We start from the raw sequence: 527,874 nt of genomic DNA on the forward strand, positions 1-527,874 counted from the left end.
ACCTCAGCACCCCTATTATTATAAAACAGCAAATCATCTGGCCCACTGTGATCAATGTCATGAGAGATCTAATAGTAGCTCTTAATTATTTTTCAATATTATCTTTAAAACTACTTTCAGTATTATCTTAGATCTGCTTTCTGCCGCATCTTGGTCTTTCATTCAATAAAATTAAGTCATATTTTTGTGGGCAGGCAAAGCAATTCAATTTTGAGACATGGGGAGAAAATATGTAAATATCCAAAATGCCTTCACTTTTTGCTCAGCAGTTTCTGCACCTAAAGCATTTTCAGTATGAAAATTGAGGAAAAAATTTCCAGAGTACATCCACTCTTTCATTTTCATTTTGAAGAGAAAGGTTTAAATTAATCACTCCACAACATTTTCACTCCCAGTGTCCATTCTATCTAAAAGCACTTTAGCTCATACAACAAATGTAGGCTTCATATGATATGCATCCTACAGAAGACATTGTTTGCAGTCAATTCAGATTTGATTGCAAAATAGCAATTCTGTCAGCCACCAGCCAGAAGTTGTTTACATCAAAGTAGAATTTTGGCAGAGTGCCAAGGCTGAAAAAAAGGTTAGATCCAGAGTAACTAAAGGGGCTTTTTATGAGAAAAGGGTAGCAAATGGCATTCATTGCTTTTGATATGCTTTTCATTTTAATTCATTGTTTTCTCACTGCACATAAATCCTTACAAGTATACTGTTCTAAACAATAAGAATATGAACTCTATCACAACACAATTACCCATTGCACCAGAGACATTCCAATGGCTACTTCTTCTTGTAGGTATCATAAACATGTTGTCGCGAAACCGTGCTTTACATTGAAATTTCAATTTTGAATTTACCGGCTAGAGACCCCTAATTGATTTTTTTAAAGAAGACTAAACTGACGTGGAGCCATTGTCAAAGATGGCTTCAAGTTTGCGTCACTCTGGGTGATATTTTATGACTGCGTCACACCCAAAAATGAGCGTAAAGTGGGGCATAAAGCGAATAGCATGATTGGTGTCGGTTTTCACAATCGGTGCCTTTTCACGAGCACAGGATTTCTGGCGTAGTTAGCTTCTCACTGGAAATGGGCGAGTGGCTAATGAATTAATTTAAATTTATTAAAATGATGTTTTGAATGTGTTGAGCAAACTTGGCCCTCAATCGTCCAGGCACACCTGCCTTTATGGCCTCACCAGCAGAGGTTCTCGCCAGCGAGGAATACACATGCTCCCCATTAATGGGGAGCAGTTGTCTTGGCCTCACCAGTGGAACCGAAGGCCACTGAGGTATCACGGGGAGGCCGAGGGCAAGTGGGGTGCCCCTTGGGCCGTGTCAGACTGTCAGTTCTACCCTGGTATCTTGGCACCTGGGCAATGCCCGCCAAGCAGTGCTGGGATGGAGCCAATGGAGCAGGGAGCAGTGGGAGTGGATCCAATGGGTAGAGGAGGCCCACTGCCACTCTGCAGCACTCAGTGGGGGGAGGGAAGGAGAGGGGGCCCGCTACCACTTTGCAGCGATCAGTGGGGGAAAGGCAGTGATCGGTCTGGGCAATGGGGGAGGAGTTGGTGGGGTCCGCATCTCAGGCCATGGGCCAGTGCGATTCTGGGGAGGGGGCTGCTTCAGGTTGCCTGCAGTAGCAGGGGCCTGACAGCTCTCTTTGTTTCTCAGACCCCTGCTACTGCTAATGTGCATGTGCAGTATCAGAGGTCTACACAAGCACACTACGCCCCTCTGCAGGCTTTTGGGCACATTAAGGCCCATCCGCAGGCTTCGACAACGAGCAAGACTTACTCAAAGTTTTGCAGCCAGAGTGCATACGGATGGGGCTTGAAAATACATGCAAATAACAGATTTGAAACTTCCCAGTTCCACGCTCGCCTGACATTAAGAAATAAAATGGTAAAATTCCACCCACTATCTTCATCCCAAAATACTGAAATGGAGACAATTTGTCTACAAACCCTCACCAGGAATAGTTGCCTTGAAAGAGATTAATGGAGGTCAATTTTTATTCATTAGCAAAGTATTCAGACAATCACCTGGGTATTCAACTAGATGGGAAATTAAATATTGGACTTAATCATTTGTACAATGGGACCCTGGCAGAGAGAGGAATTCCCAGCCATGATTGAATCAAGGTACCTGGAATACATTACTTACAACCATATTTGGAGAATTGGGCAGTTGGAGAGAGTTAGTCATGTGACAAGCCAGCCCTTGTGTGTCTAAGCATATTTTGCTTGAACAGAACAAGCAATTGATACGCTGAAGGAATGAAACCTTGAATGTGGTCCTCCCTCTCTGTCTTTCTCCACACAACTTGCAAGATTTGAGCCCTGCCTTCTGAGTTTGACTATCCAGGTGCTGCATGTGTGTATGTGTAAGTTGGAGTGCAGTTACTTAGACCAGTCTGATTGTGCCTTTTTTGGTCATAGTATATAACCAGATAAACACTCAAGGAATTGTCAAGTATAGCTTCTTTAAAAATATTGCAATCAGACAAGGAAAGGGAGGAAATTCAACTCCTCCTCACCTAATCATAACAATGTGAAGGAAACAATTCAGCCAATCTAAACCATCTAAACTAAATACCTGGAATATGAATCAAAATCACTTACTGAGTCACTGATCTAGGAGATTGGAATTCGGGATCAATGTCTGAATTTGAATTCTAAGAGCCAATGCACCATATAATGAGTATCAGACTTCATCTGCAGTGCAGTGGCAAGTTATGGAGAGTAAACAGCACCTCAACAAAGAATGAATAAGGATTGGGACATTGTTGGTGTCCTATTGGACCTTAGGTAGGAAGGAAGGCATTGGCGAGTAACTGGAAAGAAAATATCAGGTTAGGAGTGTGGTAGACTGCGGTGCAGCGAGCTACGATTGTGGATATACAGGGAGAGATCACTTAGCAGGAGAGGCAACCTGGGGTGAGCAATAATTCAGGGGGAGCATCAACTGGCTAAGAGGATACATCAGGGAGGTGTGCAGTCTGTTATATGTTGCAATGGCTCATCTGCTTTAAAGGCGAAGCGAAGAAGAGGAGGGTAATTATACATTAATAGTGGATATTCACAGAGACCAGTGTTAGGAGTGTTTACTTCATCATCTCTATTAATACCTTGGATGAAAGCATTGGAGCTATCTTCAGATTTGTGATGAAAAAACAAGGGTAAGGGACTTGGATAAAAAACAGGCTTGCAGATGGATCTGGATGTGATAGGAAAATGAACTGCTATGCAGTGAATGTTTTTAATATGGGCAAATATTGCGTGGCAAGCATGGGCAGCGCAACTTAATGTCATGCCAAATATATACAATGCAGTTTTGCATCTTCAAACTTATATCCATGATTTGTGACTGATTAGTTAAAGGCCCATTATCTATCTAATAAGTTTATTGGGACAGGAGAAAAAGTTCCATGCAGCATTCACAGAAGAATTAAAGATAGCAAAAGCACAATCCTTTCCATGTACAAGACTTCAGTCAGGCCACATCTAGAATACTTAGTGGTTCCTCATTTGGTTGCTGATATGGCAAAGGATTAGAAGGCTCTTGGTTTTCGAACAAGTTTTGGATCTCTTTATTTTATTTATAGTGCAGATTTCAAAGATATATGAGTGAAGTCTACAAAATAATAGAAAGATTGGATTTAGTTCAAGCAGTTAACCATAATCTGTAACCTCACAGTCCACCATATCCTTCAATCTACCATTAAAATCAAGTTGGGGAGCAACCTCGATTCAGTGAGAAATGGAGAAGAGCATGTCAGCAGCAGCATCACAGAAACCAGACTCAGTCAATTCAGTCAATGGAGCGGCACAGTGGCACAGTGGTTCGCATTGTTGTCTCACAGCTCCAGAGACTCAGGTTTGATTCCCTGCTTGGATCGCTGTCTACGTGAAGTTTGCAGACTTTCCGCATGTCTGCGTGGGTTTCCTCCAGGTGCTCCGGTTTTCTCCCACAGTCCAAAGATGTGCAGGTTAGGTGGATTGGCTATGCTAAATTGCCCCTTAGTGCCAGAGGGACTAGCTAGGGTAAATGCATGGGTTTATGGGGATAGGGCCTCACAGGGATTGTGGTCGGTGCGGATTCCATGGTCCAAATGGTCACCTTCCACACTGTAGGGATCCTATGTTTCTATAGAAATTATGTTTCTATGATTTACTCCACGTAACATCAAGAAATGTCTGATGGCAAATGCTAAAGGCTCTGACAACATTCTAGCCATAGTATTGAAGATTTGTGCTCCAGAACTAACTGTGTCCCATACAAGATGTTCCATTACAGCTACAACACTCTCTTTCTCTCTCCACAGATACTGCCACACATGCTGAGTTCGACCCAGACAGCATTCACACTTGGTTAATTAGTGTGCCAAAAAGTGCCAAGCAATGATCATCTTCAACAGAAGACATTCTAACTATCTCCCTTGAAACTCAAAAGCATTGCCATTGCTGAAGCCTTCGCCATCAACACCCTGCGAGCTAAAGTGCTTTTAGATAAAATGGATGCTGGTAGTGAAAACATGCGCGAGATGTTGTAGGAAAGCGAGGTAAAAAAAGTTGCAAAAGTATTCAGTGTACTTGTGTACTTGGTGCTGTGTGACAAGGAGAGTGTCTCAAAGGTTCAGTCGCTGAAGATGTTAAGCAGGACAGATAGAAAGGCCTTCTACTGCAGACTTAAGAAATACAATATATATTATGAAAGATACCAGAACGTGCTTAGCCTTGACAAATGCTGCATTGCCATCGTGTCTGGATCTCAAGATGTTGCTGATCCTTAAACCTCAGCTGGCTGCAGGGAGAGCAGGAGGAATCTGCACTCACACACAGAGATGGTTATTTTTGCAACTTTTTTTTAACTCACTTTTGTAGAACTTTGTCTTCAAAAAGGTGTTCGTCTATATGAGACACACATGATTGTATTTTTTTCCCTATGGACCACCAGCAGTACCCTCACAGACCATCAGTGCTCCTCAGACCACAGGTTGGGAACCGTTGCTTTAACTCATTTTGATTCTGGTTTCATCAGCAGCACTGAGCCAACCTTTAATGCCACCACTGGCTGTCTCTCAGAGTCTAAGGGAAACAGACACATTGAAACCACACTCTCTGAATCAAAAGGGATGAATGATCAATGGATGGGAGGTGTGCAGAACTTAACTGTAGCACCAGGCAACCAGTTTATGATTTGAGCTTGTTTGCTGATGGGATCTTGCACAGTGCAGAGGATGTAACCACGAAGAGATTTGACCTGACCAAAGAAATAGTCCCTACAATTGGCAATACAGTTGAAGAATTGATGCAACTGCTGCAAAGCTCTCTTGATAATAGAGAAATGAGCATGTTTGAAGATGCATTAGTGGCCACCAAGTCCCAGAGCCAGATAGACTTCCTGTTTATTACTTCCAATGAGCATTGCAGATAAGCAATGAGCCAACTCAGCTCAACTTCCTCAGCACTGTTGATGACTCATCTGATCAAAATGTGGAGTTCAGTATGGACATGAGGTGCTTATAGTACTAGAGATCTCTGAGGGGAACAGAAATGTTGGATTAAATGACAGGTTGTTTTCCAACATTGAGTTGGAGTAAGTCAGCTCAAGAAAATGCATTGATGAAGCTCATGATGAATCACCCAATGTGGGCTCTGTGCTCAATTTCTTAGTGATTGAATAGGAAAATCTGTTTGAAAGCTCAAAAGGGAATGAACTTAAATCTGGTCTAAAACTGTCTACAGGAGCCACTGTTCTCAAGAGCTTTGGTCAAAAAATTCCACTTCCAACAGAAAGTAAATCTGGTCAATTGACAACATTGTTCAAAGTTTGCAGATAGTGATGAAAGGACCCAACAGAGTTTAGCATCTATTGATATAAAACTATCAGCCCCTGGCAGTCAAGCAGCAATTCTCAATCTGCAGATAACCTTAAGCAAAATTTTATTGCTGAATCAGTGACAGTTTTTCATCTGTATGACAAAATAGAAGCAATGATCAAGAGGTGTGCGCCAAATGATTTGATAAGTCATATTACAACGTGTTTATGAATCTGTCAGATTTTTTGGCCACAGCAGCAATGCAACTTCCAAACAGTGTGAAACATAACATTGGAAAGTACCTGCCAAGTTTGAAAACACTGACTCATGAGTACTTTTCTGTTCCCAACATGAAATTCAACCAGATACAAAATCCCTTTGTGAGCCTTGATAATGACATCCTCACTAGCATGACGTCCAGAGAGCAAGACAGTCTTGTGGAACTGTCCTTTGAGAGTATTTTAAAGCTGGATTTTTCTCGGAACTACCTGACTGACATTTGGCTTAAAGTTGCTTCAGAATACCCAGGCAATAAGGTTTCTGATATTTTTTCCTACGTCCTACCTCTGGTAAACTGTATTTTCAGGGTTTGTCGCATTGAAGACCAAATATCAGAATAAAATTAACGTTGAACCAGATCGCCAGTTGAGATTGACATCCCCGGAACCTGACATCCAACGTTTGATGTCTGTGAAACATCAGCCTCCTCATTTGGTAAGATTTATCTGTTTCCACTGGTAGGCTTATTGCAGGTAAATGTGTTGTGATGAATGCAATGAATTTGTGAGTATGGATTATAAGCTATTAAAATCAGCTGTGTTTTTAACACCTGTTGCTGTATAGGTTTGACTCCTGAAAGTTCAAAGGCTATATGAAAAAGATGTTTAAAATGGCTTGCTTACGTTATTGTCCACAAACGCTTTTGATGACAATTTTGTGGCTCACATAAGCGGAAAGGTTGGAACCACTGAATGAAAGAAACTGAGAAGATGTTTGTATGCCTTAAGAGGGAAGAATTATTTGTGGAGGCATAGAATGAAGAGGAGAAAAGCACAGAGGTTATATGGAAAAGCTGAAAGATATTTCTGACAATAAAAATATAGATATTACTCACCAGAAAAGACATGGCTCACTTATTGGCAAAATTCATTTAAGTGGCAATTTAGTTACTGACTGTAGCCAAACATACATTTTTAGTGTTAGGAGGCAAGTGCTTAATATATCCAAACACCTTCCACTTTGGCAATTTTAACTGAGGCCTTATCAATTTAAAATAAATGTGTTAACTCATATGTTAAGATACTAGACAGCCCGGAATTTGCATTAATTGTTCATAGGTCAGTTGCTTAAGTAGTCATTTCTACACTGATACAAAAGCAAAATACTGCAGATGCTGGAAATTTGAAATTAAAATTGAAAATGCTGTAAATACCCAGCAAGTCAGACAGTATCTGTGGAAGGTAAAAAAAGTTAATGTTTGAGGTCAATGATCCTTCATTAGCTGAAGGATCACAGATCTGAAATGTTGGGGGCTATTTTACCACTTTAGCCTCCCTTCCATTTTCGGCAAGAGGCTGAATAAATTATTTAAATATGTGAGGAACCTCATTTACATGTAATTGACGAGCCCAGGATGCAATCGTCTGGGCTCACTTGCCTTTGAGACTTCACTGGAAGAGGATCTGTCCAGCGAGAATCACGTGTGGTCCCTACCATCAAATACTAATCGTGATGGCCTCACCAGGAGAACAGGAGGCCATGGAGACCCCTCTGGGAGGTCAAGGGGAATGGTGGGTGTGCCCCATGGGCATTGCTAGTCTGGCACCCTCGAAGTGCCAACTGGCACACTGGCACACTGGCACTGGAGTGGGACCTGGGAGTGTGGAACCTACTGGGGTAGGGCCTGATGGGATGGGGCCTATGGGGCAGGGCCAGGGCCTGAAGAGTGGGGCCTACAGGAGCAGAGCCTAAAGGAGATCGGGCCAGGCTGGCATGGGCAATTGGCAGGGGGGCCCTGCTGCAACTCTGCTTTGTGATTGGTGAGAAGGAGGGAGGGGGTTCTGCTGCCAATCTGCATTGTGATTGGTAGGAGAAGGACTGGCTGACATTCTGATCTGCTGACATTCTGCATCTCAATCAGTGGAGGGATCAGTCTGGGGGGCGGGGTGGGGGTGGGACGGGGGCAGGTGGGTGGTGGTGGTGGTGGTGGTGAGAGTGATCGATTTGGGTGGTGGGAGGGCAGGCATGATATCTCCAAATGGGGAGGCACTTGTAATCGGCCAGAAGGCCCCGGGATAGCTAGGGGAGGGGGTGCTGGGTTGAGGCCAATGCAGTAGCAGAGAACTGACAAGTTTCTCTTGGACCTATCAGCATGTGCCATGGCTTCCTCTGCTGCTGCAGCAGCCTTCCTGGTGAGTTAAGTACCATCCCCTCCCTCCAGTGGCTAGAAACAGCCTAGTCCATTTTTTCCTATTCTTAGTGCATAAGGTATGCAATTTGGATTCATGCAAAAAATGAATCTGAAACTCACTCATTTTCACGCTAGCTAGGCTTAGAATTTTCTCACAAAATTGCCCGTTAACTCTGTTGCTTTCCACTGCTGATGTCTGACCTGATGAGTATTTCCAGCATTTTCTACTTTTGTTTCTCTACCAATATTGATTATTATCTTCATGTTCGTATTCTGATACAACATTGGAAATGCGGTCGACACTAAAATGTTAAGTCCCATGTCGTTAATGTAAGAAAATAATAAGATATTGAAAGTGAACTTTTGCTAAAGTGGGAGCAACATATTTATTCTTTTTCTGAAAGAGGCCTTTTGGCCCATCATATCTGTGCTGGCCATCAAACACTAATCTATTCTAATCCCATTTTCCAACACTTGGTCCATAGCCTTATACACTGTGGCGTTTCAAGTGCTCATCTAAATACTTCTTGAATGTTATAAGGATTCCTGCAACTACCATCCATTCAGGCAGTGAGTTCCAGATTTCCACCACCCTCTGGGTGGAAAAGTTTCCTGCTCTTTATCTTAAATCTATGCCCCCCTGATTATTGACCCCTCGACTAAGGGAAAACATTTCTTCCTATCTACCCAATCTATGTCCTCATAATTTGTGAACTTGATAGTATTTCTCATTGCAGGCATGCTGAAAGCTATTTCAAAAGTTAGTGAATAATATTCAAGTTAATATAAAAAGAAAGACAGTACAGCTGGAAATTCTGAGCATGATTACTTCTGATGCTGAAAATAATCAGTTCAACTGAGTAAGCAAAGCTAGTTGTTTCTATGTTTCTGAAATAAGTTCATCTATTTGTCTAGTCAAACATAACTTTAATACACTTTTCTAAATTCTGATAGCTTACTGCAGACAGTAGTTAATTTCATAAAGCTTGTATATAGTACATAGTATATTTAGATGGAAAATGTAAAAAAACATTCTGGCAGAAATAGCAGGTTATCATTCCTGAAAAAGTGTTTTTGTGACACTCCATTTGATTGTTACTGTGAAAAATGTTTGAGTGCATGATTTGATTCGGTAACTTGTACATCGAGTGCTTCTTTTTTCAACTAGGTTATATTTATGGATAGTGATGTGAATGTTAACGCTCCTCACAGCGAGAATAAGAGCTGGAAAACAGGTAAAAGTGGAATGGCTGTGCATTTGCTGCTCCACTCCTGCTGAGTTCCAATTTTAATTTTGGCACATTCTGTGATGACAGAAAGAGCATTAACATTTTGAGTTGAATATGACTCTTCTTCATAATTGACTCAAAACTTTGACTTTATTTCTTGCTCTACAGATGCTTCCAGGCCTGCTGAATAATTCCATTATTTTCTGTTTGCATTTCAGATTTCAGCATCCAAGATATATGGCTTTCATTGGCTTTTAATTCTGCTAGTTTTGGTGCCACATGATGCGCCCGCATGTCTTATTAAATGCTAATTGGAGAGGTAAGGTACTCCTTTGGATTTGGTCCCATGAGACCTTTTGGGGTAGATAAGGCATCCTTTCGGAGAGGGAAGGCACCGTTTGAGGAAGGTAAAACACGTTTTGGAGGAAGTTGGCATCCTTTAGGATTGGTAAAAGTAAAGCTGATTGTGCATTGAATCATTGTAATGGTTAAGCTGTGAAGGAACTGTCAAGCTGTCAAAGAACTGTCGAGCTTCAAAGAACTGTCAAAGTGTTGTGAAGCTGCCATAAACTGTTGAGTTGTGAAAGCACTATCAATTTGTTAAGGAACAGTCAAAGAGCTGTCAAGCTGTCAAAGAACTATTAAAGGATATGAGACGAGGTGGCATGGGGGAAAAGGCAAAGGGTGGTGATGAGGGGTTGTTATTAAGTTGGCATATAGGTTATAGAAGGCAGTGAAAACCCAGAGAAGCGAGGGTATGATAAGCCATGGGGTTAGTAGAGAGGCATGCATTGACATAATGTTATGAGGAGCCATGGGGGTGTCTATAGGGGCATATGTTGGCATGAGGTATGAAGGGCAATTTGGTGGGTAGAAGTGCAGAAGTTTGCTTAGGTGGTATGAAGGTCCATGGGGGTGAGGGGTGCATTGAGTGGCAAGAGTTGGAATGGGTGATGAGGGACCATGGCTGGGTGGCATGTGGTAGCACAGGTTGACATGGATGGGGCATGAGCAGTATATGGGGATGCAAAGGGGATGAGGAATAAGGGCTGGAGGCTGTCTTTGATTTATCTATTTTTAAAATTTAATTCAACAAATTGCTGGAGCACAAAGTCAGGCATCCCACCCAGCCCATCTCTGCACCTGGGAGTATCTGCACTTGTTCTGAGGACGTGGATCTGACTTCCAAATCAGCTCCCCACTCTCTCCACTCCCAGAACAAAAATCTGACCTGTGGGCTGCCAATTTTAAAGGTTGGGTTCAGAGAATCAGGCATTCTTCCATCTTTGTGCACGCAGCCCGGGAGCAAAGATTGGGGTCACAGATCTATCTAGTGTTAGCACCGCTGCTCTGGTCATTGTTTACAGGTGTGAACATCTCACACTTTTCCCAGGAAAATAACTTGGGCCCACTTTAACCTTTACAACAAAGCCCCCCAAGCTTGTTGTTGGGAAGAATTCAGAACATGGCATGTAACCTTTCATTTCTCCATTTAACTCTAAAGTAAAGACAGTCCCAATCTTACAAATTTCATCTATGTAACAAAAGGAGAAGCTGACTTGTCCAATTGAATAAAATATTGAAACAAAGCACTGGAACAGTAGGATAGACGTCAACCGAGGTACGCTGAATTTTTATTAATGTGGTAATCAGACCACAGTTAAACTATATGACATATCCAAGAGGATATAGTTAGGGACAGTGTGAGATGGAAGTGCTGACCGCCTTCTTCCTTTTCCCTGTTATCTGCAATTAATGAATTTCTGAGTTTGGTGTGGGAGGAATAGGTTTCAATTCATGGGGAACTGACACAAGCACTGGGGAAACTGAAAGCTGTACTGTAGGAATGGTCTGTATTTGAATAGTTCTGTGACCAGTTCTCTGGTGAGTCATATAACTAGGGCAGTTATGAGGGCTTTAAACAGTGGTGGTAAGGAATCAAGTGTAGGAAGATGCAATCAGTCAAAGACAGAAGACAAGGCGAGAGAGCAAATGATAATCAGAACATGGCAGGAAAGGATAGAGGATCCAAACTTAAGAGTGCACCAGCAGGTATGGCCAGAGTTTGCAAAATAACGTAAAGAGCCCCAGTATCTGAATACGCAACATTCTTGACAAAACAGATGAATTGGCAGCTTAAGTAGAAGTAAATATGTACACTTTGACAGTCATTTCAGAGACATGGCTGCAATTGACAAAGGCTGGGATCTGAATATTCAAGGGCATGCGACATTTTGGAAGGACAGAAAGCAGGGAAAGGTGTGGGGTAGTTAATAGAAACATAGAACAGTACAGCACAGTACAGGCCCTTCGGCCCTCGATCTTGTGCCGAGCTATGTCCAAACCCAAGATCAAGCTATCCCACTCCTATCATTCTGGTGTACTTCCTGTGCCTATCCATTAACCACTTGAAAGTTCCTAAAATGTCCAACTCCACTATCACAGCAGGTAGTGCATTTCACACCCCAACCACTCTCTGAGTAAAGAATCTACCTTGGACATTCCTCCTATACCTTCCACCATGAACCTTAAAGTTATGCCTCCTGGTAACAGCTACATCCACCCGAGGAAATAGTCTCAGCATGTCCACTCTATCTATCCCCTTCATCATCCTATAACCTTCTATTAAGTCGCCTCTCACCCTCCTCCACTCTAAAGAGAAAAGCCCCAGCTCCCTCAACCTTTCCTCATAAGACCTACCCTCCAAACCAGGCAGCATCCTGGTAAATCTCCTCTGCACTCTCCAATGCTTCCACATCCTTCTTATAGTGAGGTGACCAGAACTGCACACAATATTCCAAATGTGGTCTCACCTAGGTCCGGTATAGTTGCAGCATAACCTCATGGCTCTTAAACTCAAACCCCCTGTTAATAAACGCACTAAAGTCTTCTTCACAGATCTTCAGAGACCTGTGGATATGAACCCCAAGATCTCTCTGTTCCTCCACATTCCTCAGAACCCTGCCATTGACCCTGTAATCCGCATTCAAGTTTGTCCTACCAAAATGAATCACCATGCACTTATCAGGCGTTAAACTCCATCTGCCACTTTTCTGCCCAGCTCTGCATCCTATCAATGTCTCTTTGCAGCCTACAAGAGCCCTCCACCTCATCCACTACTCCACCAATCTTGCTGTCATCAGCAAATTTACTAACCCACCCTTCAGCCCTCTCTTCCAAATCATTGATAAAAATCACAAATAGCAAAGGACCCAGCACTGATCCCTGTGGTACATTGCTGGTAACTGGCCTCCAGTCTGAAAATTTTCCCTCCACCACCACCCTCTGGCTTCTATGAGACAGCCAGTTACTTATCCAATTGGCCAAATCAGCCAGAACTCGGCACGGAGCTGCCTAATATATGCAATTCTATGAATGAAGGATGGAATTGATGCAATAGAGATGATCTTAATTTAGAGATCAAGATATAGAATCAGTTTAGATAGTGACAAGGTATAATAAAATTATGAAGTCTCTTGTGGGAATAGTTTACATCCAGGTTCATAACTTTTGAAAAGATAGCTTTATGAATTACTCTTGCCCTTTTTTACTCTGATTGACTTAAGTTACTTAAACTGTGATCACAAAATCACATTATCAGACAGAAATCAGTAAAGCTTGAAACATACAACCCACAAATATCATCCATACACAAGTAGAGAAACATTAGAACAACAATAATCAAAATGAATTCCTGTGGTTCTGCTTTTAAACTTCCAAATGCCTGTAACTAACAACTCAAGATAAAGTTAATTCCCCAAAAAGATAAACCGTAACAAATGCAGCCGAAAACAATGAAAGCACAAATCTATGAATATCCACATAAAACAAACAAAACACACAGGAGGGTGATTTTCCCATCCTGCTACTTTGCTTTTGTAACGCAATGGGCTGGGAGACTTGAGCAGAGGCCATTTTGCAGGCTTCCCAGTGAATGACGTGGGTATGCCGGCGTTGGACTGGCGTAAACACAGTAAAAGGTCTGACAACACCAGGTTTTAGTCCAACCGATTTATTTGATAATACTCACAAGCTTTCGAGGTTTCCCTCTTCGTCAGGTGAATGGAGAGTTCTGGCCTCAGACAGAGCATATAAAGCGCAGACAGTTTAGAGATTACTGATTAGAATGCGAATCCTTACACCTAACCTGCTGTTCAAGACCTGAAGTGGCTGACAATGTGAGTGGAAGGAGCACTGATCACAGGTTACAGAGATGTGTATTGTCTCCAGACAGTACAAACCTCACTTACTGTACTGTCTGGAGACGATACACGTCTCTGTAACCTGTGATCAGTGCTCCTTCCGCTCACATTATCAGCCACTTCAGGTCTTGAACAGCAGGTTAGGTGTAAGGATTCGCATTCTAATCGGTAATCTCTAAACTGTCTGCGCTTTATATGCTCTGTCTGAGGCCAGAACTCTCCTTTCACCTGACGAAGAGGGAAACCTCGAAAGCTTGTGAGCATTATCAAATAAATCGGTTGGACTAAAACCTGGTGTTGTCAGACTTTTTACTGTGTTCCCAGTGAATGCCATAGCCTCTGCGATTCTCCCAATGCTGGATTTCCGGCGCTGTCAGCTCCAGGCCAGAAATCCGGCCTAATATATGTAGCAGCTAATTTTAAGATAATTTAAATTCTGTTAGAAATCTTTGGGTCTGCTAGCCTCTCACCCACCCACCCCAACAGGAGTTGTTCACTCCAGTGGGGTTTACTATAGCTCCCCATTTGCGGGGAGCTGGTGGACTGACCCAGCTGGAGTGAAGGGGACACAATTGAGCCTCCCAGAAGATCATGTGCTGGGCGTTGTCCTCTGGGCATTGCCACCTTGGCAGTCCCAGCCTGGGCCTCCTGATACTGCCCAAGGAGTAAAGTGCAAGTGCCAGGGGATGGGGCCTAATGGGGTGGGGCCTGATCTGGGATGAGATCGGTGGGGCTGTGGGGGAGTCCCGCTGCCACTTTGCAGTTGGGATTGTTGGGAGAGAAGGACGTCAGCGTTCGGGGCTGGCCATCAGGGTGGGAGGAGCACCCGGTGCAGAGGGTCAGCACAGTGGGATGGGGTCAGGGCTGCCACTGTGGGAGGCCCAAGGAGCACTGGGAGGCTCGGTGCTTTGGGGCTGGCCCTGGACATGGTTGGGGGCCAGCGATTGGGCCGTAGGTGGGGTTGGACAGTCAGTGATGTAGGGGTCCAAGGCTGCCCTTTGATTCAACTGGCCAGCAATTGGGAGGCCAGCAGACAGAGGCCGTTGCATGTGCCGATCTCGGCACTGACAGGTTGGTGCATGTGCAGTGGCCCACTCAGTGCTATGCTGCTGGCCTCTCCAGCGAACTTCGGGCCTAATAGTTTCTGAAGTGGATGATGCTAGTGCACTCAGCAGTGCATAGAAAGTGGGAGATTCATTTTGAAACTCTCACTGATAAAACCAACATTTACTCCAGTTTTTGTGGGAATTTAACACTGACTTTTTTTGGGAGAATTGCCCCTACAGATTATCACAGCTTGTAAATTTCAAACAGTTAATTCTCAGCAATCTCTCACAGCTACAACTTCTTAAAAGGATGAGATACTACAAACTCATAATCCTTGATGAAAATTTAAAAGAAGATTCTCCATTCTCTTCCATTCTGACTTAGCCATTTTTTGTTCCATTTAAGCCAATTTCCAATAACTGATTTTATAGGCAATACCTATCCTTTGTTGATTTAAAATCCCAAACACATTACTACCTGCAAGATCTTTGTTCGTTACGTGGGGTGATATGGCAACATAATAAGATTTCAATACTTATTCCAAACTCCTCCAGACTATGCTGAAAACTTCCATATTTTAATGGTTTCCAAATATCCACCATTAATACATGGACGCATTTGTTTCTGGGCGATATAAAAACAAATCAACTGTCTGCTGTAAGCGTTAACTTTCACATAGAACCTAAAGGGGCGGGAAGTGAGCAGAGAAAACTAGGCATGCAGTTGCGTCACTTTATGTAATTTAAAAACTTCTCTTGTTCTATTTTCTACATCTTTGTTCCAATTTCTTTTCTTATCTTTTATCTTCTTAAAACTGATTTCAATTTCCAAAGTTCATTTCTTACCAAAGGTCGAAAGAAATCTTTACTGTTTAACTTCTTCCCTCCCCCCACCCCACGTTCAAATTGAATCACTGCCAAAGTCGTGACTGACGAATTTATTGGAGTTCTATGAGGATGTGTCTAGGGCGGTGGATAGAGGAGAGCCAGTGGATGTGGTCTTTCTTGATTTTCAGAAGGCGTTTGACAAGGTACCTCACAAGAGGTTATTGCAGAAGGTAAGGGGGCATGGAGTTGGGGGTAGGGTGTTAGCGTGGATAGAGGATTGGCTGTCTAATAGGAGGCAGAGAGAGAGGGTCAATGGGTGCTATTCGGATTGGCGGTTGGTGACTAGTGGAGTGCCCCAGGGGTCGGTGCTGGGGCCTCAGCTATTTACTATTTATATAGATGATCTGGAGGAGGGAACTGAGTGTATGGTGTCGAAATTTGCTGATGACACCAAGATTGGTGGAATAGCAAATTGTGCGGAGGGTGTGGAGAGTCTGCAGAAGGATCTAGATAGGCTGGGCGAATGGGCCAGGAACTGGCAAATGGAATTTAATGTTGGCAAGTGCGAGGTGGTCCACTTTGGTAGGAATAATGGTAGGAAGGACTATTACTTACGTGGACAAAAACTGCAGCAGGCGACGGTGCAGAGGGACCTCGGGGTCCTTGTGCATGAGTCGCAAAAACCCAGCCTGCAGGTGCAGCAGGTGGTCAGGAAGGCTAATGGGATGCTGGCCTTCATAGCAAGGGGGATTGAATATAAAAGTAGGGAGGTCTTGCTGCAGCTGTATAGGGCATTGATGAGGCCGCAGCTGGAGTACTGTGTGCAGTTTTGGTCGCCGGACTTACGCAAGGATATTTTGGCCTTGGAAGGAGTGCAGAGGGGGTTTACTAGGCTGATGCCGGAGTTGAGGGGGTTGAGCTATGAGGAGAGGCTGAATAAACTAGGCTTGTACTCGTTAGAGTTTAGAAGAATGAGGGGAGATCTCATTCTTATGTTCTTATGATGAATGGGATGGATAGGATAGAGGTGGAGAGACTCTTCCTGCTCAGAAAGGACAGTAGGACTATGGGGCATAGCCTCAAGATAAAGGGGGGGCGGTTTAGAACGGAGTTGAGGAGGAACTTCTTCACTCAAAGGGTGGTGAATCTCTGGAATTCTCTGCCCGTTGAGGAGGTGGAGGCTGCCTCGCTAAATATTTTTAAAACGCGGGTTGATGGGTTTTTGATAAGCGAGGGGATTAGGGTTATGGGGAGAGGGCGGGAATGTGGAACTGAGCCACGACAGATCAGCCATGATCTTATTGAATGGCGGGGCAGTCTCGAAGGGCTAGATGGCCTACTCCTGCTCCTATTTCTTATGTTCTTATGTTCTTATTATGTAAACTGCATGCATTATCATTATGTTTCCAGAACAAGCTGTACAAAAACACACAGCAGTTCGAATTGAATGAACTTTATTTCCAAATTAATTCCACAAATTTTTCCCAGGGAGCTAAACGCAACAAGAAAACTTTTATTAGGCATTAATTCAAAAGATGCATTTGTTATGTTTTAACTTTAACTGACTCAATAATCACAACCTACTTACTCCACACCTTTAATTGTTTCTAGGCCAGCTGCGGTTGCCTGCACTACAGCTAGTGGAGATGCTGTCCCCGTATGCTTCTGAATGAGCCTGTTTGCTGTAAGTATAAGCTTGAGCTAAGTTCATTGGCTTTGTCACTTGTTTAGGCCTTCCAGCATTCTTTACTGTGCGGCAGAGTTTCTGTTGGAATCCATCCCTTTTTTTTGCACAATGCCAATGGTTATAGTTAGTGATGTTTCTGGGCAAGGAAAAGGGACATTGTTCCTTCTTCTCCCTATTTGTCAATTATCTCAAATTCTGCCGTTTAGGCTTTTGCCTTCTTGGCTTTTGACATATCTTTCTTGTTTTGTGGTTTCCAAATCATTTGTGCACCCTCAATCCTCCTGACCACTTTGTGCATATTTCAGACTTGTGAGTATACCATGCACCCAGATCTCTCCATCTGTATGAATCCCAAATCTTGGGAATACCATGCACACATGGGAGGGTCCCCTTAGACACTCTTCAGCTGGTCTACTCTGAGTTCAAATTTGTCTATTCCCCCGCTACATTACATGTCAGTACCCAGTCAGGAATATAATGAATAATAATGCTCATCAAACTGTAGTCTTGTTATTGTGTCCAGCTGGAGTGGACTCCATCCAATATGGCCAAACTATTGCAGGAAAAAAATATGGTTAGCTTCTCCCTAGAAACCAGATTAGACTTTGGAGATTAAAAATGGCTTTTATTTCATGCTAAAGCATGGGCTCTAAGCTCCAGCTGGTGGCACACTAGAGAGCCCGGAATAAAATATTACACAGACAGACTTTCAGGTTTAGTTACAAGAAATTAGCATATACCAATCAAAGGTGTACATTGGTTCAGAAATTATCTATATCTATTAAAAATAATAGTTACAATTACATTATAGAAACATGTAAGTATAGTTAGCCAATTACAATTTGTGCTTATCTACTTAATTATATCATCAAGCACTTATTTTCTCCACTTATCTACTAGCTTCCAGACATGAGTATGCTCTCCTCAAAACAACTACAGCCAGACATCTGTCCTTTTCTATTCCATGCCCCATGTCCATTACCTATACCCAGGTTTCTTGTTATAAGGCACTCATGCTGAGGAGATGGAGGTGATTGGTTAAGACAATCACCTTATTTGTTTCAAAAAAGACTCATTCAATTCAGGAATGCCTTTTGTTGGTCTCAGGAGACATGCAATTAACACTTTTTTGCTTAAGATGTGTCCTTTTGTCTCAGATTGACATAAAGTTTATTTTTGATTACATTGGGGAGATCATCTGATTTTCAGTGGCCATCTTTGTAGCATGTTGTCCATTTTTTTAAAGGAAAGTAAATTTCAAAGAGTCTATTTTGAATAAACATCATACCTTAAAAGTTAGGAATATGGCCAGCTGTTTCTGGGCATGACAAATCATGTATTGGACAAGGTAGAGAGAAGAGGAAAAATAATGATATAAATGTGAAGGTAACAAGCAAGGATAAAAGTTTACTGAAACATCAGTGCAAAAATCTAAACATAAGTTAGCTAAGAGGATGAGTTCATTGAGATAAGCACCTCTCCCTTCTCCTTCGAATTCCTTGTTCATAAATCCATGTCGATGGATTTATAAATCCATGTTGATAGATTTATGAACTTTCTCTTTGGTTTTTTCCAATCTAGTTTTTACCCCTGCTACAGTACCAAAGCAATTTTTATCGAAGTCACAAATAACATGCCATGTTACTGTGATAAAGTTAACTTTCCCTCCAAATTCTGTGTTGGGCTGAATTTCATAGAATCATAAAAACTCTACAGTACAGAAGGAGGCCATTCGGCCCATTGAGCCTGCACCACCAACAATCCCACCCAGGCCCTATCCCTGTAACTCCACACATTTACTCGTCTAATCCCCCTGACACTAAAGGGCAATTTAGCATGGTCAATCAACTTAACCTGCACATCTTTGGAGAGTGGAAGGAAACTGGAGAACCTGGAGAATTTGCCTTTTACTATTTTCTCTATCCAATTGTAACTAGAGAATCACTTGCAAAGGCATCCCTTCCTGCTCCAGCACTGTTTTCTTTCCAGTACCACCCCAAATTCTCTCCACCTGCCCCACCCCAATCCCACAAACAAGGACTTGTCTGTAACTCTTTCCTATCTCTCCTCTACATGCTTCAGTCATAGCATCTAAAATGTGTTATTTTCCATGTATGTATACTGATGCTATCCACCTCTGGCAATTGTTTGAGACTACCTTTGACCCAAGCTGATCTTCTGACCACATATGTGTACCTTCACTTATGCCACACATTTCTTTCTGGTTAACATTGATTGCCTCTGCTCTGCTCATCTATCCCTGCAACCCTTATCCATGTTTTTCTTACCTGTAGATTTAACAATTCCAATCTCTCCAAGCTGGCCTCTGACATTTTAACTTATGTAAGTTTGAGTTCATCTAAAACCTCCCCAGCTCAGACAAATTCCTGTTCATTCATTACTTTTGTGTTTGTTGATCCAAAATAGCTCCTGCTGAGGTAAAACCGAGATTTACAATTCTCATTCTTGATTTCAAGTTCCTTCATGATCTTGCCACTCTCTATCTCTGCCAATTTCCCCAGCTTCACAATACGCTGTGACACCTTCATTCCTCTAAATCTTGTCAGGACACTCCATAATGCATAAGAACATAATGGAACGGCAATAGTTCATATGGGCCCTTGCATCTGCTTCACTTTTCAATCCAATCTTGTTTTATAGTCTAATTCAACTCCACTTTCTTGCCCATTCTCCATATCCCTTGATTGAGCTAGAGATTTAAAAATTCTCTGTCTCAATCTTAAACCAATCCAATGATGGAGCACCCACAATGCTTTGGGATAGACAATTCCAAAGAACCAAAACTCCTGGGTGAAGAGATTTCTCTTCATCTCAGTCCTAAATGGTTGTCTCCTTATTGTGAGGCACATTGCCTACACATTCTAGATTTCCCAGCCAGGAGTAATAACCCATCTATACTGTTCAGCCCATTCAGTATCCTATACATTTCAATGAGATCGCAATGGCGATAGGACCAATTTACTTAGCCTCTTATCATAGGATAACCTTCTCATTCCATGAACAAACCTAATGAACTTTCACTCTACATTTTCCAATGCAATTATATCCTTATGTAAACATGGAGATCACGGCGCCATATAACAATAGCAAAGTCTTGTTGCAGAGAGGGGCCACTTAGCCCATCAGCCAAAATTTTCCATTCTTGTTCACAGCTGTGATTTTGCCGAAAGTGAATGGAGTTTTGGCTCGCAAATCAAATTTTCCATTCTCACTGGTAATGAGTCCCTTTGGAGAATCCTACCCAAATTGCCTGCGCCAGTGAGACCAAAACTGTGCAAATTCTACAGGTGTTGTCTCATCAAAGCCTTATAAAATTGTAGGAAAACTTATTTTTGTATTCCAATAATCTTGCAATAAAGGTGTGGGATGGCATCGTGGTTAGCACTGCTCCCTCACAGCACCAGGGACCTGGGTTTGATTCCCAGGTTGGGTAACTGTGCGGAGTTTGAATGTTCTCCCCGTGTCTGCATGGGTTTCCTCTGGGTGCTCCAATTTCCTCTCACACTCCGAAGACATGTTGGTTAGGTGCATTGGCTAAATTCTCCCTCAGTGTACCTGAACAGATGCAGGAATGTGGCGGCTAGGGGATTTCACAGTATCTTCATTGCAGTGTTAATGTAAACCTACTTGGCGAGATTAATAAAGTAAACATTAAACCTTCAGTTTGCTGCATCTGCATGCTAACTTTTCCCCAACTACGTCTTTCACCAAGCCTTATTGTATGTTAGGTGTCCGAATTTGTCTGACAATGCATTTGCTAAGTAACTGTCACTACGTTGAAGTTGTTATACAAATACATGATAGTGATTTTGCATGTGAGCTGAATTCAGCACCAGCACTGGGGGAACAGCTCCTTGCGCCGCTGAGCCTGCAGGCGCGCGCTCCCCACCAGTTCCGTCTGCGGCCCCCGCCCCCTGCCTCTCTTCGGGCTCAGATGCAAACTCCAGTGCGCATGCCCAACGATAAACTCGCCTGCCCGGCCGGGCACAGCGACATGATTGACAGCCGGTCTGACCAATTAGAGGCTGGGGAGGGCGGGCGCATTATCTGAACGACAGCTTCTCTGACCAATGAGAAGCGGCGAGAGGGCGGGAGCAGAATCTGAATGACAGCTCCTTCGGCTAATGAGAGAAAGGGAAGGACAGACGCGAGGACTGACTGACAGCTTCCATGACCAATCAAAGATGGGGTTAGCACTGAGGGGCGGCATTTCCTCGGGGTTCTGCGGTGATTGACAACTGCCGAGGGGCGGGTGGGGGGAGCCAGGCTCGGGTTGTGTGAGAGCCTGAGGAGTGCTGTGTGTCGGGCCTTCGGCCCCAGCGACTGGAGCACCCGGACTGAGCAGGGCAGCCAGTGATCGGCGGTTCTGAGAACCAGCGGGCGCCTGTCTCCAAATACACGGCCTTGGTCAAAGTGGGAGCTCAAGCGCTGAAGTGATGGCGGAAGAGCAGACTTGGGCTCTGGGTAGCGAAGACACAGCATTGCATTCGCAGGCTCAAAGCAGCAGCAGCGGCGGCGGTAGCAGCAGCAACATCAGCATCCCTCAGTTCGCATGATTACTGTTGCACTTTGGCCAATCTTCGCAGCGTTTTATTCCACAAGAGCCGCCTTTCCAAGTATTTGTGACAATTGATTTGGTGTCTGGAAGAATGCAACAAGTTGATTGCAGCTGGAGCAGCCCTCTCTGCCTTCCAGCCCCTGGAAGGTAAGTCAAGCCAATTGGGGGAGATATATGTTTTGCTAAATATTTTCCGTGGGAGACGGTAGGCGTCGATGTACTTTTGGAAAGGGCACACACACCGTACACTTGTCTCAGGGTAGGGGGGAAAAACAGGGCTGATGGAAAGAATGATAACTGGAGACTGTAAACGCAATTTGCAAAGACAAATCTGTCTGAGTTCAAGGTAGGCTGCAAGCAATTCTACTTTGAATTGAAATAATCTTAAATGGTCGCACCAGCAATCCAGATCGCTTTTGTCTGTCACTTTTTTTTACCGAAAACAATGCGCTGACTCACATTATCCACTTTTAGACGGCACCGTAAGTTAATTAGAAACTTTTTTCTCTGGCGTGTCCAACTTGTGCATTTAAATCGATGTTCACGGAACGTTTTGCGCATATTTGATAAAACCCGAGACTTGTCAGAACTCTTGAGAGCTGGAACTGAACCGTGACAGTGTATGTTGGTGAATTCTGTGGAGTTTGACACAGCAGCAAATGCTTTTGCCTGGTGGTCTGAATAGATTCTTATCCCTGAATTTGGCAGAAGCTCCTCAGCCTGCAGCCTTTCGTTGTAGACGCAGCGACAGCAGTTTCCCGCAGAGAATTACACATTTCGATGTGTTTCTTTCGGTAATTAATTTATTGAAAAAATAGGACGTTTTACAAGTCAGCATGGTAAAATTTTTAGTCGCCCCACAGCGCAATATTACCGAATACAGTATTGTGTATGTAATGCTAGCTTCCTTAATTGTGTTCTAATTTGTTACACGTATGGACGTTTCAAACAGTGTATGTAGTACAGGTGGAAGGGCATCGATACAATAGAGAAACACTCTCATTTATGAACCAGGCTCGATCTAGAGGCAGCTACTTCCCCTTTCTTGTCGTTAATTGATTTGGATCGCTAACACAAGCCAGGATGCAGAATATTTGCCATTTAAAGTTGGTATGCACGCGGACGTATATATGTTATATATATAGTGATATTAGATACTTTAATTCATAAACTTTGAGGTTTGGGGTTTATAATGTATGTTCAAGCAACTAATTAGTCTGATATAAAACAAACGGAACCCATTCTATTGCCCCTCCCCCATGAATTAGATAGTCATGAGACAGTTGTTTGGTGATATAGAACTCAGATATTGCTGTAAAAACAGACATGTTGCTGAATCTTTACATCTTGTGCTCACCAGGATAAACACATGAATGCCAAATTTCATATGATCACTACTGTTTATACCAGAAGAGGGAAGATTGTTGATTGGTTGGCAGGTTGACTTGGATTGGCCATGGAGAAAGCAACCATTGGTTCCCCAAGCTCCTGGGTAATTCAGAAGAGGCACGAAGCTGAAATGTATTCCATTTGTTTGCAGGGAACAGGTCCATGGATATGAATGTGTGTTGCTTCTACCAAGCCCAATTGATCCATGTTGTGAGCGTGTCAGATTATCTTAAATTGTTTTTTTAGTGTGGCTACGAGCAAACTTGGGATTGTTTATCAAGTGCTGCCCAATTGTGGAATCACATCCAATGATAGACATTTTTTGACAATTGCAAGAGCAGTCTGGTTGTGTACAGTCTGTACTCTAACTGTTACAAAAAAACTAAAGGAACGTACTGTTTGATTCCATAGCCAGTCGTTGGAATGTATGCCCACATACCTGGCATCGCAACAGCACTGTAATTTATACATAACGTTGTTGTGATAGTTTAAGATGTGGCATTCTTGCATTTGTTTCACAGGGCTGAGGGTGGATGGGAAATCTTTCCTCAGAGGTCATTGGGGCCATGGATGCTTCCTTCCCTGCCACCCAGTTCAGTTAAACTGTACCCTTGGACTTCCACTGAGAGGCCACCTCTATTTAGCCGGCAGTGTGGGGGTGGGTGTGCTGAAAACAACATAAAGTTGCCCCTAATTGGGCAGTGTTATAAATCAAGGCAGTGCATTATTTTTCTGTATTTGTTTCTACTGTTGACAAAAAAACCCGATGGAATCACGCAACCGACTGACCCTGATTTGCTGCAATTTTACCCCGATTCATGCCTCCAATCTTACTTCTAGGGGGCTGGTGAAATCCTGCTTTTCGTGTTGCTGACTATTGAGCGCAGAAAAGCAGCTCAGAAGTGACTTTTTACAATAGAATGACAACTCAGAAGATTGAAGCTTGTCTGTTGGTAATTGTTTAATCTCCATGTGTAGAAAGCTACTTGAAATCAAGTGCATTCATATGTTTGATGTTCCCAATTTCACTAAAAATCCTATTTGGACAAATATAATGAAGTTAAATGTGGTCTGTAAATAGTCGCATTTCATAGAATGGATTTCAGTGTTTAATTTAGTGGAAACATTGATGTTGTTCTGAGTAACTTTACAGGATGTGATCTTTCAGTGGCCTCACAAAATGTTTTGAATTTAACTCATTTCAAATACAGTTTCTTGACAGTGTTAGATCTACAATGGTTTTCTTTAATTCTTTCTATTATGGTACTTGGGTATGTAATTGAGTTTGTTGTCTATCATTTTTGACACTAGCACATTCATCACAAAAATTAAATTGTAAAAAAAACTAAAAATTGAATAGGCATTCTTTTCCTTCAATCTACCAAATATAGGCACAAAATAAGGTTTATTAAAAATTACACAATTGACAATAACCTAATCAAACTTTCTAACAAAATTGGCTTCAGTTTCATTACCTGTACTCTGCTAGTTTAAAGGTGTAAATTTGGTGACTAATCACTGCATTGCTATTGCTACATTGAATAAAAATGTTATGCTCGCTCACTTTCTATAAGACAACTTGTCCTTGCTATAAGCCTTTTAGCCAGTTCCCATTACTTTTTTCCTATGAAGCCAATTTCCCCTACGTTGCCTGTTGCCCATTCTTGATTCCCTCTGTCCCATTTCCCACTCTTTATTACATTTGTCTTCCTTGGTTGTCAATATTAGCAGGGTTGAGAGGTGCTGTCAGAGTTTGGAAGGTTGCAACAGTGTATCCTGCAGGTTATACCGGTACATAGTGCAACTACTGGACTTCAGTGTCATGGGAGGCTGGTGATTTCAAGCTGGGGGCAGTGTCCAAGCAAATATCTTGCCTGGCAAATGCTAAGCTTCTTGATTATTGTTGCATCTGCACCTGTTCAGGAAACTGATCAAGAGCAATAGCATACATTTAGATAACACTTTTAACATAATGAAACGTCCCAAAGTGCTGCACAGGAGCACTATAAAATTATGACACCAGGCCACACCAGGAGATATTTGGTCAAGTGACCAAAACTTTGGTCAAAGAGTTTTAAAAGAAATTTCTTAAAGGAGGAAAGCAAGGTAGAGAAGCGAGGGGTGTGGGGAAGAAATTCCAGAGCTGGGGGCCTAGACAAGTGAAGGCACAGCCAATGATGGTGGAGCAATTAAAATGGGAGTGCACAAGAGACCAGAGTTAGAAGAATGCAGATATCCTGGAGGATTGTGGGATTGGAGGAGATGAGAGATAATGAGAGCCAGGGCTATGGAGGGAATCAAGGCCTTGCTTGACCAGGAGCCAAAGTTGCTCATCAAGCATAATGGGGATAGAAAAATGTGTTGTGCTGTGAGTTAAGATATAGGCAGCAAAGTTTTGAATGACCTCAGTTTTATACAGGGGAGAATGTGGGAGAGCATCCCATCATATTCCTGATTTTTAGCTTTAGAAATAGTGGAGAGATTTTAAAGGAGCAAGGAGTTCTTTCTTATAAAGACACTACTGATATAACTACTCCAGTTAAGCATCTGATCAGTAGTGACGTTCAAGATGGTGATGGTGAGGACTCTTCAGTCCAAGTGCCATCTCCATAGTACTGATAAATTCCATATTCCCCTTTGACAATGTTGCTAGACCATCCCAATACTACCAAATATCAGCATCTGCATCTCAGTTTTACCAAATCCCAGAACTATTCTTTGGAGCTACCAAAGAACAAGACTTTCTCAATACATTTGAATGGCACTAGCCCTGTTAAATAGCAAGCTTTGGATTTCATTGCTGAATTTTCTACTGGAAATGACATCAGTCCAGGGCTGCTGTGATGCTGCACCACTTTGGGCCCGGATTATGAACCTATTTAGGAAGGATTCCCAATACTATAGACTTCCATTGATAGTTGTATAAGTATGCTATTTGGTACAAGGGTATGTAAAATAGCAGACCTAACGCTGACTACTCCTGAATATTCACCTAGTTAAAATAATCCTCTTGGAGAGAGAAATGAGAAACAGTAAGAGAGCACCAGAAAGTGAAGAAACCAGAAAATTATTATATTTATATTTCTCACCTGGTCCTGCCACTAAAAGACATTGACTGTCAAGACCATGCAAATTAACCATGAGAAGTGATTCAGGGAACTGAGGAAAGGGGCAACACCACATTAAAACCTCATAGTTTTTTTGTCGTTTATCAGTGCTGGTCTAGGCAAGTGGTGGGCAAATTGCTGCACTCCCATAGGGATGAGTATTTGAAGGGAGACCTTCAACTTCATTTTCTGCCCCATATTTAGAAAGAATTGTGATCTCAATGGCTAACTCCAACTAGCATGTCTTGCATACAATCTTGGCTGCATTTTATGGGCTTGAAAACTGGTAAAAGATTAAAAAAAAGTAAATAAAATCATCTATCATTCATTTAACATTGCTTCCAATGAAACATATGTAACAATGTGTGCTTGTGAAGAATTTCTATAAATATTTCAATCTAAGAATATTTGCCCACTCTTGCCTATATTTTCTCTAACTTCTGTGCCAGTGTTGGTTGAATCAAAGACCTGTAATGGCTCCATGTGGCACTAGATGGTGCTATGATTTTTTTTTAACTAAATGGTAACAATGGTGATTTGTATTTATGTAACAAGTTAGCTAGTAAAACACTCCCAAGGCACTTTACAGGAGTCTTAACACACAAAATCTGACAGCGAAATAGGACAGGCAAAAAAAAATGGTTAAGGGGAAATTACGGTGGATATTGGACATCTGAAATCAAAATGGAAAATGTTCAGACACAGCAGGTGAGATAGTATCTGTGGCAGGTGAAACAGTTAATGTTTCAGGTTGATAACTTTTCATCAGAACTGTTATTGAGATACTCTGTAAGGAGTATGTTAAAGGAGGAGAGGGAGGTAGGGAAATCTTTCTAGACCTTAGAGCCCAGACAGTGCCACTGGTGGGGAAAATTGGATGCAAAAGAAGGCAGGATTGGTAAAACACCATGCTGAGTGTTAGACTCATAGAATCCCTGTAGTGCAGAAGCAGGCCATTTGGCCCATCAAGTCTGCCCCAACAAAAATCCCATCCAGTCACTATCCCCATAACCCCACTAATCCCTCTAACCTATGCATCCTGAGACTCCAAGGGACAATTTAGCATAGACAATGCACCTAACCCATACATCTTTGGGTTGTGGGAGGAAACAGGAGCACCTGGAGGAAACCCATGCAGATAGGGGGAAAATGTGCAAATTCTGCACAGACGTGACCCAAGCTGAGAATTGAACCAAGGTCGCTGGACCCGTGAGGCAGCAGTGCCCACTGTGCGCCCTGAAGTTTAATTGATGTTTCTGCCCAGTTAGAGAAGATTAGAGGTCTGGAGGGATTTGAGCACAGGGTGCAAATTGTAAAAATTAGGTGTTGCTGAAATAGGAGACAATGTAAGTCAGTAAGCATGGGTAAGGTGTGTGGGATCTGGTACAAGTTTGGATGAAGGCTGCGGAGATTTGGATGCACTCAACTTGATGCAGGATGAAATATTGAAAGGCAGACAAGAGAACATTGAAATAGTCAAGCATGGAGGTAACTGAAGCACTGATGAAGGTTTTAGTAGGAATGAACTGAGACATGGGTAGAAATGGACAATATCACAAAGATGGAAGCAGATGTTTTTCCTGATAAAGGGGACATTAGGTCAGAAACTTAGCTCCTGGCCAAATAGAAGATTGATTTATTGTTTAATCAGCTAAAGTTCTGGGTTAGCTTTGTTCTTTTCAGAATTATTTGGCTCCTTTTCAATGCTAGTTGTCCAGTTAATTTTTATTGGTTTAGTTTTCTTCCCATCCTGATATGATGCCTGAGAGTTGGTACACTATATTGTACTATATAAGATCACAGATGTAATAAGTCCAGAATTTCTGTTCTCTCAGCTGGGGTAGACCATCTAAGCAGGCATGGTGAGTTTTGTTTTGTTTTTGAACGAGTGTTGAGTTAATTGCCTCAGAGAGAACAAAGCAAAGACAGACAAAGCTTAGTAGAAGTGAAATTTTGATCGTGAAAATTAGGGGTGGAATTTTCCTGTCTCACCTGCCATGGGAATCATAATGGGTGATGGGAGAACAATGCAAATGTCCATTGACCTCTAGCGGAATTTTCTGGTCTTGGGATGAGCACAGCCATAAAATCCTGTCCTAGTTCTACTATTTGGGGATAGTATGGTGTGCTCAATTACATGGGTCGTCATTAATCCATTGCACTGTAGAAAGGGTAGAATTTAAGTGCCTACTGAAAATATGTTATTAAAGCATTTCTGTTAGTGATATATGAAACTAATTGTTTGTATTTTTTCACTTTCAGCATGGTTTAGTTCTTTCATTCAACAAACTGGATTTCTGGCATTGTCTCCTTTTTTTGCACTGTGATCACATTCTCCAAGGAAGCAAAGCTACACACATTTCTTGCTTGCCACCGTAGTTTAAAAGAAAAAAATAATCATGAGGAGGTTGACTTGGTGCAAGGTAGTTTTGGCTACATCTCTGGTCTGGGTTCTGCTGGATGTCTTCTTATTACTGTACTTCAGTGAATGCAACAAATGTGATGACAAGAAAGACCGATCCCTGTTACCAGCCTTGAGGGGTAAGTGCTTATTTTCTGGATTTGCCATTGTGCAGAATCACTGATGTTAGAAAATTAAAAATATACAAGAATCCATTAGCACAAAGTGAAATTTTCTTTGCCCTTACCAGCATAACTTGTGTGCACTCAAAATTTCACTTCTAATAAATTTTGACCTCTCTCCATATGTGGAATAACTCTTCCCTGATGAGATTACTTTGATCCAAACACAAGTTAGTTGTGCAAGCTCACTGTGCTTTTCACTGACTATTTTGGTCTTGTATACATGATGCTGACTACAAGGAAAATAAATTTAAGTTTGAGATATTTTCAAAATTGTTATGATGTCAAATTTTGGATTTGTTATCGAGGGATTTTTTTTAAATATATGGCCAAATCTTTCATGGATGTTAGCAGTGTATGGTTTAGCCATTTTACACAGTATTTAACTAGGTCAACAAATTGCAATGATATGATGGAACTGTTTCTTCCTTTATAAACGTTAGAGCTGTATACGTGAGAAAGCTCATTACAAGAGTTTGCACTGCAGCAGATTGGGCATCTGCTGTGAATGTGTTCTGCTGTCCAACATAGCATTTGAGCAGAGTTTTCAGAAAACTCTGACCTAGAAACTGAGACAGTTGAATACCTTATATTAAGTATATTTGAAAGACAAAACTTTTGGTGGCAGATTGCAGCTGAGACCAGTGTTTAATCAAAGATTCATTTTCCTTCCTCCATTTATAACATTGTCATAGAGTCCTAGAGATTTACAGCATTGAAATGAGCTCTTCGGCTCAACTTGTCCATGCCGCCCCTTTTTTTAAACCCCTAAGCTAATCCCAATTGCCTGCATTTGGCCCAAATCCCTCTATACCCATCTTACCCTTGTAACCGTCGAAATACTTTTTAAGACAAAATTGTACCCGCCTCTACTACTACCTCTAGTAGCTTGTTCCACCCTCTCTGAAAAAATTGCCCCTCTGGACACTTCAGTATCTCTCCTCTCTCACCTTAAATCTATGCCCTCTGGTTTTAGACTCCCCTACCTTTGGGAAAAGATATAGACTACCTTGTCTATGCCCCTCATTATTTTATAGACCTCCACAAGTCACCCATAGACCTCTATAAGACTGTATTCAAAGGTTGGGGCTACAAGCTACTTGAGAGAAGCTGACAGGTTACTAGAGAGTATCACCTCATTTTGGAAGCCTCATCTGGTATGTTTAATAAGGGGAAGCACTTATGCACATTATTAACTACTTCTGTATGTTTTTGTAAAACATTTAAGTCTTTAAACAAGAAGAATATGGGCTTACAAGCTAATTTAGTAAAAATTAAGTTTTAAGCTATTGCATATCTGTTGGCAATAACTTTAGCTGATTATAGCAACTTACTGTACCATGCATTAAGCATTGAAACAAAAACAAAATATGCAAGTTTTCTGCTGCACGTAATGAAACATTTCAAATGTAAAAATTACAATTTTTTACCCTGTTTCTGTGAATACATAATTAAACTATTTTTGTTCAAACATTATACTGTTGCTTGAATTTTACAGTATATAATACCCTCGTGAGAGTGGAATCAGTCCGCTCAATTAAAAGCAGTAATGCTGGGACAACTAATCCATTTCTTTGATCTTTTGACTCTTTGTTCCCTTCTCTCCCAACAGTCATTTGCTCTCTGTGTCGTGTAGACAAAATGAGAAGTGCATAACATGTCAGCTGTCTTCTAAACTTTTTGGTTTTGATATCAGTAATACCTCTGTTTTGAGATTGAGATCCTCTGGCATCTCCCTGGCCTCCAATGTTGTTACATTTTGTAACATTTTTCGAGGTATTTCAGCAACTGTTATTAATATAAACATTTACTCAAACCATGCTTATTGTGTATACAGGAATAAATGTGTCTCTTATGAACTTTTAAACATTTTGTTAATATTAAACTGTTATTATGAAATGTAAAATTTCATTTACAGTAATTGCATAGAGAAAATAGTCGAAAGTGAGTAATGTGATGGTGGCATAGTGATTTGCACTGCTGCCTCGCAGTGTCAGGGACCTGGGTTAGATTCCTGGCTTAGCTCACTGTCTGTGTAAAGTCTGCACGTTCTCCCTGTGTGTGCATGGGTTTCATAGAACATAGAACATTACAGCGCAGTACAGGCCCTTCAGCCCTCGATGTTGCGCCGACCAGTGGAACCAATCTAATGACCCTCTAACCTAAACTATTTCGATGTTATCCATATGCCTATCCACTGACCATTTGAACGCCCTTAAAGTTGGCGAGTCCACAACTGCTGCAGGCAGGGCATCCATGACCTTACTACCCTCTGAGTAAAGGACCTACCTCTGACATCCGTCCTATAATTACCACCTCTTAATTTAAAGCTATGTCCCGTGTTAGCCATCACCATCCGAGGTAAAAGGCTCTCACTGTCCACCCTATCCAATCCTTTGATCGTCTTGTATGCCTCAATTAGGTCACCTCGTAACCTTCTTCTCTCTAATGATAATAACCTCAAATCCCTCAGCCTTTCCTCATAAGACCCTCCCTCCATACCAGGCAACATCCTGGTAAACCTCCTCTGCGCCCTTTCCAATGCCTCCACATCTTTCTTATAATGCGGCGACCAGAACTGTACACAATACTCCAAGTGCGGCCGCACCAGAGTTTTGTACAATTGTAACATGACCTCACGGCTCCGAAATTCAATCCCTCTACCAATGAAAGCTAACACACTGTACGCCGCCTTAACAACCTTATCAACCTGGGTGCCAACTTTCAGGGAGCTTTGCACATATACCCTGAGATCTCTCTGCTCGTCAACACTACTAAGAGTCCTTCCATTAGCCCTATATTCTGTACTCCTGTCACTCTTTCCAAAGTGAATCACCTCACACTTTTCCGTATTAAACTCCATCTGCCACCTCTCGGCCCAACTCTGCAGCTTACCTATGTCCCTCTGCAAACTGTAACTTCCATTCTCACTGTCTACAACTCTTCCTACTTTGGTGTCATCAGCAAATTTACTAATCCATCCTTCTACACTCACATCTAGGTCATTTATAAAAATGACAAACAGCAGTGGCCCCAAAACAGATCCTTGAGGTACACCACTTATAACTGAACTCCAGGTTGAATATTTCCCATCAACCACCACCCTTTGTCTTCCATCAGCTAGCCAATTCCTGATCCAAACTGCTAAATCACCCTCAATCCCAAGCGTCTGCATTTTCTGCAATAGCCTACCATGGGAACCTTATCAAACGCTTTGCTAAAATCCATATACACCATGTCAACTGCCTTACCCTTATCCACCTCTTTGGTCACCTTTTCAAAAAACTCGATAAGGTTTGTGAGGCACGACCTACCCTTCACAAAACCATGTTGACTATCCCTAATCAATTTATTTCCCTCTAGATGATTATAAATCCTATCCCTTATAATTCTTTCCAAAACTTTGTCCACAACAGAAGTAAGGCACACTGATCTATAATTCCCAGGATGGTCTCTACTCCCCTTCTTGAACAAGGGGACAACATGTGCTATTTCCTCCTGGGTGCTCCGGTTTCCGCCCAGTCAGAAAGACATGCTGAATAGGTGCATTGGCCATGCTAAATTCTCCCTCAGTGTACCCAAAAAGGTGCCGGAGTGTGGTGACTAGAGGATTTCGCGGGACCTTCATTGCAGTGTTAATGTAAGCCTACTGCGACACTAATGAACAAATAAATAAACCCATTGTGTGCTACAATTTGTGCTCCCCTCTGGAGATGGGGATTTGAAGGCCTAGTTTTGCTTACTGTGTTACTTCTAAAATACTTTAATGGCACATCAAAAAAAGTAAAGTATGATGAAACATCTATTATATGAAACAAACACTGCACTCTGACCTGTCAAAATTCCTATTTGGCATTCTTTACTATTTTATGTTTCTAGATGTCTAATTTACTTTTTAAGGAACCGTGTGCAAGATAATTGGATTTGAAGGTTACGAAAGTCTAGGGATCTTCAGTATATTTGGATTGTATCAAATATGGCAGTTTGTTACAATTTGCAGCATGTCTACATGATTGATCTCACTCACTTTTTTGACTTTGGAGTGAACGCACAATCAGACACACAGGACAAGGATAATTATCACAGCAGAAACTTTACTATTAAAGAGTGTGTTCATATTTATGTTGTATTGAGAAAAAAAAACAGATTTCACTTCCTAAAATGTTATTTTTCAAGTTAATGTTTTGCAGGCCTTAAAATTATTTCCAATTTATGGGACCATGTAATATGGTCTGCTTCAGCAAAAATTCACTGTTCATAAATATTGTAAACACATTTGCTGCTAAAGTGGTTTATTGTGTTAAGTGAGGTTGCCACTTGAAGTGGATCTTGCTTCTGGAAGAGCACAGAGTTTGAAATTGGTCAGAATTGCTTGATGAATTGGGGCAGAGAAGTGGCAGATGGACTTCAATCCGAATAAATGTTTAGTGGTCCATTTTGGCAGGTCCAGTGGGATGAAGGAGTATAATATCAAGGGTACTCTTCGCAGTGTAGAGGATCAGAAGGATCACGGGATCCGGGTCCACAGGACTCTTAAATCAGCCTTGAATGAGGTCAAGAAGGCGTATGGTGTACTAGCCTTCATCAATCGAGGGATTGAGTTTAGGAGTCGGGAGATAATGTTGCAGCTTTATAAGACCCTAGTCAGACCCCACTTGGGGACCCCACTGTGCACAGTCCTGGTTGCCTCATTACAAGAATGATGTGGAAGCTATTGAAAGGGTGCAGAGGAGATTTACAAGAATGTTGCCTGGATTGGGTGGCATGCCTTACGAGGATAGGTTGAGGGAGCTCAGTCTTTTCTCCTTGGAGAGACAAAGGATGAGAGGTGACCTGATAGAGGTTTATAAGATGTTGAGAGGTATAGATCGGGTGGATACTCAGAGGCTATTTCCCAGGGCTGAAATGGTCACTACGAGAGGGCACAGGTTTAAGATGCTGGGGAGTAGGTACAGAGAAGATGTCAGGGTTAAGTTTTTCACTCAGTGGATGGTGGGTGAATGGAATTGGCTGCCGTCGGTGGTGGTGGTGGAGGCAAACTCGTTGGAGTCTTTCAAGAGACTTCTGGATAAGTACGTGGGATTTAATGGGATTGAGGGTTAGAGGTAAGCCTAGTAGGTAGGGATGTGATCAGTGCAACTTGTAAGCTGACGGCCCTGTTTGTGCTGTAGTTTTCTATGTTCTAATTCTTGGTTTTATGTTGCTCCGTTTTCTACTCTTCCAGTCACAAAACAAAATCCCCAAATACAGAGATTATTTGTAGCATTTTAGCATTAAAATCAGTTAGTTGTTTATCAAATATATAGGGGGCGATCTTACCAAAAAAGTTCTCTATATTGAATGAGCATCGAAATGGGAGAGAATCGTGCTGTTTTTTTGGGTGAGTTAAAAACTCAATCTTACCACACTGAGGAAAAAAATGAAGCAAGATCTGTTTTCCACTAGCATGGGGAGAAAGTGGGATCTAAGCCCACACAAAAGCTGGCAGCTTACAGCAGAGTTGCCATTGCACATGCACAAATTTCTTTGTTCTGTGCAATAGCACAAAACAGAGAGATCCATCTTTGCCTTCCCCATCCCCGCTGTGCTGCATGGATGATCTCTCCCCCAAGCACAGAATGGCACACCGCACACACACACACCGCCCCCCCCCCCCACTTCCCAGCCCTGCAAGGACTCACCAATCGCTCCCACTGACCTCACCAGATATCTGGTGCTGGTAAAATGATGAAAGGCGAGAAATCAGACACAAACCCAATTTTCCGGCTCTCACGCTTAATGGCTTGCTCCACCCATTGACCGGCAGGGCAAGGTGATAAGATCACCTCCATATATAGTTGACCAAATTTTAAAAATAAAAATTGCATTGCAAAATATTTTTAAAAACTTTGTGACAATTCAGCAGACTATTTTACCAGTTCAGTAAACCTCAAATTGGGCTATGTAATATGGACGATACTATACAAGCTGATGGTTTATAAACTATTAACTTTAGGTGCTATGTTGAGTATGTAGTTTTTATTTATTTGTGTCACAAGTAGGCTTACATTAATACTGCAATGAAATTATTGTGTAAATCCCCAAGTCGCCGTACTCCAGCACCTGTTTGGGTACACTGATGGAGAATTTAGCATGGCTGATGCACCTAACCAGTAAGTCCTTCGGACTTGTGGAAGGAAACCGGAGCACCTGGAGGAAACTTGCACAGACATGGGGAGAACATGCACACTCTGTACAAACAGTGACCCAAGCCAGGAATCGAACCTAGGTCACTGGTGCTATGAGGCAGCAATGCTAACCATTGTGCCATTAAGAAAGTTTGAATACTGTCTGAGTGCACATTCTCTGTTTATCTAATCTTCAGCAAGTGTGGTTGTGCAAGTTAGTTATGAAAATAAGTGGAAGTTCAGTAACAAAAAACTTGCATTTATATGGGCCTTTCATGATCTCCAGATGATCCAAAGCAGAAATGTACATTCAAGGAAGGACATTATTTTAAATAAGTAGTCACTGCTGTAATGCTACTGTGTTTGCCTGCATTATTCTGTTTGTAATCGTATTGGTTGAGACATAATAAGTATTCACAGAACACCAGGATGTTTCGCCTGTTCATTTTGAATAGTGTCATGGGATCTTTTACATCCAGTTGAACAGCTATATGGAATATTGGTTTGCCTTCACATTCCAAAAACAGCAGTTCAAAACAGTGCAGCATTCCCTCAGTAATGCACTGAAATGTCAGCTTAGATTATTTGTTTGTATAGTGAATGCTTGTTTTTTGGAATGGAGCAATACATACAGTGGAATTGCCTATAGGTAATAGGACCATTGCTTTTCCTAATTATGGAATACTCTCTCCTGTCTGGATGAGTGCAGCAATAACAGCATTTAAGAAGCTTGGTACCATCCAGGAGAGGACAACCTGCTTGATTGGCACCTCATCACAAACATTCAAACTTTCCACCATTGATGCACAGTGACAGCAATGATCAAGTTGCACTGCAGAAACTTACCTAAGTTTTTTAGGCAGCACTTTCCAAACATAAGAACATAAGAACATAAGAAATAGGAGCAGGAGTAGGCCATCCAGCCTTTCGAGCCTGCCCCGCCATTCAATAAGATCATGGCTGATCTGTCGCTGCTCAGTTCCACTTTCCCGCCCTCTCCCCATAACCCTTAATGCCCTCTCCTATCAAAAACCCATCAACCCGCGTCTTAAAAATATTTAGCGAGGCAGCCTCCACCACTTCAACGGGCAGAGAATTCCAGAGATTCACCACCCTTTGAGTGAAGAAGTTCCTCCTCAACTCCGTTCTAAACCGCCCCCCTTTTATCTTGAGGCTGTGCCCCCTAGTCCTACTGTCTTTTTTGAGCGGGAAGAGTCTTTCCACCTCTATCCTATCCATCCCATTCATCATCTTATACGTCTCAATGAGATCTCCCCTCATTCTTCTAAACTCCAACGAGTACAAGCCCAGTTTATTCAGCCTCTCCTCATAGCTCAACCCCCTCAACTCCGGTATCAGCCTAGTAAACCTCCTCTGCACTCCCTCCAAGGCCAAAATATCTCCTCATGACCACCACCATCTATAAGGGTAAGGCTAGCAGACACATGGGAAACCACCACTCAGAAGTTTCCCTCCAAGCCATTCAAACCCTGACTTGGAAATGTATCGCTGTTCTTTCATTGTTACTGGGTCACAGTCCTGGAACTCCCTCCCTATCAGCACTGTGGATGTACCTACACCACATGGACTGCAGGTGTTCAGGAAGACAGCTCACAAACACCTTCTCAAGGGCAGTTTGGGATGTGAATAAATGCAGGCCTAGCCAGCCACATCCAGTTCCCATGAATTAATAAAACATATATATTAGTGACTTTGATTTGGATACTGATGGCACAATTTCTAAATTTGCTGATATGAATCTTGGAAGTACCATTAACCAACTGTTAGAAAGGATGGACATGTGGCAGATGACATTTAAGACAGAGTAAGGTGAAGTGGTACATTTGGCAGGAAAAATGAGGGGAGGAAATATAAATGTAGAGATCTGGGAGTATATGGTGAAGTGGCAGGGTAGATTGACGAAGAGGCCAAAAAGATATATGTAATCCAGACCTTAATAAAGGGCTTGTAAAGTTTAAAAGCAAAGGAATTATGACGAAATTTATAAAAGTTTGGTTTAGCTCAACTAAGCTTATTTTCACTTACTAAGAAGGAAAGTTGAATTGGGAAATTCACCAGTTTGGCAGAGCTATCTATGTATCAATGGCTTGGTACACAGTATTTTTATTCTGGCAAGGTTGAGAAGGACCAACTTGTGCCCACCAACCCTTGAAGAATGTTGGATGCAGCAGTGGAAATGGGCAAGTTCCTAGACAGCCTGCCTGGTTCTCTGGGACTTTGTCCCAGTTGTACTTAAGGCTGTTAGGCACTCTGTCCCTCCCCTGCACTTACAACCCAATTAAGCATCAACCAGATATGACCATTTTGGTATCAATCACAGAAGCTTTACCTCACTTTACGCCTCGTAATCTTCTCTAAAGAAACGTGTGTGTATTGAGAAAAACAAGTCAAAGAAAATTTTGCAACTGCATTAAGGATGTCAATAAATTAAAACTAACATTCCACTTCTGCTTGTGTAAACAACCCCCCATTGACCTAATGCATAGAGGGTTAGTCTGGATAGTTATGTGACTGACCATTTGTTTTTGCTGATATGGAGTCATGATGAATACTTGGTTGAGCTCCAAGACTCACTAATTGATTAGCTTAGTTTGGCTGTCTTTAGAAACTGAAGTGGACCATTACCTTTGATTGACATCTTTGAGGTTATAACGTTGTTCTTTGTTTTTTTTCAATGTATGTGTTTATTTGGATATGGTTAAGAGGTGTGAAATGAGTTAGTTTTTGTTATTGGTGTTAATATCTTTTTCTGACACTTTTATAGGGTTGTAAGTGCAGGTGATTTCTTTTTCATTGGCAATTCAAGGCTCACCATTGTTATGTGGCTCATTAGTTCTGTACATAGTGCATGATGGGTGAGGGGGTGTAATGATCTAGGGGCTGGTGGTGGTAGGAGGGGGTAGTAGCATAGACTGAGCATGGATAAGATATTTTAAACATATTTTTCCAAAGCTTTCAGAATCCAGTCCATGACTCTTGATCCTTCTGAAGGGCGGTAAACCACTTGCCTTCAAGAAAGTGGCCAACTCCATAAAAATAGCGGGGAGTATGTTATGTTATGCTTACCCTGTAATGGAACCGGCCAAATCAGAAGCGCCAGCTTTCTAATTGTGTCCTTATCACGTGGCAAAAATTGCTGATACCAGGAATTCAGACGGGAATTCTGGAATTGGGTCCCTGACACATTTTCTAATGCTTCTGGAGTCAGTTTGACTCTGAAACTTTGGCAAATTTTAGGAAGGATATGAAGCCTTTAGAGGGAGTGCAGAAGAGACCTAAAAGAGTGATTCTAGGGATGGGGTACTTCAGTTATGTGGATAGATTAGGAAAGCCAAAGTTCTCTTTACAGAAGACAAAGCAAGAGGAAATTTGCTAGAAATGTTGAAAATCACTGGGGGTCTGGACAAAGAAACTGTTTCTATTGTTGGTACTGCTGTGAGTCAGAGGATACAGATTTAAGATGATTGGCAAAAGAACCAACACAGCTAGAGGTCAGAACTTGAAATGCACAACACAATGGGTGGGATTTTCTGGCCCTTCCCACTGGTGGGATCTCCCAGTTCTGCTGAAGGCAGCCTCCTGCAGTGGATTCCCCAAGTAGTGTAATGGGCAAGTCAAGCAAAACGCTCTGAATATCAGAGGGACTAGAATCCCACCTAACATTTTGAAGGCTGATACAACCGGGGCTTGGCTCAAAATGGGAACTGGATAAGCAGCTAAAAAGAGAAAATTTACAGGCCCACGTGGCAAGCTGAGAACCAGCACCAACCTGATGGGACTAATCACCTCCTCTGTTTTGTAACCATTCTGCCAATCCCTGGAATTGGGTTTGGACCCACAACCTTTTGCCACTGAAGTGAGAGAGCTATCATTGAGCTAATACTGAAGCAGGGAATTTTATAATGCTTATTGATTGGAGAATTTAATTTATGGTTATCAATGGATCTCAAACCTACATCTATCTGCACCAATATAAAACCTATTTAATTATTTAAAGTTGTGGTAGCTTGAAAGTTTCTATGAAGAAACACTTGGATCTGATTCAGAAGGTAAACACCAGAAGTTGCATCCTCTGAACATGCTTGGTTTTGGTGAGGTAGGCTGGTAAAAATGCTAGTTGGGATGCAGTGCAATGGGCAGAAATTCTATGTCTTTCAGATGCCAAATGATGAATTGGTGGTAGAAAGAAAATTTAATAAATTAAAAGATCAAGTCATCCTAACTAACATTTTTATAGGATAAGTTTATAACATTGAAGTTGCACGACAGAAACAGTGCAGTTTGTCTAACCAGTCTATGTCAGTGTTTACGTTCCAAACATGCCTCAGCCCATCTTACTCCACCTAAACTGTATCAGCGTCCATTTGTTTCTCCCTTGCATACTTGCCTAGCTTCCCTTTATAGACATCTAAGGTATTCAACTCCTTTATGTCGTGTGGTACTTTCAAATGACGGGATACAGAGCCTTTTGGAGAACAGAATAGAAATACTGCATTTACAAGAATGTTCAGTTCCCATTTGCAGTGCCTCTGGGTATGGTTAGAAACTGCAGTGTCAGAAAAATATTGATGTCATTGATCCTATAAATTGGAATTTTTTTGCTGGCAATGTTCTGGTTATATATTGATTAAAACTGTGGGAAGATGTAATAACTAAGGCAGGGACAGAATAACTGAGTGAATGGAAGTAGTGCATTTGATATGTTGATGAGCTTAGCAACTCTCTAAGGTTGAGGGACAAGGTCCTACAAAGACAATTCAGGGAGTTAGGTCTGAACCTCTAGGGTAATAATCCCTATGCCAGGTGCCTGTTCAAGTACAACCCATCCTTCTTGAGCTGGAGGGACACCAGTATCCCAGGAGGGGGTGTTTGCTAGTGCTGGTTTAAATTAGTGTGGCAGGATGGTGGGAACCAAAACAGAAGGCCAATAAGTGTAGAGAGTGAGGGGAGAAAAGTGAGATTAAGATAAACGTAGCGCAGAGTGACAGCACACAGAGAAAAGCTGCAGGGCTCAGCAATACTTTAGGTCTGGAATTCATTTGCTTCAATGCAGAAAGTAGAACAGGTAAGATGAACTGAGAGCCTGGATTACTGCATGGAATTATGATGTAATTGCAATTACGGAGAAACGGTTAAAGAGGGGGACAGAACTGGCAGCTTAATATTTTGAGATATTGTTGTTTTAGACATGACAGAGGAAACAAAAGAGGTGGGGGAAGTTACATTGCTGATTACAAAGAACAACCCAGCACGGGAAACAGGCCCTTTGGCCCAACGAGCCCGTGCCGCCATCTTGACAAAGCATTTTCCTACACCTACCTTGACCCGTGTGTATGCGTATGGTACCCCTATTGTAACCAGATTCAGGGGAGAATAGCTTAGGGACAATTTGTTACACTAGGGAACAGATCACACCTGTGTTGAGGAAGGACATATTGGAGGGATCATGTAGTGAAACATTGAGTGGAGCTCAGGAATAGGAAGGATGAAATCACAATATTGATAGTGTACTGTAGACCCCTCAACAGCCTGCAAGATAGCGAGGCAGATACTGAAAAAGATGTGAAAAAAACAGGGTAGTTATGATGGGTAACTTTAACTTCCCTAATATTGGCTAGGAACCCTTGCAGTCAGGGGCTTGGATGAAGACTAATTTATTAGATGGGTCCAGGAGAGCGTTTTGATACAGTATGTTAACAATTCAACCAGGGAGAGGGAGGCCATACTAGACTTGGTATTGGGGAATGAGCTAGGTGAGGTGATCGATGTTTCAGTGGGGGAGCATTTTGAGTTTAGCGACCATAATTCCATAATATTTCGGGTAGTCATGGATAAGGACAAGAATGACCCTTGGGTGAAGGTGCTTAATTGGGCGAGGGCCAATTACATCCAAATTCCACATGAGGAATGTGGATTGGGAGTGGCTACTTGAAGGCGAATCCAGGTCTGGCATGTGGGAGGCTTTTCAAGGCCAGTTGATTGAAATTCAGGACAGACATGTTCCTGCAAAAATGAAGAATAGAAATGGCAGGATTCAGGAACCATGAATGATAAAAGCAATTATAAACTTAGTGAAATGGAAAAAGGAAGCATACAATAGGTTTAGGTATCTAAAAACTGACAGGATTCAGATGCCTCAGGAAGGACAGGGAGGGAGGCAAAAGAGGAGGTGGAGTGGCACTGTTGATCAGGGACAGTGTCATGGCTGCAGAGAAGGAGGATGCTGTGGCGGGACTGTCTCCAGAGTCTCTGTGGGTGGAAGTTAGGAACAGCAAAGGGTCAATAACTTTGCTGGGTGTATTCTATAGGCTGCCCAATAGTGACAGGGAAGTTGAGGTGCAGATAGGGAAACAGATCCTAGAGAGATGTAGTAGTAACAGAGTTGTCGTGATGGGAGACTTCAATTTTCCAAACATCGATTGGAATATCCCAAGGGTAAGGAGTTTGGATGGGGGGGAGTTTGTTAGGTTTGTTCAGGAAGGTTTCCTGACACAGTACGTGGATAAGCCTATGAGAGGAGAGGCTGTACTTGACCTGGTACTGGCGAATGAACCAGGACAGGTGACGGATCTCTCGGTAGGAGAGCATCTTGGGAATGGTGATCATAATTCTATCTCCTTCACAATTGCATTGGAACGAGATAGGATCAGGCAGGCTAGGAAGGTGTTTGTCTGGAGTAAGGGGAAATACGAAGACGCCAGGCAGTTAATTGGACAAATAAACTGGAAGGAGGCATTCTTGGGGAAAAGTACAGAAGGAAGGTGGCGGATATTCAAGGAATGTTTGTCTGGAGCTCTGCACGACAACGTTCCGATGAGACAAGGAGGTTTTGGTAGGTCGCGGGAACCGTGGTGCACGAAGGCTGTGGTGAACCTAGTCAGGAAGAAGAGGAAGGTGTACAAAAGGTTCAGGGAGCTAGGAGATGTTAAGGATCTAGAGGAGTGTAAGGATTGTAGAAAGGAGCTTAAAAGGGAAATTAGGAGAGCCAGAAGAGGTCATGAGAAGGCCTTGGCGGGTAAGATTAAGGAGAATCCCAAGGCCTTCTACAAATATGTGAAAAGTAAAAGGATGAGAAGAGAAGGGATAGGACCTATAAAAGGTGAAGGGGGAAAGGTCTGTGTGGAACCAGAAGAAATGGCAGAGGTGCTTAATGAGTACTTTGCCTCAGTATTCACGGCGGAAACTGATCTGGGAGATTTTGCTACAGGTTTGCAGCAGGTGGAAAAGATTGAGTATGTGGATATTAAGGAAGAGGGTGTGTTAGAACTTTTGAATTCTATCAAGATAGACAAGTCGCCGGGACCAGATGGGATGTACCCCAGGTTACTGTGGGAGGTGAGGGAGGTGATTGCAGAGCCCCTGGTGATGATCTTTGCGTCGTCGATGGAGACGGGAGAGGTTCCGGAAGATTGGAGGATTGCGGATGTGGTTCCTATTTTCAAGAAAGGGAACAGGGATAGCCCGGGAAATTACCGACCGGTGAATCTGACCTCAGTGGTTGGTAAGCTGATGGAGAGGCTTCTGAGGGACAGGATTTATGAGCACTTGGAGAGGTTTAGCATGATCAGAAATAGTCAGCATTGTTTTGTCAAGGGCAGGTCGTGCCTTACGAGCCTAGTTGAGTTCTTTGAAAATGTGACTGAACACATTGACGAAGGAAGAGCAGTGGACGTGGTGTACATGGACTTCAGCAAGGCATTTGATAAGGTCCCAATGCAAGACTTCTTGAGAAGGTGAGAGGGCATGGGATCCAAGGGGCTTTGGCCTTGTGGATCCAGAACTGGCTTGCCTGCAGAAGGCAGAGAGTGGTTGTGGATGTGACTTTTTCTGCATGGAGGCCGAAAGGCCTGTTTGTGCTGTAGTGTTCTATGTTCTAAAGCCCTTGAGAAAATGAAAGTAGGAAGAAACATGGACTTAAGAGAGCTAAGAGGGGCCATGAAATGTCTTTAGCAAACAGGGTCAAGGCTCTTTATGCATATATATTAGGAGCAAGAGAAAGAGAACACCCATTCGAGGACAGTGAAAGGAAGTTATGTGTGGAAGTGAATGAAATCCTTAATGAGTACTTTGTATTGCTATTCACCAAGGAGAAGGACATGACGCACATTAAGGTTAGGGATAGATGTGTGAACGCTCTTGAGAATGTCAGTAAATCAAAGGAGGAAGTGTTGAGTACCCTAAATTGCATTAAGGTAAACAAGTCCCCGGGTTGGATGGAATCTATTCCAGGTTACTGTGGGAGGCAAGGGGAGAATTAGGTGGGGCCTTAACAGATATCTTCACATCCTGTTTGGTCACTGGCGAGGTTCCAGAGGACAGGAGAATAGCCAATGCCCTTCCTTAAGGAAGGGGGAAGTAGGGATAATCCAGCAAATTATAGGCCAGAGAGCCTGACATCAATGGTGGGGAGGCTTGGACAGGATATATGCATATTTGGAGAGAAATGGACTAGTTAGTGACAGGCAACATTGAGTGGGGAAGGTCATGTCTCACCAACTTGATTGAGTTGTTTTGAAGAAGTGACAAAGAAAATTGATGAGGGGAGGGCTATGGATGTAGCTTATCTGGACTTTAGCAAGGCATTTGACAAGATCCCATGTAGCAGATTGGTACAAAAACTAAAATCACATGGCATTCAGGGTGGGTTGGCTAGATGGATACAAAACTGGCTTGGTTCCAGAATGATGTGGAGATGCCGGCGTTGGACTGGGGTAAATACAGTAAGGAGTCTCACAACACCAGGTTAAAACTGGACTTTAACCTGGTGTTGAGAGACTTCTTACGTTGGTTACAGAAGACAGAGTAGCGGTGGAAGGATGTTTTTCAGAATGGAGATCTGTAGCTAGTGGCATTCTGCAGGGGTTAGTGCTGGAACCTCTGCTGTTTGTAGTATATATAAATGATCTGGAGGAAAATGTGGGTGGGTTGATTAATAAAGTTTGCGGATGACACAAAGATTGTAAGAGTTGCTATCTTATAATGCCGAGGGTTGTCAGAGGATACAACATTATAGAGATAAATTGGAGATTTGAGCGAAGAAATGGCAGATGGAGCTTTATCTGGAGAAATGCGAGGTGATGCATTTTGGTATGAATTGTATTGAAATGGCAGAACCCTGAGGAACATCAACATATAGAGGAGGGATCTTAGTGTGCAGGTCCACAGTTCCCTAAAAATGGCAACACATATGGCCAAGTTGATTTAAGAAGGCATATGGCATGCTTGCTTTCACAGTAAAAAGTCTGACAACACCAGGTTTTAGTCCAACCTATTTATTTGATAATATTCTCACTAGCTTTCGAGGGGACAGCCTCTTCGTCAGATGAATGGAGAGTTCTGGCCTCAGACAGAGCATATAAAGCACAGACAGTTTAGAGATTACTGATTAAAATGCGAATCCTTACACCTAACCTGCTGTTCAAGACCTGAAGTGGCTGACAATGTGAGTGGTAGGAGCACTGATCACAGTTTAAAGAGATGTGTATTGTCTCCAGACAGTACAGTAAGTGAGGTTTTGCAAACCCAGGCAAGTCACGGGGGTTACAGATAGTGTGACATGAACCCAAGATCCCTGTTGAGACCGTCCTCATGTGTGCGGAACTTGGCTATCAGTCTCTGCTCAGCGACTCTGCGCTGTCGTGTTTGCCGTGCTGATCGGCAGTTTCGATGCGCCACAGTGAAAAACCGCACCGATCTCCTCAGAAGACAAACACGGGACACAGTGGACAGAGTTCCCTTCGTCGTCCAGTACTTCCCCGGGGCGGAGAAGCTACGACATCTTCTCCAGAGTCTTCAACATATCATTGATGAAGACGAACATCTCGCCAGGGCCATCCCCACACCCCCACTTCTTGCTTTCAGACAACCACACAACCTCAAACAGACCATTGTTCGCAGCAAACTACCCAGCCTTCAGGAGAACAGTGACCACAATACCACACAACCCTGTCACAGCAACCTCTGCAAGACATGCCGGATCATCGACATGGACACCATCATCACACGTGAGAATACCATCCACCAGGTACATGGTAAATACTCTTGCAACTCGGCCAACATTGTCTACCTGATACGTTGCAAGAAAGGATGTCCCGAAGCATGGTACATTGGGGAGACCATGCAGACGCTACGACAACGGATGAATGAACATCGCTCGACAGTCACCAGGCAAGACTGTTCCCTTCCTGTTGGCGAACACTTCAGTGGTCACGGGCATTCAGCCTCTGACCTTCGGGTAAGCATTCTCCAAGGCGGCCTTCACAACACACGACAGCGCAGAGTCGCTGAGCAGAGACTGATAGCCAAGTTCCGCACACATGAGGACGGTCTCAACAGGGATCTTGGGTTCATGTCGCACTATCTGTAACCCCCGTGACTTGCCTGGGTTTGCAAAACCTCACTTACTGTACTGTCTGGAGACAATACACATCTCTTTAAACTGTGATCAGTGCTCCTACCACTCACATTGTCAGCCACTTCAGGTCTTGAACAGCAGGTTAGGTGTAAGGATTCGCATTTTAATCAGTAATCTCTAAACTGTCTGTGCTTTATATGCTCTGTCTGAGGCCAGAACTCTCCATTCACCTGACGAAGAGGCTGTCCCCTCGAAAGCTAGTGAGAATATTATCAAATAAATAGGTTGGACTAAAACCTGGTGTTGTCAGACTTTTTACTGTGTTTACGCCAGTCCAACGCCGGCATACCCACATCATGCTTGCTTTCATCAGCCAAGGCATTGATAACAGGAATTGGGAAATCATGTTGCAGCAATACAAAACCTTGTTAGGCCGCATTTTGAGTATTGCATGCAGTTCTGGTCACCACGTTATCGGAAGGATGTGGAAGATTTGGAGAGTGCAAAGAAGGTTTACCAGGATGTTGCCTGGTCGCGAGAGTACTGGTTATGAGGAGAGGTTGAATAAACTAGGATTATTTTCACTGGAAAGTTGGAAGCTGAGGGGAGACCTGATTGAGGTCTACAAAATTGAGTGGTATCGACAGGATGGATAGTCAGGGTAGAAGTGTCAATTACAAGGGGGCACAGGTTCAAGGTGAGAGGGGGAAGGTTTAAAGAAGGTGTGCAGGAGAAGTTTTTTATGCAGAGAGTGGTAGGTGTCTGGAACACACTGCCAGAGGATGTGATGGAAGCAGGCACATTAGCAACATTCAGGAGGCATTGAATGGGTACATGATAGGGAGGAAATAGAGGGATACAGACTGAATAAGAGCAGAAGGCTTTTTCTTTCTTTAGAACATTATGATCAGTACAGGCTTGAAGGGCCGAAGGGCCTATTTTTGTGCTGTACTTTTCTTTGTTCTTCAATACAACATGTGAAAAAGATGTGTCATGGAAACATTCATAAAGTTAGCTTACTTTGCTTTTAAACTGAAAGAGCCAAAATCAAGAGATGTAGGTAATGAAGTGTGGCAGAATGCAGTTCTGAAGAAGTCCGGTTAGATAAGAGAACGATCAAAGGGGAAGAATGCATGTAAGAAGATGCTGAATCCAATGCAGTTCAGCTGGCTTTTAGATCTCAGCCAACAGCAGAAATAGCTGTTTTATTCCCCGCAAGCAGGATGTGTGAAAAAAGCCTAATTTGAAAAGCACGCTGCCAGTTTACCAAGATTGAACTGCACTGTGTGGTAATGGTGGGATTTTATAGCTCTTAAAATCTGTAAAGTGTTGTGGAACAGTTTGGGAAAGTTAGCTCTGAAGATACTAAGCTAAGATTGTTTGGAACTATTTAAGTTAGTGATACTGGGTACAGCCATTGTCTTAAGTGCGCTTCTATGCTACTTTATTGTAGTCTATTATATTTCCTAATAAACACTTATTTTATTAAAATCATCACAACAAGTCTAGAACATCATTCTTTAAAACTCAAGCCTCTCCCCAGACAATACCAGTTTCACGTTTTCATTCTGGGATTTGAACAAATCGGCATTTACCATCAGTCTTGTACTGAACAAGTATATTATGTTAGCAGTTTTGTTTAGTAGTAGTTAGCATTGCTGGTAATTTTGTAAATTGTTGGGTAGGTCAATCAGTGCACACGCAGCTGATCAGGGAGCTGCCCTACAGTTGTGCACAGTTCTGTTACTGTGTAGCAGATACTTGCTGGTGATATTGTTTTGGTCCGAGATGTGGCCAACAATTTTGTTATGATATAGTTAGGAACCAGTAACTGGAGTTATCAACTGCTGCTTCTCTGAGCCCAGCTCCATTGTTTTCCAGCTGCACGTAGGCAAGCAACAGCATTTCAGTTTCCATCTCTTTTGTTTCCAATTAATCTTAACACGTGGGCTCACCTTTCTACAGAACACAGGTTGCATGGTCATTTCATACTACGCCACCACGTAGGAGCATTGCCCAACTGTTTCAGATATCAAAAGAAAGTCAGAAATCGAGCACTCGTGGACTGTTTCCCTGCCGAGCACTGTGCTTGGGCTGAGATCCTAGGCATACCGGGAATTGTAGTCTTCCAATCAGTATCTATGCCCTGCCCTGAAAACACTGAGGCAACCCGGGAATGCAAATTCCCTTGCAACATGACAAATTTCTTTACGAGTTCCATCAGTTTTGTAAAATGCATACATATACCTCTTTCTTTCTTTATCTAGTAGCTGTAGTAGTCACCAGTTACATTATCTGACTGATATTAGGTTAACTTCTATGTTGGATTGTTGATTAAATGTTTATTGACCATATAATGTGCCCAGACTTCTCCAGTTAATTATTTTACAAGTCACGTATCACAAATATTAAGTGAGTTTGTGCTAATTCTTTTTGAGTATAAAGCTAATAACAAAGTGGGATGAGTAATGAGTTGTAAGAGCTTAATGAACCTAAACTAGATTTCTTATGATCTAAAATTATTTTGATAGGGCTTTACATGGCTGACATAAAAGCACAAGTTTTGTTTGAGGATGAGCATCATCACAGGTTGTGACAGAGCTAATAGAAACACAGAAGATAGGAGCAGGAGTAGGTCATTCAGCTCTTCAAGTCTGCTCCACCATTTATTATGATCATGGCTGATCAGCCAACTTAATAGCCTGATCCTGCCTCCTCCTGTCTCTCCACCCCCCCCCCCCCCCCACCTCATATCCTTTGATCCCCTTCTCCCCAGGAGCTGTATCTAACTATTGAGAACGTACAAGGTGGGAACTTACTGGCTCACCACGCTGGTCGATTGGCTTGGTGAACTGATAAAATAATATGAGAGATTTCCCACCTCTCACAATCTTACAAGTCCCATTCCGCTGGCAAAATCAGCTTTGTATCCAGGAAGGGTGCAAGCCAGCATGCAATAGTACAGGCTCGCTTACCTTAGGCCCCCAGTCGAGGTCCTCAACGGCAAGAATCGTAGATGGTCCAGATGTGATGGCCTTGCTGGAAAGACTGGAGACCATTGAAGACCCCCCACCCTGGCTGGTTGAGTGCAGCAGTGTCCACTGTGCATCCTGGCACTGCCCACTGGACACCCTGGCATTGCCAACCAGACACTAGGCAGTGCCAAGGTGCCTAATGGAGGAGGCAGGCAGACTTCCATAGTGGGGTAGGAAATGCCCAGGTCGCAACTGGTCATGCAATGATTGGAGGGGTGCAATCGGCAAGGGCCGTGATCGGCAGGGTGGGGGGCGGTGGGGGGTGTTCAGCCTAGGCTGTGATTGGAGTCAGCAATTGGCTGAGGCTGTGATCAGGATGGGGTTGGGGAGACGATATTTGGGACAGCGATTGCGAGTGGCAGTTGGATGGAGGCATTGGCTGGAATGGCAATCAGGGTGGGGGCAATGGCACAGGCAGTGATTGGGAAGTGCATGGTGATTGGTGACAGATCTAGTATATTGCGTGTGTGTGTGTGTGTATGTACACAGTATACTGGTAAATCTGGGCACCTGTGCAGTGGTGCTCCCAGAGTTCAGCAAGTAGCCTCACAGGTGTGCTGAGACGCAGCTCCCCACCACCTGCCACGCACCCCACCCCAACTGGAGAGATTCGCATTATGGCCACTTTATTGCATGGGGTGCAGTAAATTACCATGACTGACTTAACTGGAAAAACCCTCTGGTTTCCTCATTCATTTTACACCTTAGAATGTTTTTGAGAAAATTTCACCCACAATGTTTTGGCCTCAACTGTTTTCTGTGGTAACAAATTCCGCAGGCTCACCACTGTCTGGGTGCAGAAATTTCTCCCCATCTCGGTCCTAAAAGTCTCATATCATATATCCTTAGAGTACGGCAGTGGTCCTGGATACCTCCACCATCAGGAACATCCTTTTTGTATCTACCCTGTCTAGTCCTGTTAGAATTTTATAAGTTTCTATGAGATCCCCCATCATTCTTCTAAAGTCCAGTGAATATAATCCAAACCGACTCAGTCTCTCCTAATATGTCTGCCCTGCTATCCCAGGAATCAGTCTGGTAAACCTTTGCTGAAAACTCTCTATAGCAAGAACATCATTCCTCAGATAAGGATGCCAAAACTGCACATAATACAGTGGTCAATTTACCTTCTTGCAGATTTTTAGTAGGATCCACTTTATAAATTTCTGACTCTACTGAGCTTAACAACCCACTCTCAATACTTGATTTCTCCCTTTGCACTTACTACCATCATTCATCTGCTACTTTTTTCTTGCTTCTCTATAACCGTTCCCTTATTCCCCTATCTCTGGCTCTGCTCGCCCTGAAAAATGCAAATTCCCTTGACTGTCTGAAGCAGCTCTGAAGTATGGATTAATCCCTGGACAGAATGTCTTCTGAACACCTTCCAAACCAATGACCTCTTACACTTAGTGAACAGGTACATAGGAACACCACAACCTGCAAATCATTCACATTTCTAAGGCCAACAATTAGGAGTGGGGCCACGAACAAAGAAGTGGCAAGGGTGATGAAAGCAGGTGGGTGCTGAGCATTCACTGAGCACACAATGATGACTTGTGATGGAATGGGTGCTGACTCCTGTTTCAGGGGCCCAGTGGTGGCAGGAGATACTTTGTCATGAACCGTGCAGATTTTATCTGCATGGGCATCTCAACTTAAAGCACCAGTTCACAGTGGTGTATTGTTTTGGAATGGTGTGAGGAGTCATGTGAAGTCCTCAGAATAACCAGCCCAGTCATTGGGCCTGATGTTACCATCTTGATTCTAAGCGCTGAATCTGGGCATAATTCAGAACCGACTTGTAAAACTGCTCTTAGGCACCCCCATACGCACTCGGCCTGAGAAAATAGTCACAGGTCTGAATCACGCTTGGGTCTGAAACGCTGCTAGTCAGATCGGAATCTTCAACTGCGCACGGGCAGTGAGGAAAAGAAATTGAAAAACGCACCCCTGGCACGTCGCTCCCAGGCCGCAAAAAGTGGATAAAGCGGCTGGGCTGATGGCCCCCACAGACATCGCCCCCACCCCCACAACATAACTGTCCCTGATATCCACCCACACACCCCCCACCTCACTACCCAGATTGCAACCCTCTGCCCCCTTTACACCCTACCGATCACCCACAGAGTGGTAGCAGATCCCCTGCCCTGCCCTCCCCACCAGAGAATCATCTGCCACCCCCCCCCCCACACACACACACACACACACACACACACACACACACACACACACACACACACACACACACACACACACACACACACACACACACCCCCGTTCCCGCCTGCCATCACCGGAGATATATAGCTGACCAGCCTCCCATCCCTACGCCTTCTCCACCGTAAAATGATCCGGCTCCCCCCTCCCCCAGAGATCCATCTGGCCTCCCTTCTCACCACTGATCTGAGTTAGAGAACCAAGTGGGCACTGCTCCCCTCAGCCGGGCAAGTTGCGGGGGTCTTCAATGTCTCCCCTTCAGTCTCACCAAGCTCTGAACTTGCCTCTTCAGAAGCTGGAGCACCTGAAACAGACCTTTGCCAAATATGTCTGTTTCATGCTGAATCTGGATGGGCGAACACGATGGTAAAGGGGGGAAATGCTGGTAAAGATGGGTGGGCAACCTGTTAATTTAATTTAAATGCATGCAAACGCATTTATCTCGCTGTTGCGCGGTTCAGATCGTGGTCATTTTTGGGCCTTGGTAAAGTGGGCATCTGTGTGGATGCAGATGCAAATTGCGCTAATGGCCTCATGATTTGACCAAGTTTTTGCGCCCCAGAGGTAAAATCCAGGCCCACTGTGTGACAATTGCTATAGGCTATTTGTTAAAGTAATGGCAAGTACATGCTAATAGGATGATACTGTAAGATATTAAATGTATGAATTACTGAACACACAGCTCACAAAGAAGACACCCCTTATTCCAAAATATATGTGATCTCTGAACGCCTTAAGAATTTTCTGTTCCCAAACAATATCCAACTTTAATAAATCTATGAATAAAATCCAACTTATACTACGATATAAGGTGGATGATCACGTCTGGGAAATATATTTTCCTGGTGTAATGAAGATACTTAAACTGCCCTTATGAAAGTTTCTGCATTACCTTGGCTCTGAGATTGTTTAGATATAAACTGTATCTTAAACTCTGAGTCGTAAACTGGCCTCTCCAGCTCTTGGATGTTAAGATGCCTCCTTGGCTGTGAGATTTTAAACTGACCTGCCTGCCTGCTTCGGCAGTGCTGGCAATTGTACCTTGATTCCTCTTAGATTCTTCCTACTATGTACTTGGGCTGACTGCATCTCTTACATCTTGAAATTAGCACCTCCATACCTCCACTAATCTCTCAGCCATCTAGATAAGCTGTTTCCTGATGCTAGAGCTTTTCGAACATCTGATTCAGTCTGGATGCCTGCTGAGCTTGTTAGTAGGAAAGGATGCATCTCATCATCCCCTTTGAATGCTGGCTACTGCTGTTGTTAAGCAGGTTTATACTGGTTGTTGTGCAGATCATCCTATCATTCCCTGTTAAATTTTTGTTTCTGTTGATACTAAGCAGATCCATGACAACATAGAAACTATGAGCAGGAGTAGGCCATTTGGCCCTTCGCACCTGCTCCACCATGCGATATGATTATGGCTGATCCTCTACCTCACTCCCATATTCCGGCTTTTTCTCCATGTCTCTTGATACCATTAAAATATATTTAAAAATCTTATATTCCAAAAAAATTGCATTAAATCTTTTCAAAGTTAAAAATATACATTTATGATCCATTTCTGTTCAGTTTGCAATTGATTTTGGAGCTATCATACATGCAGCTATGAAGTGAATTTCTTAGAATCTGGACGCAAACTATACATCATTGCTCCCACTTTTAGCCTGAGTGCTCGGTAATAAATTCAAAGAAGCAAAGTGCATCATCCATTGTAGCTTGATGGAGACTTTAGACCAAAGATAATGCTGATTGCTTTCTCAGGTAGATGTGCCAGATTCTTGATGATTTGAACCTATGAATACAGGAGGCAGAAATAACCATTTTGCCATGACAACTGATGTCTTTGTTTCCCTGTTAAAGAAAGTGAAACTGTTGAAGAATAAACTGTTGAAGAATAAAAGGAAAAATTCCTGATCATTTATTTCTATTTAGAACAAAAAAGAGCAGTGCAGTAATGTAAAAGTAATAATCTGGAACTGTAAATGCTTCACCATTTTTACAGTGTAATACCACATCCTTAATACAAAAGAGTCTTAATTTAAATGTAGTAGTATCTTATCTGTTATTGGTACACTTTGTGCATTTGGTACACATTTCTATTTTTAGATGTACATCCAGCTAGATTTAAAGTTTAGTTCGAAATAACTGAAGCACTGAGGTCTAATAATGAGTAACCTCCATGAGGCCTTGTAGATGAGATCACACTCGTAGTCTGAAAACTACCAACAGATATTTTCTTTCAATTTAGAAATTGCAGTGATATGGTTTACGTTTTATCATTTATTTGTGTGTTTCATTTTCTAAACTTTTAATGCAATCGATGAGGGTATGAAATAGCTGCCAATAAAGTAAATGGTGGTAATCCAAGAATCAAGTAATATTACTTTTTGAAATGAAGCTCAAACTGTTTATTCAGGGTTAACTAAGTGAGAAATTAAAAAAAATCTTTTATTCCATTATTTGGAAGTGACTGATGTTCTTTTTAATTGCATAGATATTGACCAGTTCCTTTGTCAGGAGTGTTTGGTAGCACTGCTAATTGTAGGGTGGTGAAAGATACCAGATTATTGCTGACTACAAATTATAGAAAATCTATATGCTCTAGACATCAGAAGTTTGGGTTACTGCATATTAAATTGGAGTTAAAGCCAAAGGCTCTTCATGACGATTTATTGAATAAAGTACTATAAAAGTAGTTACAGTGAATCCATATTATCGTAAACTTGTCTGTCTAATGCCTAAGCACTAAAACCCATCTCCAACTGTATGTTTAATTTAGTTAATAGGTTGCAAAATGTAACCATTATGTTCTGTACAATTGGAATGTTATACTTTGCCCACAGCAAAATGTATGCTTCGGTTTTAATAAATGATAAATTGAATTAACACTTACCCAGGCTTCTGGGAAGTTGTATAACATGATAGAGAGGGCTTTAAAGTAAATAATGGGGCAAGGGATCAAGCTAGGGGTGATGTGATAAGTTAGAGAGGAGAAAGGTAGCAATGCAGGAATTGATCATCTGAGTGCGGCAGGAAGGGACAGAGTTTACTAACATAGATCAGGTGAGAGAATATGAAAATAATAATATAGAATCAAAGGCACTATCTGAATGCACACAGCATTTGCAGGACAGTGGATGAATCAATGGCACGAATGGAAGTAAGCAGGTATGATCTAATTGCCACAATGGAGACCTGATAGCAGGGCAACAAAGGCTGGGGATTGAATTTTCAAGGGTATTTGATCTTTAGGAAGGATCGGCAAAAGGAAACGAGATAGCCCTGTGAATAAAACGTGAAGTCGTTAAATTTGTGAGGGAGGATCTTGGGTCAGAATGTCAAGATGTAGATTCAGATTTGATGGAGCTATGAAACAGCAAGGGGCATTGAATATTGGTAGGAATTGTTTATAGGCCACCAAACGGTAGTGATAATGTCGAGCATGGTAGGGTGCGTAACAAGGGAAGTACAGTGATTGTGGGGGACATCAATCCCCACATAGAATGGGTAAACCTAATTAGCACTAAGACTGTGGAGGGCGGATTCCTGGAATGTATGCCCTAGGGTGGCACAGTGGTTAGCACTGTTGCCACACAGCTACAGGGACCTGGGTTTGATTCTCAGTTTAGGTCATTGTCTGTGAAGAATCTGCATGTTCTCCCTCCCTGTATCTGTGTGGATTTCCTCCAGGTGCTGCGGTTTTCTTGTTGCTTGTTACAGTTCAAAGGGTTCTGGTACAATGCAGAGGGTTTAAATGATTTCTGCTTCCTGACAGCCACAGCAACTTCAAATCAAAGCTGTGTGAATACATTGGGGCTGAGTGCACAGCTGGGCAGACTAGATCCCTGCCTCCCCCAGGTGAAATTGACATATTCTCCCTGTCAGAGGACTTTCCTAAAGGGGTCTGCTCTCATCTGCAGCTTCTGTCAGGGAGAAAGGAACATCTCTGCTGCTGAATAGAGTGCTGCAAGGATTTAAAATCATGCCAGATGACCAGGGACATGAAGATTAAAGTGACCAAGCCACTTCAGAATTTTCACAGCTGACAAGTAGAAATGCACAAGTTGATTACAGGACTGCTTGAAATCACCATGACGGATGATCTTCGAGTCTTCTAGGGCCAGAAGGGCAGTGCAGCCATGACACCCCCACCTCAGTAGAATGGCGATGTCAACCCCTTGCCCCAATCTGAGCCCACCCAGGACTCTTGAGGGACCCATCCTCTGTAGCCTGGCAGCAATAGAGGGGCAAATGGCCATAGGCACTACTTTGTTGGGGCCCAAGGCATCAGGCTAGGGTATTGGCACCAGGGGCAATGCACTGTTTGCACTGCCAAGGTGTTTGGCCTGAAGGGAGCCAGAGTGGGGAGTCTGAGGGGGAAGGGGAGCTGAGTAGAGATGTTGGAGGAGGAAGGGGGACTGTGGGGCACAGGGGCCGAATGGGAGGACTGAGGGGCATGGGGACTGAGTGTGGTATCTAAGGGGGAACTGAGTGGGGGCTGATGGAGAATGGGGACTGATTGGGGGGGGGGGGGCCTGTGGGGGAGGATTCGGTCAAGTCACCCTCATGTCTGTATGGTGTGTGTGGGTGGGTGGGGGAGGTCAGTCATTATTTGTGGATGGGGGAAGGATGCCCCTCATTGCTGAGGGTTTGGTGGTGCTTCCTTGGACATTTGGAGTCACCATTTCATTTCTTGGGGGGTGGGGTCTGGTAAACGAGTGCAGCGACTGGTTCATTCTTGAAAAATGGCAGCCCAGTCTTGGAATACGTGGACGAGCTGGCAATTTGCTAATGTCAGCAGGCAGCTCGCTAGATTTCCCACTTGGCACTTAGTCCCAATTCGGGAAAATCACCCCTGTGATTTGGTTCACGCCAGTAACGGCATGAGCCAGATTAGCATATTTAAATAATCTTTTAAATATGCAGAGTCTGTTTGGAGCTGGATTCACACTCATACTTGAGTGTTGTCTGGGATAGTGACCCAGACATTTAGTGATGGGGGGGAGGTTGCCTGTGTGGGATCAAGGAGGGTTGGTATTGATCCCCGTTGGCACTTTGACCAAAATGCAGAAGGTCGGTGTGCAGAACGTTTTCTGTTTCGATGTTCACAAAATCGACTTACAGATCTGGAGAGATGTCTGCAGTTTTTGACGGGGTTAGTGTCGGATGTGACCCTGGTATTATGCTCAGCTTGTAGCCTGCATTACAGTCGTAGCCTTATATTTTGACCAGTAGGTGCTATAATCTTGCTGGTGCACAAACCAGGGATTGTTTTGTCAATGCCATGTCCACTCTCCATTTTCTGGCTTGCTAGGGCCTGCGTCATAATAAATGGATCTGAAGAAGTTGATGTGTTGCATTGATGTTACATTTCTGACTATTAAACACAAGGGGTGGGATTTTTTGGCCTCGTTCGCCCTGAAACCAGAAAATCCCGCCCGAGATCAATGGACCTTTCTCGATCCGCCCCTCACCCGCTCCAATTCCCTTGGTGGGTGGGATGATAAAATTCGCTGAAAGACCTTTCCTGTGTGCAGCTTCTATCAGAAGATGCTAATCTGCTTCTGTTTTATTGTGCCAACAATGGTTTACCATGCAGATGCAGCCTGGAACCTTGTACATGATCCTATCCATGTGTTGGAAAATAACCTGGTGTATATATATAAAGCCTGGAAGGTAACCATATCTCCCAAAAGAGTATGGTGCATCATCATCCCATGGGATGTAAATACACTGACCAGTAGTTGTTCATGGTTGTTGAGTTTAGAGAAGAATTTAATGTTCGCAAACTTGGGGTTCAGCTTCTGTGAGGAATTTTGTGTAGAAAGTGTCGGAGTTTTGTAGAGAAAGTGTAGGAATTTTGAGATGGCTTTGCTTTAGAGCTGCATTCAGACACCTTGGGTCCAAACAAATTCATATGGAACCATCTTCTTTGTGGGCACTCATGATGGTGCTGCACTAATCTGTGTGGTTTGGACATTTTGAACTATGCCTTCTCTCTATTGTATCCTGTCTGGCTTTCATCTTGTTCTAGATGTGAATGCTGCACTTGTGCAATGGATCGATGAATGGAGTAGCGTCTGCAGGTAGATGTCTTATTGCATCACTCCTGAAACTTCTAATTCTATCAAATCTAGCCAGATATAAGGATGTTGAGTTGGCTACAATGTTAATGTTGCCCTTGTGTTCTGCTGCCTTCATCATCGAATTGTGGACACTTTGGATGGTAGACAGGGTTAAATCCCTGCATGTCGTGGGCCTATGAACACTGGACTCATAGCCGGAATTTGACCATCCCATGCGCCACAAGAATCGGAGTGGGCAAGGGACAGACTGTGAAATGGCCTATTGATCTTGTGTGGTTTTAAAGGTTTTGGGACAAGCGAGGCTGTAAAATCCCACCCCATGGTGTCCACAACATAAAGTATTTGAGGTGACCAGGATGAGTTTTCGTAGCAACACTTGAGTCTGATGATTCCCAGAAATTGATTCATCGACCTCTGCAATAGGTGAGTTTGACATTATTTGGTCCGATCATCAATTGCCACATCTGTGGATACATACATTTTCAGTGTACAAAGTGGAACAGTGCTGGCATCTGCGGCTGTATCCAGTTTTGTGTATAGATTATGCTGATCCTTCACCTGTGGGCAGGTAATTTATGCAGTGGCAAAGGATCCTGTTGGTACCACTGTACTAATACATCGTAAGCTGACGAAGGATGTATCTCAATGGTTTGGACATTCTCATCACCTGACTGTATAGTTTGGCTAGACATTTTATGAATCTTTTTATGCTGTGTAGTGTACTTTTTTGGTTGCTCAGAATCCTGTAACTGTCTGACTTCTGGTTATTGTTTCTCATGATGGTGAACAACTTGCTTCGGCCTTTTGCTTTCTGCATTGTTGCTTCCAATGTCTTTTGGTGCCACATACCTTGCATACATGTGAAAGCTGGGCAGTTTCTTGATCCATGTATAAGATTGCACTGTCTACATTTTTTTACTAGGCTTGACGGTATTGGCTGTTGTGCCAATGGTGAACGAATAATGCAGAGTCTGTAGACACTGTCTACCCATAACATGGCTTTGTACTTTTTCCTGCTTTTTAGTATTGCCTCCATGGAGTAATTTTTGGGTTAGTCCAAAACGTCTTTGTGAAATGCTTCCATTGGGGTTGATGCTAACACAAGCTTCATTTAAGCTTGATTTATACTGTCAACTATTCCCTTGTGAAGTGACAATTGTGCTCCTTGTCTCTACATCTACTTAAGAATTTATCAATGATCCTTGTTGTTGCCTATTAAACTATTAAGAAGGCTAATGAAATATTCGCCTTTAGCAAGAGGATTTGAGTACAGAAGTAGTGAGATGTTGCTTCAATTGCAAAAGTTAGACCACGCCTCAAGTATTGTGTGTAGTTTGGGTTCCTTTACCTCAGAAAGGATATTATAGCACAGAGGGAGTACCACAAAGGTTCAGCAAACTTGTTCTGGGGTTGGTGGGACTGATTTATGAAGAGAGATGGGGGAACTGGGCCTGTATTCTCCAGAGCTTTGAAAAATGAAGGATGATCACATTGAAACCTCCAAAATATTTAAATGGTTAGACAGAGAAGATGCAGGTAAGATTCCCCTTTCATTGGGGAGTGTAGAACGAGGGGACACATTTTCAAAATAAGGGGGATGTCACTTAACACCAAGATGAAGAGAAATTTCTTCACACATAGGGTTGTGAACCTTTGGAATTCTTTTCCCCAGTGGACTCAGGAAGCTCAGTCATTGTGCATCTTTAAAGCAGAGATTGATAGATTTCTGATTAACTATAATGTAAAAGGTTATGGGGATTGTTGCGTAAAAGGCATTAGAGTGTCCAAGCGATCATGATCGTATTAAAGGCAGAGCAGGCTCAATGGCTGAATGGCCTTGTTTCTACGTTCCTGTGAAAGGCATGAATTCCAGATGGTGTATTCTGAAATTGAGCTTGGTTCTTATGATCTTCAAGTGTTGCCTCTATTTCATCTGGACTTTTAAGATGGTGGTCAGACAGACCTGATGTGTTTGGTCTGTGAAAGTTTTCATTGCTGAGAGCAATTTTTAATTTCTGTGGCTGTTGACCTGTTTCTGAAATATTTCAGTTCAGAAAACGCAGCTCATCGTGTTGTCAGAACAAAATAAATTCAGATTGGCGATCTGTTGCTTTCCAGCTGAGTGTTGGAAATTTGACAGTTTTTTTGTATGGTTTTAAATCTTTTCTGGAGCTTTTGACAGCTGTTCAAGTTTCTTGCAGCTCTAGGAGTTAATTTAGCTGTAAGTCACAGTGTGTCTAGTGGCCCACTGCCCAGCTCATCATAGGGTATTACTTGACTGCATTTGGGGTGCTGTTGAGTTTGGTATTGTTTTCTGCACTTTAATTCTAAGCTCCGCTCATTAAAGTGATTTTTGTGGGAAAATGGCTGCAGGGCTTCCAAAGTGAAAGGGAAGAAGAAAACTTTTTACTGGCTGCTTCTAGGTATTAGGAATTCTTACTGGATAGATTCTATCCAGCCTAGTCTACAGTATTTAGCTTCCTCAGTAATTAATTGTCCTGTTTGTGGAGTTCTATCTAAAGTGAGACCGCTTTCAGTCTCCTCTTAATTTCCTGCTTAAACTTTGCAGCAGTTAGACTTTTACTAATTAAGCCCTCGCACATTTGAACCAAGATTCAATCAATGCTTGCAGGCTGGAGTGAGTTGCAATCCCAGAACAAAGGTACAGTGTGTGCAGAAGACTCATATGTGCAAGGTGAGCCTTGATGGTTGTTTCACTTTCTCATCAGGTCCTTCCTTTTGCTCTGTGTGAAGAATTGTGACTTGAATACTTTGCAATCATATGAAAAAATCATGCTTCCGCTACTACTGCCACGATACTATCTTTTAGATGAAAATGTTTTATTTGTACGCAACAATTGGTGAAGCAGCAATGTGGTGACTTTATTTGATGACAAGATTATATACAGAGATTGTTCATTGGGATCTAAGTATGGTAAATCTGACTTCTATCTCTGCTGCTCAAAGACTGCATTTAAGTTAGGGGCTTAATGTGTGGAATTTTGCCTTTTTGGCAAAGTCTTGGCTAGGAAAAGCAGAGGGTAGCCCCCCGATGGTGTTACTGGGTTTTTCTGATGTATTTTTAAAGACATTGCGGAAAAGATGGTGAGAGGCAGGTCCCATGATCCTACTCTGAATGAGACCACCCCACCAGCAACTTTACTTTCTAAAAGAGAAATAGCGCCTTGATTTAAAACAAAATGAAACACACTCCACAGAACTCTGCTCCAAAACTCAATGGAACATCCCCTGACACCGTCTCTGGTAGCTTCTGCTCACCAGGTGCACATTGTAGGGGACCCATCATAATTTATGGCACGCCAGTGTGAATGGAGAATGGGACTACCAGGCACACAGGCTTGATAATTATATTCAAATTGATACTAATTGGGATAAGTCAGGATTCCCATTATCATCAACAGGGGACAGGGACAATTGATCGGGGAAATCCTGCCAGCATGAAAGCCATTGTGGGACTCCTAGTGATTCTCCACTCCTGTCATTCCGGCCCCAAAACTGGGAGTGGAATTTTCTGCCTGTTTTTTTTTGGATGCACTTCCCTGAATGAATCTCCGACACTCTGTGCAATGCAAAGCGCCTCAGACTAATTCACACTGAAAAGTGGTAGGCGGGGCCACATTCCACCCGTGAGGACGGCAGCAAGTGCTGAGCAGGCCACAGTGCCTGCACCAATCTGTCAGTGCGGAGATTGGCGCATGCGCGCTACCCCTGCCCCCCCCCCCCACCATTGCCAGCCTCCTGATTGCTGGCTTCCTGACCACACTCCCCGCCTCCGATCGCCCTCCTCCCTCCCTCCCCTCTCCCACCGATTCCACTTGCAGTGACAATGGATTTCCCACCGCTGTTCTCCCTCATCTTCCAGTTCGCTCTGCCCCCTTGACAGTGCCAAGGTGCCTTGTGGGCAGTGTCATTGTGCCCCTCAAGCAGTGAAGGGGTGTTGGGCTGGCCCTGCACAGAGGACACTCTCTTTGGCTTCAGTGGCCTCTGTCCCCACCAGCTGGATGAGTCTGCCTGTTTCCTGTCAGTGGGGCGCAGTTGTAAACCCGCTGGTGATAATCATTCCCAGCGGGAGGGAGCGGGGGGAACATGCTACTGTCCCGGGTGTGCTAAGCGTATGGAAATTGAAATTCCATAAAATAATCAGCCCTGCATCAATTTACAGTGCGGAGCCGATTACGCCAAAAAAAGCATCTTGTAGACTCACAACCATCCGGGGCTGATAATGTTTGGTTAATATGATCCAATAAAAGTGTATGTGCATTAAGAGATTTCACCTTTAACTTTGTATTAACATACAATCGGCCCCAATTCTGATTGACATTTTAGTCATTCTCCTGCGGTAGAGCACTGCGAAGGAGAAAATCAATTACAGAATTTCTGTAAAGCCAAGTTATGATGGTGGAGGAATAACTGGATCCAGGTGGAGGAGGAACAGGAGAGTTACATCGGCAGGAAACATTTCTGGACCAAAGAAGATGTCAAGGTGGAGAAGAGAGTTCACAGGCTAAAGTTGTTGAATTTAGTGTTGAGAAAGTGCCTAAGCGGAAGGTGGGCTGTTTCCTGCAGTTTGTGTTGAGCTTCACTGGAACATTGCAGAAGGCCAAGGATGAACATGTGGGCATGAGAGCAAGATGGTGAATTGAAATGACAAGTGACAGGAAGGTTTGGGTCATGCTTGCAGACTAAACGTTAACGAATACAGTAGAACAAGTTGTAGGTGGTACAAATGCTGCTTCACCTGAAAGGAATATTTGGGGCCTTGAATGGTGAGGAGAGAGGAGGTAAAGGAACAGGTGTCGCATCTTGTGCAATGAAAGGTGACGTGGGATGGAGATGAGGAGTTGGGGGTGATGGAGGAGTGGACAGGAGTATTAAAGAGGGAGCACTCCCTATGGAATGCTGACGGGGGATGAGGGGAAGATGTGTTATCTTATAGCATCATGGTAGAGTTGGCAAAAATGGTGGTGGATGATCCTTTGAATGTGGAGGCTTGTGAGGTGAAAAGTGAGGATAAGTGGGGGCCCTATTATGCTTCTGACAGGGAGGGGAACTAGTTATGGGCACCAGTGGGTTTGTAATGAATGTCAGTGGTCAGCCTATCAACCAGAAATGGAGAAATCAAGGAAGAGAAATGTTGGACATGGATCATTTAGAAGGAGAAAGTGGTGGCAATCGGAAACAAAATTGATAAATTTTTCTAGGTCCAGATGACAGCATGAAGTAGCATTGATACAGTCATCAATATATTGGAAAAGGAGTTACGGGAGAGGGCCTGAGTGGGACTGGAACAAGCAATGTTTCACATTGCACAAAAAGACAGGCATTAATGGGGTCCGTGCAAGTACCCATAGCTACGCTTCTTATCTGCAGTAAGTGAAACAAGTTATTGGAGAAATTATGAATTGTTGAATGAGAGAACAATTTTAACGAGGCAGAGTGTAGTGGTTGACAGGGATTGCTTGGGTGTCTGCTCAGGGAAGAAACAGAGAGCTGGAGGGATGTGGAGGGATTGGATATCCATAGTGAAGAGGAGCTGGTTAAAGTGAGCAAACTGGAGATTGTTGATATGATATGTAGGGCATCAGAAGAATTGCGAATATAGGTGGAAGAGACTGGACAAGTGGAGAGAGAATGGTTAAGATAGGAAGAAATGAGTTCTGTTGGGCAGGGACAGGCTGACACAATGGGTTCTGGTTATGAATAAGAATATAGCTTGACTTAGGCAGTTTAAGGACAAGGGTAAATATGCAGGTCAGTAAGGATAAATGGGAAATACTGCATTATGGGGAAAAGAGCAGAAAATGGCAATATACGTAAGTGGTAAAATTCTCTGGAGTGTAGGCCTGGAGCGGTCTAGTGGCCCAGAAACACAGATCTTTAAAAGCATAGTTGCAGGTGGAAAATAAAGGCAAATGAGGCTTTGTACAAAGGACATTGTACACAAAAGCAAGGTTAAGTCTTCATAAATTCAGAAAGTGCTGGAAATTTCAGCAGGTCGGGCAGCATCTGTGGACAGCGAAACAGGCAACATTTCAAGTCGATGATGACCTTCCATCAGAACTGGGAAAAGTTAGAAATATAATATTTTTTAAGCAAGTGGAAGTGGGGAAAAGAACAAAAAAATCAAGGGTGGAAGAAAGGTTAAATGACAAAAGGATTGATAGTGCAAAGACAAAGGGAGTGTAAATAGGAAACTAAAGAAACAAAAGTTTCTAAGTTAATTTATTAGTGTCACCAGTAGGCTTACGCTAACAGTGTAATGATGTTACTGTGAAAATCCCTTAATGCCACACTTAAGTGCCTGCTCAGGTACAGTGAGGGAGAATTTAGTGTGGCCAATGCACCTAAGCAGCACAGCTTTCGGAGTGTGGGAAAGAACTGGAGCACCCTGAGGAAACCATGCAGACACAGGGAGAATGTGCGGAGTTTGCACAATGACCCAAGCCAGGAATTGAACCTGGGTCCCTGGCGCTGTGAGGCAGCAGTACTAACCGCTGTGCCACCCGTCTAGAACTGTGGTTCCCAACCAGAGTGACACAGAGGAAATTCAACCGCACATACTTAATAGTGAAAGAAGGTTTGCTAGTGTCCAATCCTGCACTGAGTACACTGACTGCCTTCACGTCAGAGTGATGTAGATTTCTAATGTCATTACCTGGGCTGTAATTCTATTAGAACCTTCCCCCCACCATTCCTCTGGCAACTTCTCTTCTGAATAGCTCACCTTATTTCCACTCCTCTCACCTCACTTCTAAAATCCTTGTTCCCTCACCCATGTTCAGGTACCACAACAAAATTCTCATTGAGGTATCTTCACTGTTTTCCTCCTTCAACCTCTGCGTGAGTGACTTCTCATACTCAGTCATCTCAACTGTCATCTTAATCCATCATGTTCTGTCTCACCTGAGTTCACTGTCCTCCTATCCACTCTAACTCTCCCTCTATATAAGCTTTATTGACAGTTTCCTCTCCACCTTGACATTTCCTGTTGTCTGTCTATTCCCATTATACCAGTGATGAATCAGGCCATCTCTGATTGCCTCCTTATCACCCTGTTATCTTCCGTTCCTCTTCCTCCTCCTTAACCTCATTCTTTTGTGTCTGCCCTGCAAAATTATTCTCTCCCATGTCCCTTGCACTTTCTGTTTCAAATATCTAGCTTTTGGTTCCCATTCACTATGATGTTTCTGTAGCTACTGATGTACTTAATTACAACCACATTTCCACCATTAATGCTCTTATTGTCACAAAAAGCATTACTTTGCCATGTCTGTTCTCCTGGTACAGCCCTCATCTCAGCTCTGTTGAGCCTAAAGGATGCAGGCTTGAATATGTATTGCGAACAGCTGGCTTAATTCATTTATTGCTGAATCTGGCTTGGCTATATAAAGCACTATCCAATCTTCCTCTCCTCTGCCAAAACTGTTCACTATTTCAGAATCAACATGCAATGCCAAGCTAATTGTTGGAATTATCTTCAGCACAAATGATTTTCTTAAACCAACTTCTCCTCAAGCTCCACACCACCATCTGCTCCAACAGATGATGAACCCATGCACAGCTTTGTCAATAAGATCGAGATCCTCTGTTCACCTGCCTCTGATACTGCCACCCTTTCTCTAGCATGTTGGATCAAACTTTCTCAAAGGTTCCCCTCCTTCCACCCAGTCCTAAAGTAGCAACTTTCCCTAGTTACTTTTTCATCTTCTCTCATGTACTGAGCTTATCTTGTCTACTAAATCATCATCCTACTCCCTTCACCCTATTACCATCAAGCTGCTGACCTCCCAGTTTCCTTCTTGGCCCCTATATTGATGGATATTGTTAACACTTCTGTTCCATTGGATATTTTCTCCCCCTCCTTCAAGTCTGCCTCCATCCTACTTCTAACAGAAAGAGAAAAATACCTTTGACCTTCTGTTGTTGTTGCTGTTTAGCATTATTATCTAGAAATACAGCTTCAATTAGTACACTTGCATTGACAATATCCAGTTCAACTTCACCGTCACCGTCAAGTGACCATCATGAGAAGTGTGACTTGTAGGTGGGTGGTTTGGTGTGGAGATGCAGGTATGGCTGTTGAGGAAAACCCCTTAGAACTACTGGTATCACATGGTTTGTTTCTGTATTTTTGTTACTTTGGGGTCAAAAAATCTCTTGACAGACACTTTTTTAAAAGTATAGACATAGCACATATCTGGGAAAAGACATTGTTTTGTATCAATGGTTCCCCTGATGTAACTGGAGATTGGGGAAGTATGGTGCACGACTAAGCATCGTGCAAGGGTCTTTGACCAGCCTTTTCTATACATGTGTCAGTATCCTACATTCTCGTTGGCTGATTACACAATGGCAGTAGCCACTTTGAAAATCCTGGGATATAGGTTATGTGGCTCTGTCTCTAGTACTCTGTAAGTGAGGATGTGCGCCATTATACCATGCATTTGTGGCTTTATTTTATTTTCCTGTTTCCTAAACCCCCCACCTCTTCAATCTCTTTGGTGCTGTTTGTAATGAATAATAAATTATCTGAACCAGCTGTGTTGGTGCCTTGTTGTCTCTTTCTGGATGTAAATGTACAGAAATGATTATGCTGTACTTTACCAGTCCTTGGGGGTTAGTTGCATTGTTTGTAAAATTGGGAACAATCTTCAGAAAACAAATATATTTTTAAGAGGGCAGCATTGCTCCGCACCCCCCCCAACCTCCACAACACCCCAGGCATGACAGCATATTAACAACTTAGATGAATATAGCCAGGCTCTATCAGCATCAGTGAGGGCACTGTCAGGCTGTCTCCTTTGAGTAGACTAGAGCCCAGTCTTGCAGTAATAGATTGAGTGTAATCATTGAGCCATGTAAAGCCTGAATACCTCAGCTGCAATGTCTAAGGTTCTTTGGATCATTTTGCATTTGTCTATGGTCTCTTTCCAGTTGGATTGTTCTGACCTTTGCACATTCCTAAGAGAGGGACAAATGACCATTCATACTCAATAAACATAAAAACAAAATACTGCAAATGCTGCAATTTGAAAATCAGAAAATGCTGGAAAATCTCAGCAGGTCTGACAGCATCTGTGGAGAGAAAATAGAGCCAACGTTTCGAGTCTCAATGACCCTTTGTTAGTGTCCTGAACTCTGACAAAGGATCATCCAGTCCCAAAACTTTAGCCCTATACTCAACCAACATTTGAAACTAAACCCAATGAATTGTTCCAAGAATGTGCATCATGAGTTAAGGTGCCCAGATTCTTCAGTTGGCATTTGAGTCTTCCTAACTTGCCTCACTTGAGCCTTGTTGGCCATGTCCTGTAAGGGGGCCATCAATCAGCCCAAAAGTGTAGCAGTCAACTTATCTCACAAGTCCTCAGATTCTCCCCAAGATTATTATTCAACTGCATCATTCCATCAGTTGGTGAAATGGTGCTACCCTGCTTCTATTGCCAGTCCATTGTCATCTAAATCGCTCTTGGAAGAGCATCACGTGCAAGTTTTCCCCCCTCCAATTACTTTCCAGTTGCGTCTTTTTATCCCTGGAGTCCATTGTTATTCTTGTAGATAACCCTGTTTTCTCCCTAACTGTTTTCTATGGATGTCCCCGTGCCCCACGCCAACCTCACTTCTCCAGATCGTGAGGCCCTGTGCTCAGTGACCTACGGGCACCCCTCCCCCTCATTGCATCCATTGAGTGCCCCCTCCCTTAAAAGTTGCAGATTCCTCCCCAGACTGTCAGTGTGTCATCTGCTGCCCAGTACCAAGCCACCAATCTCATTGCTTTCTGGACTGACTCCATGGTGCCCATTGCCCCAGGACTACATTTGTTCATTGAATTAACTTGTTTTCAACAGTTTTCAGTGCAGTTGGAAGCAAAGGCCTATTTCTGACATCTGCTATAAAATTAGTGCACAAATTCCCTGTTAATGTTCATGCTAAATTTTGAAGAAATAAGGCAAGATAACTGGAGATTTTAAAATGTTGCTGCTTCTGGTTTGCACCTTCTTTGCAAATCTGGTAGCTGAAATTGAGAAACTTTGCAGGTTGTGGAGGGGCCAGGAGAGATGGTCATAAAAAACTATATAAAGATAAAAACCATTTAGAATATGGAGTAGTAATTGTGGTCCAGTGAATTCATTTTTCTATAACACTGCTGCATGCATATTTTATTTACATTCAAAATGTATGGATTTTTCGAGATTGTGATCAGACTATTATAATAATTATTGATGATTATATAAATCATATGTAGCCTTCAGCAGTTATTTTTTATGAACTATTAGTTGAGCTATTTAATGACTGCTTGAAAGAAAGCCTGGCACCACAATCCCCTGTGCATTCTATTCACTGAACAATGTTTTAACAGTATTAACCCAACATGTTAATGCAGCCTGTGAAGCAGTGGAGTTTTGCTGGTGTGGCTGGGTACCTGAGATTGTGTGGAAGCTTGAATGGCATGGTGATCCAGGACACAGGAATACCAAAATGAGAAGTTAAAATCCTGGAGGTGGATCCTTAATTAAAGCACCTGAGAGAAAGCATTGAGTGGGAGAAGGTTCCAAAGTGTGTTCTTGGAGAAACACTTGTGTGGAAGACCACATTTCCAGTGAGACCAGTTGTATCTCAGTGTGAGAAACATTTGGGATGAATTGATGAGAAATCAATAGATGTATTGGCTGGCATTTATCACTTGGCTTCAAAGTGTGATATGTCTCACCACATTTCATCTGTTGGTTTACATGGACTGTGTATTTATTGAGAACATTAGAGAATAAGATAAATTGTGTAACTTGTGTTATCCTTACAAATCTGTAAAGATATAGCTGGGATGAGGGAGGATTGTATAATACTTCATCTTTTTTTGTTTAATAAATGTTTTATTATTTTGTTACAAGTTCATCAGGAGTCCTGTGAATCTGCTCATCTATGTATCTAAACAAAAGATAAAAGTTAGGGCCTATCAAGCTTAGGTTCCATCTTGGGACTTGCCCATCAGCTGGGAATGTAACACTTTTAAGAATTTGTTGGCTGTCAGCTGTGAACTTTTGTATGATTCCTGCTTTACACATAACGAAATAGGGAGTTGTTAAGTATTTGTACTTATTACTGTTGGCTCACTTGAGTGTATGCACCGGAAATAAACATAGCTGTGGAAACAGAGAGAAGTCACCATGGAAGGGATTACGCGCCATTAATAAAGCTCTGTTGATTTTTAACCAAAGTCTGTACTGCGTATCATGTCTCCAATACCCCACAAAAACTAGTAGCAAGGACTATGGATGACATGTGCTTACTAGCCACCCGGAAACAAGAAATTAATTGAGGAAAAGTCAGAATAAAGAATTTTCACACTTGCTACGAGACTAACAGGCTAGGTGGACATGACTAAACAATACTCTGCAAGTAGATTATAAAACTGGCGGTGATAAGTAAGAAGCTGAAGCTTGATTAGGTATCTTGTGTGTTAGAAAATCGAGGCAGCTGTTGGAAATGCGGTTGCAAAGCGTGCATACAGGAAACCTGCTTAAGTGAAAAAAATGGTGGGAGATTTCTGCATCATGGAATTTCTTGATGAAAATGGGGAAAAATGAGCTCTTGTGCAAAGGCATACAAAATAGCTGAAGATATTAAAGTGAGTACTTTCCTGAGCGTGATGGGGGGGGAAAAAACTTTTGATCTCCTTTTATAGTTTAGTGAAACCTGACAAACCTGGTGCTAACAAGTACAAGCATATTGTGGACATTCAAAAAGCAGATTTTTTGAAGTTTGTTTATTTTTTCAGTCACAAGTAAGGCTTACATTAACACTGCTTTGAAGTTACTGTGAAATTCCCCTAGTCACCACGTTCTGGTGCCTGTTCAGGTCAATGCACCTAACAGCCTTTCAGTGCTTTTTCACTGAAACTCCTGATATTGAAGAGCGCTATAGATCTGTTTTTTTAAAAAAACAAGAGGAAGTGGAGTCAATCGTGCAATTTGTGGCAGTGCTTAAAAGACTTGCAGAATTTGAGAGTTTGGAGATTTGTTGAATGACACTATTCAGAACAGATTCATTTGTGGCCCCCTTCTAAGATTAAGACATTAGAGCGTCTGCGCTTCAGAATATAAATCATCTATGTCCCTTTCTGGGATTGTTGAATGATTATGGAAGATTTTCCCCAAACCTTGCAACAACTCTGAAACCATTACATAACCTCTTGTGCCAGAATAAGACAAAAAAAGGTCAGATCGGTGTAACAACTCCCTCCACACAAGCCAAAGAAGCATTACTTAAGTCTCTCACATTTTGATCCTACTTTACCCATACAGTTAGCTTGTGATGCATCTACTTATGGTGTAGGAGTGGTGGTGTCCCACATCATGCCTGTTTTATATTTAAGTAGTTGCATAATTGCTTTAAGAGTTGAGCACATGATTTGATTGTGATGTTGTTAGGATGCACAGGCTGCTGTTTTAATTTTTGTCCTCTGTACAGGTAACAGCTCCTTCAGTTAATCCAATGTTTAGTTTTGAGCTTTGTATGCAAACTGCATTTTTTCCATTTTGTTTAAAACCCACAAGCCTAACGTAGTTAAACATTTACAGTGTCGGGTGAAGAAAGATCCATTGCTTTTGCTTGTTGAACTTTGGTGAAAGCTGTAAGTAAAACTGGGCGCAAAACTAATTTTTTGCCTCCCGCCCGAAACTACCACCTTGCCTCACCGAAAGTCAGACTAAACAAGGTCATAAGATCGTGGTCTGCATATTTTAGGGAAAATTCTATCCTTGGTCTTTGCTGTGTTACTCTGAATACAGAGTGGGCAGTGAGCATGTTTGCAGTGGAACTTCCTTGGAAGGTCAGAGTTTATTATTAGTGTCACGAGTCATATTAACACTGCAATGAAGTTGTTGTGAAAATCAAGCCTACCAGATAGATACTTTAAATGGTGTATGAAACATTATGGATCTTTTGGTCAAAAATCCAGAAGTTGACTTTTATGAGACTGACTATTTCTCTGGTATATACACTATGGTATGATGATTGTTAGTTTGATTAGCTCTATCTCCCAGAGTTCTGCTCACCTCAAAAGAAAATGCTCAAACACTAGTGAATGCTGGAGCAAAAATTTACTTAAATGTGTTTGGCTTTCTTTACGTAAAATTACCTTGTGGGGTTAGGTCGCAAACCAACCAAAGTAACGGTGCCACGAGTGATGAGCTGAAAAAGACAGCATCATGTGAGAGAGATTTGTTTTTGCTTAGTGGAAAGCTGCATTTTGTAACAGGGAAGTTGAAGCAAATATATCCCAGTGGGATACGGCTGTATTGGAGGTACTATTCAAGAATAAATCAGTAGATTTGACATGAAAAATAATAGAGAGCAATTGATTGACCATGGCAATCAATCAAAGGAATTAAATAATTATCTTGCTGCAGTTGTTTCAAAGTTCATCAAGATTTTTATGATAAATTACTTAAGAAAGAAATTTATCAATGCACGAGTTACTGTGGAAGATATTATGCTTTGTTTTTCTTCAGCAAGCTACAAGAACTGCATGAAAGTAAGGTTTGACGGAAGATACTGCAGATGTGATGAATTTGTAGAAGAAATATTAAAAAAAACTGAATACCAACCACAGAACAAAATGTGAGCAATTTGTGGTGAGAGTGGAATGGTTTTCCTCAGCATGTAGGGGGGGCAGCAGAATGGTGGCCCTTTCCATTAGGCAAGAGCACTCTGGGCACAGGGGGTTGTCACAATGGCTTCATTTCTGTGTTAACGTAAACCTACTTGTTACAAGAATAAATCAATTTTAAACTTTAGAGTTGAATCTACACTGCCCCCTGCTCTCTCCGTTCCCCCCCTCCCCCTTTCCAGCCCCCATGCCTTCTGTATACCACAAATAAACATATATAACTGATGGTTTAGATCCATCATATGATGTGTTTCTTGAAAATGTCTGGATCTAAGCTCTCTCATTCCTCAGTTATAAATTGCCCAGCCTGGAACTGAGTCCACAAATCGGGAAGACTTCCCAGTCCTGGATCTTGATTCTGTACTGAATCTGACCTCTATCATAATGGGCTGGACTTTATGTAAGAAGTGTAGGCCTCACCACTCTAAAGTCAGCAGGTGAGTTCACCTGCAGTGGCCTGGAAGCTGTGACTTGATTTTATGGCCTTCTGGCAGTTAATTACATGGTGATGTAGCATCCATCCCCACGTGGGGGGATGCCCCATTCCAAAGAGTTGTCATAGTCAGATGTCTAGGGCCTCCCCAGTGTCACCATGAGCGAAGGCCTCTGAGACTGTAGTTATTCGCTTATGAGGCATCATGGATGAGTCCTAGCTGGAAGGTATTGCAGCACCCTGACTGGGGCCAATCAGGCAGGGTGGGGGGAGCCTGAGGCAGTGGTTGGGGAACGTGGTGGTTCAAGTGTGGCTGGGCGTTTCCACTGGGCAGGGGCTCTTGGGTCACAAGGCTCCTCTTCCCATGTGCACACACGCCAGCCCTGGGCCTGCAGTGCGTACATCACAGATATGTATACCAGTGGAGGTGATGGGCATGGTGCCCCCTGCAAGTCCACCGGATGTTAAGCCCCAACCTGCTCCAAGGGGAATGAGGATTAGGGTGTGACATTCCTGCCAATAATTCCGTAGCTAGGCATAGGGGGCAATAAGCAGCCATGGGGAGTGGGTGGAGGGGCGTAGTTTAACATAAAGGGCGTGAAGAGGATCTTTTGAACTCACCTTTTAGAAGGCCGCCTTATGCAAGTAAGATTACAAATCCTCTGAAGTGCTTTGAGCCACGAATCTAGCCTAACTCCATAGACATTGTAGAGGAGTTGCACATGCCTATCGCACCAATAGCGTTGGCTGAGTCAGGAGTGTTGGGTGTGGGCTCACAATATGAACTAGTTCACACATTTAAAAGACACTTCTGAAAATCACATAGTCCAGGAATGAGACCAGAATTCCAGAATGGGACCTGTGTGCCATTTTGAAAGGGCTCCTGTGTCATCCTAGTCTGATGGAAATCCAGGCCAGTATCTCAGTCACTCACGTGGAATTGGCATTAGACCTGTTTCAGATGTCAATGAGGGGCTTAATACCACTTCAATGTTCATGTACTCCAGAATACACAGGCCTCCAGAGGGACACAGCCATCTGCCCCACTTTTGATCATTATCAGATTTGCAGAGTAAAGGAAAAGATAATCAGCAGGCGGGCTTTCCTCTCCTCACTAGACAGTTACTCTTGCATCATCAGACATTCTGGACTTGCTGCAAGAATTCAGCAAACCTTCAATACATCTTGTGGCGAATGTTTGCTAACATTCACTTGGGGGTGATTTTTAACTTGCCAGGTTAATTTAGTTTTAGTGAGGCAGTAAAACAGCTGTAACCAGTGGCATGTCTGGGAGCTGTCCGGTAACCCCTGTGAGACGAAGTCTGCCATTTAGATACTTGAAATGGTTAGCAAATGTTGTTTTAACCCAGGATTCTGTCTGTAACACTGGACCTGATTTTACCATCAAGTTACCTCCGTTTTCTGGAGGTGGGTCAGATGGCTCCACTCTGGTGGTGGGGGGGGAGAGGGAGGTGGGTCAGATGGCTCAATTCAGATTGGTGTTGGGGGGAGGGCACTCGGTCAGATGGCACACTCAGATCGATGGGGACAGGGGACGGTCTGCTGCTTCTGCTCAGTGAGGGGGAATGGGGGTCCGTTGCTATGCAGTGTGATCGGGGGGGAGGGGAGGTCCGCTGCCAATCTGCCTGTGGTCGGTGCGGGGGGGGGGGTCCGCTGCTGAGCTGTGTGTGATTGGTGGGAGGGGAGGGCGGGGGGTGGTGTCCGTTGCCACTCTGCCTGTGGTCGGTGGGGGGGGAAGAGGGTCCGCTGCCACGCTGTGTGTGGTTGGTGGGGGAGGAAGGGGGACAGGGGCCGCGATTAATCTGGATAGCAGGGGGCTGGGAGGATAAGGAGGTCGCTAATGTTGTGGGGATGGGGCAATGTCTGTGAGGGCCAAGGGGAGGCATTATCCAGCCTGGGAGCGTTTTTCTACCTTCTTCCTGCTCAGGTGCAGTTGGAGGCACTGATCAGAGCTGTTGGGTTTTGGGCACGTTAAGCCCTGCCCACAGCTTTCTGCAGCACTATTCGGAATCACTGTTATTTTTTCAGGCAGTCTATGCATGGGGGCACCTGAGATCGTGTCTAAAAGTCAGATGTGAAACACTCCCAGTTTCAAGTCTACCGAGCACTTAGAATGAAAATGATAAAATAGGGCCCTGCGTGTGTGGGTTTCCCAAGTTTCCTGGAACTCATTAGGTCAAACATGGTGAAAGGGCAGTGGTTGACGTGGCTGACCAGTTGACTGGCAGGAAAGGATGATGACACTTGTGGCTTGCCTTAATGTAGAAAAGCTTTTGCTAACAGGACTTGTACTAAGAATGTCCTTTCGTTATTTTGGAAGTAATTTGGGCCAATTTTACTACTTTGGAGTTTTTTTGGCCTTTGATCTGCATTTTTCTGGCTTCACAGCAACATTGGAGCTGTTTGTTCAACTCCATTTTGGATCTCTGATGAGGAACAAGAGAAGCAGCAGGAACAGTGGCAGCCTGTTCCTCAACCATGGTAGTTCCACAGGACAGAGGAATGAGCGCAGAGCTCCAGCTTATAGGATGTGATAATGTTGTGACTAAAGGAGAGTTAACAGTGGGAATTTATAGTGTAGCTGCAAGTAAATTGGTGATACCCTTTTCCCTAAAGAAGTAAAGTGGGCATGAAAGGGAAATATGGGTGGAGAGTGATTGTTGGGCCCATTCATTTTTAGAATTATAGAGGTTTACAGCATGGAAACAGGCCCTTTGGCCCAACTTGTCGCTTTTTTTTGTTAAACCCCTAAGGTAGTCCAAATTGCCTGCATTTGGCCCATATCCTTCTGTACCCATCTTATCCATGTAACTATCTAAATGCTTTTGAAAAGACAAAATTCTACCACCCTCTGCTACTACCTCTGACAACTTGGTCCAGACACTCACCACCCTCTGTGTGAAAAAATTGCCCCTCTGGACACTTTTGTATCTCTGCCCTCTCACCTTAAACCTATGCCCTCTAGTTTTAGACTCCTCTACCTTTGGGAAAAGATATTGACTATCTAGCTGATCTGTGCCACTCATTATCTCATAGACCTCAAGATCCTAAAACGCATGTGGGAATGATTGGGTAAAATAAAATGGAATGGGGGATGATGGCCTGTTGAGATTTTCAGGCTTAAATAATAAGAGTTTACAAAATAATTGTTAGGCCTTCATTTACTTCTTGTACAGTAAAAAGAATTTTTAAAAATTGTCATCTTTTGGTGTGATTGTTTCAATAAATAACAGAAACAAAATACTAACAAGTTGAAATGGCAGCAGTTTTTAAAAAACATTTGTCTCCATCTCTTTACATTGTTTAATACAGTAGCAACTAAATTCCAAAACCTAAATCTGCTTAGATATGTAGAAGTAGTGCACATATGTTGAAATGGTAGTAATAGTCCTTGTCTTTCAGCTATCTTATAAGAATCAAACCTGACTGACTACAGAGCTCACCCATGGCCTTCCATGTGGTTGATGATAGCAATGCTGTAAGAATGAGTTGAATGTTATCTGGCATATTCCATTTGGCCTTTTTGCTTTGGAAGACATCCGTTTCTTGATATCTACCTTCTGACTTGGTAATAGCGGAAAAGATGTATTTTTCATTTCTGCAGACCTTATAATTTCTCAACCATAGAGATCATGGGGTGAATATCCTTGCCATTTCCGGAATATTTGTGGCACGGCATGGTATTTTTTGGGCATCAAAATTGGATGAAAGCTGTTTCAATCTAAGTTCTTCCATTGAAATGCTTCCCCGTGTTCCCTTGTACAATTTGTATCTTCTCACAATTGGCCAGCAATTAGCTTTTCATTACCTTACTGAACAACTTGCTTAGGTAAAATCCAACAGTGCACTTTGTTTGATTCTGAGCTGAACTTCAAGCTCCACCTTCAATTCATCATCAAGGTTATCTATCTCCACAGTAGATTTGTTGACTGTGTGCCTCCAACATTGCAGAAATTTTTACTTGTACAGTCAATTTCTGTAATGTTCCCCAGCCCTAACTCACACAGTCCTTGGTTCTATTACCCTTATTGTCAACACTGGCTCCCTATTTTTATTGTTTCATTTTAAAATCCCCTGTTTTAACAAATTGTGATGCCGGTGCTGGACTGGGATGAACACAATAAGAAGTCTCACAACACCAGGTTAAAGTCTAACAGGTTTATTTGGTAGCAAAAGCCACTAGCTTTTGGGCCTCTGATCCTTCGTCAGGTGAGAGGAGAGTTCTGTTCACAAATTGGTAATGTAAAGACACACACGCAGTTTGTGTCTTTACATCCCCTATTTGTGATCAGAACTCTCCTCTCACCTGACAAAGGGTCAGAGGCCCGAAAGCTAGTGCCTTTTGCTACCAAATATATCTGTTGGACTTTAACCTGGTGTGAGACTTTTTACTGTGTTTAACAAATTGTGCCATTGCCTTTCTTAATCAACTTAATTTACCCTCCATTATAAGTCTTTAATGTTGTTCAATTGTCTTTTCTACTTTATCAGTGTTTTACTCACAACATATTCAGCCATTGCAGTCTTTGATTTTCGATTTTGGAATTGATTTTAAAAATCTTGTTGCATCTCTTCCCCACTTTCAAAATTTACCCCTATCTAAATTGAAGTGTTTGTTCATGGTTGTACAAAGAATTTAATCTGTCTGCACGAAACCATTTTCCCAATGCTTTGTGCAGCTAGCAAAATAATGAACCAAATATCTTGACGTATCTATGAGTGAATTCCACTTGATAGCACAACTGAAACAAATTAAAAAGAATGGCACTGCCATGCTATACAAGATTATTGAAGCAAGTCAAGTAGAACAACAACTAAAGCAAGGGATTGCAGGAAACCATTTGGACAGAAAAGATAAACTGTGCATGAAATCACAGGTACCACAAACATACATTGTGCTTTCTTCAGTATTAGAACTAAGAAGCAGTAGAAGTTTACAGCATTTTTTTGGGTATCTTTTGGTACTTTATTTCTAATCAAAAAAGCTCATTTTAATTAAGTTCAATCATGGTCCCCACATGAGGAACAAATCAGATCCAAGTTGATAAGACACCTTTACATCTCAGCTTGGGCTTGACCAAACAACATTCAAGCTGACAGGATGAGGCATTGCATTCCCTCCTGGGCTTGATCTCATGCTTCATCTTAGCCAAAAGACCGAGATGTCTTTAAAAATTTGCATCAGTTAAAGCCTTGGTTTTACCTCATTGGCTACCCTGATAATTTTCTTGATACCACTGAGAGCATTTGGACCATCATTTCTGTGCTGGCCCTTGTTGGAATGTTTGTGAATGAATCCCATTTCCCTGCACTCTTCCTATTGCCTTGTATCTTTGTCTGTTTCAAATATATATCTAATTTTCTTTGGTAGATGCAATGCTGTCAACCATTTTGAGGCAAAGCATTCCAAACTCCTCTGTAATCTCCATCATTTCTGCTGACCTCCCTACTCTGAATAATTTAAAATTAATGAACTCACATCAAGTCATCTTGACTACTCTATTGGAAATGGTCCCAGTATTTATTGTAAGGGCATTCTCCATCATTTTGTTCGCTACGACCATCGTGTGAAGTGAAACAGACACATCAAGCAACCAAAAGCTGGCAACGTATAAGACTTGAGATTGTTCAGATGGAGAATGATAGTGGATCACCAGACTTCTAACATGAAGTGGAGGACCTGTGAACATCCCATCCACCCTCAATCCTAAGGCATTAGAATGAATGGAAAAGATGAGGCCGATGTGTTTCCACATGTCTTCAGCCTAAAGCCCCATGTGGATGATACTACTCAGGCTCCTTCTGATTATTTCACAATCATAGGTAACAGGACCCAGCCAAGTTGGCTCACTTCATGTGGTATTAAGGGACATCTAAGTTGGACACTGTCCAAAAACATAGGCCTATGTACAAGTAGCCTCGTTCTTGCCTTTATTTTCAGATGTGAACACTACTGCTCCCAGTAGGTCTCACTCTGGGCTTCCCTGTCCCCAGACTAACTTGACTTGTTGTCTGGCAGAATTTGAATTAGTTTATGATATCCTCCTCACCACTTGATCTTACCAGGAATTAGAGAGACCGTTTCCAAACAGTTTCCTTGCGTTCGTAACAAGGTAGAGAGAGATTTACTGGAATTATACCAGTGCTTGGGGACTTGAATAACTGGGATTGTTCTTGGAGTACAGGAAGTTAAGGGGAGACTTAGTAAAGATGCTCAAAACTCTGGGTGTTTTTGATAGAGTAAAATAAGGAGAAATTGTTCTCTCTGGGAGGAGGGTCAGTAAGCTGAGGACACAGATTTAAAATAATTGGCAAAAAAGATCAAGAGGGGAAAGGTGGAAGACTTATTTTACACAGCATGTTGTTATAATCTGGAATGTAGGGGAAGGTTCTCCCAAAAATATTCTGAGTTTCGAATTTGCGTAAAAACCTGAATAAATCATGCTAGTTTTTTCAGCGGGAGTTTCAAAATGAACCTCCTACACTCTGTGCTCTGCAGAGTGCCTCAGCATGAATCACACTGAAAATCTGTGGGCAGGACCTATTCCCGCTGGAGAAGCCAGAAACATAGCGCTAAGCGGGCCACTGTGCATGCACTGACTTGTTAGTGCTGAGATTGGCACATGCGCTGTAGCCCTGCACTGCTGGCTTCCTGATCATGATGTAGAGATGCCAGCATTGGGCCTGCTAGCATCTTCCACCCCACCAGGAGTGGTTCACTCCAGAGAGATTTATAATAGTTCCCCACTTGCAAGGAGCTAGTGGCTCGATCCTGCTGGAGTGAAGGGTGGGGGGTGGGTAATTGAGACAGCTCAGAAGGTTGGGTGGTGGTGGGGTGCCCTCTGGGCATTACCACCTTTGCAGTGCTAGGCTGAGCCCCTGGCAGTACCCATGGGGCAAAGTGCTAATGCCCGAGGGGCAAATTGGCACTGCCCACCAGGCATCGAGCAATGTCAAGTGGACAGGGCCTCATGGGACAAGATCTAATGCGGCAGGACCTCGGGGGGGGTGGGGGGGGTCGGGGGTGGGGTGGGGTCGGGGGGGGGGGGCGGGGGGGGGGGGGGTCGTGGGGGGGGGGGGTCGGGGTCGGGGGGGTGGGGGGGGGGGAGGTCCTGCTACCACTCTGCACTCAGATTGGCTGGGTGAGGGAGGAAGGGGGTCGAGGCTGGCCTGGACACATCTGGGAGTTTGTGGTGTCGATGGTAGCCATGATGTGGAGATGCCAGCGTTGGACTGGGGTAAACACAGCAAGAAGTCTCACAACACCAGGTTTAAGTGACTCACTTAATGAAGGAGCAGAGCCCCAAAAGCTGGTGGCGTTTGCTACCAAATAAACCATTGGACTTTAGCCTGGTGTTGTGAGATTTCTTACTACAAAAGCAGCACACTGGGCTGAGAGAATCGCCTTCAGACTATCTGAAAGGATAAGAGGGAGTTGGTTTAGTTGCAATTTTCAAAAGCAAATTGGATACTTACTTCAAAAAGATAAAAAAGACTCAGGAGAAACAGTGCGTGGCAAATGAATAGCTCTTTCAAAAAAAACTGACAGAGGCACAGTGAACTAAATAGCCTTCTTCAGTGCAGTAAGATTGCATCGGTTTGATGCTAAGAATTGAACCTGAAAAATCTCAAAATATCCAAGTTTTTAAATTAGCAATTAAAAACAAACTTTGAAAGTTCCCATGTAAGATCCACCTCAGTAAAAGTTTATCCAATTTAGCAGCTAGTTTTTTTCTGAAGTCTCTATTCCTATTGCCCAATTCTTGGGGGCTTATTACTTAGCTAGGGAACAATCCTGTTTGTATTATTAAATTGCCAAATGGTTCAGGCACTAATCCAGGTAAATTATACATTGCTAGCGTGTAAATTAATCTTTGGCACTTTCATAAAGGTGGATTCATGTATGACTCAGCAGCTATAGTAAGATGTGCAAATCAATTCTCATTGTCAAAACCAAGTGGTATTTAACACGTTTTATCAGCAGCGCAGATGGCTGTTGGGTTATTTATATTGTGAAAAACTAGGGATGCTCCACAGCAACTGATTAAGAATTCTTAGGGATTTTTATATTATGCCATAAGAATTTCTATTGGCCAAAACATTTATTGCATGAATTTTCATCTTTTAGTGTGAATGTTAATTCAGAATCCAGCTCTGTGAAGCTCAATGTTAGCTAACGGCACAGTGGTTAGCACTGCTGCTTCACAGCACCAGAAATCCAGGCTCAGTTCCCCTTTGCGTCACTGACTGTGTGGAGTTTGCATACTCTCCCCATAGAGGATGAGAGGGGGGACTTAGTGGTAGGGGATGGGGAAATGGCTGAGGCCTTGAATAACTTTTTTGTTTCGGTCTTCAAGGAGGAGGACGTGAATAATTTGCCGGGTGTTAGCGATGGAAAGATGGTAGGAGTGGAGGGCCTGAATGACATTATTGTTACTAGAGAGGTGGTGCTCGACAGACTGGAGGGACTGATTGTGGACAAGTCCCCAGGACCGGATGGAATGCATCCAAGGGTTCTGAAAGAAATGGCGGAGGTGATAGTGGATGCCTTGGTGATTATTTTCCAAACGTCGCTGGATTCCAGGGAAGTGCCGGAAGATTGGAAAACGGCTAATGTTACGCCGTTGTTTAAGAAGAGTGGCAGGCAAAAGGCAGGGAATTATAGGCCGGTTAGTTTAACGTCTGTTGTAGGTAAAATGTTAGAATCCGTGATCAAGGAGAAAATAGCGAGGCATCTTGAGGAGAATTGTTTGATAGAGCAGACGCAGCACGGTTTCGTTAAGGGGAAGTCGTGTCTGACGAATTTATTGGAGTTCTATGAAGATGTGTCTAGGGCGGTGGATAGAGGAGAGCCGGTGGATGTGGTGTTTCTTGATTTTCAGAAGGCGTTTGATAAGGTGCCTCACAAGAGGTTATTACAGAAGGTCAGGGGGCATGGAGTTGGGGGTAGGGTGTTAGCGTGGATAGGGGATTGGCTGTCAAATAGGAGGGAGAGAGTGGGGGTCAATGGGTGTTATTCGGATTGGCGGTTGGTGACTAGTGGAGTGCCCCAGGGGTCGGTGCTGGGGCCTCAGCTATTTACCATTTATATAGATGATGTGGAGGAGGGAACCGAGTGTATGGTGTTGAAATTTGCTGATGACACCAAGATTGGTGGAACGGCAAATTGTGTGGAGGGTGTGGAGAGTCTGCAGAAGGATCTAGATAGGCTGGGCGAATGGGCCAGGAACTGGCAAATGGAATTTAATGTTGGCAAATGTGAGGTTGTCCACTTTGGTAGGAATAATAGTAGGAAGGACTATTACTTACATGGCGAAAAACTGCAGCATGCGACGGTGCAGAGGGACCTTGGGGTCCTTGTGCATGAGTCGCAAAAACCCAGCCTGCAGGTGCAGCAGGTGGTCAGGAAGGCGAATGGGATGCTGGCCTTCATAGCGAGGGGGATAGAATATAAAAGTAGGGAGGTCTTGCTGCAGCTGTATAGGGCACTGGTGAGGCCGCAGCTGGAGTACTGTGTGCAGTTTTGGTCGCCGCACTTACGCAAGGATATTTTGGCCTTGGAGGGAGTGCAGAGGAGGTTTACTAGGCTGATACCGGAGTTGAGGGGGTTGAACGATGAGGAGAGGCTGAATAAACTAGGCTTGTACTCGTTAGAGTTTAGAAGAATGCGGGGAGATCTCATTGAGACGTATAAGATGATGAATGGGATGGATAGGATAGAGGTGGAGAGGCTGTTCCCGCTCAGAAAGGACAGTAGGACTAGAGGGCATAGCCTCAAGATAAAGGGGGGGGGGTTGGTTTAGAACAGAGTTGAGGAGGAACTTCTTCACTCAAAGGGTGGTGAATCTCTGGAATTCTCTGCCTGTTGAAGTGGTGGAGGCTGCCTCGCTAAATATATTTAAGACACGGGTTGATAGGTTTTTGATAGGCAAGGGGATTCAGGGTTATGGGGAGAGGGCGGGAATGTGGAACTGAGCCACGACAGATCAGCCATGATCTTATTGAATGGCGGGGCAGGCTCGAGGGGCTAGATGGCCTACTCCTGCTCCTATTTCTTATGTTCTTATGTCTGTGTGGGTTTTCGCCAGGTGCTCTGGTTTCCTCCCACAGTCTGAAAGATGTGCTGATTAGGTGCATTGGCCATGCTAAATTTTCCCTCAGTGTACCAGAACCGACGCCGGAGTGTGATGACTAGGGGACTTTCGTAGTAACGTCATTGCAGTGTTATGTAAGCCTACTTGTGACAATAATAATAAAAATGGCTAGAATATTTCTAATATTGGCTTTTCTTTCCACCCTTTTCTATTATTTTGACAGATACCCAAATAATTTGCTTTCGTCCCCTTCATTTACTCATCTGCATATTGTCCCTTGGAAACATTTGCCGGAATTTCCGGCAGTTCACGTTGCCAGGATCTTCTGGTTCTCCCAATGGCACACCCCCCACTGTGTGTTTCCTGGCAGTGTAGAGCGCATTCAGCGGGCCGTCAGCAGTTGGCACCACCTAGCCTAAGAAACACTGTAGGGTGACCAGAGAATTCTCTCTCCCTCAGCATTGTTTGTTGACAAGGGGTCAGCTTTCCCAACTACACTAGTGACACCTAACTCTACGTTTCACTGCACTACCTCTGTCTGAGTTCCTGTATTCTCCAGATAAAAGTTGGGAAGGATACTCTCATTGTATTTGGCATCTATCAAACTTCACATATATGCTCTTGACTCAATCTGAGACTGAATCAGATTATTCACAATCTGGGCATCCTGTTCGGTCCTGAATTGATTTTCTGACTCCATGGGCAGGATTTTCTGGTCGCACCCACCCTCAGATTGGAAATTCCCACTGGAGGTCAACGACCCTTTAAATAGTCTGTCAAATCTTCCATTCCGCCTGTGATGATTCCCATGATTTACTCCCATATCCTCTTGATTAAAATGTGCACCTCATTCCACCTCCATAACATCTCACTCATCTCAACATCTATCTCATTCCTATCTACTGGAGAAATCGTCATGACTTTGTCACTTCTTCATTTAAGGTGCCATTCTCCACAAACTTCATATAATCCAAAATTTTTTGGCTGTATTGTAGTCCATACTGGTTCTCACTTTCCCATTTCCTTCATCCTTGCTGACCTTTATAGCCTTAAAGCCTTAAACAGAAATATACAAATGTTAGGTTAAAATTTCTTCATGACTTGTCCTCTCCCTATTTATGTAACTTGCTCAGCCCTACAATTATAGCATCTTGCTCCTAACTCTGTCTGCCTATGATTAGCTGCTTGTACATACATCCTTCTTTTGCACCACCATAGGTGGCTGTGCATTTAGCTGGCTAAACCCTACGCTCTGGAATTCTGTCCTTAACCCGTTAATTTCTCCCTCTTATTCTCCTTTAAGACCATTTTTAAGCTACTCTGCTTTGACCAAGCTTTTGTTCACTCCTCCTTCCTTATCCTTCCTCCACTATCTTGATATCTATTTTACATGTACCTCTGTAAGCACCTCGTGCATTTAAATTATGATTGTGGGATAAATATTGGCTGAGTGCTAGTCACTTGCCCCAACAAATAACCAGGTGGGCTAAAGGGAGGGATTGTTACCTGGTGTGGCTTTTGTAATTCTATGAACTGCCTTTATATTTCTTCAAGCCCGTAACTTCCTTGGTGTGGCAATTATCAGCGGGAAGGTTGGAGCAGGAAAGGTGGAAGGGGCAGTCCCAAGTCAGACTGCGATGGGGAGGGGGTTGTGGAGGTAGGGGTTGCGAAAGTGTAGGGATCCTCTGGGGGATCAGGGGTGTCCCATGTGGAGCTTGGTCTGTATTTTCAAAATAGTTACTCTGAAGTTAGAAGTGCATCCCAGCCGAGCACAATTGTCCAGGGAAGTTAGCCCTTCTGGACAATTGTCAGGAAAATCCTTACATGGAACTTCAGAGGGATTCTCCAGTGCATCTTTGGGATGACCCCCCAAATATGACGCTGGAGAGCCAGGAAGTTATGGCCTAATGTGTTGCTGTAGGGAAAGGTATAAGTTGGATTTTACTATGTAATTGAGTCCCCAGTCTTTACCAATCTACGTGATTATGTAACTTATGCATACTATGATCCATGGGAAAAGGGAAAATGAGTGGATAAAGCAATCTCAGGATTTAGTTAAGAACAGCTGGAACCAGATCATCCCATTGGATTTAATACCCTCGCAAAAATTATATTGAAAATAAGAAGCAGAACTCGGATGGCCCAACAATTGTTATTACTTCAGGAACATCTCTTGTGACATGGATCAACAGAGATTCTAAATCCACTGGTGACCACAATGCTTCCCAGATTAGAATGGTCAGGATGGAGTTACCTGGTTATTGCAGCCACAGTGTATCTACATGAACTGAATAACTCCAATCTGACTCTTCTGTACCACAAACCGGGGAGATTTCAATATTGTAAAACCTAGTGTCCTTTGGGGACCCAAAGGATTGAATTTTAACCATTAACTGTATTAAGGTGGAAGAATTGTGGAGCTGTCATGTGTCCTATTTATGAATCTGTACAAATCTATTTGCAGGCAACCAAGGCCGCGTTATACAGGCACTATTTTAATGTAGCAGGTTCTTCCTTAGAAGCTGAACAAATCATTGCAGTAACCAAAATCCCAGCCCTATTTGAGCTACTAATGCTTCATTGAGAGTCATTTCATTTGCACTGAGCCATTGATAAGGTCCAGTACCCAATATGTTATCATGTTACTTTGCTGTAAAATATGCTTTTCTAAAGTAATTTTAATCAAAGTAAAATGTTACTGAAGTATTGAGAGCTCTGACTAATGCAGGGGCCTACATGTTTAATAATGTCAGATAGCCAATATTGTACAGATTTTAACATTTGTGTTGGTTAATCCAATTGATGTTAATAAATTCAAGCTCTCATTTTTAAATCGCAAGCAACAGTTCAATGCAAATTACTGTTTTCTGATCTGAAGGCACTTTTGTTAATTTTTTTTGTGTGCAGTAGTAATGATTGATCTTCTGTCTTTTGAGTAAATTTGGTAACGTTTGACTGTGCACAAAGCCTGTAGTTTTTCAATACGCAAATGTGCAATAATGAAAATAAACTACAAACTTGATTTCTAAATCATATTACAGCATCAATGCATTATTAGCATAAATTAATTGAAAGAGTTTGTTTTCAAACACCCTTGTAGTATTTCCTGTAAATTTCATATGCCCTATATGTTCAATATCACCTATCGTGTATGAAATAAATTATATTGTTGTTTGTCCCCATGTTTGGCAATCCCTTTAGAACTGGAAAGATTTATTATTACTTACAAAAAAACTGTTAAATGGTGATGTTACTAATTTTATCCCAACATAATGATAAATCCTATGGGACCAATTATTGAATGTAATACATTATACATCAGTCTGGCAAAGGTCTTAGATTTACAGCTTTACTGTTGTGTTAAAGCTTTCACTTCCTAGATGAAAAGAAGTCTTAAATCTATCTTTTACCCAATTTTTTAATGCAGCCGCAATGTCATTAGGGGTTATGTTTAAAAACAATACCCTGCAGATGCTGCAAATACAAAATAAAAAAAGAGAAAATGCTGGACAAACTCAGCAGGTCTGGCAGCATCTGTGGAGAGAAACAAAGTTAATATTTCAGATCTAATTGGTCAATTGGATTAACCAACACAAATATTAAAATCTGTGCAATATTGGCTATCTGACACTATTAAACCTGTAAGCTCCAGGATTAGTCAGAGCTCTCAATACTTTTCATAACATTTCACTTTGGTTAAAGCTAACTTGGAAAGACATATTTTTCAGAACTGGTTATGTTTAATTTTCTTGGGTTGCATGGTGGCACAGTGGTTAGCGCTGCTGCCTCATAGCGCCACAGGTCTGGGTTCGATTCCTGTCTTGGGTTACTGTCTCTGTGGAGTCTGCAAGCTCCCTGTGTCTGCATGGGTTTCTTCTGGGTGCTCTGGTTTCCTCCCGCACTCCAACGTTGTGCAGGTTAGCTATATTGGCCAAGATAAATTGCCCCTTAGTCTCCCTTACACTATCAGAGGTTGTGTAGGGTTATGGGGATAGGACCTTGGTAGGATTGTTGTTGGCGCAGGCTTGATGGGCCAAATGACTTACTTCTGCACTGTCGGGATTATATGGATAGTAGAAAGTGTCAAACCACCACCACCACCACCACCACCCCCCCCCCCACTCCAGCAGGGTCCGACCCCCAGCTCCTCACAAGTGGGGAGCTATACTAAAACACACTTAGTCTGTTAGTAAACAATATATCTCAAAAACTAATGGATGCTGTTCAACAAAATTTGGTACACAGACAGGGAATGACCCCAGGAAAAATAGATTAGAGTTTGGCAAAAATGCTGATCCAGATCCTGAATCTTTATTTAAAGATCCATTACATTAGGCAGCAGGGCAAAATAACTTTAAAAAAAAATATTGTGGGTTGTTTGATTGAGAATTCTCATATTCTTAACTTACCATCAGCTAGGACAACCCAATATTGGCCATCCATAATATGACAAGTTGAATTGAGCACCTGCTTAGCTCCTGCTGCTTATCCAAATGATTCAAATGAAGACAAATCTTTAAAATATTGGCCATTCTTTGTCATATGGACGGGCAACACATCCCAAAATTAACCTTAATATAACAGTGACCCAATCATTGATCTTTGCAAAATTAAAATTACTTCAAGTTAGTGCACTTTTTGTGCATATTAGTCTAATTGGCTCTGCATTTCTCCTGTTCCAGTGTGCATAACCTTAGTTTTTACCATAGATAAATAAATCGATCTTTCCATGACCCACCAATTTTAACTGTATGTTATTTTAAATCTTGCATGTTGTACACAATTTCTGTACAAAGACCTTATCCCTTTCTGATTCTTGCCTTTTTTTGGTCACAGTCTTGTACCGATATTTACAATGGTAAACTGCAACCACAATTTACCGTGCAACTTACCCGTGTGAGTTTTCATGATGTGGTTACAGTTTCCCACATCTCGGGGATGCCATGAAGTGGGTTTCAGAAGACTCACTCCCAAACATGTCACTGTCTTGTTTTTGTCCCTTTATAATGCAGCTAATGTTTTTTGTTTCCTTTAGTTTTCAAATAAATATTGTAGTCAAGTATTTAATTTATTTCCTCACTTAGCTTCAACCTCCCCCACCAGGCTGTCCTGATTAGCTGAACTTGTGATGTGGAGATGCCGGCGTTGGACTGGGGTAAACACAGTAAGAAGTCTGACAACACCAGATTTAAGTCCAACCAATTTATTTGATAGTAAACTCACAAGCTTTCAGGGTTTGCCCCTTCGTCAGGCGAATGGAGAGTTCTGGCCTCAGGCAGAGCATATAACAGCACAGACAGTTTACAGATTACTGATTAGAATGCGAATCTTTACACCTAACCTGCTGTTCAAGTCTTAAAGATGCCAACAATATGAGTGAAAAGAGCATTATGCATAGGTTGAAGAGATGTGTATTGTCTCCAGACAGTACAGTAAGTGAGGTTTTGCAAACCCAGGCAAGTCATGGTTACAGATAGTGCGACATGAATCCAAGATCCCAGTTGAGACCGTCCTCGTGTGTGTGGAACTTGGCTATCAGCCTCCGCTCAGCGACTCTGCACTGTCGAGTGTCGTGAAGGCCACCTTGGAGAACGCTTACCCGAAGGTTCTGTTAGTAAACTTGTATTCTAATCAGTAATCTGTAAACTGTCTGAGCTATTATATGCTGTGCCTGAGGCCAGAATTCTCCATTCACCTGATGAAGGGCAAAACCCCAAAAGCTTGTGAGTTTACTATTAAATAAATTGGTTGGACTTAAACCTGGTGTTGTCAGACTTCTTACCTAGCTGAACTTGGCCAGTCTATCACAATGTTCCACTCCTGACAGGCTCTAGTAAGTCAACTTTTAAAAAAAAAAATCACCTTCTCCAACCGCATTGTAAAATTTAGAATAAAATTGTCAAACTGTGGTTCCACTTCATTTTAGAATGACTGCTCACTTGGGCTCCAGACACACACACTTCCTACAAAAACAGAAAATGCTAGAAAATCCCAGCAGGTCTGACAGCATCTGTGGAGAGAGACTATGGCCTACGTTTTGAGCCTGGATGACTGAGTCAAATTCTATATTGATTGCTACCTTTAAAACAGAACCGGGCAAGTGGATGATTTTGAAGTATTGCAATCTTCCGTTTCTATCTGTCCTGTTGATGAAATTGTTACCTGCAGCTTTTAGTTAAAAGAAAACTCAGTTTCCACAATGACCTGGTTGGCATCCTGTTTTTATAAATGGAGCTAAGGGCAAAGAAAAACAAAAGAGATTTATATTATGAGGGTGGGGGAGGGACTTAATACGACAAAGGGAACATAAATAATCTTAGGGGGTGGTGGGGGAGGATGGGGTCATGCTGTCTGGGTAGCACACCCTCACTAGTGTGAGGGTGAGATGTCGATTTTTATGTCTTTTTAAAATTGGGATGCCTTTTTCTTTTAAAAACATAAGTTGCTGCTGGGATTGGCTCAATCAGAACCTGCCAACCTGCCCCTTAACTTCACTTCAGGTAAGTGGCCTAAAATACAATCGAGGGAGCTAGTGACATCCACCCATTTTTTCCCCCACCTTTGTGCCCCTCTGCAAAAAGATCAGAAAATTATGTCCATAGTATTGTAATGGGAAGGTATATAAAATATTGGAGTGCAAGCCAAGAAATTGCTATTTCATCTCCGAGCAGTGCATCAGAGCATGGCATCAGCTTCCCTGTTCAAAGTTGCATTCCTACACAAGGGGTCCGAATTTTAAATAGTGAATCAGGAATTACAATCTCATTAATTTAATATAAATTGTTGGAAGGACTTTTTAAAATTGTATTTGATAGTGCAGGGATATTTCCAAATTTCAGAATGGCTTCTGGAAAAGGAGGTCCAACTTCACTGAATTTTATCAATCAATTATAAACTGGTTACAATGCAACGATCTATTATGAAGGAAGTGATAATAGGGTACTTAGAAAAATCATAACGTGAATAGGCAAAGTCAACATATTTATGAATGGGAAATTGTGTTGGAAAACTTTGGTTAGTTTTGTTTTACAAATGAAAAATTGGACTTCATTGAACAGAATTATAGAATCCCTACGATGTAGAAGGAGGCCATTTGGCTCATTGAGCCTGCACCAACCACTATCCCACCCAGGTCTTGTCCCTATAACCCCACATATTTATCCTGCTAATTCCTCTAACCCAGGGCACTAAGGGGAAATTTAGCATGGCAATGCATCTAACATCTATTGGGAGGAAGCCAGAGCACCTGCAGGAAACACATGCAGACAGGAGGAAGAACATGCAAACTCATACAAACAGTGACCCATGCCAGGAATCGAACCCAGGTCCTGGAGCTGTGAGGCAGCACTGCTAACCACTGCACCACCATGCCGCCCAATGTAGTATGGATTGGGAATTGGTTAACAGACTGAAAACAGAAAGTAGGAATAACCAAGTTATTTTCAGGTTGGCAGACTGTAACTAGTGAAGACATTGCAAGGATCAGTGCTTGATCCTTGACTACTTATAATCTGTATCCAGCATCACCTGAAGTTTCTTCAAGCCACAATTGTGTGTCAAATTAGGGCATTTTTACTTGTTTTATTTGATAAACCTAAAGACAATTTTCAGTGTGGCAGCACTTCCAAATGTAGCCACTCCAGTCCATTTTTTTTGTCTGATGTTCCATTCAATGTAGTGGCAGATATAAGCTGGTATCATCACTACCACTGTAGCATGTGCTGCCTGAGATAGGGTTGAATGCAGCAGTTAAATGGAAATCCCAGGCCATTCAATCTTAACTAGCTGAAAACTCCTTTTGTTCTGAAACTTTTTGAAATGTAATGCAAAATCTGAAACATTTTCTTTTAAAATCATGGGTAAAATTGCAACAGTAGTGCATTAGTCCCTCAAATTTGTAGATCTAGCCCACGCAGCACAGACCTTTGATTTATTTCTTGCTTCACATCATTCTACCATTAGTCACCAAGCATTTGCTCTTTGCAACATTTCTCCCTTCATTCAAAAGTGTCTTAAAACCTCTCTGCTTGTGCAGTGTTCTCTTTCTGCACCCTCTTTTTTTCCTGACATAACACTTACTTTCCCCTACTGAGCAAGTGGTAAATTGTCCATCGCACAAGTAATAGAATAAAAAATGGTTTTGAATAAGGATCAGATATTCCACCAGTTCCTCAAAAATCAGTACAGTTCTTGAAATGTTGAAGTTGAGCAGTCTTGGGTTTATTAAGCGTGGAGTACTTGCAATAGTATTTAAAAATATGCTTAAAAGATGCACTTACAGCTGCATTTGATGGATGGGGCCTCAAAAATGTTGCAGTCCTTGAGTTCAGTATTTCAGATCTGAAGAATCCAAAAACTCTTTACAGCTGCCATTTCCTATGCATTTCTCCTGTCCCAATCACATAGCAAATCACACATTTCTGCATTACTCAGTGACATTGTAAGGTGTATTTGATTATGCATCATTCAATGCTGATTTTATTATGTAGCACCTTTGATACTTGTGACTATTTTAAGATATTGTGGTTGTGATCCTTGGCCAGACCCCAGATTATTGATAAGATTATGTTGGGGATCAATAATGTTTTGCTTAAAGTAAACAAAGTTTGACATTCAAACCACTTGCTCAGTGAAGAAAGCCACAGGGTTGCATTGGTTTTAGAACATAGAAAGAACACAGAAAAACTACAGCACAAACAGGCCCTTCGGCCCGCAAGTTGTGCCAATCATATCCATACCTACAAGGCTTACCTATAACCCTTAATTCTATTAAGTTCCATGTACTGATTCAGAAGTCTCTTGAAAGACCCTATTGAATTTGCCTCCACCATCACCGACGGCAGCCAATTCCACTCACCCACCACCTTCTGAGTGAAAAACTTACCCCTGATATCTTCTCTGTACCTACTCCCCAGCACCTTGAACCTGTGTGCTCTCGTAGCAACAATTCCAGCCCTTGGAAAAAGCCCCTGAGAATCCACCCAATCTATACCTCTCAGCATCTTATACACTTCTATCAGGTCACCTCTCATCCTCCTTCTCTCTAAGGAGAAAAGTCCGAGCTCCCTCAACCTATCCTCATAAGGCATGCCACCCAATCCAGGCAACATCCTTGTAAATCTCGTCTGCACCCTTTCGATAGCTTCCACATCCCTCCTGTAATGAGGTGACCAGAACTGAGCACAGTATTCCAAGCGGGGTCTGACTAGAACCTTATAAAGCTGCAACATTATCTCCCGACTCCTAAACTCAATCCCTCGATTGATGAAGGCCAGTACGTCATACGCCGCCTTAACCACATCCTCTACCTGCAAGGCCAATTTAAGAGTCCTATGGACCCGGACCCCAAGGTCCTTCTGATCCTCTACACTGCTAAGAGTTTTACCCTTGATATTATACTCCTTCATCCCATTTGACCTGCCAGAATGGACCACTACACATTTATCCAGGTTGAGGTCTATCTGCTACTTCTCCGCCCAGCCTTGCATCCTATCTATGTCACGCTACAACCTCTGACATCCCTCCAAACAATCTACAACACCACCAACCTTCGTGTCGTCAGCAAACTTAGCAACCCATCCCTCGACTTCCTCATCCAGGTCGTTAATGAAAATTACAAACAGCAAGGGTCCCAGAACAGATCCCGGGGCACTCCACTGGTGACCGACCTCCATGCATAAAAAGACCCATCCACAACCACTCTCTGCCTTCTGCGGGCAAGCTAGTTCTGGATCCACAAGGCAACAGCCCCTTGGATCCCATGCCTTCTCACTTTCTCAAGAAGTCTTGCCTGGGGGACCTTATTGAATACCTTGCTGAAGTCCATATAAATCACATCTACCGCTCTTCCTTCGTCAATGTATTTAGTCACATTTTCAAAGAACTCAACCAGACTCGCAAGGCATGATCTACCTTTGACAAAGCCCTGCTGACTGCTATTGAACATACTAAACTCCCCTAAATGTTCATAAATCCTGTCCCTCAGAATCTTCTCAATCAACTCACCAACCACTGAGGTTAGACTTACCGGTTGGTAATTTCCTGGGCTATCCCTATTCCCTTTCTTGAATATAGGAACCACATTGGCAATCCTCCGGAACCTCTCCTGTCTCCATCGATGATGCAAAGATCATTGCCAGAGGTTCTGCAATCTCTTCTCTGGCCTCTCACAGTAACCTGGGGTACACTCCATCCGGTCCTGGCAATTTATCTATCTTGGTGCTATTCAAAACTTCCAACACATCCTCTTTCTTAATGTCCACATATTCAATCTTTTCAGTCCGCCGCAAGCCTGCAGTTCAACCACCTAGATCTTTTTCAACCGTGAATACTGAGGTAAATTATTCATTAAGCGCTTCTGCTATTTCTACTGGTTCTGTACAAATTTTCCCACCTTCACATTTTATAGTTCCTTTTCCTTCACATCTCATATCTTTTTACTCTTCATATATTTATAGGATGCCTTAGGGTTCTCCTTAATCTTACCTGCCAAGGCCTTTTCATGACCCCTTCTGGCTCTCCTAATTCCCTTCTTAAGTTCCTTCCTTTTGAACAAACAAAAATATTCTTTACAAGGTTAAAAAGAAAGAACAATTTAAAATACCTATTTTATACTCTATGCAAGCAAGACAGAGTCCATGGATTTCTCAACAACCTACCCAGACATCAAATGACAACATGAATCAGCCAATCTCACTGAAATTCTGTCCCTCTCATGAAAGATTCCAGTCTTTACCTTCAAAGCAGATGGTATCAGCAGTGGCCACCTCAGATGGCTTCAATCCTGTATCATGAGATTCCATTCCCCTGGATTCCAAAGTATACATACACACCGGAATTGAATTTAGGATCGGGAGATAATGCTGCAGCTGTATTAGACCTTGGTCAGACCCCACTTGGAATACTGTGCTCAGTTCTGTTCATCTCATTACAGGAAGGATGTGGAAGCCATTGAAAGGGTGCAGAGGAGATTTACAAGGATGTTGCCTAGATTGGGTGGTATGCCATATGAGGACAGATTGAGAGAGCTTGGTCTTTTCTTGGAGAGATGAAGGATGAGAGGTGACCCGATAGAGGTGTATAAGATATTGAGAGGTATAGGTCGGGTGGATTCTCAGAGGCTTTTTCCCAGAGCTGAAATGGCTGTTGTAAGAGGACACAGGTTTAGGGCGCTGGGGAGTAGGTACAGAGGAGATGTCGGGGGTAAGTTTTTCACTGAGGGTGGTGGGTGCGTGGAATCGGCTACCATCGGAGGTGATGGAGGCAGATTCGATAGGGTCTTTTAAGAGACTTCTGGATGAGTACATGGGACTTAGCAGGATTGAGGGTTATAGGTAAGCCGAGTAGGAGGAGATATGATCGGCCCAACTTGAGGGCCAAAGGGCCTGTTTGTGCTGTAGTTTTTCTATGTTTCTATGTGTTTCTACACCAACTCAAGCGCAATTTCAGCTCTTTGATCATGCAGAGCAGAACACTGCTACCCCAAAGAACCTGTAGCACTGAGTCACCAACCTTTGGCTCCCTTGTTAGATCTTCAGGACCTTAGAATCTTCTAAGTCCTCTTTGATAACAAGGGCTTTCCTTGAGCCCTCATCGTTTAAAGACTGCCACTGCAGTTCTTTCCCTGATTAGAACCTTTATTCTCTGCTCCTATCTTTTGATCTGATCTAGGACATTTTATTATTCCCTCACTGGGACTCTTATTTTGGCACTTCTCCCAGTCCTTTTGTGCTTTCGCCTGCCTGGGGCACTAGTCTTCCATGGCATTCCACTCCTGGCCACCTGACCTGGATTTCCAAACTGATTATCTTCTAACACAAGTGCTCTGGGCCCTACAAATTTAAAAATACTGATCTGCGAGTTCAGTCCCCGCATGTGCAGAAGCTCCAAGGTCTGTCAGGAGATGGAAATTTCTGACTTCCACTCTCAATGTGAGGGTAAGTTTGACTTTCATAATACAATTTTGGATAAATACTTGTCTACTAAACAAACAAGAGCAACATTTGTACCCGCTGGTATCGCCCAAGGATTTATCCTTGTCTCCCTCCTATTTTTTGTCTACCTGCTGCCCCTCAGTGGCATTGTCCAAAATCACAGTGTTTATTTTCACATGTATGACACCTAGTTCTTCCACACCATCACTTCTCTGGCCTTCTCTAGTTTGCTAAATTATAAACTCCTTACCAATATCTAATATTAGAGCAGAAATTTATTTTGATTAGTATCTGGAAGACTGAAGCTATTGTTTCCAGTCCCCACTGCAAACTCCAATTCTGGCTGCAGCTAGGATGCTGAACCCAAACCCCAAGGAATATTATGAAGCTAAACTAGAACCCAACAATTTTTCTATATTGGCATAAATGTGAGGAAAGGAAGCGTTGCCTGAGGAGTGACTCCACTGACAAATTAGGATCTTTTTACAAACAAGCTTTATTCATAACATAGTTTAAGTATAACTCTCTAACAAGATGAAGCAGTTTAACTCTTAACCGTAGTAAAATTTTAAAAGAAAGAACTTTTCATTTGTAGTGTATAATTATTTTAGTTCCAAGTAAGCAACAGTTTTCTCATAGACTTAAGCCCACTTTAAATACAGTTAGCAAGCTCATGCTTACTTGCTTTAAATTGTGGTAACAACCGTGAAGGTTCCAGAGAGATTTTTCAGAGAGTGTGAGAAAGAGAGTAGATTGTAGGCCTTTATCTGTAAACAGCTCTCTCCAACAACTGAACATAGAACGTAAACTATTTTCTGCTACAAATCAGCACCTCCCACTTGTAATATCACATGCTATATGATCCTGTATACCTAACACACCTCCCACTAGTTTAATAAAAAAAAAACCCTCCATGTGTTCTCTCTAGTTATAAATAAGAAGCAAGTAACTCCATTCTAAGTAAACACAATAGGGTTAAAATTAATTATTCTGCTTTTCAGCATCAGATGCATTCCCTCCAAACATACTGACTGCTTTTAGGACAAACTGAAGTTTAAACACTCTACACAAACGTCGACTAGAATTCCCCAGCCGCTTGCACCAGCAGGACTCTCTGGTTCTGCCAGCAGTGCATGCTTGCCTGTGGTTTCCCAGCAGCATGGGGTGCTTTCAATGGATCATCCCATTGACAGTGGCGGAAGCCACTGCCCGTGAATGGCATGTTGCATTTCACTGCTGAGAAACACACACCTGAGAAGCCGGAGTATCTTGTCCGTAAAATACATCAGTAGCACCGTATCATCACAGTGCTGATTCTGTCCCTCTTCCTCTCAATGGCCTCAGATTAAACCAGTCTGCTCACAACCTTTGATATCATATTTGAACTTGAGATGAGTTACTGACCTCATTCGTGCCATCATTAATATTGCCTGTTTCCCACACCATAATTAATCTGACTTTCCCCATCTCTGCTGCTGAAATTCATTACTTGTTATTTCTAGACTTGATTATTCCAGGGCTATTGCGGCTCGTCTCCCTCATTCCCAATGTAAACTTGAGGTCAGCCAAAGTCCTGCTTCCCTTGTCCTAATTTATACCAAATCCTGTTCCTGTGCTTCCTGATTTGGCTCCTGGTTAAGTAATGTCTCGATTTAAAATTTTCCTCATTTCTAAACTCCTCCCTGGCCTTGTCCCTCCCTATTGCTGCAATCTCCTCCAATCTCTCAATTCTCCAAGATATTTCCCAGGGCTGAAATGGTCGCTATGAGAGGACACAGATTTAAGGTGCTGGGAAGCAAGTACAGAGGTATTAGGGGTAAGTTTTTCATTCAGAGGGTGGTGAGTGAGTCGAATCGGCTGCCGTCTGTGGTGGTAGAGGCGAACTCGCTGGGGTCTTTTAAAAGACTTCTGGATGAGTATATGGGATCTAATGGGATTGGGAGTTACAGATAGTTCTATAGCTTGGTAGGTACAGATGTGATCGGCGCAACTTGTGGGCCGAAGGGCCTGTTTGTGCTGTAGTGTTCTATGTTCTATATCTGCACTTCCCTAATTATGGTCATTTGTGGCCTCAATTTTAATTGCTGTAAATTGGTGGCTATACTTTCAGTTGCTTAGGACTTAACGTCTGGAATATCTTCCCTACTCCTTTCTGCCACTCTACTTACTTTCCTCTTTTAATATGAAACCTACTTCGTTAACCAAATTTCTGGCCATCTGATGTATTACCACCTTATGTGGCATGGTGTCTTTATTTTCTAATACTCAAGCGAAGGGTCTTGAGATGTTTCATTGTGCTACAGTCTGTTTGATTAATACGGGTTGAGGCAATGGGATCTTTTATTATGCTGAATTTGAGCTTTAGCTTCATTAATAGATATGGTTTAAAATGCTAAAACTCTTCTAGAGCCATGGGGAGAAAAACATTTTCAAAGGCATATGGACATACATGAATGCTTAATTTTGAAGGTTTGGGACAATTAAGCTGTTCATGAAGTGATCTCCAATTACTTTCTTATCAAGATCTATATTTAGACCCATCTAAGTCTACAGTAACCTTTATACTTGCCTCCAAGCAAACACCAGTTACTGTATATCAAATTTGTTTTGTATTTAAGTATTGTGATGTCATTTGTTCCTTTACCAAAGTATTAATTCCTTCAGTAAATTAGGGTTATTGTCTTCTGGCGCCTGAGATAATAGCACTACAGTCACATTAAGAAGTCTTACAATGCCAGGTTAAAGTCCAAGTTTATTTGGTAGCACACTGCTCCTTTATCAGGTGAGTCGTCAAGGAGCATCACTCCGAAAGCTTATGCTACCAAATAAATCTGTTGGACTTCAATCTGGTGTTGTGACACTTCTTACTGTGCCCACTGCAGTCCAATGCCGGCATCTCCACATTACAGTCACATGTATACATCATAAAGTTTGCTATCTTAAAGATGTTGTAGTGTAATGATCCTGCTGATTTATATTGGACAAAGCAGATCCCAGGGTGGAATCTGGCTTAACAGGTCCTAACTATTGTATATATTTTTTTGAAACTGTGGAGGAAAGTTACTGAACAAATTCACAGGAGTTTGCTGATGCAACTTTAACGAAAAGAATTAAACATTTATTAAACAAGAAAAAGTGAACTATGTTATTCCATACAAAAAGGTTGGAAAGATCTCAGTACAAACATAAAAATATGATTAAAATATTCTGTATTTTGTCATCCAGCTATATGTTTACATACCCTTACAAATTTGGGAAGATGAAACAATTAATCATACTTTTTTAATACGCTAATACTTGAGGTAACAGGCTAAATGTGATTAGATGCACCACACTCCAAAATAAATGACAGATGTAAATTGAGCATTTCAATGGATTTCAGTGCAACCCACACAGTTACACCATGAGCTAACGGTCTCATTGACCCCCTTGTGAGGATTTCCAATCTCCATTTTTGAAGAAATCATCTTGGAAGTCTCTCCAAACCTTTCTCCCACTTGCATGGCTTCAACAAAGATCCACCTCCAAGGTTTCAATTTTGCCTTCACGTTCCAAACAGACTTCTAGATCTTTGGCCGTGCCAAGCCAAACACCACTGCTTCAAAAATGTATCTTGATCCCAAAGGCCTGCAGCATAGACTCACCATCCTTTGGCTGCCCTTCTGGGCTTCTCCTAAGCCCTTATTGCTTCAAATCCTCCCTACCCCCTATCATTGGCGGCAATGTAAACCTCCATTGGAGAAAAGGGGCACCAGCATTGGGATCCTCCCAGTGAGTTTCCCATTACTACCCATCTGTGGCCCACCCCCTCCACGGTATCCCACTGCATTCCCCACACCTTTGCCGATTATTCCCCTCCCATCTGCATATTGCCTCCCCCATAGAGCTGTTCCACTTGCCTCTCCCTGCCTGGCACATTCATAATGCACAGTGAGCACTGCCAGGTTGCCCAGCCATGCCACCAACCACGCGGGGGCTTCAGTGGCCCCCGGTCTTCCTTGGCATGGTCATAGTGCCTGGTTCCTGTTGGTGGGGAACATGAACGATCCTCATTGGCAAGACCTCAGCTTGGGCGCAAAGCCAATCCTGCCAGCAAAACAGTATGAGAAAGATGGCGTTCAGTGCCAACTGATTTGCGTCCAGCGTAGCAGGCTGGCGAGATCAAGCCCGTAATTGCAATAAATTCATTTAATTGTAAACCTGTATCAGTACGATAATTTATATCACATGATTCTACCTTTTAATTTATATCTAACTGTTCCAGGTTTCGTTTATTTGTTGAGCTTCATTTTCTTCTTGGTTGTTGGTATACTTTATTGTTGAGTGAATGCTCTTTTCTTGCAATGGGCTTGGCTTTTGATGCATGTCAGCATTTTTTCAGCAAAGAGAGGTTCTTATCTGCACTGGGAGATGAAAGCAAATAGTTTTTTTTCTTATTGGGCAAGTCATTATTTAAAGATTTGTTTTGACAATTTTTATGCTCATTGTGGTGAGTGAGAGGTGTTCATGTTGGGAAGTAGTTGATTTTCAACCTTGCAGAAGCCAGTAACAGAACTTGGCACTCTGTTTAAGGCTGGGATATTGGGTGACAAAAATAAATCTTTTAAGGTTTTGGGAGAGTAACGTACCCTCCACTTCATTTTGCATTGATTTTGACTTGGAAACATTGAGAACTTATTAACAAGACAACAATAATCCAGTAGCTAAATAATTAAGCTACTTTATATATCAATATTAAGAACTTAAAGCTGATGTAAACATTTGCTTTCATCTAGCAAATGATTACTATTATATTTCCTTATTTGAGAAGATATATGTGGTTGATGTAATGATGTGGAGATGCCGGCATTGGACTGGGGTAAACACCTGGTGTTGTGAGACTTCTTACTGTGGTTGAGGTATACAGTATATGAATGCCAGACGTATTGACTGGCTAGCCAGATGTCCAAAGAACTATATATTGTTCTCACTTGAATGACGGAGGTTAAGGGGGCGACCTGATAGAATTCTACAAGATTATGCGTGGCACAGACAGAGTGGATAGTCAGAAGCTTTTTCCCAGGGTGGAAGAGTCAATTACTAGGGGGCACAGGTTTAAGGGGCAAGGTTTAAAGGAGATGTACGAGCCAAGTCTTTTACACAGAGGGCAGCCGATGTCTGGAACTCTCTGCCAGAGGAGGTAGTGGAAGCAGATATGATAGTGACTTTTAAGAGGCGTCTTGACAAATACGTGAATAGGATGAGAATAAAGGGATATGGTCCCCGGAAGTGTAGGAGGTTTTCGTTCAGTCGAGCAGCATAATCAGTGCAGGCTTAGAGGGACGAAGGACCTGTTCCTGTGCTGTCATTTTCTTTGTTCTTTGTATACCCATAGCACTGACACCCATAAAAGTCTGACAACACCAAGTTTAAGTCCAACCGATTTATTTGATAGTAAACTCACAAGCTTTCGAGGTTAAGCTCTTCTTCAGGTGAATGGCGAGCTCTGGCCTCAGACAGAGCATATAAAGCACAGACAGTTTACAGATTATTGATTAGAATGCGAATCTTTACACCTAACCTGCTGTTCAAGTCCTAAAGTGGCCGACAATGTGAGTGGAAGGAGCACTGATCGCAGGTTAAAGAGATGTGTATTGTCCCCAGACAGTACAGTAAGTGAGGATTTGCAAACCCAGGCAAGTCACAGGGGTTACAGATAGTGCGACATGAACCCAAGATCCCTGTTGAGACCGTCCTCGTGTGCGGAACTTGGCTATCAGTCTCTGCTCAGCAACTCTGCGCTGTCGTATGACGTGAAGGCTGCCTTGGAGAATGCTTACCCGAAGGTCAGAGGCTGAATGCCCGTGATCACTGAAGTGTTCGCCAACAGGAAGGGAACAGTCTTGCCTGGTGATTGTCGAGCGATGTTCATTCATCCGTTGTCATAGCGTCTGCATGGTCTCCCCAACGTACCATGCTTCAGGACATCCCTTCTTGCAACGTATCAGGTAGACGACGTTGGCCAAGTTGCAAGAGTATTTACCATGTACCTGGTGGATGGTATTCTCCCGTGTGATGATGTCATCCATGTCGATGATCCGGCATGTCTTGCAGAGGTTGCTGTGGCAGGGTTGTGTGGTATTGTGGTCACTGTTCTCCTGAAGGCTGGGTAGTTTGCTGCGAACAATGGTCTGTTTGAGGTTGCGTGGTTGTCTGAAGGCAAGAAGTGGGGGTGTGGGGATGGCCCTGGCGAAATGTTTGTCTTCATCAATGATATGTTGGAGACTCCGGAGAAGATGTCAATAGCTTCTCCGTTCCGGGGAAGTACTGGATGACAAAGGGTACTCTGTCCACCGTGTCCCGTGTTTGTCTTCTGAGGAGGTCAGTGTGGTTTTTTGATGTGGCGCATCGGAACTGTCGATCTATGAGTTGAGCGCCATATCCTGCTCTTATGAGGGCATCTTTCAGCATCTGGCGGTGTCTGTCACTGATCCTCCTCATCTGAGCAAATCCTGTGTATACGGAGGGCTTGTCCATCGGGGATGGCTTCTTTAACATGTTTAGGGTGGAAGCTGGAGAAGTGGAGCATTGTGAGGTTATCTGTGGGCTTGCGGTACAGTGAGGTGCTGAGGTGACCATCCTTGATGGAGATGCGTGTGTCCAAGAATGCAGTGTGTCCGATTCTGGGGAATAGTCCATGGTGAGTCTGATGGTGGGGTGGAACTTGTTGATATCATCATATAGTTGTTTCAGTGATTGTTCACCATGAGGCCAAAGGAAGAAAATGTCATCGATGTATCTAGTGTATAGCATCGGTTGAAGATTCTGTGCGGTGAAGAAGTCTTGTTCGAACCTGTGCATGAAGATGTTGGCATATTGAGGTGCGAATTTGGTCCCCAAGGCTGTTCCATGTGTCTGGATGAAAAACTAGTTGTTGAAGGTGAAGACATAGTGGTCCAGGATAAAGCGGATGAGTTGTAAAATTGCATCTGGAAACTGGCAGTTGTCAGCATTGAGTACTGAGGCAGTCACACCCATGCCATGCTTACCTGATCTGGCCTACATGTGATTCCAACTCACAGCAATGTGTTTGAATCTTAAATCTGAATATGCAAACAAGGAGCAGGAGTAGGCTATTCAGCCCTTGAGCCTACTCTGTCTTTTACTGACATCATCGTTGACCTGATAGTAGCTTGAAATCTGCGTCTCACTTATCCCTGTGCTGCAGAAATATAATTTTATGCTTTTTGCATCCTAATCAGCTCATCACCCTTGAACTATTATCTCCTAATTTCATACATTGTTGTGCTTTTTTCTGTCTTCTTAAGCATGGGCTATAACTTTTATTTACTCTACACTACTCTATTATGGGAAACACAATGAGAAAGGAATACATTAAACGGCGAGAGCCACAGTAAAACAGTTCATCAAGATGAATGTTTACAAGCAATTATTTGAATCTTACACAGCTACTTCAGTATTTGCTTGTAGATGATATGTTAGCAAGTCAGCTGCTTTACAGATGATACAAATCAGCTCCTGACGATATGAGAATCTGAGGCTCATCTTGCTCCATGAGGGGAAGTGGTTGTGTTGCAGTAATATCACTGGACTAGTAATCCCGAGACCTAAGCTAATATTCTGGGCACATGGATTGAAATGCCACCACACCTGGTGGAATTTAAATTCAAATAATAAATCTGGAATTCAAAAAGTAATCTTGGTAATGACCATGTTGCTTGTCGTAAAATCCTATCTGATTCACTAATGAGCTTTGGGGAAGGAAAAATGCCATACTGACCTGGTCTGGCCTACATGTGACTCCAGACTCACAGCAATGTGTTTGATTCTTAAATACGAATATGTGAACAATGAGCAGGAGGAGGAGGCCATTCAGCCTGTTCTGTCTTTTACTAAGATCATAGTTGAACTGATAGTAGCTTGAAATCTGTATCTCACTTATCTCTGATAATGTATCACCCTCTTGCTTACCAAGAATCTATTCATCTCCACCTCAAAAATATTCAAGCTCTGCTTCCAAAACATTTTCAGGAAGGGAGTTCCAAAGACCCATGACCTTCTGAGTGAAATAATTTTTCCTCATCTCTATTTTAAATGGGTGATCCCTTATTTTTAAATAGTGACCTGTAGTTCTAGCCCTCCAAAATAGCTAACAAGACACTCATTATGAAGCCTAAAAGGAGTGAAACTGGAAGGACCACCCAGCATTGATCCAGGCACCTGAAATGACAATGGCAAATCAATCTTGCAAAGTTCTCCTTATTAACACCTAGGGGTTTGTGCCTTCAGGCAACAGGGTGTAGCAGTCAGCAAGCTGCCTCCACCTCTGCTGTGGATGTCGGGGAAGCACCAAAGTGCAGTGGTAAGGGAAGGAATGTTAAGGTTTGGGAGCATAGCGATGGAACTGGTCTTCACAACGTGTATATAATGTTCACAAATGTAAGTAGAATGGCACCCATTTCACATCTCCCCTTGAGTCTGCCTCCTTTTTATAATGACTTGTGTTGCTTTCAATTTGGTGTGATATTATAATTTCTCCGTCCCACTTATTGCAGATGTAACTATCCAGGGCCTCTCGTCTATGTAGTGTGCTTCCATATCACAAAATGTGTGCCTTTTCCCACATCATTCTCGATATCACAGAACAAACCTCATTCTGATGCTTTGCAGGATGATGCATGTTCACTCTTGGCTGTGTAAGATTAGGTAGAGGTGTTCTTCTGTCTCATCCGAATTCTAGGAAAGTGAAGGTGTAGTGTACAAGGCGGCATGATAGCACAGTGGTTAGCACTGCTGCTTCACGGAGCCCGGGACCCAGATACAATTCCCAACTTAGGTCACTGTCAGTGTGGAGTTTGCATGTTCTCCTCGTGTCTGCGTGGGTTCCCTCCAGGTGCTGCGGTTTCCTCCCACATTCTGAAAGGTGTTGCTTAGGTGCATTGACCAAACAGACGCCGGACTGTGGCAACTTTTAGAATTTTACAGTAACTTCATTGTAATGTTAATGTAAGCCTTACTTGTGACTAATAAGTTAACTTTAACAAAAGGAGATGTATTCACACATGAAGAACATGGAAAAGAGTCATGTATCATGGAACGCCATGTGACCTCTGTCGGGGTGTTTACGCTATGAGCTTAAATCGTCTGTGCACTGCTGTCAAAGACGAGGCCCTCATCACAAGCTCAGAATTCAGCATTGTGCATCTCCTCACCTGAGCACTCACTGAGGTCCCTGATGCTCATTCCAAATGCTGATTTCTAGTGGGCAGTAGAGCCCTTGGACATGCCTTGGAAGTGCATGTGATTGCTTTAGAAGTGTGGGAGAGAGCAGTGGGATAAGAGAGAGGATGTACTAAAGCTTTTTGTTGGCAATGACCCATGTCCTTGAGGGCTTCATAGTGTCTGTGCATTTTTGGATTTTGCAAGAGCAAGGACTGGCCATGAGGGAACAATGTCTGTATTACAAAGAGGCATTTTTATGTCTGGCAGGCAGGTGTTTGATGTTGTCATGTTCAAGTGGTCTGCAGTCATTTTAAAATGAGGATAAATGAGTCCAGGTTCTGAAACAGAGTGCCTGATGTCAGTGTGATTGGGAAGATGACTTGGACAATCAATAAATGGATTCACAGCAGTGAAATATCAGCTGCCTGTCCCAAGTGTGAATTATTTGATTCACTATCATTGTTAAACAGAACATGTTGTTCCATTGCTTGAGATGGAGATCTCCTTGAGGAGCTTTGCCACTTTGAATGCAGATAGTAATGAGACCACTGAATATTGACTGACAGCTCCTTCCCCTTGTAAGATGCAGCTGTGACTGGGCTGCTGGAAAGACACATGAAGAGGCAGCACCTTCTCGCATCAGATGCCAGATGCCCTACCTCCTAGAAAACACTTCATCTTGGCAAGGACATGTGCTTCCCAATCTTCTTCTTCCTTCAGTGAATCAGGACAATGTGAGCTTCATGTGTGACTATTCACTCTCATATCAAAGTGCAAGGGTGAAATGAGAGGAATGGGAGTGCTAGTGTTCTTGATGGCCCATGATGGAGGGTACTTGTCCATATGGATACTGACTGTAACCCATCATGTCCTGGTGGCAGTGAGGACCTCTCGTGCATGCCTGTCTTGTCTGGCCTGTGCTATGGCTTCTTCTCCATGCAGGCTTGGGTTTGTTGGACCCATCAGCCTGATCCACTTTGAGATCTTTCCCATTGCGGAGATATGCAGCTGTCCATCTCATCTGGTAAGTGGCAGTTTCAGGCTGTGCAGCATGCAGTAAGTATCAATGATCTGTGGTACCCTCTGAGGACTACTGGGGTGCTCCACCAGATCTATTCAGGCATTGGAACCATCTTTAGGATGCTTATGGCATGCTCCACCAATTCTTGGCTAGTAGCATGAGCCTTGATGTACCATCTTTCTGCAGGAACCGGAAGCGGCAGCATGGGCCTCATGGAGAAAAGAAGGCTGAGAGGAGACTTGATAGAGGTATTCAAGAACGTGAGGGATATAGACGGGATAAATGGTGAGAAACTGGGCACCAGCGGATGCCTGTTGTTACCGTTGAGCCAGCCCTGGAAGTGTGGTCCCTTGAAGATGTCTGATTTGCGATCTAAGTAAAGTCACAGAATCTTTACAGTGCAGAAAGAGGCGATTTTGCCTATCGGGTCTGCACTGGCTCTCAAAGTGTTTTCTCTTGTCCCACTCCCTTGCCATACCCCTGTAATTGTGCACATTTTTTCTTCTCAGGTAGCAACCCAATTCCCATTTAAATAGCTAGAATGAATCTGCCTCCACCAGTCTCTCAGGAAGTTCATTCCAGACTCTTAGCACCCTCTGGGTGAAAAGACTCATGTCACTTTGACTCCTTTTGTCAGTTATGTTGAATCTATGCCTTTCTAGTTCCACTAACAACAGAGATTCCACTCCAGGAAGGTAAGAAGCCTTGCTTTCAGCTAACCAGCAGAATTTCCAGTGCCAGAGAGAGAGGAACACTGCTTTCAATCTGATATCCACTCTCTCTTCTAAATCCTTAGATTTTTCCCTGGGGAGGAACCACCTGACTTTGACTTGTCAACCAATCTTCCCCCTCACAATGCAAGGTGATGAAAGATCCCAAAGTAAAAATAAGCCCTTTTAAGCCATTGGAGTAGCAATAAAAGGACTTCTGTTAGATAGCCCAACAACAATGAGAGAAAAACGGAAAATGTCTGCTTACAACTGCTGAGAATCTGATTCAAAGTAATACATTTCTTAAAGGTATACTAATATCACATCATCTGCAGGTAAGATGTGTGACTTTTGCGCACCCTGGGTCTTGGGAGCTGCTTATGCATGATGTCTCTGCGAGCCTCATCCTCTGTGTCCAGAGGTCCTGCTGAATCCTGGCCTTGCATGTTGCGCACAGGGTGCGTTTGTAACATTAAGCACCTCAGGCATCATAATGGGCCACAGGTGGCACAGTCAGGGATGGCATCTGCAGCCTTCAGATTGGGAAAAGGCATTGTGGGAGGCATATAGGGAGTGGAAAAGGGTATAATTTTAACTGTGTAAGTGGCCCCAAGATGGGGAGGGGTGAGGTACAAACTGGGCATGTAAATAAATGGTGGCTCCATCTCTCTGCAGTAGCAATGAGGAACAGACAAAAGTTGGCATTAATTTCTATAGCCTCCCTTTCTGCCAATGACTTGTCAGTGAATGTGGATTCAAGGGCTTTGTTCCCATGTCAGAAAGTATTGGGCAGTGTGGGGTGTGTATCAAGACCCCCTCCTCTTAACATAACTAACCGCTGTGGCCAGGTGCTTAGATATGCTGCCTTGAGCTCAGGTGCTGAGATTGTCATTCACTGCACTTTAATATTATACTTTGGGATAAACGTGAGGGTCAGTGTTTACTCAGGAAAATTTGAGGTGCGGGGCATATTGAGGCTTCTCTTTAATGAACCATCCAGCTTGAACTTTCGAACAGGTTTCTGAAGCTTGTCCTGTGGTCTAATTATCCTGGAGTTTGTTATTACTCTGGGAATTTTCTGTACTGTGAACAAGGGGTTAAATTAAGGAGATTGGTGAGGCCACTTTGTGGAATTAGTCTTGGATGATTATTTCATAATAACTTCACTTTCCTGGTTCCCTGCATTGTCAGAGAGAGGTCCCTAACATGTCCGAACTATGCCTCTCTCAGTTGGGAATGCACAGTTCTGTTGGGTGTTCCTTTAATCAGAGCTCCCCATGCATGAAGCTGCCCTCCACTCCATCTGCATGGCCCTCAACAGCAGAACCTCGCTTCAATTTAATTTTGAACTAGTCATCATTGCAGGTTTGAAGATTGTGGGGCAGAGCTCTCACTGCCAGACCAGCTTGGACTTTCCCTCTCATCATCCCGGAGGGACTTATGTTCAGGTTTCCCTCCCTCGCAGACCTCTCAATCCTCCCCCTGTATTCCTTGATCTCATGTTTGAGGTGCATACTGTTTATTAGCCCCTGAACATTTTGAAGTGCCAATGCCCAATTTATACCTCACCACTCCCCATCTTGAGGCCAGTTACACAGTTAAGAATGTACCTTCCTCCCACACCCGCATATTCTCCCCCACCATGTCTTTTCCCAATCTAAAAACTGCAGATGCCTCCCCGACACTGCCATCTGCGGCACATTAAAAGCAACTTACCTGTGACAATTCCTTAAAAACAATGTAGCGCTGCCTCTGGAGCCTGGCACTGATTCCCACAAGCAGTGCGTGATGCAAGGTAGGCAAACTAAGCTCTCAGTCATGAGTGAAGCACAGGTCAGCAGGTGCACATTGCTTATGTACTGTTGCGAACCATGTTCTAATTGCACATTCACACACCCAAATAATCCAGCGTGGGGGAGGGAGGAATGATTCTGGTGAGGAGACCTTATGCGGTTGTATTAAAGTGACATTCCTGATGTGCTGCAGGGGAATAATGTGGCCAGCCATTGACAGCTGGAGTGCACAATCACAATCTGGTTTTGTAATAACACAAAACTGATTATTGACCTATTCAGGCTATTTTCCGCTCCTGCCTGACGTCTGCTAAGAATGGGAACTGAAAACCCTGGCCTAAATTTGTTTACATGTATTCGTGAAAAACCAAGCACCAGCTTTATTGTAGACATCTTTTAAACAGAAATGGCAGTTATGTTCTTCAAGTTTCAAAAGGCATTTAACAAAGTACGATGTAGTAGATTGGCTACCAAAATTGAAGCTCATAGGATTAATGTGGGCGATGGTTGTGTGGATACAAAATTTGATAAGGCACAGAAAACAGAGTCGTGACTAACAATTACTTTAGACCAAAAAATGACTTGCATTTCTGCAAAACTTTTTGTGACCAGCGGTCAGCCCCAAGTGTTTTACAGCCAATTAATTAATTTTGAAATGTAGTCATTGTTGTAACGCAGTGAGCACAGTAGATAATATTTCATGAATAGCACTATAATAATGAGCATATTTTCATTTTTTAAGTGTTAGTTGAGAAATAAATATTGGCCAGGACACCAGGCAGAACTCCCTTGCTCTTTTTCAGAATAAGGCCAAGGGATTTTTTACATCTACCCGAGAGGGCAACTGAATCCTCGGCTTAATGACCTAGCTGAACGACAGTTCCTCCGACAGTGCAGCACCGCCTCAATACTGTCTTCTTCTTTGGTGGCCCTTTGGGATCAAAGGTCAGTTGATTTCACTGCATTTTGATATACTCTGAGGTATTTGCTAAGTCTAAAACATGATCTGCAGACTCTGCCGTATTGGGGATAGGTGGTGCTTGGAGGGTTCAGTTGTTTGGAGGTCTGTGTGCTCTCTTCAAAAACCTCGACCTGGCCTCTTCGTATTCTGACAGGGTCTATTGATGTGTTTGGCCTCACTCAATGAACATTCTCCATTTTGGGTTGGCCTCAAACCAATTGGCAGAGATATTTGACAACTTCAGAGATGCTTTGAGGAGATCCATAAAGCATTTTGATTGTCCTCCTGTTGTAGCCAGCTTCTGAGTAGACTAGTTGCTTGAGGAGTTTGGTATCAGGCATACGAATGACATGTTCTGCCAGTGGAGCTGGTTTTGAGAGATCAGTGCCTCAACACTGAGTGTGTTGACTTGGGGAAGGACATTGATGTTGGACTGCCTTTTTTGGCACTGGATTCAGTGGATCTTACAAATACACTTCTGTCATTTTTCCAGTACTTTCTGATGCCTCCTGTAGATTGTCCAAGTCATCAAAGCAGATAGGAGTGTGGTATCAAAATGTTAGCCCACATTAAAGTTTAAAGTTTATTTATTAGTGTCACAAGTCGGCTTATATCAACATTTCAATGAAGTTACTGTGAAAGCCCCCTATATGTCACACTCTGGTGCCTGTTTTGGTACACTAAGGCAGAATTTAGCATGGCTAATGCACCTAACCAGCACGTCTTTCGGACTGGTAGGGGATGGGGAAATGGCTGAGGCCTTGAATAACTTTTTTGTTTCGGTCTTCACGGAGGAGGACGTGAATAATTTGCCGGGTGTTAGCGATGGAAAGATGGTAGGACAGGAGGGTCTCAATGACATTATTGTTACTAGACAGGCGGTGCTCGACAGACTGGAGGGACTGATTGTGGACAAGTCCCCAGGACCGGATGGAATGCATCCGAGGGTTCTGAAAGAAATGGCGGAGGTGATATTGGATGCCTTGGTGGTTATTTTCCAAACGTCTCTGGATTCCGGGGAAGTGCCGGAAGATTGGAAAACGGCTAATGTTACGCCGTTGTTTAAGAAGGGTGGCAGGCAAAAGTCAGGGAATTATAGGCCGGTTAGTTTAACGTCTGTTGTAGGTAAAATGTTAGAATCCGTCATCAAGGAGGAATTAGCGAGGCATCTTGAGGGGAATTGCTTGATAGAGCAGACGCAGCATGGTTTCGTTAAAGGGAAGTCGTGTCTGACAAATTTATTGGAGTTCTATGAGGATGTGTCTAGGGCGGTGGATAGAGGAGAGCCGGTGGATGTGGTCTTTCTTGATTTTCAGAAGGTGTTTGACAAGGTACCTCACAAGAGGTTATTGCAGAAGGTAAGGGGGCATGGAGTTGGGGGTAGGGTGTTAGCGTGGATAGGGGATTGGCTGTCAAGTAGGAGGGAGAGAGTGGGGGTCAATGGGTGTTATTCGGATTGGCAGTTGGTGACTAGTGGAGTGCCCCAGGGGTCGGTGCTGGGGCCTCAGCTATTTACCATTTATATAGATGATCTGAAGGAGGGAACTGAGTGTATGGTGTCGAAATTTGCTGATGACACCAAGATTGGTGGAACGGCAAATTGCGCGGAGGGTGTGGAGAGTCTGCAGAAGGATCTAGATAGGCTGGGCGAATGGGCCAGGAACTGGCAAATGGAATTTAATGTTGACAAGTGCGAGGTGGTCCACTTTGGTAGGAATAATGGTAGGAAGGATTATTACTTACGTGGCAAAAAACTGCAGCAGGCGACGGTGCAGAGGGACCTCGGGATCCTTGTGCATGAGTTGCAAAAACCCAGCCTGCAGGTGCAGCAGGTGGTGGGGAAGGCGAATGGGATGCTGGCCTTCATAGCGAGGGGGATTGAATATAAAAGTGGGGAGGTCTTGCTGCAGCTGTATAGGGCACTGGTGAGGCCGCAGCTGGAGTACTGTGTGCAGTTTTGGTCGCCGCACTTACGCAAGGATACTTTGGCCTTGGAGGGAGTGCAGAGGAGGTTTACTAGGCTGATGCCGGAGTTGAGGGGGTTGAACGATGAGGAGAGGCTGAATAAACTAGGCTTGTACTCGTTAGAGTTTAGAAGAATGAGGGGAGATCTCATTGAGACATATAAGATGATGAATGGGATGGATAGGATAGAGGTGGAACGACTTTTCCCGCTCAGAAAGGACAGTAGGACTATGGGGCATAGCCTCAAGGTAAAGGGGGTGCGGTTTAGAACGGAGTTGAGGAGGAACTTCTTCACTCAAAGGGTGGTGAATCTCTGGAATTCTCTGCCTGTTGAAGTGGTGGAGGCTGCCTCGCTAAATATTTTTAAGATGCGGATTGATGGGTTTTTGATTAGCGAGGGGATTAAGGGTTATGGGGAGAGGGCGGGAATGTGGAACTGAGCCACGACAGATCAGCCATGATCTTATTGAATGGCGGGGCAGCCTCGAAGGGCTAGATGGCCTACTCCTGCTCCTATTTCTTATGTTCTTATGTTCTTAAACCCGAACGTTTGGAGGACTGGGAGAACATGCAGACTCCATGCAGGCAGGAATTGAACCCAGGTCTCTTTGAGACAGCACTGTTAACCACTATGCTTAAGTCACTGGTGTGGGACTTTAACCACAATCTTCTGACTCAGAAGTGAGAGTTTTACCTGGTGAGCCACAGCTCAATGACAGCAGAATTAAATATGCATGGTATTCTCCAGAGATCGATGTTGTCACAACTGCTCAGATTAATGATTTGGAGTTGGATGCATGACATAATTTTTCAGTTTGCAGATGATCTCAAACTTCTGAATATATTAGACAAACAGTGAGGATGATAGTGGCAAACTTCAGGAAGATGTAGACAGGCTGGTGAAATATGAAAACACATGGCAAATTAAATTTAACACTGTGAACTGATTCATTTTGATGAATGAGAGGAGGCAGTATAAACAAAATGGTGTAATTTAACGAACATTCAGGAATCTGGGGGTGTACACACATATGTACAAGTATTTGAATGTGATGAAAGAAGTTGAGAAGGCTGTTTGGAAATAAGCATATTGCTATATAAATAGAGGCATAAGACTCCAAAACCAAGGATAGTTTCAATAAGAAGAAATTGTTCCTGCTTGAAATGGAATTGGTAAGCAGACAACACAGATTTAAGGCAATTGACAGAAGTATCAGAGCAATATGAGGAAAGCATTTTTTGATACAGTGATTGTTGTGATCTGGAACGCATAGCCTGAAAAGCTGGTATACCCCATGTGGAGTACTATCTTCAATGCTGGGCACCAAATCTGATGAAGGATTTAAAGACCTTAGAGAGAGTGGAATGCACACTCACCAGAATGAATCTGGGGCTTATATGAATAAAAGCAATACACTACGGATGCTAAAAATCTGAAATAAAAATAGAAAACACTGGATAAACTTCGCAGGTCTGGTATCATTTGTGGGGAGAAAAACAATTTTTTACTTCATTTTTGAGATGTCAGTGTGGCTGGGTCAGCACTTATTGCCCATCGCAAGTTGTCCTTTAGAAGGTGATGGTGAGCTGCCTTTTTAACCCTCTGCCGTGCCTGATGTGTACGCAAAATGCTGTTTGGAAGAGAATTCTGGGATTTTGACCCAACAACAAAGAAGAAACGGCAATATGTTTCCAAGTCAGGATGGTGAGTGAGTTGGAGGGGAACTTCAAGGTGGTGGTGTTCCCAGGTACCTGCTGCTCTCGTCCTAGATGGTAGTGGTCGTGGGTTTGCAAAGTGCTGCTGAAGGAATCTTGATGAGTTATGGCATTGCATCTTGTAGATGGTGCACACTGCTGCCACTGTTCACTGGTGGTGGAGGGAGTAAATGTTTGTGGAAGGGGTAGCAATCAAGCTGGCTGCTTTGTCTTGGATGGCGGTGAACTTTTTGAGTGTTGTTGGAACTGCACTCATCCAGACAAGTGGAGAGTATTCCATTGCATTCCTGACTTGTGCCTTGTGATGGTGGACAGGCTTTGGGGAGTTAGGAGGTGAACGACTTACCACAGGATTCTTAGCGTATGGTCTTCTGTGGTAGCTACAGTATTTTTATGTTGCTAACGCTAGCTCAGTAAATATTAATTGATATAGTTTTGTTCAGCAATAACATTTGAAGATGCAGAACGAAGGTGGACGGATAGGGTTGAGATGCAGATCAGTCTGTAATCTAAAGCAGAACAGCTTTGATCCATTAACAGTGGATCAAACCTGGTGGTATTAACATTACTTCCACCTCTCAACCATTGTCCAGCTGAGGGTCAGCCTTCAATCATATCTATCGAGAGTCAGAGAACCTCGTGCATTTGGCTTCTCAACTCACATTCACACCATTTCCTCTAATTCCTCAGATTATTCTTGGCCTTCGATCAATGCACCTAGCAAGCAGTAATCAAAAATGCAAAGTGAGGTCCTACAATGATAACACCATGTTTACCTCACTACCTCATCTCTTGACCCCTCTATAGTCTGTATTGTTACACTGCTCTCTGACATCTTATCCTGGAAGAGCTGAAAATTTCTCCCAATTAAACATTAGGAAAACTGTTGCCATTGTCTTCCGTTTCCTAGCCACTGATTCTAACCTGTACTCTGGCCATTGTCTTGGGCTGAACTGGATTGTTCACAGTGACAGATTCCTATTTGATCCTAACCTGAGCTTCTTATAGCCATATTATCTGCATCACATAGACTGCCTAATTCCACCTCCATATTAATGCATGTCTCTGTCCCACTGCTGCTAAAATTAATGGTTTTATTCTTCCAGCGGACTATTCCAATGATATGCTGGCTGGCAATCCTCCACCCATTATTATTGTAAGCTCATTCAGAACTCTGTTAACTGTAGCCTAATTCGCATCAAATTCCAAAAGAGCTTTTTGATGCGATTTTGAGACTCATAGTAGTCACTGACATCTTTGAAAAATCCATGAAGTCTATGTTGGTTGCTTCTGCTATTTATACGCGACGTGATGTGTTTGACCACCACTTGCCCATGTTCATCTTGTATTAATTCTGAAATTTAGAGTATAAGATGGTTATTGTAGATTGTTTTATATTTTTGACTTTGTATTAAAAAAAGTTTATTTTGTTTGTTTAAAATTGAGGGATCTTGTGGCTTGATTTTCTTGGTAAGTACCTGGGGTTTCAAATGTTGTCTACTTCAAACAGAGTCCTTAAGTGGATTGTAACAATTTAAAAAAAACGTTCTGTCAGTCTCTGCTGTCATTATTTTATACTTTTGTGCAAGTACTTTTGTTTTTGTGATTTAAATCAACTGACAGCTCTGGCCAATTAAAAAAAAACTTGTTTTAAATGTAGAAAATAAATCTCAGCGCCTCCTCCCCACCATTGATTGATAGGCACTCTGTTTTGAAATATGAATGGAAAACCATTCTATTCTGCCATTTTCAGACAATGTAGCTGGAAGTTTTTGTTATGATAGCTAGAGCTATTATGAACGCTTGAATGAATTTCAAAACCTTTTAACAGCTTTGGTTCAGCAGGTGGTCTATTGATGCAAAAATGATTGAAACTTTTGAGAGGTTGTAATAACAGAATATGCCTTTGATGTAGTTTCTTTGTTTATAAACCTAATGGGGACTAAAAGGATTTTATTTTACATTGGAGTAAGTTTATTTTTCTTCCCAATATCAATAGTAGAGTGTTTGAATTCAGGGCTTGATAAAATTGCTGAGGTTTCTTTTCCTTTAAAAAAAATTCCATTGCTATTGCATGGCTCTATGGCTCTTGATGACTGTACATTGGGAATACTGGGTGAATAGCTATGGGGAAGCATTGGGGAATTGAAGTTAGCATGGATGGGTGGTGTGAGCTGTCATAGGGTAGCATGGATATCTGAGGTGCATGGATGCCATGGGAGTAGGGTTAAGGAGGTTTATTGTGACTTTAAACAATGTTGGGAGCTGGGCTGTTGGGAAATTGAGGTGGGACTTCTAATCAGCCTCCCTCTGCACTCACGTTCCTCACAGACTCCATCATGGTTTGCAAAATACATTGTGATAATGAGCCCTGTGTGAAATCACAAAATCCAGGACAAAGTCACAAGTGGGAAGTTGGACATTTCGAAGATGTATGCGGTCAAGCTTTCTGAAGTCCACCTGAAAATATGACACAGGTTTAATGTTTCAGTTCTATGACTTTTTAATTAAAGCCAGAAATGCAAAGGTTTTGAACAAGTGAAAGAGGAATGTGAGGTAGAAGAACAGAGGAGAATGTCTGTGGCAGGATGCAAATAATAACAAAATAAATGACAAAGGGTTTCAAGGTGCAACAGCCACAGGGAGTGGTAATGTGACAAGCAAAGAAGCAAAATACGTTTTGTAGTAAGGTTTGAATGGCAGCTATCTGAATGCAAAAAAAAGAGAAAACAAAACTATCAAAGAATAGAAGAAAAGGAACAGTACTTATGATCTAAAATTGATCTCAATGTTGAATTCAGAAGGCTTTAAAATTCTAAGTTGAATGTTGAGCTGCTATTCCTCAAGCTTTCTTTTAAAGTGGTTACCCATTCTGTTATTCTCCCTCATGTAGTAAATACCACATTATGAGGAATGATTACAGCCTACTGAATTGAAGGAGACACAAGTAATTTGGTGTCTTATATGGTAGAATTCTTTGAGATCTTGGATGGTGAGAAAGAAGGAAATGAAAGAGCAGATGATGTATCACCTACATTTGCATGGAATGGTGCAGTAAGAAAGACTGCGTGTATTGGGGCTGATTCAGGAATTGACCAGGGTGTCATGTAGGAAACACCTCCCTTTGGAATGTTGAATAGGGATGTTAGGTGAAGATGTGTTCGGTGGTGGCATCACACTGGAAGTGGTAGAAATGGTAGACAGTGATCCAATGAATACAGAGGCTGGTGGGATAAAAGGTGAGGACGTGGTGAATCCTATCATGATTCTGGGAGGAAGAGGGAAAGGGTGAGAGCAGAAGTGTGTAATTGGATCAGCCAAGTTGGAGGGCCCTGTCAGACATGGTGGGGGGAATCCTTGATTGAGGAAAAACGGATTATGTATGGAAAGTGCTAATATGAAAAGTTGCATCATCTGTACAGATGTGAGATGGTGAAACTGGGAGAATGGAATAGAGTCTTTACAGTAGGCGGGATGGAAAGTAATGTAGTCAAGGTAGCTGTGGGAATCCATGGGCTTGTAATGTCTGTTTTTGTTTCAAATTGCCAACATCCACGGTATTTTGCTCTTGTATCTAGTCCTGGGCCTTTATGCCACTTGTATTTGCATACAACAAACAGTGACCAGAAGGTAATTATGCACAATTGGTATATACACACTTTCTGATTGCCAGATGTTCAAGTATTGGTTCTTTTGCCAATTAAATTTCCAATTTCTTAATTGTGAAAAAAGAGCACTGTAATAATGCACATTTGATGAATTATGTAGCTTCATTAGCTTTTATTAAATATTTATTTAAACAGTATATGGAACAATTCAGATTCAAAAACTGTGCTCAAACTGAATTTCGTTCACTAAAGCTGCATGGACTTTACAACCCAAGCACAAAGTTGTGAAACTATCTTAATAAACAAATTAAATATAATCAATCTATTGTCAGATAGTAGCCCAGTGTTCTATGCATTGTATTTGTAAATTAAATCAATTTGTAAATTGGATTATCATGGAGGTATAATTAGTTTTTATGGTTTTTTTTATCATTGAATCTAGTCCTCATCCCCAGTCCAGGTTTGCTGGAATGACAGATGTGATTATATCTATCATTAGATTATAAACTACTTAAGAATCTGTGCCAGTTGCTGGTGGGTGAAAACTTCACAGCCAGAATTATTCATCCCACTCATCTGCAAAATGCCAATACTGCAGAATCATATGAGGGTATATTTTCATATCTCTATCATCCAAGTACTAATCCAGTGAGAAGTGATATTGATCCTTTTTACTATTTAGGCACTTGTATCATGATCCCCTTAATCTTTAGTGTTGCACAATGAAATATATAATCCTCTTCAATTGATTTTATTATCACACCTAGCTGTAAGCCATCTGGTCACTCTTGTGCCCTTTCTTCAGAATACTGTGTCCTTTATTTACAGGATGTAGAGTTAAAAACACGGTTGAACAAATTCATATGCACAGCATCAGTCTGCGGATGAACACAATGAGACAGTGATTTTGTTGGGCATGGACCAGAACAGGATTGCAGTCAGCAGTTTTTGAAGGGTGCAGTGAAGCAGAATATTTTCATTCTTCAATGTTTTACTGAGAGAAGCAAAATTGCAATATGTATTGGTGCCACAAAACTTGCTAGAGAATGTTTGAAAGTTAATAGATTCTGGTACTCATAGGAAAATAGTTTTCAAACTTGCAGTGTTTAAATGATTGCATTGTCCTATGCTGTAAATGAAGACCACATTTTGAAGGAGTCTAACATTTTGCATATCTATAGTATTTCTCGAGGATGTAAAGTTCTCATGGAGCATTTTAGATGGGAAGGGTAGGAACAGAGTCGGAGACAAAATTAGAATAGAAAAGTTGGGAGGAATTAAGTGGAAGAAAAGAGTTTTTAATCATAGAATCCCTACAATGCAGAAGGAGGCTATTCGGCCTGTTGAGTCTGCACCAACAGGAATCCCACCCAGGCCCTATCCCCAAAATCCGCATATTTATTCTGCTAATCCCTCTAACATAAACATCCTGGGACACTATGGAGCAATTTAGCATAGCCAATGCACCTAACCTGTACATCTTTGGACTATGAGAGAAAAAGTTGGTAAGAAAGATAACAAAGTCTTTTAACTTTTTTCTATAAATAACCTGCCCAACAGCCCGTGTGGTTGATAGGCTGACTATCTTTTGGGCAGGAAAGCCAGCAGCATAAGGCCACAGCAAGGCAACAGGTAGAGGGAAATTGCTGTGGGTGGATCTCGAAGAAGTAGAATGACAAAATCCCTACAGTGCAGAAGGAGGCTATTCAGCCCATTGAGCCTACACCGACCACAGTGCTACCCAGGCCCTATTCCTGTAACTCCAGCTTTTTACCCTGCTAATCCCCTGACAGTAAGGGCAATTTAATATGGCCAGTCAACCCAATCTACACGTCTTTGGACTGTGGGAAGAAACCGGAGCACCTGGAGGAAACTCACGCAGACACAGGGAGAATATGTAAACGCCACAAGACAGTGAACCAAGGCTGGAATTGAACCTGGGTCCCTGGTGCTGAGAGGCAGCAGTACTTACCACTGTGCTATTGTGCCACTCCTGGGGAGGTCTGGGTATTCCAGTGATTAAAGAGTTGCCCAATCATGAAAGCAGATTGGAAGCAGATGCTGATTGGTAGGTAGAATGTAGCTGGAAGGAGAGTGAGGTGATGGGCAGCAGTGGGCTAATGAGAGATGGGGTTGTTGGGAAGCTCATAGGCTTGGAGGAAACACTCATGCTCCTTCTGACCCACACGCAGCACTGGAAAGACAGTTAACTTATCAGGTCCAAACCTCCTCGCCTCTTTTTGCCTGCTAAATTTCCTGGAGCCTGGAAAACCTGATTGACCTGAGTTACAAAATGTCAATATCAAGACATGTAACCTCACAAAGGCTTTCAATGACCAAGCTGCTTCCTGCGACAGGATTGTCACCTGCTATGCATCCAACGTCTGTTAAAACAGGAAGAGGATGTGTTTGGTGCAAGGTCAGTTTCTGGTTTAGATTTTTAATGTTTTAACTTCCACCAAACTAAACCCGACCATTTTTTGGGGATTAAAATTACCTGCAAAATGACTTAAGAAGTAGCCATGACTGGGGTCTGAAGGAAACAACAAGCTGACTTGTGTCTGAAGGGCAGAGAGGTCATATAGAGATCTGTGACAGGAGGAGAAAAGTAAGGAAGAATGATGAGAGGCTCTGGTACAATTTAAGGTCAGTGGGAGGATATTGAAATAAATTTGCTTGGGCACAGGGAGCCTGTAGAAGTTGGCAAGGTTGGAGCTAATGGGAATAAGAGACTTAGTACTGAGAATGCTAGGTGGTGAAAAATTGAATTGGACTTATTTATTTACAGGTCCACACATTACAAGCAGACACCTTCTCACCAAAGAACCACAATTTCAGTGTATGTCTATTTATAGAACAAAAGTGGATCTCCAGTTAATGTTCACCATGTGCATACAATTAAACATAATTATGCAATTAACTCTTTGTCGAGAGGAGGGACATGAGTGTGGTGTTTGAAATGAGTTGTAATTTGTGATTGATGGAAACAGCATGGCTAGTAAGGAGAACATTAAAGAAAATTAACTTGGAGGTGATAAATACATTGATTAAAAAATCAGCAGGTAACTGGATGTGGAAAAAGAATCTGAACTGGGGTTGCATCGCATACCAAGACCCTGAAGATGGATAAATGCAAAATACTGCAGATGCTGGTATCTGAAACAAAAACAGAAAAATGCTGGACAATCTCAGCAGGCCTGACAGCATCTGAGGAGAGAGAGTAGAGCCAGTGTTTCGAGTGACTTTGTCAGAGTTCTCTCCATTGATGCTGTCAGACCTGTTGAGATTTTTCAGCATTTTTCTGTTTTTGATTCTGAATCTGGACTTGGCTTGTGGTGATAGCTGGGGAGTTTGAGGGATTGAAAGCTGCTGTTATGTAAGTCTGAATGTCTTTGGAGAGTCTTTTAAATCACCTGGATTTTAATTTTTCAATAATCTTTATGACTTTGTTGATGGGGGTAACGGAACCTAATTGTATTAAGAGATCTCTGAGTGAAAAGATGATGAGGAATGGCAAGATCCAGATGGACAGGCAAAATCCAGAGTAATATTGTTAAAGCAGGAATAGATTGTCAGAAACCATGGAGTAGAAATAATTGAGTATCTTACTCTTGTTGCAGAACGGATGGTTTGAATCTTCAATAAAGAAAAGTGACCTTTTTTGATCATGGGATGTAGCATCGCTGACAAGGCCAGCATTTATTGCCTGTCCCTAATTGCCATTGAGAAGGCAACAATTAACTACCTTCTGGAACTGCTGCAGCCCTTGCAGTATTCGTATACCTACAATATTGTTGGGTTGGGAGTTTCAGGGTTTTGCTACAGTGACAATGGTGGAGTGGTTATTGCCAATAAGACAACAGTGATGTTGTTCAGAAAAGAAAAAATCCTATCATTTTAGTCACTGATAACTATTTGTTAGTGACTTATTTTTAAATTTACCGAACTGTGCCATTGAGTTCTTCACAGCCCAACACTCCATCCTGTACCATTGAACTCTGGGTTTCCTGTGCAGGTTCAGGGTCAGTCTTCCTGTTGAAAGTTGAGGGTCATTAATAATACCAGTTGGTACAGCATCACTTTTTTCTTTAGAAATCTTTGACTACCCTTGAGAAATAGCACAGGGTGTCAGCTGGTGCTTGCTGAAATTACTGACATGCTGTCATTGAAATGACCGTGCATTTTTTGTAAATTTACATCTGAATGTATTTAATGTAGCAATGCCAGGAAATTAAATATTACCATATATTTATAGCAATCGTTTCAACTGATGTTATGAAATATTCATTGCAGCTGTAAAATAACCTATACCTGGCTATTCATAAAAGTGGTTTTCATTTTCTGGAAGGATGTTAATATTTTTCATATTTGATTAAATATGTTCTTTTTGTTTTATAGAATTGCTTTGCTTGCTGAAGTGAATTGTTTTCTAAGTGAATATTTTGGAGTATGCTAGACGTATTTGAATACTAGTTTGAAATTTCATTTTATCCCATTTTCTTATGAATGCAATACACAATGCAACTTTTTACACGCAAAATTTAGTTATTTTCTCTATTAAAATCCATTATTTCTTTATTTAGAGGCCTCTTTAAATTGTTCACAAGTTTCACTATGATAGTTCAGGGGTTCAGTGTTGGCTCTTTGTGAGAACCTTTGAAAGGATTTGCTACTGGCTCCCTACTTCCCCTGTGCAGTTAATTTGTGTTTGATTTAATGTTGATCCCTGAACAATATGGTGTCCAGTGCACAAGAGTTTTATCTACCAGCCTGAATCACCAATCGACATCATCACTTAGTCCCCAGCCCTGGCTAGGATCTAAAGAACCAGAACTGCGATTAGGTTCCAGAGGTTTATGGTCATTAATCCAGCACTGTGTTTAACAAAAGGGTATTCAATTTCAGTGGATGCATACAGCTCACCTGAGCTTAATTCAGCACTTCAGCAATGGACAGGAGGAGGAATGAGGTCCGGGATTGCTGTCAACACCATCAACCTTATCAATACACTACTGGCTCTAGTGATACCCGACCAACCTCAGCACCAATTTGTTACCTTCACTACATCTGTCAACCTCTGTGACAGTATTAACTTCAGTTTAACTTTACCAACGTAAGTGATGTTTTACTAATCTCAGTGACATAGGACTTATGCAGGAGCAGCCCATTCAGCCCTTCTATCCTGTTACATCATTCAATAAAAACAGGAAGGATCTGGTTGCCATCCATATTGCTGATTGCCCTCCGTAACCCTTGACTCCCTTCTCTATCAAAAATCTATCTAATTCTGCCTTGAATTAATTCAATGACCCAGACTTGACTGTTTTCTGGCTAAGAGAATGCTACATACTACAGCATATTCTTAAACTGTGCCTCCTGGTTCAAGTCTCTCCTGCAAGTGAAAACATTCACCCAGCATCCACCTTATCAAATCCCCTCCTGTATGTTTTAATAAGATCCCCTCTCATTCTTGTAAACTCCAAAGGGTATAGACCCATCCTGTTCAACCATTCTTGATAAGTCCCACATGCAGGAATGAGCCGAGTGAACCTTCTCTGAACTGTTTACAATGCAATGAATACATTGGCTGGGCTGAATCCCCAACGTGCAGCTAAATAGGAGTAAATCTCATTAGTGTATTTTAGTGTGGTTTCCAGAATGAATCTCCGACGCATTTGTGGATCACAGAGTGCCTCAGCGGGATTCACTCTGGAAATCTAAGGGGCAGGGCCTATTCTTGCTCGAGAGGCCAACAGCATAGCGCTGAGCAGGTCATGGTGCATGATCCGGTTTGTCAGAGTGGAGATTGGCGCATGCACAGTGGTCTCCCATTGCCGGCCTCCTGATCGTTGGCCTTCCCAATCACTGGCCAGCTCAGCAACCCTCTATTGCTGGCCTGCAACCCAACCCCTGATCACTGACCACCCAGACCTCCCCAGGCCAGTCCTGATCTCATAAACCTCCCCCCCGACTCCCCGACCCTGCCTCTATGCCAATGGCCAGCTCTGATTGCTGTCCTCCCTCCCTCAGCCAGCAATCCCTGTGCAAAGTGGCATTGAGACCCTCCACCCCCACCAAACAGTCCCCAGTAAGCCCCACCATCCCAATAGGCCCTGCCGCCTTGGAACTATGTCAGGGTGCCATGCTGGCTCTGCCAGTCTGGCACTGCAAAAGGGGCATCCCCTTACCTTCAATGGCCACTCTTCCATCTAGCGGGGTTAGGCACCCATTTCCCGTTAGTGGGGAGCAGGAGTAAAGGAGTAAATCCCGCTGGAGAGAACCACTTAGTGGGGATGGTGGGGTGGGGGTGGGTGTGGAATGCTAGCAGGCCCAGAGAATCCCGTCCTGGGCCCGCTAATCAAATGCAAATTGCTACTTCCATATCGTAATCAGCTCTGCGCCGATTTGAGGCAGGAGGTCCAGTGGGAAGCCCGAGTGGTGCAGCATGTTGGGGGAATCGCCGGCATCATTTTACAAATAAGTGACAACCCATTAACTTCAGCGTTACTCTGCCATCCTTCATGTAATGCCACCAAGTTGGGTGACAGTCTGCTCACTTCCACATTACTAAGCCAATATGAGCATTGAGCTTGAGCAGTGTCATATATTTGTTGCCGCTAACTGTTTTCGCAGGATTGTAATACATCACCAGCAACAAGTTTCACATTAAGTAAGGCAGACAATGATGTAACCAGTGAAGTGTCACGGGGGTGTGTGGATGTTTTATGACATGACGAGGACCTCCGTAGCAAACAGCTTGTGAACACCTGAGGCAGTGGAGTTGTCAACCAGTAGAAGTGGCCCCCAGCCAAATATTGCCATAAAATCTCACATTACCTTCTTCCTTCTTTACCTATCTCTGCCAGTGGGAAATATATAGTTATTTTTTCAACAGGGCTAAATTGGCAGCAACAGGAAAGGTTTGTTGTAATATGGTGAGGTGTGGGGATCAGGATCACATTGGGGTCATGGGAGGCTAAATGTAGCTGCCAGTTTTCAGTGTAGTATTTCACTATTCTCCCTGTCTTACTTGTCAGGCCACTTGAGAAATCGATGCCTTCAATTCTTCCATAATCACGCAATATCATTTTACAATTTGCATTATTAAAGATTGATCTCCTGCATTCAATGTATGGCACTTTTATGATCCTAAAAAGTGTGGAACTGGGACACTGTTCCTCTTTTTGGGGATTGAAGGAGAAATTCTGTATTACTGCAAAAGCACAGGTTCAACATATTCACTGAGTCAGCAGCGAGTCTAAAAATAGTAATCTATAGGATAGCTATTGAGAAACTCATGCAATTAGTCTGCCTGTAAAAAAAAAATATGCATTAATCTTCATGAAGTTTAAATATGTGAGATTTCTTTCTCTAATTGTGCCTATAGAAATATGAATGAGATGTTGAAAAATTTCAGTATTTTTACAATTTCTTTGATTTTTACTGCTGTGTAGTAGTTTATGCATTTTGAAAATCTCCATTCCTTGTTTTCTTATAAGAACATAAGAAATAGGAGCAGGAGTAGGCCATCTAGCCCTTCGAGCCTGCCCCGCCATTCAATAAGATCATGGCTGATCTGTCGTGGCTCAGTTCCACTTTCCCGCCCTCTCCCCATAACCCTTAATCCCCTCTCTTATCAAGAACCCATCAACCCGCTTCTTAAAAATATTTAGCGAGGCAGCCTCCACCACTTCAACGGGCAGAGAATTCCAGAGATTCACCACCCTTTGAGTGAAGAAGTTCCTCCTCAACTCCGTTCTAAACCGCCTCCCCTTTATCTTGAGGCTGTGCCCCCTAGTCCTACTGTCTTTTTTGAGCGGGAAGAGTCTCTCCACCTCTATCCTATCCATCCCATTCATCATCTTATACGTCTCAATGAGATCTCCCCTCATTCTTCTAAACTCTAACGAGTACAAGCCTAGTTTATTCAGCCTCTCCTCATAGCTCAATCCCCTCAACTCCGGTATCAGCCTAGTAAACCTCCTCTGCACTCCCTCCAGGGCCAAAATATCCTTGCGCAGATGCGGCGCCCAAAACTGCACACAGTACTCCAGCTGCGGCCTCACCAATGCCCTATACAGCTGCAGCAAGACCTCCCTACTTTTATATTCAATCCCCCTCGCTATGAAGGCCAGCATCCCATTCGCCTTCCTGACCACCTGCTGCACCTGCAAGCTGGGTTTTTGCGACTCATGCACAAGGACATTCAGCATTCAGCTCACAGCTTAGTGTTAGCTTCTGACAGAAACCTTTTACTTAAACTTGTAAATGTTAGCATATGCTATGGATTTTTTCTCAGAATTATAGTGACATTTAAATGTTGCCAGTATGTAAATAACAGTTGAAAGGTCTTGCATAGTAATTATGTGAAAAGCTTTGGGACATTTCAATGCAGCAAGGCTTTATGTTACGGAAATAACATTTCAGCGCTCATAGTAACTAACATTTTGGCTGCACTGTTGTCATTCTTTACTCTTTTCCTCAGTTTTTATTAGTAAATATTTGTTCCACACTACTAATGCAGATGTGAAAAGAAAAATTGAAAAGGGAAATAAACAATAATAAATATAAAATGTTTCTGTTGTGTAAAGAGAATATCTCTGGCTAGGGCTGAACTTCTGAACATAATGAATGTGATTATTTCAAAATTGATATTGAATGGCATTTATGAACCCCTTTGGGTTTATTGAAAATTTCTGCAATGCTTCAACAGTGGATTAATATTCTGGGCTAAGGGAAGAATGTGTGCTTCCAAACTGCCAGATTTAAGTTGTCTTTTAGAGACATAAATTGATCAGTCCCACCACCATCTGCTTGACTGACTTAGCATTGAGTGCATTCCCCTGCTAGTGTAGCATAAAGTTGTGCTTTTTTAGAATAGCTCGGGTAATTTACACATGCTAGTTTTCTGTTGTGTGTAAATATCAGGTTATGTCTTCACAGACAGAATTGTCAAAATGCAGTTGCTCTGGCTGCCTGATTCTGAAGATTTAGGAAACCTTTGTATTGTGAGAGATGGGAATAACTTTCGGACTGAATTACAGAGACCAGTACTGAGTCAGGTCACTGGCAAAACTGGTATTGGATTGCCAGTTCTAGTTGGATGGATTTCTGGAAGTTGGAATTGGACCATTAGATTCAGCCATATGATCATGTGATATTTGACCAAATAATGCACCCACAGGCCATCTTGTTGAAGTTAAAGATTTAGTTAGAATTCTGTGAACTGAAAACAGATGATCAATGTAAGTATTTAAACAGAGTAACTGACCCAGGAAGAACAAAAGTTTAGTCTCTGCGCTGAAATGACTCATCTCAACCAAGCTGGCAGTTAGGGTTCTTCAGATAGACTCAGTACACCTGAGATAGAGAAGGGAAAAGCCACCTAAACACTCTATACCAAATCACTATCTGTATTTTTAAAATCTGGCCCTTGTTAAAATTGAAGTTTATAAAATTTATTATATTTTGGAACAAGTGACTTCATGGGGCCAGAAGTCAATGTTGAGGACTCTCAGGATAACTGTCTTCTAATTGTACAACACTGTCGTCACCTCTGGTGGATCAGTTCTGCTGTGGGTCAGGATATAACCAGGGATGGTGATGGAGGAATTTGGAATGATGGACAGAAGGTATGATTCTGAGTTTCATATGTTGGGCTCTGAAGCACAATACCCAGATCGTTAACCTGAGGTTTGAACAATATCAAAAATGTACGAATGTGAATCATGGATTCAATCTTCACTCTCATTTCTGCCCATGAGTATTATTAATGGTTGAAAATAAATTTTAATTCTAAAAGATATATAATATTTGGAAATCATTGCAATTTGTTGAAATATTGCATTATTCTACAAGTTTTGAAATGTGCAAAACAAAAATGAATTAAATCTAAAAAGAAAACATATATTCAGTTTCAATGTGGAGATCTGAAACAAATTCAAAGATTCTCTTGCAGGATGAAACAGCACAAATGCAGTGAAGATATTTTGGGAATTTATAAACCTGCATGATTGCTTAGTCAGGTCCTTCACCAGCTGAAGTGCTGCCCATCTTTTGCTCAACAGGTTTTCAGAGGCTTCTAAACAGATAAACCGGCTAACCCATCTGACCACATGCAGTACTTCAGATCCCAAGATGAGACATTAATCCACCACAGAAATTGGAAAGGGCTAGTCAGTCTAAGATACAATCCATCAATATGCAGTGGTGATAAATGAGTTAATTGCCAATGAATACATTTAAGTGGTGCTTCCCTCATCATTCAAACATGGCAAAAGCAAAATAAATAATACTGATAGAAAAGATCCAGAATTTTCCTAATTTTTTTTGCAACAAAGTACATTCGCAGACAATTCCTCACAAAAGTAATCAGAATATGCTTTCTAGTCACTTAAAGTTAAGGCATTTGCCGAAATTATCTGTTCTCGTTCGCGGCTGGGATTCTCTGGAGCAGGTGAGAGTGAACGGAGTTTTTTTTGGAATGCTAAATTCTCTGTTCTTTCTTGCAGCAGAGTGGCCACTAATGAGAATGGAGAATCTTGTCCATTGTTTTTTGTTCATGCTTTTTCTGCTTGTAGTGCCTCCAGAAAGGTGAAAGGGCACAGCCTATTTTATTTCTGCCAATTTCTCTAAAATACAGATCATTATGGATGCTTTGCTAACATGTCTTTGGGTCCTGAATGGAAAATACACCATTCTATTAATGAGAAGGTGATTTGTGACCAAGTGTGAAAGTAAATCTTGTGAATCATTCTGGTAGCTGTCATGATCATTAGAATTTATGTTAATCTTACTCTAAGTCTACCTGTTGATGAAGAAAGACACGAGCCTGAATTTTCATGCAGATGTAAAAATTCGTAATGGAATTCCACTACCATCTTAAGGGCAATTAGGGATGGGCAATAAATCCTGGTCAAACCACTGACACCCTTGCTCGGTGAAAGAATTTTAATATATTGAATATTTTATCAGTTATTTTTCTTTTAATACTGGCATCATCAATAGGCACATTACTTTGTCATTTTAATTCCTGAGGCTTGTCAGTGGTGACTTGGCATGAAGAGAGAAAGGGCAAGTGCAGGCATGGGTTGAGAAGAGTTGGCAGTAAGTGAATATGAGGCTATAAATGGTTATGGGGATGAGTGTGGGACACGGATTGATATTAGACGTAGGAGATTTGATTTGATTTATTATCATATGTACTGGATACAGTGAAAAGTATTTTTCTTGCACACTATCCAGACAAAGCGTACCATTCATTGAGTACATAGGCAAGAAGGAAAGGAGAGGGTGCAGAATATAGTGTTGCAGTTAAAGATAGGATGAGGAGAAAGGTCAGCATAATATGATTCAGAAGTCTAATGGCAGCAGGGAAGAAGCTGTTCTTGAGTCAGCTGGTACGCGCTCTCAGACTTTTGTATCCTTTTTCTGATGGTAGAAGATGGAAAAGAGGATGACCTGAATGTGTGCGGTCCTTGATTATGCTGGCTGCTTTCCTGAGGCAGTGGGAAGTGTAGACAGAATCCGTGCATAAGAGGCTGGTTGGCCTGATGGATTGGGCTATATTCGCAGCATTTTGTAGTTTCTTGCTACCTTGTTCAGAGCAGAAATCATACCAAGCTGTGATACATCTGGAAAGGATGCTTACTGTACATCTGTAAAAATTGGTGAGAGTCAAAGCACACATGTGGAATTTCCTTAGCCTTTTAAGAAAATAGAGGAGTTGGTGGATTTCCTTAAATATATCATCGATATGGAGGGACCAGAACAGATTGGTGATCTGAACATCGAGAAATTTGAAGCTCCCGACCATCTCCAATTCATCATTATTGATGTAGACAGGAGCATGTCCTCCTCTACGTTTCCTGAAGTCGATGACAACCTCCTTTTGTTTTACTGTAATTGGGGGAGAGAATTTAGTCCTCGCACCATTTCATCAGATTCTTTACCTCATTTCTGTACTCCGTGTCATTGTTGTTTGAAATCCGACACACTACGATGGTATCATCAGCAAACATGCAAATGGAATTGGACACAAATTTGGCTACACATTTATAGGTGCATAAGGAGTATAGCAAAGGGCTGCAGACCATTGGTGTTGAGGCTGATCGTGGGAAGGTGTTGTTATCTATTCTTACTGATTGCGGTCTGTGGTTAGGAAGTCTAGGGTCCATTCGCAGAGGCAGGAGCCAAGTCCTAGGCCATGGAGTTTTGAGACGGAGTTTTGTTGGAAGTATGGTGTCGAAGTCTGAGCTGTAGCTAATAAATAGAAGTCTGACATAAGTGTCATAGCGGTGGGTAGAGGGGCATTGGATGACATGGGAATATGAGGGAACACGGGAAGTGGATGGAGGCATAAGGTGAATAAAGACTATGAGTTCAGAGAGATATAGCAAAATAGATATGAGGGACCATGAAGAGAGGGGCATAAGGCAGCATAGGTTGGCATAGAGAAAAAAGAATCCCTACAGTACACAAGAAGCTATTTGGCCCATCAAACCTGCGCCGCCCACAATCTCACTCAGTCCCTATTCATGTAATCCCCACACATTTGCCCTGCTAATGTCCCTGACACCAGGATCAATTTAGTATGGCCAATCACCCTAACCCACACACCTTTGGGCTATGGGAGGAAACCAGAGCACCCAGAGGAAGCCCATGCAGACACGGGGAGAACATGCAAATTCCACACAGACAGTGACCCGTGACCTGGGTCCCTGGTGCTGTGAGAGAGCAGTGCTAACCACTGTGCTATTGTGCCACCAACTGGCATGGGCATGGATGGGGCATGAGGAGTGCATGTGTTACAGGGCTGGAGAGCTGTTTTTTGTTTTGCTAATTTTTTTAAAAACAAATTCAGCAGCGTGCTGGAGCACTGTGGCAGGCTTTCTCCCACCTCACCTCCGCACTTGTTCAGAGGACAGTGAGCCTGACTTCTAATTTAGTTGCCCCATGCGAATGATACTTAACCAGGCTCTTTTTCTCCCAGTCAGTTGAAGATCTGGGAAATGTTCTCTACATGCACACCCGACCTGAGAATGAAAATTCAGACCTTAATATTCCTTGGTGACAAATCCTCTTTGGCTCTAGCTCATGCCATCTTTGAAACTATCAATAAGAAGCTGGTAGCAAAGACAAGGTATAACTACAGAATCTTTGAGTGGTTACACCACAGAAGGAAATAGCACCACACAATTTGCACACAGCTTGCTGGCAAAATTAAAATCACTGACCTTGAAAAGTTTTGTGCCTCTAAGCTGTTAAGTGCGACACTTGTGTGCTGGTCATGTCGCTTGAACGCTGACTGGGAAATTAATTTCTCATTCATAAAATTTTATCTTGTGTAAACTTCTTGATTGTCTTCAGAGTTCTGGCTGATTATTTTTCACAGCATTGACATTACTATGTTTTACTTTTTATTTTATTATAATTATTTTATATGAATACAATTTTCTGTCACGTCTTTGAAATTATGTATATTTTTTGACAATTTTCTCCTGCTTTGCTGTGGTTTCATTTTGATGATGACAGTCAGCCTCTAATACTGCAAGCTGGTGGCCATTCTCCACATCTGTGCTTTGATGGGATGTATCAGCTGATGATTCAGCTGTTGGAAAAGAATCAAGAGCAGGAGCGGTGGCACATTATTCCTCTGCTAACCAGGAGTCAATCTGGAGGCTTTGCTGTCTCCCTGATTATGCTCAACTTGCTTTGCACAGAATGATTGTATTGCTCAGCGACTCATTGAATAAACTTGTTGAACCATCAGGCTGCCTGCTTGATTTGTTTTACGTGATCAATATTCTATACTCGGCTGAGGAAATTTATGCTGTGATGCAATTTTGTTGATGCAGATGAAAGCAGATAATTTTGTTGCCTTAGCCAGGCAATCGTCAGCTCATTTGGGATCGAAATCGTTACCCACTCTCCCCGCTACACACCAACAAGCACCTCAACTATCCCCAAATCTTCATTATCATTGTTTTCGCAATAAGGAAGCAGCAGCCCTTTCTTGATTGCAATAATGTTCTACCCCAAAATGGTTCCAATGGTTCTGAATGTTCTGAATCTGGACACATGAAAGCACCTTATTTACCCAGTACTGAAGATAGGTGGACATTGCTAATACTCCTCACGTTACTTATACTGGCCTGTGATTGCCTTACTGAAGCCATAAGGCATGACTGTAGGGGATGGCACTGGTCATTCATGAACTATTCGGAGGTATGGGTCCGAATCATGAGGGCAGAAATGGTAAGATTATTAAAGCTGTTCAGTAGATTCCACAGTATTGGGAATTCATGTGTAGGAACAGTCAGCATGCATCAGCTATACATTAATCAAAAGGAAGGCATTTTTAACAATAACATTGTGGAGGTTATAGCAATACACAGCTTTCTCTTTTTGTTTCTGGTTCCATTGGGACGATATGAATTGCATGGCACTGATGAATAAATCATCAATCATCCTTTTGAGCCTTATAGTTGTTGGAGAGCTTGTTGGGTGTTGAGGAAATGATTTGTTGATCATGGAATATCAGCCTCTATCCAGCTTTCTGCTATAGTGTTTACATAGCTGATCCATTGAAGCTTTTAGTCGCGGGTAAGCCCCATGTTGATGGTGTGGGCTTTGGCTGTGGCCCACTGAAAGTTAGGGCTGCTGCTAAGCCATTTTGTAAGTTGTGACCTGACACTTTTATGGCATTTTTGATGATTGCCGCTTGTTAGCCAAGGCTTGTTACCATCCAGGTGACAAAATTGAAAATGATCCATGTCACCGATTTGCCAGAAAGCTGTGCATTTCCTAATGCTTCCATTTTATTGACAGTTCCGACAATTTATTTTTTTGGAAACTGTTATCGGTTTCCATGCATATAATTTTAGTCGCAGTATTACAATGATTCATACATACAACGGTGCTAAACAAGTATTGTAAATTGATTTATGTCTTGTTGTCATCATGTTAGATTTGTGTGCAGGATCAGTTTGTCAACTTTTCATCACATTTCTACACCACCGAATATATAAAGTCTTTGTGGCTTAAAATAGTTGAATGTTCACTTTCTGTAGTCAACCAAGCACAATGATATTGCGTGCAGAATTCTGTAAAGTTTTCTCTTCTACATGGAGCTAGTCTGTTGACTTGCCTGGCATCAAATGTCTTTGCGAGGAGACAAATGTGCATTTGCAAAATGACAAGCAGCAGGATCAATGCACTGTAGAACGGTAATTATTCCTACGGCGAGTTTCCTTACCTAAAACCTTGTTTTAAGCCTGAAGTAACAGCCGTGTTCTAAACTTAAATAGATACCACAGATCTTCAAAATATGTTTCGGGTAAGAGTTGCAATCTTACTTTGGAAGTTTCTGTCAGTGTATATGATTTTTGACGTACAATGTTATCGATGTACTCAACCCACTTCAATAAATTCTAATCTATCTTGCCCTAAAAGCCTGATTATACTGCAGCTTACAAAATGAATGCCAATGCTTAGATGCTTTGCAGTTTTAAATTTTAATGACCTGTTTTTATTGGGAAACCTGTTTTCTTATTAACTTTCCTTTGGAAAGGGCAAGGGTTATTAATTCTTATGCAGCGTGCAGCCTTTCTGTCAGAAAGTTGAAAAGAATTTCTTTCTTTGCACCAATTTGAAATGAAAGCAGTGAAAAGAATTACTTGATACTTGACTGATAAGATTGTGCTTTCTGCCGTTTCACTCTCCCTTCTTCAGTAACTCACTGTTGTTTTCTGGCTCCTTAACTGTACTACTTAAAACAGATGAAAACCTGACTTGATAGGTCAGCCCTTTGTTGGTTATTATATAGGTTACAGAAGTTCATTTTAGGTGCAGTAATACCATACACTTTACAGTTTTCTAACAAGTTGTTCTCGTGCATTTGTCCTACTGTAACCAATTTTAATGACAATCAGTAGCGTCATGGTTACTTTAAGAACATAAGAACATAAGAAATAGGAGCAGGAGTAGGCCATCTAGCCCTTCGAGCCTGCCCCGCCATTCAATAAGATCATGGCTGATCTGTTGTGGCTCAGTTCCACTTTCCCGCCCTCTCCCCATAACCCTTAATCCCCTCTCTTATCAAGAACCCATCAACCCGCTTCTTAAAAATATTTAGCGAGGCAGCCTCCACCACTTCAACGGGCAGAGAATTCCAGAGATTCACCACCCTTTGAGTGAAGAAGTTCCTCCTCAACTCCGTTCTAAACCGCCTCCCCTTTATCTTGAGGCTGTGCCCCCTAGTCCTACTGTCTTTTTTGAGCGGGAAGAGTCTCTCCACCTCTATCCTATCCATCCCATTCATCATCTTATACGTCTCAATGAGATCTCCCCTCATTCTTCTAAACTCTAACGAGTACAAGCCTAGTTTATTCAGCCTCTCCTCATAGCTCAATCCCCTCAACTCCGGTATCACTCTAGTAAACCTCCTCTGCACTCCCTCCAGGGCCAAAATATCCTTGCGCAGGTGCGGCGCCCAAAACTGCACACAGTACTCCAGCTGCGGCCTCACCAATGCCCTATACAGCTGCAGCAAGACCTCCCTACTTTTATATTCAATCCCCCTCGCTATGAAGGCCAGCATCCCATTCGCCTTCCTGACCACCTGCTGCACCTGCAAGCTGGGTTTTTGCGACTCATGCACAAGGACCCCGAGGTCCCTCTGCACCGTCGCCTGCTGCAGTTTTTCGCCACGTAAGTAATAGTCCTTCCTACTATTCTTCCTACCAAAGTGGACCACCTCACACTTGCCAACATTAAATTCCATTTGCCATTTCCTGGCCCATTCGCCCAGCCTATCTAGATCCTTCTGCAGACTCTCCACACCCTCCGCACAATTTGCCTTTCCCCCAATCTTGGTGTCATCAGCAAATTTCGACACCCTGCACTCGGTTCCCTCCTCCAGATCATCTATGTAAATGGTAAATAGCTGAGGCCCCAGCACCGACCCCTGGGGCACCCCACTAGTCACCAACCGCCAATCCGAATAGCACCCATTGACCCCCACTCTCTGCCTCCTATTTGACAACCAATCCTCTATCCACGCTAACACCCTACCCCCAACTCCATGTCCCCTGACCTTCTGCAATAACCTCTTGTGAGGTACCTTGTCAAACGCCTTCTGAAAATCCAGAAAGACCACATCCACCGGCTCTCCTCCATCCACTGCCCTAGACACATCCTCATAGAACTCCAGTAAATTTGTCAGACACGACTTCCCTTTAATGAAACCGTGTTGCGTCCGCCCTATCAAGCAATTCCCTTCAAGATGCCTCGCAATTTCCTGCTTAATGACGGATTCTAACATTTTACCTACCACAGACGTTAAACTAACCGGCCTATAATTCCCCGCCTTTTGCCTGGCACCCTTCTTAAACAACGGCGTAACATTAGCCGTTTTCCAATCTTCCGGCACTTCCCCGGAATCCAGCGACGTCTGGAAAATAACCACCAAGGCATCCACTATCACCTCCGCCATTTCTTTCAGAACCCTCGGATGCATTCCATCCGGTCCTGGGGACTTGTCCACAATCAGCCCCTCCAGTCTGTCGAGCACCACCTCTCTAGTAACAGTAATGTCATTAAGACCCTCCATTCCTACCACCTTTCCATCGCTAACACCCGGCAAATTATTCACGTCCTCCTCCGTGAAGACAGAAACAAAAAAGTTATTCAATACCTTAGCCATATCCCCATCCCCTACCACTAGCTCCCCTTTCTCATCCTCTAAAGGACCAACGTTCACCCTAGCCAGCCTCTTCCTTTTTATATATTTATAAAAACTCTTGCTATCCTTTTTTATATTAAGTGCTAGCCCAGCCTCATAGCTTCTCCTACCCTCCTTTATCAACTTCTTTGTCAATCTTTGTTGACGTTTAAACCTTTCCCAATCCTCTTCTCGCCCACTACTCTTAGCTACTCTAAATTCCTCCGCTTTTAATTTAACACTTTCCTTCACCTCCTTCGTTATCCACGGCTTATTACCTCTCTTCCTACTGTCCTTTTTAACCATCGGAATAAATTTCTGCTGAGCACCAAGAAAGATCTCCTTAAAGATCCTCCACTGCTCCTCAGCAGACCTACCTTCCAACGCACTCCCCCAGTCCACATTCGCCAATTCTTCTCTCATCCTACCATACTCCCCTCTATTCAAACAAAGGACGCGTGTCCGGGAACCCACTTTCTCCTCCTCCATCTGCACCAGAAACTCCACCATACAATGATCACTCTCTCCAAGAGGATCCTTCACCGCAAGGTCCCTAATTCTACCCGCCTCATTACATAGCACCAGATCCAAGATAGCTCGCTCCCTCGTCGGCTCCAACACACACTGTTCAAGGAAATTATCCCGGCAGCATTCCAGGAACTCCTCCTCGAGCCCACCTCGTCCAACATGGGTCGACCAATCAATATGCAGATTGAAATCTCCCATAACTACTGCCGTCCCATTCCTGCACGCCGCACTTATTTGCGTGTTAACAGCCCGCCCCACCTCCAGATCATTATTCGGGGGCCTATAGACGACACCCACCAGCGTCTTCCTCCCTTTGCTGTTCCTAATCTCCACCCACAACGATTCCACTTTCTGCTCTTTGGCTCCGATATCATCCCTTGCTACCACCTTGATACTATCCTTAATCAGCAGAGCTACGCCACCCCCTCTTTCCTCCTGCCTATCCTTCCTAAACACTTGATAGCCCTGTACATTCATCTCCCAGTCCCTGTCACCTTGCAGCCACGTCTCTGTAATGGCCACCAGATCGTATCCATTTGTGTCGATCTGCGCCACCAGCTCATCCACTTTATTCCGAATGCTTCGTGCATTCAGATAAAGCGCTTTCATCCCAGCCTTCACCTGGACCCTATTTGCCGTAACGCCACCAATTGGGACATCCTCGGCCTCTTCCCTTACCTGTACCCTATCCTTAACTTTAGACCTCGTAGCGTCACCTACCCTCGCACCCTCCCCCCCCCTAATTAGTTTAAAGCCCTGTCTACAGTCCTCTTTACTCGATTCGCCAACACTCTGGTCCCAGCACGATTCAGACCAACCCCATCCCGCCCAAACAAGTCTCACCTACCCCAATACTGGTGCCAATGCCCCATAAATTCGAACCCATTCCTCCCACACCAATCCCTGAGCCACCCATTCACTTCCTTTATCCTGTCAATCCTACGCCCGTCTGCACTCAGTTCAGGCAGTAGCCCAGAGACGACCACCTTGTCGGTTCTACTTTTTAATTCCATTCCCAGCTTCTCATACTCCCTCCCCAGATCCTCAGTCTGCACTTTGCCTACGTCGCCGGCACCCACATGTACTACAACGACCGGGTTCTCACCCTCCCACTCCAGGTTCCTCTGCAGCCCAGCTGCGACATCCTGTACCCGAGCACCAGGCAGACAACACACCCTTCTGTGCACTTTGTCATTGTGACAAAGGACAGTGTCAATACTCTTCACCCCACTATCTCCAATCACTACTACGTTCCTTTTCCCCTTCTCTTTGCCTATGTCCTGCTGCATCACTGTACCGCGTGCAGTTTGCTCACCAACCTCACCTGCCTCGTCCTCTTCCAGAGTGGAAGCAAGAACCTCAAACCTGTTATGCAGATTAAGAGGCTGAGGCCTCCGCTCCTCACCCCCCTTCCTCCTCCTCCCAGCAGTCCCCTTTTGTCCCTGACCCTTAGATTTAGCCAGTCTAGGGGCACCCTCTCTCTCCTTGATGAGCCTCAGTGTCTGTAGCTCAGAGGCCAGCTCATCCACCTTGAGCTGGAGCTCCTCCAGCAACCTGCACTTACTACAGACATGGCCACTGGGAAGGACCCTGGGGTCCGCCAGTTCCCACATCATACAGAAACCACACATCACATGCCCCTCCATTATTCACTGTAATTTTTTATGGGGAAAAAATTTTTTTCCTTGTTTCTTGCTGTAGTAGTTTTGAAAAAATTTTTTTTCCTTGTTTTTTTTTAAACAAACTCACCTGGCCTTTTTTCCTCCAAGCCCTTTTTGATATTAAGCCCTATTAACTCACTCTGCTTCCCCCTCACTCCGCTGCCCGCTCAGACGCTGCCCGCTGTCTACACCAGGCCTCCTTTTAAACCTGGCGCTGATTTAAAGCAGGCTGGTCCACAAATGCCTTTTCACCACACCCTCCTTTTACTGATGCCAGCTTTTTATTTTAATTTCTTTCATTCAATTGCTTTCAAACTGTCACAGTGATTTGATTTGATTTATTATTGTCATACACATTAACATATGGTGAAAAATATTGTTTCTCGTGCGCTATACAGACAAAGCAAACTGTTCATAGAGAAGGAAACGAGAGAGTGCAGAATGTAGTGCTACAATCATAGCTAGGGTTTAGAAAAAGATCAACTTAATGCAAGGTATGTCCATTCAAAAGCCCGACAGCAGCAGGGAAGAAGCTGTTCTTGATTCGATTGGTATGTGACTTCAGATTTTTGTATCTTTCTTCCACCTTCTTTCATCGGGAGAGAGAATGCTGGTTGTTTTGCTGAGGCAGGGGGAGGTCTAGACAGAGTCAATGAATGGGAGGCTGATTTTGCGTGATGGATCGGGCTACATTCACAATCATTTATAGCTTCTTGCGGTCTTGCGCAGAGCAGGAGCCATACCCAGCTGTGATACAGCCAGAAGGAATGATGCATCTGTAAAAGTTGGCGAAAGTCGTAGCTGACCTGCCAAATTTCCTTCATTTTCTGAGAAAGTAGAGGTATTGGTGGGCTTTCTCAACGATAGTGTCGATTTGGGAGGACCAGACCAGATTTTTGGTGATCTGGACACCTAAAAACTTGAAGCTGTCAACCCTTTCTACTTCGTCCCTGTTGATGTAGACAGGAGCATATTCTCCTTTACGCTTCCTGAAGTCAATGACAATCTGCTTCATTTTGTTGACATTGAAGGAGAGATTTCACCAGATTCTCTGTCTCATCATTGTTTGAGATCTGACCCACTACAGTGGTGTCGTCAGCAAACTTGAAAATCAAATTGGAGGAAAATTTGGCCACAGTCATAGGTGTATAAGGAATATAGTAGGGGGCTGAGAACACAGCCTTGTGGGGCATCGGTGTTGAGGATGATCGTGAAGGAGGTGTTGTTTGCCTCTCTTGCTGACTGTGGTCTGAGAGTTAGGAAGTTCAGGATCCAATGCGCAGAGGGAGATGCCGAGGCCCAGGCCAAGGTGTTTGGAGATGGGTTTCATGGGAATAATGGTGTTAAAGGCTGAGCTGTAGTCAATAAATAGGAGTCTGACATAAGTGTTTTAGGGTTGAGTGCAGGGCCAGGGAGACGGTATCTACTGTGGACCTGTTGTGGCGGTAGGCAAACTGTAGTGGATCCAGTAGTCTGGGAGGCTAGAATTGATTTGTACCATGACTAGCCTTTCAAAGTACTTCATAGTGATGGATGTCAGAGCCACCGGCCGATAGTCATTAATGCACGCTGCTTGGTTTTTCGTAGGTACCAGGATGATGGTCATTGTCTTGAAGCAGGCAGGGACCTCAGATTGCTGTAAAAAGAGGTTGAAGTTGTCTCTGAATATCCCTGCCAGTTGATACACGCAGGACCTGAGTGCTCGTCCGGGTACCCCATCCATTGGTTGACTTTCGAGAAAGCTGCTCTGACATCTGCAATGGTGATCCCAGATACAGGTTCATCTTGGGTTTGTAGGGTGAAGGTCATTCCCTCACTGACCTTTTGCTCAAAACGAGCATGGAATGCATCGAGCTCATCAGGAGGGGTGCATTGTAACCGGCAATTTTACGTGCCTTCACCTTGTGACCTGTTATGTCTCGCCATAATCGGTGGGGTCGGTGTGGCTATCTGACACTCTAGCTTGGTCCAGGACTGTCTTTTGGCATCTTTGATGGATCACCTTAGCTTGTATCTGGCTTTCTTGTATCAGTCAGTGTCACCTGACTTGAATGCCTGGACTTCAGCAGCAGTGGATATCCCTGTTCATCCATTGTTTCCGGTTGAGGAACACATGGATTTGCTTCTTTGGCACACAGTCTTCTACACACATGCTAATGAAGCCAGTTACTGTAATGGCATACTCGTTCAGGCTGGTTGCAGAGTTTTTAAATACTGACCAGCCCAATACTGCCCTGTAGGAGATCATCCGATTCCTCAGACCAACATTGCACAACTCTCTTTGATGGATTCTCCTGCTTCGGGTTTTGTGTGTAAGCCGGGAGCAGGAGCACAGCCATGCGGTCAGATTTGCCAAAGTGTGGGTGAGCGATAGAGCGGTGGGCATGTTTGTTATTTGTGTAGCAGAGGTCTAGGATGTTTGGGCCTCTGGTGGAACAGGAGACGTGTTGGTGATAACTTGGTAGTACACTCTTGAGTTTGGCCTGATTGAAGTTCCCGACCACAATGAACAAGGCCTTGGGATGTTTCGTCTCAAGACTATTAGCAGTGGTGTACATTTTGTCCAGCGCAATCTTCAGGTCCGCATGGGGTGGGATGTAAACTGCCATCAGGATAACTGAGGTGAACTGCCATGGAAGGTTGTAGGGGTGGCATTTTAGCATCAGGTATTCTAGGTCTGGGGAGCAGAAAATTGCCAGTGTTGTTACATCTTCGCACCACGAGGTGTTGATTAGGAAGCAGACCCCACCTCCCCAATCTTTGCCTGAGGCCACTGTGTAATCCATTCGATGGATTGAAAAGCCCTCTGATTGTCGGTCACTGTCCGGTGAAGCAGGAGTGAGCCACATCTCCGTAAAACAGAATACACAGCAGTCCTTCATTTCAGGGATTTCAGCTCCCGTTCTCTTGACTATTAGTATAGGTCACTGTTATGTTAACTTATACCTAACTAGTTTTCCTTCTAATACCAGAAAACTATATATCTATGGCTTTAGCCCATGTGACCTTTTTTGGATGTTTGTCAAGGCTATGCTTGAGTTGTTAGCTTCTTTTTAGCTTTTGTTAGGCTTTGATTAATTTTCTGGATTGATATCTATGCAGTGACTATAAAACAACAAATTGGATGATGAGGCTGTAGAGAGAGTTGTCTCACCGTTGTTCCCCATTAGATTTGCCAACTGCAAAGAGATTTGTGCTGAAGTCTATTTACATACTTCATGTGAGAGCCTCATTAAGACCACATCATTTGTTAAAATATTTGAAGATGTATTCAATCTTGCTTTTTGGGGACATTTTAAGAGAGCACGATCTTTTTTCATGTTGGGGTATTTTTGCATTGTATTTCTCTTGAATGTTATTTCAATTTGTTTGATATTTGGATAAACAGTATCTTTTTTGGACTTTGAAATAGTTGCTATTTATTTACAATATGCCTTTCTAAGCATTTGGAAAACCCATGTAAGCAGCTATAAAACAACAACAGAATAGAAACATATGAAAAAGTCTAACCAATTTGTCATTTGGCAGATGATGATAACATATCCTTAATGCCATCACTCGTAGTTGATAGGGAGTAAATTGTTCAGTAAGTTACGGGGTGGAATTCTCCGACCTTGACTGTGGCTGGGGTTCTCGGGTCCCACTGCTCTGAATGGAGATTTGGCTGAGCGCCAAATTCTCTGTTCTCGCTGGTACTGATAGCTTGTGCGAGACTGGAGCATTTCGGTCACAGTGTCAGAAGTAACTTACAAGAGTGTTAGTGAATGCCATAGTCTGTTTGGTTGATGTTGTTGTCTTGGCAGTGTGGGCAAACTGTGAGATGTAAATGTGAGGCTTGCAACAATGCTAATTATGTGAAGGTAAAGGTATAGCATAGGATTGTCTAAACAGTTGCTGTGGGCAAGAGTGCCACGTTGCCCCCTTGCCTCTCCGGGACCAAAACAGTGTCCATTTGGAGGAGCAGCAGGCACTGGTGCCTGCGAGTGTGCTGAGGCCTGCTGGGCCCGGGGAAGTGAAAGTGCAGCAGGCCTGGAGAACAAATGTGCAGAGGGGCCTGAAAAGTGAAGGTATGACAATCCCAATGGGGAGAAGATATGATAGACCTGAGGAGAGAGAAAGTGTGGCACATCTTGGGAGAGGGTGGAGTGTGTGAGGGCTGTGTATTTCGTTTGTTAGGCCCACCCATCCCTTATTACACTTGGTGTTGAGCTGATGTCTTGAACTGCTGCAATTTGTGTGGTGTTGGTACACCCATAGTGTTGTTAGTGAAGATGTTCCAGGATTTTGACCCAGTAACAGTGAAGGAATGGTGACATATTTCCAAGTCATGTCAGTGAGTGGCTTGGAGGTGAACCTCTTGTTGGTGGTGTTCCTATGTATTTGCTGCCTTTGTCCTTCTAGGCGGTAGTGGTCATGGGCTTAGAAGGTGCTATTTGAGGAACCTTGGTGAGTTCCTGCAGAGCATCCTGTAGATGACAGTCAGAAGCCAGGAGCTCTCCATCGAGGTGGAGGTAATTCTCCTGAGGCCTATCCAGCCAATTACTGCTAGAAACCTGGATCTGAGTGAGGTCGGAAAGGGGTACTCTTGACCAATTCTCATGGCCTCCTGTCATCGTACTCACTCTGGCAATCTTCAGTGAATTCTCCCTCTAATTTTGATTATCTCTCTGCACAGATGCTGATTGTCCTGGTCAGTATTTCCAGCATTTACTGCATTTATTGTTGATTATATCAGATGCACCAACGTGGAATCATGTTCCTTTCTATGTACTTGTTTGTTATCATGAGCAATTGTTTTTTATTACGCTGGCTTACTTTATCACTTCAAACGCAATAGGAGTCAGCTATGTAGCACAGGACTGGAGTCACCTGTGCATTAAACATGGCAAAGAATGGTAATTTTTATTCCCTGAAGGACACGAGTGAATCAGTTAGCTTCCACAGCGAAGTCAACAAAATTTCTGCCCATTTCTGCAACTTGCAAATTGCCAGTTATCTAATTCAGTTTCAGAAAACTCTGGTGGAATTTGAACCCTCAGCATTGGGGGTTGCTGGTCTAGTCCCACAACTGTTACATAACATTTTGCTATGTCGGAATGTTTTGTTAGATAAATCAATTGAATCCATTTTGTTACAAAAGGTCAAACTAGCTTGATGTTCTGATGTTATATTGCTCTCATACTTTTGGGACAGCATAGTATATTTGGTTTCTCTATAATTTAAAATCCTGCTGAAGACGCTGTTTCCCAACTGCTGGTAAATGACATTTGCTTTTCATCACACAGCTGGGTATTTTCCATAATCATGCAAAATGATATTAATTGTATAGATATTTTCAGCTTTAATGCACAATGAACTCATGACTAAACTGACAACTACACAACATGCAACACAGCGGGCAAAATAAAAGTGCATTTCAGATTGTCATATGTGATTTCATCCATGAATTAGCAAAAAGGCGTTATGAATTGAAACAAGAAGAGTAAGAAGGTGGTTTGGTGCAGTGGGTGGAATAAATAATTAATTCAATGATTCTTTTGCTTCACAACACTCCAGAATATCTTAAAAAATTGGGAGAGTGTAGAAGCACTGTGTGTTGAGCTGAGCACTCAACATAAATACTGTTTTATCAAAAAAAATAGAAAACTTGAAACTGCAGGTTGCCAGATCTGTGGAGTCTAGAGTTCTCCAGATTTTGATGCAAGTGTGGTATGGGTTTTATCTTGGAGATATAGCTTTCATTCAAAAGTGCAGTGAGTTTTCATGCTGTGAGTCGCACTACTTTGCAGCCAATGGAACAAGATTTGTATTTGCTGGAGAAGTATAGGCCCAAGATTCATGGATCATCTCATCTCATTGATTTGATCTATTATTGACACATGCATTAATATACAGTGAGAAGTATTGTTTCCTCCGCGCTATGCAGACAAAGCATACCACACGTATTGAGAAGGAAAGAAGGGTGCAAAATGTAGTCTTACAGTCATAGCTAGGGTATGGAGAAAGATCAACTTAATACGAGGTAGGTCCATTTCAAAAGTCTGATGGCAGCAGGGGAGATGATGTTCTTGAGTCGGTTGTTATGGGACCTCAGACTTCTGTATCTTTTTTCTGTCAGAAGAAGGTGGAAGAGAGTACATCTGGGGTACATCTGGCATTCTTGATTATGCTGGCTGCTTTTCTGAGGCAGCGGGAAGTGTAGATAGTCAATGGATGGGAGGCTGGTTTGCATGATAGACTGGGCTTTGTTCACAATCCTTGTCGTTTCTTATGGTCTTGGGCAGTGCAGGAGCCATACCAAGCTGTGATACAACCAGAAAGAATGCCTTCTATTTGTTAGATAGTGATTAGTGTAAATGCCATCTAAGATAGGCGTAATGTGTGAGTAGCTTGGAAATTAAAGTGCACCCTTTAAAAACTTCTAAACTTAACACTGCAGCAGTGGACTGAGAGCAAACAGGTAAGAAAGTAGTGACTTGGTTCACTCCATTGACTCAGCTAACTTCTTGCATTTTTCATCAATCCTTTTTCATGCTTTGCAAGATTTGTTTATTACAGGAACAGCCGGCACTCATAACTAAATGAGATAGTAAAGCATGGTTCAGAGACAGAAAGAAAATGCAGGCCTCTGACCTGCAAACTATTCGCAAAGATCACACAACACTTACTACTGGGTGTCTTACAGTATGCCTGTTATAAAAATCAGTTGGACTATGTGAAGGGAGGAACCACTGATACTATTCCAACTCTCTCACTCCAGGACTGTTGACCAATGCTGTATTAAGTTCAGTGACCACACATGCTCAGCCGAGGGTATGCATGAGGCATTTCGCTTCTTTCTCCCCTTTGGCGACTTTCAGTACAACTCTCATGCCGTAGTTGCACAACTGCTTCTTTTCATTTTTCACAATGCACTCGGGAACTTGCTTCTTTACTCCCACATATCAGCTGTGATACACCATCTGAGGGAATTAGGTAATAAGAGGGAATGCTTAATAATCGGTTAATAGTCTTGGTAATGTGATAGTGATGTAACAGTGACTCAGCAGTCATGTGTTCGAGATTCTGTAGAAAGAGAGAACAATCTATGCACAAGAGAGATCTACTTAAACAATATACATAATATAGCCTCTAGGTAAATGAAGTAATTTTTGAAGGAACCTACCTAATGTCAGACCAAAGCCACTCATGAGTAGATGGAAATCTTTGCAGTACATATTAGGTCACATGTTAGCAGAAAAAGAAATTCAAGTATTGTTCAACATGGAAAGCAAACCACAATTTATGGTAGCAGCCATGGTGACACCAATCTAACACCAAAATGATTCCATCGACAAGGCACAGATCCTGTTAAGTTGAGGAAAATGTTCTACATTAAAGTAAGAGCTGCAAGAATTAGATTTGAAGCAAAGTGGGCTTGAGAGAAGCCCTGAAGATCTGAGAATGCAGCCAAAAGTTGGTGACTCTTTACTGTAGGCTTTTAGAACGGTGGTGCTCTGCTTGGCATGGTCAAAGATCTGAAATTGTGCTTGGAAGGTGAAGCTTGCATATACGTGGAGATTCAGAGGAAAGGAATCTCAGCAGGCAAGATTGAAACCCTGGAGGTGGGTTCTTGTTGAAGCTGTACAAGTGGAAAGAGAGGTTTGGAGAGAATTCTATGGCAGGCTCTTCAGACATAGAGATTGGAAACTCTCATGAGATAGATAAAAATTTCAGTGAGACCAGTTGACTCAGTGTCACAAGTGTTCAGTTGGGTTGTTGAGAAATCCGTAGAGTCTGCTTTGGTGGCATTTGTCGTTTACTTTGGAATGTGGATATCTGACCACATTTAGCCAATTGATTCATATGTACTGCATACTTATTCTGAAAGATGCTTCTTGACCTTTCCAAGTTTGTGTGTCTAATAATATAAGTGAGGTAAAGGAATAGTGTGATTTGAACCATTTATTTGTGTTTGTGATTAAATCTTTCCAACTTCTTTTCCTTATGTAATCTAGTTCATTTCATTTTTCCTCAATAAATGTTTATTTTTTGTGTCAAATTCATCAGCATGTAAATTTGTTCAGTAACTTACCTCCACGGTTTCTAAAAAGAAATAGAAGTTATGATATGTCAAGCCAAGTTCTATTCTGGGACCTGACTTGCCCAGTATTAACATAGCTGGGATCATAACAATGGTTAGAAACTGCCAGACTCCACACTATGCCAGGACTGTGTTAAAAGTATTAAAGGATATCTTTTCAATGCATGGGTTTCCGGATGAAATTGTTTCAGACAATGGGCCACAGTTCAAGAATGAATGCTTCAATAAATTTACAAAATACTGTGAAGTCACTTGCATTACCAGTTCTCTTCACTCACAGGCTGAAGACGAGGCCAAAAGAGCAATGAAAACCATTAAAATGCTAATCACTAATAATAGCAGTTTGAATTTAGCTGAAATGTTGAGCTACAGCTTTTCACTGGCAGAGCTACTCATGCGAAGACAGTTGAGAACACAAATTCCTTTGTTGAAGCAGATTGTACAACCAAATGTTGCGTTAGAAACCAGATACGATCTAACGAGATCTATCAAAGATGCCAAAAGGCAGTACCAGACCAAATGGGTGGAGGTATTCACAGATATCTTCAACCTCAGTTTACAACAATCTGAGTCCCTACCTGCTTCAAGAAGACAATCATCATTCTGGTACAGAAGAAAAATTGAGCAGCGTGCCTTAATGCCTATCGGCTGGTGGCTCTGCCATCTATCACTATGAAGTGCTTTGAAAAGCTGGTCATGGCAGAAATCAATTCCAGTCTCTCGGACTATCTGAATCCACTACAGCCGCAACAGGCACCATTTTCCTGCTCTGCACTCAACCCTGGAACACCTAGATAAGAAAGACACCTATGTCAGGCTCCTATTTATTGACCACAGCTCAGCCTTCAACACTCTTATTCCCACGAAACTCATCTCCAAATTCTGCGGCCTGAGCCTCGGCTCCTTCCTTCGCAACTGGATCTTGAACTTCCTAACTCGCAGAATACAATCAGTAAAGACAGGCAACAACACCCCCTCCATGATCATCCTCAACACTGGTGCCCCACGAGACTAAGTTCTCAGCCCCTTACTATATTCCTTATGCACCTATGACTGTGTGGCTAAATTCCTCTCCGGTTCGATTTTCAAGTTTGCTCATGACCCCGCTGTAGTGGGTCGCATCTCAAACAATAATGAGACAGAGTACAGGATTGAGAGAGTGAATTTGGTGAATTGGTGCGGCAACAATAATCTCTCCCTCAATGTCAACAAAACGAAGGAGATTATCATCGACTTCAGAAAGTGTAAACGAGAACATGTCCCTATCTACATCAACAGGGATGAAGTAGAAAGGTTGAGAGGTTCAATTTTTTAAGTGTCTAGATCACCAACAACCTGTCCTGCTCTCCCCATGCTGACACTATAATTAAGAAAATCCACCAATGCCTCTACTTTCTCGGAAACTTGGCACGTCAGCTACACCTCTCACCAACTTTTACAGATGCACCACAGAAAACATTCTTTCTGGCTGTATCACAGCTTGGTATGGCCCTTGCTCTACAAATGGTTGTGAATGTAGCCCAATCCATCACGCAAACAACAAGTGCGACCAATCCAGGAATCAATGAAGGAGCACACTCTGGTTCAGAAGTCAGAAGATGAGCAGTAATTGATTCAGGAACAGTCTTAAGAACATAGAATGAGCTAATGGTCAACTGAAATGCAGTTATTAGATCAGGAGTTAATAACATTGGTTATTAGTATTACAGATTTATAAAATAATGACTTCGTTTTATCCTTTGCAGGCTGAGCCTACTTTCAGAAATCACTGCTGTTGAAGTGCTTTGATCATCCCAAAGGACAGGGAGGGACTTAAACCAGCAATCACTGTAATGGGAGCCCCCCACCCCTGATATCTCCAAAAGCATGAAAAATGTGCTTTTGCCTCCATTTAGCTTGGGGAGTTGGATGATCACCTCCTGAGTCAGAAAGTTGTATGTTCAAGCTTGTCTCTGAGGCTTGAGTTCATAACGTAGATTATTATTTTGATGTAGCCTTGTGAGAGTTTAAACTAAGGCTTGCTTTGTCTGCCTGTTGCAACAACAGATGACTATTAAAGACCCCATGGCATTATTCAAAAGGGAACCCGAAGATTCCCTGTTTTGAATAATAGCTTCTCTTCAAATAATTGGTCATCCTTTGGCTATTGGTGGGGTTTTGCAAATTAACTGCCACATTTATTTACGTAATACCTGTCACAATAGTTCATACTAGTTTGCGTATTATGCATTTGAAGGACTCCAAAAGGCATGGTAAGGTGCCAAATCAGTTTAGTATTCTTGTGAAAATGTAGTATTTTTGTGAAAAATTATGAATTATACAAATTATATAAACATGTTTTGGAATCAACTTATTTTTTAAAAGAAACTTGATGTTATTTTTGGTAGCAATTACAGCAACTGATACTAACAGTATGAACTTGTAACATAATGTTTATTTCATGTATGTCACATATACTTCCAGAAATTAGAATTCCTTGAAAAAATGAAAAGATAGTAAAATGCATTACTGAACACTTCAATAAAAAATAATTTATCAAAGCAGGAACTTAGGATAATACATAAATCAATGTCTTACTTGAAGTGTCTTTTTCATTACAGTAAATTTTTTCATACTTCTATTTGGTGTGCCTTTTGCAGTAGTGTCTAATTGGATATTGTATTTGCAGACAAGGATAATATAGTTGAAAGACATTTATCAGGTAAACAAAAGCAAAGTGAATAAAAATCAGAAATGTACCACTAAGGAAGCCAGTAGGCAGTAAAAATATTCAGCCATAGAGAATTCATTGACACTTTTCACTGGCAGATTGAAAGATGAAAAATTAGATCATCAATGTCATACATTGGGCTTATCCAATCTTTTCGTGTGTGTGTGAGAGTGAGATGGTTAGGGGAGGGAGGGAAGAGAACCATTCCATTTTCTCCTCACTCAAAGTGCCAATGAGCAAAGCTCAAAAAGATGAGGCTTGGCACAACATTAAACGTGATTTTCAAAATAAAGGTGAGGTATGAAGATAAGAAATAACTTGCTGAGCAAAAATAAAACAATATATTGACATTTTAAAAATTAATTAATAAAGATCACCATGAGAGTGTGACAGGGACAGAGTCTGTTGGTTTGGTTCACTCCCAACCTCTTGATGCACACGTACTCACCTTTACCCACTGTGTGAGTGGGTGTGCTTGTGCATAAGTGTGTGCGGGGAGGGGGAATCATGAGACTGAGTGACAGCCAGACACACACACACACTTCCCATGCTCACTCACTCACTCTCTCCCACACTCACGCACTCACTGGAATTCTACCGCCCTGCCCACCACAGGAATTGGAATGGGTGAGGGGTGGACACTGGGAAGGTTCGTTGACCTGGACCTGGATTTTCCGGTCTTGGGTTGAGTGAGGCCGTAAGGTCCCCTCCACTCTGTCTCTCTCTCTCCCAAACTCGTTCACTCACTTTCTCCCAATCTTAATCATTTTGTTTGCCACAATCACTCACTCCTTCCCTCATGCTCTACCACTCCTGCACAATGAGTGATTTTATCCTCAACACGCTCCCACACCTCCTGTCTCAGCAATGGCTGAGTCTCTCGTGGCCCAGCATGGTGTTTGTCTCTCCCTTCCCCACCCCCAGCAGCCCCCCCATGCGCTCCAAAGCCCAGTTGCTGCTGCTGATCCAATCAGAGACTGCTTCTGTCCCACATTTACTGTTGAAAGACGGAGAGGAACAGCTTGTGGTTGGGCGAGCAGTTTCTATCAGAAGCTCCCACTGCATTTACCAGCATTTTGCAAACTACATCTGGGGGTCACGTTGCGAGGGGCAGGGCGGGATGTGAGGGTGGCTTTGCAGGCCATGTCTGGCCCATGGGCCATTTATTGGACAAGTCTTCTTTACGTGACAGAGAATTTGGCTGAACTTCACCTATTTGACATGCCTACCATCTAATATAGAATCATAGAATAGAATCCCTAAAGTGCAGAGAGGGGCCATTCGGTCCATTGAGTCTGCACTGACCACAATCCCTCCCAGCCCTATCCCCGTAGCCTCACGTATTTTCCATACTAGTCTGCCTGACATTAAGTGACAGTTTAGAATAGGCAGTCAACCTAACCCGCACATCTTTGGACTGTGGGAGGAAACCGGAGCACCCAAAGGAAACCCACACAGACACGGGGAGAATGTGCAAACTTCACGCACAGTGACCCGAGCTGGGAATCAAACCCAGGTTCCTGGTGCTGTGAGGCTGCAGTTGTAACCACTGTGCCACCATGATGCAGTAAGAAGCCTGACAATACCAGGTTTAAGTCCAACCAGTTTATTTGATAGTAAACTCACATTTGATAGAAAACTTATATCATGACCACCATGATGTCCCATCATGTACAAAATTTGCTGATATGCATTGTAATTTGTGATCTCTAAGTGCTACTCTGTTTCATGACTGTCAATGTCAAATGCAGAAAAATCAATCAATATTCCGTGGCTGGTTGCCATGATGTATAGAATACAATCGGTAATAAATGACAAATGGACATTAGGCTGCACTCTGGTCTATTTTCTGTCTTTATGCAAGTGGAATCTAGGCAATAAAATGCATCTTTATAGCTCTGAACATGGACATTAGCAGTTAGTGTTTGGTCACTTTGTTCATAAATAGGAATTTACAGTTTGCCATTTAATCACAAATTGGAGTTTCTAACTGTGACCGATTTTTACCTGTGAGCGTATGTAACTCACAGGCCTCATTAAGCGGCCAGTGTCTGAGAATGAAGGTCAAACTTGAATTATTGAATTTACCAGCAGAAAAGGAAATTGAGATATATTTTTTGCAGACTTTTTTAATATACTTTCATGGGATGTGGGCATTGTTGACTAGGCCAGCATTTATTGGCCATCGCTAATTGCCCTTGGATGGGAATTTTCAGGTGGTGGTGTTCCCATGCATTTATTGTCCTTGTTGGCAGCAGAGGATATGGTTTGGAAGGTGCTGTTGAAGGAGCCTTGCTGTGTTGCTGCAGTGCATCTTGTAGATGGTACACCCTGCTGCCATGGTTAATTAATGGTGGAGGGAGTGAATGTTGAAGGTGGTAGACAAGGTGCCAATCAAGTAGGCTTTTTTGTCCTGGATGGTGTTGAATTTCTTGTGTTGTTGGAGTTGTACTCATCGATGCCAATACAGAATATTCCGTTACACTCTTGACTTGCAGATGGTGCATAATCCTTTCAGGAGTCAATAAGGGAGCTACTTGCTCTTAAACTTGTTGGTGTCTGTTGATCTCCAGCTGAGGTGCAGCACTGATCCAGAATCTGTTTCACCTTTGATGAAAATAACACCCCAAGAAGTAATTTTCTCTCTGTTCATGAGATTACAAATGAGCAGTGTTTAACATTGAGATTATGGGAAGGATTTTTCTGATGGTGGGCTGGCAGCTGTATAGTCCCAACAGTGCCAGTAGTGACACTGGTCAGGACTGAGATTCAAAATCCCACATTCCAGGGTCAAGCAAGTGCGGGGAGGTCATGGTGAGGTCAGAATGTAAGGCTTGAGGAGGTGGGGGGAGAAAGGAGTGAAGATTTTGATGGAGAGGCCAAGGGGCAAGGGTGCACCCATGGTGGACTGATCTGATCAATGTGGAAAAGGGACCATTCAGGGAGGTACAACACCAACCCCCCCCCGCTCTTTCTGCCCAAGGCCCAAGCAGGGTGACTTGCTAGGCATATCCCCTACCCCTGAACTCCTCCCAACAGTTTCAAAGTTGAAGCTGGTGTGAATTAGCCTTTATGTAGTCTTTAAAGCCTACTTAAGGGCCCCAATTATGGCAAGGACAGGCAGGGCCACATAGGACTTTTCCATCTCTCATAAAATTGGAGATAGGTAGGCTGCACAGGAAAATGTTGGGAAGGCCATCTGAAGGATTTTTAGATGTACCCCTGTCTGCAAACCTCGTGGGGCATAAAATTCAGCGGTATTCTCTTGCCTGGTTTTACGTGTGGCAGCCTTCCGTCTTGTAAAATAAGTGTATGCTTGCGTGCGTGCTGCGAGTTATTTAAGTAAAAAATAGTGATGTAGTTATGAATTAAAATGCAGATACAGAGATTAAGAGCAGATAAAGTACTTAAATTAAGATTTCAAGTCAGAATTTGTGGCCGCCTTTGTTGATGGCATTGTCATGGTTCAGGATGTTGCCACATTGACATTTATCAGCATTGAAAATGTAATGCTGAACATTGTTGGTAGCTTCATGAATCTGGGCTCCACAACCACCAACAATCTGCTGCTTGGCATTGAAATTGGCACATGCATCACAAAAATTGCAGTTATGTTTAATTGCTGAATAAATGTGAAATAACAGCAAACTGGTTAAGAACTTCAAATTGGGTGTCTACTGAGCCTGTGTCCTCAGTACGCTCCCCCTCAGTGGTGACACCTGGACAACATGAGCTAAGCATGGGAAGAAGTTTGCACATTTGCTGTTTTTGAGACATAGGGCTGTATATTCCGGTTGCGCTTACCCCAAGATCAGAAGATCCCACCCCAGATCAACGGACCTTTTACATTCCGCCCGCTATAATTCCGCCCATGTTCTCTCCATCACTTGATAGGACAAGGTCACCAACTCAGTGGTCTTAAAGTTTGCTAATTCAGTTAGCATACGCTCATTACATGCCAAACTGACAGAGCTGTTCAGCCTTTCTTGCCCAAGATACAAGATAAAGGCATGCCAAGTCCTCATCAGAGAGTTGCATTGCGTTGACGTCGCCACATTTAACATTCCAAATCTGCAGCTTCAAATGGAAAAACTCTCTCTTGTGACTTTGAAGAGTTTGGTTTGGCCATCATCATCAGAAAGATAAATATCATGGTCTGGGATGTTTCCATACCAAGATCTATCAGGTTTTTTTTACATTAAAGAAAATATACCACATAGTACAGAAACAATCTCGTGGTTTCCAGCCTTCTGTGCGTTTGAATTCTGGATCAGTGGATGGACAAAAGCTTTATTCCCAATTCAGTGTGTTCTTATGTTTCAGAGCAGGACAGCACTAAGAGGTACACTTGGTGCATGGATTTACACTAGTTTAGATCTGAAACTTGCAGAGCAAAAATAGCACATTACATGTGCACAGTACTATCCAAATCTTTTCAACTTCATTAGGCGATCAACATATGCTTTTAAATCAAATTTCTGCAGTAACATTGAGTATCAGACTGGTTTACAACGATATGCATCTGTTCTTTGGATTCTGCTTGCCTTTGTATGGAGGAATTCTCTCTTAATAAAACAATCTGCTCCACAACTTGAGCCATTCTGGTCTATAATTCTGAAAGTTGTTTGTTCATGACTCATCCTAGAGATTTCAGCACAATTCCAGGCTGGGTCTTCAGTCCTGAGGCAGTGCTCCAGCCGTGGAGATGCTGTCATTCATATGGGGTGCTACGTTAAGGTCTCATCTGCCCTTCTAGATGGATGTAAAAGACCCATTGAAGACCAGGGAGTTCTGTCAATTCTGGCCAATATTTATCCCTCAACTAGCATTACTAAAACAGTTTAAAAAGTTAAATGTTAGTGTCACAAGTAGGTTTACATTAACACTGCAATGAAATTACTGTGAAAATCCCCTAGTTACCACACTCTGGCATTTGTTCGTTTACTGAGAGAGAATTTAGCATGGCCAGTGCACTTATCCAGCACATCTTTCGGATTGTGGGAGCACCCTGAGGAAACTCATGCAGACACAGGGAGAATGTGCAGACTCTGCACAGAAAATGACCCAAGGAGGGAATTGAACCTATATCCCTGGCACTGAGGCAGTGGTGTTAGCCGTTGTGCCACTGTGTTGTTATTATCTGGTCATTGTAACATGGTCATTTATTGGTTGCATCATTTCCCACATTTCCACTATAATTCAAAGGTAGAGCCAATACCCTAAAGTGCTTTGTGACCTCCCGAGTGGTGAAAGGTGCTATATAAATGCCAATTCTTTTTCTCTACTAGCATTGATTACTTATGCAAGAAAGGCCTTGAACGAAAGGATCAAATTTCCTCTTGTTATCCTTTCTTGTGAGCAGCTCAGTACAATTTAAAAATCACATTCACAATTCATGACAATGACCAGAAGTCAAGAATCATAGAATCCTTACAGTGCAGAAGAAGGCCACTTGGCCCATTGAGTTCACACTGACTCATACCCAGGCTGTAACCCCACGTATTTACCCCACTATTCCCCCTAACCTACACTTCCTGGGACACTAAGGGGCAATTTATCATGGCCAACCAACCTAAATTGCACGTCTTTTGACTGTGGGATGAAACTGGAGCACCTGGAGGAAACCCACTCAAGACACAGAGAACATGCAAATCTGGACTGTCACCCAAGGCCAGAATTGAACCTGTGCCCCAGCACTGTGAGACAGCATAGCTAACCACTGTGCTGCCATGGCACCCATTGAGATCGCATTGAAATCTTGTGCTTTGATCATACTAAATGAAAGATGGAGATAAATGACTGTGCTTTGTTATCAATAAATTTTTACAGATAACATATATATCTTAGATATAATTACTTGACACCTTGTTTGTGTTATTTATGTCAGAACTAAGCTGTGTTCCTGGTGAATGGCACTCCATCTGAATGCAGGTCTGTGGTAAGAACACCATCAGAGATTGATTATTGGAATAAAAGCTTAAGGCAAGAATGACTGCTCGTTAAGGAAGAACAACAAGGATGCCTGTTTGGAGAGGCTTAACTCTATTCCTTGTCTAAATGGACAGTTTTCATTGATCTTTTTAAACTGCTTTGGTAGATAGAGCCATTCCCAGCAGTGAACCTCTTTGTAGGCATTATCTTAAAGGTTGTTCATGCAGTCTTGCTTCTTGTAGTGCTACATGTATATATGTTAATTGCCCGACACTTCCTTGGACTGCCACCCTTGTGGTCTATGCGCAGTTCTTCATTGCAATCGGTAGAGAATTCTTGCATTTGTGAGCCATCGTGGTAACAACTGGTGGCAGTGGGGGAATTGATAAATGTTGGCGTAGTCTGGCTCCTAATGAATTTCTGTTCAAAGTGAAGCAAAACCTGAGCTTTTCTTCTGGGTTCAGTGATGCTCAGTGAGCGGTTGTAGGAATCAAATCACTTGGCATATTAAGAAGATAATTTGTTTTTTCAGAATGCAATTCTGACAATACAACTTCCTCCTTTATGCAACAGCTTATGGACACATATTCTCCTGTTAAACCTGTGCATTAGAGTGGACCTGGGGAACCATTACAATTCAGGAAGTGCCCCACCACCACCTTCTCAAACAACAGTAGGAATGGGCAACAAACTTTGACAGTGACACCCACATCCCATGAAACAATAAAAAAGGGTTGTGGAGTATTTGTTCAAGCTATTCTGTTTTATTTATGTTTGTTTATTAGTGTCACAAGTAGGCTTACATTAACACTGCAATGAAGTTACTATGAAAATCCCCTAGTCGCCACACTCTGGTGTTTGTTTGGGTACACTGAGGGAAAATTTAGCATGGCCAAAGCACTTAACCAGCATGTTGTCTTAACTGTGGGAGGAAACTGGAGTATCTGGAAGAAACTCATGCAGACACGTGGAGAATTTGCGGACTCTGCACACAGTGACCCGAGCTGGGAATCAAACCCAGGTCCCTGGTGCTGAGAGGCAGCAGTGGGAGCCACTGTGTTGCTGCGCTTTATAGCTAATTTAAGAAGTGTGCTGGTAGTCCATTGACATGTAATGTCAGTACAGATGTAATGAGGAAGGAGTGTAGCTTGTAAAATCTGTCTGTTTATTTTGTTGCAATATCAGTGCAATTTTATTGAACAGAAAGGAAGCTGTTCATCGTGCTCTTTAAGATGCCTAATTAATATTGTCTTGAAATACAATACAAAATGCTTTGAAAGTTGATGGCCAGTGAAACACACTTTGAAGTGAGTTATTTAACTGTTTTAACATATTAATCAAGGAAAATACAGCATGCAGAAAAAGCCTCGAGGTCTTTCTAAATGAATAACCTGAGAACAGAATGTTGGATGGGTATGTGATGTGTAGAGTACTGCTCTTTAGGTGCTCAGTTGCACATTGTTAAGATATGTAGTATTCTAATTTTTCACTCGAGAATTGAAACTTTTTAAATTATTAATAAGAATTTTTATGCTTTTTCCGTTCCTATTCTGTGGAAATAGTTTTCATCTTATCAGGTGAGACCTCCTGAGAACTATAAGAAGCTACCATTTATCACAGGTGCAATTGCACCATATGTTCGGATCAAAATTACACACAGAAGCTAACCAGTGGCAGAAGATTAAAAGACTTTTAATGTGGAATAGATTCTTATTACATACTGAAAGATCCCCGAATGAATAAAATACCAACGGTGTTTTACTTCTTGGAACTCTTACTTTAACACGAATCAGAACCAACACAAATTACACTTCCTAATAAGCAAACGATACTTCAACCAAACAGCTAAATTTCACTTTAAATAGTTGATATAACAAAGATTTGTCTGATACAAGCAAAAGCACCAGTTTTACTTCCCTTAGGCATGTTGCACCACATAGTTACACACTTCCACAAATGCTGATCTTTATTCATGAAAAATAGGTCAGGAGTTCCATCCAACAACAGCTTTCACCTCTAAGTTTCACAGCTACTATTATCAGTAAGTCAAACTTCGGTCACTTTCTCCTTGGGTCTTGACAGTTGTGCTGGTGTAGCTTTACAGAGTTTCTTTTCACTTAACAAACCTGTGGTGCATGGTTCACGGTTTAGCCACTTCTGGCTTCACTGAGCTATCTACACAACTGTCCAGGTTTTAGCCTTTCTCACCAGCTTGCACAGTACCTCCCAGGGTTCCTGCTTCCTTTCCTGTCAAATACTGTTCATGACTGCGATTTGCTTTTTCTCACAATGACTTTTGTTCTTCTTTCTATAGCTGTTTGCTCCGTGTCTTCATCAGTACGCTGACGCCTTGATCCACCCTCTGCTTGTAACTGTCCTCTGTCTGTTAGCCACGTGCTTTCTTTTGTTACTTCCTTCTTATTGGCATTATACTGCTTCCAGGTCAAGGGTTGCCAGGTCACATGGAACAGCATTTCTTTTTACTGATGAAAATTACAATTGATCCCTTTACAACTAATGCAAGCCCTTAAAACTCCTTTTCAGATACTCTTTTTAAAAATAAGTATAGATCCCCTAGGCCACTAAAAGAAATGACAAATTTTCCTTTCTGTACTGCTTTCAGATCAGAGGTGGTCACCGTGGTTAATCAAACTGTTGCTTTCAACTTTTTTTTTATTCAGTCGTGGGACATGGACATCTCTGGCTGATTAGAACTTTAGCCATCCATCACTGGCTTTGAGATGGAGATGGTGAGTTGCTTTCTTGAAATGCTGCAGTCCCCGTACTGTGGGTTGACCCACAATGCCATTAGAGAGGGATTTTGACCAGAGAATACGAAGGAACAGTGGTATATTTCTCAGTCAGGATAGTGAGTGGCTTGGAGGGAAACTTACAGGTGGTGTTGCAACATTAAGCTCTTCCATAAAAATTTTAGTCATGTTAAACTGGTATATTGAAAAAATATGGAGTTTGGAAAAAAATAAAGAATTGGCTGGATGTATGATTGAGACAGAATTGTTGAACCTTTTGCACAGGATTATGTTGTGTGCACTTTGCTAAGCACTGTCTAAAGGATTTTAGCTTTGTGTTGGCCATAGTAAAATACAGCAAGTAGAATACAACATAAAAGCACTCTGTCATTACTTTTTGAAGTAGTTGAAAGGAGAGTTAAGTTGGGTAGGATAAAGTTTTTTTGTTTAAAAAATGGTATCGTTTTGTTTGAAAAGGTGCTTGGATTCTTTGGAACTGACAGTTTATATCACAACAGCAGCTTATATTTACATAGCACCTTTAGCACAGTTAAACTTCTCAAAATGGTTCATAGATGTGTTATTAAAGAAATTACACTGAGAGATAGGTAGAGGGAAGGCCGCAGAGGCATTTGAAGACGAGAATTTGAATTTTAATACAATTCAACATTGCTGAAATTGGAGCCAATGCAGATAAGTGAATATGCTAGTAATATGTGAATGAGACTTGACCTAAGTTAGATATGGACTTGCATAAGTTTGTGGAGGGTGCAGATGGCAAGGGAGCCAAGTGCTTACTAGTATAATCAAGATTAGAGACTTTAAAGGCACAATATGCTAGACCCTAGGCTTAATATGATGTATTTTCCAGAACAAGCCCTCCATTTGGACATCTGAACAATTAAACAGTCAGCGAAGAGGCTCTTCAAGCAATCAGATTGAAGTATTCTCACTGAGATCTCACTGTTCAAATCAGGAAGTATGAATCAGCAAATATAAATTAGATTTAAATGGTAAAGATTGGGAATTACGGATAGAAATAAGAGAAACAGATAAAAGTGACAATTAGAAACATTTGAAAATCCTTTTTTTAAAAAGATGCACCTACTAATTTTTTTCTAAGGATAGAAATTGCACACTTTTAAAATTTAATTTCCAGGGCCAGCATGATTATTCAGTAATAATTATTATATAATTACATCTTTAAAAACTCTCATGCTCTTAAATGCATTAGCCTGACTGCTTACTGCTTTAAGTACTTCAAGTTCATGGCATTATAGTGCAAGATCTGCTGTTGAAGACTTCAACAATATACCATGCAGAGGAACAGGGTATCTGACAGCAACATCTGGATCTCCATGTTTAATGTGCATGTGTGAACATTGCTGTCAGTTTTATCCTGTAATAACAGCCAGTGCTGATAGCCTCACTAATGTTACACAAACGCCAAACCAATATAGTTTCTTTCTTGAATACTTAAACATAATTTTAAGTGTAACTTTTCAAGCATATCTCAGAAATGTGTAGTTGTGTAATTAATTCCACTGTGAGCAAGGTAGAAAAAAATGTTTTTCTCTTTGAGTCTTTCCTCTTTTTCTGGCCTCCATAAATAAAAGAAAATCTGTCAATATTTTTAAATTATTGCTTTTCTGCTCCAGGATCACTCACTTGTTTACCTCCATGCTGAACAACATAGTTCAGTCGGGATTTTCATTATTGTGAAATTCATTATGAATTATTAATATCTGTAAAATTAAGAAGGTAGTTCTCAGCTATCTTTTTTTATTGTTTGCTTTGGTCATCATAATTGAATATCGTTCAGCGAGCTTACAAAACAATAGGGAATATCTTGTTATTCCTATTGGACAAAGTGTACTGGGACAGTAACATGTTTCCCCTTGTACCTGGTATTTTGAACCTGATTGTTACTCAAAGAAGGACTACTCCGTTGAAGGTAAGTGGCTCATTGTCTCAGAGTTCTCAAGAGAATCTTTTATTTATCTGGTGATTTGATTCTTCAATTGAATTGTGGAGTTGTATTTGATTTTCTTTTGTACTGCAGCCTAACTTAATTGAGGCACTTGGAATAGAAATTATTTTCTATTCTTAGTGATGGCTGTCTTGTTGCAGTGAATGCCAAATGAAAGGAGGGATTCCAGATAGAAGCCTGTACAGAGACTCGATGCTGCCCTGATCCTGTTCAGTGGCTTAGAACAGGTCATTGCAGCACATTAAGTTTACACCATATGTAGCTCTCATCATCCTTCAGGCTGTACAGTATAAGTTTACTGTTTGTACTGGGAGCGGTTTACTGACCATGTACAATAATTAAGACTCTTTGTTGCCATGCTTTAATGTTTGTTACACTTAAAAGAATTACCACTTTAATCTGACTTGCTAATTGTATCAAAAGAATGTGGGACTACTGTCAAATTTGGTTTCTGATGAGACTGTCTCATTATGTATGTATCTGAATTTGTCACTTGTGTAACATTTTTATTTATTTGTTCCTGGGATGTGAGTACCACTGCCACGAATGATGATAGATGTTTAATTCAGGATGCTGTGTGATTTGAAGAGGAACTTGGAGATAATGATATTGCTGCTTATATCATGCTTGAGCATAATAAAGACCATTAGCATCAAGTTATGTATGAGTTTGGAAAGGGAATATACAATACCTCAAAGTCATTTGTAATGTAACTTTTTTTATTCATTTGTGGGACATGGGCCAGCATTTATTGCCCATCCTTAGTTGCCCTTCAGAAGGTGGCAGTGAGCTGTCCATGTGCTGTTGACTCGCAATGCTGTTTGGGAGAGACTTCCAGGAAGTTGAGCCAGTGACTGCAAATGATTGGCAGTATATTTCCAAGTCAGGATAATGAGTGGCTTGGAGGGGAATTTGCAGGTAGTGGTGTTCCCATGTATCTGCTGCTCTTAACTGATGTGGGAACTGGCGGACCCCAGGGTCCTTCCCAGTGACCATGTCTGCAGTAAGTGCAGGTTGCTGGAGGAGCTCCAGCTCAAGGTGGATGAGCTGGCCTCTGAGCTACAGACACTGAGGCTCATCAGGGGGAGAGAGGGTGCCCCTAGACTGGCTAAATCTAAGGGTCAGGGACAAAAGGGGGCTGCTGGGAGGAGGAGGAAGGGGGGTGAGGAGCGGAGGCCTCAGCCTCTTAATCTGCATAACAGGTTTGAGGTTCTTGCTCCCAGTCTGGAAGAGGACGAAGCAGGTGAGGTTGGTGAGCAAACTGCACACGGTACAGTGATGCAGCAGGACATAGGCAAAGAGAAGGGGAAAAGGAACGTAGTAGTGATTGGGGATAGTGGGGTGAAGGGTATTGACACTGTCCTTTGTCACAATGACAAAGTGCACAGAAGGGTGTGTTGTCTGTCTGGTGCTCGGGTACAGGATGTCGCAGCTGGGCTGCAGAGGAACCTGGAGTGGGAGGGTGAGAACCCGGTCGTTGTAGTACATGTGGGTGCCGGCGACGTAGGCAAGGTGCGGACTGAGGATCTGGGGAGGGAGTATGAGAAGCTGGGAATGGAATTAAAAAGTAGAACCGACAAGGTGGTCGTCTCTGGGCTACTGCCTGAACTGAGTGCAGACGGGTGTAGGGTTGACAAGATAAAGGAAGTGAATGGGTGGCTCAGGGATTGGTGTGGGAGGAATAGGTTCGAATTTATGGGGCATTGGCACCAGTATTGGGGTAGGTGGGACTTGTTCGGGCGGGATGGGGTTGGTCTGAATCGTGCTGGGACCAGAGTGTTGGCGAATCGAGTAAAGAGGACTGTAGACAGGGCTTTAAACTAATTAGGGGGGGGGGAGGGTGCGAGGGTAGGTGACGCTACGAGGTCTAAAGTTAAGGATAGGGTACAGGTAAGGGAAGAGGCCGAGGATGTCCCAATTGGTGGCGTTATGGCAAATAGGGTCCAGGTGAAGGCTGGGATGAAAGCGCTTTATCTGAATGCACGAAGCATTCGGAATAAAGTGGATGAGCTGGTGGCGCAGATCGACACAAATGGATACGATCTGGTGGCCATTACAGAGACGTGGCTGCAAGGTGACAGGGACTGGGAGATGAATGTACAGGGCTATCAAGTGTTTAGGAAGGATAGGCAGGAGGAAAGAGGGGGTGGCGTAGCTCTGCTGATTAAGGATAGTATCAAGGTGGTAGCAAGGGATGATATCGGAGCCAAAGAGCAGAACGTGGAATCGTTGTGGGTGGAGATTAGGAACAGCAAAGGGAGGAAGACGCTGGTGGGTGTCGTCTATAGGCCCCCGAATAATGATCTGGAGGTGGGGCGGGCTGTTAACACGCAAATAAGTGCGGCGTGCAGGAATGGGACGGCAGTAGTTATGGGAGATTTCAATCTGCATATTGATTGGTCGACCCATGTTGGACGAGGTGGGCTCGAGGAGGAGTTCTTGGAATGCTGCCGGGATAATTTCCTTGAACAGTGTGTGTTGGAGCCGACGAGGGAGCGAGCTATCTTGGATCTGGTGCTATGTAATGAGGCGGGTAGAATTAGGGACCTTGCGGTGAAGGATCCTCTTGGAGAGAGTGATCATTGTATGGTGGAGTTTCTGGTGCAGATGGAGGAGGAGAAAGTGGGTTCCCGGACACGCGTCCTTTGTTTGAATAGAGGGGAGTATGGTAGGATGAGAGAAGAATTGGCAAATGTGGACTGGGGGAGTGCGTTGGAAGGTAGGTCTGCTGAGGAGCAGTGGAGGATCTTTAAGGAGATCTTTCTTGGTGCTCAGCAGAAATTTATTCCGATGGTTAAAAAGGACAGTAGGAAGAGAGGTAATAAGCCGTGGATAACGAAGGAGGTGAAGGAAAGTGTTAAATTAAAAGCGGAGGAATTTAGAGTAGCTAAGAGCAGTGGGCGAGAAGAGGATTGGGAAAGGTTTAAATGTCAACAAAGATTGACAAAGAAGTTGATAAAGGAGGGTAGGAGAAGCTATGAGGCTGGGCTAGCACTTAATATAAAAAAGGATAGCAAGAGTTTTTATAAATATATAAAAAGGAAGAGGCTGGCTAGGGTGAACGTTGGTCCTTTAGAGGATGAGAAAGGGGAGCTAGTGGTAGGGGATGGGGATATGGCTAAGGTCTTGAATAACTTTTTTGTTTCTGTCTTCACGGAGGAGGACGTGAATAATTTGCCAGGTGTTAGAGATGGAAAGGTGGTAGGAATGGAGGGTCTTAATGACATTACTGTTACTAGAGAGGTGGTGCTCGACAGACTGGAGGGGCTGATTGTGGACAAGTCCCCAGGACCGGATGGAATGCATCCGAGGGTTCTGAAAGAAATGGCGGAGGTTATAGTGGATGCCTTGGTGGTTATTTTCCAGACGTCGCTGGATTCCGGGGAAGTGCCGGAAGATTGGAAAACGGCTAATGTTACGCCGTTGTTTAAGAAGGGTGCCAGGCAAAAGGCGGGGAATTATAGGCCGGTTAGTTTAACGTCTGTGGTAGGTAAAATGTTAGAATCCGTCATTAAGGAGGAAATTGCGAGGCATCTTGAAGGGAATTGCTTGATAGGGCGGACGCAACACGGTTTCATTAAAGGGAAGTCGTGTCTGACAAATTTACTGGAGTTCTATGAGGATGTGTCTAGGGCAGTGGATAGAGGAGAGCCGGTGGATGTGGTCTTTCTGGATTTTCAGAAGGCGTTTGACAAGGTACCTCACAAGAGGTTATTGCAGAAGGTCAGGGGACATGGAATTGGGGGTAGGGTGTTAGCGTGGATAGAGGATTGGTTGTCAAATAGGAGGCAGAGAGTGGGGGTCAATGGGTGCTATTCGGATTGGCGGTTGGTGACTAGTGGGGTGCCCCAGGGGTCGGTGCTGGGGCCTCAGCTATTTACCATTTATATAGATGATCTGGAGGAGGGAACCGAGTGCAGGGTGTCGAAATTTGCTGATGACACCAAGATTGGGGGAAAGGCAAATTGTGCGGAGGGTGTGGAGAGTCTGCAGAAGGATCTAGATAGGCTGGGCGAATGGGCCAGGAAATGGCAAATGGAATTTAATGTTGGCAAGTGTGAGGTGGTCCACTTTGGTAGGAAGAATGGTAGGAAGGACTATTACTTACGTGGCGAAAAACTGCAGCAGGCGACGGTGCAGAGGGACCTCGGGGTCCTTGTGCATGAGTCGCAAAAACCCAGCTTGCAGGTGCAGCAGGTGGTCAGGAAGGCGAATGGGATGCTGGCCTTCATAGCGAGGGGGATTGAATATAAAAGTAGGGAGGTCTTGCTGCAGCTGTATAGGGCATTGGTGAGGCCGCAGCTGGAGTACTGTGTGCAGTTTTGGGCGCCGCACCTGCGCAAGGATATTTTGGCCCTGGAGGGAGTGCAGAGGAGGTTTACTAGGCTGATACCGGAGTTGAGGGGATTGAGCTATGAGGAGAGGCTGAATAAACTAGGCTTGTACTCGTTAGAGTTTAGAAGAATGAGGGGAGATCTCATTGAGACGTATAAGATGATGAATGGGATGGATAGGATAGAGGTGGAGAGACTCTTCCCGCTCAAAAAAGACAGTAGGACTAGGGGGCACAGCCTCAAGATAAAGGGGAGGCGGTTTAGAACGGAGTTGAGGAGGAACTTCTTCACTCAAAGGGTGGTGAATCTCTGGAATTCTCTGCCCGTTGAAGTGGTGGAGGCTGCCTTGCTAAATATTTTTAAGACGCGGGTTGATGGGTTTTTGATAAGAGAGGGGATTAAGGGTTATGGGGAGAGGGCGGGAAAGTGGAACTGAGCCAAGACAGATCAGCCATGATCTTATTGAATGGCGGGGCAGGCTCGAAGGGCTAGATGGCCTACTCCTGCTCCTATTTCTTATGTTCTTAACCTTCTGGATGAAGTGGCCATGGGTTTGAAAAATGTCTTGGAAGGATCTTTGGTGAATTGCTTGTATTCTTTTTCCATATGTCCTCATTTCCTGCACTATGTACCATCCCTGGTGAGGGGCCACAGCAATACCTGTTGGTATTTGATATCTGGCAATGTGTACACCTAGGACGGGATTTTACAGCCACGCTTGCCCCAAAATCTGAAAATTCCGGCCAAGGTTGACGGACCTTTGCATGGTCCTCCTCCCCTACCCCCCACCCCCACCCCTGTCCACTACGATTCCCATGACAGGTGGTATGGGAAGATTCCCCCTCAAGAGTGCTAGGGTTAGGATTGACCCAAACTCTAACAAAATGCCCATATTGCTGCTTTGTTTCATTTAGGACCTGCTCGGGTTACAACAATATTGAGATCTTCACCAACAAAATGCGTAGTACAGAGGGATTGCTGCACTTTTGTAGGTACCCAGTTTAATATTAGACATCAAACTGAAGCTTTGTCTGATCTCTTAAATACAGATAAAAGATCTAATGTTATGTCTTGGCCGTGAACACAAAAGTGCTGTAAGGTTATCCTGGCTAACATTTATACCTCAGCCAACCCTACAAAAACACATTCATGCAGTTTTCGCAAAAGAGTGCAGCTGAGGAACTGAGTGCACGCCCAAGAGTTTGGAGAGTGGGGAGTTGAAGGTGTTAATTTTGTTCATGAAAATTTTAATCTAGTCTCTAATTAGCAGGAACTGTGCAAAGTACTGTGTAAATAAATTAAATTTATTTCAGCCTTGGACAGGTGAATGTAGTCTGGTGAGAAAACCGAGTTTTTAATTAGCTAACTGGTTGTATCTGGTTTATCTAGCCTCAGTTTAGTTTATTTTAAGTTCCAGGCTCTTTAGTGCAGCCTTGGCAAGTAAGTGCCAAGGTCTTGACAAAGATCCGATAAATCATAGAATCCCTACAGTGCAGAATGAGGCCATTTGGACCATCAAATTTGCACCAACCACAATGCACCCAGGCCCTGTTTCCATAACCCCATATATTTATCCTACCAATCCCCCTGACACTAGGGTCAATTTAGCATGGCCAATCCACCTAACCCACACATCTTCTGGGCTGTAGGAGAAAACCTGAGTACCTGGAGGAAACCCGTGCAGACACAGGAGAATGTGCAAACAGATAGTGACTTGAGGCTGGAATTGAACCCCGGTTCCTGGCACTGTGAGGCAGCAGCGCTAACCACTGTGCCATCATACCGCCCCAAATGTTGTGAAGAGGACACAAGGAGGCTACAGAGGAGTATAAATAGGTTAAGTGAATGGACACATCTGACAAATGGACTATAATGTGGAAAAATAAAAAAGCATATTATCTAAATCTTGAGAGATTCAGGAGCCCTGAGATGTAGATGGATCTGGATATTCTTGTGCATGAATCATGAAAGGCTAGTTTGCAGATACAGCAAGTAATTAGCAAAGCTGGTAGAATGTTATTATTTATTGCATGGGGAATTGAATACGTAGAAACATAGAAGACGGGAGCAGGGGGAGACTATTTGGCCCTTCAAGTTCATTGCAATCATGACTGAACATCCAACTCAATAGTCTAATCCTGCTTTTTCCCCATAACCTTTGATTCCATTCACCCCAAGTGCTTTATCCAGCCACCTCTTGAATACATTCAATGTTTTGGCATCAACTACTTCCTGTGGTGATGAATTCCACAGGCTCACCACTCTTTGGGTGAAGAAGTATCTCCTCCCTCTGTCCTAAATAGTCCACCCTGAATCCTCAGACTGTGACCCCGGTTCTGGATTCTCCCACCATCGGGAACATCCTCCCTGCCTCTACCCTGTCTAGATCTGTTATAATTTTTTAAGTCTCTGAGATCCTCCCTCATTCGTCTGAACTCCAGCGAAAACAATCCTAACCTAGTCAATCTCTCTTCATACGTCAGTCCTGCCATCCCCAGAACCAGCCTGGTAAACCTTCGCTACAATCCCTCGAGAGCAGGAACATCCTTCCTCTGAAAAGGAGACCAAAACTGCACACAATACACGAGGTGTGGCCTCATTAAGGCCTTGTATAATTGCAACAAGACATCCCCCCTCCAGTACTCTCAACCTCTCTCAGTGAAGGCCAGTATACCATTTGCCTTCTTTACCATCTGCTGCACCTGTATGCTTACCTTCAGTGGCTAGTGCACAAGGACACCCAGGTACTGCTGCACAGTCCCCCCTCCCAAGTTATTGCGACTGAGGTAGTAATATGCTGCCTTGTTTTTGCTTCCAAAGTGAACAACCTTACACTTATCCTAATTATACTGCATCTGCCATTGATTTGCCCACTTACCAAACCTGTCCATATCATTCTGAAGAATCTCTGCACCCTTAAGATAGTTCACCCTCCCACCCAACTTGATATCATCTGCAAACTTTGAGATGTTACATTTTGTTCCCTCATCCAAATCATTAATATATATTGTGAATAGCTGGGGTCCCAGCACCGGTCCCTGTGGCACCCCATTAGTTGCTGCCTGCCAATTTGAGAAGCACCTATTAATTCCTATTCTTTGTTTCCTCTCTGCCAACCAGTGTTCTATCCATCTCAATACACTTCCCCTAATCCCACGTGTTTTAATCTTGCACGATAATCTCTTGAGCGGGACTTTATCAAAAGCTTTTGAAAAGTCCAAATATACCACATCGACTGGTTCTCCCTTGTCAACTCTACTAGTTACATTGAAGTTATCATAGAAACTACAGTGCAGAAGGAGGCCATTTGGCCCATCGAGTCTGCACTGACCACAATCCCACTCAGGCCCTATCCCCATAAATTTTACCCAGCTGGTCTCTCTGACACCAAGGGGCAATTTAGCATGGCCAATCCATCTAACCCGCACATCTTTGGATTGTGGGAGGAAACCGAAGCACCCAGAGGAAACCCACGTAGACACGGGGAGAACGAGCAAATGTCACACGAGTAAAAGTTGGGAATGGAACCTGAGTCTCTGATGCTGTGAGGCAGCAGTGCTAATCACTGTGCCACCATGCCACATCTTCAAAGGATTCTAATAAATTTGTCAAGCATGATTTCTCCTTCATAAATCCATGATGACTCTGTCTGATCCTGCCACTGCTTTCTAAATGTTCTGCTATAAAGTCCTTGATAATGGATTTGAGAATTTTCCTCACTGCTGATGTTAAGCTTACAGGTCCATAATTCCCTGTTTTCTCTCTACTTCCCTTTTTAAATATTGGAATGACATTCACTATCCTTCAATTTGCAGGGATCACGCCTCATATCCTCAGTTTCCTTTATTAAGATTCAGCACCCTAGTCTCCAAATCAACTACTTAACTCTCCATCTTGATGATAAATTCTATCATGTTATGGTTGCTAATCCCGAAGGCGTCTTGTACGGCTAGATTGGCAGTGATTCCCTTCTCATTACACGGTACCCTGTCTAAGATGGCCTGCTCTCTAGCTGGTTCCTCCACATATTGGTCAAGAAAACCATCCCGTATACGCTCCAGTAATTCCTCCTTGATGGCATTGTGGTTAATTTGATTTGCCCAATCTGTGTACAGATTAAGAACACCCATGATCGCCGATATTCCTTTATCGCGTGCATCTCTACTTTTGAGTTTAATGCCATTCTCAACATCACTGCAGTTTGGGGGTCTATATATGGCACCCACTAATTTTTTTTGTCCCTTATTATTTCTCAATTCTACCATACAGACTCCATGTTGTCAAAACTAATATTCTTTCTCAATATTGTTAATTTCCTCTTTTAACCAGCTGTGCCACTCTACCACCTTTTCCTTTTATGTCTGCCCTTCTGCCTGCACAGTTGTTTGTGCTGCTGCCTCACAGTGTCAGGGTCTCAGGTTGCATCACTGTCTGTGTGGAGTTTGTACGTTCTCCCCATATCTGTGTGGGTTTCCTCTGGGTGCTCCAGTTTCCTCCCATTGCCTGAAAGATGTGCTGGTTAGGTGCATTGACTGAACAAGTGCTGGAATGTGGCGACTAGGGGAATTCCACAATAACTTCATTACAATGTTAATGTAAGCCTAACTTGTGACTAATAAATAAACTTCAAACTTTTTAAAAACTTTTTCCTAAAATATTGAATATCTGGGGCATTTAGTTCCCACCCCGGTCACCCTGCAGCCATGTCTCCTTGATCCCAATTGTATAGTACCCGTTTACATCTATCTGCGCGATTAGTTCATCCACTTGATTGTAGATGCTCCGTGCATTGAGGCACAGAGCCTTTAAGCTTGTCTTTTTAACATTGTTTGCCTTGCTCCCAATATTTTTCTCTATTGCCCTGTTTAACTTTGTCCTTGGTTTCCCTGCCTATCATTTTTCTTACTCCCTTTTCTACCTTTTTTTTGTGTTTTTGTCTTTGCTCCTTCCATCTCTGACTCCTTACATAGGTTCCCATCCCCCGGCATATTAGTGTAAACCCTCCCCAATCGCTCTGGCAATCACTCCCCCCTAGGACATCAGTCCCAGTCCTGCCCAGATGTAACTTGTCCAATTTGTACAGATCCCACCTCCCCCAGAACCAGTCCCAATGCTCCAGGAATCTGAAACCCTCCTCCTGACACCATCCCTTCAGCCATGTATTTATCTGATATATCCTGTCATTTCTACTGTGACTAACACGTAGCACTGGTACCAGTAGTAATCCTGAGATCATTACCTTTGACGTCTGACATCTTAATTTTCTTCCTAGCTCCCTTTATTCTGCTTTTAGGAATTTATCCCTTTTTTTACCTATGTTGTTTATACCGATGTGTACCACGATCACTGGCTGTTCACCCTCTCCTCCTAGAATGTCCTGTACCTGCTTTCAGACATCCTTGACTCTAGCAGGGAGGCAATATACCATCCTGGAGTCTCATTTGAAGCCACAGTGATGCCTATTCATTCCCTTTACAATCGAATCACCTACAACTAATGCACTGGCACACTTTTCACCTCTCCCTTCTGCAGTAGAACAAACCATGGTGCAATGAGTTTGGCTGCTGCTGCTTTCCCCTGAGGTGTCATTTCCCTCAACAGTATCCAAAGCAGTATATCTGTTTTGCAGGGGAATGGTCACAGGAGATTCCTGCACTACCTGCCTATCTCTGTTACCCTGTCTGGTGGTCACCCATTCCCTTCCTGCCTGCGGAGTCTGAGCCTGCGGTGTCACCAACTCTCTATACATGCTATCCATGATCCTCCCTGACTCGTGGATGCTCCACAGTGTCTCCAGCCGTCGTTCCAGCTCTGAAACTCAAGCTTCCAGGAGGTATAGCTGGGGTCACTTCCCGCACACACGCTGACCCAGGGGACTGGAACGGTCCCCAACCTGCCACATGGAGCAAGAGGAGCAAACCACGGCTTGGAACTCTGCTGTCATGTCTTACCCCTTTAAATTAAACTTTTGAAAGATGTTCTGTTTCAGATTGTATCCAATTCTCTTGGGCCCTTCCTTCTTGCTCCTCGTCACTACCGAATATAACCTTTACAAACTACAAACCACAGAAATTATGTGGAAACACTATCGTAGTGTATGACAACAACTACAATGCCGCGAGTAAAGAGAAAAGAAAAAAGCGACTTATCAGCTACCGACCAATCACTTACTTGCTGGCTGTGATGGCACAGTTCAATTTCCTTCTGCCTCTCACTTGCCCTTGGGTCTCCCTAGCAGGTCCGTCTCTCCCGAAGATGATCACCTCTTTCCCCACAGCATCGAATTCCCCCTCAGCTTCAAATTCCCGTTGCCATCACTCTGGCTGAAGCTCACTCTGGCCGCAGTCTCTTTCCCATTGGTGTGCACAGGCTCACAGGTCGTGCGCTTGCTAAATCCACTGCCTTATATACACAGAACATTACAGTGCAGTACAGGCCCTTCGGCCCTCGATGTTGCGCTGACCTTTACAGCTGAGATGAGCTGGGATAACTCCCATATCAGTCTAAAATTGTTCACACCTACTGAGACCCTAATCAGGCTTTGAGATTGGGGAGGCTATGCTTCAGTTATATAGAGCATTGGTGATTTCTCATCTGGGGTACTGTGTATAACACTGGTCCCCTTGTTTAAAGGAAATATGTAAACTAATTGGAAACAGTTTAGAGAAGGTTTACTAGATTAATATTTGGAATGGGTGGGTTGTCTTATGAAGAAAGGCTATCGAGATACAGTGGGAATGTGGAGTTGTGGATGATAATCAGTAGCTTTGGTCTCCACTGCAATTCAGCCACTCCTTTTCCTTCCTGTCAACTGCAAAAGGCAGAACCTTGGTTCATATTTGACCTTGAGGTTATGGGTTCATATCAAAGGCTACTGTGGAAAATAAAAGTTCATAGAGTCGGGGGTAATATATTAGCTTGGATAGGGTTTCAGATTCCTGAGGCTGGCTTGTACAAAACAGAGTATGCAGAAATGGATCTTTGATTGGATTGATGTGACAAATGCAGTCCTACAGGGACCTGTGCTGGGGCCTCAAATCTTTACAATTTATACCAATGATTTAAATGAGGGGGTCAAAGGCATAGTAGATAAATTTATAGACCTCGCAAAGATATTTGGGAAAATATGAAGACATAAGGAATTTGCAGATGGACGTTAGAGTGGGCAAAAATCTGGCTGATGGAATATGATGTGGGAAAATGTGAAGTTGGTCACTTCAGCAGGACTAACAAGTGGAGAGTTCCTAGTTCAATAGTTACAAAGAGTTAGTATGCGGGTCCAGTATGTCATCAAGAGGTCTAATGGAATGCTATCTTTTACCACAAGAGGAAGTAAATAGAAAAGTTACGCTGTCATGCTTCACTTATACAGGGCACTGGTGAGACTGGGGGCAGCATTTTCTAGCTGGACTCGTCTGAAGACCGGAAAATCCTGCCTGAGATCAATGGACCTTTGCATGATCTGTGTCCCGCCTGCTATGATTCCCGTGGTGGGCAGGATGGGAAAATTCCGCCCTCTGTCTCAAATACTGTGTACAGTTTTGGTCGTCTTATTTAGGGAAGGATATAAATGCATTGGAGATGGCTCAGTAGAGGCTTACCAGGTTGATATCTGGAATGAGTGGGTTGTCTTATGAGGAAAGGTTAGGCAAGTTGTGCTTATTTCCACAAGCATTTCGAAAAGTGAGGGATGACTTGATTGAAGAATATAAGATCCTGAACGGACCTGACAAGGTGGGTGTGAAAAGGATGTTTCCCTGTCGTGGGTTAGCCCAGAATTAGGGGACACTCTTTTAAAATTAGTAGTAGTCCATATAGATCAGGATGAGGAGAGCTTTTTCATCTGAGCTTTGGGAGACTTCAGAACTGTCTTGTCTCAGAAATTGGCAGAAACAGCTCATTAAATATTTTTAGGGCAAAGGTAGATAGATTATTGGAGGTAGATGGGAACATAGAACTCAAAATACAAACAGACCAACCATGATCTTATTGAACGGTGGAGCAGATATTTGGGGGGGGGGGGGGGCAAATAGCCTATATCTCCTATTTTGTATGTTGGTGTGTTGGTACATTCACCAAACTCATCTGTGACATCACTAATGCCATCTATTTCCTCCCGCATACACTCATCTGATTCCCTGCTTATGCCTCAGCTCAATTCCTGCTGAAATCCTTACCTAGCCTTTTGTTACCTTTGGACTTGACTATTCCAACTCACTCCTGGCCAACCTCCCTTACTCTACAGTGTAGATTTGAGATCATTCAAGAATGTGTAGACTTTGTCCCAACTCACATCAAGTCCTGTGCTCACTGGCCTACTTTGACCCAGTTTGTCTTAGCTTTGTCCTAACTCGCATCATCCTTGTGCTCACTGGCCTGTGTTGACACTCAGTGCAGCAACACCTCTATTTTAAAATGATTGCCTTTCGTTTCAATTCTCACATTAGCCTTGCCCCTCCCCACCTCTGTAATCCCCTCCAGACCCAGAACCCTCTAAGATTTCTGGCCCCTTGAGCATTCCCAGTTTTAATTGCTGCACCACATATCCATAAATTCATCTGCCAAATGGCCCTTTTCTCTGGAATCCTGTTCTTAAAACTCTCTGCTTGTCTGCCTCTTTCCTCCTTTAAGATGCTCCTTTAAAAACCTGCAGTATTGCAGTAACAAACATTAAATGCACTGCAGAATCACATGAAGTTTTTATTGGCAAAGCAATAAAAAAAAACAGTTTTTGTATTTAATGCTTATAGCCTGGTAAGTGTTGTGAGGGATGTTATTATATGATTGCTTAATGCATTTGCTTCAAATTTATTGTTTTAATGGACGTAATGATGAATCCAAGATAAACTGCCTAATGGGTTTGATAAAATAATGTACAAGATAACTGCTGGTATGATAAAACAATTTCTGTGTTAATATGGTCCCCAAATATTCCATTGACAAATGCTCATTACTTGTGCCGTGGGCTACTGCTGAATGGCTCCACTTGTCAACGGGAGTCTTAAGTTTATGCAGGCCTTGCATCAGTTTAAGCTAGCCTGGAATACTTTAAGCCAGGCTGCATCATCTAAATGGAAGGTACATTTTGGCTGAATCAGCCGCTGGAGCTGGTTCCAAGAAGAGTCATTCAGCAGGCTGAAGATTGGAAATGGTGCAACTGGCCAGAGAGCACGCTCTTGACGTTTCTGTTGCTGCACTGGGGGCGGACAGCAAGTGCAAGATGGTCTTCCCTTTGGGGTGCCTGGAGGCCTTCCAACCAGACACTGAAAGGCAGTGGTAGCAGACAACCATCAAGATCAATGACTGCTGTCCAACCCGAAGCACCAGGGTGCAGTGCCACAAAAACTTCACCGACCTCTCACGAGTGATCAGGGTGAGTGAATGTATCTTCACATGCCATATTCTTACAAATGCACCATTAAAGACACACACCCCTCATTCCCCACCCCGTCTCATGCCAACACTTTCTATGGACCTGACTCATTCCCGGCATTCGTTGCCTCTCCTCATTCTCATCCACGTAGCATTGCTGCATGCTGCAGAATTCACAATTTGCACCCACTGCCAACTGTTTAACTGTTTAGGCATTCACTTCACCCAAATATATTGTACCACACTCTCAAATAATGGGTTCCTTCCCTCTTGCTGGACAATATGGCCCATATTCAGAGGCAGCATCAACTAACTGATAAAGAATAGGCTGCATTCTCTCACTCCAGTGGAGGAGAGGGTCTCAGGCCATGGCCAGCAATGGAGCTGAAACCATACGGTATTTTTCTAGCTAATCCACCTTCATACATCCTTCCCCTCATCCCGCATTGTGAATTACAATGCTAGCTGCAGTTATTGCAAGCATGCAACTCCTGCTTACCTCCGGTTTCCCTTGGCACAACTTACCCATGTGTCTTTATATTTTCAGATCCAGGCACTTATATCTGGCCAAGAGCTGGTAAGGGGGGCCTAAAGTGCAAGAGAAGCAAACAACTGATGAACCAGAAACTCTGTCACTCCATAGAACCATAGAATCCCTACAGCTCAGAAGGAGGCCATTTGACCCATCGAATCTGCACTGATTTTCCTAAACAGTATCCTACCCAGGCCCCAACCCTGTCCTATACCCATAACTCTGTGCATTTACCAAGGCTGATCCGCCTAAGCCAAACATCTTTGGACACCAAGGGGCAATTCAACATGGCCAATACATCTGCACATCTTTGGACTGTAGAAAGAAACTGGAGCACCCAGAGGAAACCCATGCAGGCAAGGGGAGAATGTGCAGGCTCCAGACAGACAGCCATCTGAGGTTGGAATCGAACCTGGGTTCTTGGCACTGTGAGGTAGCAGTGCTAACCTCCGTGCAACTGTGCCACCCTCATTTCACGCTAGCAGCCAGCATTTCAGGCACTGAGCTTTAAACAGTGGTTTAGAGGCAGGAATTGCATGTGGCGAGTCATAGGTGGGCTCCAGCCAGAACATGCCGAAATGATAGGACAGCTAGCAGCTCATTGCAGAGTGAGATCGCACGTGAGTCCTGCTGCAGAGGGCTCCATTGACGATTTTGATGGGACACTGTGCAGTAAAGGAATGATGGGCATGCACACCAAAGTGCTTGGTGTATTTTCTGACCTGTAAGAAAGCCTGTTGTCACTGTCAAGGAGCATGGAGGAGTCTGGCTCCAATTTGGCACAAGACTTTATGCAGAGCTTGGTATCCATCTTTTCCAGCATGGAAGTGTTGTTCACACTTGTGAACTCTCTCTTGATGCAACATCTGTTCACTGATGATTTAATCTGCATTTCAGCACAATTAGAAACCTCTCAAAATTTGACTGCTGCTGTGGAAAGCTGAGGCTGAAGTCATGAAATCTCAGCTTCCAGCCATACAGGCTCAGATTGCTGCCAGCATGACTATGGATATCAATGCTAAAAAGGTTTTGCAGACTGTCACAGCAGCCCGGCAATCTGTGCCCCAGTTGATTAGTGGGATCAATGGGTGCTGCCCTCCCAGAACATGAACTAGCTGTGCTCACTCAGGGTGACAGCATTAGTTTCCATTCCACCACCCCCCCACCACCACCACCACCTCCCACAGGCATTTTGCCAGCTGTTTGTGTAGTTGCCTGTCAGCTGGCCAGCACAGACTGCTGCAATTTATGTTGAAGGTGTGTCTTCTGGGGCCAGAGCTGCTCAAGCGTGTCCTGCAATGTTATCTGTTGTTGCTTCAATGTAAGTCAGCAACCTTGCACCAACCAGGCTGTAACCTCTGGTTTAGCATTGAAATAGGAGCACTAAGTCAGGCAAAAGAATCAACAGGACTGGCAATAAGGGAGTCTACAAGGGTGATTAGTTGGGTTTAATATTGAGTAGTGGACATTTTATTGGTTAAAGTTTAGATTTTATTTCAGGATTGTAACCAAGAGTACGCTGTCCAAAACTGAGGAATGGTAAGGTGTGGAATTTAAGGTTGTATTTAATGGATTTGTAGTTGAATGTGATGAAGGATAGCCTGGTCAGAATGTGGATATGCCAATAGTTTCTTCCTCCTCTTCCTCCTTCTGAGCTGCTTGTTTATCACTGGGACTTTGTCCTCATGATGGTCAGGTTGTGAAGGTTACTACGATAGCCTATCATAAAAACACACTGCAGTGACTACTGCAGGTTCCTGCAGTGTGGTCCAGGCAGTGAAATTTTGCTTAAACATCCCAGTCATTGCTGTATGAGATTTCACTTGGCTATCTTTTTACGCAGGCCGAACATGCGATTGGACTGTGGAGCAGAGTCATGAGCCAGGTGTGAAGTGGATAGCTCTTGTCGCTTAGCAGCCACTCTGCTGTGATGTAGTGGCTGAAAGATTGAGGGGGCAACAGACTGCACAGAATTAATACACTTTGACAGCTGCCAGGATAATGGTCATTTACCAGAGAGATGTGCTGAGCATTGCCACACACCAACTGCACTTTCTGCGAGTGGTTGTGATGCATGTCAGCATTGAGATTAAGCCAAAGATAGGTATTCAAGAGTATCCTGCATCCTTGGAAAGCCTGCTACCCTGGCAAAGCTATAGGCATGCTCAGTCTGTCTCTCTGTTCTGAGAAAACACTTGAGTCCCCATCTCCTCCAGAAAGAGCATCTGTTATCTTTGATACAACAATGAACTGGCAAACTGGAAGGTGTTACATATGTTATTTGCTGCATGCTGGAAGGATGCCATTGCAAAAATTCAGCACCACTGCCACTTTTGCAACAACTGGCAATGCTACCCTCTCCCTACTATGAAGCTGCAGATGTGGGCTGGAATTCTCCACATGGCCTGCAGCTGGGATTCTCCTGTCCCACTGCTCTGAATGGAGATTTGGCTGAGGGTCATATTCTCCATTCTTGCTGGCCGTGCAGCAGGTCATGCGAAACCAGAGAATTCTGCCCGAGGTTGCAAGAGGTGTGACAGGGTCTTGGCAGCCTCCCTTTGTAACGCATAGATGACCCACAAACTGCTCCTGGCTGCATTGGGAGTAATAGAAATGCTCTTGGAAAATGTCAGCTGTATAAGACTGAGAACCCTTCTGCTTCTTCCACCGTTTCTTCCCTCCTACCTTTACAACAAACTTCTTCACTGCCTCTGCTCATTTCCTACTCATGCTTCAGCCTGAGGGGATTTGTAACTCTATGGCATCCTTGCCTGGGAGAAGACTCTTCACCAGATACCGTTGGAGCATGGGGGCTGAGAGAATCCCAAAAGAGGTTCCTGTGTTGCTAACCGTATCATGTCACTTCCTCCATTTATCTTCAGCCCCAGCATGAATTATGTATGAGTATGTGGGGCTGGAGAATCAAGCCCTTTATTTTGGGACTAAAGTCTTGGTATCAAAAATGGCACCTGCAGTGCTGAAAGCTTGAGTGCTGTTGAGCATGGTTTTGAGGTCACAATATTTGTACCAATGGAAAGGGTCAAAATTTATATATAAGGTTCAAAAAAATTCAGAATTATTGCCTTTGCTCAAACACACTGGGAAATAAAATGTTAATAACAATTTCTAGAAGTCCCAGAGATTCTGAATAATCATGTTTCATTCATCTGTAATAACTATGAAACATGAATAAGGACTACAAACATTTTGTACCAAACTGATGTTCAGAGTATATTCTTATAATAGTTTTAAGCGTTTGCTTGATGGTTTCAGAATGGAAGTCCTATTTGCTGTAGAGAATAGAAGTGGTAATTTGACCGTTTGGAGCTTTGTGATTAACTCGACAAATAAATCAAAAGGCTTACATCCAATGGGGAAAAAAATGGATAAAATGAAAGAATGGGCTGAAATTTAAAAAAAATGACTGGCTCGATTTAACACCTGATAAGCCATTAAGATGCGTGCTGTGAATGGAATTGCAAACTCAAAATTTAATTGTTTAAAATGGGAAGAAGGTAGAGACTTTCATTTATAAAGCCCTTCTCAGCTCAAGAAATGCAACAATACTTTACAGTCAGATAAATAATTTTCTTAGTCATTCCTGCTGTCTTCTTTCAGAAACGTGGAAGTTTATTTAGCATCTTCACCATTCTGTCACCTTCAAATATAAAATGGCCATGCTTATCTCTTCAGTGCTCCACTTCTGCACAAGTGCACATGCTGTCGTCATTTTATATTGACAGAAACATTCTAAAGCAGATGATATCCCATAATTGCATGAGCCTTGTAAAAAGCTTAGATTTGTGGAAATGATGTCCAATAATGGATTTAGTGAAGGATGCTGTGAATATGGGAATGCTCTAATACAATTCTGAAAGTTGTTTTTTGTCAGTTTTTCTCCATTTATTCTCCAAAGCAAAGGTGCAGTCACTGTGAGAACTGTCCGTCCGCCATCAATCTCCAAGTTGCAGTATTCTGAATAGTTGCAGGAGCAATTTGCAAATTGTTGTGCTTCCCCCAGGGATACCACTGTATGGGCAAGCTCTTTTTCACAAATCTTTAATTTATGGCAAGTTCCCACTTGTAATGTCATTGCAAATCAAGTAAATAGCATGTCCTGCAATGCATCATTCTCACTGAAATGAGGATTTTTACTCTCTCAACTTTTGAATTGCAGATGACGTAAAGTGTGTGTTTACTATGAAAAGTGTGGAATGATGTTAGAAGGGATTCCTTTCAAATACAGATTGTGCATTTTGGATTAATAAAATAAGGTTATATTGTTATATTTGCTTAAAATCGGGAATCCATTCTATAATATTGTTTATCTCCACTCCAGCTGTCATATCCAGAGCACAAGAAGGTCCGGGTGAAATGGGAAAAGCAGTCCTTATTCCGATGGAAGATCAAGAGAAAATGCGGGATTTATTCAAAATCAACCAGTTTAATCTCATGGCCAGTGACATGATTGCATTTAATAGAACTCTGCCAGATGTGAGACTAGAAGGGTAAGTTTCTTCTGATTTTGAATATACTGAGTTCTTATTACAAAACCAATGTTATGTGGTCCAAAACATAAGTCTGGTCATAACTTCCATCCCACTTTGGGCTCTGTTCCCATGAATGCTATTCCTGTTTAGATAAAAGTCAGCTTCCCTTAGCAGATTTGTCTTTCTTTTAACCTGAATCTTCTAACTGTATGCACAAAGTAAATGAGTTAATGTGCATCAGGATAAATAATGATGCGTTTTACCAAATTAAATGGCACTGCTGCTGAACATGGATTCTCCACAATGTGCTCCTGGCCCCTTTGGTAGGTGAATAAACATTGTTGGGCCAGAAGCAGCAAATATGGAATTCTATTTCATTGCCATGTTAAAAATTGGCTTGGTGAGCTGAAGGAATGAGAACTATACTCAAAATCTATTTCAGTTCCTTTGAAATACAGTCCACATAATTTGAAGAGCACTGTAATGTCCAGTCAAAGCAAGCTATTTATATTTTTGTTACTGTTTTTGAGATTAGTCACTTCTCCTTAGATCCTGGAAAATTGTGCTCTTTAAATTGAGATGCATAGGCACATGGCAAGGTCTATGTCATGGAATTTCAGAAGAGGAAGTCCACTATACCCTCAGCGGGTGATTTATATATGTCCTAACCTGAAGTGTTGAGCTGGATATTTGTGGAGAAAGGAAGAGTTCTGCCACCATTCCGGCTGTCTTCGGTTTTCACTGGTGCGCTGCCTGCACCATGTATTCCTGCTGACCAGACCACAACCTAGCTGGCTCCATTGTGGCACCTAATCACATACAAGATCCCCAGCAATTCTCATGAAGTCAAGCTAGCTTCTCAAGGACTGGTGATTCACAGCACCTCAGAGGAAATGCGGGAATGTTTTGAAAAGTAATTTTAGAAGGTTTTACCCATATACCACATGCCAACTCATGTCCCCATCACTCCAAATGACCCCTCAGACCCTCTCTGGCATGGTAAAGAGAGCAAATTCCCTTGACCTTGTTGAATAAGCTACAGAGAAGGGAAAACGTTGTTTGATATCTCGCGCTTTCTTTTCATGGATCAATTTTGCTGATGGATCAATTTTTTTTTACACAGTTAAAATTGCATTAAGTGCCTATAGCTTCTGGTGTTGATATTTTAAAGGTCTGTTTGACACTTTCTATACGGTTGTAACAGCAACCTTTTTAAAAAGAAAGTTACGAAATGTTTTTAAGCTTTTTCGCACATGCCATTTTTACTGCAGTGTTCATTACTTCTGAGCAAATTGTATATTGGATGAATGGGCATGGAAATGCTACATGTTGGTATGAGGAGCTATTGGGATGGGTGGGCATGGGCTTGCATAGCGGTATGAGGACCCCACACTTGCTTCCTTACACCACAACCGCTCCCCCCAAAATGCTGCAAATGAAAATCAAGCTGTTTGAGGTACTTTTTCCTGAGAGATGAGTATGCTAGGCTATGAAATTTCCTGACTCCAGCTACTGCCTCTCAGATCAAAATCCAACCCATAATTCTGAGTCAGGATCATTTGGCATCAAACAAATGCTTCCAGCAGGTCTTTTGTTGCCAAAGGAGTTAACCAGTGCTAAAGATAGGAAAGTGGCAGTGCTTCAGCCAGGGAGGGAGAGGAGACTGCATCTAGGTTTGCTTGTCCATCTGTAAAATTTACCCCCCGCCGAATCCCCCATTATCTTCGGCTTATCCACTTACACTGAGTCTCAGATGTTGCCAGTAAGAAACCTGGTGGGCAGATACAAAATAAGTCGGAAAGGTCGATTCAGTTCTCCTTCCTCTTTGGCAGCCAGAGAAAAGTGGAGGCCGTGGTTGACCCAACCTCATAATTTTATTCTGGATAGGAATACAATGTATTTAAGAATTTTCTTGAACAGGTATTGTAGAAAATTTTGGATACTTTATTATACTGCTTGTGGTAAAAATTGAAATTATGTAAAATGTAATCTCAAGCAGCAGTGAACACAGTTGACTATTGTAGACTTTTCAGTTGGTGTGAAATCTTATACCATCAATATAACATTGATGATTTTTTAAAAATAGAATATCAAATTGGGGAATGATTTTCTTTTCAGCAATTTGTCATTTGTGTTGCACTTTGGATACAAGAATCTGATTAGGTTTAGGAGGTTAAAAAATAACACCTTCTTGCCTGAATTAATTTGTTTTATTTGTAAATATTCCAAAATGAAATGTTATAGTCATTTAAATCCAGATGTCACTATTCAGAGGAAGTGCATTACCTCATATCTTTGTACTTAGAATCAGCTTCGTATTATTCATCCAGAGATCAGGTAAGATGCTGCCGGATTAAAGAGTTAATTACAATGGTTAGTTCACTGAATACTATGAATGAGCATGGACTTGATTTATCTTATTGAATTAGAACATTTTTTGAGTCATCACTTATTTACCCGACATGGTGGCACAGTGGTTAGCATTGCTGCGTCACAGTGCCAGAGATACAGGTTCAATTCTGGCCTCAGGTGACAGTTTACATATTCTCCCCGTGTCTGAGCGGGTTTCTTCTGGGTGCTCCTGTTTCCTCCCACACTCCAAAGATGTGCAGGTTAAGATGATGACCATGCTAAATTAACCCTTGTGTCGGTGTATTAGCAAGGTAAGTTACAGGGATAGGTCCAGAGTGAGATTGTTGTCAGTGGAGGCTCGATTTGCTGAATGGTCTCCTTTTGCGCTGTAGGTATTCTATGAATCCTTTCCAGTGCCTCTCCTTCATCCATTTTCTTTCCTCATTTTCTATAATCTGTTCCACCCATTCCGATCTCTGTTATTGTGGATGTGGATTAGAAGACAGAAGAGTAGAAATTTGGGACCCGGTTCTCCCATTGCGGCCTGCAACTTTTCTGGTGGGTTGGGTCAGGAGATGTGCATGTCGACCATTTTGCGGGTTCTCAGCAAGTCTTTATGACCCATGCATATCTCCTAACTGGAAGAAAGTGGTGTCGCCGGAAACATGCAGAAAACTGGCGGCGGGTGAGGTAAATCATTTGAGTATGTTTCACATGTATTTTAAACGTGATTATTGGGCCCGGCACGGAACTTCCTGAGCCTGCTAGTCTCTCCCACCCAGCCAGGAGTACTTAATTGTGGTGAGGTTTAGAGTAGTTTCTCGTATTCAGGGAAGTAGCAGGAGACCGGAACCACCACCACCACCCCCCATCCCCGAACCGGAGTGAATCGGGGCCTCCCAGTGCGTCAGGCAGTGAGGGAGTGGTGTCCCAGGCATGAGCAGCAGCCTGTGCCCCCGGCATGGCCCTGGGGCAAAGTGCCCATGCCCGGAGGCACCTTGGCACTGTTCTGGGCCTACTACAAACTGGGCCTAGGGGTGGTTGGTGGGGGTGGAGGGGATCCTACTGCCACTCTGCATTGGGATCATTCTAGGCTGGAGGGAGGCAGCGACCGGGGCGGGATGGGAGGGGTGCTCTGCCAGGGGGAGCCTGCCTCCTGGGGGTTCGGGGTGGTCGTTGGTGTCTGCCAGGTGAAGGGGTTGGGGGAACCGCCACTGCTGGAGGGGTTTGCTGCCCATCCGGGCACTCCGGGGCAGGGGAGGGATTAGGGCTGTCCCGGGAATTCTTGTGGGGACTGCAATTGGGCCATGGAGGGCTGGAGGGGCAGCACAGTGGTGGTCCCGGGCTGGCCAGCGATTGAGCTGGGCGTGAGGAGATTGGCAGATTGGGGCCACTGCCCTGATCTGATAGTTCCAGAACTGTCAGCCTCCGGCGAGAATAGGCCCTGCCCCCCTGGGTTTTTAATGAAATTCACAATTGTGACCTCCGCATTGCACAGAGTGCGGAGATTCGGGTCCGACAAACAATCGGGATCTAGAACAGTTTTCCCACCAAATCAGTATTTTTGGGAGAATCGCTCCCAAGTCCTCACTTTACCCATTCTCTGGGTAGAAAAAAGAAGGAAAGGTTTTACCAATTTGCAAATCTTGTAGTCATAGGAGCAAAGATGTGAGCAAATGCCTTAAAATCAATGTTTGGGTCCCTTACTTATGCAAATGCTTGTTTAAGAACCTTTCAGCAAAATGTAACAGCATTGAACAGATTGTGTGGTGCCAGCTGTATTCCACTCTGCCTCATTTTTGGTGGGGTTACTGTGACCTGACAAGTATCAAAAATTCATTTTGTTTTAAGAGGTATCTTTCCTGTGGAGATTGATGAAGTGGGAATACTTCTCCCAGCTCCGTAGAACTACTGAGGACTGTTGCTGGCCCATTATTCCACCCCAGCACCCCATTCTTCACTCCTTGCTCTTCTGCTGCCCAGGCTGATCAGCCAACAGCTCAAATTGAAGTGCTACTGAGAGCAAGTTGCCTCTGGAGGTGCATTGCGTGCAGACACCCTGCTTTATTTCTTACAGTGGAGGCCCGGTTTCCAAAATGGACCATAATGAATTCAAATTCCAGAATCAGTTTTAGCATGTCAATGTTATCTGTATCTGTGAGAGATCTGTTAAGCATTAGAATAGGAAATAAGTTTGCTGCATCTATGACTCTTTTTTATCATCTAGCTGAATTTCCTGGGGGAGAAACTCATTTGTGTAGCACCACTTCTAGTGATTTAATTGAAGAATGCAGTGCAGATTGCACAGTATCAGCCCACTGCTTGCCGCTGGGGAGTGAGGTAAGTCTGTGTAAGCAGTCTTACACAAACAAATTTCTCCCCCATGTGCTTTTACCTCTCCTATGACCTGTGTTTTTTAATTTGAGGAATGTGGTTATGATATTCCTTCAGGATAATAAAATCCATCAGAATTCTATTGTTGTGATCTTTTTATTGGGAAATGTTTGCAGAGAAACATTAGTGTATAGAAACAGCTTAAATGTAATGCCTATTTTATAGTATTTACTCTAATTAAATTATATGAGGCATATTTCAATGAACTGAAATACAATTTAATGTAATAATGTTGATTTATTGCCTTAATCTACATAACATTTAGTTTTAATTCTGAAGTTGAAAAGTGATAATGCATTTTTACATTATTGACCATTTGTTAAAGATGTAATATTCTACAATTGCATATAATTGTTTTCTGATATATAGGAGGAATGTTGTTTCCTATTTCACTTTTGGTATGATGTGAGTAATATCTTTAGTTGCAATGGCCATTTCCAGGTCACAATGTGTTTACTGCTCTACCATGTTTCTCAAACAGCTCAAATTAAGATGCTACTGAGAAGCAAGCTGGCTCTGGAGGTGCACTCCGTGCAGGTACTCTATTTAGAGTCATAGAGGTTTATAGCATGGAAACAGGCCCTTTGGCCCAACTTGTCTATGCTGCCTTTTTTTTAAAACCCCTATCCTAATCCCAATTGTCTGCATTTGGCCCATATCCCTCTATACCCATCGTACCCATGTAGCTATCTAAATGCTTTTTAAAAGATAAAATTGTATCCGCCTCTACTATTATCTCTGGCAGCTAGTTTCAGACACACTCCACCCTCTGTGAAAAAATTGCCCCCCTGGACACTTTTTTGTATCTCTCCCCTCTCACCTAAAGCCTATGCCCTCTAGTTTTAGACTCCCATACCTTTGGGAAAAGATATTGACTATCTAACTTGTCAATGCCGCTCATTATTTTGTAGACCTCTAAGGTCACCCCTCAGCCTCCTACGCTCCAGAGAAAAAAGTCCCCGTCTATTCAGCCTCTCCTTATAACTCAACCCATGAAGTTCCGGTAGCACCCTAGTAAATTTTTTCTGCGCTCTTTCTAGTTTAATAATACTCTTTTTATAATAGGGTGGCCAGAATTGCACACAGTATTCCAAGTGTGGCCTTACCAACATCTTGTCCAACTTTAACAAGAAGTCCCAACTCCTGAATTCAATATCCTGACCAAATTTCTTATAATGGAGGCCCAGTTTCCAAAATGGACCATAATGAATTCAAATTCCAGAATCTATTTTAGCACATCAATGTTATCTGTATCTGTGAGCGATCTGTTAAGCATTAGAATAGGAAATAACTTTGCTGCATTTATGATTCTTTTGTCATCTAGCTGAATTTCCTGGGGAAGCAGTTCATTTGTATAGCACCATTTCTAGTGATTTAATAGAAGAATGCAGCGCAGGCTGCACAGTATCAGCCCACTGCTTGCCCCTGGGGAATGAGGTAAATCTGTGTAAGCAGCCTTACACAAACATCATTGTTATGATCTCTAAGTAATACACTTATTTACTAAGTAATACACAGTCCATTTCCTTCCTTATTTGGATACCTCATACTTATCAGTGAGCCAATGGAGATTAACACTTAGAACGTAGAACATAGAACAATACAGCACAGTACAGGCCCTTCGGCCATCAAAGCTGTGCTGAGCTATGTCCAAACTCAAGATCAAGCTATCCCACTCTGTCATTATGGTGTGCTCCATGTGCCTATCCAATAACTGCTTCAAAGTTCCTAAAGTGTTCGACTCCACTATCACAGCAGGCAGTGCATTCCACACCCCAACTACTTGAAACAAAAGTATCAGGCTCATTGACACTAATGGGTACTTTTTTTTATTAATCCATGGGGCCTGGACATTGCTGGCTAGCCATTTATTGCCCATCCTTAGTTGCCCTTGAAACTGAGTGGCCTGCTAGTCATTTCAGAGGGCAGTTGAGAGTCAACCCATTGCTGTAGCTCTCGAGTCACACATAGGCCAGACCAGGTAAGGATGGCAGATTTCCTTCTCTAAAGGACATTAATGAACCAGATGGGTTTTTCTGACAATCGATAATGTTTCATGGTCATCAGCAGATTCTTAATTCCAGATTTTTAAAAATTGAATTCAAATTCTATCTGTTGTGGCAGGATTCGAACTTGGGTCCCCAGAACATGAACTGAATTTCTGGATTAATTGTATAGCAATAATACCACTGGACCATCGCCTGTGTTTATTGTTTTTGAAAACAAGTTGTGTAGGAGGTTACATAAAGTTTAATCAAACAAATCAGAAAGATGTAATATGGGGATAGGGTTTCTTCCCCTCACAAACCAAGGAAACATTTGTATTTACGGTGCTGTGTTGTGATCTCTACAATCTTACAACTACTATCAGCTGGAATCAGAAGGCCACCTGGGAAAGAGGGGGAGGAAGAAGAGATTGGAAGCAGACTGCATGCATACCATGCAACTGAATGAAGCGAGAGGGACTTCATTGGGCGGTTTCACTTCAATTACGGAGACCCTAACATGGACTCATCATTCCTCATCATGAATTCCCCTTGGCCAGCATATTTTAATGGAGGTCACAGCAAAAACCTTCACAACTTTATTGAGCAACTCATGAAGAATAGAAAACAAAAGCAGAACTAATTCCTTTAATGCCTACCCTGCAGATGCCCTTGCTTGTCTTCACAGTCCTTGGTGGTACTAGAGTAGCTGAAGAAGACTGGGGATAAGCTGCTGACTTTCACTGCCGGAAATTGCAGATGGCTTTGTAAGACAACTTGGAGCAGTTCTAAGCCTTGTGGGCCCAGTTTCAGACTGCCCCATCTTGGCATGGACAGTAACTGCCCAGGCTGGCTGGTTGATGCAAACAGCAAGGATCCTGACAGAGTGGCAGAGATAGGAACGTGAAGGCTGTCATCCTGAGGGATGCCAACTGGGTTATGCTCTGTAGCATCACTGCCAGACCCGCAAAGAGTGCTTCAGCAAACCTTATAATCTGCTGGAGCGCAGATTGTTGGACACCTGTGGGCATCTGCAGTCTACTATTGGCTGCAGTCTGGGTCCGGATGCCAGCAGCCATAGATCGCGTGACCTCTGAGCTTCCACTGCAGCCGTAACATGGAAAGACTTCTGCCTCAACCAAGCACATGGACGCAAGGCCACTGACATTTTGTACTCTTTGTAGCAGGAAAGTTTGAGATAGTGGCTAGCAGATGCTCCATCATGCATCACTAAGGCAGTTCCATGGAAAGGATAGGCTCCAAGTGCTGCGTGATGCCCATTGCCGGATTGCAGCAGGACTTGTTTCTGCTATTTGCCAGTGTCTGGAGGCAGCCTGGCAGGCACCGGGCATTTCAGCATGCATTGTCATGAGCATTCTGTAGTCCATATTTTTGGCTCTGCAGCACAATTTATCTGTGACTACACCTTCCACATGAATTGACAAATCCCTCTGACCTCACTGCAGCCCACTTCTGTCCAGTGACCAACCTTGTACTGATCACAGCCCTACATTTGTATCTAATGTTAATGTCATACCGTTACCTGAGCTAGTGGCTGAGAGTATAAGGTAAAGTAATATTACGTCCTCTTCAATTTCATGTGTTTGCATCTCCTCTTTCTGATCGATCTCTGAAGGCTAACTAATTAAATGTCCTTGATTATCTCTAAAAGTATAAAGGTAAAAAGATTTGGGGTGAGGAAGAAAGCAGAAATTCCACAGTTATACTGTCTTCCTTTTCCATTTGAAAATGAGGTTGTGGAATGGATGGAGAAAGTGCATCTGGCAACAACATATCATTGCACAACAGCTTCCACAGTGGCACTGGGTGCGACCTGCTCTGTGGCATTGGCTCCAGTGATTCATTGAATCATCTTGCTGCGGCACTGAGGGGATGCTGGTCATCCACTGGACCTCCAGATTTCCTGCCTGTTGAATGTCATCTCCTGTGTAAGAGAGAGCAGAAGTCAGTAGCAGTATGTTCGCATGCTTGGGTGATCTATCTGCCATAGCTAAAGGGCTATATGTTTGTAGAGGCTTATATGTGGCTGACATGATTGGAAGGTGTTTGAGTGAGGTTTAGGAAACAATGTTTGGAGTGAGTTCTGACAGCCAGAATGTGGTATGGGTGTGTGGTGCGTTGAGCAGAGTAGAAGATGGGTGGTGTGATGGGTTTGAGATGTGATATGATGGGATCACTGATTTGTTCCAGGCCTTTGATTTTAGTAACAGTTCCCTTAAATGTAGCATAAACTGCTCTAATATTCCAATACTATTGTAGACAAGTACTGTATGGGTAAAAGAAAAATCCAGAAAGTTGAGATTTTGTTTGAAGAACTTAGCTTCCTTGGTACTTTTCATTTAGGTACCATTTCCAGAAGGTTTCTGTAACAGGCAGACAATTTGCTCCGTCAATTTACTTGGCCAAATAATGAAGATGAAAATGCTTCTCCAGTGTCTTGCTGCCTTTGTTACATGCTTGTATAAGTGTAATGTTGTGCCTCTGAGCTCAATTTTCTTGCTTATTAGGCTGAATCTTCACTGCAGAAGGTGGAAACAGGAGCTTTGTTAATGTTTTAGTCAGAAACATGCTTTCAGTGAGAAACTGATTAAAGCTACTACCCTCTTCGAGACCATGCCTGTTGTTAAATGTAAACACTGTCCTGTTCTGGCAAAGAGGCCACCAGTGACCAACAGTGAGATGTGATGGTGTGAACCATATTTGAGATGTCAATGAGATTTTCTTGCTAACTCTTGGAAGATGCCAGAAATGAATAAGTTCAAGGTTACAATGACGTTGACTACTGGCACAAGGTGATGACAGTGCTGCAAGATGTCAACTTATCAGCAATTGCTTCCTTTGGCAATGGCATTGTAAAAGCCAGGTAATGATCATTGGCTCAATCTCCAAAAGAGTAGAAATGGCCACAGCTGAAAAAGTTAGGTGTAGAGAAACAGACGGAAGCTATTACTATTTTGCATGTTCTGAGAAAAAACTTGCTTAAGATTAAAAAAAAGCCTCAGGCACATTCTTTAACCATATGCAATTATTGAAATTAATATGGTAGCAGGGAATGAACATTAAGCCTAGGTGATTGGTTATTGTAAAGTAAGGTTTTTGTCTTTGAAGGAAAAAGTTCATGACTGTTGATAAATTTAAGTTACAGGATGGCAGGAGGATGATGCAAAATATTAGGCTTCACTTATCCACCAATTTCCTTGGAGGCAGAACCATATGTGCAATGGAAACTGAAGTTGAGATGTGAACACAAGTTTCTTCATTATACCTAAAAACAGGCAAGGGTGTATCATTACCAGCAGAAGTAAAATTTAGGAGTAAAGTATTTTCAGAGTGGACCTTCAATGATTTGGATAATGAAGAAGGATTGGACCTTCTGTTAGTATTTGGATAAATTTGACAAACAGGATGACTTATTGGAGACATATGAAGCCTGGTCAGCCTTTGATAGATTTAAGAAAACAGATGATCAGCCCATGGAGGACTATATCATGGACTTTGACAGATGGGTTAAGAGACTAAAGAGATTTGACCTTGACATTTCAGAGTCAGTATTGGCATTTAAGTTACTTGATCATGCACGTATTTCTCATGTCAACAGACTTTTAGCACTGACAGGGGTTCAGTTACAAACTAAAGACTCTTCTTTAGATCTTATGATTGCTGGCCTAAAACAAATTCCAGGAAGGCAATCATTTCCAGCTACTTTCCTATTGAATACAGGCAACTCAGCAATAAAGCAAAAGATGGAGGATTCGATGATGGCCAAGTTTTGAGGTTGGCAAAATATTAATCGCAGATTCCAGTGCAGCGTTTGGGCTATTGATAGGTGACCTGCAGATGGTCATACCATTAACTAATTGGAGAGTTGAGACAAAAAGCAAGTCTGGGATGGCGATGTAAGTCTACCTATATTGTTTGTTCCTAAGTGAATCTAACGAGATCCCCCACGTTTCATTGAGTTCTTCAGCTGTGAGGAGGTGTCCTTAAGTCTGCCACTGGGCAAGCAACACCATCCATGGAACTCTGTCATGGCTGCAGGAAACATTCCTTTTGATTCCCAAATCTTGAATGTCCTCCTGCAGCATGGCTCCATGGTCAGTTTGACCACCCATGCTGTGGGTCTTTGCTTTCATCCACAGAGGTACCTGTTGGTCAAATTTTAAGATCCTACATTACTGCATCTTGCACCTCCAAAGCTGCCTGATTTTGCAGTCACACCCTCCTGTCCTTGACCATTGACCAATGTTGGAGTTCTACTTAACCTAAGGAGTGTGACTGCCACTTAGGACAAAATGTCCAGATCATTCAGCCATGATCTTATTGAATGGCAGAACAGTTCCCAGAGACCAAATTGTCTACTCCAGCTCCTGTTTGTTGTGTCTGTGTTAAAAGATGACCTTTTACCTTGTCTTTGCATGGTAGTCTGAGGATTCTGAGGCTTGCAACCACAACTGCATCCTTAACTTCCCAGCTTTTGGTGCATCCCTGCCAAAGGGTAGGTTTGGATCGAAAGTAACATCAAGCCTATGCACAGAATTAACCATAAAACCTTATTGTGAATCACACTGCTGCCTCACAGCATTGGTGAGGGGGTTCAGGTTCCAGCTTGGGTCACTGCCTGTGTGGGGTTTACATGTTCCCCTTGTGTCTACGTGGACTTCCTCCGGGTACCCCGGTTTCCACCCACTGTCCAAAGATGTGCAGATTAGGTAGATTGGCCATGCTAAGTTGCCCCTTAGTGTACCCGAACAGGCGCTGGAGTGTGGCGATTAGGGGATTTTCACAGTACGTTCATCGCAGTGTGAAGGTAAACCTACTTGTGCTAACAAATATACTTTAACTTTATGGTGCAAAAGGGAAGAGTTATATTGATGTCAAATATCATATGCAAGCAGACATGCAGATAATTTTTATACTGTCTCAGTTGATGAGGACAGATCATTTATGATATGTGATAAAATTATGTCCATTAAACTTGTTCTAGTCCTTTGTAGTTTTTCAGAAGAATATTCAGATGCATTTTGTAAGAAGGGTTTGTGGCATCTATTATATTTCTGTGTTTTAGTTGCACAGTTTTTTTAAAAGCTGCAGTTATTACATTTCATTGTGAACTAGCAGTGAGACACTATATGTAACCAGTTTGTCAAGAAGCATTATGCCTGCCTCAGGATTTCCATAAATTCCAGATGAAAATAAGCAATTTCCAATCTTTGAACCACAGCTTGTTTAATAATTCATTCAACAATTTAATCTCAACAAAGAGGAAAATTGCTTGCCAGAAGGATAACTTACACAGTTAACGTCAAAACTGTAGTTGTCTTGAGATGAGATCTGACAAGAATTTGACCTTATTTAAGATATTGATAATAGTGAAAATGTTATGCTTGAATTAGGATTGCACTTTTTAAAAATGATACTTCAGTTGGAAATCCTATTTTCTGTGAATACATGAGAAGTGGTCATGTATTTGTGTGGAGTCAATCTTAGCAAGTGTTTGAGGAAATTGGGTAGGCTTCTGTGCCCCCTACATGGTATATTTTGTGGCGATGAAGGTTTTCCAGTTGTTTGCACCCTCCACCACTGGGAACCCCATGGCAGGGGCCTTCATTAGTGGAGTCGGAACATCCTTTGGTAGGAACTGCTGGAAAATTTTGGTTATCGAGGTAGAGAGAATGCTTATCATGGGGCATAATTCTCCCATGCCCCCACTGGCAGGATCAATGGCAAGTGGGAGGTAGGATACTTCAGCTGGAGGCATAAAAATCAATTTCATAATGGCCTGAATTTACGTCTTCCATTGCGTCCGCCATGACGGATTGGGAACTGCTCTGGAGACTGGCATGAAAATGATTTGTATCCTGTTAATGGGATAAAAGTGAAAGCCTGACTGGAATCTCCCCCTTGCTCCCCCCATGTCTCATCCTTCCATTATGCCAGTGGGAAAACACGTTGGTACAAGACACTCTGGACCAACATGGCTTGCATAAGTCAAGACTTGCACTTGGGGCTTTGATCAGTTCACATCCAAGGAGAACATAATGCTGGAGGCCTGCGGCTACCAGACTCTGGAGGAACACATGACAAGGTGGATGTTTTTCATGCATATGGTGCTCCTGCAAAGCCATTTTCAGAAGTTAGGAGGTCTTCAAGCAGCAGCTTCAGCTTCACTGATGTCGGACTAACTTCAGGGTCTTTGCCATGTGATAGCAGCATCTTTTGTGGTCTTCACTGACTTCACCTGCTTTAGAACCTCAGAGATCTCACCATGGGCTGGTTAGGATAGGGTGATATCAGGGGTCCACAGTGATGGGGGGGAAGGACGTGGATGACTGGGAAGGGGAAATGGGGAGGAAGTCTCACAAAGAAGCAGACGATGATCATTGACTTCATCTTTGAAAGTGAGCAGAGCCTCATGTTGGATGGGCACAGCTGCTGCATGTGAATTCAATCGTGGGTAGATGGCAACATAGGTCAGGAATGAGAACCCTAGCAGGTAGAATTGGGAAAGCTTGGCACAGTCAGTGAACATGATGGATGGAGACTGTGTGTGGGGATGTGCTTGCACAAGGCTGTGGAAGGCCCTATCACAGACACCTCTTCTTCTAGAATCACTCGTGGTCCGGCTATATGTAGCTTACGTGCTGGGACATGGAGGGGACATTTTGCAAAGTTTATGTAATGAGGCTGAACAATAACATTTGGTATTATTTAATGACAGTGAATGTATTTGTAGGTAATAAATGTTAGGAATGGGTTAACAGACCTTCCCATTAAGTCTTAATTTGATGTCATTATTCAGTAGAAATTACTGATATATATAGGAGTCACAGGTGGCACTATTTTATTGTTGGAGAATTGTATGTGAAGTTGGATCAAAGAAATAAAGGTATTTTATGAAGAAACAGAACTTGTGTCTCCTTTACCTGACAGCAACTGGTAAGCTCAGACAATAGAGTGACGATGTTCCCCCATGCAACCACTTGTGATTGCTATATTGTGACTTTATGGGGCGTACTAATCCTTTTACATGCTGTCTTGATGTCCATTATCAGGGCTAGAAACAGCCTATGGAATTGTTTGCCTTGTTTCCTTTGACTTTGACTTTGTCAGTCTTCTGGAGAGCTGAGGTCTGGAGTGGCCTGGCTTCCTTTAGCATTCCATCATTGTGCCAACTGCTCCTTCTTTGGTGATAGAAGATGAATTTGAAGGGGTCACAGGCTGAGGGTATTCTGAGGGAGTGGACAATGTCTCCATCCTGACTGGATGACCCAGGAGTGTCCAGCTGCTACTCCTGTCCCCTTGAGTGCCCAAGGCCTCCAGCCTAATTCCTTCAGCGGGAAGGGACACTTGGATGGACTTCTAGGTGTTCTGTTCCCCTCTCACATTGTCATTCCATGAGCTCACCCATGGCAGTGGTGATGGAGTCTGCTCCATCTGTACGTATAGACTAATTAGCTTTATGAAGGTGGGACTGAACAGTTTAAGTTCCCAATTCATTAAATTGCAGGGAATTCTTGAATTTTCTCCAACTTTTGCCTGTTCTACAGCCTTGGAAAAAATAATTGAGAGATGTTCAAGTGCCATTTTCTTCTTTATCACCAGACATATAGCCAGCTGGCAGTGGAGAAATGGAGTGAAAGAAATGTTCTTCTTTATCACATTTTAAATAAAAAAAACTGTGGTTTCCTGACATCTCCTGGGTGAGCCTTCCATTTTTTTGTTAATGACTGACCGCTCACCCACAGAATCGGTGAATCTCTCAGGCCCTTTGTGTGTGCTGCTCGCTGGTGCTTATTGAATGGTCTGCAGCCTGCCTGAATGATGGTGATAAGCCTCCAGGCACTGGCTTTGAGCTTATGGCCTGCCATGTCCACTGTGCTGACTTCAAACCCAGCTTGGACTTTAGTTTAAAAAATGACTATTTTTGTCTACTTCCACAGACAAAACTTGCAATTAACTTCCATTCTGCTTTCTATTTCTGTGCTTCCTTTGATTTTTGATATGGAATTTGCCTGATGTCAAGATTGCTTCATTTACAAAATGATGGCTTATTTTGCTGTGTCATTTTTTTTCTTGGCGGTAGTGATTAGAAGGCGCAAGTTGATCCTGTCTCCCAGGATGTTTCCTGGCTGATTGACATGCTCCCGGCAAAGCTGTTGAGATTTAGATGTGAATTATAAAAGCTACTGTCACTTAGTGAATTACAGCTGCAGGAAGCCTGGTTCAGATCAGAAAATTAATGCAGCTGCAAAGAGATAGCAATGCAGTTGTTAAAACTACTTATCTAGCTAGTGCTGGAAATGATTGCCATTTGCAGTACATGCCTCTCAGTAAAATTAGTCAGGGAAGAAGAGACCCTCCAAATTCAGTCCAAACCAAATGGAGCGGAAGAGCCCCACAAGGAACGTGTGGGCCTCCACCATCAAATTTCCCACTCCCTTTCCAGCTGCAAATTTGTTCCCCTCATCCCCATGACTTTGCTCATTGTAGGGAAATTACCCATCATTTTGAGTTCCAGGAAGCCATGTGATCTGAAGATGAAAGAACAGTTCCACTTCTCTGCCTGTCAGTGGTATATTTTGGTATGTTTTCCCTCTGTGGTATCTTTGTCTCCCAGGCTGACTGACATACTCCAAGATGTGAATTAATAAAATGCTAATGATTTTGAAGAGGGAACTAAATATATTATCTCTAAATTTGCAGGTGATGCAAAGTTGGGTGGGAGGGTGAGCTTTGGGAAGGATGCATAGATGCTTCATGGTGAGTTTGTGGGCATGTGCATGGTAGATGCAATACAATATGCATAAGTGTGAGGTTATCCACTTCAATAGCAATAATAGGAAGATAGGTTATTGTTTGAATGGGTGTAAATTGAGAGAGGTGGATACTCAGTGAGACCTTTGTGTTCTTGTGTACCAGTTGCTGAAAGTAAGCACACAAGTACAGCAGGCAGTAAAGAAGGCAAATGGTATGTTAGCCTTTGTAGTGAGAGGGTTTAAGTATGAGAATAGAGATGTTTTACTGCAATTGTACAGGGCGTTGGTGAGGCCACACCTGGAGTATTGTGCAGTTCTATAGAGGAAGTACAGTGAATGTTTACCAGGCTGATTCCTGGGATGGCAGGTCCATCTTATGAGGAGAGCTGAAGTTGGTTAAATTGTATTCATTGGAGTTTAGAAGAGTGAGAAGGGATCTCATAGAAACTTATAAAATTCTAACAGGGTTAGGCAGAGTAGATTCAGAAAGAATGTTCCCAATGGTAGGGGAGTCCAGAACTAGGGGTCACAGTTTGAGGATAAGGGGTAAACCTTAATATTAACTATTTTATAAGGGTGAACCTGTGGTGAGGAGAAATTTCTTCACCCAGAAGGTGGTAAATGTGTGAAATTCAGTATCACAAATTAATTGAGGCCAAAACGTTGTTTGATTTCAAGAAGAGACTAGGTATAGCTCTTGGGGCTAAAGAGATCAAGCAATATGGAGGTAGGGGGATCAGGATATTGAATTTGTTGATCAGCCAAGATTATAATGAATGGTGCATCGAAGATTCGAAGGGCTGAATGGCCTACTCCTGCTTCTAGTTTTGATGCTTTCACGTCAAAAGGAAATTGGAAGGGCACTTGAGGAAAATAAACTTATAAAATCCTCTACTAATTTGTTTTTTTAAAACCACATCTTTAGACAAGAAGAAATTTAATTTGTTTACAATCCTCTGGAAGTTATTAATTAATGACCCATAAATAATGAAGAATTGGCAAAACAAATAGTAATTGTAATTAATGGGAGATGTTCAATAATAGCACAGAAAAAAAATTTCCCAAAAAATAGTTTCATTTGTTTGGGAGTAGATTCCTCACGCAAAAAGTAGGACACAGGAAGCATCACACTGGTCTAAATTGGCTTCTTCCAACTTTGATGTCCTCATTATTTTCATTTGGAACCATAGATTAGAACTTTTCCTTTTGAATTTCTCTTGCAAGAGGTCATACTTTGCAGTGTAAGATTTGTCAAATTAACATCTTTTTAAGATCCCAGCACACCCTTACTGAGAATGAAGAACATAAAGAGAATCTGTCCAGTTTTAGGTCCAGACTAGTTAATGTATGCATTTTTCAATAAGTATAAATTATGAATATTTCTTTCATGAATTTAAGAACTTCTCTTTTCTACTCCTGAGGACAGAACGTGAGAATGACCTCCGAGCAGATGCAACAAAATTAATTCCCCCTGCTTGCTGTCACAAGTCTTGTACTCGAAAATAAATCAGTATTCTTAGCAGTCCACCCTAAGCTTCAATCTGGACTGGATTGGAACCTAGTACTTCCAGGGGCTTAAAATGCAATTTCATCTAACAATCTTTTAAGAATCGAGGTTGGAACACAAGGAACAACATGGGAAATACAACTTCCATTCAAAGTGTGAAATATTTAGAGTTGTTGCAAAAGCAAAGTAGCCATTGTTTGTTTAAAATTTAATAATTTGGGGGAGTTAGTCAACAGCAAATGCAATAAATGAAGAAAATTAACATGTTATTTGTTGTTTAGGAGTTCAACTGTTTACCATGTACCACAGGGACTGCACTGTTAATTAGAGAACCTGATACAGAAAATAGGCTTTCTAAATTACTTTGTGCTCACAGAAATATGTTTTATAATAGATATCAAATGATGCAATGACCTCTGGTGGTATAAATAATTCAAACGTTAGTAGCAATTTCAATCTAGCTTTTTTCATCAGCTACAAAAGGGATAAATATTTTTTGGTGTTGTGCTATTTGACTGCTGATTGCAATTAATTATTGTCAAACACAACTTATGATCATAGAGTAAAATCATAGAACCCCTACAGTGCAAAAGGATGCCATTCGGCCCATCGAGCCTGCACCAACAACAATCCCTCTGACACTAAAGGGCAATTTACCATGACCTCTCGACCTAATCCGCACATCTTTGGAATGTGGGAGGAAACCGGAGCACTTGGAGGAAACCCATGCAGACATGGGGAGAATGTGCACACTCCATACAGATAGTCATCTAAGGCCAGAATTGAACCCGGGTCCCTGCCCCTGTGAAGCAGCAGTGCTAACCATTGTGTCACTGTGCTGCCCTAACAAAACAGTTAATATTACAAATGATTTGTGAAAATAATTTGGAGTGATAGCACTTGAGTGACAGCTGTGGATATTAGAACAGAAATCAGAATTGATTGAATAAATAGTAACGCAGTATATATAGAAATGCACAGTATGACAAAAAGTGAAAAAAAAATCAAAATTCATAAAGCAGAAATCCTTTTAGTGCAATAGTTTTTGCTTATTTAAAAGACTGAAAGAAATGTAGCAATCCCCAAATAAAGAATAAAAAAGAAACGATGAATAGCAGATAACACAGAAATGCACATGCGTAAAAAGCCATAAGGTTTGAATACAACAGTATTCACCACACATCAAAATATGGGTTACATAATATTAGTAATTTCACTGAATTTTTGATGTAAAATGGCACACTCATTTTGTTTTTCTTTACAAAGATAAAATGATATCAGGTTTAAAAATCAACAATACTGTCAAAAATAATTTCAATGTAATTGAAATGTTTAACATTACGGGTTCAACATAATGTTGTTTCATACTTTATGTACAAGAGTTGCAATTCGTGAACTACCTGAGCTTGTTCATATCGTGGTAGGCAACGTGCAGATTCACAGCACCTGCCCATTTGATTCATTTTTGAGTACAAGTCTTGTGACGGCAAGCAGAGGAATTAATTTTGTTGCATCTGCTTGGTGGCCATTCTCTCCCCTCATGGCCCCATTACTCCCTGGGCTCTCAGGACTTGCATCTAACACCCAGATATTCCATCTAATTGTACATGTCTACCAATGCTCCAGCCCAACGCCCAGTTCTGACTGCATACACATTATCCAAAGCTATTTAGCTATGGCAGGCATGGTTACTGATATTCTGTCCCATCTCTTGTAGAACAAGGTTGCATACAATCAAAGGGAGTAGGGCAGAACTGGTGGGATAAGGATGCCTGCATCTTTTGAACCTTACCATAATAGGGTTACTGACATTCAGTGTCACTGAGAACAAGGATATGTTCCTTCCATATGCTCTTCTCAACCTTCAGCTCACCTACACCCTGCTATCTTGTGTAATGAGTTTGCAGCTGATAGTGTGACTTTACTTTGTGTTTTCACTGCACACTCTCTTCCTCAACCAGCCTTCTTCTGAATTGCTGCTTTCAGAAACCCAAGAATTGCTGCCTGCTCAGCTCCAATGAAGAGAAGGGAGAGCAGGAACATGACAGTCCTATCACTTTAATGCAAGTGACACTTGCAGTTACCAGCTCAAGTACTGCTGCTGTCTGTACCTTGGAGGCATGTGTCAATTTGGGATTAGTATGTGCTGAGTCATTCAGCACATGTGGGCGATAGTTAGGCCGGGGGAAGGGATAGTTCATTTGCCAGCTCACTTGAGGGCAAGATTGCAGACGAGTTCACAAGAGGATTCAAGTAAGGGCCTTGATCAGACAGCCTTCTGGAGAAAGCTAAGAAGCATGTATACAGAGTTGCTGGGTGCATCAGCTGACCTGTTGGCAATCTTCTGTCACAGTCAAAGAGCACAGCCCAAGATGATGCAGAACTTGCCCTTTCTGCAGTTTCTCTTGTATCCCTCTGCCATGCTTTAGACCTGAGGCATTGCTGCTGCCTGATCCCACACTTGTCACAGTTTGTGCAGAAAGGTCACCTGTTCCTCTGCCGTCACTGAGAGCATGCAGCAACTTGCAAAAGACAAACCTCTTTAACAGTTTCATTTCCTGTCATTTGGGTGTGTGGCTCTTTAAATAAAGCTACAATTAACTAAATAAAGTATTGCATCAGCTGGTGGGGCTTTTTAATATCGATTCCAAAGCCTTCTGGTACATGTAGAGTATGTGCTTGGGTGTAACCTTGGCCTTTCCAAATACTATGTGGGCTACATAAGCAGCCAGGAGAACAAGGCACTCCACAAAAGCAACATTAGGTGTCAGCACAGTTACCCCAGTGTGCATCCAAAGTACTTTGTAAGAATCGGGCATTGTGTTGTGACACTGCCCTTTAAATTTCAGACCTGAGCTTGAGTGTAACCTAATTATGTATACCAGCTGTGGAGCACTTACATTAAATGAATTTGAGGCTTTTTCACAATGATCATAAAGTGAAAAATGCCTGTAATTGAGCTTAATTGGACCTAAGCAGTTCCAATCTTCGATAGGTGACTGATTTGAAATGTGAAATTAAAAATTGCAGTAATGTTTGCCTAGAGGATTGAGGTTTAAAGTGCTTTCAGGAGCTGAGTACCGACACTCATTCGATGTATGCTATACCTGATATAAAGCGCTGAAAATCATTTCATTCTTTATCACTGCCATTATCTAAAACTCTACCTATTTAATATAAATGCGGTAATTTATTTTAAATGTGACGACTTGTGTGTTGCACTGGGAAATAATTAACATCAGGACCCACAACAGACACTCGTTATTGAACCAGTTTTATTTACGCAAAGAAAGCAGTAGAAAGGGGACCAAAATATGCCAAGTCTTGCAATATCCTACACTGCCTTCCAGTTAAAAAAAAAACTTGTATATTAACATGTTAAATGATACATGCACATAGTAACCCAGATTATCATAGAATCCGTACAATACAGAAGGAGCCCATTCAGCCCAACGAGTCTGCAGCAACAACAGTCCCACCCAGGCCCTATCTGTGCAACCCCACAAATCTACCCTGCCAAATTGCTGACGCTAAGGGGCGAATTACCATGGTCAATCAACCTAACCCACACATTTTTGGAGTGCAATATCATAGAATCATAGACTCCTACAGTGCAGAAGGAGGCCATTTGGCCCATGATCTGGAGGAGGGAACCGAGTGCAGGGTGTCGAAATTTGCTGATGACACCAAGATTGGGGGAAAGGCAAATTGTGCGGAGGGTGTGGAGAGTCTGCAGAAGGATCTAGATAGGCTGGGCGAATGGGCCAGGAAATGGCAAATGGAATTTAATGTTGGCAAGTGTGAGGTGGTCCACTTTGGTAGGAAGAATGGTAGGAAGGACTATTACTTACGTGGCGAAAAACTGCAGCAGGCGATGGTGCAGAGGGACCTCGGGGTCCTTGTGCATGAGTCGCAAAAACCCAGCTTGCAGGTGCAGCAGGTGGTCAGGAAGGCGAATGGGATGCTGGCCTTCATAGCGAGGGGGATTGAATATAAAAGTAGGGTGGTCTTGCTGCAGCTGTATAGGGCATTGGTGAGGCCGCAGCTGGAGTACTGTGTGCAGTTTTGGGCGCTGCACCTGCGCAAGGATATTTTGGCCTTGGAGGGAGTGCAGAGGAGGTTTACTAGGCTGATACCGGAGTTGAGGGGGTTGAGCTATGAGGAGAGGCTGAATAAACTAGGCTTGTACTCGTTAGAGTTTAGAAGAATGAGGGGAGATCTCATTGAGACGTATAAGATGATGAATGGGATGGATAGGATAGAGGTGGAGAGACTCTTCCCGCTCAAAAAAGACAGTAGGACTAGGGGGCACAGCCTCAAGATAAAGGGGAGGCAGTTTAGAACGGAGTTGAGGAGGAACTTCTTCACTCAAAGGGTGGTGAATCTCTGGAATTCTCTGCCCGTTGAAGTGGTGGAGGCTGCCTCGCTAAATATTTTTAAGAAGCGGGTTGATGGGTTCTTGATGAGAGAGGGGATTAAGGGTTATGGGGAGAGGGCGGGAAAGTGGAACTGAGCCACAACAGATCAGCCATGATCTTATTGAATGGCGGGGCAGGCTCGAAGGGCTAGATGGCCTACTCCTGCTCCTATTTCTTATGTTCTTATGTTCTTATCAACCACAACTCCATCCAGGTAGTATCCCCATAACCCCATGCATTTACTTAGCTAGTCTCCCTGACACAAAGGGGCAATTTAGCATAGCCAATCCACCTAACCTACACATCTTTGGACTGTGGGACGAAACTGGAACACCCAGAGGAAACCCACGCAGACACGGGAAGATTGTGCAAACTCCACACGGACAGTGACCAAAGTCGGAAATTGAATCCAGGTTCCTGGCACTGAGAGGCAGCAGTGCTAACCATTGTGTCACCGTGCCGCCCCCATTGGCTAAATCAATATCACCAAACCTGACGTTTAACAGATTTGCTTATCACAAACAAAGCACGTATATCTGATATCACGAGCATAATTTACATTAAAATAATGTTTTTCCTTAACATCAGTATGCGTTTAACAAAAATATTATTGACAAGAAATAATGAACAGAACAACTTTTTTCTCTTTTCCTACAAATTTTCAATTAACATACTTGATTCTTTCTCCTCCGTCCATTTCTATTGCATGACTCTGCTCTCTCAACATCCTCTGAATGTCAAACATGAGTTTGACTATCAACTTCACATTCATTTATTTGTTATAATGAGCGGCATGGTGGCATAGTGCTTAGCACTGTGCCTCACAATGCTTGGAACCCGGGTTCGATTCCAGCCTCGGATGGCCGTTTGTGGAGTTTGCATATTCTCCCTTTGTCTGCGTGGCTTTCCTCCAGGGGATCCGTTTTCCTCCCACAGTCCAAAGATGTGCAGGTTAGGAGGATTGGCCATGCTAAGTTACTCATTAATGGCTGAAGATGTGTTTATTAGGGGGATTAACAGGATAAATATGTGGGGTTATGGGAGCAGGGTGGAAGATTGGCCTGAGTGAGATGTTCTATTGGAAGTCAGTGCAGACTTGACGGGTCAAATGTCCTTTTTCTGCATTGTAGGGATTCTATGATGATCGAAGACCCTGGGTGGTATTTTCCTGGTATTTGGCAGCATGAAACAGCAGGCGGGAGAAGCGGTATTGGCTTTCTCTGCTGTATTGTTGGGAACTTAGAAAATAAAACTTCAAGGGATGGGTCCCACAACACCGCACTGGCAAGGAGGGCTGTGACTGAGCCAGCCCCACGAGCAACCTAGTCTTTTTTTTTTAAAGACCAGTGTGCCATTTTTAAGTACCACCCCAGTGCATTACAGTTCACCAAGCACCCCCCGCCCCATGCAGTACCAGGGTAGTGCCCAGGCATGACCCTGTCCCCCATGAGCAATGCACTCACCTGAACTTCTCTGGGAAGTTTGCACACACCAGTCCTAATTCACTCCAGTCTGCTCCCATGCCAGTGTGAATGGGTTTTCTTGCATGGGGGAATAATTCGGGAATAATGGCCTGATAATGGTATGTAAATGTTTTACAATAATGTTCCTGATGTTGACCATTTGGATTCCCGTTATGTCTCTAGTCGGGGGGTGTGGACAATCGTGTCATACTTTTAATCAGCATGAAACGTGATTTGGGCTACTCGTGAGATTCTCTGCTCCTGTCCCCAAACCCACCTGACAGGAATAGGAGCGGAAAACTCCCCCCTCAACTCGTTTTGCTTTGTAACACTGGCAAACCCTTATTTTTTGTGACTTTCATTTTCTTTCTGCGACACACTGAGATGAAGGAGGGCCACTCATGCAGCCCTCTCACTAGCCTTGATTGCCCATCAGGTCTAACCTGTCTCGAAAAGAAACATGGAAATTACTGCCTAGCTTGTCACCTAGTTAATATTTCTGCAAAGACTTTCATGATCTGTACTCTTCTTTCTACACTACCACCCGATGCTGAGTGGTATGGCGTTATTAGAGTGTGTTTGTCTCCATTCTTGGTCATAAATATTTCAACTCTTCTGATCTAAACTGTGGATCATTCCAACACCGCTGGCAACCCATGAATTCTAAACCAATTACTCAATCTCCACACTTCTGGCACTTGTGGTTATTGAGCAGAGCCTCAACGTTTATCCAATTGTTACAACAATCGACCAGTACAAAGTCAAAGAAATCAACATGCTCTAAATTCCCACAGTTTTCTTGTATTTGTGAAATGAATTGAACCTTGATTGGATCATTTCTTATTCTGAAACGCACTTCACAACTTTTCATCAGCGGGTAGTGTTAATATCTAATTGGTTCTGCTGATAGATGTTAAACGCCTCATTGTTTAAGGTACTAAGGTTATCAAGTGTAAGCTATTGATTAGTTATTTATACTCTGATGTATACAGAAAGGGAAATTCATCCTGCACTGTGTGTGTGTGAGACTGTGTCAGAGTGGAGATGAAAGCTCTTCAATAACAGTCTCCCTCCTAGTCTCAGTGTCATATTCACAACCAGGCTTGGGAGTTTGTCTAACAGTGAGAAAGAACAAAACCAGGGACAGGGATATAATTGATGTGGAGAAGGCGAGTCAAGGAGCGGGATATAAACAGTGCAAAACAGTGAGACCAGGAGCAAGGAGGTTATGTTGAACAAGTATAAGACAATACTTAAGTCTCAAAGTCAGAGAATGACTTAAAAACTCATCAGGTCTGGCAGGTGTGTCAGGAGAGAGAAATAGAGTTAATGTTTGGAATCCAATATGACTCTTTGAAACCCACTTTCTCTCTCCACAAATGTTGCCAGATCTGCTGAGTTTTTCCAGCATTTTCTATTTTTATTTCAGATTTCTGGTACTTGCAGTATTTTTGCTTTTGAATGAGTTCAGTCTCAGCTTGAATATAACATCCACTTCTGGATGCCACACTTTAGAAGAAATGTGAAAGTATTGGAGACAGTGCAGAATGGCTTCATGAGAGTGCCAGGTTTGGTCATGATTCCTGAAATTGGGTGTAAACAGTCACTGTAAATGGTGTCCTCCTGCTGAAATGGCCTTGTTGAAACAAACCCTCTTCCACCAGAAGGATAAACACAAAATCATATAGCAGGATCAAAGCATTGGCACTTCCTGGATTATGTCATTGTTTAAAGATCTAAGTGATGCCTATATGACTCAATCCATGCCTGCTGAACAGATCATTTGCTTCTTCGATTTGATTATGAACATTGACTTCCTCTTGGACTTTTGGGTCATACAATGCAGTAAGGCATTGCAAGACCCAAAAGTCCAAGAGGAAGAAGACCAATGTCCCAGGTCTAAAAAGAGGAACTCCAAGTGCAGTTCACATACAGTTTTGAAAATCTTCACTCATTGGAAACAAATAAAGTCACCTGTCCTAGACTCTTGTGTGCAGACCATTGGGTTTGGGCACTGTTGTCATTAGGACTTGTTCGACGGAAATGATACAAAAATATTTGACCTTCAGGAACAAACGAGCAGCCTTAATTGCCTTGACAAAGCTAGCAGTGAAAGGCCGAGCCTGGTGTCAACAATCACCAGGGAAGAAACTACAAGAAGCCAAAAGGAGATCAGTAAAACAGATAGTTCTTGGAATAGTCGACACCTTACCTTGTGAGCGTCTGTAAATTGTTTAATGTAAAATTTGCAGCAGACAATGTTGGAATATAAATCATGGCTTGCCTTTGTGAATTATAATGCATAAATATTGCATCGTTCTTCAGCTGGGTGGAGTGTACCGGTGACGCTCCTCAGAGGTTGTGCTCTCCCAGTGCACTAGTTAATAAAGGGTCATTCCATACTGGGTCTCCTGAGATTATTTGGTATAATAATCTACTCCACAACAAGCCCAAGGACCCTAGCATAGCACCTTTTGTGTCATTAGCCATGGGAGATTCATTAATAAACGTCTGTTTAATAAAACAGGTATCAATTAATTTGAGGCCACGTTTTGCACTTTTGTGCTATCGACTTTCCTGTTTCCTAACTGAAAGGACTAGGGTCAAGAACAGTATCAGGTGGTTTAGCATTTTAGCAGATATGTCAGTTTCTCAGCATTTGACAAGAAAACTTCAGTTTTCCACTGAGGTTAGAATTTATTTGCATAAATCAATCAAATTGGTTCTAAGGTGGGACTGAAAATTGTTCAAAGCCATCAAATGGACATTGATTTCTTTCACTGTCTTGTACGAATTTGAGGCAGAATAATTTCAGACGAGCGGATATTTTTATTGGGGCAAATTCCCAAAATATGCCTGGTCAACAACTGACGTGATGGAATTGGCTGCCCATTTGACATCCTGTCCCGTTATCCCCATCAACTTCTATAGAAACTAAGTAGTTGTATAAGCAAAGTGAGCATTAATTTTAATGTAAACCTAACTCACTGGTTTAACAAAATATCTAGCTTATCCCTTTGAAACAGAGATGCTACATTTTCAGTTCCTCAGCCAATCTGAAGAACTTTACAGGATATTTGGAAGGCTGTGGTCGTCATTTCTGTGATTTCCTGTTTTATTTCCATCCACGTTCTAAGATTTATGCCCCTGGAATTGCTGTACTTTGCTTTAACTGTACGTCAGAAATATTGTCAGAATTTGGAAATAGATCATGAAGCATGTTTGGGGTGGTGATGAGTTTTCCCTAATTTAAAAATATGAATTACCCTGAGATTCCTATAATTAGAAATCCAGTCCAGATATAACTGTTGTGTATGCGCTGTATGTCTACTGTGAGACAGCACAGCAGAGTGCGTCACCCGACTTGAGGGATCAGTGGAAACTGAGAGGAAAATCTCTCCAGAGAGACACGCTGGTTTTCTCTCTAGATCATGGGTTTCATGCTATCATGTTGGGGCGTGCGGCCTCAACACACCATCAAAACCCAGCTGCACTGAGATGGGGTGCTATGTTTAAAGGGTGCTCCAATACTAATGGGAATAAACTCCCCCCACTCCCCCACCCATCACACCACCACAGAGGTCTCAGGAGTTCCCCTCCCCCACTCCCGATCAGAGTTGACACTTCACACCCCCCTCCACCCCCCGACCCCACTTCCACCTCCGATCATTGGCACCTCACCCCATCCCACCGTCAGAGCTAGCAGCAACCCCCTTCCATGGCTATCATCAGCATCTCCTGCTCCTCCATCCACTCCCAGCCCACAACCAAATCTGAATGAATCCCCCTCCTTCCCCCTGTGTGGCTCCCACTGGGGCCCACCTGTTGACAGAAGCTGGTACTGCCAGGTTGGCTTGAGCATGATGCCATCCTGGCAATGCCAACCTGTGCCAAGGAGCATTACCAGGCCACTGCTTGGCCATGTCCTTCTCCCCCAGGGGCTATACACTCACCTATATGGCTCTGGGGAGACCCCCATGACAGGTTTAAGTCTCGGTGAACCTGTTGTAAATAGCATGCTGAATATCCAATGAGAGAGTGGAGATTCCGGAGAGAGTGCTTGCTAAAGATTTGCTAGTGTGTCGAAATGAGCTTTCTGGAGTCCAATGGCATGTTTCGCACCATTTCGTCAGTGTGGGGGCCTGGAAGATCAGAAATTGGGAACTTGCTGGCGTGAATCACACTTTCTGCATTTTGTGTGTGCTGCCATTCCCACAGATGGAAAGTGTGGGCTCAAAATTGCCCCCTGACAGTGAGTGATCACCGCAGAGGGTGGAGTCCTCCTTGGGGAAAATCATCCAAGTTGCAAGCATGAAAGGACTGGAGCTTTGCTCCAAGGCAGCCAAGAGCTGCAGTCTTCCTGTAGCAAATTTCTCTTATCAATAAATACTTTTCTGTCCCTAATAAAGTTTCAAATATCTTGACAATGCTGTAAGAGCTACCACATTACAAAAGCTGTCATATGATGGGAACTACTGGGCTCTTTGTGCATAAGTTTTAATGCCCTGTAACTTTGAATGTTGTTTCCTGTTTGGTTATGTGTCTTTGGGAAGGCAAAGGGACATCTGGTAAGTGGGAGGCTTTCAAAAGTGTGTTAACTGGGGTTCAGGGTAAGCACATTCCTCTTAGCGTGAAGGGCAAGGCTGGTAGAAATAGGGAACCCTGGATGACTCGGGATATTGAGGCCTTGGTCAAGGAGAAGGAGGAGGCACATTACATGCATAGGCAGCTGAGATCATGTGAATCCCTGGAAGAGTATGGGGGTGTAAGATTAGAGTTAAGAGATAAGTCAGGAGGGCAAAAAGGGGACACAAGATTGTTTTGGCAGATAAGGCAAAGGAAAATTCAAAGAGCTTCTACAAATGCATAAAGGCCAAAAGAGTAACTAGGGAGAGCCTCTTAAAGATCAACAAGGTCATCTATGTGTGGATCCACAAGAGATTGGTGAGATCCTAAATGAACATTTCTCATCAGTATTTACTGTTAAGAAAAGCATGGATGTCAGGGAACTTGGGGAAATAAATAATGATGTCTTGATGATTGTACATATTACAGAGAAGGAGGTGCTGGAAATCTTAAAGCGCATCAAGGTAGATAAATCCCTGGGATCTGATGAAGCGTATCCCAGGACATTGTGGGAAGCTAGGGCGGAAATTGTGGGTCCCTAGCAGAGATTTTTGAATCATCGATAGTCACAGGTGAGCTGCCTGAAAATTGGAGAGTGGCAATTGTTGTGCCTTTGTTTAAAAAGGACTGCCATGAAACGCCTGGGAACTGCAGGCCAGTAAGCCCTCACATCTGTGGTGGATAAGTTGTTGGAAGGTATTTTAAAATACATGTACAGGCATTTAGAGATGCAAGGACAGATTAGGGACGCCTTGTAAGTGGAAAATTATGTCTCACAAATTTGATTGAGATTTTTGAAGGGGTAGATAAGGGCTGTGCAGTTGATGATGTCTACATGGATTTTAGCAAGGCCTTTGACAAGGTACCGCACGGTAGATTGTTGCATAAGGTTAAATCTAATGGGACCCAGGGTGAAGTAGCTAAATGGATACGAAACTGGCTTGATGACAGAAGCAAGAGGGTGGTTGTGGAGGGTTGTTTTTCAAACTGGAGGCCTATGACCAGCAGTGTGCCTCAGAGATCGGTGCTGGGTCCACTGTTGTTTGTCATTTATATTCATAATTTGGATGAGAATATAGGAGGCATGTTTAGGAAGTTTGCAGATGACACCAAGATTGGTAGCATAATAGACAGTGAAGAAGGTTATCTTGGATTGCAACGAGACTTTGATCAATTGAGCCAGTGCGCTGATGAATGGCCAACGGAGTTTAATTTAGATAAATGCGAGGTGATGAATTTTGGTAGATTGAACCATGGCAGGACTTACTCAGTTAATGGTTGGGCATTGGGGAGAATTATAGAACAGAGAGATCTAGGGGTACAGGTTCATAGCTGCTTGAAAGTGGAGTCACAAGTGGACGGAGTTGTGAAGAAGGCATTCGGCATGCTTGGTTTCATTGGTCAGAACATTGAATACAGGAGATGGGATGTCTTATTGACGTTGAACAAGACATTGATAAGGCCACACTTGGAATACTGTGTCCAGTTCTGGTCGCCCTATTATAGAAAGGATATTATTAAACTAGAAAGAATGCAGAAAATATTTATTAGAATGCTGCCCAGACATGATGGCTTGAGTTAAAAGGAGAGGCTGAATAGACTGGGACATTTTTCTCTGGAATATCGGAGGCTGAGGGGCAATCTTATAGAGGTCTATAAAATAATGAGGGGCATAGATCAGTTAGATAGTCAATATTTTTTCCCAAAAGTAGGGGAGTCTAAAACTAGACGGCGTAGGTTTAAGGTGAGAGGGGAGAGTCCAGAGGGGCAATTTTTTCACAGAGGGTGGTGAGTGTCTGGAATAAGCTGCCAGAGGTGGTAGTAGAGGCAGGTACAATCTTGTTTTTTAAAAAGTGTTTAGACAGTTACAGGGGTAAAATGGGTATAGAGGGATATGGGCCAAATGCAGGCAATTGAGACTAGTTAGGGGTCTTTTTAAAAAAAAAAGGGCGGCGCGGACAAGTTGGGCCGAAGGACCTGTTTCCATGCAGTAAACCTCTATGATTCTATGAGGTCAGTTTGCTGTTATGTGATAACTAAGGAGAGAATCTGCATTTTTCTTGTTGGCATATTTAATAATCATGTGTAATGGCTTCATTTCTAGCGCAACAATATAACCTACTTTGATAGAATCAATTATGCAATAGAGGTCAAAAGTTTTTATTGGTGACGTGCTTTTAATTATTTTTACTTTATTCAACGGAATGTTCTGGAGCATGACCAATAGTCATCTTGCATGAAGATTTATTTTCTTCCACACTAGTCCCAGATGCCTTTTTGAGACAAGGAAGCTATTTCTGCTGGGAGTACTTTAGTAAGCTTTATTTGAACACTCCTGCCATTGTAACTTGTCACAGTAAGAAGTCTCACAACACCAGGTTAAAGTCTAACAGGTTTATTTGGTATCAAAAACCACTAGCTTTCAGAGTGCCATCCCTTCGTCAGGTGAGTGGGAGTTCTATTCACAAACAGGGCATATAAAGAACAAACTCAATTTACAAAATAATGGTTGGAATGCGAGTCTTTACAGCTAATTAAGTCTTAAAGGTACAGACAATGTGAGTGGAGAGAACGTTAAGCACATGTTAAGGTGATGTGTATTATCTCCAGACAGGACAGTGAGATTTTGCAAGTCCAGGCAACTCGTGGGGGTTACAGATAGTGTGACATGAACCCAAGATCCCGGCTGAGGCTGTCCTTGGCTATCAGTCTCTGTTCAGCGACTCTGCGCTGTTGTGTGTCGTGAAAGCCGCTTTGGAGGACACTTACCTGAAGATCAGAGGCTGAATGCCCATGACCGCTAAAGTGTTCGCCAACAGGAAGAGAACAGTCTTGCCTGGTGATTGTCAAGCGGTGTTCATTCATCTGTTGTTGTAGCGTCTGCATGGTCTCCCCGATGTACCATGCCTCAGGACATCCTTTCCTGCAACGTATCAGGTAGACAACGTTGGGAAGTTGCAAGAATATGCGCCATGTACCTTGGGATGGTGTTCTCACATGAGATGATGGCATCCATGTTGATTTGGCGTATCTTGCAGAGATTGCTGTGGCAGGGTTGTGTTGTGTCGTGGTCACTGTTCTCCTGAAGGCTGGATAGTTTGCTGCAGACAGTGGTCTGTTTGAGGTTGTGCGGTTGTTTGAAGGCAAGAAGTGGGGGTGTGGGGATGGCCTTGGCGAGATATTTGTCTTCATCAGTGACATGTTGAAGGCTCCAGAGAAGATGTCATAGCTTCTCCGCTCTGGGGAAGTACTGGACGATGAAGGGTACTCTGTCCACCGTGTCATGTGTTTGTCTTCTGAGGAGGTTGATGCGGTTTTTCGCTGTGGCACATTGGAACTGTGGAGTGCCATATCTTGTTCTTATGAGGGCATCTTTCAGCGTCTGGAGGTGTCTGTTGTGATTCTTGTCTGAGCAGATCCTGTGTATGCAGAGGGCTTGTCCGTAGGGGATGTTAGGGAACATGGGGAAAATAAACAGTGATATCTTGAGTATACATATTACAGAGAAAGAGGTGCTGGAAGTCTTAAAATGGTAAAGGTAATTAAGATAGATAGATCCCCGAGACCTGATGAAGTGTATCCCAGGATATTGTGGGAGGCTTGGGAGGAAATTGCGGGTCCCCTAGCAGAAATATTTGAATCATTGACAGCCACAGGTGAGGTGGCTGAAGATTGGAGGGTTGTTATGCTACCAAAAAGATGTGGAGGCTTTGGAGTGGGTACAGAAAAGATTTACCAGGGCGTTGCCTGGTATGGAGGGCATTAGCTTCGAGGAGAGGTTGGAGAAACTTGGTTTGTTCTCACTGGAGTGACAGAGGTTGAGGGGAGACCTGATAGAAGTCTACAAGATTGAGAGGCATTGACAGAGTAGATAGTCGGAAGCTTTTTCCCAGGGTGGAAGAGTCGATTACTAGGGGGTATAGGTTTATGGTGTGAGGGGCAAGGTTTAAAAGAGATGTACGAGCCAGGTTTTTTCCACAAAGAGTGGTGGTGCCTGGAACTCATTGCCGGGGGAGGTAGTGGAAGCGGATACAGTAGTGACTTTTAAGGGGTATTTTGATAGTACATGAATGAGATGGGAATAGAGGGATATGGTCCCTGGAGGATTATGAAGATCAGAGGTATTAATCGAGTGGATTCTGAGGCTTTTTTCCAGGGCTGAAATAGTTGCCACAAGAAGACATAGGTTTAGGGTGCTGGGGAGTAGGTACAGAGGAAATGTCAGGGGTAAGTTTTTCACTCCGAGGGTGGTGGGTGCATGGAATCGGCTGCCAGCAATGGTGATGAAGGCAGATTCGATAGGGTCTTTGAAGAGACTTTTGGATAAGTACATGGAAATAAGTAAGATAGAGGGTTATAGGTAAGCCTAGTAGGAAGGGACATGTTCGGTGCAACTTCTGGGCTGAAGGGCCTGGTTGTGCTGCAGTTTTTCTATGTTTCTATCTTTATGTTTCTAATCTATTATAAATTTGATTATTTGGGCGGCACGGTGACAATATCGAGCACAGCTGCCTCACAGCGCCAGGGACCCAGGTTCAATTCTGGCCTTGGGTCACTGTCTGTGCAGAGTTTGCATGTTCTCCCTGTGCCTGTGTGGGTTTCCTTTGGGGTGCTCTGACTGTGGGAGGAAACCGGAGCTAAATTGTCCCTTAGTGTCAAGGGGGAATAGCAGGATGGATATATGGGGTTATGGGGATAGGGTCTGGGTCAGAATGTTGTCAGTGCACATTGGTGAGAATGTTATTGATGGGCACTCTTTCTGCACTACAGGGGTTCCATGATTTTAACCCTACCAATCACCATTCGTTCTCATCTAGTACGGCCATCTTTGTGGTATCTCACCCCTGGCCTGCACTCTGTCTCCCGGTGCAGTTCTACCTAACCTGTTGCCAATGATCAGTTCTGGCCTGCCCACTGAGGGCTTGCTGCTAACTGCATAAATTCTGCATCCTCACTTTCAGCTAACTCTCGGTTCAGGTTTCTGTGGATTGCATCATACAGTTGCCATACTTACACCCTAACTATAGATGGCAAATGAAGGTACTCATCTACCTGGTTTGTCCAACTGATTGGTTCCTCAGTTTATGGTGGAAACCCTGCTCGCAGCACCAATTGTTGCAGAGTATCTAAAGATATTGGTCACAGAGACAGCTGTAAAGGTAAAGCAAGCAGCAGTTTATTCAGTACAACACTGAGTCAACTGTAGGCAAAATAATTACAGTTTATTCAGTACAAGTATACACACCAGTGAAATGTCCACTCAGAATGCTTTAAGAGGTAGTTCAAAATCGCTGTTCCCATCAGTTATTTATACAATCTTTGTGATGCCTCATCATTAATTCACAGCGTTCTTATCTTGTATATGTATAGTTCAGTACATCTACAGTTACAGATGAGTTTACCAAGCAATCATGGAATGACCTGATTGATGCTTAAGCAATTGCAGAGGAATTTACAAAACATAGGATGACATGACCTTTAGCACAAATGACGTCCAAGTTTATTCCAAAACACAAACTTTGTTAATCCATCCAGATGTTTAACTGCATTGTCCAGTCATTTGCATTTCTTAGCTTGACCCTGAGGTCAGGCAATCAGTTTTATAACAGTATTACTCGTAGATCATTCATCTACTTATTCTGTCCTGATCCAAAGGTTAGATGAGAACTTTTTGGCCAAAAAGTCGCATTGTTTACAATGTTCATTCTAGTTTTTTCACTGCGAAAACTTTTAAAACTTGTATCCACAACTTGGCCAAGCCTGGGTGATCCCATGATGTATCTTAATATGCCACTTTATATGCATTTAGGGGAATGCTCTATCATAGTGCTCAACAGGCAATTTAAAGATCTATTGACTCAATCTATGCTTCCCACTGCCTCAGAAAAGCAGCCAGCATAATCAAGGACCACACGCATCCCAATCGTACTCTCTTCCACCTTCTTCCGTCGGGAAAAAGGTTACAAAAGTCTGACATCAAGTACTAACTGACTCAAGAACAGCTTCTTCCCTGCCACCATTGAATGGATCTACATTTTATTAAGCTGATCTTTCTCTGCCTCTATATGTGACTGCAATACTATGGGTGGGATTTTATGACTTCGCTTGATCCAAGACCAGAAAATCCCGCCTGAGGTCAACAGACATTTCCATTGTCCACCTCTCGCCCACTCTGATTCCGTGGCAAGTGGGGTGGCAGAATTGTGGTGTTTTTTCTGCACTCCTCCTCCCTGTGTACTCTATGGACAGTATGTTTTGTCTGAATTGTTTGCCAGAAACAATACTTTTCACTGTATCAATACATGTGACAATAAGTCAACTCAAACTGAAACACAGTTTTTGTCAGTTATTTATACCATGTTTGTGATACTCATCATTGACTCACAGTATTCTTTTATCCTTAGTCGAGTTCAATGCATCTGCAATTACAGATGAGCGTACAAAATAGTCACAAGATGACCTGAGCTTTAACAGAAACAATACCCATAGTTAGTGAATTGCCTTTTCTATTCTTTACTACTTAGTCCAATAATGTAATGCTCTGATGGTTCACCCACCGCCTAATCTGACCAAAAGGTCACATTCCTTACTACATCCACTCTGGTGAGGTTTTCCTTCACTGCAAACTCTTTTAAAATTTTTACCAGCAATTTCATGAAACTTTGGTAATCGGGGTAATTCAATTCAACAGACATTGCACGTAAACATACACATTATTATCATAAACAAAAACAGAAAATGCTGGAAAAATTCAGCAGGTCTGGTAGCATCTCGTGGAGAGAGAAAGTAAAAGTTAAATGTCTTGTGTCCATGTGACTCTTCAGAATATTTTTTGATATGGACAAATTACAAAGATATATAAGTGCACAATAAATAAATGCGGGTTGATAGGTTTTTGATAGGCAAGGGGATTAAGGGTTATGGGGAGAGGGCGGGCATGTGGAACTGAGCCACGACAGATCAGCCATGATCTTATTGAATGGCGGGGCAGGCTCGAGGGGCTAGATGGCCTACTCCTGCTTCTATTTCTTATGTTCTTATGTTCAATTAACCATCCATTCTTGAAACAAATGGTTTATAGTCACCAGTAATCAAGAACTGTCAGTTAGATAAACCTTGTACCATTTTGTATTTTTAGCCCATTCCTTTATTCCAGATTAATAGCCTTTGGCAGCTGTCAGTTTGCTACCTTCAAGCAAGAAGATTTTTGCCATTTCTGATTACAGTGAAATTTTTAGATGCATTGCCGATGATAACAGGATTACCAGCTGCTTGTGTGTTTGTGTTTTTACAATAGAAATTCATGCATTTGCTGGAATGGTGTGATATAAGCTGTTGCCTAGGCAGCAGAAGACTGGATAGAAGATTCATTTAAAATAGCATATCATTATAGAGAGGCCTCAGGTGCAACATCTGGAAGGGAAAATTATTAGTTGCTTTCATTTTGCAGCAATAGCATTGAAAATCAAGTCCCTGATATTTGCTTTAGAATACAACTATTAGCAACTTTACATTATATAGTTGCACTGCAAATGGCAATAACCTTGAAGAGAGTATGCTTGGAAACATGTTTGGAGCAGATGTGACAGAAACATTGTCATTTACTTAAACTATTGAAGGCTCCTGAATGCTCAGTCCTTGGCCCGCTATTTATAGTGAGGTAGTTAATGAGGCAGGGGGTGGGGAATAGCAATAATCGCTGGATTCCGGGGAAGTGCCGGAAGATTGGAAAATGGCTAATGTTACGCCGTTGTTTAAGAAGGGTGGCAGGCAAAAGGCAGGGAATTATAGGCCAGTTAGTTTAACGTCTGTTGTAGGTAAAATGTTAGAATCCGTGATCAAGGAGAAAATAGCGAGGCATCTTGAGGAGAATTGTTTGATAGAGCAGATGCAGCACGGTTTCGTTAAGGGGAAGTCGTGTCTGATGAATTTATTGGAGTTCTATGAGGATGTGTCTAGGGCGGTGGATGGAGGAGAGCCGGTGGATGTGGTGTTTCTTGATTTTCAGAAGGCGTTTGACAAGGTGCCTCACAAGAGGTTATTACAGAAGGTCAGGGGGCATGGAGTTGGGGGTAGGGTGTTAGTGTGGATAGAGGATTGGCTGTCAAATAGGAGGCAGAGAGTGGGGGTCAAGGGGTGCTATTCGGATTGGCGGTTGGTGACTAGTGGAGTGCCCCAGGGGTCGGTGCTGGGGCCTCAGCTATTTACCATTTATATAGATGATCTGGAGGAGGGAACCGAGTGTATGGTGTCGAAATTTGCTGATGACACCAAGATTGGTGGAACGGCAAATTGTGCGGAGGGTGTGGAGAGTCTGCAGAAGGATCTAGATAGGCTGGGCGAATGGGCCAGGAACTGGCAAATGGAATTTAATGTTGGCAAATGTGAGGTTGTCCACTTTGGTAGGAATAATGGTAGGAAGGACTATTACTTACGGGGCGAAAAACTGCAGCATGCGACAGTGCAGAGGGACCTCGGGGTCCTTGTGCATGAGTCGCAAAAACCCAGCCTGCAGGTGCAGCAGGTGGTCAGGAAGGCGAATGGGATGCTGGCCTTCATAGCGAGGGGATTGAATATAAAAGTAGGGAGGTCTTGCTGCAGCTGTATAGGGCACTGGTGAGGCCGCAGCTGGAGTACTGTGTGCAGTTTTGGTCGCCGCACTTACGCAAGGATATTTTGGCCTTGGAGGGAGTGCAGAGGAGGTTTACTAGGCTGATACCGGAGTTGAGGGGGTTGAACTATGAGGAGAGGCTGAATAAACTAGGCTTGTACTCGTTAGAGTTTAGAAGAATGAGGGGAGATCTCATTGAGACATATAAGATGATGAATGGGATGGGTACGATAGAGATGGAGAGGCTCTTCCCGCTCAGAAAAGACAGTAGGACTAGAGGGCACAGCCTCAAGATAAAGGGGGGGCGCGGTTTAGAACAGAGTTGAGGAGGAACTTCTTCACTCAAAGGGTGGTGAATCTCTGGAATTCTCTGCCCGTTGAAGTGGTGGAAGCTGCCTCGCTAAATATTTTTAAGACGCGGGTTGATAGGTTTTTGATAGGCAAGGGGATTAAGGGTTATGGGGAGAGGGTGGGAATGTGGAACTGAGACACGACAGATCAGCCATGATCTTATTGAATGGCGGGGCAGGTTCGAGGGGCTAGATGGCCTACTCCTGCTCCTATTTCTTACGTTCTTATGTAATAGCAGAGGAATCCGGAGAAGGTCCTACTGAATTTAACAACAGCACCTCATTATCATTTTTAATTATGTTTCCCATCTGGCACCCAGCCAGATTGCCAGATAGTCAATTGTGGGGTGAGAAAACCAGCAATCAGAGCTTGGTATCGGGAATTTGTTAGGAACTGATTGAGCTGCTCATCATAGTTTTAAGGTATCCTTTGCTTTTTCACAATGCATTATGACTAGGTTGAGATTCAAAGTCACCAGTCACGCTGATAGGTAAATTATTTTTTAAATCTATTGCAGACCGACAAATAAAATGAGTTATCAGAATAAGCTTTTTAACACAAATGGACATATTTCTTTAAAGATGCAGTGTGGGAGGAGAGCAAGTGGTCGCTGAATCATTGAGAGGGCAGATGGTTGGTGAATTGTGGGGCAGGCAACTTGATATATGGCATTGGAAGATTGCTGGGAAATAGCCAAGTGGTCCAGTAAGGAAAAGCCACAGAAACTAGAAAGAGGAGCCATTCTGTTCTTCATAACCCACAAGGAGTGCTTGTAGAAGTATATATCATTTTCATCCAGGCACTCCCATCCTTACTTTGTTAACAGGTTTCCTGAGTCCTAAGAAACCAGACCCATGGCTGTTAAATTTACTTCAGCCTTCCAACTGCATAGTGGGAGCCTGATTCAAGTACTGTTTTTAAAAAAAAAAGTCCTGCACCCCGACACTGGGATACTCACACAGCTCACAACTCTTAAGCTGTAAAAAAAACGGTGACAGGCACATTCTTGGTAGTTTGCATGCCACAATTTTTTTTATTTTCAAACCCTTCTCCCCATCTCTCCTTGTCTTCCCCACACCCCATTGTGGGAGTGTGGTTGAAGGAATAGTTAACATCGCTGTTGGTTCTGAGAAGTACAATTGATAGCAGCAGTATTAAGGTTTAAGCTATGCTAATGGTTTCTGATGAAGTTGCATCTGGAATATTATGGGCAATTTCAATGTAGACTGTCTTGCAGAGAGCTGTAATGGAGTTAAAATAGCTGCAGTAAATTCACTGCTTCACTTCAACCTGGCTGTCGACTTCACAGCCTTCTGTTGGATGGCCAAAAGTCCATCCAGAATCAGAATAAAGCACAATTACTGCAGGAACATTGGGATCCTGTGCAATTTAGAACAAATGCAAAGCAGAGTATGCACCAGGTGTACTGCTTGAAGAGGAACAGGCCTGAAAAAAGTTGTGAAAAGTGATCATGTATTGTCCTTACTGGTAATTCAATACTAGCATACACCTGACAGATGCCCTGTAAGGCCTCTTCTTAAACTGAACATTATCTCTCCAAGGAGATTGTTTCAGGGAGTCTGAAATTTGAAAAAAACACAAGTATTAGATTGCCACACCAACTTACTTATTGGACATGAGAAGAAATATTGTTGCTGCATATCAAGGAACAGGTCATCTCTGGCCAGTCAAGTAATATTTTAGCCACTGCTCTTCTGGGCCCCCCTTTCCATATCCAGAGAGCTGTGATGGGATGCTTACTTGGATTGCAGATCGCTGAGGCAAGATATTGAGGCCTACCTGTTGTTGGTAGAATGAGGTGGACAGCCAGTTTCACTGCATGGGTTTGCCAACAGATGGTTAAAATGTACCGTGCTGTGTTCAGTCTTGGCACATTTTGTTCAGGAACACATTGGCCATAGTTTATTTCCTGCTTCCACTGGTAGCTTGGCTTTATGCTTGGCTAGTGTGTGTTCCTGTTTGAGCTCCCTGTACCCAAGAGAGGGCCCAATCAGCAGCAAAGGTGACGCCCTTGCCTTCCATGCACCAACCCCTGACCTTCCCGATTGTCGAAGCCTGCCTCTGCCTCTTAAGGGAACGTACCTGGCTAGCCCCTAGCCCTGGCAAAAATTCTCCACTTAAAAGTTCCCCTGGCCTCATCGCTGTCTTGATCAGGGATTCCTGGTGACACTGCTCTGATTGGAAATGGCTCTCGGAGATGAGACATTCTCCCACATTGAGATGGAAGCCATGACCTCAAGTGGTTAACTGCCTGATGATTGTAACATATGGCAGTGAGTTGCTGGGTGGATGGATGTGGGCTTGACCCAGTCTTTTCAGTCAGTTGGCAGGGTCAGCAACTCTACATAAATTTTTGGCCATTGTTGCAGTGGGTTCAGGAATGAATTATGAGTGCAACTTTGGATTTGGAGTCTTTTAAGAGGAAAGACTTGGTCAAAGTTGCTTTTGATGGGTTAAAGGACATTGAGAAGAAAGTGAGTTCAGGAAGTACTGCAAGTGTATTGAAACTAATGATTTGTTTTGTGATTTGGCTGATGCTGATCAGGATATATTTATTTAATCTCCAGTCATGCTTATTTATACACCTTGAATGGCTTGTGAGGTCATTTCATAGGACTTAATAAAAATCAACTTTACAATGTGGACATATAAGTCAGACTAGGTCAAATACAATGGTGAACCATGTGGAATTTTGAAACAATTTTATAGTCATTCTGTTGCGAAGCCATGTGGGAAATTTAAACTCAATAAGAAGTCTCTCAACACCAGGTTAAAGTCCAACCAGTTTATTTGCTTCATCAAATAAATTGTTTGGACTTTAACCTGGTGCCGTGAGACTTCTTACTGTGTTTATCCCAGTCCAACACCGGCATCTCCACATCGGAAATTTAAACGTCCAAACTTGTCATGGCAAACTTATAAATTCGCATCTCTCTGAGTTGTGAGGAATATCATAGCCACTTTGTGATTACATCAAATTAGAGTCATGGAATGGTTAAAGCACAGAATGAGGGCATACTGACTCTCTGCCAGAGCAGTTTTAGCTCATCCCATTCCCTTGCCCTTTGCCCATAGCTCTGAACTTTTTTTGTTCAGGTGTTTATCAAGTTCCCTTTTAGGTAGAATACCTTCTTAGGTAGTCTCTGGGAGCTGAGAATAACTTGCTTCCATGGTAAAAATGAGTTCTCAGGTGACTGAAGTGTCCAGTGTGTGACCTATAGTCTCTGTCACAGGTGGGGCAGACGGTGTTTGGAGGAGCGGGTCGGTGGCATGTCCAGGTTGCAATGCAATTTTTTCACTATCGATGCATGGCTCCAGCTTTCTCTTGACTTAAGGTGTCCAGTTCCTTCCCAGCTGTTTTTCTTCCACTTTGGGTAATATTGGGCCAGGGATTCCAAGATGTTGGTGGGGATGTTGCATCTTTTCAAGACTTTCAGGGTTTCCAGTAGAGCTGAATTTAAATGGAAAACATATCCACCTTTTTTAAGGCTCGAAGAGTTACCTCTGCTTTCCTGGGGCTTATTTGCCATGTTGAAGCTCCATACGGAACATTTTTTTCAGGGGCTCATATCAGACGACGTGGCCTCCTGTTCATGCCCTCATCACATGCTGCAGATGTAGTCTAACAGCTATCTCCATTAGTATTCAGCCAGCTTGCTCTGTGGTGGTGCTACCAATCCATTCTTGATGATGAATTTTGAAGTTGTCCACCCAGAGTACGTTCTGTGCCTTTACCACCCTTAGCACTTCCTGCAACTTGTGTTCAATCTTCCCATCTATCCCCACTTACCAGCACTTGGCCCATAGTTTTGAATGTTATTGCGTGCCAAGATCTCATTCAGGTACTTTTTAAAGGATGTGAGGCATTTCACCACCACCCTCCCAGGCAGTGCATTCCAGACCGTCACCATCCTCTGAGTAAAAAAGTTTTTTCTCAGATACCCCTAAACGTCCCACTCGTCACTTTTTTAACCTGTATCCCTTAGAACTGACCCTTTAACTAAAGGGAACAGCTGCTTCCTATCCATTCTGTCCATGCTGCTCATAATCTTGAACACCTCAATCAGGTCACCCCTCAGTCTTCTATGCTCCAATGAAAACCAGTCCAAGCCTATCCAACCTCTCCATAACTTAAATGTTCCATCTCAGGCAGCATCCTGGTGAATCTCTTCTGCATCCCCCCCGACCCCCATGCGTTCATGTCCTTCCTTCTGACCAGAACTGCGCACAGTACTCCAGCTGTTGGCCTTACCAAAGTTCCATACAACTCCATCATGACCCCTCTGCAAATGTGCCGTATGCCTTTTTCACCACCCTATATACCTGCTTTTCTGCCCTCAGACATCTATGGGCAAACATGCCAAGCTCCCTCTCTTCTTCAGAACTTTCCAGTGTCAGATTTTTCATAGTATACTTCCTTGTCGAATTATTCCTTCCAAAGTGCATCAACTCATATTTTTCAGGGTTAAATTCCATCTGCCACTTATCCACCCATGTGACCATCTTGTCTGTACCTTCCTGTAACCCGAGACACTCCACCTCACTGTTAACCACCCAGCCAATATTTGTGTTATCGGCAAACTTACTGATCCTACCCCCCACAGTCATCTATGTCATTTATATAAATGACGAACAGTAGGGGGTCCAGCACGGATCCCTGTGATATGGCCCTGGCCTCCAGTCACTAACACAGCCATCCATGACCACCCTCAGTTGCCTACCGCTAAGCCAATTATGTATCCACCTTGTCAGATCACCCTGTATCCTATATGCATTAGCCTTCTTAATAAGTTTCCTATGTGGGAATTTGTCAAAGGTTTTGCTGAAATCAGTGTAAACTGCATCAATTGCACTACCCCTCATCTACACACTTGTTATATGCTCAAAAAATTCAATAAAATTTGTTAGCAATAACCTCCCTTTGACAAAACCATGCTGACTATCCTTGATCAAACCTTGTTTCTCCAAATGGAGATGGATTCTCTCCTTCAGAATCTTTTCCAGTAGTTTGCCCAACAACAGATGTGAGACTTACTACTCTGTTTCTACAGCCTTAAAGAATGAGATCACATTAGTTGTTCTCCATTCCTCTGGTACCTCCCGAGTGGCTAAGGAGGATTTAAAAATTTGTGTCGAGCCCCTGCAATTTCCTTGCCTCCCAGCTGGGACACAATTCATCTGAACCTGGAGATTTGTCCACTTTTAAGCCAGCCAATACCTCTAATACTTTGTCATCCCCTATGATGATTTTCTCAAGACCCCCTCAGTCTCTGTCCCCAAGTTCCATAATTACCTCCCCATTCTCGTGGGTGAAGACAGATGTGAAATATTCATTTAACACCCTACCAATGTCCTCTGTCTCCAACACAGATATCCCCCGTTGTCCCTAATGGGCCCTACTCTTTCCCCGTTATCCTCTGACATACTTATAGAATATCTTAGGATTTTCCCTACTTTTACCAGCCAGAGCTTTCTCAGATCTTCTCTTTGCTCTCCTAATTGATTTCTTAAGCTCTATCCTGCACTTTCTGTACTCTACTAACGCCTCCACAGACTTACTCCCCTTATACTTGTTAAAAGTCTCTCTTTTCCTTCTCACTGTATCCTGAATGTCTCCAGTTATCCATCATTCTCTGGGTTTGTTACACCTTCTTATTACTCCAGAGGGAATATGTTGGGCCTGTACTCTGCCCATTTCATCTTTGAACATTCCCTACTGTTCTTCTATAGATTTCCCCACAAGTAACTCATACCAGTGTATCTTGGTCAGATCCTGCGTAATTTTATTAAAATCTACTCTCCCCCAATCCAAAACCTTTATCTGCAACTTGTCAGTATTTTTGTCCATAGCAAATTTGCATTGAACCATATTGTGGTCGCTGTTACCAAAATGCTCCCCCATCAATGCATCACCCACTTGTCCGGCTTCATTCCCCAGAATTAGGTCCAGGACAACTCCCTCCCTCGTTGGATCCTCTACATACTGACCTAAGAAATTTTCCTGTATACATTTTAAGAACTCTACTCCATCTAAGCACCGCAGTGATACCCTGGAACTGAAATGGTTGACCTCCAACAACCACAACTATCTTCCTTTGTGCCAGGTATGACTCTAAGGAGTGGATCATTTCTTCCTGATTCCCATTAACTTTAGTTTTGCTAGAGCTCCTTGATGTCACACTCGGTTAAACGCTGTCTTGATGTCAGTCAAGGGCAGTCATTCTCACTTCACCTCTTAAGTTCAGCTATTTTGTTCTTTCGGAAGCAAGATTGTAATGAGGTCAGGAGCTGAGTGGCTGTGACAAAACCCAAAGTAAATGTCAGCTGCCGAAATTGTTAAGGTTAAATCATCTCTTGACTACAAGTGGTGACACAATGTTTCATCTGACAACAATTATGTCCTTAAGTAGTTCCTCTTGTCAGCTGCCATATTCACAATTCTCTCAATGTCGATTAAAAATCGTGAAGAATTATAACAATACCTTCCCTTTATCGTATATTAAAAAAACCCTCCTTTCAAATCTCTGTGCAGCCTGTGTGCTTGAATCTCACGTAACTTAGAGAAAAAGAGACAATAGGACTATGATATCTGCTTGGAAAATGTTCCTTTTAAAAATGGGGATGATGACCATGATATGGTGGCACAGTGGTTAGCACTGCTGCCTCACAGCGCCAGGAACCCGGCTTCAATTCTGGCCTCGGATTACTGTCTGTGTGGAGGTTCCACATTTTTCCCGAGTCTGTGTGGGTTTTCTCTGGGTGCTCCAGTTTTTTCCCACAGTCCGAAGATGTACAGGTTAGGTGGATTGGCCAAGTTCAATGGCCCCTTAGTGTCAGGGGGAATTAGTGGGGTAAATACTAATTCCCCACTAATAAAGGGATAAGGCCTGGGTGGGGTAGTTGTTGGTGCTGAGTCAATGGGCCAAATGGCTTCCTTCTGCACTATAAGGATTCTGTGATTTTATGATTCTGTCGGTGAAATGGATATGTTGTGAACAAGAGAACTTATGACAGTCATGGTTGTTGTTTGACTGCAGGACTTTGTGCAGGCAGTTAGATTTAGATTAGCTGAAACTTGTGATGGGTGAAGTCTGAGAGATGACGAAGCAACCATTAGAGTGGTTGGTCCTTTAAAAACCTATGGGAATCAGTGCATATTCATGAGCAACCTCTGAGGGGAAGAGGAAATGAAAGTGATAAAATATCCAGTAGGGTGGATTCTGGCCTTTGGGATAATTAGGTGTGAATTGTCTTTCCAGTCCCATACATTATATTCCACTGATTCATACTGGTATATTGATCATCTTTATTCAACACTTGTCTTCTGCTCAGCAGTACAGATACCCGGAAGGCTTTCATTATCCATCATCAAAATGGTAATTCTACTTTCCTTCATGTTAAATCTTACATGAAGATGGCACTACTTGAAAGGTCACGGAATTCTACTAGTGTCTTAGCCAGGAGTCTGATAATCAACAAAAAACATCAATAAATCAGACTAATTGCTTATATATTTAGTGCTGTCGTGTGATCCTGCTATGAGAAAAATGTTGCATGTATCTGTCAACATAATAATAGTCATAGCAACTGACAATGTAAAGAGCATTGGAATCTTCGGTTTCAGTGTGGGGAGCAGTGAGCAGCAGGCGTATAGAACGGAGCAGCAGGGAAGTTCAGAACCCTGTTGGTCTAGAGGCAACAGCAAGTGCCCTCTGAGACTGGACTATGCTCTGCAGCTCTTCAGCCATGTCTCTTTGTGATTGAGCCACATTCTCAAAGTCTGCTGTCATAGCCTGCTGGTCTCGGCACTGTCTTGCTGGGTCTCCTGTAAGCTCTCGAGTCTCTCAACCATGGGCCACAGAATCTCAAGAAGCCTGTTCAGTACCTCAGTTGTGGCCCATTGTGACTCAGGCACAGCCTCTGAGACTCTGGTGTTGCCTGCTGTGACTGGGCCATCACTTGGTGGTGAGGTTCTCCTGCCTCAGGTTTTCCACCGCAGATGATAGCCTTGCAGTGTTGGCCTTGGAATGATGAAAGACAGGCAATAGCTGGTCAGTCTGAAAGCTTTGAGACTCCCCTCAACAGCCTTGCAGTCAGCCCAGTGTGGCCGTCAGCCCCTCCTGCATTCCCTGGCTCGGTTGCTGCATCTCCAGCAACTGAGGGAGAAGTGATCACAGAGGCCCAGCATGTAGTTGGGGCCAACTGAGTCCTCAGCTCCAGCAGGTTCCTGAGTGCCAGAGGCCTTGAACGTTCCCTCTTCCACCTGATGTATGTCAGATGTGTCACGTGCACCAGAGAGTGACCCAGATGCCTTGCCACTAACCTGACCCATTAATGTGAGAGTCTCTGGGCTAGTGAGTTGTGAGGTGGAAGCTGATCCAAAACTGGTCGTGTTGGCCTGGAGGTCCCTTCATCTGCTTCCTCTGAGGAGTTTTCTGAGCTGTCAGGGTCAGAATGGGTGGGAGCAGCAGTGGGGACCACAATGTCAGATAGCCCAGGTGCATCTGGGTCCCTTCCTGCAGCACAGGACACAAGGTTAAGTGCAAGGGAGGGAGAGTAAGCTGCATGAAACTTACTTGAGATTTTTACAACAGGTGGGGGATTGGCAGCTATTCGCTTCTATGCTCCAGCCCAACCATGCTGTCGCAAATGCTCCGCATTCCCTTCTCTCTGCAAATTCCAATGCCTGCTCCTCAAAGGGTATGAGGACCTGGGTCTCAAGCACACCACCTCCTGTTTTCACCCTCTCCCAGCAATTATGGATAGTCTTCTCCTGTGGAGACAAAGGAAATATGTAAAATCTGATGGCATGAGTCCTGCAGGGCTTCAGGGGATGGCCGTCAGAGGGCAAACATTCTGATATTCTTGGGTGGGAGAAGGGAGGTGCTTGGGGACCAGGGGCTGGGAGCATTCAGGGTGCTAGGGGTAGGGGGGATCCGGGGCTCATTTAGGTGGAAAATGCTAGATGAGGTAAAAGACTTACTGTTGCTGCTCAGATTAGGTCATTCAGTTTTTTTGCGACACTGCATCCCGGTTCTACAGGCCAGTGTTCTTGGCACTGATGTGTGCTGCTATGCCTTTCCATCCCTTCCTCTGGGACAGTGTCCTGCTGGGGGGGAAGAGGGTGTCCCACCTTGCCTCCACTGCCTCCAGCAACCTGGCCAGATCTGCATCTGAAAAACAGCGAGCTGTCATCCTGGAGGCCATTTCTTCCTGCATTGCCTGCCTGCCTGTCTGCCCCTCCTTGGAGATTTTATGGAGTTCCCCTTGTTAGGGCAGATCAGCGAGTTTGGGTGAGTCACACACCCGTTAGAACATTCCAGTGAGTTTATTGCATGGTTACCGTGGAGGGGAAGCCAAGTCAGCACTTGCAGGTGTGCTGATGGTGGTAGTGGTGGGGGGGGCAGGTCATGTCAGTTAGCCTTCGGAGCCAGGGGGTGATGAGGGGGCCATATACAAGGGGGTCCAGGTGAGGGGGTGGGATGAAAAGCTTTCGGAACAATTTCTTAAAGCAAAATGTTCTGGAGCTGGATAGCAGACTATTCTAGACTTGGTAACGTGCAGTGGGATAGGATTAATGGTCTCAAAGCAATGCCCCTGAAAGTACAATTTTTCAAATTTTAACTGACTGGAAATTTTGCAATGTGAGCTGAAATAGAACAAAATAATAAATAAAATAATAAAATAGCTTAAAAATGCAAAGCCCCATTCCAAGGTGAAGATGAGAAACAAATAAATCACCTTGAGGGGTGGGGCAGCGGGGGGAGGGTGAAGGAAGTGAGAGAAAATTCCTATAATGCAGACACCCAGCACAACACACAACTGTTTGAGAAAGAGACATCAAAAATGCAAAGCATAAACATTGAAATGTTGGTTGCCACAGAGAAACATCCCAGAAAACTCCTGGAATACACAACGGGTGAATTATTTCAAGATAATGCTGCCCAGCCACTTGTGGGTGATTGCAAATCACACAGGTGATTTTAAAGTCTTCAACAGAGGAAACAGGATGAAAGATACTCTTTCTCTCTTGCACTGTTGAAAATCTACACCTGAACGATAATCAAAGGACCTTTAACTGTATACTTTGTGCATGAAGGATGGAGGTAATGATTGCATGAGGGCTGAATGCTTCATGAAGCATTCTTATTAATTTTCTCTAGTGGTGAATACCTTTGCTCTTTCTTTGACTCGAGGCAACCTTGCTTGGTTGGTTCCTTAATTCTTTGATGGTAAGGAGGTTGAATAGAGAGGAGCTTGTTCATCCCTTCTCACCTAGTCATTGCATTATTAATGACTTCAGAGTAAAGGAACCAGTAGGTAGCAGTGATCAGAACATAATTGAATTTTGCATTCAGTTTGAGGGTGAGAAGGGTGGATCCAAGATTATTCTTTGAAACTTAAATAAAAGCAATTACAAGGGTATAAAGAGTCGGCTAGCTTAAGTGCATGGGCAAATTAGTTTAAAGTCTGGGACAGTAGAGCTACAATGATGGATATTAAGAAGATATTTCATAACACTCAGCAAAGATACCAGTAAGAAAGAAAGACTAGGAGAAGGATGCACCATCCGTGGCTAAGGAAGTTTTAAAAAAAGAAGTAACAAGTTGAAGGAAAAAGCATATATAATCCTGAGAAGTTTAGTGGTAGGTCAGAAGATTGGACAGAATTTAGAAAGGGAAGAGAGCAGTGTTTAACAAACTCCTCCCCCACTCTCCCCACCCAACCAGAAATACTTCACTCCGATGGGACTTAAAACAGCTCTCTACTAATGGGGAGCTGGCGGCCCGACCCTGCTGGAATGAAGGGGGGCCATGGAGGCCCTGCAAGAGGTTAGGGGTAAGGGAGGGTGCCCCCTGAGCATTGCCAGCTTGGCAGTGCCAGCCTGATACCCTGGCACTGTCCAAAGGGCAAAGTGGCAATGCCAAGGGGGCAGGACCTTTGGCGGAGAGATCGCTGGGGGGGGGGTCCCGCTGCCACTCTGCATTTGGGATCAGTTGTCGAGGGAAGGAGGACAGCAATCGGAGCTGGCCATCGAAGTGGTGGTGTGGAGTCGACCTGAGGGGAGGGTCAGGATTGCTTGTGCTGTGGGGAGAGAAGTTTGAGGTGGAGTGGGGAGGAGATGGTGGTCAGGGCTGGCTCGGGGATGTCTGGGAGCCAGCGATCTGGAGGCCTGCCGTGTGGGGCTCATGCGCTAATCTGTGCTATGATAGATCGGTGTATGTGCATTGGCTCATTCAGTGCTATCATGCTGGCGTATCCAGCAAGAATAGGCCCCGTCCCAGATTTCCAATGTGAATCTCGCAGTGCACTCTATAGTGCTCAGAGCATGAGAGATTCATTTTAAAAACACTGCTAAAAAAACCAGCAGGTGTTACTCCAATTTCTACACGTGTTTGGCACTTAGAATTTTTTTGGGAGAATCCCAGCCATGGTTTTGTGAAAGGAGGTTTGGCATGTTTAAACTGATTTATTAGAGTGCTTTGGGGAAGTAACAAAATTTTGGATATAGAGAAACCTCTGGGTGTGGTTTACTTGGATTTTCAAAAGGCATTTAATAAGGTGCCACATTAAAAGTTATAATTCAAAATAAGGAGCTTATGGTGTAGGAAGTAACATATTAACAGGGACAGGATTGATTAGCTAACAGAAAATAGACGTTGGGATAAAAGGGTCATTATCAGGTTGGCAAGCTGTCACTAGTGGAGTGCCACAGAGTTCAGTGCTGGGGCCTTAACTATTGACAATCTACTTCAATGTTGGAGTATAAATGTGGGGAAATGTGAATATGTCCTTTTTGGTAGGAAGAATAGAATAGCAATCTATTATTTACATAGAGATTGTGAACTGCACAGTACAGAGGGATCTAGATGTTCTGTTAGATGAATCACAAAATGTTTGCAGGTACAGCAGGTGATTAGGAAGGTAAATGGAATGTCGGTGTTTGTTGCAAGAGGAGTGGAATGTAGAAGTAGGATATAAAATATTTCTTTTTATTGGTGGTGATTTTGATGGCAGAGCATGAGCTGGCTGGGGAAGCCGGCCGCTGAGTGCTTGAGGCGCCAGTGCACAGGCACCCTGATCTCCCAGTGTATTGGGAGATCTCCTTTCTCCTGAAAGATCTTCTTCCCACCTTTTGCGGAGCCAATTTTTGCCAGCGAAACAGAGGCGGTACATCAACGGAGGCGGGAAACGGGGAGCATTTCTCGTTTTTCGCCTCACCTGCTCATACCACCTGGTTTTACCGAAGGTCGGATGAGCCAAGGTTGTAAGGTTGCGCCCATGTCTTATTGATTACAAAGTTTGAACATAGGAAAGGAGTAGGCTATTCAGTTGCTAGAGCGTATTTTCTCATCGAATAAGACCATGGCTAATCTGCATCCCATCCACCCTTCTCGGCTTCAAATTAATGAGCAGAATTTTCCCATTCCGCCCACCATGGGAATCATAGCAGGCTGGGGAAGGAGACGAGAATGTACCATACAAGGGTCCGTTGACTTCAGGTGGGATTTTCCAGTCTTGGGGTGACGCAGCCAGAAAATCCCTCCCAGTGTATTTTGCAAATAAATAATACTCTCAATCTCCAACTTAAAATGAATACTTGAACTAGCCCCCATTGCTTTTTGTGGCAGACACCCTCACACTTCCACTATCCTTTGTGTGAATAGTTGTTTCCCAACTTGACTCCTGAATGGCTGAACTAATTCTGATTTTAAAGTTCGGTTTCCCTGCTCTATACCCACTCATCAGTGGAAAGAAAAAAATGTTCTTTCTACCCTATCCATTCCCTTCAGTACCATAAAAATCGCTTCTCAGCCTTTGGCTAAGATCAAGTGTAGTATCAACATGCTGTGCTTGGTTGAAGTCATTAGGTTACATTTCAGCTTCATTTGAAGCAATTTTTAAAAGCAGCATCTCAGCCTTTTGGCTAAGATGCAAATGAGATCAAGCCTTGGAGGAGGAGCTACACCTACTCCAATCAGCTTGGATCATGTAGGTCAAGCCCAAGACATGAGGTGAGAGCCCTGTCTTGTCAGCTTGGATCAGGAATGACGCAACTTGTTGAAACTCTGAATTGGACTTGATTGGATTGAATTGGAATAAAAACAAAAAAAAACTCAATCGTGCAGCAGGAGTACTATTTAATCTCATAAGTACAGGAAACACAAGCTGATTTAATTTAATTCTTCCCCAGACTCCTTTGGGCTGGAATTTTTCAGCTGTTCACCCTGGCACAATCTTCTAGTCCCACTGATGGTGCACCCGCTGCTGGGTGGAGCCAATGGGAAATTCCATCTTTCTTACTTATTCACGTCTTAGGAGACTTACTAACATTCTGATCACTCTTTGTAGGACATAGTATTCTTCGTGAGATATGGGCCAGGATTCTTCCAAAAAAAATTCAAAGTTCCTAACGTGACGGAAAATGGGAGTAAATTCTTCCGATTTTTGTTTTGCGTAGTTACCGGACCGACTCTCTTGACACTCTGTACGTTAAAGAATGCCCTCTCAGGATTCATTTTGAAAATTTGTGGGCGGGGCTTATTCCTGCCCAAGAAGCCAGCAGCGTAAGTGAGCGGGCCACTACGAATAAGGCAATCTGTCAGCGCGGAGATCAGATCCCAGAGGCCCTAGCCTCTGGATTGCTGGCTTTCCACCTCCTTAGGGCTGCCCGGTGCCCAATGGGCAGTGCGCAAGGGGCACCGTCCCCCTTACCGCCGACCACCTGAAGTGGCCATATTAGTCTCTGTGTCTTCCAGCAGGATCAGACGCCTGTTTCCCGCTAGTGCGGAGCAGTCGTAAATGTCACTGGAGGAAACCACTCCTCGGGGGCGGTGGGGGTGGGGGGTAGGAGACACAAGCCCTGTCCCAGGCTCAGTAACTGTATGGAAATGTCAATTTGAATGACATTTCCAAGTGATAATCAGCTACGCACCAATTTCCAGTGGAGAGCTGATGACGCCAAAAAACTTACCTTTGGAGGTGTGCAAAGGCTGTGATGTTAGCAGGAATCCCATGAAATGCCTGCTGCTGATAGCTCCCATCATGCTGCATTACCCGGGCAGTGCAGTGAGTTGGGAGAATTGCCCCCTGTGGTGTCCAGAACAGTATTCATTTACAGGTTTTGATGATGTAACTTGGGGGTGGTGCAGATGATCAAGGAAATTTGTACAAAGACTATGATCTGAAATTAGCATGCTACAAATTTCCTCAGGATTTTCTGGCATGCTGCAGGCTTATGTGACTTTTTATTTCATGATATTTTTGAGAGAAAATGACCAGGGAAATATAATTTGTTTAACAAAGGCATTAACTTTCCATTTCAGATTCAGTTAATTCTGTATTGAAGCTTGTGTAGCATTTGTTTCAGATTAATTGCAATTCATTTTAATGATTATGGAAATGCATACTTCATTAAAATCTGCATTATAATTTAAAGTTCTCCATATTTCATAAAGAAAGTATTCAAGTCGACTGCAAGCTACTGTACAGCAGCATAATTCATGCTTATCATACATATATCATCATATGAGCGTGCCAGCTCATGTTTTATGCATTTACAATGGTCAGTGACACAGTTAGAGCAAGCATTCAGCACAAAAATAATCCTTTCAGGCTCAAAGGTTCATGCTGGTGTTTATGTTCCACATAGTTTTCCTGCTGTCCGGCAACATCTAACCTTATAGATATATTTCCTTTCTCCCTTATGCGCCCATCTAGTTTCCCCTTAAATGCTTCTATAGTTTTTACCTCAACTACTTTTTGTGGTATACTTGCACTCTTTGGGTAAAAATGCTACCCCGAATTCCTTTCTCGATGGCTACTACATTATATTTACGGACTGTAGTTTTAGACTTCTCCACAAGTGGAAACACTTCCTTTGCATCAACTCGAACAAATCCTTTCATTATTTAGAAAATCTCCATCAGGTCAAAGTTTGAAGAAAAACATGCTACTGCTTTGATTGCTAAAAGTCATTTTTCATAGCTTCAAGCAAAGCACGATGTATACCTCTTGGAAAGTATTGTATGTTAATGGGAAATTTAAATTGTGTCTGTTTACTTTATTGCTTAAAAGAAAGTTATTAATTGCTGGATCAGAAGAAAGAAATGCAAACTGTCCATCTACAGCTTTGAATCTAATGAAGTGTGGCTCTGTTAAGAAATACAATCGTGGTTGATCACTAAACTTAACTTGCCGATCCACTCACCAAGGCCTTGATTCCCTGGGAGACCAAATATCTGCCTATCTCAGCCTTAAATATATTCAATTATGGAACGCCCATGAACTCTGGCGTGGAGAATTTCAAAGATTCATAACCCTTTGAGTGGAGACATTTCACCTCATCTGAGACCTAAATGATTAACCCCTTATTCTGACACTATACCTTCAAGTTCTAGATTCCCCAGGCTGGTGAACTGACTCTTGTGTCTCCCTTAACAAGCCCCTTCAGAATCGTACATTTCAATGAGATCACCCCTCTGTCTTGTGAACTTGACGGTATAAGTCCAATTTACTCAGCCTCTCATCATAGGACAACCCACTCATTCCATGTGCCAATCAAGTGAACTTTCACTACTCTGCCCCAGTAGGAAAATGATGTGGAGAATACAGTGGAACTTCTAAGTACGAGCACGAATTTGAATTCTGTTTTAATGTATACAAGAATAGTTTGGAACAAGACAAGATTTCCCAAGATTTAATGGTTTTTCCTAATGCTATGATATCCTTCCTCTAAAATGGAGACAAAAAACACGCACACAGTACTCTGGTTGTGGTCTCAACAGAGCCCTTACAGTTGTACCAAGACTCCCTCATTCTTGTGCTCCAGTTGCTTTGCATAAAGGCCAACATGTTATTTACCTTCCTAATTATTTGCTATCCATTTCTTGTATTCTTTCGCAGGATTTGGGTATCACTGGTCAGGCTAGCATTTGTTGCTCACTCCTAAAGGTCCTTGGAAAGGAGGTGGTGAGCCGTCTTCTTGAACCATTGAAGTCCATGTAGTGTAGGTACATGTACAGTGCTGTTAGGAAAGATGTTCCAGGATATTGATTCAATAATAGAAAAGGAAAGGTGATGTGGTTCCAAGTCAGGATGGCTTGGAGGGGGACTTGCATGTGGTGGTGTTCCCAGCCATTAGCTATCCTCATCCAGCTTGACCGTAGAAACGTTAGAGAGTGCTATTGAAGAATCTTTGGTAAGTTGCTATGGTGCATCTTACATATGGCCTACTGCTGCTGTGCATCGGTAGTGTGGGGAATGAATGTTTAGGATGGTGGTTGAGTTGTCAATCAAGCTACTGTCTTGTTGTGGATGGTGTTGAGCTTCTTGGGTTTTGGAGCTGTACTCATCCAGGCAAGTGCAGAACAATCCATCACAGTTCCCTAATATCATGCTTTGTAGATAGCAAGGTTAAAGTCGAATGCAGAGGCCTTCCAGTATACTGTCATGCCCCTCTCTGCCCTGGCACCCCCACGCCAAGTGTGAAGTCACTTGGGTGCCAATCACTACAAGTCCCTAAAAGTGGGCACCAGAGACTTTGAGAAGGAGCAAGTAGGTGAGTACCATGTAGTACTCATTCAAAGGTGCCTGTGGATGGAGCATCTGCTGCCAGGGTGCAAAAGATCCTTCAAGGGAGCTGGGGGTAGGAGGGGGCTCCGGATGGGTTGGAGGATTTCAGGTCAGGAACATTCCCCGGGATGGAATCGCATGGCTCATCTTCTCTCAGTAGCTTTTAAAAGCTTTGAACTCTCTCAGTATGTCAGTTTCAAAAAGCTATCAGATTGCAGGGGCTAGTCTTCTCTGTAGCTTTTAAATGCTTTGAAGTACTTACTTCACATTCCATGTCTCATTAACTTTTACACACTTCTTGGTTGCTGCTGCTGGCTCCTTCAAAGGAGGGATTATGAGTTTAAAATTTGTTTATTAGTTTCACGAGTAGGTTCACACTAGCACTGCAATGAAAATCTCTAGGTGCCACACTCCAGTGCCTGTTCAGGTACGCTGAGGGAGAATTTAGCATGGCCATTGCACCTAACCAGCACGCCTTTTGGACTGTGGGAGGAAGCCAGGGCACCTAGAGGAAACCCATGCAGACACAGAAAGAATGTGCAAACTCCACACAATGACCCCAGTGGGGAATTGAACTAGAGTGCCTGGTGCATTGAGGCAGCAGTGCCAACCACTGTGCCGCCCCGTTATTGTTATTTATACAGCTCTTGATGATTGTTCATTTATACAGCACTTCAGGGTCCATAAATTCTGAAGTACTTCCTCAAAAGAGCAACCGTTCAGTCTAAGCACATTTTTTAAGGGTTTTTTTTTCCCTACTCTGAAGTGCTTCCTCGAATGCACAGGTGTACAGTCTAACTTCATTTTTAAAGGGGATATTTTTCTACCTCTTAGGCTTGAACAGCATGGCTTTAGTGGAGTCTGGTTTTAACCAGTATAAGCACTGGCAGCACTCAGACATTAAAGTACAAGGGTTTCTCAAGGAAGACCATGTCACAGTCACTCAGTTTTCTGGATGGACATGATGACCACACTAGGGGGTTCGGAGGCCATCATAGCCCCCCAGGTACTAAGGAACATGCTTGGACAGTGCCCTCGCACTACCACCCGGTACCCTGGTAATGCCAAGGGTTGAGGCCTAAAGGAGCGGAGCATTTAATGATCCCATAACGGGGGTGACCAGTGAGAGGGGGAGGGGCCTAATGTGGGCAAATGGGGGAGGGGGGGCATGGGTATCTTTGCCGGTGAAAAAGGGGTGTTTGTAGCATTGTAAAATTGGGGCACCCTGTAAAAATGGCGCTCCAATATCTGAGGAGTGTCCTTGCTGGTGTCTTTAGATCCTGCACATTTCATTCACGGTGCAAATCACCAGAGCTCCAAAAAATTATTTAAGTGTGGGAATGGGTTTACATCAAACTTCCTGGCAAAAATGGCACCGTATTTCCTGCTGGGCACCAACTTGGAAATTTTTTGGGAAAATTGTGGCCTACCTCTTTTAGCATCTCGGGGTGGATCCCATCAATTTGTGCTTCTTTTCTAACTTTAGTCTCATCAGTTTCTCCAATACTTTTCCTCTGCTGATTAGCTTTGGTTCTTCAATCTTCAGTCTGTGTTACCTTTGGTACCCTGTTATTTCTGCTGTTATTTGTATCTTCTACTCTGATGCTTATCATGAAGCCTGTCATGAACTGTTTGTTCAATGTCACTATTTCCTCACTGTCCGTGATAATTTCTCCTGTCTGTGCCTCTAAGAGATCAAATTTACTTTAGTTACTCATCTTTTTATATTCCTGTAAAAAAAAAACTTACAATGTTTTAATATTCTTGACTCGTTTACTTTCTTTTTGTGCCTTTTGATCATCTTGCGGTGATTTGTTGCTGGTTTGTTAAACATTTGTAATCCTGAGGCTTACTGTTTTGTTTGCCATAGTATAAGCGTCTTAAGAGAACACTATCCTCAACTTCGTTTGTAAGCAGCGGATGTATCTGTCTTGCTGAGTTGCTATTTTCTAATGGAATTAAATTTTTGTTTTTTTTTGTTTGTCATTGTTTATTTATGGCCATGCCTTTTAGCCCACTGACCCATCCAACCACAGTAAGAAGTCTCACAACACTTGTCCAATGCTGGCATCTCTACATCATGGCCATCATCGATACCATTCAACCGCAGTCAGCTCTTCACTTTATACCAATGTAATTCATCTTGTTCTTGCTTGGGATAAGAGTGTGTTCCCTTTCAGACCTAATATGGAATTCACTTGCATCATCATACTCTTTCCCAGTGGATGTTTAAATACGAGATTGCGCATTAACTCTTATCTCATTGCACAAAACTAGATCTAAAATAGCTTTATCCCCAATCGGTTCCATAATGTTATGTTCCAGGAAGCTATCATGAAAGCATTCTACAAACTCATTTTCCAAATCACTTTTGTCAATTTGTTTGTTCCAATCTATATGAAGGTTAAAGTTTTCCACAATTACTACATTGCCTTTGTTGCAAATTCCAATTATTTCTCACCTAATGCTCTGTCTAATGGTATAACTATTGTCAGGAGGCCTATAAACTACTTGCACCAGTAGGTTTTCTGACCCTTGCATTCCTTATTGCCACTGATATTGATGCAACTTCTGAGCTAAGATTTTTTCTCACAACTGTCCTTGTATCATCCTTCACTATCAGGTCAACTCTTTCTTTTCCATTCTGTCTATTTGAATTGATGTGGAGATGCTGGCGTTGGACTGGTACAGTAAGAAGTGTCACAACACCAGGTTAAAGTCCAACAGGTTTATTTGATAGCACGAGCTTTTGGATCACTGCTTCACCTGATGAAGGGGCAGTGCTCCAAAAGCCCGTGATACCAAATAAACCTGTTGGACTTTAACCTGGTATTGTGAGACATCTTACTGTGTATTTGACTTGTGAAATCCTGGTACAAGCTGTTTGCAATTGTGGATGTGCTTTTGTTCCTGGTCCGCAACTTCAGGGAATTCATGTGAGTTTGTTTTTATTACTTGGAAAAATGTTTTCTTTAGATCTAGTTTGCATTTGAAAGAGACAATTTACAATTAATTCATTCTGCTGAAAAACTGTTTGAAGGCTTTGGGTTAAACAGCAGAAAATGAATAATGGGTTTTCCTACAGGAACTTTATGAATTACATATTTGAACTTGCGAGCAGCCATTGAAAGCTATTCTATACTCTTACATTGGAAATGTAAGGACTGTTAGGTCTGTCAGCTTTTGTGTTTGAACCTAAATCTTCTGGGATGTGAAAAGATCATCAGTTCTTCCAGTAACAACTTCCAGTCACATCTGTGGAAGGTGCTCTTAAGTCCCAAGGAGGATAACTCCCTTTCTGCTCGCTTACTGTAACAGCAGCTGAAATGTAGTGTCATTTTCTTGGCATCTTTTAAAATCTATCCATTTCCTGCTGAGCCAAGTGAGAATACTTGGCTTAACTGGCTTAAGCCACCTAATTCTGTCTAGGTTGTTAATACCCCATTGATCAATTTGCTGTGTAGATGGAAACATGCACATGTTGCCACGGAAAACTAGCCACCAATTTGCATTATTTCACCTTTTTTATGCAGGTTCTGAATATTTTGTGTGTTACTAACAAGCATTGAACAGAATCCTAGCCCTAGTAATGGTTCAGCCAAGTACATATGATGTAATTTATGATACACAGGGCACGATATGATTTGTGCTGAGTTAGCTAATCTTACCAAGTTGGCAGGAGGATATTTGTCTATGTGAAAATTCAGCGTGGATTCTTGCTTCTGATCAGTAGCTGGTGATCACTGGGGACACACTGCAGCAATTGAGTGTCTAGATGTTGTCTTGTGTTGAATAGTCAGTCAATATTCACTATCTAGACTGTCAGGAAAAATGATGAGGGAGCTACCTAGCATCCCTGAGAGCTTATCATTGCAAAAGAAGAGTGAACATTGATGAAGGACAAAAGTAACAAACCCTTTTTTTCAAAGCAAATTATATCATTAGTACCTGATTTTTAAAAAAAATCAAATCCAGCTTAATGGTTTGTACAGTTTTCCTCATATTGCAGTTACGTTGCCATGCAAAGACTAGTGACATAATAAAAACCTTGTAGGTGAAATTGGTCTTTGGCAGAAGTATGGAATACTTAATACTGATTTGGTATCTTTCCTTACACTGCAGTCGGTTTTATTAACTATTAGATACTGATTCAGTATCGAGCCTGCACCGGCAACAATCCCACACAGGCCCTATCCCTGTAACCACACATATTTACCCCGCTAATCCCTCTAACCTCCACATCCTGGGACACTAAGGGGCAATTTAGCATGGCCAATACACCTAACCCATGCAACTTTGGATGTGGGAAGAAACCGGAGCACCCGGAAGAAATCCATGCAAATATGGGGAGAATGTGCGAAGTTTGCACAGTGACCCGAGCCGGGAGTCGAACTCAGGTCCCTGGAGCTGTGAGGCAGCAGTGCTAACCAATGTGCCAGTGTGTTGCCCCGAAGTAGATTTAAATGAAGCATCCCCAGACCAACTGGGATTTTCAGTTGGCAATGTAGGAAACCCACATTGGCTTGGAGAATGTTCAGACTAATAAGGTGGGAAAGGGAGTGGACATGATGGATTAAGTGAGGGACTTGCCCCATGGCATTGAGTCATAACTGCAACCTCTGGAGAGGTTAGACCATGGCAGGCAGCTGTGCTCCTCCTTATTCCTTATCTGTGTAAACTCCCCCCACCCCCATAACTAAACAAACTTATGTCTAAACTCTCTGGGAATTTTTAATCATGAGCCAGACATGGGGATAAGGTCCAACTCTCAAATCCGCTTGCCATGCTTCAAACAAGCCCACCATAATTTTAAATCTTCAGCCAATTAAACGCCAGGCATCAGGTTCACTGTCCAACCAGGGACGGAACCCCAATTCTGGAAAGCCTCAGTGATTGGCAACCTCACTGTGGTGGAAACTGTTGATCTGAGAATAAGGAGAGGCCAGGCCACAGGAACATCAGACTTGGAGCAGGAGGTAGGCCATTCATCTCTTTGAGCCTGCTCCACCATTCAATAAGATCATGGCCTTGCTTTCCTGACTCCCTCCCACAACTGTTGACTCCCTTGTCAATCAAAAATGTGTCTCACATTGCCTTGACTGAATTCAATGACCTAGCCTCCAGTGTTTTCTGGGGAAGAGAATTCCACATATTAATGACATTCTGAATAAAATTCTCCTCATCTCCATCTTATCCTTAAATTGTGTCCCCTATTTCTTGATTCCCCCAAGAGTGGAAACATCCTCCTGACATCCACCCAGTAAGTCCCCTCAGGATCTTATGTTTCACCTCTCGTTCTTCTAAACTCCAACGGGATTGATCCAAATTGTAACTGTTCTTCCTAAAATAAGCCCTTCAAGCTGGGAATGAGTCAAGTGAACCTTTTCTGAATTGCTGGTAATGCAATTATCTTTTCTTGAATAGGAGAGGAAAACTATACACAGTATTCCAGATGTGGCCTCATCAAGGCCCTGTGCAGCTGCAGTAAAACGTCCTTCCTTTTTAAATTTAACTGCTCTTGCAATGAACACCACCATTCCATTTGCCATCCTAATTACTTGTTGTACCTGCATTCAAATCATTTGAGATTCATGTACCTGGACATCCAAATCTATCTGCGGTCACTCTCCATTTAAATTGTACACTGTTTTTCTATTCTTCCTGCTAGAGTGGACAAGTTCATGTTTTTCTACGTCAAACTCCTGTTGCCAAATTTTTGCTTACTCGTATATCCTATCCAAATTCCTTTGCAGACTCTCTACTGCCTCTTGACAACTTACTCTCCTACCTATCCTGGTGTCTTAACAAATTTAGCTACTGTACACTTGGTCGTCTTCATTCAAGTCATTGATGCAGTTTGTAAATAGTTGAGGCTCCAGCACTGATCCTTGTGGCACCCAGCTAACCGTGGAGAGCTCTAAAGATTTATTACCATTTTACATTTTGAGGTTTTGAGGGACTGGGAGTTAATCTGGTTTGATGCAGACAGGAGTGTTGGATGAATGGGACTTGTTGGTTGATAGGATACATCAGCTGATGCTTTGGAGAGCTGAAATGTGAACAGGGTGGATGATTTTACTTATCCTTCTCATTGACAAACTCAGCAGAATGACACAGGGCAACACCATGCTGGTCTATGTAGTATGACAGTTGACCTATTAGAACATTTGTAGACAGCTTATTTACTGACAGGATGTTTGGATGAAAATATTCAGTAGAGAGAGTTCCACCAAAAGTTTCCCTTCAATGGCTGAACGATTTATGATTTTATGATTCTCATGATTTGTCAGTTGAGATACATTAATATTCCACCTAAAACTACTGCAGCTGTGCTGAAAGTTTGCTTTTTACTTAAGTTCTGAATAAAAGCACAATCATATATAAAATCACCCCAGGATTGCAAGTTTTCATTCAACACGCTCGTAGATCCAGCCAGTTTAATATGTTAGCCAGAATTGTTAAAGGAAGAATGGGATTCCTTTAGAATTGGTTAAAGCTTGTGGGTAGCATGGTGGCACAGTGGTTAGCACTGCTGCCTCCCAGCGCTAGGGACCCGGGTTTGACTTCCCCGCTTGGCTCACTGTCTGTGTGGAGTTTGCACATTCTCCTCGTGTCTGCGTGGGTTTCCTCCGGGTGCTCCGGTTTCCTCCCACAGTCCAAAGATGTGTGGGTTAGGTGGATTGGCCAGGCTAAATTGCCCGTTAATGTCAAGGGGACTAGCTAGTGTAAATGCTTGGAGCTGTGGGGAAATGGTCTGCATGGGATTGTGGTCGGTGAAGATTCGATGGACCAAATGGCCTCTTCTGCACTGTAGGGATTCTGTTTCTTTAACTAACTTTAAATCTATAATGTAAAATGCAAATATCTCCCTGAAGTATGTGTTTCACATTTCTGTCCTATGATGTGAAAGTTGGATCAGTGTTTTGAATCCTGTCAATTGGAAAGAATGTCACATCTGGAACATATTCTTTAATGAGAGGCTCACTCATAATATAGCGACCACTGGAGGTTTACCATTCTTTAGAATTCTGCAAACTTTGGGTGAAGAAAGCAAGCATAAGCTTCACTAAGTGAGTCAAGATTTTGGCAGTAAATAAACAACTGAAATATGCTTTATTCTAAATACCAAATTTTGACATAGGTGCCAGCACTCAAGAAACCTAAAAGTGTCAGGATATCCAGTGAATGAGGATACTTTTGCATGTTTGAGTAACTGATATGAACAGAAAACAGTCAAAACAGAAGTTGAAAAAAAGCTGACAATAGTGTTCACGATCCTAGTAGGGATGTTTTAAAAAAAACTCAATACCTCATACTAATTGATATCATAAAATTTCACTTTTGAAGCAGAACCATAAAATTATCTGTGAAAACCAACAAAGCAAGCATTATTAACCTTATACTATAGTTAATAACTCAGTTTTACTTTATACTTTCTTCCAAGATATGTTTTATACATTATATCATGAATGTTCATTTACTTTAGAGATCAACCCGAAGATATGCCACATCCTTCCAGAATTCCCTATAATTCTTTGTGTTGCAGTATCTCCAAACTGAGGTTTTATGCAGCTCTTTTCATTAGCTTACTAAGGGCCCGATTTCACCATCAAGTTGCGCCCATTTTTGGGCGTGAAAACTTGGTAAAGTTGGGCGTGAGGTGAGTAGCGTGATCTGCCACCGCCTCCATTCCCGTTTTCCCTTTACCAAAGGTTGAAAATGGATGCCATTGGGACTGTGCCCGAAATGGACACAATGTCAATTTAAATGCATTTAAATTGACTTAGTGGGTTGCATGTCCAAACTTACTGGCACTTCCCGCTTTACCACCGTGTTCGCCTGTCCAGATTTGGCACAAAACAGACATGGTCCACAAAGGTCTGATTTGGGCGCTCCAGCTTCTGAGGAGGTAGGTACTGAGCTACTGGCGGCTTTCTGACTCAGATTGGTGAGGGTGGGGAGGGGGGAGCGTGGCAGGCTGGTCAGATGGCTCTTTGGTGGGAGAAGGGAGGGAGGTGGGTCAGATGGCTCTCTGGTAGGAGAAGGGAGGGAGGTGGGTCAGATGGCTGTCTGGTAGGGGGGTGCAGAGACGGTGGAGGGGGGATTCGCTGCCGCTCTGCGTGTGGTTGGTGGGGGAAGGGCCTGCGATCAGCCTGGGTGGCGGGGGGATAATGGGTTCAGTTATGTTGTGCGGGTGGGGCAATGTCTGTGGGGGCTAGGGGGGAAGCATTATCTGGTCCAGGAGCGATGTGGCAGAGGAGCTTTCTCTTTTTTTCTGCGCATCTGCAGTTGGAGGCGCCGATTAGAGCTGCAGTGTTTTGGGTGTGATAAGCTCCACCCACAGGCTTCTACAGCACGATTCAGAACTGCTGCTATTTTTTCAGGCAGAGTGCATACAGGGGTGCCTGACAAAGGGTCCAAAAGTCAGATCTAAACCACTCCCAGTTTCAAGGCCCCCTAGCACATAGAATTAAAATGGTAAAATAGGGCCTTGTAAGTGATCATCTAACTACATGACTGTGAATGTCTCAGCCCCTTATTCCGGTTGTTGACAGTTACCCAGCTGCCTTCTCATACCTTTCCAAGCTAACTCTGTGCTTTTTGCCACAAGGCTCTTAGAGGACCACTGTGGATTTCTTTCTCTAGCTTGTAGGTAGGCAAATCCCCAGTTTTGTTTCCACTCTCAAATTCCAAAATGAGTTCAGCCTCATTTGTATTCCATTGAGTGAATGATAAAGTTAGTATTTTCTCTGCTTAAGATTCAGACCTGACTTGGCCCTGTCAACACAGTGAGCTGGAGCCTACACCGAATCAAAGCTACAAGTGTCTGCTGTGAGAAACACACAGCTAAATTAAACAAAGGAGCTATTAACTCTCATAACCCATCTCTACGCCACCATGGCAAGTATTGGGATGTTCTCAAACATAAATGTAAACAAATTATTGTACCTTCAACACAACTCTTGGATTCTGTAATCCATTTGAATAATTTATATTTCTGTAGAATGCAATTGCCCTCTCTTCAGACACAAAGAAATACTTTGTGTTGACAAAGCTATTTCCAGTTTATATTGAGATAATGACAGGCAGCCTGGCAGTACCAATAAATGTAAAGATGAGTCATCTATTGTTTAAGTCTTCTAAGCCTGACCTCATTAAACAAACATTTGTAATTATCTCAGGTCTTTTTAAATTTCACTTCCCTAAGGGTTGCTTATCCTTTACTCAATCAGATGTTTCCACTTATCTACATTTAACACTTCAGTTCATAAAATTAAATGTTGTATTCTAAAATATATGAATTAGGAACTAAAATTTTGCAACAGTAGATAAAGACAGTAACAAGAAAAGTTTGACCACTCTCCCAAACTCTCAGGGTGTGAAATTTTGAACTGTAGTGTTGCTAGCAACAATACTATGGAAATCGTAGGTGCCGTCAGCAATTCCGTTGTAGCTTGCCTGGTGGCTGGGAAGATTTGTCTGCATGTGCATCATCTAAAATCTCTGAACTAGTGCTGTCATAATATAAATTAGCCCAGTGGCTGATTTAACGCTTGATTTGCAAATAGGACTGCACAAATCAATTGAATGTCACCAAAAACATAGCTGAATTTTACAGGATGCCATATTCCTGTCCCTGCCCTTCCCCACCCACCACCCACCACCCTCAAACCATCTAAAAAGGCAGGAGTGATGCTCACCCACAATCCTGATGGCTGCCCAGGGGTGATGCTCACCCACAATCCTGCCCATGGAGCTGAAGTGCAAACAAAACATCAACAAAAGGTTCCTGAGGAAACTGGAAAAGTTGTGCAGCCTATAACACGTAACATAGACATAATCCACGGACTGCAACTTGTAAAAAGGGCATGGTTGGGAGCCCATGAACTGGTACAACCTATGATTGTGTGGGACTGCTGTGTGCAGCACCCTCCACCCCAAGTCCCCAAGATAGTTGGGGGAGATCTCTCCGTAGAGGGAGGAATCATTAGGGAGTTCACATTCTAGCAGGCCAACCTCGTTAGCCTGACTGAAGTGATCATATGAGGAAATGGCTGGAGCATGTCTCAGCAGCAGAACTGCTATTATTATTCATAGTGGAACATGGGTGTTGCTGGCTGGCCAGCATTTATTGTCCATCCCTACTTTCCTGAGTTGTGGGTCAACCATATTGAGGCTCTGGAGTCAATGTAGGCTAAACCAAGTAAGGACAATAGATTTCCTTCCCTAAAGGACATTAGCGAACCAGATTGGTTTTTCCGACAATCAATAAGGTTTCATGGTCATCAGCAGATCCTTAATTCCAGATTTTTTTTTGTTGAATTCAAATTCCACCAGCTGCCATGATAAGATTCAAACATCAGTTGACTTTCTGGATTAGTAGTCTACTGATAATGCCACTAGGCCATTGCTTCTTAACTTCAGCGAAGCAGTTTTAGAGCCAAGCTGCAAAAGATTGTGGAGTTAAGGCTGTTCCTCCTTGGAACATTAGGCTTTCACTGAAAAGGAACAGAACAGAAGCCAGAGTGGATATGGCAGAATGAGCCATTAGGTTTTCACCTATGCATTAATGCTGAGGGAGAAATACTGCTGGTATCAGGTAGATTGCTAAGATGGGCACTGCTCCCTTTTTTGTAATTTTATAGGTTGCCTTCGGACTGCATCTTAAACAAATTCTAGCGTGTTTTTATGTATTTTGCAAATGCATGGGCATGCTTATGTTTCATTAAGGCATACTGTACTGCAGCTATAATAATGTCTACATCTGTGGCTCATTAAATGTCACAAGCAACAAACACCAAGTAGGCTGCATGTTTGGACTGAAATATAGTAGATCCTCAGCTAAGAATTTGGATGACTTGTATCTTTTCTTTCATAGCTTTTTCCGACATATCTCCCTTTTCTGTCCTGTTTCAGGAGAAAGTGCCCTGTCCAAATCTTCAGGATGTTTCAAAGTTCTTTAAATCAATTGATAAGTTTTGAAGTTTACTCAGTTTTATGGATGAATTGTGGTTGCCAGTCAACAGGGTGTCTCAAATAATAAATAAATGACTGACTAGTGTGTTTGTTTGGACAAGGAAGGAATGTTAGCCGGAATACTGGGTGACCTCCCAGCTTCAACTAGCACAGAGAATCTTTTGCATCCATCTGAGCATGCCAAATCAATGGTTTAATAAATTCATCAGAAAGATAATAAAATATATCAAACAACTTTTGACAGCAAGCCACAAAGAAAAACTTGAATATATATTGTGCTTTTCAGTAATACTGGATATTTCAAAGTGCATTACTGCCAATGAATTACTTTTGAAGTTTAGTTGGAAATGCAGCAGCCAACTTTCACATTGCAGGGACCCACAAAAAACAATAATATGATGACCACGCCATCTGTTTTTTGTGACATTGATTAAGGGATAAGTATTGCCCAGGATTGCAGGAATTATTCCCCTGCTGTTCTTCAAAAATAATGGCACCGAGATCTTTTACAATCTCCTGAGATTGAAGACAGATCCTTGGTTTTAATATCTCATCAAAAAGTACAGCCCCTCTTTTAGTACTTAAGTGTCAGCATTGTTTTTTTTTGTGGTCAGGTCCTGGAGTTGGACTTGAATCTCTGAACTCAGAGGCAAGAGTGCTACCAACTGAACGAAGCTGACAGACACTAAGAAGCTTTCAGGACAGGACTTAATCACACGGATTTGAAAGCAAGGATGAGATTTTTAAAAATGAGGTGATGCTGGATGGGAGCCATCCTAGACTCTGTGCTATAACAGTGCTTACAAGACTTGAAGCTACAATCAAGCAATACATGTGAAATATTTCTACAGAAACAGACACAACTAACAAATAGAATATAGTTTTAAAAAACTCCCAGTCATGTTTTGGCAAACTGAACATCAAAGTAACACTGCAAAATATGGGCCCAAACAGAATAACTGCTGATAAGAAGACCAAATAAAAGACCAAATACAGCACCAACAGTACTGCTTTAGGTAATTGATCATTCATTGTTGTTTCATCGAATCTGAGCACAACTGGCTGTTGTATTTGTCCTTATAGCACAGTCACCAAAAATAAGACATTGGCTGGGATTGGCTCTTCTGGATGTCATGAAACATGTTACATGCCCTCTTTAACATTAATCTAAACCGATCTTGGCGAGGGCTAAATTTGATTGCTGAGTGAGGCAATGTTAACTTTGACAATTAATCTTGTGTCAAGTGGGTCTGTTATAAACTAGCAGATTTTCCATACGTGATAGATTTTTAAAAAATTATCTGTTGTGGCAGGAAAGAAATTCAGGGGGAGGGGAAATGGTATAATGTAATTTTAGTGACTTTTATGTAATATGTGTGTGGTTGCCAAATTTCCCAGCGGTGTCTGTGTTCCCAGTTTCCATCTATCTTGATCTCATTCAGTGGATTGCCTCCTGCCTGTCTGAATCTGTCTGTATATATTATCTCATTGCTGCTGCTGCTGCTGCTGCTGGCTTCCACTTACCAACTTGTATTATATAACCGGGTGATGATTGGTATGTTGCTGATTTCCCTTCATTAAATATTGCTTCTATAAGTAATTCCTCAGCTACAAGCTGATAATATATGGACATTTAAGATAACACAAGGTGTAATTCTTGAATTGAATATTAGAAATGTCACTTCTGAGTTATTGGCAAATCAAAAGTGATTTCACTTGATTTCACTTTATAATTGAATAATGGCTACATCTAATCAGAACTGAAAATTCAAGTGATTAATGCTGTTTGGAGCCTTGAAGATGGGAGAAAGGAAGAGGAGCATGACACCATGAAGATCTACTGGAAATAATCATGCTGTTCTTGTAGTTGTTCATGCTGAAATGTTTAGTATATTTTTACAATTGAAAGAGCAACAAAGATCACAAAGACAACACAGATGAAGAGGTTTGTTCAGTCCATTTAGTGTTTTACATTCACTTATAAAGTTCAATTTGCACAGGGGATCTGAACAACAAATACCTGCATTTTCATAGCATCTTCAATGAAACTAAATGGCACAAAGCAAACAAAATCTGGCAATAGCTGAAGAAGCTAATACCAACCTGTGAACCAAAGCTTGGTCAGAGAAGTGCAACAAGTGATGGCATGATTAAAATTGTGCTTGTGCAAAAGACCAGAATTGGAGGTGTGCAGCTATCCCAGGTGTAAAGGAAGCCGGGAGTTTGGCAGCTGTAGAGATGGAGGAGATCCAGAAACAAGGAGATTAAAATGGCAGAAGGCTTTGCCAATTGAGGTCAAATGAGCTGGCATGAAAGGCCAGAAGTAGAGAGAGGCAAAATTCCATGATTGCTGTAGGGTTGGGGATGGTTATAGAGCAAGGCAGGCAAAATAACATGAAGCAATTTGAATGTAAAGATAAGAATTTTAAAAATGGTGAACCAAAAACCAATGTAAGTCAGTGAGGACATGAGGGGATGGTTGGTAAGGACATGGTGCAAGCTTGGATATGGGACATAGATCTTCGTATGGGTGAGTTTATTGTGGGTGAAATTTGACCAGTGGAGCATTGAAATACAAGAGAAAAATATTGTGGATGCTGAAAGTCTAAAGTAAAACCAGAAAATGCTGAAAATGCTCAGGAGATCAGGCAATTTTGGGCAGAGAAACAATGTTAATAATTCAGTTAGAATGCCAAACCAGAAGTTAGTGCGATTGTCCATGTTCTGATGTATTCCCTCTTTAATAGCCCAGTTACTCGTAATCATCAGAAGCTGCTATCCCACTCCAGCAGTGTTCTTGTTCTTGTCTTATATGAAAGTAACTGCCTGTGTTCACAATGTTCTTCAAGACAGCTGAGAACACTTCAGATTGAAACCTTGGGTGGCAGTGACTTGGTAGGGGGAAGTGTATGAGTTGGATAGAACTCATCAACTGACGTTGGAAACATATAGTAATCAGGGAAAGGGTTGGCCCACTCAAGGTCAAGGGATGGAATTTATGCATGGAGCCAGAGGATATGGGCGATGTATTAAATGAGTACTTTGCATCAGTATTCACCGAAGAGAAGGACTTGGTGGATGATGAGTCTGGGAAAGGATGTGTAGATAGTTTGAGTCATGTTGAGATCAAAAAGGAGGAGGTATTGGGGTTCTTGAGAAACATTAAGGTAGATGAGTCCCCAAAGCCTGATGGGATATACCACAGAATACTGAGAGGCAAGGGAGGAGATTGCTGGGGCCTTGAGAGAAATCTTTGTATCCTCAGTGGCTACAGGGGAGGTCCCAGACGGTTGGAGGATAACCAGTGGTGTTCCTTTGTTTAAGGAGGAAAGCAAGAATAATCCAGGTAATTACAGGCCTGTGAGCCTTATATCAGCGGAAGGGAAATTATTGGAGAGGATTCTTCGAGACAGGAGTTTCCCACTTGGAAATAAGTGGATGTATTAGTGAGAGGAAACATGATTTTGTGAAGGGGAGGTTGTGTCTCACAAACTTGACTGAGTTTTTTGAGAAAGTGACAAAGGTGATTGATGAGGGTAGGGCAGTGGATGTTGTCTACATGGACTTCAGTAAGGCCTTTTGACAAGGTCCCTCATGGCAGACTGGTGCAGAAGAATGAAGTCGCATGAGATTAGAGGTGAGCTGGCAAGGTGAATACAAAACTGGCTCGGTCAAAGAAGACAGAGGGTCGCAGTGGAAGGGTGCATTTCTGAATGGAGGGCTGTGACAAGTGATGTTCCTCAGGGATCAGTGTTGCAACCTTTGCTGTTTGTAATATATATAAAAGATTTGGAGGAAAATGTAACTGGTTTGATTAGTAAGTTTGCAGACGACACAAAGGTTGGTGGATTTGCAGATAGCAATGAGGACGATCAGAGGATACAGCAGGATATAGATCCGTTGGAGACTTGGGTGGAGTTTAATCTGGACAAATGTGAGGTAATGCGTTTTGGAAGGCCTAATACAGATAGGAAGTATACAGTAAATGGGAGAACCCTTAAGAGTATTGATAGGCAAAGGGGTCTGGTGGTGCAGGTATACAGGTCATTGAAAGTGGCAATACAGGTGGAGAAGTTAGTCAAGAAGGCATACAACATACTTGCCTTCATTGACCGGGGTATTGAGTTTAAAAATTGGCAAGTCATGTTGCAGCTTTTAGAAGGTTAGTTAGATCGCACTTGGCATATGGTGTTCAATTCTGGTCACCAAATACCAGAAGGATGTGGAGACTTTGGAGAGGGTACAGAAAAGATTTCCCAGGATGTTGCCTGGTATGGAAGGCATTAGTTATGAGGAGAGGTTTTAGAAGCTTGGTTTGTTCTCACCAGAGCGATAGAGATTGAGGGAAGTCTACAGATTATGAGAGGCATGGACAGAGTGGATAGTCAGAAGCCTTTTCCCAGGATGGAAGAGTCAGTTACTAGGGGGCACAGGTTTAAGGTGCGAGATGCAAGGTTTAAAGGAGATGTACGAGGCAGATTTTTTAGAGTTGTGGGTGCCTGGAGCACTCTGCTGGGGGAAGTAGTGGAAGCAGATATGGTAGTGACTTTTAAGGGGTGTCTTGACAAGTATATGAATAGGATGGGAATAGAGGGATATGGTACCCTGAAGAGTAGGGGGTTTTAGTTAAGTCGGGCAGCATGATTGGTGCAGGCTTGGAGGGCCGAGGGGCCTGTTCCTGTGCTGTAGTTTTCTAGTTTAACAAAAAATTGTAACAGTTTGAGATTACACTTGATGGGTGTGGTGGGGAGGGTTGTGGCGGGGGAGTGGGGGATGGCAGGATTTTTATGTTAACAACACCATGATAATATTAATGATGTAGGGGTGACATCAGAGGTCAGATGAACGAAAGGCTCCAAAAACAGTAGGTACAGAATAGTCTGTAACCTGTAGGTATGTTCACTTTGAGTTCTTTAGAAATAGTTCTTAAATTGTTTGAAGTTAAACTATACCAAATATCTCAGATCTGTGATAACAAACATAGCTTCATCAATGCGTGGTAGGCCAAGAAATCATGGTAATTGCAAAATCTCGCCGAAGCTCAGCAGCTAACATGTAAACAGATAGTATCAGAATCATGTCAAAGGTTGCGCACAGGTCGATGAGGAAGGTTAAATAGTACATCATAGTCACAGACACAGAATATCATTTGTGACAAAGATTATGTTTCACATTCAGCATTTCAGTGCTGTGGCAAGGCGATAAACTGTGAAAGTTCAGGCAATGCAGTGGGAGAAATGCTATGAAAATTTTATGGAAGTTCTGCTCATCTGCTCTTAAAGCTAAAATGGGAAATTATAATATACACATAAATAAAGAACCTTGGGACTTCCAATTCTGGTATCTTTTGCACTCCAATTTTAAATGGTCCACTATTGGTGACCATGTTCTCAGATGCTTTAGTCCTAAGCTGTAGAATTGACTTCCAATACCCCTGCCTGTCCATCTCTCTCCTTCCTCCTTTAAAATGCTCCTTAAACCCTACCTTGTTGGTAAAGGTTGGGGCAGCATGGTGGCATAGTGGTTAGCACTGCTGCCTTACAACGCCAGGGACCTAAGTTCGATTCCTGGTTTGGGTTAGTGTGTGTGTGGAATTTGCACATTCTCCTTGTGTCTGTGTGAGTTTCCTCTGAGTGCTCTGGTTTCCTCCCACAGTTCGAAAAATGTGCTGGTTAGGTGGATCAGCCATGCTAAATTCTACCTATGTACCCGAATAGGTGCTGGAGTGTGGTGATTAGAGGATTTTCACAGTAACTTAATTGCAGTGTTAATGTAAGCCTACTTGTGACTAATAAATAAACCTTTACTGTAAAACTTCAAAGCTTCAGGCCATTTGTCCTGAAACAACCTTCTGTGGCTGTGTGTCAAATTGTCTTTGATGTTGTGCAATGTTAATGTTTTAAATGAAGGCAAGGTATAGTTTATTGTTGAAATTCAGGTCAATAACTATCGTTATGTATAATTCTTGATTTTTTTTTTGGATGTAAACCATATTCACAAATCTGTGCCCATTTCTATTTGCCCGAAATAAAATCAGGTCACTTCAGAAGGTCAAGTTTAATGTTCCCTATCCTGAAGGATGTTAATAGAGTCATAGACATCTACAGAAAAAGGCCATTCAGCCCATCACACATCTGCAGCAGTCAAAGATAAATCACCTAATTATTCCAATCCCATTTTTCAGCACTTTTTCCGTTGCCTTGTATGCCTTGGCATTGCAAGTGCACATCTGAATACTTCTTAAATGTTATGAGGGTCTCTGCTTCCATCCCTTTTTCAGGCAGTGAGTTCCAGACTCCCATCACCCTACGTGTGAGAAAGTTTTTCATGTCATCCCCTCTAAACCTCCTGCCCCCTGCTTTAAAGCTATACCCCTGGCCATTGATCCCTCCGCCAAGAGGAAATGTTTCTTCCTTTCTACTCTATCCCTTATAATTTTATGCATCTCAATCATGTTCCTCCTCAGTCTCCTCTGCTCCAAGGAAAGCAACACCAGTCTATCCAATCTCTCTTAATAATTAAAACTCTCCAGCCCAGGGAACATCCTATTAAATCTCCTCTCAGTGCTGTCATGATCTTTTGTATAGATTTCAGAACTGCATACAATACTTCAGCTGTGACCTAAACAACATTTTATATAGTTCCATCATAACTTCCCTGCTCTTCAACTCTATGTCTCGACTAATAAAGGCAAGTATACCATAAGCCTTTTTAACCACTTCATCCATCTATCCTGCTGTCTCAAAGGTCCAGTGTACATGCTCACCAAGGTCCATCTGATCCTTAGTGTTTCTCAGGGTCCTGCCATTCATCAAGTATTCCCTTGTCTTGTTTGTCCTGCACAAGTGCCTAACCTTACACTTGGCTAGATTGAATTTCATTTGCCACAGATCAGGCCATCTGACCAAAATGATCCAGTTGGGACTTTAGAATGAAGCTGCAACTTTCAAGGTAGATTTTTTCCGTGTAGTAATTGATTATGTGGGAATTGCTGGGAAGTTTAAATGTCTGATGGGCAATTTACCTCTGCCTTGGAGTCTCTGCAAATTTTTCCACCCGTGAAGCTTGAGACAAAAACTTGGGCTAGATTTGTGCGTCCTACCTTGATAATTACACAGGAAATGTTAGTCAGAATAAAACCTGGTTTGACACCTGGATAACTCCACAACCAATTCCCCACCAATCACCCCTCTGACCACCAGACTATATCCCCAACCCAACCCGACGACTACTCTGACCACGCAACCACTTAGCTCACCCATCCACACACCTTCCCACATAGCTATCTACCCACCCTTCCATGTTACCCAGCTACACATTCACTCATTCCCTTCACACATCCACTTAGCCATCCATTCACCTATCCATCCATCCAAGTTCATTCATTAAAACATCTTTAGTATTCACCGGAATATGGCAACTTGTGTTGAAAATGGAGATGTATCTTCTTGTTCTCTCAACTTCACTCACTGAAATTAGAAGTTTCTTCTTCAGCCGGGTTGGAAGATCCCAAAAGAAATGAGCAGTAACATGGGTCATGAAAATCTTCATGGGCTTCAGCATTGCTGTTGAGTAGAAGGACTGTCTTTATTAGGTATTTGGTTTCCTTTTGACTGCCTTTGTTTTTTCCAGTAACTTCTCTTTGACATTTTTGAAAAATTTTATTTTTTTCTTATTTAACCTCACTATGTCCTGTTAATCCATTTATTGCCACACTTATTTCATATGTGTCAGTTCTTCAATATTTGGTTGTTAGTTTTCCTTCAAAGGTGTTTGTTCTTGAACTGAGATCATATTTGCTACATCTGTGACCTTCACAGTCAGTAGTATTCATAGAATGAGCCAGAAATTCACGGGTTTATATTCCACTCCAGGACGTAAGTATATGAATATAAGATGACATTTCAATGGAGTACTAATCAAAAGGTATTGCCTGTCAGAAAATATGTCAAACTAAGGCCAGTCTGCTTGTTACCTTGGTTTAGATGTACACTGAAATTGCCTGAAGTGTCCCTCAAGCTCGAAGCCCCTGGCGACAGATCAGCTACTTGTTCCAGAAATAATTAGCTTCAGACAGCACGGCGGAACAGTGGTTAGCACTGCTGCCTCACAGCGCCAGGCCCCTGGGTTTGATTCCTGGCTTGCGTCATTATCTGTGTGGAGGCTGCACATTCTCCCCGTATCTGCGTAGGTTTCCTCCCACAGTCCAAAAGACTGGTTAGGTGCTTTGGCCACGCTAAATACTTTCTCAGTGAACCCAAACAGATGCCAGAGCGTGGTGACGAGGGGATTTTCACAGTAACTTCGTTGCAGTGTTAATATAAACCTACTTGTAACACTAATAAAATAAACTTTTAAAACTTTAAGAAACAGACAGAAGTCTGATCTAAGCACTGTTGGGGTGCGGAAAGGTTGAGAGAGAGGAAGTACCTATACTTAATAGTTGAAAACCTATCCCTAGAAATGGAGGTGGAGAAGGGAAGAGAAGGGAAGGTTTGAAGTTAAATTATGTGAAGGCAAGAGGGAAACATGGTAATGTCACTGGGCTAGCAACCCAGGGGTCCAGGTTAACGCTTAGGGGCACATGTTCAAATCCCACCATAGCACCTAATGGAAATTGAATTCAGTAAATAAATCTGGAATTGAAAGCTAGCTCAATAATGGTGCCCATCATGAAATTATCATCGATCGTGGTAAAAATCTACCCACTACGCTAATATCCTTCAGAGAAGGAAATCTGCCATCCTTATCTGGCTGTTCTACATGTGTCGCCAGACCCACAGCAATGTCGCTGACTCTTAACTGCCCTCTGAAGTGACAAACATAGCAAGTCACTCAGTTCAAAAGCCATTAAGGATGAACAGCAAATGTTTGCCTTGCCAGTGAAACCCATATCCCATGATAGAATAAAAAATAGGCTAGAAATTGAAAGCAAAATTGATGACAAAAACAATGAACTGTCATCAGTGTGCTGGATGAATGGGTTTTGGAGTGGGTTTGGAAAAGGGTGTGTAGATAGTTTGAGTCAAGTTAAGACCAAAAAGGAGGTAATATTGGGATTCTTGAGAAACATTAAGGTAGACAAGTCCCCAGGATCTGATGGGATATACCCCAGAGTTTTGAGAGAGGCAGGGGGGGAAATTGCTGGGGCTTTGAGAGAAATCTTTGTTTCCTCACTGGTTACAGGGGAGGTCCAATACTTCCCTGGAGCGGAGGAGCTACGACATCTTCTCCAGAGCCTTCAACATGTCATTGATGAAGATGAACATCTTGCCAAGGCCATCCCCACACCCCACTTCTTGCCTTCAAACAACCACAGAACCTCAAACAGACCATTGTCTGCAGCAAACTACCCAGCCTTCAGGAGAACAGTAATCACAACACTACACAACCCTGCTGCAGCTCTGCAAGATGTGCCGGATCATCAACATGGATGCCATCATCTCACATGAGAACACCATCCACCAGGTACACGGTACATTCTCTTGAAACTTGGCAATGTTGTCTACTTGATACGCTGCAGGAAAGGATATCCTGAGGCGTGGTATATTGGGGAGACCATGCAGATGCTACGACAATGGTTGAATGAACATCGCTGGACAATCAACAGGCAGGAGTGTTCTCTTCTTGTTGGCGAACACTTCAACGGTCAAGGACATTCAGACACTGATTTTAGGGTAAGCATTCTCCAAGGCAGCCTTCATGACATACGACAACGCAGAATCACTGAGCAGAAACTGATAGCCAAGTTCCGCACACGTGAGGACGGCCTCAACCAAGAGCTTGGATTCATGTCACACTATCTGTAATCCTCCCACGACTTGCCTGGGCTTGCAAAATCTCACTAACTGTCCCGGCTGGAGACAATACATATCTCTTTAACCTGTGCTTAACCCTCTCTCCACTCCCATTGTCTGTACCTTTAAGACTTGATTATCTGTAAAGACTCACATTTCAACCATTGTTTTATAAATTGAGTTTGTCTTTATATATCCTGTTTGTGAACAGAATTTCCACTCACCTGATGAAGGAGCAGTTCTCTGAAAGCTTGTAGCCTGTGCTTCCAAATAAACCTGTTGGGCTTTAACCTGGTGTTGTGAGACTTCTTACAGGGGTGGTCCCAGAGGATTGGAGAACAGCCAAAGTTGTTTCTTTACTTAAGAAAAGTAGTAAGAATAATCCAGGTAATTACAGGCCCGTGAGCTGTGCATCAGTGGTAGGGAAATTATTCAAGAGGATTCTTTCAGACAGGATTTATTTCCACTTGGAAATAAGTGGACGTTTAGTGAGAGGCAACATGGTTTTGTGAAGGGGAGGTTGTGTCTCACAAACTTGATTGAGTTTTTCGAGAAAGTAACAGAGATGATTGATGAGGGTAGGGCAGTGGATATTGTCTACATGGACTTCAGTAAGGCCTTTGACCAGGTCCTTCATGGCAGACTGGTACAGAAGGTGAAATCGCAAGGGATCAGAGATGAGCTGGCAAGGTGGATTCAAAAGTGACTCAGTCAAAGAAGACACAATATCTCTGGATTACTACCTGAACCACGTGCGGATGGGCGTAGGGTAAATAGGATTTAAGAGATGAATGGGTGGCTCAGGGATTGGTGTGGGAGGAATGGGTTTGAATTTATGGGACATTGGCACCAGTATTGGGGTAGGTGGGACCTGTTCAGATGGGATGGTCTTCGTCTGGACTGTGCTGGGACCAGAGTCCTGGCGAATCATATAACTAGGACTGTAGATAGGGCTTTAAACTAATTTGGGGGGGTGCAGGGGTGGGAGAAATTACAATATCTAAAGTAAAAGAGAGGGTACGGGCACGGGAAAATGTTGAGGATGTCCCAATAATAAAGGGAGTAGGGGGCATGAGAAAGGTTGGTAGTGTTCCTTCAAATAGGGTACAGATAAAGGCTGGGATAAAGACACTTTACCTGAATGCACAAAGCATTCGGAACAAAGTGAATGAGCTGGTGACGCAGATCAGCACAAATGGATATGATCTGGTGGCCATTACGGAAACATGGTTGCAGGGTGACAGGGACTGGGAGCTGAATGTCCAGGGGTATCAAGTGTTTAGGAAGGATAGACGGGAGGAAAAAGGGGGTGGGGTAGCTCTGCTGATTAAGGATAATATCAGGGCAGTAGTAAGGGAAGATATAGGCTCCAAAGAGCAGAACGTGGAATCGTTGTGGGTGGAGATAAGGAACAGCGAGGGGAGGAAGACGCTGGTGGGTGTGGTCTATAGGTCCCCAAATAATAACTTAGAGGTTCGGCGGGCTATAAACAAGCAAATAAATGATGCGTGCAGAACTGGAGCAGCGATAATTATGGGGGATTTCAATCTACATATTGATTGGTTGACCCAAGTCGGACACGGTGGGCTTGAGGAAGAGTTTTTGGAATGTTGTCGGGATAGTTTCCTTGAACAGCGTGTGATGGAACCGACGAGGGAGCGAGCTATCTTAGATCTGGTGTTGTATAACGAGGCAGGTAGAATTAGGGATCTTGTTGTGAGGGATCCTCTTGGGACGAGCGATCATTGTATGGTTGAGTTTTTGATGCAGATGGAGGATGAGAAAGTAGGGTCCTGAACCTGTGTCCTCCTCTGTTTGAACAGAGGGGAGTATGATAGGATGAGAGAGGAATTGGCAAATGTAGATTGGGGGCTCAGATTGGTTGGTAGGACTGCTGAGGAACAGTGGAGGATCTTTCAGGAGATCTTTTTCAGTGCTCAGCAGAAATATATTCCAATGATAAAGAAGGAATGTAGGAGAAGGGATAACCAGCCGTGGTTATCGAAGGAAATAAAGGAGAGTATTAAATTAAAAGCTGATGCGTTCAGAGTGGCTGAAGATAGTGGGCGAGTAGAAGATTGGGAAAGGTTTAAAAATCAACAAAGAATGACTAAGAAGTTGACAAAGAAAGGAAGGATAGACTATGAAGTTAAACTAGCAGTAAATATAAAAAAGGACAGTAAGAGTTTCTACAAATATATAAAGAAGAGGAGGCTGGCTAGAGTGAATGTTGGACCCTTAGAGGATGAGAGGGGGATTTAGTGGTGGGAGATGAGGAAATGGCGGAGGCCTTAAGTAAGTTTTTTGCCTCGGTCTCCACATAGGAGGACGCGAATAGTTTGCCGGATATTAAGGATAGAAGGATGGTAGGAGTTGAGGGCCTGAATGCGATTACTGTCACTAGAAAGGTAGTGCTTGATAGACTAATGGGACTGATGGTGGACAAGTCCCCAGGACTGGATGGAATGCATCCCAGGGTTCTGAAGGAAATGGCAGAGGTGATAGTGGATGTCTTAGTGATTATTTACCAAACTTCGTTGGATTCCGGGGAAGTGTCAGAAGATTGGAAAACGGCTAATGTTACACCACTGTTTAAAAAAGGTAGCAGGCAAAAGGCAGGGAATTATAGTCCGGTTAGTTTAACGTCTGTTGTTGGAAAAGTGCTTGAATCCGTCATCAAAGAAGAAATATGAGGCACCTAGAAAAGATTGGTTTGATAGAGCAGACGCAGCACGGATTCGTTAAGGGGAAGTCGTGTTTGATGAATTTATTGGATTTCTATGAGGATGTGACTAGTGCGGTAGACAGAGGGGAACCAGTGGATGTGGTGTTTCTCGATTTTCAGAAGGCGTTTGATAAGGTACCGCACAAAAGGTTGCTTCAGAAGGTTAGGGTGCATGGAGTTGGGGGTAAGGTGTTAGCGTGGATAGAGGATTGGTTGTCTAATAGGAGGCAGAGAGTTGGTATCAATGGGTGCTATTTTGGTTGGCAGTTGTTGACTAGTGGAGTGCTGCAGGGATCGGTGCTGGGGCCTCAGCTATTTACCATTTATATAGATGATCTGGAGGAGGGGGCTGAGTGTAGGGTGTTGAAATTTGCTGATGACATGAAGTTGAGCGGAAAAGCAAATTGTGCGGAGGGTGTGGAAAGTCTGCAGACGGATCTGGATAGGCTGAGTGAGTGGGCGAGGACTTGGCAGATGGAGTACAATGTTAGCAAGTGTAAGGTTATCCACTTTGGCAGGAATAATAGGAGGGATTACTATCTAAAGGGCGAAAAGCTGCAGCATGCTACGGTGCAGAGGGACCTGGGGGTCCTTGTGCATGAGTCGCAAAAACCCAGTCTGCAGGTGCAGCAGGTGATCAAGAAGGCAAATGGGATGCTGGCCTTTATAGCGAGGGGGATAGAATATAAAAGCAGGGAGGTCTTGCTGCAACTCTACAGGGCACTGGTGAGGCCGCAGCTGGAGTACTGTGTGCAGTTTTGGTCACCGCACTTGCGCAAGGATATTTTGGCCTTGGGGGGACTGCAGAGGAGGTTCACTAGGCTGATACCAGAGATGAGGAGGTTGGACTATGAAGAGAGTCTAAATAGACTGGGTCTGTACTCATTGGAGTTTAGAAGGATGAGGGGGGATCTTATAGGGACGTATAAGATAATGAAAGGGATGGATAGGGTAGAGGTAGAGAGATTCTTCCCGCTCAGAAAGGACAGCAGGACTAGAGGGCACAGCCTCAAGACAAGGCCGGGGAGCAGTTTAGAACGGAGTTGAGGAGGAACTTCTTCACTCAAAGGGTGGTGAATCTCTGGAATCCTCTGCCCGTTGAAGTGGTGGAGGCTACCTCGCTAAATATATTTAAGTCACGGGTAGATAGGTTTTTGACAGACAAGGGAATTAAGGGTTATGGGGAGAAAGCGGGAAAGTGGAACTGATCCACTTCAGATCAGCCATGATCTTATTGAATGGCGGTGCAGGCTCGAAGGGCTAGATGGCCTACTCCTGCTCCTATTTCTTATGTTCTTACGTAGCAGTGGAAGCAGTTGTGCGTTTCTGAATGGAGAGCTGTGACAAGTGGTGTTCCTCAGGGATTAGTGCTGGGACCTTTGCAGTTTGTAATATATATAAAAGATTTGGAGGATAATGTAACTGGTTTGATTAGTAAGTTTGCAGACACACAAAGGTTGGTGGATTCGCAGATAGCGATGAGGACCATCAGAGGATACAGCAAGATATAGATTGGTTGGAGGCTTGGGCAGAGAGATGGCAGATGGAGTTTAATCCGGACAAATGTGAGGTAATGCATTTTAGAATACAGACAGGAAGTATACAGTAAATGGCAGAATCCTTAAGAGTTTTGATAGACAAAGGGATCTGGGTGTACAGGTACATAGGTCACTGAAAATGGCAATGCAGGTGGAGAAGGTAGTCAAGAAGGCATATAACATGCTTGCCTTCATCGGCTGGGGTATTGAGTTTAAAAATTGGCAAGTCATGTTGCAGTTTTATAGAACTTTAGTTAGATCGCACTTGGAATATAGTGTCCAATTCTGGTTGCCGCACTACCAGAAGGATGTAGAGGCTTTGGAGAGGGTACAGAAAAGACTTACCAGAATGCTGCCTGGTATGGAGGACATTAACTATGAGGAGAGGTTGGAGAAACTTGGTTTGTTCTCACTGGAGCGACAGAGGTTGAGGGGAGACCTGATAGAAGTCTACAAGATTGCGAGGCATGGACAGAGTGGATAGTCAGAAGCTTTTTCCCAGGATGGAAGAGTCAATTACTAGGGGACACAGGTTTAAGGTATAAGGGGCAATGTTTAAAGGAGATGTATGAGGCAGATTTTTTACAGAGGGTGATGGGTGCCTGGAACTCGTTGCTGGGGGAGGTAGTGGAAGCAGATACGGTAGTAAATTTTAAAGGGCATCTTGACGAGTGTATGAATAGGATGGGAATAGAGGGATATGGTCCCCCGAAGTGTGGGAGGTTTTAGTTAAGTCAGGCAGCATGGTTGATGCAGGATTGGAGGGCCTCCTGTGCTGTAATTTTCTTTGTTCTTTATTCTATTTCCTCTTCTCCCTCTTCCTGCTTCCAAGGTGGCTTCCATTGTATGCCTGATGGCAAGGACTGGTCCTTTTAAATGAGAGGTTGTTGAGACAGAGCAGACTACCCACATTTGTAGTTACATGCTGATGAGCATTGTAGGGCACCCATCAAATGGTCCAAATGTTGGTCTGCTCATAATCTTTCATGCTGGTAGCTTGGCTGTTATTGGAGGCAAATTGTTCTTTTTGAGTCGGGTGTCAGAGGAGCATTATGAGCTTGATGTATTGGAGATATTACACTGTCTCATGATGAAGGTCTTTGGTTTGCTGCCAGGGAAGTGGGCATTCACTTACCTGATCGCCTATGAATGATAACAAATGGTCAGGAAAATCCATGATAACGTGAAATCAAGGAAATCTAATATATTAGAATATATTTTCCTAGTTATGTGTTTTTAAAAAGAATTTAAAAATAGAAGCTGTGTAATGGCAGGGATTGTTTGGCTACATTAATAGATTTAAATGCTTTTGATTTATTGATAAGCCTAGCAATGTAGCAAATCTGTTTACATAAGGCAAATTGGTAACAATGGGGAATAAAAGATCATGGGTTTGAGTAAGATGTCAGAGGTTTAAATGAGGAGACAAGGGTGAACTTTGCAACTACATTCTAGAAGATAGACTCACAAACTGAAGGTAATTAAATGTGACCTCTGAAGAGGTTAGCTTAGAGTTCAAAAGAAAAAGATGGTGGGTAGATTTCTCCAGACGCACTGGTCTAAAAGCTGGAAATTCCTGCCCAACTGTCAATGGCCCTTCACGTTGTCCACAACCCACTTGCTACAATTGCAGTGGCGGGTGGGGTGGGAGAACGCTGGCTGTTTTATCAGAAAGAATTCAGCCTATGCAAGAGAGTTATTTCTGAGACCTTGGCAAGCTGTGCCTGTGAAAAAGCCTGCTTGAACAACCAGATGTTTTGACAAAAAGTAAACAGGACATGTTTGTATTGTCACTCTCTGGTCTGGAAGGATTTAGTCGAGACTATCCTTGATACCATCCTCAATCTGCTGTGAGGCTGCAGATCATACAAAGAACAAACAAAGAACAACCCAGCATGGGAAACAGGCCCTTCGGCCCAACAAGCCCGCGCCGCCGCATCACCCTCCACGTATTCTACCCTGCGTGTCTACGAGTAGAACCCCTGACTTAGCCAGATTCCGGGGAGAATAGTGTCAATTTGGTAAAACCAATCAGCCTAAGAGCACATCTTTGGGGTGTGGGAGGAAACCGGAGCGCCCGGAGGAAACCCACGCATCCGCAGGGAGAATGCACAAACTCCCACAGACACAGGCCCAAATCCATGTATCTGCACAGCTAGCAGTGCTAGTCACCGAGCTGTTGCGGTGCCCGTCTACCGGTCCAGGATCAAGCACACACACCGACACGAAGTACTAGGCCACTCCTGGAACCTCCAAGAGTAGCCCACGCACGACCCACCGTGTGCATGCCCCTCGTTTGACAACGAGGTGGACCTCCACCTGCGGAACAAAAGACAAAAATGTTAATCACAAGCCTGCCTTTCCGGTCTCTCCCGAGGTTCTAACCCTTATTTAATAACCCCTACCATAGCCCTCCATCCTCGTTTCACTCATGTGCCTATCTAACTGAACCTTAAACGAGTCCAACGTTCCTGCCTCCACCACCCTACTCGGTAGCGCGTTCCATACCCCCACAACTCTCTGCGTAAAGAACCTTCCTCTCATATCCAAATTATATCTCTCCCCCCTCACCCTTAAATCATGTCCTCTTGTATTTGTAACCAATCTAGGGAGCAGTCTCTCACTATTGACCCTGTCTATTCCCTTCAGTATCTTATATACCTCTATCATGTCCCCCCTCAATCTCCATCTTTCCAAGGAGAACAGTCCCAGTTTCTCCAACCTTTCCTCGTACCCCAGCCCCTCCATGCCAGGCAACATCCTGGTAAACCTCCTCTGCACCCTTTCCAGAGCCTCCACGTCCTTCCGGTAGTAAGGTGACCAGAACTGGACGCAGTACTCCAAATGCGGTCTAACCAACGTTCTATACAACTGAAGCATTAGACGGCAGCTTTTAAACTCTATACCCCTTCCTATAAAGGCTAGCATTCCATAAGCCTTCCTGACAACATTCTCCACTTGTGTCGCAACCTTCATGGATTTGTGAACCTGCACTCCCAGGTCCCTCTGTGTTTCTATACTCCTAATTTGTCTACCTTTAATCTCATAGCTCCTCTCTACATTATTCCTTCCAAAATGCATCACCTCGCATTTGTCAGGATTAAATTCCATCTGCCACCTATCTGCCCAATGCACCAACCTATCTATATCCTGTTGTATCAGCTCACAATCCACTTCGGTACCCGCCAACCCTGCCATCTTGGTGTCATCAGCAAACTTGCTGATCACACCACCTACGCTCTCTTCCAAGTCATTTATGTAGACTACAAAGAGGAGAAGTCCCAGTACTGAGCCCTGCGGCACACCACTGGTCACTGGCCTCCAGCCGGACAAAGTCCCCTCCACTACTACCCTCTGTCTCCTATTACCCAGCCAGTTCTCAATCCACCTAGCTACCTGACCTCGTATCCCATGCGCCTTAACCTTTTCTACCAGCCTACCATGAGAGACTTTGTCAAACGCCTTACTGAAATCCATATAGATGACATCAACGGCTCTCCCATCGTCAACTGTTTTTGTCACCTCCTCAAAGAATTCCACCAGATTTGTAAGGCAAGACCTCCCTCTAACAAAGCCATGTTGCGTATCCCCAATCAGACCGCAACGCTCCAAATGCTCATACATCCTACCCCTAAGTACTTTTTCCATTAATTTCCCCACCACCGATGTCAAACTCACCGGCCTATAATTTCCAGGGTTATCCCTACTACCTTTTTTGAACAGCGGTACCACATTTGCTACCCTCCAGTCTTCTGGGACCTCACCTGTGTCCAAAGAAGAGACAAAGATTTGCGCCAGAGGCCCAGCAATTTCATCTTTCACCTCCCTAAGCAGCCTGGGATAAATACCATCAGGCCCCGGAGCTTTATCTGTCCTTACACTACCTAAAAGCCCTAGCACTTCCTCCCTTGTAATAGGTATTTCCTGCAGCTGATCCTCCGCTCCCTCTAACAGACCGCACGATTCCAAACCCCTCTCTGTGAATACTGACGCAAAGTATTCATTCAGGAGCTCCCCCATTCCCTCCGACTCAATACATATCTCCCCACTTTTGTCCCTAAGAGGACCAATTTTCCCTCTAACTACTCTCTTGCTCCTAATATAGGAATAAAATGCCTTTGGATTTTCCTTAATCCTACCAGCCAAAGCCATTTCATGCCCTCTCTTCGCCCTTCTAATTCCCCTTTTTAGCTCCCTCCTACTCTCTGTATATTCCTCCAGTGCACTCTCCGTACCCAGTCGTTTCGACCTAACATACGCCTCCCTCTTCTTCCTGACCAAGTCTTCAATACCCCCTGTAATCCACGGCTGTCTAATCCTACCTTGCCCATCCTTCCGCTTAACCGGAACATACCTCCCCTGCAACCATTTCATTTTGCCTTTAAAAGCCTCCCACTTGCCAACCGTGGACTTGCCAGCTAACAGTCCTTCCCAATCAGTGTCCTGCAGCTCCCTCCTAATCCTGCCATAGTTCGCCTTTCCCCAGTTCAGCACACTCCCGTTCGGCCGGCATGTTGAAGATGGTGGTACAGTTCTTCTTGTTGAAATGCTGGTGCCTCAGTCAAAACTCCTGGCTGAAGTGGAGGTAGTACAAAATGCTCTTTGAAGATTTCTGGTGGAGAGCACCCTCTCTTCTCTTTAATGCAGCCTCAACTCCAATTCCTGTCGTATTGCAGATCAAGAGGAACTGCAAACACAACAGCCACAACTCCAGCAGGTGTTCTATGACAGGGCAGAAGGTTACTCCAACCTCCCTGTTAGGGTGCTGCAACACTCCCTTCAAAGGCCAGCAAGTCTCCAAATCTCCTTCAAGAACATACCATAGTGCTCCTATAAATGCTGAAGGGGCAAAAGTCAAAAGCATCTAGCCTACAAATTGAATGACTTGGTGGTCCTTTAAATGGATGAAAAAGGTGGAAAAGGTGAAAGCCCATTGAGCAGCACAAATGTTTCACTGTGATTGATTAGGATATGTGCAGTTTAAGTTTACAGAATGACTGTCAAGTCTGTTTGCCACAGTGCGCACGGTATCATCACTTTTGGTGCATGCGTAGAATGTCCACATTAGGAACCTTCCAAACGTGGGGTACTGTGTGGTCTATGTGAGCTGGAGGAGTTGTGGAGCCAAATTTTACTGCCCAGTTATTTTTCTTCTTTCTTTACTGTATCCCTATTGAACTGCGTAAACTCTTTCTTCATTCTGTTGATAGACCCTTTAAAGTTGCATGCTTTTGCACTGATTTATCCCCAGTCATATCAAATTTAATCATGTTACGGTTGCTGTCACCTAAGGTTTCATTCTCTGTTACTTATGATAAATTCCTTTCATTTCCTGGTTGCATTATTGAAGACTTGCTAGACAGGCTACTTCAATACAAAATGAAACAAGAAATAGTAAGTTCAGCTGTAATGATCAAAAGAAGTTTCCCAAACTGTAAGGTGTTCAACAAGAATTTGCATTGTCTTACTCTACTGTATATGATCTCAATTTAGGAAGAAAAATATCAATTTGATGATGACATTAAATTAAGCAGGTCATGCCCAATAAAGATCACATTGCTGAGGTTTTCCAGTCTCCGCATGGTCGGAGGCAGGATTTTCCCCAAATGATGGCTAGGGATCTGTCAGAGGTCCCAATGCAGTGACTTTGTAGGAATTGCAGTAAGAAGTCTCACAACACCCAGTTAAAGCCCAACAGGTTTATTTGGTAGTAAACAACACTAACTTTTGGAACACTGTTCCTTCGTCAGGTGAGTGGAGAGTTTTGATTGCAAACAGGGCATATAAAGGCACACACAGTTTACAGAATACTGATTAGAATGCGAGTCTGTACTATCAGCATTTACTACCAAATAAACCTGTTGGACCTTAAACTGGTGCTGTGAGACTTCTTACTCTGTTTACCCCAGTCCAACGCCGGCATCTCCACATTTGTAGGAATTGCCCAGGAAATTTGAATTGAGCTAGAGTCAGAGACCTAGGACAGTTACATAAGAACATAAGAACATAAGAAATAGGAGCAGGAGTAGGCCATCTAGCCCTTTGAGCCTGCCCCGCCATTCAATAAGATCATGGCTGATCTGTCGTGGCTCAGTTCCACATTCCCGCCCTCTCCCCATAACCCTTAATCCCCTCTCTTATCAAAAACCCATCAACCTGCGTCTTAAAAATATTTAGCGAGGTAGCCTCCACCACTTCAACGGGTAGAGAATTCCAGAGATTCACCACCCTTTGAGTGAAGAAGTTCCTCCTCAACTCCGTTCTAAACCGCCCCCCCTTTATCTTGAGGCCGTGCCCCCTAGTCCTACTATTCTTCCTGAGCGGGAAGAGTCTCTCCACTTCTATCCTATCCATCCCGTTCATCATCTTATACATCTCAATGAGATCTCCCCTCATTCTTCTAAACTCTAACGAGTACAAGCCTAATTTATTCAGCCTCTCCTCATAGCTCAACCCCCTCAACTCCGGCATCAGCCTCGTAAACCTCCTCTGCACTCCCTCCAAGGCCAAAATATCCTTGCGTAAGTACGGCGACCAAAACTGCACACAGTACTCCAGCTGCGGCCTCACCAATGCCCTATACAGCCGCAGCAAAACCTCCCTACTTTTCGAACCTACTTAGCTGAATAGTAACCCATGGAAAGTTAGACAGAAATTCTGATTATGCAATTGAACATCAATGGCTACATTGACCACCCCTGACATACTCTTAACTACGCACCCCCCCCCATTCTCCAATTCCCTGACTTCTGAATTCCCCCAACCCGATCTGACTAACCTCCACCACGTGAAAATCCCCACTTCCCCCAACTGCCCCTTGACATGACCTGACTAACCCTTACCACCCACGAACCATTCTAACCCCCTGACTCCTCCATGATCTAACCTGACTAGTCTCACCACCTGACTTCTTCCCAATCTGATTACACCCTGACACACCTGTGTGTCCTGCCCACCTGCCAGCTTCATCCACTTATCCATCTCACACGCAAGCTGTCCTACCCCACAGTCATATCCTATCCGCCTGCCAATGTGTTACTATACCCATCTACCATCATACCAATATGCCATTTTACCCACCTGCCATTTAGCTACTCTAACTAGCTGTCACCCTTACCTCACCTGCCACCCAGACTATCTGCCATGCTGTCACGTTATCCATGCGCCACATTATCCAGCGACCAACCTACCTACCTACCATTTATTACATAACACTCTATACTGTTGACATGCAACCATCCTACCTACATCTTCACCTCCCCTATACCCACTTATCTTACCCAGCCTACCTTTTTCTACACTTACCTTCTCTCTGTTGCTTTTCAAATAAGCTTTGACATGTTAAAACTGTTTACCATTATGTGGCAGTGCTGTAAGAAGGGGGCATGTCTTGTCTTTCCCTGATGATCCAGCAATACAAAGGATCAGTTCCATTTAAGGTGCAGCAGGTCCTTGCTTCACTTAGCATCGTTTCACTTTCATGCCATTAATAAATACTGTCAGTATATCTGTTTAACATTGGCAGTTTCACTTTAATGTTGTTCACCAAAGACTTTCTCTTCTGTGGTCCACAGGCTTGCTGTTTTGGAAATTGGACTGTTATGAGGTATCCAAAGTAAATGAAATTAATTATTAACCTTGTTTATTTTTGTGAACCACATGTTGAGACTCAGATTCAGGGATTGGGATTAAAGATGGATTTCTTTAAAGCGGCCCTTCTGACAGAGAGAATGAAAAGGGAGTTTTATTTCATTTCAACCTGGCAAGTTGTGAGCTCTGCTTGCTGCAACTGAGTTCCCAAGGGAAATTCAGTGGAGTCTTTCACTGGCATAAAACCTATATCTTGTCACTTCTAGGCTCTTCTCTCCCTGGAGCTTTTTCCTTAAGACTAATTTTCTCTGTGTCCGTGGTTGCACTTAGGAGCTTGTTTCAGTTCAGAATCCATTGAAGATGTCCTTTTCCTTTGCTTTTTTGTATTCTTGTGAGGATAAAGGGTTTTGATCCAGATGCTGACACCGCGAAGAGTCCTGCTTTGGACATCACAAAGCAGTCTTGAGTGTATCAACAGCAAGTTTTTCTTAACAAATCATAACTATGTCCATTAATACAGTATAGGGTACAGGTATGGCGCTTACTCCATCTTTGGTCTTTGCATTTCTCTGTCCACCTCCAGACTGTCCCTGGCTCTCGGTCACACACTCTCTTACATAACTGTGTGGACATTACTGCACTTAATCCCACATTAACCCTGTGTGTATCAGACCCTATCACCACGGGGGGAGTCAAGGAGATCAGGGGATCAATCGACTCGTTGGACCTGACACACACCAGACGCCTCTCCTCCAAACTGGATCCAATTTGTCCAGCCCCTACACCAGATTACCCTTTCTTGAACTCCCCGACTCCTCCACCTCCTGACTTGCTTGCCCTCTCAATTTGACATGACTAGCCCCACCACCCATTTCCCCCTTGAGCACTTGACTCCCTCTGATGGAGCTGACCACTACTCACCTACCACCCTATTCATTTACCCACTTGCCTTAGCAACTTTACACCCTCTGCCCCTCACCCATCCTACCCACTTACCCACCTTCTCCCTTTGCCCTTCCTATCTCATTACTCGCTTACCTTCTCTCCTTTGCATTTCAAAGAACCTTTGGAACATGTAAACTCTTACCAGTATATGGCAGCTAGTGCCATAAAAAGGCTTCTGCTTCGATTTTCTCTGCTGCTCCCTCCAATGTTTCCTGCATTGAGTTAGTTCTGCACTTCTTCCTCCATTGGAAGGTTGTCCTGGGAAATTAGAGGAAGGTTAGTGGGAATTTTTTGTCTGTTCATGTTTGGAAATAGGGGTTCTGATCCTGAACAGAAGATTTGGGCCATTGCTTTGGTTTCTTTTCAGCCCTGTTAATTTGCACAAAATCTTTTAAAAGCTGTCACGTTGTGGAGTCCAGTTGTCTTGATTTTCTATGCTATTTAACAGTTCATGTTCACCTCACATGTAATACAATTGGAACACTTTGATGAAAGCCATAGGTCAATAAACTGAAATTTAAAAAGATTCAGTTAATGTCAGTGGACACAAAATTTGAATAGTTTTAACTGGTTATTTGGCTATTATGAGTACCCTTTGATGTCCAAAATGGCATCCACAGCACATGTGCTAATCTTTGTGGTGAATCATGCCAACCACCATTTTGGTATGGGTAATAATGTATGTGCAGTGAGTGGTTACCACCGGTTAGCCGAGCAAGATGATTGTGATATGAAGCAACATACTGCACTGATTCGATGTCAGTGATGCAACTTTGGAGCTCAATGTTCCAGCTATCATCTTCTCTTTACTTCACACAGCTGAACACATGTTCAGCAGTGGAAAGGAGTCCCCATCAGCGCTATTTAAAGGGATCTGCAATATTTTGCTTTTGGATTAAGCAGGATAGCTCTTTCTTGGCACAGATGACAAGTTGCATAGCCAACTTCCATGTCATAAATTTCTATGATCTTTTGATTCAATCCTTTGTCCAACATATATATTTAGCATATGAAAATCTTCTTTCCAAATAATGTCTGCTTAGGGTTCTGATCCTTTTCCCACCTAAAATGATATCATCATCATCATCATCATCATCGTGCTATCTTCCCAAAGTACAGGTTCTTGGCTGGTTGTCTGCTGATGTTTCACCCTGAGCCATTTTCTTGATAGATTTTGCCAGTGATGGTTTGCTATCACCTTCCATTCTGAGGCAGGGCATGGAGGTAGGTTCCAAGTCTACCTCAGCTGGGATCAGAATCAAACCTGTACTGTTGGTATTATTCTGAACCCCACTTTGAGCCATCTAAACCCTTCCTCCTAAAATGATATATTTTTCATTAAAAAATGGTAATTGGTGAGGATTAAAATTTGAATTCAAAATTCAAAAAGTAATTGTGATGTAAGAATGTTATTTTATCAAATGTAAATGTCAGTTCACTAATCATCTCAAAGCAACATGAAATGTATATTTTGTGAATCTACTTCTGATTACTTTGTGCAAATATAACAAAGTATTAGCATTTTAATTTTCTGTGAATGTGAGAATGGACAATGATTATTGGATTCAGCACATCATTATTGCAATGCTATAAAATAGGTGTCAGTACAGCTCTTTGGACTGATTATGGCTACTGCCTTGAATAGCTGGTGAATAAAATGAAAAAACATTGTCACGGTGTTGTTTTTAATTCACTTTTCTTTCTAATCTTCTCTTTGTAAGCTGTGCTTCATTTGTCTTAGGAGGTGTTTTTGTAGTTATCTAACTGATCATGAATCCTGACCTGGCTCCTCAGTTATTTTTATAATGCTTCTTTTGGAAAGAAACAATTTCACACGTATTGTCCCTTTATCAAACGCTGCTCCTTCTGAATTAAGGGTAAACAAATCAGTCTGCGTATCCTGTTTCTACATCTGGCTTTGATCAAAACAAATAACGTCAAGCCTCAGGATTGGGACAGTTTGAGATTTTTTGCATTGAAAAATAGACAGTTAAAGATGATCTAAGTTTCCAAAGTTAAACTTAGATTTGATTTGACAAAACAGATAAAGATTCTTAACACTGATTCTTACTGTTAAGAATTCAAAAAGTGATGATTTAAGAGTATAACATCAGGTTTATTTCATTGAGGATAATAAATGGATATCACACATCTGAATTTTCAGAAAGCATTGGATAACATTCCAAAAACGTAAATGCATAAATCGTCAAAGCACTTGGAATTGAGTGTATCCACATAATATGGATAGCCAACTGGTTGGGAAATAGGAGGAGGTGTTTGACATCACCAATGTTTTGTTACATATGTGATGAAGAGTTGCTGTATTTTTTCCAAGGCCAGTATTTGCTTAAGGTAGAGCTATCAAAACTGATGGCAATACTCCTGATTCTATAAAGACTGATTCAAATCCGAATGCACTCATACTTTTTTCTTAATTCATGGGATGCGGGTGTTGCTGGCTCCAATAACATATATTGCCCTTGAGAATCTGGTTGCAAGCTTCCTCCTAGAACCACTGCAGTCCGTGTGGTGTAGGCCCAGTGCCTGTTAGTGAGTTCCATGATTTTGACCCAGCCACAGTGAAGGAATGGCAATATAATTCTAACTCCAGGAGGTTCAGAGACAAACTTTTAGGTAGTAGCATTCCCAGCTGTCTGCTGTCCTGTCTTTCTAGATGGTGGCAGGGTTTGGAAAGTGCTGTTTAAGGAGATTTGGCAAATCTCTACAGTGCAATTTGTAGATTGTACATATGGCTGCCACTGTGCATTGGCAGAGGGATTTGCGAATGGGGTGCCAATCAACTGAGCTGCTTTGTATTGGATGGCATCAAGTATCTTGAGTGCCGTTGGAGCTGCACTCATCCAGGCAAGGGGAGAGTATTTCATCACAGTCCTGCCTTGTGCCTTATGGGCAGTCTTTGAGAAGTTAGGAGGTGAGTTACTCATCACACAATTCCGAACCTTCAACCTGCTTTTGTAGCCATAACATTTGTATGGCTAGTTGAGTTCAGTTTCTGATCAATGGTAACTTCCAGGTTGCTGATAATGGATGATTCAGCAATGGTAAGGCCATTGAATGTCAAGGAGTCCAGGAGTGATGGCTAAATGTATCTTGTTGGACATGATCATTGCTTGGTGCGAATATTAGTTCTTGTCAGCCCAACCCTGAAGATTGTCTAGGTCTTGTTGCATTTGGACGTGGACTGTTTCAATATCTGAGGAGTTGTGAATGTTACTGAGCATTGTGCAGTCTTCAGCAAACATCCCCATTTCTGACCTTATAATGGCCGCAAGGTAATTGATGAAGTAGCTGAAGATCGTTGGGACCTAGGACACCAGGGGAACTCCTGGAGTGATGTCCTGGAACTGAGATGATTGACCTCCAACAAGTACAAGCATCTTTCTTTTGTGCTAGTATGACTCCAACCAGTGGAGAGTTACCCCTGATTCCTATTGACTCCACTCACACTCACTCACCTCTGATTGGAGGCATATAGAGCTTTAAAAAGCCAATAGAATTTAGGATTTTATATCAGCAGTAAGTAATAGAAAAGCAAAGAAGTAATGGTAAATGTATTCAAAACAGTGATAAAGCCTATGCAGTTCTAAAAATTCCTTTATGGAAATAACATAAAATCAGTAGAGAGATTATGCTGTAGATTCACTAGGATATTGCGAAGGAGTCAAAAGTATGTTGGAAGAACTTAAGATACTCAGAGTGTTAGTACTTGAAGAGGATACTGCGTCTTAATAGAAGTTCTTAAAATTGTGAAGCCCCACAAGCATTTTGCCCTTAAACCATTAGTGAATGTGTACTTGAGGGCCTTTTCATGCTGTCTCAGCTTTTCTCACTTAAAAGCACAACATGATGAAAAGAGAGTTCATTTAGCAACTCACAATTTTAAAAAAAACAGTAATTATGAAAGGGTTAAATTAGGTTTCAAAAATGCTAAAAAGTGACTTAAAACTCGGAAAAGCCCGAGAGTTGTGAAGAAGAGTTACTTTGGAGTCGAAACATTAAGTTTGGAATTTTCCCTTTCTTGCATGGAATGTTAGCCGAGGTGAGAAAACTAGCATGCAGCTCACAGAATCCTCTTTGGAATTTCACCGCCCCCCCCCCCCCCCCCCCCCCCCCCCTTAAAATGACAGGTGGACCTCCTACCTTACTCCTCTCTGCCCTGTCTCCGGTCTCTCCCACTAAACCCTAAATGCCCACTATCTATTCCTCAGGCCTTCCATTCCCTCCTCACCTTGGGATCCTGACCTTGCTGTCCAGCCCCTGAACCATGACATGTTGAAGCACTTCCTCATCTGTCTACTTCAGCTCCTATTACTGCAGGGACTGTGGAGCTACCAGCCAAACAAATTGTCCACCAGCTCTCAGGCAGGACTTCTTCTTGAGTGACTGACGGGAGTCCCACCTGTAGCCAATTAACCTGGAGGACAGCCATCCCCGCCGACTCTATGGCGAGAAGGAAATTCCCACTATCTGAAATATTCAGGTCACTATTTCTCTCTCCACAGATGCTGCCAGACCCTTTGAGCACTTGCAGTATTTCCTGTTTTTATTTCAGAATTCCAGCACCTGTAGTATTTTGCTTTAGTGGTCTGAAGATATGGCTTTTTGCACCTCTGCAGCACCCTAATGCAGAGGTAGTAGAAATCTACAGTCAGTACTTTGTAACAACAAGGACAACCATTAAGCAAGCCATAGATTTTCTTAAAGTGAAGGTCCACGACTTTGATAGGTCTGGGGAGTCCTGCAATACATTGCCATCAAGTGTCACCACATCATGCTTTGCACAACCTGGCACTAAAGAGGAGAGTAGCCTTGGAGATGTGTTGGTGTCTCTTCAAATGATGGCTTCTTCTCTGAAGCCTTAAACAAGTTCCCTGCTGTCCTTGTTGCTGGATCTGCTATTTGACCTGTGGGAGACGCAAGATGATGTTAGGATGCTGCTTTTTCCCCCATTTCCTTCTGCCTGTCCTTTGTCTGGGGCTCCCTGTGTTCAGCACTGGCCACCAATGCACCATAAAGCAATTTGCTCTGTATGGGCTCCACACTCACCTCACCTTTAGTAACAGCTTCCTTTCCCCATCTGCATTGCCTCCTCCTCAATGAGCAATGGCAGTCTTCTTGCAGTTCATCTCTACTCTCTGGCCTTGTGATCTTGCTTCTTCTGCAAATACAGAGGCACACACTGTGTCACTGGTTTCTCATTGTCCATCTCCATTCATCATTCTGTGCCAGCTTTAAGGTTCACTTGTGCTACTGAGGGGCCTCAGCTAGAGGTAATTTAGTATTATCAATGCTGACTGACCAGAGGCCTTTGCTGTGAGGCAACTGTGCATCTTGCTAGTCATGCTCAATGCCAGAGTCGCTAGTCTTGTGTCACAATGCATTGGCACATTACGTGGCATCCAAGGCTGTAAGCCTGGCAGAATGAGATCCATTCACCTTAGCAAATTTCAAAGGTTAATGATTTTTATTGTGGCACTTCAACCATGCCTTTATGACCACCGCATAGCTGCTAATTTCCTCTGTGATCTCCAGCCATGCCTTCTTGGTGAAGCTTGCTGGCCTCTTCCATTGACTGAGAAAGGTACCTTTGCCAAATGGAGGGCAGCCCCAGGGAGGCATATCTAAACCTGGGTCCTGCTCTGCATCTAACTACAGCTATGCCTTGAAAGCAATCTTTCATTATTTTCCCTTCAAGATACCCCTATTTGTCCTGCATCTGTGTCTCAGCTTCCTGAATGTTGCCCCACGTGCAACCCTTTATTGACCTTCTTGTATGCCTGTAGGCCATTAATTGGACACAAGCTACAAAATCCTTTCATGTCCTATCTCTTCCCTGAATGATCATGTAACCTGATTTGGATCCTGACATTGGAACATCTTCTCTTTCAGTAGAGTTTAGTTCTATGGATTGTATTTGACCGCAGACTTCAGGACCCCACTTCAGGAACAAACAGGGTTTCCGAGTCCATGCTTAATCTTCTCGGAAGCTGGCTGGTCTGATTAGCAATCCTGCTAAGGACATCAGTTTAGCATTCTATGCTGCCAGCTCCATCAGAGGGCCAGAGGCTCTGAAACCTACAGGAAGACATAGGTGCTTCTTAGGCAGGACATAACTATGGAGGCACCTTACAGGCCTTTATGAAATTAAAAATTGAAGATTATTGAAGCTGGTGAGGTCGCTTTGAGCAGAAGGGAAGCCTCTCCAGAGGATTTATTTGGGCTGTATCGCAGCCTTTCGTGCCTGCGGCCTCCTTTTTGGGGCAGGGAGCTTCTGGCTGTGAAGTACCCTAGTCTACCGACCTACATTTAGCACACAGCCAAGGTCGTTCTGCTGGCAGCAAAATTCCACTCAAGCCCCAAAATTGCTTTTAATAGGGGCCTTAATCATGTTAATGAGTTGTCTCATTTTTACTTGCCCCGGAAACCTCCATGGTGGTAGGCATGCATGAAGTCTCACAACATCAGATTGAAGTCCAACAGGTTTATTTGGTAGCACAAGCTTTCAGAGTGTTGCTCCTTCTTCAGGTGAGTGAAGAATTATGTTCACAAATAGGGCATACAAAGATACAGACTCAGTTTACAAGATAATCTTCTCCGCACTTCTTCAACATGTCATCGCTGAAGATGAGCATCTCCTCCAGGCCATACCCATGCCCCCACTTCTTGCTTTCAAACAACTGCACAATCTCAAACAGACTATTGTCCGTAGCAAACTACTCAGCCTTCAGGAGAACAGTGACCACGACACAACCCTGCCACAGCAACCTCTGCAAGACATGCTGGATCATTGACACGGATGCCATCATCTCACGTGAGAACACCATCCACCAAGTATACAGTACACACTCTTGCAGCTCGGCCAACGTTGTCTATCTGGTATGCTGCAGGAAAGGATGTCCCGAAACATGGTACATTGACGAGACAATGCAGACGCTACGACAATGGATGAATAAATACCACTCGACAATCACACCAGGCAGGAGTGTTGTCTTCCTATCGGGGAACACTTCAGCAGTCATGGGCATTCAGCCTCTGATCTTTGGGTAAGCGTTCTCCAAGACAGCCTTCATGACACATGACAGTGCAGAATCGCCGAGTAAAAACTGATAGCCAAGTTCCGCATGAGGATGGCCTCGACCAAGATCTTGGGTTCATGTCACACTATCTGTAAACCACCCCCACCCCCCAACCCCTGCATGACCTGCCTGGGCTTGCAAAATCTAACTGTCCTGGCTCAAGGTAATACACACCTTTTTAACCTGTGCTTAACCCTATCTCCACTCACATTGTTTGTACCTTTAAGACTTGATTACCTGTATTCCAACCATTGTCTTGTAAATTGAGTCTGTATCTATGTATGCCCTGTTTGTGAACACAACTCTTCGCTCACCTGAAGAAGGAGTGACACTGTGAAAGCTTGTGCTACCAAATAAACCTGTTGGACTTTCATCTGGTGTTGTGAGACTTCTTACTGTGCTTACCCCAGTCCAACACCAGCATGTCCAGATCATGGGTAGGAATGTAACACAGGTCCTCTTTATTTTCCCAGCGCCACCCCACCAACTTCAACTCCATATAGTTGGGAGAACTCAACCCAAAAAATCTATTTGGAAGAAATGAGAAAAAACAAATATGTTTTATAGTTAGTAACTGACAAAAAGGAAGTAGGCTTTTAGGAATTGCTGAGTGAATTATAAACAATGTTCTTGCATTTATGAGCAAATATAAATCCATGTGGGAAGTAGTGCAAATTGATGTAATTTAGGCTGTCAATTAATTGCAGTTGGCTTTTAGTATGTTAATATGTTGAGTGGTTAATCTTTAATGCAGCTTATTTGCAAAAGCTGTATGGAGAGTATCATGAAGTCACCAGTAGTTTTTATTACATTGTGCATAACTCCTCGCCATTGAAGTGTGCAATGTAACTCCAGTCTGCTGTGACATTGGCTTTTAAAAAGAGCACACATGAACTATTAGATCATCAATGCAATTTACTGCAGATGTTCTGAATGTTACAAAGAAGCAAATGGCCCATTTCATTCTCTCCTGTAGCATTAAAACATAACTGCTGGTTTCCATAACACCATGTATGTATATAAGCATGCACACGTAGAACACTGTCACAATTCACAGATAGATATATAACACTCCAAGTAACTAAGGTTATAGGGTGAGATTAGTGCTGTTCACTGACTGATTTCTGATCAGCATTGAAGTGTAACTCATGTCAACATTTCATTTCAAGTCTCCCCCCAGGAGTAGCCAATAATTGACTGCAAGATTCTCTCCTGCTGAACACTTGCATCATTTTCTTGAAGCAGCTGAGGCTTTCAGTGAAAAGCAGATATCTGTATTTGCCTTTGTAGTGCCTTGTTTGCCATACATTCCTTGCTTTAATCCTTACCCTTTATTATCAGGCTCTGAAAGGGCAGAAGTGCTTTGACGTTGTTTAATCAATGACACCATGAAGTGATCTTACAGTAGCCCTGACCATGATTGGACTAGCTTCATTCCTTTGTCCAAACAACCATTTTGAAGGGAAGATAGCAGATAAAAGCACTTTCAGCAGTAGCAATTAAAATAAATGGTTAACAAAGAAATGTCATGCAAGCATGGTAGGTACTCCTAGGCTAGTATCACCAAAAGTAATTTCAAACTGTTGCTTTCTTATACTGAAAATAACAAGACTGTGTCCTTCACCATCAACTTGAATCAGCCACATTTATATCTGAGATTAATGGACTCCACTTCATCCTGTCTGGTTGAATGTCAAATTTGCTTGTGGCAAGTAAACAGTGGCATGATGATTGACGTATTGTAGGAGAGATATTAATCCTAACCATCTGATGGAAGGTAAGCAGTACTTAAAATCACTCAAGGGTCTTGCCTGCCAAGGTCTGGCTCGCTTCCTGTGTGTGAAAGGACTATAGAGGTTTACAACACAGAAGTAAGTGATTCAATCCTTCATGTCCATTTGCCTCTTTCGAGTGCAATCCACAGCCTACATCTTACTTTTGGTTCAGATGTTTATCTACTCCTGCCTTAGAAGATTGAATAGTCCCTAAAAATTCAATGTTCAAAAAGCTCTCTGTGCAAAGAATAACTTACTGTATTAAGGAAGAGGAAGGGATAAAAACACAATCTATCAATTTTACTTGACTTCAATATGATTTTCTTTGGTATGTGAAATACAGCTACAGAGGAACACCTTTAACTGAGGGGGAAACAGGCAGGTTTGGGTCGGATGTCCATTTTATATAATTCTCAATACTACTTTCCATTGATCCTGTAATTGTTATCCCAGTAGAATTTTAAAAAATTCTACTCGGCCTCAACACCTCGCTTGTTTCAGATTTCAGTCAGTTATATCAGTGCTGATTTTTTTTTTAGCAGTGGGTTAGTGACAAGGCTATTTGACTGAATCTATTCAAAGCATTTAATCATATTCATTTTAACATAGTGTGACAGATTAAATCTGCTATTACTGCACATCTTGGGTACCAGGGCATTCATCCTGATTATTTTGAACCTTGCATCATTTCTGAGAAAATGTTGTTGGTTCTTCATCATTCCTCAAACTTTGGTGATAATTTACTAGATTGTAAATTTGCTTTAATACTGCACCTACCAGTCTTAGAGTGGTGCAAGTGGAGTTTAATCTGAAGGTGATAGAGTGGTGCAAGTGGAGCTTAATCTGAAGGTGATAGACTGGAGGTGGGGGGGAGGCAATTCTTCCACAAGTGCTGAACTGATGGGAAAACTGTTCTAGGATCCCGACTGTTTTCTCAGCTCAGCTCCTCACTCAAATCTCCGCACTGTGTGCACTGCAGAGGTCCCAATCGTGTATCTCATTAAAAACCCAGAGGGATGGGGCCTATTCACGCCAGAGTCTGATAGCTCTGGGACCCTGTGCATGTGCAGTGGCCAGCCCAGGACCTCCACAGTGCTGCCCCTCTAGTCCCCTCGCATCCAGCAGTGGCAAATCCCCCCACCCGCCTCACCCCAGCTGACCCCCTGGGGTCAGATGCCCCCTCCTGGGAGGCAGGACCTTCCCCCCCCCCCAACACCCCACAGATCACTCCCATTCCCCCAGCTTGTCCCGATCGCTGGCCTCCCTCCATCCCAGATAGATCCCATGCCGTGTCAGCAGGCCCCCCGCCGATTGCCCCTAGACTCTGTCCCTTTGGGCACTGCCAGGGTGCCTATGCCCGGGGGTACCATCCCTCAGCTGCCCGACCCCTTGGAGGGCCCCAATTACCCCCTTCTTCATTCCGTCAGGGTCTCCTGCCTGCTCCCCGAACGTGGGGAGCTACTCTAAACCCTGCCGGAATGAAGTACTCTTGGCGGGGTGGAAGATTCAATTCAGACTGGCAAGTCCTTGGTATTGACGTTGAAAATGTATTTAAACTACATAAAATTCAAATGATTTACCTGTCTTCCTGCCGATTTCCAGCATGGTCTGGACTCTAACTGTTCTCTGGCTCTGGGAGACATGCATGCGTTCCCAGCACATGTGCAAATCCCAGAACAAGGCCAATGATCTCCAAGCCCGACCTGCCAGAAAAGTTGCGGGTCGCGATGGGAGAATCGCCCTCTAGATTTCTACTGATGACAGCAGATTGTGCTATGGATAGCTGTAGTCCATTGGGATACTTCTGAATTAGTCTACACTTGACTAATGGGTGCCCAAAATCTCTGATGCAAAAATGGCAACATAACAGCACCCTGTAAAACTAACACAATTCACTTGACACCAGGTCATCCTCAATTTCTCTCTCACTGCTGCAACTTCCTGAAACTGGGTTACTGAATCCAGTGCAACCTTGTATTACTTTCCAGTAATATTCCAATAGAAATGCACATTCATGGATTGTTGCTAATGTGTTTTCGAGTATTCGCACCCTGTCTTCTCTGAATGATTTATCCAGGTTTGAAATAACTCTTCCCAATAGCTTTGTTGAGTACATCAAGTAAATTTTGCACTATCATTCACATTTCAATTCGTACTGACTAATAAATAGGGTTCAATGTCAGCAATATCATTCTTGGATAAAACAATACCCTGGTCCTAGAACTGCTTAATAATGGATGAAGTAATTTCCAAACTCTGCATTTCAGTTCTGTCATTGGATTAACAAATTTATTTTAGTGCCTGTGCTTTAAATGTGAGGAAACCATTAATCCAGCTCAGTTTTTCTCTGCGAAACCACTGTGCAGATTAGTTCTTTAACGTCCCTACTATAAAGGAACAACTTCAGTATTTATAAGTTACGTTGATAATGGAGCTATCAGCAAAATATATGAATGTTCAAATATTCTATTGTCAGACATATAATTTGAATATTTCTCTACTTGTTGACATTCCCATTTTTAGTGTAACTTGCATTTTGTTTTAATTCATTTATGGGACACAGACGTCACTGTCTGGCCAGCATTTACTGCCCATCCCTAGTTACCCTTGAGGAATGCTGAAATATCCTGGTAATTAAAATATCACATGCGAATGCTGTATTGCCAGATGATCTAAAGCTTTGTTTTGTCTGCGATTAAAATAGTAGAGTATCAGAGGAACACTTTAGCAACTGGCCACAACAACCAATTGCATTTATATATCGGGAATATTGTTAGACAAAATTAATTTGACAGCCACATGAGGAGATATTATTGATCAAAAAGGTATGTTTCAAAAAGTGGCTTAAAAGTGGAGAGAGGTACAGAGGCAGACAGAATTACAGAGTTTAAGGTTGAGGCAGCTGAACGCATAGTCAACAGTGCTAGGGTGAATGAAATCATGGATGTGCAAGAGGCCAGAACTGGAGCACTGCAGGAAGGGCAAAGGCTTGTAAGGCTGGATTTGGGAGTGATGAGGCAATGGAAGGATTTACATACAAGAATGAGTATTTGAAAATCGAGGCCTCGCTGGCATGCAAGTCACTGTAGGTCAGCAAGAACAGGTGATTCGTGAGTGAAATTTCATTCAAGTTGAGATCCAGGCAGCAGAGTTTTGGATGAATTCAGGATTACAGAGGGTGTTAGGTGGTAGGCTGACCAGGAGAGCAATGCAATAACCAAGGTTAATGGTAACAAAAGTATGAATGAGGTTTCAGAGCAGATAGGTTGGAGATGTCTGTGCACCTCAATTATATCAGTCCTTATTATTCTGTATTCAAGGCAATATAAGCCTTATCAACGCAACATGTCCTCAGAATTTAATCCTTTTAGCTTGGTGAATCTGCTTTGCATCCCCTCCAAGACAGATATATTCTTGGTACCAAATTTGTGAGTAACTGTCGACGAAATGCTCTTGATTTGATCCTTTTGATGACTGGCATTATCCTCTAAGTTCCCATTAAATGGCGGACAGCACAAGATGCAAGTGATGCTCCTCATTCTCTGGCTTTGGGAAGTTGACCAGATAATAGGGTAAACGCGTTTGCTCTCACTCAAAGAATTAATTGAGAAATATATGCTCTTTTTAAAAAGTTAACATCCTTTTAAAGTTGAATACTTTTCTCTGAGTATTTTAAATCAAGTAATCTGTGAATGTTAGGAAGTTCTACCAGACACGATGATATATATTTATGTTTCATCACTTCATCTCTTTAAACTTGCCTGAAATTTTTCATTTTGTATGCAGTTGATTTTTCTCTGAATCTGCCTGTCATGGGTAACACTTTCTCAAATACATGTTATGTCTGTGTGAAATCTGTAATGTGCTACTCATTTTGTTTCTTTTGAAATAAACAGTATTTTACCTTTATTTCTTCATATCTTCATTTTGACAGGATTTAAATTATGCTAATTAGTTCTATGACAGATAATAATGCACGCACAAGGGTAATTAGAATAAATTCATTTTCAAACACAGTCTTTAAATTTTAATTTTCAGCATAACCCAAGTGTAGCGAACAATATATCATTCTAAGTGAAATAAAAATTTTAATGTTAGATTACTTATAGGTTAACAAAGTTAATAAAAATTTCAAATTACATTGAAAAAGCAGAAATCTACAATGATTAAAGAACAAAGATGAATCATTCAAAATAAAACATTGTTCTATCTACCGAATTTAATGCAATTTAAATTTCGGGCCTAAATGTGACTTTATTGACGAAATAAATCTGAACAACGACATTTAATCCAGAGATTATTACTTCCAAAACTGGAAATTGCTAGATTGAAATGACTCTTAAAACTCATAGTTTAATCATTTGCTTTAGAATACATTAATTGGGATTTTACAATCACCCACCAGTGGTTTTGAAGACGGTGAGGTCTCATAAAATGCAGCACGTGGCCTGCTCACTGCCTACTTGTCCACCAACGTGTCTCCCATTTTCCTGGGGGGGTTGGGGGAGGGAGCTGGGGTGGAGACATCAGGTGGACCATCCACCTGATTTTCAGGCTTATTCAGGTCCTAAAGTGGGTAATTATCAGCAAGGAGGTGGGGTACACCCTTTGAGGGAACCGACTTAGGGTCATTTACCCTCCCTCACCACCTTTAACCCCTCCCCTTCTACTCCAAAACCTCTCAAACCCAGCTCTCAAAACCCTCTCCCCCTCGCTAGGGCTTGCCAGCCAATATTCCAGATTTACCTAAATCCAGCCTTGATTAGCTCCTCTTCTTCTGGGATGCCTGTAGTGGACACCATTCCCACCTGATGCTGCTGGAATGCAGAGCTGCCGGTCATCCAATCCCACCTTTCTAAATTGGACCTCCTCCCCAAATGAGGGGAGAAATTTCGCCCTGAGCCAGTTAACGTCCCATCAAATGTTAAATGGCTGCGGGGCAGTCACTATTGGTGGGTTGCATTCCTTGCTGACATCTCTGGATGATGGGGCAGAAAATGCCAGCATTCAGAAAAATGCCCATTGAATATTTCAATATTGAATTTCTCATTACCTTTCTCCTTAATCTTCATATAAGCAAATAAATGCGTATCGTTGTTGTATTATAGATATAAATAAAGATTATTAGTAAAGGATCAAAGGGGTGGCACAGTGACATGGCGGTTAGCATTGCTGCCTCACAGCGCAGGGACCCGGGTTCAATTCCGGCCTTGGGTGACTGTGTGGAGTTTGCACATTCTCCCCATGTCTGCATGAGTTTCCTTTGGGTGCTCCTGTTTCATTCCACACTCCAAGGGATGTATGGGTTAGGTTGATTGGCCATGTTGAATTGCCCCAAAGTGTCAGTGGGATTAGCAGGGTAAATACGTGGAGTTAAGGAGATAGGCCCTGGGTGGGATTGTTGTTGGTGCAGGCTTGATAGGCCAAATGACTTCCTTCTGCACGGAAAGGATTCTGTAAAACAATGACCAATCAGAATTCTGTTATGTTTGATGTTTACTTTGTATATTTTTTTAGTGGGGGGGCGGTATCATTATAAATGTGTCAGGATTATAGCTGTCTTAAAATAGTTACATTATTGCTGGAAATAACCTGCCTGGCTAAACCAGACATTATGTGGACCAAGATGCCATTATCAACAGCCGGTAGCTAGTCTTTTATGTTGCCTTTAATTACATTTGAGGAAATATGCGAGGCTGATGGCAATCAGAAACTCTCTCGCTGTATTCAGCAAACATACAGACGCTTTCTGCTTGTAATTGGTAGAAATAATTAATATTGATCTCATATTTACAGCTTTTGTCATTTTCTATTGTACTAAGCCCTCAAAGTACAATTTGCAGTGGCCTCCATCTAAAAACATTATTTCTGCAGCATTGCTTGATGCTGAAAGAGAAGGAAAGGCTTGAACTCGTCTCAGATGTTTGCTGTACTACTCTGAAAGGTATTTTGATTGATAATTCTGTGTTCTCATTCTTCCTGAGGCTGGATATTAATATAATATGCCTTTGTTAGTTCATCAGTTTCTTTTCACTATGCAGGCAGTTTAACAAAGGATACTGTGTGAGTCTAGTCTCATTAGAAGTACCTGATCGAAACTAAAAATAATAAGCTATTTTTAATTGAGCTACGAACTAGGACAGCACAGTGGTTAGCACCACTGCCTCACAGCACCAAGGACCTGGGTTTAACTCCACCCTCGGGTGATTGTCAGTGTGGAGTTTGCACATTCTTCCCATCTCTGTTTGGGTTTCCTCCAGGTGCTCCTGTTTCCTCTGGCACTCCATAAAGTGTGCAGGTTAGGTAGGTTGGTTGGTTGCTATGCTAAATTGCCTCTTAGTGTTGGGGGATTAGCAGGGTAAATATGTGGGGTTATGGGGATGGGCCTGAGTGGGATTGTTGGTGCAGTTTAATGGGCCAAATGGCCTTTCTCTGCCCAATGGAGATTCTATGTTTTCAAATCAATCATTTATCAATGTTGTCAAGTGTTAGGAAATAGAAATAATTTAAGTAATTGAAATTTGTATTTGTGGGAATTAGGAACAAGGTACAAGTTTAAGTTGAAACTTAATTTGTGCTTCTGTACTTGTGTGCTAAGAAATGGTTAAAATTCAGCTAGCTTCATGTTAAACAAATGTTTCTGCATGGCTCTAGATTTTAGTTTCACTTTTAACTTTGCCTGCATTGAAATTAAGGGTCAACAACATAAAAAAACTAAGCTGTTGCTTAGAAACTAGAGGCGCACACTGAAATGCAGAAGCAGTTATTTTCAGCCTGGAACCAGGTCACCTAGAAGTAAAGTGCCCTTCACAAAAACTGCCAGTACAGACAAGACAGTACAGAGCCACAGAAAACAAGTACCAGAGGCTAAAGAACAGCTGGAAATCAGGGAAGAGACTTAAAAGAATAAAGAGCCGAAACCTGGAAAAGGATTCTCTTCAGTGAAGTCAGGAGCAGAGAGAAAGGCTCCTAGTTAAAAACAGAGCTGTAAGTATAGACTTGGAGAAGTCAGCAAATAACACGCCAGGCACCTGAATTAATCCTTTGTTTAGTGACATCTTAATACAACCTGTTAAGCAGTGGTGTTCTGTTGGTGTGGCTGGGTATTTGAAAGACTGTATGGAAGCTTGTGGTGATCCAGGCAGAGGAATACCGAAAAGAGGTTGAAATCCTGAATGTGGGCCCCTGGTGAAGGCATCAACAAAAGCCTTTTGTGGGAGAAGATTCCAAAGTGTGTGCTTTGAGAACAGAGTTCGGAAACTGTCATTTGGAGGTCAGAGCTCCAGTGAGATCAGTTGACTGTCAGTGGGACCAGCATCAGTGGTTTACATGGACTGTATACTTAGAGCATTGATTATACAATAAATTGTAACTTGTGTTATCCTTATACACTAATGTATATCTGCAAAAGTATAGCTGGGGTGAAGAAGTGGTGTATTATAGTTCATCTTTTCTTGTTCAATACATGTTTTATTCTTTTGTTAAAAATTATTCAGCAGCCCTGTAACACTGTTGATCCATGTTAAAAGTTATGATCTGTCAAGCAGGGGGTTCTGCTCTGTGAACTGACTGTCCAGTAGTAACATCAGCTGAGATCATAACCAAAGTAAATGGAATGTTATCAACCAGCTAATGTAACATTTTACATTAATGGGAGAATATTTCAGTACGCGCCTTCTGCTCTGCTTTGGGTATTCATTTTAACTCAGTGGGATTTATCTCTGATCCTTACCCGGAACATTCTTCTGCGACCTCTTTTCTGTCCCACCCCCTTGTTTGGAACCTTCTCCCTGTTGCCCTCCTTGTGTCCTGCTCCAGCGATTCTTTCTTTTGAATGGTTACCTGTTTTGCGCTGTTTCACTTCTTTTCGTAGACATTTCATAGAATCCTCCAGTGCAGAAAGAGGCCATTCGGCCCATCGAGCCTGCACCAACCACAATCCCACCCAGACCCTACTTCCATATCCCTACATGTTTACCCACTAATCCCTCTAACCTACGCATCCTGAGACACTAAGGGGCAAATTAGAATGGCTAATCAACCTAGCCCACTCATCTTTGGGCTGTGGGAGGAAACCGGAGCACCCGGAGGAAACTCACGCAGACCCAGGGAGAATGTCTGTGTGGAGTTTGCACAATGTCCCAAGCCGGGTTTGAATCCAGGTCCTTGGAGTTGTGAAGTAGCAGTGCTAACCACTGTGCTACTGTGCCACCCTCTTTGTTACCTTTCCTTCTGCATCACCTGGCCTAAAGAATGTGAACTCAATGAACTGCATGTGCAACCATCTCCTTGTTGGCGCATCCTCAGCTGTCCTGATGTTCGCTGAGAATTGTAATTCCTGACTTGAGATTTAAGGTAAGTTTTGAAGTTTGTTACAGTTCTGACTCTATCCATGCTGAAATGTTAACACTTAAACAATGAGCTCCTGTGTGTAGTAATCTTTCATGTGGTGCCTTATTGAATGTCTTTTGGAAATCTAAGTACAGCACATCTATAGATTCCCCTTTATCCACTTCGCTTGTTACTTTCTCAAATAATTCCGATAAATTAGTCAAATACGATTCCCCTTTAACAAAACCAAATTTATTCTGTTTGATTGTATTGCCATTTTCTACATGCCTTTCTATAACTCCTTAATAATAGCTTCTAGCATTCTTTCTGCGACAGATGTTAGGCTAACTGGCCTGAAGTTCCCTGCCTTCTGTCTCCCTTCTTTCTTGAGTTGTATTCACTATTTTCCAATCTGATGGGATTTTTCCAGAATCTAGGGAATTCTGGAAAATTACAACCAATGTGTTTACTATCTCAGTAGCCACTTCTTTTAAGACCCTAGAATGAGAAGAGACCCTGGGGACTTGTTAGTCTTTTGTTCTATTAGTTTCCTCAGTACTCTTCCCCGGGTGAATGCAATTCTTCTAAGTTTTTTCCCTGCCTTTCTCCTGATTTATAAACATTCAGGTGCTGTCATTTATGTCTTCAAAAATGAATACAGATTCAAAATATCTGTTCAATGCCTTATTTCCCATTATTATTTTCCCAGACTTATTCTCTGGTGAACCAACGCCCTCTTTAGATGCAGTTTTTCTTTTTGAAAACTTGTAGAAACTCTTATCTCTGTTTATGCTTTTAGCTAAGTTTTTCTCATACTCTGATTTCTTTCATTATTCTTATAATCATTCTTTGTTGATTTTAACTTTGTGATATCTTCTGACCTACCAATGATTTTTGCAGATTATGGCCAGAATTTTCTGACCTTTCTGCCAGCTGGCTTTGGTGGCTTGTCGGCAAATTCTCCATTTTTGCTGCAGTGGGAGCATAGCATGAACGGGCGGTAAGATCGCGCCCAGAATGCTTTTCCAATTTCATGCTATCTTTAACATTAGTTAGCCACAGATTGTGCATCCTTCTTTTTGATCCTTCCTTTGTCAATGGAATGTGGCCTTGCTGACTGTAATGTTGTGAAACCATGCATCATATCAGAACATGGTAGGGGGAAATTCTTCAGGACCGCTAGCTCCTGGCATGCGTCACGGTGGCCTGCAGAATTGGGAGTGGGCAGAAAAATGGGTTCCACGCTGGTGGCCAAAGCCATTGTGAGCCTCCTAGGCCACCTTGCAGTCATGGATGGGAACCTGATGCATTTCAAAATCAGTACTTTAAATATAATTAGTGAGTTTGAAACCCTGAAGTTTATCTGACCTAATCCCCCACTCAGGCCCCCTCTCCCTTCAGTCCCACACATCAACCACTCTTTGCCCTCAGACACCACCATTTAGCTTCCCTTCAGGCCACGCGGCTCAGGGCCAACAGTGCACTGGCACCCTGCCTTGGCACGTTGGGCCCCAAGGGAGTTCCAGGCGGTAGGCCTAGTGTTAACATATTTAATTATTTGGTTGGGGGCATGCTATATTCCAGAGTGGTTAACACAAGTGAAATTTCTGTTAGATGTAATAAGGAAGTGGCATTTTGTATTAAATATATCAAGATTAAAAATGTTATTTTATTTATTAGAGTCAAATGTACTCTGCAGCATAACACTTTTCAATAGTTTGTAACACTGTTCATGATGCTATCATCTTTCTCATTTAATGAAGGCGTTAACTCATTAAAATTGCAGAGAGAGAGAGAAATTTGATACATGTTCGGATGAGAACATTGCGGACAATTATACTTGCTTCTTCTCAGGCCAGTGTATTTTTCATTACACATCCATGAAGGCAGGAATGAAAGGCAGAGTTAGGAATTGTACAGATTTAAGGTAACTTGGAAGAAAGTTTATTGGAAAATGTTAGGAACCAAATGAAAAAATATTAAAGAAATGATCCAGCGTGATGCATGAAAATTCAATAAATAAACTATCGGTCAGAGTGGGAAAGGGTGTAAAAAGTAACAAAAGATTTTCTGGGTTTGTTGATATTAAACAATAAAAATCTAATGAGACCTCTGATAGAGGTTAGACAGGAACAGTGTGATGCAACATGGCTTTTTATTATTTATGTATCAATTTTCACAAGAGAAAATCATTGTGTGCCCTTTACAGTTGCTGGGGGAACAGAAATGCATCTGGGAAATATAAATTGCTGAAACATCAGTTATATTACTGGACAAGTAATCCAAAGGTCTTGTCAAAAAATCCAGAGATAAGGACAGAAATTTTATCTGTCCATGGCCGATAGGCTGGGATGCAAGAAGGCTGGAAAAATGATGTGAAAAGGCAATTAGATGGCATGGTCGATCTCTTTATATCACCATGCCATTTTGCAAGCAGCAGTAAAGATGGCAGACAGCGTCCAACCCAGTGACCAAGTGAGCCTTTTAAGTGACCAGTCACCAGCCTCTTCCTACCTCAGCCAGCATTTTGTCCATGCCTCGGGGGGAGAGGTTGGGGCTGATATTGCATGGGGAGAGTGTTGAGTTAAACCCAGTAGCTTCTCTCTGGGCTCCAAGGGGTAGGGCTCTCCATGGCTCCCAGATGGTTTCTCAGCAACAATACCCAGACCCACAGCAATAGTACAGCCTGTCCGTCAAGACTGACCATCCATGATTAGCCAGGTCTTCCATCCTGGCCTTCGCACTCCAAACCCCATTTATCACTGTTTGGCACACAGAAATAGAGGTGCCCTCTCCTCAGCTGCAGTCTCAGTACTGGCCATTGCTAGAGGTGGCACTGCTGAGCTGCCATCATCCTGATTGGGTGGCATTTCTTTAGGAGAGGGGATGCGGTGGACTGCTATCCACAGCAGACACTTTATTGGCCACCACTAGTAAGAGGCCTCTCTGGCTCATTCCATCTGCCTAAGCTGGGTTTCCTCCCACTTTTGACCCGAGTGATGGGACCACAGCCTTCAGAGTATAACTCAATTCTTGAGATCAAATCCCACCATGGTAGCTGGGCAGTGTAAATTCAGTTAATGAAATAAATCTGGAATCAGTAGCCAGTACTTTGGGGGGAGGTGGGGGGCGGGATTTGCTACTGCTCTTCAGGAGGGTTTAAACTAAGTTGGCAGGGGGATGGGAACCTGAATTGTAGCTCCACTGTACAGGAGGTTGAGAGTGGTGAGGTCATAAATAAGGTTTCAAGGTCACAGGTGTGTACCGGCAGGCAGGAAGGTGGTTTGAGTGTGTCTGCATCAATGCCAGGAGCATTCGGAATAAAGTTTGTGAGCTTTCAGCATGTGTTGGTACCTGGGACTTCGATGTTGCGGCCATTTCGGAGGCATGGATAGAGCAGGGACAGGAATGGTTGTTGCAGGTTCCGGGGTTTAGATGTTTCAGTAAGATCAGGGAAGATGATGAAAGAGGGGGAGGTGTGGCATTGTTATTGTTCCTCATTGTTCCTTGGGAGCACTGAAGAGAGGCAGTGATTTGTAAGAGGAGAGCTTGTGGGTAAGTTAAAGTGATTTTTTAAAAAATTAACTTTGATAGTTTTTTCTTTAAACTTTATTCCGGAAACTGGAAGTAGTTTGCAAAGGGACTTGGGTATTTTTTTTCCATAAATTGGACTGGTGAGGAATCCCGATACTCTACACAGGTAGAGTACCCCACCCTTCCACCTCCTCTAACCTAAAAAAGAGAGAGGGGCTTGGAGTGAGAACAGGTAAGTTTGTTTTTGTCTTTTGTGTAAGCTGGAAGGGCTTTGACTCACAGGGCCTAAGCAAAAAGGGTGAGGCAAGGTAGGTTGATAAGTTTTTATTACTTTCTTCTCTGTATTTCTAAAAAGGGCAAGTATGAGTGTGAGGCCAGTATGTTGTTGCCAATGCAATATGTGGGAGGTCCTGGAGGCTCCCGGTCTCCCAGACATCCATATCTGTGCTCAGTGTGTGGAGCTGCAGTCCCTACGGGACCTGGTAAAGGAACTGGAAATGCAGCTCGAGGACCTTCGTCTCATTAGAGAGAATGAGGAGGTAATTGACAGGAGCTACCGGCAAGTGGTCACACCAGGGCAACAGGAAGAAGGCAAGTGGGTAACGGTTAGGAAGGGGAAAGCTCACATGATGGAGAGCACGCCGGTGGATGTCCCCCTCCAAAATAAGTACTCCTGTCTGAGTACCGCTGGGGGGGACAGCTCACCCGGGGCACGAAGCGATGGCCAGGTCTCTGGAGCTGATCCTGACCCAGTACTTAAAAAAAGTAAGAAAAAGAGCAGCAAGGCAGTACTAATAGGGGACTCCATAGTGAGGGGATCAGACAGGTGTTTTTGTGGACGCAGACGGGAGTCACGGATGGTGGTTTGTCTCCCTGGAGCTGGGATCCGGGATGTCTCTGGACGCTTCCCAGACATCCTGAAAGGGGAGGGTGAGGAGCCAGAGGTTGTGGTTCATATAGGTACTGCTGACATAGGCAGGAAGAGGGAAGGGGTCATGAAAAGGGATTATAGGGAACTGGGTAGGCAGCTGAGAAAGAGGAACGTGAAGGTAGTAATCTCAGGACTGCTGCCTGCGCCGCGGGAGAGTGAAAGCAGGAATGGAATAAGGGGGAGGGTGAATGCGTGGCTGAGGGACTGGAGCAGGGGGCAGGGATTCCAGTTCCTGGATCATTGGGACCTCTTTAGGGGCAGGTGTGACCTGTACAGTAAAGACGGGTGGCACTTGAATCCCAGGGGGACCAATATCTTGGCGGGAAGACTGGCTAGGGCTACTGGGGGGGGCTTTAATCTAGAAAGGTTGGGGGGAGGGAACAGAGATGAGGAGACTGAGAGCGAGGAGGTTAGCCCCCAGGTAGAGAAGGACTGTAGACAGTATGAGGGGGAGGTTAGACGGGTAATGGAGAAGGGAAGCGCCCAGACCGAGGGTCTGAGGTGTGTCTACTTTAACGCCAGGAGTGTAGTGGACAAAGTAGATGAGCTTAGGGTGTGGATTGCTTCTTGGGAATGTGATGTGGTGGCCATTACAGAGACTTGGATGTCTCAAGGACAGGACTGGGTACTTCAGGTACCGGGATTCAGATGCTTCAGGAAGGACAGGGAGGGGGGCAGAAGAGGTGATGGAGTGGCAGTGTTGATCAGGGACAGTGTCATGGCTGCAGAGAAGGTGGATGCTGTGGAGGGACTGTCTGCAGAGTCTCAGTGGGTGGAAGTTAGGAACAGGAAAGGGTCGGTAACTTTGCTGGGTGTTTTCTATAGGCCGCCCAATAGTGACAGGGAAGTTGAGGTGCAGATAGGGAAACAGATCCTAGAGAGATGTAGTAATAACAGAGTTGTCGTGATGGAAGACTTTAATTTCCCAAACATTGACTGGAACATCCCTAGGGTAAGGGGTTTGGATGGGGAGGAGTTTGTTAGGTATGTTCGGGAGGGGTTCCTGACACAGTACGTGGATAAGCCTACGAGGGGAGAGGCTGTACTTGACCTGGTGCTGGCTAATGAACCAGGACAGGTGTCGGATCTCTCGGTAGGAGAGCATCTTGGGGATGGAGATCATAATTCTATCTCCTTCATGATAGCATTTGAAAGAGATAGGATCAGGCAGGCTAGGAAGGTGTTTGTCCGGAATAAGGGGAAGTATGATGACATCAGGCAGACAATTGGACAAATAAACTGGAAGGAGGCGTTCTTGGGGAAAAGTACTGAAGGAACATGGCGGATTTTCAAGGAATGTTTGACTGGAGCTCTGCACGACAACGTTCCGATGAGACAAGGAGGTTTTGGTAGGTTGTGGGAGTCGTGGTGCACGAAGGTTGTGGTGAACCTAGTCAGGAAGAAAAGAAAGGTGTATAAAAGGTTCAGAGAGCTAGGAGATGTTAAGGATCTAGAGGAGTATAAGGCTTGTAGGAAGGAGCTTAAAAAGGAAATTAGGAGAGCCAGAAGGGGACATGAGAAGGCCTTGGTGGGTAAAATTAAGGAGAATCCCAAGGCATTCTACAAATATGTGAAGAGTAAAAGGATGAGAAGAGAAGGGATAGGATCTATAAAAGGTGAAGGGGGAAAAGTCTGTGTGGAACTGGAAGAAATGGCAGAGGTGCTTAATGAGTACTTTGCCTCGGTATTCACGGTGGAAAGTGATCTGGGAGGATGTACTACAGGTTTGCGGCACACTGAAAAGATTGAGTATGCGGATATTAAGAGAGAGGATGTGTTGGAAGTTTTAAATTCTATCAAGATAGATAAGTCGCTGGGACTGGATGGGATGTACCCCAGGTTATTGTGGGAGGTGAGGGAAGTGATTGCAGAGCCCCAGCGATGATCTTTGCATCGTCGATGGAGACGGGAGGGGTTCCGGAGGATTGGAGGATTGTGGATGTGGTTCCTATTTTCAAGAAAGGGAACAGGGATAGCCCGGGAACTTACCGACTGGTGAGTCTGACCTCAGTGGTTGGTAAGTTGATGGAGAGGATTCTGAGGGACCAGATTTATGAGCATTTAGAGAAGTTTAGAGTGATCAGGAATAGTCAGCACGGCTTTGTCAAGGGCAGGTCATGCCTTACGAGCCTACTTGAGTTCTTTGAGAATGTGACTGATCACGTTGACGAAGGAAGAGCGGTGGACGTGGTTTACATGGGCTTCAGCAAGGTGTTTGATAAGGCCCCCCATGCAAGACTTCTTGAGAAGGCGAGAGGGCATGGGATCCAAGGGGCTTTGGTCTTGTGGATCCAGAACTGGCTTGCCTGCAGAAACACAGTAAAAAGTCTGACAACACCAGGTTTTAGTCCAACCTATTTATTTGATAATATACTCGCAAGCTTTCGGGTTAGCCCCTTCGTCAGGTGAATGGAGAGTTCTGGCCATTCACCTGACGAAGGGGCTAACCCGAAAGCTTGCGAGTATATTATCAAATAAATAGGTTGGACTAAAACCTGGTGTTGTCAGACCTTTTACTGTGTTTACGCCAGTCCAACGCCGGCATACCCACATCTTGCCTGCAGAAAGCAGAGAGTGGTTGTGGATGGGTCTTTTTCTGCATGGAGGTCGGTCACCAGTGGAGTGCCCCAGGGATCTGTTCTAGGACGCTTGCTGTTTGTCATTTTCATAAATGACCTAGATGAGGAAGTGGAGGGATGGGTTAGCAAGTTCGCCGATGACACGAAGGTTGGTGGTGTTGTGGATAGTCTGGAGGGATGTCAGAAGTTGCAGTGTAACGTAGATAGGATGCAAGACTGGGTGGAGAAGTGGCAGATGGACTTCAATGCGGATAAATGTGTAGTGGTCCATTTTGGCAGGACCAACGGGATGCAGGAGTATAATATCAAGGGTAGGAATCTTAGCTGGGTTGAAGAGCAGAAGGATCTTGGGGTCCGGGTCCATAGGACTCTTAAATCGGCCTCACAGGTGGAGGATGTGGTCAAGAAGGCGTATGGTGTACTGGCCTTCATTAATCGAGGAATTGAGTTTAGGAGTCGGGAGGTAATGCTGCAACTTTATAGGACCCTTGTCAGACCCCACTTGGAGTACTGTGCGCAGTTCTGGTCACCTCACTACAGGAAGGATGTGGAAGCTATTGAGAGAGTGCAGAGGAGATTTACAAGGATGTTGCCTGGATTGGGAGGCATGCCTTATGAAGATAGGTTGAGGGAGCTAGGTCTCTTCTCCCTGGAGAGACGAAGGTTGAGAGGCGACCTGACAGAGGTTTATAAAATGTTGAGAGGAATAGATAGGGTGGATTCTCAGAGGCTATTTCCCAGGGCTGAAATGGTCGCTACAAGAGGGCCCAGGTTTAAGGTGCTGGGGAGCAAGTACAGAGGAGATGTTAGGGGAAAGTTTTTCACTTAGAGGGTGGTGAGTGAGTGGAATCGGCTGCCGTCGGTGGTGGTAGAGGCGAACTCGCTGGGGTCTTTTAAAAGACTTCTGGATGAGTATATGGGATCTAGTGGCATTGGAAGTTACAGATAGTTCTATGGCTTGGTAGGTATAGATGTGATCGGTGCAACTTGTGGGCCGAAGGACCTGTTTGTGCTGTAGTGTTCTATGTTCTATGTTGGTCAGGGACAGTATTACGGTGGCAGAAAGGACGTTCAATGAGGACTCGTCTACTGAGGTAGTATGGGCTGAGATTAGAAACAGGGAAGGAGCGATCACCCTGTTGGGAGTTTTCTATAGGCCTCTGAAAAGTTCCAGAGATGTAGAGGGAAGAATTGCAAAGATGATTCTGAATAGGAGTGAAAGTAACAAGGTAGTTGTTATGGGGGATTTTAACTTTACAAATACTGACTGAAAAAGCTATAGTTCAAGTACTTTAAATGGGTCAGTTTTTGTCCAATGCATGCAGGAGCGTTTCCTGATACTATATGTAGATAGGCCAATAAGAGGTGAGGCCACATTTGGATTTGGGTAATGAACCAGGCCAGGTGTTAGATTTGGAGGTGGGTGAACACTTTGGTGATAGTGACCACAATTCAGTTATGTTTACATTAGCGATGGAAAGGGATAGGTATATACCACAGGGCAAGAGTTACAGCTGGGGGAAAGGAAATTATGATGCGATTAGGCGAGGTTTAAGATGCATAGGATGTGGAAGGAAACTGCAGGGGATGGGCACAATTGAAATGTGGAGCTTGTTCAAGGAACAGCAACTGCGTGTCCTTGATAAATATGTACCTGTCAGGCAGCAAGGAAGTGGTCGGGCAAGGGAACCGTGGTTTACTAAAGAAATTGAATATCTTGTGTAGAGGAAGAAGGAGACTTGCGCCAAGATGAGACGTGAAGGCTCAGTTAGGGCACTTGAGAGTTACAAATTAGCCAGGAAGGACCCAAAGAGAGAGCTAAGAAGAGCCAGGAGGGGACAAGAGAAGTCTTTGGTAGGTAGGATCAAGGAAAACCTTAAAGATTTTTATAGGTATGTCAGGAATAAAAGAATGACTAGGGTAAGATTAGGGCCAGTCAAGGACAGTAGTGGGAAGTTGTGCCCTGGAGTCCGAAGAGATAGGAGAGGTGCTAAACAAATATTTTTCATCAGTATTCACATAGGAGAAAGACAATGTTGTCAAGGAGAATACTGAAATACAGGCTATTAGGCTAGAATATGCATCTCAAGGGATTGAGGTTCATAAGGAGGAGGTGTCAGCAATTCTGGAAAGTATAAAAATAGGTAAGTTCCCCGGGCCAGATGGGATTTATCCTAGGATTCTCTGGGAGGCTAGGGAGGAGATTGCAGAGCCTTTGGCTTTGATCTTTAGGTCGTCATTGTCTACAGAAATAGTGCCAGAAGACTGGAGGATAGCAAATGTCCCCTTGTTCAAGAAGGGGAAAAGAGACAACCCTGGTAATTATAGACCAGTGAGCCTTACTTCTGTGGGCAAAGTTTTGGAAAGGATTATAAGAGATAGGATTTATAATCATCTAGAAAGGAATAATTTGATTAGGAATAGTCGGCATGGTTTTATGAAGGGTAGGTCATGCCTCTGCAACCTTATTGAGTTCTTTGAGAAGGTGACCAAAGTGATGGATGAGGGTAAAGCAGTTGATGTTGCGTACATGGCTTTCAATAAAGTGTTTGATAAGGTTCCCCACGGTTAGCTATTGCAGAAAATACGGAGGCATGGGATTGAGGGTGATTTAGCAGTTTGGATCCAAAATTGGCTAGCTGCAAGAAGACAGAGGGTGGTGATTGATGGGAAATATTCATCCTGGAGTTCAGTTCCTAGTGGTGTACCGTAAGGACCTGTTTTGGGGCCACTGCTGTTTTCATTTTTATAACTGACCTGGATGAGGGTGTTGAAGGATGGGTTAGTAAATTTGTGGATGACACTAAAGTCAGTGGAGTTGTGGACAGTACGGAAGGATGTTGTAGGTTACAGAGGGACGTGGATAAGCTGCAAAGCTGGGCTGAGAGGTGACAAATGGAGTTTATTGCGGATAAGTGTGAAGCGATTCACTTTAGAAGGAGTAACAGGAATACAGAGTATTGGGCTAATGAGCAGAGAGATCTTGGTGTCCATGTGCGTAGATCCATGAAAGTTGGCACCGAGGTTGATAGGGTTGTTAAGAAGGCATATAGTGTGTTAGCTTTTATTGGTAGAGGGATTGAGTTTAGGAGCCATGAGGTCTTGTTGCAGCTATAAAAATCTCTGGTGCCTGCACACTTGGAGTATTGCGTACAGTTCTGGTCGCCGCATTATAGAAAGGATGTGGAAGCATTGGAAAGAGTGCAGAGGAGATTTACCAGGATGTTGCTTGGTATGGTGGGAAGGTTTTATGAGAAAAGGCTAGGGGACTTGAGGCTGTTTTCGTTAGAAAGAAGAGATGACTTAATAGAGGCATATAAGATGATCAGAGGATTAGATAGGGTGGACAGTGCAAACCTTTGTCCTCAGATGGAGATCTGAGCACAAGGGGACATAGCTTTAAATTGAGGGGTGATAGATATAGGACAGATGTCAGAGGTAGGTTCTTTACTCAGCGAGTAGTAAGAGCATGGAATGCTCTGCCTGCAACAGTAGTGGATTGGCCAACATTAAGGGCCTTTAAATGGCCATTGGATAAACATATGGATGATATTGGAATAGCATTGGTTAGATGGGCTTTAGGTTGATTTCTCAGGTTGGGGCAACATTGAAGGCCGAAGGGCCTGTACTGTACTGTTCTATGGTCTATAATAAGACCACCTGGCGTAAACCTTGGCAGTAGGCATGACAGAGACATGCAATGTCTTCTTGAACATCTGTAGACATGTCGAAAAATTGTCCCATAGACTAGCCAGCAATAGCCTGTCAATATATACTCAAAGAAGCATATCTTTCTTTCAACATCCAAGATTCTTCCATTGTGATCCCTGGATAGGTCCTGTCTCTTTGCAATACAGACCTACCAGAGGTAGTGGCACAGTGATATATACTTAGCAACCTGAAAGTCCTATGCTGGCTGTTCACAAGGGGTTTGCTTTAAGTTGCCGTGCAATTTTGGTCGCACACTTTGAAAAGAAATTACAGGGTAAGTTTTCTGGGAGTCCTCAACATTGACTCTGGACCCCAGAAGTCTCAGAGCATCAGGTCATGAATGAGCAAGGAATTTACACCCACTGTCGTTCGGCTTGTGAATCAGTGCTCCTCTGTTGAAAATCACTTGGAAGTAGACTGGGGATAGCAAGAGTAGAGAGCATACTCTGGCTTATGGGTTCAATATGCATCATTATAAGTGGCTTGTTAGTACCACTGCTGACTGAATGTGCAAAATGATGAAGAACATAGCTGCCAGATTGGCCATACACAGGTGGTGAAAGAATCAACACAAGGATAAATGCTACTTAACATTGTCCTCAACAATCTACGTGACATTATTGGCAGAAGTGATCGCGTCATTGACTTTGTGGAGTTGAAGACCTATCTTTGTACTGAGAACATCCTCCATTATGTTGTGTGCCACTACTAACATGCTAAATGGCAGAGATTCACAATAGATATGACAACTCAAAGTTGAGTTTGAGGAGTGCTGGAGAGCATGACAGGAGCAATACCATGCAGGCCTAAGAGTGAGATACTAAACTATAGATACTGTGGCACAATTAAACAGCATGCTAAAGTAGCATGGTATAGAGCTAAGCAATCTCCTAACCAATGGATCAGATCAAAGCTCTGCAGTCCTGCTCCTTCTAGTTGTGAATTATAGTGTACAATTAACAAACTACCAGGAGAAGAAGGCTCCATCAACATACCCATCCCTAATGATAAGAGAGCCCAGCAAGAGAGTGCAAAAAAACTAACCTGCAGAGTTTCAAACCAGCGTCAGCCAGAAGTGGATAATCTCTCTTGGACATCCCCTGAGATTGCTAACATCCAAGAAACCAGTGATATCAAGAAAGGGCTGAGTGCAGTGGGTACAAAAAAGGCCATGGACCCTGACAAGTTGTTGGCTGTAGCACTGAAAGCTTTTGCTTCATACCTAGCCGTGTCCTAGTCACATTGATCCAGTACAACTCTGATACTGGCAGCTGCATGACAATGTGATAAATTGCCCAGGTATAAACTGTCCGCAAGAAGCAGGATCTATCCAATCCAATCCAACTAATTAAATCTACTCTCAGCCTTCAGAAAAGTGATAGCAAGGGTCATCGACATTCTATCATGTGGCACTTATTCACCACTCGTCTGCTCACCGATGCTGAGTTTCGGTTCTGCTGGGGCCTGCCAGCTCCAGAAGTAATTTTAACTTTGGGCCACGCACGGATATGTGAGAGAAGAGTGACTTGGCCTTGACATCAAGGCAGCACTTGATCAAGTGTGGCGTTAAGCATCCCAGTAAATTTATAGTGAATGGGAATCACTGTCTATGAAGTCAGCATTTATCGAAGCAAAATACTGAAGGCATTTATGAGAGTAAAGGAAACAATTTTGAGTTAATTGTTTCAATTCTAAAGTAAAATAAAAAGCGATGTATATAACCAAGGTATAGTACTGGTATTGGGGGAGTCTTTTAGAGGACAGAAGAAAGGTTATGAATATGGATGCATTGAAGTAGGAATCGAGGGCTAGGAATTGGATTTGGGCTCAGGAGAGGAAGGAGAATGAGAAATGAGAGAAAGCAGGATTAATGCTGAGGGGGAAGCATGTCCATTGAGATAGGGGGAAAAGGATGTTTTGGCATAGGACCGAATGGTGTGAGAGATGAAGCAGGAGTGATGAAGCTGTGGAGGAGAATTTAGGGGATGAGATGAAATGAGATAGGGGGAGGAGGTGACTGTTTTGTCAGGTAGGATGTGAAATTTTTAAGTATGGCACTTGGGTGGCTTACTATGATGCCACCAGGAAAAACATATTTCTTCCGTATCAAATCCTATTATCCGGTCTTGTTGAGCACTCCCTCAATATGTCCAGTAGTCTGCAATAGGGAATATTGCTGCTTAGCAATCATGTAACTGATTGTCTTTCTTACACCATCTCTAACTGACGCACGTTGGATCGTAGGAATTAGGAGTGAGAATCAATAATTCAGCCCTTCGAATTGGCTCTGCCATTATATATGATCATGGCTGATCTCCATCGGATCCTAACTCCACTTCTCTGCCTTTTCCCCATAGCCCTTTATCCTGCTTTTGATCAAATATTTATCTATTGCTTTCTTGAATCTATTGATTGATTCTGTATTCTCTGCACTCTGTGGTAGTGAATTCCATAGATTCACAACCCTCTGTGAGAAGTCGCCTCTCTTTATCCCTGTCTTGAGCACCTCCTCCTCCTCCTCCTCCCTCCCTCCCTCCCTCCCTCCCTCCCTCCCTCTCTCTTTCCCCCCCCCCCGCCCCTTACTCTACAATTATGACCTCTTGTCGTAGACTGCTCTAGAATGGGGAACATTTGGTGAACATTTACTTCATCAATTCCATTGAGTATTTTATTTCCCTCAATCAAATCTCCCCCTCAATCTTCGGTACTCCAGTAAATACAAGTCCAAGCTACTCGACCACTCCTCATATTCCAGCACATAAACCAGCACATTCAAACCTGTAATCAATCTAGTGAACCTCTTCTGAACTGCCTCCAGTGCCATCACATCCTTCCTCAAAGAAGGTGATCAGTACTGAACATGATACTCCAAATGTGGTCTCACCAATGCCTTATACAATTGTAACAACGTTTCTCTACTTTTATACTCTAGACCTTTTATAATAAATGTCATGTTTCCGTTTGCCTTCCTCATAACATTCTGCATCTGCACACCCACTTTCTGAGACTCGTGCACAAGGACACCCAAATTCCTCTGCACAGACATCTTTTGAATCTGTTTCCCATTTAAATAGTAATTTGCCTTTTTATTTTTCTAGCCAAAATGGATAACCATGCATTTATCCACATTAAACTCCATCTGCCACATTCTGGCTCATTCTCATTACCTGTCAATATCCATTTGTAAACTTTATATCTCTGCATCACAGCTTGCTTTCCCACTATTTTTATGTCATCATCAAATTTTGCGATGTTACACTTTGTCCCTGCTTGTAGATCATTGATATAAATTGTAAATAGTTGTGGCCCGGGAACTAGATCCTGCGGGACTCCATTAGTTACAGATAGCCAACTGGAGAAAGACCCATTTATCCTAATTTTTTGCTTTCTGTCAGTCAGCTAATCTACCGCTACTCTGCTCCCACCCCCTTGGGATCTAACGTTCTGGATCAGCCTCTTGTGCAGGACCTTATCAAAGTGCAGATGGATGACATAAACAGGATTGCCATAATCTACCTTGCTGGTTACATCCTCAAAGAACTCCAGCAACTTTCCCACTACAGAGGTCAAGATGACTGGTCAATAGTTTCCCCTTTTTTTTTGCCTCTCTCTTTTCTTAAATAAGGACATCACGTTAGCGTGTTTCCAGTCCATCGGTACCTTTCCAGAATCCAGGGAATTTTGGAATATCATAACTAATGCATCCACGGTCTCTGCTGTCACCTCCTTTAATACCCTAGAATGTAGGCCATCAGATCCTGAGGTCCTATCTGTTTTTAAACTCTTCAGTTTACTGAGTAACTTCTCCCAAGTTATCGTAATTTCACCAAGTTCCACTATATTAACTCTAGTGTTTTGGACAGAATTATTATCCACTACTATGAAGACAGAGGCAAAGTATTGGTATAGTGCTCTGCCATCTCAGAGTTTCCCGTTATGACCCCACCATTTCCATCCTCTAAGTGCATCAGCATATTGAATGCAGACCTGTGAGACTCTTGCATATCCAAGTTCACATTGTCTATGCCCAGGTAACTGCATTTATAATTAGAACTGGATGTTAGATACTGGGAGCTCCAACTGCAGATTCCTGTGATGTGTCCATACCATGAAAGCTCAGATGTACAGTCATCTATCACTAAACCAGCGGGTGTTGTGGACTCTCAAACATCTGCTCAAATGCTGGTGATTAAATCTCTGACTTATTCCGTAGCCTGACCATGAGGTCTCAATTCCTGGATTTAGCATTTAAGGAAAGCTTGAGATTGCTGCTGCAGCCAGCAGCTTTATGTCCATCCATTGTTATCCTTCTCACTTCTTTTCATTCACTTATGGAACGTGTGCACTGATGGCTAGTTCAACATTTATTGTCCATCCCTAATTGCCTTTGAGAGGATGGTGGTGAGCTGCTTTTGGAACTGCTGCAATCCTTGAGATGTAGGAACACTTACAGTGCAGTTAGGGAGGGACACAGTGAAGGAACAGTGATCAATTTCCAAGTCAGAATGGTGTGTGTCTTGGAGGGGAACTTCCCAGTGCCGGTGCTCCATGTGTATGCTGCTCTTCTCCTTTAGGTGGTAGCAATCTTGGCTTTGGAAGGTGCTGTTAAAGGAGGCTTGCTCAGTTCCTGTAGTGCGTTTTGTAGATAGTACATACTGCTGCCACTACGCATCTGTGGTGAGGGAGTAAATGTTTGTGGCCGGGGTGCCAATCAACTAAGCTGCTTTGTACTGGATAAACTTTTTTGAGTGTTGTTGTAGCTGCACTCATGTAGGCACATTCCTGATTTGTACCTTGTAGACAGCGGACAGGGCTTGGTGAGTCAGGAGGTGCAGTTTCTGATCTGCTCTTGCATTGATATGACTAGACCAGTTCTGTTTCTGGTCAATTGTAACCCCCAGGGTGTTGATAGTGGTGGATTCAGTGATGGTAATGCCATTAAATCTCTTGGGATGATGGTTGGATTCTCTCTGGTTGGAGATGGTCATTCCGTGCACTTTTGTGATGCAAATGTTATTTACCACTTGTCAGCTCAAGCCTGAATAATGTCTAGGTCTTGCTGCATGTGGACACAGACTGCTTCTGTGTCCAACGAATTCCGAACATTGTGCAATCATCAGCGAACGTACCCACTTCTGGCCTTCTGATGGAGGATGAAGCAGCTGAAGATGGCTGAACCTAGACATTGCTCTGAGCAACTCCTGCTGAGATGTCCAGGAACCGAGATGATAGATTTCTAGCAACCACAAATCATCTTCCTTTGCATGATTCCGATGAGCTTGACCCTGAAATTGACTAATATAAACAGCAAGTGATAGGGCTAAGCGATCTCACATCAACGGATCAGATCGAAGCTCTGTAGTCCTGCTACATCCAGTTGTGTATGGTGGAGGATAATTAAACAATTCACTGGAGAAGGCTCCACAAATATCCTCCCCATCCTCAGTGATGGAGGAGCCCAGCCCATCAGTGCAAAGGATAAGGCTGTAGCATTTGCAGCAATCTTCAGTCAGAAGTGCAGAGTGGATGATCCATTTCAGCCTCCTCCAGTGGTCCCGAGCATCACAACCCCAACATCTACCTGACAATGTGGAAAATTGCCCAGGTATGTCCTATACAAAAAAAAAGGACAAATCCAACCCTGCCAATTATTGCCCAATCAGTCTACTCTCGATTATCAGGAAAATGATGGAAGGGGTCATCAACAATGCTATCAAGCAGCACCTGCTCAACAATAACCTGCTCAGTGACACCCAGTTTGGCTTTCGCTAGGGTCATTTGGCTCCTAACCTCATTACAACCTTGGTTCAAACATGGATAAAAGAATTGAATTCCAGCGGTGAGGTGAGAGTGACAGCCCTTGACATGAAGGGCGCATTCGACTGAGAGTACCATTAAGGAGCACTAGCAAAACTGGAATCAATGGATATTGGGGGAAGACTGGTTGCAGTCATGCCTGGCACATAGGAAGATGGTTGTGGAGGGTCAGTCATCTCAACTCCAGGACATTTCTGCAGGAGTCCCTCGGGATAGTGTCCTAGGCCCAACCATTTTCAGCTGCTTTATCAATGACCTGACTTCTGTCATAAGATCAGAAGTGGGGATGTTTGCCAATGATTACACAATGTTTGCAACTCCTCAGATACTGAAGCAGTCCATGTTCAAATGCAACAAGATCTGGACAATATCCAGGCTTAGGCTGACAAATGGCAAGTAATATTTGCACCTCACAAATACCAGGCAATGACTATCCCTAATAAGACACTCTAACCACCAAGCCTTGACATTCCTTGGTGTTAGCATCACTGAATTCTTCACTGTCAACATTCTTGTGGTTATCATTGACCAGAAACTCAACTACACTCTCCATATAAACACAGTGGCTACAAGAGCATGTCAGCAGCTAGAAATATTGTGGCAAGTAACTTGCCTCCTGCTGCCTCAAAGCCTGACCACCTTCTACAAGTCAGGAGTGTGATGAAGTACTCCCCACTTGCCTGGATAGTGCAGCTCCAACAACACTCAAAAACCTTGACACCATCCAGGGCAAAGCAGCCCGCTTGATTGGCACCACATCTACAAACGTCCACTCCTTCCACCACCAATGCTCAGTAGCAGCAGTGTGTACTATTTACAAGATGCACTGCAGCAATGCACAAAATATCCTTAGACAGTACTTAACAAAGCCATGACTACTTCCTTCTATAACTTTTATCTAGAAAGTTCCTTCGCAGTCACTGGGTCAAGATCCTGGAATTCCCTCCCTCATGGCATTGTCGGTCAACCTACAGCACATGGACTGCAGCAATTCAAGAAGGTAGCTCAGCACCACCTTCTCAAGGGCAACTAGGGAATGGGCATTAAATGCTGGCACGCCAACAATGCCCATGTCCCACAAATGAATCAAAAAAAGTTGGACCTTGCATTTATACACCACCTTTCATTACCACTGGATGCCCCAAAGTACAGTTGGCATGTAGTCACTCCTGCAGTGTGGATAATGAACTACAGCAAACTCCCACAGACCAAACAGACAGTGACCAGATCATCTGCTTTGTAATGTTGATAGAGGGATAAATTTTGCCCAGGACATTGGGGTGAAATCCTCAGCTCCTACTTGGAGTAATGTCATGGGGTCTCTACATCCACCTGAGCAGTCAAGCTGGGTCTCAAATCAATAACTCATCAGAAAGTCAGCTATGTCTGACAGGAGGAGCTACACTGGAGTATCAGCCTAGATTATTGTTCTCCCCTCTTGAGTGGGATTTCAACGCACAACCTACTGACTCCAGGCCAACAATACTACGGCCTGAGCGAGAGCTGAAATTCCTGCTTCTTCCCCCTGCAGCTTGCTACGAAAATAACTGGAAATTACTTTATTAATTTTAGGTTTAAGACACTGTCCCCTGTCTTTTTCCTTCATGAGATTCAATGGCATTACCGTTGCTGAATCTGCCATTAGCAACATCCTGGGGGCTTATCATTGATCAGATACAGGTCAAAACAAAATGTGTGTGACAAGGTATTTTGTGCTTTGTTAGTAGGATATTGTTTATATCAATGAATTAATAGGGTGAAAATGAACATTAAGAATGTACTAACGATGAGCTTGGGATGGCCTCCAAATCCAGAATTTTGAGGACAGTTGGTGAGTGAATGAGTGGTAGGTGGGAGAATTGCTCTTGTGTCTTTGGCTATTCCTGTCTATTGTGTTCATCTTTTTTTCCCTGTAAGTCAATACAAAATGTACAGGTGTTAGGATTTGGAAGATAAGTGACTTGTCACTCAGTGTTCAGTCCCTTTGTCAGGTCTGAGTTCATGAAGATGCACATGACTTACATGTGACATCATATGCATGACTCAGTACGGGAAAGGAGGTCTGCCCTGCAGCAAGGTAAGAAAGCATATCCACGTGCCAATTCTGAACTTTCGGTTAGTACCTGCATTTACTGTAGCAGAGAGAAAAGTCACTACCACGTGCATCATACTGTCATTATACTTTAGAGAAGGTACATTCCAAGACTCTTAATTTTGGTAGTCTTATTAAATGCAGAAAAATATTTCTTCCTTTTGCTTCCATGTTCTATGGACATGGAACACAGCATTGGCTGAGTTTGCCACCTAGACTCGGGCATTTAATGTACTGTCATGCTAGAATGATGGCACACAAGTGAAGACGCTGATCCTGCTGTGTTTTATCTCTTAAGGGAAATTCTTTCCCCTCATTCCTTTTTCCTTTCTCCATTCTCTGTAATTTAAATCTTGTTCTCCATCCCTTTTAAATATACACAGCAGGCCTCTAAGACCTTATTATTCCCAACAGATAACCCAACCACATCTGAAGCATGCTGTCTGCACCTGGAGCAATGTGTTTGGAGAGTGATACTTTTACAATGAGCTTGAAAAATTGAACAAGGTCTGCTTCCCTGGTGAAAACCATTAATAATTTGATCTGGCCCCGCTGCCACGACAGTGGAAGTGGATAATCAGCCCTTTAGTGCCACCTTGTGGGGTTCTTTTTCAGGGCAACATCTTGTCAGTTAAATTTCTAACATAAGCCAGAATTCACTCTCTCCCATCTGTGGGATTTTAGGCAGGGGGAGCTTGAAATTGAAGGGATACCGTCCAGATTCTCACCTGCCCCTACCACTTGGCGATTTTTTTTTTAATGCTGGGGCTTGCAAGGTCTCAGATGGGAAACCCACTCTTTCCCTAATTCAGGACATCTGCGAACATCATGGGGCAAGCCTAAAACACGACTAAGTTACATCTGGGACAGGAAGGGAAGTGAGGGGGGGTGGGGGGTGGGTGGGGGTGGTGTGTGGGCACCTACATCAGAAGCCCTCTTCTGAAGTCAAGCATCACCTCCCCACCCCCTTAAGATCCAGTGGCCTCCAGACCTCCCTTCCACACAGCCTCGCCCCCAACACCCTGATCATCACTCCCACACAATCCCCAGGCCTTCCTACCCTCCCAACCCTGGGGCCCTTTAAACTTACCTGAGATTCCGGTTCCGGGACTGAGGGTGGTGTTTCATGTGTGCTTTCAGCATTGGCTCAGATGAGAAAACTGGGGTTTAGCTCAACAGATTTACTGCTGATTCTTCTTGCCACACTTTTAAACACTTTGAAAAAGAAATGCTGGAGGCGTGACTCAAGTCGTCACATCGGTGGGGCGGGGGTGGGAAAAAGCTGGTTACTGGGAATCCTGAGGTCAGGGCGCCATTTTTAAAACCCTCTTCCCATGTGCAAGAGGGCCTATTCAGGCATGCCCCTCTCCCCACAGTGGCTATACTTACCTGTGCTCGCTTGTGGGTTCCCTTGTCTGCTTCATGTCTCTGAAAAGCAGTTGCAAACCTCGCTGGCAGGGTGTCACGTCGGAAAGTGGGGAATTTCAAAGGTGAGGGGACAAAATGGTGGGGAAGCCCGACCAATCATTTTAAAATGTGTTAAAATGTATGAAGATGGAAGAGCAGGAACCTTGTCATGTCACTGGTGAAAGATGGGGAAAATCTGAAAACAGGGTCTCACTGGCGAGATTCTCATTTTCTGAGGCTTGCGAGATTTTGCACCAATGTCACTGTTTGCACTCGCGGTGGACAGATGCTGGCATGCAGCCGATCAATGCTCATTGGAACATAAATAGACTGTGGGGCAGTCAGAGTCAGCGAGGATCTGTTCCCCAGTGACTCTTCAGATGGTGGGAATCAAGACTCCCGCAATCTGAAAAGTACCAGCCTTAGTAAAAGCTCTGCTCTTTTTTAATATATTGATCCTCTTTGATCTGACATAGGCTCCCAGAAACTTTGAATAGATACATAAAAAGGGAAGTTAAAGTTTAACCCTAATTGTCTGGAAACTCAGATATTTATTCTCAGAACAATCTCAAAATCTCCCAACGATTCATCCTTGCCTCCGGATTGAGTGATGTTACAAAAAGCGCTCAACCTGAAGCATAGCATAGATTCTAGTTTTCACGTGAACCCCTAAATCAGTGATTGACTTGTGTGCACCAGTATCTAATGAAAATCTGTTCGTTTTAGCTATTGTAAAATTCCTTATGGTTGAGCTGGTTTGAGTGGTAGGGTGACAGATGGATAGGTTAATACAGTGGCTGATCATAGAATGGAGGGTGGGCAGAGTGGTGAGATTGGGTCACGTTGAGAGATTGGGAGGAATTTGGAGGTCAGGGACAGTGCTGACTAGTGAGCTCAAGCCAACTTGGGTTGGGGGGAGAGTTGGGTGGGGAGGTTGAATTAGATTGGCTTGTGGGGTGGTCAGGGTGTCAAGGGGGGAGTCAGGGGAGGGGTGTCACTTCTATAATTACACAGGAATTAGGCTAAGATTTGTCTGTCTAGTATTTCTTGGGCAGCTATCCAGAGAAGTAAGTCAGAACTGTCAGAAATCTCTAACTGTACAACTCATTGTTGAAGACTTCATCAAAGGGTCCTGGAGTACAGGGAATTGCTCATTGGAAGTTCAGATTCCCAGGCTTTTTTCATGGAGGTTCATCAGGACCTCAGAGAGGATGCATAATGTATCAGGGATTCAGAGACTGGAAGACCTTGGCAATTGATGCTACAGATTAGTTTTGAATTTGTTTTCTTCACTCTCTGGAAGTTATCACAAAGATGATTCTTCTCATGAGGATAGTTCCACCACCACAAATATTTATATTAAAGTTTAATCCAGAGCACATTGTCAGTCATTGCATTCTTTGAACTTAATTATCTTCATGTATATTGTTAAGATTGGGAAATTGGGAGCTTGAGTCTTAGTCACCATTGACTCATCATGTTTTGTGGTTAGATGGATCTGGCAGCTTCATCTCAAGCAGCATCATCAAACAACAGCTCTGTGACAAAGGGACCAAGAGACTTATTAAGAATGGAAGGGAACTTCAATCTTTCATTTTAAATTTTACCATTACTTGAAAGTGAGATCTTGGTTCTGGCGCTGCAAGGATATATGAAGGGAGCTGAATGCAGCTTTAGAGTCAGGACATTTTGGAAAAGACAATAAAAAGAATAAAAACGTTATCATAGCACATTATTGTTAATTAAATGGACATTTTTTTTCCTTTTCTAATTCTCCTGCACAGTCCATAGAGGTTTCAGTTTGGCTTTGATGTGCTTGCTCCCATTCTTGTCAGATGGAGCGGAGACTAGTTTATTTATATCTATTACCCCTAGATTGGCAAGCCTCCAAGATTGTCTGGCGATTTCCAGCAATTAAAAATTAATCAGCTAACTTTGTTGCCTCCCTTTAAGAAAACATCAGGCGGGATTATACAACCTCGCTCAGGCCGGAATTCTGGGATGGGCGAGGCAGTAAAATTTTGGCCATCAAGTTGGAACTTTATGGTGGGATTCTCCCAAAAAAATTCGAAGTGCTGAATTTGCATAAAAACTGGAGTAACTCCCGCTTGTTTGTTTAACATGATTTTCAGAATGTATCTCCCATACACTGAACACTGCAGAGTGCACTAATGTGATTCACAATGAAAATCTGGGGTGGTGTCTATTCCCACGGGAGAGGCAGGCAGCATAGTGCTGAGAAGGCCACTGCGCATGTGCTGATCTGCCAATGCTGAGATCAGAACACGTGCAGTAGTCCCACTGCTGGCTGGCCTCTTGATCGCTGCCAGCTCATCAATCCCCTCCATAGCTAGCTGTGGCATCCCTCCACCGCCGCCCCCACCCCCAACCGATCCCATACCGACAATCCTGATGACCGGCCCCAATTAACGCCTTTACTCCCTCTGCCACAGGTCCCCCCACAATTCCACTGATCTCTGCTTCCCTCCTCATAGGCCCCCCCCCCTCCAGTAGTCCCTATCTGCTCTGGCCTTGCCACCTTGGCAGTGCCCAGTGGGCAGTGCTGAGCTGCCTCTTTGGCATTGCCACTTTGCCCCTTGGGCAATGTCAAGGACTAGGCTAGCAAAGCCCAGAGGGCACCCCCTTCTTTACCCCCAGCCCTCCTGGGGAGGGGCCTCCATGGTCTCCTTTCACTCGGGTCAGGCCGCCAACTCGCTGTTAATGAGGAACTATTGTAAACCCTGCTGGAGTGAACCACTTCTGGCAGGTGGGGGGTGGGTGGGAGAGGCTAATAGGCCTCTACCTAACCTTTAATGATATCAAAATGAAGATTTTAATATCTGACAACGCTGGAAATCCAGGGCCCAGAGATGTGCGAAGGCCATGGTGCCCAGTGGGTCACCTACTAAGTGGCCTCTGCTGATGTCTTCCAGCCCACTGCACTGCTAAGTCAAAGCGGGTAGATGGGAAAATTGCCCCTAGTTTTGTTTCACTGAGAATGCTGTACATTCTGCAATGCATGATCTTTTGCGTGTGTCATATTTGTACTTTATGAACATTGAGTTTAATCCTGGCAAGAATCTGTTCCCCACTCCACTCCACCCAACCCCACTCCACTCCACCCAACCCCACTCCAACACCCACCCACTGGTGCACACACATATGTGCACAGATATGTGGGCATGTGCGCACAAAGAAACACACACATACACTTAACCCAAGCTGGTTTATTTTCATTGCAGAGTGGCTCCATTTATGTCCTGCTCCTTCACATGTTTATTGTTTTGGCACATTCTCCTTTTCTGTCTCCTCCCTTTAATACCTGTCCTTGCTGCCTCATTGACTCCTTTATATTTCTGTTCCTGACTCATTGTAGACTGATTATTTCCCCCCTTTTTTATCCATGCCTCCGCCCATGGACTCTCAAAATCGAAACTCCCATATCCAATTTAAAGAATAGCTGAAAAAAGGAAAGTAAAATAAGGAAAAAAAACATGTAAAGAGAAATACAAAAGTGAAGGAGACAAAGTGGAAATGGAGATGAACAACAAGTGTGGAAGAGGAGAGAAAAAATGGAGTGGGGGGGGAAGAAATGGGAGGTGCAGGAGACGAGACGTTTTCTGCAGAACAGTAGAGAGTGTCAAGAGAAGTACCAAGCATTCCTAAAGATGTAGTGCTAACCTATCAAAGCAATTGCACGGGTCTACATTTATGCAAGAAAGTAGAAACAGCATGCTTTGGAGTGAGATAAATGATCCCATAACTAACAGATTGAAACAAGCTCAGCAGACATTCAGTTGTGATTGGTGGTGGACAATTAAACAACAGAGAAGGAGGAGGCTTCATGTATCAATGTGAACTCGCAGGGACACAATTCAATGATAGTGGAGCCCAGCATGTGAATACAAAAGACAAGTGTATCTTTAGCCAGAATTGCTAAGTGAACTATCCATCTGAAACTTCTGAGATCCCAAGAATCAGAGCACCTTCAGTCATAGAATCACAGAATCCCTGAAGTATGGAAGGAAGCCATTTTGCCCATTGAGCCTGCACTGACAACAATCCCACCCTATCCCCTTAACCCTCAGTCCCCCGAAGCTAGGGTCAATTTAGCATGGCCTAACAACCTATGCCGCACATTTTCGGAGCATGGGAGGAAGCGAGAGCACCCAGAGGAAACCCATGCAGGCATGGGGGCTTGATTCAGTAAGTCAATTTGACTCACTCTACATGATATCAGGAAGTGCACTGGATACAGCTAAAATTATGAGTCTTGAGAATACCCCTGCTGCAATGCTACATAAAGACTTTTCCACCAGCTTCCTTGTATGTATGAGAGATGTATGTGGGAGAGGGAAAATGCATCAATGTGACTTCACAGGGAGACAGGGAGACAGTTTTGTACCTTTGATTTCACACTTGGTGAGTTATATAATACCACCGGAAAAATACGTAATTTTAGCTCAAATAACAGAGGGGAAAGTAACCAGGATGAGGCTATCTTGTCAACATTTTACACATTTGACTGGAATTAATTACTGAACTCATTTTGAATAATAAATTTTCCACTTCATTGCTTTGTATGTACTTTATAAAATAGTACTTAATTACACGGTAACATGAACACTAGGATTAATTTGAAGCAGCCCACTCTCTATTCAATTTTTAAACCAGTCTCCAAAATTAAATTATTTAAAATAATTAGCACTAGCCAATGGCTATATTTGTATACTTGGCAGTATTACTGAATTCTAGATGATTAACAAAATAAGTAAGCAAAATGCTGCGGGTGCTGGAGTCTGAAACAGAAACAGAGAATGCCAGAAAATCTCAGCAAGTGTAGCAGCATCTGTAAGGAGAGAAAACAGAGTTAATGATTTGAGTCTGTCTGACTCTTCAACAGAAGTAAAGAGAGGGAGAAATGTGTTGGGATTAAATTGTGGCTGTGAGAGATTGCAACAAGATGTAGGAAGAGGGGTAAGAAGCAATCGGGGAGACAATCCCCCAGGGCTGTTCCCGTCCGAGCGGGTGTTCAAGACTCTTAAGGGAGAGGGGAGTCAGCCCCAAGTCATAGTTCATGTGGGGACACATGACATAGGTAGGATAAGGGAAGGGGATATTAAACAGAAATTTATGGAGTTGGGGTGGAAACTTAGGGCCAAATCAAACAGAGTGGTTATCTCGGGACTCTTGCCTATGCCACGGGATAGTTTAGAGAAGAACAGAGAGAGGGAATGTTTGAACTCATGGCTGAGGGGATGGTGCAGGAGGGAGGGGTTCAGGTTCTTGAACAATTGGGGCTCATTCTGGGGTAGGTGGAACCTCTACAAGAGAGATGGTCTACACCTGAATCAGAGGGGAACCAATATCTTGGGGGGAAAATTTTCAAAGGCTATGCAGGGGGGTTTAAACTGATTCAGAGGAGGGGTGGGATCCTGAGTAGCAGGGATGAGATTAAGGGGGTCATAGATGAGGACTATAAAGCACAGCATCGTGGAGGTGGAGTAGAGCATGGTTTGAAATGCGTATACTTTAATGCGAGCAATAAAGTGGATGAACTTGCAGCGTGGATCGGTACCTGGAACTTTGATGTGGTGGCCATTTCAGAGACATGGATAGAGCAGGGACAGGAATGGTTGTTGCAGGTTCCGGGGTTCAAATGCTTCAGTCTGAGTAGAGAAGGAGGTAGAAGGGGGGGAGGAGTGGCATTATTAGTCAAAGACTGTATCACAGTGACGGAAAAGAAGTTTGATGAGGACTTGTCTGTTGAGGTAGCATGGGCTGAGATTAGAAATAGGAGAGGAGAGGTCACCCTGTTGGGAGTCTTTTATAGACCTCCTAAAAGTTCTAGAGAGGTAGAGGAAAGGATTGCAGAGACGATCCTGGACAGGAGTGAAAGTAATAGGGTAATTGTTATGGGAGACTTTAACTTTACTAATATTGATCGGAATAGCTATAGCTCTAGCTCTAGCTCGTTAGAGGGGTCAGTTTTTACACAAAGCATGCAGGAAGGTTTTTTGACACAGTATGTAGATAGGCCAACTAGAGGTGAGGCTGTATTGGATTTGGTGCTGGGAAATGAGCCAGACCAGGTGTTAGACTTGGAAGTTGGTGAGCATTTTGGTGATAGTGACCATAATTCGGTTACGTTCACCTTAGTGATGGAAAGGGATAGGCATGAATCTAGGGGCAGTAGTTATAGCTGGGGGAAGGGTAATTATGAGGCTATTAGGAGAGAATTAGGGAGCATAGGTTGGACTAAGAAACTACAGGGGCTGGGAACATCCGAAATGTGGAGTTTATTCAAGGAACAGCTACTGCGAGTCCTTGATAAGTATGTCCCTGTCAGGCAAGGAGGAAATGGTCGAGTAAGGGAACCGTGGTGCACTAAAAAAGTTGATTCGCTGGTTAAAAGGAAAAAGGAGGCTTATGTCAGGATGAGGCTTGAAGGCCCAGGTAGTGTACTGGAAAGCTATAGATTAGCCAGAAGGGAGCTAAAGAGTGAGTTAAGAAGAGCCAAAAGAGGACATGAGAAGACTTTGGCCGATAGGATTAAGGAGAATCCTAAAGCTTTCTTTAGATATGTTAAGAATAGAAGATTGGTTAGGGCAAGATTAGGGCCAGTCAGAGACAGCAGTGGGAAGTTATGTGTGCAGCCGGAAGAGATTGGAGAGGCACTGAACAAATATTTCTCTTCAGTATTCATGCAGGGAGACGTAAATGTAGTTGTGGAGAACACTGGGTTACAGGGTTGTAAACTGGATAGCATTGAAGTAGATAAGGAGGATGTGCTAGATATTCTTGAGGGTTTGAAAATAGATAAGTCCCCTGGGCCGGACAGGATTTACCCTAGGATTCTCTGGGAGGCAAGAGAGGCGATTGCAGAGCTTCTGGCTCTGATCTTCAGGTTGTCGTTGGTCACAGGTATAGTGCCAGAAGACTGGAGGATAGTGAATGTTGTCCCATTGTTTAAGAAGGGGAATAGAGACTTTCCCAGGAATTATAGACCAGTGAGTCTTTCTTCTGTTGTGGGCAAAGTATTAGAAAAAATTATTGGGGATAGGATTTATAGTTATTTAGAGAGTAATGAATTGATTGGAGATAGTCAGCATGGTTTTGTGAAGGGTAGGTCGTGCCTTACTAACCTTATTGAGTTTTTTGAAAAAGTGACCAAAGAGATAGATGGGGGTAAGGCAGTTGACGTGGTATATATGGACTTTAGTAAGGCGTTTGATAAGGTTCCCCATGGAAGGCTTCTGCAGAAAATGCAGATGTATGGGATTGAGGGTGATTTAGTTAATTGGATCAGGAGTTGGCTAGCTGATAGAAGACAGAGGGTGGTGGTTGATGGAAAGCATTCGTCATGGAGTTCGGTTACAAGTGGTGTGCCTCAGGGATCTGTTTTGGGGCCACTGCTGTTTGTAATTTTTATAAATGATCTGGATGAGGGTATAGAAGGATGGATTAGTAAATTTGCTGATGACACCAAAGTCGGAGGAGTGGTAGATAGTGAAGAGGGGTGTCATAGTTTACAGAGAGACTTGGACAAGTTGCAGAGCTGGGCCAAGAGGTGGCAAATGGAGTTTAATGTGGAAAAGTGTGAGGTAATTCACTTTGGCAGGAATAACAGATGTGTAGAGTATAGGGCTAACGGTAGGACTCTGAATAGTGTTGACGAGCAGAGGGCTCTAGGTGTATATGTGCATAGATCCCTGAAAGTTGGAAATCAAGTCGATAAGGTTGTTAGGAAGGCATACGGTGTCTTGGTGTTTATTGGTAGGGGGATTGAATTTCAGAGCCGCAACGTCATGTTGCAACTGTACAAAACTCTGGTGCGGCCACACTTGGAGTATTGTGTACAGTTCTGGTCCCCACATTATAAGAAAGACGTGGAGGCATTGGAGAGGGTGCAGAGGAGGTTTACCAGGATGTTGCCTGGTATGGAGGGAAGGTCCTATGAGGAGAGGCTGAGGGATTTGAGGTTGTTTTCGTTAGAAAGAAGGCGGCTAAGAGGAGACCTTATTGAAACATACAAGATGATTAGAGGTTTAGATAGGGTGGACAGTGATAGCCTTTTTCCTCAGATGGAGAAAGCTAGCACGAGGGGACATAGCTTTAAATTAAGGGGTGGTAGTTATAGGACGGATGTCAGAGGTAGGTTCTTTACCCAGAGGGTGGTAAGGGTATGGAATGCCCTGCCTGCTGCAGTTGTAGATGCGCCAAGTTTGGGGGCGTTTAAGAGATCCGTGGATAGGTTTATGGATGGAAAGGGAATGGTTTAGGTTAGAGGGTCATTGCTTTTTAACTGGTCGGCGCAACATCGTGGGCCGAAGGGCCTGTTCTGCGCTGTAATGTTCTATGTTCTATGTAGCAACTGTAAGAATAAAAGGTCAGTGGCCTGGTACGCGAGGGGCAGAGTTGGGGTTTGCGTTAAGGCAGTACATGTATAGGAGTTTTTTTTAAAATATAGGTTTAAGATAGAGGGGAATGTTCACAGTCTAAAGTTGTTGACCTCAATACTGAGTCATGAGGATTGTTATGTGCTAGATGATGGGATGCTTCAACAGAGAAACTGCATCGATGCTATAAAACTGTATTCAGTAGCATAGTGAAACAAAACATGAATTAAAGAAAATATACACAGACACATTTTGACATTGCCCTCCCGTGGAATATTCCACAGCAAATTTCATAATGTACGTCCATAAATCGAATCTACCATTCATACAAATAAAGTACAATTATTGAAGTAAAATAGTCTGCCATCTGACCAAACAGTGTTATTCCTGTGGATTTTATTTTTGTATACCAAGTATTATGCAAAATCCTTAATAATCATGGATAGCACTTACAACTTTCCTCTTGGAAGAGTACAGGGCAAAATCTTTGACTGAGAATCTGTTTAATGACAGAGGAAGCCCATTGGAGACGGAGCATTGCATTTGAACTGTCTTGGATTTTCCATTGGCCTCATTCTGTCATTCCCTTGACTTTCAGAGAAAAAGCGAATTCAGAATGAATGAATAACCTCTATGCTGCAGCCAGTCAACAGATACTGAATACAGGTTTACAGCATTCATGTAACCTCTCTGTTAAAGTAGTTCTGAACTGGCCAGCTCTATTGGCCATCAAAGGATACTATTACTGCTGTTGTGATCAAAACATTCAGCAATTTAATTGAATTGTATAGTCATTTAATATGCATGAACAGAATATTTTACTGTTATCAATAGTTTAATTTGTATAAAAAATTGTTTAGGCATGATATTTTTATGTTGAATAGCCTTACTTATTTTGTTAATCATCTATAATTCAGGAACATTGCCAAATATAGTCAACGGTTAATGCTAATTACTTTAAATAAATCAACTTTGGAGACTTCTTCCAAAGCATTGAGTGGTTTCAAATTTGAATAGAGAATGGATTGCTTCAAATTAATCTAGTGTTTATGTTACTGTGTAATTAAGTACTATTTTATGAAGTATGTACAATAGCGATGAAGTGCAAAATGATTTGAGTGAAAGGATATCAATAATCATTTTTGGTTAAATGTGTAAAATGTTGACATTGTAGTTTTATTCTTTAGCTAGGTCATTGCTTCGAAAGTGGCATCAAATGCATCATCTGAAGCGTCTTTGCATAATTAATAATGAATATTAAAGTAAAACATTTCTGAGCCAAATTAAATGTTTATAAAGCAAAAGGCTAGTGTATCTTTGATTACTGATTCACATTCAGTTAGAATATATCCCTCTTTTTTTTCACAAGTTTTGAGTTTGGCTTTGCTTTTCTTACAGTACAATCAAGTAATCAAGATAAGTTAGTGCGAGGCATAATGCCAGCAAGTAAATGCCTGTGGTTCCCGAAGGCCAGGGAGAAACTAATGCTGGGAGTGTTGTCTGATCTCAATTGATCATGTTCAAGTTCAGCTTTAGCATTTGGAGCAGGCAAGCGGATGCCATCTGTGGCAAAAGGTTATTTTGGGTGTAAAGGATTCGCAGAAATGTCATGCAACTCTCCAGGGTGAAATCATAATATAATTTACCTTTCTTCATCTATCAACAGCAAATGTTTTTACCTTAATATTAACCATAGGATGCATTTTGCTTATGTAAACTAACAACATGTTTTGAAGGGTGTTCACCAAATATGAAGATGTATGGAGATCCACAGGCTCCTGGAATCAGACCATTGCCTAATTACTGTGCTTTGAATAGCATTGCTCTGCACAAAATAGTTATTCCTCCAATAGAGCTAAAGTTTGTAATTCTTTAAATTTCCATCTTCCATACAGATGCAAGACAAAGGTCTACCAAGATGATCTCCCAGACACAAGTGTGGTTATTGTTTTTCATAATGAAGCCTGGAGCACGCTGCTTCGTACAATCCACAGTGTACTTATTCGTTCGCCCAAAAAGGTACTTAGAGAGATCATCCTAGTGGATGATGACAGTGAAAGAGGTAAAAACAATTTCCTTCACCTAAAAGTAACTATTGTCATGAGAATATCATTGTATTAAAATAGGTATCGCAAACCTCTGACCTTGTCCGGGTTCACTGATACCGCTGCAGTGAATGGAGTTTTCGCCGAGTGCCAAATTGTCCATTCTCGCTGACAGTGGGGCAGCCACAGATGTGATTGGAGAATCTTGTCAAATAAAACAAATGTTGTTAATTCAATAATTCAAGTAAGGTTCGACAGGTGAGCTGATTAATTTGCCTTGTTATTTTTGAGCCCATTTAGATTTTAACCTAAAGGTGAAAGATGGCATTTGTGGTGCACAGTTCTGAGTTTTCAGCTCTGTAGGCTGAATCTTAGGATGTAACTTTGACAGCCATCTTTATCAGTTCACCCTTGTTTCATAAACTGAAGCAAAACAGATTCAATTGATCTCATGGTTGTAATGATACTTGCTAAGTTAACATGAAGCTTCACCTCCAGATTTTGTGGGACTAACAGTATAAGTGACAATTCCAAATGGGTTGGGGATCTGTAATGCTGACTCTCTGCCTACTTCAGTGCTTTCCCATTTTCTGCAGACCTTTCTTGTGGCTTTCAGAAGCACCTGTCCATTCTTACGTGCTTATTAATGATGTGGGAAAATCATATGTTCCATTTCCCATCATTTTTTTGATTTATATTCATGCCTGTTCTTTAAAGAGTGCCCAGAGCTGCTAAATACCATGGAGGGGATGGGAGTGAAGTTAAGGAGGTCTTGGTTCAATTTTAGTGGTGTGATTAGAGGCTTATTGTGCCATTTGGCTTTTGTGCCATTTGCTAATTGTCATTTCATGCAGTATGTCAGAAAGGGCAAAATTAGCATAATTGTTCCTTAAAAGAAAGGATACAGGAGGCATGCTATGGCTCATGGCACTCACTTTGAGTATGCTCACCCCAGGGTATATAGGCAGATAAGTTACTGGCTGCATTAGGCTGAGAAACAGTCCCCAAAAGAAAGCAGTAATTGCGTTACCTGCTGCAAGTAACTCTGTAGAGCACTTCCACAACTGCCCCATTGCCCATAACAGTTAAAGTCCCCATTGCCATTAATTTCTATGCTGTGTGGCAATTCCAGACTGCCGGCAGGTAAGTGGCTAAATAATTGTCCACCTATGCATTAAGCAATTTATAGATGCATTGCACTCTAGATTGAGTAATTGCATCAGATTTATCCATGCACAACAGGAACATGATGAAACATTGAACTTTTTTAGAATGGTAGAATTCCTCGGAGGTCCAGGGAGTCATAAATTTTCTCGTGGCTGTAAGTGCCCGCTTGCTCAAAGACTATTCAATCATCAACACATTCCACTTTCTCAATGTATAGCTTATTTATGTTTGGTGGTTTTTTACAATTGATTCTGACCACCTTGGATGTCGTACGCAAATGGAGATTTGTCAGTGCAAAGTTTCTGACTTAAGAGACTTCAAAGCAGCAGCAATGTAAACCTGAACTAGGACGCCTGTGAGCTGCTCAATAATGCTTCCTGCTGTTGTCAACATGCTTTTTATTGTTGCTCCTCAATTGGTTAGAGTGCATGAAGTGCCAGGAGACTGCATTTCATTACAAGACGTTAGACATTAAGCTAAAATTAATTTCAAAACAAGCTCTGAGATAGTTTTGCTATAACCTTGGAAGACAGGATCCAATATCCTTTCAACCATACCTGCATGCATTGAAGGTGGCTTGCCTACAAATACCAACATTAATAGGCACAGTAGATCAGGTGTTCCCATTTATACCACATGACTAACACTCATAAGAACATAAGAAATAGGAGCAGGAGTAGGCCATCTAGCCCTTCGAGCCTGCCCCGCCATTCAATAAGATCATGGCTGATCTGAAGTGGATCAGTTCCACTTTTTCGCTCTCTCCCGATAACCCTTAATTCCCCTGTCTATCAAAAACCTATCTACCCGTGACTTAAATATATTTAGCGAGGTAGCCTCCACCACTTCAACGGGCAGAGAATTCCAGAGATTCACCACCCTTAGAGTGAAGAAGTTCCTCCTCAACTCCGATCTAAACTGCGCCCCCGCCCCCCCTTGTCTTGAGGCTGTGCCCTCTAGTCCTGCTATCCTTTCTAAGCAGGAAGAATCTCTCTGCCTCTACCCTATCCATCCCTTTCATTATCTTATATGTCTCTATAAGATCCCCCCTCATCCTTCTAAACTCCAATGAGTCTTCCACTCGGAACAGTGTCCTCATTGGAATAAATCTGTGAGAAAGAAATATGATTACTAAAGCCCCATCTGATGCTTATTTACAAGCTCAATTCTTCATGAGAGAGAAAGAGAGTCGTCTTCATCCTTGTACTCAAGGCACCGGTGGCAGTAGGCTACCCTTAGGATCGATATTGTAAGAAGCCTCAACTGAAGAGGTCCCTCAAGTTCCCATACACTGCATCTTGTGTGTCATACTCTGATGAAAATTTGTCAGCATGAATTTTCTCTTTGGAGTTACATTTGATCACATAGTTTACTCAGAGGTGATGGGACTGGGGTTGAGGGGAGTGGGGGTGGTAGGTGGCAGCATTAAAGAGGTAACAGCAGAAAGTCAAGGATAGCATTACAAATCTGCAACCATGATCTTCATACATCTTATTTCTCCTGGAGCACCCTTGTGGATTGACAGAGTGTGGGATTGGGCATTTTTAATTTGTTACAATTTTTGTGCTGCATCATGAGCTGTCTTCCCTTTGAAACAAAAGCAAATACTGAGAAGTACCTTTGATTACGTAACGTGTGGCAAAGTGTTTATATCAGTTTGTAAAATGTCTGGTAACAGATGTGTGCATTTAGATTCTCATGAGGTTCTTTAATCAGGTGATTTCACGTAAGACTGAATTTGGAGAAATACATCCAGCAGATGACTTAGGGATGTGAAGGTGACTTTGCCACCTAAAGGGCACTGATAGTAAACAATTCAAATGCTTTAACCCATTTTAAGTGCCGATACACTGAATGAAACATCTGTGCAATGATAATGGCCAGTCGGCTGCAGTTGGAGTGTTTGTCATTTGTTGGTTTTGTGGTAAAATATGTCTCATCCAGATTGATCGACTGTTCATCTATGTGCTCACCGACAGAGTGAACAGTTGAATCTTTGTTACGTATTATAAAAAGAAAAAAAATAGTTACTGAAGGATTGCTAAATGAAGGAAGATTTGATGGGTCTACATTCCTTTGCTTGACTTGGCAAGGTAGTGCAACGATGTTCTAATACATTGTTGTCATGTATGGGATGTTGTCTTTGGCATTCATTGCTATGTTCAATTCCTTCTACTTAATCTGTGCATATATCCTTGAGTGTACATGATTCTGTTCCAATTACTTTCCTTCCTTTGCTGACGTGCAGCAGCACTTTGACATTTATGTCGTTCAGTGAACCTATGGGCTCTCTGCCCTCTTACAAACTTGACAGAGGTTGCCAATATCTTTCGTGCTCTGCTCCCAAATCACATATTTTGCCCTTTTAAGCTGCGGCTAGCTTCACATATTGCAAAAACACATTAATATTGTTCCCAGTGGGAAAACTCCTAATCAGTGTTGTTTCTGATACCTGAAACTCAGCCTGAATATCCAGAAACAACAGTGAAGCCATCCATTTCTGACAGGCAAGCACAATTCAGGCACCATTTTATTTGTGGTCAGGGTTTTGACTAAACAGAAAGCCATAGATTGCTTACAGCACAGAGGAAAATGTCTGTGATAGTTCTCTGCAAGAGCAACTCAGCTTATCTCACTCTCCTGCTTTTCCCCTGGAACCCTGCGAATTGTTTTACTCTTCAAATAATATTCCAGTTCTCTCTTTTGTAAGCCACGATTGTATTTATTTCCACTACACTCTCAGGTAGTATATTCCAGATCCTGACCACTCCTCTGGTTCTCTTGGCAATCACTTTAAAACAGTATCCTCCAGTGGAAGTCCCAATGAGAATATCTTTTCCCTTTCTATTCTATCCAGATTCCTCATGATTTTAAACACCTCTGTCATAGTTCCTCTCATCCATCTCTGAAGGGGAACAGTTCCATCTTTGTCAAATCTACCCACGTTACTGAAGTATCTTATCCCTGTTCTTGTAACTATTCCTGTAAATCTTTTCTGCACCCTCTCTAATCCTCCGTATCCTTCCAAAAGTATAATGCCCAGAATTGAATGCAGTTGAGGCTGAACAAGTATTTTAGAAAGGTTCACCAAAACTTCCTTGTTTTTATATTTATACCTCAATTTATAAAGCCTAGGATCCCATTTGCTATATTAACTGATTTCTCAACTCATCCTGCTATCACCTGCAAATATTCCCCAGACATTTTTGTTTCTACACTCTCTTTCCAATTGTATTCTTTACTTTATATTGCCTTTCCTCATTGTTCCTATCAAAATGAAGTACTTCACACTTCTCTGCATTGAATTTCATCTGCCACGTGCACCCATTCCACCAGCCAATCTAAGTCTTCTTGAAGCCTACTAATATCCTCCTCCTGTTCCAGTATTTGGAAGTTTTGAGTCATCTGAAAATTTTGAAATTGTGTGTGCACTACAGAGTGTCATTTTGATTAATACTTTCAAAGTTAATTCCTTCTCCCTTCAGTAATACTGGCCTGCAAATTTTACCCTGAAAACCCAGGGTAAATCCATGGGGTTATGGGGATAGGGCCTGGGTGGGATTCAGTTGGTCAAATGGGCTACTTCTGCATTGTAGAGATTCTACGAAATTTTTACTGGAACATCACACATTTAAGAGAACACAAATGTATGTTTTTGGTTAGGAATATGCTTTTGAAGAAATCATTTTATAATGGCATTTATATACTTCTGTTTACTTCATTGTCATGGCATTTTGACAGCCTGTTTTACAAGCACATCTTTTGGAGTTTGAAGGATGAAAGTGACAGCAAAGTTAATAATCCCAAGATTAAAATTACTGTTGATATAAATGGATAAATGTTTAACCTATTTCTGTAACATCCTTCCATCTTCTGTTTTAACAGAGATGTTAACCAGTTAAAAGTAACTGTTACAAGGAGCTAGGTGATGGAGTAGATGTAGAGAAAATGTTTCTGCTTGTGCTCCTGATGTAAAGAAACTTCTTACTCAGCAATTGGTAATGACCTGGAACTCACTGCCACAAGTGTTGTGAAAGTGGAGGCAATCAAAATTTCAGAAGGAAATTGGATAGGCACTTGAAGGAAATAAACCCTACAGGGATTGAGCGGGGTAATGGAACAGACGAGATTGCCCCACAGGTAGCCAGCATGAATTGATGGGCGAAACGGCCTCCTTCTGTGCTGTAGTGATGTGATGATGCTGTAAAAAAACCAGTCTGAAATTTAGAACAGAGAGTGATTAGAATTTGGCATTTTTTTCCCACCACAATGAGGCAAATGGCATAGATGCCTTTAAGCGGAAGTTAGGTAAGCACATGAAAGAGAAAGGAATTGAGGTAATGTTGATGGGGTTTGATGAAGAAGGGTGGAAAGAGGTTGTGTGGAGCATAAATACTGGGTTGGGTCAGGTGGGCCAATTAACCTGTTCCTATGATGTAATTACTATACAATATAAATCATTGACTTCCAGTGACTCCTATTTAAAAGTTTCATCTTTGTTTTTAAATGTATTCATGATATTGCTTCCCCATCTCTTCTAAAACAATTGCCACTCCACCCTAAACTAAGCATTCCTCCGACTCTGGCCTCATGCAATCCCTCATCCCTTGCCCCATATGCAGCCACCTTGGCTCTATAATCTGGAATTCCCTTCTTAAAACTCTTTTATGAGTTGAAGTTTACAGAGGACATTAAAGTCCAGCGGGGCTGATAGCTAAAGTTAAAGTGTTGAAGTTTATTTATCAGTCACAAGTAGGCTTACATTCACAATACTTTGAAGTTACTGTGAAAATCTCCTAGTCGCCACACTCTGGTGCCTGTTCGGGTACACTGAGGGAGAATTTAGCATGGTCAATCCACCTAACCTGCACATCTTTGGACCAGAGCACCTGGAGGAAACCCACGCAGACACAGGGAGAATGTGCAAACACCACACAGTGGCCTAAGCTGGGAATCGAACCTGAGTCCTTGGTGCTGTGAGACAACAGTGCTAACCACTGTGCCACCATGCCACTTAGCGTGAGGTAATCCTGCTCTGATGACAGAATCTGGGGGAGGGGGTGGGGAGAGACTTTTTTTTTCTGCTGGCAAACATTTAAGAGGCTGCCATTGTCCAGTTTATGGGGTGGGGAGGGGTTGTGGTGGCGGCTTGGCAATACCCTTGTGAACTATGGCATACCTATAAAGGAGGCCCACTCCAGAACCTGCTAGGATGCCATCAGGGTTTATCTGTCAGTTTCCCCATGTGGTAGCAGGCTCTCCCAACGTGGGCAAGCTGCCCCCAGGAGCAGGAAGTGGCCGTTAATTAACCACCTGAGTGACTTAATTGGTTGTCTAATGGGTGGCAGCCTACCAAAATTCTCACCACTAACAAGATGCCATGGCCATGGATAGATGTCAGGCTTCCCTCCCAAAGCTTTCTCCTGCTGTATCAATACCCCCCATCTCTATCCTAATGGCCCTATAACTTCTTTCCCTTATCCCTCAGTTTATTAGATTTAGTTTAATTGTTTGTCCATTGTGCTCAAAAGAGTACAACTTGTTTTCCACTTTTACAACCCTCCTTAAAATCTACTTTGTTGATCAAGCCTTTGGTTGTCCCTCGTGAATTCTCAATCTTTGAATTGGATCCTTTTTTTTTGTCAGATTGCAATACTCTGAAGCATTTGACATTTTTTTGCTATATTAAACATGCAAAACAAATGCAAGGTGGCATTGTTATCAACTTATTACTTCTGAGCTAGCAGAGGAATATATACAGAGGTTTCTGACATACTTTGACATTAGAGACTTGAAACCATTTATTTTGTCTCTGTACTTATTTGTGCTACAACAAAAGTTTAGAAAATTTAAAAGGCATCAAATTAGTATTAAGTACAATTATAACAAAATGAGAAAATGCATAACAAAATAAAATATTCAGAAGGAATAGCTATCTGACCAAAAAGTGAACACAAGTAAAGCAATATTTTTAATGGATCTCGCTGAAGTGTCAGAGTCTTGAAGGCTTATTGGTATTTTGCACATGCTATGAAAAGTCACATGCATATTTTCCCTGCGGCTGCAGCTCCATCACTTTAATATCATTATTTTATTTACTCCTTCAGTCACTGAGCAGCTAACACTTTTTTTCTAGATTGACGTAACAGTGGCAAGTGTCAGTTTAGTGGACTATTTATTGCAGGGTTGAGGATATTACCTGCCTCTTCATAATGAACAGAAATAGCAAAAACAACAGTATTTTCATGATAAATCGAGCCTGTAGGATATAATTTTATTGTAGCGTTCAGAAGACCATAACAAGATGTGAACTAGTGAGTAAGCACAGCTGTTTCTGCCCAAAATGTGTGGAATATTAAGACACAATGAACTGCCATTAACATTAGTGCAAAGGAATAACATTTCTTACTTTTTGGCTGGTATAAACCACTGTTTGTTGAAACATGAACATCTTGAGTAAAGCGCGTTGCATACCCTCAGTGCTGGGGTGTCAACCTGGAATAAATGTTCAACTCCTACAGTGGATTCATGAACCTCCTGATTCCGTGCTGATATTCCAAAGAGATGTAGCCAGTAGGTTTTTGAACTTCCTATGTATTTGCCAGTGAAATATTTGTTAAGATGGCAGAGATAATTGTTCATCGGGACCATGCAAAGTCAAAGAAAACATAGACATATGTTTAAGAACATTGGTGACTCAATGGGTAAAATTTTCTGCGCAGATAGCAGCAGGAATTGTGGCAGGTAAAGAAACAAGATTTGGCTGGAGGCATCAAGAAATCTCCTGACTTTCATGGCAGATTATAGACAGGTTGAGTGAGCGTCTCATCTCTGTTAGGAAGCCTATTTACACCTCGGGAATGCTCATTAAAAAACTGACCCACTAGAATCTTGTACCCCTTCCAAATTTAGTGTCAACTGCAGCAAGAATTCAAATAATCTGTTTGACAATTATATATAAATAGCATGCACCTGGTGAGGTAGACTCCTTCCTGCACTTCCAGGTCAGTAGATACCTTAGGTTCACACTATCATTGAGAGATATCGGCTGCCTGTCTCACATGTTGAGCACAAGGAAAGGGTGAGGCTAAGCCAGGCCTAGTGTGGGGAATCAAGGAGCAGAGTGAAAGAGCGAATGGATGTCCAGGTGTTATTCAAGTACAGTGCCTGTACACTGGAGCCAATGAAGTGATGGCAGAGAGGAGCACACTCTGCCATGAGCTTCTCGCCAATGAATAATTAATGAGCCGAACAACACAGGGGTTTTTCTGTTCAGCCACCCTACTCTCTAGTGGAAATTACTCCGACTTTAGCTTCTACCGCTGGGCCTAGTCTCTGGAATGGAAAATTTTGCCCAATGTGTGAAAACCTTGCCAAGTTGTTTGCAAAAAGGGAAAGTTAGATACAGAAGTCAGAGCAACTGAAAAAGGCGAGCATACTGCTTTTGACCACTTTATGGTCGCCTTTGTGGTGCTCCACATGATGGTGTCCTTTGTGAAGGTACTTGTGCAGGCGTGCTTTGTGTCCTGGAAGCATGCAGGCTGGACAAGCAATCTCTAAAGGTAATTAGACAGTCATTGTGCCCAGTGGGTCCAGTTAATGCTCTTTCATAACTGCATCAGGCAAAGCAAGTGTTCAGCTGCAGGAGGAACCTGCCAATTGCATTATTGATAGGAATTCAAGAGGCTTCAAGGCAATTTAGACAAGTTGATTGAATGGGCAAATACATGGCAGATGCAATATTACATGGATAAGTGTGAAGTTATAAGAACATAAGAACATAAGAAATAGGAGCAGGAGTAGGCCAACTAGCCCTTCGAGCCTGCCCCGCCTTTCAATAAGATCATGGCTGATCTGTCGTGGCTCAGTTCCACATTCCCGCCCTCTCCCCATAACCCTTAATCCCCTCTCTTATCAAAAACCCATCAACCCGCGTCTTAAAAATGTTTAGCGAGGCAGCCTCCACCATTTCAACGGGCAGAGAATTCCAGAGATTCACCACCCGTTGAGTGAAGAAGTTCCTCCTCAACTCTGTTCTAAACCGCCCCCCCTTTATCTTGAGGCTATGCCCCCTAGTCCTACTGTCCTTTCTGAGCGGGAAGAGTCTCTCCACCTCTATCCTATCCATCCCATTCATCATCTTATACGTCTCAATGAGATCTCCCCTCATTCTTCTAAACTCTAACGAGTACAAGCCTAATCTATTCAGCCTCTCCTCATAGCTCAACCCCCTCAACTCCGGCATCAGCCTAGTAAACCTCCTCTGCACTCCCTCCAAGGCTAAAATATCCTTGCGTAAGTACGGCGCCCAAAACTGCACACAGTACTCCAGCTGCGGCCTCACCAATGCCCTATACAGCCGCAGCAAGACCTCCCTACTTTTATATTCAATCCCCCTCGCGATGAAGGCCAGCATCCCATTCGCCTTCCTGACCACCTGCTGCACCTGCAAGCTGGGTTTTTGCGACTCATGCACAAGGACCCCGAGGTCCCTCTGCACCGTCGCCTGCTGCAGTTTTTCTCCACGTAAGTAATAATCCTTCCTACCATTATTCCTACCAAAGTGGACCACCTCGCATTTGCCAACATTAAATTCCATTTGCCATTTCCTGGCCCATTCGCCCAGCCTATCTAGATCCTTCTGTAGACTCTCCACACCCTCCGCACAATTTGCCTTTCCACCAATTTTTCCACCAAATTATCCACTTTGGTGGGAAAAACAGGTTGGCAGAGTATTATTTAACTGATGATACATTGAGAAGTGTTGAATGGACAGCACAAATCAAATCGACAGAAATACTTTAGAAGACAAGTGTCCCTTATTTCTTAATTAATACTCTGTCCAAGAGTTAAGCTACAATAGGGGGCCTGTGAACTACAGATTGCTTTGACCTTTTTTATTACGTATCTCCATCCAATCTGATTTTGCTTCCTACTTTTTGTTATTACCCCGACCTTACATTATCCTTAATAATCAAGGTTACTGATCCCAAACCCCTCCACTGTGTCCTTTTTCATTTTCTCTGCCTTTTTGAAATATCGTGCAACCTTGAGTATTTAATTCCTAACCTTGTTCACCATGCAAGTCTCTGTAATGTCAATTAGATCAAAAACTAACTCTGTTTATGCCTTAATTCATTTACTTTGCGATGAATGCTTTGTTTAGTCAGATAAAGAACCTTATAATTTTAACTTTTTAACCATTATTCCCTGATTTGACCTTATTCACTGATGCACCATTAATCTTTGTTTCTTCCAGCCACACTCTGCCTATTTTTATCCAAATCACTGCGCTGTTCTTTGACCTTGACTTTTCTCTTTAGATCTATCAATTTCCCCTCATTTAACTCTTCCCATCCCCTCCCTTTTGAGGTTAAAGCCCAATATACAGCTCCAGTTAATTGATTTGCCAGGATACCAGTCCCAGTCTAATTTAAATACAGTTGGAACAACGATCTCTTTCCCCAGTCTTGTACCAGAGCCCCATGAGTCGAAAGCCCTGTCTCCCACACCATTCTCTGATCCATGTGCTAAATTCTCTGATCTTTTTGAGCCTTTGTCAATTTGTATATGGTTCACTTAGTCATTCGGAAATGATTACCTTTGGGGTTATGCTCTTTAGTTTGGGCCATATCTTCTCAAAATCTCTCAGTTGATCCTGATTTCTTAGCAATAGTTGCTATATGAAGCAAATCAACTGGATTCCACTCCGACTGTTCTCTAGAACGAAGGACGTGTGTTAACTTTGGAATGGGGGAGGCAACACAACCTTAAGAATTCCTGTTTGCAGCTGTAGAAAACAGTATATTGCCCTGACTATACTGCACCGTAAAGCTCCCGCATTCCTTTTCACTCTCTTGGCTTGAATGCACTATGATGTCATGGTGAATTTGCTCATCCACCCAGGCAGCAAGGAACTCATCCGTTTTGGATAAGGGAACATAAGAACATAAGAAATAGGAGCAGGAGTAGGCCATCTAGCCCTTCGAGCCTGCCCCGCCATTCAGTAAGATCATGGCTGATCTGTCGTGGCTCAGTTCCACATTCCCGCCCTCTCCCCATAACCCTTAATCCCCTCTCTTATCAAAAACCCATCAACCCGCGTCTTAAAAATATTTAGCGAGGTAGCCTCCACCACTTCAACGGGCAGAGAATTCCAGAGATTCACCACCCTTTGAGTGAAGAAGTTCCTCCTCAACTCCGTTCTAAACCGCCCCCCCTTTATCTTGAGGCTGTGCCCCCTAGTCCTACTATCCTTTCTGAGCGGGAAGAGTCTCTCCACCTCTATCCTATCCATCCCATTCATCATCTTATACGTCTCAATGAGATCTCCCCTCATTCTTCTAAACTCTAACGAGTACAAGCCTAGTTTATTCAGCCTCTCCTCATAGCTCAACCCCCTCAACTCCGGCATCAGCCTCGTAAACCTCCTCTGCACTCCCTCCAAGGCCAAAATATCCTTGCGTAAGTACGGCGCCCAAAACTGCACACAGTACTCCAGCTGCGGCCTCACCAATGCCCTATACAGCCACAGCAAGATCCCCCTACTTTTATATTCAATCCCCCTCGCTATGAAGGCCAGCATGCCATTCGCCTTCCTGATCACCTGCTGCACCTGCAAGCTGGGTTTTTGCGACTCATGCACAAGGACCCCAAGGTCCCTCTGCACCGTCGCCTGCTGCAGTTTTTCGCCACGTAAGTGATAATCCTTCCTACCATTATTCCTACCAAAGTGGACCACCTCGCACTTGCCAACATTAAATTCCATTTGCCATTTCCTGGCCCATTCTCCCAGCCTATCTAGATCCTTCTGTAGACTCTCCACACCCTCTGCACAGTTTGCCGTTCCACCAATCTTGATGTCATCAGCAAATTTCGACACCCTACACTCGGTTTCCTTCTCCAGATCATCTATATAAATGGTAAATAGCTGAGGCCCCAGCACCGACCCCTGAGGCACTCCACTAGTCACCATCCGCCAATCCGAATAGCAGCCATTGACCCCCACTCTCTGCCTCCTATTTGACAACCAATCCTTTATCCACGCTAACATCCTACCCCCAACTCCCTGTCCCTTGACCTTCTGCAATAACCTCCTGTGAGGTACCTTGTCAAACGCCTTCTGAAAATCCAGAAAGACTACATCCACCGGCTCTCCTCTATCCACCGCCCTAGACACATCCTCATAGAACTCCAGTAAATTTGTCAGACACGACTTCCCTTTAACGAAACCGTGCTGCGTCTGCTCTATCAAGCAATTCCTCTCAAGATGCCTCGCTATTTCCTCCTTGATGACGGATTCTAACATTTTACCTACAACAGACGTTAAACTAACCGGCCTATAATTCCCTGCCTTTTGCCTGGCACCCTTCTTAAACAACGGCGTAACATTAGCCGCTTTCCAATTTTCCGGCACTTCCCTGGAATCCAGCGACGTCTGGAAAATAACCACCAAGGCATCCACTATCACCTCCGCCATTTTTTTCAGACCCTCGGATGCATTCCATCCGGTCCTGGAGACTTGTCCACAATCAGTCCCTCCAGTCTGTCGAGCACCTCCTCTCTAGTAACAGTAATGTCGTTAACACCCTCCAGTCCTACCACCTTTCCATCTCTAACACCCGACAAATTATTCACGTCCTCCTCCGTGAAGACAGAAACAAAAAAGTTATTCAGGACCTCAGCCATATCCCCATCCCCTACCACTAAGTCCCCCTTCTCATCCTCTAAGGGACCAACGTTCACCCTAGCCAGCCTCTTCCTTTTTATATATTTATAAAAACTCTTGCTATCCTTTTTTATATTAAGCGCAAGCCCAGCTTCATAGTTTCTCCTACCCTTCTTTATCATCTTCTTTGTCAATCTTTGTTGACATTTAAACCTCTCCCAATCCTCTTCTCGCCCACTACTCTTTGCTACTCTAAACGCCTCCGCTTTTAATTTAACACTTTCCTTCACCTCCTTCGTTATCCACGGCTTATTACCTCTCCTCCTACTGTCCTTTTTGACCATCGGAATAAATTTCTGCTGAGCACCAAGAAAGATCTCCTTAAAGATCCTCCACTGGAAGGCTGAGATTCCCTTATATCCCTGACACCCAATTACACTCCCTGTCCATGACCACTGAACAGATCTGTGCCACTTCTTAACCTAAGGGGTGTGACTGTCTGTTGGACCATCCACGGTGTAGGAAATGTGCCTTTATCCTCCAACAATGGAAGTGGAGGTTGTGCAAGATGCCAATCAGCTCACCGGAGGAGGCAACAGATGAGCTGCAAAAGTTTTCAATACGTTAATCAGATGTGACAAAATAAACGCACTAACCCAGGTTTTGCATGATTTTGAACAAAGTTACGAGTTTGACAAACTGAAAAGAAACCTAAAAGTCTTGAGGAGGACATAGATAAGTTAATGCAGTCAGACAAATACAGTTTTGCAATGGAAGCGCATAACGAAAATGAGATTTAATTGAGGTTTTCAGCAATTATGAAGGGTGTTGAAAGAACATAAGAACTAGGAGCAGAAGTAGGCCATATGGCCCCTTGAGCCTGCTCCGCCATTCAATAAGATCATGGCTGATCTTTTTGTGGACTCAGCTCCACTTACCCACCTGCTCACCATAACCCTGAATTCCTTTACTGTTCAAAAATTTATCTGTCCTTGCCTTAAAAACATTCAATGAGGTAGCCTCATCTGTGGCAGGGAATTCCACAGATTCACAACCCACTGTGTGAAGAAATTCCTCCTCAATTCAGTCCTTAATCTGCTTCCCTTTATTTTAAGGCTATGTCCCCTAGTTCTAGTTTCAGCCGCCAATGGAAACAACTTCCCTGCTTCTATCTTGTCTATTCCCTTCATAATCTTATGTTTCTGTAAGCTCTCCCCGCATTCTTCTGAATTCCAATGAGGGTAGCCTCAGTCTACTCAGTCTCTCTTCATAAACCAATCCTCTCAACTCCGGAATCAGTGTAGTGAGTTGCAGAGTCAATAAGCCAAGATCTTGAATTTTTTTTTTAAATTCTTGCCTGGGGTGTGAGTGTTACTGGCAAGGTTAGCATTTGTTGCCCATCCCTAATTACCACTGAGAATGAAGAGAATAAGCCAAGATGTTAAGACAGCATTTCATTGCACTGGTTTTGGAGCATGCGTTGCCTTGTCATAGGGAATGTGTTATGACCCCACCTGATGTTACTATTGACTAAGTAAAATCCCATGGTGGAACCCAACTTGATAGATCCTACCTTTTATTTTGTGTTTCAATACATGGAAGGCAGCTGCTGAATAGAGTCACAAGAGTCAGCTGATGAATTTTTAACAAAAGAATAAAACATTTATTAAACAAGAAAAGATTAACACTATCCTTCATCCCAACTCGTACTTTTATAGATATATAAGGATAACACAAGGATAAGGATAACGCAAGCTACAAAACCAATCTAATACTGACATGTTCTCAGTAAATACATAGTCCTTGTAAAGCAAGAGGCAAAATGAGGTCAGACACCCACAGAATCCAAGTGACAGATGCCACCCAAAACAACTTTTACAGATTTCTCAGAAATACCCTGAGATGCTTGTCACACCATGGGCCAACTGATCTCACTAGAACTCTGCGTTCCACTTGAGCGCTTACAACCTCTGCTCTCAAAGAACATGCCTTGGCATTTTCTCCCAAAAGACTTTTTCTCTTGGATGTCTTCACAAAGGATCCACCTCCAGGATTTCAACCTCTCTTTTGCCACTTGCATTCAAGCTTCCACACAATCTCTCAGATACCCAGCTGCCAACAGAACACCATAGCTTCACAGGCCTGTAGTAAGGAATCTGTTCCTTAGCTTGGGACTTTTTTTTGTCTCATTTCACTGCCCTCCCTGTACTGTAGTGAGTTACTAACTTTCTGGTCATCTTGCATGATAGAAGTGTAGAATCCCTACAGGACAGAAGGAGGCCATTTGGCCCATTGAGCCTGCATCAACAACAATCCCACCCAGGCCCTAACCCTATAACCCCATGTATTTACTCTGCTAATCCCCCTGACCATAAGGATGAATTTACCATGGCCAATCAACCTACCCTGCACATCTTTGGAGTGTGGGAGGAAACCCACGCAGGCACATGCAAATTCCACACAGCCATGTGAGGCCGGAATTGAACCCGGCGTTGTGAAACAGCACTGCTAACTACTGAGCTGCCACTGGCTTCTCACAAGCTTACGTTATCCCAAGTCTGCACTTTTCTCTGTCTTTTAACTTAGAGCCTTGTTGTTCCTTACTCTCAGCTAGGCTGAACAGGAATCGTTCTTCTGAATCCTGTTCCTTGTTCCTTGAGTTCACGGTCTTCCAAGAACTTCCTTCTGTCTGATTCCCTGGTTCCTTGGATTTTTCTGTTCTTCAGTTTGGGACTGGCTTTCTGACGACTCTCACTGCCCTCCCTACATTGGCAGTGTTTGTGAAATCGTGCCTCCAACTGCACTGACTCTCAACCAAACTAACTGCTTTGCTATCTCTCTGGGTCCCTGGATGCTGGGCAACAGCCTTTTTTGTACTCTTTGTGTTTTAGAGTAGTAAAAAAATCATTAAAATGTCGGCATTTAAACCAACCCACTGACTTACAGGCAATTTTTAAAAATAAAACCAAAACTTAAAGCTATACCTTATATACAGCACACGAGTGTAAGTATATATTACTTAAAAATCATATCTGTTTCCTAACAAGTGCATAAAGCAGGGAATATTATAGTTGTTAAATAATAACTTTATATGTATGTGAAGCAAAGCAAGATAGAGTGCACGGGAAAAATAAAGCATTTGGATCAATTTTGAATTACTGTAGGAAAGAAGCAAGATCAGCACAGTGGACAGAATAGTATTTTCTGTCCTTTGGACTTTCAGAGTTCTAACGTAAAAGTTGATAATATGCTGTCTATACTAATTGAATATTACTAACTCTAGGCATTTTGTTTATAAAACAGATGTAAACAGTCAAAATGATGAATAAGAACCAAATGGCTCATGGGCTAATGATAACAAAGCATGTGGATCCAACTAATTTCTAGTCCTATATCACAAGGAAAAGTGATTAATTATAGCTTTATTTAGGAAGATGTTTCGAAAAACTCTGGAATCTTTTTAGATGTGCTGATATTCCTCCATTTGCTACCTTTTAAAGACCAGTTTTGGATTTATATATAAATTCTTGATGCACTTATTTTCTCTCCTGCTTCTCTACATTTTGATGATATCCTGTTATGGGCAGCAAGAGTGGCACAGTGGTTAGCACACCTGTCTCACAGTGCCAGAGACCTGGGTTCAATTCCCAGCTTGAGTCACTGTCTGTGTGGAGTCTGCATGTTCTCCCCATGACTGCATGGGTTTCCTCCAGGTGCTCTGATTTCCTCCCACAGTCCGAAAGGTGTGCTGGTTAGATGCATTGGCCATGCTAAATTCTGTCAGCATACCCAAACGGGCACCGGAGTGTGGGGACTAGGGGATTTTCACAGTAATTTCATTGTAGTGTTAATGTGAGCCTACTTCTGACACTAATAAATAAATTTAAACTCTATTAGCAAAATCTTTCTTTTATTTTTCTCAGTGTAATAATAAAACTAGAATGCATACTTTGCATTTGTATGGAATATAAGGTGTAACAATGAAAGTCTGGTTAAGGCATAGTAAACTTTATAATAACATAGAACATAGAACAGTACAGCACAGTACAAGCCCTTCAGCCCTTGATGTTGTGCCAAGCTTTGTCTGAAACCAAGATCAAGCTCTCCCACTCCCTATCATTCTGGTGGGCTCCATGTTCCTATCCAGTAACCACTTGAAAGTTCCTAAAGTGTCCGACAGACAGCCCATTCCACACCCCAACCACAGTCTGAGTAAAGAACCTACCTCGGACATCCTTCCTATATCTCCCACCCTGAATCTTATAGTTATGCCCCCTAATAACAGCTATGTCCACCTGTGGAAATAGTCTCTGAACGTCCATTCTATCCATCCCCCTCATCACCTTATAAGTGTCTATTAAGCCACCTCTCATCCTCCTTCGCTCTAAAGAGAAAAGCCCAAGCTCCCCCAATCTTTCCTCATAAGACCTACCCTCCAAACCAGGCAGCATTCTGGTAAATCTCCTCTGCACTCTCTCCAATGCTTCCACATCCTCCTTATAGTGAGGTGACCAGAACTGCACACAGTATTCCACATGTGGTCACACCAAGGCCCTGTACAGTTGCAGCATAACCCCACGGCTCTTAAACTTAAACCCCCTGTTAATAAACGCTAACACACTATAGGCCTTCTTCATGGCTCCGTCCACTTGAGTGGCGACCTTCAGAGATCTGTAAATATGAACCCCAAGATCTCTCTGTTCTTCCACGTTCCTCAAAACCCTGCCATTGGCTCTGTAATCCACATTCAAATTTGTCGTACCAAAATGAATAATACGCCATAATATAAAATTACTTTTAACAGAAAGAGCACACAAAACCCTTTTTGCAGTGATGTATTTTATTTCAGATTTGCTGAAATACATTGTTGCTCTCATTTCCATACTAGATTTATTTGTTGTCAAGGAGGAAAGTAAGAATTGACTATTTGATGAAATTTCTGAATTCATAATGATGCACAGAATAAACTGCTGTTGTTCTGCAGATTTTTTTTTTGTTCTTGAATCACTTATTTTGAAATTTTTCTCTGCAGATTTTCTGAAGAAGCCTTTAGAGAATTACGTTAAGAATTTACAAGTTCCAGTGAAGATAATTAGAATGGAACAACGCTCTGGGTTGATTCGTGCCAGGCTCCGGGGTGCAGCTGCCTCAAAGGGCCAGGTCATTACTTTTTTAGATGCACATTGTGAATGCACTGTTGGCTGGCTCGAGCCCCTGCTGGCGAGAATAAAAGAAAACAGGTATATGGTGCCGATCTAACCATTAGAAAAGAATAATATGTCTGCCGCTTGTGCTTTTATTTGAAACTACCTTTTTGAATCTTATTTCATGACAAAACAAACCCCTATCTCAGTTATTGTCCCATGGGTCAGAAAAGTAGATTTTGTTCGTAGAAAGACATATGAAATAACTCCTTCGAGGCTGGCGTCCCTTCACCGGATTTTCTTTATTTACAAACTCAGTTCCACTCCTAAGAGTGCTTCAGGTACAAAGTCAGAATCCGGAGTGTCAGTAGCCCTGACACTCCTCAATGTAAACACAGATGAGACTCCCTGATAGAGCAAGGCATTATTGCCTCAGTCAGGGAGCTCATACTCCGAGAGCCATCTTCATGGGTCTCGTTGAGGTGATTAAAACATGGCAATGCGTTTTTCTTGCATTTGTGGAATGTTACCCGGTCCTGATTTGGGCTTAAGCTGAGAATAAATGGTTCTTTCAGTTCCATTTTCTAAGATTACCAACATTTGAAATATAACGTAATGGATATCTATTTTTGAAACTTCCTTACATGTCCTTCTACCTTTAAATCGAAACTCCACCTTGGTTGCTGTTAAAGAGCCATAACATGCAAAATATTTGAAGAATTTCAGTGTACATTTGGTTGAAATTATTTGGTTTGAGAAAGATGTGCGAAGGATGATTTTGACTGAAGTAATCCTTCCAGAGGAACTGATGGGAATATATCTGTCATTGGTGCATTTGTTTACAAAGAGAACAAACTGAAAATGGTTGTTCAGTAACAGCAGTTGTATTGAATTACATTAATTTGCCCTAATATTAAACCAAACATCTGGCAGAACAGGGTTAAAAAACAAACATTGCTAAAATGAGAGAATTACCAAGTGAAGCTTTTCATGTAATGTTTTTATCTTAGCTTTTCTGGATGTACTGTTTGTTCAAATGTTGCTCCCTATTTAAAGTAGTTAATAATCTAACCAAACAAAACCAACAAAGGTTATTTTTACTTTAAAAAAATGTAATTTTATCCTGAAAGCACTGTGATAAATTTATGTAAATGGAATTATAAATAAGTTGTTTCTTTGCATTATTACTGTGGAAAATAATTTTCATTATTCATTCTCTGAAAAACAAATGTTTGCCAACAGATAATGGTGACAAATGAACGCACGTTATCTGTACCAGCAAAATGTGCAAGCAGTGAAATGGTTTGTTTCAAAGTTACAGTACTGAATTATAGATCAAAAAATTTAGTTCGGTTCAACAATAACCATCGGTTACAGCTGAATTCATATTTGGGTGGAATCTTTGGCCTGAATTTTCAGGATGGCAAGCACGCAATGCCCTCCATCCTGAGTCAGTGGAAATTGCATGTCAGCTGACTCTACTGGCACCTTACCATTTTATGCCCAATTGATTGGCAGCAGGTGGGAATTCTGTCTGTCCTTGGATGGAATTTTGCTTTACAGAGCTGTCAGTCAATCTCATTGATCATAACCAAGGATATTCTAAGCTAAGACCTGTGATGATGATAGCAGATAGTGACATTATGTGCTCCTAAGCCAAGAGAGTTCAATACTAAGCTGAAAATCTTACACAGATCTACAACTTATCTATAAAGTAGATAAAATGGGATGTCAAAACAAGCCAAAAGAATTCAGTACAGAATTTCCAAACATACTTAGGGGTCTTGAGAAGACTGAAAAAGGACCACAACCTAATAGAATCAAGTGAAAACCTTGAGGAAAAAAACAGGCAGGAGACCTGGTTCCCAGGAACCGCAGGTGAAGGAATCACAAGTTAATCACCAGGAACAGCCTACACCAAGCGTGAAACGGATGGACAAACTTGAGCATGAGACCAAAAGAGATGAGCCTGAACAAGAGATATAAGTTTTGCCAAAGATATGGACCACAGGATTTCAGCACAACGTAGAAGCTGAATTAAATTCAAAAGCAGATAAAGAATGCACTTAAATCCAGGAATACCGCTTCAAAGGATGGCCAGCATACGTTTCAAGTAATCTCATTCTGAAGTAATATTTCAGGCAACAATGACTTTTCAGTGTTATGGATGTTGTTTTGACTTATGAGAAACTGGTCATACCTAGAGTCCTCACACTCAAGATCCTTCAGAGAATACACCAATTGGGCATCACAAAATGTCATGCTGGAGCACAAAATTCTGTTTGGTAGCCCGGGATCTCAAAAACATTAGAAGAAATTATTTTAAATTCCATCACCTGTGCAATCCGTCACAATGAGCAAAGAGAACCAATTATCGTATCCTCATTTACATCCAGACTCAGAATGTCTCGGAATGGATCTTTTTGAGCTCAAAGAGAAGACGTTATTACTCCAGATGGATTTAGCTCAGCTTTCCACATGGTACAATCTCAGAAGGGGCGGCCTGGTGGCAGAGTGATTAGCATTGTTGCACCACGGCATCAGGGACCCAGGTTCAATTCAGGCTTGCACACAGTCTGTGTGGAGTTTGCATGTTCTTCCCATGCCTGCGTGGGTTTCCTCTGAGTGCTCCAGTTTCCTCCCACAGTTCAAAGATGTGCGGGTTAGGTTGATTGGCTATGCTAAATTGACTCTAGTGTCAGGGGACTAGTAGGGTAAGTATGTGGAGATAGGGCCTGGGTGGGATTGTGGTCATGCAGACTCGATGGGCTGAATGGCTTCCTTCTGTACAGTAGAGATTCAATGATCCTAAGCTATCACTATATTACTAATACAAATTTTTGCTATGTGGCATTCCAAACCTAGTCATTTCCATTAATAACCCACTGTTTATAAGCAAACATTTTAAGCTGTTCGTAGAAGCCTACGTGTTTGCCCGCACAATCAGCTCAGCCAGATACGCAAGCTAATGGGGAAATGAAATGAGGAGTAAGGACAATGAAGGCTTTATTGAAGAAAAATTACAGTATCAATCTAGTGCTGTTGAGCTACTGATCCACACTGCTTCATCCAAACTGCGAATGGGAAGATGACTACAGACTCAACTTCCTGTTTTTCTGCTCATGCTTGTGCCACATCTCAAAACAGCAGACATAGAGGGAGTAAGGGTGAAGAAGGATCAGTACACTGCAAATCAAGGCAGAAACTATTACCAGTAATGTAAGTTGCATGACAACAGAGTATGCTGAGAAATGGTTCTATCTGAAGCTTAGTGCTTATCCTATATACAGTTCGAAACGTGTTTAATAAATTTAAAGTTTACCCACAGCCTTGCCTCCTGCCGTCTCTATCAATCCTAACCAAGAATAGTCAATGCCAAGGCCCACAACAATGATAATGGGGACATGGCCAGTTTTGTGGATAGGTGTGACATCTTGTGCAGTATTTCTAAACCAGCTCAAAAGGTTATAGAAAATAATTCGTGCTGAACATAATTTGCATTTAGAAGTTTGTGTTTTTTGTGCCAGTTATGCTGTTTTATGTTTAATTATATCAAAATAAAGAGCAGAACCAAGAGAAATCTCCAAACCACTGTTGATTCAGCAGAGTTAAGTTGCGAAAGAAAGTCCCTTGCTTCCAGCTCAGGCAGTGACATTGTTCTTCCTCTCCTTATTTGCTTTTTGCTGAAGTTAGTTGAAGATTTATTTTTAGCTTTACTTTAATTAAGGCTGAAAATGTTCTGTTTTGGGTAACAAATGTGCACACACATTTAATAAGTCATTATAATTTGATACAAAAAATCCTGTTAAAATTGAATTTTCCCTTAGTTTGTTCTTGTCCAGTCTCAATGTACAGAGTTCTTCCCAAATGCTGCAGCCATCTGTTTCTGAGCATTTTGGTGATCTATCATCTTAACTTCATTTGTTTCTTTCTAATGTTTTCAGATTCAGTGGTTGAACTGATTACATGTTGTGGATAACATACAGGTCCATATCTGTGATTCTGAGCATCATTACGGGATTTTAATTGGATGTCAACTGTATGTTTAATACAGCTAATTAGTTGATTTCAGTAAACATTTTTAATTAAAGTTTGTAACGTAAAGAGCCCATGTATTCATAGAAAGGAAAACTTAATTACAAAATTCAGCTGCTTTTGGTGCTGTTTCGTATCCAAAGAGCAAGTGCTGGAAGTGTGTAGAGTGGGCAGACTGTGATATCAGTCAATGTGCAATGCTATCATGACTCTAGCAGTGCTATTTCCCAGCTCAATTTCAAGGTAATGCACAAACAAAATAGTGCAAGTGCTGAAAATCTGAACTAAGAAGATGCTGTATATGCTCAGTAGATCAGATAGCATCTGTGGAAAAAGAAACAGAGTTAATGGCTGTTCATGCCAGTGGGATCTTTTGTAAACCCTGTTGACAATGATGGGATCAGAAGATCTTGTCACTTGCCAATGGCGGGCCACCTCCGCTACTGCAAAACTTACGGCGGGTTTCTCAGAAAATCCTACTCAATGTTTCATGGGCCTACGGTCATAGAATACCTACAATGCAGAAGGAGGCCATTTGGCTCATCGAGTCTGCACTGACTCTCCAACAGGGCAGTTTACCCAAGTCCTATCCCAGTAACCCCATTTATTTACCCCGCTAATCCCCCTAACCTACACACCTGTGGGACACTAAAGCAATTTAGCATGGTCAGTCAACCTAACTGAACATCTTTGGCCTGTGGGATGAAACCGGTGCACTCGGAGGAAATGGGGAGAATGTGCAAATTCCACACAGGCAGTCAGCCAAGGCCAGAATTGAACCCAAGTCCCTGGCGCTGTGAGGCAGCAGTGCTAACCACTGTGCTGCCCCATGTTGTTGACATTTTTTTCTTTGTCCACTGATGCTGCCTGACCTGTTGAGTATTTCCAGCATTTTCATTTCTTGTTGATGCGATCATCCTCTCTCAATTTTGCAAAACTGAATGAGTTCTGGACCAGCAAGGAGCCTTCCACTAGTGCAAATTAAAGAGATCATCAACCATTCTGAGTGCAGATGCTGATAGATTTCAGCTGCTGTTGCTGAATTTAGTATGTGTTTGGTGGTTTGTTCTGTTATTTAAAGTTAATGAAGTCTGCAGTCAGCATTGATTTGCACTTCAAAGGTCCCACTTGAACATTGCACTGTGAGCGCTGCTGGTGAAACGAGAGTGCTTCAGAGTTGGCTGAAAAAGAGAGATCGGTGAAGCAGGGAGAAAGTGAAACTGAAAGATTAAGCATGAAGCTCAGTCCTGGCAGGAGCAGATTACAGCAGAGCTTCATAAACACCAAGAGTGAGGGAACTGATTTACATAAGAAACATAAGAAATATAAGAAATAGGAGCAGGAGTAGGCCATCTAGCCCTTCGAGTCTGCCCCGCCATTCAATAAGATCATGGCTGATCTGTCGTGGCTCAGTTCCACATTCCCGCCCTCTCCCCATAACCCTTAATCCCCTCGCTTATCAAAAACCCATCAACCCGCGTCTTAAAAATATTTAGCAAGGCAGCCTCCACCGCCTGGGTAAGTAGTGGGTCAGATAGAGTAATTGTTACTAGATTCTAGCATTTACTCGTTCAACGTAGGCAGCAGGATAAATCAATGGTAGTACTGGGATTGACGGTAGCATTCCCAGGTGAGGTCACAGTTCAGAAAGCTATGTGGGACCAATGGAATCAGCTGATCTGTTGAGTAAGTCCTGGTGGGTATTTTCAATCTATAAATTGTAAGTCATTGTTTAAGCAAGGGTCAAGACTTATTTGATTTATTTTACTTTTATTAAAGAGAGTCTTCTAAAGTTCTATATTTAAAGGGTTCAGCCATGAAGGAAAGCTCAAAACTGTGGTTTGCTCCTCCTGCTCTATGTGGAATGCCCAGTATATTTCCACTCCTCACTCATCAGGAAAGAGGCCACCATCAGGGAGATGACTGTTGTTACAGGTGGGGAGCAGATCTCAAGTTGAAGAGATGGACAGAACAGATGGTTGCATAGCAAGCGCAAATCTAATCCTTGCTCTCCTATCTCTGCAGTAAGCCTTGCAGCTGAGCGTGCCTAAGGGACACTCCAGAGACTTGCATTTGAGTTTTGCATTTCCAATAAGACTGCCCTCCACAACCATGAACATCACAGACATCAGACATAGCAACCCCATCCACTGCAACTCCATTCTTCCTCCCACACTACAGAAGGCACAGGCATAGCAAAGACAATGAAAACATTGAGACCCTCAGCCAGAAGACTGAATATAGAAGGTTGATCCCACTCCTTTTCCATGAGTAAACAGCAGCATTCAAATCTTAATCCCCTACTGAATCCAGGCAGGGAGTCATCAAAGGATAACCCATGTGCATGAGGAGGATCAAAAGCCGGTGGAGAAGGGTAATCTTTTCCATCCATCTCAGAAGAGGATCCCAGGCAGCTTCAAATGTTCAAAGATGTTAGCAGATTTCACTTTCACATTCCAGAGTATGTATGGAAAGAATACAGCTCAGATGCTGGGAGAAAAGGATAATTACTCATTTTAGCCATGTAGTGTTTACTTAGGATAGAGCTAATGGACTTTTGTTTATGGATCGAGATTTCCCCTGGAGTTTTGATTAAAGGAATGGAAGGTGGGTTCAAGTATGCAGGGTCATGTGATACAGTTAATGGGAGGAGCTAGGTCTGTAGCAAAGAAACAGTTTTTCAGTTCTAGCTGGGGATTTGTTTAAAGACAAGCCACTTTGAAACTCATCTCTTTCCCAAAGCTTCAAGACTGCCTATACTTATTATAGCAATTATATTTATTGGTTGCCAAATGTGTTTACACAGGCTTTTAAGTCTGTAAGATGGATGTTGCTTATTTGGAACTGAAAAAAATGATAGGTTAAAAATTAAAGTTGTTTCTTTTCAACTTTTAAATATTGTTTAACAGTTAATAGTTAAATTGCTTCATTTGTTAGTTTATATTTAAACTGTGTTATTGAATAAAGTCTGTTTTACTGTAAAAGATTTCTAATTGATCGATGGAATTATTCCTGGAGTGAGGCACCCTATTGCCACATTTATGCCAAAATAGAAAAATTGCTGGGGTCTGGTCTGGCACCCTAAGGTAACTCAAGCTTCTGGTCCAGGACCCTAACACCATGAATAGAGACTCTAAATGATCGGATTCCAACAGAAGCTGTGTACACATTAGGTTGCAATGTATAGAATTCTGTCTTGTCTGGATTCTCCATGCTGGATAAGACAATTAATCAATTTATATCAGCCTTGATTTCAGCCCAATGATCTATTACTGTATAAATTCCTATCATGCCGACAGAGGGTCTAACTGCCACATTGAAATGATACAAGCTGAGCTAGAAAGCCAGTCACAACAAGTACCCACTGCAACATCAGTTTTGTATCAGCAGTTTTAGTTTCAATTAGGAACCTGGTGCAAGGAGCAATGCATTGCAAGAGGACACGCTAACAACCAGCAGTCAGCCACTTCACACCCCCTTCCCACTTGGTCATCCAGGAGCCCTCCAGCACTGTGCTTCATCTTTGAAATAACAGTAGCACAGAAGATTACTATAGAATGAAAATGTGGCTGTTTCGAGGGCACCACTTGTATACCTGTGTGATTCTGTGCTGATGCCCAGAGATCATCTGGATGTTGGTGGAATGGTGGCCCTTTGTAGTCGCATGGATTCCATTGAGAAAGCCTTACGTTTTTGTAAAACTGTCATCTGGAAAGAGTGAATCACTTCTTCTATTGCTAAATTTCCATTGGTTGATTAAGATAACATCTGGTAAAACGTGGCAGCATTAATCTAATATGTGCAGCAGTGTGGTGAAGTTTGGCTGATTTCACTTCTGACAGCTGAGGCGCCTGAAACAGAAGTTCAAGGCTGTGGTTGCTTTAACTGCCTTACATGCAGAGCTGTCCCCATCCTCACAGTTTGCAACCCACATTAGAGAGAATTGTACATTGTGGAGCCTAGTGAATAATAAGCAACAAAGACAGTTGTCTCTACTGAAATGCTCAGTTAACTTCAGCTGGGTTTATTGAATCATGTCGTAAGAGTGGCAGTGGTCTGGTAAACAAGATGAGCTGCGTTCAATCTATCCTCTGAAATGCTGCTGTATCCTCCAACTCACAAAAATGTGAGATAAGTGTAAATAAGTGTAAAACAGCCTGAATGCAATGCAGTTAAAAACAAGGAACCAAAAATGTAAATAAAAAAGGTGTAACAGAAGAATAAATATATCTAAGAAAGTGACATATCGCACATTTAAGTAACTAAGGAAGATAGAGAGATAATATCTCAAGTATCAAGTTTATAGTGACTTAAAGCATAATAGCACATTTCCTAGGCAGTATTTATACAATTATGGATAGCGTGATTTATTTGCAATCATTCCACCCATTGTACAGATGTACTGCACTGGAAGTCAGCTCAAAAGATGCTTAAGGAATGGGTGGACATCAGATCCATCACTCCTAATCCTTTCTCTAGACTAGAGGAAGACAGAATTATACCTCATATGTATTTGCATTAAGCTATCAACACTATGGCCGGTGTTTTCCAGCCATTCACGGGATTCTCTGGTCCCGCCGGAGATTTTGCTGAGCGTTAATTCTCCATCCTCACTTGCAGCAGTGGCAGGGTATGAATGGCTGGAAATTCGGACTCATATTTGCTTGAAAATTATTTTTAATTCAGGATTAGACAACAGAAGTAATTCCATGATGTCAAAACCAAATTGAGAGTCAAGCTTAGAGAGAAAGAACTGAATTATCTGACGAGTTGCAATCATCATTGGATTGGCACTGTGCTCCTATTTACTCACCTTACATGGAGCTTCACATTTCTCACCCGAACTTCCAAACCAGACCTCCTGAGAAATGAGAATGCATACCTGCTCCCCTCTTTGGGGGAAACCAACTCATGCCCATTTTTTACAGCTTCAACTGCTGTGATACAGTAAGTTTAAATGTCCATTTGTTTAAATATCACTTTAAGAAGCTACAGGGAGACGATACTCAATGATTTGTGACGAGAACCTCATGATTTAGTGATCCAGTATTACTCTGTGGTTTGTTTTTCATTAATCATATATGTTACTTAATCTGTGAAAGATTAATCCAGTGATTTTATTAACTTGGATTAAGATTTACTTTTGGTGGCACTATTGACATTTTGGAATATACAGGTACAAATATAACCAATTAGTAATTGTGTTACCTTCATTTCTGAAGTTTTATTGTAGGTTCCATGTTACCAAAATTAATTGTTTGTTACACATTAGAAAGCAAGAACTTCCATTAATATAGTGCATTTCATGACCTCAGGACATCTCTAAGCATTTGAAGTCAATAAAGCAGTTTGAAATAGTTACCTTTGTAACGTAGAAAACACAGCAAACAATTTGTACACACAGCAAGGAGCTACAAGCAGCATTGTGGATAATGACTGGATAATCTGTGCCTTTTCAGTAATGTTGTTTGAGGGATAAGTATTGGCCAAGACACCAGGAAAAACTCCCCTACTCTTGAAATAATGGGATCGTTTACATTTATTTGAGAGTGCAGGTGGAACCTCAGTTTAACATTTCACCTGAAAGATGTTACTTATGCATTAGAATATAGGTCCAAATTATATGCTCAGACCCTGGAGTGGGAGTTAAGCCACACTCTTTTTGACTCTGACTCAGATGCAAGGATGCTTCCCACTGAGCCACAGGTGGAAATTTGTGAGTGGACCATGTTGTAAGAAAGATTAGCTCGAGAGTAGCATTTCAAAATGTTTGCCTTTAATAATGTTTTCTTTACTTACGCAGAACAGCTGTTGTTTGCCCGATTATAGACGTAATTAGTGATGATACGTTTGAGTACATGGCTGGATCGGATATGACGTACGGTGGCTTTAACTGGAAATTGAACTTCCGCTGGTATCCTGTTCCTCAGAGAGAAATGGACCGTAGAAAAGGGGACAGAACAATATCTGTTAGGTGAGTACTGGAGAAGGATAAAACAGTTTCCAATCCAACTTCCAAATTCACAGCAGAACTTAGAAGTGTTGAAGTGATGCCTCTGTCTTTCCTGGAAAAGTAGTTTCACTGGGTGTATAATGAAAATACAGTCCATTTTTGAAGTGTGTTTTGAGAGGGATCTCAGTGTAGAGGAACCTTGTTTTTATTGATAGGAATGAAATTTCCCATTCTGCCCACCATGGGAATTGTAGCAGGCTAGGGGCAGACTATGGAAAAGTCTTATGACCTTGGACAGGATGTTCCAGTTGCAGGGTAAGCAGTCAGAAATTCCGGCTATAGTCTTGGAATCAGTAGTAAAACCAAAAAAAAGTATAATTCTTGCCCATTGATTGAAGGTTCAAAGTCAGTATGAAATGTTTATTGACAAGACTGGTCAAGTAATGGAATGTTTCAAGAATATTTAAGTCAAAATGCATTCATTTAACTCACTGGTATGGCCACATTTGGAAAATGACACACATTCCTGAGTAAATGGCAGAGGTGATAGTGGATGCCTTGGTGGTTATTTTCCAGACGTCGCTGGATTCCAGGGAAGTGCCGGAAGATTGGAAAGCGGCTAATGTTACGCCGTTGTTTAAGAAGGGTGCCAGGCAAAAGGCAGGGAATTATAGGCCGGTTAGTTTAACGTCTGTTGTAGGTAAAATGTTAGAATCCGTCATCAAGGAGGAAATAGCGAGGCATCTTGAAGGGAATTGCTTGATAGAGCAGACGCAGCACGGTCTCGTTAAAGGGAAGTCGTGTCTGACAAATTCACTGGAGTTCTATGAGGATGTGTCTAGGGCGGTGGATAGAGGAGAGCCGGTGGATGTGGTCTTTCTGGATTTTCAGAAGGCGTTTGACAAGGTACCTCACAAGAGGTTATTGCAGAAGGTCGAGGGACATGGAGTTGGGGGTAGGGTGTTAGTGTGGATAGAGAATTGGTTGTCAAATAGGAGGCATAGAGTGGGGGTCAATGGGTGCTATTCGGATTGGCGGATGGTGACTAGTGGAGTGCCCCAGGGGTTGGTGCTGGGGCGTCAGCTATTTACCATTTATATAGATGATCTGGAGGAGGGAACCGAGTGTATGGTGTCGAAATATGCTGATGACACCAAGATTGGTGGAACGGCAAATTGTGCGGAGGGTGTGGAGAGTCTACAGAAGGATCTAGATAGGCTGGGCGAATGGGCCAGGAACTGGCAAATGGAATTTAATGTTGGCAAGTGCAAGGTGGTCCACTTTGGTAGGAATAATGGTAGGAAGGATTATTACTTACGTGGAGAAAAACTGCAGCAGGCGACGGTGCAGAGGGACCTCGGGGTCCTTGTGCATGAGTCGCAAAAACCCAGCTTGCAGGTGCAGCAGGTGGTCAGGAAGGCGAATGGGATGCTGGCCTTCATAGCGAGGGGGATTGAATATAAAAGTAGGGAGGTCTTGCTGCGGCTGTATAGGGCATTGGTGAGGCCGCAGCTGGAGTACTGTGTGCAGTTTTGGGCGCCGTACTTACACAAGGATATTTTGGCCTTGGAGGGAGTGCAGAGGAGGTTTACAAGGCTGATGCCGGAGTTGAGGGGGTTGAGCTATGAGGAGAGGCTGAATAAACTAGGCTTGTACTCGTTAGAGTTTAGAAGAATGAGGGGAGATCTCATTGAGACATACAAGATGATGAATGAGATGGATAGGATAGAGGTGGAGAGACTCTTCCCGCTCAGAAAGGATAGTAGGACTAGGGGGCACAGCCTCAAGATAAAGGGGGGGCGGTTTAGAACGGAGTTGAGGAGGAACTTCTTCACTCAAAGAGTGGTGAATCTCTGGAATTCTCTGCCCGTTGAAGTGGTGGAGGCTGCCTCGCTAAATATTTTTAAGACGCGGGTTGATGGGTTTTTGATAAGAGAGGGGATTAAGGGTTATGGGGAGAGGGCGGGAATGTGGAACTGAGCCACGACAGATCAGCCATGATCTTATTGAATGGCGGGGCAGGCTCGAAGGGCTAGATGGCCTACTCCTGCTCCTATTTCTTATGTTCTTATGTACTCCAACCTCAAACTAAAATATTGGTGTTAGCACCTATGCCTGCGAGAGCGCAAAGAAGTATTCCAAGGATAATTCTGGGTCTAGCCAAAAGTATGAGGAGAGCCGGATTGAATTAAATCAATCCATCAGAGGAAAAATGATTCAAAGGATTTGTAACCTAAATCTTTAAAATGCTACAAACATTCACAATTTAACAAGTCACTTAACCAGTACTGTGATCACAGCAGTAGGAAGCAAAAATGTAATATTGTTGCCAAATTTTACTGGAATTGGAAAATTTCACCCCATCCTCAGGGATGTAAGTAGACTGAATACATGCCCCACAAAAGTAAGTAAAGCTGCATTCTGTTGTGTGTTGAAGTTGGAGTTCCAGAAACCATAGGATTCACCATTCCTTCACTTCAACAGTCAGCAGAGCACAGATGCCTGGTTGGCCTGTTAATTGCCTCATGTCTCGTGTCTTTTGAATGTTCTCTGTCTCCAGTTTACTTCAACATTTGTCCCCTCGCCTGACCTCCTGATGTATCTTTTCAGACTCTCCAAAAGCTTTGCTAACCATGGCAGATGCAATGTGATGCATTTTTGTTTTTTTTCAAAAAAGCATACCGTTAGAAAACACAACCTAGGCAGAAAGTTTCTTGGAAAAGTATAATGTATTCATCAAGACTTAATTAATGTCAGTAACATATAAAGCGCACGATACTAATTTGCTCCAATTTTTGGGTTATGTTTAGGCAGCGTTTCATGACATTTCCATTCGGTTCCAGTTAGGTAAGCTACAAAATTCTTCTTCCATATTATCTGAATGTTCTTGGTGCAAGTTCTGGCCTCCAGCAATGGTCTCGTCTCAACATTACCAACAAGCCCTGAGCGCACACAGTCGTCCATGCAGATCATATAGAACAGGCTCTCTGTTCTCTATTAAAGGTAGTCTGTTTCTTAAAGGTAAGCTGTACAAAACGATTGCAACACTGGAAATTTTTGCAAACTGAACCAGGGAAGACAAAGGAATCAAGACTGATGGATGCAGCACTGGAGGTATTGCGAATACAGGAGGACTGGAGGAGAGACATCATTGGGCCATGGGATAGGAAGTGGATGGGAGCAAGTGATCTTCAAAGGCAAGAGTCATAGAGGAGGTGCCACAAGAGGTGTAATGACCCAACTCAGGGATCAGTTAGTGAATGCATCTTCACGTGACATCTCCCATCCACCTCACCACTAACATTTCACACTGGTAAATAGACTGTTGCGTCACTTCTTCCCCTACCCCATAACACACACTGCAGTAAACTGAAACCTAATACCCAGATACTTAACCTCACCTTCACTGATCCACTAATGTTGCCAGCCTCTCACCCACTCGCACTGCTGCCACATGCCTCCAGATATTCAGCTGTGGCAGCCACATCATCCAAACATGATGTTACAGAATCATTGACATTCTTTCCTCTCTTTTGTAGAGTAAGGTGGCATTCAGAACAGAACGAGCAGGGGACAAGGCTGCCTGCATTTCGAGAGTCCTAATAAAAATACCAAGTTATGAATCCCTGTATCATGGGGTTGACTGCGAGAAAGTATGGCTTTGAAAGTTGCTGAGAACACTCAGGATGATGGTATGGTCCTGCCTTTTGCGTCTTCTCAAGTCCCAGTTCATCTCATCTTGCTATCTGCCATGATGAGCAAGCTGTTGATGGCATGACCAGGGATCCCTTCCGTCCCACCCACTTAGCCATTTCCTGCACAATAGCCTTCCCCTTTTAAGTTCCTGGAGAACTATCATCTGCCCAGACGCAAAAGTCCCAAAGGAAAGAGCATAACAGCATGACACTGATCTCGCTCTTTGATCTCACACTCACAGACACGAGTACCATACTTAACTTGGAAGCTAGCATAGCTTCGTAGCACATGGTAGGTCATCAGAACAAATGGACTGAAATCAGGCTGGAGTGAAAGTATGGGCAGACATCAATCTTTGCAGAGGACTCGGACCAAGATCTTGATGGGGAGGTATACAGGAAAGCAGTAAATTCTGCACCCTGGAGTGATGGGGATACTCGATCGATGACTATATTTAAGACTGGAGAAGACAGATCTTTAGCATTTCAGTGAAGAGATGTGGATTCTGGGCAGGAAAGTGGAGGTGAAGCCCAAGATCAACCTTGATTTCATGACATGGTGGAGCAAGGGCATTTGATCTACTCCTGCATCTATCTCTCGTGGTTTTGTGGTCCTGTGATATGTGTACCAAAAGGCTGTGTATTGCCTGGGCTGCCAGACACCCCCTGTCGCTGTTAAGGAACATGGAGAAGTCCAGCTCTAACTTGGTAAAGGACAATGCACAGACCCTGTCTTCTCTGAAGACCCCAATTGATTACCCTGGTGTGCTGCTGGCTCATCGACACTGCCATTGCTGCCTCCATACTTGTTGCAGCCTTTAGATGGACAGACCACCTAGTCCCATGCCCTCCCTGGGAGGATGCAGCATCACTATCTGGCACTTAGAGCAAAACACTTCCAAAAATGCTCCAAAATACTTACACTTCCCAATGGAAAAAATTCCAATAATTTAATTCAGTTGCAATCAATGTGCCTTGCTCTTTAAATACTGCTACCACAGGGCCCATCTTGCTGCTTCATGCTTTTTTAGGAATGGACTTGCCAGGACTTGCATTGTCCAGATTTGGAATCCTGGTGTCACATCAGCCAGTTGAGCTATGTGGGCTCAGAATAATAGTATTCAGTGTGATCAAGTTCATGCAGGGGACATGTGCATGTGCACTAATCATTTGAGAATGCTGCATGGGCTATGCACATTGTGGCCATAGCACTACTTGCCTCCAGGAAACCAGGTAGACCTTTATAGCAGCACTACACAATTCAATGTTGCCGCTGTTTTGCTTATCTAGAAACCGAAATATGATGTACCTTTCGCGAATTTTGTCATTCCATGTGACTTTCCTGTTAATTGGCTGCAACTTATAAAATTTCTCAAACTTTCCAATCCCATCTGAACTAACACTGTTGTTCTCCGCCCAAAAGCCAATTTGACCCACGGCACCACTTCCTGTTTAGGGCAATGTGGCATATTTCGAATCTAGCCCTGCAGGAACACACAGTTGAACCATGTGCTGTTGACACCAATTTGACCCACACCAGTCATCCAGTCAACTGAACACACAAGGGATTTAAGCTGCTGTAGCAACATAGACAAGTTATAATCTGAAGCTATGGATAATGATGGTAGAGGATCCATTTTCTTTCCATCATATGGTTGACCAGGAATCTCTCCCGATCTTACCACCTACCATTGGGGTGTGTTGGAACGATTTGCAAATTGATACTCAAACCTGTTTGGCCGTATTATGAACAGAACTTCCTTGGCCACCAAGTCCTGACCAGAGGGACTTGAAGCTGGAGCTTCTAGTTCAGAGGTAGGGATGCTACCCATTGCACCACAGCACCTCTGAGCTGACCATAAACACTTTCATTTGAGCAGTGCAAAGCTACAGGGCAGAACCAAACCTAATATAGTGGGCTGAAGTCTAGGAGAGTTGGAACCCCAGCATTTGGCTAACAAATGAATCCCACATCTATATCTGCAGCAGCACCAGGAGAGGTGGCCATTTCTGAGGTAGCGAGGCAGGCGTGATAGCACTTTAATATGGGGAGGCATCTTTATTTGCCTGCAGAGAAGTAAACTCAAAAGAGGCCCGAAATCCTCATCATAGAATCATAGAAATCACAGAATCGTAGAAACCCTACAGCACAGAAAGAGGCCAGTTGGCCCATCGATTGTGCACCAACCACAATCCCACCCAGGGCTACCCTCATATCCCGACATATTTTACCCACTGATCCCTCTAACCTGCGCACCTCAGGACGTTAAGGGGCAATTTTAGCATAGCCAATCAACCTAACCCGCACATCTTTGGACTGTGGGAGGAAACTGGAGCACTTGTAGGAAACCCACGCAGACACAAGGAGAATGTTCAAACTCCACACAGACAGTGACTCGAGCTGGGAATCGAACCCAGGTCCCTGGAGCTGTGAAGCAGCAGTGCTAATCACTGTGCTACCGTGCCTCCCACGTTCCCCTCCAACCCATTATTACTGGGTTGGAGGGGAAGTCCCTCCATAGCAATAATATCAGAAACCGTTGTAGGCTCTTATCCTTTTGGCCTTGTTATTGGGACATGGAGCCTTCCATTTGGATGGTCACCCGAATTGATGCCAGAAGGCCACCATAATTGAGCTAGTGGTCTCTGCACTTCACTGGCAGGGGAAGCTCTGACAGTGGAAAAATACCATCGCAAAATGGCGAGGGACCTTATATGATCTTGTTAGCTGTTCACCTCCGTCTAGTGTGCAGCTTACCAGGTTCCAAGTCTGTCCCTGGGAAAGGTCCTTGGAGATAGGAATGTGTTCAGAAGCCTATGTGACTCCAGTCTATTTATCCATCCCCCTCCACACCTCCAATCCTGTCACCACAGGACTGGAAAAAATTCAGTCTATGGTGTTGCATCAGTGATGGAATATTAACATAAAACTTTTTTGTTGTTTTACTTCCAGAGCTATAATGCCGCAGATTGAACTTGGTGGCTGTCTCTTAAACATTACCAAATTGAAAAAAAAACCTTTGTAAGTTGTGACAGCAAATCAAGCTGATCCTTAAAATTATGTACATGTTGTCATTGTCATGCATTTGCTCAAGCTGGGGTTAGGTTGAATGCTATGGGATGATCCAAATGCTGATAGCTGTCTGTTGTTTGAGGCTTTGAAGAAAAAGTCAGACATTAAAAGTCATAATGAGGAGGCAACTTTGCAAGAAGAAGCAATTTAGCTAGGATAGCTTGCTGGTCTGATGTCTATTGAATAAGCCATGTTTCCTCTTGTAACTAATATTCTGGTTTATCTTTCAACTCACAAACTCAGTTGTTATGTCCCAAGCATAATTTTCACAGCAGCAGTACAGCACTTAATGGATGTGCATTATGCACTGTGCACAGCAGTTAATGCATTACTGTGGCAGCAAATTGTGCTTCATCTTCTCTGATGATGCTCCTAACATCAGAGTGGATTTGGCATCTAACCTATGTCCAGACCATCCATCACTCACACCTGATCATACAGATACAAGCTCAGAAATATCTGCCTTGGGAGAATTGATAGGAAAGAGTGCCTGGTCAAGCAACCAGCACGGGAAGAGCAGGTGGTGATGACATCAACAGAGGAGCAAAAGAATGGGTCACTATGCATCTAAGCCCAAATATTTATGCGCTGCAGAGATAATGGCCTGGATCTTCTGGTAAGTGGCAGTGTCAGTCGGATTAATGCTGCACTCAAAAATTCCCTCAACTCAACATTGTTGTACATTTTCTCTGGGGTCTTCACAGAATGCACAGCAGCATTTGAGAAACTCAGTCAAATTGCAGCAGAATCAGAAGAAGAGAGAAGATGGCCCCTCTTTATAGCACTAATTGGTGTATGGTAAGAGTAAAGATCAAATCTTAACGTTACTGAATGAAGGAGTGGGTGAATATATTAATGGGTGGGTGAGTGAATGGGTAGGGTGGGTAGCTGAGCAAGTGCACGGGTAGGTCACTGGTAACTAGGTAAGCTAGAAGGGTAGGTGGGAAGATCCCAAGTAGATCAATGGATATCTTGAACATCAGGAATAACCAGCCAGTCTGAAATTCTGGCAGTAGTTGCTGGGCTACCTTATGATCTAGCACCAAGCATCGTACAGTAACAGATATCATTTAATGGCCTCAGTGGTGAGCAGGAGGTTGTCACCAGTCTTAGTTATCCCACTGAGCTAAGATAGGTAAAAGATAAACACTGAATGCAGTTGCTAAGGGCTCCCAGTTATTCACCAAAACTGCTCCCAGCTACTTGTTAATAACCATTTGATGTCAGAATACTCAAGTTTCCCTTGAAAAGAGGGATGACAAGCACAATTTGTATTCATGTAGTGTTTTAATGTACAAGACAACAATGGCATTTCAGGATGTTACAGGAGATGCTGTGGTTGGGAGATTGTTTTAGAGGGGTGATTGAAGCTTGGATGAAAAAAGTACCTTTTGAGAAGAGAAGGGAATTAATGACTGAGACAGATTAGTTTAGGGAGATGGATCCAGGAAATAGAACCCAAGCAGCTGAAAACTCAGTCACAAACAGCGATGTATCAAAATTAAGTTGGACCATATATATATATTTGTCTCGCTTGACCTATCAGCACCAAATACTTCTCGGCAATTTTGTTGTCCTCAATAAAAACATTGTTGCATTTTGATTCCTGCTAAAAATGCTTTCCTTCTATGAGAATAGACAATATGATGGCTAGAGTTCTCTGGCCATTCACATCTTGCCATCACTGCCAGTGAGAACAGAATTTGGTGCTCAGCCAAATCTTCATTCACTTCAGCAGGACTGGAGAATCCCAGCTAAGGGTGAGGTTGGAGAATCCATTCCAATATTAAGTTAAATTCAGTCGTGTAATAGGAGATTAATTTTAACATCAATGTAATATCTTAAAGGTTGCTAGAATGCCATATGAGCCAGAGGTGAGATGTACAACAGCAAATAATTTATTAATTGTTGTGATGACTTTAATGTACTTAAAAAAAAATTAATGGGGAAAAAAAAATCTGTTCTGGGTGGTACTATCATGGTATGATCCTGACTGCAACTTGTAGGAGATCTAAATCTGCTCAATATATCTTCCCCTTTTTGTGCATCCTCAGTTTTAATCACTCCACCATTAGCAACAGTGCTTTCAGCTATTTAGGCCGTAAACCCTGGAAGTTCCTCCTTAAATCTCCCTGCCATTTCTCCTCTTTGACCACATTTTGGTCATCCACCCTCATACCTTCTTTTTTGGCTTCTTTTGTGGCTTTCTTTTTAAAGAAAAAACTCTTCCCGCTCAAAAAAGACAATAGGACTAGGGGGCACAGCCTCAAGATAAAAGGGGGGCGGTTTAGAACGGAGTTGAGGAGGAACTTCTTCACTCAAAGGGTGGTGAATCTCTGGAATTCTCTGCCCGTTGAAGTGGTGGAGGCTGCCTCGCTAAATATTTTTAAGACGCGGGTTGATGGGTATTTGATAGGAGAGGGGATTAAGGGTTATGGGGAGAGGGCGGGAAAGTGGAACTGAGCAGCGACAGATCAGCCATGATCTTATTGAATGGCGGGGCAGGCTCGAAGGGCTGGATGGCCTACTCCTGCTCCTATGTTCTTATGTTCTTATGTTCTTATTAAGAAAGACTTGCATTAGCACCTTTCACATTCATTAGATTTCCCAAAGTGTTTTGCAGAGAATGGAAAACTTCAGAAGTGTAGTCACTGTTATAATGTAGGAAATGCAGCAAACTGCATGTAGCAAACTCCCATGAACAGCATTGTGACTGGTGTTTTTGGGTTGATGATTGAAGAATAAATATTGGTCATGATACCAGGAGGAACTCCTCTGCTCTTCTTTGAGATAGTCCGATGGGATCTTCTACATCTCTGTTCAGAGGGCAGGTAGGAACACAGTTAGGTGGCTCATCCGAAAGACAACACCTCCAGCAGTGCAGCACACTAAAATGTCAGTCTTGATTGTTGTTGCCAGGGGACTTTCCACCCTCATATTTGGCAGCAAGGCAGAGAATCGAGAGGGATGTCCAGAAATGGCTTTCAAAAATGGATTTCCCCACTCGATTGTCCCCACCCACACCATGAAATCATAGGATTCCTAGTACTAAAACTCATGGACCCGGTCATCATAACTTTAAATATCATTAGTGAGTTTCCCCATTGTATTAATTCCCCTCCCCACCATTAAGGATCCCCCCACTCCCACATTAGATTGCCATTCTAGTGTGTTGCACTGCTGGAGGTGTTATCTTTTGGATGAGCCATCTAATTGTATTCCTATCTGCCCTCTAAAGAGGGATATAGAAGATCCCATGGGACTATCTCAAAGGCATGACACATCATTGGCAGGGTTTACAACAAATCCCAACAAACGGGAACCTACCAGGGAGCACTGCCAGTTGAGGGGGTGGGGGGGTGTTGATTTCATTGGGGAGCTTCTGGATAGAGAGAGTTCCAAGTTCACGTGAGGGTGGGAAGTGTCCTGTGCAATGATTCTGCTTTTTCACTTTTATTGTTTTCATGATGTCCAATCTATCAGGGGTCAAGGTTACTGACCCACCTACAGGACTCTTTTTGACAATGTGTCAAAAAATATGGCTGAAAAAGCCATCAGCATGGCTGGTGGGCTACACTCCACTTTTCCCACCTGACATGACAGGTGACTAAGAATGAGACTTGATCTCACAGCTGTTTGACTCACAGGCAAGTGCACTCCCAACTAAGCCATAATAGCACTGTTTGATAAAGCTCCTACAAACTGCCTTGGAACGTTTTACTATGTTAAAGACATCCAATGAATGTGAGTTGTTCTGGTTGTTGACTGAGCACAATTTTGGAGATATGCTTGGGTACATCTTATGATACTCAGGAATTTCTGATTTTGTTTTAAATCCATTCGTGGGACATGGGCATTGTTAGCTGGCCAGCATTCATTGCCCATCCCTAGTTGTGCTTGAGAAGGTGATGGTGAGCTATATTCTTGCAATCCATGTGTTGTGGTTTGAACCACAATGCTGTTAGGGAGGGAATTTCAGGATTTTGACCCAGCAACTACGAAGGAATGGTGATATATTTCCAAGTCAGGATGGTGAATGTCTTGGAGAGGAACTTGCAGGTGGTGTTCCCATGATCTGCTGCCCTTGTCTATCTAGATGGAAGTGGTCGTGAGTTTGGAAGGTGCTGTCTAAGGATTTTTGTGAATTGCTGCAGTGCATCTTGTAGATAGTATATGCTGCTGCTACTGAGCATCAGCGGTGGAGGGAGTGAATGTTTGTAGATGTGGTACCAATCAAGCAGGCTGCTTTGTCCTGGTTGGTGTCAAGCTTCTTGAGTGTTATTGGAGCTGCAGCAATCCAGACAAGAGGGGGGTATTCTATCACTTTCTTGGCTTATGTCTTGTAAATGATGGACAGGTTTTGGGGGGGTCAGGAGGTGAATTGCTACTGCAGTATTCCTTGCCTCTGACCTTCTCTTGTAGGCCTGGGTTTATGTGGTGAATCCAGTTGAGTTTCTGGTCAATGGCAACCTAAAGGATCTTGACAGTGGGGGATTCAGTTCAATGGGTAACACCATTGAAAGTCAAGGAGTGTCTTTTATTGGTGATAGTCATTGCCTCGAATTTGTGTGGTACGAATGTTACTTACCATTTGTCAACCCAAGCCTGGATATTGTCCAGATCTTGTTGCATTGAACATGGATTGCTTCATTATCTGAGGAGTCGTAAATGGTGCTGAACATTGCACAATCATCAGCAAACATTCCCACTTCTGACCATGTGACAGAGGGAAGGTCATTGATGAAGCAGCTGAAGATTGTTGGGCCAAGGACACTACCCTGAGGGACTCCTGCAGAGATGTCCTGGACTTGAGATGACTCTCCATAACCACAATTATTTTCCTATGTGCCAAGTATGACCCCGATCTCAGTAAGCCCAGCAGAGCTTATGCCTACTGAAGTTTGGTTCTATTTTGAACCTAGGGATTGCCTGAACAACTCTCCAAATCCCATTGAACAGATGAAATTGCATGTATATAGCACCCTGAGGACCCCAGCGCATTACTACAAATTAAGTACTTTGGAAATATAGTCCCTGTGTCAAGATGGCCAAAAGGTCTGCTAAGAACATTTAAATTTTTTTACTCCTATGTCTTATGGGCCTTTTTGGGCATCGGTGACCCCTTTTGGAACAACACAATGTGATTTCAACCTCTCTCTCCTCAGCGTGTCTCTGTTGTGCCATGATGGGCCTGGGTATTTGATAGAGTTTTCAGATGTCTCCAACTGTAGGATTTGGAATGGAGCCTAGTAATAAGCTTGGAAATGGATGCAAATCTAAATAATGTGCACTTACGTTCATTGAAAGGGTAAAATATTATTAGAATCTTAGCATACAGAGAGAAACTTGCTGGTCCCCGGCATATCTTTGAAAGAGCTGTCCAATTAGCCCCACACTCCTCCTCTTCCTGTACAGTCCTGAAACCCTTTTACCTTCAAGCATTTATCCAATTCCCTCTTGAAAGTTACTATTGAATCCGCTTCTAGCTGCCTTTCAGGAAATGCGTTCCAGATAATCCTACTTTTCTGTGTAAAACCATCCCCTGTAACCTCGCCTCTGGTTCCTTTGTCAATTACCTTACATTTGTGCCCTCTAATTATCAGCCCTTCTGCCACTACAGTCAGTTTCTTCTTATTTAGTCTATCAAAACCCTTTGTGATTTTTTAACATGTCTATTAAGCCTCCCCTTAATTCCTTCTTGGAGCAGAGAAGGTTTCTTCCTAATTCTCACATGTTCATCTAAACGTACAATTGATGGATAGTCTCAGTGAATATTTTCCTGGTTTATCCTTTCTCTTGGAAAAGATAAATGTCAATTAAGGCATTATTTACCAAGTTTATATTTAACAAGCTTTACCCTTATAAGACAAAGCCATTTTATAATGAATGCCATTTGTTAACTTAACCTGTTGGCCTTCAGTATAGTATGGAATAGCATTGATATTGTTCACAGTTTTGAGCCTCAAAGGCTTAGAGGAAGTGCCAACTCATCGTCACATCTTTGTGGTCTGGAGAAGAATCAAATGCCTTCTCTACTGCAAGCACAGAATTTTATATAATGTATATGCTGTACCATTGGCATGATGTCAGTTATTTCTGGTTCTGGGGAGGTGGCTTGAATTCTCTGACCTCGCCTCGCTACCAGTGCCAATGAGACTGGGGAATTTGATGCTCAGCTAATTCTCCATTCGCTGTAGCAGGACTGGAGAATCCCAGCTGCAGATGAGATCAAAGAATCTGTCCGTGTTTCAATTACATTCACATATAAATGAGGACTAAAATAGGCTCAAGGGGCAGACATTTACTGTAGTTTGTAAATATTATTTTGGATATAGTAGAAAGCTATATCCTTAATTTGACTTGCTCAAGAATGGCAGTCTTATCCTAGACTTTCTTGTATTTTACCATAAATTCCCTCTTCCCATGGTGATCTTGTTTTGCAGTTGCCAATAGTTGGTGTGTTTACGTTTCAACACCTTGCATATATTTTCTAAGATGAAATTAATCACTAGATACTCCAGGATTAAGCTAGATTGCAAACATAACATCTGATTTTCAAGCTTCACCTTAATCTCCTCGCTCCCCCTTTCACCCTCACTTTTGTAAGACCTCACTCCTTAAATTTCAATGACTTAAGTTCAGACCTGAAAATTGCAAGATATTAGACTTACGTTCCACGTAAAATAATATGAAAAGTAGCGTCAAAACCATAGAGTTTCCACCAATACACAAACAATCTGTAGTTGAATTACAGTTCTCGATGATTGGTCAAATCACTCTATTCCAGATGTAATACAAATTATTCTCTTTTGCAATATCTATTATACTCTTTATGCTATCAGCATTGGACACCACCTCATCTTGAAGCATTAATAAAAGAGATTACAGAAAAATAAACAAAACACTGTGGATTCTTGAATCTGAAACAAGAACAGAGGAAGCTGATTTGCCAGCATCTATCAGAAGAGAAACACAGTTAGTGGTTTGAGGCATGGAGCCTTCGTCAGAACTGTAAGGAAAGAGAATGTTGGAGCAAAGGAATCTGCAGCAAAACTAGCAACTTTAAAAACAATTAACAGATGGCCAGATGTGAGGAGGGATGGGATGGGAGGGGGGTTGCATTGAGACTTTAAGTGTATGAGATTTTTTTTAAAAAGGTGGTTAAGATCAAAGAGAAAGATCACAATCTAAAGCTGCTGAACTCAACGTTGAGTCCCAAGGGCTGCAACATGCCCAACTAGAAGATGAGATACTGCTCCTCTAACTTGTGCCAGGCTTCACTGCAGTATTGCAGCAAGCTAAGGATGGATGTGTGGGCATGAGACAAGATGCTGAGTTAAAATGGCATGCAACAGGAAGTTGGGGTTGTGCATGCAAACTGAGCGAAGATGTTCAAATTGGTCACCCCAGTCTGTTTAGTCTCCTCGATGTAGAGGAGAATGCATTAGGAGCAGCAAATACAATAAACCAAATTGAAGGAAGTACAAGTGAAATGGTGCTTAACTTGAAAACAGTATGTGGGGCCTTGACCGATGAGGAGTGAAGAAGTAAAAAGGAAAAGTGTTACATCTTCTGCAATTGCAAAGGAAGGTGTGCCGTGGGAAGGTGATGTAGTGTTAGGCATGATGGAAGGGTAGACCAAGGTGTCATGAAGGGAGATGTGGAATGCTGATGGATGGAGAGGGGTAAGGGGAAGATGTGTTTAATGGTGGCATCGTGCTGGAGCTGGTGGAAATGGCAGAAGATGATCCTTTCAATCGGGGGCCAGAGGGGTGAAAAATGAAGGCAAGGAGAATCCTGACATGATTCTGGGAGGGAGGGGAAGGGGTGGGGTAGAGGTGCAGGAAATAGATTGAATCTGGCTGAATGCCCTGTTAATTACAGGTGGACGGAAACCTCGGTTAAGGAGAAAAGCAGATATGTCAGAAGCGTACAGAAGTGGCATAATCAGAACAGTTGCAACAGAGGCAGAGAAACTGAGAGAATGGGATGAAATCCTTACAGGGAGCAGTGTGTAAGGAGCTGTAGTTGAGGTAGCTGTGGGAATTGGTGGATTTGTAATGAATATTGGTAGACAGTCTAGCACCAGAAATGGAGACAGAGGTCAAGGAAGGGAAGGCAAGTTTTGAAGGTGGACCATTTGAAGGTGAGAGAGGGGTGAAAATTGGGAGGAAAATGGATAAATTTCTCCATGTCCAGATGAGAGCATAAAACAGCACCAATACAGTCATCAATAGAATGGAAAATAAGTTATGAGAGTAGACCCCGAGTTGGACTGGAACAAGGAATGTTCCATATCACTAACAAAAAGACAGGCATAACTGGGACCCATGCAGGGGCCCCTGATAAAACTTTTTATTTGCAGGAAATTAGATAAGTTAAAGGAGAAATTATTCAGTGACGAAACAGATTCAGCCAGGTTGAGGAGAGTGATGGTGGGTGGGGATTGTTCAGGCCTCTGCTCAAGGGAGAAGCAGAAAGCCCTCAGACCCTTGTGGTAGGGGTTGCAGGTGTGGTGGGATTGGACGCCCATATGAAGCGGAGGCAGTTTGAGCCAGGGATCTAGAAATTGTTCCATTTTGAGTCTGGATGATCTTTCAGAGTTAAGAGCAAAGAAAATCAGAAAAGATTTTCCCCGTGTCTGCGTAGGTTTCCTCCGGCTGCTACAATCCAAAGAGGTGTGGGTTAGGTTGATCAGCTAGTCTAAATTGCCCTTTACTGGCAGGGGTTTTGGCAGTGTAAATATGTGGGGTTACAGGGGTAGAGCCTGGGTGAGATTGTTGTCAGTGCAGGCATTCTATGATTCTATGAAACATTGGCTCTATTCTTTCTCCACAGATGCTATCAGACCTGCTGAGATTTTCCAGCATTTCTTGTTTTTGTTTCAGATTCCAGCATCTGCAGTTTTTTGCTTTTAATTGGAAATTGATGATGTGACACCGGGCATCAGATAATCACCTATATTTGTGATCAGACCTGCTGACTAGGATAGTGCCACTGTTATCCTGCATACTGACCTTGTAGATGCTGAGTGAAAACTGTCAAACACAGGGGCTTCTGGTGGTTTGGGAGTGGGCAAGAATTGGCATGGGGGGGGGGGGAGTTGGGGGCATGTGTATGACCTTTTTTTTCCTTATCTCTCAAAATTTATGAATCCAGCCTATGGTTCACGACTCTGAAATCTGTAACCATAAGTTATGGAGCAGCTGGTACAACTCCACAAAAATTGTGGGGTGCTGTGAGATGCCAGACTTCATAATGGAACCAGCCAGGTCTGGAGTGGAGGGTATGGGTTCCCTATCTGCATCCTTTTCCTGAACATCAGGACCATAGAATCATTAATGGCTTCTCTATGTAATTTGCCACATCTAAATCTATCAGCTTAACATTGTCCTCTTGATGTTTATGATTAATGTCTTCAAAGTTCACTTTACTTCTGAGTTTTGTGTCATCTGCATCTTTCAGAATTTTTCCCTGTACACCAAAGTTCAAGTCATTGACATATGTATGGAAAAGCAGTGGTCCCATTGCCGATACCTGGGGAAACCAGTGTATGCCTTGTTATAGTTCAACAACGGTTCACCACTTCTTTGTTTCCTGTCACTTAACTGACTTCATATCCATGCTGTCCCACTTATCCCAGGGGCTTCAGCTTTGCTGGCAAGCCTACGATATGGTACTTTATCCTAACTTCCCTTTCTAGCTCTTATGATAGCTGATACTATTGTGAAGGAATGAAGGTATAATTACAGAGTTATAAGAATATCCAGTTCTGGATTATAAATAATAAGATTCAAATAGTGTTTCCCCTATGAAGTAGGGATTTAAAATCAAAAACAGAGCTCAACAGTTCAAAGCTTTATAAACATGCCTTGGCATAATTGTAGGCTTGAGGGCAACAACATCCTATGCCATAGAGTATGATATATCATAGAATCATATACAATGCAGAAGGAGGCCATTTGGATCATTGAGTCTGCACTGACCACAATCCCACCAGGCCCTATATCCATAATCCCATACATTTACCCTAGTTAGGAGATATTAAGGAGCAATGTAGCATGGCCAATCCATCTCAACCATGTATCTTTGGACCTGAAGGAAGAGATGCAGGAAGAACATGCAAACTCCACACAGGCAGTGACCCAAGCCTCTAACACAAGACAGTCTTGAAAAACAGGAACTGGCCTTTGCATCACCACAGCAAGGTGTTGATAAATTGCTAAGATACTACAGTCTAACAATGGATAACTTAAAGGATGACCCAAAATAATGTGTCAACTGAATCCTGATAACTGTGTATAGTGTTCAGTATGAATGCTTTATATGCTTCTTGCTGGTTCTTTTATGACTACACTGTAGGATTTTTAGATTTGTTGGATTCATTTCAGCATTTCTCAAGGTGTAGTGCTGATAGTTCGCCCCTTAATTAGGTTAGAGATTTCTTGCTAGATTCGATAATTTTCTACTCGGGGATTTAGGGTACTTGTATATTGATGATACTCGTAAATATCTCTCTGCAACATTTATGCAATTTGGATTCTTGGAAGGTAGCACAGTGGCACAGTGGTTAGCACTGCTGTTTTATAGTGCCAAGACCCCAGATTCAATTCCAACCTTGGGTGACTGTGTGGAGTTTACACGGTTTCCCGTGTCTGTATGGTTTTCCTCCAGTTTCCTCCAAGAATGTGCAGGTTAGGTGGATCGGCCATGCTAAATTATCCCATAGTGTCCCAAGATATGTATGTTAGGGGGATTAGTAAAGTAAGTGCATGGGTTTACGGAGGTAAGGCCTGGGTGGGATGCTGTGTCTGAGAATTGGTGCAGACTTGATGGATCAAATGGCCTCCTTCTGCACTGTAGGAATTCAGTGATTCTCAAATAGAAACAAGGTTATACTTACTTTTCCTCAGACTATCAATGTTACGATTACCATCAAAAGTGAATTGCTTGTTCAGTTATTTAATAAACTTTTATATAATTTAGGAAGTATAATGTCTCAAATATCCAACATCCAACACCCAAATTTAAAACCCATCTCCATACACTTTTCAGTGGAGAAATACATTGTTGAGGAGAGATGCTCAGACCTTTATGATATCCAGGTTGTTATAATCTGGCTAAAAACTCTGGAGGATGGTAATATCCTCCAGTGCTTCCTTTCCGTCAGGGAGAGTTAGATTCATTCTGCAGACCCATTTAAGTCTCTTTGAGGCCTGTCTTTCTCAACCTCAATGTCTGAGGAGCAACCTCCCCACCCCCAACGGATCCAGAATAGTCCCAGAAAGAGATTAGGATAACAATCCGCTTCACTATCCCTCCGTGTTTTTTTTCAACCTCCTTGAGTCCAGCTACTATAATCTTAATTTTAATTAAGTCTGTTTTGAGAACCCCGGCTCAGATCACTACCCATAGATAAGCTCACGTTGATTGCTTTGATGCCGGTGCATGTGAGCAATGCCATGGGAGGTGGTCATAAGTATTCACTCCTAACCCACATCAGGGTGATCATTATGTTTTATATTCAATATATATTTATTCATTCATTAAAATATTCATTAACATATTATGATGTTTAAATTCAAATGACTTGTCAACAACAGAAGACAGAGTACCTTATAATCAGGCTATTTCTATGAATTTAAGACACGAGAATTAATGTTAATGTATTTTGTAGTTTTGTTTTTCAGGGCTCTTTCACTTTATTCTCTTACTCATAAAGAAATATCATATATTTTATTCTTGGCACACGAGTTTATATGATGATGGCAAGTACATTGATATTATGAAATTTCTTTTGACACCAGTGAAATAGAAATTGCCACTGGTACTGACAGATTTTAAATTGCACCCTATTTGACAGACACAGAAATCCAACCAACATTCCTAATGCAGAGAGAAAGGTACATTTTACCTGTTAAGGTCGATTTCTAAGTACTGGTTCACTCCAGAGAAGTAAAAATAGAACTTATGCTCCAGAAATTTTAATCAGTATTCTACATATTAGAAGCTGCACTAATAATTATTTACCTCACTAAGCTAGTGCATTTGCCCCCAATTGCTGTTGTCTTACCAGGGAATGAAATATGAGTTGTTTTCTTTCCATTAGGACTCCTACCATGGCTGGGGGCTTGTTTTCGATTGACAGAGATTATTTTGAGGAAATTGGAACATATGATGCGGGGATGGATATTTGGGGAGGAGAGAACCTGGAGATGTCTTTTCGGGTAAGGAAATAGTTTACCTTCCTCTGAATGGTTGTGTCAAAATTATATATTCAATTTTAAATATGTGCATGGAATTGCTCAGTAAGATATCTTGCTTCTAAAAACAATAATCAAAAATGTATATTTTTCAACCACTCATTAAGTTGTGGTTTAGCGCATTGTGCATATTTATGACCGAACGTTGCGGAGGATGATTGTCAAAGTACTATCAAATCTAAACACGTCAAATAAGCAAAAGTAGCTTCTTGGAAAAAACTCCCAGTGATAAAATCTGCCACTAAAATAAGATATATTCTAGTCTCATATGAACAAAGTTTTAGTATGTTGCATTGCCTTTCTTCAGACTTTGTGGATTGGATTCTCCTCTATTACCACTCATTAGATGCCGGATGGGAAACAGAGTATAATGACCCACAACCTCAAAGCAGCAAATGCAGTTTGTATCAGAACTATTCACCTAAAAACCCCACAGTTCCCTTTAATCCCTGCCAGGAGCTTACCGTGTCGTATTTAACTGGAAGCAAATAGATATGGCTATCGCTTCTAGCACATTTTCTTCAACTTGAACACCACACTGTTGTCACCATTGGTGGTGTGAGTAATGTATGCCTGAATCAGATACTGCATTTGTTTGCTGTGACTGAAAATTGGTGTGCAAATTGGCTTAAGAAAGAGTTTAAGCGGTAAAGAAGCAAAAAGAGAAAAAGTGTGCATTATATGGTATAATTCTTCTGTCATTGTAAATATCAACAAACTTTAGTCTGTATAATGGTTTTAACATAATTAATAACTCCAAGTGATTTCATATGAGAGATTGAAAACTAGGAAATATGATAAAACTGGAGCAGCTCTGACTTATTTTAATTTGGCAATGCAACTTATGTTGTAAGTGTATATGTGTGAACACATAGATATTTAATAGAAGCAACATTCTTTTTCATTGAAGACGGTTCTCACCCACAGCACTGTGATTTCTGCCATGGTTAGGGCAGGAGACAGGATCAGAAGAAACGTTATATTAAGCACATGAGAGCAAGGGGTCACAAAGGAAATATATAAATTAATTGAGGTGGCAACAATGGAATTGAATGTGGGCAGGTGTGTGCCCATCTGGTTTTGACAAGGAAAACAAATAAAAGAAGTTTCCCATTGTTGAGAAATTAGAAAGGAATAAAGATTTGCAAGCCCAAGTAGGTAAAGTATTATAAGCTAGGAGACAGGTTAAAACAAACAATTTTAAAAACTATGGAATGTTGGCCAATATCTGAAGGAAACTGGAAAACAAAGAGGATATAATTATGTTTCAGCTGCACAAAGCCTTTGTTATACTCGATTTGGAATATCGCGTCTATTTTTGGGCATTGCATGAATGTATTGGCCTTGCAGGGACTGCAGCATAGATTCAGTAGAATGATGTCTGGTTTTAGAGGCTTGAAATATGAAAACTGCTACTATAAGAATGGCTTTTTTCATTCATTCATTCATTCATGGGATGTGAGAGCCATGAGCAAGTCAGCAGTTGTCGCCTATTTCTAACTGAGGAGGTAGTACTGATCTGCTTTCTTGGGCCACTGCAGTCCATATCATGCATTGATGCTGTTAGGAAGGGAGTTTTGACCAGCAACACCGAAGAAATGACAAGAATACCAGGGACCTGGGTTTGATTCCAGGCGAGGGTGACTGTGTGGAGTTCGCTCGTTCTCCCCGTGTCTGTATAGATTTCCTCTGGTCGTACCAGTTTCTTCCCTCAGTCCAGAGATGTGCAGATTAGGTGGATTAGCCATGCGCAGGGTTATGGGGTTAGGGCAATGGATTGGGATTGGCTGTTTCGGAGGTGGGTGCAGACTTGATGGGCTGAATGACTTCTTTTGCATGATAGGGATTCTATACCAGCTTTTGATATAGATCATGGCATTATATGTGCTTTATTTTTTACAATGCAACATCACGGCATTTTGTATTTCTCAACATGTTCCTTAACTTATCTGCTCATGCATTGTGTTCAAAAGGGCACAAATTTATACTGCCACTAGTCATTTACTCTATTTATTCAATTTGAAAGTATTTTTTAAGCTGCATTCTCTGTTTAAAGTATCATGAACTAGAATAACAAAAATGCAAAATATAAGTGGCTGTCTTTCTATTGGGGCTTTATGATCAATTTTACAATGCTCTGAGAACAAAACAGTTACTTTCACAATAAACTGGGAATCCTTTCAGAATAACAAGGATTTGTATGGGAGCGACAGGCTGCATTTAAATCGTGTGAAGACAAAGATTTGCAAGGCACCAGTAAAGACTCCTTTCAACTATCTAGATAGGGTAAAGAGTTGTTGTCTGGTATGTGGAGGGCAGAGGGATGGTGGCAAGTAAGAAACAGAGTCCCACATGAGATAGTTTGTAGGATATTGGGTGGTAAAGAGCAAAGTATGGACATCAACATCCTGGGGGACACACATGAAGTGGGAGACCAAAATAGGCAAAAACTAAGCGACATGAAAAGAAGCTCACCAAAAAAATGTATATGCAAGAACATTAGAAGAATCAGTCCTGATATCATAGCAAACAGAAGGAGGATGTTTGGCTGATAGTGCCTGTGCACTTTTTTGGTAGAGGCATCCAATTGTTTTCATTCCCCATAACCCTATAAGTGTTGTCTCTTCAAATGTTTATCCTGTTCCTTTTGAAAGTTACAAGTGAATCTGTTTCCATTAACCATTCAGACCATGCATTCCAGATCGAAAAAACTTTCTGCATAAAGCAATGTTTCCCCAAATTAACTCTGATTCTTTTACCAATCACATTAAATCTGAATCCTCTAAATATCAACCGTGTTGTCCAGGAAACCGATTTTCCTTATTTATTCTATCAAAATCCTTCATGATTTTAAATACTTCTGTTCAATCTCTCCTCCAACTTCTCTGATCGAAGATTTCTTTAGTTTCTCCATATTATTAGAGTTCCATTTCCCTGGTGGGATTACAGTAAATCTCCTCTGCATCTTCACTAAGGCATTGATATAATTTCTAAAGTGTGGTTCCCAGAATTGAACATGATATTCTAGCTAAGGACTAATTAGTGAAAGTTATGCAGGTGTTCAACTTTGTTAAAGATATAGCGGGTGTTTCCCCAGCCCTCCCACTGCTGCAGAAGCTCAACGGGCCAGGAGATACCTGGAGGCCGTTTCCCAGGCTTCAGAGCATCTCTGTGATTAAGATTTTGCACGGAGCTGATTTCAATATTTAAAATCTCATTTGAATATGATTAGTGGGCCTGGGACTGAGGTCTGTGGGCCCATTGGCATCCACCCAAACCTTGCCAAGTGTGGTTCCCTGCAAGCGGGATTTACTACTACTCCCCACAAACAGGGAACAGGTGGACATTGATGCCCCCCCCCCCCACCCCCCCCACCCCCTGGAGGTTGGGGATAAGTTGGGGGCAGTGATCCCCTAGCACTGTCCAAGGGGCAAACTTGGAGTACCTTGGCATTGTCTACCAGGCATTGGGCAGTGTCAAGGGGACAGGACAAAATGGGGCAGGGCCTATTGAGGGGGCAATTGGTGAGGTTGGGGAAGGGCCCCGCTGCCATCCTACATTTGGGGTCGCAGGCAGAGGAACAGAGGATGGCGATAAGGTCTGGCCATCCAAGTTGGGAGGGGGGTGCGGGTCAGGGCTGCTGGGGGTTGGGGGTCAGGACTGTCAGGGGGATTGGGAGGTCGGGGCAAACCAGGAGTTGCGGAGATTGGGGCTGGTCGGGGGGCAGGGAACATCGTGGCTTGTTCATGGAAGTACGGGGGGAGGGGTAGGAGTTGGAAGCAGTAGGAGGTCATGGGCCTAGCCAGCGATTGGGAGGCCTGCAGTGCGAGGCCACTGCACGTGTCGATCTTGGCGCTGACAGATGGGTGTATACGCAGTGACCCGCTCAGCACTATGCTGCCGGCCTCCCCAGTGAGAATAGGCCTCACTCACTGATTTTCAGAGTGATTAACGCTAGGCCACTCTGTGCATCACAGAGTGTTGGAGATGCAATCTGGAAATCACATTCAAAAAACAGTGAGAGTTACTCCTATTTTCACACCTGACTTAGAATTTTTTTTGGAGAATCTTGGCCATAGACATTATTGGAAGAAAGCTTGCTGGTTAAAAATATATTTTTTACTGAAGTACCTATATGTTAATTTAGTTTCAGAGAGATAAATCATTGGGTTGAATTTTTCAGACTCTGAAATTTCACAAACCTATGCACCAATTATTTATTATGAAATTATGCCAAGTAATACAACTTTTATTTGAATTCCTTAGAGGAGGTATTTATATATTCATTTTCACAATTGCAACAGTGGATTCAGACTTTAGGGAGTCTTGATCATTTTACCTCAGTATTCCTTTAATGATCTATGACTTTTGAAGTTTTTGATCTATTTATCTTTAAGGTTGCTTCCAGAAGGTGTTTTGGTTCAAATTTTAGTGAATTCATGCAGTTCACAACTAACCCAGAAGTAGGTAGTAGGGTGGAGGGGGAGGGGGGCAGGGGTTCTCATCATGACAAGGATGCCTTGTCAAGTCCTTCTGAGGCCTTGCAGGAGTCCCTCATTCAAAGGCAGCCACGCCTGATGAGGGGCCTAGCATCCGGAAGAGGGGGCTTAACAGGAACCATCCTCTGCCCTTGCTACTGAAACCCTCCCCGATAACCCCATCCCTGTAACTCCGTCCCACTATACCTTTCCAGCCATCATTGAGTTTCGGCTTGAAATCAAGAGAGGATTCTGGGGCTCGGGTGGGTGTCAGACCAACAGAAGTCACTGCTTCTGTCATGGCACTGAGCTGGTACACGTTGCCATTCAACAGAGATACCAAGCTCTGATTGGTTGGCAACTGTGGACAAGCTGATGCCAGGGTAAGGCTCTCTGCTGGTCTTCCTGAGTGGAACAGGATATGGCAGGAATTCCCGAAAGGAGTCAACATGGGGTTCAGCTGCCTCTCGGAGATTCCACCTCTGCCCTGAGGAGCAAGGGCTTGTATTCACAAGTGATTTATTTATTTACCACAATTATTCCTGTGTAACCTTGAAAAGCATTTCTGCTGCCCCTTGCTCTGTAAAAATAATTTCACCACCGAATGTTTCAGCTCTTTTACTGTACCACCAGGTTTTTCTTCACCGAGCAAAGTTTCCATGGTGAAAACTCTGCTCAGTAGGAAATGGCATTGGGCTCCAATGTATGTCATGAAAACTTGATTTGCATATATTCAACTTCTGCCTGCTTCAGGTAGTATTCATTGTACAATAGAAACTCCCAGGAAATACAGCATCAGAGCAGCTATGTGTTGTGTTATTTCAGTTTAGGTAGGAAGATAATGGCAGTAAAATATTTTGGTTTTTCATTTCTAATATCTTATTATTTGGAACACTGAATTAATGATTTTTTTTCAGGTACTAATTTTTGTAGTGGCAGTAGGTTGCACGAAGCAAACTAGCTATTTATATTTGAACCCCTCCCCCGCAGTCCATAGCAATAGTACAAGCATTTCTTGAACACAACACATTTCTGCAGTATGGTGAAAGGAATATATCTCGTGGCATTCTCATCACAGACTTGCAATTTGAATAAATAAGCTCGTAACTGGGCAAATAGAATATTTACCCTTAGATACTTCCAGCAGAAAATTCCATATGGATCGTTGGGTGCAAAGGAACCAACAAGAATTCCTATCTGATTATCTTCCCCTGCCTGCCCAGGTCAAGAGAAATTTCCTAGTTTCAAGAAATCATTCAAAAGTAACTGAAGCAAAATGCATAATTTGTTAGAAAAGGGGATTCAGTTTCTGCAAAAGCTTTCTTGAATATTTGTACAAAATATATGATTTAGGTGACTTAACAGCAATGAAGGAAAATAATCTCCTTTTTCTTTTCCCAGATTTGGCAGTGTGGTGGTTCTTTGGAAATTATTACTTGTTCTCATGTTGGTCACGTGTTCCGGAAGGCAACCCCATACACTTTCCCCGGTGGTACTGGACATATCATTAATAAGAACAATAGACGCCTGGCAGAAGTCTGGATGGATGACTTCAAGGATTTCTTCTACATTATATCACCAGGTACAATAACACTCTGGGGAACCTATTTGTTTGGCTCTGGCCTTTATTAAGCATAGTACATTTAGGAGTGATGATTTCTTTTCATGATCCATTTCTTAAAGTGTAAATTCCTTTATATTGGGCACATGAGCTTGCATATTTTCAGTTGCGATCAAGTTGCTTGTTGGCAGAAGCCGTTTAAGATTCATTGTTAAAGCTTATTCGTAAACAACTTTGGCCATAATTCTTCCAGATTTAAAAAGAATTTGTCCAGTTAATTGAGAACTATTTTCCACACTGCTTGTTGCCCTTGTGCTGTAAAATGTGATTTTCCTGTATATTTGTCTCTAGCAATAATTGTGTGCGGTTTTGTCCAAAATGGAATGATACACAGCAAGATTGTATTGTGATTATTCGTACCTAATGTAACTTACTTTGCTGTTCTAATGATCAGATTAAAAGCCAAATCATAGCATTCCCAAATTATTAATAAACTTGTTATTATTATTATAATTGCTTATTATTATAGTAAGCAATTATAATATAATTGCAATAATAATAATGCTTATTATTATAAGCATAATAAGCATAATGCTTATGTCACTAAGGTGAGTTCAAATAAGGTGAGTTCAAATCCCAACATGGATTTTAAGAGTCAGAAACAAATCTGGAAATAACAAAGTTGGTATCAGTATCGTGATCATAATGCTATAAGATTGTAGCTAAAATAATTTGGGGCTTCAGTGATGCCCTTGAGGGAAGGAAACCTGCTTTCCTTGCCCATTCTGACCATATATACTCCAAACCCATGCAAGCATTATTTATCCTTGGCTGCCGTCTGAAATTGCCTTGAAAGCCATTCAGTTGTATCAAACCTTTATACCACATGTTCTGCAACAGTTCAGAAAGATGATCCACCACCATTGTTTCAGGCCATCCAGGATGGGCAATAATACACATCCCAAAAATAAATTTTAACATTGTGATTCACCTTTCTGTTTCAATCTTATATGTATTTAGTAGCAGTAATGCAGGCAGCATTTATGAAAAAGAAGTATAGGGCAGAATTTTCCTGGAAATGGTAACAGGCGGGACAGGGCCATGCAAAGGTCCATTGATCTCAGGTGGGATTTGCCAGTCTTGAGGCGAGCACAGCCGTAAAATCCCGCTCATAACATTTTGAGAGATACAAAACAATGTTCATCAAATTTCCAAATTGCAGTGAAAAATTAGAAATAACCTGTTATTTATTAGTTGTAGATTTCCTCATTATTTAAGGTTTTAACAATTAAGCACAAGCAAAAGAAAAACAGGCAAGCTTGCTATTTGTATTAGTGCCACAATTGATCTCTTGTAACATAAATCCAATCGTAGGCAAAACGGAAACAAAGCACCTTTGCAATCCTCACACTTCTCTGATATCTAATGAGCTACTTTATTGCATAAATGATGATCCAAATGTGGAGTGTGCAAATTTAGATTAATAGCTTGGTGAGAAATGGGAGAAGCCAATTTAGCTCAATGTGGAATCAAAGCTCTTGCAGATTACATAATGGAGAAATAGGGCTATTTCTTTAATCACACAAAATAGCTCTGAAAGGAAAGGAATTGGAGAACACCTCATCATTGTTGATAAAAACATTCCAAAGCCCTTTAGCTGCAACGAATTATTTTGAATTTACAATCCCACAAATGACAATAAGATGAGTGGACAGTTACCCAATTATTTTTGGCACTTTTGGTTGACATTGGGAAAACTCTGTGCTTTTCCTGAATGTTTCTGTGGGAACTTTGCCAACTCTCTGAATGACTCAGACAGATGGGATGTCAGTTCAAAATTTCACCTGAAAGATGGTGTGGTCTGATGTAAATTAATTTCGAATGTGATTTCATTTTGTTGTAAAACAGCTAGAGGAAAAACATTAAGGTTGTTTTTCCCGAACAAATTACAAAATGAAGTCTGTGACCTATTAATTTTAACCTGTAGATGCCTGACAGTGCTGCAAGTATTGTATTTTCTATTTTTAAAAGATGACAGTAAACATGGTGATACCTTTATGATAAAAAGAATTAGTCACTCATTAAAATGTATATTGAAATTGTGATGCATAGAAACATTGAAAACAGGAGTAGGCCATTCGGCCCTTCAAATCTGCTCTTCTATATATTGTGATCATAGCTGATTATCCAGCTCAGTAGCCTGATCTTGCCTCCTCCTACATCCCCCTCCCCCCGCCCCCAATATCCTTTGATCTCGTCAGTCCTAAGAGCTGTATCTATTTCCTTGAAAACATATGTTTTGGCTTCAACTACTTTCTGTAGCAAATTCCACAGCCTTACCACTTGCTGGGTGAACAAATTTCTCCTCATTTCAGTCCTAAAAAGTTTACCCTGTATCCTTGGACTATGATGCCCAGTTCTGGACACTCCTACCATCAATAACATCCTTTCTGCATCTACCCTGTCGAGTTGTGTTAGAATTTATAGGTTTCTACGTGATTAATTGGCACCTAGTCAAAATGATGCATGTAGTTTGCATGCTGCCTGCTAACATAATTGATGGTAGCGATGCATCTCAGCATGGGGCCCATTTCCACAGTGACTAGCACTGCTTCAAGCTAGCATGCACGACTTAAAACCAGCCTGCACCTCTTAAAGGGGAGGTGCATTCTGACTGGAAGATGTTGTAGACAAGTGTCTACTTACAGGAAGAGTGAAGATGGCACAGTATGGCAGAGAGTCCAGTGCAGCATTCCAAGTCCTGCTGCAGGAGATCCTGAATTCACAGGAAGCCAGGCTGGTCCTCCACATAAGCACTTAGAAAGATCAAAGCAGAGAGCCATGGAGACCAATGCAAACTGTCACCCCAATGATCTGGATGCAGTGCCTCAAGAGATCTAGTGATCTTACCAGTGGGCAAGGTAAGTGAATTCATCTTCAACTGCTATATCCTTGCAACTGAACGACTAGGCTAATTTACTGCTCAATTCATCACTTTTCTTTTCACTCAACTATTAATGTTACCTTTCAAACATGACTCATACCTCACATGGCCTCAGTTCAGCCTTGACAATTAACCTTGCTGAAATCTCACAGCTCTCACATATTGCAATGACAGGCATATCCCACAAACATATAGAATCACATTTACTGCACCACACTCTCTGATCCAAATCCCTCTCTCTTGATGGAGAAGGTGGCACACAGCCAGAGGCAGCTCCTGGCAGGGACAGGCATGGCTATGTGTCCTCACTCGAACTGAGGATCCAGTGTTCGCTATAATTGAAGTGGTCATCGCTGAGGTTGAGGCCTGTGGTGGGATTGAGACAGAGAAGGTGTTGCCTGTCTAATTCTGCCTCTCACATCCCACTTGTTCATTTTCTCAAAATATCTTCTGATGGGTTGCAGGTGGTAATATCATGCTTTCGCCCCTAACTCTTACTGCAGCCTACCCTTGCTCCTTTCTTCACAGTTCCAAAACTGCCACCTAAGCAGGCAATGGTACAAAACCATGAAGGTCCAGGATAAGAGCAGGAGAGTGATGTTGAAGACACACCTTTGCTAGTCCTCACACTCCAGGCCACATGCTCACGTACTGAGACTGTGTAAGCATAGGAGCTAGAGGTGAGATATGTATGTGGTGAATAACTGAGCACAAGTAACCTGCAACATTTTTTGAGATGAAGCATTCTTTGAACTTGACTGGCTTTATATCCCAGATTTATTAACTAAACCTAAATTTCATCAATGGCCATGGTGGAATTTGAAAGCATATTGCCAGAGTATCAGCCCAGGCTTCTGGATTACTAGTTTGGTGATGTTACCACTATGCCACCATGTCCTTTTAAATGCTAATTATTATGGGATTATATTAACTCTGCTGTAGATATTTTTTAAAGGCTGTAGTCGTACAAAATAAAGAATGAATTTCAATATATTAAAACACTCTTTCACAATCCATGCTGTTGTTTCACACAAAAGATAGTGGAAAGAACTGTGGGTATTCCAACAACACATAGACCACAGCGGTTCATGAAGGCAGCACACCACCACCTTCTCAAGGACAATTAGGGATAGACCATAAGACCATAAGATTTAGGAGCAGAATTAGGCCATTTAGTCCATCAGGTCTGCTCCATCATTCAATCATGGCCAATAAGTTTCTCAATCCTATTTTCTCCAAAACCTTTGATCCCCTTACCAATCAAGAACCTATCTATCTCTGTCTTAAATATACTCAATGATCTGGCCTCCACAACCTTCTGTGGCAATGACTTCCATAGATTCACCACTCTTGGCTGAAGAAATTCCTCCTCATCTCGGTTCTAAATGGTAGTCGCTTTATTCTGAGGCTATGCCCTCAGATTCTAGTCTCACCTACTAATGGAAACATATTTCCCACGTCCACTCAAACCAGGCCTTTCAGTATTATGCACGTTTCAATGAGGTCCCCCCTTATCCTTCTAAACTCCAAGTACAGACCCAGATTCAGCAAACCCTCCTCAAATGTTAAGCGTTTCATTCCTGGAATCATTTTCATGAACCCCCTCTGGACCCTTTCCAGGGCGAGCACGTCCTTCCTTCCTTAGATATGGGACCCAAAATTGTTCACAATTCTCCAAGTTTGGTCTGACCGGAGCCTTATAAAGTCCCGGCAGTACGTCCCTGCTTTTGTATTCTAGTCCTCTCAAAATGAATGTTAACATTGCGTTTGCCTTCCTAACTACCAACTCAATCTGCAAGTTAACCTTAAGAATCCTGAACTAGGACTCCCAAGCCCCCTTACACTTCCAATTTCTGAATTCTGTCATCATTTAGAAAACACTTTGCACCCCGATTCTTCCCATCAAGGTGCATAACCTCACATTTTCCCACATTATATTCCATCTACCACTTCTCTGTTCACTCTCCTAACCTGTGCAAGTCCTTCTGCAGCAATTCCCCCTCCACACCTCCTCAATACTACCTGTCCCTCCATCTATCTTTGTATCATTTGCAAACTTAGCCTTCGTCTAGATCATAGATGCATAAAGTGAAAAGTTGTGGTCCCAACACTGACCCCTGTGGAACTGCACTAGTCTATCCATGCTAGTACCTTGCCTTGAGCACCATGAGCTCTTAGCTTACTCAGCAGCCTTGTCAAAGATCTTCTGGAAATCCAAGTAGATAACATTCACTGGCTCCCCTTTGTTTAACCTGCTCATTACCTCCTCAAAGAATTCCAACAGATTTGTCAGGCATGACCTCCCATTAATGAAACCATACTGACTTCGCTCTATTTTTCCATGCACTTACAAGAATTCTGAAATCTCGTCTTTAATGACGGATTCCAAAATCTTATCCATGACCGAGGGTCAAACTAACTGGCCTGTAATTTCTCATCTTTTGCCTCCCTCCCTTCTTTGACAGAGATGTTACATTAGCTATTTCCCAGGCCTCTGGGACTTTTCCTGACTCCAGTGATTGCTGAAAGATCACCACTAATGCCTCCACTATCTGTTCAGCTATCTCTTTCAGAACTCTGGAGTGTAGTCTATCCGGTCCAGGTGATCTATCCACCTTTAGACCTTCCAACTTCGTTAGCACTTTATTCTTAGTAATGGCCACCATATGCACCTCTACCCCCTGACTCTCTTGAATTTTTGGTATGTTAATCATGTCTTCCACTGTGAAGACTGACGCAAAGCACCAATTCCTTTGCCATTTCTTTGTCTCCCATTGCTACTTCTCCAGCAGTCCAAACTTGCCTCTCTCGTACCCTTTATAGATCTAAAAAAAACTCTTGCAACCTTCTTTATATTACTGGCTAGCTTACCCTCATACTTCATATCCCACATCCCCCACCCCACCTTCTTAAATGCCGGCCTACCCAGTGACGGCCATTTCCTATGAACAAATTTTTTAAAATATGGAATAGAATTCTCAAAAAGCTTGGGAAACTGGGTCAATTGAAATTTTAAAGACAGATCAGCCAGTTTTTATTAGGTAAATGTATCAGAGGACATAGATCAAAGGTGAGTAAATGGAGATAAGTTACAGATTAGCAATGACCTAATTAACTGGCAGATTTGGCTTGAGGGCTAAATGACCTACTCTTGCATTTAGGACATACATTTATGGAGTCGCCATCTGTTTGTATGTGAATGGTAACTGTTCAAACTGAGATCTGTCTAAAAAATAGAATGAATGGACTCTGGAGATATATTAATGTGTTTATCTCCCAATTTTGACCTAGGCAACACCCCCATTTACGGGTACAAGTGAGGTTGTTGAGAGACAAAAACCAGCCTCTTATCATCCTAATAGTTCAGAGAATCCTTGCTTAGGATACAATAAGTTTTACTTGTTCTACTTCGATAGATCTCTAATCAGTTACTTATGTGACCATAAAATATATTTTCTTCCACCTGTTTTCCGAGAAGTCTTTATAATTCTTGCTGAGGCAGTCATGACTGTAGCTTTACACTCAGGAGGTTATTTCCATGATTGAGTCTCCATTATATTCTGGATTTTAGTGCATCTTTAAATGCTTTTTAACAGCTCAATGTTCTTTACTGTCTGATGATGCAGAGACAAGAGTTTTCATTGTGCGTTCGGGGTGTCGCAGTTCCACAAGAGCAGGGTAAAAACTACACCTCTGAAAATGCATCTGTCTAACCTGCAGAATTTAATGAGAAATGGTTGAACAATAACTTATATTTAGTAACATAGTGTCTTTTGTGTAATAAAATGCTTCAAAATGTTTCACGGAGGCATTATAAACCAAAGCATGACACCAAGCCACATAAGAGGGCATTAAGGCAAATGAACAAAAGCTTGGTCAAAGAGGTATAATTAGAAGAGTATCTTAAAAAGTGGAAGAAAGGCAGCCTGAATAAACATCAGTGATTCTCAAGACGCCAGAATTAGAGAAGCATAAATTTCTCCAGCCGTGCAAGAATCGGCGCTATCTTAATTTCTTTACTCACTAACATGAGGTTACTACTTTTGAAGTCTTAATTGCCTCTTAGTATCATTCATAACTCCTAAAGTCTGCCTACAGGACCACACCTAGTTTTCTATCGATGTTGTTGTTCATCGATGTATGGACTTTTGGTTCGCCCACTTTACTCAGCCACTCAGTAATGTCCTAGGCCTTAGCACTAGAGATGTATCATACATACCGTTCTGGAATTTAATATGGCTACAAAAATGCCTGTCTTTTCCCCTAACTATTTAATCCTCCCTCATTAATACGTTCCAAAGTTTCCTCCATTATGTTCACTAGACCATCCATGCGGCTATGGACCTTTCTTTGGCTGAACTCCTCAGAGGAACCACCAGTGTTCCGAACTGGAGAGTTGGAGAGCGGGAAGGAGAGGACGTTCGTGCACCTTCAGCCTGGATTGCCTGACAGTCACCCGTTAGCTCTCTGCCTGCATGGCCAACCTAAAGCTGTGAAGTTACTACCTCTATAAATGCGCTCTTCACATAGTTCTCAATCTCACAAATGCACCACAATGATCACAGCTGCTGCTACAGCTGTAAACCTCCAAACTCAAGCTCCTCCAGCTGACACCGCTTCCTGCACACATGGGATGGGATTCAATGAAGACTGGTGGGGTTGGGAGGTAGCTGGCCGGCTTGTATAATTGAAGGGAAGGCCACACTTTCCATTCTTGTTGGTGGGAAAGCTGACCCCATTATTAAGTCAGTGATAAGAATAGGCTGATGTGAGGAATCTACCTGCTGGCTAATTAGGCTCATTACTGGCCTACTTAAAAATCTTTATGCCTGACCCCACTGGGTCTTGGTGGTGGCTCGGGGATTCTCTTGAGTTTCTCCATGCCTCCTGAAAGACCATCCAGCAAACCCCTTGTTGGTTTTGTCAGCAGCCTCCCAAGGGACAATCAAAGGAACATAATGTCCAGTTGAGGGACCCAGCATCAGGAAGGGGAGCCCACTGAAAGCCAACCTCTGACTCTTCTCCCAGCCCATTCCTTGCTAGTGAACCCCCACCTCATGACCCTGACCCACCTGTAAAAGTGAGTTTTCAAACTTCAGCCCTTTGGTAATACTGTAAAGAAATGGGATAGCTAATGGCTGACTGTATTTGACAGTGAAATCCTTTTAGCCTTGCTGCAGAAAGTGGACTTGAAGACATCTTTACTGGAGAACTATGGCTTGTGAAAAGAACCAATTTCAGCGTTTGAAAAATGCAAGAGATATTTGCCCAAAAAGAGCAGCAATAATCAGCAAGCACATTACAGCCTTACCATTCCTTTAATCCCTTCATATGCAGATTCCAGCAATAATATAAACTGAACATATAATCAGATTCTTTTACAGTATTAAGTGATCTGGAGGAGCCTGTGCAATTTCATAGATATAAAGTGAGATTACAGGTGGACAATGCTATCTTCACCCTGGAAATTTCATACATTAAGCTCTATTCCCAGGTGGAGCCCAGTTAGAATTTCATAGCGTGCTGTCCTTTGGTTGGCAGGATGCAATACGAAGATAAAACAGTGATGGGCTACAGTATTCCACTAGAGGTTCTTACATTGTCTTATCATTTTGGGTCTTCTGACATCAATTTAATTCCAGCGAAATATAATGTTTAGTGCACCATTGTTAAAAAAATGCAGTGTACAGTTGCTGATGTGGAGGAATGACATGTTAAAGTCTTGAATCCAATGCCCCTTCTATTTTCAAACAGTCCTTTTAGCAATTATAAATAGAGCAATGAAATGCTGATGTTTCTGGAAACCTCTTCTGAATTTTCAGATGAGGTGCTAAACCACAGCCAAGTGTGCCCACTGAAGTGGTTGTTAAAAGATCCCGTGGCAGCAATTCAATGAAAGGAGAGTGTTCCCAGGTGCCCTGATCAATATTTATCCCTCAATCAACTTGGCAAAAACAAATTATCTGGTCATTATGACATTGCTGTATGTGAAAGTTTGCTGTGTGCCAAATGACTGCCACATTTCCTGCATTACAGCAGTGACTACAGTTCAGAAATATTTAATTCGCTGTCAAACACTTGGGGACAGTTTGTGGCCGTGAAAAACACCAGATGTATTCATGTATTTTCCTAACTCTGCAGCTGGCCACAGTTGCCCTGAAAACAAAGAGTAAAAGAATATTCAGTGTGCAAGTGGGCACTGGGGAGAATGGCCTGATCCACCATCAGTGAAAGTTCCCTGTGAGGAGAAGAACTGGGTGCTTATGATAGAAAGACATGGGGGTATATAACAGTTGCATTACTTTAAATTTGCTGATAGTTGGGGCAAAGTGCGTAAGTGTGTGGTGTGTGTGTTGTTTGTGTGTTTTTTTTTTCAGGCATACCAGGCCAGATTGTTGTGACTTGGGCTGACTCGGGAGGCCTTCAAAAGTGGCAGGCAAGACCCAGGTACTTAAGTCCTGCCCCATTTCTGGCAGATACCATCTTTGCTGATGGGGGAAAGGGGTGGGGCTTGAATCACACAGCTGATTGAAATCAGCAGAGCTATTTGAAATTACCGCTGATTTCAAACAGATCCTACTTTTGTTCTTCCAAGGGTCTTAACCTGCAGTGTGGCAGTCACAATTGTATGGGCAAGAGGCTAATTTAAATACTTAAATCCTAATTTAAATGCCATTAGTGAGCCTGGAACACAATCGTCCAGGCTCACTTGCCTTAACAACCTTCCTTGTGGAGGTCCTCACTGGTGAGAGTCATGTATGGTCCCCACCCACGGAGACCAAATGTGACAGCCTTGCCAGTGGGACCAGAGGCCATTGAGGCCCTCCCCCAGGTAGTTAGGGAGGGTGCGGGGAGCGGGGGGAAACACTCGTTCAACGTGTAGAATTTTTTTGGTAAGATCGTTCCTAGTGAGAATATTCAAAACCCTACAACAAACTAGAAACTGGACAAAATGTGCAGTACCACTTCTGCTCTCTTCCTGCTGGGACTTCCAATCCTGGCTCCAGCAACAATGGATCAGCAGCCTTTCAAGGTGGAAACCAGTGATTGAAAGAGAGATGTATAAGGAGGATCCATGCAGAGGACACATGCCCTTTTTATGACTTTAGCTGCCTTATTCAGGTAAGTTTTTAAAGATCTCAAACCTTTCAGTGGGTGTGAGTGAGTGGATAAGTTGAGTGGATGAGTGGGTGCATAGATGAGTGATTGACTGCATGAGCATTTGGTTAGGGTCAGTCAGGTCAGGGAGTGGACAGTTAAGTCAGGTCGAGGGGCAGCTGGATTGGGCAGTGGGTATTAGTGGGGAATGGGTAATTGGGTTGAGGGATGGGTAATTGGGTCAAGTGTTAGTTGAGTCAGCTCGGGGGTTAGTTATGTTGGGGGGACAGTCTGATAAGGTTTGGGAGGTAGATCAGCTTGGAGGTGTAGCTGGATCAGGTCTAGGGTAGTCAGTTAGATTGGGTTGGGGTGGTAGTTTCACTGGGGGTGTTGGTGGGGGAGAGAGAGAGAGATGAATTGGTTCGGAATGGAACATAGTGGGCCCTATTTTACCATTTTGATTCTAAGTGTTGGGTGGATTTGAAACTTGCAGTGTCTCAGATCCAACTTTTAGACCCCATACGCACTCTGCCTGCAAAAGTATCAGTGATTCCGAATCATGCTGCAAAAGCCTGTGGGCAGGACTTAATGCATCTGAAATGCTGCAGTTCCGATTGAAGCCTTCAACTGCTCATGTGCAGCAAAAAAAAAGAAAAACTTCTCCCTGCCACATTGCTCCCGGGCTGGATAATGCCTCCCTGGCGTACACAGACATGGCCCCCACGCTCACAACATTACTGACCCCTTTACCCCCCCACACACCCCTGCTACCCAGACTGAATGCGGCCTCCTGCCCCTTTCTCCCCCACAGATCACATGCAGAGTGGCTGCGGACCCCCTCTTTCCCTGCTCCCCCCCCCACCCCCCACCGATCACACGCGGAGTGGCCGCCTCTCTCCACCCCACCAGCGAGCCATCTTCCCCCATCAGAGATAGTGCTACTTGCCTGCCTTTGCCAAGTTTTTGTGCCTGAAAACGGCAGCAACTTGATGATAAAACTGGGCCCAGTACCTGAAAACCAGAGGATTACAATGACATTTATTATGATGCAAAGAAATTGTTGGTTGGCAGCATCATTTTGTGCTGGTTTAGAAAGACCTTTAATTGTAAAATCTTTTCGGTTTAAAGGCTGAAATCACATAACCAAAGCTTGGAGCAGACAGTGCTATATCAGTGGAGAAACTTGGAGCCTAAATATGGGAATATTTAACTATTAACATAAACATCTCAGGGGCAATTAGGAAAGGTCAATAAATGCTGGCCTTGCCTGGGATGCTCACATCCCAAGAATACGTTAAAAAGACAAGTAAAAGTTAGGACAGCAGCAGCTCTCTGGACGGCACTGTGACACAGTGGTTAGCACTGCTGCTCCACAGTGCCAGGGACCTGGGTTCGATTCTCAGCTTGGGTCACTGTTTGTGTGGAATTTGCACATTCTTCCTATGTCTCCGTGTGTTTCCTCCAGGTGCTCCTGTTTCCTCCCACAGTCTGAAAGATGTGCTGGTTGGGTGCATTGACTTGAACAGGCACTGTTCTGTGGCGAGTAGGGGAACTTCACAGTAACTTCATTGCAGTGTTAATGTAAGCCTTACTTGTGACTAATAAACTTTAAACTTTGGAAATCTCAAGTCTTGACCTCATTACAGAATAAGGTTTTGATTTCCTATGTCCTTGTTTTCCTGAACAAAGACTTCCTTGTGCTCTGCATGCGGTCTACAGGCGGTAGAGTTGAATCCACATTTAAAACAAGCTGATAGAACTCAAGTTACTTCAAAGTTGATTTGTCATCTGGAGTTGGGTTCGATTCTCAGCTTGGGTCACTGTCTGTGTGGAATTTGCACATTCTCCCTATTTAGATATTTCAATGAGTAATTGTGAAATAATTGACTCCACTTACTTTAAGTTGGAGAATTACCTCACTACCTCTCCCAAGGGTTGGCAGAAGCTCAGTTTTGCTACTAAAATCTTGAGAAAATAGGTTTAAATCTGATGGATAAAATGCGAATTTGCATCTAAGATTTAAAAGTTTAGACATTCTGATAATGCACAGGTGGTGTTTTGGAAATGGGTCTATGATGCCATCTAGTGAAACTTGGCTGCATTGCAGTCACAGGAATTTATTTTCAAATTTGAAATGACTGTCGACAGCACTGAAGCGAATCTAATCAGTCCAGTCTACATAGTGCAATCCAATAGGATTTTGATGCTAGCCAATTTTGTGATATTCACTATATGATATAAAATATATACAATATGAATAGACAGAATACACAATTTTAAAAATATATAGTTTGGCGTTTTAAACCATCACAGCAATCAAGACCGAACTGATACACTCACTGCCAGAGCCAAGGGAATAGTTTTGAAAGCGTTTGCAATCTAACTATTCCACAAAGCAGCTCTGCGTATACACACTCAGTGGATGATAACAAAGTGTGCTTCAGTTTTTTTAATTCTTCAATAACACCGCCTTCACTTCATCAGAACTGTTATACTCAGAGACATGGGGTGTGAAAAAAGTCAACAAGAATTTACATTTGACTTGCGCCTTGCTCTGACCATTGCCTTGTTTGTTCTGTGTTGCTTGCCATTTATAACATGACAAGTGGACATTTGCTAGACCTTTGACCAACCTCTTGTAAACTGTCCTTTTATGTCAACAGCCCTCCTTTGCTTTCAATCGCTCATTTCAGCACACCTATTACGATGAAGGTTGAACAGATTTGGATGTTTCTGTACCAGTTCAGCTTGTCAAAATTACACATTTTAACCTTGACTGGCAGCCATACAGCAGTGTTGGTCACTTGTACGCCTCCACTTGTTTGATGAAACCCACCAAAACCTCATTTCTTTCTATCTTATTAATCAGTGTTTATTACTTTGCATTCTAGTGTATGTATTAAATTTTAATTTCATCCATTGTTCAATTTGTCCACTTCTAAATCTTGCTTTTTATCTTGCTTTGCACTTCCCCCCCCATCCCCCACCACCACCCACCTCACTAGAGTTATCTGCAACATTCCTCAGGTTGTCCATTCCTACACCCTGCACCTTTGTTCTGCCATTTACACATTCCAATCTCTTAATGGACGCTATTAGAACCATTCTCAGCCTTTATCACTACCATTTACATCCCCTTTGTCCTTTGTCCTTTGTCCTATGACATCTTGGTCCATTACACAAACCCACTCCTTATCCTTATAGTGCCAGGCAAAAGGCGGGGAATTATAGGCCGGTTAGTTTAACGTCTGTGGTAGGTAAAATGTTAGAATCCATCATTAAGCAGGAAATTGCGAGGCATCTTGAAGGGAGTTGCTTGATAGGGCGGACGCAACACGGTTTCATTAAAGGGAAGTCGTGTCTGACAAATTTACTGGAGTTCTATGAGGATGTGTCTAGGGCAGTGGATAGAGGAGAGCCGGTGGATGTGGTCTTTCTGGATTTTCAGAAGGCGTTTGACAAGGTACCTCACAAGAGGTTATTGCAGAAGGTCAGGGGACATGGAGTTGGGGGTAGGGTGTTAGCGTGGATAGAGGATTGGTTGTCAAATAGGAGGCAGAGGGTGGGGGTCAATGGGTGCTATTCGGATTGGCGGATGGTGACTAGTGGGGTGCCCCAGGGGTCGGTGCTGGGGCCTCAGCTATTTACCATTTATATAGATGATCTGGAGGAGGGAACCGAGTGCAGGGTGTCGAAATTTGCTGATGACACCAAGATTGGGGGAACGGCAAATTGTGCGGAGGGTGTGGAGAGTCTGCAGAAGGATCTAGATAGGCTGGGCGAATGGGCCAGGAAATGGCAAATGGAATTTAATGTTGGCAAGTGTGAGGTGGTCCACTTTGGTAGGAAGAATGGTAGGAAGGACTATTACTTACGTGGCGAAAAACTGCAGCAGGCGACGGTGCAGAGGGACCTCGGGGTCCTTGTGCATGAATCGCAAAAACCCAGCTTGCAGGTGCAGCAGGTGGTCAGGAAGGCGAATGGGATGCTGGCCTTCATAGCGAGGGGGATTGAATATAAAAGTAGGGAGGTCTTGCTGCAGCTGTATAGGGCATTGGTGAGGCCGCAGCTGGAGTACTGTGTGCAGTTTTGGGCGCCGCACCTGTGCAAGGATATTTTGGCCCTGGAGGGAGTGCAGAGGAGGTTTACTAGGCTGATACCGGAGTTGAGGGGATTGAGCTATGAGGAGAGGCTGAATAAACTGGGCTTGTACTCGTTAGAGTTTAGAAGAATGAGGGGAGATCTCATTGAGACGTATAAGATGATGAATGGGATGGATAGGATAGAGGTGGAGAGACTCTTCCCGCTCAAAAAAGACAGTAGGACTAGGGGGCACAGCCTCAAGATAAAGGGGAGGCGGTTTAGAACAGAGTTGAGGAGGAACTTCTTCACTCAAAGGGTGGTGAATCTCTGGAATTCTCTGCCCGTTGAAGTGGTGGAGGCTGCCTCGCTAAATATTTTTAAGAAGCGGGTTGATGGGTTTTTGATAAGAGAAGGGATTAAGGGTTATGGGGAGAGGGCGGGAAAGTGGAACTGAGCCACGACAGATCAGCCATGATCTTATTGAATGGCGGGGCAGGCTCGAAGGGCTAGATGGCCTACTCCTGCTCCTATTTCTTATGTTCTTATGTTCTTATGTTCTTATGTACAAATCTTGTCCTATTTTCTTTACCTTTCGCTCATCCTGACTCGAAGCCTTGGCTCTATGCTCTCTCCGCAGATGCTGTCAGACTTGCTGAGATTTTCCAGCATTTTCTGTAATTGTTTCAGATTCCAGTATCCGCAGTATTTTGCTTTAATAAAATGATAGTATTCTTTGGGCCACCATATTGCCCAAGAAGGTTTCAAGAGCAATTGGACTGCTGTCCTTCCGAAGACCAGCCTGGCTTTCACAGCAATTCAAAGAGCGGTCCCACCAATCTAAATGGATTTTTGCTTTGAGACACCCAGGGACAACAGCAAGAGAGAAGGTAATAAAGGGCGGACTACATTATTTTTTCATTGGGTAAGTAGCCCTTCAGCTTCCAGGTCACTAGAATCCCAACAACTTAGCTATATTGGTCCAACCAACATGTTACTCCCATCTAACAGCAAGGCGGTTAATTCTTGCTTAATTATGGACAAACATTAAGTGACATTGATATTCGTACCCAGTGTTGAAACCTTAAGATAAGGGCAAAATACTGCTGACGCTGGAATTTGAAACAAAAATGCTGGGAAATCTCAGCAGGATCCTGACTCAACATTGGTTTAATTCTCTCTCCAAAAATGCTGTCAGACGTGTTGAGACTTCTCAGCATTTTCTGTTTTGGCTGCAACTTTAACACAGTTTAGTATTCTGGAGCTCTAAGAGTGAAGATCAAATTGCGACATACCTGAGGTCAGTTCACCACATGGCAAGTGGTGTATGTATTGAACAACACTTATATAGTAAACAGTGTGTTGTCTGTTGGGGCACGTATGCCTTGGAGTTAGAATGTTTTTCTCTTTTACGTGATCTATTTCTGAGTCAGGAGATTTTTAACTCCAATTCCCCTCTGGAATTTAAATATAATCTAATATTCCAGTGTGCTGCTGAAAAGTACTGCCTTGTTGGAGCTGATGGGAATACTTATCATCCTTGCTGCTTGGGCATAATAGAAACTCGCTTGTTTTCATTATCCAAATGGCACATGTGCCAGGTAATGGATTGAGTTGCTGTGGACCCTGTAAATCTCAGTCACAGGATTGGGTCCCAGGGATTTTAAAGTAACTTTGTTTCTATGACATTGGATGTTGAAGTTGGAAAGTGCAAAATATATATGTGTTCAAATGCTTTCCATTTATCCCTGTAGGGCAGTTAAGAAATTCAGTCTTTTTTTGTATCAGCATCACTGAATTGTCATACATAACAACCAGGTGGCAAGCAGTTTATTATGCAATCACAATGTATTCTTAATAGTTGGAGCCAATGTGTCACTAATGAATATTTCATTGTGTTGACTTATGGCGTTACTTAAATAAGCTTGACATGACTTGACATACATTTGAATTAGAAATCCCAGGAGTGTGTTGCTCAAGCTGTTGCCGGTAGCCTTCATGTGATGTTCATTCTTCTATACCTTTCTTGTGTAGTTGCTTGAAATTGAAGTCTCATGGACCCTGTAACCTGTAATTCATGAACAAATTTTGTGTGTACATGTTTGGAATAAAGTAAATAATGGCTTGTGGCTCACCACAATACTGGGTAACTGGATATTTTTGTGAGCCATTAGTATGTTTGAATTGCTCCATCTTTCAAGTTCCTGACTTTTGATTTATTATTGTCACATGTACTGAGATATGGTGGAAAGTGTTGTTTCTTGCATGCTATATAGGCAAAGCATACTGTTCATAGAGTACATAAGAGAGAAGAAAAGGAGCGAGTGCAGAATATTGTGTTGCAGTCATTGTTAGGATGCAGAGAAAGATCAGCTTAATATAAGGTAGTTCCAATAAGAAGTCTGATGGCAGCAGCAAACAAGCTGTTCTTGAGTCAGTTGGTACATGATTTCAGACTCTTGTATCTTTTTTCTGACAGAAGAAGGTGGACGAGAGTATGTCTGGGGTGCATGGCATCCTTGATTATGCTGGCTGCTTTTCTGAGGCAGCGGGAAATGTAGACAGAATCAACATAGAAAATACTTAAAGCAATTGGGAACCGTTTGGACAACAGTCAAGACAAAGAAATCCTAAAGGGGTTGGTGTAAACCCCTGAACTGGATTCACAGTTAAAAGTGGAGTGGAACTTTTGTTTAGCTGTGCCACTTGGAAAACCTGGTCTGGATTTTGGAATGCAAACTGCTTGGGGAAAACATTATTATCAGAAAATTTTAAAATGTGGGAATGGAGTTTAGAAACACTCGTGACAATCATCTGGGGGATTCTGAGAAGAAACCCACAGACACTAAATTGGTTTCAGAGCAGAGTGTGTATTTGACCACAGATATCCTGTGTGCTTGAAAGGTCTTTGTCTGTTAATTAGATTGTTGTAGTTTAAAATAATCTTTGTAACCTATACTAATCCTAAAACCCATATGCAATTGTTAACATAAGGGGGAGTAAAGGAGCATTGTATTATAGTACAATTTTTCCATATTTAATGTTTTTTCTTGATGTTAAAACGACTTAGCACTCCTGTGACTCTGTTCTTCCACGTTTTATCAAAAAAAGGGAAAATTACAGCAGGGTTCTATGGAAAATTCTTATCCAGTTATAACATCAGCTGTGATTATAACACCGGATGCACTGCAGATGATGTACTACAGGATCCCTCAGAAGTTCCAATTTAAGGACTCCAGGGGATTTGCCAGGAGGTTTGAACCTGTAGTGGCAGCCAGATATAATTGCAGCCAGTATTGATGGACTCAATATTAGGAACACACAGGTGCTAAAAGGAGTCAGTGATGGCTCCAGTTCTTTGGTCAAATTTGGCTCATCCAGTTCTTTAAAGTTGGGCATTTGGAGAGAATGACTTTGGATTCAGTAGAGGTAGAGAAAGATTGAGGATTATTTGCAGTACTACTTGATCACCAGAGTCTACCCTTCATAAATCTGAGACCAAATCTCTGCTGCCATGTCTTAACTCACAGCAAGTTTCATAGAATTCCTACATTCCCATTGAGGCTGCACGACTCTCCAACAGAACATCTTAGCCCAGCCCATCGCCTGCCCTATCCCTGTAACTACACATATTTACTTGGCTAATCCCCCTAACCTACATATCTTGGGACACTAAGGGCCAATTTAGTATGGCCAATTGCCCTTTCCTGCACATCTTGTGGAAGGAAACCAGAGCACCTGGTGGAAACCCATGCTGACATAGGAAGAATGTGCAAACTCCACACATTCAGTCGCCTGAGGCTGAAATCGAACCTGCGTCCTTGGCCTAATAAGATAGCAGTGCTAACCATCATGTCACCCATTCCCCTGTCATCCCTGTGCTTACTAACCTATTTCTGTAAAGTCCTCCAGCCCAATGACCCACCCTAATCCTCGCCTGTTGTGCAATCCCAAGTATAGTGCTTCACTGTTGGTGCATGTGCCTTCAGTGACAGGGTCATAAGCTCTGTAACTCCCTTCCTCTTTGCCTCTCTACCTCGCTTTCCTCCTTTTAAGACATTCCTCAAGACATGCTCCAAAAGTTTCTTATTGGCTCGTTACAATACTTGTTGACCTTGTTGGCAAGAATTAGAGATGAGTTGGAGGAAAAATGCAGCTGTATACTCAGTGGAGTTCTATGATTCAGGAAGGGGAAGGGGTCAGAGGAGATAAGAACGAGCAAAGCAGATAAGCTGCAAAATACAGTTGCACAGACGCTGTTGCTGGAATTCTACCGCCCACACAATCAGTGCGGACGAGAGGTGGACGACAGAAATATCTGTTGACTTCAGGCAGGAATTTATGGTCTGGCTTGAGCGTGACTGTAAAATCACAGCCACTCTTTGGTGCTACAGGTTTTGGGTCATGGCCATCTGTGGTACTATGTACATTCCTGAGGCAGACTGCACAAGATGCCATTCTGGTAAGGTCATTAGCACAGATGCAGGAACCATGCACCTGAATTATGCAGAAGTGGAAGGTCTTGTCAGCATGTACTGCAAATTTAACACCAGTGGTGCCATTATCAACCTGAATGCTGATGCCCTCCCTTAACTTTGCATAACTGCGCATTCAGCAGCAGGAAAGGCTCACCATCAGTCTATTTAAGAGGATCATCAAGTACTTTCATGTTAGTTGCTGGTTGAGTGTTACAGATAGATGCTGCATTAGCCAAGGTGCCTGGCTTTCTAAAGTTGTCTATTTCTACAGGGAATGATGGCATGTACCGAAAGCCTTGGTTTTGACTTCAAAGATTCTGCTCAGACCACTTGTCCAGCAGACATGGGTGCTGTAGTTTATATCCCTTTTGGTCTGCAGCCTGGTGGGGAGAAGAGGAAAAGGGGACAGACTCCTCAATGGAGTTGGTGCAAAAAGCGCTCAAGTGGCTATATCTATCTAGGGTATTCAGGAGTAGTTCTCACATTCCAACCTCCACAAGGAACAGTATGTCAGATGTCACTGTTTCATCAAGGAGATGCCCATCGAACTTGTCACCTGTTGTAGGCCAAACTGGCATTTGTTGGTAAATTGTAATAAAACAATAAAACAAGAAATCCAATAATTAGGAATGTGTTGTGGTAATTGCATGTTTGAAGAAAACAAACTATTTAGAAAGGAAGTTAGAGAAAGACAGGTTGGCTGAGTGATGGATATGCTGATTAGCCTAGCAACACCATAAACAACTGTTCACCTAAGGCAGGTTGGTAACAGTGGGAATGTCAAAAGTTAAAGTAAAGATGGTAAAAGTTGAAAAGAGAAGATTCTAAAAGGTGAGCGTGTAATAAAGCTAATTAAGAGTAACTTCTGAGAAGGGCAGTACAGTGATTAGGATTTCTGCCTCACAGCACCAAGGGATGCGGGTTCAATTCCGGCCTGGGGTGAGTGTGCATGCGGGTTTCTTCTGAGTGTTCCAGTTTCCTCCCATAGTCCAAAGATGTACAGGTTAGGAGCCAAGGTAAATGTACAGAGTTATGGAGATAGGGCAGAGGAGAGGGCCTGGATGGAATGCTCTTTCGGAGAGATTGTGCAGACCTGAAGGGCCAAATGACGCCTTTCTGCATGCAGGAATTCTGTGTTTCTAAGGTTAGTTCAAATAAGGGAAGATCAGTGGCACATTCACCTTATGCAAGGGAGCTGTTTTGAGACCACAGCCCACAGCAGCAAGCTGTTACCCTCCCATCAAACAGTGCCTGGAGAAAATCTGTTTTGAGAAGCCAGTTGTCTCCATTTTAAGTTAGAAGCAACCCCAAAAGATGTGGGTACCTGTTGTGGTAACTATAACTACTAGATTTCAGGATCCACTATTTAGAGTGAATGGCGTTCTGACAATAGGCAAAGGAAGAAGACAAATGATCAGTTTCTAAGCTAGTGCCATGATTAAGGGCAGAGACGCTGATTATTCTGAAAGTTAGTTGTTAGAGACAATTATGGAATTCTTCATTGCTTCAAGTCTTGAGCACGATTTCAACACTTTTTGTTGAAAAATGTTAGGAAATATGTAGCCATTGTGGCAGGAACATGTTGCTTGCAGGCATTAGGTATAGCTAGAACTACTGGCCTAAAGGCCAAGGTACTGAAACAAAATAAATCCTACGGGCGGTGCAGCCTCCTACACCAGCCACAGAATTAATTGTTGGATAGTTCAAGACCACTGCAAGGCGTACACCTTGAAAAGATATTGGGCATGTCAGTGAAGGAAATCTGGCTTTGACAGCGTGAGTAAGAAGTCTGACAACACCAGGTTTAAGTCCAACCAGTTTATTTGATAGTAAACTCGCAGGCTTTCGGGGTTTGCCCCTTCGTCAGGCGAATGGAAAGTTCTGGCCTCAGGCAGAGCATGTAACAGCACAGAGTTTACAGATTACTGATTAGAATGTGAATCTTTACATCTGACCTGCTATTCAAGTCTTAAAGTGGCCAACAATATGAATGGAAGGAGCAGTAAGCCCAGGTTAAAGAGATGTGTATTGTCTCCAGGCAGTACAGTAAGTGAGGTTTTGCAAGCCCAGGCAAGTCATGGGGGTTACAGATAGTGCGACATGAATCCAAGATCCCGGTTGAGGTCGTCCTTACGTGTGCGGAACTTGGCTATCAGTCTCTGCTCAGCGACTCTGCGCTGTCGTGTGTCGTGAAGGCCGCCTTGGAGAATGCTTACCCGAAGGTCAGAGGCTGAATGCCCGTGACCACTGAAGTGTTTGCGAACAGGAAGGGAACAGTCTTGCCTGGTGATTGTCGAGTGATGTTCATTCATCCGTTGTCATAGCGTCTGCATGGTCTCTCCAATATACCATGCTTCGGGACATCCCTTCTTGCAACGTATCAGGTAGACAATGTTGGCCGAGTCCTTCCACTCACATTGTTGGCCATTTTAAGACTTGAATAGCAGGTCAAGTGTAAAGACTCGCATTCTAATCAGTAATCTGTAAACTGTCTGTGCTGTTACATGCTCTGTCTGAGGCCAGAACTCTCCATTCGCCTGATGAAGGGGCAAACCCCGAAAGCTTGCGAGTTTACTATCAAATAAATCAGTTGGACTTAAACCTGGTGTTGTCAGACTTCTTACTGTGTTTAACCCAGTCCAACGCCGGCATCTCCACATCATTTTGACAGCGTGGTCAGAGGATATAATAAGCCATAGTCAGGTCGAAAGCACGTGGAAGGTACTGGCAGCAGTAACAAGGAAAATGTCAAGGCAAGCAAATACATACCTGATGTTGGCAAAGGGATGGACCACTTGGAAGATGCCGAGAAGAACACTTGAAAATGAGGAGGCTTTTCATACCAAAATATGGTGCAATCACACAGCTCGAAGTTTTGTTACAATCAGCATTATATGTCCAAACAAGAATAGCAAACACATGCTTAAAGTCAAGATAGACACTGGAGTTAGTGGTGACATTCTGCCATCAAGAAGATTCAAGTTATTTACCCTATAGAAGGAACCTAGCTCCTCTCGAAAGTATCTACGTCTGCAGCGAATCAACATAGTGTGAAGTCCAAGCATCTAATGGAGAAATATCAAAGAGAAACAAATGTCAACTAAGGGAATTGTCCAACTGCATTTTATCCAATACTCCAGTAGCATTGACAACATGTTCATGGGTAGGGTTTGAGAGCAAAATTGTGGAAGACCATTAACAATGAGCACAGCACTAATATGACCATTGTGAAGAAAATCAATGCAATACTAATCTGCACGATGCCCAGGTGGTTATGTCAATAATAGAGGAAAAAAAACATTGCAACAATGATTCTAGATTACAGAAGAATTTTGCTGTTATGAAGTTTGGGTGCATTAGTAAACGAGGAATATATTTTCAGCATTCAGTGAGAGGTCTACCTAACTGTAAATAGTGTTCACAGCAGGTTTGATATGTCATACATATGCATTATTAAGTGCAATATTCTACTTAAGGAAAAAGGGAGATGTTGTAATACTGTTTCAATGGAATATGTAAATAGTGAGTGTACATCATCACTGCATAGAGCATGTGACACAGCAGTGACTGTTTTGTTGATTCCATAATAAGATAAACATGTAGAGCTTCCTTGTAACTCGTATGTACTACTGTGTCTTCACTAAATATAATAGTCTTTATTGCCATCCTTCAGTGTGTGATTGATATGTTAGTATGAAGAAATCAGCAACAAAGCATAACCTAGCACTGAAGGTTTATCCATCTGTAATTTCTGAACTATGATAGGGGTTGTGTGTTTCAAACAAAAAGAAGATGATTTGGTTTGCACGTGTAAATTCAAAATGACAGAAAGGATTATTGTAGGAGCTACTATCGAGAGTAGAAAATGAAACTAAGGCAGAAACCAGTGAAATCAATGCTTAAAAAATCATGCAACCACTAAAATATACAATATTAGAACATAGAACATTACAGCGCAGAACAGGCCCTTCGGCCCACAATGTTGTGCCGACCAATTAAAAAGCAATGACCCTCTAACCCAAACCAATCCCTTTCCATCCATAAACCTATCCATGGATCTCTTAAACGCCCCCAAACTAGGCGCATTTACAACTACTACTTACTATTCTTCCCCTTTTACTTCTGTGGCCGTGACAACAGATTACTACAATGTTATACATTGGGTCAATAATACTCTCGGCACAATATTATGCACCGATAGTCATTATACATAGTCAGTCAGAAAGTAAATCCGGAGGACATTTATTCTTCTTTAGCTGTATATGACATACTGAAATTTGACCCTAGAAGTATGATATCGAACTTCAGTAGACACTTCTTCTTTTGGAACTAACTTTGTATCATTCTCATGTGATTTCGTTGCATAGGCACAATCATCAGGCAACTCAGATTCAACTAGGTCTTGCGTGGTAGTATTCACAACACTAGGGACTAAAGAAATTGATACTTCTGGAGGTGATTCTGAGAAATCATTTTGAGATGACAACAATTGGTCAGATAGTGTCGCCAAACTAACTCATCTTTAGTTTGAACCATGTAAGAAATTAGATCTGTTTTTGCTAAAACCATGACTGGCACCCATTTCTCACTAGTGACATATTATGTGCCTACACTTGATCTCCTTGTTGAAATGAGCATTGTTTTGCCTTCATTTCTGACTAAGCAACTTGAGATTGTTTTGATGTTTACTATCTCTGAAGTTTCAGAGAATAAATCAAATGTAGTTCTCAACTTCCTCTTTAAAAGCAGTAACGCAGGTAAACTTTAGATTATCTCATGAGTAGTGTTGCTATAAAATGCCAAAAAGCTATTGATACGATGTGAGAATGACCCTTTCATTCATGAAGATTTTAAAGAATGTTTCAAGGGTTGTACGAATTGTTCAACTAATCCATCAGTTGATGGATGATAAAATGTAGGTTTTGTACGTTGAATGCCATCTACTTTGAGAAAATCCTCAAACTCTTGTGAACTAAATTATAAACTATTGTCACTAACCATCTGTTCTGGTTTACTAAATCCTGCAAAAAGCTTTATCAAGTTGTTTAATGGTTTGTTCAATGTAATGGGTCTCACGATAACAGTTTCTGGCTGCTTTGAGTGTGCATCAATTATGACTAAGAACATGTAACCCTCAAACAGACCAGCAAAATTTACATGCAATCTTTGCCATGGCATTTTAGGCCACTCCCAAGGGTGTAAAGGAGAAAACAGTGGTGTACCTATTTGCGCAAAGAATTGTCACTGTCCCACCTTTTCTTCAATCTGAGCATCCAGACCCTCCCTCCAAATAATAACAATGTGCCGGTTCCTTCACCCAGATTATTACCAGGATGTCCTTCATGTAGTTGCCCAAGAATTTTTCAGCTCTTGCTGAAAAAAATCCAACTCCAACGTTGAGGAGTGAACTAATAGTGGTGTTTAAAATAATAGAGATTCCATAAGCTTGATAGTTAAATGTGATTTCATCTGATTGGGGGAATCCAGAACAAGGGCCATGATCATAAAAAAAAGGGCATATCCCTTAAACTCAGCAAACTCAATGTTTTTTTTTCTTTTACACAAAGAGTGGAAATCTGAAAGTCCCATCCACCAAAGACAGTGGAAAGTGGGTCATTTGAAACTTTCAAGCTTGAGATTGGAAGATTTTTATTAGCTCAGCGTCGCAAAGGTTATGGAGTAAATGTGGTCAAGTGAACCATAACATAATAGGATGACAGAGCAAGATCCAGGATCTAAATGGTCTACTTCTGTTGCGACAAAATCTTAAAAGAAATTCAACACTGCAATTTGTCCATTCAGTTTACAGGTTTTTAGCAACCACAATATCTTACATTTTGCTCACTGAGATTATCATGGTGGACTAAGCTGTTCCTTATATTTGACACTTTGTGTTCACTTAATTTGTTCCCATGTCGCAATATTTTACACCAACCTTAATGTTACAATATTTAGATGTTCCATTTTGCTGACTTCAACCGTCTTCTAATTCTATATACTGTCAAACTTTTGCCTTTTACTGCCTTGTGTAAATTTTACTGCTGTTCTGTCCACTTCTTTTTATTTGAAACAATCTGTTCATTTGAATTGAATCATGTAAACAATATAATCCGTTGAAAGTTTGCTCTTTAGTTGAATTGCTTGAGTTATTTATTAATTCAGATTACAGCCCCCAGACGGGTTTGTCTGGTGACATTTGCTGCTTCATTTAAGCAATTAAGTCTGGGCATGATAAAATAAATTAGTTTGCCAAATAAATTGGAAATGTGGGAACCAATTGTTCACAGCAATGCATCCACAAGCAGCAAGGCAGATAAATAACAAGTGAAGCTGGATTTTTTTGTAATACTTGTGTGAAAGGCGACGGTGTAGAGGGACCTCGGGGTCCTTGTGCATGAGTCGCAAAAACCCAGCTTGTAGGTGCAGCAGGTGGTCAGGAAGGCGAATGGGATGCTGGCCTTCATAGCGAGGGGGATTGAATATAAAAGTAGGGAGGTCTTGCTGCAGCTGTATAGGGCATTGGTGAGGCCGCAGCTGGAGTACTGTGTGCAGTTTTGGGCGCCGCACCTGCGCAAGGATATTTTGGCCTTAGAGGGAGTGCAGAGGAGGTTTAGAACATAAGAACATAAGAACATAAGAAATAGGAGCAGGAGTAGGCCATCTGGCCCTTCGAGCCTGCCCCGCCATTCAATAAGATCATGGCTGATCTGTCGTGGCTCAGTTCCACTTTCCCGCCCTCTCCCCATAACCCTTAATCCCCTCTCTTATCAAAAACCCATCAACCCGCTTCTTAAAAATATTTAGCGAGGCAGCCTCCACCACTTCAACGGGCAGAGAATTCCAGATATTCCTTGTGCATGAGTCGCAAAAACCCAGCTTGCAGGTGCAGCAGGTGGTCAGGAAGGCGAATGGGATGCTGGCCTTCATAGCGAGGGGGATTGAATATAAAAGTAGGGAGGTCTTGCTGCAGCTGTATAGGGCATTGGTGAGGCCGCAGCTGGAGTACTGTGTGCAGTTTTGGGCGCCGCACCTGCGCAAGGATATTTGGGCCCTGGAGGGAGTGCAGAGGAGGTTTACTAGGCTGATACCGGAGTTGAGGGGATTGAGCTATGAGGAGAGGCTGAATAAACTAGGCTTGTACTCGTTAGAGTTTAGAAGAATGAGGGGAGATCTCATTGAGACATATAAGATGATGAATGGGATGGATAGGATAGAGGTGGAGAGACTCTTCCCGCTCAAAAAAGACAGTAGGACTAGGGGGCACAGCCTCAAGATAAAGGGGAGGCGGTTTAGAACGGAGTTGAGGCGGAACTTCTTCACTCAAAGGGTGGTGAATCTCTGGAATTCTCTGCCCGTTGAAGTGGTGGAGGCTGCCTCGCTAAATATTTTTAAGAAGCGGGTTGATGGGTTCTTGATAAGAGAGGGGATTAAGGGTTATGGGGAGAGGGCGGGAAAGTGGAACTGAGCCACAACAGATCAGCCATGATCTTATTGAATGGCGGGGCAGGCTCGAAGGGCTAGATGGCCTACTCCTGCTCCTATTTCTTATATTCACCACCCTTTGAGTGAAGAAGTTCCTCCTCAACTCCGTTCTAAACCACCCCCCCTTTATCTTGAGGCTGTGCCCCCTAGTCCTACTGTCTTTTTTGAGCGGGAAGAGTCTCTCCACCTCTATCCTATCCATCCCATTCATCATCTTGTACGTCTCAATGAGATCTCCCCTCATTCTTCTAAACTCTAACGAGTACAAGCCTAGTTTATTCAGCCTCTCCTCATAGCTCAACCCCCTCAACTCCGGTATCAGCCTAGTAAACCTCCTCTGCACTCCCTCCAAGGCCAAAATATCCTTGCGCAGGTGCGGCGCCCAAAACTGCACACAGTACTCCAGCTGCGGCCTCACCAATGCCCTATACAGCTGCAGCAAGACCTCCCTACTTTTATATTCAATCCCCCTCGCTATGAAGGCCAGCATCCCATTCGCCTTCCTGACCACCTGCTGCACCTGCAGGCTGGGTTTTTGCGACTCATGCACAAGGACCCCGAGGTCCCTCTGCACCGTCGCCTGCTGCAGTTTTTCGCCACGTAAGTAATAGTCCTTCCTACCATTCTTCCTACCAAAGTGGACCACCTCACACTTGCCAACATTAAATTCCATTTGCCATACTAGGCTGATACCGGAGTTGAGGGGGTTGAGCTATGAGGAGAGGCTGAATAAACTAGGCTTGTACTCGTTAGAGTTTAGAAGAATGAGGGGAGATCTCATTGAGACGTATAAGATGATAAATGGGATGGATAGGATAGAGGTGGAGAGACTCTTCCCGCTCAAAAAAGACAGTAGGACTAGGGGGCACAGCCTCAAGATAAAGGGGGGGCGGTTTAGAACGGAGTTGAGGAGGAACTTCTTCACTCAAAGGGTGGTGAATCTCTGGAATTCTCTGCCCGTTGAAGTGGTGGAGGCTACCTCGCTAAATATTTTTAAGAAGCGGGTTGATGGGTTTTTGATAAGAGAGGGGATTAAGGGTTATGGGGAGAGGGCGGGAAAGTGGAACTGAGCCACGACAGATCAGCCATGATCTTATTGAATGGCGGGGCAGGCTCGAAGGGCCAGATGGCCTACTCCTGCTCCTATTTCTTATGTTCTTATGTTCTTATGAAACAGGGGAGGAACCTTCTCCTACTTTTCTTTGACTAATACCAAAAAAATTCTAAGTGCCGAATGAACATAAAAACAGGAGAGAATTGCGCTTTTTTTTGGGTGAGTTAAAAATCAAACCATACCTCACATTGAAGGAAAAATGAAGCAGGATCTGTTTCCCACCAGCAGGGGAGGGGTGGGGCCTAAGCTCACCTGAAAGCTGATAGATGCAGCAGAGGGCACCATTGCTTATGCTCAGAACACTCTCTCCTGTAATAACACAACACACAGATCTGTCAGGCTCCTTCCCCCAGCTTTAGTTGGACTCCGTGGCCAATTACCCCCACCTTTCCCCCCACTCCACACACCCCTGCCATTATGGGGTTCTGCAGCCAATCCCTCCCATATGGACCGAATGATCACCTGCTCATCCCCAACCCCACCTCCCACACTGACTGATTAGTTGCCAACACACCCCTCCCGCAATACGGACTGATCAATCACCCACCCTCCTTATCCCCGGAACGGGCCAGCCAATCCTGGTTGCAGAGTGTCAGCATAACCCAACACCACCCCCCACCCCCCGCCCCGCCTGATTCGGTCTTTCCTTCAGGCCTTGGCCCCTCCCCCTCAAACCCTTTGGACTGCCAGGCTGACTGTGTCTGGATGCCCAGTGGGCAGTGCCAGGGGACAGGCTTACGACCATCCTGGGGGCTTCCATGGCCTCCAGTTCTACCGGCGAGGCCATTACACCAGGTCCCCTTTGATAACGTCCATATGTGATCCTCACCATTGAGGACCTTCACTGGCGTGGCCACAAGTTCAAGTAAGCCTAGACCATTGTGCCTCAGGCTCACTAATACTATTTAAATCACATTTAAATGCAGTTTAAATATTACAATCAGTCTCATGCTGATCTCACTGGATAGCCGGGCCCGGTAAGATTGAGAGGTGAGAAATCAGTCACAAACCTGATTTTTCAGCCTTCTCGGGATCTTACTGACTCACTCCACCCGTTGACCAGCGGGGCGAAATGGTAAGATTACTCCCCCCCCCCGCCCCCAGGTATTTTTTTTTAATGTCCATCTGAACAAGCCAACGGGAATTTATGTCAATGTTTCATTTGTAAACTGACACATCTGAAAATGCTTCAACTCACTCAGTTCTGCACTGAAGTGACAATCTAAACTATGACTCAAGTCTTGGACTTTTATCCCTTTGCACTTCGACTAGATTTATTATTTCCTCCCAGAGCAAGTTGCAATTCCAGGATACACGGATTTGCTTTCTGTGACAGCAACACTTTTTAAACCAACACCAGTAAATTAATGCAATCTGTGTCTTTGTACTTTCAGGTGTCGTTAAAGTGGATTATGGGGATGTATCAGCCAGAAGAGGCCTGAGAGAAAGGCTGAAATGTAAATCTTTCTCATGGTACTTGGAAAATATTTACCCCGACTCCCAAATTCCAAGACGTTACTACTTACTTGGTGAGGTAAAGTATTTATTTTGTCTTGGGCAATTACTATTCGCCTTTTATTTGGTAATGAGTAAGGACAATTTGTAAAGAACTGTGAATTAGGGCTAAAGATTAATCTTGCTCCTGTCTGACTTGTTCCAATACCTTTTAAGTTTGATATTAGAAAATCATGGAAATAGTCAGCAGGTCAGGCATCATTGAGAGAGGAACAGAATCTGGTGGATTATCTTTTATCAGAATGATTTTGAGAAAAGGAAGCGAACTGGAACATCCATTCTATTTCTCTCTCCACAGGTACTGTCTCACCTACTGAGTATTTCCTACATTTCTTATTTCAGATTTCTAGCATTGACCGTTTTTTTTGTTTTTGCTTGGGATCGATTAATATTTTGGCATGAAAAGCATAGAATTGGAAGCACTTAAATAGGCCATTTGGTCCATTCAGCCTCTCTGCTGGTTATGTTGCTGAAAACCCATGATTCTCCCACTTCATTTATTTCACCTGACTCTGTTGAATGTTCCTCTGTTCTTTTCTCCCTGTGTACATATTTAGCTTCCCCTTAAACTCATCTACAGTATTCACCTGATCCACTCCATATGGTACCAAGTTCACAATGGGCTGAATTTCAGTATTTTATTTGCATTTCTGTATTTTTAAAATGCAGCTGACTTCAAGACTTAAGACAGAGATAGATAAGTCCTTGATTGATAAGGGGATCAGCAGTTATGGGGAAAAGACAGGAGAATGAGAAAAATATTGATGGGCCAAATGGCCTAATTCTGCTCCTGTATCTTTTGGTCTTAGTACATTAATGAGCCATAGGGTGGGATTTTATGGCTGCGCTTACCCCAAGATCGGAAAATCCCGCCTGAGGTCAATGGACCTTTGCATCGTCCTCTCCCTGCTGACTACAATTTCCATGGTGGGCAGGGCAGGAAAATTTGTATCCATGGAGTCATACAGTACAGAAGAGGCCCTTCTGCCATCAAGTCTGTACCGACAAAACTACACTAATTCCACTTCCCAGTATTTGGCTCATAGCCTTAAATGTTATGACATTTCAAGTGCTCATCCACATACTTTTTAAAGGTAATGAGGTTTCCTGTCTCTACTACCCAGTGCATTCCAGACTCCCACCACCCACTGGGTGAAAAAAAAGTTTTCCTCAGATCCCTTCTAAATCAGCCCCTCATCTTAATATTATGTCCCTTCTTTATTGACCCTTCGAGCAGGGGGAGAGCTGCTTCCTATCCACCCTGCCCATACCTGTCATAATCTTATATACCTCAATCAGATCTCCCTCTTAGCTTTCTCGGCTCTACAGAAAACAAAACATACCTATCCAGCCTCTCTTCAAAGCTCAAATGTTCTATCCCAGGCAACATCTTGCTAATTCTCCTCTGCACCCTCTCCAGTAATGAATCTCCATTACCCGTAAGGAAAATGGAAAAAAGATAAGATCCCAGTAAAGTAAGTAGAATATGGTTCTGATGGTTTGCAGGATGAGGGTCAGCACACCTACATTTCCTACAGTATTGTTCAATGATAATATGTCAGCTGTTGCCACCAGATCCTGTCATGCCTGTAGATGGCCTCCCCGAGTAGGATTTTGATCTTGAATAGGATCTTGAATAGCTTTTTTGTTTCGGTCTTCACGGAGGAGGACGTGAATAATTTGCCGGATGTTAGAGATGGAAAAGTGGTAGGACTTGGAGGGTCTCGATGACATTACTGTTACTAGAGAGGTGGTGCTCGGCAGACTGGAGGGGCTGATTGTGGACAAGTCCCCAGGACCGGATGGAATGCATCCGAGGGTCCTGAAAGAAATGGCGGAGATGATAGTGGATGCCTTGGTGGTTATTTTCCAGATGTCGCTGGATTCCGGGGAAGTGCCGGAAGATTGGAAAACGGCTAATGTTACGCCGTTGTTTAAGAAGGGTGCCAGGCAAAAGGCGGGGAATTATAGGCCTGTTAGTTTAACGTCTGTTGTAGGTAAAATGTTAGAATCCGTCATCAAGGAGGAAATAGCGAGGCATCTTGAGGGGAACTGCTTGATGGAGCAGACGCAGCACGGTTTCGTTAAAGGGAAGTCATGTCTGACAAATATACTGGAGTTCTATGAGGATGTGTCTAGGGCGGTGGATAGAGGAGAGCCGGTGGATGTGATCTTGATTTTCAGAAGGCGTTTGACAAGGTACCTCACAAGAGGTTATTGCAGAAGGTAAGGGGGCATGGAGTTGGGGGTAGGGTGTTAGCGTGGATAGAGGACTGGTTGTCAAATAGGAGGCAGAGAGTGGGGGTCAATGGGTGCTATTCGGATTGGCGGCTGGTGACTAGTGGAGTGCCCCAGGGGTGGGCGCTGGGGCCTCAGCTATTTACCATTTATAGAGATGATCTGGAGGAGGGAACCGAGTGTAGGGTGTCAAAATTTGCTGATGACACCAAAATTGGTGGAAAGGCAAATTGTGCGGAGGGTGGTGAGAGTCTACAGAAGGATCTAGATAGGCAGGGCGAATGGGCCAGGAAATGGCAGATGGAATTTAATGTTGGCAAGTGCGAGGTGGTCCACTATGGTAGGAAGGATTATTACTTACGTGGAGAAAAACTGCAGCAGGCGACAGTGCAGAGGGACCTCGGGGTCCTTGTGCATGAGTCGCAAAAACCCAGCTTGCGGGTGCAGCAGGTGGTCAGGAAGGCGAATGGGATGCTGGCCTTCATCGCGAGGGGGATTGAATATAAAAGTAGGGAGGTCTTGCTGCGGCTGTATAGGGCATTGGTGAGGCCGCAGCTGGAGTACTGTGTGCAGTTTTGGTCGCCGCACTTACGCAAGGATATTTTGGCCTTGGAGAGAGTGCAGAGGAGGTTTACTAGGCTGATGCCGGAGTTGAGGGGGTTGAGCTATGAGGAGAGGCTGAATAAACTAGGCTTGTACTCGTTAGAGTTTAGAAGAATGAGGGGAGATCTCATTGAGACGTATAAGATGATGAATGGGATGGATAGGATGGAGGTGGAGAGACTCTTCCTGCTCAGAAAGGATAGTAGGACTAGGGGGCACAGCCTCAAGATAAAGGGGGGGCGGTTTAGAACAGAGTTGAGGAGGAACTTCTTCACTCAAAGGGTGGTGAATCTCTGGAATTCTCTGTCCGTTGAAGTGGTGGAGGCTACCTCGCTAAATATTTTTAAGACGCGGGTTGATGGGTTTTTGATAAGAGAGGGGATTAAGGGTTATGGGGAGAGGGCGGGAATGTGGAACTGAGCCAAGACAGATCAGCCATGATCTTATTGAATGGCGGGGCAGGCTCGAAGGGCTAGATGGCCTACTCCTGCTCCTATTTCTTATGTTCTTGTGTTCTTATATTCTTATTTCCACTCCAAACTGAGCCATAAGTTGTCGTAGTCCTTAGCACATCTGCAGATGGAACTCTGTAGCTCTGAGAGGTAGTAGAGTACCACAGCTCCCCTGTGATGTGTACAACATAGATAATATTAGATAACAAATTCTGCAAAGCATCATTTTATATTTGGCTCCATACATCTATTCCCAAATCAGTGTGTGTAAACAAAAAGCTGGTCTCAGATTAAAACACTTCTCTGCATTTCAGGAACTGGATTAGCCCTTAAAGATCTCTTCCCACTGGGTTTCCTTTCCCCAGTCCGTTTCCTGGCAAAATGGAATTTGCATGTTTTCATGTGTTGGAGCACTCTTGAAAATTATTCCCTTGACATATCCTTTGTCAAACCATAGCTGGAGCCATGTGTAGTTTTGTTCACATTTTTGAGAGGACTCTAGGCAAAAGAATCTGTATATCTCAGGCTCAGTTTGAGATACAAACATGAAAAACCAAGTTTTGAGCTGTTTGCGTTAACATATGGGAAATTAAGGAGTGAATTGAAGGAGCTATTTAAATTTTTGAAATAGTTGGACTTCTTTCCACATTGTTTCCAGTGATAAGGAAGCTAGATTTTAAGCTGATACAGTTACAGGGTCAATATCAGCGAGTTAAGATAGAAAGCATAGAATTATACAACACAGAAGGGGGCCATATTACCCATCATATCTGTTCCTGTTATAAACAATGCAGTTGGCACCACACTGCTACTCTTTTCCCATAGCGTTGCAGTTCCTTTTCCTTTTCATGTATATATCCAGTTGCTCTTTGAAAATTAGTATCAAATATACTTGCACTACCCTATCAGGTAGTGCATTCCAGATCATAGCCACTTGCTGCATTATAAAGATACCTCATCTCCATTCTGCTCCTTTTCCAATTATCTTAAACAGGGACTGAAAATGCTAGAAAATCTCAGCAGGCCTGACAGCACCTGTGCAGATAGAATAGAGCCAACATTTCATCAGGCTCTGACAAAGGGTCATCCAGACTCAAAATGTTTGCTCATTTCTCTCCCCACAGGTGCTGTCAGGCCTGCTGAGATTTTCCAGCATTTTCTGGTTTTGTTTCAGATTCTAGCATCTGCAGTATTTTGCTTTTATCCAATTATCTTAAAATTATGCTCTCTGGTTACTGACTTTCCTCCCAATGGAAATATGTAATCGAAAACCTTTGTCATTTTGAACACCTCTATTAAATCCTTTGCGCACAGGTTTTAAATCCGTGGATGGAATACAATACCAATCAATTAATGGAATGTAATATCATTTGATTAGTGATTGAAGTGAAACCATATGAACGTCCAAGAATAGTTCAGATTGATGGTTGAAGGAAAAGGAGAATGAAGGGACATGGGGTTGTGAGACTACAGAATTATACATCAGCATGGGCTAGTTAGATCAAACAGCCAATTTCTTTGTAATTTCTATGTAATTTTAAGTCCTAAACGAGGTGAAGCATTGCTTCAAAACTTGAGCAAGAGCAAGACCAATCCTCCCCAGTGCTAAAACAGAAACTTATGCATCAATATTGTTCATGTCTCAAATTTGGGCTTAATTGTACACTGTTAGTCATAGGAAGCTTGAGTAATAATGTAAATCACAGAATCCCAACAGTGCAGAAAGAAGTGATTTTCAGTCTATTCCCTCAAGTTGTTAATTCCACGAGATGGCTGTATATTCTATATATCCACTGCTCGGAGAAGGAGTGGAAACTTGAATTTTTTCTGATCATAGTTTTGATTGAGGCTACTTTTATGCTGGCAGTGGTGTACTTGAGTATGTGTAGATCTAGAAAATTTGAAACTTCTGAGATTTCAACGTGAATGTGTTTGTTCATAACTATTCAAATTTCATTACTTTCAGATTAGAAATGTGGCTACAAACCAGTGCCTTGATAATATGGGGCGGAAGGAAAATGAAAAAGTGGGTATCTTCAATTGCCATGGCATGGGAGGAAACCAGGTAAGATCCCAATGTTTCAAGGCAGAATTGTTATAACTTTTTTCCCCTCCGTTTCCTCCCTGGTACCTGAGCTTGTTTAACTACTGACTGACTGCCAGGCCGGAAAACCAGTGGTAGAGGACTGCAGCGACGGAGCCAATGCGATTTTTCCTGGCAATTAGGAACAGGGAGGGACAGAGAGAGGGAGAGACATCACTAGGAAATTTTGTGACCATTGTTGAGTTGAACTTAGACTTTCAATCATACAATTGACCCTAATTTAAATACATTAGTAAAGTGTTCCATCTCAACTTAACGCACTGGAAAATCTACCACCTCTTGAATGCAGGGCATTCACATGCTACAGAAACTGTTACCGTAAAGACAGCACAGATGCAATCCTGTTGAAATGGGGCATTTTCCCTGTTTAAATATTTTTAATAAGAAGTCTCATAACACCAGGTTAAAGTCCAACAGGTTTATTTGGTAGCAAAAACCATTAGCTTTTGAAGCGCTGCTCCTTCATCAGATTTCATCCCATTCACCTGATGAAGGAGCAGCACTTCAAAAGCTAGTGGCTTTTGCTACCAAATAAACCTGTTGGACTTTAATCTGGTGTTGTGAGACTTCTTACTGTGTTTACCCTAGTCCAACGCTGGCATCCCCACATCATAAATATTTTTAACCAGACCCACCTCTCTCTCTCCCACTGTGGCAGGGCTAATATCGAGACCAGTGTGCAGAGATTAGTTTATGTAAGTTATCTCTCTGGTTGTAGAATCACAAGTCACATCACCCACAGTCCACATCAGTAATACTTTTGCAAAAGAATTTCTTCATGTCTTTCAATGTGTACGTTGGTGTTAATGTTGCCTAAATAAATGGAAATGTGGTGCAACTTTAATCTGTAACCTTATCGAGCTTCCTTTGCTTCCTGCCATCCTGTTTCCCTGTAAGCATGCTTCGTTCAACCTGACCTCACACATAATCAGCACCCCGTCGAAATTGTGGATTGAGGTCATAATCCTAATGCCAATATGCCCTTTGATAGGGCATTAAACCTGGAAATGGAGGCCCGCAGAAGTGATTTTGACCACCAGTTTTGGGATATTCTTGCTGTTGTTTTAAAAAAAAACAAGCATTAGAAGGTCTACAGCCATGACAAGGAGGAGAAAATAAAATACTACTTTTGTTAGATCTGTCATAGTTTGCAGAGCCCATCCTTAGCTTGCACAATTTGCAGAGACTGGAGTGGTGTACGTGGAGCACGAGAGCAAGATCTTTGGCTTGTTTCTCTTGAGCACCCTCCCTAATGAACACCTAGCAGTTTGAGATAAGAAAATGAGGAAGAAGGTAACATCAAATCCTTCCTGCCTCCTTTCCAGAATATTTCTTTGCTCATATCTGTAATGTGTAAAGTAATCCATCCTCCCATAAGGAATCCCTAAGCAATGTGAATGCCTGAAGTCACAGCTGCTGTACTTTTTCTCTCTGCGTGCTACACTGTAAACACATCATGCTGCATGCAAAGCAGAATGAAATTGGCCTCAATGTAGATTTTCAACTTGTCACCTGTACATAAAGCAGCCATTTTGGATCAGTTAGCTGTTATAGAAATGGCCCAATTTTTCTTTACCAGACCAACTTACATGGAAATGAACATCATATAGTTTCTATATGGACAGTTACACTCTAATGTTAATTTTCCACCTGGACGGCAAGTCCAAAATCTACCTCAGTGAGTTTGGTGCTTTATAAATACTTTCTTGGATTCTTGCATACACCACAGATAAAAAAAACAGGACGAGCACAATTAAGATACAGAGTTGAAAAAAGAAGAACTTGTGTTCCATTATGTGTAAAGAAAAGCAACTCCAGCACAGTAATCAAGTCACCTTTCATAATATGTACAATTAGTGGTCACGGGGTTGAAAATCTTTGGGCCTTTGAGCCCATCTTATTTGTCTGCTGTTTAACTCCATCTCTGGCAACACCAGTGTTTGTAGGGACAGCGGGAGGTCAACTAATTTGAATGACCTGGATGGGCACCTGCTCTGTAAGGACTCGTCTGTTGTGTCAGCCTGCCAGAGAAGCTGCAGACTGCAACAGAACTGGTTGGATCTGGAAGAGCTGTCAGGTTGCCACTCTCTACTCCCACCGCCACATCACAGAAGATGAGTTTCTGGTCCCAAGAGGGCTGATAATTCTTAAATTCTACCTTTTCAGTTTTCATGTATCCATGCTTAATTGAACCCAGGCCTGGACCCATTTTTGCCATAAAGGCAGTTGGTGTGTCTGTTGCTGCCAGTCATTGCATCACAAAAATAGGTCACTTTAAGGACAAAAGGCCTTTAGAACGCCAAAGGATTTTTAGTCTTTCAATACTGAAATCTAAAATATCTCAGCTATATAAGTAGTTGGCAAAATTAAAGGCTATTATATCAAAAAGAATTGGTGTGGGAAACTTGGCTGCTCAGCATAAGTGTAATGTGATGATGGACTGCAGCTGACTATGCCGTATGGACCAATGTTCACCTTATGGATGAGCACCTTATTTGTAGCACCTTTGGCTTCTGAATGTTGTGTCATACCCTGATCTTAGTTCTGTTCATTTCCACATATATAGATCAGCAGCAAGCTATTTCTATGTATCGGAAATGCTTTTAATGATCCTCATATAAATGACTTTGAAACATAAAGTATAAACCTTTATCAAAGGTACTGTATAATACAGTAGAACCTTCATAAAAGAAGTGAATCATATTGACCATAATTTGACTTTGTGCTGAGTTCATAATTTCTATCATCCTAAAAATAGACATTCATTGTGTAGCTGATGGGGGCACCCTCCAGCTAAAACAGCTGGTGCTGGAGGCTGAATGTGTGTCAATGCTGTTATACCCACAGTTCAGTACCTACCATGATGGAACTGCATAGAGGCAATTGTACCGAGGCCCATTGGCTGCTGGAACTAGTTATTTTATGGAGTGCAATGTGTATTCATCCTCCTCTCAGGAGGATGGTGGCAAGCAGATATGTTGCACAGTATCCCACTCAGGAGGAGTCCCTGGTAACTGCTGGCCATTGAATGAAGGCCATATCTATACTGACCAGTTGTTTGATTACTATCATTAACTGACCTTGCGGATAACAAAGTGGGGTGTCTGAGCTGGCTCTGAAAGGTTATATATGCTATGTTATGATGTGCAAGCGGAACTGAATGAACTTGCCATGGCAGAAATGGTAACTTAAAATGGTAACTCCTTTGTACTGTAGGGTTTTTGAACCCTACCAGCCAGCTTAGCTTTTCAGTGCAACCTGGAAGTTAGGCCTCTCACTGGGGACTGAGTTTGTTTGCATTCAGTGTAGATAGTGCTGATCATTTTCAGCTCAGAATGCTGGTAACTTGAAAGCAGCAGGAAGCTCATCAATACTTTGTGCAGATAAGGTGCATTGTTTTGGCCAGTGACCACAGCATGACACCTCCCCTCCCACACCCAGACCCTACGTACAGTCCTAAATCTGCATCCTGCTAAACTACAGATATGTTCTCAGATTAAATGGTATGTACTTGGGAAGATGTAAACTGAGAGCTAAATTATTAATTGATTTTCTTGGCTTGATTTTATTTTTAAATTCTTATGTATAATATCATGCAGACTTATTTGACAACTTGCTAACCCAAACTCCAACCTTTCACAGTCTGTTTTATATACCAATGTCTTTCCTTTGCAGATTGACAATTCCTCCGTGTTAGATTTCAGAAAACTAGCATTTTCTTTGAGAATCTGCTTATTTTCCTATTTTTAAAATTACTGTGCTACATTGAATTTGCATGTCTTCTTGAGTAAGGGTGAAATGAAGAAGAACTAAATATATGCTACTCCATAGGTAACATCAATATTTAGTGATTAAAAAGCAAGTATTTCGTATACGTTTTTTCATTTCAGCTACCATATTGTTTATTTACCTTATAGCTTCTTACAAGTGAGATGGGTAGAGGAATATGGGCCAAACGCAGGCAATTGGGACTAGCTAAGTCGTAAAAACTGGGTGACATGGACCAGTTAGGCTAAAGAGCCTGTTTCCAAGCTGTAAACCTCGATGACTCTAGTCTCAGATACATATTGGAAGCTTGTCCTTCATTTAACCAGCACATTGGATTAGCAACAAAAACTGTAGCAAACAAATCATCCTCACCATGCTAATAGTTTGAATGCATTCTCGGGAAATTATGTTAGGCCATTAAAAATCGGAGCAGAATTAGGCCACTTAGTCCATCAGTTAGCTCTGCCATTCATTCATGGCTGATATTTTTTCATCCCCATTCTCCTGCCATTTCCTCATAACCCCTGATCGTCTTCTTAATCAAGAACCTATCTATCTCTGTCTTAAAGACATTCAATGACCTGGCCTCCACAACCTTCTGTGGCAAAGAGTTCCACAGATTCACCACTCTCTGGCTGAAGAAATTCCTGCTCGTCTCTGTTTTAAAGGATCGTCCCTTTAAACTGAGATTGTGCCCTCTGGTTCTAGTGTTTCCTACTTACGGAAACGTCCTTTCCACTTCCACTCTATCCAGGCCTCGCAGTATCTGTAAGTTTCAATAAGATCCCCCGTCATCCTTCTAACTCCACGAGTGCAGTCCCGTGTCCTCAACCGTTCCTCATACGATGCTCTTCATTCCAGGGATCATTCTTGTAAACTTCCTCTGGACCCTATCCAAGGCCAGCACATCTTTTCTTAGATATTGGGCCCAAAATTGCTCCCAATACTCCACATGGGATCTGACCAGAGCCTTATACAGCCTCAAAAGTGCATCCTAGCTCATATATTTTATGATGTAGAGATGCCGGTGTTGGATTGGGGTAAGCACAGTAAGAAGTCTTACAACACCAGGTTAAAGTCCAACAGGTTTATTTGGTAGCACAAGCCACAAGCTTTCAGAGCGCTGCCCCTTCATCAGGTGAATGGGAGTTCTGTTCACAAACAGGGCATATATAGATACAAACTCAATTTACAAGATAGTGGTTGGAGTCTTTACAGGTAATCTAGTCTTATGGGTACAGACAATGTGAGTGGGGAGAGGGTTAAGCCCAGGTTAAAGAGGTATGTAATGTCTCCAGCCAGGACAGTTAGTGAGATTTTGCAAGCCCAGGCAAGTCATGGGGGTTACAGAAAGTGTGACATAAACCCAAGATCCCAGTTGAGGCTGTCCTCACGCGTGTGGAACTTGACTGTCAGTTTTTGCTGAGCGATTCTGTGCTGTTGTGTGTCGTGAAGGCCACCTTGGAGAACGCTTACCCGAAGAACAGAGGCTGAATGCCAGTGACTGCTGAAGTGTTCCCCAACAGGAAGAGAACACACTTGCCCGATGACTGTCGAATGGTGTTCATTCATCCGTTGTTGTAGTGTCTGGATGGTCTCCCCAGTGTACCATGCCTCGGGACATCCTTTCCTTCAACATATCAGTTAGACAATGTTGGCCGAGTTGCAAGACTATGTACCGTGTACCTGGTGGGTGGTATTCTCACATGATATGCCATCATTTCATGTGAGAACACCATCCATCAGGTACACGGCACATACTCTTGCAACTCGGCCAACGTTGTCTACCTGATATGCTACAGGAAAAGATGTCCCAAAGCGTGGTATGTTGGGGAGACCATGCAGATGCTACAATAACGGATGAATGAACACTGCTCGACAGTCTCCAGGCAGGAGTGTTTTCTTCCTGGTGGGGAACACTTCAGCAGTCACGGACATTCAGCCTCTGTTCTTCGGGTAAGCGTTCTCCAAGGCGGCCTTCACGACACACGACAACACAGAATTGCCGAGCAAAAACTGATAGCCAAGTTCCAGATACCCGAGGACGGCCTCAACCGGGATCTTGGGTTCATGTCACACTTTCTGTAACCCCCATGACTTGCCTGGGCTTGCAAAATCTCACTAACAGTCTTGGCTGGAGACAGTACACATTTCTCTAACTTGTGCTTAACCCTCTCTCCACTCACATTGTCTGTACCTTTAAGACTTGATTACCTGTAAAGACGTGCAATCCAACCATTATCTTACAAATTGAGTTCATATCTACATATGCCCTATTTGTGAACAGAACTCCCACTCACCTGATGAAGAGGCAGTGCTCCGAAAACTTGTAGCTTGTTCTACCAAATGAACCTGTTGGACTTTAACCTCGTGTTGCGAGACTTGTATTTTAGCCCTCTCAACATGAATACTAACAATGCATTTGCTTTCTTAACTGCCGACTGAACCTGTACATTAAGAGAATCTTGGACGGTGACTCCCGAGTCCTTTTGTGTTTCTTATTTCCTCAGCATTTTCCCATTTAGAAAATAGCCTATGCCTCCATTCTTCCTTCCAAAGTGCATAATCTCACACTTCTCCACATTGTATTCCATCTGCAACTTCTTTCCCCACTCTTCTAACCTATCCAAGTCCTTTTGCAGCCCTCCTGCTTCCTCAATACTACCTGTTCCTCTCCATATCTTTGTATCATCTGCAAACTTAGCAAGTGTCTTCAGTTCTTTCCTCCAAATCATTAATATAAATTGTGAAAAGTTATGGTCCCAGCACTGACTCCTGAGTCTCATCACTAATCAGTGCTACCATCCTGAGAAAGACCCCTTTATCCCCACTCTCTGCCTTCTGCCAGTCAGCCAATGCCCTATCCATGCCAGGATCTTATCCTTAACACATGGGCACTTTACTTATTTCACAGTCTCCTATGTGGCACCTTGTCAAAGGACTTCTAGAAATCTAAACAAATCACGTCCACTGATCCTCCTTTTATTTAATTTTGTTGTTACCTCCTCAAAAGAACTCTAACAGATTTGTCTGACATGACCTCCCCGTGACAAAGCTGTGCTGACTCAGTCCTACTTTATCATGAACTTCTGAGTACTCTGCAATCTCATCTTTAATAATGACTCAAATCTTGCCAATGACCAAAGTCAAGCTAACCGGCCTATAATTTCCCACCTGCTACCTCCCTCCCTTTTTAAACAGCAGTGTTACATCAGCTACTTTTCAGGCTTCTGGCACCTTCCCTGCTTCCATTGATTCTTGAACGATCACCACCAATGCCTCCACAATTTCTCAGCTATCTCTTTTAGAACCCAGGGGTGTATTCCATTCGGTCCAGGTGATTTACCCACTTTCAGTTTCCCCAGAACCACCTTCTTAGTTATGGTCACTACACTCACCTGTGCCCCCTAACTTTCCTGGAGCTTTGGCATCCCACTGGTGTCTTCCACCATGAACACTGTTGCAAAGTCAGTCCCTCTGCCATTGCTTTGTTTCCCATTATTACTTCTCCAGCCTCATTTCCCAGTGGTCCAATGGCTATTTTTGCCTTTTATATATTGAAGAAATCTCTTCCTATCTTCTTTGATATTACTAACTAGCTTACAGTCATATTTCATCTTCTTCCCCCTCATTGATTTTTTAGTTGGTCTCTGCTCTCTTTTAAATGCCTCCCAATCCTCTGGCTTCCCACTAATCCTTGCTACTTCATCTGCTTTTTCTTTTGCTTTTATGCTGTCCTCGACTTCCCTCATCAACCATGGATGTGTCGTCCTCCACGTAGCATGATTCCTCCTCCTTGGGATGAATTTCTATTGTGCCTCCTGAATGATTCTCAAAAACTCCTGCCACTGCTGTTCCACTGACTTCCCTGCTAGGCTCCCTTTTCAATCAACTCTAGCCAGCTCCTCCCTCATGTCTTTGTAGTTACCTTTATTTAATTGTAATACCATTGCATCTGATTCCAGCTGCTTCTTCTCAGACTAAAAAATTCTATCATATTGTGGTCACTGCTTCCTAAGGGTTCCTTCAACTTAAGTTCCCTAATCAAGTCTGTCTCATTACATATCACCAAATCCAGAATTGCCTGTTCTTTCATGGACTCTGTCACAAGCTGCTCCAAAAACAATCATCTAGACATTCCACAAATTCCTTTCCTTGGGATCCATAACCTACCTGATTTTGCAGGTGCGTCTGCATGTTGAAGTTCCTCATGATTATTGTAATATTGCTTTTTTTATATGTCTTTTCTATGTCCTGATTTATTTTCTGCCCCACATTCTGACTACTGCTAGGGGGCCTATACATAACCCCCATCAGGGTTTTTTAACCTTTGTGATTCCTTAACTCTACCCACAGAGATTCTATGCCTTTTGATCCTATATCACTCCTTTCTGTTGATTTAACTTCATTCCTTAATAAATTGCAACCCGACCCCCTTTGCCCATCTGCCTGCCCTTCTGATAGGACACATAACCTTGGATATTTAGATCCCAGCCCTGATCTCCTTAAAGCCACGTCTCTGTGATGCCCACCACATATACTAGCCAATGTTTATTTACTCTAATCAGTGAGCCAACTAGCATTGAACTGGGTCTCAGCAGAATGCATCAATAACTTAAGCTGCATGTGATTTCTATTTGTAACTCCTATCAAAAACACCAGATTGTAATCTTCTTTCAAGCTGAAATCAATGGAAAAATAAATTGCAGGTCCATGCACCAGTTATTTTCTAATAAACTGTTTGGCGCATGCCGTGCCCCCTCAGTGGCCTGTGGTATGAGATGTTTATGCCCTGATTTGTTAAGTGTTGAACACTGAGTAGTGAGTGCTTATAGCTTCTGTTTTACTGATTATATTTCAAGGGAATTTATGGGTGCAGAGATCAGACCCTTTCGATGTGTCAGCTATTTATAATTTTGACCTCATGAACGCATATATAAATGCAGAATGTAGCTCTCTTTGCAAGAAATCTACAAACCCCAAGGGACTGGATGGATATATCTTTCAATGAACTGTTTGTCTTATCTATTGTTTGAGAGATACGTAAAGAAAAGGTGAGCAGACAGTGCATTGAAAGGGGCTGTAGGTGGTGTGCTCCAGGCAGTCGGGCTCACCCAGTCTGTCCTTCTATTTTACATGCAAAAACGTTGGAGAGAGCATGCCTCCAATTGGAATGGTCTATCCCTTAGTTAATGACATCCTACTGCTGCTTTCAAGTTCCTGTTGGAGTCTGGATTTAATATTCCCAACTCAGCTCTGATGGATATATTAATGTGGTCAGCTCTCTTGTACAGCAAGACAAAAGGATGTAAAGGTTGACATATGGTGGGTTATTAACCAGTTAGTCGAGCTTTATTAGATAGGTATTCCTTACTTGCAGTCCAGGAAAGAAAGAAAAAAACCTGCAAGTGTCTCTGATAACATCACTACATGCCACATGACTAATCAAACAGAGGTGTATTGGTTTACAATGCATAACATCCCTTTCCCCTTCAATTGTGCAAAAATGAATTTTAAACATTAATTCTTTTCCACTATGAGCAAAGATTACATTACTAAGTATTTTATATATATATATGTGCACTTAATAAATGAGCCTTTTTGATGGATGCCAATTACATTTTGGTAAGATGCAACATTCTGGAACCTCATGTTCAGTATCCTCAGGAGCCTGTTCTTCTCTAGTATCAGGTACTTCATCTTGTAAAGTTGCTTCCTTGTCAGCTTCCATTGATGTGGGTTGTTATACTCGAATAGAACTCAGTTCTGAAATAATCCTTGGTTCAGGAATTTCACAACCTTTGGTATCTGTTGTAAGCCTTCCTGATACAGACTCCGCTAATTCATTCTTTTGAAGTGATTAATTGATCTGCGTGTCTCCTCCAAATTCTCTTGTCACCATGTTGTACAGTATAATAAATTGAACCTGTCTTAGCTAGAATGGCTGCAGGTACCCACTTCTCACTGGTACAGTAGTTTATTGCTAAAATTCTCTCCTTGATTAGAACTCCTCTGTTTTGATATTTGTTCATGGTGAGTAGCTTGCATTTGTTGTTGTTGCTCTACTATTGTAGTAGTATCAGGTGGTCTGAGTAAATCGAATTTGGTTCTCAGTTCCTTTCGTAAGAAAAATACCGAATTTTGTGTTGTACCCCTTACCATTAATTGAGGACCTATTCACCGGATTGTCCAAGGGTCAGCAGTTTGATTTTGAGTCTTGCTTTGACTCCAGTCGTGGATCCTAAACATCTTCCCGTACTTCTCTGCAGGTTTAAAAGCATGTTCCTGTCATCAACATTTGGTTAACTGTTCCCCAGTTAATTCAGAATGTGAATTGAAATCTCACCTTCCATCTTGCCTTCCAATTACCACCCCCCATCCCCCAAAGCAGGATCAATTGCTACATTCCTCAGGTTGTCCTCTGACAATCTGCGTTTTGTTCTGCCATTCACACATCCTGAACTCTTAATGGACTCTCTTAGCACTTTTCTCAGCCTTTGCTATCGCTATTTACAGTCCCTTTGTCCAATTACAAGCCCCATTCTCATATAAATCTTGTCCCATTTTCTTTGTCTCACTATGAAGAAAGGTCATCCAGACTCAAAACATTGGCCCTACTCTTTCTCCGCAGATGCTGTCAGACCTGTTGAGTTTTTCTAGCATTTTCTGTTTTTAGTTTTAAAGGATATCTTGCCCATTATGGTTCAGTGTGCGATGAAACTAATTTTAACATATACATCATCGTGGCAATACATTCAGTTTTAATTTTAGGTTGTAGACTTTGCTGTAGGTATTCCATTATCTTGAGACTCCGTGCTTTTACTGAGTAACATTCTGGGAGCAGTGACATTAAGTTTTGTTGGTCATGTTCTTTAGAATACTTTGAGCCCAATTAACAAGGTAAATTAAAGAACAGTGAGAGTTCTCTGGGCTGAACCAAAATATAAGCCAAGGTCAGTTCGATCGCGCACACATTTGGATGAGGTCTCTGCAAGGTCTGATGTAATTATTCTAAAGTGTAATTAATTTGTTAAAATTACTGAGCACCCTGAATGAAGCAAAGGGTATCTTGCATTATGCAACTATTCATTTTATCTTTCTCATGGAACTGGTCAGTGGGATACACTGGGGCTGATAATGTAGCATAGCATTGTGCTATTTTCTATCCAATGCTATGTTCCAATATTACTGGATTTGAGACCATACACCACATTATTCCACTGAGTGCAGGTCAATATATGAGGGAGTATGACTGGTACACCTAAGAACAAATCATTCTATAGCTGTTGCAAGTGGATAACTGATGGAAGGGCCGCAAAAAAACTCCTCTATTTTATCCCCCAGGGTAGCTCTGACAAATTAAAGATTTAAGTATAGGAATAGGGATGTTTTACTGCAGTTGTACAGGGCATTGGTGAGGCCACACCTGGAGTATTCTGTGCAGTTTTGGTGTCTTTGCTATAGAGAAATGCAGCAAAGATTTACCAGGCTGATTCCTGGGTTGGTAGGCCTGTGTTGGTTAGGATTGTGTTCATTGGAGTTTAGAAAAGTGAGAGGGATCTCATAGAAATGTATTAAATTTTAACAGGGTTAGACAAGGTAGGTTCAGAAAGAATGTTCCCAATGTTGGAGCCCAGACCTAGGGGTCATAGCTTGAGAATAAGGGGTAAACCTATTAAGACTGAGGTGAGGAGGAATTTCTTCACCAGAGAGTGGTGAATCTTTGGATTATACTACCTCAGAAAGTAGCTGAGGCCAAAACATTGTGTTATTTCAGGAAGAAATTAGTTATAACTCCTGGGGCTAAAGGGATATGGCTGAGGGTGGGGGGGAGGGGGGTGCGGGATCAGGCTATTGATTTTGTGATTAGCAATGATCAAGTGAATGGTGGAGCAGGCTGGTAGGGCCAAAAGGCCTACTCTTGCTTCTATGTTTCTCTGACCTTCAGGAAGGATCAGCTTCAGTTACACTGTTTGGTCATGAGGTGGTTTTCGCTCCCCTTCTAAGGTCCTGCTGCTCTCCATAGGCTGACGATTCTTTGTTTGCTGTTGACTTTAAGAAACCAGCATCTCCAAAACTGTTACAGCCAAAAGAATGGGCGTAGTATTAACATATTCTAATCAGCTGTCATTTTTGTTTCAGTTTAGTTAATTTATGCACTGATGTAGCCAAACAGGCCATCTAAAATGGCGTTTTGTAAAGCACTCTGGGACAACTGGGCAAGAAACTAAACCGACAGGCTGCAGTTTAAAGACAGACAAACAGGCTGCAACTCTGATGAGTGAATACACAGGATATGGGCCATCTCCAGGATGAAAGAGACTTTCTGGTCACACTGGGTTGTGTGCCAGACATAGGGGCACCGTGAATCCTTATTTAGGAGGAAGGTATGTGACCTATGTGCCTACAACACCTACAGGCATGGCCACTGGGTACACACCCAGAGATCGGTGTGGTAGCACCTGATTGGACTGTTATCGATCAGGGTAATTAAGTCCTGATCGATTGATTGGCAACAGCCAAAAAAAGGGGTGTGAAACCAAACGGGGTATAAAGGATGCTGCACAACCAGGAATCTCTCGCTGTCTCTGACCCCATGAACAAGCTACAACGACAGAGAGCCACCACACCTGAGAAGGAAGGAAAGAAAGAAGATCAGAGCCAGAGTGCCACACCAGACCAAAGGACCAGACTACGCAGTCAACTACCAAGACCAGTGCAGAGATAAAGGCCAATATCTGTTTGGGTACTTGTCAGTCACGCAAAGTTAAGTCAAGGTCTTGTACTTGAATTCTAGTATTTTCTGTAAGATAACTTATTGTTGGTCGGGTGGGTGATTATTGATCATGTGGGTTTAAGTAAATATTGTTTGTGCTAATAAGACGTCTACTCAAAGTTATTTGTCCACCGTATAAGGGTTAAAACAGACTGATTTTACAACACTGAGCATTGTGTCATGATAAGGTCACATTATTAAACCTATCCAGTTTTCAGATTGCATTGTATGCCACCTTGTCATATTCTAGTGAAGGTAAAATATTGTTACTTGTGTGCCATAAGTTAGGCCAGCAGCATTAAAAACGTAAACTAAAATCTAGTGGTTACATTAAAATCTTAATGTCACGTCAGAAATCAAATATCACTGCAGCCAATGAAAGTAGGTAATATTGCATCATAGTGATACTGAAAAAGATTTGGCTGACTGTTAGTAGTTTAAAGGTTAAATAACTGCATTTGGAACATTTTGCTAAAACAATGTTGACAAAGAAATTTAATTGAGAAAAGCAAGCAGAATTTAGCAATGATTTAAGTCACATGTAAAGTTATTGGAGTAGAAATAGGTTAAGTGACATGAATTGGACTCAGGAAATGAGGTACACATGAGACCTAATCAGTAATGGTCTTCCAACATTATATTAAATATTCTGGAAACTTGCCAACACTGACCACATGTCCGCTGGCAGCTCAGTGGAAAGATATAAGTTAGTTTCAGAGGCTGTCCGCCAGGTGTTGAGAGGAGGAGGAAGAGTTGGAATGGAATCAAGCACCTGTTCAGTAGTGATCTTTAGGGGTGCTGAGGAGGCCTGTTCGAGGAGAACTACTTCCTCTCACTCAATGTACCTTAACTTGCACTCTTGTTGGCAGCCTGCCTGTAAGGACTGCTTGCTAGACTGCATGTTAAACCATGGCAACGCGGTGGCACAGTCGTTAGCACTGCTGCTTCAAAGCACCAGGGACCTGGGTTCAAGTCCAGTCTTAGGTGACTGTGTGGAGTGTGCACGTTCTCCCCGTGACTGTGGGGGTTTCCTCCGGGTGCTCTGGTTTTCTCCCACAGTCCAAAGCTTTATGAGTTAAGTTGATTAGCCATACTAAATTGCCCCTTAGTTTAAGGGGACTAACAGGGTAAATATGCGGGGTTACAGGGATAGAGCCTGTGTGGGATTGTTGTCAGTGAGGGCTCGATGGGCTGAATGGCCTCCTACACTGCAGGGATTCTAAAACACTGGGCAGAGCAGATTCAACATCTTCTCCACTGAACAATGACCCCTGGAAGGCTCCTTAAATATATGTTGGGACTTTTGGAAACGTATTCATGGGGTTGCATATTACAGTCATGGGAGCACAGCCGGTTGGCTGCAGGCCATCCCACCCCACAGCTATAACACATTGTGGACGTGCTAATGTGGCTGACAGTGGAACATCCCTCCAATACAGGGGAGGAGGGCGGTGGTGGCTGACTGGGGTTCCAAGGGGGAGGCGAGCTGAAGGGAAAGGCGCCTGAGCAGGGGGCTATCTCAGGTCATTCTCATGCCTGAGTAGTGTGAGGGGCACTGACCCTTGACGTGAGTGATGGGGAGTGGATGCAGCCCTTTTTGCTTTAGGGTTGGTGGTGGCCATTGGGTGTGGGGGTGTGGTGGTTAGTGGATTGGAGGAGGGGGCAAGAGGGATCACTATTTCAGTTTTTAGGGGTAGAGGGAGAACTGTCTGTGGAAAAGACAGCCCCAATCCCTGAACAGCCAGGCTAGGCGGTACGAATTGCGAGATGCATTGACTTGCATCCATCAGGCAGGAGAATCCCCCATTACAGATGCTGCCACCAGTACAAAACTCTCCCGTTCTCATACCAAAGAAAGCACTAAGCCTGAAACTGGGAGAATCGCGGCCATTATCTTCTTGCATTTTGTAATGAGGCCTTGACTTACAAGTAACGGAGAATAGGTCTGAAATTTGCATTTGGGACAAGTTTTGAAACTGGTTAGTGTCTGTTGCATTTCAAAGGAGTCTCAAAGGTGACGAAGAACATTTGCATTTTACAGGAGATTCGTAAGTAAATAGGAGTAAGTGTTTTAAAATGTTAGTGTCCCAAAAAGAGCTAATATGGGAACTTGGAAAGTTTGGGAACCTGAGTTTTCAAACGGATATGTGAATACAACAGAGAACCAAGATGAAAGGAGTGAAAAATTATTTATGAAAACAGATTTTTATTTGTTAGTTACTGCGGGAAGTCTCACTGAAAACCGATTCCTGTGTCTTAGAGTGTGCCAAAAAGCTATGAAAGTCTTTTAGTTGAAAAACTGTATTGGACTAAGTATTGGACCAGCAGAGTATTTGTCCTAGAAACAGTTTGTTTTGGATCTCTGTTTGAAAAAATCATAGCAATATGGATTAGTTCTGCGAAGGTGTGGATTGTACTCTGTTTAGAGTGGAAGCAATTTCTCAGTTTGGGTAATGTTAAAGATAGTAATAGCAAGATAGTCTTATTGTGTACCTTTGATAAAGCATTTTGGGAATAATTTTGTAAGATTTCTTTATAATTCTGTAGTTTTTATCTTGTGTGTTTAAGTTTTATGGTTTCTTTAAACAAGCATTCTAATTCTTTAAGTTATTAAAAGTCAACGCTGGAGACCTCAGCTTTTGCGTTCCATAGCTTTCCCTTCTTGTTTCCACAATACAAAAAATAGACCGTGACCTGTGACCTCTGAAGTGTTCACCAACAGGGAGGGAACAGTTTTGTCTCGTGATTGTCGAGTGATGTTCATTCATTCATTGTCGTAGCATCTGCATGGTCTCCCTAGTGTACCATGCTTCCCTGCAGCGTATTAGGTAGACAATGTTGGCTGAGTTGCAAGAGTATGTGCTGTGTACCTGGTGGATGGTGTTCTCACGTGAGATGATGTCATCCATGTCGATGATCCAGCATGTCTTGCAGAGATTGCTGTGGCAAGGTTGTGTGGTGTCGTGGTCACTGTTCTCCTGAAGGCTGGGTACTTTGCTGCGGACAACGGTCTGTTTGAGGTTGTGCGGTTGTTTGAAGACAAGAAGTGGGGGTGTGGGGATGGCCCTGGCGAGATGTTTGTCTTCATCAATGATGTGTTGAAGACTCGGAGAAGATGTTGGAAGCTACGAACACTTCAGCGGTCATGAACATTCGGCCTCTGACCTTCAGGTAAGCGTTCTCCAAGGCGGCCTTCGTGACACACAACAGCGCAGAGTCGCTGAGCAGAGACTGATAGCCAAGTTCCACACACATGAGGACGGTCTCAACTGGGATCTTGGGTTCATGTCGCACTATCTGTAACCCCCATGACTTGCCTGGGCTTGCAAAATCTCACTTACTGTCCTGTCTGGAGACAATACACATCTCTTTAACCTATGTTAATGCTATCTCCATTCACATTGTCTGCATCTTTAAGACTTGAATAGCAGGTTAGCTGTAAAGACTTGCATTCTAATCAGTATTCTGTAAATTGTGTGTGACTTTATATGCCCTTCTCTGATCAGAACCCTCCACACACCTGACGAAGGAACAGCGTTCCTGAAAGCTTGTGGGACTACTATCAAATAAACTGGTTGGACTTCAACCTAGTGTTGTGAGACTTCTAACTGTGTTTACCCCAGTCCAACGCCAGCATCTCTACATCATTTCCCTAACAGCAGCAGTGGTTGTAACAGTATCAAGGTTTCATTAGTGGACGCTGCCAGAACTGCAACCAGTCCCAGTATTGACAGCATTGATGTCAATACTGAACACATCAGCCGGAACTTTACTGGCATATCCACCCCGATTCCAGGGGCAGGTGAGGCTCGGGGAACGGCATTCTCCATTGGCTTCAGGCACAATCGTACGAAACTCTGGCGGACGTGCCAGTAAAACTCTACTCATCAGCTCCCAGAGTGAAACCTAGCTTCATAGATCCTAATTTTTTTTCTGAAACAGTGGAGGAAAGTGACTGAACAAATGCACAGTTGAACTTTAATACACAAAAAAACACTTATTAAACAGTAGAAAATGAACCGTATTACACCAGACAAAATGGTTGGAAATATCTAAATTCAAGCACAAGAATATTATTTAATTATACAATATTTCTTCACCCTCGCCCTATCATTACAGGAGCATATAAATTTGAAAAGATCAAACAATTTATCACATCTATCTTGCACTCTAATAGTCAGGGTTAAGTATGCATGGGAATTACCTGGTGAAGTGTGGACGGACACTGCAAAGTAAATGACAGACGTGATTGAAGCAGATTCCGTGGATTTTTCAACAACAAACCCAAGAGCTTGTCACATTGTGAACCAATTGGTCTCGCTGAAACTCTCCTTTCTCATGATGCATCAAATCTTCAAGTTTGAATAGCATGCCTTGGAATTTCTTTCAAAAGTCAGTCCCACTCAGTCAACTTCAACAAAGATCCAGCTCAAGAGTTTCAATTTCACTTCCCAAGATGCCTCCCCCCCCACCCCCAGATCACCAAGTAGTTCCAAACCTAACTTTTCAAGCCCACTTTCAGACACCACTACTCCAAAACGGTATCTGTGGCCTGCAGCACAGGGAAACTAATCTTTGGCTGCCATTTTGTAATTTTGGGCTTCTTCTGAAGATGTGCTAACAAATAAACTGCATACGTGCAGCCGCTTCTCAGCCGGCACATGCACAGGAGACCCGAGCTCCCAACCTAAAACGGCAAAAGGCAACAACTGTGGTCACTTTCAGGCCAATGCACGCGCAAATGGCCAAACACCTGCAGGGGACTGTAATTCCTGAACTGCAGCTCACAAACTCAACTTAAAGTTAAGTACTGGAGTTTGTTAAAATGTGCAGAAGGCACAATGGATCCCAGAGGAAATTAAGTGTGAAATATCAGGCAGGGAGGATTTGGCAGCATAGGGAGGGCAATATTGGGGGTGGTGGGTTTTGGAGAACAGGGTAAGTAGAAAAATAGGATGGGTACTATCTTTGGGGGCTTTCTCCCTGCCTCAGAAAGGACACCTCCTAAAGACAGTACTCTCTTTTTAAAAATTCTGGCACAAAAATGGTCTGCCCAGTCATGGCCATTATGACGTGGGCAGCATATTGTCGGGGTTAGTTGGCTTAATAACAAGCTCCATTTTCCCTTGATTATTTATTTAAATATGGCAGGTGGGCTGCCAATTTAGGTGGCCGGGTGGGAACATTGCTGGATTGGACACCCATCCTATTTTACATGCCCCTTCCCTACCGAAAACACACCTGACAGGGGCGCAAATCCAGCCCAAGGGACCAAGAGCCTGTTTAGAGTTATTAGCTGAAATATCTATGGAGCCCAATATAGAAACGAAATGGTAATAAACAAGTGTACTCATTTTCCATTGAGCTGCTTCCAGGAGAAACAGTATTGGCAAAAGGTTCTGGTCAGGAAATTCCTGAATTTTTTTTAGTTTGTTCAAATTAATGTCATGTGATTTCCTGACTGGTGCGCCCTATGACCATTGTTACTCATCAATGGAAAATCCTTAAGAAATCAGTTTAAGTGCAGTGTTGAAGTCACATATCACTTTTACAGTCAATAAATTGATAGAAAATGCACAGAATACACAACGTAATTATTAATTCTGAAAAGATGTCATGATTAGGATCAATAAGAGCTTTTTCATTTGTAAAGCATGTTTGCAGTTTCAGGACAATTAAGAGTACGAGCTAACAGACAAAAGTGCACATATTACAGGTTTTGGGTAACATTGAATCACTACAGTGCAGAAGGAGGCCTTTTAGCCCATCAAATCTGCACCGACTCTCCTCCCTATCTCCATAACACCATGCGTTTACCATGGCCAATCCACCTAACCTGCACATCTTTGGGAGGAACCCTATACAGACATGAGACCTCACACAGACAGTCACCCAAGGCTGGAATCAAATCTGGCTACCTGGCGCTGTGAGGCAGCAGTGCCAACCATTGTGTCACCATGCCTGTGATCATTGCATACTTGTCTGCTCAAATGTTTAATTATTCAGCATTGGAACAAGTAACAGTGAGGATGAAGATGCGCTCTTTCTCCCAGCTCCACATCAAGCTTTTAAAAAATGTACTGAGATTTTTCTTTACAGCAGCTGCTTCACTGCAGTGACCACTGATATTACTAGGCAGTTCAAGTCTTGCTGAGTGTCAGCCATTTAGCAAGAAGTGCCTTAAACATGTATTAGGTCCCTCATTTACACCTGGAATCAGTCTAACGCCTGAAAAATTCTCTGACTCACAGTAGGGTTGGATCCCTTTACTCCCCTTGAAATTTTCTGCCTGGAAAATGGGGAGTAATTTCTCCCCAAGTGGCTTGAAAAGTAAATGGAGCTCAATGAGGAAAGCACATTGCAAAACTTCTTCCATGATAATCCTGACTATTCTAATGAGACATTTAGAATACGTGCAAATGGAATCCTAGAATCCCTACAGTGTAAAAGGAGGTAATTCAGTCCATCAAGTCTGTGCCGACCACAATCCCACCCAGGCCCGATTCCCATAACCCCACATATTTACCCTGTTAATCCCCCGGCACTAGGGTCAATTTAACCTAATCAACCTAATCCGTTTTTCTTTGGACTGTGCGAGGAAACCGGAGCACCCGGGGGAAATCCACGTAGACCCAGGGAAAATGTGCAAATTCCACACAGATAGTGACCCAAAGCCGGAATTGAACCCGAATCTCTGGCACTGAGAGTTAGTAGTTCTAACCACTGTGCCACTATCCCATCCCAATGAATGAACCACTTGGAGAAATTGAACGATATCTGAATATAAAACACCTATTTTCCATTAAATTTACAATGGGAAAATAATCAAAGGATTTTAAAAAATTGCATCTTGCATTGCTTTGAAGTTTTTTTTAAAGGTTTTTTTGAAATGTCCTATTGTAGGGAAAGGTCATATCTGTAATTGTTAAAACTAAATACCTAAAGTTTTAACAATATAATGGTAGTAAAAGTTGGAGGGTTTTTTTGGTGTAAGATGGACTATTTGCAAGCCATATATAATTTTGTCATTTTCTTTCTCTCCAGGTATTCTCCTACACAGCAGATAAAGAAATTAGGACAGATGATCTATGTCTGGATGTGTCTAGACTAAATGGTCCGGTTGTCATGTTGAAGTGTCATCACATGAGGGGGAACCAACTGTGGGAATACGATGTACAGGTTCGCTTTCTACTTACTTAGCCATGACTGATAAAGCATGTTCAGAAACCCACGCTTATCATCATCTTCGTACATAGGAAAATGTTTAAACATTAGTGACACAAATGACAGAGAAAGGAAATTCCTTCCTCAATGGGATACAAATATTCTGTTTAGTCATTACACAAAATTTGCATTGTAACCTGTATTTAAAGATTGCTGTTACAATCATCCAACATAGGGAAAGAACTGAGGGACAATATTTCATGTTTAAGATTTTTACTGTAATAAACTAAAATAAACATAGACCAAACATTATTCAACAGGTAATAATATACCTAATTAAAGAAAATGTATTTTTACATCAACTAGCTAACTCAATTGAGATACCTTTTACAATTCATTTCACACTGCAGCATACTTCACAAGTCTAAAGCAAATCCCAGATCTAGCAGGTTGACTTTTCCATCTTACACTAAGAAGAAACTTCCAACGTTCTTCAAAAATTGTTTCATTCAGCCTGAGTCTTTTGGATTTTCACCAGCAAGACCAACCTTGGCAACTCCCTGTTCCTTAAGCCGCTAACAGCTTTGATCGTTGCTTCTCCTTTTATTCAAACAGAAAACAAACTCTTACAAGTATCCTTTTTTATTGTTAACACAAATAGTCCTTCTGTTTCAGCAGTAGTTGCTCTCTCTTTCTCTCTCTATCTCTCTCCCTGTCTCTCTCTGTATCTCAAAACAGCTGTTCCTCTATCTGAGGTACTATCAATAGGTGTGAAAACTGTGATTTGATATCTCAATAGTTTTCTGTTTCTCACCCATGACAACCAGATCACATGGTTTTGCCTCCAAGTGGAGACATTTATTGTGCCCACCCTGTCTCTCTTTTCAGAAAGTTCTGTTAAAGGGGGCATATTAAAACATGAAAGCTCAACGTTTAAATCATGACTTAACATTAATTTTATTTGATTTCAAGCCAATACTTGTGAAGGAAAATATTGGGTACAGCAATCGGGATCAAAATGCTGCTTCAAACCCTGACAATATATTCAGTTCATTCCATAAGAATCAGACTAAATACAGCTCATAACCTTAACCACAATATTTTCCACTATCAATGTATTTGTACTATAAAATTATGTTTAGTTTATCTTAAGATGCTTAACATTATATAGGGTGAAAAAAATGAACTGCTTAAAACTCAAGAATGCACTAGTTAATAAGACATGGACTCCAAATATAACATTTTATACAGCTGCTTTCGTAGCATACTGAGTCGTAGAAATTATAGAAATATTATATTTTGTCCAGGGTTAGGTTTTCGGATAGAAATCTCAGCCTATTTGTGTGCATTCTTTATATTCCATTTCAAATGCCCATTCAATTTTAGTTTAAATTTTGACAATATCACTATCTCAATAGCCAATTGTTAAAATATTCCATAGGCTAACAATCTTCAATGGCTACAAATTTCTTCTAACTTATCGCTTTTAGAGGGTCTATGTTGCCTTGATACCAAATTGTCAACAAATGGAAGCAAAAACATTCCCACCTTAAAAATATAATTTGGATGATCCGTTAACTTCTTCCACTCTTGTGAAAATTCCCATTTTTTTTCACAACCACAACCTGTCATTGATTCTTAGTTTTATTCTTTCCAGTAGTTTATGGTGGTCCGGTGGCACAGTGGTTAGCACCGTCCTTAATGGAGATGCGTGTATCCAAGTATCTCCCCTGTATCTTCACAGCACCCGGGATCCAGGTTCAATTCCAGCCTTTGGTAACTGCACATTTTCCTCATGTCTGTGTGGGTTTCCTCTAGGTGCTCCGGCTTTCTCCCATCGTCCAAAGATGTGCAGCTTAGGTGTGTTGGCCCTGAATGTCCCAAGATGTGTAGGTTAAGGGCATTAGTGGGGTAGTGCATTGGGCTACAGGGACAGAGGTTGGCTCTGTTGGGGAGCTGGTGTGGACTCAATCAGCCAAATGACGACCTTCTGCATTGTAGGGATTCTGTTCTATGATTCTAAATATTTCAATAATGACAGAATATCCATAGCTACAATATTAGAATTATCTTTTTAACATGGCCTCTGCCTTTTTGTTCAATATTCTCACATCTGAAAGTCATTAGTCTATATGTCATATTTTGGACCTTTTCTATTCTCGCTGACTCATTTAGTTAAAGACACATGTAGCTACACTTCTAAATCTCTTTCCCTCCACTTTTCTTAGGAATCACCTTAGGTTGTACTTTCTTACATTCAGATTCAAGAGAACATTGTATTATTTAATTGTTTGCTATACTGGACTACATCTGCCAGCTATATGCCCTCTCAACCAATCTGTCACTACCCTCCTTCAATCTTCTGCATTCTTCTTCAATTTGCAATGTTCCCTAATTTGAAGATGCATTTAAATTACTCGTGGGCTGGGATCTTACCACTGTTCACGCTGGTGAGATTTTCCTATGCCGCTGCATGAACGGAGATTTGGCTGACCGCCAAATTCTCCAACCTTGCCGCAGCGAGAGGTTTGCCTGAACAGGCAGCAAGATCGCACCCATAGACACATGCCATTCAGCCCATCTATTCAATGCTAGTTTTTATGCTCCATAGGATCCTCCTCCCACCCAATTTCATCTAATCTGATTAGTATATTGTTTTATTGCTTTCTTCTTCATGTATTGATCGAGACTCTCCATAAGTGCATCGATGCTGTTCACCTCAGCTACTCCTTAGGTTGCAAGTTCAATATTCTGATCATCCTCTGAATTACACCCTTTCTCCTAGATTTCTTTGCTATTTCTTATTGACAGTTATAGTATTGATTTCTGGTTTTGCATTCAACCACAAGTTAAAATATATTCTCTACGCTGACCCTATTAAACACCTTCATAATTTTAAGAATCTCTATTTGGGCCTTCCTCAGCTCCCTATTTTTTTAAATGAGAACAGAAGCCCAGCCTGTTCCATCCATCCTAACATTTGAGTTATGTTGTAATTCTTATAAATCATCAACAAACATTAATATCAATCCTCTTATGCCTCTGTTCAAATCATTAACCTGAATGAAAAACCCAAGTAGACCAAATTATATTCCTGAAACACACCAGTAGCCACAGTCTGCAAAGTGTTTACATGCTCCTTGTCTAATTTCAGTACTGGAGCCATATCTCAATCCATGCTGTTATAAAATCTTTGTGTGTAAATTTTGTCAATGTTTCCTCTCAACATTTATCATTACAAATTGCTACACTGTATTGACATTTCTCAGCTTTGTCAATTGTCAAAATGTCGTTGGAAATTCTGGCTGCTAACTGGCTCATGTAGTGAGACTCTGAAATAGTGACCTAATTTTGTCATCCTTGTAAATATTAAATGACATACAGACCATGGCAACGGCAAGGACCATTTAAATGTGTGTATCTGGTATATTATTGGGCTTAAAATTGCTCATGGACACAATTCCTGCAGTTATACATGTATCAGACCACCCCATCAGAAGATGAAGAGCTATTTATTTGTCTTTCTTGGTGGTTGTATGCATCTAGAGATGCCAGATTCATTAACAACATGTCTATGATGCCTACCTTACTCCTGAAGGTGTAAATGTGGCATTTGGTGGATTGGGTTGCCCCAGAAAGAAGGTCACACTGGCTCAGGGCCTTGAACATTTGTTTCTGGGAGAGTTTGCAGCCATTCCACCTGCTGGAGACAACAATAAGTTTGTTTTCAACACTCCCATGCCTTTTCCCCATTGTTGACCTATGTCAAGAAACCAACTGTCATTGTATTTTTGTCAGCGAAACCCTGACATCCCCTCCTAGTAATCACACATCCAACAAATCTCTTTCTCAGTACTGCTGACATCTTATCATTCCTAACCCAATGCTTCCACACCTCAAGTCCACCCTCGAACAATTGGGTCATTCAGCATGACTTCCCCATGGTAACAGAGCCCAATAGCAACCTATATCCTACCATTCCTTAGTACCTCTTCCCACCATTCACAAGCACCACAATCAACTATCACCATAATTCCACAGCTCTTATCTTCATTGTCTCCTCCATCAGTTCTGAGCACTTTCCCCACCAATTCTCCCAAACCCCTCACACTCTGTTTACCAATGGTCCCATAGTCCAACCATCAGAGCAGTGCACCCCCGGGGCAAATTTCCAGAAGATGCTCAATTACCAGCTGCCTGCAGGTTCACTGGTGAGATGACAAGTAGGTTGAAGAGAAAGGAAGACAAATCTTCCTTTCTTATAATCACAGACACCTCCAGCTGCCGCTAAAGCAAAATTATCAACAGGAGGGCAGAGTGAACTAGCTACGAGATACAGATTAGAGGAGTCTTCAGGAGCTGCTCATGAAATGGAGAGCACTGCCTATGACTGCTATCAAACTTGCAATTTGCAATGTTTAATGGTCAAATTATATCTAACTTCCATGCTCTTCCAACTTCATGATGTGAGGTGCACCCTCTGAGCAGCCAAGATTCTGGCTCGCCTTGGGCCATGCTAAAGCAAAATGCTAACTGCTAACTGCTCATTTAACATGCTTAACTGGCTTCTCACCACAGCTGGATGGGTTGCGAACTCTGCTCAAGAGCTGCCTCCATGAGAAGTGGTGAGGGGCGGAAGCAGCACAACACCTTCTTTGATTTGGTCACTTGCTACCTCCAAGCCTGGAATGTCGTGATAATGTTAGGGGTTGTGGGCTTTAATAGAAAAAGAAAAGACATGGGCCATAATTTTCCCATCCTACTGCATTAATATTTTAGAACAGCAGGTAGGGAGAATCGTGCGTTGGCCGATTTGCAGGGTTTGCGCAAGCATTCGCACCCCGCTTGCGTCTCTTAGCCCCGGATTTCCTTTGGCACCTGCTCTGTGCTGGAAATCAGCGGGGAGATGCACAGACTATTTAAATTGTCTTTTTATGTTATCTGCCATTAGCAGACCCAGGACTGAAGTCTCCAGGCACGCTAGCATCTCGCACCCCACCAGAGTGTTTCACTCCAGTGGGGATTACTTTTGGTGATGCAAGTTGCCTGACTAGAGTGAAGGGGGGAAATTGGGGCCCCCCAGGGAGTCGGGCAGCTGGGAGGTGATGCCCCTGGGCATTGGCACTCTGTCAGTGTCTGCCTGGGCCCCTTGGCACAGCCCAACGGCCAAGTGCAAAAGCCCAGGGGGCACTTTAGTGCTGCCCGTCAGGCATGGGGCAGAGCCAAGGGGGCAGGCCTATGGGGGATGGGGCTTAGGGGACAGGACTTGATGGGGCAGGGCCTACGGGACAATCAAATGAGGGTGGGGGGGTGGTCTCACTGCTACTCTGCATAGGGATCATTGGGGGGAAGGAGGGAGGCCAGCGATCAGGGCGGGGTGGGAGGACAGTCAGCCTGCTGGTGGGGTTGGCACTGTGAGGGCTCAGGACTGTGAGGTGGGTCGAGACTGTGGCGGTGGGGGTGGATTTGGGGCCGGGCCCAGGAATGGTCAGGGGCCAGTGATCAGGCCATGGGGGAGGTAGGGTGCGAGCTGGCATTGCAAGGGTCGCAGGGCTGGTCAGCGATTGAGCTGGCCAGCAATCGGGGGGCCAGTAGTGCTGGACCACTGCACGTGTACCGACCTCGGCACTGATAGATCGGCGTAGTGGCCCACTCAGTCTGCTGATGTCAGCCTCTCCAGCGGGGATAGGCCCTATCCCCTGAAATTTAATGATATTCACGCTGGTGGCCTCTGCCGTACATAGTGTGAGTGAGATTCTCCTCTGAACTCCCACTGAAAAAAACCAGCATGAATTACACCATTTTTCACATGAATTCAACACTGAAAATTTTCTTAGGGAGAATTCTGCCCATAGTTTGCACACGTAGGTTCAAACTAACACACAGCAGGTTTATTGAAGAGCTGTTATTTGCTCTGCATCAGAATAAAAAATTGGAAATCAAACAGCAGCCTGAGCACACATCCTAATGACATCATGTGATCAGTTCTTAAAGCAACCTGCAACCCTTTTTAAGTGTATAACGTCCCTCCCCTTTTATGCCTGTTGTCGTGACAATTAATTACTACGATGTTACCCAGAGGATTAATAATACTCTAGACACAGTACTATGCATCATTAATCATTATACACAGTAGATAAGAAGTTGGTTGGGAGAATGACAACTGTATGTGACATTCTGTAATTTGGCTGTCCTTGATCCCGGAGGTATGATTTGGAACTTCAGTAGAAACTTCTTCTCTTGGAATTCGTTCTGTATTGTTCCCACTTGGTATAGGAGCAGAGATACAATCATCAGGCAACTCAGATTCAACTAAGTCTTTCGTAGTAGCATTCACAGCACTAGGGGCTAAAGAAGTTGGTACGAATGGAGGTGATTCTGAAGAATAATTTCAAGATGACAATTGGTCAGCGTGGCTTCGCCAAACTGGTCCATCTTTTGATTTGAACTGTGTAATTGGACTTGTTTTTGCTCAAGCTACGAATGGTACCCATTTCTCACTCATGGCATAATTACGCGCTAACACTCAGGGCTCAGTTTTACCATTATGATTCTAAATGTTGAATCTGAGAGTGCTTCAGATCCGGTTTTTAGACCTGTTCTCAGGTGTCCCCATATGCACTCTGCCTGAAAACATTTCAGTAATTCTGATTTGCACTGCAAAAGCCCGTGGGCGGGGCTTAACTCATCCGAGATGCTGAAGCTCTGATCGGAGCCTTCAACTGCGCATGCATAGTAAAAAAAACCAGAAGAACGCTCCCCTGCCACATCGTCCCCGGGCCCAAAAATGCCTCCCCTGCCACCCCGTCCTCCTCTCCAGCCCCCACAGACATTGCCCCACCCCCCACAACATAACTGTGCCCCTTATCCCCACCCTCCTGCAACCCAGACCGATCGCGGCCCTCTCCCCCTTCTCACCTCCTCCCCGCCCACTCCCACCGATTGCATGCAAAGTGGCAACGGACCCACCCGCCCCCGATCACATGCAGAGTGGCAGTGGACCCCAACCCCACAACCACTGATCTGAATCAAAAAGCCACCAGAAGCTCTGAACTTACCTCCTCAGAAGCTGGAGTACCCAAATTCGACCTTTACGGACCATGTCTTTTTGCGTCGAATCTGGATGGGTGAATGTGACGTTAAAGGGGGAAATGCTGGTAGGTTTGGGCGTCCAGCCTATTAAGTCAATTTAAATGTATAAAATGCATTTAAATTGATGTTGTGCCTATTTTGGGCGTGGTGCCGACAGTAGCCATTTTAGGCCCTTGGTAAAGAGGGGGACGGGGTGGAGGCAGTCGCAAATCGTACTACTCGCCTCACCCCGACTTTCCCAAGTTTACATGCCCGAAAACGGGCGCAACTTGATTAAATCAGGCCCTTGATCTTCTTGTTGAAATGAGTATTGTCAAGCAACTTGAGATTGTTGTTGGTGCTTCACTGTCACTGATGTTTCTGGGGGTAATAACAAATCAAATGTGGTTTTCAACTTTGTCTTTATGAATAGGAATGTAGGTGAACTTTGGGTAATCACATGCATTGTGTTTCTATAAGATGCCAAAAAGCTATTCACTCGACATGATAATGAACGTTACTCTCTTAATGCTTTTAAAGAATGTTTCAAGCGTTGTATGAATCTTTCAACTAATCCATAATTTGAAGGATGATAAAACGTGGATTTTATATGCTGAATACCATTAATTTTGAGATAATCCTCAAATGCTGAAGAAAAATATGAACCATTATCACTAAAAATTTGTTCTGGTTTACCAAATCTTACGAAATTTTCATCAAGTTTTTTATTAGTTTGTTCAGATGTAATAGATCTCATGATAACAACTACTGGCCACTTACAGTGTGCATCAGCTATGACTAAGAACCTGAAATCCTGAAATGGATCAGTGAAATCAGTGTAATCGTTGACATGGCATTTTAGATCAATCCCAAGGGTGTAAAGGAGACCCAGTGGTGTATTTCTTATTTATGCACAGGATTGACGCTCCCACTTTTTCTTCAATCTGGGCATCTTTTGTGCAAGAAACTGTGAACAATTATCACAAATAATCTGTTCTGGTTTACCAAATATTACAAAAAATTTCATCAAGTTTTTCAATGGTTCAGACGTAGAAGGTCTCATGATAACAACCTCTGGCCCCTCTGGGCATGCATCAATTATTACTAAGAATTGTAACCCTCAAGCAAAATCTACATCCAATCAATGCCATGGCATTTTAAGTCACTCCCAGTGGTGTAGAGGAGAAAACAAGTGATGTATTTCTTATTTGTGCACAGGAGTGACACTCCCTCTTTTCTTTGGAATTTGCAGATAAGATCAGTAACCGTCTTTGCAGTTAGCTAGCAGCTAAAGGTGTGCCTTTATCTGGCCCAAAAATAGTAGTTAAGGGTTGATGATCAGTCAACAGTTTTAAATGACAAGATGTATAAATAATGATGAAATCTTCATATGCCAAAAAATTATACTTTGTGCTTCTTTTTCTAGTTGAGCATCATTAGATTCAGTACTCGTTAGAGTATGTGAAGCAAAAGCTATTGGTCATTCTTCTCCCAAAGGCATAATATGTGAAAATACTGCCCCTACCCCATAAGGTGAAGTGTGGTAAGCAAGCAGTAATAGTAGCTTCTGATTAAAATGAACCAATTCTTCAGACTGCTGCAAAGCACCTTTGACATTCTTGTATGCTTACTCGCGTTCAGTTGTTCAGTCCCATGATTATTTCATACATAATAAATTATGCAAAGGCTTCAATAATGTAGCTAAGTTAGGAACAAATTTGCCATAATCATTTACTAATCCCAGAAAGGACCTCTATTGCATTACATTCGTTGGAAATGGTGCTTCTAAAATAGCTTTTTAGGTGCTTTATGTGGGCTTTTATTATCAATAACATGACTCAAGTACTGGACAGATATCTGGGAAAAAGTCACAGTTTTCTTTCTTGACAAACAGACTATGTGCTTGACGACATTCTAATGTTGCTTCTAATTTATTCAAGTAGTCTTGCTTACTGGATGCTGTAATTAGAATCCAGTTAACATTGTACACCAAAGAGACCACTTATAATCTGGTCCATTAATCTTTGGGATAGGGCTGTACAGATGTGATTCCAAAAAGCAATCTTTTATAATGAAAAAGATCTTTATGACTAACAATGGTAAGCAATAGTTGAGATTCAGTGGCTACATTCATCTGTAAACGTACATGTGAAAGATCAGTCTTGCTGAATTTCTACCCATCTGATAACTCAGCAAACAAATCTTCAACTAAAATAAGCAGGTATTGATCAGCACAACACTGGATTTATGGTTGCTTTAAAATGACCACAAATACGAACTGAACCATTTGGCTTCATGACATTTACAATAGGAGTAGCCCAGTTACTCATTGTAACTGGTCTAACACACTAGTGTTGACAAATCGTATTAATTCTTTATTGACCTTGGGATGAATTGCATTTGGCACCGCTCTTGCTTTGAAACTTTTGGTTGATTAATAGGTTTTACTTTGAGTGTCACTTGAACTCCTTCATTGAGCCAAGAGTCTCCTCGAATACACGATTGTATTTATCCAGAAGATGCTGTAGATCTGTTTTGACGTTAACCAGTCTATTGACAGCACTCCAGTTGAGCTGTATCTTCGCCAACAATTATATCCCAAATAAAGCTAGGAAATTACCACAGACCACATGGAAAGGCAACTCCGCTGTTTGTCCACTCAACTCTGTGTTGACTTTTAATGGCATGATCTCTTCTGTTTATATCCTTACTATCATATCAGCCGGTTGTAAAGGAAGATGCTTCCAGTTTTATTGGTATTTAGTCTTGGGAATTAAAGATACAGCAGCACCAGTAACAATTGCATCCAAACATGTTGTCCACTTAATGTTGGAATTATTCAGAATCTATGTGATCCATCCTGTAGGGATAAGCATTCAATTGGAGCTTTTCTTCATATCGCTGGATATTCTCCTCTTTGCATTTGTTATTCTTTTTTTCCATATTGTAAATTCTTTTTTGTAGAATGCAACTACTTCTTCTCATATGTACCCATGTTCTTCAGAATATTATTCCCAGGGCAAGCTGGTCAAGCCCAACAAGCTTTTGCAGTGTGACCCATTTTGCAACAATTCTTGCACTGACTCTCCTTGCTCCAGCATTCTGTGAGGAAAAACTTGTACGAGCAACTCATTTGCAGTTTTATTTGCTTACAAAGAAATGAAAACTTTCTGTGTATGAACTCCATAATTCAGTTTCTTCATTGAAAAGCCCTGGGGAACCTAAGTGACCTGTCAGTTCTCTTGCAGGCATTAGCAACTTGAGACTGCTCAGCATGCATTACTTTTACTGTCTTCCCAGTGCACTCTTACTTTAATCTGGAGACTGTTGACTTGATGTAGTCTTTATTCAAATGACACCAGCTGTACAGCAAAGCATCCACTCTTTTCAACTATGCCAGATACTGCCTGGAATCTCATCATTTTCTGATCCAGGAAAAGATCTTCCTTTAAAATCATACACAGAGTTTTTTTTCTTACTTGAGTCTTCCTTCACTGGCGCTTCAATTTTTAATCCTGTTGTTGCTTTTCCCCAGCCTTCAATCATTTGAAATGTAAGGACCCATTATTTTTTTCTCTTAGAATCTTTTCTTGACATTCTTGATGAAACAAAATCCCAATTCGCTAGCACTTATCTTTCTATGATGTACTAACTACGTTAAGGGTTGTGGGTTTTAACAGAAAAAGAAAAGATGTGGGGCAGAATTTTACGAAAATTTGGCAGAGTGTCAGTTCTGGTGAGAAAACTGACATGGAACACTCCAGCTCCACTGGCCAGTTTTCTCTCCAGATCTTGTCACTTTAATTGCCAAAGAAGAGAGTGGGTAAGGTTTGTGTAGTCAGTCTGGAGAAACGGGGAAATGGAGGAACTGGCTCCACTGAAGTCAAGGCATCCTCCAATAACTGAAAAGAAGTGGAAAAGACAGAGGTATCTGTGGCCTTCCCCATTCTTCTCCACCAACCCCCAATCATCCCTGGCATCAGTCCCTTTTCCCCCATCTCCAATCATCGCCAGTATCAATCCCCTTCCCCTGATCACCCCCAACATTGGCCCCCTCTCCCCTCCTTCCCCACCAATCATCGTGAACAGAAGAACCCCCCCGTTCCTCCTACCCCAGTCATCACCAGCATCACCATTGGTCACAGTGTTCACCTCCCCCCATCCTCGCCAAGCCACAACTAGATGAGTTCCAACAGTTGAGGCTCTCCAAATGTTTATCTGGCAGTGTCAACCTGTACAGGGGGCAATACCTGTAGGCGGTACTAAAGGACATTGTCAAGGCACTGCCTGGCCATGTCCGTTCCCCATGGGGAATGGTGAGCTTTGCACCCCCGGGGGATCTCCACAATGGGTGCATGTTACAGTTTGCAGAGGGACATAGATAAGCTGCAGAGCTGGGCCGAGAGGTGGCAAATGGAGTTTAATACGGAAAAGTGTGAGGTGAATCACTTTGGTAAGAATAACAGGAATACAGAATATAGGGCTAATGGAAGGACTCTTAGGAGTGTTGATGAGCAGAGAGATCTCAGTGTACATGTGCATAGCTCCCTGAAAGTTGGCACCCAGGTTGATAAGGTTGTTAAGAAGGTGTACGGTGTGTGAGCTTTTATTGGTAGAGGGATTGAATTTCGGAGCCGTGAGGTCATGTTGCAACTGTACAAAACTCTGGTTCGACCGCACTTGGAGTGTTGCGTATAGTTCTGGTCGTCGCATTATAAGAAAGATGTGGAGGCATTGGAAAGGGTGCAGAGGAGGTTTACCAGGATATTGCCTGGTATGGTGGGAAGGTCTTATGAGGAAAGGCTGAGGGACTTGAGGTTATTTTCATTAGAGAGAAGAAGGTTACGAGGTGACCTAATTGAGGCATACAAGATGATCAGAGGGTTAGATAGGGTGGACAGTGAGAGCCTTTTTCCTCAGATGGTGGTGACTAACACGAGGGGACATAGCTTTAAATTAAGGGGTGGTAATTATAGGACAGACGTCAGAGGTAGGTTCTTTACTCAGAGGGTGGTAAGGGCATGGAATGCCCTGCCTGCAGCAGTTGTGAACTTGCCAACTTTAAGGGCATTCAAATGGTCAGTGGATTGGCATATGGATAACATTGGAATAGTTTAGGTTAGAGGGTCATTAGATTAGTTCCACTGGTCGGTGCAACATCGAGGGCCAAAGGGCCTGTACTGCGCTGTAATGTTCTATGTTCTGTGTACAACACGTTCACGTTAGGGTGAACCTGTTGTAACCCACACCGACGTGAGATCAGGTTGGTGAGGTTTGAAGATCTGGTTGAGAGAGGGAGGTCTGGTGATGGGACACTTGAATTATATTTAAATTTATTGAAATGAAAGGAAATTGGTTCTCACGTGAACCTGATTACATCACCAATGAGGGGCAGGGAAAATTGGAAATCGCAATCTCGCTGGTGAGATTCGTAATTTCCAGGTTCTGCCAGATCTTGAGCCCCCAAAGGGATCTCGCAGACTGAGTCTAAGCTCAAAATCTCACCCATAATTTGCACATGTAGATTCAAAGTAACACATAGTGGGTTTTTTTATTTCTTTGCTGTGCAGCAGAATATAAAACTGAAAGTGAAGCAACAGCCTAAGTATACACCCTAATGTCACCACCACCAAATCATAGATCAGCTTTTAAAGCAACCTGCAACTTTTTAAAAATATAAACTAATTCCACTTCTCGCATCCTGGTAGAATTCTCTCTTTATCTTCTCTGCATCCTCTCTTCCTTTCTTTTCATCTCTCCCTCATCCCTCCTCCTCTCTTTCCCATTCCCTCTTCCTACAAATTATATAGGTCAAATTTAACATTTTAAGCAATATTTACTCATTTTCAACTTACTTTGTCTCAACCTCCTGATGTGTTGACATTTTAATTTTGATAATATGAAATTTTCAACCCTCTTGCCAGCAAATATACACTTCAATTTCAATCCAGAAAGGAGAAACAGTGGCAACAGTGATATTGGACAGGGAGAGAGCAGGATGACAAAGGGTAAGGTAATGAAAAGGAGAGGAAAATTAAAGTATAAGGAGATTGGGAGCAGAGAGCTTGGTAACATTGAAGAGTTCAGATTGCTGAGGGAAAACATTGGGGTTAGAGATAGAAGTGGAGAAAGGCCATAAAAACAAAAGGTACATACAAAGATCAGATAAGAACTGGACTTATTGTGAGCAGTGCAACAAAACATCCATTGGTGCAAGGGTATCTAAAAGTCTATATCTAAATAGTAAAGCTTTCACAACTTAATGTTTTTACCAAGTTGTCTTAATAGAACAGATTCCTATCCTAAATCTCCCAATATTACCTGCGCTTCCTAAAACCTTACATAGTGCCAGCCTATTCAAAATCTCCTTACCCAATGCTAGCGCAACTCCTCTTACCATGAGCCATAACATGGGAGATATGTCCGTATGTCCATTCAACATTTAAACACTATAAAGTACCATGAAAAAAAGCTTATTAATCCATCTATTTGCAAACTACCTGCCTGATTTTTTAAATTTTTTAAGACTGTTTGGTCTCTCTATTACCTACTGGTTCTGAAACAAGTCTCATACTACCATAATAAGCCACAAAAAAGACAGAAAAATATTCTATCCCACCACCAGATGGAGGCAGGTATGCATAGATATCCATTTTGATCTCCCAGTTGCTCTCCATTTAAAAAATTGATTAACTGAAATAATTTCACAATCACATGCAGAAATTTTGTTTAGTTAATTATCTTACTTTAATTAAATCAAAAAAAACATTGAGCCTGATTCTCTTGTTTTGAGGCTAAGTGCTCACGTCGCTGGTGAAAAGGGAATGTTTCCCGCTGATGTTGGCAACATCTTTCACTTCAGAGTCACCACCTGAAAGGTGCGACTAAGCTCATTTCCAACAACTCACTGGGCAGTCCCGCTGTTCCGGGAACTGGCTGCCATTTTTAAATAGTGGCCCGATCTCTGTGCTCAGAGACAGGACCCTTCCACACAAAAAATGAAATGGTGTCTCCCACACTGACTAGGGGAGCACCACTAACCCCTCAACAAAGAGGAGCTTCGTCCTCTCCAGGCAACCAGAAAGGGTATGGAAATTAAAGTGACTAGGCCACTTAAGAATTTGCACAGCTGAAAGGCAGGAGGATTTGCTTTACTCTCTGACCAGAAACAGATCTGAACCTCTCCCATTTTAACACCGTTCAGCACTTAGAACTTTTTTGGTAAGACCATCCCCTAAGAGTTAAATTGGTATAAATTGTACATTCGCGCTTGCTGCCTCCTGATAAGAACATAAGAACGTAAGAAGTAGGAGTAGGCCATCTAGCCCTTTGAGCCTGCCCCGCCATTCAATAAGATCATGGCTGACCTGAAGTGGCTCAGTTCCACTTTCCTGCTTTCTCCCCATAACCCTTAATTCCCTTGTCTACCAAAAACCTATCTACCCGTGTCTTAAATATGTTTAGCGAGGTAGCCTCCACCACTTCAACGGGCAGAGAATTCCAGAGATTCACCACCCTTTGAGTGAAGAAGTTCCTCCTCAACTCCGTTCTAAGCTGCCCCCCCTTTATCTTGAGGCGGTGCCCTCTAGTCCTGCTGTCCTTTCTGAGCTGAAAGAATCTCTCTACCTCTACCCTATCCATCCCTTTCATTATCTTATACGTCTCTATAAGATCCCCCCTCATCCTTCTAAACTCCAACGAGTACAGACCCAGTCTATTTAGTCTCTCTTCATAGTCCAACCCCCTCATCTCCGGTATCAGCCTAGTGAACCTCCTCTGCACTCCCTCCAAGGCCAAAATATCCTTGCGCAAGTGCGGCGACCAAAACTGCGCACTGTACTCCAGCTGTGGCCTCACTAGTGCCCTGTACAGTTGCAGCAAGACCCCCCTGCTTTTATATTCTATCCCCCTCGCTATGAAGGCCAACATCCCATTCGCCTTCTTGATCACCTGCTGCACCTGCAGACTGGGTTTTTGCGACTCATGCACAAGGACCCCCAGGGTCCCTCTGCATCGTAGCACGCTGCTGCTTTTCTCCATTTAAATAGTAATCCCTATTTAATTCCCCACACCTCTCACCCCCACACCTTTGATTCCCCACACCTCTCACCCCCACCTCACTCCTGCTAAAATTGCCTTCTTTTAAGAACCCATTTCCAGTATGACTTTCTTACTTTGACAAACCCAAAGCAATTTATCCAAATAAACATTAGAATTTGTGCTCAGGTATTAGAAACGAGCTCAAAACATGATGCAGAACTGAAGTTGCTATGGAAACTGAAAATTGGTTTAGAAGGTCTATTTGAGGTATTGTATTGTTTGTCTTCTGACTTAATAAGATGGATTCTTGAATGAGAGCTGTGACAACCTTTAGTCAATATTTATACATAAGGATTTTATTCCAAATGTGTTGTGTTTAAACTAATGGCTCATGTAAATTTCATTCTTAAATATACCTGTTTTCTTCAGCATTCATTCATTCATGTGTGTTCTGCCCAAAGGCAGGTCCTTGATTTACTATCTGCTGATGCTTCATCCTGAGCTGTGTTCTTGGCAGGGTTATTTACCATTGCCTTCGTCTGTCAGGGTGAGGATTCACATTAGCTGGAATAGGAATCAAACCCATACTGCTGTCTGTTTTCTGAACTGTGCAGCCTTCTCACCAACATTGAGCTATCTAGAGGATAGCTTTAGTTATTTTTAACTAATTGAACTGTTGTAACTTTTTACTAGCATAAAAGTTAGATCAGTATATTTGGTACTTTGAATTAAAATTGGAAATCACGTGAGTCTTTTACTTGGAGTTTGGTACGAAATGTAAGACGGGCCCCTTTATTCGAGAAGGGGGTTATCAAATGGTGAGTCATCGTAGAAAAGCCAGCAGCCAGAAATAATGCAGCATTGTGAAATGCAAGTGAAGATATTGTTTAGTTTTCCACTTATCTGGAAGAACGAAAGGTGATAAACTATAAAATAACAATGCAAAAAAAAATGTGTAACTCTTTAGCGCTATAGTCTACACTATTGGACGATAAGTCTTTATGAAACAGATGATTTGTGTTACTTGTGGTTTACCCCATTGTCTTCAATGCAGAAGTGCAGATCTAGCTTAAAATAATTGTTGGGACAAAAATGTTTTAACATTTTATATGCTTCCTGTTGATATTTGCTCTCGAATCGTTGTAAAGAAAATTCAGAAGCTAAGTCTCAGGCAGTAAATACTAAAACTGAATGCTGGAAATACACATCCAAGAATTGCAGATAAAATTTAATCCACATGAAAAATATTTCCATTTACTGTTTGAGAACAACAGTCAACACAGTGATTTCATTTTCAAAAGTCCCTTTACACTGCACCTATCAAATAGGCACTGTGCCTCCAGCAGTGACTTCAGGTGCAGAGATGCGACAGTAACAATCTCAGAACTATTACTGATAGTTGACCAGCTACTTTCTAAATTTAGCTCAAAACTATTCACATTTTATTAAACCATACAAAATACAGGAAAGCACTATGGAATTAAATATCTTAACTCACAACACATAGTCAATGTAGCTACATCAATCTGTCATTTCCTTTTGGGTAACCTATCAATCACTGTCATTTATCCTTTGAATAACATGCTTATATTCAGAATCGTTTGTTTTTGATGTGTGAAGCTTGAAGATATTTGAATACATATTTGAGCTAGGTTAATTTTTTTATGGTTTCAAATTATCATTTGCATTTAATCTGTGACAGTAAAGTTGCACTCATATATCCTATATAAATCTGCAGGAGAGTGTGTTTAGTTTGGAGACCTTTTTTTTAGGCTACCAGCCCTGAAGTGAGTCTTGACTACAAGGCATTAAGGGAAGCATATGGCTGAATTAGTTTAAGGGCAGCACCTTAGCTAAAGCAGTGATTGCAGGACTACATAAGAGTGAGTACCCAGAAAGGGTTTGCGTGATTGTGAAATGATTTGTTCTTATTTTGAAATGCTAAACGTATGCCAAAACATTTTTTTTCCAGTAAGTACAATTTAGTATATTATACATATTGAGCTCTGGTCTGCTTAGTATTTGTATAGAGAACAATCTCTGACCAAGAGAATGATAACATTTGAAATGTTTGCTGTGAATTTACCCCAATTACCTGAATATTTGTTTAAATATTCCACAGTACTTTTAACGCTGCATAGTAGAGGTATTAGTGCACACACTCTTCACCACCATGTTATATGTTTCCAAGAATTTTAGTAATGACTTAATTCAAGCACTTTGCTGTGTATCTTTTTGTGTACAATCATGAATATTACAAGCTTGGTAATTAGTATCTAGTATAATCTAACAAATGTACTTCCGAGTTTAGTTCAGGACAATCACAGAAAACCATAACTGTTGGAAGTTTTGATTAAAGTTTCTACTGATAATCCAATTTGCTATCTTCACTGCCAGAATAGAAAGAAAAATGAGATATATATTCAGGTCAATGCAATAAAATATATTTGATTAGAGTACATCATATTGACCACAAGACCATAACAAATTGGTGGTTTAGTGGCACAGTGGTTAGCACTGTTTCCTCACAGCACCAAGTAGTTGGGTTCAGTTTCTGGCTTGAGTCACTGTCTGTGCGAAGTCTGCACATTCTCCCTGTGTCTGCATGGGTTCCCTCCGGGTCTTGCGATTTCCTTCCACAATCCAAAAGACGTGCTGGTTGGGTGCATTGGCCATGCCAAATTCTCTGTGTACCCGATCAAGTGCCAGCATGTGGCAACTAGGTGATTTTCACAGTAACTTCATTGCAGTGCTAATGTAAGCCTACTTGTGACTAATAAATTAATCTTTATGTAACTGGTAAACATGCTTCTTTGAAGAATAGAATATATTTTATCATGGATTATATTTTTAATTTTTACTCAACTTGGAACAATACATTGCCTGCTTCATAATGTGTGCTTGCACTTAGCTGTAATGATTAGATTAGTTTAGTAATAAATTTACATGATTTTATGCCAAAACTATCATAGACTTTTGTCGTTTCCCCATTATCTGTGAGTACTGTATGTCTATTACAATAATTGCTCTTGTAGGTAATCCTACCTCTATTTTTACACATCCCATACCTAAGGTGTAGTGATTGTCATTTTCCTGCATTGTATCATTTTATGCAAATTTTATTACAACAGAAATGAGATATCCAGACAATAGACAAAATTTCAACATTTTTTCCATGTTGTTTAGATTTTTAAATATTAAATTATTTATGTGAATGTTTGTTATACAGAATGTGAAGTTTGAACATTCTATTTCACTCATTCATTCATTTATTTTTCATTATTTTGAGTCTTGCTGTTTAAAAGCTGTGTCAGTGAAGTTGCTCATTTAAAGTTATTTTAAAGCTTATTTATTAGTGCCACAAATAGGCATAAATTAATACTGCAATGAAGTTACTGTGAAGATCCCCTAGTCACCATATTCCAGCAACTGTTCAGGTACTCTGAGGGAGAATTTATCATTGCCAGTGCACCTATCCAGCACATCTTTCGGACTGTGGGCAACTGGAGGAAAACCACGCAGACACAGGGAGAACGTGCAAACTCCATGCAGTCACCCCCTCCAGGAATCAAACCCAAGTTCCTGGCACCATGAGGCAGCAGTGCTAACAACTGTGCCACATTGCCACCTCATTTTAGTATTTGTTTACTATCAGCGAACCATTATAACTATCAGCAGTAAAATTTATACATAAAGTAATGACAAGGATACCTCTTGTTGCATTGTGTTTAATAGATCGGTACTAAAAAGCTGCATAGTGAACAAGTCCGTTTTATTGATAAATATTGAAACATGGAAGCCTTCATAGCATATCTATAATGAAGCAGTGCATAGCATCAGAGGAATTTAATGCTACTACTGTGTCTGTCTGTCTGTGTAGAGTTTGCACATTATCTCTGTGTCTGCATGGGTTTCCTCTGGGTGCTGCAGTTTCTTCCCACAATCCAAAGATGTGTAGGTTAGGTGGATTGGCCATGCTAAATTGCCCCTTGGTGCCCCAAGATGTGTAGGTTAGGGGGATCAGTGAGGTATATATGTGGAGTTACAGGGAACAGAGCCTGGGTGAGGTGCTCCTTTGGAGAGTTGGTGCAGACTTGATGGGCCAAATGGCCACCTTCTGCACTCTTGGCACTCTATGATCTATGGTATCAGACTGCTCATTGTATAAAAATATTTAACTGGTAGCTCTCACTCACTTTAGGATGGTGAATCTCTGGAATTCTCTGCCCGTTGAAGTGGTGGAGGCTACCTTGCTAAATATATTTAAGTCACGGGTAGATAGGTTTTTGACAGACAGGGGAATTAAGGGTTATGGGGAGAAAGCGGGAAAGTGGAACTGATCCACTTCAGATCAGCCATGATCTTATTGAATGGCGGGGCAGGCTCGAAGGGCTAGATGGCCTACTCCTCCTATTTCTTATGTTCTTACGTTCAGCAAGATGATGGTAGACACACTGATTCCAAAACCATTCATTTCTTGGGTTCACCAGCCACAGTTTAGGTCACTATTACCAGAATAGCTTGAGATTGTTTTCAGCATACTTGTGATTAGTTTATGAAGCAACTTTTCTCAGCAGAATAAGAAGGACATTTGAAGTTGAGATGGGATGAAGAGATTAACATTTTTGTAAGTTAGTAAATCCACTTTCTCATTAGAAATGTTAGCCACTTTTATTATTTTCAATGGGATTTACCAATCATTTTAGCTGGATTAAAGTAATTTCATACTCTGCCTGTCACAAACAGCCAAGGAGCATATTGTCTGGTTAAATCAGCTAGATTATGGGACTGTGGTTTATGTACCTGATCAGATTATTGTTCACCGTGTGTTGCACAAAATCATAAATGGGTCAAAGGCTGCCACTTGTAGACCTGCAAGGTGTCCAGTCTACCTGACATTGCCTGGAAAGGCAAAACTTTGAACATCAGGTTAAGCAAGCCATTTCACATTGTTACTATTTATGGTGATGTAAGTCATATTTTCCAGTAATAGTATGCAGCTATGAGCCTACCACCTTGTTGAGCAACATCATGTATAGATTACAGTATCAGTGCAATACCAGGTACTTAGGATGTGCACGTTAATGATGGCTGATGAAATCAAACGTGTTCCTCAGGCTGCTTGTAATAGGCAAAGGCCATACTTAACCAGCGTGCACTTGCGAAACCCAAAACAAAATACCTACTCTGATCATTTGAAATTTGGCATTTTATATCTGTTCTGATGAGTACAAGATAAAATGTTTTGGCAACATGTCTTTTTTCAGCAAAACTGCATAAAGACAAATTGTACTGTTCTTAGCCTTGAAATTCCATGCGAGTTAAACTAGGTTTACGTCATTTCCAGGATTTTTTCTACTGCCTCAGGGCAGAGCCTGTTTATGCCCTCTCAGGGACAAATAGCAGGCAGACTCCAATATAGGGACACCATCAGCTATACCTACTGCTGTCACTCCTCAGTTGTGACCTGGCATTTGTGCAGCCACCTCTATTTTGAAAGATTAAAGGTGAACTGGGACATCGGGCAAACCTACCTGTGAAGTCTGTTTTTAAGTTAATCAGATCAACCCTTTTGTACAAAGGTGAGGAAGAGCAAAGCCAGGAGAGGAGATTCACGCAGTTATGATCCCATCCTTCTGTCCTGCCCACCTCAACCACGGGCAGAGATTGCCAGAGAAGCATCCAAAATGACTCTTGATGCCATCTGGCCCATGAAACCTAGTTGCCACCTGTTGACAGCAAAAAACAGCAGAACCAGCGCTGAAGTAGGCAGTGATTTCAGAATATCCTCTGGGGATTATTACCTGAGGAATTTGGGGCAAATGTTCTTTTTACTTTATAAATAGTTACAATATAAATAAGATGAATGACTTATAATTTATTATTAGATTGACTCTTTATACTTAGTTAAATTTAAAATCATTTCTCATTTTAAATGGCTATGTACTTTGCCTTTCTGATTATATTTGTGTATGTTCTAGCTCTTCATTTCTTTTCTGTCACACAGAAGCACTTATTTGTTCATATAGATAGCCAATTATGCCTATCAACTAGGAAACTGGACAATGGCAAATATGTTCCTGCTTTGGAGAGCTGCACTGACAGCCCTTTACATCTATGGAACCTAAGGAACTACACTCGTCAAGAAGTTTTCAGGAATATTTTTTACAGCCCAACTGATTATTTTCTTTAACATAACCTAAAAGGTAGAGGTCAGTAATTTAATCATGATTTGTGAAATTATGTTGTGGTCGCTATGTAGTATTTATGGTTATGGCATTGATTTAGAATTGAGTCAAATGTAATTTTACAATGATATTTGACTTGCATATGGAGACTATAAATATCAGAAATTGTTAGTTGGCAGAAAATAAATCACTCAGTGACCTGGCTGTAATATTCAAAATGACATTGTCAATAAGATGTATTTGCTTTCCAAAGTCTTATATTACAACAACGGCTACATTTCAGAAGTATTTTACTGGAGGCACAGTATTTTGGGAATCTCATGATTGTGAGTGCAGGCCTTTCTTTTATAATTCACCATTTCCTAATGTTCATTTATTTATCAAGTTTTCACTAAATTAAGGGACTGGTAATTGTTTCTTTTAGCAAAATAATAAAAGTTTTTCTCTCAAGAATTGACAAGAAAATACCATGCTCAAATTTTGAAATCACATTTTAGAGGCAGTGTTTCTGCAGCTCTGTCAGTGGGTAATTGATTATGGAGAATAAAGGATATGTTTTTGTTACAAAAGGAATTCCAGTCCCAGTATATATGCTTTCAGTGGAATGGTGCTTGCCGTGAGCAATGGCTATGTCCCTGCTGTATGTTTGATCCTGCAATGCTGAAGTATCACCAAAATAACATTTCTGGTCACTTGTGGGAAACATAATCAATTAAGCAATCTGAAGGTAACCACACATGTATTTCATAAAAAAAGTACCCATTCCAGTATCTGAAGTGGCAGCAGTGGTTTGGTGAGTAGCACTCTCGCCTCTGCGTTATAAGGTTCTAGGTTCAAGAACCACTCTGGTGCTTGAGCACAAATGTCAAACCTGACACTCCAGTGCTGTACAGAGGGAGTGCTGCACTATAAGAGAGGCTGTATTTACAATGAGACATTAAACTGAAGCCTGATCTGCCCTCTCAGTGGGCATAAAAGATCCCACAGCATTATTTTGAAATAGAGCAGAGGAGGGATCCTGGTATCCTGGTTAATATTCATCTTTCAACCTATATGGCACCAACAGATTATCTGGTCCTTATCCTAGTGCTGTTTGTGGAAGTTTGCTAAGCATTTACCAGCTGCCGCACCCCCTACATTACAAAAGTGATTTGGTTACAAAAGTTACTCAGGTTTCTGTAAAGAGCTTTGAGGTGTCCAGTGGTTGTGAAAAGCAGCATAAAAATGCACTCGTTTCCCTTGTTTTTATCTTTCTCAATAGCACAATAACATTTGTGCCATATCACAGAATATCAAAAACCATAAAATAATCCAAAAGTTAGAATAGACAGGTTTTTTTTTTCACAATGAAAATGCTTTTATTTATTAACAGGTGCAAGTGTAAAGGATACGTCAAGAATTTTGAAAAAATGCAGTAAAATTTGACCGTGTAAACTAATGATTGAATAATTCCATTGGAGAGAACATAGTTAATCTGCACTTCATTTTCCCTTTGCATCTGTAGATTGCACATTCTATATGAATGAACTGCATGGAATTACAAATTTAGCAGAATGCCTTAGGACCCTCAAATTCTAGCATCCAGATAGTCCATCAGGGAAGAATTTCCATTCACCAGTTAACTTCAGTGTTAACCCTATCTAAAATCCTGGAGCCTGCTAATTTGAAAACTGTTGGATGGCACAAGGACCTGAGTCCTGCCAACAATTGGTTACTTTCACCAAGTGAGCCTGTATAACCCATTGTAAGGTTGGAGGAAGTGCCCAGAATTGGCGCCATCTGCAATAGTTGACAGGGACCTGTGCAATGCAGACTAATTTAAATTTGTATCTGAACCAGTTGCAAGGCTGAAGACTACAAACCTTTCTCGGCTTGATGTGGATGTTAACTAAAGTACATCAAAGGAGGGATACTTAATGAGGCTGGCAGGAAATCAAGTGTTTATGTATTATGGAAAGAGGCAGCAGTGACTGTTGGTCTTATTATCCTGATTCATTTGAATAATCCTGTAATACAGGAACTGGCACCAAAAATCTCCATCTCTGTTCAAGCCAGAGCTGCTGAGAGCGAATGGAGTTTTGGCTGGAATGTCCAAATTCTCCATTCTCACTAGCAGTGGGGCGGCCACGGAGAAGATTGGAGAATCCCAACCTCATTTAACAGCCTGACAAACGTAAATTAAATAAGAGATGAGTCACTGAATGCCATGAATGCACTGTCAACCCATTGCTATCATACTATTTATTACTTCTTGCCCTTAATGACCAGTTGTAGTTTGTTAGGGCTGCAAAGTGCACCATTCAGCTCCAGGTTCCTCTTGCATATCGATCTTCCTATACAATTTTCCATATATGCAATGGGACAAACAATTGGATTCCTATAAGCGGACTTATAAAACTTGATACACAACAAGCAGTATTTTTTTTTCGTTTAGTAAAGTTGTATTTTTTGTTTGTGGGATGTGGGTATCATTGACTAAGCCAGCTCCATTTCTCATTGCCCTTGAGAAGCTGGTACTGACCAGTCTTGCTGAACTGCAGCAGTCCATGTGATACAGGTACACCACTGTTAGGGAGGGACTTTCAGGATTTTGACCCTATATAGTAACAGGGAATAATGTCCCAAGACATTTAGAATCATAGAGTCCCTATAGTGTAGGAGGAATTTACAGTACAGGAGAAATATGACCACTTCTAAATTCAACATAACAATTTTAAACAGCCAGACCGTGCTCCACATGGGACACTCCCCACACTCCAACTAATCAGCATCGCTCCCCCCAACCCCCATGGTAATGTCAGCCCCCCTCCTGACACCCCACCCCCCCTTGGGATTTCCACTCACTACCTGACCCTACCCCATGCAACCAGTGGACCTGACAATAAGATTCCCCCCTCTTGACCCAATCCCTCTCTTGACCCTACCATTCCCCAACATCACTCGCCACCCCTATCTCCCACCCAACCTGCACGACCTGATCCGCTCCCTCTCTTGTGAATTGTAGCAGGCCAGGACGTTACACCACTGGGTGGAGGTTATCGCCCAAGGCTTTTCCTTATTTTCTTAACTTTTTTAAATTAGATTTTGGCCATAATCTTTTCGCCGTTCACGCTGGTGGGATTTTCCCATCCCGATGCAGTGAACGGAGATTTGGGTGAGTGCCAAATTCTCCAACCTCGCTGCTGCAGGAGTGTGGTATGATCGACAGGTCAGTTTGTGCCCTTTGTCTTTTTCACAATGTGCTTTCAAAGTGAGATCAAAGATGTAGAAGGGACAATATTCAGAGCAGGTATGTGACAGACACCCTTTGTCTTTAATGGAAAGAAATTCTTGTAGAGAACTATCCTCAGCTGGATAGGCAGATGTAGATAAGCAGATGTAACCAAGGCTGAAAGTAGGTATACAAAAGAAAAAATTACCCTCCTTTGATCCTTTAACTGGATCAAAATCCAGGTTTGAAATGCCTTCTCCCGTGGGAAGTTTGATTTTGGCGACTGACGTTTAATTGGTCAGGAAGGAAGCAGGTGGGATTCTGCTGCCTTCCTGTCTCTGCCACCAATTGATGCCCACTTAAAAGGCTCATCCCACTGCTGCTGGTATTTACCATGTGAGTGGCTCAAAAAGCAAACCTTGCCAGGCAGTCTGATCAACTCTTATGAAATAAAATAGTTTTGACCATGGGTTGGAGGGGGCGGAGGGGTGGGGTGGAATTAGCATGTTTTAGAACTTTGAAAAGTTATTCCCAATGCTTGTGTTGCAACATACATTTAAAGATAAACATAAACAAACAAACTAAGCATCTATAACTTTAAAATCCCATACACTATAATTGGATTCAGCTCCAGGTATGGTGGGTGGAGGGTTTCAATGCCACCTCATGGTCAATGGTGGGGGCACAGTACTGCTATGAAGATTACAAAGGAATACAAAGCTGCAGGATAAGACTCTAGGCAGTCTCCTAAATCACTGGGCAATCAAACCTTTAGAAATTACAAGGACATGTTATTGCAGGAAGATAAAATATGGGACAAAGGGCAATCATCAAAATTGGGAAATGATAAAAATGGGACAGTTAATCACCCTGCTGTGGGTTTGGTTGTGGACTTCTGGGTGAAGTCCCTTTTGGTTAGGCACTTAGTGCCTGATCAAATGAGCAGCCAATAGAAAGGCAAGTACAGTAACAGCCATCCCCAACCTCACTGCCAACCTCCTTCCCCTCTCCTGTGACCTCACCCTTGCACCCTCACTTCTGGCTTGGGTCCCTCAGTGATCCTGGGGCTCAGGTAGGTGCATTAGGGGCAGCAGTCTCTATTTCCCCTGTGGTGCTGCTGAGTATGCCTCTGATTGACTGGAAGATTTCAGAAAACAGAATTTCTGCTTCCGGTGCCCTTTCCTGAGAAAGATTTGAAGATTTGATTTATTATTGTCACATGCATTTAACATACAATGAAAAGTATTGTTTCTTACTTGCTATACAGACAAAGCACACTGTTCATTGAGAAGGAAATGAGAGTGTAGAATGTAGTGTTACAGTTGTGGATAGGCTGTAGGGAAAGATCAACTTAATGCAAGGTAACTCCATTCAGACATCTGATAGCAGCAGGGAAGAAGCTGTTCTTGAGTTGGTTGGTACAGGACCTCAGGTTTTTGTATCTTTTTCCCAACAGAAGAAGGTTAAAGAGAGAGTGGCTGGGATGCATGGGGTCCGTAATTATGCTGGCTGCTTTGCTGAGGCGGTGGGAAGTGTAGACGGAGTCAATGGATGGGAGGCTAATTTGCGTGATGGATTGGGCTACATTCACAATCTTTTGTAGTTCCTTGTGGTCTTGGGGAGAGCAGGAGCCATACCAAGCTGTGATACAACCAGAAAGAATGCTTTCTATAATGCATCTGTAAAAGTTGGTGAGAGTCATAGCTGACGTGCCAAATTTCCTTCATTTTCTGAAGAAGTAGAGGCATTGGTGGGCTTTCTTAACTATAGTGTCATCGTGGGGAGGGGACCAAGACAAGTTGTTGGTGATCTGGACACCTAAAAACATGAAACCCTTTCTACATCGTCCCCATTGTTCTCCTTTATGCTTCCTGAAGTTGATGACAATCTGATTCATTTTGTTGGCATTGAGGGAGAGATTATTGTTGCCGCACCTGTACTCTGTCTCATCATTGTCTGAGACCTGACCCACTGTGGTGGTGTCGTCAGCAAACTTGAAAGTCAAGGTGGAGGGGAATTTGGCCACACTGTCATAGGTGTATAAGGAGTATAGTAGGACTATAGAGGACACAGCCTTGTGGGGCATCGGTGTTGAGGATGATCGTGGAGGAGGTGTTGTTGCCCATCCTTACTGAAAGCCTGCCGCTGCCCAGTTAAGTATCTAATGTAACAAAGGAGGAGATGTGGGATTCTCAGAAATACATAATGAGGCTTGTCTGAAAGTTCACATATTCTGGTGAAACACCTTGACTGCTTTGGCAATCTGTACAATTGACAGCAGAGGTCAATGTTTATTTACACAGGGCTAAGAGATTTTAGGCACTTGCTTGCTTGCTGTTTCTGTTATTGGTACTTTAAAGGGTGTGAATGACTGACACTTTTATTGAGCTGTAGTGAAAGAATTTTTAAAACACAATGGAACATAATCAATGAATGTTTTTAAAATCCATTTTTGTACACCCTGTTGCCACTATAGATTAATTACTTCTGTGCAGTAGATAGTAGGTGAATGGAAATGGGCACTCCATAGCTAGGCATAGGGGGCAATAAGCACCCATGGGGAGTGGGTGGAGGAGTGTAGCTTAACATAAAGGGCATGAGGAGGGTCTTTTGAACTCACCTTTTAGAAGGCCTTCTCATGCAAGTAAGATTCACAAATCCTCTGAAGTGCTTTGAGCCACAAATCTAGCCTAACTCCATAGACATTGCAGGAGTTGCCTGTCTCACCAATAGAGTTGGCTGAGTCAGGAGTGTCGGGTGTGGGCTCATAATATGAACTAGTTCTCACCTTTAAAAGACACTTCTGAAAATCACACAGTCCAGGAATGGGGCCAGAATTCCAGAGTGGGACCTGTGTGCCATTTTGAAAGGGCTCCTGTGTCATCCTAGTCTGATGGAAATCCAGGCCAGTATCTTAGTCACTCACGTGAAGTGGGAATTAGACCTATTTCATATGTTAACGAGGGGCTTAATACCACTTTGATGTCGATGTGCTCCAAAATACACAGGCCTCCTGAGGGACACAGCCATCTGCCCCACCTCTGGTAATTACCAAAGGATCACGGCAGCCTGAGACTGGAATTCTGGCAGAGGGTGAGCTGTGTATGTCTGTGTGGTATATGTTACACATGGAGATCTGGATCCTGATCGGTGAGGACCCTAGTGAGTTGTCACCATTGACTCTGACAGTGGAGCTGTACTCATTGGTGACATCCATCCCAATTACTGAAACAAAATCCAGGGTCTAATTTTAGGCGAGCCTTAGGTCTGCTGAATGGAATGCATATTTGATGCATGATATGGAATATGCATGTGAAAACTGAAAGATTTTTACTGTATTCCTTTTCAGGATCATGTTTCCAAAAGCTAGAATGATAGTTCAAAATTAGGAAACTTTGTTCTCATGCTTGCATTATGCTTTCCTTTGCTGAAGCACATTGCAAGTGGTAATACATGAAAAACCCCACACAATGTTGTTCTGATGCTTGTATTCATAGTTCCTTTATACTTTGTTATTTTAATTTTTGTTGAAGGAATCACTTCCTGGGTGAATGAAAATGAACTGGCTACACAGTGAGAACAAAAAACAAATGCAATGTGCAAATAAACATTTCCTCTCTCAAGGAAATAATAACTTGCCTTGAGGATCCTGCAGGCATTGGCAGAATATCAATGCACCAGAAATATACATGGTATTTTTGGGGCTGTTACTCAAATATTTCAGGACATGCACCAAAGTAGATTTGCTGTAAACAAAGATAGAAAGACAAAGTGAATTCAGGCACCTGAATTGTTTGAAGAGTAGACACTGGACTTGTCAAAAGGCAGAGCAGTCTCCATGGAAATGGCCAGATATAAACATAGAACATTACAGCGCAGAACAGGCCCTTCGGCCCACGATGTTGTGCCGACCAATTAAAAAAGCAATGACCCTCTAACCTAAACCAATCCCTTTCCATCCATAAACCTATCCACGGATCTCTTAAACGCCCCCAAACTAGGCGCATCTACAACTGCAGCAGGCAGGGCATTCCAATCCCTCACCACCCTCTGGGTAAAGAACCTACCTCTGACATCCGTCCTATAACTACCACCCCTTAATTTAAAGCTATGCCCCCTCGTGCTAGCTTTCTCCATCCGAGGAAAAAGGCTATCACTGTCCACCCTATCTAAACCTCTAATCATCTTGTATGTTTCAATAAGGTCCCCTCTTAGCCGCCTTCTTTCTAACGAAAACAACCTCAAATCCCTCAGTCTCTCCTCATAGGACCTTCCCTCCATACCATCCTGGTAAACCTCCTCTGCACCATCTCCAATGCCTCCACATCCTTCCTATAATGTGGGGACCAGAACTGCACACAATACTCCAAGTGCGGATGCACCAGAGTTTTGTACAGTTGCAACATGACGTTGCGGCTCCTAAATTCAATCCCCCTACCAATAAACGCCAAGACACCGTATGCCTTCCTAACAACTTTATCTACTGGATTCCCAACTTTCAGGGATCTATGTACACATACACCTAGATCCCTCTGTTCATCAACACTATTCAGAGTCCTACTGTTAGCCCTATACTCTACACATCTGTTATTCCTGCCAAAGTGAATTACCTCACATTTTTCCACATTAAACTCCATCCGCCACCTCTCGGCCCAGCTCTGCAACTTGTCCAAGTCTCTCTGTAAACTATGACACCCCTCTTCACTATCTACCACTCCTCCGACTTTGGTGTCATCAGCAAATTTACTGATCCACCCAACTATACCCTCATCCAGATCATTTATAAAAATTACAAACAGATTATAAAAATTACAAATATATGATACTGTAGAATAGGAATCTCAAGGCATTGGCAACGTTAGAATAGAGGAGTTGAAGTGTTGGGAGTAAATGGGTCTCTGCATATGTTAATTGGAGAATTCATGTAAAAAGACAGGAAACAAAATAGGGACACAATGTGAAACCACCTGCAATATTCCCAGCTTGGGTTACTGTCTGTGTGGAGTTTGCACGTCCTCCCCATGTCTGCATGGATTTCCTCTGGGTGGTCCGGTTTCCTCCCACACTCCAAAGATGTGCAGGTTAGGTGGATTGGTCATGCAAAATTGCACCTTATTGTCAGGGGGATTAGAAGGGTAAATATGTGGGTTTAAGGGGATGGGGCCTGGGTGGGATTGTTGCCAGTGCAGGCTCAACGGGCCGAATGGCCTCCTCCTGCACAGTAGGCATTCTTTAAGAAAATGCCTCAATATTAGTACTGGTGACTAAAAGCTTGGTGAAGAAAGGGTGAAACAGTAAACAGTGGAGAGGCGGAGAGGTTCAGGAAAACTTGAAAGGTCTGGAACTTGAGACTTAGCAACTTAAGACATAGTCACTAATAGGACGAGGAAGGGAGTGTGGGATTTGGGAAAGGTTAAAGTTGGAGGTGGGCCACGTTTTCAGGAAGTAGCAGGACTGAAAAAGATTGTAGCGATCAGGAGGAACAAGACTAAAAGAGAACTTGACACATAGGGGTGAATTTGCCCGCTCTGCCCACTATTGGAATCATAAAAACATAAGAAGTAGGAGCAGGAGTAGGCCATCTAGCCCTTTGAGCCTGCACTGCCATTCAATAAGATCATTGCTGATCTGAAGTGGCTCAGTTCCACTTTCTCGCTTTCTCCCTATAACCCTTAATTCCCTTGCCTACCAAAAACCTATCTACCCATGACTTAAATATATTTAGCGAGGTAGCCTCCACCACATCAACGGGCAGAGAATTCCAGAGATTCACCGCCCTTTGAGTGAAGAAGTTCCTCCTCAACTCCGTTCTAAACTGCCCCCCCCCCCCTTATCTTGAGGCTGTGCCCTCTAGTCCTACTGTCCTTTCTGAGTGGGAAGAATCTCTCTACCTCTACCCTATCCATCCCTTTCATTATCTTATACGTCTCTATAAGATCCCCCCTCATCCTTCTAAACTCCAACGAGTACAGACCCAGTCTATTTAGTCTCTCTTCATAGTCCAACCCCCTCAACTCTGGCATCAGCCTAGTGAACCTCCTCTGCACTCCCTCCAAGGCCAAAATATCCTTGCGCAAGTGCGGCGACCAAAACTGCACACAGTACTCCACCTGCGGCCTCACCAGTGCCCTGTACAGTCGCAGCAAGACCTCCCTGCTTTTATACTCTACCCCCCTTGCTATAAAGGCCAGCCCCTTCCTAAAAGGCCATCCACTGACCCACCCAAAAGACTGCTGTCCTTATAACTATGTTATGCTTGAAGCAGCCTTAATTGTTCAGGGTGAGACTTCTGCCCTTCTCTTGGAGGAAGTCCCACCTAAGAGATACAGCTGCTGTTGGTCTAGCTCCTGGAGTGCCACGTTCAAAGAGTGGCAATGGCTGGGACTACAGGCAGTTCCCGAGAAGAGGAAATGATGGAGCCCGGACTTCAAGGTAAATCTCGGGTTTTGGATGGGCCTGGTGGGCAGACTCTAGTGAGGGGTGGGAGGCTGAGTTTGAGAGGCCAGTTGGAAGGTCTAAAGGATGGTATCATCTTTGGGTAGCGTGCCTTTGATAAGCACAGGAGACCCCTGAAAAAGATGTCCTCCCTCTTTTTGCTCAAGAGCAGCTCTTGCAGTGAAAGCTGTCTGGCTACCCACATGGCCTCCACCTTCCCCTGCTACAGGCAAATTAGCAGCAGAGACAGAATGGGATCCTTAAATGGCCATTCATTGACCACGAAGGGCCTCAATCCACTCACCGTGAAATAGTACCCAGGTGGGTGGGAAGGCAGTGGGGAGGCCATGTACTTTATTTTATAAAATCCCCAACCCCAACCTTCAAGGGACTGTAAAATGCAGCTCCAAGGACAAGACTTGTTCAGAAAGCATAGGAATGAACAGGAAATAGTATGAGTTAGGAAGCTCAGCTTAGAGACAAAGGGGCCGTATGGATAGTGACCAGAGTAATTCAATCTTAGATTATAGGACATATAATCAGTGGCAATTTGACTGAATTTGTATTGGGGATCAAAGACAATGGCACCAGTCTTCCCAAAATTGTAGCAAATGCAGAATTGGATGTCAGACATGCAGGCAGATAGTACAGAGGCAGTCTAGAGGGATGGTGATGAGAGAGAACGAGAGATAAAACTGTGTGGTGGTAATGCACATCTAAATTTGATATAATGGGGGGTGATCTTACCATTGCGCCCCACCTGCTGATGGGTGGGGCGAGCTGCTAAGATTGCAAGAGAGCTGAGAAATCAGATTCAAATCTGATTTCTTGCCTCTCGCAATCTTAGCTGGCACCGGATATCCAGCGAGGTCAGCCTTGCATCCATATCTGGCATGAAGTTTAATAAATTATTTAAATTAAATTGAAATGTATTTTGCATTGAATTAATGAACCCAGGAAGTTATCATCTGGGCTCACTTGGCCTCATCGAGAGGTTCTCTCCATCGAGAATCTCAGTTGGTCCTAGGAATGAGGACCAGATGTGATGCCCTCGCTGGTAGAACTGGAGGCTGTTGAGGCCCCCCTCCCCGTGGGGAGATCAGGGCAAGATGGGAGTGCCCACCAGGCACCCTGGCACTGTCCACTGGCCATCAGGTAGTGAAGGAAGCAGGGGCCTGAGGGGCAGGGCCTCCTGGGAGGCTACAGCTGGAAGAAAAACACCCTCCAGGGCACCAAATCTGGAAACTCTACCTGCAGAAGCTCCCCTGACCCATTGCTGTGGCTTCTGAGGTCCAGATTTGTGATTCGTCAGTTGTATTTTTCCAAATGTTTTATTCCTATTTCTAATAGTGACTGGCATTTCTCTTGTGAAAATGAAGGACTAAAGCAAATGGAAATGGAGGGAGAAAATAATTTGGGACAAATAAAATGGTCATGGAAAATATTTAACACTTAGGGGTGGAGTCATGGCTCATCACACTGGTCGATGGGCAGGGTGAGCTGGTAAGATCGCATAAGAAGCAAAAAAATCAGGTTCGCGTCTGGTTTCTCGTCTGTTATGATCTTACTGGCCCCAAATGCAAGGCTGATTTAAATATTAAAATCCTCATTTCCATAAAATTTAGTGAGCCTGGGACGCAATCAATAAAGAATCATGTATTGTCCCCATAAAAGGGGACTTGTCATGGTGGCCTCGTTGGTACGACTTGAGGCCATTGAGGCTCCCAGGGAGGTTGGGGATGGCAGGGCAGTGCCACCTTTGCATTGCCAGCCTCACACCCTAGCAATGCTAGCATGGTTCTATCCACCAGGCACCCTGGCACTGCCAACCTGGCACCAGACAGTGCCAAGGGGACAGGGCCTGAGGAAGGCAGGGCCTATTGGAAGGGGAGGGGCATGATGGGGGCAGAGGGAGCTGCATTCTCTGCAACTGGAGATCATCCGGGGGATTGTGGGGGGAGCTACATCTTCTGCAATCGGGGATCAGTTGGTGGAGAATGTGGGCAGGAGCTGTGCACACTGCAACTGGCGATTGGCCAGGGCAGCGATCGACTTTGCCAGTAGGGGTGGGGTGGGCACTCAACTGTGCTGAGGGCAAGATGGTCGGGGGGTGGGGGGGGGGGGGGGGGCGGGGGGGGGGGGCGGGGGCGGGGGGGCGGGGGGGGGGGCGGGGGCGGGGGGGGGGGCGGGGGGCGGGGGGGGGCGGGGGGGCGGGGGGGGGATGTTGAGCGATTTTTGGGGGGAAGGTGAGATCCCTCTGTCCTGTTACCCTACTGGCAGGATTCAGATTGTGTATCATTTTTTGCACAAAGTGCCATAAGATTTCATTTGCGCCCTCATTGAAAGAAGGGATTCCACGCTCGTTCAGCACTTGGAATTTTTTTGGTAAAATCAATCCCTTAGATTCTAACACGTTAATAGAGAATAAAAGCATCTACTCAGCTAAAATTATTAAGGAAGCTCTGTGACTCTGTTCACCGATTTTCTTTCAATAGAAATGCTGGCAATTCAAATTCAATCCCAAAACTGAGCAAGTTCTGTAATCAGAATTACATGCCCTCAGGTAATGGAGCAGGAAAGAAAAGCAGAAATTGCTTTCTTTGTTTTTGATATATAAATGTTTATCGACTTTGAAGGCAGTCATTATTTTTAATGGCATTGAGAAGCTGAATTTTCCTCTTGGAGGATATATTTATATTAGGACTAAATTTGCATTCCCAGTTCAATAACTCTTCCAGATGTTTTTGACTGTTAGCTTCTAAGTATTGACAAGCAAGCTTGGATTTTACAGCATAAAACACACTAGGTGGGCCTATGTGTCCCAATATAATTTATGCTGTCTGTATTTTAATATATTGGCTGTATGTAGAGGAATTGTTTACTTCAAATGTTACACTGGAGTTCTATGATGAGACAGTCTGACTTGTCACTGTCCAGTGACCTGTTAACATGTCCCAAACGCTGGCTGCCTCCTCCATCCTGTGGTTTAAATAGGTCTGTAAAAGTGGCCAGAGAAGAAAGAAAACAACATAAACATAATTGTTTTTCAGTAAGAGGATTAAGACTTCTGGATTGCTGGATATTTAACGTTGCATTGTAGACCAGAAACGTTCTGAATTAATGATGTGTTCCCTTTTTTAAACATTTAAATATAAGAAATTGGAGCAAGCGTAGGCCATTCAGCCCTTCACATTTGCTCCACCATTTAATAAGAGGTTGCATGGTCTAAATGGTGAGCAGACCCACATCATCTCAAGGGAAGCACATGTCTCTTTCCCACCAGTGGGAAAACTGACCCCCATTTAATCAGTGGCAGGAATGGTCTGTCATGGTGAGGTCACCAACTGGCTAATTAATCTCATTGTTATATCGCTGAAGGGCCATTAATGCTGAGTCTATTGGGAATTAGATGAGTATCAATATGGATACCTTTCATTTTGCTGCCTTGTCAATAATGATTTGGGAATTTTCCTGAATTTGCACAACTTTTCTATGCCTCCTGAAAGCCACCCAGCAATCCTCTCCTCATCAGCAACCTCCCACTAACCCAGCTAGCTTATTAGTCCCCAAGGACCCAGCGATGATTCCTTGTGAAAACCTCGCTGGACTACAAGAGCAGTGACCGTTCACAGTGGTGTTGTCTGTAATGTAGAGCTGCCAGCCTCTGACTGGCCAGCAGTTCTCAGAGGTGGGATTATTGAAGCCTGATTTCTATTGGAGGCCTAACATTACCCAGCTAAGCTCCTGATTGTACTTGAGGGTACCCCTCAGGATGGGGTGACAGGGCTTTCCAACTGATTTTCCCACTGGTGAGCAGCATTCATAAGTTTAATTTTATTTATTAGAGTCACAAATAGGCTTACATTAACTTGCAATGAAGTTACAGTTAAAATCCCCTAGTCATCACATTCCTGTGTCTGTCCAGGTACACTGAGAGAATTTAGCATGGCCAATGCACCTAACCATTGAGTCTTTTGGAACGTGGGAGAAATCCACGGAGACAGAGGGAGAAAGTGCAGACTCCACACAGACAGTGGCCCAGGCTAGGAATTGAACCTGGATCCCTGGTGCTGTGGTGCAGCAGTGCTAACCACTGTGCCACCATACCGTCAACCTGTCACCTAAACTAAATTTTGGGCTGTGGCTGAACTATGACATCATTTCCAACTTCTCACACTATCATCATATCCTTGATTCTGATTGATCAGGTTATGATCTGACTGTGGTCTCAGTTTCCTTTCCCTGTCTGTACCACACTCCTGTCCATCCCCTATAAACTTTGACTCCCTTGTCATTATCAAAAATCTATCTAACTCAGCCTTGAATGAATTCAACTCTAAAGGTTTTCTAGGGCAGAGAATTCCACAGACTATTGACCTCTGAGAGGAAAAGTTTCTCCTCATCTGTCTTAAAAGAGAGATTTCTTATTTTTTAACTGTGTTTTCTAATTCTAATCTCCCCCAGAAATAGAAACATCCCCTCAGTACCCACCCTGTCAAATCTCCTCAGGATCTGATATGTTTCACTAATAGCATCTCTCACCCTTCTAAACGCCAAGATCTGAATGTTACTTTGCTCTGAAGGGCAACCAGAAATTTGTGAAATGACATTGGGAGGGATTTTCCAACCCTATTCCCTGGCAGGATCTAACAGTCCCACCAAAGGTGACCCCCCCCCCGGCAGCAAGATGGGCGAGCCACACAAAATGCTGTAGTCATTGGCGGGACTGGAAGATCCCAGCGGCAGACAATGTTGAGCCGCCTCAACTATTGGAAAACACGCCACAGAGGGAGCCAAAAAATCCTGCCCTGTCAGTTGTGTCTCTCTATGTCATCTCTCACTTGCACAGTATTTCTGTTGACTGATGCATGTCTGAGTCAGAAGCACACCGACCACCAATCAAGCAGGAAATTTAGCCTGTTAAGGGGCTAATTGAATGCAGTTTTATGTTGGCCATCTGATTTTAGGGTTGTTGGTTGGCCGATTGGCCAGTCAGAAGTTACGTTTTAGCTGTAACCTTGATCCAGGTTGGAATGAAGTGTCCGGGATGAAATAAAGTTAAAGAAGGTGTCTGGGGACTATGGTTTGAGTTTGACACTAGTTGCCTAGTTTTTCCCTCGCAGTTTTATTTTTTTTTTTTAACAGGCCTGCAGCTCTGCACAGGCTGTACCACAAATGCCAGCTCGCAAGCTCCCTTTACTCCATGTCCACCCTCCTTGGCAGTGCTGAGTCTTTCCCAATTGGCTTTCACACAGGCAGCCGGCATGAAATCATGTCCTGAGACTGATCACGTGCCTTTCACACTTGCTTCCGGGCTCACTATGCACCCCTGATAAAATAAGACCCAAAGGATATAGGTCCACTTCTTTCTTCATAAGTCTTTCCTTCCAGGAATTAGTCGACAATAATTTCTCTGCACTACTTCTAACGCGATTATAACGTTTTTCAAATAAGGAGACCAAAACTGTTTACGGTATTCCTGATATGGTCTCACTAAAATACTGTATGACTGCAGTAATATTTCCGTACTTTTAAATGCCATTCCTTCACAATAAACACCAACATTCCATTTACTTTCCTAATTGCTTATTAACTTCTTTGTGATTCCTCTATCATGACATTCAGATCGCTCTGTACCACGGAGTTCTGCGATCTCTCCATTTAAATAGTATACTACTTTTCCTGACCAAGTGGGCAAGTTCACATTTTCTCATGTTATAGTCCATCTGCCACATTTGCTTATCTATATCCCTTTGTGGACATTTTACCTCTTCATGACAACTTACTTTCTTACCTGTGCCGTAAGTAATTTTGAATAACTCATTCTACTTCGTACCATAAATGATAATCCTAGGAAACCTACACTCAATGAAGCTTATAATTCACAGCAAAAAGCTCCTGTGCACAGTGTATTAGTTGTATTCAATGTAAAATGTACTTTGAAAAAAAATCTGAATGTTACCTTTTAGTTACAATGGAATTTTAACTTTTATATGTTTTCTTTGTTCTGTGCACTCAGTGATGTAACAATCCTGCAACAACTTCATTGAAATTCAACATTATATTCTGATGCTTGACTGTACACTGACATTGTTATGAGCAGCTTCCTAAGTTGTTGAACCCATTTTCTTTGACAGAGTAATGTCATGGCAACCCACAATTAAAACAATGATGTTTTTTTTCACTAGGATACCTTGCAGTTGTATACATGGTCCCAGTGTTGGACAAGAGAAATTTTCGGACTAAAGGCTAGTAGTTGCCTGATCCAGAAGGAGGCTTGGGACAGTGATATGACAGCTAAATTGCTGAGGCTATTTTGGAACAGCAGAGTAGGAAAATGGAGCAGGGCCAAGATGGAGCCCTCAAAATGAGAAAAGTAGAAAACATCTGAGATATAGGATTAATGGTGGAGTGAATGTAGAACTTAATATGACAGTAAAAATAAATCTTATTTCCAAAATCTGATCATTCCTTAGTACTGAGTGGTTATCATTGACCAATTGGCAGCATTAGAAGCTCACTCAATATTTTTAATGTTTTTAATAATACATAAGAAACAGAAAAAAAGATAAATCTATATCAAGGAAGGAATGCCATTCCTTCTCAGTAGTGACTTTAGGACGATTTCTTTCTCACTTGCATGGGAATACAGAATTACATTATTGTATATATTATGAGTTAATGCAGCAGTGTGAGAAACTATCATGTCAGACAGCCTTAATTATTTAAATTGAATATAACCCACTATTGTTCAGGTAAGGAGGGAAATTATAAGAGAATATTAACTTAATCTCTTATATGTGTGCGAATTGGCTGCTACTTTCCAATAAGTATTGGATATACTTTACAGGCTGTTTAATGCTTTGGGATGCCCAAATGTTATGAAAGATATTGTATAAATGTGGAGGTTAGATTGAATATCATAGAATCGCTACAGTGCAGAAGGAGGCCATTTGATCCATCGAGTCTGTACCGACAACAATCCTACATCCCTGTAACCCATGTATTTACCCCTGGCACTAATGAACAATTTAGCATGGCCAATCCACCTAATCCACACATTTTTGGACTGTGGGAGGAAACTGACATGAGGAGAATGTGCAAACTGCACACAGAGAATGACCCGAGGCCAGAATTGACTGTGAGGCAGCAGTGCTAATCATAGTAAAAAAAAGTTTATTTATTTGTTACAAGTAAGGCTTGCATTAGCACTGCAATGAAGTTATTGTGAAACTCTCCTAGTTGCCACACTCCAGCACTTGTTCGGGTCAGTGCACCTAAGCAGCACGTCTTTTAGACTGTGGGAGGAAACACGTGCAGACATGGGGAGAAAGTGCAAACTCCACACAGACAGTGACCCAAGCGGGGAATTGAACCCGGGTCCCTGGCGCTGTGAGGCAGCAGTGCTGACCATTGTGCCACAATGGCACCCATATGCTACTAGTACTGTTTTTGAATGTGACAAATCTCATCCTAATCCACCCTGGGGCTAATTTTACAATGCATATTTTTGGTGAGAAGACTGGTTTCCTGGGAGGATGGATGAATACGTTACAAGTATGATCCCCACAATTTTCATCCTATAAAATTATTGGATAGAAAAAATGGAATTATGTCTAACTACCCAACACGCGCTTCAGGTGGATGAAGCTCTGCATCAGTCGTGGATGTTATCCCTTGTGTGTCATTTCTTTTGCTGTATGAAAAGATACATACAAAGCTATGGAATATTTAATTGTTTTTTCTCAAACATTTCCAATGATACAAAATTTGTTCCATAGTACAATTAACGGAAATGCTTCTTGTCAACAATAATGTATTTCCAAAGGAACTAGTCATTTTTCTTAGAACTGAGGAGAAACATTAAATTTGACCATTTTATCCATTTAAAACTCAGCACACAAACCCAAAAGGAAAAAAAAAATGTTTTGTTGTGGGTCATGAAAAATACTTAAGCGTTTTGGAACAAGAAAACTAATCTGAACATTTTCTCGTATTTCCTACAAATAACAGAGGCTGCAGCGTTGTGGCAGTCAGTCACGTCTTGAAAATTTAAGCAATAAATAAAGATGTTTTGAAATTATTAGTTAGTATACATAAGACTTTATTAGTATTTTTGGTAAAATTCAAAGTAATTGTGATTCCATGCTTTAAATTTAAGGAAGTGCTGCCAATATATTGAATTACAGTGTAAACTCATTTGACTGCCAACAATTGCTGTAATATGCAGAGATACAGTTCTGGTTACAATAATCAAATTAATATGTTTTTTCAAAATATGAAATGGAAGGAAAGATTTCTTTACAAGATGGTAGGAAAAAAATTTTGAACCTGGAGATTAGTGGGCGCAACCTTATCAGTTACTCACCCCATGCCCCTGCTGCAGCAAAATTGGCCAATTTGACTGCCAGCCAAATCTCCATCATTGCAGCGGGATGGGAAAATCTGGTTGGTGTGAATGGTGATATGATTCTGGCCAATGCATTGAATTATTGTTGTCTACGTCACTGGGTGCAGAAAACTTTTCACCATAGTAGTATGGAATGACCTATAAGTAGCATAGACTCTGTCACTGTCAGTGTTGGCTGTCTCTCAAATTGACAATGTTTTCTACTCAGTTTTTGCTACCTGTTTTCATGGGACTGAAATGGCTGATTCTTGACCCTGGACCTTTGAGCACATGGGGCAGGATATCCCATGAGGTGGAGGAATCTGAGTGCAGAGCTTTCTTCCTTTTCTTGCTTCTCTGCCACCGCTCTGCCTCATCATTTAGTTGCTATGCCTTTAAGTGTGATGCAACTTGATGGACAAGTTGTTGCCATTCTGAACAATTGGTAAAAGCTCCTCCCAGTCATTAATGTCAACGCTGCTATAGTGCTTCAAGGAAAGCTTCAGTATTTTAGAAAAGTTTTCTTTGTCCTCATAGACCATTTGAGAATTGAGAAAACAGTACCTGACAAGGGAGATTTTTCAGCCATGGAGACAATGTCCAGTCTATTGTTGATTTTATAGGAGTTTTGTCTGAGCGCTTGGGAGCTGGCTTCAAGACAGACACAAGTATTTCTTTGGTGCTCCCATTGAAGGCTTTGTTCATGGGATTTCCCTAGTGCTCTTGTGTGTCACTGATGTACTATCCAGGTCTCATTGCAGCACAGGAGTGTGGTGGCAACAACTGCTTTGCATGCCAGGCTTTTGTTTGCCTGCTTTGTTGTCAAGCATTTGCTGCTATGATTTATAGAAGCCTTAATTGGCTCAGTTGATCCAAAGCTGAATTTCTCTTCAGTGGCCTTTTGAGAGAGTTGGCTGCCAAAGTATGTAAAGTGCTCAACATATTCCAGAGTCTCTCCTTCAATATTGATGGGTGGTGGAATACTTAGCTGATCGGCTGAGTTCTAGGTTGGTAATGTTCTTAGGCAGGCTGAGTTTCTTATATGTAGAGTTGAAGAAATTGAGGGTGATTTGCAAATTTGGTGCAGAGTGGGCAACAACCCTACAATCATCCACAAATTGTAGATCAGTATGATAGTCAGTTTAGTTTTGGCATGGAGGTGACTGAGGTGAAAGTATTTTCCATCTAGGCAGTATTTAATACTTACACCAGAGGGAAGTTGATCTTTAATGAGATGAATAGCCAGTCAGGTGGATTGTAAATCATGTGGGAACAATCACAAAGCCCTAGTCCTGACGCTAAAAACAACTTTTTCAGATCTGCCACTCCAGACAATTGCAGTCATTTATTCTAAATACTGGGTGGACTTGAAACTGGGAGAGTTTCAGGTCCGACTTAAAACCTGTTTATAGTCCCCATACACACTTTGCTTGCAAAAGTTTGAGTGCGTCAGATTCGTGCTGCAGAAACCAGTGGACAGGAGTTTAACACGTCCGAAAGACTGCAGAGGGAGGTACTGTGCACGTGTAGGACTCTGAGATCTGACAGATGAGAGGGAGCTGTCAGGCTGCTGCTACTGCAGGCTATCTGAAGCAGCTCCTCCCCTCTGCAATTGTGGGGCCCCGTGGCCCAAGATGCAGCCCCTGCTGACCCCCATGCCCCTCCAATCCCCTGCTCCTCCACTGTCACCCAGACAAATCGTGGAACACCCCTTCCCTCACCAATCATGGAGCTGTCACCCTCCACCTGCTGTCAATCATGGACCTGCTGCCTTTGCCCTGCCAATTGCAGACCTGCTGCCGTCCCCCCACTGATCGCGGACCTGCTGCTCTCCCTGCTGGCTTTATATGCCCTGTTTGAGAACAGAACTCCCACTCACCTGATGAAGGAACTGAAAACTTGTGGCTTGTGCAACAAATAAACCTGTTGGACTTTAACTTGGTGTTGTGAAACTTCTTACTATAATTTTTTCAGCGATAGAAAGTAGATAACTCAGGGGAATGTGTTTTAGAATTTTGTCTGCTAAGGCAGTGAGGGAGATATCTTGATGGTTTCCACAAATAGTCAGCCTCCCTTCTTGAAGCTAGTTACAATTGTCACGTTCTTGAAGTTTGGTGCGGGGGTGATTTCTTTTCCCTCTCAAATCTGTAGGGTAAGAACAGGGAGGCTTGATGTGAGCAAAAATCACTCACCTTTCAAGGCCTCAGCTGGCATAAGATTAGGGTCACAGGCATTATTATTTCTGATCGATTTATTTGCTTGTTGCAACTTTCCCATTAGTAGTGGTTCACCCATGAACTCTATCACATGGTGATGGCGGGGATAGCCTGGAGAACATCAGCTGCCACTGTGGATTCATAGTTGAGGATTTGTAAAAATGTTCCTTGTCACTAACATGGTATTGTTAACCTTTAGAAGAGAAACACCAACCTGTGAGTAGAAGGGGATTTTTTAACCTTTAGTTTGGTCTATAGATGGCCTTAGTGGCATCAAGAAAGCTTTGTATGTCATGATGGTCAGCATGTGGTTGGGTCTCTTGGACTTTCTCTTCCGACCACACAACCTTTATCTTCCAGATTTATGAGTGTCAGCATTGAGTTGTTGGAATGCTGCCTTCTTGCAACCTTGGCTTGTTCTGCCAGTCAGTGGACACTGCTTGTTTTTATTCTTGTCGGTCACATGTTTCAGCATGATTTTTATCACGCCATTCATGGTGACAGCGATACTTGGGCCCAATTGTCTGGGCACAGGAGGCTAATACAACTGATTTTATTTGATCCCACTGCTCTGAAGTGGAGTTTAATGTGTGACGCTTTTCCAGGTTTGTAGTGAGCTGCATTTGGAATTCCCCTCTTCGATTGAGCTGCTTTAGGGTTGAGACATTGATTTTCCTCTTAGACCTTTGGCCTTGCGATGTCACAGTGCTAGGTGGATTTTCGTCACTGATTGAACAAATCTACGATCCGTCCAGGAGGCATCACACCCAGGCATGGGTCGAGTGACATAAACACCTCTTAGATCTTAGACCCAAACATTGACACAATACAGGAGGTGCCAATACTTTAACCTAGGATGCCTCCATGTGTTTCTTTATTTGTTCTTTTGGTGAAAGAGGAAGTTTTTTATTATAATGAGGCCTCTTTGTGCACACTTTGTCAGCAGAAAGAGGCCATTTCAATTGTCTTTTTGCACTCTATTTTTCCCAGTGGTTCTGCTACAGATTTAGGAATCACAGCAGGGGGGGAGAAGAAACAAGGGCCAAAATCTTCCATCGTCTTTCACAACTGGGATTTTCCAGTCCCGCTAAGAGTGAATGGAGGTTTGGCAGGAATGCCAAATTTTCCACCTTGCTTGCAACAGGTCCCACCATGGATGAACCCAGAGAATCCTGCCCAAGATCTCTTTACCGAAAAGTAGGGAAAGCAATATAATTGCATTTTCAAACCTGAAATCTGTTTAAAGAATTATTAATATCTATGTATCTCTCTCTCTCAACCTTTCCGCACCCTGGCGGTGCAGACTTTCATCTGTTTCTGTAGCTAATTATTCCGGGTCTGTCGTCAGGAAATTATAGCGTGAGAGTCACTACACCACATCAGTCACAGCCACACTCGCACTCAGGGGTAATTTGGCATAGCCAATCCACTAACTGTCTTTGGACTGTGAAAGAAAACCAGACCACCCAATGAAAACTCTCACAGCCACGGGGAGAGTGTACAAACTCCACACAGAACGACTCCAAGCCAGAATCGAATCCGGGCCCCTGGCACCGTAAGGCAGCAGTGCTAACTGCTGCATCATTGCGCTACCCTACCTCTTTCATAATAGTAAAATAAAATGCTCTAAGAATAATGTGGAGAGACTTCACTGCCTTTTGAACTATGTAGGAGATGAAACTCTGATTTTGTCTGCTATTAAATGAATCCATAATTATTTGTTAGAGGGTGTTTGTGGATTCCTTGGCATTGTAAACTTGAGCTTATTCATAGCACTGCTACCTGTTCACTGATTTACATTAGCTCCTGCTCTGACTATTTTAATTTGATTTATTATTGTCACATGTATTAACATACAGTGAAAAGTAACATACTGTTCATAGGGAAAGAAATGCGAGAGTACAGAACATAGTCATTGCTAGGGTGTAGGGAAAGATCAGTTTAATGTAGGGTAAGTCCATTCAAAAGCCTGACAGCAGCAGGGAAGAAGCTGTTCTTGAGTCGATTGTATGGCACCTCAGACTTTTGTATCTTTTTCCCAACGGAATAAGGTGAGAGAGAATGTCTGGGCTGCGTGGGGCCCTTAATTATGCTGGCTGCTTTGCTGAGGCAATGGGAAGTGCAGACAGAGTCAATGGATGAGAGACTGGTTTGTATGATGGTTGGGCTACATTCATGACCTTTTGTAGTTCTTTGCCATCTTGGCCCCTTGATTTTAAAAATTGCTGCCCATGTTTTCAAATTCCTCTGTGGCCTCACCCCTAAAAACCTCTGCAATCCCCTTCAGCTCGCTGAGATTTCTGTGTTCCCCCACTTTTAATCACACCACAGTGGTGACCATGCCTTCATGCCCGAAGCTCTAGAATTGATTTTCTAAAGCTTTGTGCCTCTCCACTCTACTTTCCTCCCTTGGAATGTTGGTTAAGTATTACCTCTTATACCAAGCTTTTATAACCGTGTGTAATTCAGTTTCATAATCATTCCTGTGAAGCACCTTGAGACATTTTGCTACAGGCAATACATAAATATATGTTGTTGTTATAGCATAAATATGGTCTTTAAATATGTTACTCAACCCATTATTTTCTCTACCCCTCCATCCACCAGAGATTAGCACTGCGACATGTAAACAGTAATCAGTGCCTGGATGAGCCATCAGAGGAAGATAAAATGGTTCCGACTATGAAGGACTGCAGTGGAAACCGATCACAGCAGTGGGTGCTCCGCAACATGACCCTGAGTGCCTGAAGCAGGGAAAACAAATATTTGAATGAATTTCTTCAGCATTCCTAGTGCTAATCTTCACTTTGTATTTCTTTTAACATAAAACCTACAAAGTATTGTTGGCCTTCTGTGATCCTGAGTGGACTAAAACAAATCTTGGGAGCTTTTGACTGATTGATTAGAAATGCATTAGGGATCGTTGTTATCTCAACAACATGGCATGTCTGCACATGCCCAACTTTTAATTTGCATTGATTTTGTTAGAAAGCACATTAAAAACTATAAATAGCACGGTGAGTGCAATTGTTAATACTATAAAAACTTGAAATGTATCAGCTGATAAGTGCTCTCGTGGTTTTGAAAGTAGCAGCACTGAAAACCAGACTACCCAATAATATCAGCACAGAATCACTCGAAATTGATATGTGGATAGATGCCTTAAAAAAATCGTTCAAATAAGATAACAATATTTTAGGAGAACGAGATAAAAGTCTAATTCCTGTTCTAAATGTTTGGATTAGCCCTTCTCTGTTAATCTGAATGCTGATTACTACCTTAGGGTAGGTTTTAAATGGTATGATACCAGAAACTGAAGGAGCCACTGTTGCTTTTCATCTATAAAGCTAACATACCTGATATAATGTTACTACAGAGTCTTTTGTGGCTACAGGGAATAAATTATTGATACTTTTGGAAATGTGATTAACGATTATGTATCCTACATAATTCAAGAGCATGTCAGATACTCGATAAACAAATTGTATAGAATGTAATTAACTTGCATTGAAATTCTATTTGCATATCAGTCACTGCTTAATTCAGACATCACAACATAGATTATTCGAACATAGTATATATCAGAATGTATTGCTGACAGTTTTATATTTTTAAGCAAGATTCCTGTTCGTAGATTGGCAGTGTAGGTATTAACAAAGCCACATTTCTGATTTTAAGATTACATTTTCAGATGAACAGAAGGATTTTAGGACATCTAAATCTGCGGTGTTGTATAATTGATATCAAAGAAAGCTTTGGTATTTTTAAGCCATACCATTAGCATTGGCCAACAATGCTAGGTGATAGGCTAAAATCTTGCTTTGCATATTTTACTTTGATGTCTCATCAAGTCTGAGTTTTGAATGTTTACGATGTAACATGTCTCGTATATGTTTTGAAACTGGTTGAAGCAGGTTTCTTAAAAAGGTTGGCTTCCTCAGGAGGTGGTCAGATGAAACCATTTCAATCTATACAGCACGTGTAATATCAATTGATGCTATAGCAGCTAAACTGAAAAGCTTGGCCAGTGCTCATATCAGATGTACTCTGCGTAACAAAAGCCTGCAGGTGATGTAATTGTACTTTTTGCTGTAAATTGAGCCATTTGTACATTTTTTGTAGAAATTAAATTTTATGAACAATTCCAGCACAATTTAATTGTGTTTTAATAATCGTCGTTTTCTGAACCAGACAGCTTGTGCGTGTTGAATTCTTGCAATGAAATTCAAGAGTAAATGCTCAAAAGTTTTATTATTTATTCTTTCTTTCATGCTGCAGTGAAATGAAGGAACACAGCTACTTTTCAGCTTAGGCACTATAAACAGAAAAATAAACCTGTCTCTGGAGGACAAATCCAAGACAAAATAAAGAATTAGATCATAAAAGAATTGGAATGATTTGGTTTAATTTTTTCAACAGTTTGGCACATTAGTTTGAGGTTCTACATGGAGAGGTTGGCTGATTGCTCTGTGCCCGAAAACAATATACTTGTATGTGTGTGCATTTTCTTACCCATGGAGTGAAAAATTCTATTTATTATAACCCAACAGCAATGCCCTTTTGCTTAAGAAAGAAAAAGTTAGTATGTAGGAACAGGAGTAACCATTCAGCCTGTCAAGTCTGCTCAACCATTCAGTTGGATCATGGCTGATCATCTACCTCCGTGCCACTTTGCTGCACTATCTACATATCCCCTGATGTCATTTGCCTCCAGAAATGTATCGTGTTTTGTCCTGAACACGTTCAATGATTGAGCGTTTCACTCTGTTGTTCCACAAGTTACGTAGGGTGAACTTTTCTGGTCCTGCTACATTGAATGACAGTTTGAGCGCCAAATTCTCCATCCTCGCAGCAGCAGCGGATGTGAGCGGCCAATAAGATTGCACCCAAAGGATGGAATTGAACACTCCCGCCAGCAGCAGAAATCATGGCAGGTGGGGACACTTAACATAGCGGAAGGCAAAGTATCTGTTTCCCAATAGCAAGATAAACTGTGTGAATTTTGTCCTCCTGACTTTCAAGTGGAGATTCTTAGCGAACAATGTCAGAACCCCATTTGCATGCATTAGCTTCCCCATGCATGTTCATTAAAAGGCCGCCTCACTGAAATTAAGATCCCTCTCCAAATTAAGTTTCCTGCCAGCGGGAATTTGGACCATTCCGTATATAGACTGCATATAAAAGAGTGTACCTGGTGAGCATCATCTCTTCCATTCCTTTGAGGTCCATGGATGTTGCTTTCTCCTTCTTGGGGATCTCGTATAACTTTATTCATATGGAGTTCCATTAGCAAACACTGCATCAAGGCTGAACAAGAGAAGTGGGTTTACAGGGGAAGGATGGGGAGCATGTGTGAGCACGTGTGGGAGGGTGGGTGGTGGATGTCAGGGGAAGGGGACAGTGTCTGAGGGTGGGGGCAGTGTCAGGTGGGGGCCATTTTACAAACACCAAATTTTAACATTCTCCTCCTCAATCTACAATTATTCTACACAACTTCGCAGTATCAGGAATTTACTTTTAAAACAAAATGTATTGAAAATTTTCCAATATAAAAAATACAAATTTTAATCAGAGTCTAACCTACTACTTGCAGTAACCCAATTTTAACTAATTGACATTACAAACAAATATGTTTTTTCAAATCAATTGAATTTCCTGATGGTCTCTAATTTTATTATTTATTTACTTCATTTTTCCACATTAATCTCCCTTCCTTCATCCATGCTTCTGATTGCAGCTGATGGCAAATGGCACAGATGAACATAACATCAAGATCCTCGCAAGATGTAGATTTAATGAGATCCATGAGTTGGGAACAGACCTACTGCTATGCAAACTCAACAGTGAAGAGGAGAACATCTGTGAGCATCTTTGACACCCAGTTACCTCATCATAATGTCTTGGGAGGAGAACAGAGTGCACTGATGATAAGAAGGGACAGTCACAAAGGAGGAGTGGGACAAGACAGGATGGCTGGTCCAAGGTGAGATTCTGGAAGGTAAATGGAGGGACAAGACAGGTGGCACGGATATTGGCAGGGGACAGGAGCAGGTTGGGCATGAAGATGGTAATGGATAAAATCAAATTGCTGCACAAGCTGGAATCTGAAAGAAAAACTGGAAAATGCTGGAAAAGTTCAGCAAGTTTGACAGTATCTGTGGAAAAAGAACAGTAACATTTTGATTCTGGATAACTTCAGCAGAGCTGAAGACAATAGAAAATAGAATGAGAACAGGGATGTTGGCTCTTAAGGGGAGAGAAGGCATATAGTGCTGGATCATGATAAGGTCCAGGACAATGCATGAAGGTTCAAAGGTGACAGAGGGGAGAAGCATGGTGATATTTGTTGAGCCTGTAGTGATGGGTGGGTAGTTGCTGGTTGATGGAGGAGGGTGGAAGGTGATGAAGTGAGTTTGGGAAACGATGGGCACCATTTCTCCAAAATGACCTTGATCACGCAGATAGTTATTCAGTGAGATCCCTCGAGGTGGGAGGTGTCTCTTCAGGTGGAGGGAGTGCAAGATTACCATATATGCTGACTTTAGGGACATCCTAATAATTATGAGGTAACTGGGTATCAAAGATGCTCACTGATGTTCTCCTCTTCACTGTTGCATTTGCATAACAGTAGGTCTGTTCCCAACTCATGGATCTCATAACATCAAGATCCTCGCAAGATGTAGATGTAATGTTCATCTGTGCCATTTGCAATCAGAAGCATGGATGAAGGGAGGGAGATTAATGTGGAAAAATGAAATAAAGAAATTATAAAATCAGAGAACATCAGGAAATTCAATTGATTTGAAAAAACATTTGTTTGTAATATCAATTCATTAAAATTGGGTTACTGCAAGTAGTAGGTTAGACTCTGATTAAAATTTGTATTTTTTATATTGGAAAATTTTCAATACATTTTGTTTTGAAAGTAAATTCCTGATATTGCGAAGTTGTGCAGAATAATTGTAGATTGAGGAGGAGAATGTTAAAATTTGGTGTTTGTAAAATGATTTAAAAATTGTAAAATGCTAAGAGGAGAAAGTATTGCATGCTCCCTTTAAAAAGGTAGCTTTTTCCTTTGTGAAAAAAAATGCAGGTGCATATGTGGTCTCAGACTGAAATATTTGTATCGAAGGCCAAGCAGTAGAGTTGCCTTGATAATATGCTTTCAGGCTTTTGTTTTTTTTTAACTTAACCAATCAATCTGAATCAGGCATTTGGATATCAGCAACCTTTTGAATTTGATGGTTTTGCCAACCTCGGACCAATCACATCGTAGAGAATGATTTTTTCAAATCAATTGAATTTCCTGATGGTCTCTGATTTTATAATTTCTTTATTTCATTTTTCCACATTAATCTCCTTTCCTTCATCCATACTTCTGACTGCAACTGATGGCAAATGGCACAGAAGAACATTAAATCTACACCTTATGAGGATCTTGATGTTATCACAGGTATAAAAGAAGAGGGCAGTCGGAAAAATAAGCAGCGAGAGCAACTGTAATTTTCCAGAGTAACAGCCTCATACATGTCTTAGAGATAGCTCTATCTAGATAGCAAAGGGACCAAAGAGAACAGAAGCTCCAGACAGAAGAATCAATAGAGAAATCTCAAAATATTCCAGAAGATGCCAAACCTGGTTGTAAATTAGAGTGACTAAAATTCAACTTTTTTTGTTAATAAGTGGGAATTGTATTTATCTCAACAGCATTCCATTAGAATAGTATTTTGTTCGGCTTGTTGCCGGTTTAGTTAACTTGTTCACTGTTAGATTAAAAAAATTGTTACTTGTTGACTTTGAGAGAGTGTCAGGTAATTATTTTGATTTAACCACTAAAAGTTGCTGAAGTGCAGATCGTATCACTTCACACTCACTCTTACAGATTATGAGGCAGGTACTTCTCTTCGAGTGGTTAGGTGTTAGTTCTCGGAGGGGGGATCCACCTCCGCTTCATAACACTGAACACTGCCCAGTTGTGCTGGTCCATGGAAGCTTTTGCATTTGCTGATATGAAACATAGTTTAAGTAGAAGATTGAGCTTAAAAAGCTTCTTAAATCTAGCACTAATTAACAATTACAATAGCAATAGTTATTAAGATTTGATTGAATTCAAATCCGTATGAAAGATTTTGTTTTCATTTGGTTTCCTCTACAATATATTTAACATGTATATCCATAATAATTGTATCAATGCTGCCATTTTTGTATTGATAATAGAATACAACATCTTGAAATCTCCCAAAGCAGGAGGAAGAAATTCAAGAAATCACAGTGGTTAGCACTTTCTCCTCACAGTGCCAGGGACCCGGGTTCGATTCCCTGCTTTGGTCATTGTCTGTACGGACTTTGCATGTTTTCCCCCTGTTTGCGTGGGTTGCCTCTGGATGCTTTGGTTTCCTCCCACAGTCCAAAGAGGTGCAGGTTAGGCGGTGGATTGGTGATGCTAAACTGCCCCTAGATGTCAAGGGGATTAGCTAGGGTAAATACATGAGGTTATGTGGATTGGGTCTGCATGGGATTGTGGTTGGTACGGGCTCAGTGGGCTGAATGGCCTCCTTCTGCCCTGTAAGATTCTATGATTCTTTAAATTAGCACAATTGAGATGTGGACTGCAATACTGTAGTAAATGGTACCTGTAATATTAGTATATAAAATGGAAATCACATGCATTTTAAATGTTGACAAGCAAACCAAGAACATATTTACATTTCAATTTGGGCAAAGTGAACCTGGAATCTACCATGTCATGTGAACTTGATTCCATGGCATTGCAATTATTTTTATGATTGAGGTGTAATTCATTCTTTTCGTAAGACATTATCAGAGTGAATCTTCAATTGGCAATGCATGGTATTGATGTCATTGTGCCCTTTGCTTAACTTAAAAGTTCTCATTACTATTGTACATTTATGAAGGTAGGAAATCTAACATATTGAAATGTCTTGTCAGTTTCCATTCTAATGAATATGGAACCCAGATTGTATGGCCTTCAACTGTTCAAATCAATTTTGGAACTGGGGGAAGACCCAAAGTGTTATAGCTGTATTCTAATAAAGTAATTAATTTAAGTAATAGCAGAGTTCACATCAGTTGTATATGTGTTGAATTCCTGTTGTAAAATCAATCAAAATATGAATGACATATCAAAATAGGAGCATTTAGATCTGAAACTCCCTAACTTGCATGAATGCAGTAATTATGCTGCAACTTACACAAGTTATACTTTTCTCACCAATCTTGCTGACAGGCACTTGCACCGAGATTTCCTGCTGAGATCATTACCTTCATCCAAACACACAAATGTCACCAATTCCGCTGTATTATTTCACAATCTAATTTTCATATTCTACGTGGGCAGAGGTTTAAATTAGTGCCTGTTTGTCTGAACAAAATGATCGTAACTATCCACCTATACGCTAACATTTTTACTTAAGTGTACATTTCTTTCCTCCTGTGTGACTCATCCAAAAACCGCCTCATGTCACTCGCCTGACACCTGCAGTCATCTGATGCTCACGCACCAGTAGTCAGTTCACACCCTCTTCACACTCTTCTGGATGGGAAATATGCCAGCAGGATTCAAAGACGTAAGGGTTAAAATACTGAAGGCCTGAAAAAAAAACAGAAGTGTCTCCCCATTCCTTGTTCTGCAAAACCCACTACAGAATAAAATCGATCTCTTCATTATTGTGGTACTGTGAAACTTCAAAAAACACCACCATTCTTCTTATACCAGCTTCAATTTACAAGCTCTTTGATAAATGTGACCGTTATCTCTTTGACCTTACAGCAGTCTCAGCAAGTGTAAACTACAAGTAAAGAAATACTATTGACATGAGCTTGTGAACAAATGCAGCTATTAAACAGTGGTCTGCTAACATGATTGATGATCTTTGCAGCCACTTGGCAAAGTGCACTCAAAAGAAAATCAAAATACTGCGGATGCTGGAAATCTGAAATAACAACAGGAAAATGCTGGTTAAATTCAGCAGGTCTGGCAGAGAGAAACAGAGTTGACCTTTTCGTAACAGCAGATTATAAAGAAGGAGCAGGATACTCTACATTACCTTTAGATACTTAGTTTCATTTTCGAAGACCTGAGATTAAAAACAAATACATACAGATGTGATGTGAGTCACCTTACAATTTGTAATCCTTTGTTACATGTCACCAATGGAATAAGTTCAAAGCAGATGAACATTACTGTACAAACTAGGTCATGAATTGGGTTGTCCCTTGTAAGATAAATGCGAAGGGCAACATTTTTGGTACAGTTGCAGTGGGGTCAGGACAAGAACATGAGGTGAGCATGTCCTGTGGAAGATCCTGCCAGTGGGAGGAACTATATAATTCCACCCTAAATCTCAAATAACCAATTATGTTTGAAATAGAGAAGGATAACATTTGGTTCAATGACCATTAATTTTTGTTTTTGTGACTAGGATTCTGAAGACAGGCTTGAAAGTCTACGGCATCCCTATGGCATACTGTAGGCTCAGGAGCTGCATTTACAGGGTTCAGACAACTAATTGGTTGCAGTTGGCGCTGTCGTCCTACTAAGGATGGCTGGCTACTCCAGGAACTGCTGGCCAATCCAAGGCAAGCAACTTAGTATTCTTAGCAAGCGGTGACTCATCTCTTTGCAAAAGGACCTGGCACCTTTTCCTTCCTTCCTTCCTTAAACAGATATCTAAGCAGTTTCCATTCACCACAACCGTCCCACCTCACTCTCCCCCCTATTTGTTTTCTCTTTGAGCAACCCCACTTTTAACTCATCTGACGTACTCAAACTAGGAGTTTCTATGGCTGCCGCATGGGTCCTAGCAATTCCTGTCCTTTTGTGAAGTATGTGGAACATTTCTTGTTGGGGTATACTTGGGTTCCCTTCCACAACTCTTTGACTGTACAGATGCTGTGTCTTGCTCTCACCCTGAATTAGAAATCTTAATCTATTTTGCTTTCTGTCCTTGACTTCTCTGTCTCCATTTCTGTGAATTAGCTATTGACAAATACTCATTTTAAGCCCACTGACTCTTACAGTGAACTCTGCTACATTTCCTTACACCCTTCCCCTGTAAGGATCCTACTTCACTACCCTAGTTTCTCTGTCCCCATTGCATCTATTCTGATGATGTAATCTTCCATACCAATGCTCCAAAATGTCTTTAATTTTCCTCAATCAAAATTTTGCCTCCCACTCTCATTGACAAGGCCTTTAACCATGACCAACACACTTTCTGCACTTCTGCCATCCCCTCCAAGGCCATGATAAATTTTCCTTTGTGTCAGGAAAACAGAGGTAGTTTGAAATGAGCAATATTCATATTGTTAATGTTAAAAATAAGGTATAGTTTTAAGTGGGTTTAATTTAGTGTCTAAGTGTAAGGAAGGGTAAACCTTGTTAGATCCATTTTAGACAAATGTGTTTGTATGCGTGAGGGTTTTCTCATTTTAAGCTTTGCTCTTTTTAGCTAGGGTTAAGGCATGGAAAGTAAACAAGTTGCCAAAAGCAAAAAGTTGTTACTTTAGGCTGTTGGAGTTTGAGTTTATTTTTAGCTGGATATATAACACTTGGAGATAGGTAGTGACAGAGAAGGCAGCTCTCATGGCTAGAAGGATAACAAGGGAACATCTTTCTCAGCTTTGCTAGAAGAAAAACCATATCATGGAGTAATAGTTAAGAAAACAAAAGCTGGAAACCGAACCAACAGCTAGTTAAGGAAACTAGAGAAATGAATAGAAGTTTCCAAAAAATCTGAAATTATAGGAACCAAAGAAGAACTGCTTTTTGAGAGCAGGGCACTGCTTATAAAAGTTAATGTCAGACCTGGGAAGAGAAGACTGATGAGGTTTACTACAAACAAGCCATATATCTGAAGCAATCATAAGGTTGGATATCGTTATTTCCAGCCTTTGAAGCAATAACATTTTTTTGGGACTGGGTACCTGATTTTGTGTAAAAGCTTTTAAGGCAAAGGAAACCTGAAAGTAGAGGAAGAAAGCTGGAGTGGGTTTCTTTTTAAATGGGGAGCAAAAGATTTGTTTGAAAGAATAGTTTGGAAAATCTGCCATAGATTCTTAATGCAAACAGCTGATGGAAAGCATTATTTGAAAGAAGATTTTAAAGTGTGTCTTTTTTGGGATTGTAGTTTGGAAACCCTCGTGACTATCATCAGGGGGATTGTAAGAGAAATCTACAGAAGATCGGCTGAGTGCCATCAGTTATTTGGTTTTAGAGTGGGGTGTTACCTTTGAAAACCATATGTACTTGTGAGGAGTAGAATATTGCATTATAATCAAAATTTTCATGTTTATTAAATGTTTTCTTTTCCTTTTATGTCTTGGGAAGCACAATATGGTGGTCAATTGGCTTGTAAACAAACTCAACTGATCCTTAATTATTTACGTGGTGCATGCACTTTTAATTTTGGTGCCTGCCAGCCCCCTTGTATTATGGTGGACAGGTTGGAGATGGGTGAGAAATTGGTGGACTTACCATACCACATATTTTACATGCATCACCACCCACCCCTGCACCTACCTCACCATTGAAAAGACATGTGACAGTTAGCCTTAGCTCACAACTCTGCTTCTCTCTCTACAGATGCTGCCAGGCCTGTTATCTCCAGCATCTTCTGTTTTTACTTTAGATTTTCAGCATCTGCAATGCTTTATTCTTGTAGTGGTGGCCACTCTTGTACTGCACCTAGAAGTGGAGGATGCCATGGAAGATCGTCATCTTCCTGACCAGCTAAGTTGGGTCTGGGAGTGCTGGGACCTGTCAGGCAGGCTGTGGCAAGGTCGTGGAGAGGTGGGGGGAGGGGGCGGGGGCGGGGGGGGGGGGGGGGGGGGGGCGTTGGCAGGTGGCGCCACTGCCATGCGCCATCACTTGTCACCAGCGTGCCCCTTCATTTAGCAAAAAGTGCTGTATAGGAGGGTCCTCCCACCCTCCTGCACCCTGCTGCCCCACGTCTGCTGGGAGTCTACAAGGGTTTACCTCGCAGTCTCTAGATGTGATAGAAGACATCTCACCACTGGCGACATCCAATAGGTGGCATGAAGAGACCCTTAATTAGTCACTTAAGTGGCTCTTTTGGGCTCTGGGTGAATGGATCATCTGTCACCATCAGGCAAAATGTTATGGTGGCGGGAAGGTGACGGACACTATCGTCCTCCCCCAACATTATGTCTTCCCTTTCCGTTTTATGCATCCGCCCATATCCCAGCCTGTAACTAGACAGCTGGTAAAATTCATCCCATCATATCTGTGATATGCCTTCAGATCAATCCTAAACTAATCCAACTGTTCTCTCTCCACTCTAGCTTCCTTTGTTTCAAACATTCATCAATATTCCCATAAAAGATGCATTTGCTTTGTTGAAGTCAATCCCTGTGGTGAAGTAGTCAGTGCTCTAATAATGCTCAGTGTAAAGACATTTCTAATCTCTCTGAATCTCTTACTGACAGGTTTAAATTGATGATGCTCATTAATGAATCCCTAACTGGAGGAAGCAGTCTTTTCATATGCATTCTATCAAAGTCTGTCATAATTTTAAAATTCCTCTTAAATCTTTTCTTAGCCTTCAGTGTAAATAGTCCCAGTATCTCCTGTCCCCGTTCAATACAATAATTTCTTATCCATGGCATCATTCTGATGAAATTACATTCAGCTTGATTTATGACTATAATGACAATATTTATTTTGAGGAAAATGTGGCTTATCCAAATCTGGATGTTGGACAAAGCTGAGAACACAGGCAGTGGAGGGGCATTTGAGAATCATTGACATAAATACACCATACTTGCAGATAACGTTATAAGGGGAAGCATGAAGAGGAAAGGGAGAGGATAAGTCCTTGGGAGATTGGTGTTAGTAACGAGTGAGTCATGTAGAAGTAGGAAGACAAACCACTGGCTGAAATGACCTGATGATATAGTAAGAGTGCAACCAACTGAGTTCACCTCAGCAAGGTAGATAATTGGGAAGAGGCATTGGAGGAGGGTCATGCGTCTGATAACTGAATCAAGTAGAGGAAGAGCCTTTCCGCCTGTCGAATTCCACTCCTATCCGTTCATCTTCTCTTGGCTTCTTCATGATACCATCTCAAACCCAGACAATCCACTCCCACCCCTACATACAGATTCATAATATACCCTCTTTTTCTGAGAGACTGTAATGCATGATGTGTATTCAAAGTCATAAGGAATCTAGACAGAGTGGAGGGAGGCAGACTGTTCTACTGGCAGAGTGATTGAGAACCAGAGGATACTGACTTAGGGTTGGGGAAACAAACGGTGAAACGGATCAGAGAAAATGAGCATACAGTCAAATAAGACATGAGATGGAATTGATTCATTCTCCCAAGTAAAATGCAGAATTGACTTTTAGCAAATGCCATTAATTACATAGAAACTGGAAGCAGGAGTAGGTCATTTGGCTCTTCAAACCTGCTCTGTCATTCATCTTGATGATGGCTGATCACAAAATTCAATATCCTGATCCTGCCTTCTCCCGTATCCCTTAAACCCTTTAGTCCCAAGAGATATGTCTAATTTTCTCTTGAAATCGAACAACATTTTGGCCTCAACTACGTTTTGTGGCAGTATCTTCCACACATTCACCACCCTTTTGAGTGAAGAAATTTCGCTTCACCTCATTTCCAAAATGTTTACCCCTTATTCGCAAACAATGACCCCTAATTCTGGGCTCCCCCACTATTCAGAACATTCTTTCTGAATCTACCCTGCCTAACCCTGTTAGAATTTTATAAGTTTCTATGAGATCCTTTTCATTCTTCTAAACTCCAGTGAGTATAATCCTAATCAACTTAGTCTCTCCTCATATGATAGATCTGCATCCCAGGGATCAGCCTGGTAAACCTTTGCTTTATCCCTCTATAGCAAAGATATCCTTCCTCAGATAAGGATACTAAAACTGCACTTAACTGCACACAACTCCAGAAGTGGCCTTACCAACACCCTGGACAATTGCAGCAAAACATCCCTATCCCCATACTCAAATCCTCTTACCATGAAGGTCAACATATTATTTGCCTTCTTTACTGCCTGCTGTACCTGCGCACTTACTTTTAGCGACTGATGCACGAGGACTCCAAGGTCTCGTTGAGTATCCACCTCTCTCAATTTACACCATTCATGTAATAATCTGTCTTCCTATTATTGCTGCCAAAGTGGATAACCTCCTAGTTATCCACATTATACTGCATCTGCCATGCAGATGCCCACACTCTCAACTTGTCCAAATCATGCTGAACGTCTCTGCATCCTCCACTCAGCTCACCTTCCCACCCAACTTTGTATCAAGTGCAGGTTTGGAGATAATACATTCAGTTCACTCTTCCAAATCATTAATATATAATGTGAACAGTTGGTGTCCTAGCACAGATCCCTGCAGAACTCCACTAGTCACTGGCTGCCAATCAGGTAAAGACCCATTAATGCCAAATCTTTGCTTCCTATCTGCTAACCAGTTTTCAATCCATCTCAAGACAGTATAATGTGGATAACTATGAGGTTATCCACTTTGGTAGCAATAATAGGAAGACAGATTATTACATGAATGAGTATAAATTGAGAGAGGTGGATACTCAACGAGACCTTGGAGTCCTTGTGCATCAGTCGCTAAAAGTAAGCACGCAGGTACAGCAGGCAGTAAAGAAGGCAAATGGTATGTTGACTTTCACTGTGAGAGGATTTGAGTATGGGGGTAGGGATGTTTTGCTGGGAGACAGAAACTGTCATATATGTGCACAAATGAAAAGTGGAGCTTTTTCAAAGAACAAATACTGCGTGTCCTTGATAGGTATGTCCCTGGCAGGCAGGAAGGAAATGGCTGAGTGAGGGAACCATGGTTCACAAAGGAGGTTGAATATCTTGTTAAGAAGAAAAAGGAAGTGTATGTAAAGATGAAAAAACAAGGTTCAGTTGGGTCGCTTGAGGGTTACAAGGTAGCTAGGAATGAGTTAAAGAAAGGGCTTAGAGCTAGGAGGGGGCATGAGAAGTCCTTGGTGGGTCGGGTAAAAGAAAACCTCAAGGCTTTTTACTCTTACATGAGAAATAAAAAAATGACCAGGGTGAGGTTAGGGCCAGTCAAGGATAGTAGTGGGAACTTGTGCATGGAGTCAGAAGAGATAGGCGAGGCATTGAATGAATACTTTTCTTCAGTATTCACTAAGGAGAGGGGCCATGTTTTTGAAGATGAGTGCGTGATATAGGCTGATGGGATGGAGGAAGTAGATGTTCTGAGGGAAGATGTATTAGCAATTTTGAAAAATCTGAGGGTCGTTAAGTCCCCTGGGCCAGATGGGATACATCCTAGGATACTTTGAGAGGCAAGAGATGAGATTGTGGCACCTTTAGCTTTGATCTTTGGGTCCTCACTGTCCAGGGGATTGTGCCAGAGGACTGGAGAGTGGTGAATGTTGTTCCTCTCTTCAAGAAAGGAAATAGGAATGACCCTGGTAATTATAGGCCAGTTAGTCTTACTTCGGTGGTCAGTAAGTTAATGGAAAGGGTCCTGAGAGATAGGATTTATGACCATTTGAAAAGATGCAGTTTAATCTGGGATAGTCAGCATGGTTTCGTGAGCAGTAAGTCCTGCCTCACAAATTTGATTGAATTCTTTGAGGAGGTAACAAAGTGTGTAGATGAAGGTAGAGCAGTTGATGTCGTATACATGGATTTTAGTAAGGCGTTTGACAAGGTTCCCTACGGTACCTTGAAGAAGATAAGGAGGTGTGGGATAGAAGGAAATTTGGCCGATTGGATAAGTAATTGGCTGTCTCATAGAAGACAGAGGGCGGTGGTGGAAGGAAAGTTTTCAGACAGAGGACCAGTTACCAGTGGTGTACCACAGGAGTCAGTGCTGGGTCCTCTGCTATTTGTGATTTTTATCAGTGACTTGGAAGAGGGGGCTGAAGGGTGGGTTAGTAAATTTGCTGATGACACCAAGATTGGTGGAATAGTGGATGAGGTGGAGGGCTCTTATAGGCTGCAAAGAGACATTGATAGGATGCAGAGCTGGGCCAAAAAGTGGCAGATGGAGTTTAACCCTGATAAGTGCGAGGTGATTCATTTTGGTAGGACAAACTTGAATGCGGATTACAGGGTCAATGGCGGGATTCTGAGGAATGTTGAGGAGCAGAGAGATCTTGGGGTTCATATCCTCAGATCTCTGAAAGTCGCCATTCAAGTGGATAGAGCCACAAAGGAGGCTTATAGTGTGTTAGCATTTATTAACAGGGTGTTTGAGTTTAAGAATCATGGGGTTATGCTGCAATTACGTTTGGTGAGACCACATTTGGAATATTGTGTTCAGTTCTGGTTGCCTCACTATAAGAAGGATAAGGAAGCATTGGAGAGAGTGCAGAGGAGATTTACCAGGATGCTGCCTGGTTTGGAGGGTAGGTCTTATGAGGAAAGGTTGAGGGAGCTGAGGCATTTCTCTTTCGAGTGGAGGAGGATGAGAGGCAACTTAGAGGTTTATAAGATGATGAGGGGGATTGGTAGAGTGGACGTGCAGAGACTATTTCCACAAGTGGATGTAACTGTTACTAGGGGGCATAACTATACGATTCATGGTGGGAGATATAGGAGGGATATCCGAGGTAGATTCTTTACTCAGAGAGTGGTTAGGGTGTGGAATGCACTACCTGCTGTGATAGCGGAGTTGGACACTTTAGGAACTTTCAAGTGGTTATTGGATAGGCACATGGAGCACATCAGAATAATAGGGAGTGGGATAGCTTGATCTTGGGTTTGGACATAGCTTGGCACAACACTGAGGGCTGAAGGGCCTGTACTGTGCTGTACTGTTCTATGTTCTATAACCTGCAATCCCACGTGCTTTAACTTTACATTGTAGTCTATTATGTGAGCCCTTGTCAAAAGCCTTCTGAAAGTCTAAATAAACTGCGTTCACCAGTTCCCCTCAGCTGACTTGACTAGTTATATCCTCAAAGAATTCCAATAGAGTCGTCAAGTATGATTTCCCTATTGTAAATCCAAGCTGACTTTATCTGATTACACCACTGTCTTCCAAGTGCCGAGTTATGAAATCCTTGATAATAGTCTCTAGGAACTTCCCCAGTACTGACATTAGGCTCACTGGTCTACATTCCCTGTTTCTTCTCTACCTCCATTTTTGAATAGCAGGCTTACATTAGTTACCCTCCAATCTGTAGGAACTATTCCAGAGTCCAAAGAATTTTGGAAAATAACCACTAATGGATTTACTATTTCCAGGGCCACTTCTGGGATGAAGATTAACAGGAACTTAAAGTTAATTTATTAATCACAAATAGGCTTATATTAACACTGCAATGAATATACTGTGAAAATCCCCTAGTCACCACACTGTGGCACTGTTCACATACACTGATGGAGAATTTACCATGGCCAATTCACCTAACCTGTGCATCTTTGGACTGTGGGAAGAAACTAGAGCATCTGGAGGAAACCCACCCAGACACAGGGAGAATGTGCAAACTCCACACAGACAGAGACCCAGGGACAGGGGATTGAACCCGGGTCCCTGGCGCTGTGAGGCAGCAGTGCTAACCACTGTGCCACTGTGTTACCCTGGAGATTTATCCACCTTCAATTTCCCCAAAACCATTTCTCTACTAATGCTGATTTCCTCCAATTCCTTACTAAAGCATATTTCTCTCTGTGTTGATTGATTCTTAAAAAAAAAAGCTGATTAAATATCAGGTTGTGAATTAGATTTACATTTATGAAGTTAAATGTGGATCAGTATGATCAAAGATTGTCTGGAGAATGATTATCCTTAAAGGGAAGGGACTTTGGAAATATGCCAAATAGAATTTAGCAATTTTCAAGCAGAGATTGGTATCCTGGAGTTCCGCTTTGTATACCTTTTGGAGAGATAAGAAAGAGAGAAATAAGTTTGCTTGCTTTAAAAGCAAGTTGCTGAAGACTTCATTGCCTAGTCCTTCAAATTCTCATGTTGAAAACATTTAAAGATCATAAGAAACTTTGTACTTCTATTTTATGCTGCAGTTTGAATTTGTGAAAGTGATGCTTTGCACCTAATTTTCAAAGTCTATTTTTAAGCTTTATTTCTATAAAGTGGTAGCTTTAAACCTATTGGTGTGAAATTAATGCAGAACCATCAACTGTGCAATTTTTGAAACTAGAACTTAACCCCAGGTATGCAATCAGTGCAAAGGTTTACCCATCTGATAATTCTTATGAGATTATCCTTATATAATTAACTTTTCATATATGTGGACATTTTGGGCAAAGATAGTGTAACTTAGTGCAATGGAATTTGCAAAGCTTGTATTTATTGAGACAGACCAAAATTGAAAAGCAAAACAGAGAAAGGAAACAAACACTTCCCATTTCTAAGGAAACTGTGACTGAAATTGAAATTGCAAACCAAAAATTCTAGAGAGACTGAAACTGAATGAAAACATATGGGAGGACACATGGTCACCAGAGGTCAGATGATGATCCCAATGGTACAGTACAGGCAAGCTGAAGAAGATGGAAGCTTGATCCAGTAACTGAGAATGGGCAAATATACAGTTTCTACAGTAGTTCCTGCGACTTAAAAGAAAACATTGGTGGATCTATGCCATCCAGATTGTCGCAAGTAAAATTGAAGAGGCAATGTGCCATTTTTGATGAAGACCTTGCCAGCAGAACACAGGTTGGTTGTGGCTGCTTTTGGCTGGGATTGAGGCTAAATCCTAGAAGAGGATTTGAAATTCTTTATGAGGAAGATAAAGACTTGAAGGACTGAGATTGATCACAGGGATATTGTATGGTCTGCTGAGCCAATTCACAAGATCTGTCTTAATTATATCTGCCATTTAATGTTTAATAAATAGGTCAGGTTCAACCTCAATTTGCTTGTTAATTCAGGTTTACCTGATGTTGATTTGGGTTTTTATTGTATAGATGGTTACCTAAAATGGTAATTAGCATTTGCTTTGTTTGACTCTTGTATAGTAAAATTGGAATGTTGTGGCTTAATTATTTCAGTAAATAGCTGGGATTTCAGATTCCTTTTACTTTAGACTAAAGTTACTGATCTTGACTGAGAAAATAGCACTAGTTAAATGGAATTTCGAAAGGTGTCCGCGGAAGTATAATGGCAAAGGTTGTTAGCAGATTGGAGCCCATGGAATTGAAGAGACAGTGGGTGCTTAGACTTGTAGTTGACTAAGGGATAGTAAACAGAGAATAGTAATGAACAAGTATTTGACGGGCTGGAGGGAATTAACATTTCAGTGCCATGAGTCTGTGGCCACTGCTCTTTCTGATACTTATTGATGACCTGAGTTTGGGAACATAGGCATGTTCACAGGGGGAATGGCAACTGAAATTTAATGCAGTAGTACAAAATAATTAATTTGGTAGGGAGGATGAGGAGAGACAAAATATATGAAATGCTACAATTTTAAAAAGGGCAGCAGGAGCAGGAAGACCTGGGGATTCATGTAAACAAATCTTTAATGGTGCCAGGACAAGTTCACTTGGCTTTACAAAAACAAGAGCCTTTTAACAACTTGTTGGTTAGACCCCAGCTGTTCATGCCCCCCCCCCCACTGCAGCGAGGTTGGAGAATTTGGTGCCCAGCCAAATCTCTGTTCACTGCAGTGGGATGGGAAAATCCCACCAGGATGAACAGCTAAGATTCCAACCATTATGTTCATTTTTGGGCATCAAACATTAGGAAGGATGTCAAGGTCTTGCAGGTACAGCAGAATTTACTAGAATGTCACCAACAGGGATAAAAGTATTCAGTTTCTTGGAGGAAGTAGAGAAAGTGGGATTGTACCCCTCAGAGCAAAGATGATTAAGGTGAGATTTGACATAACTGTTCAAAATCATCAAGGGTGTTAATAGGGATGAATAAGGAAAAAATGTTTCCTGTTGAAGAAAATCAGTAAACAGAGGAGACAGACTTAAGATATTTGGCAGAAGAATGAGAGGCGCCATGAGGAAAATAAATATTGATGCAGAGAGTAGTTATGATTTGAAATCCACTGCCTGAACGGGTGATTGAAGCACATTCAATAATAACTTAAGGGCTATGGGAAAAGAGCAGGGGAGTGTGCTTCACTCAGATTGATCATACTTCATAAACAAACTATAAAAACTGGAAATTTGGTGAGAGTACCACTTGCTGGTGAGTAGTCTTAAACTGAAATTCAGCTTAAGGTTTTGAATTTTAACATAGAATATTAAAACAAGTAAAATAAACTTCAACTAAATCAACACTTAACTGAGACCATGGGTAGCATTTTCTCAATTGAGAGGAAGGTCTGATGCCAGGGTCATGGTTAGGTCCCATGGCCACACGGACAGGTGGGGAATATCATTAGGGACCTTCCCATCTGCAGGTCAGCCAGCCAACAGGTAACAGGTGGGTAGAATTTCACATTAAAAAAGACACTATACTGTAAGTTCCCACTTAACATTGATTCACTTTAATGCAATTTATAGATTTGTGTCAGTACGTTCATTTAACATGGTCAATTTCACTTTAACATTATTGGCACGGATGTCCTCTTCTGTTACCCGCTTGCTCACATGATCTTTCCTATACTACTTCTGCTCTCAATGTCAGACTCTCTTCCTCCTGCTGCCAGCCTTGTCTCCTGACGTTGCTCACTAGCCTTAACTCCGCCTAGTTTTGCTTTCCACCTTTGCCTCCAAGTCACTGTTCCCAATTTAGTCCTCAGGATCTGTCCACTCCTGGGTCCACTCCCAGCTCCTGCTGTTAGTTTCAATCCTGGCTTCAATTCTGATCCCACTCCTCGTTTCTGTTGCTGGTTCAACTCACAGGACTGAAGTCCCCACCTCCGGTTAGTGGTTGAAGTTGTTCAGTGCAGGCAGTCCAAGGACTTCTGCTGCCACTTGTGTTGACCAACATTTGTCACTAGATGGAGCCTGGCCAATCTAAAAGTCATGTTCTGCAGGCATGTGCACAGTAATACATTTAAACATTTTACAATGTATATATTTAGTGATTTATTTTATTTTGCAAGTTATTTCAGCTAGGAATGCACAGTGTGGCACATATATGGTATATTATTTCTATTTGTACAATGATTTTCTGGGTAAGAAATATCAAACAATCTAACTCTGACTTCAACATTGGAACCTTATGATTCACTTAAAGACATTTCACTTGAATTTATAATTTTCAGCAATGCAACCACAGTTTTAAGTGAGGATCCCTGTATTTAAAGGGCTGTCAACAACCTTCATATAGGCTGCACACTGCTATACAGGGAAGAGATATTAGGATCATTCCCCTGTTTTTTGGCACTCAACTAAATGTGACAACAAGTGCTTTTAAAGAACAACACACACATACAAACCAAGGTCATTACAAAAGAGGTGGCATGCACTTTGGGTTTTAGAGAGTCCAAAAATCACTACTGATGTATTCTGAGATGGAAACTGGAAATGCTGCTGACTTGATGATTTATTTAGAGGGGAGCTTGCAGGTGGTGATGTTCCATGTGTCTGCTTACCTTGACCTTCAAAGTGGTGCCGCTCATAGGTTTGGAAGGTGCTTTTGAAGGAGCCTTGGTGAGTTGCTGCAGCACTTCCTGTATATGATACAAAATGCTGCTACTCTTTGAAGGTGATGGAGGGAGCAAATTTGTAAGGTGGAGTTTAGGGTGCAAGTCAATTAGGTTTGTTCTGGATGGCATTGTGCTTTTTGAGTGTTGTTGGAGCTGCACACATCCAGGCAAGTGGAGAGTAATCCATCATACTCCTGATTCGTGCCTTGCAGATGGTGGACAGGCTTTGGGGAGTCAGGAGGTGATGCAGATAAGCAAAGGCAAATATTGAAAGAAACATTTCATAATACTTGACTAATATACATTTCATTGGGAAATAAAAACATAATGGGAAAAGTGATTCATCCGTGGCTAAGAGGTAAGAATAGTATTAGATTAAATGAAGACATTAATGTGACCTAGAAAAGCCCAAAACTCAATGACTGTAAAATTAATAGAAGGAAAAATATAAGACTAATCTGGTAAGTAATATAAAAGCAGATTGTCAGAACTTCTACAAATAATTAAAAGAAAGTGAGTGGTGAAGGTAAATTTGAGTCCCTCGGAGGCTGAGACGGGAGAAATTCTAATGGAGAATAAACAAATTACAAAATGCTAAACAATTTATATTCACCTTCATCATGCAAGAAGTATAAAATATGTGCTGGAAATATTGGAAAAATGAGGGTCTAGTAAGAGTGATGAACCTGAAGTAATTAATTAATTTAAAAAAAGTACTGGGGAAATTAACTAGAGTAGAAGTTGACAAATTCCTGATGGCCCACTTCATAGGCTTCTGAAAGGCGTAACTGAATACTGGATGCACTGCTTCATAGAATCACAGAAATCTACAGCAAGGAGAAGGCCATTCAACTCATTGGGTTGTATTTAGAACATAGAACATAGAACACTACAGCACAAACAGGCCCTTCGGCCCACAAGTTGCGCCGACCACATCACCTACCAACCTACAGACCTATCTATAACCCTCAATCTCATTAAACCCCATATACTCATCCAGAAGTCTTTTAAAAGACCCCAGCGAGTTCGCCTCCACCACCACTGACGGCAGCCGATTCCATTCACTCACCACCCTCTGAGTGAAAAACTTACCCCTAACATCACTTCTGAACCTCCCTCCCCGCACCTTAAATCTGTGTCCTCTCGTAGCGACCATTTCAAACCGGGGAAATAGCCTCTGAGAGTCCACCCTATCTATTCCTCTCAACATTTTGTAAACTTCTATCAGGTCGCCTCTCAACCTTCGTCTCTCCAGGGAAAAGAGTCCCAGCTCCCTCAACCTAACTTCATAAGGCATGCCTCCCAGTCCAGGCAACATCCTTGTAAATCTCCTCTGCACCCTTTCAATAGCTTCTACATCTTTCCTATAGTGAGGCGACCAGAACTGCGCACAATACTCCAAATGAGGCCTGACAAGGGTCTTATAAAGTTCCAGCATTACCTCCCGACTCCTAAACTCAATCCCTCGATTAATGAAGGCCAGTACACCATACGCCTTCTTGACCACCTCCTCCACCTGCGAGGCCGATTTAAGAGTCCTGTGGACCCGGACCCCAAGATCCTTCTGCTCCTCAACACTACTCAGACTTCTGCCCTTAATAGTGTACTCGTTCATCCCGTTGGTTCTGCCAAAATGGACGACAACACATTTATCCGCGTTGAAGTCCATCTGCCACTTCTCCGCCCAGTCCTGCATCCTATCTATGTCCTGCTGCAACTTTTGCCATCCTTCCAGATCATCCACAACACCACCGACCTTCGTGTCATCAGCGAACTTACTTACCCATCCCTCCACTTCCTCATCCAGGTCATTTATGAAAATGACAAACAACAAGGGTCCCAGAACAGATCCTTGAGGCACTCCGCTGGTGACTGACCTCCATTCAGAAAAAGCCCCATCCACAACCACTCTCTGCCTTCTGCAGGCAAGCCAGTTCTGGATCCACAAGGCCAAAGGCCCTTGGATCCCATGCCCTCTCACCTTCTCAAGAAGTCTTGCATGGGGGACCTTATCAAACGCCTTGCTGAAGTCCATGTACACTACGTCCACGGCACTTCCTTCGTCAATGTGTTCAGTCACATTATCGAAGAACTCAACTAGGCTTGTAAGGCACGACCTGCCCTTGACAAATCCATGCTGACTATTCCTGATCATGTCAAACCTCTCCAAATGTTCGTAAATCTTGTCCCTCAGAAGCCTCTCCATCAGCTTACCAACCACTGAGGTCAGACTCACCGGTCGGTAATTTCCTGGGCTATCTCTGTTCCCTTTCTTAAAAATAGGAACTACATCCGCAATCCTCCAATCCTCTGGAACCTCTCCCGTCTCCATTGACGACGCAAAGATCATCGCCAGGGGCTCTGCAATCTCTTCCCTCGCCTCCCACAGTATCCTGGGGTACATCCCATCTGGTCCCGGCGACTTATCTACCTTGATAGAATTCAAAAGTTCCAACACATCCTCCTCCTCAATATTCACGTACTCAATCCTTTCCATCTGCTGCAAATCCATAACAAAATCTCCCAGATCGGCTTCCACCGTGAATACTGAGGCGAAGTACTCGTTAAGCACCTCCGCCATTTCTTCTGGTTCCACACAAACCTTTCCCCCCTCACCTTTTATCGGTCCTATCCCTTCTCTTCTTATCCTTTTACCTTTCACATATTTATAGAAGGCCTTGGGATTCTCCTTAATCTTACTCGCCAAGGTCTTCTCATGACCCCTTCTGGCTCTCCTAATTTCCCTTTTAAGTTCCCTCCTACAGTCCTTATACTCCTCAAGATCTTTAACATCTCCTAATTCCCTGAACCTCTTGTACACCTTCCTTTTCTTCCTGACTAGGTTCAACACATCCTTTGTGCACCACGGTTCCCTCGACCCACCAAAACCCCCTCGTCTCATCGGAACGTTGTCATTCAGAGCTCCAGACACACATTCCTTGAATATCTGCCACCTTCCTTCGGTACTTTTCCCTAAGAACGCCTCCTTCCAGTTTATTTGTCCAAGTAACTTCCTGACTTCTTCGTATCTCCCCTTACCCCAGACAAACACCTTCCTAGCCTGCCTGATCCTATCTCGTTCCAACGCAATTGTGAAGGAGATAGAATTATGGTCACCATATCCAAGATGCTCTCCTACCGAAAGATCCATCACCTGCCCTGGTTCATTCGCCAGTACCAGGTCAAGTACAGCCTCTCCCCTCGTAGGCTTGTCCACATACTGCGTCAGGAAACCCTCCTGAACACACCTAACAAACTCCTCCCCATCTATACCCCTTACCCTAGGGATATTCCAGTCGATGTTTGGGAAATTGAAGTCTCCCATCACGACAACTCTGTTATTAAAACATCTCTCCAGAATCTGTTTCCCTATTTGCACTTCAACTTCCCTGTCACTATTGGGCGGCCTATAGATTACACCCAGCAAAGTTTTTGACCCTTTGCTGTTCCTAACTTCCACCCACAGAGATTCTGTAGACAATCCCTCCACGACATCCTCTTTCTCTGTAGCCATGACACTATCCCTGATCAACAGTGCCACGCCACCACCCCTTCTGCCACCCTCCCTGTCCTTCCTGAAGCACCTGAAGCCTGGCACCTGAAGTACCCAGTCCTGTCCCTGAGACATCCAAGTCTCCGTAATGGCCACCACATCACAATCCCAAACAGCTATCCACGCCCTAAGCTCATCTACCTTATTCACTATACTCCTTGCATTAAAATATATACACTTCAGCCCCTCAGTCTGGGCATTTCCCATCTCCACCACCTGTCTAACCTCCCTCGCATACTGCCTGCGGTCCTCCCCTACCTGGGAGCGAACCTCCTCCGTCCCAGTTTCCCCAACACAGTTCCCTCCCCCCATCCTTTCTAGTTTAAAGTCCCCCCGGTAGCCTTAGCCTTAATGTAAGGTCTCACCTGCAAACTGAAACCGGTAAGGGCTCCATGTCTGCTTTTTATCGGAAAAGCCCAATAAATGATGTGCTACCAGAGAACTTGACTGGCCAGTGGTGAGCATTCCCCAGGATCAAGGGCCACATGTGGAAAGCCTGCCTGCTGAGAGCTGCTGACCAATCAGAGGCTGACAGTTACTAGCCTATCAGAGTTCGGCAGCTTTTCATTGCGCATCAATGCCACCAGGGTATAGCTGTCAGTAATGCAGCCCCCCCTCCCCACCCAAGGCCCAGGATCCCTGAGGAACCAAGGCCACAGATGAGCAACAGAAGGAGGGGTGTTGAAGATTGGAGATCTTGGGGAGGGGAGGCAAGGATCAGCAGCAAGGCAAGGGGAGAGCCTTTCAGCAGGCCACCCCTTTTTTGATGCTGAGGCCTTTGACAGTCATCGAGTGTCTTTGAATAAGGGGACACTGCCCCTTGCCCAGCCCCCCACCGCCCCCCAAAAGAAAATCTGATAGGTTTTTTTGGCTTTGCCATATCGCAAGTGCTCTTTCCACTGTGACAGTGGGAAGGCTGTCTATGTGCTTTCCCATCACAGGCATAACAGGGCAATAATGGGAAAATGGTGTCTTCACACCCACCAACCTCCTGTCTGATTAAATACCAACTCCCCCCCCGCCCGACACCAAACTTACCGTGGGGGAACAGGCATTAACTGTCTGTAGTGTTCATGCCTACCAAAAAAGAGTTACCTGGCCTAATCCTCCTTTCCAGTTCCTGGCCTGTAATCTGCTCCTATGTCTTATGGTCTTGCTGATTACAATACTTTACAGCATAACCAAGTTCTTTTTAGATGTGACAAAGATTTCTGTCTTCCAGCCAGTGAGTGCCAAACCATTACCACCCTTGTATGACATCATTTCTCCCTAACTCCATTCTAATCCTTCTACTTCTTAATTTTAATTTATATTCCCTGGTTATTGACAACCCTGTTAGGGGAAATAGGTCCTTTCTATCCACTCCAGTTAATAACAATAAATTTATACATCTCAATTAAATCTCTTCTCAGCCTTCTCTCTTCCAAAGGGAGCAACCCAAATTATCCAACTTTTCTTTATAGGTAAAGTTTTCCAGTCCTCTCAACATCCGAGTAAATTTCTTTGGGACCCTCTCTACGTTGAGCCAAGAAGATCGCGCAAATCCGCTCTACAGTGACAACCTCTTTTCTGTAATGCACTCATCAGAGCTGCATGCAGTACACTAGTTGTGTCCTAAACGGAGTTCTAGCATAACCTCTCTGTTTTTGTACATATGCCTTGGGTTAGTAAATAATGCCTTCTTAACCATACTCCCCAGAAACCTATCATAATTTGCATTCCCTTGTCTTGTTTTCTCTCCCAAAGCATAACTTGACACTTCTGTGGACTGAATTCCATTTGTTCTACCCACTTGACCAGTCATCGTTCTCCAGTTAAAAGCTTTATTGTCCTCATTATTAACCACAACGTCAATGTTTGAATCATATGTAAACTGCTTAATTGTGCCCCCACCATTTAAAACTAAAACATGAAAATCAAGGTACTTAGTGTTAAGCTCTGCAAAAACCAATAGGGAACAAATTTCAGTCACAAAAATGCTTGTTGGCTGCTTTAAATGTGATGTATCTTTAAGAAGCTCAATGTGCAAATCATAGTCAGAGAGGTTACAACATGAAAACAAGCCCTTTGGCCCAACTTGCCCATGCTGCCCAGTTTTTACCTTTAAGCTGCTTCCAATTGCCTGCATTTGGCCCATCTCCCTCTATACCCACCTCACCTATGTGATTGTCTAAATTCTTTTTAAAAGACAAAATTGTACCTGCCTCTGCTAGTACTTCTGGCAGCTCGTTCCAGACATTCACCACCCTCTGTGTGAAAAAAGTGCCTCTCTGGACCCTTTTGTATCTCTCCCCTCTCATCATGAACCTACACCCTCTAGTTTTAGACTCCTGTGTTTTTGGGAAAAGATGTTGATTATCTACCTTATCTATGCCCCTCATTATTTTATAGATCTCTATAAGATCACCCCTAAGCCTCCTACACTCCAAGGCAAAATGTCCCTGTCTATCAAGCCTGTCCTTATAACTCAAACCATCAAGTCCCAGCACTCTTTCTAGTTTAATAATATCCAGTGCTTAATATTATCATGTGCCCAGGAGCCATTATCTGTCTGTGCATTGTATTCCCCTAGACAGCAGGATGTGTCTAGAGATTGCTATATGTCTTGTACTGATTTAGCAGGAATAAACCCCACCAGGGATATTCAAGCAAATGGAATCCTCATACCTCAGTTGTATTATATATTGATAGCACAACAATACCAGTACATGGTGCACGATGGTGATTGTTCTCTTTGAAGTTAAAAAAAACAGGCCAAAGCATGCAGACTTCAAGATCGAGGGGAGAAACAGTAGGCAAAGTTAAAAAGCATTCCAGAAAATTCAACAGTACGGAAAACAGAAAATACTAACACCAAAAGTCTCACTTACTTAACAAACTAAGTACCTTTGGGATGGACAAGTCTATGCAAGCAGCCAGCTGTGTCAGAATCACGCTTTTTTTTAAAAAAGGCAGCCAGATCAGAACTGAGTGTACAGAGTTAAATACAAATCAAAAAGAAATAGAAAAGGCACACCAAATGAAGGCACAGAAGGTTGCATGAAGTGAATTCTAAAGCAAGAGAAGAAGCAAAGAGCAGCGAGCATAGCAGGAACTCAGCTGGAGGCACATACAGCATCCCTGTGTGCCAATACTGTCTGAAAAGAAGCTAAAGAACAAAAGAAGGATGAATACTGAACCCCCAGCATGTCCCTTCTGAATTCAAACTTTTTAAACAAATAATGTTGCTATGCTTCATAGACCGAGTAGTTGTAGAGTTGGGTAAATAAGCTGTGCTGATAACAATTAGTAACCAGGGGTTAAAAAGAGTCAACACATCTGGTTTATCCGAAGAGGATAAGAAGTCTCACAACACCAGGTTAGAGTCCAGCCAGTTTATTTGATAGTAATTTCCCAAGCTTTCGGAAACGGTGTTCCTTCGTCAGATGCGTGGAAGGTTCAGACTTTATATGCCCTTGTCTGATCAGAACCTTCCACATACTTGACGAAGGAACACCGTTTCCAAAAGCTCTAACCTGGTGATGTGAGACTTCTTACTGTGTTTACCCCAGTCCAACGCCAGCATCTAACATCTTATCTGAAGAGGACCAGAAAGATCCCATAAAGATATGGATAGTGCTGGAAGATCAGCTTTGGGTAACAGTGAGTTTTAGAATTTGTCATATAGAATTCATGTCCTACAGACAACAGCCACAGGAATCAATGAATCAGTTCATCAGCAGATGCCACAGCAAGACCAACAAATAAGGCCAAATTGTTGGAACAAGTAATGGAGCTGGTGATTACCTCAACATCTATCAAAGCAATCCAAAAAGAGCGTCTACATGAAAAGAAAGATCACCGCATTGTTGTGCTGCCAGAAAATGATAGGAAGTAAGATGCCATTATAACCAAACGACTGCATTTGCAAGCACAAAGTGCAGCTAACAGTATCAACATGATAGACAGGCACAAAAAACAAGCAAGTTCTGTGCTAAGTGTGGTTTGTTGCATCCATGGCGAAGCTGTCCTGCATTCCAAGATCTGTGAAAGGTGTGCAGTGCAAAAGGACACTGATGCTTTGATTTGATTTATTATTGTTACATGTATTAGTATACATTGAAAAGTATTTTTTCTTGCACACTACACAGACAAAGCATACTGTACACACAGAAGGAAAAGAGAGAGTGCAGAATGTAATGTTACAGTCACAGTTAGGGTGTAGAGAATGATCAACTTAATGCAAGGTAGGTCCATTCAAAAATCTGGCAGCAGGGAAGATGCTGTTCTTGAGTTGGTTGATAGGTGCCCTCAGACTTTTGTATCTTTCTCCCGATGGAAGAAGGTGGAAGAGAGTATGTCTGGGATGTATGGGGTCCTTGATAATGCTGGCTGCTTTTCCGAGGTAATGGGAAGTGTAGACAGAGCCAATGGATGGAGGCTGGTTTGAGTGATGGACTGGGCTTCGTTCATGACCCTTTGTAGTTTCTTGTGGTCTTGGACAGAGCAGGAGCCATACCAAGCTGTGATGCAATCAGGAAGAATGCTTTCTATGGTGCATCTGTAGAAGTTGATCAGAGCTGTAATGGACATGCTGAATATCCTAAGTCTCTTGAGAAAGTAGAGGCGTTGGACTTTCTTAACTATAGCATCCACATGGAGGGACCAGGACAAGTTGTTGGTGATCTGGACACCTAAAAACCTGGAAGCTCTTTCCCATTTCAACTTCATCCCCATTGATGGAGACAGGGCATGGTCTCCACTACACTTTGTGAATTCGATGACTATTTCCTTCGTTTTGTTGATATTGAGGAAGAGATTATTGGCTGTTGCACCAGTTCACCAGCATGTCCGCCCGAAGTTTGTACAATCCTGCCCGAGGCCAAAGGAGAATGCCGCTCTCTGAGCCTCGCCTGACCCTGGAATCGGGGTGAGCTCGCCGGTAAAATCCCGGCCTCTATCTCTTTCCTGTACTGTGTCCCATCATTGTTTGAGATCCGACCTACAATGGTAGTGACATCAGCAAGCTTGAAAATTGAGTTGGAGAGTAATTTTGGCCAGACAGTCTGAAGTGTATAGGGAGCATGGTAAGAGGAAACTTGCAGTGTTGCAGATGATCATGGAGAAATTGTTGTTGCCTATCTTTATTGATTGCATTCTGTGTGTCTAGGATCCAGTTGCAGAGGGAGAAGCTGAGGCCCAGGCACGGTGATTGGGGATGAGTTTTGTAGGAATAATAGTGTTGAAGGCCGAGCTGTAGTCAGTAAATAGGAGTCTGACACTGGTGTCTCTATTATTCTGGTGTTGCAGGGCTGAGTGTAGGGCCAGGGAGATGGCATCTGCTGTGGATCTGTTGCAGAGATAGGTGAACTGTCGTGGATCCAGGCGATCTGGAGGCTGGAATCGATTTGTGCCATGACTGATCTTTTGAAGCACTTTATAATAATGGATGTCGGAGCTCCCCGGACAATAGTCATTAAGGCACGCTGCCTGGCTTTTCTTTGGTACCAGCATGATGGTTGTCTTCAGGTAGGGACCTCAGATTGGTGTCAAGAGAGGTTGAAGGTTTCTGTGACTACCCCCACCAGTTGGTGTGCGCAGGACCTGAGTGGTTGTTTGAGTACTCCATTCGGGCCAATTGTTTTCTGTGGGTTGACTTTTGAGAAGGCTGCTCTGACGTTGGCAATGGTGACCTTGGATATAGGTTCACCCGAGGCTTCTGGGATGGAGGCATGCTCTCACTCTTGCTCAAAATGGGCATAGGATGCATTGAGCTTATTGGTGAGGGGTGCGTTGGAGCCAATGATTTTACCTGCCTTCGTCTTGAACCAGTTGTGTTTTGCGGACCTTGCCATAGTCGGCAGGAGTATGGCTGGCTGGTCTGGGATTCTAGCATGGTCCAGTACTGCGTTTTAGCATCTTTGATGGAGCTCCATAGATCATATCTGGCTTTATTGTCTAGGTCAGGATCACCTGAATTGAACGCCTCAGACCTGGATTTCAGCAAGCAGTGGATATCCCTGTTCATCCATGGTTTCTGGTTGGGAAACACACGGATTTGCTTCTTTGGCACACAGTCTTCTACACACTTACTGATGAAGTCAGTTACCGTAGTGGTGTACTCATTCAGGCTGGCCACAGAGTTTTTATGTACTAACTGGTCTATTGACTCTAAACAGTCAGGATTCCTGATCCCTTCCCCCTGAATCCTCACTGTCTCTCCCATGTTCAGTTTAAACTGAGGTTGGGTTCCTTGATTAAAGTAGTTTCGACCTCTGGTGTCTGTGTTTGAGCAGGCCTTGAATGCTGTGGCTCATTGTTTGTGGAAATAACAGTTGGGGCACTGTTGGAATCTTAGTTCTTAGTCTTCTCCCCATCAGGGGCTGTGCTGAAGATGATCTAATGCCCTCTAATGGAGTATTCCTGAAATCCAGCAGGACCAAGTAGGCATCTCTTCTATTCACTTTTGTCTCCATCAACAGGTTTTTTAAGGTTTGCATGGTATGATCCACCATTCAAAGTTTATTTATTAGTCACCAGTAGGCTTACATTAATGCTTCAATGAAGTTACTGTAAAAATCCCCTAATTGCCACACTCGGCTCCTGTTGGGGTACACTGAGGGAGAATTTCAGCATTGCCAATGCATCTAACCTGCATATCTTTGGACTGCAGAAGGAAACTGGAGCAGCCTGAGGAAACCCTCACAGACACGGGGAGAATGTGCAGACTCTGCACAGACAGTGACCCAAGCTGGGAATCAAACCCATGTCCCTGGCACTGTGAGGCAGCAATGTTAATCACTGTGCTGGTAGATTGTGAGTGATTGGAACTCACTTAGTGGCAAAACTCCCAGTCCTGTGCAAACTTGCAAAACTCAGTGCCTGAGAAGTGTGGACCGTCATCTGAGATGAAGACTTCAAGTATGCTGTGGCAAGTAAAAATTGATTTCAAATGATTTATTGCAGTGATGCTCTTACTATCCTTTCTCAGCAGCACAGACTCAAAAAACTTTGAGTAATAATCTACTGCTAGTAGGTACTCACGATTGTCAAATGTGAACAAATTTGCTCCAATTTTCTACCAGGGCCTCTCTGGAACACTATGTGGTCAAAGTGGTCCTTTTTATTGCGATTTACTGTGCTTTTGGCACACTGTACAGGCATTCATCGTTTCCCCGATTTGTGCTTTCATTCCCAGCCAATACATTACAATTCAAGCTCTTTTCCTGAACGTTTCTATGCCAAAGTGACTTTTGTATATATGTTGCCACATTTTTTTTCAGTGTTACAGGAATTATTTATCATTTTTTTTCAGTGTTACAGGAATTATTTATCATCTTCTCTCCCTTGAGAAACATCCCCTCCACTACATGAAGTTCCTCATGAAAGTTACATTACCCTTGAACAGTAGCAGGGGCTCTTTTCTGATATGTTAGCCGGCCAATTTGCATAGTTCGCTACGTTGACTCAGAATGGCGTCGTTCTTGGTCGCTTCCCTGATCTTATCCAGTTTGGTTACAGCCACAGGTAAGTTCTTTGGCAGCCGGTGAACCTACTCTTTGGTGTCTTTGTCCTCTTCTTCATTAATGGGTAAATATGCTTATGACAGAGTATCTGTGATGTACATTTCTTTGCCTGTTTTCCATTTGATTCTGACCTGGAACTTGTGCAGATGAATTAGGAATCTTTGGATTCCTGGTGATGCAAGTTCAGGGGACTTTTAATAATAGTTGCCAAAGGCTTATGATCAGATTCTACATCCATGACTTTGCCATAGACAAACTGGTGAAAAAATTCTAGGCTAAATACAATTGCTAGTATTTCTTTCTCTACTTGGGCACAATGCTGCTGTGTTTCAGTCACAGCAGCGCAGTAGACCAGGAGATTCAAGTGGAGGCCATTTAGCAGGCTCCCCACTGGGCACCATGGCCTCTGTGAGTCTTCAACCACTGGATTTCTGGCACCACCAACTCCACACCAGCAGTTGGTGCAGGGGTGAATAAATTATGCAGTTGCTGATTGATAGTGTGGTCAATCAACCTGGAAAACACCTTTGTTCTCACTCAGGATGTCATCAGTCATTATTCTCTTGATTCTCTTCAGATTTTCACGAGCCTCGATTCCAAGAATAGGTCTACGATCATTTTGCATCATATAAATGGAAGTGTTTGAGGCTGTTTTTTGTGTTTCACATTAAGTGTACATTGGCCTTCTACAGCGATTTCTTCTACTGTGTAGTAGACAGCTTTATTTTTCCTTTAATTAGTGGTTTTCCTTTACCTATCTGATGAAACAGGTTTGTGGGGGTGACATTTGCTTGTGCACCTGTGTCAAACTTGAAATTCAGCATCATGTCGGCAATTTTGAAACTAACCTTTGGTTCACCTTCTTTCAAATTTATGGTTACTGCACCAATGAAAACTTCGGATTTAGTATCTGCGTCAACATCTGCAATCACGTGCACGTTCTTTGATTTACACATCTTAGTAGAGTGATTTAGTTGATCACAGTTCTTACACTGCTGTCTGTAGGCAACTACATGGTACGTGTTCTGTTTTGCATTGACTGCATTTAAATGTTTTAACAGCAGTTTTGTTCTTTTACCTTCATGCTGCCTATTTGTTCTTTCCCAGCACTGCTTCTGTTTAACTGCATCTAACTACTTGACTGTGTGAGGCATAACCACTTCCGTCATCTGTTTAATCTGGCATTGTGTTGCCTTTGCCGCTCCGTCGATATTTATTACTTTTTTCCAGTGTGAGATCCACTTATCTCAACAGCTGTTCGCTCAGAGAATCATTTGCGATGCCACAAATTATTCTATCTTGGACAAGTGATTCTTGAAACTCTAACCTCATATGATTTTGTTAATTTTCTCAATTTATTTACATACTGGCTAATGTTATCACTGTCTTGCATGCATGGAAAAATTTGTATGTGGGGGAATGTTTCCTGTCCTGCCCATCATTGAAATCATAGCAGCCAGGGGGTGGACCATACAAAAGTCTGTTGGCCTTGGGCAGGATTTTCCAGTATTGGGACAAGCGCAGCTGGAAAATCCTGCCCATGATGTTTTTCTTCAAGTTTTGCAGGAAGCTTTGAATCTTTCCATATCTCTTTCAAGTCATTTTGTTTTTCATCACTTTCATATGTGAATGTATTATAAACTTCTTAGCTTCTTCTCCTGCTATCTGAAGAAAGATGGAATAGTGTAACTGTGGAAACTATCACTATCTGTCACTGTCAGGTACAGAATGAAGTGCTGCCAGAATCTCCTCCAGTTTTTGGCAAGATTGCTCTCCAAACTGAGCTCTGTTCATGGTTTCAGAACCTTGGTTGCTGTGTTTAGTTTACTTCTTTTTGCTGCGGTACTAACTTTATTAATGATGCATTCTCATAATATGAACACACAAGACATCTGTAGTCTTGTTTCAACTGTATCTAACATGTACTTTCTGACCTTCAATCCCGAGTCTAGGTGACTTTGCGTGTAGTATAGATTGTATCTCATAGTATCTAAGTCCACAACCTCAATCAATTATTATCATGACAACACTCATCTACTTGCAGGCACACCCATCCTTTTCTTCCAATGCACTTCCTCAGTTTTCCTCTATCCATTCAGCACTCCACTTAATCCTCATCCTGATAAAATTTCATGCCTCTCCTTCATGGTTATCCCCTACAAATGCATTTCATACAATGTCTGTATGCATGCCATTATACTCACTCAAACTTGTAGAGAAAGAGCATGCAGAAGGGAGAGGTAAAAGACTGGGAATTATCCGGTATAGATTTCCCAATTGCCAACTGCAGAGGAGAAGGCACTGGAAATTAGCATTGTTTCATACGAGAGAGGTTGCAGACAGATGCAATTCCTTGTGATATGGATCCACTTGTACAACCTAAGGTAAATCCTGCATTAAGAGGGGCAGCATTCACATCACATGCAGCATTATGAACAGCTAGTGTGTATTGTCCACATCACCCTCTTCTTCTACCTTCATCTTCCTCCAGCCTCTCTGAATTGTTGGGTGAGTATCTCAGTTGTTCACTTTGTTCTTCATGCAGATCCAAGCTTTGCTGCTGTGCAATGTTCTACACAGTGCAGCAAACCGTGATCTTATAGATCTTATCTCTGCCTACTGAAGGTCTAGCTCGGCACCTGAGGAATAACTTCAACATGTTAAAAGCTTGTTCAGTTATATATTTGGTGGTGGCGTACTTACGCAAGGATATTTTGGCCTTGGAGGGAGTGCAGAGGAGGTTTACTAGTCTGATACCGGAGTTGAGGGGGTTGAGCTATGAGGGGAGGCTGAATAAACTAGGCTTGTACTCGTTAGAGTTTAGAAGAATGAGGGGAGATCTCATTGAGACGTATAAGATGGTGAATGGGATGGATAGGATAGAGGTGGAGAGGCTCTTCCCGCTCAGAAAGGACAGTAGGACTAGGGGGCACAGCCTCAAGATAAAGGGGAGGCGGTTTAGAACGGAGTTGAGGAGGAACTTCTTCACTCAAAGGGTGGTGAACCTCTGGAATTCTCTGCCCGTTGAAGTGGTGGAGGCTGCCTCGCTAAATATTTTTAAGACGCGGGTTGATGGGTTTTTGATTAGCGAGGGGATTAAGGGTTATGGGGAGAGGGCGGGAATGTGGAACTGAGCCACGACAGATCAGCTATGATCCTATTGAATGGCGGGGCAGGCTTGAAGGGCTAGATGGCCTACTCCTGCTCCTATTTCTTATGTTCTTATGTTCTTATTTGCCCCTTCAGTGGTTGGATTTCCAGTGGGTGAGTTTAGTTTACAGTGGATATGTTTTGCTACGGAGTAGTCACTGTTTGAAGGTTCAAAAGCATTAGGAAGCTTGGACTGAACAGATAAATCATAGCACCTGCCCAGAATTCCTGGCTACCCTCTGTGTCGAGCAGCTTCAGGTCTGTGATGGCTTACCTGCAAAAAGATCTTTATATGACTGCACATCAACTGATAAAATGAAAGCTGTTGATGAACACTCTTGGTTGTTTTGAGCTGTGCAGTTGATTACATTTTGTACCTGTGGGAAGCCAAACAGAATCATTAAACTGAGCACCTTCTCAGGCTGATGGGCCCATTTACAGGAGAACCTCATAGTCATGACAAACAAATCATCAGCCAACTTTCCTTTGCATTTGTGGGTTGCAGATTGGGAGATTGTGAATATGTCTGCAACATTGGCATTGTGGCACACTGGTTAGCACTGCTGCCTCATAGCACCAGGGACCCAGGTTCATTACCAGCTTTGGGTGACTGTTTTTGTGCAGTTTCCACGTTCTCCCTGTGTTTGCATGGGTTTCCTCCGGGTGGTCTGGTTTCCTCCCACAGTCCAAAGATGTACAGATTAGGATGATTGGCCATGCTCAATTGCCCCTTATTGTCAAGGGGATTTGCAGAGTAAATATGTGTGGTTACAGGGATAGAGCCTTGGCTGGGATTGTTGTTGGTGCAGGCTTGATGGGCCAAATGGCCTCCTTCTCTACTGTCGGAGCTCTATGATTCAGAGAGAGAGAGACCTTGAATCTAAAGACCAAGACGTGGAATAGTTTGGGTATAGATATTTAGCAAAGCTAAGAAGTCACTTGTGGGAGCAATTTATAGATCTCTGAACAATAATTACCACTGTCGGATTGGGTATACAGAAAGGAAAAATGGGGACTTGTGAGAAAGGTACAATGATAATCATGGATGATTTTAATCTATAAATAGACTTGATTAATCAGACTGGCAAAGGTAGTCTGGGAGAAGTGTTGATAGAGTGTTTTGGGGACAACTTCTTAAAACAGCACATTCTAGAGCTAACCAGCAACTAGGCTATTCTAGATCAGGTAATGTGCAGTAAGACAGGGCAATTTAATGACCTAATTGTAAAGAAGCCCCTGGTAGCAGTGATCAAAATGTTTCAGTTTCAGGAAGGGAAGAATGGGTATAAGACTAGTATTTTAAACTTAAACAAAAGCAATTATAAGGATTTGAAGTCAGACCTAGCTAAATTGAGTGGGAAATTAGGTTAAGAGGTAAGTCAGTAGGAATGCAGTGGAAGGCATTTAAGGAGATATTTGTAACATTCAGCAAAGATACTCAGAGAGAGAGAAATACTCTAGGTAAAGGATACATCATTCAAGGCTAACTAAAAGTTAAAAATGTTAGAATGTAACTGGTGATAACATTGATAATGTGATCAATGGTGACAAATTGTAAGGATCAGCTGACCCAGTAAACCATATAACCAATGACAGAATGATGTGATGATCAGCTAACCAGCTGACTCAGTATAAATTAGAACATGTTGGGCATTGCGGGGAACTTGGAATGGCCCAGGGTGAGGTATTAAGTTTGGAGAATGAAGTTTCTTTATTAAACCTTTTCTTTGATTTATAAGTTAGAGTAAGCTTTGTTATATTTTTATTATCTACACTGGAAGAGTTCCTTCTGGATCAATAAAAGATAGTATCAAATTGAAAGAAAAATAATACTTTTCCATGAAAGTTAGTACTTGGTCCGAAGATTTGACAGAATATGAAAAAACAACAAAGAGTGACTAAAAAAGTAATGAGGGAGAAATTAGAGTCTGAAAGAAAGCTAGCCAGAATATAAAAACAGACAGTAAGGCGGTATGGGTGGCAAGGTACTACAGTGGTTAGCACTGCTGCTTCACAGCTCCAGGGAGCTGGGTTCGATTCCCGGCTTGGGTCACTGTCTGTGTAGAGTTTGCACATTTTCCTCATGTCTGCGTGGGTTAAGATGTGCGGGTTAAGTTGCTTGGCCATGCTAAAAAAAAAATTGCTCCTTAGTGCCCTGAGATGTGTAGCTTAGAGGGATTAGTGGGTGGATATGGGGGTAGGGTCTGGGTGGGATTGTGGTCAGTGCAGACTTGATGGGCCAAATGGCCTCCTTCTGCACTGTAGGGTTTCTATGTTTTAAGAGTTTCTACAGGAATTTAAAAAGGAAATGAGTACTAGAATGTGTGTTGGTTCTCCAGAGAGTGAGTCATGGAATTAATAATGGGAAATAAGGAAGTAGCAATCGCATTGTCCAGATATTTTGCACCAAATTTCATCATGGAAGGCACAAAGAACATCCCAGACTTAGGTTTAAACCATGAGTTGAAAGGAAGGGAGGATATTAAAGCAATAACAAATACCAGAAAAAAGATACTGAAAAAATATTAGAACTGGAAACTGACATGTTTCCAGGTCCTGATGAGCTTCATCCTATGATCTTAAAAGAAGTGGCTGCGGAGATAGTAGATGCATCATTTTAATTTTCCAAAGATCTTAGATTCTGAAAAACATTGTAAAAAGAAAATGTGACTTTTGTATTCAATAATAGAAGGAAACAGAAAGCAAGAAACCACAGGTCAGTTAGCCTAACATCATTCATAGGGAAAATGCTAAACTCTGTTATTAAGGAGGTTGTAATAGCACACATAAAGTCAGCAGTTTATGTGGCAGCATGATAAGTGATTAGTTGATGGACAGGACATACAGGGTAAATTAATGTTGCTCAGATTACAGTAGGATTGGAAGTAGTTTACCTCGCAGCCCAGTGCCTAGTCTAGTTTAGTCCTCACTATATTTAGAGTAAAATCCAGAAACTTTTTTGAAAAGTAGATTGAAGAGAGAGAGATGGTTTTCCTTAGAGGAAGTTCAGAGGAGATTTCTTAGCGATGTGTTAAATCATAAGTGGGCTAAGCAGAGTCAATAGTGAGAAATTGCTTTTGTTGGTGGAAAGATGGAGAATAAGAGGACATCAATTCATGTGAATGGCGAAAGAACCAAAGAGCAACATGAAGAAACTATTTTTTTAGTGCAGCGAGTGATGGGAATCTGGAATGCATTGCCTGTGAATATGGTGGAGGCAGATTCAATTGTGGCTGACTAAAGGGAAATGGGTCATTATTTGAAGACTTACAGCACTACAGGGAAAAGGTAGGGGAGTGGGATTAGCTGAGTTGCTCTTGCAGAGTAGTGGCATGGATATGACAAGCTGAATGGCCTCCTGCTACGCTATGATTCTATGACACAAAAGTAAGGAATGTAGTAAGCAATCAGGAAAACTGAGTGAGGTTAGTGGAACAGGCACATAGATAGCAGATGTAATTGTTTGTGGAAACCTGAGAGAGATATTTTGGGAGCAAATGCAAAAACTGGGAAGATAAAATCCATGGAGAGATGCAAGAAATGTGAATGAACAGAGAGACCTTGGAGTTGAAAAGCATAATTCCCCCACTGTGCAGAAAGCAAAAAGACCGACAGAATTTTGTGTGTTAGAAATAGGATTGATTTATTATTGCCATATGTATTAGGACACAGTGAAAAATATTGCTTCTTGCAAGATATACAGACAAAACATACTGTTCATAGAATACATAAGGGAGAAGGAAAGGGTAGGGTGCAGAATATAATGTTACAGTCACAGCTTGCATGTCAAGAAAGGTCAACTTAATATGTGATAGTGCCATTCAAAAGTCTGTTGGCAGCAGCGATGAGGCTGTTTTTCAATCGGAAGGGACCTGTTTTCAATTTTTTAATCTTCCTCCTGATGGCAGCAGGTGGAAGAAAGTATGTCCGGTATGTGTGAGGTCCTTGATTATGCTGGCTGCTTTTCTGAGGCAACAGGAAGTGTAGATGGAGTCAACGTGAATGGATGGGAGGCTGGTTTGTGTGATGGACTGGGCTTTGTTCACAACTCTTTGTAGTTTTTTGTGGTCTTGGTCAGAGTGGGAGCCATGCCAAACTGTGATGCATCCAGAAAGGATATTTTCTATGGTGCATCAGTAAAAATTCATGAGTTGTAGAGGATACAGGAGTGGATGTAGGAGTGCAGGGTACAATGGTAAAGAAATAAAAATAAATATGTAAAAGATATTTGGCCTCAGGTAAGAGTAATTTCTGCAATTTTGGGTGCCCTGTTATAGAAAGGAAATTAAAGCCATCGAGAGTGGACAATTTAGATTCATCAGGTTTATGTGAAAGATGGGAAACTGGTTAGCTGGAAACATTTGGGATATAAGGGACTATTTAACTGGACCACAAAAGTTAAAAGGAGATGTAAAGGAGATCTTTAAAATTGCAAGTGTTTTAATAGAATGAAAATGATAGAATCATAGATTTCCTACAGTGCAGAAGAGGCAATTCGGCTCATTGACTCTGCACTGACTCTCTGACAGAATATCTTACCCAGGCCCTCTCCCCTGCCCTATTCCCGTAACCCCACACATTTACCATAGTCAATCCATCTAACCTACACATCTTAGGATACTAAGGGGGCAATTTAGCATGGGCAATCCACTGAACCTGCACGTCATTGGAGCAGCCAGAGGAAACCCATGCCGACACATGGAAAATGTGCAAACAACACAGACAGTCACCCAAGGCCTGAATTGAATCTAGGTCCCTGGAGTTGAGGTAGCAGTGTTAACCACTGTGCCACCGTGCCACCCAGCTGCACAACAGAAAACACAATATGGAATCAGGAAAGATATTTCCTTATGTTGGGGTGTTATAATGATGACTCCTCAATTTAAAAATTTCAATAAGCAAGTGAAAAAAAGTTAAGAAATTTCTTAATCCACAGTGTTACTGAAGCACAGAATGGTATGTTGTCAGGAATGAGGCCCAAACAACTGCATTGTTTCAGGAAAACTTGCATAAATATTTGAAGCAGAGGAAGATGCAGGGTAATGCGAAAAGACCAAGAGAATCAAATTAATTATTTCTTTTATCAACGAGTTGCCGCAGACACAGTGGAATAAATGGTTGCTATTTGTGCTGTAAACATTTGTAATGAAACCAGGGTAGATTAACTAAAGTCTCTGTCTATATTTAACTCAGTAGGGCACCAATATCATCAATCATACTCTCTGCTGTTTCTTGCTAAAGTGCTCAAAAATGCACTATACTTCTCATCATCACTGGGCCAAATCTTGCCTGGAATGGGCCATTTCACAGCATACACCATTAATTAGATCTTTTCCTGAATGCTGCAGCTCAAAAAATGTTTGCACTATATCTTGTTGAAAGTGCAATCTGATAATTGCATGGTGACAATGGTGGCACAATGGTTAGTATTTCGGATTGGATCCCTGTCTGTGTGGAGTCTACGTGGGTTTCCTCCAGGTGTTCTGGTTTCCTACCACAGTCAGAAAGACTTGCTGGTTAATTGCATGGCTTTGCTAAGTGTCTTAGTGTCCCTTAGTGTCTCGAACAGGCGCTGGAGTGTGGCAACTAGGGGATTTTCACAGTAACGTCATAGCAGTCTCAGTGTAAGCCTACTTGTGACTAATAAATGAACTTAAACTTAAACAACAGGGCACCTGGGACATTGGTGGATAGAGGGCTCAATAGTCTCCCCTCAATCTGGTTTCCAATGTGGAGTGTCATAAGCATAGACAAAGGTGGAAGAGGAAACTCAATGTTAAAATGGCAGCGTGGGCTCATTGGGCCGAAGGGCCTGTTTCCCGTGCTGTGTTGTTCTTTGTTCTTTGTCTCTTTCACTTACCAATGAAACTTAAGGATTGAGAAGAAAACAGAGGAATGTGGGAGAAGGGTGAACTGATATCAAATCAGATTCAGAAAAGGCAAATCATATTTGAACAAGAGAGTAAAAAGAGCAAAAGTAAAAACTTCTTTTAAATCTCCAAGAAAAATTTACAACTTGTACAGAAATGGGACTGAATAGTTCAAATTGTTCCCTTTTTGGACTGAGCAGTTTTATTGTTTTTCCATTAACGATGAACTTTTATGTTCTAAATTACCAGCTAATGTTCTGCAGTGAATTTATAGAGCAATTAATGTGAATTCAGTAAGTTCTTAAAATTAATGAGGAGACTAAGGTCAACATTATTGTTGATTATGGCATTCTGCAAGAAAATGCTACTAAGGTAGTTGAATGTGTCTAAGTGGTACATGGTTTATTGTAATAATAGAGGGAGCAACTAGATTAATAAGGTTGACCATAACTATTTTCAGTTGACTGTGAGGTAAGGACTGTGAGGTGGCATGGTGGCACAGTGGTTAGCACTGTTGCCTCACAATGCCACAGACCCACGTTCAATTCCTGGCATAAGGAAACACGAGGCATAGTTAGTAACAGAAGTTTCTTTTCCAAATAGCTGGCACATATTTTTACACATAAAAAGCCATCACTCTAAACAGGCATTTTATGGTGCAATAATTCAGGAAGGCCAACTGGAAAGGAACATAATATATTCCAGACTGCAAAATCAAACCATGATATACATACATTAGTTCCTGCCTGGGACAAGTAGTTCAGCAGGCCCAGTCCTGGGTCTGCCTTATGAAAGGCTCAGCTAATGAGTTCCAGCTGAGCAGGTAACTGTCTGTTATCAGGAGAACTCATACACAACAAGCCCCACAAGGAGATCAATCAATGATTCCCCATGGATCTTGTGGGGGTTATCACACATGGATTGGCATAGTCACAGCTAATACATTTTCATTGTATGTGAACAAAGCTATAAGGTTTTAACCAGGCAGTTAATAGCTTTTGTACTGTGCCTCAGATCTCAATCTCAGATTTGAATTTAGTAAGTAGATTTAACATTGACATGGAGAGCATCAACTGTTGTTTGCAAAAGAGAGTGAGAAAGCTCTATCACCTCACTTCTGAAAGATCTGGTTCTAATTTTTAGATTATGCTCCCAAATCCTTGGGATTTTCCAGCCCCATCTATTGCTAGGTTTATCCAGTCCCACCGAAAACCAATGGACATTTAGATGGGCCATCACATTCTGTGGTGCCAGGCCCTGCTGCAGTGAGGCTGGCAAATCCCAGCCCTAGACACCCCTAACTTAGTTGATCATTAATCTCATTACCTTTCCTTCATTACTACAGTGATTACATTCCCAAAGTATTTGTTGAATGTGAAGCATTTTAGGATGTTCTCAGATCATAAAAAATTACAGGGGCGATTCTCCCAGCCTGCTGCACTGCTCAAGCAGTACAACAATTTGGGAGACATCAGCAGAGGCCATTTTGTGGGCTTCCTTCTGGGCACTCCGTCCTCCGTGCTCCTCTGTGGCAAAGATTTCCGGTGTTATCAGCTCTGTTCCAGAAATCGGTGTGGAGCTGATTTCAATATTTAAATTTGCATTTGCATCCTATTAGCAGATCCAGGACTTAAGTCTCCAGGCCCCCCTCACGTCTCTCCCCTTGCCAGGAGTGATTCACTCCAGCGGAATTTATTATTGCTCCCCACGAACGGGAAACAGATGACCTGACCCTGCTGGAGGAACAGAACCCATGGAGGCCCCTCTAGGGGATCGGGGGAAACCGGAGGGGGGGGGGGAGGAGCCAGCACCCTGGGCAATGTCAACCTGGCCCCCCTGGCACTGCCCAAGTGCCAAACTGGCAATGTCCAAGGAGCATCTTGGCACTGCCCACCAGGTATCAGGCAGTGCCAAGGGGATGTGTCCAGAAGAGCCAGGGCCTATTGGGGTGGGGTCTATTCACGGGAGGGGGCGGTGATCAGTGGGGGTGTCTTGCAGCCACTCTGCCAGAGGATCGCATGCCAAGGGAGGGAGGATGGCAATCGGGGCTGGCCATGTGATTTGGGGAGGGGGAGGGGGGAGGTGGTCAGGGCTGGGGGGAGTGTCGAGAATGCTGTAGTGTGGGGGTGATCATAACTGCCAGGGGCCAAGGTCAGAGAGATTGGCGCTGGCCGGGGGTGGACATCAGATCAAAGAGATCTGGCAGACCAGCAATCAGTGGGATGGGGGTGTCTGAGGGGTAGCAATGAGGTACTGTGGGACTGATCTGCAGGCCGGCAATGAGGTGAGGGGGCACTGCGCATGGACCAACATTGGTGCTGGCAGATCAGCTCTTGCACAATGGCCCACTCAACATTATGCTGCCAGCCTCTCCAACGGGAATGGGCTCTGCTCACAGATGTTCAGTGTGAATCCTGCTAGGGCACTCTGCAGTGTGCAGAGTGCCGGAGATTTCTTCTGAAATCCTGCTAAAAAAATTGACATGAGTAATTCCCATTTTCATGCAAATTGGGGACTTAGAATTTTTTTGGGAGTCCACTGTTAAAATGGAAGGTGTTCTTTACCTTTTGGATCTAAATATGTGCAAAATGGTTGCATGCTTATTTCAACACAGTCACTGAATCTCCAGTCATTCAGTGTCTCAAAAGCTTTGAGATGTGATAACACATAAATGCAAATCTTTTCTTTTGGAAATAAAATTGCCCAGTATTAACAATGAGCCAAATGGCCATCTTCTGCAACGTCATAATTCTATGATTAAATTATCTAATTAACACAGTGTATATTACTATAGCATTCACTACCTATTTCCCCGCTGAGTGGCTCCTGAATTTATGCATTTATGTAAATTTAAGCTGAAGATTCTACACTCGTTTGCAAGGAATTCATTACCTCAGTGACTTCAATTTTTCTTGATTTACAGTCAGTTGGGTATTCCTTTTTGACAGATTTAAATCTATTCTTCCCTTTTACAGCCTCTATCCTGCTCCCCCCTCTCACTATCACAACCTCTCCCATCTCCACACCTTTACCTGCAACCTCACCCTTTTCATATTTCATCCATGCATACCCTATTACATTTCTCCCTTAATGTGAAGAGATCAGCCTGCAGATTAATTTGAGGCCCATGCAACTTTTTGTGGCAACTTCAACCACAAAGTTGTCTGGCAGACTAGGACAGATCACATGATCATCTTCATTTTACCTTAAACTAAAGACAAAATTCCAGAACATAACAATCTTATAAACCTCATAGTTATAAGGGTATGTTCTGTTACACAGAACTTTCCCTTTTGTACTATCCTTCTTGTTCCTCCTTTCACCTGTCTCTGTATACGTGTAAAACTTTTACATCTCTAGCTGTTGCCTCTTCTGATAAAATGTCATTTATCTGAAATATTAATTAGTTTCTCTTTCCACTGATTCGCTCTAATCTGCTGAAAATTCCCAGCCTTTTCTGTTTTTAGCTCATTCAATATTGAAAATACTGCCATTTGTTGTAAAAACAACAAATTATATTTATATAGGGTCTTTGATAAACTGTCCCAGCACTCTTTTGAGGGGTGTTTAAAAGCAAGGTATGACACCAAATATAATTTCACCTCTTTCAATTCCTGAATGTTTCAAACAGTATTACAGCAATGCTAGACTTTGGGCAAGAAATAGAACTGTCTGACACTGTAAGAAGGAATAAAAGATGATAACATATGACCTTGATATTTTGTTTTGGGTGGCACATTGGCACAATGATTAGCACTGCTGCCTCAAAATGAAAGGAACCTAGGTTCGATTCCTGGCTTGGGTCACTGTCTATGCAGAGTCTGCATGTTCTTTCCGTGCCTGCATGGGTTCCCTCCAGGGGCTCCAGTTTCCTCCTCCTGTCTGAAAGACGTGCTGGTTAGGTGCATTGGCCAAGCTAAATTCTCTCACAGTGTACCCGAATAGGTGCTGGAGTGTGGCGACTAGAGAATTTTCACAGTAACCTCATTGCAGTCTTAATGTAAGCATACTGGTGACAATAATAAATAATCTTAAGGCTTAAACTTTAATTATCGTCAACTATGTAATTGCCTAGCAACATTCATGAATCTTCCAGCACTTCTGAATTTTAAAATGAAGGGGTGAATATTAAAAGAGTGTTGTGGGTCCTTGCCCCCCAATTCCAATTACCTGATCACATTTGTCTGGTAAAAGGAGGGTGGAAGACTGAAAATGAGTTACAAGTTTTCTGAAATGGTGGAGACTTGGCCCAACTGTGCTGGAGTTTCATCGTCTCTTTGCATCAATGGCCTAGTAGATATTGTCAAATGTGACATTGTCCCTTTCTATTATTGTGTACAATGGTTTATTCACCATCTGGAAAGACAAGCAGTGACTGAATCATTCAGATAAATATGGACAGAAGTATACAATGGATTGTCAAATGGTTTGTCATTTTTAGTGCTGATAAAGTCATCTCAATAACTCTACTGAGAAAATCTAACTGTAACATTATCCAGCCACTTTCTCCTTGTAGAGTAGCAGGCAAACTCCATTTCAAATCCAAATCTTCAGTTTAGTAATCATGGCCAAGCCCTATCAAATGATGGATAATAATTTAATAAAGTGAAATTGCTTAAGAAAACTCAGTTCTGCTCATTAAAACAGGCACTAATTGTTTTCCAAAGGCCAATATTCTCCCAAGGTTTGAATATTGTAATGTTTATCAGACAGATCACACTTTTGCTGCCCGGCTCAGTACCTTTCAATCCCTAGTTGATTTTGATTGAATTACTGCTACTGCTTTACACTATCATTTCTACAATGAGTCAGAGATGACTTGACTGTCATCTTTAAGAAGATTCTAACTAATGTTTACAGTAGTCCTCTCTGCCTTAATCTCATAGACTCTCTGTGTTTTTAAATTCATTCTTGGAGTTTGGGAATCACTTTCATGGTTGACATTTTTGCCCTCCCTATTTGCCCTGAGTAGGTGGTAATAGGACTGTAATCACCCAAAAATATTTATAAACTCCAGCATTGAAACAGCATTAGGGAAATGTTATTGAGAAAATCGTTGGGTCTGTTTGCTGACAAATCTCTAGGTCCAGTTAAACTTCACCCCAAAGTCTTGTAAAAGGTATCTAATGAGATGGTCAATGCATTGGTTTTAATTTTTCCATATTGTCCTCCATTTTAGATTCTTCAGAAAGTTCCATTAGATTGGAAAACAGCAAATATTTATTCAAAAAGGGAGATGGAAAGCAGGGAACTATAGACCAGTTAGCCGATCATCTGTCAGAGGGAAAATATTACAAGCTGTTGTTAAAGAAGCTCTCGCAGGGCACTTGGAAAAATGCAAGGCAACCAAGCAGGGTCAATGCGGTTTTGTGAAAGGTAAATCATGTATAACCTATTTACTGGAGTTCTTTGAAGGAATCACATATGATCTGGATGAAGGGAAACCAGTGGATTTATTACACTTAGATGGCATTCGATAAGATGCCACATCAAAGATTGTTGCAGAAAATAAAACCTCATGGTTTAGAGGTATTATCAAGAATTGAAGATCGGCTAACTGACAGGAAGAGAGTTAGCACAAATGGTCTTTTTCTGATTGGCAGAATGTGTCTGGTGGTGTATAATAGGGATCAGTGCTGGGGCCTCAACTTTTTCCTATTTATTAAATGGCTTGGATAAAGGGACCAAAGGACTGGTTGCAAAATTTGCTGATGACGTTAAGATCGATAAAAAGGTAAATTGTGAAGAGGGCGTAAGGAGACGCCAAAGAGATACATATATGTTAAGTAAGTTCGGTAAAAATCTGGCAAACGAAGTTCAACGTGACATTGTCCAATTTGGCAGGAAGAATAAAAAGGAAAGTTATTATCTAAATGGTGAGAAATTGCAGAGCTCTGAGGTGCACAGAGATCTGGGTGTCTCAATGTATGAATCTCCAAATGCTCATATACAGCTACTGTAAGTAATTAGGAAAACCAGTAGAATATTATCAGTTATTGTGAAGAGAATTGATTACAAAAGTAGGAAGATTATGCTTCAGTTGTATAGGGCATTAGTGAGACCACATATGGAATACTGTGTACAGTATTGGTCTCCTTATTTAAAGGGAAGGTTTAAATTCATTAGAAGCAATGCAGTCAAGTTCTATCAAACTCATACCACGAATGGGCAGGTTGTCTTATGAGCAAAAGTTGGAGAAGTATACTACTTTTGGAAGAGTAAGGAGTGGCTTAATTGAAACCTTTAAGATCCTGAGGAGCATTGACTGGTGGATGTGCAGAAAATGTTTCTTCTTGTCGGAGAAACTAAAACTAGTGAAAAACAAGGAGTCACTCATTTAAGACAGAGATAATGAGAATTTGTTTTCTCATGTAAACATCATTTTTCAACATGTAAAATAAAACAGTATGGCCGGATTCTCTGAAAAGTTCCAAATACATGGGGAAAATGGGATAAAATCCTATCAGTTTATTTAGCGTACTTACCAGAGCAATACTCTGACATTCCATGCATCACAGAATGCCTCTGCGAGTTTCCCTCTGGAAGGTAGGGGGTGGGGCCTATTCCTGCCCAACAGGTCAGCAGCATAGTGCTGAGTGGGCCATTGCGCATGCACCAATTTGTCAGCAAGGAGACTCCATTGCTGGCCTCCAGCTCACTGGCCAGTCTGATTGCTGGCCAGTCCTGCAATCCCCCCAACGGTGGCCTTCCGACCCCCTCACTCCCGATCGCTACCTCTCTGACCTCCCTGAGCCATCCTCTATGTCCTGCCCCTGAGCAGCAAGATCTCCCCATCACCCCCCCCCAACCACAGACAGTTCAAACCCCCACCCCAAGCCCGATAACCAGCCCCAATGAAAGTCCCACCCAACCACCCCAACAACTAGCCCTGACACTGCTGCTACCCTGATGGCCGGCCCTAATTGCCCTCATTCCCTCCCTCCCCCATGATCCTTTTGAAAACTGGCAGTGGGTCCCTTCCACTCCTAGTAGCTGACACCCCCTTGACACTGCCCAGTGGCCAATGGGCAGTGCCACTTTGCCCCTTGGGCACTGCCAGCCTGGCACTGCCCAAGGGGCACCCTCCCCTTACCCCCGACCTCCCAGGGAGGCTTCAATGGCCTCTGTTCTCTCCAGCAGGATCGGATGCCCTGGGGGTGGGGGTGCGGGGGTGCGGGGGCGGGGGGGCTGAGTTGGGGCAGGGGCAGGGCGGGGGGGGCCGGGGGGGGGGGGGAGGGGGGGTGGGTGGGGGTGGGGGGGGGTGGGTGGGGGTGGGGGGAGAGACTCTAGCATGTCCAACACTCTAATCACATTGAAATATCAATTTAAATTATATTTCCATATGATAATCAGCTTTGTGCCAATTTGTGTATTCTCATTACTTCTGCTTGCAGTTGTGAGATTTATTATCGGCAGATGGAATGTCCTCTCAAGTAGCAACATTTATAAGTGATTTCTACAAAACCTTTTTATGTTTTCCAGCAAAAATATTCCAGCAAATATGATAACCATTAATCTTTGAATCACACAACTCTTCAAGGGAAAGTTAATTGCAAATTTTAGATCTCAGATTGTAAAGTATTGGATCCAGTTGGGACACCATTAACGAAAGAACAGCTCATAAAAACTAACATTAAATGAGGTCCACACCTATACATTAATTATTGATTAAAACAATTGTAATAATCATTTTTATTTTTGTCAGTGCTTTTATTTTTATCTTTCAACTGCTTTCCCCAAGATTTACACAGTAAAATTCTTCAAAAGGTTTTCATGAGGCAATATATGACATGCAAGTCTCTGTGTAGTTTTACCCTGTGAATAAAGAAGTTGTGCTTTCCCTAAACTGGTGAATGAACATTTTTACAAGTTTTCAGACTTTCTCATTTTAGCTATGTGCTTCGTTAGCTTAATTTGAGAACACAGTGATAGATGGCTGATCATTCCCTCGGGTCCATCAGAGCTAATGCAGTTGTGCTTAGTATTATTTTTACTATGCAAGAACAGAGAGCACACAAATGGAGTACTAAGATTGATTTTAATGGACTCCTTTCCAGTATCAGTGAAGGCTTTCCAGATTGTAAAATTAATGTGATTGTGCAGTTGACAAAAATGATGGTGAATGTTTACATTACAAGCAAGCTAAGCACGTCTGTGCCTAGTGGCACCATTATAACCTCGCAGTCAGAAGATACAGAGATTGAACCCCGCAGTCTTGAGAAATGGAGACCAGAGCTGTCAGTTCTGAATTTTGCATTAACATGCAACTGAGAAACCTATGTCTGTTGAGGTTGGATGTGTTCTCTTCATTGCGTGGGATGTGGAAGTACAAAAAAAACCTCTATTGGACTAACCACCATAATGGCTGATATAATGAAGCGTATGACCATCTAAAAAGTGGTTGTGACCTATGAGACAATTCATCTGTCTGTGAATCCTCCACTCCTCTCCAAGAGAAGGCTTTGTAGATAAAAAAGGACAGGCACATCAGTAGAGATAAGTAGAGGATTCAATTAATTTGGCAACGATATTAAAGTTTTTTTTCTAGAAGGTTCCCCCTTTAACTCAAGAGGCTCCATGTGTCAGCTGTTTGATTTCTTTCAGGCAACCATCACCTCATTTTATTGAGGATATTCTTCATACTTGCATCTCCTTCACTATTACCTCTAGGACAGAATTCCTGCCAACATCCTGAGGAATTGATGATCATGTACTGATTCTCCAAAACCAAAGTGATTTCACAGATCATCGGAAATGCAAATGCTGCTCCTGTACTTTCAACAACTTTGCTGCAGAAATTCACCCACCATGAGGTGCGGACAATGTTGACAAGACAATGGTCAAGATGTTACAGCCCTTCCAGCCCGGTGTTGTTTGACTGTCTTATTGAACTGAATGGAGTTTTAAATGACTCACTGTATCTGCCAGGAAGGGTGGTGGTTGCAGAGACATGCTGCAGTGTGGCCTGACGGAATTAAGAATCATCCAAGTAGTTAATAGGTGGCAGGTTCTGTGAAGGATATTAGCGAACCAGTTGGGTTTTTGTGAAAATCAGGCAGGTTCCAGGTTACGTATCACTAAATTTATTGAGTTAATCTTCACAATTTACCATGGTGTTAAATTGAATGGATTGTTAGTCCAAACTACTGCACTTCCTTGCCTTCTTAAGAGCTAGATAAAGTGAAAAAGCAGCATGGAAACGACAGACTAAATGAGACAACACTAACCTGAGTGTTCAATGAACCAGAAAACAAAAGGTACTGTACAGTTTGCTGTATTAGTAGTGTGTTAGAAGTATATTTTGGGCCTAATACTTGAACTGATGTTATCTTATAATTTAGTGTCTAGTCATGAGACCATTTATATTTGTTTTAGAAGGGGGGCAGTAAATTGTTTCACGTTATTCTTTCTTGCTGGATACTCTTGTGAATGCCCATTGCTCTATTTTACTGATGGAACGAAGATAATTGTTCTCTTGTCAACCCTTATAACCTCTCTAAACAATACCATTGTAATTGCAACTCACAAGTTTCATGATTCAAATTATTTTAATGGTTTACTTTTATTCCATTATTTCTCATTATCTTTTGTTGAATCCATTAGCTTTCGCATTAATATCAATTGCTGATCTAATGATGACTCTTTTCTTTAAAAATACAAATCACTTTAAGAAATAATAGTGATGCCACTATACTACAGGGTGTATTCTATAGGGCACCAACCGGTGGGGTGGATATAGAGGAGCAAAGTAGCAGGAAAATTACAGAGAGTTCCAAGAACTATAGAGAATTGATAAAGAGGCACTTCAGTTGTCCTAATTGACTGGAGTAATAATAGTATAAAGGACCTTCTCTAGAATCTAAATTATACAATTCACCAGGACACTGGAATAGGTTGGAGAAGCTGAGGTTGCTTTCAGAGAAGGCTGAGAGGAAATTTGATAGATGTATTCAAAATTGTAGGGATCTAGACAGGGTAGGTAGAGAGGAACCATTTCAATTAGCAGGAGGGGTCTAGAAACAGAGGATACTAATTTAAGGTGATTCATAAAAGAACCATAGGTGACTTGAGGATTTTTTTTTAAAAAGCAAGCAGTTATGATCTGGAATGGACTGACACAAAAGGCAGCGGGGGCAAATTAAATTAAAAAGCGAACTGCTTGAAGAGAAAAAGAATTAGGCTTTGGGGAAAGGCCTGGTGAATGGAATCTCTCTTACTTTGTGCTAGCATAAACTCAATGACAAAAGGCCTCCTTCTCAGTTGGAGCCATTCAGATGATAGACACCATTGTTTCAGTCACTTACATTATTCCAAATTTAGTAATAACTATTTGTTATTGATAATGTTTTGGATAGAAGACTGGAGATAGCTACTCTGTAATGAGTACAATGATTACATTTTTTTGTTGGCAAGGCAACTCTTTGTGAACTTGTGAGTGGGAGAGGTTCCCCATTCTGATATAAGTATACCTGATTTTGACTGCAGATAAATGGTTAGGTCCATAATTAGTTTAGTAAACTCAAACACTTCTATCAAAAAGGCCGAATGGCAAAAAAGAAGAACGTGCAAGAGTTTGTACAATTGGCCAGACTTCTGCAAGAACTGTGTGTCCTGGTTTTGTCAGTTTGTAGAGGATGGAGAATGTGAATGGACTTGAATAAGTCGTAGAAATCATAGAATCATAGAAACCCTACAGTGCAGAAAGAGACGATCTAGCCCATCGAGTCTGCACCAACCACAATCCCATCTAGGCCATACCCCCATATCCCTACACATTTACCCATTAATCCCTCTAACTTACACACCTCAGGACACTAAGGGGCAATTTTAGCATGGCCAATCAACCTAACCCACACATCTTTGGACTGTGGGAGGAAACCAGAGCACCTGGAGGAAACCCATGCAGACACGAGGAGAATGTGCCAACTCCACACAGACAGAGACCCAAGATGGGAATCGAATCCAGGTCCCTGGAGCTATGAAGCAGCAGTGCTAACTAAGCAGAAGTGCCCTTAGGGATTGTGAGAACCAACCACTGTACCTCCTTTCATCTCGAAAGAGCATATCTCTTAATTCATATTTCCAGGCTTTGTATATGTTTTACTAATTTAATATTTTTATTTCATGTTAGTCATACGTTATTTCATAAATGCTTGTTGAATCATAGCAATTGGCAATTTGTTGCTGCTGCATTTATTGCTGTATGGGGATAGCAATCAACATCATAAACTACTTTGGATCTTGAGTTACCATGAGCAGCAGCACCACAAGAAATCTAGAGATAGCATTCTAAAATTTATTAAAAAATCCTTGTAATGTGCTACATGATAAATGAACAGACGAGGAATAGAGGGATATAAGCATTGGTCTAGATAAGACAATGTGATCGGCATGGCTTGTAGGGCCAAAGGGCATGTTCCTGTGCTCTACTGTTCTTTGTTCTTTGATGCAACATTTTCAAAACTGAGAGATTATCAAATGTAAATCACATCTTGCATTTTGAACTCAATCATGTATGGGGAGTAGCTCATGTTGCTTTGTTTGTTTTTCAGAATCCACCACTTCTCCATATATGCCCCCAATGAAATTACTGTGACATGAATGTGATCTCCACGAAGTTCAGGAGAAAATAAACCTGCTTAATTATATACAAATATATTCAATCAAGAAGAAAGTGTTGTCTATTCAAAGGAGTAAGTAAAAGGGAAGGTGGAAGAACAAACCCCAAGAAGGAGGAAAGGAATGATGCTTCATGACAATCTGAAGAATGGGCGATTGTTTGAATTTAATTGATTGAATTGATTAATTATTGTCACATATATTGGGATATGGTGAAAAGTATTGTTTCTTGTGAGCTGTGGCAGACATAGCATACTATTCATAGAGTACATAGAGGAGAAGGAAAGGATTGAGTGCGGAATTATGTGTTGCAGTTACCAGTAGGGTGAAGAGAAAAATCAGCTTAATGTGTGACAGGACCTTCAAAAATTTGATAGCAGCAGGGAAGAGACTGTTCTTGAGTCGGTTGGTACGTGTTTTCAGACTGCTTGTATCATTTTCCCGATGGAAGAAGGTGGAAGATAGTATATCTGGACTGCATGGGGGTTCTTGATTATGCTGGCTGCTTTCCCGAGGCAGCGGGAGAATTGAAGAGAGAACCACAACACTTGGTGGTTTTGGAAAAGGGAAAACAATCAGATCTTAGGCAGGAACTGACAATGAAGATTTCATGCTTTGTGAAAAACAGGTACATTTATGGTTTTAAAATGTATACAACTTAAGGATAGCAGATAGCTACCCAGTGTTAAAATGGAAGTGTTCTGATTTTGTCAGCCACTATCACCTCTCTCCTCATTTCAGTCTTTTTGGTGTATTTTTACCAATGACAGCCTGGATCACAGATTTTCAGAAGCTAAAATGACAGCAGCCATTGGCTGACTGGCAGGCAACCTGACTCAATTACCGTGAGCGAAGGCAATGTCATTATGTTTTCCATCCAGCATTGAGACAACCTTTAACTGCTGTTGTCTGTTTCTTACTTAAAAAAATGGTCAGCCAGAAATTGAAAATCGGCAAGCAGCCTTGCACCTTCAACATGCAAACAGGGGCCCCACACTGATGTGATTTGCAGGTACAGACTTGACAGAGTTTGCACTGAGGATGCTCCACCTATTTAAACCAAACGTTGAGCAATCTGAGCACCAGTCCTTAAATTCACTTTTGAAAGCTACATTACAAAATAATAGCCCAGCCATACTCAGGATCACTTCAGAGCCCTCCAGAACCAATCTGCAGGCTGGCTGCGCATAGAGATTAGCCAGTTCTCCTTCCTTGTACAAACAATGTACCAATTAGACATCCACAGCTTTTGTGGGCAGCCTGGTAACACAGTAGTCAGCACTGTTGCCTTGCAATGCCAGGGACTCGGGTTCAATTCCAGCTTCAGGTGACTGTCTGTGTGGAGTTTGCCCGCTCTCCCTGTGTCTGTGTGGGTTTCCTCCAGGTGCTCCAGTTTCCTCCCACAGTCCAAAGATGTGCAGGTTAAGCTGATTGGCTGTGCTAAATTCCCCTTTAGTGTCAGGGGGATAAGCAGGGTAAATACATGGGGTTACGGGAATAGGGATTGGATAGGATTGTTGTCGATTCAGGCTTGATGGGCCGAATGACATCCTTTGGCACTGTAGGTATTCTATGATTTATCTCTCACATGTCAAACAGGCCTGGACCTGAATATAGTTTGAACCTCCCAACACCAGGTTAAGGTAAGTGGAAGAGCTGATTTGTTGACATTTATCAATTTCAAGTAGAAGTCACATTTACCACACAGCACCACTACAAACCATGCCCCACCTCCCCTTGTCCCTTGCCAATACACAACTCTCCACAGAACAGAAAACGCCACATACTGATGAGGGAATAAATGTTTGAGTAGAAATATTCTGGAAACGTCTGAGGTGTTTTGCTGTCTAGTTTCACCAATTTACTGTTTTTATTTCGTATTTCTATGATCTGATTTCTTTTTCTTTTTAGGAACATCTGGAAGCCCAGAAAGTACCAAGTAGATATATTTTACATAGACAATGATGATAGACGGACCATGACAGATTAATCTAAGTTGGAAATTCCTGGATTGGTACCAGTGTTTAAATGACTGGATGATGCTAAATTGTGTTGTATAGATGCACAACTGGTGCTAACTGGTTTCCAGTTCTTGGAGGAAGAGATTCTGTTGGATCAGACATCCGCTACTTATAAAGAAATTCTGGGGAAAACAGCCATTCCCTTCAGCATTTGTGAAATAAATGAAGCATTCAGCTATGACACAAAGAATGGGAGAAATGATGGTTGCCAGGTTTTGAAAATTGGCAGGCACCAGGAGCAAGCATCAATGTAATGAAAGAGTTAAAGATAGACAGCGCGGTGATGAAAGCATCATACTATAACACATCAGATTTTATCAGCAGATGAAATTGGAATAGTAGTAATGGGTGAATGAATTCCAGGAATGCCCAAGGAAAAGTTAAAAGATACTTCAGATGTGACATTAACAATCATTACGTAACAAATTACCCAGAGTGAAGAGGCAGGGTCTTCGAAATGGCACATGAAGAAAATAGTTTTAAGGGATAGGATGAAGATACTGATGAATATGAAACGATCATACAGCTCAAGTCCCGTGATGAATTTATTAATCATGGTCTTCATAATATTTATCCTTTGAATATATTAATCACTGACCTCAGTTGTGCAATATTAGACAATGCACATACTTCAACAGTAATTGCATTAGGTTGGTTAAAACATTATTTTGATTCACTAATGTGCATCAAAGCAAGGTTAGGAAAAAGTGCTGCATACTTTAGATTTGGCAATGACATCACCTTGAGGTCATTCAAGGCAGTGGTAATTTTGTGTGGATTAAGCCATTTTATAAATACAGATGGAATTTCTAGTGAGATACCTATGCTGTTTGGATAAAGACACAAATGAAACCTGACATAGAAAACAGTAAGGCAATTATTGTTGCGAAATTGGCTGTCCAGCAGTTTGCCGAGTCAGAACGATAATTTGCTGCCTCCCACATCCCCCGTGGCATGTTTTCCACTGGTGGAAGTTCCCATCAGCAGAAAAGGATGGAAAATCCCTCCCCTGATGTTTCACAATGTAGTGTTAGGCAAGTATTAATAACATCAAATTATAAAGAGTAAAAACACACGTTATTAAAGTTTCACAGACAATAAACCCACCCGACTCACCATCTATCAACAATCCTACTAAAACCTGCAGTTTAGTTCATCAAAATTATACAAGGCTAATAGAAGAGATTAGTGAAACTGCGAAATCAAGAAGCATCAAAGGGCATCCCTGTGTCTTATTGTAAGCCTTTTATTGTCTTGTGATTTTAACAATGTCATTTCCATGGATTTAAAGGTATGAGGCAAAGATTTTTAAAAATCTTACATTTTATTGATCTGGTTATAAGAATGGCCCAAATCTTCTAGTATCTGCAACATCAGAGATTGAACTTAGTTTGGGAGATGTGCTTAAGGACCTTGTGGAAGCCCTGAGGGTCACTCATGCTGAAATTTCCAGGGAAGTTTAAACTTATGATGGGTTGAATTCCTTTGTCTGGACCCTCCACGAAGGTCTCCAACATTAAACTCAGTGCCAAATACTTGGATCAGTCTGCGAGATATACCTGCATGCTTACTCTGGAAATGTCACACTGGTTGGTAACTAGTCTAACTCAGTAATTAATGTGACTGAATTGAGCATTAGAACTGACATCATTCCCTCCCCCCCGAAACAACACGCTCCCTAACCTAACCCAATTACTCCCACCTGACTAACCTCCAACCTTGACCCAAATACTTCCCTGACCTGAACCAACCGGCCCCTCCTATTCAGCAACACTCCAACTCCTGAAATCAATTACTCCTGCCAGACTAACCTGTAATCCAACCCTCTGACCTGACTCGACTGAGCCCGTCCCATCTAACAATCCCCAGCTTAACTGAGCAGATTAACTTCCCACCCGACTATGCCACTGACGTGACCCAACTAACACACCAACCAACTAACCTCAACCCAACTATTGCTCTAACCTGACCCAACTACCTGACTGTATCCCAATATGGCCCAACTATCCATCCCTCCTTACCAGACTACTCCCCAATCCAACCTGACTACCTTTCCCAACCTACTGCCCCGATTTGACCCAACTGCAATCCAATCTGACTTGACTACTGCCCAATCCTGACTGCGCCCGCCCACACCATACTAATCTTACCTGAACTCCTCCCATGCACACTTACGCACTCATCCACTTGCTCCACTTATCTACTCTCAAATGCACTGATAGATTTGAGACCTTTAAAAACTTACCTGAAGATGCAGCTAATTTTGTGAAAAGGAGGCATGTCCATGTCCCATCTACCTTTTCTTGTGCTTGCTGGTCTTCCTCATGGATGTCTGCGCTGACCCATCTACGCTTTAGCTGGAATTGGAATTCCAGGCTGAAAAGTCACAAAAGGCCGGGTAGCAAAAATCTTCACAGGCAGCATCAACATGGAAACTGACTGGAATATCCAGGCTATTTACTGTCAGGAGATGAAGTGTATTATCGATAAAATAATGGAAAATTTGATAGGAACAGCAGTGAAGATTTTTGTCCAATGATGACGATGAATTTACTAATGAGCAGTTTAGTGCTATTTGTAAGAATGTGATTATCATGTCATGCAGCTCAAAGTCCTTTTAGCAAATGACCTTTGTGAAAGAATCATCCTGTGATTGATGAAATGGTGCATAAAATTTTGGCTGATCAAAGTGTAAATTGACAACTGCCTGCAAGGGCAATTTATGCAAAGAATTCACTTCAGATGGTTGGACACTATAATCCTTACCAACTAGTCTATAGGTGCAATCCTAAATTACCTTCTTTCCCTTGCAGTTATCCTCCTTCTCCAAAAGATACAAGAATTAGTGCCATTTTTTCTGAACATTTCTGTTTTGCATGACAGGAGATAGGCTTTTATCAAGACTGAAATATCAGAGGATTTATAACTACTGAGACATCTTGGACACGGAGTTCAATTCAGGACATTGGTATATTAGAAAAGAAAAGGTCATACGGAATGGAAAGGCTAAGGTAAGATAATAATAGTTAAAGATTATGTAATCTTGTGCTTGTTGATCTTCCTCATAATGGTAATCAAACTACTAAAGTCCATTCCTCATAACTAAATGGAATCAATTTTATAACCACAGATTCTGAACAATTGAAAAGAAGTAAACAAGGCACCTTGTATCTGAAATACTACCTTTCATGAGCATCTTGAGAAAGAGAATACAGTAAATGAAGGAGTGTGTAACACAGCATTGGGCAGCACTGTGGAGGGGCAGTACCTCCTGCATGTGTGTTTATTTTCCTCTCCGCCAGAACTACACAGCAGGTCACATGCACTGCAATGCTCAGAAGATATCACATTGAAACCGGAACAGGCACAGGTGAGAAAGGGCTAGAACAGGTTACCATTCTGAGTGCTGGTGGAGGTAAATGGATGTGAAGGTCAGCTGGTGAGCAAGCTGAGAAAAACCTTGTTTGACTACCTGGCTTTGAACTTTCTTTAGTGTGTGACCTTGAATTGGAATACGAATTGGGACTGGTTGAGAACCAACCCTGGTAAGACCTTAACTTTCTGAACACCTACTAAAAGATTTCCTTTCTATTTTGTTTTGATTGCACTGGTTAATAGCCTAGCTATCCAGTTAAACATATGGGGATGATAATCAACATAAGGAGAACACTCAACAAAGAGCTAAGTTTTTTGTTTTATTTCCTTATTATTATGAAGCACCCCGCTTATTTGAAATGGACTTTGTGACAATAAATATGCAGTCATTGCGCTATTTACCTGAACTTCCATGTTAAAGTGTGCTTAAACTCCCTGCCTACAAGATCCCAGTGCAACACAACTCCCTTGGTGGTGTTACAGTGGTGGAGAAGTGGGTACAGGCTGTGTAGAAAAAAAAGAACAAAGCCACACACACACCAGAGCCATGGAGAATCTACTACAGCAGGTGAATCTCACACAGCAAGCCGCAAACCAGCCACAGGCTGAAATGAACTGTTGATAGAAAGGCAGTGGAGGGGACAGCAAACATTGACAGCAGAACTGTAGTGGTTGACAGCAGAGCTGGAAATGGCAAAGGAAGCCCGACCAACAATCATGTCTCCCATTGCAGCCAGATACCACCGCAGAAAATGACTGTCAGTGACATAGTGAAAGCTTTCCTAAAAACATTTGAAAGAACAACAGAAAGGGAAACGTGGGGCCTGATTTTACCATTTTCATTCTAAGTGCTGAATCTGGCTGCAATTCATGTCCTAATTGGAAAACTGGTCTCAGGTGCCCCCCATACACACTTAGCCTGAAAAAAACATTGTGAATTGTGCTGTGAGCGGGGCTGAGCGTGCCCAAAATGAACAGAGTTCTGAACTGTGCATGTGCAATTAGAAAAAAAATTGAAAAAGCGTGCTCATGTCAGATCACTTCTGGGCCGCAGAAAGCGGAGAAAGTGTCCAGGGAGCGAAAAGCGAGAGCGATGGTCCCCACACACATTACTGTCCCTCTTATCCACCCACCCTCCCCCGCTACCCAGACTTTGCTGCACATGTGGATTTATAGTCATTGAGTCTGCAGGATTGATGTATGGAGGCTGACAAACTAAAGGAGCTTTATTTACAAGGGTGCTCAGTACAGGCTGCTGTTTTACTCAGACTCAGATGTCACTTCATCATCAGTAATGGTCGAGAAATGTTTTGTCACTGAATAAGTACAGAAGTAGGAACTGATTCAGACATTTAGTCAACAAACCTTGTTCTCTGGTTCCCTTAATGAGTACATCATAGTTTGCATGAAATGTTTTGCTAGACCTTTCAAAGCAGGATGGTACGATGCAGGACATGTATGTCACTGTTGTAAAAGAGTGACACTTGTATGTCACTCGCTTTCAAGAAGCTTAAAAATTCTTGAGAAATGATTTGTGGTACATTATCACTCACTAATTGCTCACGGAACGCAGATGGTCTCTTGACCATCTTTTCTGATGAAGTTGACTTCATTATGGCGACACCTGGCCATTTTAAATGAGCACCGACTGTGATGAGGAACATGTGTATTTCAAAAGGCCCTGTGTAGTTGACATGCACCCATTGCCAAGCCTCTTCCAGTCATTCCTAAGGATGTGGCAGTGCTAACGGTGCCAGGTTTCGCCTCTTTACTCATGAAGAACAGGTTCCAGCCTCCTCCACTATTTGTCCAATCCAGGCCACCAGAAATAGCTCATTGCTATCTCTTTAATTAGTGCAATTCCACAATTGCCTTTGTGCAATGGTCTTCTCAATGGTAGCGGAATGATTACTCTGAGCCCTCAAAGAAGACATCTTGAGTGTACAGATAACTCCAAACTTTTTGCAGAGCACAGTTTTGAGCCAGGGTTTGGATCTGAGGTCTTGACTCACAGCACCATATTCATTACCTTGGAGAATATTGGATCACTCTGAGCATACTTCACTTATCCTGAAGTGACAGAAGGACTGTCTACCTGTTCAAAGTAGAAGATATTTCTGCTCTTATATAAGTAATTAATTGGGTGTGGTAATCGATAAAGCCCATCTGTATTACAATGAAGACTTAATTGTCGATACTTGATGTTATAAGTATGTGCAGATGGAAACAATGCTCATCTCTGCATCCTGCTTGCTGCCAGTGATGGAATTCCTGAATGTGTTCCAAAAATTGTGGTTAATGGATGATGGTCCATCAATAATGTGAACTTTCTTTTGTATAGGAATTGGTGGAAACTTTTTTTTCCCCAAAAATAATTCCTAAGGCTTCTCTTTTGATTTGTGCATAGTTACTTTCAGCTTTGCTCAAATGTTTTGGACAATGAGTTTCTCTTTACCTAATAGCATGATGTAACGTACCACCGTCCCAACAGCATATGGAGATGCATCATGCACTAATTGTAGAGGTAGATTTGGATCAAATGTTTCAGGATTTCACATTTGAGCAGTGTGTCCTTGGCTTACACAAGTGCATTGTTGCATTGATTCAGTTGCTTCGACTTCTTGTTTTGATATAACAAGTTATGCAACAGTTTTAAAATGGTCACCAAATTTAAAACAAATCTTCCATAGTAGTTCAATAATCCAAGGAAGAATCATGGACTGGTTAACATTGCAGGTGCCTCTGTGATAGCCTTGACTTTCGAAGGAGACTTGTGAAGGTCCTTGTCATCTATCACATGTCTCAAATACTTGACTGAAGACTGGAAGAATTTGCATTTGTCTTTGCAGACTCTCAATCCATAATCCTCCAATCTTTGAAGAGTGGAATCCCAATTTCCGAAAATGTTCTTTTTCATCTTTACGAGTTACCAGAATGCTATCCAGGTTACGTTGGAAACAGTTCGGCCCATAGACGATCTGATCTATTGATCTTTGGAACAATGCCAGAACTGATGTGATATCAAACAGTAATCATCAATACCGAAACAAAACTTTATGTGTCACAATCATTAGAAGTTCCTGTGACTTCTGATCTACGTTTCTTTGTAGGTTTGGCTGGTTTAGGTTGATCTTGCTGAAGTGTTTGCCTCCTGCCAATCCCTGAATAAGTCACTGATATGGGATGGAATGTATTATTCCAAACATTACACTGGATTTAGAGTGATTTTGATGTCTCCACAAATCCGTCTGGATCTGTCCTTCTTAATTACTGGTGCATTTGGTATAGCACATTCACTAATGTTGACATATTCCAAGACTCCCACCTTCAGCAGTTGTTTCAAATCAGCCTCTACTTTTGGTTTGATCGGGTACTGACAATATAGTCAAGCATTTTGCTTAGCTTCCTTCCTTAATTTTCAATTTAACTGATGTATTTCATACCTTTCAGTTCTCCATTAAACACAGCAGTGTTTTTGGTAAGGCCTAATTCTGCATTAGTCACCAGGTTGACTTTGGCCCAATTTTCGTTGAATCCTTTCTAACCATGTTCAACCCATCAATACGGGATTGTTGCCCTTAACTACATACAAAGTCAAACCTGCCATCTGTCCATTAAGTTGTATAGCTACATCAATGGGGCTCTCCCATGGAACCACTTCACAAGTGTATGTCTTCCATGCTATTTTTGAAGGTTTCAAAGGAACATGTCTGAGTATTTCTTTGTAGATAGTCTCTGGCACCAGCTAGACTGTAGTTCCAGTGTCAACTTAATCTTTACTGACGATCCATCTAGGAATGGAGTGACCCAGTATATTTTCAGAGCACCAGCAATGGCTAGCATGTTCAGTGACAAGTCATCCTCAGACTGCAAGTTATTTTGTTTCCCTTGACCCTTTTGCACTGTATGAACACTTTTTTTGCTCTGTTTACATGTTGTTTTGTTCTGTTCTTGCTTCATACCATTTTCACTTGAAGCTTGCTTTATCTTCCAGCGTGCACACTCAATGTGGCCTATTTTCCACAGGTTCTGTATGTAATATCCTTGCACCAGCATTCCATAGCTAAATGTCTTGGTTTTCCACATCTGTGGCATATATGAGTTTGAGTTTGAGTGTAGCAACTCTTCGGCATCGAGTCAGCTGCCATTTCGTGAATTCAAGTTTTCAAACTTAGTTGTTGAGCTTCTATCACAGCCAGCTCCAAGGAAACAGGAATTTCCATGGCCTGCTTTAGAATAAGGTTACTCTTGGCTAGCAACCATTTCTGTATTTCCTCACATCTTAGACCACAGATCAGCCTGTCCCGAATTGTATCATTTAATACATCACGGAACTCACAGTACTCTGCAAGTCTTTTTAATACATCTACAAATTGTGCAATTGCTTCCCCCTCTCCTTGATTACATTTGTGGAGTGGAAATTTACAGCCTCGCTCAAGTGAGACCAGAAGTTCCCACCTGAGGTCAATGGACAATTCTGTTGTCCGCCCTCCATCTGCTCCGATTCCATAGTGGGAGGGGCAGTAGAATTCTGGAGATGGAATCTGAAGTGCTCTATAATTACTAAAGGATTTGGCAAATCATGTGCCTGCAGAATCTCTATGATTTCTTCAGCTATTTTAGTGCCTGGTTTCCCTGGCTGCACTAACCATTTCTCCCCATTATGCTCAGGAATGTGGGAAACCCAACTTTTTTTATTTGCTTGCACAGAATAGTGAAAGCATTTGGCATTGGAGCTCCATCCCTCCACATTTTCATGGAAGAATCCCACAGTGCCAAAAACTCCCATCATTTTCTTTCTAATGGAGAACCTCTGTATGTTTGCCACATATTTTCAGCAGTTACCTTGCTTTCTGTTTTACAAGGCACAACCCAAATTTTCAGCCTGTTTTTTTTTAAACACCCCCAGCTTTATATTTGCATCTGCAGAGCAATTGTTGCTCACACCTGCTGAGCTCTTTTCTATCTGGAAAACATGCAAGGGGTTTTTTTCAAAGTCTTTTTTCCTGACGTTTTCAATGAGCAAATGCTGTTCAATGTCCTCATTGCTAATTTTTATGTTGGGTTCACAGGATTGGCAGTAGGAGGCACAGAAGCTGACAATAGAAAGTATCTTTACAAAGTGTGGTTGGTTAGTACAGGCTGCTTCTTTCACTCTGGCAGTTTCCCACTCTAGTGAACAGTAACATCACTTCTGGCGACGCTATGCTTATATTATTACACTCTGCAGATTCAGTAGAGATTCTCAGAGATTAATATAAATATAGAATAACACTGATACATGCTGATGATTTCTTATGGGACAGTACTGCGGAATTTGAGAAACTCGTTATTAATAGGGGAGGCGATGGCCTTGTGGTATTATTGCTAGACTATTAATCCAGAAGCTCAGCTAATGTTTGAGGGACCCAGGTTCAAATCCTGCCACAGCAGATGGTGGAACTTGAATTCAATTAAAAAAATGAATCTAGAGTTAAGTATTTACTGATGACCATGAACTCATTGTTATTTGTCAGAAAAAGCCATCTGGTTCGCTAATGTCCTTTAGGAAAGGCAATCTGCTGTCCTTACCTGGTCTGACTCCAGAGCTACAGCAATGTGGTTGACTCTCAACTGCCCATGATATGGCCCAACAAGCCACTCAGTTCAAAGGAAACAAGGGATCGGCAGTAAATGCTGGCCAACCAGTGACACCCATGTCCCACGAATAAATACAAAATAATAAGATTAGAGTGAAATTTACAATTGGGAGTTAGGCTGGTGGGTCAGTTAAATTTTTGATATTGAGCAAAGTGGGTGGTGTAGCTTTGAATCAACAGTCCTATTTAGAGGATGTTACTCCACTCCTAGTTAATTGGGCTAGATTGTCATGGATACGTGATGCATGTGAAGAAGATACAGAGCAACTGCTTGATTGGTCTGTGGAACTGGCTATGCTCTCAGATTACTCTAGATTCTACTTTTGATCTACTACTATTAAGCTTTTCAATGCAATACATTACCAAAGAGAACATTTTAAGGATAAATAAAATATTATGAAAATTAAATATGAATAAATGCTGACTTGGGTTCCTATCCTTAGCTGACACAAAAAGCACGAACCTAGTGCATTTTGGCAATGTTTCACATGTTAATCTTGCTGCGTATTCCAGTACAGTAAGTTTCAAGGTATTTCTTATGGGTGAGAATGGGTACATTCTCCTCTAGCTTGGAAGCTAAAAAAATAAAAATAGTTGCTCAATCTATGCTGGCATTTGAAACACTGGGCAGGATTTTACTGCAAGTTCCAAGACCACTAAGTCAGGACCAAGTGGGGCTCGAGCCCACATTTTCCTGAAGGCAGACATGCACAGTCATATTACCAGATTGATCTCCTAATTGGCAGACTCCGAGCTTACTATCTACAAAGGATGGCAGGTAGGAGTTAGATGCTGCTGGTACAATCAGAAGGCTGGCAGCACTGTTGCAGGGGACAGCCCCACTGAAAGAGATATTTGCTGCTGAGGCAGTTCTGAGAACCTTAGTGTGCCTCAAAATAGAGCTGCCTTCAGAGGAGTCAGTGCAATTTCAAATATTAGATGGATCAGGATGGAAAAAAACCATGGAACAAAGAGAAAAGATCTCTGGGACAGTGTTTGTACTGTGGGAATGACCTTCACATGACCCTTCCAATGGACCATGGAACCTCTGTATACAGCAGGAGAGTGGGAAGTGGGAAGGGGGGTGGAGGGAGGGGGTTAAGAGGGAGGGATGTAGGGGTATGGGGGGCAGCTTTGCTATCGGCTGAATGTTAGTGAGCCCACTAAATCATCCCTAATAAAGAGCACTTTCATTCTGTGAGCAGCCAATCCTCTTCTGCTGCTGGGAAACATCCTCAGTGGCAATAATGCATTAGGAAGCCATCCAAAGTGGCACCCTGCCCCTCAGCCTGTTACCCTGAGGCTGAGAAACCCCTGTCCACTGGACGTTCGAGTGGAATTCTATTTGGCATGTGTTAGGAGTGATATTCTCTACAATAGGAGCAATGAAGGCAGTGTTCCAACTGAATGTTATGTGGTTTTACATTTTAGTGTTTGACTGTTGTTTCTTTCCCTACAACTAGTGGTGCACAAGGCAGAGTTTGTTTGTTCTTACAGTGATTTATTTTCCTGGAACAGGCTGCCAGGGGCTTAGAGATTGAAGGGTACCACTCCACATTAAGCACGGTGTTCTGTGTTGACCGGAGGCTACCACAAAGAGAAAATTAATGAGGTGCCACGCAAGTGGGTCGTAGTAAAACATGATGCAGGTTAATTAAGAAGGTGTTGCTCGTTCCAAGTCTAGGAAGCTCAAGGGTCAAATTCCTCTGCTTATTTCACTACAGATCACGTTACATTATACCAGATGAGATGCAACCACTACAAAATACATAGTTGACAAGGAATCTCTCCCAATCTTACCGCCTGCCATTGGTATGTTGGAAGGATTATGCAGGGTGACACTCAACCTGTTTGGCTGCGTTATGCATGCACCTTCTTTGACCATCAGGTGCTGGAGTAGGACTCAAACTCAGATCTTCTGACTCAGAGATAGGGATGCTATCTATTGTGCCACAAGAATAGTAAACCACCTAAAATATAATAATAAGGGTGTCATAATATTATATTAAGTTTTAGTGCTATTAAATCTATATCACGGTTTGATTTGTTGATAAGATATTCTCAGAAACTGTTTTCAAGCTTAGATGCTTGAGAACTGTAAAGCAGTTTTAAAAACAGAACACATGAGCCATTTAGCCTTAAGTATTGTCCTGATCCTTTAACTTCTACTGATTCAAACTGAACAAATTAATTCTTAATAGCTCCAGGATGTTAAACAAAATTGGTTTGTACTCCTATTCTAACTTGTATTCAGTCCTACTTTCAAAATCTTGCAATGGTAAGAGGCTCAACTTGTCATTCTGTCCTATCAAATCATTTAAATTGGTCTGGCTAATTCTTTAAAAATATATTTTGATTGAAGATTTTTCCAATTTTTACAAATAATTCCACAAACTTTCAAGGATTAATACAATACAGCATAATCATTTTTCCACAAATATGTACAGAAAGAGACAAGAGAGCACCAACGCAATTAGTTCAGATGATTCATTCCTCATTCCAACTGGCACCGCCAGAAATACAAACAATGAAAGGATGTTTGAGAGATTGGGGGAACAGGATAATAAGATAAAGCCATGAGTACATTGCATAATAGTGCTTACAGGGTACTTGAGACAGAGTCGCACAACTTACAACCCAGGATTTTCAAAATAGCTACTGCCATGCGTAATCAGCCAAGGAAAATATAAGATATTGACACAGATATAGAAAAAGCTGGTTAACCAAAGATTCTCGCACCATACTTAGGTGCACACCAAAGCATACTTCCTCTATCTCCAGCTGTATCAGGGCTGCTATTGATACAAAATTATGTCTTTTCTCAGGATATGTGCTCTGTCTGCACTTCACTGGAGCCTATCAGAGATTCTTTGACCTTGAAATAACAAAAAGACAGAAACAAACTTTGCAATATCAATAGTTCTAAAAGGGTTTTCCTCACCAGCTATGAGGACCTGCAACCTTGCTACCAAATCACCCATCTACCTCCCCAGAGTGATACTACTCATATAAACCATGATAAGAGTAAAGGATACTAAATAGCATTGTGATGATACTGTGCCTTTAAGAAAAATATTTGAGTCATGTTGTTATGCAGGATTTGTTTTTTTAACAGTCTGTTCTCATTGATACTGCTGGGTCTGTACTTGGCAGCACTGTGTTCTTACTGTAGCAGCATAATTAGTCCTAATTGCTAGAATGTTTGTTTTAATCTGAACTAATGCTGTACTGTTAATTTTAGGGCCCCCTTGGCATTTTGATTAGATTGATTGACAGGTAAGATCATATGACTAGATGGAGCTAGGCTTAGAAACGAGGAGCAGTGTGCTGTTGGGACCTTTAGAGAGAGATCGCTTTTCCTGTCTGTTTTTCTTTGTCTGGAGTTGGAGAGTGAAATCTGCCAGGAAATAAGTCTCTTTCTCTGAGATTCTGTTGGTTGGGAGTAGATCTTGCTCTGGTAGTGGCTATATGAGAATCAGAAGGCAGGTGGCTGTTTGGATCTCTGTCTAGAGGTGTTCATAGGCTGGAAACCTGGCACTATGTCAGCATACTTGTTTTTTGTGCTAACTAATTCTGAAGTGGTGTGTATGTATATTGGGATACTGCTTTCAATTGGAACTATAGAGATTGCTAGTTGTTAAGAATTACATCTTGTCATGTTTAAATATTTTAATTAGTAAAGATTATGCTAATTCTTTGTGTTGTAGTCTAAGTATGTTCTTAAATAGTTAGTTTTGATAAAGTTTTCTCGTGGGACAATTGAATCATACCTGGAGTGAAATACCTTATGATCTCCCGTGCGAAATTCTAAAGGAGAGGTTAGGATCTAGGCTAACTTCACTATATACCTTGAAGTTTCTTATCTTGTCACTAACAGTATATACCATTATTATAAATGCAAGGATTGTAAGAAAGAAAATGAATAAATATCATAGAACCATGGTGCCATGCAGCCTAGACAGCATGTTCCCCAACACACTCAAGTTCTTTAAGGATACTAAACCACTAGGATTCAAATTTGACGCATAACTAGCAGCAATGCATGTAGTTCCCCATGCCACATTGTACCCTTGGCACAATAAGATACAGCAGGCTCAAATCTGTGTCTTCAGTTTGGAGTAATTAAGGAAACATGCTGAAGGATGCATTCCATTATAAACAAGTGGATGTTCCTGGTTTTCAAAGGATAACAGGTGGAATTCACTTTCATTCTCGTATACTGGATCACCCTGTCAAAATGATAAATAACATCACAAAATCAAAAAAGGAGGTAGCAATAAGGGGTGTAGCCAAGTCTGCAGAAGGATCTAGATAGGCTGGGCGAATGGGCCAGGAAATGGCAAATGGAATTTAATGTTGGCAAGTGTGAGGTGGTCCACTTTGGTAGGAAGAATGGTAGGAAGGACTATTACTTACGTGGCGAAAAACTGCAGCGGGCGACGGTGCAGAGGGACCTCGGGGTCCTTGTGCATGAGTCGCAAAAACCCAGCCTGCAGGTGCAGCAGGTGGTCAGGAAGGCGAATGGGATGCTGGCCTTCATAGCGAGGGGGATTGAATATAAAAGTAGGGAGGTCTTGCTGCAGCTGTATAGGGCATTGGTGAGGCCGCAGCTGGAGTACTGTGTGCAGTTTTGGGCGCCGCACCTGCGCAAGGATATTTTGGCCTTGGAGGGAGTGCAGAGGAGGTTTACTAGGCTGATACCGGAGTTGAGGGGGTTGAGCTATGAGGAGAGGCTGAATAAACTAGGCTTGTACTCGTTAGAGTTTAGAAGAATGAGGGGAGATCTCATTGAGACGTATAAGATGATGAATGGGAGGGATAGGATAGAGGTGGAAAGACTCTTCCCGCTCAAAAAAGACAGTAGGACTAGGGGGCACAGCCTCAAGATAAAGGGGGGGCGGTTCAGAACGGAGTTGAGGAGGAACTTCTTCACTCAAAGGGTGGTGAATCTCTGGAATTCTCTGCCCGTTGAAGTGGTGGAGGCTGCCTCGCTAAATATTTTTAAGAAGCGGGTTGATGGGTTTTTGATAAGAGAGGGGATTAAGGGTTATGGGGAGAGGGCGGGAAAGTGGAACTGAGCCACGACAGATCAGCCATGATCTTATTGAATGGCGGGGCAGGCTCGAAGGGCCAGATGGCCTACTCCTGCTCCTATTTCTTATGTTCTTATGTTCTTAAATTATTGCCAACTGTCGAGTTTAGAGAGGCCAAAGTTTTAGTCAAATTGTCGAAAAGCCTTAAGGATCCATTAGGAGTTACCTTCAGGATCTTCTGATTGACATTCCATCTCCAACAATCCAGAGAACAGAAGGTTTGGACTCAAATGAAGATTAAATTAAGGTAGCTTTCAATTCATAAAATGGATCCATTATTCAATATATTACATTATCATGGTTTTAATTTTTTAACTCCACCTGTAAAGCTGCAAAGCCAATGCTCAGAATAGACCGGGCAAACTCAAATTCATTCCTTGCATGCTCAAAAAACTACATTCAAATTCCAATTGAATCCAATTCATGGTCCCAGCAAGGGAGACAAACAAGACCTGAGCTGACAAGATAAGGAATTATACACAATTTTGGTCTTCATCTGACATTTGATCTTACCCAAAAGGCCAAGAAATGATCATAGTAATAACCAGTATCATTTTCCACAAGTATTAATAGTTAACAACAAGCATGATCTTTGATCTTTAGGTGGGCTTCTTCCCTCATTTTATACATAATTAACTTTGATAGCT

At 42.6% G+C, this 527,874-nt stretch overlaps 1 protein-coding gene and 1 non-coding gene across 4 annotated transcripts; both read left to right on the top strand.

Moving 5' to 3' along the window:
* The first annotated feature begins 21,513 nt into the window (after positions 1 to 21,513).
* On the top strand, positions 21,514 to 460,998 carry galnt13 (polypeptide N-acetylgalactosaminyltransferase 13). 3 transcript variants are annotated; one of them, XM_080198243.1, is made up of 12 exons: positions 21,514 to 21,949; positions 28,561 to 28,839; positions 173,890 to 174,058; positions 308,261 to 308,427; positions 326,278 to 326,485; positions 336,228 to 336,398; positions 355,255 to 355,372; positions 361,288 to 361,468; positions 390,038 to 390,177; positions 395,418 to 395,516; positions 415,144 to 415,278; positions 459,421 to 460,998. In XM_080198243.1, the coding sequence occupies exons 2-12, from the start codon at positions 28,698 to 28,700 to the stop codon at positions 459,559 to 459,561; spliced, it is 1,671 nt and encodes a 556-aa protein (XP_080054369.1). In that variant the 5' UTR covers positions 21,514 to 21,949; positions 28,561 to 28,697; the 3' UTR covers positions 459,562 to 460,998. The 3 variants fall into 3 exon arrangements, with proteins under 3 accessions (XP_080054369.1, XP_080054370.1, XP_080054371.1); XM_080198244.1 differs by lacking the exons at positions 21,514 to 21,949; positions 28,561 to 28,839; positions 173,890 to 174,058 and adding an exon at positions 276,481 to 276,551; XM_080198245.1 differs by lacking the exons at positions 21,514 to 21,949; positions 28,561 to 28,839; positions 173,890 to 174,058; positions 308,261 to 308,427 and adding an exon at positions 308,597 to 308,668.
* On the top strand, positions 223,350 to 223,540 carry LOC145350437 (U2 spliceosomal RNA). Its single transcript, XR_013888211.1, has one exon. It is a non-coding gene; the product is annotated as a U2 spliceosomal RNA (small nuclear RNA).
* Positions 460,999 to 527,874: the final 66,876 nt, after the last annotated feature.

This window comes from Carcharhinus amblyrhynchos, chromosome 11 (assembly GCF_965287045.1).
Source record: "Carcharhinus amblyrhynchos chromosome 11, sCarAmb.v2.hapA, whole genome shotgun sequence".
Classification (NCBI taxonomy): domain Eukaryota; kingdom Metazoa; phylum Chordata; class Chondrichthyes; order Carcharhiniformes; family Carcharhinidae; genus Carcharhinus; species Carcharhinus amblyrhynchos.

What these genes read in the sequence shown, in the direction of transcription:
- galnt13 (XM_080198243.1), top strand. Translation starts at nt 28,698, where the DNA reads ATGAGGAGGTTGACTTGGTGCAAGGTAGTTTTGGCTACATCTCTGGTC. An exon ending in CCAGATGTGAGACTAGAAGG is followed by an intron (nt 174,059 to 308,260) that starts GTAAGTTTCTTC and finishes TCTTCCATACAG; the next exon opens with ATGCAAGACAAAGGTCTACC. An exon ending in GACAGAACAATATCTGTTAG is followed by an intron (nt 336,399 to 355,254) that starts GTGAGTACTGGA and finishes TCTTTCCATTAG; the next exon opens with GACTCCTACCATGGCTGGGG.